Here is a 538,128-nt window from a genome sequence, read left to right as displayed (position 1 = left end):
TACTCACCTATCCAGTCATTCTTTCGAAAACATAGTTTCAAATGACAAAGGTTTTGAATACAAAGTTTCTAGAAAAAAAAATTGTGAATGCATTTTTTTTCATGTTTCTGGTTTTATTTTAGTTTCGTATAGAAAACAAAGTTTGTTTTAAAAAGAAAACAGGGTGTTGGGGGAAGCCCCCCCCCCCAATTAAAAAATGTTTTAAAAAAAATGCATTCGAAACTTATTTTTTAAATCCTTTTGTGTCGAAACTTTTGTATTTTATTTCGAAACTTTGACTGTCGAAAAAGTCACTATAAACCACATCCTCAGTTGGAACACCCACCTCCCTAGATCTGAGGTTACTTTTGACTCCAGTTATTAAACCCCCATGAGTGTGACTTAGCAGCCCTTTCTTAGCCAATACCTGGTATACTCGGTAGCCATTGATACTTAATGGAGATGTTAGCCATGTCTCCTGCAACATGAAAATCTGATGTTTTATTACTTCCTTAATTAAACAATCCATTATACAAAAAATGCAGATGGTCCAGATTATTCCATGAAGATATTTTAAATATTCAAATATCCAATTTGGGTCTTGCAGGTAAGAAGCCCGTAAGCCATTCCCACCCACATATGTTATGTTATGGTTTCCACTGGTAGCTGCAACCGCCAAACCCCTGCTTTTAGTAGCAATCAATTTTGTAGCGACATTACATTTAGGGCAACTTGAGGCTGGGCAACTAGTATATTTAACATCCAGTTTGTAACCCATTTTGAAAAGGTTATTTGAATGTGAGCGGATTAGCGCTACAGTATCTGCCATGTGAGAATGTATTCGAGCCTGTCTGCTCTCATTTCCTTGCTCAAGGGGCTCTACAAAGTCAAAATCGACAGTAGATGAAACTCGAACCAAGGGTGTTTGCTGGATGAGTTTGAGGAAATCTGAGTGATTTATCGTTGTCACCTGCTGATTTGGTAAATTAGATGCAATTGTAAAGACCTTGTCATCCAGGACTATTTTCTTGTTTTTTACTCAGCCCTCACAGACAGGAATTTCCAAGTTTACATTCTTCTCTGAGGGCATTATTTGTCTTCCCTCGCTTTCAGACGACTTTACCATGCTCTCTGTCTCAATTAAGGGCTGCTCATCAAGACTAATTTCGTTTGTTCCCTGGACTTCCTTATATTTAATCCGCCAGCTCGTCAAGGTCCCTGTGGATTTCGTAAGTCTCTTCTTACGACGATTTGCCCTTTTCCTTAGCTTCTTAGCCTCTTTATGTTCCTCAGAGATAACTATAGAGTTCATGAGGTCATTCGGAGTCGCAGGCTTATGGATCAGAGCCTCTGCCTCGTGTTCTCTTTAGCGCATGGCCAGTCTTTTCCGCTTGTGAGATTGGAAAAGCTCTGAGCCAGTTTTAGATTCTGAGACCCCATGGCTCATGTTCAAAACCTATGAAACCCTGGGCAGTGCAATTTCATCTGCTATATGGGCACTCGACGTAGTCGCAGCCCCTCGAGAGGCATTATTACCTACAGTCACTGGAATTGCAAGCCTTTCCTCCATACGCACATTATTGTATCTTCCTTAATTGTCTGATCGACGTGGATTCTACCACACAATTTAAGGAGGATCTTAATCGCAAATTGGAGCCTGGCCATACTAGAGGTAATGTTGTGTGATTTCTTACTGGCCACACTCACACCTTCTTATTCAACAGAATGGGCGTGTAGCTTTGGAGTGGTAGATAGGTGCTGATTCATGTCTTTACAGACTCCAAAGGATAACACACCAGCTGCAGATTGCCCTCCCCGTGTTGCCATCTGGAGGTGAATTTAAAGCAATGGCAGCCATGCTATTTTGCAAGGAAAAGCATAGCTCGAGAAGTGAGTTACTATCGACGACCGAAATATTGTCGCCATTAGGTAAGTCTATGTTAACAGCAGCCAGGGATTTTACCACTTCCAGCTCTTGGCCTCGTGACTGCAACATTCCCAACCACTTCTGGCTGAAAAGATTTTGTGATTTTTGCCTTCGTCATTTTAGCTGTAGTCGTCTGTACACTCACTCTATCTTCCGATAGAAATTTAAGAAATATTTAGGCCTCCTGGTATGTTAGTGCTACTTTTGGAGTACTTCCATGCCTTGCAATAAGGCTTGTTTTTCCTCAAATTGTAAGACTTCACTTTCTCAGTGACAATGCTGGGTATCTTCTAATCTTCTATGTAAGTAAGTCCAAGATGTTTTAAATAGTGCCCAGAGATGCAGGTTGCTCTTAGCAATGGTGAGACAAAAAAACATCGAAATCTTCAAACTCACCTAGTCACTGAGTCGCCAACAGCTAGACAGCTGTATTCGCCTGCAGACTCAAATGCAGCAAATCTGTTGTCAGTGTTTTCACTGGCGCTGCCCTGCCGCACTACCAAACTACTGAGACTTGAGAGAGACTTGTTGAGAGCGCATGCAGGAGTGCAACACTGTAGACTTTTAAGTAATTAAACAGCTGAGCATAAGGCCCTTTGGATAGCGTGCATGCAATGGATGGAATGCCATATAACTCTGACACCAAATAATCAAACTAACTCAGGAAGATGGCGAAATGTTGCTGTTTTATCAACAATGATCTAAAACAGGGAGGTACAACGGACATCAACAAACGTTTGCTCGAGCTCTCGCACTTTTAGCATAAAAACAACCTTTTATACAAAAGAATGTCAGACGTGACATCATACTACGTGGCAAATGAGAAAAACCTATGAGGGGTTGTGATAGGATCAAGGGGAACATCTAAGTATACTTTCTATAAGGGGTGGGATTGTGATTGGATGTCTACTGTCAGGTGGACAACGTATTCCTACCTCTAAAACATGTAATCTTCAACACTATTAAAGTACACAGTATATCATTGGCTCTCAAACTATAAGGCCTTTCATTATACGGCCCTCTATAATTGGTTGGCACGCTTGTGCCATGTCTGGAACATTCGGTTCACTTAGCAGCACATGAGCTCAGACCCATGTGCCAGGGGGTGGACTTGACTTTACCTCCCCACCCAATTAGCCCAACATCTCTCATCTCCCATGCCTTCTGCCATGAAGATTGTCATTGAACTTGGCCTTGCAGAGTATTCTTGTCTCTGGGAATATAAGGGAGTGCAAGCACGCACTGTCGTCATTCTAGGACTCCATGCTCAACTCTATTTCCATCCTTGGCTCCCATGACAAGAGACTGATGTCCAGTTTCTATACAATGGCTGCTTTGCCTGCAGTCTTTTCACTACTCATAGCCAGCTTCTAAAATGACTTAATCTACTTGCGTTACAGTTATTGATTGGCTTGCATTTTCTGCACTGCGTCACACACATGCAATCTTGTTTTCGCATATCAAAGTTTACTCGATTCTTAACTTAGTCATCAGTTTCTATAAGGTCCATGCATTCTCTTCAGCCAGTATTCTCGGGGCATCACGCTTGTTCTTTTGTGACGTCACCAACTCCTCTTTCGGTCTTTTTCATATTCTTTCGGGGATTTCCTCCCTTAGATTGTCATCACTTCTGGGATACATTTGATAGGGTTTTCTCACAGGGTAACGTCTTTCGAATATTCTCTGTGGTATGGTCACAACTGCTGGTGTCAAGCATAGCGCGATCTCAGGCTTCCAATATACATGCGGTAGGGGAGCGGGATTTCATGCAGAGGCATTCAGCTGCTCCTCTACACAACCACAGGTGAGTTTGAGTAAAAATGCTCTCCAAAGCATGATGAAAAGAAAATCAGCATAGCTCCCTGCCAAAACAGCAGAGACGTGAGAGAGACTTGCTGAGAATGCGCGCACAGGAGCGTGATGCTGTTGGCTTTTAAGCAATTAAACAACCGCAGATCAGTTTGAATAAAAATGCTCTCCAAAGCACAGTCCAAAGAAAAGCAGCGTAGTTCCCTGACAAACTGCTGGGACTTGAGAGAGCTCACTATTTACACATCAGCTTGATCCATATCAAATGATTATCACCTATTCCAACTGTCCCGAGAACAACAAGTATAAAAAAAAACAATCTACACAGTTGAACATCTTATGCTAATCTAGACCAGCAACTGCCCATTGCCATGGTCCCTTCTCCATCTGTTCTATGATCCAAAACAGACCCCTGACATTAGAGATAGTGTTTGTCTCTGGAACAAAGTCTGCTTGGTCTTCATGTACCGCTTTAGTTATCACTCGAGAAAGTCTATCCCCTAACACCTTTGCAAGGATTTTATCATAAACATTAACCACTACAACGGGACAACAAGATCCACACTCCAATGGGTTATCCACAAGTTTAGGTAGTAGTAAAATGAACATTTCCCTCATAGTTTTGAGGAGAACACATATGATAAAAGTAATTTCATATAAGTAGTTTGGTGGACGAATATATCAACAAAATCACTGTAAATTATTTGGGGAGACCATTCCCACCCGCCATTTGCCTCTGTACATGTTCCCAATTGCCCATGCAATTTCAGGCACTTGGGGAATGGAGGGCCTACAGCGCCACCCTACCCACTTTGGTTGATACTGGTAATGCTGCTTCATCTCGCAAATCTTGCCCCTGGTCTGGATAGGTTCATATCTGCTGAGAGTATATCTGTTGTAAAAAGGTTTAAACCCCTCATTCATTCCTTGCTGTTCCCTGATAATGTTACCCGTAGCATTGCTTATAACTGAGATCACAGTGTAACATTGTTCCTTGTTACACAGCCAAGCTAACATATTCCAGCCGTGTCCTCCTCGTGCATATTAGTAATATATGTTGCATAATATAGTTTGTCCAAATGTTCATATAGCTCATTTATTTCTTCCTTATGCACTGCAATCTGTTTGGTCAATGTTGTTTCATGAATTATGTCTCATTCTAAATCCTTGGTTTTACATTCAAGTTGAGTAGTTTGTTTCAATAATAACGGTGAGAATCTACATGATGTGGAAATGCATTGTCTCCTTTTTGTGATCTTAAATACTTCCCAAATCTTACCCTCATCAACAACCGACCCTCTGTAAACGTAAAAAGATCTACAATAGCCTGTCTAAGTGCAGTGATAAATGTCAAATCGGATAGTGCTTCGACTCCCAGCCTCCAAGTCGGTATCAGAGCTCTATCTGCAGCCCAACAAGGTTCAGTTAGTGGTGGTGCATGGTCAGAAATCATGCAATCCAGTCATTCTGCTGAATGAATTAAGGGGCTGATTCATGGAATGATTTGCGGTGAAAAACGGGAATTTGTGTGCCATTCTGACCGCAAATCTCCATTTGTTAAACAGGGATTTGCTGGCAGAATGGTGCACAAATCCCCGTTTTTCGGTGCAAATAATTCCATGAATCAGCCCCTTAATGTCCCCAGATAGCTTGAGTGATCCCAAAATCTATTCGACTGTATGGTTGGTGTGATGCAGAGTGATAAGGGTAACCCCTAACCATTGGATGGATGTGTCACACACCTCCATCAGATCACTGTCACTCAAAGGTTGAATCAATGCTTTAGAGGCCAGTCCAAGAAGTCTACCTTCATGGCACAAAGTGTCCAACTCCCTGTATAAAATACAGCGATAGTCCACCACCCTCTCTATATGCTGATCTGCATGTGTGCTCAGAATAGTAGATAACTGTGCAGAAAAACATGGATCGTATATATCAGGTGTGGGAACATAAAAGTACTGTAGGTTGAACAGATGATATCCAAATCAGACCTGCGTAATCTATCATTAGTGTCGCAGAAAGATTGTACCGTCTGCCATGGCATTCCCCATTCAACCCGTGCCATCACACCCCTAGCTGGAGAAGAAAATGATGATCCTAGCAATGGTTGGTTCTCCCCATTTCCTATTCAACTTTGCGTTCTCCTCTTTAGTGTAATGTGTCCCTTGGAGCATCACTATATCAATATGCCTACTACATGTATACAACCATATTCTGGCTCTCATTACTACCCCATTGTTTTCTTCAACATGTCAGGAAAGTACGCTGTAAGTGGCCATCTTGTTGACATACCTTATATGGGAGTGTTGAGTCCATGTTCCTTGCTTAAAAAATATTTGTTTGTGCACACATAATGTCGTCATTGACATTCTTTGCCATATTCGTTGACTGCCACGTGTGCGAATCAACGCCACCCCCTCCTATGCAATCCAACAAACCCCAACGTAGACTTGAACAATGTAAGTCAAAAGATTCTTGCTCCTTGTAGCTCTCATATCCATCCACAAGCCGAGTAACAAGAAAAAATAGGGAATCTCTTTTAAAAACCTCATCGATGTAAAAGAGCTCTGGGAGTAACACAATTCCCAAACTAGCAGCTGCTTTCTGAGAGCCCCACCATCTAGTTAGCACTGCAATTAGAAGGAGAGCCAACCAGACTCAGAAACCCTTCAAGAAGGAAGAGGCTGTATAGCGAAAACAAACTCAGCCCTAAAAAAAGGAAAAAGAATAATAAATACATGTGTGGCTGCCAGAAGATTGTAATGTTCAGGGACCTTACTTCATCCCTTGACATGCAACATTTTATGAACAGTACAAAACCCACACAACAGGGAATTCTGCATATATAATTCTTTGTGTGAATCTTTTTCATAGTTCTTCCCCGCCCTCTCAGGTCGTAGTCAGAGTATAGTGCAGTGCACATTTAGAGTCATCGAACGACGAGTGACGCTTTTCATCAGACTCAATGTGCAGGCATGCCGTTAGGAGTAAAGCATAAGATATTCCTTTAGCCCCCAAGACACCTCACACTCCTTCACCGCCCCTTCTGTTTCCTTTCAGCATCTAGCACTGCCTTTTGCAAATGCTTGTAGCACTCACCTCTTAAGCTACACTGAGTATGCTTCTGTCCTATAACATTCTATGCAACATAGTATTATACTTTTACGTTTTTCATTTCTAAAAAGCAAAAACTAGGCAAACAATTACAAGTATACAACTACACAAATTTCAGTATAAACATATTATATTTTCCAATAGACATTAACAACATCAATTAGAATAAAATATATTTCCTACACTACCAATACAATGCATTATCCTCGCTAATACAACTGTCATAGACACTAGATACAATATCCAATTCTAAAAAGCTAAAGTACTGGTCTATGTATTTAATTAAATGCTTTTTTTCAGGGCCTTGATTTCACTAATTTACGAGTAATCAAATCAGATGTCAATCTTAGTTCCTCTGGAAGTTAATTCCAGTGCTTTACTGCTGCTCCTGCAAATGATTGATTCAGAGAACTTGTCCTTTTAAATGTGGGCACTTCCAACCTTTGCACTTCATGGCTCATCCACCCTCTCTCTCTGCTCCAGAGATGTTCAGCGTTTTCTCCTGAAAGGTGGGAATCTTAGACTAAAGTGATCTGTGCGTAATAGGGAGGAATTTGAAAAATAATCCTCTGATCAATAGGCAACCAATGCAGATGTTTCAAAATTGGTTTTACATGATTATATCTTCTTACCACTACAATCAACGGGCTGCAGCATTAAGTACTGCATTTAGTGGGGCCAATACCATTTTTGGCAAACCCATTAACAACACATTTCCAAAGTAAATACCTGACATCACAAGCAGACGAAAATGAGCTTCTATGACAAATGCTTTTACTGATCTTAATTGAAAGAGATGAAGGTTCGACATTTTCACAAAATTTTTTATAAATGGTACAAGCGATAGTTTAGAATAAAGTGTAAATATTAATCATTTCACCTTTTCCTTGAACTCCATATCCTGGCTTTCCATCACTTTGAACTCTCTAAAACAATCTTTGATCTGAGGGTTTGGAGTTTTATGAGAACAAAATAAAATACTCTGTTTTTGAAGGGTTTAACTTCAAGAAATGTGCAGACATCCATTGACTGATGTCCTCCAAGCATTTACTCAGCTGCCCAACTGCTGTTTTTGAAGACATCTTAATATAGAGCTGCGTATCATGAACATACTGACGTATGTGCACTCTATGGTTGCTGGCTATTTTGCCAAAAGTGGTTCCATATGCGAGTTAAACAATATAGTTAATAAGATCTAACCTTGTTGTATTCCATATAGAACCTTACTGGTGTCTGATCTTTCCTGTCCAATAATTACTGTTTACAAATTGGTAGTAAGAAAAGAGTGAAACCATTCTAACACCTTTCCTCCTATACTCATTCTATATTGGAAAATCTTCAATAAAACTGTATGATTAATGGTCTTGAACGCTGCCGATACGTCTAATAACACCAGAGCACTTTCTCCACCATTGTACATCATTTATTTGCAAGGCCGTGTAAATTATATGCAGTGTTGCTGTTTTGATGCTGCATCCTTCTCGAAATCCTGATTGATACAATAGCGAAAGATTCTCTGTTTTTATCCAATCATTCAGATGAGATGCCACTATGTTCTCTAGAAATGTACTAAGAAATGTGAGTGCAGTAACAGGCTGATAGTCTGATCAGTGGTCTGGGTCCAAATTCAGTGTTTTCAATAGTTGGTGCATATGCCCTGTTTTTAGACAATCCGGTAAACACCCTTGTCCCAAAGATACATGGATTAGCTCCGTTATAAACCAGGCAAACATGGCTATACATTCTTTAATTTTAGATGCTGGGCACGGAGCATCTGCAAAAACTGTTGGGCGTAGATTAGACATTTTTGAACGCACTAGATCATAATCTGGCAAATCAAATTGTACCCACTGTTTGACCACCATTTTTTGTTATCACACTTGCAGAAATGTGCTTGTGAATAGACACAATTCTTTGAGTAAAAGAATTAGCAAATTGTTGACATGTTAATTTTGAAGCCACCATCATATTTGACTTGCATGGACGTCATATTCTTTTCAACAAAGAGAGTAAAGATGTCGATTTATTTAATGCTGTCTCAATACTTGTGGTGTAATATAGTTGTTTTGCTATCATGATGAGTGCGGGTATCGTGGGTTCAGTGATTTCAGTATGAATACTGCTCCTGTCTACCACCACTACTTAAATGATGCCCACAGTTCACTGTTCAATTCTTAACTGTATTATTTCCCAAAGGACTATTATAGAGAAAGGAGGGTTTTGAGAGGACAACCTGCTCAGTCACACTTTATGTGAAGATAATTGTTCCCAAGGCGGTGGTCCTTACAAACTGGAATTTGGCAGAGCAGAAATCATGTCTTATTTCCCAGGCATCTGATTGTGAGCAAGCATTCCTCAGTGTACTACAAGATGGCTACCACAGTGCCAGTATCAGGAGTACTAGCAGTGTTCCAGTGTTCGAGAATAGGCAGCCTCAACATGCTTCCTCTCCCCATCTCTGGTTTCCGGAGCTGCTCAAAGAACTAGCACAAAGAACCCTAGTTGTGCCCCTGAGGGTCTGTTGAGTGCATCAGTGTGTAAATTAAATTATATTTTATTTCTATCACACTCATACACAAGTGTTTCAGAGCGCGACCGATCCCAGCGCTTCAGGCCAAGGAAAGGTCTTGCAGTCCTGTTCTGGGGTAGTTGTAAAGGGCAGAGAGTGGCGACAGGTAGATTTAGAAAGAGGCTGTTACAGTAGTCCAACCTAGAGAGAAGCAGAGCTTGGGAGACAGTGAGCTTCCGGGAGAAGGAGAGGAAAGGCAGAGTACCTCTAAGGAGATGCAGTGAGAACCTTGACTTTTTAGAGACATCAGAGATCGGAGAAGGAAAGTGTGGAGTCAAAGATGACCCGAGGTTCTTAGCCTCGCAGTTAGGGGTAGGAGGAGGGCCAGGGGAGGCCGGCCAGAGAGTGAGGGAAAAGGATGGTGAAGGTGTACCAATGAGGAGGATCTCAGTCTTGTTGGCATTTAGACAAAGATCATTGCCAGCACACCAATTTTGAATGGCGATTAGGCAATCAGAGATGAGGGAAGGAGAGAAGGTGGCTCAAGGAAGCTTGAAAATGAGTTGGGTGTCATCAGCATAGCACTGGAAATGTGAGCAGAAAATGGAAATGCAGTAGGCGAAAGTTTCCAGGTATTGGATGAAAAGCCAAGGCGAGAGGGTAGACCCCTGGGGAACACCACGGGTAGAGAGGGAGATAGAAGATAGGAAGGGTCCAAGTTGTACCTGGGAGGGACAATCAGAGAGGAAAAAGCTCAGCCAGGTCAGAGTCTGATCGGTGATACCTAGGTTGTCACGGAGACAGTTGTGCAGGGTGGTATGGTTGACCGTGTCGAAAGCAGAGGAGAGATCAAGTAGGATGAGGACAGAGGGAAAGTTAGAGTCAAGGCTGGAGAACAGGTCTTCACAGATGTTCAGGAGAGCAGTTTCCATGCTTCTGGTAGCTCTGAAGCCAGATTGGTGGTCATGGAGAGAGCCAACAGAATCAGAGTCAAGGTTAAGCTGAGAGATGGCCAGCTTTTCCAGGAGCTTACCCAAAAAGGGAGCAATGGAAATTGGGCCATAGTTAGCCGGTCAAGAAGGATCAGCTGTGGGTTTCTTGAGGAGAGGATGCACAAGGGAGTGCTTCATAGGGGAGGGGAAAGGAGAGGTTGCAGAAATCAGCACGGGCCGGAGCAAGGGTATCGATGTGGTCCTTAATGGTTTTAGAGGAAACCATTAAGGTTTTAGAGGAACAGGGATGGACCAGTTTTGATGAGGCACTCATAGATCGGACTTGTCTAGCAACCTCGTTAGAGGAGAAAAGAGGAAAGGAGGAGAAAGAGGGAGGTGGCAGTAGCTGAAGGAGGGTCATCAAGCAGAGAAGGAGAGGGAATAGGAAAGGGAGCAGAGGAGAGGGTGGACAAGATATCCTGGGTTTTAGAGATACAGTGAGAGGCAAGGGCATTGCAAAGAGTCTGGGAGGTGAGAGGAGGGGTGGAGACTGCAGCAGGGTTGGCCAGCTCCTTACATATTTGAAAGAGTTCGGCTGAGTTGTTAGATGCCACAGAAACGCAGGCTTGAATGTAGACTCTCTTCTTGGTGTGGACAGAGAGGCGGTATTGCCTTTGGAGCAAGCGGCAGGACAGTTTGTCAGCAGATGATCAAGAAGCCCTCCATTTCCTCTCAGCCGCCCCACACTTACGTTTAAGTGTAGCTAGGTCAGAGTCATGCCAAGAATTGCACTTGGCTTTGGACTTCAAACAGATCCTCATGACAGGGGCAAGAGCATCAAGAGTAGCATAAATAGAGGAGTAGAGCAGAGACCGGGCTGTGTCAGGGTGTGAGTCAGCTTGAGGTGGAGGAGGGGGGGAGAAGATGGCAGTGAAAGCCTCGACTGACACTCTCTTCATGGGCCGGATGTCCGAGAAGGTGGTTGGCAATCTTGGGGTAGTCTTGGCTTTAGGGGAGGCGATGGAAAGGTGAGAAGAGAGGAGGCAGTGATCACTCCAGGAGAGAGGAGTGGCGAGGGGAGTAGAGAGCGGGAGGCCAGAGGAGATCAAGACATCAAGTGTGTGACCAGCAGAGTGAGTCGGGCAGAGGGGAGGATAGAGAGGGAGAGTGAATCACAGAGGTCACGAAACAGCACAGATGAGGAGCAGGGAGAATCAAGATGGATGTTGAGGTCACCAAGGAGGAGGAGGTGAGTGGTTGAGGCCAGGAGGGAGGAGGAGAGGTCAGCACACTCAGAGAGAAAAGAGGTGATTTGAACGGGGGGCCGGTAGAGAGTAGCAACAGTAAGAGAGTGGCTAGGAGAGAGAGAGAGCCTGCAGACAATGCATACTAAAGAGGAGTAAGTTTGTGTGCGGATGATAGAGGCAGGAATTCACTCAGGGCAGATCAGGCCTACACCCCTTCCAGACCGGGTGCATCTGGGGGCAGAGAGGATCTTGTAGCCATCAGGGAGGAGAGTGTCAAAGCTAGTGACACAGCTGGCCGTGAACCACATCTCGGTAAGACCGGGGACATCAAGGTCAAGTTCTTCTAGGAAGTGGCAGATGTCAGAGGAGTGTTTGAACGCTGAGCGAGAGTTGAGAGTGGCAAGATGAAGAAGGTTGCCAGCCTTAAAGACCTTCTTGGGAGGGGTACGTCCTGCAGAGGTGAGGATGGGGCAGAGAAGGAAGGAAAAGAGGTCAAGGTAGCCAGGAGAGGAGCGTAGGGGACATCTGGAGATGAGAGAAGTTGATGAGGCAAGGGAACCACCTATCAAAGAGAAGGAGATTAGCCTGAGGGACTTGCCCCATGATAGTGCGATTTAGATAGACATTAATGATGACTCTGGAGGAGTCAAAGGAATCCATGAGGACTTCCCAGTGGGTGTCACCATTAATGGGAGAGGAGGAGACAGACAGATCTCATATAAGGGGTCTGGCAAAGGAACAACAAAGAGGATGTCAGTGAGGGTTTGTCTGGCAGAGGTGCTGAAATAGGTATCAGCAATGGGGAGACCTGGTTGGAGGCCAAGATATCCTTTTTAAATATCTTCTTACCAGACTTAATGAGAAGGGAAGGATAGTTGATAGAGAAGCAGTTGGAGTAGATAGGAGAAACAGATAGTGCCATGGGCCAGTAGCGAGAGGAGGCAGTGGGAGAAATATGAAAGTACAGCAGTGTGGCACAGTCGCTGGGCTAGCAGGTTACTATTGAGGGACAAAGTAAAAGGAAAAACACACCCAAATTTAACTTACAGAAACACACCCAAATTTGACTTTTCAAAAGACACCCAAATTTGACTTTTCAAAACACACCCAGATTTAACTTTTCAAAACACACCCAAATTTAATTTACAAAAACCACACCCAAATTTGACTTTCAAAAACACACCCAAATTAGGCTTTCAAAAACACAACCAAATTTGACTTTTCAAAACACACTCAAATTTGACTTTTCAAAACACACCCAAATGTAACTTACAAAAACACAACACAATTTGACTTTTCAAAACACACCCACATTTAACTTACAAAAACACAACCAAATTTGACTTTTCAAGACACACCCAAATTTAACTTACAAAAACACACCCAAATTTGACTTTTCAAAACACACCCTCATTTAACTTACAAAAACACACCTAAATTTGACTACCAAAAGCAAATGCTTAGGCAGCATAGGTAAAAGAAATGAGGTATGAGTTAGAGGGGAGTGCTGAAACGTCAGGGTTAGGGAGCATACACAGAGAACAGTGGAGCAGGCAGAGGGGAGAGTGAAGGTCCATGAAGGGAAATGAAAGGGTAAGCAGAAGGAGGGAACTAACCCATGGAGAGGGAAGTAAGAGAGCCTTGGTAGTCCAGTTTCATAGCAGAGTGAGTTGGCAGCCCCAGGGAGGGTCAGGGTGCGGTAGTAGAATCATGTAACATCCTGGTAGCGGACAGGGAGCACACAGGGCCCACAAATGGGCCTTTGAACAAAGGGCTGGCTCCTGCCTCCCGGTCCCACCAATTGGTAGTTGAGTAACAGGTAGCCAATGGTCAGGGGGTCAGGTCAGGCTACAGAGACAGCGTGAAAAATCCTGCACCCATCTTGCAATGGGTTGATGGCTGCTGCAGTGACTGGATAAAGGATCAAAGTTAAGCAAATCAGGAGCACACAAAGTTATTGAGGGGCAGGAAAACACATATTTCTACACACATGCTTTTCAAAAAGCAAGCGTCTGTGTTTAAAATGTGCGATCTGAAAATGCGACATCTTCATTTTCTTCTTTTCATCGATTCTGGCTGTGAAACTGCACACATGAAAAACAGAAGAGGGGCCTGTGGCAGAGAAAGAATTAGACAAGGCAGCCCTCTGAAGTGACAAGAAGGACCTCTGGGATGGCAAATCACACTGCTCAACTTTTCATCAAACTGGTGCAGACACAGCGGGTCACCAGCCAAGTCCAGGCCACCTGTCACGATACTACCCGCCTGCCACCCAGCACTGCTACATGTGCGCATTCAGAGACTCTGTTTATGGCATAATTGCCCAGTTAAAACCTACAAGCTGCCTCTGCATTCATTTACTTGTTTTACCGCTGCATTGTTGGACTAATATCATTTCATGTTCCTTCCAGGTTTTGGGTTAAACCAGCAGATGCATTCTGGTACATGTGTGCCGTCCAAGAGACAAGGGGCTGGAGGCGGCATACTAAGTACATTTGTTTGCAGCAAGCTACTAAGAGCTGGAGAGGCCCTGATTGCATTCACCTGTTCCAAGCCCTTGCAGGCGAGGCTGCTGAGAGCTAAAGAGACTTTAATTACAATCCACTGCTGAAGGCTACTGAAGCAGGGGCTGGGCTTAATTGAACACAGCTGCCTGCAATTGCAATCAGTTCCACCCTGTTGGGCTGTTGGCTGGGAGGGCCTTTATAAGCTAACTTTGAACAGAAGCAATTATATGGCAAGACAGGAGGCTCATATTATGCATTATAATCTTTACTCTGAAACCACAAAGGCAAAGAAAAAACTTTTACAAACAAAAAAGTTTGAAAACAGAACTAAATAGAGTTCAATGACAATGAAAGGGGGACTCCCCAATCCATCATGGAGGACAGGTCATGCCCTGCAGAAGACCAATGAGCAGGGACCCTCCTCTATATAGGTCCTTTACTCCAATCCCAACTCCTCTTTCTTTGCTGCTGACACCACAGTTAAGTCACTCCTTTTAGTTGTATCTTACATGTTAGTGAATATTGGCTTTGGTAGTACATTAGGCCTTTTTAAAATGTGTACATATAATGTATTTGTTAATATATATTGCACATTTTACTGTTTTGCCATTGTAGCTGGAAGGACACGGTTGGTTTTGTTAATGTTTTTTCTTAAGCTATTTCAAACGCTCCAAATCAGCTGCAGCTGACATGAGAGATTTATGGCACCTATTAGCTTGCAGGCTACCAACGAAATGTACTTTCTACTGTTTATTTAGTCCTGTGCGTGCCGGGCTAATGGAAGCTTTTGCTTCAGACTCGATGTGCGCGGGCATCTGTTGTTTCCTTTTTAGAGTAATTCTCCGATAGCTCACCGTGATGTGAGGCTGGAGCTAAAGCAGCAGATCCCACGTTCGAATCCCCAGTAGGGCACCTGGTGCAGTGCACTGAGGTGTGAGTTTTAATTAGTGTGTACAAGGGCTGGCCTGCCAGTGCGGTCGCGTGCGAGACCCTTGGTTTTGGAAATAGAATGCTGTTATACCCTGTTGCGTGCCTGTTAGAATGAAGCTGCTGCTTCTAACATGGTGCGCGCGAGCTTCACTGTACAACCACCACTGGCTCAAGTGGTAAGTGCTTGGTCTTGCAAGGCTGGATACCTGAGTTCTAATCCTATGTCTGGTATCTCCTGGAGATGTTTTAAATTATCCCCTTTATTGGTCCCGTGCATGAGCCTCATTGTATTTCAATGGGATTTAGCACAAGCAGTGATGCCGTGCTCAATTTTTGGAAGCCTCTAACGTTTATCTGAGACTAAAAAGGGCCTTTGTGCTTGTTTCAGTATGCACTCTGTAGCTCAGGACATTTGCTCATTACATCTGAACACTTGGGAATACCAGGTTGCTATGGCCCATATGTTTTCTGTCAGTGAATGTGTGTGTTGACATATAGGAAAGCTTCTGCTTCAGTATGAAAGCAAGATATCTCATTGACAGAGCTGCATTTTTAGCATGTATGGAGACCTGGGTTCGATTTCTGCCTTGTTTAGTATATTTTAAAACATTTATATATTTTTATTTTTATTTGTTGATTGATTGTTTAAATAGGATATTTTGCAAATATATTGTGGCGATGTCCCGCCTGCTCAAGAACTGGATGCGCTGCCAATCTGCAGTTTTGTTTAAGTGCTGCATATGGCTCAGGAGTCTGCCTTTCTCTGTAGGCGTACCATAACCTGCTCGGTGGCAGGCTTTGCCTGCGTTCTGGTGTGAAGTTTCCCCTTGGGTACTGCTGGTTCCACACCTTGGTAGGGGGGGGGGGCGGTTGAGGTGCACTTGTGGCAGTAGCCCGGATGGCTCAATAAGCATCGCCTTTTATAAGAGCCCAGGGTTTGGGTCCATGTTCGGGCGTAACCCCTCTTCCTAGGAAAGGATTACTTTGTATTATTTATTTATTTATTATTTATTAATACTTCAAAGAAAAAAGTGTTTGGGGAGGTCGTTAACAGGCCTTAAAGGTGCCCTACCTTCCTTTCTGTACATCACTCAGGCCGCTAACCTAAGTCTTTTAGTAGATCCTATACATTAGTTAGTTACAGGACAACTCAGTCCTTTTGCTTCCTTAGGCAGTTCAGTTTCCTTTTTTCTTATACAAATAATTGGAGATTTATAATATACTAGCTGAAGAGGGAAATAACCCCTAATATCCCTATTGACGTGCAAGGTGTTAGCCCTATTGATGTGCAAGAGCTGCAGAGCTTGATGGGCAGATGAGTTTGCCTACTCAGCAACACCAATTCCGCTCCATAAAGGGTGGCATGATTTCCCTTGCTATTGTCCAATAGCGTTAGCCCTATTGAAGCGCAAGAGCTGCAGAGCTTTATGGGCAGATGGGTTTGCCTGCTCGGTAACACCAGTTCCGCTCCTTTAAGGGTGGCGTGATTTCGCTTGCTATTGTCCAATAGTGTTATCCCTATTGATGTGCAAGAGCTGCAGAGCTTTATGGGAAGATGGGTTTGCCTGCTCGGCAACACCAGTTCCGCTCCTTAAAGGGTGGCGTGATTTCCCTTATTATTGTCCCGATAGTGTTATCCCTATTGACGGGCAAGAGCTGCAAAGCTTGATGTGCAGATGGGTGCACCTGCTCGGCAACACCGATTCCACTCCTTAAAGGGTGGCCTGATTTCGCTTACTATTACCCCGATGGTGTTATCCCTGTTAACGGGCAAGAGCTGCACAGCTTGATGTGCAGATGGGTTTGCCTGCTCGGCAACATCAATTTCACTCCTTAAAGTGTACCATGATTTCCCTTACTATTGTCCCAATAGTGTATTGATCAATACAGTTTTATCTAATTGGCGGGGACAAGGTTTGCTCAAAGATAGCGGTTTCGTCTTGTTAGCAAGACAGCATTATGCTCCTTGGTTCTGACCTTGTGGCAGTGTTGGTATCAGAGGGAAAGGTTACCAGATAATATCATTTTGGAGCACGCCCCCATACCTTTCCTCCCAAGGCTTTGTCTGCTCCCGCTTATACATCTAGTGTTGTATACAATTTCTCCTCTGCTCAAGGAGTACAAGCCCAGTTTTGCCCTCAAGGGAGTTGATTCTCGTCGCAGTTTATAAGTGGCTGTTTATTTTCATTCTTTTACCCTTCAGCGCTGCGAATAGCTTGCTTGCTTTGGCATCTGTGCAGACCCTTCTGATGCAGGTGTCGTATCCTGTAAGGGTCAGAATAAACGTTTCATCCTTCTGAGGTCAATAGACACCATACCCCACACACCGTGGATAATAATGATAAGCAGCGCTCAGATGCCTGAGGATTGGTTACAGTGCTATTTTATTTTAATTATCCCTAGGTCAGTGCTTCACTCCCCTCCCCCCATTTCCCCCCAACATCATTTATAACACCATAAAGTTACACCTCTGAAGGATACACATGAGGGTTTTCTTGTGCTTTTCCTTTAACAGGAGTTTCTTGCTCTTGAGCAGTAGAGAGCTCCCACTGGCCATTTCACAATATCCCTCAGTAGGATAGAGGTGTTCTGGGAGTGGTGCTCATCTTCCACCCAAGTTATTACGGTCTCTCTATCACAAGGAATTTCACCAACTCAGCATTAGCCATCACCGTAATTGTCTGTCAGTACGGTTGCTCTAGGGCAGGGAGACACTTAGTTAGTGACTGGGTTCACTTAGCTGTCTGCATGGCAGGTAGACCTTTTGGTTCCCTTTGGAGATTGTTCTGAAATAACGTGCCAGCATAGTATGCCGGGGTTTCTAGATAGTTCAAATTTATTAAGACGCAGGTTAGTACTCCTCCGTAAACCAGCTTTATATTAATTATTTGATGATCAGTTTTTCTTTGCAGTCTAGAATCTTTTTCAAGACGATGGAATTTAGTGGGTCCTCCTTCAGTTACTTTATGTTCCCTTTGGGGATTTATCAACCATGGGGGACGGGATAGCTCAAAGCACCTGGCGTTTCTAGCAGGGAGATCAGGCATAGTTATTATGTGAACGTTTGGATGTAAGATAAGTTTTTCTTTGCCAAGTTTGTCTCTTAAGGGTCAGGTTTATGTGAGTATCTCCCTATTGTCATGGTAGCAGAGTACCTTTTTTTTCAGGGTTCAGGAGGTCTTAAAGCCTCCAACTTTACGGCTTGATGAATTTAACTCTTCTGGGGTTTTTCAAGAATATCTTTGTCATCAGCGTCCCCTGGTGGGGCTCTCTTTTAATAAGGTTGTTATTTGGCACCTATCTGCTGGGTTTCAGGTGTGGCCCCTCTCTTTCATCCCGCTTCTGCCTTCGGAAGAAGTAATACTTTCTGAGTTTAGAAAGGGTTTTTCTGGTATCAGGTGGTACATTTGACTAGACAAAATGGGAGAGGGGTAATTTTTCTTTATTTCCAGGAGAACTAGCGTGTTTAACTTCTTACGTTTGCTATCTATGTTACCATAAAATAGTATGAGTGTAAGTGTTTTAAATGTTCAATGTTGAAGACACAGGAGCTTATTTCTCCTTGCTTTTTTCCTGCCTATTACTATAGAGAGGCTTTTGTCTGGTTCGCCCTTCCCTCTCTTTTAACCGGGTGGTTTTTGGTGGCCTGTGAGGAACGCTGGACTTGGAGCACCTTCCTAGTTCTTTGCAGTTAAGACTGCTATGCCTTATAGGACAGTTCTTGGGGCAACCTAGCCTGTGGGAATGTTTTTGCAATCAGTTGATTGATCGAACTAGAAACATTTAAAACACTTCTTCTCCTATTATTATTGTACGCTATTGTATTAATCAGGTTGTATTTAATGTGATGCAAGGCTTTAAACTTGCATAATATGAGCCTCCTGTCTTGCCATAGAATGACTAATCCCCCACACTAGCGTGAGAAGGGGGTTTAGATTCTATTAAAGACAAGGAGGCGAGTGTTATCCCACCCACCCACCCTTGATATGATATGATATGGAATTTATAGCGTGTCTATACACAGGTGTTTCAAGAAAGAACATTGTTTGGTTTGTTGTTCTTCCCATCCACCCAACATTTTTTGTTTGTTGTTCTTACAGCTTCGGGCTGAGAGGTTCTGTTCAGGAATATGGGTCACAGTTACGAGATGTGGAGAGTGCTTGATACGGGAGCTTCGCTGGGTTTTGTCTTCATAATTTCTCATCTGGTCTGCGTGGTGTGCGTCTGGTTCAAGACAGCTACAGAAAGAGGAGTTGGGATTGGAGTAAAGGACTTATATAGAGGAGGGTACCTGCTCATTGGTCTCCTGCAGGGCATGACCTGTCCTCCATGATGGATTGGGGAGTCCCCCTTGCATTGTCATTGAACTCTATTTAGTTCTGTTTTCAAACTTTTTTGTTTGTAAAAGTTTTTTCTTTGCTGCTGTGGTTTCAGAGTAAAGATTGTAATGCATAAGTCATTGTTCAGTCAACTGCGTCTGTTGGGAGTTTGTTCTGTGCACCTGTGACCAGTTATTGAGCCTTTCCTGAATACCCTGGTTTTGGCTTTTTAATCCTGTTTGTTGTTGCTGCCTTGCAGCACCCTTTCCAGTCTGCTTTTGCAGTCTGCCTGTTTTTGAACGTTTCCCTGATTTTCCAGCTTTTGACTTCTGAAACACTGCCTGCCTTTGCCGCTGTGTTACAGCACCTGTACAGTTTTGCTATTGAGGCCATCCAGTTCTGTTCTGATATCTCTGCTGCCTTTCTAACTTTCTGCAAACACCTTGTTTTTTGTAAGCATTTCTGCTTTACAACCTTGTCCTGTTTCTGCATAGATTTTCTCTCTTTCTCTCTGTAATTCCAGTGTTTTGAAGTTGTCCTGTTTGTTCCTTACCTGTAATATTACCAGACTTGAGTTCATTGTTCTAGTGTCTGTTCTTAAGTACTCTGAGTTTCCTGAACCCCTTGTATTCGCTGTGATGGCAGTAAACTATCTTGTCCGAGTCCTTTGCTTTGAGTGTCATGATATTCCAGTTTCTGCTTTGTACTTTGTTTCTTTACCTGTCGTGTACCTGGTTATTTCTTTCTATGCTGCTTTCCATCTGTATTACATTTTGGTTCATTGTTGTGCCTTTGCTCTATATCCGTTTACAGTGTGACCCCGGGGTTGGTCTCCATTTAGATCAGATAAGAGAAACAATTCTGTTGCCTTTGCCTAGTCGGTTGAAGTTCTATCTGCCTCAGTATATGGTCTCCAGTTTTACTTTTGCACTGAGAACAGTCTCTTCGGCACGCCTAACTCATGACGCTGCTGTATGACAGTTGTTAAGAGTAATCTGCTGGTACCAATCCCAATGGCTTTCCCTAATCACTGGGGACCCCTTATCATATTCCAGTACACCCTTCATTCTGATCAATCCATGCTGCCCAGTATATTTGCTTGCCTTTGCTTTTTCTGTGTCTCTACTTACAATCAGCTCCTGCCTCTGCAGTTCCTGTGAATACCTGTCACAACTAAGATCAGCTTGGTATGTACCCTGTTTCTGTTATATGCTAGCATTGCCTCAGGAATCTACCCTAATCTACAGTGCAAACTGTGAGATATAGCTTTTGCCCTGTGCTCTCTGGCCAGACTCCTGACACCACCTCCCAGCTGTTCTGCATTGTGGCCACAGTGGCCCAATGGGGGAGGGACACAACTCACACCATGGCTGAAATTCACTCTTGCACCAGAGCAAACCCACTCCAGAGGGACATTGGAATCTCTGACACTAGTAGGCAAGTAGTATTAATGATGTTATACGATTCAGAGGGTCCAGAAATGATATGCTTTGTAGCAGTGTGACAGTCTTCACTCCTCCCTGCAGGTGATCAGTCTTTTCGAAAAGGTGTGACAATTTCCCATCCCTGGACACTACTTAAGATGCCCTTTAAACAAAATGAACCCAGAAACACAAGGGAAACAGTTATAATGTAAGACAGTGGGTGTACCCAAAATGTATCTTTTTGAACACTTACATTTTATTAAGTAATAAGGTGAAAAAGACCCAAGAGCGGTCACCAGAATGTTGTTTCCCATCCAAGGACAGGCCGGCTTATGTTATGTTCATTCATTATCGGTGAGATGCCTGCAAGTATCTAGAGACATGCAGTTCAATAACGTATGTCGATATATCATTACGCACGTTGATATATATATAAACAGTTCCGTGTGAAGGTAACTTTGGTTTAAATAAGCTTCTAATTTTAAAACAAGTGCTTGAATTGAGAAAATGAAAACATTTCTGGGCCAGTGGGAGGTATTTCGTGATTGGTATGGGGAACCTTTCAAATGATCCGAGGAATCAAGAGTTAGAGGTCTAAAAGATTCAAATCAAAAACTGAGAAATGAGGATCAAAATTAAATTAAAAACAAATGAAGCTCAAGTTGGAGCAAAGGTTAAAGTGGTACATTTCGTTTTTAGGCTCCTCAGGCAGATTACCTTTCATCCCCAGGGAAGAGTATGCCATGGTAGTAGGTGCTCTAGTCAATGGACATCTGGACTACTGCAATAGCCAACTGCTTGGCATTCCTCACAAACAAATTCTAAGACTGCAGAAAGCTCAAATGCGCCAGTAAGATTAATTTTTAGCTTAGACCGACACACACAGATCTCATCATCACCGCAAGCCCTACATTGGCTGACCGTGGAAGACTGGATCAGATTTAAAGTGGCATGTCTAGTACATATCAATGGTCCGGCCCCAGAGTATCTAAGAGACCTGATTCAAGCATATCAACCATCAAGATCCCTGTGCTCTACGGATCAACATCTTCTGGTTATCCCTTGTTCTGTTTACAACTCAAGGGGAGACAGAACATTCGCTGTTTTTGGCCCAAAATTATGGAATTCACTCCCACTGGAAATAAAAACTATACAGTCATTCCTACAATTCCAGAGAGCACTAAGGACTTTTTTATTTAGATAGTTTATTTTTTATCCCATTATGAGATAATAGCCTGTTGACTCTTGCCCAACTCCTTGTTTCCATCATGTGCGTGTTACAAATACAAAAAATCAAAATCAAAAATCAAAATCTACTCAGTAAACTCAGCTCCAAACAGCATCCTGATGGTAGCACAACGCAGCAGCTTCCTCCAGCGTGCACTTTTTGCAATCACACAAGCACTTCCACGACAGCCATTAGTCCTTTCCAAAAGGGTCCCTTGTCTCTCCTTCATGGGGACCTTTAAGAGAACGACCAGGAGTTAATGCAGATGTAGCAGGTAATCTGGCAACAGTGCATGCCCCTTGGACACTGGATGATCTTAGAAATGTGTCAAAAGAATTCTCAAGTATTGGAGAATACCTAGAAAAGTTGGTCTAGGGATTGCATATAGTTGTGCAATGTTATAATCCATCATGGGCAGACATGAATCAATTAACGCATGTGATATTGCCAGCAGACGCGGGCCACGGTTTGGTTCAAGAAAGTGGTTGTGCTGCTCAGAATCCAGGTAGAGGTGCCAAATTAACACAGGCAAGAAATAATTTGATAATGAGTATACTGTAGTTTGCCTTAGAAAAACAGACTTTGCTAAAATTAATAAGTGTGGGCAGAACACAATAGAATCCCTGTCTGATTACTTAGATCGGTTGAAGGTTGTATTTGTCCAGCATTCAATGATAAACTGGCAGAAACTACACAAGAGGCTATAGGTGCAGTGTGTGTTAAGGGGCTTTTGCGAAGTTGCAGCAACAACTACAGGTAATATGTGTAAGATGGCAAACAAAGCCAGTAGCAGAATTGGTGACCATAGCTAATGGGGGTCATTACAGGTTTGCCGGTCCAGGAACTACGGTACCGGTAAGCTTGCAGGTACCGTAGTTCCCGGAACGGCAGACTATGAGTTCTGCTTCCGGGTGCCATTACGGCTGCCAGGTCTGACTTGGCGGCCGTACCCGCACCCACGAGCAGAGCATGTCGGATGCACAATGGTCACGGTGCATCCGACCTCCCAATTCCCATTGAGCCCTAAGGGGCTCAAATGGGAATGGGCAGCATTCCATTCCGGCACCCGCGAATGGGCAATTGCCGGGTCCGGCAGGGCCGTAATGACCCAGTAATTGCCCATTAGCGGGCGCCGGAAAAAATTGCAAGTTCGGCGGCAGCCTGCCGGTTTTACCAGCAAGGCTACCGCCAAACTTGTAATGAGGCCCATTGTGTGTTATCTCAGGAACAGAAACATGAAATACATTATTTTAAGCTCATGTCACTTCAATTTCAGAGCTTTTAAGGGGGGGGGGGGAGAAGTGTAAGAAGAAAAACACAGGTAACTAGGCAGGGAATGGGACGTGGCGGAGGAGCTGGTGCTGCAGATGGGTTTCAATATGCACCAGGTTTTTCAAAATGTGCAGAGAAAGCAGTACCGCCTGGCCTTACTGCGAATAGGAAACGCACTGTAAATGTAAATGTCTACAAACCACAACCAACCTTTTCTCTTACAGCACCCCATTTCCCACATTGCAGATGCACATGTATTTCAACCGCAAGCAGTAGCGGGAAGAAATGAGACTAAGCACAGCCTAGTTAAAGGCAACATCATCACACAAGCATTCACTCTATTGGCCAGAAAGTTCCATTTGCTGAACATATAATAAACCACCATCCAAGTGCACTCTGCCACCTCCCCTAGCATCTGCTGGACTGATCCCAGAGCTTCTGCTGTCTTCTCTACTCCACAAAAAGAGCAGGGCCTGCCTGCTCCAAAATCTCAGCCTGATACTTTCCTCCCACAACCTCCACACTACTCTCTCTCCTCCACCTATTCTATCTCTCCTCAGATACATGTTGCTTGACAAACCGTGGTACGGAACCTGAATACAAACAGGCACCCTATCTTCCACAAGCATCTCAATCCCAATCTCACCTAACATGAGCCCCAAACCAACCTTGCCCTCTTCTGACAAATGTCAGGTTTCATATCCGAAACTCAGAAGATGCTAGGCTGCTGCACCCCTACAACAGCATCCTCCCCACAAAGAGACACCTCACATCCAACCCAACATCCAACTCATTTTGCACTTCCACAGTTGCCTGCGTAGTTGCTGAGCTCCACCCGCTCCACATTCCATTCTTAGGCGTTTCAAATAAATAAAATTAAAATAATACTGAAAAACCCAACAAATAACCAACAAACAAATGACCAACAACAAAAAACAATAAGGAATGGATATATATATATAGTAGTAGTTGCGCAAAAGAAACACACGAAAGAACATGCACAGTAATATAAAAGTTCTCTTCTGTTTTTAGCAAACACTCTTCTTGACTAATGCAATCCTTTCCCGGCTTATTCCCTTAACACTCTCTAAATTCAACTGTGAGATCAACATATTAACCTCTCTCCTATAGTCTGGCAACCCTCCTCCCCACCAAAAAAAAACGGGATGCATTGTTTGGAATTGAACCACAAACTTCTGATTTATCTATTAGACCTTGGCATAAACATTAAAGGTCCTGAGTAGCCATTTAAATAATCACAGGACTCACATTCTGGATCGGGAATTAAGCGCCAGTTCAAGTGGTGGGAAAGCCCGGGGGCGGGAGGGGGGACATCCCTTGATCAGTGGTGAGAATTCAAAGATTCCTTGCTTTGGTCCTGATGAGAAAAACCTTTTCTCTCTGGCAATAAAAGCTCAGAGAATTCTTTTATTACCCACAGTGGAACAGATAAGCTGAGCTTTGAAAAATGCATCTTGATAGGTGAGTTAATTTACAGTGGTGAACAGATTTTTCAGAATGTTTCATTTGCATGGATCTTGTTTTTCAAAAACAATGTTTTAGCCTAAAAAATACCTGTATGATAGATTACTGGATGTCGGCTAAAGTTCTTTTGCATTTGAATTGTCTTTTTATTTTATCCATTTCCTAGTGTGATGAATTGACTACTGACCTGCAGAAGTACAAGGATAAGTAGTGGCTATACTGCCTACTCAGCTCTCACACTAATGAAGACCAACAGTGATCCCGATCATATGGGTGAAACAGGAATAGTCAAGAGATATACCTCCTTTGCCTTTTGCACTAACGTGGGCCAAGAACAGGATATAATCTTCAGAGTGTATGATAATAGTAGCAACCCGAACAGCAATAGTACAACAGTCCAAAATAAAAAAATGTTTAATGAAGGCTCTATAAAAAACATATACTTTAATTAAACACACCAATATGCAATATAACTAGTAGAAGCACACTAAGAAAAACCCACAACTGTAGAAGGAAGACACAATATGCAGAATGCAGTTGTAGCAAGCACTCTCTCACTACTTAAAAGTATATGGGCCTCATTCCGGTAAGGATGCCGGTGCCGGTAAACCCTTACCGCTCTATTCCGAGGTCCCTTAGCGGGACCAGCAAAGGACTTGTGGTCTGACCACACGTCCTTTGCTGGTCCCGCTAAGGGACCAGGGCGCTAATAACGGGCCTGCTCTTTGCGGGCCCGTAATTAGCGCCTTCCCCATTCCTATTTGAGCCCTAATGGGGCTCAAATGGGAATGGGGAATGGTTTACTGAATGGGAATTTACCGGGTCCTCCAAGGTTGGAATGACCCGGTAAATCCCCATTCTGCCAGATCGGACCCGGTCCCGGGTTTGGAGGCAGCCATGGTGCTAATAGCACCATGGCTGCCTCCAAACTCGAAATGAGGCCCTATGTCTTTATAGAAAAAAAATGCAAACAGGTAGCTTATTAGTCTCAAGAGTTCCAAAAGTAGACCATGGGGGCTGGACCTCACAAATTTACCTTATATTGTTCTTGGGTCGGTTCAACTGCATCAAACTGCAACGCTGTCCATGTGGATCAAATCAGGTTCTGCTGTGGCGAGTCACCGTGATCCAGTCGACGAGTCAGTGTTGAGTCTGGTTCTAGATGAAGCTGCATGCAGTTCAATGCAGCGTCCAAGCAAAGCAGTTTGAGGATGCCACGAGGGTTGGTGTTCAAAAGTCGAGCTTGGGGTGATGGAGATGATGCTGGTGTTTGAGGCCTTGTTCCAGACGTTGCATTTCAAATTCTTCTGCAATGGCAAGCTTTTTGTTCAAGCTGGAGCAGGTGGCGTTCTCTACTGGTGCAATCTTGCAGCAAACTGGTTTGATGCAGCAACACAGCGTTTTAATGTTCAGCACCACGGACAGCGATGGTTTTAAGGTGCTTTAACACAGTCGACACAGGTTCAAGGATGGTTTGAAGCAGCAGAATACAGTAATCAAGTTGATTGGCTTCTTCTGGAGCTAGGAGTCCCACACCAGAGACTCAGGTACAAGGTGAGTCCGTTTCCGCTTCGCACCCTTTCCAGGAGTCCTTCACCTCCACTGAGGAACCTGGGTACTAGTGCTGCTGGCAGAGTGCAGGCCTCAGTCCAACAGCAAGCAACGTTCAATGTTCCGGGGGATGGTTTAGGGGAGAGAGATTGCCTCTGCATTGGAACACCTGCCTTCACATCACACAATTGGAAATCTTGCTCTTCCAAAAGGGTGCATATGAATTCTTCCAGTTTGTAGGTCCAAAACAAATCAAAGAAGGAGTGGGAGACCCATTCCTTATAAAGGCAAAAGGCCACCAGGAAATGTATGAAAGCAAGCCTCCTGAAAGATGTAAAATTCCTATCAAGGTAACAATTGACTTTTGCATTGTTGCATCATACCCAAAGTGCTTTGCTCTACAGGACGTGTAGGGACAGGAAGGAAAGAAGCCCATGGCATGAGCTCACAGTGCTGACATGTGTGTTACAAAAATCTGATGTGGCTTTAATACCTGTGTGACCTATTTGCCACCATACCACAACCCAGGAATAGCTTATTAGGAGACATTACCCTGCCACCAGACTGATAGTTCATCCTAGTTATTATGTTTTTATTAATCAGAGGTGCAACCACTGTTTGCAATGACGTTGCTATCACAGCATCTGTCAAATGGGGCACCTCTGACCTTTGAACCTGCTCTGTGCCACTGAAGAGAAGGGACGGCAAATCAGGAGACTGATTCAGCACTGCAGAGGTGTACACTATGCTTTTTGCATGGAGATTTCCGAAACGGGGTTCTGTTCAGCAGACTATCGGTTCTGAGATCGAATACACCTATCATTTTATTATTAATAGAAATCAACCAAAGTCAGGGCGTCTATGCCCTTACCAGAGGGCACTCCTTCACATCTAGATCAGTGTTAGGAACATGACATCTGCACCTGAGTATTATGGTTCAAGTTTAAGTACCACAATTTTAAAACAGTTTTCTTATTTAATTTTGCAGAGAAATGTTTGAAGTTCTGTTAGACCTGTTTTAAAATCACACAAAATCCAAGTGGTGATACCTTTTATTGGACTAACTGAAAATGCGATGATAGTGCAGTACATTAGCTTTAAGTCACACAGACTGCGTTACAGAGGCGTTGCTAGGAGGGGCTAAGGGGGCTATAGCCCCTGATCTTTTGGTTGTAGCCCCGGATAGAATCTCAGGACCTACACCCAAAAGCCTAGCTAGCCGACAGTTCCGACATCAGCTTAGTCCCGGGTCTTTTCCAGACCTAGCAATACCCCTGCTGCGTTACCAGATGGTAGTCAGAGAGTGAACTGTGTACAACATTTCTTTTACATTTGTACCTTCATTAAACCTAAGGTCATGGACATGTAGCCCACATTCAAAATATCATGATGATGAAAGAAAGAGACCATGGGGGCGGAGTTGCTTAATTACATGCCTTGTTTAGGGTGTGCTGGGGGATTGACCTTGATTGAAAAAGGTAAGAATAGGCACAGTTCCTTAATGACATGCCATCTTTGGGGTTCTCTGGAGGGAATGAAAGGGTGCACACTTTGCTAGCTCTATCTTTGTGTAAAAAGGCCACCTGGAGCAGAATCTCTGATGCAGATCCAACGACTCTACATGTCGTACAGTTAAGAGGGTCAGATCATGAGAAATGTGCAGGAAAGAGGGTTCAACAGGAGCAAAGCTGCGGGCCCACCAGCAAATTCATCGAGACTGAGTCAGGCTTTTCCCCCACCTATATCTCATTGTTATTAGTCTCTGTATCCACAGTTGTCCTTTCAAGTATACCCGTAATGGTCTATCGTTCTAATTATATCCATGTTATTGCACTCCATTACTTTGTCCCCTTGTGTTACGGCACTACACTGCTTCACCAGGAGGTTGGCGCTATGTAAATCCCAGCGAATACATACTGTGCATACACTCTATCAGTAAGCTGGTCCAGCCAGGGCAAACCTGTGAGAAATGTTGTTTTAGGCGATAACAGCCACTGGTAGGATTCAGCTGGCAGAGGGTTCCAGAGTGCAATGAATCTGTACCCAGAAATAGCTACGGAGCATCTGGAAATAAAACATACATTAGGTACAGTATGGATATAGGGAGAGATTACCAATCCCCATTCATGTGTTTCATTAGAAAAAGCTTTTCAGGGTTATCCTCTGCACCTCCCATTCCTTGCTTGACTGCAATGTTTTGATGCACGTAATCGAACGCCATGTACATGACGTTAAATATTAAAACAACATAATATTATCAGGCTGTAAATAAGGTGTGCCTGTAAAATACATATAATTTATTTCTACTACGGAAACCGTGGAAGTTGCATTTTGGACTGCATACATAAACAGAAATGCTATAATAAAAGATTTGTTTTTAAATGTGCACTAAAAAATTAAAAGCTAAAATAAAATGATAGAAATAATAACACAGATTTCAACAACATTATAACCTCTAGGGAACTACTGAAATAACTGGAGATTACTCTAAGGTTAATCATTTAGAGGAAACCTTGGGGATGCCCAACGCCAGTATTAATGGGAGTAAACTCCAAGGTAACATGCGTCTATCTGCATAGGAATAACCCAGTGCAGTGAACAGTAGACCTTGAGTCCAGATAGCCGCTGATATGGCATAACTGAAGCAGATTGAAAGAGTCACGCTCATGGCCACATCACCTTCACCCATAGTAACACAATAATGAACTTGTTCGGAAGATGATTGGGACAGCCGCTGGGAAGCCAACCGAGACAACAGTGGTGGCCTCTTATCAGAAAGAGGTACAAAAGAGTAAATAATTAAATACTTTGTAAAACAAAAGAATGAGTATTTAAGATTTGTTTGTGCCGTAGTAAAAATAGGGACTTATTTGCACATGTCTTGCCAGTGCCGAGGCTAAATTATGGCAAGATTGCATTTGGGAAAATACATCAAGATATTTTTATGGATTTTTCCTAATGCCAAGGGAAAGGAGCCCCCCCCCCAACATTTTAGTGGATGTATTTTAGAAACCCAAATAGGTAACTACCACTGAAGCCATGGTGCAATCCTCATTAAGCAAGCACATATCATGGAATCTTATAATTTGTATCAACGAGACCATAGCTAAGCAACTTAAATCAACACACTTTCCCTTTAATCAACTCCATTAAATGACTGGTTGGCTAATTCAGATGTAGGCAATGGGATACATTTGCATGATAGCATTACCAGAGAATCAGTGACATAGGTATTATTTTATTGTCCCTGTTATACCTCATAAACAGCTTCCTGGGTTTCTCCTCGTTTTCCTTGAGCGTTATCAATTTGATCAAAGATTCGTGTTGATCGAGTCACATAATTGACAGTTGAGATGGGAATTCCCAAGAGATGCTGTAAAAATGTGTTTGCTGAATCAGTGTAAGGTTCACTCTCAGCCATAACTCGGACCCATATCTAACACCCCACACAAATTCCTTTTTTAAAGTTTTAAGCTTTTACTGTAGATGCAGAAGTTCTCCAACCACATTTCTGAATACATCTTAGTATATCATGACCAAGACCAGCCAAGATCTATTGCAAAACAAAAGTGATGATAGCTGGAAGGTTTAGAATTAATCTTAACCTCTGGCATAGCGTTTGCCAATCCTCCAGATAATCGTTGTTAAGCCTGCCAATCCATTACACAAAAGGGCTGGGCCATCACATGTTTTGTTGTGATTACGATTTATTGTAACATGATTGAACCAGGTCAATGTGAAGAAAATGTGAGGCCTACTGTATATTTATATTCAAAGATGTTACAACCTCTAATTGTCTGTTCTCAATACACAAATTCCTCTTTGCAGAGGAGGACCAACAAGCATAACCTTATCATGACATGCATAACATGCCTCATGACAAGCACCCAAGGAATCCAAGATGGTCTTAGAAGTACAATCAAACTATTCTCATAGCGGTGATCATGACCATGTTATCTGCAATAACCACGATTGGACATTTCTTCCCAGATGAACGGGTGATCTCTCTGGCCACAGCCCTAAGTGAATCTACAGTACCACTGAAATCGAGATTGAAATGAGGGCACCAGTACACACGCTTTTCTAAAGGTAACCCGTTAGTTAACAACCCTTGCGGTTCAAAGCAAACCTATTAACTACTTTGCTCACATGAAGAGATGAGAGTACAGTCACCATTCACAAATCCTATGAAGAACACCACCGTTCCGACCCCACCACACATTGGGCATAAAAAGTGGAAAAAGGGGGAGAAAAGGGGTGTTGTGGGGGTTAGAAGAGTACAGCGGTGTAACTACCTGTATAAATAAAAGGGCTAAACAAATCTCAAAATAAGGAAAACTAAATGAAGGGCAAGTATGGGGCATTTGTAACTTGTGGCATATGACCAAGAGATGATAGAAGGGAAAAGAGGGTGGTCTGCGCCCCACAGTCAAAAGGAAAGGCGTGTTTTCCCCTTATCAATGGCCATTCACAGCTCTGTGAATTCTATATAGAGGTGCAACCTATTCTGGTATGTATACTTAAATGACAGCCCACAAGATTTGACCAATAGCCAAACACCACTCTTCAAGCATACTCTGAGTGGTGAAATGATAGAATTGTCCAGGACTCACAGGTCCAATCTTCCCAATAGCATTTGAACATAATATTTCAAATTGGCACCAAAAAAACAGGTGGGATGGTTAGAACATTGACTCTTGCCATACATTTTTTTTAATAAATTGATATTATTAACAGGAACTGTTGTGGTTTGGTGGTACCTCCTTCGCTGACATTTTTCCTATGGTGGACAATCTTTGTAGATTTCACCACAGTGAGCTACCCATGCCCCCATGAAGCAACACATTGCAAATCTCTATGCTGTAAGAGCTGATCCACAGGCTACTAAAGTTCAAATCTCTCTGGAGTTCTGTAGCTTGCTTGTCTGTATTAGTAGGGCCCAAGTTTATGTTTTAGGCCTTTTATTACTAGCACCAATCAACATGTATCTTGGATTTCATTGCAGATTCAACAAACCTTTTGGACACCCTAGGAAGACCCTGTTTTGTAGCCATAGATGATTTATCAAATCAAGCTCAAGGTGAGGATTTTCAATTCTACCTTAGTTTGTGGTTAGTCACAAGACATTTAGCTAAACTTTACTAGAGATGTAAATTCCAAGGATAGTTCTATCTAAAGTGAATCAAAACCTACTTTGACTAAGTCCACAGAGGTTTCTGGGGACTCAAATCTTTAACAACGGATTCCTTGGCCACTTGAAGCCAAATCGGCCTCCAGTTGTGCAGCTGGATGGTACTGCTATATAAATGGATTGCGGTCTCCGTCTTCCCTTGTGATTACTTCTAAGCCATGCGCCCTTCAGTAGGGGGCCCATTATCTTGCTGTATAAGCACCTTACAAATGCCCAATAAATAAATAAAAATAAATTAATTATGATATCCTCTTTTCTAGCATAATCAATTTCTATCAAAACGCTGTCGATAGACGCAAATATAGCCCCATACTAAAGTTATTTGTAGCTAGAGGAGTACATCTAAAAGGGTTACCAGCTTCCACCTGAACTACACAGTATACTAATGTAAAGATTACATTTGAGTACAATTATCTGGTTTGGGAATGTGAATTGTCCAATCAGGATCTCTGGATACTCCTGAGGAACCTCAGCTACTGTAATGGATAACCTGAAATCAATCAATATAGTCATCCCAACCATTGGTCTACCCTCAAGGTCTATAAACATGGCATTACAGATTTCTACAAATCAGTTTACCACATTTTAACTGTGCATCTTTTAGTACAAGGATAATTAGCCCTGCCAGTCGTACGCTCAGTGTAGTCCGGTCAACCAATTAGCACCCTTTTTCAAATGTTGCTGTTGTTCCAGCCCATCAGCTTTCCAGAAAAATGTTCACTAATCTCTGGTAGTGTCTGGAATGTTGCCCTCTCTGGAGCTGTGTTTTGGCAGTGTCCTCAGCACCTACCTTCCTCCATTGCTGCTCACCTCTTTTCCCACTCTCTGGCCTCATCTCCTCTCTTCGGCGACTGCCCCACCCTCCTCCAGAGCGTATGGGACACAGGTTCCAGGGTTGGCCCTTACACCAATCGGGTACATTTTATGTCTGCACTGGAGGATCCCTTCTTCCATCTGCAGAACTTGTATCACCTTGGCAATGTAACTCCCCCAGGAAGGTGGCTCCTCTGTTCTCCTGTCCCATTATATGTTTACCAGTTTTTCTGGCACCCATATGAGTGTGAAAAGCTTTAGTGCCCTCAGCATTGGCTAATGTCAGGCACAAGTATTCTGAGACAGTCTTAACAGTCCTGCCTTTTCTTGGACCTTCAAAACGGGCTTCCAGGACCCTAACGCTTGACATTGGCCATTGCGTGGGCCACTAACCATTAACTGATTCTATGGCAAGAAATCAAAGAGTATTATGCTTCACTTTTTTAATGAAACCTTCAGCAGCAGATCCTATTTACAATGCAGTCGCTAAGGCTTTTTGGTAGTTCCACTCAAATATGAAACAATGCAACATGGAATGCTCCTCTGACTCCTAGTGAGTTCCAATGACTCCACACCTCATGACCTCACTCCCTTTTTTAGCCACCTCCCCTTTCCTTGCTGCTTTTCAGCAAGCTAAGTGTATTTTAGTCTACTCAGAGTGTTTTTTTCAGGTTTTACAACGTGTGCGATTATAGCATGAATTAATTATTTATTTTGCTTTGGATATTATTGGGAGGTGGCAGGCACAATTCTCCTCTGTGACGGCCAGGTGTTTGCTGCGCTCTAGGAGATTTGGCTGTCTCATTGGCAATGGGCAGCTTTGCACTTTGTGGGCAGCACTCCTTTACAGTTCAGCATGGTAAGCTTGAGGCATTCACTTACCTGCTCGCCTTCACATCTTACAGATCGTGCACGTAGTGGAGTGTGGATGTGATTGAACTGCATAACATTCTCACACTGCTCTGTTCTTGTGCTCCAATTCTCCCCAGCGCCTGCGCACAGTGAGGCGACCTTGCTTTGATGTCCCCCTCAGCCAGGGCGCTCATTAAGTAAACAATGCAGAAGCCCGATGCCGAGGAAAGGGCGGCTGCAAGTTACCGTTCACCACTTGTGAGGTGCTTGTGCTGAAGCAGAGACTGCTGCCTTTTGTCCACGTTTCTTTTGGATTTTATTTTTATTTTATTTATTTTTTCATCACGCTACCACATTCGTTTGGCTGCGGCCTGGAGGCTGTAGCCTGGAGTGTAGCCCTTTGGTGTGTACGATCACTTTAAGATCCTAAGTGACGCTGTGGTCCCGCTTCCAGGAAGCTGGTCATAAATTGCAGGCACGTAGCCCTTGCGGCGTGTAGCCCGCTGCGGAGGAAAGGGCGGCTGCAAGTTATCGTTTACTACTGTTCACCCCTGGACACACAAAGGGTCGGAGCAAAGTTTTCACCAATCCACCTAAAGGGCTATGCGGTAGAAAGTAATAACTCAATCCAACGTCAGGAACGCAACAATGGCAAATATGACTGGACCTAGGACTAGACTGCGAGACAAAAGTGAAACAGTAGGCAAATTGCTTGCTGCACAAGGCCCGAAAATGTTGAAAGGTCAAAATGCCACACTGATCCAACAATGACAGACTGATCACACACAGGGACAAGACAAGTTGTGCGAAAGAAAGGTGAGCGGAACCCATACTCACATGCATGTTGATATTCTGACTGTGAAAGGAGAAGTTACATGCGACACCCTGGGTCCGTTGTTACCTTTGGGAGACATAAATACGGCTCTCAAAGTTCTGACCACACCCTACGTGGATACACACGAGGTGATCTCACACACGCTTTATTAACCTGCCCAGCGGGCGCCTTAGCACCAGCGAGCCCCCGGCTGAGGAATACTGAGATTGACCGTGTGGGAAGCATTCTCCGGGCGGAAATGACTCCGCATCAATCAGAGAACCCAGCCGGCAACACGCTAACATCATACGAGCAATTGGTGTTAGCAGCAACCACAGAAGGGCTCCAAAAGGATGAGACAAGATTGAAGGAGGAAGAGCAGAGAATACTGAACTGTGTTCCCTGTAACAAAATAATACAGACAGAGAAGACCGTAATTCAACATAACACGCATCCGACAGCGTGGCGACAAACAAAGTTAGACCACTTACGGAACCAAGAGGTCAAGAAGTATAAGGCGTCCGCCCAACTGAGTATCCATGATGAGACACGTAGTGACATCTCAATGAAGGAAAAAGCCAGAGTTGCCAAGCAAAAATGTCAAAAAACGTTCATGCAGTTAACATCCACAGACACAAATCTTAATCAGAAGAACCCACCGGCCCGTGCCCGGGCCGCAAGTCTATCTTTGGATATAACAGAAATAGAATCAATTATGAATAGCCACGAACTTAGAAAAGAAATTTTCGACGAGATACATAACTTTAAAAAGAATAACGCCCGGATCACATCTACACCAACGGACAACAAGAGAAACTATAATCATCCAATTCATCCTCCAAATGATTCAGCCCAGCTAAACATAAAAACGGCATGCCAGCAAACATATGAAAATATTAACAAGACAGAAAATGAACAGAGATGGCACGGACATTGGGAGAAACAAGAAAATAGACGTCCTGGAAAGGATCCCGACTATCATGATGGATCTGCAGAATATGCTTATCGCCATAATTTCACAAGCAATGATTCCTTTCTTAAAATTACAAGAAGCAATGGTGGATGCAACAAAAGACCAAGCAACACTACTTGCCTTAATTCATTTGAAACAGATAAACATTGAGGCCTTTATAACAACTATGCAAGAACGCCTAAATGTAGAAACCGAGGTCAGTAGATTATGACAAAATCAACTCTCCGATATTGCAAGAGTCGACCGAACTGATAAACAATACCTGATGAAAACACTGAATGCAATAACTAAGAAATTTGTGGATGATAAAGCAATGTTTACCACTCATAATGCCATTCAAGGCGAACTGAAATAAACACAAGGTTTAGAACCTGCCCAAGTCAAAGTACCAATGGAAAAATCTAAGTCGAGTGAAAAAATGGGAGACATAGATGTAACAAGAGTGGCCCCTCGGTTAGGTGATCAGACTCAGACGTCGGGGCCACCGCCGTGCACCCCCTTTGAGGTTTTTGACCTGACAAAATGCAAGACCACCCTGAAGCAAAAGATCAAGAAAAGGAAAGTCACCAAAGGGATACAAACAGGCTCGAGAGCCTTTCTGCCGGAAATACAGATTCCTCAACAAAACGTACACAAGGAAAGAATCAAAATGGTTAAATTGAAAATGAAAAAAGAAACAGAGTCTGTAGGTCCAGGCGAGCTAGAGAGAGGTTATCTCAAATCTAGAAAAGGGAATCGCAAAGTGTGAATACTAGTGCTTCTCCGCAACATCAAGATTTAATGTACCTCTCCATTTAACCCATAGTGAGCTAATCTCAATCATAAGGCCTCATTACGAGGAAGGAGGTAGCCATGCCGCTTTTTGCGGCATGGCTACCCCCATTCCGGTACCGGGTCCGGTTTCCCTGAATGGGGAAATATGGGCCATTCCGACCTTGGAGGGCCCGGTTATTTCCCCATTCAGAGAACCCGGACCCGGTCCATCTCCATTTGAGCCCCCATAGGGCTCAATGGGAATGGGGAGCATGATAACAACGGGCCCGTTAATGACGGGCCCGTTGTTAGCATACTGAACCGCATGAAGAAGTTCAAGCGTCTATAGTATCCTCTTAGAGCAAAGACTTCAAAGAAAAGATCAGCTGATATTGAATCGGGCCAACGTTTTGTGACTACTCAATGTAATACTACAATTAAACTCAATCCGGTCGCATGATATTAAATCCACCTACTTCCCGGATGACGACCACATCGACTTAGTCGAAATTGACCTACACTCGGACCAAATAATGAAGCAAATCATAACTATGAAATCCCAGGTAGGTCGACTGGGTTTTGAGTGTACAGAACCACGTGAAGGGGAAATGCAGAGACAGGAAAATGGGAAACTATGGATCGAAAGACAGATACGTTACAGATTTAAAAAAGTGGACAGACAAGGATCAGAGAGCTATCAATAGATGAACGCAGAAATAAGAATGAAAGTCTGTGGCATAGTAATACAACTAGGCTAAGCAACACAAGAACAAACAATACTATTCACCATATATGGCGAGATTTTGTATTTATTTGTATTTTATTGAATTTATATATTTACATGAAAGAAAATATACAACAAACATAAAATGGCAATTGAATCACAACTCGAAAACAGTACAAGGAACAATTTACATTAGTGCTGAGGTAAGGAGGGAGTGGAGAGGGACAGAGGTGTGAGAGGGAATGGGAGGTATGAGTGGACGTAGAAGCAGAAGTATGAGGGGAGGCAAGAAGGTGTGAGGGAGAAGAGAGGATAGAATAAGACTAGAGAAGAGCAGGAGGTAGGGTAGAAGGGAGTTGAGAGGAAGGAGAGGGTAATGAAGTGCAGGAGTAAAAGGTGAGGGATGAGGCAGTGGGAGAAAAAGGAGAAGAAGCGAAAGGTATTAGGGAGGGGAATGGAAAAGATAAGATTTTAGAGAAGAGTGAAAGGAAGGGTAGGAGGGAGAAGAGCAGATGGGGAGGGGGAGGCGGTTTCAGTGGAACGGAGCGAGGAGTTGGAAAAAGCATAAGCGGGAGGGGGCGCATGGTGGTGGAGGAGGAGAGAGTAGGAAAAGATCAGCAGAGCGGAGAGAACGAGAAGGGTTATAAAAAGTAAGAAGGGAGGAAAGGTGGGGGGGCAAGACCATAGAGGGATTTGAAGACAAGTCAGAGGAACTTGAATTTGAGCTGGGAGTGAAAAGAGAGCCAGTCTAGAGAGGTGAGAGAAGAGGGGATGGAGTCAAGAGGTGAGAGAAGGCAGAGGGAGCGGATGGCGCAGTGGTAGACAGATTTGAGTGGGGAGAGGTGAGATGAGGGGAGTCCAAAGAAAAGGGAGGAACAGTAGAAAAGTCTGGAAAAGATGAGGGAGGTAATTAAGAGTTTAGTAGCGTGAAAGGTTAGGAGGGGTCGAATTTTACGAATGTTGTAAAGGTGAAAGCGGCAAGACTTGGCAGTAAGAGAAATGTGGTGAGATAGGGAGAGGTCAGGGTCAATATGAAGACCAAGGTTACGGGCATGTGGAGAGAAGGAGAGTTGGGAGGGGAGAAAGAGAATTAACGAGGGAGGGGAGGGAAGAGGAAGAGAGTTGGCAGGGAAGAAAAGGAGTTCAGTTTTTTCAGCATTAAGAGTAAGGAAAAGAGAGGACATCCAGGATTTAATAGCAGAAAGGCAAGAAGAGAGTTTATCATGAAAGTTGGGAGAGAAGGAGGAGAAGGAGAGGAAAAGCTGGGTATTATCAGCGTAGAAATGCAAGATACCAAATGAGGAGATGATAGGAGCTATGAATTACGGAGAACAAAATAGTGACCTGAGGAACACAGATCACAATTATCAACAAGAAGAAAAACTGCCACAGGCATAACAACTAAAGAACTCAACGGCCATGGGCTACACGTTATGCTAATGGTACATGAGACGACATGCTCACCTTTTCCAGCAAGGACCACTGGAATTTGGGAAAATAGATATAATATGTTTGCAAGAAACTTGGTTAACCTCTGAAGTAATCTGTGAATGGTATATTACCCATTTAAATACAGCAATTGAACGCAAACATGGAAGACCGTCATCTGAAATGATGATAGTAACAAAAATAGATCATAACTGGACAATTATGGACAAGATGAACTTGCATCCATGGGCACAATACCTCATCCTACAAATGGGTGAGCAGAGACTCTCGGCAGCTAAAGAATAATGTGATAAAAGGCAAAGGACTCTTATTGGAATTTTTAACCTCTAATGGAACCCAACAGCAATTTGTGACACCGGGTTTATTGATTCGATTTTTACTGCAATAGACACCCTGAGCAACAAGTACAAGAATATAGAGTTTATTATATGTGGAGATCTGAACATTCATCTCTACTCATTAAACGAAAATCGATGTGAATCTGCAAAACTAATCCCAAGAGCGCGTAAATGGTCTAAAGAAATGGCACTGAGAAAATTCACTTTGACAGGGAAATCGACCAATTCAAAAGGTGAAGTGTTACCAACCTGGACCCGAGGGAAATCTACAGCTAACATTGACTATATATTTGTTTCAGAAGGAATACGACAAGTTCTAAGAATGGCAACAAACAATGCCTCGGACAAGAGTGACCGTCGCCAGCTAACAATAAGATGGGAAGATGCCAGAACCCAAATGAATTTGCAGGGCTTACCATAGATGGAATTAAATAATGGCTTGAACAGGTTACGAATAAAGCAACACCAGATTAGCGACCTTGTATACAAATTCAAGACTTCAACAAGAACGCCGCGGGATAAATTGAATTATCAATGGATTCTACAACCGTATCAGCAAGCTAGAAGGAAAAAAGGAAACCCACAAAAAGTGCATAATCATTGCTACAATAGTGAAATCAATCACAGGAAAAAAGAACTACAGAAATAAATCCGAAGTCTAAAAAACAAAATTTAGGAGCCAATATACAAGAAATCAGAATAGAAAAACAGAAATATTCAAACTGGCTGAAATCAGCAAAACTATTGTTACAACAAAACGACGAAGAAGCGATTCTTAGAGCTCTAAAGCAGAGAAACACCCGCAATCTGTGGGGACTCCTAAAGTATAATACCACGACTAAAGACAACATTATCCAGGAAGTGGAAGAACAGAACTGGATAGGGTATTTCTCAGCTATTTATAAAGAGAGGCAAAAACCGCCCAACGTAAGATGCGTAAGTTTGGAGAAATCCTGGAATTTAAATTGGGATCCGGACAATATTGTGAAAACAATCACTCATCTGAAGGCATCAAGAGCCCCTGGGCCTGAAGGCCTCTCAAATGCAAATCTAAAATCAGCACCGGATGAGTGGGCTTCTCTCTTTGTACAAATGCTTATCATGATTGACAGAACTAAACTAATTCCACACACATGGAAAGTAGCAATGCTGATTCCTATTTATAAACAGGGTGATAGAAAAGATCCAGCCAATTATAGACTGATCGCCCCGTTAGATCCCTTAGGCAAGTTGTTTGCATCCTTTTTGTTGAAACATCTCAATGGATTGGCAAGTGCAAATGGAAGACAGGCTAAGCAGCAGACTGGATTTGTACCAAAGGTTGAAACAAATATTAACCTGATTCTACTTAATTTGATAAAACATGAAGCATGTGCCAAGAATTACCAAGTCTATGCTGCATTTATAGACCTGAAGCTAACGCTTGACAAAGTAAATAGACAAAAACTGTGGGCAAAGCTAACAGCGTGGAAATGTCCGAAATCCATCTTAGAACTAATGCAGCAATTGTACTTGAATACTACAATTCGGGTAAAATTGACAAAAGAAGGCTTGACATCAAAGCCGATAACCACGTAGAATGGTCTAAAACAAGGGTGTCCATTGGCAGCCACCCTATATAACTTATATTCGTCAGATTTTGAGGAACAGATCTACTCGTTGTTGATGAACCCGCCGAAGATAAACTCAGAACCAATCCAAACGCTAATCTACGCAGATGACATCATATTAAAAGATAAAATGCTGGCGGGACTTCAAGTGAGTCTGAAAAAGACAGAAGACTATATGGAATTCAATGAACTAAAAATGAGCTTAAAGCAAATAACTAGAAGAAAAGAAAGATTTCCAGTACCCAGACTGGGAGGTAAATCCCTTGAAGTGGTCACAACCATTAAATATCTTGGCGTATTGATTAATCAATCTTGCAATGAGAAAGAATGGAGTGATCTCTTGGAGATGAAAGCTCAATCTCTCGCACGACAAGGCAGATTTTTTCAATGCAAATTTGGAAAGTTTTCTTTAAAAACAATTCTTGCCTTTTTTAGACAAAAGTGATACCAATTCTAAGCTATGGCGGAGAAACAAGGCTAAATCAACAGGACATTTACTGCCTGATTCATGGAATTATTTGTGTGAAAAACGCAGATTTTAGCGCTTTTCTGGCTGAAAATCCCCATACTTCAAACAGGAGTTTTCGGTCAGAAAGGGGCACAAATCTGTGTTTTTCACGCAAATAATTCCATGAATCAGGCTCTAAGTGGCAAAAATATGAGGCAATTTTTTGGAGAAAAACTTTGGCTTTGCCTAAAAACTTTCCGATGCCAAGAATTCGCTTTGAACTAGCCCTGCAATCACTCCAATCCATAATTTTATGGAAACAATTGGACTTATATCGAAAAGTAATTAGCAATGACCAAATCCCAGCAATTGAAATACTTAGAGAGAAACACAATGCGATGAACGTGACCACATTGAAGAACTGGGTATCTAACGTGGAGGAAAAGATGCTATCAGAGACGATACCACCTGAGATGTTGACCCCGAGACCTAATATGCCAAACGTAAGATCCAAAGAAATGATCGGATTAAGACCTTAGCTCAACAATCACAATACAAGCATAATTAGTGATGCAAAATCGAAACAAGAGCATTAAACCAACTGCCAAAGTATCTAGCGCTTTTCCCTGACCAAAACAGCTGGGATTTATTTTTTAATTCTTTAATTCCGCTTCAATATTCTTCCAACAAGAGAATATCTAGCTCAAACGAAGCAAATTGCAGCTATGAAACAAAACTGGGGGTTTTGCAAACAAGAAAGTATTCTAGAAACCTTATACCATATAGTGATGGCATGACCGGAATTGTCCGACAAAATAAATCAGCTTAGAGACTTCTTTGGAAGTGCAAGGAAACACATGGGTACAAAAGAAAGATGGACACAAATATTGCTTGGCCAAGATAAGTCATTAATTTTCACCATAATACAGTTTTGGATTACCGTAACGAAGATTGAAGAAGAAACAGAAAAGAACGACCAGAGGCGGAAAGATTGAAGAAGAAACAGAAAAGAACGACCAGAGGCGGATGCAAAAGAAAAGGACATAGGCACGAGAATATATTTGAACTGAAAAAGTTGTAACCTAAAACGTGAGAAATGAAAAGGGTGGTTAAACAAACAGATTATTAAAAAAAGAAAAATAAAGAAAAAACAATGCAGACCAGCACACACATTATATGATAGTCATGGGAGCCTTTAAGAGAGGTGTGGAAGGGCGGGCACGGTTCGACCACCTCTCGTTCCGTATGATTCTACTTTCACTTTGTGACTAACTACGAGCATGCCACTGGAGGCTACTTATTCCCATTCAGTGCAGGAGTTCCTTTACCTTGGAGCTCGAGGCTGTTGTCCTGGACCATTTTTACAGCCTTTGCTCGTTGTTTCAAAGGCTATTTATTTTCTTAGAGTCATATATATTTACAATAGTTCTCCAGTGCAGCTTACTGTGCATTAGCGGGCAAAGCTCCTTCTTCTGCCTTCCCCTATTTCCACTCAACTTATTTCATCATGTGAGTTCAGGCCCAGAGCATTTTACACTATGTCCAGTTCAGAGCAGACTGATCAGAAAAGGAGGAAGTGGGTGAGCATGATGAAATTACTATGAGGATGCAAGCGATGATCTTACCCCTAGAAGATCATTCCTTTATTTGTATTTATTGTATTGTGCATTTGTATGGTGCTTTATACAACAGAACTGTGTGTTAAAGCAACCATGATCAGTCTTACCCAGGTGGCGCTTCTGCAGTCACATCCAAGTGCATTCTGGGCAATTGCATTGACCTGGTGGTGCGGTCCGACGTCACTGAAAGTATCAAACCAGTACATCAAAGAATGGACTGCTTCCAAGCATGCCGGAGCAACCAGCATAGCAGACATACTTCTGCATACCCAATCTTGACTAACTTGAATGGGTGGTCAAGAGTTACGGCATTGGTTCCTCCAGATGCTTCAAAGGGTCAGAACTGACACCCAGAAGAGACCTGCCTCTTCTGCCTGTTAATGTTTGATTGGTGCAAAGCAGCGTTCATTGCTAAAGAAACAGTGCATATCCTTTTACACTCCACTCCAGGGTAAGTAGCTACAGGCCCCTACTCATTACGCTAAGCACAAGTCCACCGATGGGGACCTCGAGGAGGCCCCTGAAGTGACAGATGATGAGGAAAGTCAAGTGGAAGATTAGCATGAGCATAAAGACAGGAAACTGCCCACCCCACAGGATTTTGAGGTTTGATCCAGCAAGCATACATCAATTCTGGGCCTTCAAATGGTTTCCTGCACTGAGAGATGCCACAAACATGTGCCTCAGATCACACAGAGCTGTTGATATAGACTTAAGAGGTAGGCTCAAGGCATAGTGGCCAAGACTGTCACTGGGAGGACCCCAGAGATAGATCTACTTAGCATAAGTTGTATGTCCAGTGGTGAAAAGGACCCAAAGAACTATACAGATCAGTCCTGGAAATCCTACCAGCACAAACAACTGCACTTGTGTCCAAAGCAGACAATTGACCAACTTTCGTATGGGCTTTCCATACGGCTCCTGTGTGGTGTTTCGTTGGGCCTCCAGCAACTGCAGGGTAATTGTGCATGTTTTCTGCTATCCTTTCTTTTCCAACTGTCCATTGGCATCATACCAGCATGTTTAGCCTGAAACCGAGGTCAGTTTATTCGCTTGAGGATGCACAGCCAAATGGCTTTCACCGTGGGCCCCACGGAGATGGTGTTGTTTTCCAAAACATGTTGCCTACAAGCTTGGCAGCATCTTCCACAAGGATGTCCATCTCTGCATCTGTGGTGTTGTTTTCTGTGCCTCGCATGCTGTGAGACGCATAGGCTTGCTGCTGTCCCTGGCTTGTGCATGGTTGTCTTTCTCTTCCACCACTGGCTATGCCCATGACTTAACCTCGCTTGCCAGGGTGGCTTCCCTGAGCGGCTAATTAAGTTCTGTTGGTGTGCTTCCCAAGCACACTGCACAATCTTTTCGGCTACTAGAGAATTGCTCTTTGCGAATTTGCGGTTCGGTTTCTGACACATCAGTTAAGCTACCCGAAGCAGGAAGGGTGTCAGGTTTCCAAATCACCAATGATTCTCTGCTATTCGTTCCGGATAGCGACATCTGTTCATGGATCGCTAATGCTTGTGATTCGCTATCTTTGGAACACGTTGCTTTCACTGTTTTTGTGTTTGCTGTTTACACTCACTCCACACTGCACTATAATGTTTACAGACGCAGCACTGGGCTGATTTAGTGCTGTGCATCGTCAGAGTGATGCATTTGGCTCTAAATGTCGTTGTGCCTGCCAACAGAGCATTTTGCCTTCAAAACCTTTGCTCAGGTTCATTGTGCAGTGGAAGCACCACAAGAGCATATCTCCTGCTGTTTCAAAGGTGCCCTTTGTGCAGGAGCAGGGTTTGTTTTGCAGGTCTGTGCAGGAGTAGGCTTGTGCAGGAGCAGGTCTGTGCAGGAGTAGGCTTGTGCAGGAGCAGGTCTGTGCAGGAGTAGGCTTGTGCAGGAGTAGGCTTGTGCAGGAGCAGGTGTGTGCAGGAGCAGGTGTGTGCAGGAGCAGGCTTGTGCAGGAGCAGGTGTGTGCAGGAGCAGGCTTGTGCAGGAGCAGGTGTGTGCAGGAGCAGGCTTGTGCAGGAGCAGGCTTGTGCAGGAGCAGGTGTGTGCAGGAGCAGGCTTGTGCAGGAGCAGGTGTGTGCAGGAGCAGGCTTGTGCAGGAGCAGGTGTGTGCAGGAGTAGGCTTGTGCAGGAGCAGGTGTGTGCAGGAGCAGGCTTGTGCAGGAGCAGGTGTGTGCAGGAGTAGGCTTGTGCAGGAGCAGGTGTGTGCAGGAGTAGGCTTGTGCAGGAGCAGGTCTGTGCAGGAGTAGGCTTGTGCAGGAGTAGGCTTGTGCAGGAGCAGGTGTGTGCAGGAGCAGGTGTGTGCAGGAGCAGGCTTGTGCAGGAGCAGGTGTGTGCAGGAGCAGGCTTGTGCAGGAGCAGGTGTGTGCAGGAGCAGGCTTGTGCAGGAGCAGGCTTGTGCAGGAGCAGGTGTGTGCAGGAGCAGGCTTGTGCAGGAGCAGGTGTGTGCAGGAGCAGGCTTGTGCAGAAGCATGGTTCTGCCTGCCAGTGCTATGGCCGACTTCATTAGGTTTACACAAAGGTATGGCTTCAGCCCTTTCTCAGTTTTATTTTAGCACAACATTCCAATAGCCCTTCAGATTTCCTAATCATGCAAGATCACATTACTTCGATGTGAAAAAAGACTGTGCATTAAATTAAGCAAACAAATGCCAAAGCATACCCCAAAACATCAAATTCACCCTCCACTCCCCTCTCTCTCTATCTAGGATGGACCTCCGCTCCTCCCAACTCAATTTAGAAACCGGTTGATGATCCTGAATTCCATAAAGCGTGCCTAGAAAATGAGAGACACAGCGGGCGGGGTGGGGGGAGGGCGGTTTAAACATACCTCCAGGCGGATCGCTCCAGTAAGTCAATGTTTAGATACAGTAAATAGAAACTACTAGCTTCCCCCTTGCATTAGCTGCACACACCTGTATAGATCCCCCTCCACCCCAAAAGTCAACATGGGAATAATCTGCCCAAGAGTGCTATCGTTTTGATCAACTGATACTTCCTGTTAACCGTTAACAATGTATTCGTGGCAGACCTTGCTTAAGATCGCAGCTGCTGTTCATGCCAGGTCTAACTAATGTATGCACCACGAGGCAATCATTTACACATAAGTGAACTCCGCAACTGTTTCCATAGCATCCGCTCCCAGGAACCATCCGCAACGTTCCCTCTTAATAGCAAAGGTCATAGGTCAAACCTTGTTTATATTGATCAATATAACTTTCAATTGTATCCTCTTTATCAGAGGGAAAGGGCAGCCTTATCTGACACATAGTATGTCTATCACTGTCTTTTATTTAGTCATGTATTCACTGTATTTGTTTGTTTATAGTTCCCACTCAGGTTGGCAGCCACCTCATAACGCTTCACAGGGAGATGGACAAGAAAAAGCATCACAGGATAGGCACCTTTGGTTTCCAGGTCAATGTCGAGCCATGATCTTTAGTTGTGAGTGTGTTTAAGGACTCTGGATGGACCGATACAGGCAATTAATGGTGTTGAATGCAGCCGATAAGTCTAAAAGTATTAGTGCACTCACGTTATCCCTGAGCGTTTTCAAATCTCCTGAAACATTCCAGAGGAAAGGGAGGTGCTGAACAAATGGAGGATGGACTGTATGAGCAAGGGACAGATTTCTTTCGAGATTCTAGGTTGTAGAGGATCCAAAAGTGAGCCTGAGCATTTAGCGGAGGCAAACAGGGCTCCAAGCTGCACAATATCCAGGGTCGACAAGGGATCAAGGGTACTGGCAAGAGGACATTTTTTCTCTACTGATTCCAACGGAGGAATTTGTTATTGCAGGCGTTAAAACTACTTGTAATCATGTCAATTTTATTGGTCAAGTGGGACCGCTAATTGTTCAGCAAACTCTTGTTAAGGGGTTAGTGTAGTGTTATCACATTTGTTGCATAGTTTCCTTACAACAGAGAATAATGCCTTAGAAGTGTTTGGGGCACCATACATTCTGTCACCATGTAAGTATTTTTTTGCTTTCATGATTTCCTTTTTATACACCTACTGGTGTTGTTTGAGTGGTCTCCAAGATTCTTTGGTGTTAGTATTACGCCACCGTCTATCGGCATTTCTTGCTGCAAGCTGGAGAAGATTTAATTCAGGAGTGAACCATTTCTTTGTTAGTTCCTGCTAATGTTGAGGTTTAGTGCGAGAAGATGGAGCTATTGCTGGTTGATACTGTAACATTTGATGATTTTAGCTATTGGGGCTTGCAAATAATGGATAGAATTTGAGACAGCGTTACTGCCTGTGGCATACAGCATGAAACGGAGGCAGTTCTGGAGAGGACATTTACAGAACCTGTCAGTCAAGTTCTCCATGAGAGGTGACAACCAGTCTAGCATTTTGTTAAGCGCGAGTGTAGCTAGAATGTAATGACCACCATCTGGTTGGCAGTGTTAAGGGCAGTTAAGAGTTCCAGTTGTAAGAGCATGCACACATGATATGATATGGTATGGCATTTATAATGTGCCTGTACACAAGTGTTTCTAGGTGCAACAAGACAAGGAGGCGGAAACAGAGGGAGGACAAAACAATGATCTTACTAGGCCTTTTGGTCATTCAGATTGTGCAAGTGCAGGAAAGTGGAAGGGGAGAAGTGCTGAGGGGAGATGTGGGGAGGGAGAAGTGTAGGTAACTCAAAAGTGCGACCATCGGGTGACTCAGTGCAGGTAAATCAGAAAGTGCAGCCAAAGGGTGGCTCATAACTGCAGGGAGAAGGGACTGTAGGGTTGCAGATACAGACCAAAAGTGCTAGAGGGTCTTGCACTTGATCCTTGCCGCCACTGGGAGCCAATGAAGGGATTTCAGAGCTGGAGGGATACGATCCCTGGGCTTGAGGCCAAGGAAAAGTCTCGCAGTACTGTTCTGGATAAGTTGTAGAGGCAGGAAGATTTAGAAAAAGGCTATTGCTGTAGTCCAGCCTAGAGAGGACCAGAGCTCAAGAGATAGTGAGCTTCTGGGGGAAGGAGAGGAAAGGAAGAATACCTCTGAGGAGGTGCAGCTGATAGTTTGACTTCTTAGAGATATCAGAGATGTCAGGAGAGAAGGAGAGGGTGGAGTCGAAGATGACCCCAAGGTTCTCAGCCTCAGAGGTAGGAGTAGGAAGAGGGCCAAGAGTGGGCGGCCAGAGACAGAGCGTAAAGGAGGGAGATGGTGTTCCGATGAGGAAGATCTCAGTCTTACTGGCATTAAAGCAGAGATCATTTGTGGCACACCATTCCTGAATTGCGGCCAAACAGTCTGGAATGAGAGAAGGAGAAGAGGCGGCCTAGGGGCACTGAAAGAAAGCTGGGTGTGTGGGATGTATCAACCCTCTAATCCAAGCCCTGCAACATTACTGGGCATTGCTGGCAGCAGAAACCTCAGAAATGGCCACTGGAAAGCATGCTGCTCGCTAGAAATCACCAGAAAGTGTGCAGTGAAAAAGCTGAAAAATAGGCCACCATCTACTTTTGCCTATGTCAGTGGTAACACAGGAGATCACTGCCAAAACCCATCATTTCGCTGCCCACAGAGCAAAATCATTGCAAAAGAAACAAAGCTGTTTTCAAAAATCCATTTTTATTTGTTGTCAAATTTGCAAAAATCATGGCTCACAAACCACCCAAAAAGATTCAACTTCCTTGTTCGGTGGTCAACATCATTCTCCTTCAAGAATCTACATAAATATAAGGTCCACAGAAGTATGTGTTATATGAACAAAGTCCACTTTTGAGGATTGCTTGCTGGAAGAAATCTGTCAAAAATGGGCGTAATACCGTTACTCACCTCTATCAGAAGCCGGCGATTTAAAACCATCATGTGTAAAGTTGTACATTGAGCTCAAACTATGCCAAAGAAAGACTTGCTATCAGAAGCCTAAGAGGTGGATACAATTCAAAACTATATTCTGAAAAGGCTTGAAGTAAGAAATTATTTGATGTATTTGTGAAAAATGTGAGTTATATTTTAAGGCAAGACAGTTTTTAGACATTGGGTTTAGGAGTTAAAGTTTCCCACACTGTGCTTCAAACAAATTCCACACCTCTCCCTGAACAAAGGAAACATCCCTCTGCCCTTGGCTAAGAGATTGACAGGCTATTGTGAAAGGGAACTAGGAGGGGCACCCTGGCCTGTTTCTCTCAGTGAAAACAATGAAGTCCTTGGGCTGAATAGGAATGCTAATTCGGGTGTGACTGACAACAAACTGCTGGCAGGAAGAAGGACATGTGACCTCTGAGTCAGCCCAGCTCTGGAGGCGGACCAGACTGAAATGTGGATTTAACATTGGATTAAATATATGTATTAGAAAAATGCTTATAACAAATTGCACTGAACTGAAAAAAATGTGAAACTTTGAGATTGTTAAAATGAAAAATGTGCTCACAGTTTAAGACTAAGCTGGAATCCGTGCGATGTTCTGAGACTAAATCCCGGAATTTATTCATATTGTAGCTACTGTGCCCAGATGGGATATGCATGCATGTATAAAAATTGGTGCAGAACTAATATTGAGAAACCCACCAAAAGCGCGAAAAAGTTGTCATTTCTGAACCAAAGCTCTTAGGAAGATGAGAGTTGAACAGAAATGTACCTTAGGCAATCTGTCATGTAATTTATGTAGTATTAACAAGTTGTGTATATTGTAAATATGTGTTTTATGATTAATAAGATATACTGCACAGCGACAAAGGGGAGGGTTTTCCCCTAAGCCATAAACATGACACATGATGACACAAGATGACACACTGCTCCTTTCTCCAATCAGGGGGCAGGGAATCCTATGACCTATCAGATCCTTAGAGGGTTGGGCATAGAGAATCAGCCTCCCCACCCACTTTGGAAATACATAAATAGGGATTGCTGAGGACAGGCAAGAGACACGTTCCACTTCTCAACTGATTCCTTGGCGAAGCACCCTGCAGGAAGATCCAGGCTCCAGACATAGACCAGAACTTAGAATCCAGACTCCTGAACTTTGAAGCAGAAAGGCCCAATCCCAAAAGCTGAACCCTTTTCAGCAGGCCTGCAGAATCTTTTGCAACCTGATTCTAACCCCTAAACTTCCACGGGGCCTAACCAAACCATTCAACAGCCGGGCTGTGGTGTTTTGCTATTCTAGCCAAGAACCTTGCTAGAACCCAAGATCCAGATCAGTCCAGCAGAGCTGTATCCAGAACCTGTCAGATCCAGTCCAAGAGGCCGGGCAGACCACAGTGCCTGATCCTGTCCGGTGGCGAGAGAATCCCAGCCAAACCCTTGACCAGATCTTTGACGGGGCCCATTCCACTCCATTCCAAGCCATAGGAGTGAGTATCCAGTCTAGAACTACAGTTCTGGGTTACTGGGTAAATGGTTGGATTGGGTTACTTTAAACTAAGAGATTGGTTATGTACAATAACCAATCTCTTAGTTTAAAGTAACCCAATCCAACCATTTCAACCTATCCAGAACTGCCTTATAGAATCTTTTGTCCATCCTGAATTCTTGTCATTACATTGTCTGTGATAATTGTAGCAATAATCATCTTTGCGCTGATATTTTTCTGAAGAGGGACAAGTGTTTTGACGCACAGAAGTCAGAGCGGAGGCGCCGCTGTTCTGGTGGCTGCCCGTTGAGTGTCTTGCTTCTTCATAGCCCCTTAGTATAAGTCCATATTGATTCCTAACCTTTAAAGCGCAATCTTTCATTTTGAAATCTTGACTTTATTTCTGAAAAATCTACCTTCTGTAACTTTTGAACCACACGTCCTAGAACCAAAATTCCTTATAGTTTTTCTGTAATCGCATTTTCCGCACACGGAAAAGTTGCCACGAATTGCGATTTAGCTCAATTTCACCACTTGTCAAAATAGCCGTTTCTTGTTTTCAACTGCTGAATTTCATTTTCAATCTGATAATCATTCATTAATCATTGCTAGTGTTGACCTGAACCAATCCAAAGTAACTATCACTTATCCTGAATCTCCTTTAAGTGAAGTAAAATCATTTTAGCATTTTTCACATTCATTGCAATCACATTCACAAGCATATTGACCTGTTTTAAAATCATACCTGTTCTCTCTAAGCTTGCTGGGGGAACTGTGATTGAACTGCATTATTGAGTGTATTCCTGAAATATGTGTGCCCTTATTTCCATCACTTCATACTGCATAGTGGGGGGAGTGAGTAATAACAGGGAGAAAAAGTGATTATATTGTCTTTCAATTGAAATCATATCAAGTTTTATTTCTGTGTTGCATTATTTCCTATCTTGCATTTCCTTGAACTCATGCAAAGTATTCTCTGCTACATTATGCTCCTATTCCTACTCCGAACTGATTAAAGAGATCGTTGATATTGTAATATTACCCATTGCTGATCACTGTCATATTCATAAGTGTGCTAATCAGATATTATTCTATTCATAAAAGTGTGATGTATTTATTGTTCAATTCTTCAAATAAACCTTTTAATTTGCAAAACAAAACTACTTCTTGGCTCAGTGAGGTCGGGAGATCCAAAGAAAGGGGCGTTATATAAGGGTTCATCATCCAGATTTAAAGAACTTTGACATAAACATATATAACTAAGGGCTTCCATTGGGCATCCCATACTAGGCATTGACTTAGTTGGAGTGCTGGATTGAAGTCACTTACAGATTGGGGGCTCGTAGCGGGACTTCTGGATTAGATCTACCACTTGTGCAGCTTAATACAGTGTGCTAATAGGATACATAAATCCTGTTGGGCTACCACGCTGTGTTACGCTGTAAAAAAAGGAACACTCTCAGGAAACGGTCTGTTTTGCAAAATAAAATAAAAAACTTCTGTAAATCAGGAAGGAAATCAATTTCCAGGATGGCGACATTGGTAGACATCAAGATAGCTAGAGAGCACCTTTTGCATAAGTTGTTTGTGAGAGGTGAATGGACTGAGCAGGACCAGAATTTGTGGTTGCAGGCAATCACAAAACAGATCACTGCAACTGGGTTAGACATCTGGAGAGATCAGGGTCCCTTACATGTGGCCCTGAGTGAACTATATATGGCCCCTAAGGCCAAGGATGAGCACAACAAGATTGCCGAGATAGCGGCATATTTATATTTATCTATGGGAGCCATACAGGACAAATGTGCTGAAGACCAAGATCTGGCAAGTAGGCAACTGATGGCATTAGTGAAGGCCCAATCTGATCTGGACTCTTCTGAGCAGAGGCTGCAGAGGAGCCAGGAGTCAGAAATTGAAAGTAGGCAGTACAAAATTAAAATAAAAGAGGATATGGGTATCCTGCAACAGGAAAGGGCAGACCAGGATACCAGAATTCTGGCCTTGAAGAAGGAGAATTAAGAAGGTTTGGACTCCCTACTGCAGAGCCAGAAAAAGCTGGAGCAACAACTGGATTTCAATAGGGCATGCGCAGAGCAGGTTAGCACCCTGCAAAGCCACCTAGATAGAGAGAAGGCAGAGAGCAATACATTATTTCTGAAAGACCTGGACACCCAGGAAGAATTTGAGTAAGAGCGCCAGAAAACTGGTGCCCTTCAAAGGCAGAGGGACAACCTGGCGGCACAGAGGCAGGCTCTTGCTCAGGAAAAAGACACCTTAGGCCAGGAAGTCTGTCACTAAAAAGGGAAACTGGAAGAAAATCACCTGGCCCTCCAGTGACTGGGTGACCTCCAAAAAGAGCATCAAAACTTGTTAGAGCACATCAGGAGGGTGGATGATGCTCTGGCAAGAAAGGAGCAGGCCAGTAGGGACGGGATTTAGGAGGTAACCCTCCTGCAGCAAAGACTGCCCCAAGACAAACCAGGAAGCACAGAGAGAAAATGAGGCTCTCTGTCAGCACAATGATAGGCTCCAGCGACAGGTAGCAAGAGAGACTGATAGAGATGAGTAAGGCCTTGATTGAGGAACAGAAACCTCAGGTTCTTGCATGGCAACAGGGAACAGGGGCTGATAGAGATGAGGTTCGCTGGGAAAGAGAAACACCTGACCATAACCTCAGAAGCCCTATTACCAGAGGCCTTCATCCCTCCCAGTCCCTGGACTCTGCCACCCCCATGTCCCCTGGCGCACATGAGCCCAGGGCCACGGGGATGGCAGATTACTATCCAGTGAGAAGTATGGGGCTCATAGGCCAGCACCTCCCAGGAATGGATGGACGGGCATCTGGGTATGGGCACCCAAGTACTGGGAAGTTTAGTGGGGAACTCCAGGAGAGTAGGCCCACTAAGGGCATCCTGAAAACGTCTGCCCAGATTGGTCAGTTGGGGGGGTACCCATCAAATCCTGGGAGCAAGGAGGAATCAGAAGACTCCTCTGAGCGTCCCAGGACACAGGAGACTAGGTCCCCACATTCTGCCAGCCATTCCTAGGCTCGCAGAATCCGGGAGAACCTAGAAGATCAGACGGGCACCTCTGGGAGCAGTGCCTCTGAGTCAGAGGATGAATGGACCAGAGTTACCAGAACCAAGAAGGCCAATAAGGCAAAAAGGGCCTTGCTTAAGGACCCCTTAAAACAGATTAAGGCAATAAGGAGTGTTATCACGCCTTATCACAAGAACGCCAAGTATTCTGTATGGGAAATGATGGAGACTTTCCATTTGAAAGACAGCAGTAGCTGCATTCAGTACGTAAAATGGACATTCTCCCCAGAATACTCCAGTTTCTTTGCGGGGCTGGACGACCAAAATCATTCAAGATGGTCCACATATAGGGCGGCCATCCTAAAGCACTTTTCTGTTCACAGAAATCCCAGAGAAGCTCACAAGGCAGCCTACAATTTACAATTTGAGGAGGATCAGGCCCCACAAGAATTTGTGCAGGAGTTGAAGCGTGTCTTTGCACAGACTACCAAAATGGTGCGCACGGACAGCAAAGAATTTGTTAATACGTTTTTCCATGCCTTACTCAAATACATCATGACCCAGCTAGTGAGAGATTTTCATGAGAAAAGATCAATAGACTGGGCCATTGAACAGGCCACCCGAATCTATGAGGTGCAGAAGCCCATAGAAAGCAAAAATAATGCCAAAAGCCCCAAACCAACCAGCACCCCTGCTGCTGCTAAGGTGGCAGAGGTAAAGGTTGCCCCCATTTTAGATATGGCGATGGGGGGCCTAAAAACCTGCCTGCACAGAAAAATTACAAGCCCAGAAGGCCCTTGGGCCAGTCACAGACAGGGAGTCAAGGAGGTAGTCCCACAAATGGGGTCCCTCACTCCCCTGACTATGTAAGTCCTCGCTACAAGGGCAACAAACCCATCCTGGGTTATGTGTGGACCCCTCCAGCCCAAGGGTGGGGATCCAACCAAGCACCTAACCCAGGGAAATTCCCTCCTAGCTTCCCCCAGGAGGGCAGAAATTCCCCAAATCCTGGGCAGAACTTTTCCCCCAGGTACCCACAGACCTTCCAACTCCAAAATCATCCATCCTTCTTTCCCCACTTTCCTGAGCCCAGACAATCTAATCCGGGAGAAGGGAGGCCAAGGGTGGAGGGGTACCCAAATTTTCCCAACCCGGGGTACTACCAGAGAACGGATAGCTACCCTTCCCGGGATCAGCCCAGGGGAGAAAACAGAACCGTGTATCAGCCTGAGCGGGTTTCCCAGCTTGAGCGCCAGGTCCAAAACATGGCACAGGATCTGGGTCACATGCTGAGGGCTCAGCAGAACCCTCAGATGAGCATGCCGGCGCAGAATGCCCCAAACTCTGGACTGGTGCTCCAGAACAATGACGGGTGCAGCACCCCGACAACTCACCGGTTCCCAGGGAGGAGGCACAAGAGGCAGGGGGGTGTAAAGCCTGGGAGGAAGCTCCCTTCCCCACTTGTAAAGAGCCCATGGAAACCCAGGAACCAGAAACGAAATCTCCTACCCCTGAAAGTCTGCCACCCAAGCGCAGAGGGGGCGTAGGAGAAACAACGGACCCAAACAGACCCATTTTGAGGAGGAGGTGCAAATCTTCCAATTTGAAGGAGAGGGATCCTCAGAGGATCCTGGGAAAAGGATCTTCTCCTTCAGAGATGGGGGAACTCCTCCCAAAGAAAAATGGGTCCCAAGGGATTCAAATCCAGACTGGGTAGATATGGAGACTGAGCTAGCGCCGTCCATCATCCCATCCCAGAACCAACAACATCAAAATCCCCTGGTTCAAATCCATCCTGGTGACTGCATCCAAAAAGGGGGGCGGCGGTCCAGAACCGGAACCAGGGGAACTCAAAACTTCTCCTATCCCCAGTTGCCAACTTTTTCTTTCAGATTCCCAAGACTCCCCATAGAATTCTGCCCAAATCTCTTCTCTCTCAATATCCAAAACTAAAAAAACTAGCCCACCAGCTGTCCAAAAATGTGCATTATCTGTGCCCCCTTGCGGAGAAGGAGGGAAGATACTATGCCCCGGTTCAAGTACAAGAGCAGGGTACAATTTTGGCACTGGTGGACACTGGATCCCAAGCTACCGTTCTGTCCAAAAAGACCTTTGATGAACTGAATTCAGAAAGGGGGGAGAATTACCAAATTCCTCTAACCTCTCTTCCTGGACAACTTCAGAACTTTGACGGTAAGGAAATTCCCGTCGAGAGGACTGCGGATTTGGACATTAAAATTGGGTGACACAAGGTGAAGCACCCGGTCATAGTAGTGACTCCAGAGGGCACCCCTTGTTTACTAGGGAATGACCTCCTCAGAAGGTTGTCACCCCTAATAGACTGTGTAAACAAGGTCCTCTGGACCCAGACTAGCCAACCAATAAAATTGAAACAGAGTGTCAACCATGTTAGTTTAAATGGCACCGGCCACATGGTTGAACAAAAATCTGACCAAGTAGAATTTCACTTCGAGAACAACCAAATTCCAGACGTGACAGTAATAGCAGTAGGACAACAGACTGGTGATGGGGGGTCCTGTATATTTCTGAAAATCAATCTTCCTTTCAGTTTAAGGTGGTATTCCACACTGAAAGGAAACACTCTGAAATTCTTTACCAACCCACGATCAGACGTTCCCACTCCTATAGTCCAGAAAGATGTGAAATCAGCTCAGAGCCTGGCTGATATTCAGTAAATTGCATAGCAGTTGTTCATCCCTGTTCAGTTAAATGAAGGGAAGGACTCTGTTCTCGCCCGAATGTGTGTGAACAACAGTAAGAGCTTCATCAGCGAAGCCATGTTCCGCCAACTCCCAAAAGATCCAGCCATTCCCACATTCAAACTGATAGACAAATGGGAAATGGATCTGGAAAAACCCAATTCCAAACATCTCCTACCAAGCACGTGTATGCTCAAAATCTCCATTGGCAACAAGAGCATAGTCATAATTGTTGGGTCGTGCGAGACCTCACTGCCGCCTTTTACTTAGGCAGTGATATTCTCAATCGCTTTGCCATTAGTTCAGACCTAATAAACTTCAAAGCTTGGTCCCGATTAGCGGATAATCCCATGGGCTTTGATGACCCAGAGAAAGCATTTAGGTCAGCTCAACTACTGCCTTATGCAGTTGAAATTCAGATTGGAGAGGAAGTCACCATCCCAGAAAGGACCCGACAATTCTCCCTGGAAGTGAAAGTTAAAAGAGGACAGAAATTTAAAAACCCTGATGCTTATATTCATCTAGATGCTTCTCTCCCTTCTAAACCCAACACCATTAGTCAATATAGAACATGACACCATTCCAATGGAGGTGGATAACAGAGACTTAAAGATATCACTCTAGCCGCAGGCACCATTATTGGAATGGTGGTTGATGACCGACATTTTTGCATTGATTTAGGAAATTAACTGTTAGGACCAATCCCCAAGGACTGTTTTGACAGTGATGACAACACAACACCAGACAGGATCTTCACCCGGCATGGGGGGAACTTTCTGGTGTACACTTCCTGCCCTTATGGTAAGAAAGATGTGACCTGTGACTTCAGGAGGGATGAGGTGATTTTCCAGGTCCGTGAGCACTGCCTTCCCCACCTGAAGCCACCAATCCAAATCAGCATTCTGACCAGGGACTTCTGCACCCAGCTGGAGGAGGCCGCTGAGATAGCGAAACCAGAAGTCTTTCCAGGCTTCAGGCAGATGGTTGAAGAGAGAGTCAACCTAGCTGACGCCTGTGAGACTCTGGAGCAGAAGCAAAAGTTGAAACAAGTTTTCTTGGATTTTCAAGATCTCTTTGCGGTGGACTCATATGACTGTGGTCGCACCGACATCGACACCACAACAATTCCTACGGACCCGGGCATGACTCCAGTGTTTGTGAAGCAATATCGCTTGCCTCTCGCATCAATGGAGTCCCTTACTGAAATAATTAAGAACCTTGAGTCCTGTGAGATAATCCGTCCAGTCCACAGCACCTTCAATAATCCGGTGCTGGGGATATTGAAGCCAAACGGCCAGTGTAGACTCTGTGCTGAGCTTAGGGAGCTCAACAAACGGGTCCATGCTTCCCGATGGCCTCTTCCCTACATTGACCAAGGGCTGGCCCAGATCCAGGGGTTACAGGTATTCACTGCAATAGACCTGACCAATGGATACTGGACTGTGCCTGTCAGTAGGGAGGACCAATACAAGCTGGCTTTTACCTTTGGGGGCCAGCAGTACACGTGGACCTGGACTCCCTCCGGATACCTCAACTCCGGCAATGAGTTCAACATTTTTATACATAAGGCCATGCCCAACCTAGGTGAGAGGGGTAACCTGGCTTATGTAGATGATGTACTCATCAACAGCTCAACTATGGAGGAACACATAGCAGAGATCCGTTATGTTCTGACACAGTTGAGGGCCGCCGGAGCAAAAGTTTCCTTTCAAAAAGCACAGTGGTGTAGAACCTGTGTTAATTTCTTGGGGCATGAGATTACTCCTCAGGGTCTCTGTCCCCAGGAAAAGAAAGTGGAAGCACTCCAGAAACTGAAAGACCCTACAACTCTGCGGTGTTAAGATGGATTTCTCAACTCTGTCCTGGAGGGGCAGAGGTTCAGAAGGCCAGCCTAGTTTCTTGGAACAGGCTAACCTCTGGACAAGCCAGACCAATCAGGGTAGCGATGGCGGCGGTCAAGACTAGGTCTCAAGAGGGGTGAGGGTGACTGAAAGCCCGCAATGAGCACACAAAGCAAGGACGCTTACAAATTACTCCAGACAGGTGTTATATTAAAAATATAGACACATTTATTACAAGGCCTTTGTAACATCGACCATAGTAAAGAATCACGGCAAAACTCAAATATATCAACACATCACAAGCCATACAATATATATATACAAGACCAAAGGGTCTAAAGAGTTAGAAGCACGAAATATGCAGACCACCTAGATGGGGAGGAAAACAGGCAGTGCAAGTAATCGTTAGACCCAGTTCGACATCAGAGGCCACCTAACTAGAAGGAAGTCCGAGCCCTACGAAGAGTGGAGCCTTGTGCTCAAAAGTACCTGCACACGCGGGTGCCAACGGGCAAAGGAGAGTCTCTTCAGGGAGATCAGGCAGTTCAGAGAGGTGAACAAAACGATGATGAACAGTTCCCCGCTACTCAAGCGCGGCCTCCACTTGTGGGCAGAAGCAGGGTGCGAGTGCGGAAAAGGGTTGCTGTTTACGACAGCGGTGGAGAGCCACAGGCTCCTGTGGGAGGGCAACTGGTTAGGGTATTGACTGCTCACCGGTCCCCGATGCAGGCAGACCCAGGCTTCTCCGGTTCCGTTCCGGTACTGGCAGGTTCAGATGCGATCAGCAGGATGTCTCGACGCTGTATAGATTCCGCGACAGCAGGAGTCGGGGTCGAGGATGTCCCAGATGCAGCGAACATGCACAGGTTTGTTACCACAGCAGGGCAACTCGGCAACCGCGTGTATTCCGGTCCCAAAGCACATGTCTCACTTCTGACCTAGGGATGTGTCATGATGCCTACCCCCGGAGCACCAGGCCAGGCCCATCACCCCTGGGAGCAGGCATCACGCCCCCGGGTAAAAGCCCAGCGGCCCTTTATAGGGGCTCTTTGGACTCTGTTCTGGCGCCGTTGGCGCCAGGCTCATGTTGGACATCAGTCCTGGTGCCATAGGCGCCAGGCTCATAAGGGGAAGTGTTTGGTGCACTTACCTGAAGCAGACCATGCTGCACACTCACCTGATGCAGACCATGCTGCATGAAGAACCAAGCCAAATGAGGCTTAGGAGGGACTATTTTTCTGAAGGAACTATTTTGTTACTTGGGTGGGGCTGTGGAAGAATACTCACCTGGAACTTCTTCCAAAACTATTTAAGCCACGCCCGGACAGCCACACGTGCTTCGCGTTGTTCTGAATCCCAGCAGCTGAACGCTCACCTTGTCTGCTCCTGCACCTGGACTCCAGCCATCCCCGCCTCGAACCTGGAACACCTGTAAGGGAATAAGAGAAGAGAAAGGTGAAAACCAAGAACTTATTCAACCTTCTTACCTGCATCCGGAATCTTCACGCCAGCATTCCTGAAGGAAGACTTCCATTTAAAAGCACTGCGTTGCTCGCTGCAGCGCCGCGCTTCACTCACCTGTTCCCGAGACGCCGCCCGGCTCCATCGCGGCTCTCAGCACCGGTCGCCACATCTCTGCACCTAGGGGAGAGAAGAAGAGACAAAAGGTGAGCAAGGGAACACAAGAGGAAAGCCACATTTTCAGCCATATTACTTACCGACTTTTCTTGGTGAACCATTCCACATCTCGGGTCGGCGCCGCATCTTTGGCAGGTACCGCACCCCGGCCCCTATGGGGAAAGGACAAAAGACATCACTGGGGAATTATAAAGACATTTAGAGGGGTCGCCCTCATCACTAACTCACATGATTTCACCACCGGCAATTTAACCCCTCAACGCATCGCCTTTGTTCTGCACCTGAAATAAAGGACAGAAAAAACAACATAAAAGGAGGCTCAGACTTGAACTTTTGCATCTTCATACTTACGGCGTATCGCTCAGAAAAGTCAAGTGGATGTGCCAGCGCCATTCTGAAAACCAGTGAAGTAACTGGACGAACGCGCGCTCCTGCACCAGAAGCAGGATGGAAAGTTCATCCTTCCAAACAATAAGGTGAGCTTAAACCAGGGGTTTTGGAGGAAGTCAGAGAAGAACGAAGGGGGAAAGGGGGGAGCAAGCACACTATTCAGCAGACAGTTAATCCCCTTTCTCATCTGCAGAAGGATATTCCTACGGGCCAGACAAGCAAGATTTGGGGGTACTGTTCAATCGGTGGTCCGAATTCTGCGCATCGCGCTTGAAGAGGCCACAGCAACCCAGACCAGACCAGCGCCTCCGTGGGAGCCAGGTGAGCGTTACAGAATGCCAAGTGTACGAATCGTGTGAGACTGCCGAGGACACGGTGTTAGCAGTAACCAGACGGCGGTGACAGAGCAAGGTTCCTGTGTAGGCTGGTCAGTCCACTGGATGGCCCAGGGACGCTTCCGAAGGCTTACGTACAGGATTTGGTGAAGATGCCGAGAATAGTTGTTCCCACTATTCTAAAGGGTCAAAGGGCCAGTACAGGCCTTCTCGTTCGATCAGAGGCAGAGGGGTCTCACAGGACGACAGCAGTGCAGGGTGCCAAACCTTCATCGGGTCACCAGAGATTCTTCGACTCAGCTTCTTAGTTGCAGGATACTTGGCTCCTTATCCTTTGTTTGTGAGAACTCAGGAGATCTACATGGTAGTGGTGTTTCCAGCCTCCTCTTATCCAGAGTTCCCTTCGCGCCAAAACGGAGAGGACCCAATGGGAGATCTGCTCACAAAACACTCACACCATACATGGACCTATCACGGACCACGATGGTCCCAGGCATTCAAGACACTCTAGACTCTCTGGCACCCAGGATGTGTATTGGGAACAGATATTCCAGCCCACATCCTGGAGGCACACACAAGGCATGCAGAAGCCTGCGAAAGTGTTGTGTTTCGCGGGTTAGTGCATGACCAAATAAGGACTGCCCCGGGTCGGCCTGACCTGGGGGAAGGTGAAGGGGCAAGACGGTCAGCTGACAGGACAAAGAACCTCGTGGCATGACCATTTTCGAGGCCAGGCCACCCATTTGGGCCAAATGCGGGAAGCGCGGTTAACATGGCAAAAAGGGGTTCAAAACACAAAGAAACGATAGCTGCCACCAGTCCCATCCGTGACACACTTGTACATTTCATGATAGGCCCAACGAGAGTGTCTAGGGCCATTGGAATAACTAGAGACCCAAGAGCGCGGTAATGTAAGTTACGGTGCACTCTTGTTTCATGTTGCTCAAAAGCTGCAACATGAGGAAAGGACTAAGGGACACAAAGTCTCCCGGTACTGACTGTCTTAAGGGCATGTCAGTTTCCCCGTAAGAATGGAGCGAAAGCCCAGAGGAGTGCGGCGGAAGGCTGCGCTTCTCCGGCAAAGTCTAGATCAGAGCGTAAAACAACAGGAAAAAGTTTGGTGGCTGCCACATGGAAGGAAAATTACCTACAATCATGAAAGCTTTCCTAACACTCGCCCCTCCCAGACTAAGGACATGGGGAACTAATCCACCTCTGGATGCGTTTCTTGTTCAGGTCGGTTAAACATTCTGGACAACCCATCAGCATTGCTATGTTGGACACCTGGCCTATGCTCAATAGTGAAGTCAAAGCCTTGCAGACTTATGGACCACCTAAGCAACTTTGGATTCTCTTCCTTCATGTTCATTAGCCACTTTAAGGGCTTCTGGTCAGTTTACACAGCGAAGTGGGTCTCATAGAGGTAGGGCCTCAGCTTCCGTCGGGCCCACACAACAGAGAAACATTCTTTCTCTACTGTGGACCATCTGAGCTCTCTGTCCTTAAGCTGGCGACTAATGAACCCAATAGGGTGTTCCTTACCCTTCTCATCTACTTGCGATAGTACTGCTCCTATCCCAGTGTCAGAGGCATCTGTCTGCACAATAAAAGGTCTTTAGTAATCAGGGGCCCTGAGAACAGGGGCCTGGCACAAGGAGTCTTTTAAGCCGTTGAAGGCCTTCTCACACTCGTCGCTCCAAGTTACCTTCTTGGGTTTCTTCGGAGTGGTGAGAGCAGTCAGAGGGGCAGCTATGGTACCATAGTCTGCCATGAAGTTGCGGTAATACCCCATGAGTCCTAAAAAAGCTCTCACTTGGGTCTGTGTAGTGGGGGTAGGCCAGTCTAGTACTGCTTGTACTGTACTGGGTAGAGGCTGTATCCTCCCGCCACCTACTTCATGTCCAAGGTAAACCACGGAGCCTTGTCCAATCTGGCATTTACTAGCCTTTATGGTCAAGTGTGCTTTCTGAAGAGCCTGTAGCACAATTCTGAGGTGTTTCACATGGTCTTCCCAGGTGGCGCTGAAAACTGCCATATCATCCAGCTATGCAAGACAGAATTCATCCAACCCGTTTAACACATGATTCACAAGCCTCTGAAAAGTGGCAGGTGCATTCTTCAACCCGAACAGCATTACCCTGAATTGGTAAAGACCGTCTGGAGTGGAAAACGCTGTCTTCTCCTTGGAATGTTCTACTAAGGCTTCGAGTCAAGGGGTGTGCATCTGTCTTGGTGACAGCACTCAGAGCCCTGTAATCCACGCAGAACCTCAGTTCAGAAGTGCCTGCTTTTGGAACCAAAACCACAGGGCTGGACCAAGGACTACTAGAGGGTTCAATCACCCCAAGATCTAACATTTTGTTGACCTCTGTCTTAATGTAAAGCCGTACTTTGTCTGACATTCTGTATCCTCTACTTTTGGTAGGGACGCTGTCTCCTGTGTCTATGTTATGTTTGCACCAATGTATCAAACCAGGGGACTGCGAAAACATGGGGGAAATTGCCTAAGCAAACTTTTCACCTCAGCCTGCTGATCAGAAGTCAGGTGAGGGGCCACTCGGACACCCTCAAAGGAGCTATCTGAAGGACCACTTTGGAATAGGTCGGGGAGAGGTTCAGACTCCTCTTCCTCAACATCTGAAGCCATTAGCAGTGCTGCGATTTCGACTCTTGGGACCAAAGCCTTCAGCCTATCTACATGGAACACTTTTGGAGCCTATCCAGTCCTTCCAAGGTCCACTAAATAGTTGACCTCACCCAGGGGCTCCACCACTGGGTAAGGGCCTGACCATTTATCCTGTAAAGCTCTAGGCCTTATGGGATTCATAATCAGGACTTGCTCACCAGGTATGAAGTTGATGAAGGAAGCTTTCTGGTCATACCAATGTTTCACCAGGGCTTGTCCTGCCTTCAACTTGTCACTAGCCAGACCCATCAGGAGTACCATCCGTTTTCTGACCCTAACACATAGTCTACTACGTTGGTAGTAATAGGGGGAGTGGGCATCTCCCATCCCTCCTTAACTATGGCTAAGGGTCCCTGCACAGGGTGACCAAACAGAAGTTCGAAGGGGCTGAAGCCAAAACCCTCCTGTGATACCTCTTGGTGGGCAAACAGTAAGCATGGTAAAAGAAGATCCCATTTTCTTCTTTGGGGTTCTTCCAGAGCCCCAATCATACTCTTTAACGTTCTGTTGAACAGTTCCACCAGTCCATTGGTCTGGGGGTGGTATGTGGAAGAGAACTTGCAGGTGACCCCACATTCTTTCCACATAGCCTGCATATACTTCGACATAAAGTTGCTGCCTCGGTCAGACACAACTTCTTTGGGGAAGCCAACCCTAGTAAAGATGCCAAGTAACGCTTTTGCAACTGACTTGGCAGTTACAGTTTTTAATGGGATGGCCTCAGGATACCTGGTAGCATGGTCGACCAGCACCGGGATAAACCTATTGCCCGAGGATGTTTGCGGGTCAAGGGGACCAGCAATGTCGATCCCTACCCTTTCGAATGGTATTCCCACACTGGGAGTGGTACCAATGGAGCTTGGATTGTTGAGCCACTCTTACCAGATAACTGGCAGGAGGCACAACTCCTGCAGTGACTGTCTACTTGCACCCCCATCTTGGGCCAGTAGAAGTGCATGGATAACCTTTGCTTGGTCCTCTTAATACCAAGGTGACCAGCAAGGGGCACCTCATGCGCCAACTGCAGGAGGAAGGGTCTTACAGCAAGGGGAACCACCAACCTCCTATGGTCTCCTTCTGTAGACTCTGTGGGCTCACTATACAGGAGTCCACCTGCCCAATAAATCCGATGCTTCCCAGGAGGTTCACCCTCAAGCTGGGAGCAGGCCTGTCTCATAAGGCCTTCCAGAGATGGGCACTCACGTTGGCCTTTACTGAATTCTTCCCTGTCAGGACCACCTTCTACTAACAAGTCGTTTAGTTCAGGATGGTCATTAGGGCCAAATACTTCAGGTATCGCCGCCTCCTCGTCAGGTCCGGGCGATTGACCAACTTCCTCCACTGCAGTGGTAGGTTAGTTCGGGGGAATATTTTCTTTCCCTCGTTTTGGTTTTCTGACTCCTTTAGCCTTGGGTTTCCCCTTTGGCTGGGGCAGCTCACTGAGCTTGGTCAGTGCTGCCCTGGTTTGAGACCTTGTGCAGGGTCTGTCGGCAGTGTCTCCCACGAGCCCTAACGCCCGGATATCGTTGCCCAACAAAACCTTTCCTGGGACGTTCCTCTGAATGCTCACTGGAATCCTGACTGCTGTACCATTGATAGTAAGATTTACAGGTATTACTGGAAACATGCGAGGTGGGCCGTCAGCCAACTTAGTGGGCATCAGAGTAGCTCTGGCAACTTCCTCTGAGTCTACCAAGGTAGAATCCACTACAGTTCGACTGTATCCACTATCCCTAAGAGCTGGAGTATCTACTCCATTGATCAGCACACTGTCTTTAGTGCTTGGTATTATCTGGAATCCTAGCATAAGCCTTTGCGACTTTAGGCTCCCAGGAACCCAGGGAAACTAAAACTACCTCAGCTTCTATCCCACTGGGGAAGGAGTCTAAGGAGAAGGATGCTCCTGTAATCTCTTCTTCCTCGTAGGAGGAGAAGGCCAGATTTGCGGAGTGGACCCCCGAATGTTTAACCTTACACCGGGGATCCTCCTTTACGTGGTCAATTGCTCCACTAGCAAAACACGATCCATTGGGTCTGTTTACATAGGGAGGCTTTCTAAAACCAGAGTTCTGTTTCGGAGGCTGACCTCCACTACCCTGTGAATTCTCTTGTGTCTTACCCTTATTTTTCTTTTTGTGGCCCTTTTGAGAAGAAGATTTATCAGATTCTCCACCCTCCTTATCTTTGGACTTTTTCTCTTCCTCCTGCTTACCAGGATGAGTTTTGTCCTTATGGGACACTCGATGTGACACCCATAAATCTGCTGCAATGGCAAGTTTCTTTGGATCTATCTCCTTAGAATCCGCCAAATGCTGCTTAAGCTCAGGGGAAGAAGATGCAAAACTATGTTCCAGCATGACAAGACTTATCATACCTTCAAAGGTAGAAACCTTATAACCTTTGACCCAGCCAGTCAAGTTTTTTAAGGATTCGGTTAAATAAGATACCCAATTACCACCTTCTGTTTTCTTATACTCTCGGAATCGTTTTAAATATTGGGCAGGAGTCTTTCCAAACTTTAAAATGAGAGTTTGCTTCAACATTGCAAAATCTGCTCGCTCAGACTTCGACATTTCCATAATGGCACTGCAGCCAGAATGGGGCAGTCTGCTAAGTAACCAGGCAATTTTATCAGCATTGTCAACTTGTTGAACTTCACATGCATACTCAAATGTATTCAGCCAGTCCATAATGTAATTATTTTCCTCATACACACTGAGCAGATCCTTTGGAAACCATGGATGAGAGGAGGCCCCAGACCCATGTCCAGGACCCTTGGATCCATTGGCAACTTGAAGCTTGGCCAGTTCCAACTGGTGATCCCTGTCTTTCAGTTTTTTCTGCCTGTTTGATTTTTAGTTTGGCCATATTTAAATCAAGCTCCTTCTGCCTAAACAGCAGGTCCTGCTTCTTGAATTCAAGCATGGCCTCCCCATCAGCACTGGCAGAGGAAACTTTGGACATTTCATCCTCACTGTCCTCATGGACGCGGTGGACTAGTGCAGCGGCAGAACTGTCAGTTCTACCAGTGAGAGCAGCCCCACCTCCTTCTGCACTGTCCTCGGAAGCTATAGCGTCAAGCTGAGCTTCTTGCCACGCCATGATTCTTTGGATCATTTCAATTTTTGTGCCTTGCGAGGAGACACCTATTTTAGCACACATCTTCTTCAATGTTTCGGATTTAGAAGCATTTAAAGTTAACAAGGTACCTGTTTCCATACTGTTTGATAGGACTATGGCCTTTAAAGAGTTATACTACGACAATTCACTACGTGTCCTGTTAGGAATAACTTGAAATGCCTTCGCTCGTGTGCAACACTGGATACCTTCAGTCGTATCTGTTAGGGAGAATTCTCTGTATAGGCTAATTTCCCAAACCTAGTGAGTCCCACAGCAGCTTTGCTGGATTTTTTTTTTTCTTCTCCTGCTAAGAGTGAGACTCTTTTCCTCCCACTCTTAGACATGATTTGAGGTGTTCCTTTGAATTTGTATGTGTTTTATGGGCTATGGGGTCCTTTACCCCATAGGGCTTCATGTGTTTTGATATGTGGGTTACACAGCACCCTCTGTGCAGTAACCCCTGGGTGTTGTAGCGACCCCCAAACATAGACTCCATACCCTGGGACTGACTACTGTCTCCCAGGGCATGTAAAGTCCCCATTGGCTTTGCTAGTCTCAAATTGCGAACAGAACCAGTACAAACCATCATATTGTGGACGTACTGGTCGGGGCAATTCGATTGCCCTGGGGTCTGTTGTTCGAGGGGTCACTTTCCAGTCCCCCCGACCGAGTTTTGGCTGGTGGCAGTGGATACTACTTTTTATATTCGACCGCAAATATATTCCTATAGGATTTTCCCATTGTTCAAGGCTACCACTTTTTAAAATACATTCAGTACAAAAAAGAAGATGGGTGAGGCGCGCACTCCCGGTCCTGGTCAATTGAAAGCGCTAGGAGGAGAACAACTACAGACCACAGAAATGCAGCCGAGGGATCTAACCCTGTTATTACTGAGAACCTGATTTGCAGCAAGGGATCTAACCCTGTTATTACTAAGTACCTGAATTGCAGCAGAAGGGATCTAACCCTGTGAATTTTTGTCCATTTTGGGATTTGACCCAGCTACTTATTTTTTACAACAGGTTCAATTGACCAGGACCGGGAGTGCGCGCCTCACCCACCTTCTTTTTTGTACTGAACACTTTTTAAAATAGCCTCGAACATACCGCAGGTTTATTGAATTAATATAAATTCACCGGTTGGTATTTTTTGCCGAAACTTGGTTCCAAAATGGCGTTTGTGTTCGCTTCTGTGACTCCGTCCCAAGTCGAGCCCTTTGTTCCACTTTTTGGCGGGCTTCTCCACAGAAGCCTCCAAAAGTGGTGCCACTCTGTCTGGGTACCACAGGAGGTGTGGGAGGGGGTTTAGGCACCCTGGACTGGGTTGCCTCAGCAACTCAAGTCGCACTCTTGTGTGATTGGCCCAAGTGGTGAGTCTCCCGGCTCACCACTTAGCATGTTTGAGTGACAGGCTGAATGAATGGGGGTTTTCTGCATAAAAGCAGGGCTTTGGGGACTGGAACTTCAGAAGTCGCCACTGGGCCTAAAGAATCCAAGGAGGGAGAAGCCGAGCCGACCTGCAATGACAACACCACCGGTGGAGCCCTGCTGAACCGTCTCACCACTTTTCCCGACGACAGAGGAGATCTCCAGCCCGGAGAGTCTTCTTCCTTTGACTGGTGGGGATAACCAGTTTGCCCGTCTTTTCGCCTTCCTGGACCATCTCGTGGCCGCCTTGCCCGTGCCAAGCACCACGGCAACCGGAATACCACGGTTTACCACTACCGCGAATAAAAGGGTGGCACCTTGTAACCGGGAAACTCTGCGGCTGGTTTCTTCCCTGGCAGTGCAACGACCTTCAGCTTTCCTCCACGTCAAGACCTCCTCTTCCTCTGGACGAAACACCGACTTGCATCGGCTGCCAGGAACAACTGCCCCCGCTGGAGCGTTCTTCCCATTTTCAGGTACTGTGTCCCACCTAGCTTCCCTTGTGACAGATCGTTCGGGGTGACAGTAAATCCTCGACTTTCTAACCTGGGTTAGCCTGGGGCCTGTTAACTAACTTTTCTCAATCTTTGGTGAACTATTTACAAAGACTCTTTGGGCATAACCCCACTGTGTGATCCTGGACACATTTTGCTTGCTCTCTTTAAGAGTGGGCCTTTCATTTGAACTTCCTTGCTCTCCAGTAGACTTTGCCTAACCTGCCTCACTGTGATTCTTTGAAAAGTATTGAGAGGTGTGTGCTTTCATAACTCTGCCTTTTTCCCTCCCTTTTAAAATAACTTATTAGAGTGCCATCTTATGTTAAGCGCTCACCTCTGTCTGAAAATAAGTGGTGTTTCTCACTAAGACTTGTCTAATAAGTAATTAGGGTTGTATATATATATAATAGTGACTGTGTGTTGAATTTACTTGCCTCTTTTTGTGCTAGTGTAATTACAAGTGTGTCTTTAAATAATGATATACTTTTTACACCAAAGCTGTGGTCAGTGTTTGCTTGTGCTACTGTATCTCTGCACCTATTGTGTATCCTCTATATACTGCCTAACTCATCTTGAGAGAAGTCTGACTGCTCAGCCACAGCTACCAGGTAAATCTGGGTGATACAGACTGCTACAAATTGGGTTTACTGCCAACTGCCTGTAGTCTTAAATCTTTTGCAGTGGTCCCTATGGGAACTGCACAGGTTTCTGCCTAACACTGGTGGCAGCAGTGGGATTTGTATTGAGTATACATTTTAGTGTGCTTATAGATACCTTAGTGCAACTAACCACAAAGCTTAGCACTAAAGAAGTTATTTTCTAAACCTGTCAACTATGGAAAGTTATAGTCAAGAGTTCCTTGCTACTAAAACTGCTGATTTTTTAAGAGTTCTCTGTAAGCATAAGAACCTCCTGACTAAGTGCAAGAAAATTGAGCTAATAGAAAGGTTGTTAGCAAACCAAAGTCTGGATGGTGGTTCAGAGGAACCTACCACTCCAGCAACTGTAGATAACAGCAATGATATTGATATGAATGTTAGTATTGATAACTTTGAGTCAGAAGCAGAAGAGGAGAGGGAAGATGTTAGAGTTGTCTCCCCTGGGCCTCTACCTGCCCTGCCAGCTGTACCTACTGGACCTTTACCAGGTCGCACACTTAATCCCCAATATATGGAACTAGAAAAAATGAAGCTTGAATTAGAATTCAAAAGAATTAGTGCTCAAACAGAACAACGGCACCAAGAACTAAGGCTCAGAGAAATGGAGCTCAACCATGAGCTAGAAATGAAAAAAAAATTCTGTGGAAAGTGCTTCTCTCTCCAAGTCCTCTAGAAGTTCCAGTCTCAAAAGACCCCGGATGCCTAAGGAGTTGGTGGGTATGTATGAGCCTAAGTTGGATGTGTTGGATTGGTTGAGTTTGTAGGAATAAAATCATGGGCTCCAGAACATTACAGGAAATGAGTTACTTTCCTGGTTGTTCTCTAGGCTCCCCCCTGTTGCAACTGATGTGGTTATGGAATTGGGGGAGGAGGATAAGAAGGATTATGAATGTGTGAAGCTAGCTTAGATCTGGGAAGACACCTTCCCAGTACCTTAAGAGGTTTAGGACCCTCAAAAAGCATGATGGTACCACTTGGGCTACCTGGGTGAGTGAAAGTTTGAAGAACTTAGAGGGATGGATTAAGGGTTACAAAGTGAACACTTATGAGGGAATGAAGAATCTTGTGATGTTGGAGTCAATTTATGATGCCTGCTCTCCTGAGCTCAGACAGCACTTGGCTGATTCAAAGGAATTAGATTCCAGGAAACTAGCTAAGGCTGCTGACCTGTGGGTTGCCAACAGGGCTACTCACAAGGACTCTGGAGTAACTCAGAAAAAGGATGAGGGGAAACAGCCAAAAAAAGTCTCCAAAGAGAATTCTAATAATGCCAATCCCAAAGAGGGCCCCAAACAAAACAATAAGGGTAAGCCACAAGGGAAACCAAATCAGAGTAGTGTACCCTCTGGTGGTAAACCAGAAGGAGGTCAGAGCAAGCCACCATTCCAGAAAGTATTTGGTAAATGCTATGTTTGTGGCTCGCCTGACAATGTGAAAGGAGATCCCAGATGTAAGGGTAATCCTTCAGGGGTCCAGCTTGTCTCCTTAGCCTTCGCTCCAGAGGAGGAAGTACAAATGGCAAGTGGAAACTTTCTACTGCTGGCTGATGAACCCATTGGAGTCTCAGCCAGTGTTTCTTTAGTGTCTCTGGGTCTGTGGGAACAACAGAATTTAGATGTATATAACTCTATCCCAGATAATACTAAAGAGTATTATAAGGACAGTGTCCAGGGGAATGGTCAGGAGACTCCTGCCATTAGGGACACTGGGGCCAGCATAACTGTGGTGAATAAATCTTTTTTCAGGCTGAGGATGTTGCTAAGGCACCCAAACGCCTCACCAAGTTAGCTGGAGGGCCTGTGCAGATGCTTCCCCAATTACCAGTTCTCATCCAGTGTAATGACATGAATGTGAAGATACCTGTCAGCATACAAAGTGAGGTACCAGGAAGGGTTCTGTTGGGTAATGACCTGAAAACTCTTGGAGTAGTGTCACATATGCCCAGACCTCCTAGTAAAATGTTAGAGGAGCTCACCAGACCTGCAAGGGAGAGAATCATGAGAGGTACTCCCAAGGAGATGATGAAGAAAGATATCACTCCTACTCCACTGGAGTTACAACTTGCTATCACTGAACAAAAAGAAGCAAAGGGGAAACCCAAGACCTCCAAGAAACCGCCAACAGCAAGCACTCCAGTGCTTCCAACAAGGACTTCCCCTAGGTTGTCCAAAGTTACACCTGTAACTCCACCTCCAGCTGAGGCTGAGAGGGAGGTACAGCCCTGTATGGTGGAGCTAGACTCTGAAGAAGAGCTAGTGGAAGGCCAGGAACTCATTGGCGATCTGGATCCTGTTGACCATCCTGAGCTGCAGTCTTTACTAGCAGAAGGTGGACCCAACAGGGCAGACTTCAGTAAGGGACAAAGAGAATGTCCAACTCTGGAAGGTCTTCGCCAACAGGCAGCTTCTCAGGCTGATGGGCAAGAGCCTGGAAAGTATAGGTTACACTGGGAAGATGGCCTCTTCTACAGTGAACCAACTGAGTCTGCACCTGGAGACTACAAACGGCTTGTAGTACCTCAAGAAAACAGACAACAGTTCTTGTAACTAGCCCATGAGATTCCTTTGGCTGGTCACTTGAGTTTCAAGAAGACCAAGGAAAGGCTCTCACTCTACTTTTATTGGCCAAAGATGGGGGCTGAGGTAGATAAGTTTTGCAAGAGCTGCCATACCTGCCAGACTTCTGGTAAGGTTGGGTCCAAGAATGTGGCACCTTTAGTGCCTCTCCCAGTTGTGGGAGTCCCATTTGAGAGGGTAGGGATTGACATTGTTGGTCCCCTTGATCCCCCAACCTCCTCAGGCAACAGGTTTATCCTTGTTGTAGTAGACCATGCTACTAGGTACCCTGAGGCAATTTCTATGAGGACTGTTACAGCTCAGGCTGTGGCTAAGGCCCTCCTTGGTATTTTTACCAGGGTTGAGTTTCCTAAGGAAGTAATCTCTGACAGGGGGTCAAATGTTATGTCCCACTACATGAAAGCCATGTGGAAAACCTGTGGAGTTACTTACAAGTTCTCTACCGCCTACCACCCTCAGACAAATGGGTTGGTAGAAAGGTTCAACAGAACCATGAAGAGCATGATAGGTGCCTTAGAGGATCCCCTTAAAAGAAAGTGGGACCTTCTATTGCCATGCCTTCTCTTTGCTTATAGAGAAGTCCCTCAGGAGGGAGTAGGTTATTCTCCCTTTGAACTTCATTATGGCCATCCAGTCAGAGGTCCATTGGCCCTGATTAAGGAGGGGTTGGAGAGTGCTCCTTCCCCCAAGCCAGTCAGAGTGACTGACTATGTGATAGGTCTCTGGAGGAGAATGTCACAAATGATGGCAGAAGCAAGTGATAAGCTGAAAGCTGGACAAGCTTTGGTCAAACATTGGCATGACCAAAAGGCTAACATGGTTGAGTTCACTCAAGACCAGCTAGTTCTTGTTATGATCCCATCAAGGCAGATGGCCTTGCACGATAAATGGATGGGACCCTTCAAGGTTGTGGGTAAACTTGGAGAGGTAAACTATCTGGTGGACTTGGACAATCCCAAGGAGGCTCCCAGAGTCTTCCACACCAACTGACTAAATGTGTATGTCTCCAGGCCTGAAGTAGGAGTCTTGCTCCTAGCTTCAACAGAAGAGGAAGAAGAGAGTGAAGCTCTCCCTGATCTCCTCAGAGGCTTACCCTTGGATGAAAAGATTGAAGGAGTAAATCTCTCTTCAAATCTGACACCTGAGCAACAAGAGGAGTGCAAAGCCATGTTGAATCAGTTTGCCTCTCTGCTTTCACTTTCACCAGGGTTGACCCCTTAGGGACAGCATGATATACTCACTGGTGACTGTCTGCCAGTCAAAAGCAGAGGATATAGAATGTCAGGAAATGTAAGGACCCACATCAAATGGGAGGTCAAGAAGATGCTTGATCTCGGGGTAATAGAGCCCTCTACTAGTCCATGGTCTAGCCCAGTTGTGTTAGAACCAAAGGCAGGATCCAAGGAATTGAGATTCTGTGTGAACTATAGAGCTCTTAATGCAGTCACAAAGACTGATGCCCACCCTTTGCCAAGGACAGATGAGTTGGTGGATAGACTTGGTTCAGCCACGTTCCTCAGCACATTTGACCTTACGTCAGGCTATTGGCAAATAGCCCTGACAGACCATGCCAAGGAGAAGACTGCATTTTCTACCCCAGTTGGCTTATACCAATTTAAGGTTATGTCTTTTGGATTGAAAAATCAACCTGCGACATTCCAAAGGATGGTAAATCAGGTTCTGGCTGGGATGGAGGAATTCTACATGGCATACTTGGATGACATTGCAGTATTCAGCCAATCCTGGGAAGAGCATGTTAACCACCTAGGACATGTCTTGCAGGCTCTTGGACAGGCCAATCTGACCATAAAGGCAAGTAAATGCCAAATTGGTCAGAGTAAGGTGGTCTACCTTGGGCATGAGGTAGGAGGTGGAGAAATAAGGCCTTTGCTCAGTAAGATTGAAGCTGTGCAAAACTGGACAACACCTACTACTCAAACCCAGGTGAGAGCCTTCCTAGGCCTCACTGGGTGTTACAGGAATTTCATAGAGAACTATGGGACCATAGCTTCTCCACTGAATGTAATCTCCTCCCCCAAATTCCCTAAGAAGGTCAGATGGAATGAGGAATGCAATCAGGCCTTTGAAAACCTGAAGAAAGCTCTTTGCCAAGCACCAGTATTGAGAGCTCCTGACTACCACCAAACTTTCATTGTGCAGACAGATGCTCCTAATGTAGGTATAGGTGCAGTCCTTAGCCAACTGGAGGAGAAAGGTAGGGAACACCCCATTTGTTTCATCAGCAGAAATCTGAAGGATCCTGAGACAAGGTGGGCAATTATTGAAAGAGAATGTTTTGCTATTGTGTGGGCACTGAAGAAGTTTAGGCCATACTTGTATGGTTCTACTTTTGTCATTCAGACTGACCACCAACCCTTGAGATGGTTGATGCAAATGAAAGGGGAAAATCCAAAACTATTGAGATGGTCAATCTGCCTGCAAGGGTTTGATTTCACCATTGAGCACAGGTCAGGGTGTCACCACCAAAATGCTGATGGTCTCTCTAGGATGTATGTCATCGACTAGAGGTCTGAGATTCATCCAGGAGTGGATTAAATTCCCCTGTCGCTTAGTCTGGGGGGGAGGCGAGTGTTAGGGCGTATTCTCTGTATAGGCTAATTTCCCAAACCTAGTGAGTCCCCCAGCAGCTTTGCTGGATTTTTGGGGTTTATTTTTTCTCCTGCTAAGAGTGAGACTCTTTTCCTCCCACTCATAGACATGATTTGAGGTGTTCCTTTGAATTTGTATGTGTTTTATGGGCTATGGGTCCTTTACACCATAGGGCTTCATGTGTTTTGATATGTGGGTTACACAGCACCCTCCGTGCAGTAACCCAGGGGTGTGGTAGCGACCCCCAAACATAGTCTCCATACCCTGGGGCTGACTACTGTCTCCCAGGGCATGTAAAGTCACCATTGGCTTTACTGGTCTCAAATTGCGAACAGAGCCAGTACAAACCATAATATTGTGGACGTACTGGTCGGGGCAATTCGATTGCCCCGGGGTCTGTTGTTCGAGGGGGCACTTTCCAGTCCCCCCCGACGAGTTTTGGCTAGTGGCAGTGGATACTACATTTTATATTCGACCGCGGATATATTCCTATGGGATATTCCCATTGTTTGAGGCTACCACTTTTTAAAATAGCCTCGAATATACTGCCGGTTTATTAAATTAATATAAATTCACTGGTTGGTATTTTTTGCCGAAACTTGGTTCCAATGGTTCCAAAATGGCATTTGTGTTCGCTTCTGTGCCTCCAACCCAAGTCGAGCCCTTTGTTCCACTTTTTGGTGGGCTTCTCCACAGAAGCCTCCAAAAGTGGTGCCGCTCTGTCTGGGTACCACAGGTGGTGTGGGAGGGGGTTTAGGCACCCTGGACTGAGTTGCCTCAGCAACTCAAGTCGCACTCTTGTGTGATTGGCCCAAGTGGTGAGCCGCCCGGCTCACCTCTTAACATGTTTGAGTGACAGTTAGGCTGAATGAATGGGGGTTTTCAGCATAAAAGCAGGGCTTTGGGGACTGGAACTTCAGAAGTCGCCACTGGACCTAAAGAATCCGAGGAGGGAGAAGCCGAGCCAACCTGCAACGACACTACCACCGGTGGAGCCCTGCTGAACCGTCTCACCACTTTTCCCGACGACAGAGGAGATCTCCAGCCGGAGAGTCTTCTTCCTTTGACTGGTGGGGATAACCAGTTTTCCAGTCTTTTCGCCCTGCTGGACCATCTCGTGGCCGCCTTGCCCATGCCAAGCACCCCGGCAACCGGAATACCACGGTTTACCACTACCGTGAAGAAAAGGGTGGTATCTTGTATTTCGGGAAACTCTGCGGCTGGTTTCTTTCCTGGCAGTGCAACGACCTTCAGCTTTCCTCCACTTCAAGACCTCCTCTTCCTCTGGACGACACACCAACTTGCACCCACTGCCAGGAACAACTGCTGGAGTGTTCTTCCCATTTTCAGGTACTGTGTCCCGCCTGGCTTCCCTTGCGACAGATCGTTCGGGGTGACAGTAAATCCTCAACGTTCTAACCTGGGTTAGCCTGGGGCATGTTAACTAACTTTTCCTGACTTGATCTCAATCTTTGGTGAACTATTTACAAAGACTGTTTGGGCATAACCCCACTGTGTGATCCTGGACACATTTCGCTTGCTCTCTCTAAGAGTGGGCCTGGCATTTGAACTTCCTTGCTCTCCAGTAGTCTTTGCCTAACCTGCCTTACTGTGGTTCTTTGAAAAGTATTGAGAGGTGTGTGCTTTCATAACTCTGCCTTTTTCCCTCCCTTTTTAAATAGCGTATTAGAGTGCCATTTTATGTGAAGCGCTCACCTCTGTTTGAAAATAAGTCTAAGACTTGTCTAATAAGTAATTAGGGTTGTATATATATAATAGTGACTGTGTGTTGAATTTACTTACCTCTTTTTGTGCTAGTGTAATTTACAAGTGTGTCTTTAAATAAATAATTATATACTTTTACACCAAAGCTCTGGTCAGTGTTTGCTTGTGCTACTGTATCTCTGCACCTATTGTGTATACTCTATATACTGCCTAACTCATCTTGAGAGAAGTCTGACTGCTCAGCCACAGCTACCATGTAAATCTGGGTGGTACAGACTGCTACCAATTGGGTTTACTGCCAACCGCCTGTAGTCTTAATTCTTTTGCAGTGGTCCCTAAGGGAACTGCACAGGTTTCTGCCTAACAGTATCCCACCGCTGTACACCAATTTGTTAAGATGGATTTCTCAAATCTGTCCTGGAGGGGCAGAGGTTCAGAAGGCCAGCCTAGTTTCTTGGAACAGGGTAACCTCTGGACAAGCCAGACCAATCAGGGTAGAGATGGCGGCGGTCAAGACTAGGTCTCAAGAGGGGTGAGGGTGCCTGAAAGCCCGCAATGAGCACACAAAGCAAGGACGCTTACAAATTACTCCAGACAGGTGTTATATTAAAAATATAGACACATTTATTACTTGGCCTTTGTAACATCGACCATAGTAAGAATCACGGCAAAACTCCAATATATCAACACATCACAAGCAATACAATATATATACAAAACCAAGGGGTCTAAAGAGTTAGAAGCACAAAATATGCAGACCACCTAGATGGGGAAGAAAACAGGCAGTGCAAGTAATCGTTAGACCCAGTTCGACATCAGCACCACTTAACTAGAAGGAAGTCCGAGCCCTACGAAGAGCGGAGCCTTGTATTCAAACGTACCTGCACACGCGGGTGCCAACGGGCAAAGGAGAGTCTCTTCATGGAGATGAGGCAGTTCAGAGAGGTGAACAAACACGATGATGAACAGTTCTCCGCTACTCAAGCGCGGCCTCCACTTGTGGGCAGAAGCAGGGCGCGAGTGCGGAAAAGGGTTGCTGTTTACGACAGCGGTGGAGAGCCACAGGTTCTCGTGGGAGGGCGACCGGTTAGGGTATTGACTACTCACCGGTCCCTGATGCAGGCAGGCCCAGGCTTCTCCGGTTCCGTTTCGGTACTGGCAGGTTCAGATGCGATTAGCAGGATGTCTCGACGCTGTGTAGATTCCGCGACAGCAGGAGCCAGGGTCGAGGGTGTCCCAGATTCAGCAAACACGCAAAGGTTTGTTACCACAGCAGGGCAACTCGGCAACCGTGTGTATTCCGGTCCCAAAGCACACGTCTCACTTCAGACCTGGGAACGCCAAGTGTACGAATCGTGTGAGAGTGCCGAGGACACGGGATTAGCAGTAACCAGACGGCGGTGACAGAGCAAGGTTCCTGTGTAGGCTGGTCAGTCCACTGGATGGCCCAGGGATGCTTTCAAAGGCTTACTACAGGATTTGGTGAAGATGCCGAGAATAGTTGTTCCCACTATTCTAAAGGGTCGAAGTGCCAGTACAGGCCTTCTCGTTCGATCAGAGGCAGAGGGGTCTCACAGGACGACAGCAGTGCAGGGTGCCAAACCTTCAGCGGGTCACCAGCGATTCCTCGACTCAGCTTCTTATTTGCAGGATACTTGGCTCCTTATCCTTTGTTCGTGAGTACTCAAGAGATCGACATGGTAATGGTGTTTCCAGCCTCCTCTTATCCAGAGTTCCCTTCGTGCCAAAACGGAGAGGACCCAATGGGAGATCTGCTCACAAAACACTCACACCATACTTGGACCTATCACGGACCACGGTGGTCCCAGGCATTCAAGACCTTCTAGGCTCTCTGGCACCCAGGATGTGTATTGGGAACAGACATCCCAGCCCACATCCTGGAGTCACACACAAGGCATGCAGAAGCCCGCGAAAGCGTTGTGTTTCGCGGGAAAGTGCATGACTAAATAAGGACTGCCCCGGGTCGGCCTGACCTGGGGGAAGGTGAAGGGCCAAGACGGTTAGCGGACAGGACAAAGAACCTCGTGGCATGGCCATTTTGGAGGCCAGGCCACCCATATGGGCCAAACGTGGGAAGCGCAGTTAACATGGCAAAAATGGGTTCAAAACACAAAGAAACGATAGCTGCCACCAGTCCCGTCCGTGACACACTTGTACATTTCATGATAAGTCCAGCGAGAGTGTCTAGGGCCATTGGAATGACTAGAGACCCAAGAGCGCAGTAATGTAACTTACGGTGCACTCTTGTTTCATGTTGCTCAAAAGCTGCAACATGAGGAAAGGACTAAGGGAAACAAAGTCTCCCGGTACTGACTGTCTTAAGGGCATGTCAGTTGTCAGTTTCCCTGTAAGAATGGAGCAAAAGCCCAGAGGAGTGTGGCGGAAGGCTGCGCTTCTCCGGCAAAGTCTGGATCAGAGTGTAAAACAACAGCAAAAAGTTTGGGGGTTGCCACATGGAAGGAAAATTACCTACAATCATGAAATCTTTCCTAACATGCGGGAACTAAGGAGCCTCCTTGGACTGACTAATTACAGAAGAAAGTTCATTGAGGGCTACGCAGAGATCACCTTCATCTTTTGAAGGGGGGGTCAAGTGGGAGCGGGGTTCAGAACAAGCCGAGGCAGTAAAACAACTCAAAAGAAGCCTCTCACAAGCGCCTTGCCTAGCTTACCATGTCAAAAACAAGGAGTTCTTCTTGGAGACACGGTTCTCTAATACATGCTTGACTGCAGTATTATACCAAAAGCATGACAAGGTCAATAAAGTAATCTCCTATGCGAGTAAAACTTTATTCTCTGTGGAGGAAAAATTCAACGATTGTGAGAAGGCACTCCTGGCAACGGTGTGGGCATTGAAGAATTACAGCCCGTTCATCCAGGGGGAACACATCATAGTGGAGACTCAACACCAGCCTCTGCAATATCTCCAAAGTGAAAGAATCCGGGATTCTGTCAATGCAAGGCTTTCCTGTGGAGGTCAGATATGGCCAAAACAAGAAGAGTCCCCTCGTGCAAGGTCTGGCTGACTTGCATGATTGTGCCAGAGAAAACTGTCTCGAGGTCGAAAGTCTAAAAATCAAGGACAACATGGAGGCATACCTCAATTCCCCACACAAAATCTTTGAAGAAGACAAGTGTGAGGGAATGCCCACTGTCTATGTGGATGGATGCTCTTACCATGTTGACAACAACGGGGAAAAATAACTTGTGGCCGGCGTAGGGAATGCATGGGTGAATGAGTCCCCAGAACCCTCCGCTGGGTACAAGATTGGTCCCCGAAGTAGTCAAGTGGCAGAGTTGATGGATGTGCATCAAGCTATCCTAACTGCTGTCCAACATCAACTCCACACACTGGTCATAATCACAGATTCGGATTATGTACGGAACGGGTTAGTGGAGCGCCTGGTTAACTGGAAAACCAGAGGCATGTTATGTGCTAATAACAAACCCTTGAAACATGGGAAATTAATTCAAAATATTGATGATCTGGTCACCTCGAATGGGATGACCCTCTACTGGAAAAAGATCAAGGGTCATTCTATGGTAGAGGGACCAGACAAAACTGGAAATGACTTAGCTGATCAGCTGGTCAAAACCGAGGCCATCCAAGGGGATCTAATAGAGATTGAGTCCCTGTTGGGTGAAATCCAGGTCACTGCCATCACTATGTCCCAGACTAATGCTCACAATGACCTCTAAACTGCACAATGGAGTAAGGAGACCACAGATGCTGATTTGATTACGGCTCAAAAAGGGGATCCAATAATTGGTAAGTTTTATCAACACATTGAGGCCCCTAGAACATTCCCCTGAGGGGTACCGATTACATAGGGAAAGAGAACTTCAGAGTGTTGATGAAATGTCCAAAAATGTTCCGAATTCAAGACAGTTTGTTGGTAAGGAAATCCCTAGCTGGCCATGATCAGTGGGTGGTTTCTACCTCGTTCCGAAGCCTGATGTTAAGTCATACCCATGATGCGGACACAGCCGGTCATAGGGGGTTTCATACAACACTTGAAATCTTAAGAGAGGTTGGATACTGGCCACACATGGGGCAGGACCTCAACCAATACTTCAAGGGGTGTCTTGTGTGTGCACAATTTCAGCCAACATCCCTCACACACTGTGCGCCTCTCCAAAAGAGTGGGGTGACACTGCCATGGTCAGATTTGCATGTAGATTTCATTGGGCCCGTGATTCGCTCCCCTAGGGGAAATAAGTACATGTTGACCGTGACATGCTTATTTACTAAATGGGTGGAATGTCTCCCGGCCCCAAACTGCAAGGCAGAAACTGCAGCTGCCCTGATGATCAATCACATCTTTTCGCGTTTTGGACTACCCCAAGGGATCGAGTCAGACAGAGGTAGCCATTTCACCAGCAAATTAATGACAAAGATGTGGGAGATACTTGGGGTTACAAGGAAGCTACATATTGCTTATCGGCTAGCCTCTAGTGGTGCAGTAGAACGATACAACAAAACCATTGAGAGCATATAAAAAAATGTGTGGTAGATTCTGGGCCAAGTTGGGATATCCGATTACCTCTTGTCCTAATGGCCATCAGATCTACCCCTTCATCTGCAACTAAAATGTCACAGTTTGAGCTGATGACTGGACGCATGATGGTGCTTCCCCAGCTTCTGCTCTACAGATCCCAAGAGCAGACATTGATCAATGCCTCCACAACTCATGAGTATGTTGAAAATTTAAGAAAACACCTTCAACATGCTTTTGCATATGCTCAGTGAAATCTAGAAAGATCAGCCGACAGCATGAAGACCCAGTATGACTTAAAGACTACCAGGAAAGAATACAATATAGGAGACCGGGTCTATCTATACAATTTCCAAAGGAACCAGGCCAAACAGCAGAGATTTCTGCCTACCTGGAAGGGACCTTTTGAAATTGTAGACAAGATCTCAACAGTCGCCTACAAGATCTGCATCCCCAAAGGCAGTTTGGCAGAAGGGGAAGATAAGTGGGTCCATATTAATCAACTAAAGTGTTGCCATCCTAGGCACACTCTGCAGCAACTGGAGGAGTCTTCTGGAACCCCAGAGGGGGCCACTCCAGATCCATAAAATTCCATCTCTAAAATATTCCACATATAGTCTATAAAATACCATACTAAAAATGTCTCCTGATTTATAAAATGTATATGTCCGCCCCACTACATTAATAGTGGTGGGGAAATGTCTACAAATATGTTTTTTGCTTTGTCAGCCATAGGAGATAACTTATAGTTAATTGGAGACCAAGGAGAATTACCCGGGGACTGGGAGCAAAGATCTGAGGGGCCCGAAATATTGCTCAATACTCACATCAGGACTGGCGAGGAGAACCGATCGATCCACCCCTGATGGAGGAAAAGATGATGAACTTTGCCATTGTGGAATCCGGAGAGATGAGGCTGACATCCCAGTCTTGCGAATTTCCATTGATGGAAGATCAACGCCAATCGCAAGAGGGGATGTATCAACCTACTAATCCAAGCCCTGCAACATTACTGTGCATTGCTGGCAGCAGAAACCTCAGAAATTGCCACTGGAAAGCATGCTGCTTGCTAGAAATCACCAGAAAGTGTGCAGTGAAAAAGCTGAAAAATATGCCACCATCTACTTTTGCCTATGTCAGTGGTAACACAGGAGATCACTGCCAAAACCCATCATTTGGCTACCCAAAGAGCGAAATCATTGCAAAAGAAACAAAGCTGTTTTCAAAAATCCGTTTTTATTTGTTGTCAAATTTGCAAAAAATCATGGCACAGAAACCACCCAAAAAGATCCAACCTCCTTGTTGGGTGGTCAACATCATTTTCCTTCAAGAATCTACATAAATATAAGGTCCACAGAAGTATGTGTTATCTAAACAAAGTCCACTTTTGAGGATTGCTTTTTGGAAGAAAGCTGTCAAAAATGGGTGTAATAATGTTACTCACCTCTATCAGAAGCCGGCAATTTAAAACTGTCATGTGTAAAGTTGTACATTGAGCTCAAACTATGCCATAGAAAGACTTGCTATCAGAAGCCTAAGAGGTGGATAAAATTCAAAACTATATTCTGAAAAGTAAGAAATTGTCTGATGTATTTGTGAAAAATGTGAGTTATATTCTAAGGCATGACAATTTTTAGACATTGGGTTTAGGAGTTACTGGTTCCCACACTGTGCTTCAAACAAATCCCACACCTCTCCATGAACAAAGGAAACATCCCTCTGCCCCTGGCTAAGAGATTGACAGGCTGTTGTGAAAGGGAACTAGGAGGGGCACCCTGGCCTATTGCTCTCAGTGAAAACAATGAAGTCCTTGGGCTGAATAGGAATGCTAATTTGGGTGTGACTGACAACAAACTGCTGGCAGGAAGAAGGAAATGTGACCTCTGAGTCAGCCCAGCTCTGGAGGCGAACCAGACTGAAATGTGGATTTAACATTGGATTAAATATATGTTTGAAAAAAATGCTTATAACAAATTGCACTGAACTGACAAAAATGTGAAACTTTGAGATTGTTAAAATTGAAAAATTCGCTCACAGTTTAAGACTAAGCTGGAATCTGTGCGATGTTCTGAGACTAAACCCCGGAATCTATTCATGTTGTAGCTACTGTGTTTATGCCAGGAACGTGTAAAATTACAGAAATGTGCCCAGATGGGATATGCATGCATGTATAAAAATTGGTGCAGATCTAATATTGAGAAACCCACCAAAAGCGGGAAAATGTTGTCATTTCTGAACCAAAGCTCTTAGGAAGATGAGAGTTGAACAGAAATGTACCTTAGGCAATCTGTCATGTAATTTATGTAGTATTAACAAGTTGTGTATATTGTAAAGATGTGTTTTATGAAAAATAAGATATACTGTACAGAGACAAAGGGGAGGGTTTTCCCCTAAGCCATAAACATGACACATGATGATACAGGATGACACACTGCTCCTTTCTCCAATTAGGGGACAGGGTATCCTATGACCTATCAGATCCTTAGAGGGTTGGGCATAGAGAATCAGCCTCCCCACCCACTTTGGAAATACATAAATAGGGACTGCTGAGGACAGGCAAGAGACACTTTCCACTTCTCAACTGATTTCTTGGCGAAGCACCCTGCAGGAAGATCCAGGCTCCAGACATAGACCAGAACTTAGAATCCAGACTCCAGAACTTTGAAGCAGAAAGGCCCAATCCCAAAAGCTGAACCCTTTTCAGCAATCCTGCAGAATCTTTTGCAACATGATTCTAACCCCTAAACTTCCACGGGGCCTAACCAAACCATTCAACAGCCGGGCTGTGTTGTTTTGCTATTCTAGCCAAGACCTTGCTAGAACCTAAGATCTAGATCAGTCCAGCAGTGCTGTATCCAGAACCCGTCAGATCCAGTCCAAGAGGCCGCGCAGACTACAGTGCCTGATCCTGTCTGGTGGCGAGAGAATCCCAGCCAAACCCCTGACCAGATCTTTGACAGGCCCATTCCACTCCATTCCAAGCCATAGGAGTGAGTATCCAGTCTAGAACTGTACATAACCAATCTCTTAGTTTAAAGTAACCCAATCCAACCATTTCAACCTATCCAGAACTGCCTTATAGAATCTTTTGTCCATCCTAAATTCTTCTCATTATATTGTCTGTGATAATTGTAGCAATAATCATCTTTGCGCTGATATTTTTCTGAAGAGGGACAAGTGTTTTGACGGACAGAAGTCAGAGCAGAGGCTCCACTGTTCTGGTGGCTGCCCGTTGAGTGTCTTGCTTCTTCATAGCCCCTTAGTATAAGTCCATATTGATTCCTAATCTTTGAAGCGCAATCTTTCATTTTGAAATCTTGATTTTATTTCTGAAAAATCTACCTTGACAAAAACCTCTGTAACTTTTGAACCGCACGCCATAGAACCAAAATGTAACTGTTATTTTGAAGCTAAGATCTTAAGCTTTCCAACTAACACAAAATGACATTCCTTATAGTTTTTCCGTAATCGTGTTTCCAGCATGTGGAAAAGTTGCAGCAAATTGCGATTTATCTCAATTCCACCACATGTCAAAATAGCTGTTTCTTGTTTTCAACTGCTGAATTTCGTTTTCAATCTGATTATCATTCATGAATCATTGCTAGTGTTGACCTGAACCAATCCAAAGTAACTATCAATTATCCTGAATCTCCTTTCAGTGAAGTAAAATCATTTTAGCAGTTTTCACATTCATTGCAATCACATTCACAAGCATATTGACTTGTTTTAAAATCATACCTGTCCTCTCTAAACTTGCTGGGGGACCTGGGGTTGAACTGCATTATTGAGTGTATTCCTGAAACCTGTGTGCCCTTATTTCCATCTCTTCATATTGCATAGTGGGGGGAGTGAGTAATAACAGGGGGAAAAGTGATTATATTGTCTTTTAATTGAAATCATATCAAGTTTTATTTCTGTATTGCATTCTTTCCTATCTTGCATTTACTTGAATTCATACAACGTATTCTCTGCTACATTATTCTTCTATTCCTACTCCGAACTGATTAAAGAGATTGTTGATATTGTAATATTACCCATTGCTGATCACTGTCATATTCATAAGTGTGCTATTCAGATATTATTCTATTCATAAAAGTGTGATATATATATATTGTTCAATTCTTCAAATAAACCTTTTAATTTGCAAAACAAACCTACTTCTTGGCTAAGAGAGAGGGGCGTTATATAAGGGTTCATAATCCATATTTAAAGAACATTAACATAGAAATATATAAATAAGGGCTTCCATTGGGCATCCCATACTAGACATTGACTTAGTTGGAGTGCTGGATTGAAGTCACTTACAGGTGGCATCCGCTCAACACTGAAAGTTGGAACAGAGTGCAGTAATGTGGTGGACAAGAGGTGCCAGGTATTGGTTGAACAGCCAGGGAGAAAGGTTAGACCCCTGGGGAACACGTCAGGTAGAGAGAGAGATAGAAGAGAGGAATGACCCCACTTGGATCTGAAAGGGTTGATCAGTGACAAAGGAGGTCAGCCAGACCAGGGCCTGATAGTGATGCCCAGGTTATTGCAGAGGTGATTGAGCAGGATGGCATGGTTGACTGTATCAAAAGCAGAAAAAGGATTGAGGAGAATGAGGACAGATGGAAGGTTAGAATCAAGGTTGGCGAGCAGGTCTTCACTGATGTTCAGGAGAGCAGTTTCCGTGCTTCTGGACACTCTAAAACCAGACTGGAAACTGGGAGATGGCCAGCTTTTCCAAGAGTTTTCCCAGGAAAAAAGTGATGGAGATCAGTCGATAGTCGGAGAGGAAGGATCGGCAGAGGGCATCTTTAGGAGGGGGTGCATAAGGGAGTGCTTAAGTGGGAGGGGAAAGTTCCAGCAGCAAAAGAGTGATTGCAGAAATTGACCAATGCTCGAGCAAGGGTGTCGATGTGGCCCTTGATGATTCTGGATGAACAGGGAAGAACCTGTTTTGACAAGACTTTCATAGATCAAACTTGTATAGAAGCATTGTCTGGGGTGAACAAGGGAAAGGAAGAGAAGGGAGGAGGAGAGGCGGCCACATGCAAGCCAGGAGTGGAGGAGGAGGAAGAGGAAGAGACGGTGGACAGGATGTCCTGAGTTTTAGTGATGAAATGTGAAGCCAAGGTTGTACAGAGGGCCTGTGAGGGGACAGGAGTTGTAGAGACTGCAGTAGGATTTTCCAGCTCCTCGCAGATTTTGAAGAGTTCGTTTGAGTTGTTAGATGCCGCACAGATGCAGGCTTGGATGTGTGCTCTCTTCTTGGCGAGGACGGAGAGTCTGTATTGCCTTTGGAGCAGGTGGCAGGCCAGTTTGTCAGAGGGTTCACCAGATGCCCTCCACTTTCTCTCAGCCACTCTGCACTTGTGTTTGAGTGTGACGAGGTCAGAGTTGTACCAAGAATTGCACTTGGCTTTGGGCTTCAAGCGGATCCTCATGACAGGGGCAATTAAATCAAGAGTGTTAGAGATAGAAAGATGAAGGTTGGATAGGGCTGTGTCAGGGTGTGAGTCAGTCAAAGCTGCAGAAAGAGAGAAAGTAGCGGCGAAAGCCTCAACTTACACACGATACATAGGTCGGATGACCGAGAAGGTAGGTGGCAGTGCTGGAGTTGGCTTTGCCTGCGGGGTAAAGAGAGAGAGGTGGGAGGAAAGGAGAAAGTGATCACTCCAGGAGAGAGGAGCTGTGAGAGGGTTGGAGAGGGGGAGTAATGAGGAGATCAGTACATCCAGGGTGTGCCCTGCAGAGTGAGTCGGGTCAGAGGGAAGAATAGAGAGAGAGAGAGTCACAGAGGTTGCGAAAGAGTCCTGCAGAAGGACATGTAGCATCCAGGTGGATGTTAAGGTCTCCGAATAGGAGAAGTTGATAGGTAGAGGCAAGGAGGGAGGAGTAGAGGTCCGAACACTCAGAAAGGAAAGAGGCAACCTGGCCTGGCGGCTTCTATATAGTGACCACAGTTGGAGAAAGGCCAGGAGAGATAGAGAGCGTTCAGACCAGGCATTCAAAGGAGTAGTCCTGCATAGGAATGATGGAAGCAGGGATCCACTCTGGAAAGATCAAGGCTATACCCCCACTGGGACGGTTGGTTCTCAGTGCGCAGAGGATCTTGTAGCCATCAGGAAGGAGAGCGTCAAAGCTCGTGACAGAGCTGGCCGTGAACCGCGCCTCGGTCAGACCGAGTACATCCAGATCGAGTTCTTCCAGGAAATGGCAGATGTCAGAGGAGTGTTTGTCAACTGAGTGAGAGTTAAGAGTAGCAATGTGGAGCAGGTTGCCCCCTTTGAAGGACTTCCGTGGAGGGGTACAGGTCAGAGGTACGCCCTGAGGAAGTGTTGTAGATGCCCGAGGATGGGCAGAGAAGGAAGGATGAGAAGGCAAGGTAACAAAGGAGGAGGACTTGGGTGCCAGAGGGGTGACGGAGGAAGGAGGCAGCAGGGTGGTCAGAGAAGCAGCAGAGGGAGCCATAGAGGTGGCAGAGAATGGGGGTGGCAGAGGAGCCAGAGAGGGGAAAGAACGGACAGCAGGAGATTAAAGGAAGTTCATAAGGCACAGGAAGCGTCTATTAAAAAGGAGGAGGTTGGCCTGAGGGCCTTGGACCAAGACGGTGCCGTTTAGGTAGGCACTGTATTTGTAATTGTAATTGTTTATTCATTTATAGTGTGCGCCGTACCCGTGGGCATCTGGGCGCAGAGCAGGTTACAGAGTTACATATGACAGGATAAAATATACAGAGTACAGAAAATATACAATGTGCAGCTATATACAGATATAAACAGATGAATGTGGCATTGAAGTACATATATAAAATAGATAGATTCCTTAGTTACTGTTTCTTATTTAGGTGAAGTCTACAGAGAGAAGTACCAGAAAACATACTAGGGGGTCAGCAGTCTAGGGAGTGCAACCACTTCTTGACATTGGTCTTAAAGTAATGGAAGGGAGATGTGGCACTTAATAAGTCAGGGATAGAGTTCCATAGTTGCGCAGCCAGGACTGGAAAACTAGCACCGCCTGTTTTTTTGAGCTTGAACTTGCGTATTCTGAGAGTGTTGGATTGTGCTTTTCTGATGGGATGGATGTGTTGAGGTGTGTTTGGTAAATCTGTCTGTGAGGTACAGGGGAGCCTTGTTGGACAGGCATTTATGGTAAGGTTGAGTGATTTGAGCTTGATTCTGTCATTTATGAAAAGCCAATTGGAGTCACGTCTCACTGAGAAATGTTTTGGGATTTGGGTATGCTTAGAGCTGCTCTTAGGGCATTGTTCTGGATTGTCTGTAATTTAGTGGTGTTGCGTTTGCTGGTGCCTAAGTATAAGGCATTGCAGTAGTCCACTTTGAAAAGGATTAAGGCCCTTGCAATTGTAATACAGCTTACCATGGACAGAAATGGTTTTCATGCATAAATCAGTTTTCATGTATAGTTGGTGGCAGATGCTGTTGATTTGTTTAATAAGGTTGAGACCCAAGTCTAGGTAGAAGCCTAGGGTCTTGACCGCCTTAGAAACTTTGATCTTGATTCCATCAATGAGGACGGAATTATACAGGGTGGATAATTTAGTCTATTTTTTAGGGGACCCAACGATTAAGAGCTCAGTTTATTCATTGTTTAGGCATAGGCTGTGGTTGCCCATCCATGTTTGTATAATTAGATACATTTTATTGATCATGGTTGTGTCTTTGTCATAGTCACCTAGGATAGGGATGAGAATCTGGGTGTTGTCTGCATAGTTGGTATATGAGACACCCAGATTGTCAAGTATGTCAAACAGGGGCTTTGTAAAAAATATTATATAGGGTTGGGGAGACGCAACAGCATGTAATAGGTACTGGGTCTGCTGTGGAGGTGGGTGAGAAGACTCGCATGGACCTGTTGTCCAAGAATTAGCTTATCCAGGTGGTAGTTTCCTGAGAAAAGTGGGCAGCTGTTTTAAGGTGATTGCACAGGACATTATGGTCGACGAGGTCAAACGCGGCAGACAGGTCCAAGAGGAGAAGGATGGAGGCTTCACATTTGTCTTTCCGTTCGTCTAATTGATTCTTCAGGTCAATGAGGGCTGTCTCTGTCCCATGTCTAGGCTTGAAACCTGATTGCCATGTACCCAGTAGGTTGTTGATCTCCAGATAAGCTTGAATCTGAAGGTAGGCAGCTTTGTCAATGATTTTGATAAGAAAGGGTACGGTTGTGATTGGCACATAGTTGGTGGGAATATTGGGGTCTAGATTAGGCTTTTTTAGCAAGGGTAGTACCCAGGCATCTTTGAGATTGGTGGGTACTGAGCAAAATTTGAAAGAGGTGCTGATAAAGGTGGAGATGAATGGAGCCAGGTTTTTTTGTGGCTTCTTTAATAATAGGTGCTGGGCATGTGTCCCCAAGGCATTGAGACGGTTTTAGAGAAGAAATTATTTTCTCAGCGTTTGAGATGGAGTTGAATTTAAATTGGTGACTGGGTCTGGTTTGTTTGGAGGAGGTTTCATGCAGAATGGCTTCATGTGTTTCCAAGGCAATCCTATGTAGTAGGGGAGTGGGGGGTTGGCATTCATTTTTTCTTGGAGCAGGGTTATTTTATTGCAGAGGGCGTTTTGTATGTATATACACCAGAATTTATTTTTGATGCAGGAGTCCCTGGCTGTGACTGGGGTTTCCAATTCCCTTAGGATAGTGAAGATGTCTGGTGTTTGAGCTAGCTTTTTCTATTCTATCATCGAAGGTATTTTTTTTTGTTTCGATGATTTCCTTTTTGTATTTAACAGCCAAGGATGTGAGAAGGAGCTTATTCTGAGCTGTTGGGTTGTTTTTACATTTGTTCTCAGCAAGTCTTTTCTGGATGTGCCGGGCTTTTAGGCTGGGAGTAAACCACATGTTTAGGAGAGCTATGGGTTTCTCTTTGCTGAGTTTAAGTGGTGCAATGGTATCAATAGCTGAGTTAATGGTATTATTGTACAGGTCAACCAGATCTGTAGGATTAGAGGGACGTTTCACAAGGTTGGTGATGGGTTGTAGCAGGTGCATGAGGTTGGGGACTGTGATGTTTTTTCTGTTTCAAGTTAGGGCCGGAGGGGCCATGGGTCTAGCCGAGTTAGTTTGAGGACTGACTTGGATGTTGAATGAGATCAGGTTGTGATCTGTCCACACGCATGGTTCAGAATTTGTTATGGAGGACAGGCAGTTGATGTCTGCGATCCAATCCAGGGTGCAACCTTTTGTATGGGTAGGTCCGTTGTTCCTTAGGGTGAGGCCTGCTTTTGTGATGGCATTAGATAGGATGGTGGCATTTGTGTCGTTCGGGTCATTCAGACCTAGATTGAAGTCTCTGAGTAAGATAGTTTGGGAGCTGGGTTTGGCGGTGGTATTGAGGAGAGTTGTTATGTCTTCTTTGAAGGTCCCTAGTGAGCCTGGGGAACGGGAAACCAGATGTATGGAGACAGTACAGGAGGCAGATAGTCATAGTTTGACTGATAGCAATTTGGCAGAATGAGAGGGGGTAGATTCAGTTTCTCTCATATTGAGGCTGGATTTACAAATGAATGCTATGCCTCCTCCTCTAGAGTTTTCTCTGTCTTTTCTGATAATGGTGAAGTTGTCAGGGATAGCTAGAGAGAGGGTGGGGACCAGGAGGAGTGGAAGGGGACTAGGAGTCCCTCCCACCGGGTGCCACCATTAATGGGTAACGAGGAATAAGGAGAGAGACAAGAGACCATATGGGAGGTCCATAGGCCTGGAGAGGGAACGACAAAGAGGATGTCGGTAAGGGTCTGTCTGGAGGAAGCACTGGTGTCGGTATCAGCCATAAGGAGGGCTGGGTTGGAGACCAGGATATCCCTTTTGAACTTCTGTGTGCCAGGGTTAGTGAGAAGGCTAGGATAGTTGATTGAAAAGCAGTGAGAGAAGATAGGTGAGACAGAGAGCACCATAGAGGGTGCAGAGAGGAAGAGTGGGGGGGAAGAAGGGAGGGTGGAGGGGGGTAGCGCTGGGATGCAGGCAGGCGGGGGAAGCACTAGGGTGGGATGACACAGAAGGAGGAGAGGTAAACAGAGGACATAACAATGACAGAAAATCAGATGCAATACATAGACAAAGTCAATCGCCAACGGATATCTAGGAGTAAAGAATGGACATAGCAACGATGCAGGCAGAGCAATGTAAGCAAACAACCATGGAGAAACAATATGACAAGAACAGAACAATCACCAAATGAACCTAGAAGAAAGGAATGCACACCGCAAGAACACAGGCAATGCAATGTAAGCCAACAACGGTGGAGAACAAAACCTCAAGACCAGTACACAAAAAGGTCAGGGGAACGGAGCTAGGAAAGGCGAGAGGGTGAGTGCCTGTGGGGAATGCGGGGAGCGCAGGGGTTAGGAGAAGGAAAGGTGCGTGCAGTACATCAATAAGAGTAATTCTTCTTCCTTGAAGATGATTAAAGTGTATTCTATCCCTTGACATGGGTGATCACTCCACTGGAAGTCACATAGGAGTCACTTGGATTCCAAGTGGGAAGGGTTTTTTGTGGTTGGAAGTCATCTTGAGCACCCTAGCAATGCAAAGCATACCTGATATGGGTCCAATGCTGTGTCTCCGTTGATGGCGTGTTTGTGATTTTGGGAACTTATTCTAGTGTTGATTAAGACATTAATGAGCATGAAATTGAGGTGGGCTCGGGAACAAGCAGGCCGATGGCAGCTAACAGGGGCAGAGGATCAACAGAACACACACGAGTAAGAAATGAAAGTTCAAAACCTTTACTGACATTCACACAAAAGAGCAACCATCAAACACAAGACAATGGGGCGGCAGGAAAAGAGAGGGAAGTCACGCGAAGAGGTGTGTTTATAGGGGTTTTCTGAAAACAAGCAAGGCTGCCTCAGATCTCAGTGTAGAGGGAAGGATGTTCCAGAAGATTGCTGCTCTGACTGGGAAGGATCTTACCCGTCCATTGGTGCACTTATACTCAGGGCAGATAATATGATTTTTATTAGAGGAACAAAGGGTTCTGGTTGGGAGGTACTGTGTAATGATGTTTTTAAATAGGTAGGTGCTTGTCCAAAAATACACCTGTGCACCAAGGTTCCTGTCTTGAACAAGATCCTTTCATTCATAGGGAGCCAATTAAGACTTTGTCGATGCTCTGAGATGTGTGCACGCTTAGAGACTTTTTTAATGATGCGTACTGCATCGTTTTGTAGAAGTTGACATTTTTTATGCTAGAACTTGACGCTCCAATCAAAAGGGCTTTACAATAGTCTAGCCTGGACATAATAGTAGCACAAGCTATCGTAGCACTGTTCCCTTCAGAGATGTAGGGGCGAATATTTCTCATGAGATGGAGATGCTAATTACAGCTTTGACTCAGCAGGTTAACATGTGCCTCGGAGTTCAGGCTGGCCTCCACCTGGACCCCCAGAGTTTTTACCTTGGTTTGAACCGCTATGATGTTATCACCAATTGTAAAACTCTGAAAGGATGGGCTCAGTTTCGCCCAAGCCTGTCTGGAGCCAAAAATGTGAATCTCTTTTTTATTGCCATTTAGCCAATTGGATGACATCCAGAGTTCTATCTGCTGGTAGATGTTAGTGAGGGATTTGTTGTAAATCAAATGATCCCCGGGAGACTCTAAAAGCAGCTGGGTGTCATCAGCATAATTGGTGAAAAATACACCTAAGTCGTCCAGAAGACAACAACGTGACCTTGTGTAAAGGTTAAACAAGATGGGGGATAGACTAGCACCTTGAGGGACTCCGCACAAGATAGGGTCCGATGGTGAAACTGCTGGACCCCACTGGATTTTGGATTTGTGTTCAGATAAAAAAGAGTGGAACCAGTCAATAGCCCCCTCTGAACATAATCCCAGATGACTTAGGTAGTGTAAGAGGCGTTGGTGGTCCACCAGATCGAATGCCGCAGAAAGTCCAAAAGGAGCAGCAGACCCGCTTTGCCCTTATCGGTTATTCCTAGCATGTGCGATTGTAGATCTAGTAGGGCTGTCTCTGTACTATACCGAGGTCGAAAGCTGGACTGTCTATCATGCAGAATGTTGCTATTCTCCAAAAAAGTTTGGAATTGCACACAGGCATGTTTATCTAAGATCTTAAGTAGAAACTGGCAATTTGTTATGGGTCTGAGATTACCTGGGTTCTTTGGGTCTAAGTTGTTTTTTTTAAATAGTGGTGTGACCACAACAGTTTTGATTGACTTGGGGATCCTGCCATCTCTAAACGAGGCATTGGCAAATCTAGTCAAAAAGGGGGTGAACACGTCTCTGTGTTCTTGTATCAACTTCAACGGGAGGATGTTTTCCGAGCATGACCTGGGGTTCATGAATGAGAGAAGCTTCTGAATATCAGGAACAGCTATAGCTGAGAAGGCAAAAGGTTCAATACCTTCTCCTCTATGTTCCGAGCACTGTTTCTCGAAGGGGTGGCCGCATTGGGCATAGTCTCTTTGATTTTCTTCCTAGCCTTTGTTATTTTAGCCTCAAAGGCTGTTTGTACTGTTATTATGTCCAGTGAGTTAGGGGCGAATGGGGTAAGGAGGGCCTTCGGCTTCTCCACGAGTCTTAGAATTTTGAACAGTTTTTTTGGGGCGGTTGGAGGCCTGATTTTATTTTTGTAGGTTTTGTTAGAGTCCTTCCTTTTCTTTTCTTCCGTTTGATGTTTGAACCACTATGATTCCAATTTACATTTCCCCTTTTTCATCATTTTAAGTTCAGGGGTGGACAATTTTTTATGGCCAAGGTTGTCTCTCGTGACTTTGGACCAGAGGGCTTTTTCATTGAGCAATTTCAAAACTAGACGCTCCATGAGTCCCCACTCCCAGTTTCACTCATTATAGTTGTTAGACATAGGGAGATGTCCTGAGCCTTAATCCTGTTGAAGTTATGGTTGATAATAACCCTGCTAACAATGTAGTGGTCTGACCAAATACAGGGAGAGGTTTGGTCAATGACGGTGGCAATGTTTTTAGTGACCACCCAATCTAACATGTGGTTCTTGGCTGTGGTAGGGTCGTTATTTATAACTTGAAAGTTCAAGTTATTTAGAGCTTGCTCCAATTCGATAGCTACTTTGTCAGTCTCTTCCCCTCTCCAGTAGTCAAATCACCTAAGAGAAAAGAGGCTCTATTCTCCCCCTCGAGGGGGCCTAAGATCTGTGAGATGTCCTCAATGAAGTCTGGTAAAGTCGGTGGAGGGCGGTATATAAGGATGAAATTCACGCATATATTTGGAGTTGGAGTAATTTTCACATAGAGGTTCTCGCAGCCTTAACAAGCTATGGGAGAAGCAAAGAGTCCCAATTCTGATTTTGCTATGATTGCCACTCCTCCCCCATAGCCCAGTTCTCTGTTTTTACAAAACATAGAGAAGCCGGGTAGGACAGCCAGATTGATAGATGGTCCACTGGTGTCTCTAATCCAGGTCTCCATGAGAAACAATAAGTTGAGTTGGCTGTCCAGGATTAAATCATGAATGTCTTGAGCATGACTAATTAACGATCTCATGCTCAACACGGCCGCTATGAGATTGGTTCCTTTAACCCCTAAACTAGCTGGAATATGGTTGGGAATGGTTGCTTGTGGTGGGGACGTTTTATCCTCTATATTAGTAGTGGGATGATCTTTCATAAATGGTGAGGAACTGCTTTTTATCAGGCTGTGGTCGACCGTTTTACACCGACTGGTTGGGCGGGGCTCGGTACCGTTGCCAGCCAGCGGACTGTTTATGGCTTTATTTATGTCAATAAAATGAGTGAGGCACTCTTTAGAGTCCTTGGCCGTGGGGGGGAGCCTCACTGTGTTTAGGGATAGCATCAGAGGTAAGCTGACAGTAATCAGTATCGTCTTATTTAGAGCGCTTAAGTTTGTTAATCAGCGCAATTCTGTTTGTACGCAGAAGTGCAAGGGAGAGGGATTCATTAATTGGACGGCCCACGGTCTACTGGTACAGCAAAATGAACACTAATAACATGTGAAAAGTGTTACGCTCACCTGGTTCTCACAGGGGTGTCGAGCGGAACTGGATAGCCACGGTCTCCACCAACGTGATGCGTAGCGCAGAGATGACTGACTGGACTGGCCCACCTAGCTTCGTCTGCTTGACCCGTAGAAGTAGTCTCCTAAAGGCGGAGAAAGGGAATTAGCCACCCGTGGATTTGAGTAATAGCCCCTCACTACGTCCCCATTTATCACCTCTGATATTCCTGTTCACAAAGCTCACCTTATAGTTTTGAATGATGAGCTCTCCATCCTGCGAGGAACGCAGGGGCGCGTTGATGGCCAGTTACTTCACTGGCTTGAGGATATTGGAAGAGTTCTAGACAAATCTTGGCTCCAAACCTCCTGGCAAAGGACTGTAAATATATAGTTCTTAAGAGTTCAAAAATGTCTGAATAATCACTCTTGTCCAATTCCTTTGTTTATCTTGCAGCTTAGACCCAAAAGAAGATTGTCTTGTGGCAGCTGAAAGCGTTCAGGTAAGAGTCTGTGTTATCCCACACTGTCCTTTAAATGATGCCAAGGTTTAACTCGCTGCTTTCTCTTTTCTTACAGGTGCGGCGTAAGAAGATTTGGCGTGCTGATGAATAATACCTCCGGCGGTAAAATCAGGTAAGTATATGGTGGTAAGAGGTTGTCCTTGTTTGTTCCCTCGACTCACCTTGTTGTTTTCTTGTCCCCCTTAGGTGCTGGAATGTGGCAACATAATGATGGAGACAGCACCGGATCGTAGAGATGCTGTGAGGAACAGTGAGTATGGCGCGGCGAAGCTGCTGGCGATGCAACGTGTTTAAAATAAAGTCTGTTTCTGGTTCAAAGGTGCGATGAATCCGGAATCAAGTAAGAAACCCAATAATGTTCTTGTTCTAACCTTTCTTCTTCTTTCCCTTCTTTCTAGGCGCTCTGGACTCGAGGCGGGCGTGGCAAGAGGCTGGATGCTGACTGCAGGCACGGTGAGCGTTACGCTGCAGGATGCAGAATAACGCGAAGCGTGTGCTGCTCTTCGGGCATGGTTTAAATAGCCTCCAAAGTAGTCCCAGGTAAGTATTCCTCCACAACCACACCCGAGTAACAAAATAGTCCCTAGGTAAAGTAGTCCCTTCCAAGCCTCACATGGGCTTGGATCTCTTGCAGCATGGTCTGAATCAGGTAAGTTTTAACATATGAGCCTGGTGCCTATGGCGCCAGGACTGATGCCCCATATGAGCCTGGCGCCATAGATGCCAGGACTGTACCCATATAGCCCCTAACAGGGGTTGCTGGGCTTTCTCTGGGTAACATGATGCCTGCTTCCGGGGTTGATGGACTTGGTCTGGATGCCCGGGGGTAGGCATCATGACAAAAAGTCAAACAATACCTGTTAGGTGGAAATCCAGCGGAAAGAGACGCAGAGCCTTTGATAATGACGATGACGGGCGAGGACTGTGCTTGACTCGTGCACCTGGTCACCCGATTTATGGACTGAAAAGGATGCTGGGAGATGTAGTTCCCTAGTCGCACAAGCTGTTTTAAAGGCTGGAGAAATAAACCTAATGTTCTGCTTCAAAAGTCAGTTACCAGCCACTCACATGAGGTGAGGCGCAGATATCAAGTACAGCTAAACAATACAGCTAAATAAAGGTAACAGTAATGGCAAAACTTACTACAATAGCGCACTGTGTGAGCACTCAGAGAAAATGTACACGTGGTCACAGGCACACTTCAATTCAGCAAGGATTATTCCAGATACAAGAAAAGCAGTCTTTAAGTTGTGTCTCTCTAGTTGATCTCTTCCTTGCCCAGTGGTGAGCAAGTGTTTCTTGGGGAATATTTTCAGGGAAGAACAGGGAAAGGGCTGGAAATAGCCTACAAACGCTTGAGGGATAGATGGTTCATTATGAAAAGGAAATGGGGGATATCATGTCTCATCTAAGGATGCCCACTCCCCACTGCCCAAGACTCCTCCACCCTGGTGATCCTCCGTTGCATATCCACCCCAATGGTCAGGATCCAAAAGCGATGGTCTTTCCCTGGCCACCCTAGAGGAGGATACAGGCGTAAAATAAGTGAAGGTGCCCTCAGGTTCCTCACACCTCCCGATTGTTCTTCTCAAAGCCAGCACATATTCCGGTGACACTTAATAATGTAATTTTGTATAATTAGTACTCCTCTTTAGTTTGAAGCACTTGCCCCCTGAGGTTAATGTTACATTTGTAAGCCACCTTTTTTCTTATACACCTTTTATTTCTATTTGTTTCGTTTTGTCCTTGATACATGTCCCAATTTTTTACACCATCATAAACTGGCTCACTACCTGTTCTCATCTTTATGCGATTATACAGGCACCCATCGTGGGAATGCTTCTACCATCTTAAAACATGTTATTGTAAGACAGTTCTAATTGTTCTTCAAATAAATACAAATACAAATGCATAGCACCATGTTTTGAAAAGGTTAACCATTGCTGCTTGATTTGAGGAAAAAGTCTAATTTGGGGTGTTTATGTATATGTGTATATGTGTGTGTGTTGGGGGCTAGGGTATTTGGACATTTTTTGAATACAATAAAATATACGTATTTGGTATTTGTTTTTGTAGAGACCTTAGCTGCATACAAATGTTCCGAGATTGTTAGATGCAATTTGAACCGACCACTCGTGGACTGTTCTTATGCACAACACACTATGTTGGCTGAATGAACTATGCCCATTTGGGACTCCTCACCCTTATTATGCAATGCACTGCTTGATTGCATATTCCAATATTGGTCCTGCCTTAGGCCTTTGAGCTCACAGCAATGGCAGATAAGTATTTTCCCCAATGCCCCCTAACGTAACATAACATAGCTCCTCCTGCTGTGGAAGGTATAGGAGTCTAGAAACATATTATTGCATGTTGAGAGTTTTAATGAAATTCAGGTTATTCAGGTTTCCACGTGCATATACTACCCACATTTCCATTTCTTCTGTTGCTGAAAAAGGGCCCTGTTTGCAAATCAGTTTGGGAGTAAATTTGATTGTGTCGTGGCAGGTTTTAATGCAATCCGGCCTGTGTTTTTAAGGGCTTGTGATGGGATATCAAGTGTATAAGCTGCCATATCACTCATTCTCTTGCCTGCGGGGAATGGTGCCTTGTCTGTGAGTCAGCGCTATCTTAAGGAACGTTGCAGCCCAGAGCACAGTTACCTTTGGGGCCCTCCTTGAACCGCGCTTAAAGTGCCCTTGCCCTCTTCCTGCTTACTAGAATCAGAATAATAAACAAGTCTCATTTCAAAGACATCATTAGCAGTTGAAGACCAGGGTACTTGTGTTATATCATGGTTACAGGTCATTTTTTAACAATAATAGCCATGGGGAAATAGATCAGTAGCTGTATGAAAAAGGACACATACCCCAGCAAAGACACAGAACTCAGAGTCTCAATGTCACAGAATGTAAAAGTGCTCAAGCATGGATACAGGAGGCAGATGCCAAGCAAGGAGAAAAGTACACATAGAACAGGTAATGTACAGTGATTAAAAGCTACAAGTAAAGTGCATATATCCGGAGACAAAGACTGAGACAAGATGAGGGCCATGATTTTCAAGTGATCTTGCTGTTAGGACCAAAGAATGCAATTATTACTTTGTGGTGTGAGACATATAAATGGCTACTATTATTATATATGATGCAACACTATAGCCAGTTAAACCAAGAGTGAGTTATATTTCGGAAGAGTACCCTGCGAACTAAATCACTTCAAGCGACTGACAATTTTGAAATATTTAGGGACTGGGTGTGACATATTGGATTCCGCTTCCCAGGAGTACAAGAATGAGTAGGGGTCAAATGGCCCACTCAGCCCTCACACAACTCAATCGTGGTAACACCGGCAGAGGGATGTGCAGGTGAACGAGTATGACCTGTGCTCTATCATCTTGAAGTGTCTCTGTGCTAGATGGTTTATAGTCTTTTCAACTAAAAAAATGCATCGAAAAAGAAATCAATCGAAGTAAAAGCACCGAATGTAAATGCATCGGAATGCTATCTTTTGCATTTAAAAGTGCGTATCCATCAAAACTTGTCCATCGAGTATAGGAATGGACAAATTCCAATGGATATGTACTTTTAAACGTATAAGATAGCATTTCGATGCATTCATTTTTCATGTTAAAACGTTACATGGAGCTGTCCAGTGCTGAAATCGTCAAAGTATTTCGGCACTGGCCAGCTTCATGTAACGTTTCTGTGTTTATAATTTTTTTGGGGGGTTACCACAAACCCCCCCAACCCTCAAGGGCCCCCCTAACCCAATCCTAATCCTAACCCTAACCCTACGAAATGTATTCAATGAAAGTGAATTTCGATGGAAATGGCTTTCAATGAATATAATTCATTGGATATTAATTTGATGAATCTAATTCCGATTGATAGTCTAGATACCATGCTAGATGGAATTGCCAATTAAGGTCTCAGACCAAGAAACTGGACATACTCAGAAAAAATAGCAAAGTACTACTTTAACAACGGACTGATGCTCAAACACTCACAAACTTGATTATACAGAGTTTATATACTCCAATATGCATCATCTATGATGTCATGCCAAGTGGAAAACTATAAAACCTATTGTCGGGAAGGATTGGTTAGGGGAACATACGTACCTATTGCATGCATATGGGTTAGTAATTGATTGGCTGCCCCTTATCTGTAGGGCATGCCTTAAACTACCTCTAAATACGTATAATACTGATTATAGCAGAGAAAATGGCTGTGTATTGGTCTATGCAACATTGTATAGCACAATGCCCCATAGACCCTCTGATTGGTTGGCGTGCTGTCCAAACCTTGTACTTTCGGCTTGCTAGCAGCACGTAAGCAAAATGAAACTGAGGTGCTTGAGTCACGTCAGATTACTCGCCACTTTCCCGATAAGTCTATCATCTCACATTAGTCCAACCATATGTCAAAGTTTCCCATCTGTAGTTGACCTTGTAGCCTGCTCTCTGTTCTGGAACATTTAAGGGAGTGTAAGCACATGCACTATCAGCCGAGGCTTAATGAAAGGCACTTGTTTGTGACTTCTGAATCACAACCTCCTATTTACTGCTATTTACTTCCACTGGGTGTTCTTGTAGGAGCCTTATCCATTGTTAATTGTCCAATACTTGGCTCTTGCAAATGTTTTCTTCTTCTTAAATCTAAGAAAAATATCTCTTACGTATATGGCTTATCCGTCTGCCTCCCTTTGTGCCTTGCAATTATTCCTTGAAATAACATCCTTGATCCCAGGCCAATGCAGACCTTTTTTGCACACAAAGTTATTTCTACAACGTCTCCTGACCCTGCACCCCTGGTCTGTTTCTAAGGTAGCTAGATTGAATCTTTACACAAGCCGATGTCCATTTTCCTATCATGGCCATCCTGGCCACGTTCTATTTTCCTCTATATGTCTCATTTATCTTGCGTTACTGCGTATTTATACCTATTGTCAACAAGTTACTTTATATTCTTTGTATATGATTACGTACATGTTTCTCTTGTCACTTTAGTTACATAGTTATTCTTCAGTATTTTCATATTGTTTCAGTATGTCCTTGTATATCTTCTTCATGACATCACTCTAGCCTCATCAGATTTATCTCAGTGTTACATGATGTCCAAAGGTGCGTGCTGCCCTCCTTCCACTCTTTCAGTGTGAAGGTACATTCGGTGTGGTTGCCTGAGTGCATATCATCTCTCATATACTCAATGCGGAATAGGCATATGTGCGAAACCTGAAGGTGTCTCACACGCTAGTCCCCGGGGATCTGTTATTCAGGTAGCCAGGACAAGGCCATCACTTTTGGATCCAGTTCCTGGGGGCGGACCAGTGCAGGGGGATCACCTGGGTGAGGGGTCTTCGGGGAGTGGGACAGCGGATGGGGAGATGCAGTATCTCCCCTTCCCTGTAACATCTGTACCCCATACTACCAGGTAGGATACTTAAGAACTCAATCCCCCCCTTCACAACACAAACACTTTTTCACAAACAGCTCACTCTGAGAGAAAATGGACTAGCACCCAAGCTTTATACCTGACATGTCCCTATACAATGGTCAGGCAGGGTCAGACAATTACTGACCATCACACACACCTTCCATTACACTTCCCCACAGGGATAAAAGGTAGAGGAACAGGGTGTTGAACCAGTGAGACAAAGCATACGAGGAAACAGCAGTTCCAACATGGCAGTTTAACACGAGGAGAAAGACAGCAAACAGAAGGGGATCGCAAAGAAGGACATGCCCTTGACCTTTTCGATACGGAACCCTTACTTTCACGAAACCTATAGAATAGAAGGCGTAAGACCAGGAAACCAGGCTGAAGAATCCTGCATTGTGTGTCGTAGGTACCCAGGGCCCTCCCGTGTTGATAATCAAGGCGGGGAGAATCGCCTGCTGCCGTAGTACTGTCTTTGGCTCCTACAACAAAGCAGCAGCAGTGAAATCAATTCAGTTTGTGAGTTGAGGAGACCTATACCAGACCGGTATGCGTTGAAGACAAGGTTGCAAGTGGCAACATTGTACGGTAAGCATTGAAGCGAACAGTGTATGAAATGCATGTGATAAGCAATGCGGGTAAAATTGAACAACAGACAAGTGATTGAATTTTGAAACCAAGATACGATAACGTTTGACAGAGTGGTCCAGCACCGCATGCATGCTCATTTGAAGGTCTCTGTAAGGTATCCAACTGAGAGTTGATAAAGGTGAAAGAGTGGCAAAGAACTGTGCATCGAAGTGGTCCTGCGGCAAGTCAAGCAAAATCCTGTGCACAATCGAAAGTCTTGGATGTTGTTATTGCCAAGAAAGTTGATGACAAAGTAGATAAAGTTGGTCCGAGCCCAATGAGGGAGATCAATTGAAAGTTTTGGATTAAAGCACGTTTGTGTTAGAGTGGATTAAATTGGCCAGAGCCCGGCTGAGGGAGACTGATTAAACATTGTGTTGAAACAGATCTGTGCCCGGCTGAGTGGCATCCGGGGTGAACCTTGAATCACCAGAGAAATTGGATACATGAAAATCCCACAATGCTTGTGTTAAAGGGCATCTTAGCCCGGCTGAGGGGATCCGAGTTGAATAGTGAATCACCTGAGAAATTGTATACGTGTGAAATCCTAAGAGGAAAAGAACGTATTGTTTGTTTGTCACATCAGGCCCTCTGAAAGAAGAGACTTTGAAAGACAAAGAGACTTGGACATGGGAGACCCTGATGCTAATGTTTGAACTATACCCTTGTGCTAGAGAAGCAAGAGACTGTGCTAAGCTCGAGTGTACCGCCTTGTCCCATGCTGAAAAAGAGTGGAAGGGAGGCCACGGCCTGAATATCCTGACATATCATTTCTTGAACACTTCTTTCTTTTACAAAACATTGTTTCCCACATTATTTGTATTTAGAGGTAAGGATTGACAATAGTTTTATTTTAGTATAGACCCTTTTGTTTTGGAAAGACACCACTAGGACTGTGTTATTATTATTTGATTGTTGTAGTTTGCTCCCATCTTTAGATTTAGGATTAGACAGGCGTTTTTCAAACCCTTTTTGAAGTTCAATAAACACCCTTCAACTGTGGTTACTTGTGTCTGTCTTACTGTTGATACCATGCCTTCCTTACAAATAACACATGGAGTCCCACATATAGCCCTTCACCTGCTCTTCCAGTATGACAGTAGTGAGACAGAGGGAGCTAGGGAAAATGCATCCACCTGCTCCTCAACATTTCCCCGGTCTGGACGAGTCCTCAACCATTTTCTCCTCTTTCAATCTTCTTCATCTTCTCTTCATACTGTTGTTTCTTTGGGATCAATACCTTTGTCACCCCCATCAGGTGACCTGCATTCTTTATATGTTCATCCACACTCATGGTCATGTGGCAACATTCTCCTGATGGCGGACAGAATATCTAGCGTCCTATATATTTTTCATGATCCTTAGGGTGGGAGAACTTCATTCCTGGAGGTACCAGAGGACTTTTCTTTATATTCTCAAGGGTATTTTCCTAATATTGCATTCATTCACCCGCTCCAGCATCTATATCAATCATTATCTTCATCCCAATAGCTATTTTGGTGGTCTTCTGGCACTGTCCCAATACGATCCTTATGAGACAAAATCCTAGCAATACCAACTCTAGTATTGCTCCAAGTATTTTGAAAGCATTTGCCAGCCACGTTGGAATCCATAATAATCATCTCCAGTTGTCTCATCAACTTCATCTTCCATCTTTGTGTGCAGGGTCGTCTGCATAGTTATTGCTTCTATCAGGTTTCCATTTTCTCCGTCATGGGATGGTATACATGTACAACAAGAAGGCCGACCTTGGCACACACACCCCCTTCCATTGCTGTAATTAAGTCCAGGACATACCTGTTCTGGAGAGTCATCGCCCTGATGGCTCTCAATTCTTCTCTGATGGCATTGAATCGTTTTATTGTTGCATTGATCGTCTGTAACAACTCCCATCTGGTAATCTGCAGCCACATGGCATTGACGGCAGTCTGAGTCCTGGCATGAATATAGATGTCATTATCATTGCTGTCTTGCTGAACTGTTTATGCTCATCTGGAATGTCTTCATAGGCCTTTATCGATTTTAATGAGAAGTAGTTCTCCTTTTTCAGCCAGCAAAGAATGAGCAACCTCTTCCTTCTGTGGTATTCATTTATTTTTTGAAAGTCATTGATATTGAGATCACTTTGAGGAATCACCAATGCTGGAACATGTATTAATACAATGGAAAATACTCATCCCCAATTGTTAGGCAACTGCATGTAAGCTCTGGATCCACATGCCCAATATTGGTCCATCCGAACTACAGTTCTACTATTCATCGCTGGTACCTCTATTGTCTGGCCACATCCTTTGTTCTCTCCAATCAGAACCTAGCCTCCATTCTCGAAACATGTTGTTTAGTTCCTTCATGGTATTTTGGATACTGGTCCTGCTTCTTTGTCGACCCATATTAGTAACTTAGAATACTTTGCCCATAACTAGGCATCTGTCATTCACTATTTGCACTATTCTTACCAATTCTTTCTGCAAAAGGTGTGCAGAGCAAGATAATAGCCCTTCCCATCCGGTACTGGTGGCAACACGCTCATGCACCAATTGCAGAGGTCTCCCCAGTATCCTGGCTCTCCTGATCATTCAGTCATATCTGAGCAATTCATCCTCCTGATTTCGACAACTTTTATTTGTTCTCCAATTTGGGTTGGACGTTTTTGTTGCTTGTTCGCCCCATCCCACTTTCCATCCTTCTTGTCTTCACATAAGTATCTTAATATGGAAATGTTCCTCTTGATCGCCATCATAAAGTTCCCATTATCCTTTGAATTGCCCTCTGGTCGTACACGCTGCTAGATGACTGACATATTGCATCATGTGCAGGCACTTCTTTGGCAATAAATGTCCTTGCTTCATTCATGGCATGCGGTGTTAAGGAACAAACACAGCAGCTATCATCTGACGTTCTCTCTCCCACCTCCTTTGTTTGCTGATACCATAAATGATTTTTTAAATGAGGAGAATTATCAAGCTATGCATTTAGATCTTCATGATCTTCTCCAACATCCCTTTTAAATCAAAATAGGTGCCTCGTAAAATTATACAAAATGTTGTCTGTACTTTTATCTGTGACAATAGTAAATGCGTCATTGTTACCCATCATGTCTGCATCTATTTTTATAACATATCTAAATGCCATAATAATCAGGAGAAAAACACAAATCATAACACAGAATTATATCACAATTATTATTACATGAAATCTCATTGATTTTCTTGATGGCAATGACCCTCTTATATTCTGAAGCCTCCTCATCTTGTTTTAATTCTGAATATATATAGCTCTGGAATTCTTTATGGATCGCACTTTTAGATCAAGAACTGCAAGATGATTGCTACAATTATTCTGCAAATAATATCATTATTTTTCGAATTGCAGAGAAACGTCATGATATTCACGTGTCTTCTTACGAAAGCTGGATATGACTGTAGTATATATGTGAAAATGGCATACAAGAATGTGTGTTTTGTCATTACAATGGCAACATAAGAGATGAAGTGTGCTTCTTTTCTTTCCACTCCGGTACTTTAAAACATTGTTCCTTGAGCATATCTAAAATGTTCCAGGATAGCTACAAGTCTATGGGCCTCATTATGACTCTGGCGGTAGCCGTGCCGCAGTCATGAATTTTATGGCGCCCAGGAATGGGCAATTACCGGAGCATTAGAGCCCCTGCGGATCCAGTAATTTCCCATTCCCGGGTGCCAGAAAATATTACTCCCCCATTCCCATTTGAGTCCCATTGGACTCAATGGGAATGGGGAGGACAGATGCATGGCTTCATGAATGGTGCCGGTGCATCCGTCAAGGTCTGCGAGTGGGTGCCGTTCCGCCCGCCAGATCAGACCTGGTGGGCTGAAAGGCACCCGCTCGCAGAACTCGTAGTTTGCCAGTCCGGAAACAACGGTACCGGCAAGCTGGCCGTTGTTTCTGGACCGGCAAACTCATAATGAGGCCCAATGTATTCCTTATTGAATGTTGAAAGATATTGGTTTCTAATTTAAAGTGCTTTTGTGCTTCTTCACTCTCATTGTCTTTGCTCTTTGGCCATCGAACAAGCCTGCATGTGCAGAACCTCTCTTGCTTCACCGTTGGTAGTTGCAGGAGGGGTTTGGGTTTCTTCTTTATATGGTTTGATGTCGTGCAAATGCAGCCAAGCTCGCATTCCTTTTAACTTGGCAGCTGTGGGGGTAACTTCTTCCACTTGTACAGTCCATAAAAACAGGACGTACTCCAAGTGTGTACAAACTTTCGTACCAGCACCTGGTCCCCTGGTAACAGCTGGCTTGCTTCAATAAATCCTCTGTATCGGTGGGCTGGCTGTCTTTGTCACTTCTCTTCGACCCCTGCCTTCCGTGTTTACACATGAAAGAAACACTTGCAGTCATTGTTGTTAGGTAATCATGCATCTCGTCACCTAATGTCTTTGTTACACTATGGGCATCTGTTTTTAACCTAGTTGGAGGAGCAAGGGGGGGTTCTCATATGGCATCCAGGCACCAACTCATGAGGAGTTAGATGATGATTTGAGCCAGGCTGATTGCTTAGAGCGTACAAGGCAAGGGTTAGGCAATGGGCCTCATTACGACCCAAGCAGAGGACCATGGTGCTATTAGCACCATGGTCCATGCCGGTGTCCGCCATGGCAGAATGGGGGATTACCACCCCATTCCGAGGTTGGTGGGGCGGTAATTCCCCATGCCGCCATGGCCCTTCTCCATTCCCATTTTTGCCCCACAGGGCTCAACGGGAATGGGGAAGGCACGGTACCGTTATTAGCACCAAAGTCCCTTTGCGGGTCCCTACTTTAATGGCTGGAAAAACCAGCCATTAAGGTCGGGTCCCGCAAAGGGACCTCGTAATCAGGCGTTAAGGGTTTAACGGTGCCGAACCTTTTACGGCGCCGTTAAACCCTTAACGCCAGGGTCGTAATGAGACCCAATGTAACCATCCCTTCTTTAAAGTCATTTGCATTTTTGCAATACTTTTCTTCAATACTCCATTTAATCTTTCACAGACGCCATTCACCTGTGGATGTAAGCTGAGGAAAATGTTTGTTTAATGCCTAATAGAAGAACTATATGCTCAAACAATTCATTTACAAAATGCAGTCCATTGTCAGGCCACAAGACCTCACACATACCCCATCTTGGTAACAAGTCATGTACAAGGAACTTGGCAGCACATGTGACATCAGTGTGCGTGCATTGACCTGCCTCTATCCATATAGAAAAAGGACATGCCACGACCAGCATATATCTGTAAATGTTGCATGTCTGCAACATACCGATATAATTTATATGTACATGCTGAAATGGGTCATTGGGTCTAGGGATTGCTCCTCTCACTGTTCGCAAAGTGTGCCCTGCAGTAAATTTCTGGCACACGATGCAGTTTACAATAAACTATGCCACATGCTGTAACACATTTGCCAAAAATGAATCTTCTGTAATTATAGCAGCAAGACTAGATTGAGTCACATGTGCAGGGTATTGAAGCTGTTCCAGCGCTACCCTCAATAATTCTAAAGGCATAACTGGCTTTCCAGTGCTATCCTGCCTTCAAATTGCCTGTGTGGGGGATAAAGAACACCCTATTTCTTCCATATATCCTTCTCTTCTTGTAGAGCTTGACCTTGTATCTCAATTAACTGGATAGACAGCATTTTAAAGCCCACCTTTACCAGCATTCAACGTCCTGCCATCTGTTTAACACTTTCTATTTCAAAATTAGAAATGGTTGGGAAATAGGCTGCCTTTTTGGCTTCTAAATCTACATCTTTGTTTCTGCAGGAAATGTTTTCATCTGCCCTTTTAGAATGCGCTGTGCATTTTATGACTGCACGCATCAATGGGAGTCCTAACTTAAATAAGTTTATCCAATAGGACCAATTGTTGCACTGGAGTGTGGTCTGCGTGGAGGAAGCCCCTCCTTTTATAGCATGACAAACATGTGTGTACTGTAGAAGCCCTATAGGTGGATTCAGAGTACACTGTTACTTCCTCATCTTTAAATCTCTAAAGTGCGAAGATAAGCACCACTAATTCTGCAGCCTGTGCTGAGTAATGCAAAGGCAATCCTGCGCTTATCACTACCTCAAATTCACACTCTTGGTTCAGCTTCACTACTGCTGATCCAGTATGCTTTGTGCGAGTCGTTTGGTCAATTCTTGAAGAACCATCAATAAAAAGAACTTCCCCCCTCCTGATAGCATTCTCTCTAGCTTGGGGAATATCATCATAATATTCAGTGTACATTGTGCAGTCATGTACATAATCATCTTCCCCTACTGGTTCTGCTATGAACGTTTCTGGGTTCACTGTCTTGCATCTAATAATTTTGATCACAGGATTAAAAATAATAACCTTGTATTATGATGCTCTTTGTGTAGTCAATGTACTTTTTGGTTTCTCTAAAATGGTAAATAATGCATGCCCTACAAATAGTGTTATTGAACACCCCATTGTTATATGTGAAGCTTGTTCAATCGCGAATGCAGCAGCAGCAGCTAAAGATTGCTAACAGGGATAATTTCCTTTCATAACTGTATCTAAAATACCACTATAGTAAGGATTATGTCCATGTCCTAATGTCATTTTCTGTATAAGGACTGCTGTCATAACCTCTCCATTTGCATGAGAAAATACATACACTCCTTCATCATGATCTGGGATTCCTAGCACAGGGGCTGTACTGATTGCCTTGTTTAATTCTTGAAATCTTTCGGTCATCTAATCTGTCCATATTATTTTCCACTTGCTCACCTGCGCTTCTTTAAGTCCTTTTAAAAGTGGTTGAATATATGTACTCTAATAGAAAGCCCAGGCCCTACAATAATTACATAGGCCTAATAATTGCTGCATTTCTCTCTTTGTTTTAGATTCTGAAGCCTTCATAATTGCTTCTACTCTCTCTGGTGTCACTTTCCTCCCTTCATGAAAAATCAACTGTACTATATACAAGACCTCTTCCTGATAGTATTGTAACTTTTTTTTGTCCACCTTATACCATTTCTTTGAGAGTATGGTCATGAGCTCAAATGAATCTTCTGTGCTTCTTTCTTCTGTCTCACTACACACCAAAATTTCATCCACGTATTGAATTATTGCACTTTGAAGCTGAACATTACCTAGGCCCTTCTGAAGGACTCTGTTAAAGATTGAAGGGAACTCACAGTTTCCCTTTGGAAAATTAGCATATTTCAGGTAAATATTTCTATACGTAAAGGAAGTCAATGTCCTGATGCCTACCCCCGGAGCAACAGGCCAGGCCCAGCACCCCCGGGAGCAGGCATCACGCCCGCGGGTAAAAGCCCAGCGGCCCTTTATAGGGGCTCTTTGGACTCTGTCCTGGCGCCGTTGGCGCCAGGCTCATGTTGGACATCAGTCCTGGCGCCATAGGTGCCAGGCTCATAAGGGGAAGTGTTTGGTGCACTTACCTGAAGTAGACAATGCTGCACACTCACTTGATGCAGACCATGCTGCATGAAGAACCAAGCCAAATGAGGCTTAGGAGGGACTATTTTTCTGAAGGAACTATTTTGTTACTTGGGTGGGGCTGTGGAAGAATACTCACCTGGAACTTCTTCCAAGGCTATTTAAGCCACGCCCGGACAGCCACACGTGCTTCGCCTTGTTCTGCATCCCAGCAGCTGAACGCTCACCGTGTTTGCTCCTGCACCTGGACTCCAGCCACCCCCGCCTCGAACCTGGAACACCTGTAAGGGAATAAGAGAAGAGAAAGATGAAAACCAAGAACTTATTCAACCTTCTTACCTGCATCCGGAATCTTCACGCCAGCATTCCTGAAGGAAGACTTCCATTTAAAAGCACTGCGTTCTCGCTGCAGCGCCGCGCTTCACTCACCTGTTCCCGAGACGCCGCCCGGCTCCATCGCGGCTCTCAGCACCGGTCGCCACATCTCTGCACCTAGGGGAGAGAAGAAGAGACAAAAGGTGAGCAAGGGAACACAAGAGGAAAGCCGAATTTTCAGCCATATCACTTACCGGCTTTTCTTGGTGAACCATTCCACATCTCGGGTCGGCGCTGCATCTTTGGCAGGTACCGCACCCCGGCCCCTATGGGGAAAGGACAAAAGACATTACTGGGGAATTATAAAGACATTTAGAGGGGTCGCCCTCATCACTAACTCACCTGATTTTACCACCAGCAATTTACCCACTCAATGCATCGCCTTTGTTCTGCACCTGAAATAAAGGACAGAAAAAACAACATAAAAGGATGCTCACACTTGAACTTTTGCATCTTCATACTTACAGCGTATCGCTCAGAAAAGTCAAGTGGATTTGCCAGCGCCATTCTGAAAACCAGTGAAGTAACTGGACGAAAGCGCGCCCCTGCACCAGAAGCAGGATGGAGAGTTCATCCTTCCAAACCATAAGGTGAGCTTAAACCGGGGGTTTTGGAGGAAGTCAGAGAAGAACGAAGGGGGAAAAGGGGGAGCAAACTCACTATTCAGCAGACAGTTAATCCCCTTTCTCATCTGCAGAAGGATATTCCTACGGGCCAGACAAGCAAGATTTGGGGGTCCTGTTCAATCGGTGGTCCGAATTCTGCGCATCACGCTTGAAGAGGCCACAGCAACCCAGACCAGACCAGCGCCTCCGTGGGAGCCAGGTGAGCGTTACAGTCAAATCTTGTGAGTCTTCGTGAAGGGTAGTTGAAAAGAACGCTTTCTATAAATCTGTAACTGTGAAGTATCTGGCATTAGATGGAATGTTGCACTATATTGATGCAGGATTTGGAACTAAAGGAAACTCAGTTTCCACTATATTGTTTAGGGGGCGAAGGTCCTGTATGAATCTCCATGAACCCCCTTTGATTTTTTAACTGGTTACACAGCCGTGTTACATGGAGAACTGGATGGCACCAATATGCCTTGCTTCATTAAAGCGGAAATGGTCTCAAATATACCTTCATCCGCTTCTCTACATATGGGGCATTCCTTTGCTCGTGGCAAAGGAGCTCCTGGTTTAAGTCTGCTTTTAACTGCTCTCACTCCTTTTAATAAACCCACATCATATGTCACATTCTCTAAATGACGGTTTCTTTTTTACCAGCTACATTCTCTGCGGTATTCCTCTATTCTCTACTTTAACCCAATAAGTGATACTTATAAAAAATATGAATTTATCGTCCAAGTACTCATCCTTAAACAGCTCCTTGTCTGTCAAATCTGTCAACCTGTATCCTTCACTGAGGGTTATCACTGCCCTCTATCCTCTTTCCTCATCATCTGTCCCATGGGGAACCACCGTTTCCTCTCTGGCCACTTCAGCCTTTAACTTTAAGGGGATAATATGCCCTTCTTCATCATCCATGGGGATCTCTGGCCTAAACGAAAATTCATCAGATATTCTTAATAGTTTACCTATTAACCTGGGTAACCATGATAATAAAACAGTCACTCCATGCAAAATTACTTCTGTATCTAGGGGAACTCCTCATAATGCCTTCTGGTCTGTGAAGGCTAATACAAGCTCTCTCACATTCACATAATGTATCTGTGGTCTAGAACACACCATTCCTTCATCAGTAAAATATGTCATCACGTTATGATATGATATGATATGATATGGCATTTATAACGCGCCTATACACAAGTGTTTCAAGGTGTGACAAGGCAAGGGGGGGAACAAAGGGAGGACAGACAACAATCCTACTAGGCCAGGTGTCATTCAGATTGTGCAAGTGCATGGGAAGGGGAGAAAGGAAAGGTGCGCAGGGGGAAGGGAGAGGGGAAAGTGCAGTACATGGGAAGTGGAATAAATAAGACACATAAAACAACACATGTTAAGTTTCATCATTAATTTATGATCTAACATGTTAGCTGGCATCTGCCTAGAATATAATGATGGCGTTGACACACCGGGTTCTCCTATAGAGATTGATCATTTGTCTGTGAAAGGAACTAAACTCATCACCCCAGAGAATCCCTGCACATTCGAGGCAATACCTGACATTGCATATTTTCCCTCACAGACGCAGGAACCAGTTGCTCCAGTGTCTACAAGAAATGAAAATGTCATGCCTCCTATCATCGACTTGATCCTTGGTTCCTCTTGGGGTCTAGTGTCACAGATAGTACTGAACACATCAGGTCGCTCTTTGAGCTGCCCTATTGTAGATATACATTCATCCAAGTACCTGTGAAAGGATTTCCTCCTACCACGGCCACACTCTGTAATTTGGGAGTGGGTGCTTGCTGGACTCTTGTATTCTTTTTCCATTGTGGTACCATGGCCTGTTGTGTCTGTGCCTGCTGAGTTTGTACCAGTTGTATTTGCATGGGTACTTGTGGAAGTTGGCCTTGTGGCGATTGCATTTGCAATGGCGCTTGCTGCATCTGCTGCGATTGCTGCGCATGTGTCTGTGTCTGTGTGTGATCCTCGGCATAATATTCCTGTGGTTCTGTATTATATTGCGGGACACAGCCCATACCCCCTCTTGGAACTTGGCAATTTTATTGCATGCAAAAACATGCTCTGCTTCAACATGTTCTGGCAATGTGTCCTATTGTCCCACAATTCCAACATTGTTGCGGTTGTCTGCCATTAAGTCTTCTGCCTCCTGGAGGGTTCTGAAATCCATCTCATCCTCCTCCTCTCGGCCAATTCCCTCTTGGCCAAGAATTGAACCCACCCTGATCCGTGGGGTACACTGCAATGTTTTCTACTCTCAGCTTTATTCTTATTCTTCTCCTACAACAATCAGCAGTGATGCACGATCATCAACTGCATTGCTGGCTATGGTTTCGCTTCCATTCCTACCTGTTTGTTCATTTACTGATGCACTGGTACGGGCAGTCACTGAAACAAAATGTGGTAAAATAATGCTACCGTTTTATCCCACGGTTCTCTCGTCTCAAGGCGCCATCTCTCTTGAATATCTTTAATGAAGGCAACAGGGTCTTCCTCCTCTCCCATTTTCCTAGTCATAATCGCACCCATGTCTGATGTATTGGGAAATTGTACTCTGAGGGCCCGCCATACATCTGTTGTGCAATTATAAAGTATTGTGTTTTGTGCAGTCACACCTGCATATCCTGCTTGCTTCCAAATGTCATCAGCCCTCTCTCCTGGGATGGCTGCTAGCAAGCCTTTTACGTCACCTATCACTAACGTCATTCTTGATGTCATCCTCTCTAACTCCTAAATCCATTTTCCCACACCGGAAGTAAAATTCAGTCATTTACATTTTATATTGTCGTTATCGATTTGTGTCCATGGAATACATTGTGGTCATCCTCCCCCTTTCTCTAATAGGAACTGTGAAAATCCTGGTCCATAGTCTTACCTGCATACACTTCTTGTTTTCCAGAGGGAGCTAGTCTCACCCGTTTGTCTTTGTCCTGGTAGTGGCCTTAATCTGCTTACATAAGGCGGAGATACATCCCCCGTACTGCGAAATCGTGCTTGTGGTCGCTCAGTATTTGGTGCCGAATCTGGAGTTTTTGCTTTGGGGTCCTCTAAATCTGACCATTTTACCCCTTTCTCTACACTCGATTCTTTTGAAAATCTGTATACACTCTCTCTTTGCTGTCTTTCATTTACTTCCCTTTCTTCGTCTGACATTATACCCCAACGTGTATGGCAATTATCTTTATCCACATCATCAAGATCTAGTCTGCTTAAAGACAGCTTTATTCGTCTGTTATGGCGTCATCTGACCTACCTCCCATTTCCTTCAAAAAAGATATTCTCTTCGGTTTTATACCCTTCTTTATCCCTCATTTGCATATATAAATCCCCAATTATTTTCCCTACGCTTTCTATATCATGCTCTTCAGCCCATGTTGGCATACTTGGTCTTCCTTGCATCTCCCTACGGGGGTGTTGTGACCCTCTCTCTTCCTCGAGTTGCTCTTAGGCTTCAATCGGCACTATGCTTCTATGACATAGATAAAGTATCACGTCATCTTTTAATCCCCTACTTCTATTCATTGCTTCTTCCCTTCTTCTCATCTCCCTTAATTCATCTTCCTCTCGCCTTATTTGCACCTTACGTACTTTCATTCTTTGTGCTTCTACCTCCTCTCGTCTCTTCTCTTCTAGTCTCTTTCCTCGACTCGTACCTTCTTCATTCTTCTATTCTATTCTATTCTATTTTATTCTATTCTATTTAATTTTGATAAAGCGCTAACTCACCTATAGGCCTTAGAGCTTGCTTTCTCCTTACTTCTCTTCTTTGTATGCTCGCTCTTCTTCCTTTTCTTTCTTTTCCCTCTCTTCTCTTTCTCGAACCTCAGCAATGCCCTTATCATCCATCTTAAGTAATATTTGTCCTCCCATCCATTCATTATGCACTGTTGTTATTCCCTTAGCTTTGTCCTTTATTTTTTTCTGTTTCCTTGCTTCTTCCTCTATCACCATCTGTCTATCTTGCCTGTCCTTCCTCTCATCACGCTGTTTACTTTCATCGCATGTCGATATATATTTGCGTTCTTTGCTTTTGCTCTCTTCCGCATTGTCCTCACGGTTATAAGCTGGGGGCTCGTATGTCGGATTAACATACACTGCTTTGCTTTCCATCCCTTTTAAGGATAAAATCCCTTCTCTTCTGTACCTATGCTCTTGTTTCCAAAAGGGGAAAGGGGAACAGAGGCGTTACATCCTCCCCTTCATGCTAATTAAGCATACACTCCTTCTCAGCTGGATCTTCTTTCTGGCTCTGGTACTTGTCCATCATTTCTAAAATAGCCATCCTTTTCTGTAATGTATTTCCCTTATGTGTGGCATGCAAATATGTCGTCATATGTTGCAATACTGTTTTTGACAACAAACACGCCTGAGGCCACAGCATAAGTATCTTATTGGTCATGCCTCGAACCCACTCTGAATGATCCTTCCTTATTTTGGCTGTGTATTTTGGCAATGTTCTGCTTAAGTGTAGAAGAGGAGTGTCTCCCATGATGATAACTTAATCTCGACTGTCTATACTTACTCGACCTTTTATGCTTTTCTGTATTCTGTCAAATATACCGCACTGATCCTTTTCAGTAGGTGCCATCAATCAGTGCTTATTATCTGAAAATCAAAATATTTTAAGCACTTTTAAAATCTATGCAACAGTGTTCCTTTTGTTCCTTTGTTTTGCAATTACTATCAATGTATAGTATCTTAATGTTTCATCATTGATATTTTAAGAATCTCTTTTTTATCTATTTATTAGTTTCCTTTTATTTGTATCCTCTAATTGATGTCAATCTTTTGAAAAATCTAATAATCATTTTAATTTCTTACTTTCATTTTATCCCTATTAATCTAAACACAACAAATGTTTTATACTGACATATTATAACACCATACACATGTGCACTTCAATAAATGTTCCCTGCCTGTGCCTTCCTTTACTAGCTTTAGTAAATGTATCTCATCTAATTGTTACTCCATCTTGGAGTTTGAAACACACTCTTCTTGTTGGCTTTGCCTCAGGAATCCTTAACACCCCTCCCTATCTGGAGTCCTTTTAGTGCGTACTCTTCTGTCCCCTTGGAACCAGGAATCGAGGTATCTATCTCACTTTTTATAGTCTCAAAGAATCCTGTTACTTTAACATCTTATACTTACAACACAATCCCTCCCCTTAGTTTTGCCACCTTCAATGTTCTGCTTACATCAGTGACTCAGCTCGAGTCCTTCGGCATCGACTCTTCCTCAATTGACCAGTTTGCCTTCAGCACGCTGGGCACCTGCAGGGACCGGGCAGGAATTTTGTCAAAGAGGGACCTGTATTTTCTTGCACATGTTTTGTTACACGCCGTTCTCCACAGGAAGCTCTGCAGCCTTCTGGCGAATGGCGGAAGCAGCCAAAGGTCAATGATCTGGATCTGGGCCTAGGTTGATTAGACCTGAACCATCTGCACCGCTACTAAAATGTGCTCCTTGAAGCATCTCTTGTGCTAGATGGAATTAGCAATAAAGATCTCAGACCACATAACCGGACAGACTCCGAAAAATATGGCAAAGTACTACTTTATTCTCAATTCTATAAAACAGGGTGAACTAACGAACAACAGACTAATGTTTGCACACTCACAAACAAACTTACCTATACAGAGGTTATATACCCCAACATGCATCATCTATGACATCGTGTTATGTGGTAAACTGTAAAACCTATTGACGGGAAGGATTGGTTAGGCGAACATATGTACATATGGATGCATATGGGTTAGTGCTTCATTGGCTGCCCATTATCTGTAGGACACACCTTGAACTACCTCTAAATACATATAATACTGATTATAGCCGAGAAAATGGCTGTGGATTCGTCTATGCAACATTGTATAGCAGGTGCCCCCATAGACCCCCTGATTGGTTGGCATACTTACCCAACCTTGGACTTTCAGTTTGTTAGCAGCACATAAGCAAAACTGAACCCAGGTGCTTGAGTCACATCAGATTACTCCCAAGATGATGGACTTTCCCAACTAGTCCATCATCTCTCACCAGTCCAACCATAAGCCAAGGTTTCCCATCTGCAATTAACCTTATAGCCTGCCCTCTGTTCTGGAACATTTGAGGGAGTATAAGCAGATCAATATCTTCAACGGAGGCTAAATGAATAGCCCTTGTTTTCGACTTGATCACATGTGAGGAGACTGCAAATTTGTCCATTTTGACCACCTATTTACTGCAATTTGATTTACTTATACTGGGTGTTCTTGATCCTCTTGGCATCTAGGCACTTGCTCACTTCATCTTGTAGCAGCTTTATCCATTGTTAATTGTCCGATACGTGGCTCTTGCAAATGTTTTCTTCCCCTCCAATCTAAGAGAAATATGTCTTGTTTATGGCTTATCCATCTGCTTCCCTATGTGCCTTGCAATTACTCCTTGAAATAGCATCCTTGACCGAGGCCAAAACAGACTCCTCTTTATTTTGCACATTAAGTTATTTCTCCAACGTCTCCTTACTATGCACCCCTGGTCTTTTTCTGAGGTAGCTGGATTGAATCTTTGCACGAGCCGATGCCCATTTTCCTATTATCGTCGTCCTTGCCACGTTATATTTTCCTCTATAGCAAGCTTTTATATGTCACATCTTCCTTGCGTTACTGTGTATTTACACCCATTGGTCAACAAGTTACTTCATTTTCTTTGTATATGATTATCATTTCTCTTGCCACTTCAGTAACATTGCTATTCTTGAGTATTTCCATATCGTTTCAGTATGTCCTTGTATATCTTCTGCATGACATCACTCTGCCTCATCAGATTTCACTCAGCGATACATGATGTCCACAGGTGCGTGCTGACATCCTTCCACTTTTTTAGTGAGAGGGTACATTCAGCATGTTTTGCCTGAGTGCATATCGTCTCTCATACACTGGATGCGGTATAGGCATAACACATGGGGTCCCACATACATCTTTTCTCCTGATGTTCCAGTATGACGGTGGTGAGGGGATGGGAGATTGGGAAAATGCATCCACCTGCTCCTCTACAGACCCAAAACAACACAGTATCACAGCCCAAAATAAAAGGAATGTCCAATCAAGGTTGCATACAAATATAAACACTGTAATCAAACACACCATATGCATGTATAATGAAAAGTGCTTACCGTACAAAAACCAACCCCAAAGGAAAGAACAGAAAATATGCAACTGACTAGAGTAGGTAGCACCCTGAGTGTTTTTCCAGGGGTGGTAGGTAAGGTACTACCAGAAAATTGATATTGGGTTGAAAACAGGAGCAATGGTGACCTAGGGTCCAAGTGGACCGTGGGGGCAGTTCAGTGTCAACAGTACCTGGATTTAGTTCTTTGTGGAATGACGTGTCAGACCCAGTGTTGAATCATGATGCGAGCTGATCAAGCTCAGTTCGGTCATGTAGGGTCATGGAGGCTCTGGCAGCAAGCGGGCGTTGATTAGCTTCAAATGTGGATGCTCTGTGTGAGTGAACAGTGGCCATTCAATGATGCAGGTCAGGACGGTCCCAAGAAAGCTTCACAGTTGGTCAGGTTGAGTCAGGCTTTAGCCACTGGGAGAGGTCGGTGAGTGACCCTCCAGCAGTTCAAGTCGGCGGCGGGTGACGGTCATCGAAGTGGTGATTATGGTGGGTAAATGAGGTGGCAGTTCTCAGGCTAGCTGGACCAGCCGTGGTTATAACCCCCGTTAGAGTCGGCAAGTGACCCTCCAGTGATTCGGTTCGGTTTCCGGCATTGAGCAGGTGCTTCGGGCCTTGCAGGTGACGTGCTTCGCTAGGGCACAATACAGTGTTGAGCTGGTTTAGATGCAGTGCAATAGTCTGGCTGCTTGGAGGAATGCAGACACCAGCACCAGCGCCTTCCCTATTGTTCAGGATGCGGGGAACATGGAACGATTAGTACAGTGTGATAGAACCGGGATCGTTGGCTGGTCTGGCTCTCCGGTTGCTGTGAGGACTTCACAAAAGACTCCAGGATAGGATGCCACCATTCATGGTCTGCTACCCTAGCTTTAGGAGATTCATTGCAGAGTGCTTGGTCCTGGTCCACAACACTGGTCGCTCCCGATGTTCCCTGGGAGTGGCTAAGAGACCGATATTTCTTCTGTCTTGGATGGCTCCTTCTTCACCTCAGGGTGAGAGCTTTGGACAGTGCAACTGTCCCAAAGGAACACCAGATTAGAATGTTGAGAACGTCTCTTCAGCCTTAAAGGTTCCTTGAGGATTTTTGCTTTTGCTGAAGGGGTGCAAAACCCCTTCTTTTAAGGGTACAAGTCCCCAGGCGATTGGTGTAAAGCTAGCCTGCCTTAGTGGACCAATCCCTGCCCCTGGCTGGAGTGGATTTAGCCCTGTTTATGTCACACCCAAAGTGCCTTGCTCCAGAGGAATTGGAGGAGACAGGAAAGGGAAAGAGAGAATGCCAGAAACAAAATGGTGGCAGGCTTCTTCCAGTGTCCAGAGCACTCCTCCCTGTCCTATTTCTACCCCCTTCCCGCAAACTGCAAATACATTTGAGCATTCAGCACCCTAGTGTGAGTCTGCTGCCCCTGAATGGGTGTGCTCTTTTGATACCTGGGCCCAGGATAACTGCCTTCGGTGCAGCTGTCTCTGTTACCGGCACTCACAAAGAGAATCAAAGAGATGCTGGGTCCTCTGGGTTTCTGTCCTGCTGTCTGGCGGTATCGGCCTGTCTGACCAGAATACACATTCCCTTCCACAACAGAGCTGACTCACAGGAGCGGACTCATGTGCGATATCAATTGGGATGTGGTGGCCATGATCATAAGTAGCGCCATACACTATGCCTAAACTCAGGCATATATTATTCTTAGAGATTATCCTGCCACCAGCATGGGGTAGTGATGATCATCGTAGTTTGGGTACAGGTAGCATATCTTAAATGTCACCCCTGGGCTGCAGTGACTTTGCTGTCGCTGCGGCAGTCAAGTGGGCAACTTTTGACCTTTGAGCCTGCTTTGTGCTATGAGCACAGCGGGTGCTGCGTATCAGGCTATTGATGCAGAAGGGCACAAGTACACTATGCTTTTGGCATGGAGTTGCGACAAAGGGAGAATCTGGTTAGCAGATTACCCGTGTGGAGAAGGAATCACCCATATCATTTTATGTACTAATACAAAATGGCAATTCCTAACACTGAGAATTTTTACAGCTTAATTGAGTTTTCCTGGATAGTACACTTTAAGAGGTGAAGCTGGAATTTGAGCCAGTGTGATCTTTTTTGCACTTGACCACATTGTCTTCCAGTTCTTGCCGTAGAGCAAGGTACACACATATTTGTGAGTGTTAGACTTTCATGATTTAAAATATTAAATAATTTGCTGCTTTGTAGACCTGTCTTGGAAAGTACACAAATTACATAATAACCCAACATGATAATATTTTTTAACAAATCTTAAAATGAGCATGTTTTGCTAAAGGAGAATGAGTTTAGCTTAATGTTCTCCATCTTCAAGGGAAGTATACACAAACCAGAATACTAACTGATGTGCGTCTATAAAATCTCATCTGGGTGTTTCTATTGTATTATGTGTTAAAGCAATAAAAACACCCAACAGGTAGACTTGTGGGTTGTTATGATGTGCAAACGACTATTTTAAATTGCACAATAAAGCAACCCATTTTTGTGTTAAATAAGCAGACCAGAAAATAAGCTTGCCAAACCACTGTGACATTAGTCTGCTCTCTTCCGTCCATAGCTCCTTCCACACAAATGGCCTACATGACAAGAAAGAGTAGGCAAAGGCCTAAACAATTCTGCCAGAATGTGACAAGGCAAATATTTTCACAGAGGCAAGCAGAGTACTATAAACTGTAATATGATGATTCACCTGGATCACTGTATCATCCAGTGGCAAAGCCAGTACCGAGCTCAGTACTTTGGTTCCACGTTTTCAAATATGGCTACCTAACCACGTCACCTGAGTTACTTTTTCGGCTCTTCATTGGAGATTGCCATCCATTTTTTAGCTTTTTAGAGCCCTCGTCTGGAGAGATGGAGTTTTAGAAGTGCACCATACTGATGCTATGTTTGTTTTGATACCTGTCATGATTTGTTGCAGGCAAGTTATTTCTAACCACAGTAGATGTTACTATCGACAAAGTATATATTGTGACAAATCTAAGGATGTCTGAGGATGTCCTCCCTTCTCCCCTAGGGAGCGACCTTTCCCATGGGGCCTAGGTGGTGCATCTACAGTACAATAGTCCCCCTGGGGGGTGGTACACAGGGCGAGGATCACATGGGAGAGGAAGCCCCTCATGTGAGTAGGGATGACCCTTCCCAGAGAATGTGGTATAATCCTGCTTTATCCCAAACCCCTCTTTTTTCCATCCTTAGATAGGGCTAACATCCTTTGTTGCATAGTAAGTCACGTTAATACCTCAGATCTGACTAGAATCCCAGGGGACACCATTGGTTTTCAATATGAAAATTACACAAGTATTGTGAAGAAGGAGAGGAGCAGGAGCATGCAGATCACTTCAGAGAACCGGAGTGAACGGTCTGGTCTTCTGCAATATTTGATTGGTCCAGAGCTGCTCAACAGAGAAGTGTTGGAGTTCAAATCCCTATAAACTGACAAGGAGAGAGAGAGCAGCCGTGAGAGCCGCACCAGCGAATCTGGTAAAGAATGGGGAGATGTCGTGCATGGAAGACAGAGGTACGCTGCTGGAGGTCCAGGAAGAAGGGACGGTCCAAGCAAGTACCCTCTGGGGGTCCCCAAACCAGAGTTTCAACACAGAGCGGAGATTCTCCAAGAAGGACGCCAAAAGCAACAAAGTGATGCACAGTGAAGTCAAGCCCTCAGCTGTCGGAGACCTTCCCCACAGGATGGTTCTGCTCCTCGGGGGACGCCAACCAATTGAAAAGGTACGCAGGCACACTGAGAAGGGTTAGAGGTCTGGGGAAACCAAGGGGGGAGTATGAAAAGCATTTGAGAAGGGTCAGGGACCCTGAAAGCAAGGTGCAAGTGAGAGATGCGCACCCGCATGAGAAACAGAGCGCAAGAGGGCCTGGGACCTTGAAGATAACAGAAGGAAGTGAAAGAGAGCCACTGGCTCAGCAGGGAAGTGAACCAAGCCATGGTGAATACATATTGCGAGTCTGGGTCCCGCACCCATACGAAAAACAGATATTTGAAAATGGCACACGCACTTGGCAGGAGAGTAAACCAAGTCGTGCTGTTGCCGCATTGCGAGTCTGGGACCCGCACCCACGGGAGAGACAAATTCTAAAAACCACAAGTGGGTCTGGCACCCTGAAGAATGTTGGAACATTTGAAAAGGACACACACACCCATATGAAACTGACACAATACTTGGCTGGGGAGTAAACCAAGACCTGCTGTTACAGTCTTGCGAGTCTGGGATCTGCACCTATATGAGAACCAAATAAGAGGGTCTGGGACCCTATGGGAAACAGAGACTATACATTACTGAATGGGAGAAGATAAGCTCCTAAACATAACCATTCAGAAGCTACAGGAAAGGAGCCAACTTTTGGTCACTGGAATATTGAGAGAAAGAACATTTGTTTTTCCGTTGAACACTTGAAACTTTGAGAACTGCCGAAGTGGCAAGAACTGTCCCTACTAGTTTACTTTGGAGTTTTGGAATTCTTGCGCGTTAGTCATTAGTTAATTAGTTAATAGTGTTAGGATCGGAAGTATGATTTTGGGACATGACAGGGATGGACTATTTTCATTTGGACATTCTGACCGGTTTTTTCCTCATTTTCCTGGAGGCAGGGAAATGCCCCTTTGTTATAGGGATAGAAAGGGCCTTTCTCTGACCACTTTTCTTTTATGAATAAAGGTTTATAACCAAAATAATGCCTCACCTGTGTCGGAGCCTTACTCCTGCACCCTTACAATGTACACATGCAAGTTCTCAACCTCTGACATAGGAAAGACAGTGTCGGCCTTGCCCGAATTTGGTACTGAGATTTGGCAAAGGAACACAAATATCTGTAATGAGTGCTCAGCACACCAAGTTATCTTCTGAGGCATTGTGATACTCAAATGTGTCAATATGTATCCCAGCTTTGGTTATAGCATGAGATCAAGATATTGTGCCTCATTGCAAGTCGGTGGTAACCCTGCCGGTGCTACCGGCGAGTTGCCGCTGGACTTGCAAGGTTTACCAGCGCCTGGCTTTCCGGTAAGAGTGGGGGATTACAACCCCGGCGTTCCGGAAAGTCAGGCGCCGGTAAAGTGTAAATCCCCATTCCCATTTGAGTCTGATAGGCCTCAATGGGAATGGGGACCACGGAAGTGGTGCCGGTGCTTCTGTGTAACTCTGCGGGCTGGTGCCGTTCCTGCCACCAGGACTGACCCTGTGCCAGTCCGGTAACAACAGCACCGGCAGGCTCACCGGCACCGTTGTTACCGGACCGCCACAGTCATAATGAGGCTCATTGTCGACAAAAGGGTGAACACGTAAAAGGTATTGTATTATAGTAAACAGACAGCCTGTATGTACAACAGTGACAAAGTTAGTATTACAATAATTGATCTGAATGGAATGTACTTCTCCGGAATAGAAGCAGCAGGTTTGGTGCCTCAACAGCACACTACAAAATATCCTGACATGTTATTTGTGTTTGTAAAAAATGGGCACATACCTCTTTGCATGAGGCAGCCATGTGGGGCCTCCTCTTGAGAGCACATGTCCTTTTTGTTCTCCCATGAAGTAATTTCTGCTGTGCGTTTGTTTCAGAGCATAGTCGTTTATGTCTCCAGCCCATTTTCTCCACTTTGGTCCTGAAGACTGTCCGCCTTATCTCCAATTTCCAGCCTAGTTGGAAATTATGCTACAGACAGAACATGAGCTTCCCAGTGATTCAGTGGAAAATCACAAAACACGCTTAGTGATCAGCCTTTTCTTGGCAGTGGCCAGGTAAATTTCGGCTGTGAAATATGGATCACCCTCCACCCCCGATACTTTTTATTTTCTCTTCCTCTATTACTCTCCTGAAGTTTTTTTAGTCCAGGTCAGTGCTGTACAAAGAATAGGTTGTTCAGTAAACAGCTTTTTTCCAAAGTTCTATGCGTTCACCCAGCCGCCACCTGTTAGCATAACTAGACAACTGAAGCTCAGTTAAGTTGTTTTAAATGGGTGATATAAATGCAGTATATTCACAGAGGAGCCCAGCAATCACCCAAGAAATGCCCAGTCTCCACAATGCCCAATAAATCTCCAGAGGTGTGCTCTGAAGACTTACTGGGTGCTGTGAAGAGGCATGGACCGATAACTGCTCTGGCAGTAGTCCCAAGTCTGTATTCTCAGCAGGAAAAATACATACTGAAGACCCCACTTATTTGGAAATGTTTGCAGGATCACTCACATATCCCTACTCTAGAACTGCATGTTTGCAGCCATTTGCTGCTGATGGGCCCTCCAATGGAGCCTTTCGGCTCCTATGATGCTTACATTGTTGGCCTGGAGCCGCCAAGACTCCCTCACTGCTTTGAGGTTCCCTTACTGTTGCATAAAGCACTATACAAGCAAAATGCGTGCCATAGACCTATGTATACTATTAACAGGCATGCAACACATGTAACCCCCTGTGCAGAACCCCTGGGCTTTGTAGTGACAGTACTCTTACCAATTTATTAACATATATTAAATATATATTAACATATATTAAATTCAAAATCCTTTGAATTGTCCACAAGGCTTTCTGGGGCCTGGGTCCAATATAGCTTCAGCTGTCCCTTTGTAAATATCTTCCCTCTCAAGCTCTTCGCTCCTCTACCTTTAACTCCTTCAGGGTCAGTCGTTTCTCAAAGAAATGAGCTGGGGTAGATCTTTGTCTTCGGCTGGGGCTTCCCTCTGGAACAGCCTCCCTGACACTCTGAAACTTGAGGAAAACCATCTCCAGTTCCGGGAAGCACCTCAAGACCTTCCACTTTGCTTCTGCCTTCGCGCCTCCTCTCCCCTGTTGATCTGCTCTCTCTTTACCATGCACCTGGCCTACCTTCTGAATTCCGGGCCCAGGTACCCGCTCACCTTGCCACCCACCATCACTGCCTCCTGGCAACCCCTTCCACTGGGGCATGTAACTGTAACCATATCGTCCCCCCGCCTTTTTCTTTCTGCACTTTATGTATTTATTTATATTTGTAAAGCTCCTGGCAGCCCGGAGGCATTGCGGCGCTGTTTCAAGAATGTGCCTTAGTTACATGGGTAAAGGTAGGATCATAGGATTTACATTGTTACAGGCAGTGATACAAAGCTCATAAGTTACACATCTTTACAGGCAGAGTTACAATGGGTATAAGCTTGCAGGTTGGTGTGACGAGCGGATGGCTTATACGAACAGCCGAGTTTTTAATGTTTTTCTGAAAACCATGTGGGATTCAATGCCCCTGATGGCGGAAGGAAACAGGTTCCAGTTAGTCGCCGCTAGAACCGGAAAGCTAGAGCCACCTGCTCTAATCCTGAGGCTTTTGAGAATGGCAAGACGGTTGGTTTGGTTAGATCTAGCAGGTCTGCTTGACGGGGGCGCAGAGAATCTTTGCGCGAGGTAGCGAGGTGCTGTGTCGTGGCAACACTTGTGGGTCAATGCAAGGGACTTGAAGAGGATGCGTTCTTTAATGGGCAGCCAGTGGACGGATTTTCTGGTGGCCAAGATGTGGTCTCCTTTGGAGATTCCTGTGGCAGCTCTGAGGGCATTGTTCTGCACAGTTTGAAGTTTCTTGATGTTCTCTGTTGAAGTGCCTAGTAGGAGTGTGTTGCAGTAGTCTAGGCGAGATCCTATGATTGCTCTAGCAATGGTGAGGGAGTTTTGTTGCATTAGGAATGGCCTGGCAGCAGTGATAAGTTTTGAGTGGTAGGCTGCCGCTGATGAAATCACATTCCCTGTCTTGTCATGGTGAGGTTAGAATCCAGGTAAACTCCCAATGTTTTGACTGACTGGGATACAGGAATACGAGAGCTGTCTATGAGGAAGGAGTCATATTTGGGACCCATTTTTTTGATTGTGGATGGAAAGCCAATGATAAGATGTTCGGTCTTTTCACTGTTGAGGCAGAGACAGTTTTTGGCCATCCAAGTCTGGATAGTGGTGTAAATAGAGTTGAGGGTTTTTTGGTCTGCTTCGTTGTCATCTGACAAGGGAATGAGGACCTGCATATCATCGGCATAGTTAGTGTATGAAATACCCATCAGATCGAAGTATTTGAATAGGCATCTTGTGAAGAGGTGGTACATGGTGGGTGAGATGCAGGACTCTTGAGGAACCCTGCACTTGATTAGATGTGGGTGTGCGCAGGCTTGGTCTGAAAAGACTTTCATTGCTCTCCCACTAAGAAAGGATGCAATCCACGTGGTGGCATTTGGAGAGAAATTACCGGCCGTTTAAAGGTAGTGGCAAAGGGTCTCGTGGTCCACCAGATCGAATGCCGCTGAGAGGTCGAGGAGTAGACGGAGGGCTGGTTTGCCCACATCCCTGAGGTCATCAATTTGGTTTTTGAGGTCCAGTAATGCGGTTTCTGTGCCATGGTTGGGTCGAAAGCCCGACTGTCGCAGGCCAAGCAAATGATGCATTTCTAGGTATTTTTGGACTTGGGTGTATGCTGCTTTAGCCAGAATCTTCAGTAGGAAGGGGACCGTCATGATGGAGTTCGTAGGTGATTTAGGATTGAGTGTGGGTTTCTTCAGCAGTGGGCGCACCCAGGGTTCTTTGAGGCAGGAGGGCACTTGGTTTCATTGGAACGAGGCATTGATGAAGGCCGTGCTTGCCAGACTCACCTGGTCTGTTGCCTCAAACCTAGCACTTGCCACTTGCTGGCTGCACCACAAATGTTTGTTGCTTGTTATTATTTATTTATTTATTATTTATCTTTATTCCTTTGCTCTGCACTTTCCACTTCTCACCCCTTCCATGCACTGTTACCCTTTTTCCCTCTCCCGTGCACTTGAGTGTTCTCAATGTCACTGAGCCTAGTAAGATCGTTGTTTTTGTTCTCCCTTGTTACCCTCCCTTGTCTTGTCGTGCTCTGAAACACCTGTGTACGAGCTCGATATAAATAAAATATCAAATCAAATCAAATAAAAAAACATATATTATCAGAATACTACACTATTCCCTCCCACTACATCTTTCCTTCAGTATGTGGCCATACAAATAAGGCACTACATTCTGAGGGACGGACTACACACCTGATTTCCCTTCCACTGTGTGCCCACCTCAATTATCTTGTATACCATCAACTCTGGGCACAGTCACTTTTGACAGCTTATTGGGCTATCCCAGATTTATTTCTCTGTCTGTCATGTTACAGAAAAATGGTAGAACAAGCCTCCATAATTCAAGGGCATGCTCCCGCACCTTTAGTGACTCTCACGCAACTCCTACTGATTCGTTTCAGTACTTCCCTGTAAAGAATGAGTTCATTACATATGTATATACTTGTTTGCAGGAACATCACACATTTGCCCTTTTCTTATTAGCTCAATGCTTTGATCATTCTTCCCCCAATCTGCAGGCATGCAAACTATCACAAACTTCATCCCTAAGCATCATTCCTTTTCTTACCTATACAAACCTTTCTCCCCATTCTCCCTTTTACCTCCTCTGCTGCCCTTTTCTATTCCCTTCCAGACCATGGTCTGGATACCCCTGGCAAAGGCACAATTTTCCATTCTCTAGACAAGTCTTGGTGCTGTTAGACCACTACAACGGTGAATGGCGCAGTATAATAAACTCTTAACATAAGATAACATAACAAACATTGGTTTGGTTCTATATCCTGTTGGTATGAAGTGCTTGCACTGCAGCGATTAGTGCTTTGGCCCCAGAGCTCTCTACTCCCCAGTCCCTTTGTGTGGTGTTATCCAATTTACTAGTGCGATTTGGGACTTAACCGGGAGACATCAGTTCTTGTCCATGTTGCCTGTTTATTTTACCAGTATTTATACCACATTGTCTTCAGTGCTCACAATGGCTGCCCGCTTATTTTCTGTAAATATGGTTCCCTCTTCAATTTTCATAAAAAACGTAGCTGTTATGGGCTACATGCCATTGCACCAAGAGAGGAAATTACCTTAAATCTCTTTTGGTTGTGCATTTTTCAGAGCTCCCATGAATTGACCTCACGCAAGCTTTTTTTGGGGCTGTTGCTCGCATAATGCAAACCCATATGGGACTTCTTCCGCTTGCAGTTTTAGTGTCATTTAGAAAGTGTGGTCCTTCATTCTTTCATGCTTGGACGGTATTCTGATTTTCCCTTGTAACTGGTGTAAACCATGGTGTTTGGTTCTATCTGTGGTTTTGCACTTTGCGTGTCGAGTTCCCATGTGGCCAAGCTTCAAAGTTCTTCTATCAATACCTGTTTTAATATGGTTTAAAATCCTTCCCACCCCATTGTCCCTCACTAGGACCGATTCAACGTAACTTGACAGTACATGCTCCTTACTTGGGGCAGATACACCTGTTGTGATTTGTCTTTTGGTTGCCCTTTTCTGGTATCTGAATGGTTTGGCTTTCTGCTGTTTACCTTTCCCCGCCAGCAAACAACTAGTTCTTGTGCCATTAAAGCATCATTGACGCATGATGGATCTCTTGAAAGATGGTTCCTGTGACAGTTTGACGTCCTCTATGAAATCATCTTGCTTAATTCTGTCTTGTACACATCAGGGCTGCAGAGCTGTGGACCCTTCCCTCTCTTCCCTCTCTTCCTGCCTTCACAGACACTGGAGCTTGGGCTAGCTTACCCGAGGTCTCCGGCTGAAGACAAAACTTGCCACAATCCTTCGAATCAGCATACATTAAGCCGCTCCTCAAGGATACAGCAGGAAACGGGGAGGACTTCTCCAATTACAGACCTTCCTCCAACATCCCGTACCCAGCTAAACTGCTGTAAACATACATATGTAGAACAACCCAAGGATTCATAAAAGAGCACCACCTATTGGACCAGGAACAAGTAGGCTTTAGACAAATGAGAGGAATGGAAATACTGACTCAGACAATAATTCCTCTTTGATACTTCTAGATCCCTCTGCAGCATTCAACACAGTTAACCACAACACCCTCATCATGAGATTGGAAGAAATTGGAATCACCGACTGTGCCTTACTATGGATCAAATCTTTCCTAACAAACGGAACAATCTTTTAAATTCAACCTAAGAGAATCCTCATGCGGAGAACCACAAGTATCGTCCTCCTCCCCGTTATTAATCAACATCTACCTGTCTCAACTAATCAAGATCATTAAAAGACACAGCCTCACCGGTTACAACTACACTAACGACACACAAATAGTCTACAAAATACAAGACACACAAGAAGAAAGCACATTAGAGAGCTGCATTTGTGAAATTTACAATTGGATGAACTCGAACTACCTCAAACTCAACTCAGGCAAACAGAATAAATTATCATAAAAAAATGGAGGAGACAACAACTACATCCCCTGGCCAACAGAACTTGGTACAGCTGCAGCCCCATTGTTGATTGTAAAAAAACCTGGGAGTCCAGATGGAGAACAAACGTACTCTAGAGCCACAAATAAAAGCTCTAATCAAGAAATGCTTCTTTACCCTGCGAACAGTAAAAAGAATCCTACCATTCCTGTCATTCACCAACAAAACACTCACTGTCACCGCTCTCGTCATGTTGAGTGTAGACTATGCCAATAGCCTATTTCTGGGCATGCCAGAACGACTTCTAAAAAAACTACAACGTACACAAATTGCGGTAGCCAGACTGTTCCTCAAGCTACCTCGCAGAGGACACATCACACCAGCGCTGAAAACTGGACACCGGCTACCAATAAAACAGCGAATCAGTTTGAATCAATGTGCATAATGCACAGAGCAATCCATGGCCAAGGCGCAGAGTTCCTAAGAGAAAAAACGAACGTGCACCGCCCAACAGGGCCACTCAGATCCAGCAGCGACATCCATTTGGTACTAAAACCATACAACAAAACTTTCTCTCACCTTGCCACAAAAAACACAGAACATACGTAATACAAGAGATCACCTCCTATTCAGAAAGCTCCTCAAATATTGGCTCTTCACCCCATAACTAGAAAGAATTCCTAAGGGGGCACATACACAGTTGAAACACTGCCAGGAGAGGAAACCGATTATCCCTCTCTCCCTAAGCTACCACCCATCAACTTAAGTAAGGGAAGAACAATCTTACGGCATATCAATTTACCAATTGAAAGAGAGATAAGCTAGAATCATACCAAAGAATGATCATGGAGGGATCGGGATGGAAGGATAGGGATGATATGTCAGTACCACCTTAGCCTACAAAGTAAACACAGGCAACAATGGATCATCAACAGGAAATAGATAGGAAGGAAGTGGATGATTTTACTTATGTATTGCATTTGATTACACGTCTAAACCCTTAGGTATCACGGCGTAGGTTACATACATCTTAGCCATCTTGAGCTGTTACATACATCTTGGCAATCATCAGCAGTTACATATCTTAGGCACCTTGAGCAGTTGCATAAATCTTGGGCATCTTGGGCAGTTACATAGGTGTAAAGAGGACAGGTGGGTTCCACAACAATAACGCGAGGAACAACCAGATTAGGCAACATACTGACTGAGGAGACAGTTGGATTGTAAAAATACAGCACCAATACCAGAGTGGGGGACAATGCATGCCTCAACCTGGTACACAAAGGTTGAAAATAACACATCTGGGAACTTGCCATGCCATCACTCCTAACAATTAGATGGACAGGAAAGAAAAAGAAAAAGAATATGCCTACTCCATAGGACAACCGGATACATATAACAAGAATTATAAAAACTAAGAGACATATAACCCACTAACCCAAAAGCTCTAATTTCTGCATACTTAACTCACACAAATGTCCACACAACCACCTTCTCGCACAGCAAACCGCATGCACTTCACCACACCGCAACAACAGCACACAAGGACTCACATCAATCCGATATTCAACCCAAGCTCATCGCACAGTGAAAACTGAACTGAAGCTGCCAATAGGACATCGCCTTTCTCACTTTCCTACTCCCTCTTCACCCGACTATCCCCACCCTGCCTTCTTGTTTGCAGATCCACCTAAATCTTGGGTGGGGGACCTGGGGACCAATGCCATTGGTGACGGTGCGCAGTACAAATACTGTCAACATTAACATTAACATCCCAATTGACTGCTGCTCCTGTAGGCATGCTTAATATGTAGCATCATTTTGCTATAATTTGGAAAAGGATGACGCTAGATTAACAATTGTCATTTTGGTTGTTAAACAGTATCGCCCTCTAGGTATATTGTGCCACATCATGTTTGTATACTAGCTTAAATGAATTCTGAGTTGAATTAAGGTACTTTAGGTGTGCAGTATTTATTTTTTGGAGCAGCAACGTTTCAATGCAATTTGCCTCTTCTGCTGAGGTGGCTAACATTGCATTCTTCTCTGCAGGAGGTGGTCGAAGACTGGCCAGTGTTGAGAGGAAGAGACATGAGCAATTGCTGACATTTGCCCTGGGCATTGCACTTGTCTCGGTCTGACAGTGCGGGCATAACTCTGCGAAGGTTAAGTCCTATGTTGCATACACAGGAGGACTGGTTCTGATCCCTTTACAAAGTCTTTGCTATTATGGTGGGCTGGTAATACTACTTTGAAGCGCTTAGGCTTGCTACTGTTCAGTGTTTTCCCCTTGTTTGCCATTGCTGAACGTAAGTACTAGAGTTTGCATGTACTTGGATGCCTTGCGGTTGTTAACAAAAAAAATTTCTTTCTTCTTGGTGGTCGGCCGACACGTGTTTCGAGTTCTCAGGGTCTTTGTCAAGGCTAAAGCGTGTTATCCACCCTGGGCCCTCTCCCTGCTCCTTCCTGTGAGGCTAAGAACTTTGATGTCATCTTCGACTCCACCCTTCCATCTCTCCCCACATTTCCGTCTATAAGAAGTAACACTTTCAGCTGTACCTCCTCAGCGGTATTCTGCCTTTTCCCACTTTACCCCAGAAGCTCACTGTCTCTAGTGTCCTGGTCCTCTCCAGGCTGGACTATTGCAACAGCCTCTTTCTAAATAAGCATGTCTCTACTCTTTGACCTTTACAACTCACCCAGAACAGGAATGCAAGACTTGACCTTGGCCTCAAGCCATGGGATTGTATCTCTCCAGCTGTGAAATCTATGCACTGGCTCCCTGTGGCTGCAAGGATCAAATTCAAGACCTGTTGCATTGTGCACAAGACTTTCTGGGGCCTGGGATCAAACTACCTCCAACTTTCTCTTCCTAAACATCTTCCTTCTCGAGCTCTCCGCTTATCCGCCTCCCGTTCTGAGGGTCAGGTACTCTCCAAGGTAGAGAATGGGAGGCAGATCTTTCCTCAGCTGGGGCCTCCCTCTGAACCAGCCTCCCTGCCTCTCTCAAACTTGAGCAGAACCACCTCCGGTTCCAGAAGCAACTCAAGACCTACCTTTTTGCCTCCGCTTTCTCTCTTCCTCTTCCCTGCTAATGTCCCTGATAGCTCTGCATACTGGTCACCTGGCCACCCCTGAACTTGGACCCAGACTCCTGCATATCCAGTTGTTCTCACACTGCCTCCGGGCTCCCTTAGCACTTAAGGGTCTCTATCTGTAACCCTACAGTCCCATCTCTTTGCACTTATGAGCCATCCTCTGGCAGTACTTGTTGAGTCACCGGCACTTTAACTAACCCCCACTCCCTCTTGGCACTTCTTCCCTCCCCTCTTCCCCGCACTTGCGCAATCTGAATGACACAAGGCCTAGTAAGATCGTTGTTTGTCCTCCTTCTGTTTCCCACTCCTTGTCTTGTCGCGCCTAGAAACACTTTTGCACAGGTCCATTATAGATGACTTCTCATATCATATCATAACATACATGAATTGGTGGGCCAGCGCACATCCAGGGTAAGTGTGTCTTCACTGTTAATCATACATATGTAGGGTTCTCCAGTAATGTTGGTTTCAGTGTACAAAGACCAACCTCGTCCGATCACCCATACACAGGTCAACTTTCAACACCTATCTTTTTTCTTCGATCCATCCCAGTTCTCAATTTTGGGCAAAAGTAAAAATAATGTGTACTTTGGCAAATTAGCAGACATTTGGAGCATCCAAAATTTCCACCAGACATTTACACCAAAACTTTCCATGGTGCAAATCTGGCGATGTCTAGATCATCGCCAAGATTAATTTGAGAACACGTCCTTAAACTCCATTTGCATATGAGCATAACAAAAGATACCACCGGCAATCCCAAATTTGCTCCAGGTCTGTGCAATTCTAGGATGCCTAGGGCATTTCTAATTTGCTCCGGGTCAAACCTTTGTTCATTAAAACAACTCTTTCCTGGAGAAAATTAGGCAGTGGAGGATTATGTAAACATGACAAATCCCCTGATACGGAGCACACAAATTCTAGGAATCTCTTGGATCCCTCTTCAATATTTGAGGCAGAGTGTTAAGAATATATTTGATTGTACTTCTGATGCCGGAAGTTAGTAAGAACTAAATGCAAACCCTCTAATTTGAACTAAATTGATGTGATCCTTTTTTTAAAAAGACGCTATTTATATTGTTCCCTTCTTTTCATAGAAAAAATGTCTGTAAGGTGTGAGGCATCAGAAATAAAAGTTGTAAGTCTGAGGGCGAGATCCTAAGCACAGGATAATGACTTTCCCCACATTATGGCTCAAGGCAAAGCAGCAGGCCATAAATTGTTTTCATGACTTAAGCCTTTTTGTATTTTTTTTATTTTTAATGTTTGTAAATAAACCTTTTACACTCATATAAGTTACAATAGCTTCAATTCACTATAAAAAAAGAGAAAAAGGGAAAAAGGAAAACATGAAAAGAAATAATGCACACATCAATAACAATCAAACGAAAAAAACTGAAAAATGCAAGAGAAAAAAGGAAAAAAAAAATTGAAATATCCATAAATAAGAATTAAAACATCCAAATACATATATTTCCCTGGCGGTCATTTTAACTGTAAACTTGGTTGAACAGAGACAGGTTTAACGTGAGCATATTTTAAACTTAATGTGGAAGTAAAAAGTTTCTCCATAAGAAAATAAAAGAATGTTCCTGTGTTTGAGCTTTCTCTTTTGTACAATACATTGGATGTTACAGTGAAAAAAGATTCACCAAGAGGAGGAGTGTCTTGTTGAACTAAATCTTGCCTGAAAATTGCATTGTTGTTTCCCTCTTTGCTTTTGATGTTAGAATGTTTACAATGCAGGAAATACCAGGTGTTATTCACTGAGCATTCTAAATTGGCTAAGAGGAGGTCATTACTGATCTCCATGGGTTAATACAATTTCTTAACGCAATATTACTATTCGCCTGTCTGTCTGAAAGATTTATAAAAAAGTAATGCAGAGGATTTATGAATATAATGGTGCTGGGAGGTCAATTAACCCTGACACATAGGTCAACAAGAAAAGAAAAAAGAAAGGTATTGTAAATTTAAGGATACTGCAGTCCTGTGCACACCTATATACTGAAAGCAGCCAATAATAAATCAACTTCATAGTATGTAAGTACAATTTTCAAAATAATTGAGAATAAATGTATTAGTACAAAATATGTGTTGAAGTAAATTGGTCTCTGCAAATAGCAACTTAATATAGAGATTTAATATTTAAACACAAGTTTCCATAAAGTAATGGTGTGATAACCAGTCCAGAAATTGTTCAACAGGTTTCGGGATAAGATCACTTCATTTGGAGCATAAATGATTTGTTCTGTAGAAAAATAAAGATGATACAAAAATGAATGATATAATATTTGTGAAAATATAATATCTCAAAATTGCATAATCTTCACAAGGAATAACCTTGCATGCGATATTGAATTGTTCATTCAGAAAAGTACCTTGGCGCATAAGAAGACACACAGTCTAGGCTCTAATTCTCTGAAAAAAGGAAAGGAAACTCCTTAGTAAATGATTGTAGTCAAATGTATGTACTACATTTGAGATAGACAATATAACATTTGGGAATTTATCTATAATCATCTATCCTTAAATTCAGCTGTAAGCGTGAGGTCGAAAAAGTGGATTCTGCAAAACTCCTTGCTAGATGCCACTAATGGTAACTGAGAAATAAGCCAATTCTATGTATTAGAGAGTTATCGGCGAAAAAGGAGTTAAGAGTAGAGAAGCCAGGCTTCTACTTAAACATCCATTGTTAGATGAATTTTAAGCAATATCAGTTGTAGTCACTGTGAGTTTGGGTTTGAAACGAATGCCAGAAAGCTCTGGGGCCCAAAAGGGCCATTATAAATAGATTGCATCCTCACATACGTGATGTAGTGACATCGTGATTGGTAAGCATGATGGTAATAATGTTACAGTAAAAAATCAATGGTAAACAAGACCAGAAATCGACTAATACGAGCCAGGAACTAAATACAGGAATTTAAAATCATAAGATAGTGTATGAAAACAAGTCAATATTTCATGCTTACATATGTGATGAGAGGAGCTTGAAGTGTCACCAATACAATTAAAGGGTAGAACATTGAAATGTGCCAAAACAATGGAGGTTGCATGCAAGTTCATAAGTGAAAGAGGGAAGTAATTAGGAATGTGTACATCACAGTCCATTTGTTTGATTAACAGTGACAGCACACTTACCCTGTATGTGCGGTGGCCCACCAATTTATATATGTTATGCTATCTTATGTTGACAATGTATTATACGAACTGGCCACCAGGGGGTGCATGGATGAGCTCGACCTCCGTGTGAGCTCCCAGTCCTGTGGTCCCAAAAGTGGTCTGAGCCCACACTGAATGTCCCCCCACCTCGCCAAAAAGTTCCAAAAGGTGGTTATGAAGTCACCCCCCACCACCTGCTTTTGAGATGAAACCAGGAGGAAATTGGTGCAGGATATCCTGAGATATTGGCGATTTTCCAGGCGCCTGCGAGGATCGCTTTCAAACACGGCCCGTGCCTGAAACCGAAAGTAACTCGGCGCCGGGGGCACAGCTGGTGCCATTGAGGAGAAACCCACGGCGGAATGTGCCTAGATGCAAAGACGGAAGGGCACAGGAGTCCCTCCTCCCTGGAGGACACCCCAACCACGGCCGGTAAGAGGAGCGGCTCCCCTCAGGGCACACGCAAGAGGGGGATGCGGTGGCCAGCCTGGCTACGGAGCGGCGTGTCAACTCGGACTAAGGTGAGCCGACCAACGCCCCTCCTCTCTTGGGTCCCTGGGCCCCGAAGAACCCCCTTCTCCCTCTGGAGGCCGGAGAGCAAAGCTCGGGGCGTTTTTGAGGATGGAACATAGGCAAAGATATCCCCGTCTGAAGAATTTCGAGTTGGGGAGTGGACAACCGCGTGATGCGGCACTCCAAGGAAACCTGAGCGCGGTGTGCACAGTGCCTAAGTGAACTTCCAGCACAGAAGGATACTGCTCCACAGGGCACAAGCCCCCGTATTGAATAAACCTGGTGGGTCGCAGGACATCATCAGCCCAGTGGAATTCATACCCCAGGAGTAACAGTACCCTGGCCCTGTTGCACCCCTCTAGATGTTTCAACAGAGGAGGGACACTCCACGGAGCGAGCAAAAGTGAACGTCCCCTGTAGACACACGACCACGGCTACCCACACCTGGGTGTCACGAGCCCAGCTGGCGACAGACATGACTCTGCAGAGGCTGTTGATGGAGAGCCTTTTACAGAGCTTGTTCTCCGGCTAAACCGCTCCAGCTACTTAGCACTAGACTAGCCGGCGAATGCTAGGGAGGGGAATCCCTTCCCTTGTGTCTCACACTGACCCAGCTGATGGTGGAGGAGCATTGTGAACTCGCCACAGACTCTAACATACTCAGATTGAGTTCATTCTGATGAAATGGAGGCAGATCCATGATACCAATAAGACCCTGACAAAGCAGCGAGCTGGGGGAAGACGACCCGAGTGAGGAGACCTTGGTACAAGGAAAGCATACTGAAAGAGGCTGAACTCCTGGAATAATTCTGAGGACACCCAGTTTGAATGTCAACACTGTCAATTCATGTATGCTACCCTGGAAGGTCTTGTTTGAAGAGGTACTGACATAGATGTTTCCAAAGATCACCCTACGATCAGGCGGGGGTGCCACTGGCAGGCAACCTTGATTTGTGGAGACGCACCCTCCTTTTACACACTGAAGCTCACAGCTCTGTTCACGGAGGGGCAGAGCAGGCAAAGGCCCCATGAACCACAATAGAAGCGGAGCCCCACATATCCAGCAGGGGAATACAACCCCCTCAGGTTGCAGCAGGTACAACCTGGGCTCACACAACATAGAAGTCTACTAGAGGGTTGGGCCCCTGACTCCGGGGCATGTGCCCTCCTTTAAGTGGCATTAACACTCTCATTAGGAGGTGATGATCCTCCTCACCCCTACAACATGCCTGTAGACCCCTGCCTTGGAAATCCACACAATACCTATCGACAAACTTTGGCAAAAGGAAAGCGGAATGCCCCCTCCCCCTACAGTGCATCCCTAAAACACTTGTTCAACCTTTGTGGTGCAGATCATCGTGGACGACTGAGAGGGTTGGGCCCCCTTTTTAGGGGCGTGTGCCCTCCTCTACGGATAGCCCACGTCGGAACCAAGGAATCCTCGTACAGCACAAGGAGAACGAGATGGAGAACCATACCAGTACAGGTTCTGCTCAGGGGAGCTGAGCTCAAGTTGGACAGTGCAAGCAGTGGCAAACTGCATACAACATAACGCGTCCTATTGAGGCAGCTCCAGCTAAAAGGCACATGGACATATGTAACAGAAGCTTGTTACATATCGATTTGTCCCACACCGCATCAATGCAGGCCACTCTCTGGACTCCAGAATGGCGACATCAGGAACGGAGGTGGATGCAATCAAGGGGGATGTGGTGGCCCTGCACAACGAAATCAAAAGCATGAGGGCAGATATCGGTGGGAAAGTCGACAAAATAACACAATGGATCGACAAGATGGAAGAAAGATTAGACGAAGTTGAACATAACCAAACCTCCCTAGGTACACTCGAGTCCCAAATAGATCTAATGATCTCGGATATAGAAGCGAGGAAAGAAGATTTCTGACTAAAAATTGACGATCTAGAAAATCGGCAAAGACGGAACAACCTACGCATCTTCGGCATCCCGGACAAGGAGGGAGAAACGGAACAAGACTTAAAGAAGACCTTCCATGTAATTATGAAAGTCTTGTTTGAAGATGAGTCCATATACAAACCTAAACTTCACTGCATACATAGAGCCGGAGGGGCGGAAGGGGGCCCAAAGACAGTACTATCTCAATTCCACAACTACGCTGATAAAGCTAGGGTCCTCAAGAATGCCATCCGTACCCCACAGATCCTCTTGGGTACAGCAAGAGTCTCGGTCTTCCAGGTCTTGTCCTCACTAACTCTGGCCATGAAAAGGATGTGCATGTCACTTACCAGATGGCTCAAGGAGAAAGGAGTCTGGTATCGTTGGGGCTACCCATTCTCGCTCACGTTTGAGTGGGAAGGAACCACAGTAAGACTGTGAACGAAGAAGGACATCCAGACCTGTACGACTGATCTGTTGGGAAACCAAGACGATGAGGCAAACAAAGGAGAGAAACGAGACAGCGACAGGCAGTGGCGTATTGAAGGCCCGTGGCGGGGACGTACACGCGGATCCAGAAAATTTAGGAGGATGAAGGGGGCAAAGTGTTATGCAGATATGGGGTATTTGGCATATCAAGTTACATAAGGAAACCAGATTTGTTGAGGTCTATCACGCGCACAAGACAACCCCCAGATAGGTAAGAGCAGCAGGACTTAATGCAACGAAAGGTGAGCTCTCTAGAATCTGTACACTTAACGTCAAGGGGCTTAACTCCCCTACAAAGAGGTCTCTGGTGTGCAGGGAGTTTCAGAGGTCTGAGATAGATGTACTTTTTTGGCAGGGAACCAAGTACGCGCGCGGGGAGGAACGTAGGACTCTGCAACCTAGAGTTGGGGTGGAATATTGGGGATCGGGCCCTCTTAAGAAAGCGGGTGTGGGGATACTCGTTAGAAAGGGGTTGAATCTGAGGGGCTCTAAGGTGTGGATGGATGTGAGGGGAGAGCTCTGATGGTGGTGGGTTCTATGAACAGTCTTACAATCACGCTAGCAATCCTATACACCCCTAATGCCGGACAAGCTGGGTTCCTACAGAGGACAATACCCAAAATAATGTTGGAGGCCGCAGGTCATGTGATACTGGGAGGGGAATTCAACCTCTGGGCAAATACAAAAATGGATAGACAGTCAGCTTGCCCAGATATGCCCGAACATGCTGACGCTGGCCGCATGGCGGTAGTGGAGATGATGCGAACATACAGGCTATGAGATATATGGTGCGTTTTACATCCAAACACCACAAGTTACACCTTCTACTCTGCACCGAACAGCACACATACTAGAATTGACTATATATACATTTTGGAAGAGTTGGCGGAAGTGAGGGCCCGCTCGGAGATCATGATATGGTCTGATCTGGAGGCCCTGCCACGTAAAGGGAATAAGTGGCGTTTCAATGAAACTCTGTGGAAAGACCCGGTCTTTCGAACGTAGATGGTAACCAAAATAGAAGAGTCCCTCAAGGCCAATAACACGGGTGAAATATCAAAAGAAATAGTGTGGGATGCAGGGAAAACGACTTGGCGAGGGATATTGATCAGAGAAGGTGCCAGCAAGAAAGGAGAAAGGACTCTGATAGAAAACAAATTGAGGAAGGAGATATCACATTTAGATTGGGTTGCGTGGACTGCCACTGAGAGCAGGGCAGAGAAGATTGCTCTGGGAAGCGGGATGAACTCTGCCTCCTAGAAGAGGTGCAGATTGTCCAAAAACTCCAACTCCTCAAACAAAAGTATTATGTGAAGGACGATAAGGCTGACGCTCTCTTGGCAGCTAGACTACGAGGACAAAGAGAAGACAGGTGGGTGGCGACCATAGATGAAGGGAGGGGCGATACTCAAGATCCACAGGCTAGAGGCATCCCAGAAGCATTCGCGCAGTTTTATGAATATCTATACGAATCCGAAATGACCCAAGGTAGAGTTGAAATAAACAAATACTTGGATGGTGTGGAGATGCCGGGACTCACAAATTTGGAGGCAGACGCAGTGGACGCCCCAGTCACTGCTGAGGAGGTAGAAAAGGCAGTGAAGAGGCTCCCACTGGGAAAGGCTCTAGGAAACAATGGTTATACGGCAGGTTTCAACAAAAACCTTCCTGTGCCCACTCCTCCCCTTCTTTGTCAAACTATTTAATGATATATTGGTGATGGGTGTGGCACCGGATTCCTTCACGGAGGCATTGATCTCCATTATACCTAAGCAAGGGAGAGATCCCAAATATTGCGGATCGTACCGCCCGATATCTTTACTTAACATCGATGCGAAGAGATATGCGAGAATCCTAGCAGCTAGGCTGGAAACATATATGCCCCGGCTCATACACTCAGATCAGGTTGGATTTATTTTGGGAAGGCAAGGGTCAGACTCGATGCGCAAAACATTACACCTGATACATGAATCAAAGACAATGGCAGGGGATCTGCTCTTATGTCTTTCAATGCTGAGAAAGCTTTTGACAGAGTAGAATGGGGATTTTTGGAGGTGGTTCCGAATAAGGTACGACTAGGCGAGACATTTAGGAGAGGGATGAAAGCAGTCTACACATCTCCTAAGGCCTTGGTGTCAGTTAACTCTGACTATTCGAGATGCTTCAACCTGGGTAGAGGTACAAGGCAGGGCTGTCCTCTGTCTGCGATATTATATGCCTTGTCTCTTTATTATTATTATTATTATTATTTGCATTTTTAAAGCGCTCACACAGCCCACGGGCATCGAGTCGCTGTTACAGGAATTGTTTTGTTTTTCAGTTGCATAATTGTTTTTTTTGTTGTTGTCTTAGTTGCATATTTATAACGCACTTAAATACCCAGAGGTTTCTAAGCGCGGACCCGGGGATCGAACCTGTGTTGCTTCGTGTCGTCTTGCTTCCAAGGCGAGCACATTGCCGATGAGCTACCCTTCCAGGACTTGAACCCCTAGCACAGGAAATCAGATCTGATCAGTTGGTCGAGGGAATGCAAGTGCAGGGAAAGGAATATAATATAGCCTTATATGCCGACGGCTTGCTACTACATCTCACGAACCCATTAACATCCATACCCAGAGCTATGCAATTGATAGAACATTACGCACTCCTTTCTAGTTTCAAAATTAACAAGAGCAAGTCAATCCTGTTCCCCCTGCGTGAACCCACAAAGCAAGATAGAGTGAGGTACTCAGTGTTAGGCCTTACTATTGGAGATACCACTTTGCGGTATCTAGGGATAAATCTCACAAAAAACCTCTATGCCTTATGCAGAGCCAACTTCCCCCTGCTGGATAAATTCCAGGCGGACCTAACCAAGTGGCAGAAACTCACAATCTCTTGGATGGGGAGGCTAAACGCGGTCAAGATGGTGTGTCTCCCAAGGTTTCTACACCCATTCCAGATGCTTCCAAAAAAATGCCAAAATGGTTCTTCGGGGAGGTGAAGAAGGCTGTTTTGAGATTTCTGTGGCAAGGGAAAAAATCATGAATTGCATATGAAGTATTGACACTGCCCAAGGAGAAAGGGGCCTGCTAGACCTTTAAAAGTATGATGCTGCGGCGCAAATGAGGATCTTAATACCACACCTGAGAAATCAAACACATTTACAATGGGTAAGCCTTGACATTCATAGCTTCGCCCCGGCCACCCTGTCAGAGTGGCTCTGGGTACAAAGGGACAAACTGACTCGCAGGATCCGACAGCACCCTATCCTGGGGACTATCTGGGAAATCTGGAGGGAGAGCGAGACATGCATGGCATCACAACGTGGCCATCTCCTTTGAGCCACATTTGAGCACTAGGGATTCGGGAAGAGATACCAGATCATGGTAGGTTTCAATTGTGGTTTTAGGCGGGCCTGGAGAGCGTAGGACAACTTTGGAGGTACCTTTATTATGATCACCGATCTGGAAAGCGCACTAGGCATAGGATGACTCTCGGTTTTCCACTTTCTCCAACTCAAGGGTACTCTTATGAGAGAACCATGGAGAGAGAAAATACAAAGAGACCTTACCCCCTTTGAGTCACCTCTGGACACCCTCACTGAAGCTAAAGGGCTGATCTCAATCATGTACAGAACTCTGATAGACGCCGGGAAGGGGTCCACTATCAGGCTTAAGAATAGATAGACAGACATGAACCTGGACATAGGGCCTCATTACACGGATGGCGGTAAGGATTTACCGGTACCGGTAAAATACCAGTACCGGTAAATCCTTACCGCCTTACTACGAGGTCCCTTTGCGGGTTGGGGGATTTAACGTCTGCTTTTTGCAGCCGTTAAAAACCAACCCGCAAAGGGACCCAGGGAGCTAATTACGGTACCGCAATTTGCGGTACCGTAATTAGCGCCTTCCCCATTCCCATTATTCCCTATGGGGCAAAAATGGGAATGGGGAAGGGCAATGGTGGAAGGGGGAATTACCGCCCCGCCAACCTTGGAATGGGGCGGTAATTCCCCTTCCCGCCAAGGCGGTGCCAGTATTTTACCGGCATGAACCATGGCGCTAATAGCACCATGGTTCTCCGCCATCCGTGTAATGAGGCCCATAGACTCTGATCTATGGTCCATGATGTGTAAGGGAACCTCTATAGTATTGATTGCCTCACAGTACAAAATGTATGCTACGCAGCTGAGTCTTGCCGTCGATGAAGGAGACTCAAGCTCAGCCCACGGCTAACCCGGGTCACGGACTCGGACTGGGGCCCGTCCGCCCGCCCGTGAGCGGGCCGCCAGCTTTCCTGGGCTTTACCAGGCGTGGGACGCCTTGATCGGCCCAAGCACCGCGTCTCTTCCAGAGCTCCGACGCAGCGCCTGGCGAGGGAGAGGAGCCCGTTCGCCGAGCGCACGACCAGTCAACAGCACGGAGCACCTCCAGGCTCCGGACCGAGGATAGCAGCTGGCTGGGGTCCTGCAGCGATGCCTTCTCCTACCTGTTCTCAGCTGTCCTTCGCTGCCTCCGACCTGGGGACTGCGCCGGGAGGAAGGGGAGAGCCTCATCGGACCCCGGCTCCACCGCTACTGGCCTGCGCAAAGTGCTAGCCCTGCCCACTCGGGGCCTCGCCTGCAGGGTTTTGGGGCTGGTCCCATCCCCGATTCCTCAGCCCTGAGCTGCCTCCAACAACGCCGGCCGCAGACTGAGCCTGAAGCGGCCTTGAGGAAAGATGTCATCCCCCCGCTGAGGTGCAGGAGCACTGCGGCTCTCCTGATCCGCCCGCTACGGATTCGGTCCCGTGGCGGCATCGTCATCCTCACCGCTTCCAAGGAATCTCCCCACCGTCTGGGTTCACTGGCGTTTGGGAGCACCGGTCTGGACACAGGGTGGGGCTAACCGCTGGGGTGCCCGATCTCTCCCCCCGAGCTGCACGTGTGCCAGCGGGCCGGCCACTTTGTGAAGTGGTGGTTTGCCCGCGGCCCCTGCTACCCTGCCTCTCACAAACTCTCCTGCTGGCAGTGGCGGGCACCCAGTGGGGGCCCTCTGGATCTCTCCTGCTGGCAGTGGCGGGCATCCAGTGGGGGCCCTCTGGATCTAGCCGCAACTCCCGCGACGGCTCCCCGGGCTTAAGACCCACGTCCGTCCCTCTGATTCCCTCTACACTTCTCATCTCATCGTTCTGACTTAAAGCCTAACGGAAGCAGGAAAGCCACTGGGTAAAGCTGAGGAGCCCTGGAGGCCCCGACACTCCTCTCCACGTCCTGGGCAGCCGAGCACTCCGGCAGCTCCTAGCCTCACCACTCAGCTCCTAGCCTCACTACTCCTGCGCCGGAAATCTACCACAGTGACTTGAAATCGCCCTAGTCAATATAACCCTCTCTGGGGCGCTCAGCCCTCATCACCAGCTCCACCCAAGGCTAATTCAAGGTAAGGCGGCACCTGCCGCACCTCACCCTGTGGGTCCACACTCAAGGGCTTCAAGAACTGGGGCAAACCGGGTCCACACTCAAGGGCTTCAAGAACTGGGGCAAACCCCCCTCGCCCTCCCGGCTCCGCCGCTTCACCAGCTGGGCCCGGTTCTGTGGCTCTGGGAGCGCTCGCCAAGTTCTGACCAATCCCTGGACGCTCTGCAGCTCTACACGACTCTAGGGTGCGCTCCATACCCCCCCAGACTATCCGCCACTCCCGCCTAAGGCACAAGGTAGAGTGAAAGGTCCGGCATCAACAGATTCTTGCCGGGGTTCAGCCCCACTTTCTCCTCTCTAGACACGAGGCCTCCGGCACTGCTATGTCCAAAGTCAGCAAACCATCAAAGCAAACTGACATCTTCACGCTGCTGGACATGCCGGCAGGAGGGGAGAAAAACAAGAAGAGTGATCGCAACGAGGGTGGAATGGGAAACCCCCAGCCCGAGAGCCAAGCTTCCACGGCTTCCCAGTCGGTCACAAAAGCTGATCTGCACGAACTCTTATCGGCCCTTACCAAAGAATTCCAAAAGGGGACGGAAGAAGTAAAAACCCAAATTGCTAGCCTGAATAAGAGAGTGGGTGAGATCGAATCAAGAACCGAGGAGATTGAAACAACGCTCTGCGAACAGAACTTTGAGATCGGGGAAAGGGCTGATCGAATTAGGGCCCTGGAGTGCAGATGTGAAGCACTTGAAGCCAGGCATGAAGATGCCGAAAACCGCTCTAGGCGGAACAATATTAGGATTCGAGACATTCCACTAGCAATCCCGGAGAGAGACCTTCCATCCTACGTGGCGGACCTCCTCCGTCACGTCATCACCCTTCCAGATGAGGCCCCCCTGGAGCTTGACAGGGTGCAGAGGACCAGACTCAGATAAAATACCAATGGCTCAGCGAATGTGCTGGTTAGGGTCAATTTTTTCAAGCTCAAGGAGGAGATAATGCAAGAAGCCAGAGCTATGGGTCAGATCCACTTCCGGGACTCGGAAATATCCCTGTACCAAGATTTGGCAGCAGCGACTTTAGCAAAACGGAGAGCTCTCAAACCATTGGCTGAATGGCTGCGCGAACGCAAGATCACCTACCGCTGGTCCTTCCCTTCAGGTCTCTCCTTCACTTGGGAAGGGAAAACCCAGCAAATCCCGTCCCCGCATGAAGCAGAAATATTCATGAACCCGGAGGCAGAGGCGGAAGCCCCTGGGAACTCTAGTCGCTCGCCGGAGGGAACCAACAGAGAATCTCTTTGCTCGTGGTCTCAAGTGGGGGGTCGTCGCAGGATGCGCGGGCCATCCTCCAAAGGGAAAAATAGCAACAACCGCTGAGGCCGCCCCCCCTTCAGTCCACCGTGGCCTCCACTTCAGCGGCGGGTACTCCCCGAACACTGGGGGCCAATCAGGCCTGAGCCCTTGGCCGTATCGACGGTCCACAATCTAGCCCGCTCTGCTGGCTCTCTTTTCACCGTCTACGCACAAGGCCCTAGGGTCTCGCATATAGCTGGTAGTCACGGCCCAGCCGACAGCCCCGTTGGTGGAAGGCTGGTCTGGACACCGATACCTGTTCACTTGTTTCTTGTTTCAGGTTTTTGTTCCAGTTCATGTTGTTGGTTTATCTTGGTCAGAGGGAACGGAGGGGCTGGAACTAGGGAGTGGGCTGGAGGCGAGGGGGAACCGAGGGTCAAATCACAAGCTGACAGAGTGCTCAACTCTCTGTCTGGAATCACCACGGCATTAGCGGAGTGGCCCACAGGAAGTGTGGGGACTTCAAGCTTCACAGTCTGAAACATGCAGGGTAAATCAGCTACGAAACCAACCCACCAATGTTTCTGTCGAATAGGGAGCTCTCGATCCTGACCTGGAACGTCCACGGTTTGAACTCCCCCCGGAAAAGGAAGTCCGTGGAACACAGGCTCGCCCAACTGGCTCCCAACATTATTTGCTTACAGGAGACTCATCTCCTCAGGATTGACGAGCGCCGCATTTCCTTTCAACGCTACACAAAAAGGTATTTCGCCACTGCTGACCTCATGAAAAGAGGTGTTGCCATTTTGCTGGGCCGAGACTTACCCTTAACTAACATAACCACCAAGAGCGACCGGAGGGTCGGTATCTCCTGCTAAAAGGCCTCTTAATAGAGCTTCCCATCACCATCGCCACTATATACTACCCAAATACAGCGCAGAGCATATTCCTCCGAACCCTTCTACCCATTCTTGCCGCCTTCACTGAAGGTCGCTTACTCATAGGGGGCGATTTCAACTTGACTCCAGACCCAAACCTGGACAAAACGCTCCCCCCATCTTCGGAGGACTTCAGCAAGGCCCTCTCCATGGCAGAATTCCTGAGGGAAACCGACACTATAGATGTGTGGAGATTGGCCAACATGGGAACAAGGGACTATACTTTCTTCTCTCATGTTCATCTGGGGCACTCAAGAATCGACCTCCTGTTACTCTCCAGTGCTCTTATTCCCTGTGTTGATTCCATCCAAATTGGGCACAGAGCCCTCTCGGATCATGCTCCAGTCATAATGAACCTGAGGGTATCGAGCTTCCCCGAGCCGCCTCAGCAGCAATGGAAACTTCAAGGCCAGATCTTAACGGATATCGCAATCAGAACAGAAATGGCAGAAGCCCTCAAGAACTACTTCAGGGAAAACACCACCAAAGACACATCACTGGCCACGATCTGGGATGCTATGAAGCCTGTCATCAGGGGCACGGCAAACGACTGCACAGCCCGACTCAGACGGCTACGCAAGCTGCAACAAGACGCACTCGAGGCGGAAGTAAAAGAGGCGGAATGCATCCTTAATAGAGGCCAGAACAGGAAGGCGAGTCACGTGCTCCAAAGGGCGAATCGTTCCCTAGAAATGCATCTAGCTGACAAAGCGGCCAGAGCACTAACATACACCAAACAGTTTTATTTTGTGCACAGTAACAAAGCAAATCGGCTCCTGGTCCACAAGCTAAAAAAGCTACAATCATGAAATTCCATCCATAGCCTCTTGGATGCGCAAGGGACTCTCCGCTTCTCCATCACAGAGAAAATGGAAATCATGACAGCTCATCACAGGGGTATCATGTCGGGTACTCCCACGGCCGCATCAGCACAAGTCAAATATCTCGCAGGAGGACAGCTGGCCGCTCCACACCCTCAACTCACGGCCCTAGAGGTCCCTATTTCGGCAGAAGAAGTGAGCAAGGTCATACCTAAAATGAAAAACTCAACTCCTGGCCCGGATGGGCTCACAGCACAATTCTATAAAAAAATTTCATATATCCTCTCACCCCACCTGGCAAACCTCTTCAACTCGTTCCTATCATCAGGAACGACCACCCCCTCGATGGAAGAATCACTAACCGTGCTGCTATTGAAACCTGGAAGGGACCGGAGCCATTGCGCCTCCTACAGTCCTATCACCCTCCTGAACTACGACGCAAAAATGTTCACCAAAAACCTCGCGAACAGGCTGGCTCCCCTGCTTCCGACCATCATCCATCCGGATCAGACTGGATTCATACCTGGCCGCAGCACCCATGATAATATACGGAGAACCATAAATGTCATTGATTCAGCCAACAGGAAGGGGCGGGCACTGATGGTACTATCCCTCGACGCGCATAAAGCCTTTGACATTCTCGATTGGGGCTACATCCAAAAATCACTCCTGCACTTCGGCTTTGGCCCAAATGTCATAAAATGGACATTAGCGAACTACCAACATCCTTCCACCAGACTTAGGATCAATGGGTCCAGGTCCGAAATAATCAAAATCTCAAGAGTCACCAGGCAGGGTTGCCCCCTGTCCCCCCTGGTATTCGCCCTCTCCATGGAGCCATTCGCGAACAGGGTACATCAAAATGCAGGGATCCAAGGCCTGACAATCAAGGCCCAAACATATAAAGCCGCCCTGTATGCCGACGATGTCCTCCTTACGCTGATCAAGCCAAGGGAATCCATGAAGGCCCTATGGAGAGAACTGCGCGAATTTGGGGAAGCCTCAGGATTTAAGGTTAACCTTTCCAAATCAACAGCACTAAGCATTAACCTGCCTGGTCCTCTAATGTCAGATCTGGAAAAAGAATACCACATACCCTGGGCAAAAAAGTATCTCCCATATCTAGGGGTCCAGCTTCCAGGCGCCCTCAGCAGACTATACAAAGCCAACTTCCCGGCGCTCCTTAAAGAATTCAAGAATGACCTTATACGCTGGCAAAAGCAGGAGATTTCCTGAAGATGAACCTCATTCCTAGACTACTTTACCAGAGCGCAGCCATACCTGCCACAATTCCGAAACAGGCGATCCAGAAGCTGCAAAAGAACATTATGAGTTATATCTGGGAAGGAAAACAGCCGCGAATCCCATGGATACTCATGCTCCGAGAACGGGCGCTGGGTGGACTGGGAGCGCCCGAGGTGGCCAGATATATCCTGGCCGCTCAGCTCTCATTTGTGTTCGCTTGGCTTCCCTCCACCCCAAGGCCCCGCTGGCTGGAGCTGGAAGAGGCCTGAGCCCAATTCCAATAAACTTGCTACCACACCTGAAGCAACCTAGCTCAGGCGGGGACGTGGGACCCCTGGCGGCAACCGAAAATACAGTGATGAGCTGGAGGACGGCGGCGCGCCTGTGGAATCTCCACAGCACAACAGGTCCACTCACCCCGATCTGGAGGAATCCAGAATTCACCCCGGGCTATAACCCCAAGAACTTCACGAGGTGGAAAAATGGAGGGCTGGAGAGGGTGCAAGATTTCTACGAGGAGGGAAACCCCCTTGACTTTGAGGCCTGCAAGACGAAATTCAACATGCCGGAGAGCGAATGATTCAGATATACCCAGCTCCGACATTGGCTCTCGAGTAGGGATATGAAGCGCCTCGGAAGTAGAGACCTCACTGCCCTGGAACTCACTCTCACAGGATCCCCACCAAAGGGCAGAATTTCTACCCTCTACAGGCTCTTGGACAGAACTGACCCATCCCGCAAAGAGCCGTACATGCTGAAATGGGAGAAAGACATTGGGAGGCCCATCGAACTGGAGGAGTGGAACCACATCTGGGCGAGGGCAAACAGAAGCTCGAAATGTGTTTCCAACAAGGAGGGGGCATTTAAGGTATGTTTCAGGTGGTACCGGACCCCAGAGACACTTAACAAATGTAACCCGACAATTCCTCTGGTGTGCTGGCGAGGATGTCCAGATAAAGGCACACTCTACCATTTGTTTTGGACATGTTCCAAAGCCACCCAATTCTGGAGATCCGTGCTGGATCACATCAACAGAATCACAGGACTCACTATCCCATGGGATCCGGGCATTGTTTTACTGGATGCAAGCGGGGAGGGCCAATTCCCCCTTTCAGGGCACAGAGCAGAGCTATGCTCTCACCTGCTGACGGCCGCTAAGATTTCTGTGGCTAGGCTGTGGAAAAACCCAGAGGGCCCGGCAGTACAAATGTGGTGGACGAAATGCTGGGATATAATTGTAGTGGAAAAAATAACTGCCCTACGGTTCAGGAACAGAGACAAATTCCTCCAAACGTGGGCCCCCTTCCTGGACTACGCCCAGAAATACCCAGGCTTGGCCCGACAACCTCCCTCCTTACGATGGATGGACAAAACTGAGTAGAAGCAAAGGGGACAGCACATAGCAGAGGATCCAACCAGGGTAGCTGCTCGCCTGCTTGTAAACCCAGGAACGAAACATTGAAGGCAGGGTAGGCCGGTGATCCCCGCTTTCTGCCCATTGCCCCGATCCCAAAGCATGCACAATTCCCCTTGTCCGCCCTCATTTAACTAATACTGACTATCATGGCGCCACTGCCCCCTTGGTTCCCCCCACAAACATCTCTCTGACCTGTTGTTGTTGTTTATGTTCTTTTTGTTTATTACATGCACCTCTAAGCACGACTGCAATGCCTTTAGCGCTATTCAAGTATCTGCCACACTTTGATATAATGTATGTATAAAATCAATAAAAATATATTTAAAAAAAAATGTATGCTACTAAACTCCTTCATAGATGGCAATATAACCCCCACAGGTTGTCCAAGATGTTTCAAACAGTGAGTCCCCTATGTTGGCAACAGTGTGGCGAAAGCGCAAATTATTGGCACATGTGGTGGGGGTGCCCTCGGGCGAGGATGTACTGGGACGAAGTCCTCGGATGGATTAGAAATATGGATGGGATCCAACGCGAGCAGACACCTCTTTTTGTTTTATTTGGGCTGGAGGGAAGGGATGATAAAGTCATGAGGGCTACAGGGTTGGTTGTCCCCCTTCTCTTGGCGGCACAAACATGTATAGTGATGAAATGGAAGGCAGTTATGGTCCCAAGTAAGAAGTCGTGGGAAAATGTTGCTACCGATATTTCTTTGATGGAGAGGATTACTGCGGTCCTACATAGAAGATCCACACAATATGAGACTTTATTGAAAGACTTCATTGACAAGTATAGTGTGCCAGTAACTAAACCAGGGTGCGATTTGGAATCTTAACGTGGGAATGCTGCAGCACACATCCATTGGTAAGAGGGAGTAACGTATTCTGAGGGGGATGGCACACCTAGCACATAGGGGGAAACGTCATTGAGAGCACCTTTGCTCAATGTTCATTAACCTATAATAGCGAAAAGAGACCTAAATCTCGTCATGAGAGACAGACCAAAGATGAATCCACATTTATTGGGTGGCCTCATGTCGAGCATAACACTGTTCCTGGGAGGGTGGTGGAAGGGTGAAGGGGAATTTTGTTTTGAGAAGGGGTTCCAACGTTCAAGGGAAGGGAGGTATAAAGGTTTCTTTTTTGTGTTTGATAATTGCGATGTTAATAGTACCTGTATGATGTTTCACTTGTTCTGTTGAAAAGTCAATAAAACCAAATTTAAAAAAAAAGAAATGTATTATACAGCACCTTTCACCATTGTGGTGGTCTAACAGCACCAAGTCTTGTCCTGAGAATGGCAAATTGTGCCTTTGCCATGCATTCAATGTATCCTATTGGCATGAATGAAGAATATTACCTGGTCATTTATTTATAATCATCTTCCCTTAAAATAAGGGTACCTTCTTTCGATATTGTTGAACACTATATACATCTGCACTATTTCAGGGATAAGGGTTTATCCCAACCAAGAACACTCTATGAAAGTTTCTTACTTTTCTAAATGATTTCAGAATGTGCCTACGGACTGTGATGTATACAATTCCTAATTACTTTCCTGTTTCTCTTGTGAAATAGCATGTGATTTCTACTCTGTTGTCACCTTTTATTTTACCTTTTGATTGTATTGGTGACACTGAGCGTCTCTTATTACTTATGTAAGCATGAGCTATTGATTTGTTTCCATACACTATCTTCTGTTTTAATATTCCTGACTCGTATTAGTCAATTTCTGATTTTTATTTGTTTAATTATTGTGACGTTATTACCAAACTTTGTGCCGTTCATGATGTCACTAAATCCCGTACATGTGGACTCAATCTATTTTTAATGGCCATTCTGGACCCCACAGCTTTCTGGCATTCGTTTAAACCTCCATGTGCATCTTCTTGTTTCCGGTCTTTTGCCCTTCTTGCGCCTAAACACTGGAACTCTCTCTCTCTTTCTATTCGTTCTTCTCCTACTCTTCAGATTGTTCAATCTAGTCTAAAAGCTTGTTTGCTTTCTCTTCTCTCAAATAAGTGTACTTTGTTTTTTGTCCCTTTTCTGCTGCTTTTATCTGGTTTGCATTCTTCCTTTGATTGCACCGCTGTATCGTTTTATATTTTGTTCGAGCGCTTCTGGAGTAAAAGTGCTTAATAAGTTCATTAAATACAAATACAAACTCACAGTGACTGCAAGTGATTTTGCTTGTAATTCACCTAACGACATTTGGTAAGTTTACGAAGGAGCCTGGCTTCTTTACTCTTAGCTGCTTTTTTCACCTACAGGTCTCTAATACATAGATTTGGTTTGTGTGTCAGTGACCGTTAATGGCATCTAGCAAGATGTTTTGGAGTATCCACATTTTTGGACCTCATGCTTACACCTTAGGTAACTGAATGTAATGTTATATCGTCTATCGCAAATGTAGTCCATACATTTGACTACAATCATTTACTAAAGAGCTAAAGAGTTTTTTTTCCTTTTTCACAGAACTAGAGCCTAGACTTTGTGTCTTCTTACCTCCCCTCCCCCACACCCCAGTACTTTTTTTTAATAAACAATTCTCATGCATGGTTCATCCTTAATTTTGAGATTTTATATTTTCACAAATATTATGACATTCATGTTTTGTATTATCTTCTTTATTTTCTACAGAAAATGCTGATGAGGGACCTTATCCTGAAATGCGTTGAACAATTTCTGGACTGCTTATCACACCATTCTTTTATGGAAACTTGTGTTTAAATATTAGACCTCGATATTAAGCTGCTATTTCTAAAGACCAATTTACTTTTGACACGTATTTTGTACTAACAACCTTTTGCTTAATTTTTTTTAAATTGTACACACTAGTGGATATACCACAATTGTACTTACATACTATGAACTTAATTTATTATTGAATTTTTCAGTATATAGGTATGCAGGAGACTGGAGTGTCCTTACATTTAGGATACCTGTCTTATCAGTTAGCTCAGTGAGTTGTTGAGGTTGGACAATGAGTACCAACTTCGGTTGGGTGGTAATAGTTATATGTAAATGTTTGCTGTACAGTGCTTAGGCAAAAGTGCCATATAAATAACAAATTATTATTATTGTATTCTGATATTTGCAGTGTTGTACTTTCCTGCCATTAAGTTTGGACTTGCATGTTGAAAAATGGAGAAAACGTGTTCACTGATTGAAATAAATGCTGATTACATACAGGTTGATATCATGCAAAATATGTCAACAGATTTAATTAAGGGAAATTAACTAGCCAGTGGATAACTGTAGTTTAGATTAAGATTCTTAGATAGTGCTAAACCATCAACAGGCCATTTCAAAGCACTGAGAAGATCAAATGGAGAGAGTTCCTGGCTGGGGAGGCACAGTTTCTCGTCAGAGTCCATGAAGGATGTGTAAACAAGTGAGTCTTAAAGATATTTGACAACTTGTGCAGGTGCTTTGGCAGGGCGTTCTGAGCAGTCAATTTCGAAAGATGGCCTGGTACCGAATTGTAAATATTACACAGCCCTAAATATAGGAAGAGTTTTATATATGGGATAAAGTATCGCCTACCGCACAGTATAAGGATACTGCAAGTCACCGAGGAGTTCTGTGATCAAATAGACTGTTTGTAGGGTTATGGAAGGTGACTTGCAAATATCATTTTTACAGTACAGTAGCGGATATGGTATTCCTTATAATACATGGCCACACACTCATCTCCTTTACTACATGGCACCTTGCTTAAAGTGATCTAAGAGACCCTCCAGTTTGTATTTCATTCAATGAATGTAGAATCTGCTTGGAATTCGAAAAGCTAACATGCAACTTGTAATATGTTTGCAGAAAGTTGTTTGAGCAGTTTAATAAACTCACTGAAAAAAGGGTATTTATTTTGTGCTATAAAATAATTCAAACATGCAGATTCTTGCTCACATGTGTTAAACATCAGAAGTGCACACATTAAACATTCTACCATAAGCAGTTCCTTGTCAATTACACTCTGTAAAGTGTCACAGAAAACTGGCAGCAGTGATAGCGGGAGTCGTGCTCCTGCCTCCTGACGAGCAGCAGGCATTGTGACCTGATGTGTAATGACTGATTACAGAGCTCTGTGTGTTGTCATTTTCGGTTCCTAGCGAAAGTTTCGAATGCCATAGTTTCGAATGGCAAAGTTTCCAAAAAAATGCATCGAAAAAAGGCATTTTTTTAATGTCCCCCCGAACCCCTGTTTTGTACCCCTTAAAACCACTATAGTTTAAAAAAACCTTTACCTAAAAAAATTCATTTTTTCGATGAATTTTTTTTCGAAACTTTGATATTCGAAACAATGCATTCGAAACAATGACTGGATATCATTACAGAAGGATCATTGGAAACACAAACAGGTTACTTCCCGTGAGGATAGCTCAGCGGCAGCGTGCGCGTTTGATCCCCGGGTCCGCGCTTAGAAACCTCTCGGTGTTTAAGCGCAATATAAATACATAACTTAGACAAAAAAAAAAACACAATTACGCAGCTAAGAAAAACAAACAATTCCTGTAACAACGCCTCGATGCCTGCGGGCTGTGTGAGCGCTTTATAAATGTAAAATAAATAAATAAATAAATACATGACACATTGGAAAATCTCTTACTCGATAGTTACTGTTTTCCAAAAGCATGCACAGCAGACAGGCAGGGAACTGGGTGGACTCAAGCATGGTCTCGGCAGAAAGCACCTATGTCTGAACAAGTCTCACGGAGTGTTTCTCCAGGGTTATTATTGGTATAGTGAGTGTCAGATAAAGTAACAGTTAGGTCTAATAGTGCCAAGTGTTGTGCAATGTCCTGCCGTACGCCCATATATGTTTGTAAAAGAAATGATCCCCCGTGCATTCCCCGTTGCAGAGTGATCTTGTCTTACCTGACTGTGTAGCATATCCCGCGGGCACTAACACTGCTGCGAGGCCCTTCCGCCGCCGTACTCTGGTCTCCCTGCTTGGCGGTCAAGTTCATCACCACTTCGCCTGCTTCTGCGGTTCCCATCGCGGCTGTGGCCTCCGGCATGCTCGTTGTCCACAGGCAACTGCTGCGGGGTTACTGTGCGAGGCAGGGTGCTTGTGTGTGTGTGATGTTTCCTCAGTTCAGAGCCCAGGTCATCTATGCCTAAGGTCCATACCGGTGCAGATACCTCACTGTCTCATGGTGTGTACTTCACACCTAAACACATGAATCGCCCCGCCCCAATGGTCCCCTCGACCTCTCTCGGCAACAGTGAAACATTTAGCCACGCCAGATACCATTCAGCCGGTATTCAAGGTTCAAACAGGTCATATAATTTAGCAACTGATTAGAAAAAAAGTGCGTCACTCCCACATCTGACCTTCGCCCCCCTTTCCTTGCAGTCTACCTCAAGATTTGACCGCGAGAGACCCCCCTCAAGATTTGACCGCGAGAGACCCCACCTGCTGATTGTGACAGCTGGGAAAACCTCTAGTGCCATCTTTTTGACTACCCCTATCGGTGTCAGCTAGACAGAGCTGCTTTACATACAAGCGTGTCCCGGGGTTATCAGATAAACCTTTAGACTGAGGTGAGCAATAAATCCAGCCAGGAATTAATACTCCGTGAAGAGCTGCATGTGGCGCCGCACCAGAGGAGCACTTGCCACAACCTTCCCACCATGCGGGACTGACCAGATAGTGGGGGGATCCTTGACTCACGAAGCTCAGCTACGGAACAAGGGGCACTGGACGCCATTTGCAAAGCAAGCTGTGAATTAACGAACCGCGGGAACAATGGATGAAAAATATACTGTTTCATATGCGGGCGAGCTCAGAAATCGGGCGCCAACTTTACCCTTGCCGGATCCCTCAGTGAGTAAAAAACAAAAAACAAAAAAAAAGTGTGGATGCTAGTCTGTGCATGTACTGAATGCATGCAAGAGAGTGTCTATGTGTGTGTGTGTGTGCGCGCGCGCCTGTGTTAGTGTTTGCGTGTACAAGTTGTACGTTAGGTGTTCCGTGTGTGGCATTTAGATACTTTGTAATATTGTTAATCGGTAGTTCAAAGGTCAAATGTTAGCAGCACCAGAACCGCGCCCTGTAAGATTGTCAAGAAGATGGCAATTACTCTTGTCTTGTTTGATAGTTTGGGATTTAGAAGCCATTGCATATAGCGAGATGTACAGTGAATGTGGATTAAGTGTGCCATGGGACAAGAGCCACACACGGGGCCTGTTCTACGAAGTGTGGTCCAATGGGAGGGCACCATTGTGAAACGCCTTTGTAAATCAGGCCGACCATATAGCTAGACTGCATTAAACATCTAGGGTCCCTGCACATGCACCAGGGTGTAATAGCCCATGGTTAAAGCGATTAGAAGCCACAGTGTTTGATTAGCACCTCAGGTGTTTTTTTTTTTTTACATCGACCCATCTGTGCTCAATAAATGCACGAAACAGTTCTCCCCATTTCAGATGTTTCCACCTCAATGGGCATGGTTTCAATTCTACCCGTCTGGTGTCAAAGCATGTACTAAACATTTCACACCACGTCGATGCGCGTGCATGCATGCTCTGCTTGATGCGTCACAGCCAGTGTCGGTTACTGTTGTTCCTGTGCGCGTGGAGAGGGAGGGAGGGCACCTAAGCCTCCGGCCACTACTTTCCACCGAAGGACATTTCCTAAGTATGAGCCAGGGAGCAGGGGCGCTATATTCGCGTTAATGGGGTTGCAGGCTCTTCTCAAAGGTGAATGGGCGTGCCCCTTCTTTCATCGGACTGGGCTGTAACCCATGATATTACTTTTGCTGGTACTTTTAGACGGACTGTGAACACTGTTTTTGTTGCATGTGAAACTGAATGTGGCTCTTCATATGGGGTTGGAAGTGTGCATGTCACACTGTGGGAGATTACTTTTTAGTTTGTATCTATGACTTGTATTTTAGCATGCACATGAATGTTTATGCCATTTCAATTCTGTTTGCACTATGTCATTTTGATAGGTGTAAAAGTTTGAATATTTATTTTATTTATGTAATTTATTTATTTACAGTATTTATATTCATAATAAAACATTAAAAGAATCACATTCCATTTACACATTGCAATTTACAATACTTCAAGTTGTCGGTGTTGCCAAGATATGTGCAATCTTCTTGCACAGGATTGTAAGGTAAATGCAGGCTTCATGAGACCCATCCATGAAGAGTGACCAAAGCTCATTGCCAGCGAGGTTCAGAATCAAACCAGCTGATCTCAGCGACGTGGCTCGCAATTCTGTCAAGGAAATACAGGTTACCAGAAGATGTTTGGCGGACTCCAATTCCTTGTACCCGCACAATGGACAGTTCCTAGCATACATGGGAATCTTTTGCCATGCTCCATGTATTTCCAATGACTTAACTATATGAAATGTTATTCGTCGGCAGTCCCAAACAGGCGAATTACCCAGAAGATGATGTATGTAGCTAGGAAGTTGACCCCTATCCTGAATGGACTCGATATACAGGGAAGCATTGCTTTTACTAGCAAGGTTCACAATCAATTGCTGCCTACTCATAGTAAAAAAGTATAGATTTCTTAATCTGTTTATACTGCTTAAGTGACATTGCAAGGACATTTTCAGGTGCCCTCCCAATCCACCTACCAACAGTACACTTGCTATTCATGATAGAGCTAGGGGACATGTGGCCTGCTCTAGTCTGCAGAACACCATAGACTCATGTATTCAAAGAAGCATCTACAGCGCTTGCAAGCTTCCAGTATGTGATTAAAATATCAAGTTGATAACGGATCAGGATTGGAGCAAAGTTGAGTTCTAAATAAATCGTCCCAACGGCTGTGTGGGGAGGCAGTCTACGCAGCCCTATTAGTATCATGGATTCCAATTTAGAAAGCTCCAACGGAATCTGGGGTGCCCAAATCTCTGCTCCATATAGAATAATGAGCAACATTTTAGCTTGACACAACCTGATCAGAGCCCATATAGAATATCCAACAACTGTATTGGCGAAGGATCCAATTGTGCCAGCAATCTGGCAGAACTTAACCTTGGTATCTTCAAGATGAATATTCCCATGGAGTTATGAATCCAATTGGAGAGCAAGATATCTATAGTCAGTGAATACCTCGACTACCCTCCCCGTCATATGCCATGTAATTCTAGAAGACTTCTTATTTCGTGGATTGAAGATAATGATTTTAGATTTTGTAGTGTTCACTTTAAGGGAGTTTGCATCAGCATAGATTTGTAAGGAATCAAGTGAGGCATGCAACCCACCCGGGGTCAAGTCAAGGAGTATGGGTTCATCGACATAGCCCATCCACTGTATCAGAGTATCTCATAGCTGAGGTGGAACAGTGGACAGGTTAGCGAGGGCCTCACCTAGGTCAGCCACATATAAATTAAACAGCATAGACGCTAGGATACAGCCTTGCTTGACCCCTTTACTAGCGTGGAGCCATCTGGTTAAAGGGCTACGCTGATCCATGCGAACTTTGATCCTTGTTTGCTGGTGCTAAGGCAAAAATTATTTTTAATAGGCAAAGCGGCATATCCCAAGACCACAGCTTTCTCCCTAGCCAGCCCCTTTCCACAGTGTCATAAGCTGAGCTAAAGTCAATATAAGCCACGTGTATAGGGGTATCGCGGATATGCAATGACTGCTGTACAATAGGAGCTAGGGCCAACCCATTAGGAGTGGTGTTCAGGCCTTTGCGAAAGCCCGTTTGATTATGTGGAATGTTGTTTTTGCTCTAAGCCCAGGTTCCAAGTTCTTCTACCAACACTCTGGCAAAGATCTTAGCTGGTGCGTCCAGCATAGCCAGCATACAATAGTTGCCCGAATGCAGATGACTTCCCTTTTTGTGAACCGGGACTATAATACTATCCCGCCAAGAGGCGGGAATAGTCTGTCTCACTAATCCAGTGAAAAACCCAACACAGGGCATTTTCCCAAACCTCAGGCTCTCACATCAGCAAATTGCAAGTACCGCGCGAGCCCGGGGCTCGGGCTAACTTAGTAGCCATAATAACCCTATAGATGTCTTCAGAACTTTTGGTAAGAGACCAAACTGTGGAGTCAATCTCTGCCATGTTAATAGCAGTTTCTGTACCCCCCGGAGAAGATTCAACAAAAATGCTCCAATACTGCTCCAAAACCCCATTAAGATTTCTGGTCAGTGCCTTTTTTCCATTGATGATTTTCCAAAGCAAGGTTGTATTATTGGTGAGAAATGCAAGTACCAGTTCTCGCCACCGGGTACATTGCACCTAATGCTTGTGCATTCTAAGCCATCTGCAGTACTCCTTTTTCATGATCCTAACCCCACTGGCGAACCCTGCTGGAGAAAGTCCAGCCTCGCCAGTCTCCGAGGTCTTGGTGCCCAGCCCTTTTCTTATCCTTGATATACTTATCAAAGGTGTGCCAATGTGTTTTTTTTGGGCCGAGGCCGACACAAGGACCTACTGCAAATTTAGTCGTAGTTCACTTCATAATATCCTGCACACAGTTTCCATAGATGTTAATGGTGGAGTGAGCTACCTCGGGAGAATGGCAAACGTCAATGAGGGTGCTAGTCAATATGAAATCTCCAAGTATGGAACGTGCCAGGGGAGAAGCTACCTCTATATTAAAGTCATTTCAAGACAATCGATTAAGTTGCGCGTTAACCTGCTAACCCGTTAAGAGGGTCTAGTCTCGGAGAGAAGGTTTCCAAATCCTAGCTTGCGATGAGAGGAAATTGATCGCTCTCCTGCCTATGGAATACGCATAGGTCAACAGACAAGATGCAAAGGATTAGTAAAGAAAATATAATCTATAATGTTCCCACTGTTTGGCCCCATTCTGGTGAAGTGACGGGGCGAGTCTGACGGGTATGCCCCATTGGCCATCCTTAACCCGGCCAAGTATAATGGGTTTGAATAAAAATTACAAATTTAATAAATGTGCATGTTATGTTGGTCACACTCTTGTACATCGGTGGAGTGTGACCTTAGCTGCTATGGGAAGCCAGTGGGGCCATTTCAGCATTAATGTCCTATTTTGTCTATGGCATTATGGATCTTTTCCCGGCATCCCGGTAACCCGTCGGTCGTTCCACTGCAGTCTTGCTGGGTGCTGGATTGATGTGTCTTCTAGGAATGAGCAGGTGCAGACATGAATTTGCGGGATTACACACCTGCATTCCTTTGGCATTTTATGATGACAGCCAAGCCAATTGTAAAGCCTGGGGTTTTGTGTTTCTACCTTGTAGCAGAATTGCCCACCAGGGGTCAGACTGTATAAAGAGCGCACTGGTACGAATGCACTTTGCATCAATGTTGCTGCTGGTGTAATATACAGAAGGGGGAAACAGGGTTTGCTCCAATTCATATTAAGTGAAGATTTCTGCAATGGAGGGAAATGTTTTCGCTAATTGTTTTCTGCCAGCATGATGGGGAATAGAGAAAATAGGACTTTCTCCTTAGCTAGGACTATTTTACATTACATTTTATACTGCGGCAAGAAAAATGAGCACACAATATGATTTTTGCATTTTTTTCTGTTTGTGCAATTTAAAAAAAGAAACAAAAACCATGCCGTTGCCTTACTTTTCCAATCTGAGAGATGGGATTCAGTCTGAGGCAACATCTATTTTTTTTCAGTCGCGCAGCCACCGCAGTACACTAAAAGGAGTGCTTAATATTTGCCCCAGTGCAAACATCATTCTGTAAAATGGATTGGGGGCAAAAGCTGTTTTCTGCATTCCTTAAGACACAAGCGGCAAAACTGGTAAGAAGAGCCATTTTCTCCGTTTTTAGCACGTGGCAGGGCCACCTAATCTCACCCCAGGTGCGAAGGATCCCCATGCAAGTGTGAGATCTTGAATTTGGAGTTACTACGCGATCAATCGCTCTCACTACAGGCTTTGAAACCCCATTACACACACTCCAGGATCCATTGGTTCTTTTATATTTTTGTAAAACGCGCAAGAACAACTTGGCCGGCTTCCTATAGGCTTACAAAACTGTAATGGGCTTCAGGGTTGTGTCATTGGTCGCATCTGGAAATAACGCTAACCCACATTAAGAAAACCCAAACATCTAGGATAAGACACAGAGTACACAGATATCGACCCACAATTAATTACAAAACACCTTACCGATTCCGCCATGGTGAATGGAGCAATTACCGCCCCATTCCAAGGTTGGCGGGGGTGATAATTCCCCATTCACCATGGCCCTTCCCCATTCCCATTTGAACCCCCACAGGGCTCAATGGGAATGGGGAAGGCGCTAATAACGGCACCGCTAATTGCGGTACCGTTATTAACTCCAAAGTCCCTTTGCGGGTCCTGTCCTTAACGCCTGGTAAAACCAGGCGCTAAGGGAGGACCCGCAAAGGGACCTCGGAATAGGGCGGTAAGGGATTACCGGCACCAGTGCCCTTACCGGTACCGGTATTCTTTTACCGCCTGGGTCGTAATGAGGCCCAAAGTGCTCACTTAACAGACAACGGGTCTGATTCACTGCAGCGTTTTGTAATGGCGCAATCCCATTGGAAAACACTCTGGGAATCAGGCCCAAGAACTGCAGAATATTACATTTGGTAGAATGTCAACATAGTTTCCTTAAAATGCATAGTAAATGATATGCTAATCAGGGTAACCCCACTATCTGTTCTTGCCCGTGGCAACCCCCCTTATTTGATCCCTCCACCTGTGCTTGCCATACCCCACCACCCTGGTCAAGCGCAGCCTTTAACTTTTTTTAATGGAAGTAATTTACTCAATATTTGGGCATAGTCTATTTTCTGAACTCTTAATGCACTCTTGATTTGAGATCTAGTAGTTTGACTGCTTGTTGGGTAATTAAGGGGGTTACATTGATAATATGAGAACCATAGACCAACAAGACCACTCCCCCCGCTATGCTCTAGTCCCCTTAATTACTTTAAAATGTATTCTTGTGTTTCGGTTTACACTTAAATAACACACTACTCCTCTTAATTGAACAGTGCTTAATTGCTTTCTAGATACGTGTACACAGTATCCAGTGAAAATGTTGCCAGCAAAAATGTAGCCAGTGAAAAGGGTTGAAAATACCTCTGCAGTGATATAAAAGCAAGGCAAAAAGTTGTGAAAAATGCTGCTAAAAAGTAGCCAGCAATGTAGTGCTGCATGGGGGGTTTAGTGGGCTTGTAATTGCCCGGTTAAGGATTACGATAGGGGTTAGGGCAAGGATAGGAGTTAGAGTTGGAGTAAAGATTTTGGTTAAAATTAGGGTAAGAGTTAAGGTCAGGGTGATTGCTGCAGGGCAGATGATGTTGGGGTTTGGTTAGTCATTAGGGTAGATTAAGCGACAGGGTAAGTGTTACGGTAGGGGCTATGGTAAGGTTAGGCTTAATGGAGTAATTCTTTGGGTGTTAAAGGCATCAGGACGTTTGGGTGGGCTTGTGATGCTGGCGGAGGATAGGGGTTAGGATAAACCTAGGGGTAAGGGTAGAATATGCATTAGGGTAATTGTATGCTCATGTTAGGATTAGAGCAAGACTTGGGTTAGTGCAAGGGCTATGTCATTTGTGGGGAACTGGTGATGAGGGTGGAGTTAGGTTCATTGACATGCAAATACATTGGCCCTCATTAGGACTCCGGCGCTAAACCATGGTGCTATTAGCACCATGGTCCATGCCGGAGTCCGCCATGGAGAAAGGGGGAATTACCACCCCATTCCAAGGTTGGTGGGGCGGTAATTCCCCTTTCTCCATGGCCCTTCCCCATTCCCATTTTTGCCCCAGAGGGCTCAATGGGAATGGGGAAGGCGGCAATTACGGTACCGCAAATTGCAGTACCGTAATTGTCATCAAGGTCCCTTTGCGGGTCCCTACTTTAACGGCTGGTCCAGACCAGCCGTTAAGGTCGGTAGCCGCAAAGGGACCTCGTAGTAAGGCGTTAAGGGGTTAACGGCGCCACAGCCTTTTACGGCGCCGTTAACCCCTTAACGCCTGGGTTGTAATGAGGCCCATTGATTTAGCGGGCTGAAGGGCTAATGTTCTGTAAAAGTTCTGGGCAGTAATAGGAAAGCTGTTATGGTGATTGTGCGGGTTTTATTACAAATTTGGGTCATTATTAGAGTAACATCCCTGTTTTGTGTATTTTAAAAAAAGATTTTTTGACAACCTTATAACTGGCAACATTTTCACCCTTTGCATTGATTGCAATGAATTACTAACTTTTTAAAAACGACTTTTTGCTGGCTACATTTTCACATGACTACATTTTCCTGGGGACATTTTCACTGAACCGTTTATGCTATATAAATCACCCCTATACATGCGCACATACAATATTTATATAGAAGTGGAGGGGCTAAGAATAACCCAGTTTAAAACAGTACATTGTGATGTGTTTGTCATTAGATACATGTTCTCTGCGGGATTTTAATAATGCTCCTGCCTCACCTTCCACTCATACAATCCTGTGCAATGCACTCACAGAAGAGGTTATGATCCAGGGTTTCACACTGGACTGAGAGGACAAGCAAAACCCTCAGATTAAGGCGGCAGTAGCTCAGTGAGTTAAGCGCTTGCCTCAATCATGCATATATACACAAGTTACAGTCACAGTGAAGTGGGAGACCCAAACGTGGCCCCCATTACACCCATCCCACTTTCAGCCCAGCGACGGAGAAACGAGAGGTGTGCATCGCTTCTAGGCCCTTCCTCACCATCGTTGATGTATCGCAGGTGTGAGAAGCGCTACTTACACAACCATTCAGACCATACCCGGATGACAGTATTGAAGCGATACAGCTGTAATCGATCGAACAAGTCGACTGACTGCAACCTCGAAGAATACCGATGACATCACAACTGACATCATGACATAGATACGTTAGACATGAAGAACATAGGCATCCCTGCATGAAGCTCTGCAGAGACTTAGGCTGCATTTCTCTTAGAGACAAAGAATATGCTCATGACTCACATAGAGGACTGACACACATACCTTTTGCTACGTGGGAACTACAAGACGCATGAGAATACATATGAATGGCTTGCCTGTGCTTAACTGCAACTAACATGGACGGCGATGCAAATAAAGATGGAAGCCATACGTACATTGGAGTGAATGGGAAAAGCAAGACAAACTTCAGAAGGCAGGGAAAGGCTAACAGACTGATCCTGCTGAAGCATGCAAACAAGGCTTCCAGCGCAGACACCGTACACAGCCAAGGACATGGGTAAGGAAAGTTTCCAGTTAGCAGAGGAGTTAGGGCACCTGCGAGGGACACAGTCAAAAGTCCCCTTAATTGCAAGCAAAGGAGCTCCATTTATTGGGCAGGGTCATGTGATATCACCTTTGCTACTGCTGGCAGTTTGGTGAAATGAATCCCCTGCTTAGACTCTCTTTGTAAGTGCTGGGGTTTGTAACATGAGCCTAAACCCCCCAAAACATATATATCCCAAAGCTAGTTTATGGAACTTTATCTTGACAATATCGGCTTGAGAACAAAAATGACCTGAACTAGGGACATTTAACAGAAAAATGGGCAGTTACCAAAACCAATTTCTGAAATGTGACTTTTTTGATTGCCAAACTATGTCTGTATAAGAACAAATATTTTTCAGGTGACTGCTTCCACCCCCAAAAGGGGAATATCCCCAAATCAGTAGTTGGAATGTGTCTTTGATTGAAAAATATAATACATTGTCCAATCAACAATAAATATAATCCACTCAAAGTGAAAAGTAGCAATCTAGGACTAGTACCTGAAAACAGCTCTTTGCACGATATATATTATATATAGGGCGGCAGCCACCACCATATACTTAAGATGAATAAATGTGCACAACACACATCTCTTTACTGTCGGTTTAAGTGCGCTCTGGGAAAAGGAGTAGAAGTTCCATTACCACCAGTCGTACATCGCCGCCAAGCGTCTTATGTTAACCATTGCCAGTATTTTTAACACCTCCTGTAGCATTTACTCACGTACTTTTGTCTGCAACTTGGTACGGCAGTACTTGCTGCAATCTCATATTATGGCAGTATATCATACCTACGGTGAAAGGGGCCCCTAGGGGACCCTGACGTCTATGGAAACAAGGCGAGTCACCACACACGATAGATACGCCAGACACGAGTTTGTATTCCCAAAGCTAGGGTTTATTGCAAAGCAAAAGTCTCAGTTGGCCAACTCGGTCTCACGCCCCGCGACGTGTATCTCTAGACCTCGAGGGACGCAAGAGAGTGAATTACGTACATCAGTTACATATATACAAAATGCATATCAAACAATCAGCTATGACATGTTTAACACCCCCCTTTATTGGGTTTCTTTGAACTTGGTGTGATGATGGACATCTCCGATCATCACTATGACACCTTCAAACATCAATTCTAGTAACAATTTGCAATTTGTGAGTGCGAAGGCATCTTTCAATTGTTGAATAGAACACAGCGCTTCTGTTCTTGGAAGCAACCTACATACGGGGGGAGTTGCATTCCGGACCTTGCTATCTATCAGGTGCTATTCGCGTCCTGGAAGCCGACATGCACTAGCGGGCTCAGCAAAGGGGGACCATAAGAAAAGCATAATTCAAGCCTTTAGCGGTATTATTCTAACATATTCTACCATATAACGAGACTGGCTGGAAGCTGTGAAATGATTAGATGCCCTGCAGCTCTGCTTCAAGGCTACATTCGGGAGGGAGCCGGGCATTCTTCCTGGCGCTGCCTACGTTTGTGTTTCAGCGAACTCTTGTTATCCTCACGGCCCTGCGGCCTTGTCCTTTTCACATACAGACAACAATGTTTCACAGTCGAGCAGTATAAGCGGAAAATATACTGCGAAGCAAATAGGAACAGAAAGCAATGAGCAATGGTTAGAAAACAAAATGGCGATTCTTGTCACATCAAAATGGCCGTTCATTGGCAAACTCGAAAACCTATATTTTGTCATATCGTGCATGAGATGGTTGGCCCAAGGCCACAAAAATGCGTTTGCGGTCTTAAAGTAGAAGTATCTGTATTTCTAGACTGACAAACCCTCCTTTGGCCGTATGTCAAACATCTCATCTATTTATTGAAACCTCCTCTAGTGATGATGAATCTGAAGTACTTATGTCTGGGTCTTGCATGCTATCGTGGATATCACTGTCTTCATCAATATCTATTGCCATCAATTCTTTTTCCGCTCTTATCTCATTTGGGTCTGGGTCAGTTCGATCATGAGGTTGTTTTTTCTTTGTTATCATATGCATACATCATTCCGTACATCCCTCAGTTACCTCAGCGCAAACTATGGGTAAATATTGTATACAACAACAGCACGTTAGCAATATTCCAAACACCACTACTAATATTGAGATCAACTTCCATCCCCAAGATCGTAGTATTCCCCAAAACCAAGATCCTATTCCCCAGCTCTCTTCTCCAGTAGGGAGTTCAGAGCTTAGGACGTGCATTTTCTTTATTGCTTCAAAGATCGTGGGGGAATAATCATCGACATAAACGCAACATGCTGATCCCACTATTTTGCAAATTCCCCCACGATCAACCAGGATCACATCGAGAGCCATTCTATTTTGCAGCGTCATTAACCTGATTCCTCTTTCTTCCAATGTCATGTTAAATAATATATCTGTTGTTGTGTTTATTGTATTCTTTAGGATTCTGGACAGTTGCCTTATATTATAGGAGTTCACTATCTGCCCTAAGAATGGAATGAATGATTTTGCTACATCGGTTGCTATTAAAACACCTTTGTCAGTCCTTTTGACTCTAGTTCTGGATAATCTGCCATTGCTGCTCTTTCTAAGAGGAATACTCCTGGGAACAGTAGCCCTACGTAACATGTACCTCCCCAGTTTCTGGGCAACCAAGGGTATGCTTTCTCTCCACATATAAAATAAACTGGATCATCTACATATACTGGTTCTATTTCCCTTTTTAGTACCACTGTATTCATACAACCAGCATATGTTCCGACTAAAAAAGAGCCTTTCTTTTTTAGACAAAAAGGGACAGTTCTTCGGCTATAATTCACAGTGTAAGATGGGGGAATTGCATCTTTGTTCCGTTCTGTTCTTACACGAAATGTCATTACAGATGTTTTTTCTGGTGGGCACAATCTATCTCGTCTATTTTGTCGTGTTACCTTGCGTGTACTTTTCCTCGTGGGCTCTGGGGCTATTACTTGTGCTTTATGGAAAATGGAACAACCCACAGGCTTCATTATTATCTCCTCAAACTCATTCATGTTGGTTCTGTCTAATTGACCCGTATTACTCACATTCCATTTCCCATAGAACATTGCACCTAAAGATGCGCTACATGCAGAACTTAATGGTAATGGCTGCACATACCACCCCATTCCTTTCCCGGCATGCTGTGGTAAATGGGCACATACCCAGCTGTTTGTTTTCTTCAGGATTGCATATGTCATGTTCATTATCAACAGTAAGGTTTTATTTCCAAAACCTTCCCTGTGTTTTTTCTTCCGTTGGGGGTAGGGTATAAGTGATTACCTGAACCGGGCTTTCAGTAGTGGATATATTAATTATTGGTAAAAACATTTCTAATGGGTGTATTGTTTCTACCCACCATAATATTAGGGCTGTCGATATCGGTGCTACCACGCTCATAAAGCACATTATTATTGTTAGTATCAGCATACAATTTGTTTTACCATGCGTTTTTCTTAAGCTTATAGTCTTTATAATTGACTCATTCTCAGCGGTGGTGGTGCAGGAGGAGGCTGGAACCGGTCCCAGCATGTTTCTCGTCGTCCTTCGTCTTTCTTATCACAGTTCGTTGTGGCTATCTCTCTTCGTCGCGCTTGCTCTGATTTGTTTGTTTGTTTGTTTGTTTGTTTGTTTATTAATTTGTATAGCGCACCTGACCCAAAGGTATATGGGCGCTTAATCTTCGAGTTACAGGCAAGGTAGGGTACAATTATACAGTGATGAGGCAAAGGTATACAAGACAGGATAGCACAGGATGTTAATAAATTCAATGCAATTGTCACAGTTCAGTTCTGCCTGTCTCTTTTAGCCTGGATTTGACTATTCGTTTTTAGGCGAGATCACTTGTCCCCTGTAATACTGCTCAGAGGACCTTCGATCAGTTATCTTATCTCCTTAGTATCATGTGCGCCCAGCTTGTCCGCTCTAGTTCCGGACACATGTACTTTTAATCAGTTATCTCACTTGCCATAGTACCATGTGCGCCCAGCTTGTCCGTTCTGGTTCAGGACCCATGTACTTTTTATGATCACACAGAGGAGCCGCGAGTCTTGAATTGTCCGACTTGCACAATTCTCACGCTTCTCTCCTCTACACCTCCGGTTCCTTCTCCGTCCATGAGCTGAACCAGAGGTTGACATAAACACCAAAAAGAACTGGGGATCACTTTGTCTTCCGAGGCCGCAGGTTGTATCGCCTTGCTCCTGGTACCGTATGATCCGTGAACAGTGCCGGTGCACTTCCAGATTCAGGCTCGAAGTCAGCCTGTGGCGCTACTGCAGGTGCTGGTGTGCGCCGTGCCAATGATGCAGATCCGTTCTTTGGTGTGCTGGCAAGTGCTGGTGGGCGCCAAAGGGGTACACGATTTGGTTTTGCTGGTATTTGCAAGGCAGATTTCACATCGGCCGGCAGTGATGTCGATTCTGCTGGGCAACGTTGGGGCACTCTTTGCCCTTCCCCCTCTTTGGCAATTGTCTCAGGCTCTGTTTCGAGTTTCACTTCTCGTTGTGGCAGATTAGGTGGCTGCTCACTGGCAACAGTTTCTTTCGTTTATGGGACCGCTGTCTCTTTCCGGTCATCAGTGTCAGGCAAGTCTTTCAGTGCAGTTGGAATCTTCTTGGCATGGGTGGCATGGATCCACGACTTCCTTCCATCCACCCGTATTGCCGTCTGCGTTGCCAAAAGTACTTGATGGGGCCCGCGCCACCTGGGTGCTAATGATGACTTCCTTTCAAAGTTCTTTAGCAGCACCCAGTCTCCTGGCTCCAGCGCATGCCCCAGACCGGTGTATCTCACTGGTAATGCCTCCTGCACCTGCTGATGAATCAAACGCAATTTCTGCATTAAAAGGCCACAATAAGTACTAAGCACAGGATGTTCTATCTCACTTAGTCCCTTTGGCTGAGGTGCGCACCAAACATTTGCCGGCCTCCCCATTACGATTTCGTACGGGGAGAGCCCAGTTTTAGCCTGCACAGACGTACGCATGTCACGTAGTGCTATTGGTAATGCATCCACCCAACTCAACTTGCTTCCCGCACAAATCTTGCTAATCTTTGATTTAAGAATTCCGTTGTGCCTCTCCACAAGACCGGCAGAACTTGGATGCCTTGAACTATGGAATCTCTTATCAATCTGAACCAGCACATTTCTGTAATACCACTGCACCCACAAAATGCAGTCCGTTATCAGACAATAGGACTCGGGGCAAGCCAAATCTGGAAATGTACTCCTTCAACATTACTTTTGCCGTACTCATTGCTGTGCAGTCTTTCAAAGGATATGCCTCCACCCACTTACTGAATGCACTAATCACCACCAAGACGTATTTTAAGTTTTGGCACCTCTCCATCTCTATGAAGTCAAAATGAATTACCTCAAATGGCATGGAGGGTGGGCCAAAACTGCCGGTTGGAGTCACTGTTCCTTTCCCTACATTGTGTTGCAAACACGTGATACAGTTCTGCACCAACCTCTCTGCATTCTTCTTTATGTTTACATTCTGAGAAACTGTAGAAAGGTGCTGTATTATTTTCTTCACACAGATGTGCGTAGGGCTGTGGGCCATTGTGGCCAATGCAGTCACATACGAATTTGGCAACATCCAGTTTCTAGACAACAACCCTCCAGATCCAACTCAGCAGATCCCTCTGCCCACCTCTGTATTTCATCAGCCGTAGCCTCTGCCTGCATTTCCTTGACAATGGCAAGTCCATCTTCTATCATACAGGGTACTTACTCTGTCTGAACCGTCATCATTTTGGTATTCAAATCAGTGGCAGTTTGTTTCGCAATTTTGTCTACAAACGCGTTTCCCTCTCCTACTTTACATGTTACTTTTTTATGTGCCTCGCATTTCACTATTGATAGGCGTTTCGGAAACATGAGTGCAGACAGCAATCGTACAATCAAAGGGCCATGTTGAATTCTGGCGCCATGTGATGTCAAAAACCCTCTCTCAGCCCAGAGTCGACCAAAATTATGAACCACTCCAAAAGCATACTGACTATCAGTATAAATATTCACATTCAAATTTTCAGAAATCTCGCAGGCTCTGGGCAATGCTATTATTTCCCACAGCTTGTGCTGAATTATAGGGAATTATTTTACTTTCTACAACACTCTCTAGAGTAGTGATAGCGTATGCGGCAGTTGTCGTGCCATCTGGTAATTTAAAACATGAGCCGTCACAAAATAACTCTCCATCCGGCTCTTTCTGTGGAATATCACTTAAATCAACTCTTCCCTTGGTTTCTTCTTCAGTGACCATTAAGCAATCATGGGGGGTGATTCATTCTCCCCAATTTCTTTTATGGTTAGTGGCATTAATTCTGCAGGATTCAAAGCTCTACACCTCATAATTTGGATATGGGGCGTGAACAAGATCATCTCATATCTTGTCAATCTAGCAGAGGTGAGGTGTTGCGTCTGTGTTCTATTTAATAGAACGTCTATGGCATGTGGCACCATCAGATTTAAAGTGTGCCCCAATACCATTCCTTCCGTTTGTTTCACTGACGCAGCAGCCGCCGCGACAGATCGCAAACATCGTGGTAGTGCGCGCGCTACAGGGTCCAGCGAAGAAGAAAAATAGCCGCATGGCCTATTTCTTCCACCTTGTTCCTGTGTCAAAACCGCCAATGCACATCCTTCACTTTCACACACAAATAGTCTAAAAATGTTCTCATAGTTCGGCGTACCCAAAACTGGAGCCGAGCATAATGCAGTTTTCATTCCATCAAATGCTTTCTGACATTCCTCATCCGACTGCAAAGGCATAACCACATCCTTTCTAGTTAGATTCACTAATGGTTTCACAATTAACGCAAAATTACCAATCCATTGTCGGCAATATGAAGCCATGCCTATTATGGCTCTGACTCCTTTTTGTGTCTTTGGAATAGGCATACAAGAAATACTTTCTATGCGTTCTGGCGTTAGTCTTCTCCCTCCTTTCGAAAGTAGGTAGCCCAAACAAGCCACCTTCTTTCGATTATACAGAAATTTCTTCAAACTAGCTTTCTGGCCATGTGCCGCTAGGTGTGACAGTAGTAATACAGTGCTTTCTTTACAAATCTCCTCTGTGTCTGCAGCTAGCAATAGATCGTCTATGTATTGCAAGAGTACACAACCCACGGGTAATTCTAGCATGTCTAGCTGCTCTTTTAATGCTCTACTGTAAATACTTGGACTTTCCGTCTAACCTTGCGGAATCCGCATAAATGTAAATGATCGTCCTCCTAATGTGAACGCAAACAAATATCTACTGTCCTTGTCCACTGGAATACTGAAGAATGCGTTTTTCAAATCTACTATACTAAAATATTCTGCTGAAACAGGTATCATTGTCAATATTGTAGTGACGTCTGGCACTAGAGGAAATTGCGGATCTACTACCTTATTCAATGGTTGTAGATCAATTATGAAACGGTATGGTACCTCATTACCTCCTTTTTTATAAACCGGAAGAATCGGGCTGTTGCATGTACTGCCTGTGATTTCCTCGATTACCCCTAATTTCACCAAATCTGTAATAATACTCTTCAATCCTTTCTCACCTTCAACCGAAAATTTGTATTGGGTATTCGCGGTAGGGTAACACCTTCTTTCAAAATAATCTTTACTGGCTCTATCTTTAAACATCCCACATCGTTGTCATGCATTGCCCATATACAGGTTGGTACTTTACCTAGTTCTCCTGGTAACGCTTCAGACATGAATTCTGACACAGGGGCATCGTGTGGCCATATCGTTAGAAACACTTCGTCTGCCGTGCAATGTATAACAGAACCTAGTTTTTTCAACAAGTTTAATCCCAACAAATTTTCTCCATAATTTTCTGTTAGAAGAAAAGGACAATGTTCAGTTAATGGTCCTATGGTAACTAGGACTGGTTTGGACACTGGGTTTATGACTGGTGTACCTGCGAACCCTACGGAAATATTCTTTTGCCCTGACAGTGGTATATCCGGAACCAAGTGATGGTCTATTGAACACTTCTGTGCTCCTGTATCTACAAGAAAGCGGTGCTCCTCATTCCCGACTCTCATTTCTACGTAGGGTCCTCTCTGATTCACGGGAATAGACACTGGTTCCGACCCCTGTCCTGGGCTGCCCTATTGGGGAAATAACACATCGTCCGATGTGTAATCATTACTATTACTGTAATACGTGTTTGGCTGTGTATCGAAAACATTTCCACTCTTCCCTCTATTTCCCCCACTCTGATTTCCATATTGTTGATTTTGCTGTCCCTGACTCTGGTTTGGGGCATTTTGGTTTTGGCCTTGGTTTTGATTACCTCTGTTATTATGATGCTGCTGCATACTATTCCTATTTGGTCCATTTGCTCCTGGGTGTCCTCTATGCTGTCTCCTCTGACCAGACCCATTTCTATTCTGTAGATGCGGACATTGCGCTCGCCAATGTCCTTCCTCTTTGCACTATGCACAGTGATTCGGTCCCACTGTTCCCCCATGCGTATTCGAATTACTCCTTCCTTGTGCGTTCCCTCGCCCTATATTATGTCCTGTTACTTGCTGCAATAGTACCTGTGTTTTTATTAGACATTCTTTCAAAACTGCCCCCACCTGTTTTAGCAACGATAATTCGTTCACCATCTCCTTCTGCCCCGGCGATGGTAATTGCTGCCGTTCATTATGCGACCCCTTTTCCCCCTTCCCAGGTTTCCCGATATCCCTACTCCTGTACGCAGTTATAGTAAACACATTGACAGGTGCAGTAAACGTTTCGACATAATCATTATCTAATTCATCTCTAAGCTCAAAAAGTCTATATACATGTTCTCTCACTTCTTCATCCCTCTCCCTAGAGCGTGCTAATGCATTCAAATCTAACAATTGCTGCAGTGGTAATTTCCCAATTAGCTGTTTCCATTTCTCCACCAAATATTCACCCATGCATTCCAACACTACCTGTCTTTCGTTGCTTCTACAGAAGTCATATATCGAAGCCATTGCTGCCGTCCCATCATTCCCGTCTATATACATCTATGCCTGTTGCTGCAATTCCACCTTCCTTTCTTTGCTGATTGCGCTGCGGGTTACCCTCGTGCACCACCGTTGGTCAGTCCCGCCTCTTGCTCCCGCGGTTTCAACTTCAACCCCAGGAGGAACGGACGGTACCGAGTCTGTGTCTGGAGGTGCGGATGGGACAATGGGAACAGGGAGTGTCTGTTGTGGGCCCGATTGGCTAATAGGAAGTGTTACGTGCGCGGTCTGTGGCTGCGGGAGGGCTTGAGCTACCGGAGGGGGAGCTTGAGCTACGGGCAGGGTCTGGGCAATAGCTACTGACGTGTCTGGTCTTACTTCTGATCTTGGGCCTTGTTTTGTACGGGTCAATATATTTTTTATCAATTTATCTGCTATGTGTAATTCTCCTTGTGGGTATATCTTTTCTATATTCAACTGGTCACGCCTACCTGCCCTTCTTAGACTCCCAGTCCACTCCTCCTCTTCTTTCTCTTCCGCTACTTCACCTTTCGATTTATGCCTGCGCGCATGCTTTGCTCTACCTCTAAATCCGAGCATTGCTTCCCTTCCCCAGTCCTTAACGATATCAAATGCTGCAGGACGCGCTTTCTTTTTTATCAAAACCTTCTCCAGGTTGTCTATCCTCGCTATCTCAAACTACCATTAATTCCATACTTCACATACATCTCATATGCCGGCGTTCCCCCAGGTGGTACAATTTGGCCATCTTCCACAGCGGAAAAACCCTGCTAGGGTGGACAATACTCCAGGCATGTTTCAACCTTCCCCCTGGTTAATCAACCTTACCTAGGGCGTTTGATTTTGCAAAGTCAACTCTCAACCAATATCAGGATACTTTGAATCGGGGAATGACTCACCTGATAAATCAAGTCGTCTGTATACTGACGCACCAAAGGACGTCGTGTCTGCGTTTCTTGGCTTCCGCCTAGTTTCGGGACCCTCGCCTCTTTGTTCTCTAGCCAGGCACATCGATCAGGGATCAGATGTGTGCAGATCTGCAAAGGAGTCTCTCATCACTTCTAGAGGGCGCCCCGAACACCTCTTTATCCCGGCTCGATCGTCCCGTCCTCGCCATTCTCTGCCTTCCTCAATTACAACGTTATGCGATGGAACAAGTGGGGGAGGGTCCCTATTCGGGCGCCATCTTGAAAGGGGCCCCTAGGGGACTCTGACGTCTATGGAAACAAGGCGAGTCACCACACACGATAGATACGCCAGACACGAGGTTGTATTCCCAAAGCTAGGGTTTATTGCAAAGCAAAAGTCTCACTTGGCCAACTTGGTCTCACGCCCCGCGACGTGTATCTCTAGACCTCGAGGGACGCAAGAGAGTGAATTACGTACATCAGTTACATATATACAAAATGCATATCAAACAATCAGCTATGACATGTTCAACACCCCCCTTTATTGGGTTTCTTTGAACTTGGTGTGATGATGGACATCTCCGATCACTATGACACCTTCAAACATCTATTCTAGTAACAATTTGCAATTTGTGAGTGCGAAGGCATCTTTCAATTGTTGAATAGAACACAGCGCTTCTGTTCTTGGAAGCGAACTACATACGGGGGGAGTTGCATTCCGGACCTTGCTATCTATCAGGTGCTATTCGCGTCCTGGGAGCCGGCATGCTCTAGCGGGCTCAGCAAAGGGGGGCCGTAAGAAAAGCATAATTCAAGCCTTTAGCCTTGAGCAACCGGGAGCCTCATCCTCCAATCCTCGCCACCGACAGGCGGAAGCCGGCCTGCGGAGCAAGGCCGAGGTTTAAGGCTTCCTGTTTGCCGCCTGTTCGCCGATCTGAGCCACAAACCTATATTCTAAAGAGGACTGTAATCTCTATCCAAATCTTTATGACAACTTGCAAGCTAATTGCTGGTTCCATTGCCCACACGGCGTCGTCCGGGAAGGCGTGCTGGAGCCCCTCCCATACCCCCTGCCTAGGATACCACAAGCCAATGCATCTACCCACCTAAGCCGGTGGCCCGCCCACCTAGGCCCGGCTCCTAAGGCCCATCGACTGTCTGCGGGCTGCCCGCGGATGATCGCGGTCCTGATGCCAAATATCCTGAGGTCAGCGCTAATCACATGGACAACTTCTAAGGTAATCTACTGCGCCCTAACCTAGCGCCCCACGTTTGCACGCCTACCCAGGGTTACCCCTCATTATCCCTGCAGCACCACACAGTAGCATGCCTGCCTTTAACCACTTTTATTAGCAGCAGCGAGAGCACCCACCTTAGCAAGAAGCATGTATATCTGCACTGAGGCTGGCTCTCGCTTCAATGTGGCCTACTGACCACAGTGACTATTGTGTTGTGCCTTTGGTCGCTTACTGACCACACTGATTATTGTGATGTGCCTTATGGTCGCCTACTGACCACAGTGACTACTGTGTTGTGCCTTTGGTCGCTTACTGACCACACTGATTATTGTGATGTGCCTTATGGTCGCCTAATACTGACCACATTGATTATTGGGTTGTGCCTTAGGGTCGCCCCCTGACCACATTGATTATTGTGATGTGCCTTATGGTCGCCTACAGACCACATTGATTATTGTGATGTGCCTTATGGTCGCCTACAGACCACATTGATTATTGTGATGTGCCTTATGGTCGCCTACAGACCACATTGATTATTGTGATGTGCCTTATGGTCGCCTACAGACCACATTGATTATTGTGATGTGCCTTATGGTCGCCTACAGACCACAGTGATTATTGTGATGTGCCTTATGGTCGCCTACAGACCACATTGATTATTGTGATGTGCCTTATGGTCGCCTACAGACCACAGTGATTATTGTGATGTGCCTTTTGGTCACTTACTGACCACACTGATCATTGTGATGTGCCCTATGGTCGCCTACAGACCACATTGACTATTGCTGTGCCTCCTAGTTTACCTCACTGATTGCTGTGGCACGCCCTATATTCGTATACAGACCATTTTTAATCGCTGTGTTGATCCCTAAGTCTATCCCCTGACCACATTGATTCAACCTGTGTTGTGCTTCTGGTCGTTAACAGACCACACCTGCTACCCTGTGTACTAGCGACGTCACCCACATCATGTATTGTTGCTTATCAACCCTCATCCACCTACTGTTTACATACAGCAAACACTGGACTAGCCAACCCAACTCTCGTTCTAATCAAGACTCATTCACTAGCTCCTGTATGGGAGCTACCACCCTCTCCTCGCGGCCCAGCACCATGACACCTGCAAATCCGTACTTGGATGATCCAGCACTCTGGATACGCCACTTTACTACCAGACCAACACCTAACCAACCTTGTACTACCGTTATGAGAAACACCAGATTGAATTCGAGAACTAGCCCACCTTCCTCTCCTGACTCTTGCCAGCCCGTCAGTCATACCTGCCATGATACTATCAACACTGACCCTTGCACGACACTCAGCAGAAACTCGAGGCTTGGTTCTCGCCTGCGCCTTGTATCCCAGCGCATACCCGCTGCAACTATTAACACAGCCACTTGCACTAGCTACTACGCTATGCGTCCCACCGCATCTCTGGCCTACAATCCCGCCGACGACATCATACAGTCTCACCACGCTACATCATCTGCGGCTACACAACCGAGCCTACCCTGTGCCTTATCGATCAGGAACCAAAAATTAGCATCTAGATGCACACACTGGTCTTACCACACTAACAGCACTGTATCAGGCAACACCTGCAACTCCAGCCCTCACATACCACAACTTCTCTTGACTCCTACCTCCAATACACAAGACAACGCTACTACAGCCCCTAAGCTCAAAGGTGCTCTCATAAATGCACGATCTATCCAAGCTCATGCCCTTGATATTGCTGATCTCATTGTCTCAGAAAACTTGGACTTACTTGCAGTCACGGAAACTTGGCTGCACGCGGCCTCTGGTCCCTCTCTGACACTTGCCATCCCTGACAACTATACCATAATCGGGTGCGACAGAGATACCAACCAAACTAAAGGCGGTGGCTTAGCCGTCATATTTAGGAATACGCTCAACATCAGAATTGCGAACAGCCTTCAGTTACACTCAGCTGAATCGCTTTCTCTCAAACTTCCTATCTCGCCCAAGCGCACAGCCACTGTTCACCTCATTTACAGGCCCCCTGGTCCTACATCTTCCTTTGTTGAAGACATCTCCTCTATCCTAGCATCCAGTGCTAAGCATAGCTCCCAAATTATTATCCTGGGCGACTTCAACTTGGGATACCTGGACAAGAATGACACCAAAGCTTCTGATCTTGCAAATGTCCTGACTGACTTCGGTTTCACACAACATATCACAGAGCCCACACACATTAAGGGTCGCATTCTTGACTGGATCGCCGATATGAACTGTGCCATCAAGGATATCTCTGTTTCCCCTTGCGCATGGTCCGACCACCTTCTAATTTCTTTCTCCATTTGCACCAGCCCTCCCAAGGACCCTCAAAACCTCGCACCACCCACGCTCACACGGAATAAAAAAGACATCACTGTTGAGAAACGTCTACCTCTCATCCTCCCATTGTTGAACGCAGCTGCGGAGTCTTGCACTGACCCTACAGCATTAGTAGACACTTATAACCGTGTCATGCTAAAAGCCCTCAACACTATTGCCCCCATCAAATTGCGTAAACAAAAACCGCAGACCCACTTGAACTCCTGGTTCACACTGCAACTACGCGACCTACGCAAAGAAAAAAGAAAAGCCGATGCCTTATGGAAAAGTGTCCCTTCCCTAGCCAACAAAAATAACCTCACGTCAGCCACCCTTGCCTACAAAGAAGCCATCCTAGCGGCCAAAAAGGAAGCTTACAATATAAGAATCACCCAAGCCCGTTCTAACACTAAGGAACTCTTTAAGATACTTAAGGAACTGGAATCCCCTATTGCTCCTCTCGATAAGTGTACTCCGGACACTGAATGGTGCTCAAATATCCAAAAAGCTTTACTGGACAAAATTACCACTCTCCAAACTAAAATCAATGCAAAAAAAAAACACCTTTCAAGCTCAACGAGCGCCACCATGAATTATAAAATACAAGCTCCTAAACACGATCTCAAACCATTCAGCGTCTCCCCCCTCTCCATCAAGGAAGTAGAAAACATTATAACTAAACTAAAACCATCCAATTGCCAAGGTGATGCATGCCCTGCCGTCATCATTAAGGAAGCCGCTCCCAAGCTCGCCCCATTTATTACCTCCTTCATAAATGCCTCCTTTGAATCAAGCACCGTGCCTAACAACCTTAAAGATGCCTGGGTCATACCATTAATTAAAAAAGCCAATCTGGACCCTAACAACCCTTCAAACTACAGGCCCATCACCACTGTGCCTTACCTGCTTAAAATCCTCGATCGCGCAGCCTATCTCCAAATCCAGGAGTATCTCGAAAGCAATAATCTACTAGGGCTTAGACAATCCGGTTTCCGTCCCAGGCATGGCACTGAGACTGCATTACTAGATCTAAAAACCCAAATCGAGGACTTGAAAGACAAGGGCAAAATGGCACTCCTGCTCCTCCTTGATGTTTCAGCAGCCTTCGACTTGGTCGACCACCGAATCCTCTGTCACCACCTCAAAATTGCCGCCCACTTCTCGGACGCAGCTACTTCCTGGATCAGCTCATTCCTTGCCAACAGAACCATGAGGGTTTTCACTCCACTGGCAGCGGCCGACCCTTCCCACGTCCCCTGTGGAGTCCCACAAGGATCTTGTGTATCGCCCACACTTTACAATGTGTTCACTAAACCACTCTTCGATATCCTTGACTTTCTGGTTGTCTCCTGCACTAATTATGCGGATGACACCCAGATACTCATCCCTATCACTCGTGATTTTGTAACCGACTCTAAATCCCTCAACATGGTCTACACTGTCATCCAGGCTTGGATGGCTAATCATGGGCTCTGCCTTAATGACGAAAAAACGGAGTTAATCATCCTGGGCTCCCAATCTAAACTCTCGAAACTCGACGCTAACTACAAATCCTTCACTATTGATGGGATTGACATCAAAGTGGCCAATGTCACCAAAACCCTAGGAATCTACCTCGACTCCACCCTGTCTCTTACGCGACAAACCAATGCAGTTGTCTCTGCATCTTCCTACACCTGCAAATTGATCACAGCCTGCAGGCCATTCCTGACTCCGGATAATTGCTTGACCCTCGCGAGAACCCTCATCTTATCCAAAATCGACTACTGTAATGCCCTCTACCTTGGGACTAGCCAAAGAAATCTGGACAAACTCCAGGTCACACAAAACAACGCCATAAGGGCAGCACTCAACTTACCTAGACGGAATCACATCTCCAATATTAGACGCAACATCCAGTGGTTACCTATCTCGCACCGCATATCACTCAAATCACTTGTGCTCACACACAAGGCACAGAACAATGCAGCTCCTGCCTACTTAGTATCACGCTTCTCGCAACACACAACCACTAGACCCTTGAGAGCCGCCCAGGTGCACACACTGGATATCCCCAGATTCAAACTACGTTCGGCAGGAGGGTCGAGTTTTCCGGTCCTTGCTGCCAAGCTCTGGAACTCACTTCCCAATGCCCTAAGGAACATTCCGCAATGCCACGCATTCAAAGCCAAAGCTAAACTTTGGTTACGGGAACAAGACAGCTTGTAACTTATAACTGCACACAGCTCGTACCCCTATTTTGTAACCTCCGGGTACTGCTACTTTGTTGTTACTATCTATGTTACTTGCATCTGTAATGGTATACTGTATCACCCTGTCTGTAACCTGAAACGTCCTCTCTGTAACTTGCTACTGCCTACCAAACATGCGCCCGCAAGCCTTTGGGCAAGGAGCGCAATACAAATAAATAAAATACAAAATACAAAATTATTCTAACATATTCTACCATATAACGAGACTGGCTGGCAGCTGTGAAATGATTAGATGCCCTGCAGCTCTGCTTCAAGGCTACATTCGGGAGGGAGCCGGGCATTCTTCCTGGCGCTGCCTACGTTTGTGTTTCAGCGAACTCTTGTTATCCTCACGGCCCTGCGGCCTTGTCCTTTTCACATACAGACAACAATGTCTCACAGTAGAGCAGTGTAAGCGGAAAATATACTGCAAAGCAAATAGGAACAGAAAGCAATGAGCAATGGTTAGAAAACAAAATGGCGATTCTTGTTACATCAAAATGGCCGTTCATTGGCAAACTCGAAAACCTATATTTTGTCATATCTTGCATGAGACGGTTGGCCCACGGCCACAAAAATGCGTTTGCGGTCTTAAAGTAGAGTATCCGTATTTCTAGGCTGACAACGGAACGGCTAGTACATGCCCACTGGTAGCCCTTGCCGCGTGCAGCTGGCGGTACTGTTGGCTCTGTTTCAGATATTGGCATGGCTAGACCAGGTTTCTTGCGGAGAAGGTTTTATATCATTGGGCCGTAGTGGGAGAAGGTTTGTCTCCTAGGGCCTGAGTTATACAAATGTTTTCAATGCCACTTTCATCAGACCCCTAGTCTTTTCTGGTGATGTCAACCATCCTCATGAGCTATGGTCATTTTTGGGGGACATGTAGACAAAACCACAGGGCTGTATTGAAACACACAAGTAAAGCAGAGTGTATTGCTGGTAAATAACATCCAAATAAAATGTGCCTTTGGATGTCAGCGATTTGACCACGTGTTTCTGTTCTCTGTTTAGGCACACAGGTTTTTTTTTGTACTGTACCTCATTGACATACATATTTTAATGAATCATTTTATCAAATTAAGTAGGCCTGACTGTAACTGTCAAATTGGAAGCAAAAGCGCGCATGGAAGTGTGCTAAGGAAGCCAGATGTAGGTAAGCTTGAGGGATATCTTTCTGTCTGCGCCAGCCTGTGTGCAGTAGCCGCGAGCTGCTGAAGGACACCTTTCATAGAGCCGAGGAGAAATTGAGATTGGTAAATGCGCCTACATCAAAAATACAAATTACAAATACAACCACGAAATAAAATAAAAGTCAGATGTATTTACAAAAAAAAACTAAAATAGATTGTGGTAATCCCTCTAAGTAGCTCCTAGAGTGCTGCAGTCTATTTATTTACTTTGCATTTCCCGTGGGCATGCGAACGAGAGGAGCTATATGGAAGGAAACCATTTCAGCTGAAATCCATAACTGCTTTTGAATTGGCCTGCATAATTTCCATTTATGCACTTAGCATAACTACCCCCAGCTGAACAAGACTCCCTCTTCAGGAGGGGCATCTAATTGGCCTTTTAAAAGGTTTTATCTTTCTTTAAATTGGATTCTTAACATACAAGAGGCCAGTCATAATACATAATACATAATAATAATACATAATACATAATACAAAGTATCAGCGATCCGCCATTGACAGAGCCATTTTACTTAATCGGCATTACTTTCAGGCTGATATTCTGAGATTTCCCCAGCAAGCATCAGGGTGCACTGGGCAGAAAAGGATAGCGTGAGGAGTCCAGAATGAGTACTTCTTTGCATACGTCTAGATGCTGAAGCGGGGGTCTAAAGATAGAAGAAAGCCTCGCAGTGGTCATTATCACTTGGGATCATGACACTGCCCTAATTTATGAATGTATGTCCCTCGGCTTCGCCTCATGCCATAACTTGGAAGTGTGTCATTATCCTGCGATAACAACCCTGCACTAAGACTATATTATTGTTGTTATTAGTATTATCATACATGAACCAACACAGTAGGCTATTAAACCATGCATGAGTGAGTCTTTTGTTAAAGAACACATTTTAAAGTATAATTTTTAGGCGACATCAGTTCTAATGAATTAGTAGTCTGAAACACAGCGATGTACAGTGATTTGCAAAAATGCAATTTAGTTTGGCAAAATGGAACAGCCATAATGCCAGGCCATTATTCCTAGTTCCACTGATTGCAAATTAGGCAGCAAATTACTTCTCCTGCCATCACATGTTGAGTTGTACTCCAATTTACTACAAGTTGGACCAAGTTGTCTTTAAAAAGCTAAAGTAGGAGAGAGTGTTAAATAAAGCGGGCTGCCCAAGTATCATGATACATAGTCAATCAACATGACGATATAGAAGAAGACATTTATAGAAACATGTTGTGCAAATTAAGTATCTTTCACTGTTAAAAGGCAAAAGAGCAGAATCCGGAATGCATAGCTTCAGAATGATTATAAGGCAATTCAGCAAAGTACGTGGAATACAAATGCACCTGTCCCTTTCTCCAAATGCAAGCAAGTGAAAGAATCAGGTTTATCTTAAAATAGGGGCATACCAAGTCATTTCCAAGGATTATCTCTGTGAGAAGTTGACAAACCTGAAGAGAAAATTATGCCCACTTTTCATGTTGTCATTTACTTGTGTTGTGTGCTCAGATACACTCATAAATAAGCATAGACCCTAATATGCATTACACGGAAGGTAACAAAGGGTAGTCAGTCAAAATCTCGAAACCAAAATATCGAATACAAAAAGACCGAAAAAAAAAATATCGAAAAAAAAAATATCGAATTTTTTATTTATTTATTTATATATGTTTTTGGGGTCAGGTAAGTAAAAAAAAGGGGTAAAATAAAAAAAAAATGAAAAAAAGGGGGGTTGGGGGGGAACCCCCCCATTTAAAAAAAAAACACATTGAAAAAAAAATTCGATATTTTATTTTTCGGCCTTTTGTATTCGAGATTTTGGTTTTCGAGATTTTGGTTTTCGATATTATCACTATGAACCGTAACAAAGGTCAGTGGGTTCAGTGGCTGCTGCAGAGATGTGGCTGGTTGACCACAGGTTCTAATTTTAGGTGTGCTAATCTGGCTTTTTATCCTTATGAGGGCCATAAAATCATTAGTGTTAGCACCCAATGAGCACCATGCAAGGACCAAGCAGCCAATCAGGGGCCACATTACAGAAACTTTGCACAGGTGCAAGTGCAAAGTTGCAAGGTAGTAGCACTGGGGCAAACGTTGCCCTATTTCTAAAAACACTGGGGCATAATGGATAAGCCCGGCAGTGGAGACAAGGGCATCGCGTGAGGTGGACTGTTTTTGCTGTTTGTGCTGGGCGTGCTGGCCTGAGCAGTCTTTTCCAGTAACTGTGGATGCCCTTCCAGCTGTGCTGTAATATTCACACATACGGTCGGAGAGCTCCGCAGGGAGTAGGCGGTAAGGCCAGTGTATTCACATGCTGACCTATTGACTTATTGCGACACTTGCACCATTGACGTGGGCAGTAGCAGGAGACTGTTGGAGGAGAGCTCCTTTGATCCTGCTGTGCCGCCGGTACCTTTATGCAATTACTTAGGTACTGAGAAAAGTTACTGAAACTTTGTTCTTAAAGGCAGATTATAAGTGGCGCTTCACAAGTGATTGTTTTAGTGACTGTTGACTGTGTTGGCGTCGGAGAAGACACGTTGCTTCCCTTCATTTGGTCTTCGCTTTGTGCGACTGCGACCCCGTGTCTGTTACAGCCTGTTCCTCTGGTATGCCTCACCTGCAATGATATTTTTGATGAATTTTGATGAACATTGCTGTATGTATGCAGCTTGTTAGCTACTACTAACCCAGTTGTTTATTTTTTTTTTCATTTTTGTGCATGGCGGATTTTATTTATTGCTCCCGCCTTTTTTACTGCCCAGTCTACAATTAGGTGACTGTTGGCTGCTCGCTGTTTAGCGTTCAGCGTTGCAAGTCACTTTGGTTTCATATTTTGTCTGCTACCCTTTACTTCATGATTCACCTATGTGGCGCGGTGCATATTCCTTAAAAACAAATATGCCCGCTCCTACTACTCCATCTACTGCGAAGCTGAAACGGAAACAAATGGGTAGCACTCCATGTCCGCGTGTGACTGTGGGCTCAAGACGATCCACCAATGGCGGTCCTAAACCGAAGGTGCTTTCCCGGTGCATCCACCAGATGTTATTTAATCCTTCAGGTTTTCTACTTAGTGCCACTCCCCCCTCCCCTAAGGCCGCCGCTGCAGCCTCTACCGATTTGCATGCTGTTTTTACTGCTGCCTCACTACCAATTTCCAATGTTACTATGTTAAAGGGATCTGAAACTTTTCCTCTTGCTATTTTAGATCTCCCACAACCTATCATCCCCCTTGATGTTATTGTTGAGTCGGTAAGTTTTATTAATGATGAATTTCCTACTCCTACTAAAATGACTGATACCAAAAACATTGCTTTGAAGCCGTCCCCATTGAGCGGCGTGATGGAATTACCACCCCCTTTAGCATTTGTCCCTCCTATAATTGATCAGGCTGTGATTGATTTGCATTGAAATTCCTCTTTTTTCGATAATGATGATGAGTAAGAAACAAAGTTTAATTTACCAGACGTCTCGCATATATACTCAGATGAAACTTCACTTGTTGCTTCTTCCTATATTGCTCCGACTCCGTGGCATTTCCCTTCAGTACCAATCTCATCCCGGATACCGATTCAGCCCCCTCCCTCTCCACCCTTACAGTTGGTTCTCCCTTCTGCCGCTCTGGTAGAAACAACACTACATGCCATGAATCTCACCATCTCATCATTGTTTAAGCTATATGAAACTGTGAATGCCAAACTACTACAACAAGATAGACAACTTGTAAAATCATCAAAATGGCAAAAGGAAATGACCTTAAAGGTATCCTGCAAAGACCACAAAATTATGCGCATATATTATGACCGGCTCTTGGTCATAGGGTTCACTCCAAGGGACACTCAGGATACACAGGCCAGGTACGCATAGTGGTTACTTTATTAGGGTTCTTCTGTTACAAGGATCAGATGTCATCATAGTTATTAGGAGATAAAGAGGAAAGGGACAGGCTCCCACCACCCAGGCTCACATCTAACTGCCTGGGTTAGAACCCATTCAACTCTAAACATTCTGACCTCACACTTCACACTCGCAGCCTACATTCTGATGATGACATCAATCCTGGCTCAGCACACATGCAAGTATAAGAGCCAACCCTAACACATGCTTTCCTACAACAAACGCACACACCTCAAACACACCTGGAGGAAGCAACCCTAACAGCATACAGTATCAGCTCAGCAGACTGAATGCCCATTGGCACCAAGTTCTCACCTGCAACCATCTGTAGCTTTGTCTACATCTAATATTGTAATTGCTCCAACGGGCACAAATCCGTTGCCCTTTTTTCCTCAAGTGATTCATGAGCAATGCTCGCCCCCACTGAAACTACCTAAATCAGTTCCCCCAATCCTAAGCAGCCATATATGATTTTCTCGGGAGGGCACCACACTAAATATCAGAATGCGAAAAAGCTCCCGCGCATACCAGTACAGAAAAAAAAATCGGGATGTCAGCGAATCTTGTCGTCCATTTCAAAGTCATTTATAAAAGCCGTTCAGTTACCGACCAAAAGAATGACTCTTGCTGCTAGAGCAGTACAGAATAAATATGCTAAAATTGTAAAACAAGCCAAAGTGGTACCACCACTAACGCTGCTTTTATCATATGCACTGTTGAATGAGATTGTAGTCCTCTCTGAGAATCAGCATGCTTCTTTTTCTGCTCCCTCCCAAACTTAATACGGTCCAGAGTAGCTCCTACTGATGAAGCAGGACTTTGTTTAAGACGTGCAGAAATTTGCAAGGAAATTGATTTAAACCTCACTTCCAAATCTACCAAACGTAACTGTCCTCACTCTGATACCATCAATACCTCTACTAAATTTATTCAGGAAAACATCCTATTATGACAACTTCACTTCCTGCTATTACTTCTATCCCTGTCCCTGCTACTGTCTTTCCTTCCACTATTCTCCCTTGTTCCAATTCTGCTCCTACCTCTGCGGTAAATCTACAACCTACTCCGCAAGCTAAGGATCGTTCTTGTACTGAGTCCGAATCTGTTTTTCCCTCTATTGAACATCTTGTGTCCACGACAATAGACACATTCATGTCTAAATATGATCTGTCTTCAAGATGTCCACCCAAACAGTCTCCCTTGGTAATGGGAGGCCATCTTTTGACGGTACACAACTAAAACAAAATAAACCTGTTGTAGTGCCCACGAAAATTTTACCAATTTACTCGAATCGGACCTCTAATATTCCATTTATCGATCAGACTAAACACGCGCCTGCTCAGGCCCCTTCCAAGAAACACGGTTCTAAGCATTTACTCCACTCCTTGTGAAGTTCCCCTTATACCAAATACGATTTAAATCGAGCCAGTATACTGTCAATATTTGCAGAGATTCCTCTCTTGGAAGACATTAGCTCTGCTCTGCTGGTATTGAACAGATAGAATTTCTCTATGACCATGATTTCTCCACTTCTAGGATTTGGTTACAGTCAAGAGTGGGTTTTAATGCTCTGTGGACAGCTCGCTCTGAGTTATTTGAAATGGGATTTGAACTTTAGACCGATAATTTGAGAACGGCTGTAGATCCAGTTTCTAATAGCATGAAACAACAGTTTTCAGAGCCCCTTTCCGAACCCACTGCTTCATTAAAAGGCCTGGTCTCGAATCTATTGCATGCAATTGCTGCTGTTCAAATAATTAATTCTAATCCCGCCACTATGTTACCTCTTTATTAAGTTGGAATACGAGGGGATTCAGACACCTCCTGTCCCCCTCGATCAATAAATTGGCTAAACATGATATTATCCTCCTCCAGGAAACCTGGTTGTCTCAATGTCCCTCTTGGGGCAACCACCATATTATTTTAAACCCGGCTCTTTGCACTACAGAAGGTCGACCTTATGGACCTTTTGAAAACCAGTCCTTACATCCTTCTGGTTTCACAGGAAGACTTTACTCCCTATTTGCAATTGGTTCAATTACACATTTCTGAGACTAATTACTTTATATTTAATGTTTATTGGAATCCGGCCGCACAAACCACTGATGTATTTTTGAAATCACTCGAGAATCTATGGCAGAAAACCCTGCAGAGTCCCTTGTACAGCCATGTAATTCTGGCTGGGGATTTGAATTGACACTGTTTGGATAACAGTAAAACCTCTACTACGGCTAGGTTGAGACGTTGGACCAGCCTTGTGGAATCCAAAAACTAGGTTACGGTCAAAGGTACTTTACCTGAGGATAACCCTCCCCAGCCGAAATGGAGGAGGGGTATGACGACAGCAACCATTGACTTTATCTATGTGAGCCGCAATTTATTCCACTCTTTAACTGGTTTTCCACATATCACTTGCTCCTGAAAGTGACCATGAAAAGTTGAATCTGTACTGGACAATAAATAAGAATTCTGACTACTCTACTGCTGCCATATCAGGCACAGTTCAAGAAAATTCTGCATGGAATCTGCTACGCTGAACTGAACCAAAGTTGACACAGTTCAAATATAAGCTACAGACTGAATTTCAGAACTCCCTGACTTTTACTTCTTGTGAGTTTGACTACACTAAATTGTTATATCTATTTTCCTCTATGTCTAAGCCACATAGTTCGCAATCAAATTTACATAATTTTGACCAGAACATGCAGAAACAAAAAGCACTGTTTCAGAGCAAGAGGACATTAGCTCAACTACTGCCAATTGAACTCTGTTGGTCTACTTTAAAATCAATCAAAACAAGTTACAGAAATTGGAGACGATCCTATCAGGCCTCCTTGTTTCAATCAGATGGTGAGTCTTTGCTCGCATAACTGGCATCTAAAAACACTGCAGGCACATGGGCGCTTATTAGTAAGACATATAAGTACTCTCAATGTTATATGCAAATCAACGATGTTTCATCAACCCACTGGCTTGCTCACTTTGCTAGTTTATATGCAACACCTGTACCACATATGCCCCAATGTTCACCTACTCTAACGGACCCTTTTTCATTACTCTTTAATGAGGACGATATTTCTCATTATATCCAAAAAGCCAGAAGATCCAGAGCTCCCGGCCCTGACGGTCTTTCTAACCTGATGTTGAAACAGTTCCCTGAGATCTGGACTGCCATCTTATTTGAGATTTTTAAACAGGTGGTGTCAACTCAGAGGATTTCGTCTTGTTCAGTAATTGTTCCTATACTCAAGAAGGGCAATAGGCATGATCCAGCTAATTATAGGCCTATCGCCCTTCTTGATGCTCCGGGGAAAATGTTTGCTTCCTTGATCTTGCAAGATTTACACATTTGGATTGACTCTGCGAATATGCGAGACAGGTTTCAGACTGTCTTTGTTGCCGGAAAGGGCACAGCTATTAATATAGCTACTCTTACTTCAATTAAGGCCCTTTGCCAGCAGCAGGGCCAGTCACTTTTTATTGCTTTCGTTGACTTCAAGGAAGCTTTTGATTCTGTTGATCGATCTTTAATGTTGCCCAAACTAGTTACCATGGGCTGTCCCTTCTCATTAGTCAAACTGATATTGATGCTTCACTCGAATACTTCTATACGCATCAGGTTTCTTGATATGGGTGAGAGGTTTATAGATATCAATTCTGATGCCCCAAAGTTGGGCCCTCATCAAATCCCATTGGCCCTATATGCTGATGACCTTATTCTTCTATCTAAAACTCAGGTGGGTCTGCAAAGATTGATTAATGGTTTAACATCTTGTGCAGCTGGAAATACTATGACCATCAATTTGGCCAAAAATCAGATTATGGAATGTCACAATTGTAAATTAAAGAAACAGAAGCAATTTATTTGGACACTTGGGCAGGAACATATTCTAACTACATCTGCATACAGATACCTAGGAGTTACGGTTAATAACTCTGAGAGTAATATTATTCATGTGGCCGACATAAATTCAAAGCTCCAGGCCCTAAATTCTCAATAGAAAGCTATCCTTTACAAATTTGGTAAATTCCTGTGTAGCCATCTTCTTTCTTTTTACTCCTTGAAAGAGATACCTATTCTCTCCTACAGTTCTGAATCATGTGCTCCAAAAGCACGTCTTTTTTGGGATTGACTGGAGGGCAGGTTTTGGCGCTCGATTTTGTACCTATGGCCCTAATCCGCTTTGAATCAGGTTATTATCTTTGTATAGTATGATTGCCTGGAAATCAATCGCATTAAGGAGAAAGTGTCTAATCTCCTTACAATATGTGGACATTTCTGATGTTCTGGTGCAATATTTACTACAATCAAATCATCGCTACCCGCTAAATTGGCGAAATGTTGTCACAAATATTCTTATTGATGCCAATATCAGAATTGATACTTTAGTTACGAATCCCAATCACGCTAAAACAAAACTTTATCAAAGAGATTGGATTTATACTAGAGAATTGTGTTTAAGTTACAAAGATTGGAACCTTGCTCAATATGGATATAAAAGGTATAGAACTCCTGAGTCCTATTTAACCAAATATACTTCACACAAATTTATAGACTATATGAGGTTTCGTCTTAATCTCTGGCCTACCAATGACATTCAATGTAGACGAAAGATCTTGCCAACTAATGATATTATTTGTAGATTCTGTAAATGCATTAACCACCCAGAAACTTTGAAGCTGTCACAAATGTCGGCGATGTCCTCTTCGTCGGACGAAAAGACAGATTCTCCCCCTTCCCCAACTCCTCACCTTCCACCTTCTTCTTGGGTTTCCCTTCCTTGCTTCTTGAAGGCTTCTCCTTTTTTTTGTGCAGGTAAGGACGCCCTCGATAGGATGCCACCGTGCCTCTAAAATAGGGGCACGGGGGTTATCCCACCGGGAGCGCCACTCAGGGGAAAAAAGCCAGGAGGCACAAAAAAAACCCTAGAAGGTGTCCTTCTTGTAGGATGAGCGAAGATGGCAGATAGCGCTGGAGGATGATAGGTAATGGGAGAGCAATCCAGTGGGCAGGCACGGGTCTGGTAGACAGCAGGTCAATAAAGTACCAGGGACAGGCTCAGGCAGTCCGGTAAGCAGGCAAGGGTCTGGAAGGCAGCAGATCAATCAGGTACAAAGGCAAGGCACAGGCAGTCCGGTATGCAGGCGAGGGTCTGGAAGGCAGCAGATCAATCAGGAACAAGGAACAGACACAGGAAGAGGGGAGAGAGGGAAAAGGCAGACGAACAGGGAAGGAAGAGGAAAGAAGGCACAAGGCTAAGAGGCACAGAGCGAGGGCAAGAAGAAAAGGAGGGAAAAAACAGGAAAGCACGGGAAACACAAGGCGAAAAAAGATAGACGGCGGAGTAAACACCAGCAGTGGGAGCGGCAGCAACACAGGAGGGAACCCGGAAACGTTGCAACGCGTACGTGACCCGGAAGTGGAGTAATTTATACTTCCGGTCACGTTCACGTGCAACGACTTGAACGGTGCGGTGAATGGCAGTGAGGGGAAACACTATGGCGGACAAAAACGCCAAAGATTCCATGCCTGCCAACCCTGCCGCGGCATGACAGTATGCCCCCTCCTAGTGGGCCCCCCCCGGTTTGCCAGGGTGAAAGTGATAGAACCTGCGGACTAAAAGTGGGGCATGGACATGAGAGGATGGTTCCCACGAGTTTTCCGACCAGTGATATCCCTTCCATCGTACCAGGTATTCCAGTCTTCCCCGGCGGTACCGGGAATCACAAATTTGAGCCACTTCAAATTCCTCCTGGGCCGAAGTAGCGGGCAAGGGGGCTTTGATCTTTTTGCGGGACCAGATGTCTTCATGGAAAGGTTTTAGTTATGAAGCATGAAACACAGGGTGAACCCTACGAAGACTTTTGGGTAGTTTTAAACAAAACGCCACAGGGTTGATAGCTTGTGTGATCTCGTAAGGTCCCAGAAATCTAGGAGAAAGCTTGGAAGGGTGTGCCCATCGAGGTAAGTATCTTGTGGACAACATGATCTTTGAACCTACCCCCCAATCAGGGACTGGCTTACAATGTTTGTCAGCCTGAACCTTGTACCTCATTTGTGCTTCTCTAAGGTTTTGTTTAGCCTGAAGGTGAACGTCTCGCAATATGGCGAGAGCGGCATCAACAGTTGGTAAGCCAGTGGTGATGCCAGAGACGGGCAGTATGGACCATGGATGGTAACCATAGTTACAGAAAAAAGGGGTGAGACCGAGAGTAGAGTGAAAGGAATTATTATAAGAGAACTCAGCCAAGGGAAGTAGAGAGACCCAATTGTCCTGTTGGAGATTCACATAGCACCATAGTTATTGTTCTAAGGTGGCATTTAGGCGTTCCGTTTGCCCGTTGGACTGGGGATGAAACCCGGACGTTAAGGCTCTCTCAATGCCTAGACGGTTGCATAGATTCTTCCAAAATCAAGAGGTGTATTGGCTACCTCGATCAGAGATGATTTTCTTAGGAACTCCGTGGATGCGGAAGATGTCCTTGATAAAGGTCTCGGCCATACCTGCCGCTGTTGGAACCCCTGGTAACGGAGAGAAGTGAGCCATTTTTGTGAAGAAATCGATTACCACCATTATACACGTGAACCCTTGGGACGGAGGTAAATCTACGATGAAATCCGTGGAAACGACTTCCCAAGGACCGTCGGGAACAGAATTTGGTTCCAAAAGTCCTAACGGTCTGAGACGGGAACCCTTGCTGTGAAGGCACGTAGTGCAGGATTGTACATAACAGTCCACATCTCGTTTCATTTCTGGCCAATAGAAGTGTCTCTGCAAGTAGTCCAAAGTGCCCTTGGTGCCTCTATGACCTGCCAACTTGGAGTCGTGACACCAGTTTAATGCCAATTTCTGGAACTCAGGGGTAGGTAGGTACAACTTGCCTTCCACAAAATAGAGCCCTTCCTTGATGTCGTAGAAGATTTCTTGAGGATGGTTCTCGGATTTGAAACTGCCTTCAGAAGCCTCTTTCACCTGCTTTAGAAAGGTGGACAAAACACCTATTCGTCTAGGTAACGGAAACATCAGATCGTGTGATTTGTCTGGTCCGGACATGTAGTCTGCTCTACGAGATAGAGAGTCCGCAACAAGATTTTGTTGCCCGGGGATGTAGGTAACATTGAAATCAAACTGGGCAAAGAAATGGGCCCAGCGTGCTTGACGCGTGTTGTAGCACTCGAATTGTCGTAGGACCTGTAGGTTCTTGTGATCGGTTGTTATGGAGAATGGATGTTTGCCTCCCTGTAGAAGATGGCGCCACTCCAGACAGGCTGACTTCATGGCCAACAGCTCACGCTCTATGACTGAGTAGTTTTTTTGGCTGGTATTGAGGGTTTTGGAAAAATATGAGACAGGATGTTCCACTCCTTGACGTTCTTGTAAAAGCACTGCCCCGATGGCCGATGAAGAAGCATCCGTTTCGACAATGAAGGGTCGATCTTGATCTGGCTGTTGAAGGATGGGAGCGGTACAGAAAGCTTCCTTAAGATTGCGAAAGCTGTCTTCAGCTTCGTTGGACCAGAAAAACGGATTGGAAGACTTCTTGAGTAAGGTGGTAATGGGTGTTATCCGGTGGGAGAAATTGGAAATGAACTTCCGATAAAAGTTCGCCAGTCCCAGGAATCTTTGAACATCTTTGATGGATTCAGGAGAGGGCCATTCTAGAATGGCAGACACCTTGCGGGGATCCATGGCTATACCCCGACTGGATAGTATGAATCCCAGGTATGGGATAGACGTAGCGGAAAACACACATTTGTCCAATTTGACTGAGAGGTGGTTGTCTCTAAGTCTCTGGAAAACTTCCTTTACATGGACTTCGTGTTCCTCCGGAGTTCTTGAGTACACCAATATGTCGTCAAGATAGACTATTGTGGTCTGACATAGCAGGTCTGAAAAAAAACAGTCCATAAATCGCTGAAATATAGACGGGGCATTCACTAGCCCAAAGGCCATAACCTGGTATTCGTATAACCCATAGGGTGTCCTGAAAGCTGTCTTCCATTCATCCCCCTTTTGAATCCGGAGAAGGTGGTAGGCGTTCCGAAGATCCAATTTCGTAAAAATCTTGGCGCCATGAACGGCTTGGATGATTTCAGTGATAAGTGGCATTGGGTATCTGTCCTTAATGGTCACCTTATTTAGACCCGTGTAGTCAATACAGGGTCTCAGCTCTTGTGAGTCCTTCTTAGGGATGAAAAACAGTGAGCCCCAGCCCGGGATTTCGAAGGTTTTATGAGCCCGTTGGCCAGATTGTTATCCAGGTATTCCCGGAGGACGTGTTTCTCCCTGAGAGATAAAGGGAACATCCTACAAAATGGTACTAGAGCACCTGGAACGAGATCCAGGCAGCAGTCTTCTGGTCGGTGAGGAGGAAGGTCACTAGGTGTCTTTTCTGTCACCACTTCGGCGTACTCCTGAAGATGATGAGGTAGACAATGGATGAGTCTGGAATCGAAAACACTGGTGGTCTGGACTGTCTCGAAACTTGGTCCTGGCAAACATTCTGCCTTACAAAAAGCGGACTGAAAACTGAGCACGTTCTTTGCCCAATCAATGTGAGGATTGTGTTTTCTGAGCCAGCCTATCCCGAGTATGATAGGGAAGTGGGCTGCTCGAATGATATCAAATTAAATTCTTTCTGAATGCTGCTGAATGCTTAGTGTCCGTTCTTCGGTGGTGTGGGTAATCATACCGGAACTCAAAGGCTCTCCATCTACTCCTTCGACCTTCTGATCCTCCTGTTTAGCCAGACGACGGATACCCTTCAGTTCTGCCCACAGGGTATTGATGAAGTTGCCGGCTGCACCGCAGTCGAGTAAGGCCTGGGTTAAGATATCGGTCTTGCCCAGAGTAAGAGTAACTGTGAGAACCATCAACCTGGAGTCCTCCGGTATACCTGAAGATGACACCGATAGAGTTGCGTAAGGACTTGGAACGGCACCTCGGGAGTGCGTCCTGACACTCACCGAGGGCGCTCGTTTCCCGAACGCCTTGGAGGGACATCGGGACAGTCCCGAAGCAGGTGGTTAGAGGCTCTGCAATACATGCACATATTGCCATCCCGTCGTCTCTTACGTTCCTCTGGGGTGAGCGGTGCGCGAGCAGTTCCGATTTGCATCGGTTCTTCTTTGCCTTGACGAGAAAGTGGTTGAGAGGAAGGTGACTGAGCCTCTAGGGGAGGGAGACTATAGAATTTGGTCTTTTTTTCATTCTGACCGCCGTTCCGAGAGTCGAAAATCAATCCGAAGAGTGGCCGTTATGAGATCCGAAAAGGATGTCGGACGGTCAATACGTGCCAACTCATCCTTGAGATCCTCTCTCAATCCTCGACGGAAAATGGCATATTGAGCCTGTTCCTGCCAGCCCGCTTCTGCAGCTATTTGTTTGAAGGTAGTTATGTGGGTGAGTAGGTCTGTGCTTCCTTGGCGGATGACCAAGAGGTCCTCAGATGCCAGAAAGGTACTTTCTGTGCGTAGAAATGTCTGCTGTAACAGAGTCTTGAAATCCTCATAGTTTTGCAGCACAGGATCAGGTTGGTTAACCAAAGGGGTGGCCCATGCCAGAGCATTACCCGTCATGTGGATAATCATAAATCCTACCTTGGCATGATCTGAGGTGAAAGTCTGTGGGCGGAAGGAAAAGTGGAGATTGCATGCGTCTAAGAACTCCTTCACTCGCTTAGGTGATCCATCAAATTTGCCTGACACCAAAGGGAGCAAGGGTAGGTCAGCAGAGGGTCGCTCTCGTTCAGTCACTCTTAGCTGCAAGGCTGCGTTGGCTGCCTTGAGGTTCTGGACCTCCAGGTTAAGATTTTGGACGGCAGCTACAAGTTCCTGTACTTGCTGGGGTGTTGCCATCTCAGTTTCCCGCGGGCGTTGCAAACTGTCACAAATGTCGGTGATGTCCTCTTCGTCGGACGAAAAGACAGATTCTCCTCCTTCCCCCAACTCCTCACCTTCCACCTTCTTCTTGGGTTTCCCTTCCTTGCTTCTTGAAGACTTCTCCTTTTTTTATGCAGGTAAGGATGCCCTCGATAGGATTCCACCGTGCCTCTAAAATAGGGGCACGGGGGTTATCCCACCGGGAGCGGCACTCAGGGGAAAAAAGCCAGGAGGCACAAAAAAAACCCTAGAAGGTGTCCTTCTTGTAGGATGAGCGAAGATGGCCGAGAGCGCTGGAGGATGATAGGTAATGGGAGAGCAGTCCAGTGGGCAGGCACGGGTCTGGTAGACAGCAGGTCAATAAAGTACCAGGGATAGGCTCAGGCAGTCCGGTAAGCAGGCAAGGGTCTGGAAGGCAGCAGATCAATCAGGTACAAAGGCAAGGCACAGGTAGTCCAGTATGCAGGCGAGGGTCTGGAAGGCAGCAGATCAATCAGGAACAAGGAACAGACACAGGAAGAGGAGAGAGAGGGAAAAGGCAGACGAACAGGGAAGGAAGAGGAAAGAAGGCAAAAGGCTAAGAGGCACAGAGAGAGGGCAAGAAGAAAAGGAGGGAAAAAACAGGAAAGCACGGGAAACACAAGGCGAAAAAAGATAGACAGCGGAGTAAACACCAGTAGCGGGAGCGGCAGCAACACAGGAGGGAACCCGGAAACGTTGCAACGAGTACGTGACCCGGAAGCAGAGTAATTCATACTTCCGGTCACTTTCGCATGCAACGACTAGAACGGTGCGGTGAATGGCAGTGAGGGGAAACACTATGGCGGACAAAAACGCCAGCGATTCCACGCCCGCCAACCCTGCTGCGGCATGACAGAAGCATATTTTTGCATACTGTCCTGAATTGCATGTCAAACGCTGCAAATATTTTTTGCGACATTTTGAACAACTGAGATTTATTGACAATGAAGAATGTTGGCTGCTATTATTTGGTGCTAAACAAATGTCTATCAAATTAGCTACTATTGGCTATGTGAACGAATTGGATTTGTAGTTTTTACATGCTAACTGGGTGTGGAAAGAGGTAATTTTTATGAGAAATCTTATTGTATTAATTATGAATCGATTTTTAGCTGATGTTTATGTATAATTGATCCTGTTTTTATATATTTGATTACAATTGTACTGATGGAATCTTTATAAATTGAAAGGTTGTTTATTCAGCCAAAACAATAAAAAAAATAAAAAATAAAAAAGAATGGAAAACCATTACCAGCCATGCTCTCAATTATTGAAATCCATCCTCTATTTTGGCTCTTGCTGGAATTTTCATCTCTTTTGTCAGGCGAGAGATGCCGAGAAGGCAGCAATTAAAGGGAAATGACTGTGTGGACAGGTTGCTCTTCAGTAACCGTGTTATGCAAATAGTCCCGAATCTTCCTGAACAGGGCTAATGTTTGGTTCACATCCTGCAGTTTGTTAATTAAGAGCACGTTTTGCCCTAGTGCTTATACCATGACAAGTACAGTTTGGGAAATGGCCATTAACACCCTCTCTATAGTCACAGCCGGACTACGACAAACAGTAGACCTAGGCATCAAAAAGTGGCGGATATTCACGAATCACAAAGTGTGACTATTTACAACACACCTCGTATGTGGGGTGTAATTAGAGTAATATATTTGGGGCATGGCACATTTTAAAGAACTTGTCCCAGTAACATTGGTCACTATAACCTCTGCACAAGTCATCAAAAGTCATCAGACTGGCCCACAAAAACGGCTCACACTGGCCTGGTGGCCTCTCCCTCTGCACAATGGCCCATTGCCCTGAAGGTCATTGTGACCCTACATATTGTATATGTTCCTCAGTTCATTGCTTGCATCGAAAATGCTGAAAATGAGTAAGCTGGCTGTCCTTTTCTTGCTGCTTGAGGCCTAGGTGAGAACTATTAAAGTAAGGTTGCCACAGACTACAGAAAAGATGACAAACTGTCCCAGTTCATTAGGAAATCATTATTATCCAATCCTTTGTTTTCAGCAAACAGCGTGTAGCCTATTTTCACTTTTTCCATTATAAGTATTGTCCTACCAATCCCAGCATGCAACAAAATGTTTCCAATAAAGTCAGGACTGGAGGGAGGCTTTTTTTAATGACACAGGGCGAATTGGCAGCTTTGTACAGCAAACTGCTGGAGCGGGAAAAGAGAGGACAAAAAGTAAAGAGTTCTCCGTACAAGGGGACTCGTAACTTTTAGGTTAGCAAAACCAAAAAAATCATAAAAAGCTTCAGATATATAGATGCTGAACTCTAATAGCAACATACAAATGTTTTCCTGAAAATCAGGTTTTGTTTTTTTCACTAATTCTAGAAGTACAGACTTTTCCATGGCATGTTTCCATTACTTAACTGTGAACTTTACTACAATCCTGCTCATGCAGGCAGTCCACATCTGCAAATATTCTTAGGAATGGGTACTCCCGGTTTTTTGATATCGGGGGTCGACACTATCAAAAGGGAGACTAATATAACAACGAAGAAATGATAGGTCAACTACCCCCTCCTTAAGTCCCTGTGACAACTACAGGCTGAGTCCAAAGGAATCCTGGCAAATCAAGGATTAATCATGCCACAATTTAATCAATTAGAAAATACTTTTTCATTTACTTATATGCATTTTATGCAACAATATAAAAAGGACTAACACAGAGTCCTACACATCAATGGCTAAAACTACCAAACCTGTGCTACCCACTTACAATCTAAATGGCATGGTAACACCAGACCTTTCATTATGAATAAAAACATAAAACAGAGTGAACGGAAAGAATTCATACACACGGGAAAAAAGAGCAAATTAAAGGTGTCTGGGGGTGTAGTCTACACCCTTCCCTTCATTGAAAACTGATTGTAGAATTGAGAGATAAGAAACAAGAAATACAAATTTCCTAATATAAAATCAACATATGTTTCGGGCTTTTAACTCATACAATGCACTCTCTCGGTGCTGTTGGTTCTGTTGATAATGGCCGTCTTCAGGACAGGAGAACACAGTTGTTCAAACAAGGTAACAAATACTTTCCCAGGTACTTCTATTACGATCTGCAGTTGCCTCAGATTGCTTCGGGACGTTGTAGGAGGAATGTCAGTGAGATTGTTCTGAACACCTCTGGCTCCTTGATGGATGCTCAATTGGCTAAGTGTGTTCAATCACCATGCCTTAGATGGCTATCAGGGGGCAGTAGTTCTTATGCTGTCTCCACAACAGTCCCTTCAGTAAGTAGACTTGAGTTGAATACTCGCATCTAAGGTTGCAGCTATTAGTGTAGAAATACACCAGTTACTCTTCCAGAGTGTATTTCTCGCTTTCAGCTGCGCGGCTCAGGTGCAAATCTGCAGGCAGCTTTTTCTGTAGAGAATGCAGATGTCTTATGAGCACAGACTTTCCAAATGCTCTGCAGATTTTAGAAGTCACATGCAGTTTTCGAAATATTTGGAAAGTTCCAGCAGATTCCTGTGGTATCATGCACAGATTTCTGTGGTAGCTCCGAAACGCAAATGTAGAGTGGCTGAGTGGAAGTGGTGGGCGTCAGACGCACCGTCTGGCAAACTGGCCTGTCGCCTGCTCCAAACGCAATACAGATTTCCCATTTGCACTAAGAAGAGGGCTCACATCCCAAGTCTGCATCTCTGGGTCCCCTAGCAATTCTGTTCAAAATATGCAAGGAACTCGCCAATACTTCTGCAGTCTCTACCTCTGCCTTTCCATCCCTGTCCTTCTGTAGCTCTGTGGCCTCCCAATTCCTCTCCAAAACCGAGGACATTCTGTCGGCATTCTCCGCTACCCGCCTCCTAGCTTCCGCCACATCTACCATGTCTGCCTTACCTCCACTCCCCCATTGCCTACCTCCCTTCTCCTTCTCTACCATAGCACTGGATGAGGTCTCTAGATTAGTACTCTCTATGAAAGTCTCCTCCAAACTGGTGCTCCCTGCTCCTCTAGAAATTTCAAGGACAATATTGCCTCCCTTGCACCTTCCCAGGCTGATTTCTGTAACCACTCTGCTCTGCAACTTTGAAGCCTCTTCTATGCACTAGATGGAATTACCAGTAAATATCTTAGACCAAATAACCATAGTGACCCAAGGAAGATGGTAAAACACTGCTTTAAACTCAATGAAAGAAAACAGGGAGATATAACAGCTATCAAAATAGATGCATGAATATTAACCCTTTATCTTGCTTGTATAGAGCTTATATACTTTTACATACGTCATTTAAAACGTCCTCCCATGTGGCATTTGCAAAACCTATTAATCGAAGGGATTGGATTAGGGAAACATGTCTACTTATAGAATTATGTAAGGGTTAATATCTCATTGGGGTTAATAGCCCCTTGTCTGTAGGACATGCCCTGAGCTACTTCTACATATGTAATATACTGATTATAGCAGAGAATATGGCAGCGGATTGATAAATGCAATATTCTATGTGAAAGTGAGTGGTAGACTTTATGATTGGTTGGCAACCCTATCCAACCTTGGACTTTCGGCTTGTTTAGCAGCACATGAGTGAAGACGAAACCTAGGTGCTCGAGATGCATCAATTCATTCCTTGTTTTCCCAATTAGTCCATCGTATGTCATCAACCTGATCCTTAGCCAAGGTCTTCTGTTTGTAGTTGACCTCGTAGTCTTCTCACTGTCCTGGAACATTCAAGGCAGTATGAGCAGACCACTATTTCCATATGGGCTTTTAATGAATAGCCCTAGTTTTCGACTTCTGAGTCACATATTAGGAGACCACGTTTTTGTCCATTTCAGCCTCTCATTTACTACTATTTGATTTTATTAAACTGGGTGCCATTACCCTTTCTGGCCTTTAAACACTTGCTCACTCCACCTCACATAGGCCTTTGCCTTCGTGGTTGTTTAACACTTGGCACCTGCAAATGTCCCTGTCTCTCCTAATCTGAGCAGAAATATGTCTTATGCACATGGTCTATTCATTCGACTCCCTTTGTGCTTCACACCCATCTCTCGAAAAAGCTTCCTTGATCCCAGGCCAAGCTACTCCCTTATTCTGCACACCAAAACAGGTTCTTCATCAGTTCTTCAATTTGCAATCCCAGGCTTGTATTTTGAGGTAGTAAGGCTGATTCTTAACACGGGCCCTCATCAATTATCTTCCAATGGCTGTCCTAAACGTTATGTGTATACCTCTTTTTACCAAGCTTCTATATTCCTTTTCTACCTTGCATTGCAGCTATTTACAGTTATTGGTCAGCCCATTGCTTCATCCTCTTATATTCACAATTACTTTGTCTTTAGATACATTTTTCTCTTAGTGCAGTTATATTGTCAGCCTTAAATATTTTCATATCATTTCGGCATAGGTTCCTACATCTTCTTTATGATACCATACTGTTGTCGTCAGACTTTAATTAGAGTTCGTCCATATTACCCATAGCCACATTCTGGCATCTTGACAGTGGACATCCTTCCTTGTAGCATCCTTCCTCTGCCTCAACTTGAGGGTATATTCTGAATGGCTGCCTGAGTGCATATCTTCTTTCATATACTTGACACAGTATATGAATGTTGCATGGATTCATGCATGGGTTCTCAATTGTAGCTCTTCGTCTGCTACTCCAATATGATGGTGGTGAGGGGTCGGGGTCCAGAGTAGAGGCATCCACCTGCTCCTCGACAACTCCTTTGCCACAGGATCCTTCCCTCAACCTCTCAAGCACTCCCTTGTGCACCCCCTCCTTAAAAAGCCCTCTTCTGATCCTTCCTGTTCTGCTATCACTCGATCTCCATTACCCCTTTCCTTGGCAAACTCCTCCAGAAGCTTGCCATCTCCCAGCTGACTCAACATTATGATTCACAACCATCAGTCTGGCTTCAGAGTTGCCAGAAGCACGTAAACTGCTCTAGTGAACACCCGTGACAACCTTTCTAACCTTGATACTAACTCTCCTTCCTTTCTTATCCTCCTTGATCTTTCTTCTGCCTTTGGCATGGTCAATCATGCCACCCTGATAAATTGGCTCTGTGACTCCCTTGGCATCACGAGTCTTGCTCTGGACTTGTTGACCTCTTTCTTCTCTAACAGACCCTGCGAGGTACAACTTGGCCCTTTTCTCTCTCTCCTATCACACTCTCCACCTGAGGAGACCCTCAAGGCTCCATCCTCTCACCATGGCTCTTCAATATCTACCTTGCCCCCTTGGCCCATCTGATCTGTGCTTTCTCCCCTCACTTCCAGTGTTATGCAGATGACATGCAGCTCTCGTTCAATTTTCCCTCTCCTTCCTCCTCTTGCTACTCCTCGCTCCCCCCTTACGCTCTGGCTGCCATTCAGTCCTGGTGTGCTGACAATGATCTCTGCCTTAATGCCAGTAAGAATGAGATCCTTTCTATTGGGACTCCTGCTCACACTTTCCCTCCCTCTGGCCGTCATCTAGGGGCCCCCTCCCCTCGCACACCTGTGAGGCAAAAAAACCTTGGTGTCATCTTTGATTGCTCTCTCTTCTCTGCTCACATCATGGACCTTGCCAAGAAGTCCCACTATCAGATACACCTCCTCAGAGATATTCCCCCTTTCCTTACCTTCCCCCAGAAACTCAATGTCTCCAGAGCTCTGGTCCTTTCTAGGCTTGACTAACTGAAACAGCCTCTTCCTAAATCTTCCTTCTGCCTCCCTTTGTTCCCTTCACATAATCCAGAATAAGACTGCAAGACTTATCCTCGGCCTCAAGCCCAGGGACCACATCTCTCCAGCCGTAATTTCTCTCCAATGGCTCCTGGTTAATGCTAGGATCAATTCAAGACCATCTGCATCCTCCACAATGCTTTCTAGAGCCTGGGACCCCACTACATCCTGCTCTCTCTCCCTAGATACCTCCTTGCCAGAGCCCTTTTGTCTGCTATCTACAACACTCTGCAAGTCTGTCAGTCTGTCTTCTCCAAACATAGAGTGGGGAGCAGATGTCTCTCCTCCCTCTGGAGCGCTCTCCCTACTCCTCTCAGGCTTCAGCTAGACCTCCTTAAGTTCCGGAAGCTCCTCAAGACCTTCCTGTTCCCTTCCTCCTTCTCTTTCCCCCTTCCCTGCTAACCCCTTCATCCGCCTCTATGACTGACCTCTTGGTTCCCTCTGCTTATAACAGGGTTCCAGGCAGTCTACCGCCAGTCCCCCTGCCTCTGCCTACTTGCTCTTCATTCCCAACATTCCCCTGAACTCCATACCTCCCCCTTCCTTGTGCTTACTTGCTTTCAACTGCACTTGTCTTTTGGCCTTCTGCAATAACTGTACTTCCCCCTCACCTTTCCCTTCACTCCTAAGCACTTAATTGGTTCCAGACCTGCATTTCCCCCTCTCCTTATTCCCTCACACTTCTTGTTCTGCACTTGCACGATCCGAATGTCACAAGGCTTAGTAGGACCGTTATTGTATCTTTTACCCTTGTTCCCCCCGACATTTTGTCTTGTGGCGCTTGGAAACACCATTTCTTGTACAGGTGCATTGCAAATGTCCAATAAATAAATTAAGTGAGCTTGAGGCTGCTGTGGGAATGTGTGTACATTGTCATTTAGGGTACATTTTTGTATGGGGCTGGTGTTGATGGGTAAATTGATGTAGGAGCGATGGTAGTGAATGTAGAGGGTCTATTATGTTGTGGTGTAGAGATGTATGTTGTGGAGTAAATGGATGCTGTCGAGTGAGGTATATTTTCATATAATTGTTGCCACTGGGTAGGAGTAGGCGTTTGTATGTTTTACATCAGTAGTTACTGACACTGGGTAAGAGTAGGTATTGAGTATTTTGTTTTTGTAATGACGTCAGGTAGGTGTCGTAGGTTTTGTTGTAATAGTTACTGACACCAAGTAATGAGTTGGTGTTTGAATTTTGTGTTTGTTGGACGTTCTTACATTTATTGGCCAAGAATTTTGACTTAGGAGCCCTTAAGTGTTTTGTGGTTGCAGATATAGGACGTTGTGTATGAGTAGTGTAGTAGTAGTGACATAAGGAGTTTATTAGTGTCATGGAGGTTTCTTCCATGGGGAGTTATTTCTGTCATGTGGAGGCTGTATTGCACTTTGGTGCATGGAGCTATCCCGTGTTTAGCTGTGGTGTTGGCACGGTTGTGCCAGACGTAGGATGTGCACTGTAGTTTAGCCGGCTTATTGTAGTATTTACTTATTTATTTAACATATGGTGGTGTTGCTTGAACATGGGACTGGCCAACCTGTGTTTGGGTGACAGGTGAGGTTCCACGTTAATATGGGATTGGCCTCTGGTGTTTGTGTGGTTTGTTGACCTTACTGCTCTCTTTCAGTGGTGTTTGTGTTTTCAATGGGATCTTTGTCCAATGTGATCTTTGACTTTTCTATGCTCTTTCTTTTATTTGTTTCTCAGGGAGATGTGGTTGAGCTTTTGGTTGTGGTGTGTTGGGTCTTGTGGTTGGTTTGTGGTGTGGTGGTGTTGTGGTTATGATGGTTGTTTCCTAAGGGTGTTCAGTTGTGGGTTGCGACATTACAGGATGTTGGTTTGTTGTTTGGTGTAGTTGAGCAGGTTTGTGCTCAGGAGTGGCAGACCTGAGGCCCTTGTGTGGCAGGCCAGGGCATAAGGAGGCTATGCTTAGTGTTGATGATTGTGATTCTAGTTGAGTTTGCTGCTGTGTAGTAGTTTATACCCTCCTGTGGATAGTCTGTGCTTGGGTGTGGCAGACCCAAGGGCCTGGTGTGGCAGGCCAGGGCATAAGGGAATATTTGTTTATTTTGGCTGGTAGGTTTTCCTGCTGAGCAATGTGTCCGTTAGTTTGGTTTTGAGTGTTTGTTAGGCTGAGTGTTGGATGGGACTTGTGTTGTTAGGGAATGAGGTGTGTGGTATCATGCATGCAAGTGAGCTTGATGCTGCTGTGAGAATGTTGTTTGGAATGTAGAATGTGCGTTGCTGAAGGTTCAGAGAGTGAGTGTTGGTCTGGACATCAGTATGGGACAGTGAGTTGAGAAGATGCATATCCCCCGTGTTCCTATCTAAGCCTTAATCTGGAACTGAAGAACAAAGTACATTTCCTGTTTTGTACTTACCGTCTCCTGCCTAGTTCCTGTGTACGAGTCCCATGCCGTATGCTTCAATTTCCCCTTTGTAACTCCGAGATTTCTACTTCCACAGCAATATGAAAAATATTTCTGCAAATTTTCACAAAGTTTTCTGTAGATTTAGACTTCCTCTACATCACAGATCTAACTCTAGGAGGCGTATCCGTACGCTGGAGGCAGACACTTTGAAGGATTCACCCACCAAAACCTTTTTAAGGTCCTCCCCTTCAGAGTGCTCCTAAGAGCATCCCAAAGCTCAGACCTCTTGTGCTTGATGGTGCCCGCAAAGCTTTGCATTGAGGCGTGCCTGTCCAGGCTGTGAAGCACGGCCCCTGCATGTCCTTCCTTAGAAGGTTGTCCTACAGTCACGAAAGGGGTCAGTCAGTTTTAGGGGATATGTATGTAAGTTCTCCATATCTACACAGTGGCTTCCAGATCATGCGTGGCACCTTGAAAAAGTCCTGCCATTTTGCTTTGCATTCTGGGACTTGTGTGCCCATTTTAATCATGGAAAAACAACACAAGCCACAAATTCCACAGTGAAAATGCAGGACTGGCTGAAAGGGGAAAGCAGTGTACTTTAGTCCCTACTAGCTTAAAGGGAAAGTGTTTAAAGTAATGCCGTTGAATACAGCAAGCACATTATTACCTGGATCCAAGGTCCGTGATCGCATTAGAGAGTAAGAACTGCGACAAGGAAGCGGGACCAGGTAGTAATGTCATGAGTTCCGCCTTCCTGTGGTCTTCTCATCTGGGAATCATGCACCCAGTGCCGGCCTTAAAGGCAGAAGCGCCCGGCCAGAAAAAAAATAATTTGGTGCCAAATGTTTCTTTTAGCGGTGGGAGAAGTGTCATTTTTAAATTAAACGCGCTCGTGGGGTGGCGCATTTTACAACACTAGGGTGCTGCAGCCTATTAAGATGATTATCGCCCCAGTCTGGAGCAGGGTGGCAATTATCTCAATAGGGTGCCAGCACCCGTTTGTTGTTAAATGCGCCTGCTCGCGCATTTAATTTCAAAATGACACTTCTCCAACCACGCCAGTTTAGGGGAGCTCTTCTGGCACCTGGGGGACTACGGCTGGCTCAGCATGCACCTGACCTAAAACAACAGGTCCTTTGGAATGTATTTTGTTACAGTTCCGGGAGGTGCTGTGGGAGAGCCCTTGAGAATGAGGGCCTTTGAAACACAGCAATTTACTAAGACAAGTTTGTGAAGTTATCTAAGTGAAGCTGAGGCAAGCTTCCTTCAAGGGACGTATAAAGCTGATTGTGGTAGGTTTGTCGCAAACGCCCACAATGGTATGTGAAGTGCATTCCCTTAGATCAAGGTTGTCCAACTCAAGGGCCGAATCCATGTTGGGCTTTCATGATACCCCTCATTAATATTCATGAGATAAATTTGCATGCAATGATTCTAAATGTATGCACATTTTTTCCATGAATATTAATGAGGGACATCCTGATAACCCTTTGGGATCCCGGCCCTCGAGGCCTGGAGTTGGACAACCCTGCCTTAGGGCTTTGCTATGTGTTCATTTATAAAGAAGCACAGAGTTAATGTTGGCTGATGCAAGCTGGTATATAGTCTTGTACCAGCTGTGTTACTCTTGTAAATCTACTGCCCTTAAAGGAAGGTGCCTCGAAAAATCTGGTATGAAAGGTTATATAATAAGTCTGACCTGAGAGGAAAATAACCCTTATAACAACTTCGCTCACAGTTTCCCACAATTAATACTATTAAACTCAAGAGCAGTGTAAAAAGCCTGAATAAAGGGGGGAGTTTGTGCGCTCTAAGTATTTCTCTGCTACCTTACTCAAGTCAAGGTAATCATTTGTAATGCCTGAACCATTTATAAAGCCAGTTTGAAACCAGTGCACAAGATGCAATAATTCTTCCCAACTAGTTCGCTCTTTGAAGATTAAGGATACATTTCCATAAGATTTTGTCAAACACTGTCAGCCTCACTGTTCTTATGAATGCCCACTGCATGATGGGAAAGATGATGCGCGCGAACATAAGAATAGATGTCATTGTCCACCTGACAATTGCGCCCGAAACGAGTTACTCATATTAGTTGCCAAAAAACCAATAAGACACACACACGGCTATTTAAGATCAGCTTTGTGCAGCGCAGCCATACAGAAATGGAGCAGGTGAGAGCGCGCCATGCAGTACAATAGCAAGCGCTCTATCTGCCGGGCCACATGGCAACACTGAGGCGAGCTGGAGACCTCGGAGTGAGCGCAGACGACGATCCCTTTCAGAGAACGAACACATCCCAAACAGGCAACAAAGCGCCGCCATTCTGAATGTTGCTAGGACTCTGTTGTGGTTCTGTGCATCCCTTCCTCGAAATAAACCCAGCGAAGCTTTCTCTGAAGCCATCCACAGTTCCCACATACAGGGTACGCAGACATGGATACGTCCAGTCGGCAACATGGTATCATGCTATTATGCAGCTAAACACAATTCTAACGGTGTACTGGAATCTCCTGGGCAAGACAGAGCTAGCAATCCAATCCAGCGTTTTTATTGATACCATTAATGCACAAATATTGTGCAACACATAATCTAATCCTCCTGGATGAATTAAACTGGCTGAAATTGGATTTCAAAACATTCTGCAAAATAGCAGTATTACATACCTTGTAACAGAGCTGTAAAGACCTTAATCGGGGTGAAAGTCTCAACATATATATATATTTTTTGGTTGTGAAATACAACTTTTCAAATATTACCATCCCATTTAATTCTCTCACAATGTTCACATTTTAGTTCATAAAAACAACACAAGGGAGCACACAAAACAAATTCAACACTCCTCTGTCAATGCACTAAACAAACTAATTAAAAATATGACATTTAAAATCTTCTTTTATAAAGAGCATAAAACAGGTCAATATTGGTAAATGCACATGTGCTTCTTTTTGGGTGTTCCAACTATATATCTAGTTTTTTTTTAAAAGTATCTTATTGTTGCTAGATTTAAGGAAATCTGCTGCGCATTAAAAACATTTCCCACATTTGTTGAGAGGACAACCTTCTAAATTCACCAACGAATTTGAATAAATAATCGCGCCTTAGAGCTTTTACATTTCCACATTCAACCAAAAGATGCTTTAGTGTCTCGGCATGTTGACGGATGTTACCAAAACAACATGCAGCCTCTACGTCCCAACATTATGGTTATCTCTTGCAACAGGGTGAATTTGTTTTGCATTTTTGTGCCTTTTGTCAATTTCACCAACTATAGTGTTTCTGACTAGCCAGACACGTGACTAATGATTAGATTGTTCAGTCATTGTGATAGCAAGGAGTGCTGAAGACTTTCGTTTAGGTATTGCAGAGTATTCTGACACCCACTAGTTGGTAAGGAAGGCCGTTACTCGGAGACCACACATGGATGAAATTCGAGTAATCGGGTGATGTTGTCACAGTTTTGTTTTAAATACATTTTAGTTAAAGTGTGTATACATGTGATTCACTAGACCAGGGATCTGCCTTCCAGATGTTTTGCACTAGGACTCCCATGATCTCTCCCCATTGACCATGGTAGTTAGGGCTGATGCGGGCTGCAGTCCAAAAAATCTGGGGGGGCGAAAGGTTGCAGATCCCCCACACTAGACACGGTCACACCTTAAGTCTGGGATGGAACCTTGCACAGCACTAGTGCACCGTGTACCGTTTCTATATGATAGTATAACCGTGGAAAACATATAGTCTGAACGAATGAAAGCAAAATATGAACTTTTGGACCTCCAGCCAAAACGTATTTCTCCCCATGCCGTAGCTCGGCGAAACACAGGGGCGTTTCTGAAGATCTGTACCTTTTAAAATATGTTTAGAGCTCACAGAAGATATTTCCTGATTAGTAAATGTTTTAAACATTTTAGGCTAAACCCACTCAACAGCTACTCAAGTGATTGTATTTTTGGGTAGACTTTATGCCAAGGGCAAAGCCACACTAAGCAAACAAAAGCTAGAATGTTCAAAATAGTGGAAACTGCTTCATAGGCCTGAGTGAGAGGTCAAGGCAGCACCTTGACCATCTCCCCCACACAACTTAGCACTCTCTCCGCTACTGAGCCTTCCACAATCTCACCATCCCCAGGCAGGAGTGGACTGGCCTAGAGGGCAATAGGGCAATGCCCAAACTAAAAACCCAAAATGCTAGTTTTCGGACCGTTTTTCTTGGGTCAAAATGGGCCCGTTTAATGGCCCATGTGCGGCAGTTTGATAAGTTACTTCACCATGCAGCTAGCAGTTTTGACCAGTGTTACTGAATACACGTTCTTTGAAATGCACAATTTGCATCACATTTTATCAAAATCCTCCCCCTTGGGTACTACTCAGTCTGTCACAAAAGGAAGGAACTGCTATTTGCAACTGCGGGCCACTTTTCCATTGGTGCCTGAGATAATGTTATGCCCCAGTCCGACCCTGTCCCCAAGCCTCCATATGCCCGCTCCTCTTCATCATTCATCCAGTTTAGGGGTGAGTGCGAAGCATGCATGCTGCCTTTTTCTGACATTTCCCTAAGACATTTTACCACAATTTCAGTGAACACCTCATGCACTTCAGAGAGACAGCACAACAGGCTCCCTCTTCCTTCCTCTCTGTAGTATAAATAGCTGTTAATGGGTGCGGTGGCACCTTGCCTGGCCCCCGGAGACGGCCTACGGGGAAGAGTTTACACTGTGTGCATATGCTAATTCCTGACAGCCTCTCCCTACCCTTAGAAGGACAGCCCTTAAAATCTGGATGAATAAAGCATGACTATGTTTGCCCTGGCCCTATAATTTAGCTGTGGCACAAGTAAGGAAAACCGGATTACCATGAACTGACCGAAAATAAAATACCTACTGAGAAATAACCAAATTGTTTTTGGTCGAATTATTTGTAATAATGTGGGGGAGACCCAACACCCCCCTCCCTCCCACTTCCACATAACTCCACCTATACCCTTAACCAACCCCACATCTATATATTATTTAAACAGAGCATGGTATGTTTTATTACTTGGCTAGACTGGCATTTTGGGACAGCCAGTCTAGCCTTTCTTACTGTGGCATGACTTTCTTTCTGGGCATCTTGTCTGGGGCAGTAGTGTTGCTGTGTGCTCTTGCCTTGCCTGGCTGCCTGTAGATCAGCGTCTGGAGCAGGACATGGACAGCAGTGTGGCCGTATGTTCCTGGTCTGCACCCTCCATGCACAATGGGGGGCATAGCAGGAACACACTCTGTGTCCCACTCCAGGCCGTTGATTGCACTGTAGACCCAATAAGGGGTAGAGCCAGATGCAGAACACGAGCACACAGCTCCATGTCCCACTCTTGTCTGAATATTACAGGGAGAGGGTACGGAGTCAAGTCATCATATGGGGAGCAGGAACGATTGTGTGTCAGTTTCGCATTCATTTACCAAGGTGCATTGGAGGAGGAGAAGTACCAGAACTTTTTTCGTGGCTTAACCTCTCTCCCTCCACACTCTTGGAATGATGGATACTCCCCTGCCGAGAAGTTCTATAACCAAACAGAAGAACAAGACCTAAGGAAGATTTCACAAAAATGTCCAACCTCCTTTCTACCAGCAGGTATGGGTATTTGATTCCTTCCAGTACATGGTCACCCCATTATCTCTTAAAATCTTGAACTCTTTCTCATTCTGGTGCAAGAGGTATTCCAGTTCCTGAAATCTGGAATAAAAACATAATCTTCTCTGTTGGAAAAATAAAACTAATATATAGCTGTGCAGTAGACCTTTGAGCATTTTTATGCACAAAATGGGATTACCATGATAAATGATCTCATACCAAAATAATTGGACACAAAGAATATGGCAAAATATTACTTTACTATCAGCTCAATAAAACAGAGAAACCTGGCGAACAACAAATCGTAGTCCACACATTCTCAGTAACACAAAGGCTTTATACCTCGATATGCATCAGTTATGACACCATCCTACGTTGCAAATAATAATCGGACAGAGGGATTGGTTAGGGGAATATATCTACTTATAGTTTATGTAGGTGTTAGTAACATAATTGGCTGTCCCTGATCTGGCAGGCATACCTTGAACAACACTCCCCAGTTGGTTGACAGAACACCCAATGTCCTACATAGTTCTTATGATCTGTGGGATAGTAAAACTTAATTCATGGTGTGCCGGAGGACTTTCTCTCACGTGCTCATGGGTGGTATTTTCAATCTGTGTGTGCTTGTCAGCCACAGAATTCACATCAAAGATTATCTTCATCACAATGACTTTCTTTGCTGTTTTCTTGCACTGTCCTATGATTATTCTTATAAAACCGAATCCCAGCAACACTAACACTAATATTGCTCCAAGTAGTTTGAATGCATTTGCCAACCAGGTTGGAACCCATGAAAACAGGGACAAAAACCTTCATCCTCAGGTCTCCTCTACTTCTTCCACCATCTCCGTATGCAGGGTTGACAGCATAGTTATTGCTTCTGTCAGGGTTCCATTTTCTTCATCATGGGCAGGTGTGTACGTACAGCAGGATGGCCTGATCTTGGCTCACACGTCTCCTTCCATTGCCATAATTAAATTCAGGACATGCCTATTCTGGAGGTCCATGATCCTGATGGCCATTAGTTCTTCTGTGATAACATTAAATCCTTTTATTGTCATGTTGATCATTTGTAGCAGCTACAACCTAGTGATGTGTAACCACTTGGTGTTTGCTGCAGCTTGAATTCCTGTCAAGCATATATCTGTAAATATCACTGCCTTCCCGCTGAACAATTTATGCTAATCTGGAATGTCACAATAGGTTTCTATTGATTTTGCTGAGAAGTATTTCTCCGTCTTTTGTCGAATAAGGTTAAGCGATCTTTTCTTTCTCAAGTGTGTATCCATTTTAGGAAATTCTGTGATCTGCAGGTCACTTTGTGCTACTACTAGAGCTGGTATGTTCATCCTTACTAATAAAAAAACGCTCCCCCTTCTGGTGGCAACTTCATATATTCTCTTGATCCACAGGTCCAGTAGTGGTCCATCAGGACTGATTTTCCTCCCTTCATGCCTGCTGTGTCAAAAACACGACCACACTTGATGTTTTCTCTAACTATTATCATGCCAATATTTCTGAAGCAGAGGGACGTATTCTGCAGGGGTAATATCTGCAATGGTCCTCCCTCATCATCGACCCATGTTCACAACCTTGTGATCTTAGGCCATCGGTCCTTGCATTCTTTTTCTGCATTTACATCTGCTTCCCATTATCCTAACAATGCCATTGCCATGCACAAGATCAGCCCCATCCCTTAGGAGTAAGGACTGTTCTTTCAATTCGCAGTTGACCTCTTTACCAGAATTCTGGTACTTCCTTCCCTTCCTCATCCTTGCATTGTAACATCAGATTTTCCTGCTCCATTTATTCCAGGCTGCTTGTATTTTATTATTCGGTTCATTGTCTCTAGCTTTGCCCTCGACTTCGTCTCTTGTATATTGTTATATTGTGTCCTTCTCTGTAGTATGTAATGTGCCCTGGTCATGGAACCTTTTGGTGGGACAATGTCATGCATTCCAGACTAGCTTGTTGGGGGAAGGAAATTGTTGGAGATGGAAGGGTTGGCTACCACCTGTGCCGAGGGTTGCTGTGCTGAAGATCTTAACAAAGATTCCTGCTGACGCATCCACGTGTTTAAGGGACTTAATTTCACATATAATTATCTTTCATTTGGGATGTCGCTTTATTCACCCATACCAATGCTGCTGTCTAGCCTTGGAATTGTCTTCCGGTTAGGCAAAGTGTGAGACGTGTCAGGAAGTGTGCTGTTTTTTAAAACTCTTTTTTTATTAATATTTGCAAACTCAAGAGGCAGTTGTTGCCACTGGTAACAACACTCCAAACCCCACAAGGAAGTCCAGTAAAGCACATCATAATTTCACATTTCAATTATTGTCTCTTGGGCTACCAGTGCACATATCCTTAGCACCACAAATTGTGTTGTTGACAGGTCTTATGTCTATATCCCTTGTTTTGAGTATTAGCCCTCAGTATTCTACAGGGGTCATTCTTCCTGTTGGTTAGTTTGAAGTCCTTAGTTACCTGGTGTCAGTGAGGGACTTCTATTTACTTCCTGAGGTTGTGCCATCAGATGGTTTATGTACGGGCCCTATATGTCTAACGTACCAGCTTGAGTATTCGTTAGGTAACCGTACTCCATTGCTACATCATTACAATATAGAATGTCAGCCCTCCATTGCCCCACCTTTGTGGATTGTGTTCCACCCAACACCATTGCCACCCGTCTCTTAGCCAGTAGCAAAAGCAGCCCAATTAGTCTCCTCATCATTCTGTGTATGAGCTTTGTGTATCCCAGCAATGCCACCAGCGGGTTTCGTTCCAAACCCATCACCCATTATCTCTCCCAGTATTTCAAAAACGTGGTCCCAGAAGGCTACGACCGGAGGGCATTCCCATGCGGCAAGTAAAAAGTCTGATGTAGTGCTGTGACATCTCACACAGCCCCTTGGGGCCTCTGGAGACAACCTCTGGAGTTGGTCAGGTGTATAGTAAAATTAGTGCAGGTATTGAAAATGGATTAGCTTAAACCTGGCATTGAGGGCCACTTTTCCTGTCCCTTTGCAGCAGTACCACCACCGCTCATCTGAGATCTCATGCCCCAGCGATAGTTCCCATTTTTCCCTGGATGAGGCAGTCGGCCCATCCCTGGCGTTGATGCACATGGCATATATGGCTGAGACCACTCTTTTATCCTAACCACCCTGGATCACCTTATCAAGTATAGTGGCTACTTCCAGCTGTCTGGGGAAGGTCGGGAATAATTGTGTATAGCGTTTCTCAGCCTGTAATACAAAAACACATCCAGCGCATTGATTGCCCCTCTTACTGTTAACTCCTCTGTTATTAATTGCACACCCGGAAAGAGATTCCTGTAACATGTTATCTGTAATCGTTACATTAGGGTTACATAGCTTTGTTCGCTAGTGAGGGGTATCCCAGGTATGTATGTAACTGGCAACTCCCGAGAATACACCCTTAGATTTATGTTCAATGCGTGTCTATGCTCTACAGGTCAGCTCCACCATATTAGCTGCGTGTGATGTTCTGGCTAGTGCTGTGAGAATAATCGACCATAGAAAAATGGTGCTGATATCCCCCGTTCCACGTTCATATCTGTTCTATCTCCCTGCTCCCTGAACCAGTAATGAGAAAAACCTGCTTAGGCCACATTATAATAAGTTTTGAACTCTGGTAGTGCTGAGCCCCCCACTTGTACTGACACCGTTAGTTTATTCCATGATATTCTGGCCTGTTTCCCTGCCCAAACAAACCTTATCGTCGCCCATCGTAGGTCTCGGAAATGTTCTCCAGGTAGTGCCAGCGGGACGTTGAGAAATATATACAGGAGCCGGGGCAACAGCATCATTTTAATCAGGGAGATTCTGCCATAGAGGTTAAGGGGCAGATTCCCCCATTGGTCCATTGTGGATTTGGCCTGTTCTAGCACTTTGTGATAATTATCTTATATAGGATAGCTGGATCCCAGGCGATGCTGACCCCTAGGTATCAGATCTGGTCCATATGCCATTGAAACACCTATCTGTCTACATATTGGTCCTTTTTTACCGTTAACGGAAATAAGACTGATTTGGCCGTGTTAACCTTGAGCCCCGAGAAGTTCCAGAACAGGAGAACATCTCACTTTATTGGATCTAGGTTATGCTTGGGATCAGTGGCAAACAATACCATGTTGTCGGCATAGAGAGAGAGATCACCACTCTATGTTTGTATAAGTGAACTCCTCTGTGCAGGTGACACTCTTATCCCTGCCGCCAGCGGTACTATCACTAGCGTGAATGACAGGGGTGATGTGGGGCAACCCTGTCTTGTACCCCTCTTCAGTTTTATGTTCGGAGTGAGCTGACCATTCACCCTTATCTTAGCCATTGGCAGTGAGTATAGCAATGACACCATTGAGATGAACAACACCCCTATCCCCATCCTATGCAGTACTCTGAACAAGAAGGGCCATGCCAACAAGTCGAATGCTTTAGTGGTGTCTAATAAAGCTGCTCTCATTGGTTCTTCCTGTAGTACCACAGCTATCAACCCAAACATCCTCCATATACCATGTGAGGTTGAGCGCCCAGGAATAAACCCAGCTTGGTCTGCCTTCACCATTTTCTGCATCGGGGCGCTAACCTAGAAGCCAGTATCTTAGCTAGATTTTATTATCCAGCTTAATAATGGATATGGGCCTATAGGAAGAACAGTCATTTGGGTTTTTAGCTGGCTTCAGCAGCAGCACCACCACTGCTTCTCTTAGAGATTCTGGTAATTGGCCATCCCGTATGCTCTGATGGAACATTTGTAGTAAGTACTGGGCACATTTCCCAGCATAGTGCTTGTAAAACACTGCTGTGAATCCATCAGGCCTGAGGGATTTACCTGATGGAAGGGACCTAATAGCTCCTTGCACCTCCTCTAGGTACACCGGACGACTCAAACATTCTCTTTCTTCTGGAATACACCAGTAAAAGGCCACCTGGTCTAGGTAGCTCTTCACTTCCTGCTGGGACAACTGAATATGAGAAAAGTATAAATGACCGTAGAACTGGCAGAATTCCTGGACTATTTCTACATCTGCAAACCTCTCTACCCCTTGGGTGGTTTATATGGACAGGACTCGGTCCTTGAGATTGTCCAGCCTTTAAGCTCTTGCCATCAGCTTAACCGGGTTCTGTCCTTCCCCATATTGCCTCAGCACCGCTCTCTTTGAGAGAAATTTGGCTTCCCTGAGCGCTAATTCATTCAATACCTGCATGAATTTCTTCATCTCTGCTTGTTCCGCAGGTTTTGGCGCGGGTTCCCTGGACTGCAGTCCCCTGATGTGGGCCTCAGTAGTGGCCAACTCCTCATTGATCTGTTTTAGTACCCTGGATTCCTTCGACATGCATTGCCCTATCATTACACACTTGAAGCTTTCCCACAGAACACCAGCCGATCCCAATGATCCTTGGTTAATCTCGAAAAACATGTCTATTGCTCCTGACAGACCGTCACAGAACAGTACATCCGTCCGCCCTTCACTCTTAAATACCCAAGGTGGCCTCTCTTTCCTTCGGCCACGTTAGTTCAACCGCTAGTATTATCGGGGTGTGATTTGACAGTGTGCGTCCTAGGATATTCACCTCTGTCACTTTGCCCATCAGTGAATGCGAGACCAGGAAGAAATCCAATTGAGATGCCAAGCTGTGGACATCTGAGTGGTATGTGTACCCCAATGTCTCTTGATTCTGATTTCTTCACACATCATCAATCTCCCACGTCAGGCACATACCCTGCAGTTTACCAGTCCCTTTGGGTGCCTGCCGGAGGGCCCCGCAGTACGGCCTCAGGTTGGGTCCATGACCACATTGAAGTCGCCCACGCAGATCAATTCCCCGGGTGTGAGCACTCGCAGTTGAATGTCAATCCACTCTAACGCCTCAGTGGTGTCCTAATTCGGGCCGTAGTAGTTGACCAAAGTGTTCAGTTTACCTTGTTTGACACCATTTACTATCAGGCCCCATCCCTCCCGATTATTAACTGTGAAGATCATCCGGAACCGAACAGACTTGTGGATAAGTATGCACATCCGCCTGGCATATGACGAGTAAGAGGAAAAGTAGCGGTGGCATCCCCAGTCTTTTGCTAACTTTGATTCTACCTCCGAGGTTAGATGCATTTCCTGTAGCAACGCTATTCCCACCTTGTGTCTTTGCATATATAACAGGACTTTACGACACTTGAACAGGGAATTCAACCCTCTTACGTTCCATGTGATGTTTCTAAGTGACCCGCTCAAGACTTCCCCCTGTCAACATTTCTGCCTGTGATCTCTTAGCATGCAAAGCAACTCTACATTTGGCATTGTGTAGCTCAGTGCAATGAAGTGACACTTGGTTCCTCTGTGGATCCCCAACCCTACATCCACATCCCTTACTCCACTGTATCTTGATACTCACCCCCCTGCAACCTTATGATATGATATGATATGATATGGCATTTGTAACGCGCCTATACACAAGTGTTTCAAGGCGCGACGATCCTCTCCTCCCACCCCCACCAACAACCCCAACCTGTCAGCCAGCATCGGATCCCCCTTTAACAAACTGAAGTTTCTGCATGAGGTGCTGCTATGTGCCCAGCCATCCAGCACACCCCTGATGCATTAACACTCACACCCTGGCTGTCATTAAGTTTGACATGCCTCCCCTGTCGCCTGGGGGGGCAACAGGTAGGGGCCTATTATCTCAAACGTGGCGGCATCCATTATTTCCCCGTTGTTTGGGGTTCCGTGGTAGTTGTTTGCGGAAAGCATTGGCCTCATTCGGGGTATGGAAAAAATGTACTTGGTCCTCATGCTCTACCCGTATTTTAGCTGGAAACATCATGGCATAACGAAAACCTCTCTCCCATAGTTGTTTCTTTACTTCCATATATGTTCTTCAAGATGCGTGTACCCTGTCTGAGAAATCCAGGAAAAGTCTGACAGTGTCTCCTTTGTATGTCAGAGATCCTTTTTCCCTAGCCTTTGCGAAAGGCTAGATCTTTATCTCAATAGTTTAACATGCAAGCTATAATGGGATGTGAAGGGGCCCCAGGTATCAGCCTTTTCCCACTCGGTATCCTGTGTGCCCTCTCCACTATGAATACCACAGAGAATTCATCGACTCCCATGCCTCCTTCAGGATCTCCTCGACCAAAGGCTCCATATATTCAGGCACTCCTATTATCCTCAGATTGTTCCTCCTGGATCTGGATTCAAGATCTTCTTGTTTATCGACCAGTTCTTTCAAGGCTTGTCTAATCTGTGTAATTTCCCTGGATGTGGAGGCAGTTTCATCCTCAATCACTGACACATGACACTCCATTCACCCAATCTCTCCCCATGTTTATCGAGACAGACCTGCATGTGGTCCACTTTATATGTTAGGGTATCCCTTTTCCCATCAAGCCATTGTATGCTGTTCTGCAGTTGGTTGAACATTTCTTTGATGTCTCGGAACGCCCCCGAAGTATCTTGGTCTGTGGGTTGGGCGCTGCTGCTTGGCGAATTGTCCATGGCCCTGTGCTTTTTGGATTGGGACCGGGTGTCTAATTGCAGTTTGGACTGTTGTTTCCCTCCTTTGCTAGCCTTGGACATCTTTTCGGGTGGTTGGAAGGAGCACACTGTCAATTTGTGGGTTTTGCCGGGTATTTTGATAGAACACAGCTTCCCGGCACAGGCTGTTGTCCTCCCAATCTGTGCCCTATGTCGGCCATTTTGTGGCCTTCCTGCCGGCCCACTGTACTGTGTTCTAACCAACTAATCTGTTGGATGCCCCCTATATGACGTGGTGCCCCCTACTTATATTATTCCAGTGTACCCCTCTTCACTGCAGCCTCTCCACACTTCGTCGCACATCACTTTTCTGCCCCTGCCTGTGTAATACACCTCTGCTTTTCAGTCCATCCCTTGACTTGTTCAGGGCGGTCTGTTTCCACTTATTATGCATTGGATTGTGTGCATGGACCTGCCTCGATTCATCTGGCAAAGGGACAGACTACCACTAGCATGTACCTATAATGGTTGCATACTTGTAACATATCCACATAATCTATAAGTAGATGCTGAAATGGACCATTGGGTTTAGGGATTGCTCCTTGCACTATTTGCAAGGTGTGCCCTGCTGTAAATTTCTGGCACACAATGCAATTTACAATAAAGTGTGCAACACGTCCTAACAAATTTGGTGTGAGGCAGTCTTCTGTAATCATTGCAGCAAGACTCTCTCTGGTGGTGTGCGCAGTATAGTAAAGCTGCTTCAGCGCCACCTTCAATAATGCTAGAAGCATAACTGGCTTTCCAGTGCTGTCCTGTCTCCATATAGTGGGGGATAAAGAACATCTCTGCCTCTCCAATAAATCCTGCTCTTCCTGTGGAGCTAGACCTTGCAGCTCAATTAACTATAAAATGGATAGCATATTAAATCCCTTCTGCATTATCATGCATCGTCCTGACACTTGCTTAACATCTTCTAATTCAAAATGAGAAAATATGCTGCTCTTTAGGCCTCTTCATCTGTGGCTTTGTTACCACGGGAAATCAGGTCCACCCCTTTAGTATGGGCTGCACATTTCACTACAGTGATACCCAATGGGAGCTTTAGTACCTTAATGAGCTTGCCCAATAGGGGCACATGTTGCACTGGACTGCCGTCTGCATGGAGGAAACCCCCCCCTTTCCAATGTGACGGCCCTGCGTGTACGGTTGTCGTCAAATAGGCGGAGTCAGTATACACCGTCACTTCCTCATCTTCAAATTCTGAAACGCAGTGATGTGTGCCAGTAATTCTGCAGTCTGTGCTGAACAGTGTGAAGGCAATTTCGCACTTGTCACTTCTTCGAATTCACCATTCTTTTTTAACTTCACTACTGCCGTCCCAGTATACCTTTCACCAGTCATTTGATACATTTTCCAAGACCCTTCAATAAAGAGAACTTCTCCCCTCCGAGAGCATTTTCTCTGACATGGGGAATATCATTATAGAATTCAGTATATGTAGTGCAGTCATGTACATAGTCCTCCTTTTATACTGGGTCTGCTATAAATGTTACTGGATTAACTATTCTACATCTAACAATTTTGATTGCTGGATTTGAAATAATCACTTCATATCCATACACTCTTTGTGTAGTCAACGTACTTTTGGGTTTCTTCAAAATGGCAAATAAGGAGTGCTTGACAAATAATGTTATTGAGCATCCCATTGTAATACTGGTAGCTTTTTCAATTGTGAAAGCAGCAGCAGCAGCTAACGCTCGTTCAGAAGGATAATGTACTTTCATTCCTGGGTCTAGAATCCCACTGTAATGGCTAATGTTTTGTGTCCATGTCCTAATGTTGTCTTCTGTGTAAGCACTGCTGTCATCACTTCTCCATTTGAATGTGAGAATAAGTAAAACTCTTCAATGAGGCTCCTATTGTATCTCCATCCTGTACATTGAAATTCATGAGATCACTCATTAAACATGTGATTGATGTTGCTGCGCATATTGAAGAGCGCAATATAGATATATGTGCTCTCACTGAGACATGGAGCCATGAGTCTGCAGACCCATTCCTAGCTTTAGCTATACCAGAAGGGTATTGCATGTTGCGGCAGGATAGACTAGAAAGCAAGGCGGAAGGGGGGTGGAGTAGCTTTGATCGTTAAATCTGATATAAACATTTGGGAACCTAAGGTTGAAGATATTCCAGGGACAGAATTAATGTTAGTAAAAATAGGCATCAATTCGGAATCCACTCTTAACATCCTTCTATTATATAGAGCACCAGTTACAGCAGCACATTTCCTGGTGCAACTAAGTAATTATCTTTTAGCTCTACTTAAACCTAACACCAAATGAATCCTATTAGGTGACTTTAGGTAGGTAGTGATTTGAATGCTACTGGAGGGTCCACAGAGACTGTATTAGACTCATTAGGTTTTCTACAATTTGTCAGAGACCCCACAGACATAAAGGGACACACCTTAAACTGGGTCACTTCCCATAAATTGAACTTATCGGACATTTAAATCATGCCTTGTCCATGGTCTGACAATTTTTTAATATATTTCCAGACCTGCAGTAATCACTACACTAAAACATCAGACGACACCAATGCCTCAAAACTAGTGAGAAGCCATAAGAAGCTCACATTAGAGAACCTCAGACCCTGGGCCTCGACTGTAACTGCTGACATTTTCAACTCAGCAAGGTTGCATGACATCACCAAGATCCTCGTAGAATCCTTGAGGGATATCACAGAGGAATTAGCACCCTTAAAGGAAGAGCGGTGTCAGGAGAAATATAGAAGTAATACTTGGTTTAATGACAACCTTACCAAGCTCAAAGCCAAAACAATCAGACTTCTATGTGTGGAGAAAGAAGCAAGATCTGCCCAGTCTGAATGCAGATAAAAAATCAGCAAGGACTTAAAAAATGGCCCTCCTCCCAGCCAAGAAGGATTCCCTCAATGATAGAATTGTGAACACAACCTCGGATAGTAAAGAGCTCTTCAAAATTTTAAAGGAACAGGACTTGTCGAGATATGGTGCACCAATATCCAGACAGCTATGATCAGTAAACTGGTAAAAATCAAAGAGATCATTGAAGAAAAAAAAATATCCTTAATAAAAAATCCTGGTTCTAATCTATATTACGCCCCAGTAAAAGTCGAGGTGCAACAGACATTTTAATTTTTCACCTAGACGAAGAAGAACTCTCTAAAATCATTTCGCAGCTCAAAAGAAGAACTCTATAAAAGCATTTTGCAGCTCAAAACTGCGAGCTGCAGGGGGAACCCCATCTCTGCTATGATCATCAAAGAGTGCTCTCCCATACTCATCCCAGCCCTTTACAATTGCGTCCCAAAAGATCTCAAGAACACCTGGATCACTCTCTTGCTAAAAACCCCAATCTATCCAACCAATAATAGATCCATTACAAACACCCCAATTCTTTTGAAAATATTGGCTGGGGTCTCTTATAATCAGATTTCGATCTACTTCAATTATTCATAAATTCTGCACAAATATCAATCCGTATTCCGGCAGAATCATGAGACAGAGACCGCCCTTCTTGCACTGAAATCCCATCTGCTTCAATCTATGGATAATGGCCAAACATTCTTGCTTATGATTTTGGACCTCTCGGCTGCCTTTGACCTTGTGGATCTCTCTGTCTTGATCACCAGGTTAAGTGACATTGCCCACTTCTCGGTCCAGGCCAGACAATGGGCTACCTCATTTTTGGGTGGAAGGCAGGGAAGAGTTGCTAGTGGGATAGCAGAGGCTAATCAAGTCCCTTTGGTGTATGGAGTCTCTCAGGGAGCGTGCATTGTGCCATGTTTCTATAACATCTTCATGGTGCCATTTTTCCATATGCTAGAACAAGAGGGGATCCCATTTGCTAACTACGCAGATGACACATAAAAATGCGTCATCCGTATCTCAGGGTCACACAGCAATGATGAGAAAAACATCAACAAAGTATATCAATCCATCCACACCTGGATGGCGTTTAATGGCCTGGCTTTGAATAGCGAGAAAACTGAGCTCATGATTGTTGGCACTGACACAAAGCTCGCAAAATTAGGCCCGATGTTTAACAGTTTCAATATCGATAACTGTAACGTCGAGGTCAAGAAAAAGGGAAAAACATTAGGTATCATCTTGGATAAGAATCTGAACATGAAATTTCAGGTGAGTAAATCGGTCTCTACATTGTCATATTATGTGAAGTTACTTAGACATCTTCACCCACTGATAAGAAGAAAACACAGAGACTATAGCCAGAGCCATTATTGGATCAAAAATTGATTATTGTTGTAGCCTCTTAGTTGGCAGTACATGAGCAGACCTCAACCGCCTCCAGGCCATTCAAAATGGTGCTGTGAGGGTCGTGAAGGATCTGAGACGGATGGAACATGTATCGGATGGCAAGACAAACCCTGCACTGGCTCCCCTTTAAAGCCAGACTACACTTTAGGATGTTACTCATTACACATACATGTCTCACAGGCCCTATGCCAGTTTATCTTTCAGAAGCCATTGAGAAAAAGCAAAACCCTAGATCCTTAAGATCTAACAACACCAATCTTTTAAAAACAGTGCATTGTAAAACAAAGAAAGCATGCAATGGAGCCTTTAACATAGCAGCCCCAATGGCTTGGAATGCCCTACCCCCAGATCTCAGGAACATTGAGTCTTCTGATATGTTTAAGAAGAAACTGAAGACACTTCTATTTTGTTAGCCTAATGGAAGCCCGATCAGCCTGGTTCATGACTCTTGACCCCTCCTCCCTCTTTGTGCTTCGTCTTGTATTGTTTTACATGCGCCCTTAAGCCCTCGGGTACCTGGAGCGCAGTACAAGTGTAAGTAAAGTAAAGTGAAAGTTTATTATAGTTTGGTATTCCTAGCACAGGGGCTGTGCCAATCGCCCTTTTCAACTCTTGAATCCTCCAATCATGTCATCTGCCCACGTTATCTTAATTTTACCTATCTGTGTTTCCTCAAGTCCTTTTAAAAGTGGTGGAATATATGTACTGTAATCAAAAACTCAGGCCCTCCAATAATTACATAGGCCTTAGAATTGCTGCATTTCTCTTACTGTTTCAGCTTTTGGAGTTTTCATGATTGCTTCTGCTCTCTCAGGTGTTACTTTTCTCGCCTTTTGAATAATGAGCTGTCCTATGTACAGGACCTCTTCCTGACAATATTTTAGTTTTTCTTTGTCTACTTTGTATCCTTTTTCTGCTAGTATTGTCATTAGTCGAACTGAGTCTTCCCTGCATCTTTCCTCTGTCTCACTGCACACTAATATATAATCTACATACAGTATTATGGTGCTCTCAAGTTTAATGTTACCAACGTCCATCTGAATGGCTCTATTAAAAATGGATGGAGACTCACGGTTTGCCTGAGGCAGTCACTTATGTTTTAGGTGCTGATTTCTATATGAAAACAAAGTCAAATCATGTGAGTCTTCATGAAGGGGAATTGAAAAGAAGGCATTCTTTAAATCTATTACTGTAATATATGTGGCTTTAGCTGGGATGTTACGTAATATTGTAGCAGGGTTTGGATCCAAAGGAAACTTTGCCTCAAAATTATTGTTTAAGGGGCGGAGATCCTGAATAAATCTCCATCACCCACCAGTTGATTTCTTCACTGGGTATACAGCCGTGTTACATGGAGACTCTGATTGCACCAATATTCCTTGCATCATTAAAGCATAAATGATCTCAACTATGCCTTCATCTAATTCTCTGCACATGGAGTACTCTTTTGCACGTGGCAAAATTGATACTGGTTTAAGCTTGATTTGAACTGCTCCTGCTCAGCTCAGTAGACCCATGTCATATGGACTGCTGGTCCATAAGATGCTTGGCACTTTTTCTAAATCAACCTGAGAGAATGATTGTTTCATTTTTACCAATTCCATTCCCTGTGGTATCTCTCTGGTCTTAATTTCCATCCAATAAATCTGACTTATGAAAAATACAAATTCATCATCTGAATATTCATCTCTGAACAAGTCTTCATCTGGCAAATCTGTCAGTCTGTATTCTCCTTAAGGGCTATTACTGTTCTCCATGCTCTTCCCTCATCATCTGTGCCATGAACAACCACCGTTTCTCGATTTACCACTGCTGCCTCTAACTCTGTGGGAATGACCTGTCCCTCCTCGTCATCCATAGGTATTTGTGGTCCAAAAGAAAAACCCTCGGATATTCTCAATATTTTCCCTGTTAGTCCAGGAAGCCATGCCAACTGTCATGATGCCTGCCCCCGGAAGACCAGACCAGGCCCAGCAGCCCCGGAAGCAGGCATCATGCCACTTGGAGCATGCCCAAAAGCCCCAGTTAGGGGCTGTTTGGGTGCAGTCCTGGCGCCTATGGTGCCAGGCTCATAAAGATAAAGTCAGTCCTGGCGCCATGGGCGCCAGGCTCATTATTGATAACTTACCTGAAGCAGACCATGCTGCATACTCACGTGAGGCAGACCATGCTGCATGAAGACTCAAGCCAAATGAGGCTTAGGCGGGACTATTTTACTGAAGGGACTATTTTGTTACTTGGGTGGGGCTGTGGAAGAATACTTACCTGGATCTTCTTCCAAGGCTATTTAAACCACGCCCGGACAGCCACACGTGCTTCGCGTTATTCTGCTTGCTGCAGCGTAACGCTCACCGTGTTTTCAGCAGCTCCAGTCTTCAGCCACGCCCGCTTCAGTCCTGGGACTCCTGAAACAAGAAGAAAAGAAGGATAAAGGTTAGAACAGGAGTTTTAACTTTAATCCTTACCTGAATCCTGATCCATTTCGCCACGGAGCTGAAAGACAGAAGTCTTTGAAGCATCGCTTCGCATTCCTACGGCGCCGCACTGTGAACTCACCTGCTTGGCGGTACTTCAGCATTCCATCACACTCTCTCCATCTCGCGGCCGCCCTCCGACACCTAAGGAGACAAAGACAGCAAGGTGAGCAAGGGGACTCTCTAAGGCTATACAAGCTACCCCCAAGGACTTACCTGATTTACCACGTGGGGTACTCACCTCATCTCGGGTCGGCGCAGTGAACTCTGCTTCATCACCGTACCCCGGCCCCTAAGGGGAGAAAGCAAAGACAATACAAGTGACCCCCCACAAAACTTACCTGATTTACCACGGGGGTCTCACCTCATCTCGGGTCGGCACAGTCAACTCTGCTTCATCGCCGTACCCCGGCCCCTAAGGGGAAAACCACAATAGACTTACCTGAATCTTACCAATTGCCATTTGGAAATCTTTGAGTGGATTAATCGGCAACCTGCAAGGAATCGGACAGAGTGAAGATCAGACATTTGAACTCTTATGAACAATTGGACTTTAGAGTCAATACTGGAACTCACCAATTCCTCTATGCCAGTGAAGTAACTGGTCATCAACGCGCCCCTGCGGTCGACGCAGGATGGAGAGCTCATCCTTCCAAACCATCAGGTGAGACTAAGGAGGGGACATCAAGAGTGATCTGTGGGAAGACAACGGGAATGGGGAAGGTGGGTTGACACTCAATTCCACGGGTGGTTAATTCCTCTTCTCCTTTGCAGAAGAATATTCCTGCGAGCCAGACAAACTAGGCTGAGCGGGCCAGTCCAGTCAGTCATCTCGGCGCTACACGTCACGCTGGTGGAAACAACAGAGGCCCAGTTCCGGTCGATGCCCCCGTGGGAACCAGGTGACCGTAACATCAACAGAATATTTACTCCATCCAAAAATATTTCCAGAACTAAAGGCACCCTTCATAACGCCTTGTATAAACTCTCTCAAATTTAGATAATGTATCCTGGAGTCAAACACACTGTCCCTTTGTTAGTAAATGATTTTGTCATGTTTAATTTTGACATCAAGTCATGCCCTAATATGTTAACTGGGGTCTGCCGAGAGTACAATAGTGCCATTGACACGTCATGTTCACCTATAGAAAGTAGTAATTCGTCAGTGAAAGGAACCAAACCTGTGGCCCCAGAGAATCCCTGTGCATTCATAGCGATCCCATACATTGGGTATTTTCCCTCCTGAACAAAGGAACGAGTTACTCCTTTATCCACGAGGAATGAAAATTGTGCCTCCTATCTTTACCCTCACCCTTGGTTCATCTTGTGGATCTGGTGTCACAGATAGTACTGAACACATCAAGTTGCTCTATGGGCTTTCCTATTGTGGCTACAAATTCATCCCTGTACCCGTCAAAGGATTCCCTCCCACTACTGTCACACTCCCTATCCAGGGTGTGGATACTTGTGCGGTGCCTGTATTCACCTTCCATTGTGGCACTGTCACTTATTGCACTGGTGATTAATGTGATTGCTGTGTCTGTGTTTGTTGTGCCTGCATGGGTGCTTGCTGTGGTTGACCTTGTGACGACTGTGTTTGCTGTGGAATCTGATGCCCTTGCTGTGTTTGTGGTGTGCCTGTCTGATATTGGGTGTGATCTTGGGCATAATATTCCTGTGATTCTGTGTAGTACTATGGAGAATATCCCATCCCCCTCTTAGAGCTTGCAAATTTTGTTGCATGCCTCCTCCTTTACTTCTACACGTTTGGGCTATATTTCCTGTTCTCCCACAATTCCAACATTGCTGTGGTTGTCCCCCATTGAAACCTCCTCCCCCTTGAGGGTTTTGAAATCTGCTTCACCCTCCTCTAAGTCCATTCCCTCTACCTCGTGGCCAAAGGTTGTACCCACTCTGGTCCATAGTGTGCACTACTTTGCTTACATTGCTTTGATATGCTGACTGTTCTTCTTGTGTGACCACACCGTCACCACTCCTCAATACTGTTCTTTCGATAGCAAACTTTGACAATTTCTTATGGACTAACTTTGCTTCCTCCTGCTTTCTATTCTCAGCGTTCTTCTTATTTTTCTATTGCAACAATCGACAATGATGTACAAGGGTCAACTGTATTTCTGGCCATGGCTTCCCTTACATGCCTACCTGTTTCTTCATCTGCCGTTGCACTGGCTCAGGCAGTCCCTGAAATAAAATATGATAAAATAATTCCACTGTTTTATCCCATGTTTCTCTCGTCTCAAGACGCCAATGTTCCTGAATCTCTGAATACAAACAACAGGATCTTCGTCCACTCCCATTTTCCTTGTCATAATCGTATCCATGTCAGATGTGTGAGGATAGTGTACTCTAAGCCCCCCGATTTGTCTGACCTACAATTATTAAATGGCGCCCCATCATGTGTCGTGTTCTGTGCTGTGTATAGGATGTGGAAATTGGTTAACCCTCCAATGCCCACTCATATGAATTGTGATTGTAACCCCACCCGTCTAAATGCTTAATCAATAAAGAAAATTGAGCACCATAGTATCATTTGTATCAAAAATGTTTATTTATTCTTTTTTCATTATCTAACTAAAACTCTTTTTTGGTTTGTTCTCCTCCTAACCTGTACATAATAAACATAATCATATTATCAAACTAATCAGTGATCAACAAAAACATTCTAAACAACATTTTGGTGCATATAGGTTAGTACACAGTGACATTAACATATACAGTACACTGGTTTCTACAAATAGGTCAAGAACAGCTTATTTTGTCATCTTCATACAGAAAACAACAACACTTCCCACCTCGGGAGGTCAAATAACGCAAGATTGACCCAGTCAAATTGTCAGCCTAGGGTTACGTTATACAGACATATGATTTCTGTGGTACGAGGGCCTCTATGTTTCAGTGCCCTCTATGGAAAAAAGGGAACTAGACAAAAGTGTTTCTCTAGTCATCTGACGAGACGTGTTTCGGTCCCTCTACTGAGATACACTTTTTCCTAGCATTCTCAGACAACAATTTGTTGCACCTTCATCAGGACCAGAACTTTGCTCAATGTTGGACTCAATCTGGAGTACCCCCAATTATTCATGGACACTCTTAATGTTAGTGCCGGATGTGTTTGGATTTTCAATCGGAATCTTCTGTCTTTAACGCGGGAGATTAAGGCTTTCTTTCCTTCTGTGTGCTTCAAACACTACTTGAGGAGGGACTGCCTCTGCTTGATCAGCTCTTGTGTGTTATCCCACAATTCTCGGTATCCCTTGCAGCTCCCCTCAGGGCTGTTGTGATCCTATCTCTTCTTCTCATCGCTCTTATTGTCCAATGGGTATCATACTTCTATTAACAATATGATCTATTTCATCATCTTTTTGTCCCCAACTCCTACTCATTTCTTCTTCCCATCGTCTCATCTCTCTTTTCTCCTCTTCCTCTTGCTTTTTTTGCTACCTATTTTCTTTCAGTCTTTGGGCTTCTATTTCTTCACATTTCTTCTCTTCTATTCCCTATGTCTCTTTTTTCTGTTCCTCATACCTTCTCCATGTTTCCTTTCATTTCCTATCTCTTCCTTGTATGCCCTTTCTCGTTCTGTTTCCTTCTTTTCTCTTTCCTCTCTTTTTTCTCTCTCTTTAACATCATCAATGCCCTCTCCATCTAATTTAAGTAGTATCGGTCCTCCCAACCACTCATTTTGTACTATTGTCATTCCACTTGCTTTGTCTTTATTTCTTCTCTCCTGACTTCCTCTTCTATTTCTGTCTTTCTGTCCTTTCTCTCATTGCGCTCTTTATGTTTGTTGAGTGGTGACATATATTTATGTACTTTATTCTTACTTTCTTCCATGCTGTCTTCACTATTATAAGTGGGAGGTGCATAAGTTGGATTACCATACCCCCCGCTGCTTTTAATTCCTTTAGAGGATAGATTCCCTGTTTGTCTTCCATTGTGCTATCAATTTTAGGAGGAGAAAGAGGAGCTGAGGGTGTTAAGTCCTCCTCCTTATGGAGATTGAGCATCCACTCCTTCTCAGACGGGCCTTCTCTCTCACTCTGATACATCTTCCATAGATCTAAAACAGCTAACCTTTTCTGTAGCTACTTCCCTGTATATGTAGCATGCAAGTAGGTTGTCAGAGTCTCAGAACTATTTTCGTTAATGAGCTTTCTTGAGGCCACGGCATGAGTGTTTAATTGGTCGTGCCTTTTACCCACTCGACATGGTACTTTCTAATGTTAGGTGTGTATCTTGATAATGTCCTGCATAGATGTAGAAGGGGAGTGTCCCTCATAAGTACAGTGTTGTTTTAACTGTTAATACTTACCAGGTTTTTTTGGTTTATTATGTATGTAATCACACTACAACAACCACTTCAGGACAGCACCATCAATCGCCACCCATTTCCAAAGAACAATTTCTCCAAACAATTTCCAAGCCTATAACAATATCCATTTTATCTCTTCATTTATAACTTGTATCAATTCGTAATATCCTGTTATTATTTTTTGAAAATGTAAGAATCTTATTTTATTCTATTTTTCCTCAAATATTAATCTAGGTTTGATTGGCACCAATCGCTTGCTTTTCTAGAGTCTAATAACTTTGACAAATTGCATTGCTATCATTATTATTGTTTTAAAGTTTTCAACCTATTTTATCACCATTAATACAAAAGACAGCAGTTATTCTTTTTACAGTGATATTTTTTCAAACCCCCAAACACGTGTGCACACTTTTTCTGTGATCGTCTTGTCTTATTCTCCTGATAGACGTATCTCATCTCTATTTTACTCCATTTTGGAGTGTGTCACACACCTTTCTTTGGCTGTAGCCGCAGAAATCCCTTAAATAATACTTTGTGTCAGAGTTTGGTGTGGTCCCTTCTCCCTCCTTGAGGACAGTTATCAAGGTATCTCCTTTTCCCTAATAGATCCTGTCATGTTCCCCCTCTATATATATGTACATGCAATTCGGCCCCTCCCCTTTTATTTGCCACTTTTCAATGCTTCTACTTACATCTGTTATTCAGTTCGAGCCCTTCAGTATCAACTCTTCCCCAATCGACCACTTCGTCTTCAGTCCACGGGGCGCATGCGGGGACCGGATAGGAATTTCTTCAAAGGGGCACCTGCCAATAGTCTCAGGTCACATGTGTTGTACTACCTCTCTCCATAGGAAACTCTGCGGTCTTCCGGCTAATGGTGGGAGATTTCAAGCATCTGAGGGTCTGGATCTGAACCATCTGCACTGCTACCAAAACGTGCAGTAGCACATTTGAGCATTTTTATGCGTAGAATGGGATTACCATAAAAAATGATCTTGGACCCAAATAACCGGACAGACTCAAAGAATATGGCAAAATACTACTTTATTATTAGCTCAATAAAGTCCGGAAACCTGTTGAACAACAAATCGTAGTCCACACACTCTGTTACATTTAAGTTACACAAAGGCCTTATACCTCGATGTGCGTCAGTAATGACGTCATCCTACGTGGCAAGCAATAAAACCTATTGGACGGAGGGATTGGTTAGGGGAACATATCTACTTATAGTTTATGTAGGTGTTAGTAACATGATTGGCTGCCCCCCATCTGGCAGGCATACCTTGAACAACCTCTAACTACGTATAAAACACTTTATAGCAGCATAACAACAACAGATCGCCCCCTGCAACACTGCATGCTCGCCATTGCATAGGCCCTCATGATTGGTTTGCATTCTCTCCCAGCCTTGGACATTCGGCTCGTTAGCAGCATGTAAGAACAAGGAAACGCAGTTGCAGATAACAACATCAAACTACTGCCCACTTGCCCAATTAGTCTACCATCTCTCATCAGTCAAGCCTTCAGCCAAGGCTTCTTCTATGTACTTGATCTTGCTGAATGTTCTCATCCCTGGAACTTTAGGGGGAGTTAAGGTAAATTGTTATGTTATGAATATGCCTTGTTTTCTGGTCTTGCACCACGTGTGAAGAGACCATGTTTTTGTCAATCTCACCTTTCTATTTAGTGCTATTTGATTCAATCATGTCAGGCGTCATTACCCTCTTCACCCTCTGGAGATGTGGTTGCTCCATCTCACATATGCTTTCTGCACCTTTAATTGTTCAATACTTGCCATTCACAAATGTTCGCTCATTTACTTAATCTAAGAGAAATATGACCTGGTATATTGCTTATCCTCATTGATTCCCTTTGTACCCTGCAGTTTGCTTCTTGCTGTGGCATCCTTGATCTCTGGCCAACAGCTATCCTTTGTTGGTGTGCAAATCCATTTTCCAGCATCTGTCAGTTCTGCAACCCTGGTCTTTCTCCTTCAAGCTTCTCGCTTACTTTTATTCAGAGCCGACGTCCATCTTTTCACCATGGCCGATATACCCGTGTTATATTTTCTACTGCAGCAAGCTTCTATGTGACTCATTTACCTTGTGTTTCTTCGTATATACATTTACTACTCATTTGACTTTGTTTGTGTGTCATCGTGTCTTCTCCTTATGACATCACTTTGGACTTGTCAGATTTTCTTTACAGCTCTTCAAAGTTCAGTGGTGTCTGCAATTCTCCTGCTACCACTTCAGTTCGAGGGTACATTTCGATACAGTTGTCTGTCGTCTCTTGTACACCCGGTACAGTAGTGGAATGATACCTGGTGTTATGCACAGTGTCTTCGTGTCCTTCATCCAGTATGTCAGAGGTAATGGGCGTGGTCTATCAATGACGTACACGTCCGCTTCTCTACATAGCTTGCAAGGTTTTGAAAACAAATATTCTTTAAGCAGTTGGTTGGATAAATGCATTTAATAGTATATTTCGTGGCTTACCAGAAGTAGTAAAGTACAGGTAGATCACTGCTTCCCTGTTCTAAACTCCAACAGTGCACTTAAGCATACTGCACTGAAATGAATGTCTCCTTATTTCAAGGAAGGACTTTGAATTGTCAAAAAAGAATCAGAAGTAAAATAGCTCAGTGTTTTATGGTTTGGCCGGTAAAACAGCTCAGCAGGTTATGTTCTCGCTGCTACGGTATGTGTGTGATCTGCAGGTCATAGGTTAGAATCCCAGCAAGGCCAACTCGCCCTTTCAGCCTTCTGAGGTCCGTAAATGAGAATGAACTCCGGTTGGGTGATAGGGTATGTAAATATGTTCGATGTAAAGCGCTTTGGCAAAAGCGTTATGTAAATAACACATCATTATCATTGGTGTCGGATGACATTCTCCGAAGAGCGTTGACTTGCACACTCCGTGCTGTCTCTATAAGGGACGTCACAACTCAGCCATAATAAATGACTGGGGTTGTTTAGTGATGTCATTATCATAGAACAGGTAAGTAGTGCGGTTGCCACCCGGCTGTAATTATCCAGTCTGACAGTTCCACAAACACAAAAGAAATACAACTAGTGAGAAATTGCCTTTCCACTAAAAATACAGTTCCTCCGTTATATACGTTGCTTACATTTCACTGCTGGCAACATGGCATTACCGCCAGCAATAATTCATAACCGTGTGCCTGAACTAGCTGCCACTACCTAGGGTAGGACCGGTGTGGCCATCCTAAGCTCAGGTAGGTTTCCTGCCGTTGCCCCTTAAATTCACACATGATTTTTGGTTTGCAATATCTTTACCACCAGCTAGATATGTGTCCCCTGGTCATTATGGGAATGATGAGAGTATGTATTTGACGGGTTGTATTTTTGCCATGTGTTCCAGTTTCCACCAATTTTAATTAACTGCTAGTTCTAACGCATTACTGTCAATTCAGCCCCCCCAGCCCCGGCCCGCAGCAAAGTTGCTTAACCACTGAGTGGCATTTTCGCCTTCTGTAATGCATTGTATTTTACTACCTGTGATAATTAAAAAATACCATCTGCTGTAAGGTTATTTAAAGAGCATGCAGGGTTCTGTGATTGGAAATGCAGCAGGCGCATGTGTCTGCTTTGAAGACTCAGGTGCAGGGTGTTCCATTGGTGAGGAGCAAGGGAGATGAAGGAGTGAAGCGCGAGGGGGCGCAGGGTGCGCGGGACACCGCTGGGTTGAAGGGGCCCTGAAAGCAGAGGGTACAGGGGGAGAGTAGCCATTGGTGTAATTTTAGCATGGGGACAAAGGTGTTTGTCCCCTTATCTTTCGTGGAACATCGTTTTGTCCCCCTCATTTGGCAGAGGCCCCTTTCCTTTAGATGTCTTGCTCCACCTGCCCCCAACATTTTCTACAAAGTTACTTCGCTGAGAGTAGCAATATGATAGGTTATTTAAAACGCGCTTAATACCCAGAGGTTTCTAAGCAGGGACCCTGGGATAGAATCTGTGGTGCTCCATGTCCTCTTGCTTCAAAGGGGAGAGTAAGCCATTTAGGGGAGGGTGGCACACCCACAGAATCATTGGAAAAGGAGTCTAAAAAGGAACCAGTATTGCATGGATAAGCAGTCTTCAGGAAGAGAGTCTGAAGAGGTCGGTGACGACCCTGGGAGGTTTTGTAGGGTGTAGTGTGTAGGGGCAAAGTTTGTTTGGAGTGGAGATGCAAAGGAGAACAGAAGAAATTGGAATAAGAGGCTGGAGTAATGATCCAGGCTGCTAGAACTGTAGTTGAGATTAGGGGATTAATTAGATGTTTGGTGGTATTTCTGTGGTATTTCCACCAAACCACCTCCAAACTCAGTTACTGTCACTGCCCTTGGTCCAGTGGAATTACCATCACATTTCATTTTTAGTGGCAATATGGCAGTAATCCACATTTTTGGAGTCCTGAGGACTCAACTGGGGATTTGGTGGATTTACTGTGGCGGGAAATCCTCCTGCAGTAAATATGGCACTTTTTCCAGGTAAAGTGGTGGGGTTACCTTCAAGGACTAGTACTGGGGGTAACTCCTAAACTTCACCTTCAAAGTAAGACGTCGGCAGTGCAGAAAACGGTATCTGGTCTTTCCATAGAAAGCCATACCATCGAATACCATACCATGGAAAATTATTCATTGAATTGCCTTTCCATCGAAAAGCATATTCATTGAATCATTTTTGATGTTTAATTTCGATGGATAGGGTTAGTGTTAGGGTTAGGGGTTAGGGTAGGGGCTAAGGTTAGATTAAGGGTTAGGTTAAGGGTTAGATTAGGGTTAGGGTTAGGGCCAGGGTTAGGGTTGGGGCTAGGGTTAGATTAAGGGTTAGATTAGAGTTAGGGATTAGGGTTGGGGCTATGGTTAGGGTTAGGGTTAGGGGGGTGGGCGTGAGGGTTGGGGTGGCTGGGTGGAAACCCCCTAAATATATTGAAAAAGAAAGTTACAAGGAGCCGGACAGTGCCGACATTTCAGCACTGGACAACTCCATGTAACGTTTTAATGTAGAAAATAAAAGCATCGAAGTGCGATCTTTTACATTTAAAAGTACATATCCATTTGATGGAAGTTTCGATGGATATGTACTTTTAATGTAAAACATAGAATTTCGATGCTTTTATTTTCGATGCATCTTTTTCGAGGCATTGGCATTTCGATGCATTGGCATTTCGATGCATCGTTTTCGATGCAATTACTATAAACCCAGAAAACTTGGGATAAAGTGGCAGTAAATCTGTTGCTGCCATTTTTACCCTGTACTGCTGAACTCAAAAATGAGGTCCTAAGGGTTTTAGTGGAGTGAAAGGTGTGTTGGCAACAGATATATTGAATGTTCATTGGGCTGAGTCTGGCAGGTATGGCATTGGAAGTCATACATTGCTGTACTTCAGGGTCACTGTCAAAAAGTACTCCAAATGTTAGGTCATTGGGTGGAAAAGATTTAGGGGAAGGGAGAAGTGATTGCTTGAGAGCCCATGAGATAGACCGCTTCCCTTTTCAAGAAATGAACCATTAGGCAAGAGTATGACCTCCCCAGGGCCTGCCTTAGCGTTGGCAGCGTCCAGGGCAAAACTAAATTTGGTGCCCTTCCCCCGACCCCTTCAAGGCAGCTGGTGTGGAAGGGGGCTTCACATTTGGGGTTGTGCTGGTGCCGCTGACCCACCAGCAGGAGGCATCAAGGCTGCCTCTTGCTGGTGTACCAGGGGCGCTTTTCATCTTAATAGGGCACCTTCACCACTCCAGCTCGGGGGAGCCCTTGAAAGACCTCCCAAAGCTAGCATGGCTGGGGGCTAATGTGGTGCCCGTGGCGACGGCCCAGGTCGCCCATGCCTAAAGCCAGCCCTGCACCTCCCAGTGAATCATTGGGGTAGGGGGGACAGAGAGGAGAATGTGCAGATGGGGGTTGAGAGAAGGTGGGTGGAGGAGAGAGGGGGACAGAGCCATGGGCAGTCAAGGTTTCCTGAGTCTTGGAGAGGGTGGAGGAGGAGGAGCTGTTGAAGTCGTACACAGGCAGAGAAGGAAGTGGAAAGTTTGGCAGGAGAAAGCATGGATTTACAAGGTCATGGAGATCTTGAGGTGATGGGCGGAGAAAGGGGAGATTTGGCAGATAAGAGAGGGCATCCCTGAGATGTGTGACAGTGTGGGGAGGGGGTTAATTTGCCCTCTCCCATCACCCTGCTTAGAACCACCATGTGCTTGTGTTAATAAAAGGAATAAACACTTCCGGAAATTCAGATGTCTAAATATCCATGCAATTTTAAGCAAAAAGTGCTTATTTTGACCAAAGCACAATTGTTATGTCTTGTCTTTCCCTGCATGCATGGAATGCTGTGAGTGACTGACATGGAATGTTGCCAACACACCTTTGGCAACAATGAGAATGTTATGTTCTAAATGTTTCTGTGAATGTCAGTTGAGAAGGTGGGTTGACTGAGAGAGGATGCTGGTGGAAGTCTGTCCATGTAACTTACCTGATGTGGCCTACATGTATTCCTGTACCCTGGAGCTGGGACTCAGTAAAGATGTTTCCTGTTCCTACACCAGTGTCAGTGTCTTGCTTGTCCAGGAACCCACATTAACAACAATCTTAAATGAACTGCACACAACATGAGAAGACTTTGAAACCTAACAGAACATCCCTTGTTTTGCAGTTTCTCATGCGGTCGCCCGGTGACAGTTTATTTTCCACGGAGGATGACAACAGTCTGTATTTTACATACAGTGGAAAACCGAATGTCCTGGAGGTCAAGGAACTCAGCTACCAGGTACATGCTCTGCTTCACTCCTTCCTGTACCCTGCCTCGCACGTGTGCATTGTGTAAGAAAAACAAACACAAACTCTGCAGCATGGGCAGATTAAAACCAATAGCAGTTAAGTAATGAGACCGCTGGTCTTGCTGGTTTTGCACTTGCTGAGGAAATTGTTTGATTTGGGCCAATCGCCAATCTCCATGTCACTTAGTAGTAATCAATTTCAATGCAAATATGTAAGGAACAACTGTACAGTGTTCAGTCGGGTACAGCCCCAATTGCGTGTTTCTTTCTCCTCCCCATCACATCCTAGTTTCTGTAATCAGGTTCTAATCGGACACGACACACACACCATAATGTCATATTTCCAACACTCATCATTTCAATGCTCCTGCTATAGGAGCTTGACTCCATAAATGCTAGGGCGTGGTGGTAAGGAGTTCTGTGTAAATGTTCTGTGCTGTAAATGAAATACATATCGTAAATATAAAGAAAAGTTGAATGCACGTCTGTGGTTTTTGCCAGGCACTAAAGCAGACATTCAATGAAGCCAAAACACACAAGAAATGTCAATATTTTGCAGTCAGTAGAGGCAAAATGTTTATCAGGCCGTTGAAGAGGATGGGGGTGACCACTGACAGGTTATTAAATTGTATTTTGAATGTTTATTTATTCTTTAATGTGATTTAGTTAGAAAAAAAATCCAACTTTACACATAACACATTACTATACACTTCAGACAAAGGAAACTCAAAAATAAAAGAACAGATCAAAAGAAAAAAAGAAATGGAATAATAATAATGTGCCAAAGTAATACTATACATAAAATATTTGGCAGTAAAAGAATTTCAGTTAATGATAAAATAATCCTAAACATGCAATAGTATCTTTCAAATTCTATTACAGCTTAAACACTTAAAATAATAAGACTCATGAGTCCAAAACATTCCTCATCGGGTTCATGAGTTAATTACGATTTGCAATTTACATATAATTGTCCACATAGCGGAATCTAACTTTCTTAACGTTGCAGTTCTCATATTTCTCAAATCAAAGGACCCAACTTTGATTCAATTTTTAGCCATATGTTATGAAGAGCTATGAACAGGTGCATGTTACAGGGGTTCGTGCAATATAACCAGAATGACATTTCACTGATGGTTTCTGGATTATGCACATATTTACCAAGATGTAATATAATTGTACTAGTCAATGTCTGACATTCGGTTAATAAATGTTTGGCTGTCTCCAATGATTCAGATGTATTACAAAGGTGACAAACTCGCTCTTGAACAGGAATATTTTCCCTAGTTCCCAGGCTCATCCTGGTAGGTAGTTGTTCCATTCTAAAAAGGATGGTGAAGCGTCTGAGTCTTTTGGCAGGACAAAGATTCAAATATGCTTGAGGCTTCATCAAGGTGTATTGCCTGTATTTGATAAACTTGGTAGCTCTTTAATGTACTCAAATGGGCAAAGTTCACAAGCCAGTCCCATAGCTCCACATGTTTCCCAAGTGCGTTTTGGACTTCCTCCGAGTAGGCCATGCCTCTATGTGTCCAACCTATGTCTGCTAGGTATTTTGTCATTGATTTGAGTAGGGGTGAGGTAGAATATTTTTGGCCACTTCCTGATATATCATTGACAATAATGGATTAGTGCAGCAACTAATCATCTTTAGGAAGAACCCAGCCCTCTTTTTTAGTACTATCGCTTTTAGTGATGGTAGTCCCAGTTCTAATCTTATAAGGGCCATCGGAACCCGTGGGGGCAACCCCAGTATCCAACGCTAACATTTTCCTTCCATCACCTGGCGCCAATTTAAAATTTAAAATCAAAAGAGAGGAGGGCCTCAAGGCCATAAGTAATAATAGGGATAAATACTTGAATATATAGGTGTTGTGCCCCCCAAAGTGTAAAGCCACCCTGCTTGCTCGAAAATGTGGAAATCAGTGCAGTAACTTGAGCCGCTCTGATTTTACATACTTGTCTGCAATAACAGTAGTCACCATTGGGCTCAGTCTCTACTCCCAGGTAACAGTAGGAGGGTGCATATGGTATATTTATTTTACCCACCATCAAATTAACTCGGGAGGCTCTTTTACCAGTGAATCTCAACACTTTGGTCTTATCTAAGTTGATGGTCAAGCCGTTAGTGCTAGCATATTCCCATAAAGCGGTGGCTTTATCTGTTAATTAGCGGTAATCTGCTAATGGTGTTGTCTAACAATACCAAATCATCGGCGTATGCTAGCACTGCACAAGACGCCAGACCAATTTTGGGCGGGCAATTTTTGGCTTCTGCTATTGCTGCTGGTATATCGTAAACGTACAGATTATAGATGAGGGGCGCGGTGACACACCCCTGGATAACCCCGCTATTTTGGAACACCTTTTTAGTCATGTTGCCTTCTTGATTTAAGTCGAACCATGGTATTCTGATGCAAGAGTCTCAGATAGTACAGGAGTCCCACCGGGCAACCCATAGCTTCTAGTTTTAGCCACAATCTATCTCTTGGGATGGAGTCGATGGCAGCCTTGAAATCGATGTATAGGGTATAAAGTGGAGGCTGCCCCCTACTAATTGCTCTCGTACGTAATATATCCATCACCACGAGGTTGTGGGAAGTAGAGTAATCCCGCCGGAACCCACACTGAAATTTGCTTAATATGTTAGCATCATCTACCTATTTCTGTACTTCACCTAACAGCATTGAGGCAAAAAGCTTTCCTGTTATATCCAACATAGACAGGAGCCTATAATTATTGGGATCTAATTGGTTACCCTTTTTAAAAATGGGTATGAGAATTGCTGTTTGCCAAGAGTGGGGGATTCTTCCCTGGGTTAAAATCTTTTCAAATAACACAGAGAATAAATTGGCCCAAAATTCTGGGTAGTTCTTAATTACCACATTAGTCAGCCCATTAGGGCCTGGGGTTCTCAAGGACTCAAGGTCTTTTATTTTATTCAAAATTGCCTCAGAGGATACATCAAAAGGTGGATAAATTGGGGCATGACACCGGGATATATTAAGAGACTCATCGTCCCCTGAGTTTCATCCTTCTAAGAATTTTACCCAGTTCTCCCCACTGATAGGGTTGGCTAATTGACCTTTACCATTATCTCTAGACTCATTCAAGAGTGTCCTGTCCAAATACTAAGCGAATTTTTAGAGCAGATAGTCTGCACCAGCCTTTGATAGGCACTATTTCTATCTGCCTTTTTTTATATTCTTAATACTGGCTCTATATCTATTTTTGGCTTTTCTTACTCTATCGCAGTATTGAACTACTGGCAGGTTCATGGCCTTAATTCTACGGATTTCAATTCTCAACCCTCTCTTAGCATCTCTAATTTCTTTATTGAATGGGGGTTTATTGCCCTCAATTCTTACCATGTAACCCATTTTAACTGCAGCATGTTTACCCGAAAATGCCAAAATCCATTCTTCGATCGCATTAATGGAAATTATGTTAAAGTCCGGGAAGCTAGCAGTAAACATGGGTTGGAGAGCTTCCGTAGCCAATCTTATATTCCTCTCTGACCAGAGAATTCTTGACCCTGCACAATTAGTGCTTATTCTGCTGATATTCATTGTTGCAGTTGCAGATCTTGGTAGATGGAGAAAACATTGGAGTATCGCATGGTCACTCCAGTTGTTGTGAATCACTTTCATGTCAGTGACTTTCAGCTGCATATTGGGACAAATAAATATGTAATCTAAGGTACTGGAGGGTATCCCATTTGTCCAGGTATGTTTCCCTGGCCTATCACTGGGCGTACGGCCGTTGATCATCTCTAATTCCCAGGATTCAAGCAGTTGTAACCAACCTAAACCCTCCACCTCCCTTTTCTCGTGGGCCATTAGACACTTTAGATTAAGTTTAGGGTTAGATGAAATTACCCCCTCGCCCGTCATGTGGCAGTTAAAGTCCCCCAATACTACTACTGCTGCATTACCTGGTTTCATAGTCCAAAATGACATTAAATCCTGGAATGCTTCTTATAAGCATTCTCTGGTTACTGCTCCTGGTGGATTATATAGGCTTATGAGGAGGAGTCTTTGGGGACTACATTCCTCGCCATACTCCACCTCCACTGCCATGAGTTTGTCCTCTTGATTACAGTGAATCCTTCTGGAAATCAAAGTGTTTACCACCCCCATGAGTAATATCCCAAATGGGCGACCCATTAAGCCCCTTTTTGCAAATGTTTGATACAACACAAAACCATCTAATACCAGAGGGTCCATTGCCCAAGTCTCTTGCAAACAAATACAGCTATGTTTAGTCAAAAAATCGACGGAACTCTCAGGTCTCAGTAAATGGGCAAAGCCTCTGCAATTCCATGTAAGAAATGAAAATGCTCAATGGTTGAGTAAGGCCCCTGGGAGAGATTCCATCAACCATTTCAGCACTTGTTGCACTTCAGCTAGTTCAAGATTTTCCCCTTCGGATGGCTTAAGACAATTTGGTTCAAAAGCTGGAGTTGCCATGTCTTCTTGGACGATGCTAGGATCACTCTCATTCAGATCCACATCAATGTCAACGTCAACTGCCCTAAGTTCCTCTTTGTATTTCCTAATCATCCGCTCTGTCGATAAGAAAGTACACTGTAGGGCAGAGACATTGGGATTAGGGCCTTTTAAGGGTTCAACAAACAGAAAGTCATCAGATTTCAACACTCTAAGTTGGGGAACACAGTTAAGTCTGACTAAAAGCTCAGATCTCGCTAGCCAACTGTTTTTGCCAATCTGGTAAAAGTTCTTAATGAAGCAAATACGATTCTCATTAGTATCCTCAGAGTGGTTTCCACGTTTAGGCAACGTAAGCAACGGGCTATTTCCTTCGTCCACAGATCCTACTGTTTGCTCAAGGCGTACTGGAGATCTTAATTCTGCCCCCTGGTCCATTACTTCCAATAGTTCCTCATCTTCGACCAGATATATCTGTTTCTCTTCTTCCGGTAGCAGCCAGCTAGTTAAGCGGCCCTTCGCCATTGAGGACCTTGCTTCCGCTCTAGCTATTCTTTTCTTGTTTTTTTTTTAAGCGTATGTCCAACGTTATCCGGGGACCAGCTGTAGAGGGAGGGGCACTTATTTTTTTTTTGTTTTTTAGTGCGTTCTTTGGCAATCTACGTTGTTCAGTATCTGGAACAGTGTCATTTTCCTGAGGTACAACGTTGGCTTCAACATTATGAATGGATTCTGAAGGGTTAACTTCCACCTCTTCCGTACTTTCCTGCTCTTCACTTCCTTCCACTATGTGCAAAGCATCAGATAGATTAACTTCCTCCTCCTCACGGTGAGGCTCCCTCTGTTCTTGTGCCATAGTGAGGTTATTAGTATTTGCCAGAATACGTCCGGACATTTGTAATAAGATCTTGAGCGCAAATTGTAATGCAGCAACTGATGACTGTAATTCAGTGATCTCATTTGAGCCTGGGTACTGACATTTAGAATCATCCAGCTCTTTATCTGGAACATCCTCCATAGAAGCCATTACTAGATTAGGGGAAGCTGACAGTCATCCACTGCTTCCAATGGAGTTTTGTAGACCATGCCGAATGCTCATATTGCTTTCATTGTGAGGTAGTGTACCACTTACTACCATTGATGGTATTTGCATGACATCCCTCTTTGTATATTGAAACACAATTCCAATAGGGAGTTATTATCAATGTCATCACAATTGGTAGAATTCATTAGGGTACTGCCACTAGGGCCTTGGACTGCTGTCTCCTCAATTGTTGTTGAGTTAATTTCCAGAGATGGATTCACTGGAAAGAACCCAGTAATAACACCTTGGTCCACCGGCTTGGAGTACTTTGCTTTCTTCTTGGATTTAATCCCCTTCATATGAGTCTCCCTGTTCTCATTATTAGGTCGAATCTTGGTTTTCTGCAGATTATATTTGGATAGTGTGGCCCTTTTCCCCTGCTGCATTTCAGCAGGGAAATAGTTGTCAGGGTCAACCAAGATCCTCTATTCATCAGTGGGGTGCTCTCCACCATTTGACTTAGTGGCTAGCACGATAGTTAAAAATAAAAGGAGCTGGTATTCCCTTTTGTTACCAAAAAAATTGAAGAAGTTAACCACAATCCGCTGTGGATTTCCAACTAATTCCACCCCACAGGAGACCGTTAAGGCATTGCAGTTTATGAATTGCCCTAAAGTGGATATGTCTGGGTGCCCAGGATCAAAGGCCTAAGCCTGCAGTCTCCTGGTCATATTTCTTAGGCACCTAATTAAATGCCAATAATGACAGTATACAACATGCTCTGGTATAGATTGGATGGTTCGTAGGGGCTGATACTATGCCCTTATAACCTCCAAGTATTACAGAGTTGGGGAGCAGGGGCTAATGAGACCTTCAGGTAGCAAAAAATCGATAGGAGAGACCAGTGCTTAAGCAATATAAACTGTCTTGTGTCTATACACTGTCTTTGCACTGTGCCCATTTACCAATGCACAGTACCAAAGAGCCACAGTTAACTCAGGGCGAAGGCCAGTAAGGAGATACCCCAAAGGTACTGCTCCCAGCGTCCTACTCACCTCAGGGGCTTCTCCAGCCAGCCCAGACTGGAAAAGAGCCGACTGGGGAAAGCACGACCACGGCACACAGCAGGCTCGCAGCAAGCCCAAAAGGGGCAACACTGCAGGACACCACCGCCGTGCAAAAGCCATGTACAAAGCCTCACAGGTCCGGCTCTCACAACACCAATGCCAGCTCTGACCCCAACGACACCTCCAGGGGCCTCCGGGAACTCAGGGGTGCTCAGAGGTGCTCACACGAACAATGCCGTTTGAGCCGTTCAAGAAAAGGACCCTACGGCGTGAATGAGCAACGCGTGTCAAGCCGCACCTCGGCGATTACAGCGCATAAGGAACAGCGTTAAATCTGAGGCTGCCTCCGACACAAGCCACAACGTTATTTTGAATGTTATTTTTAAACTATTTTGTCAGATTGCTTTAGGGCCTGGGTGCCTGAGTTGTCCACCCTTAATTCACAAGGGAGCTTTCCAAAATGAGGGTGTGTTAGTGCGGCCTCTGGGTAGAACCTGCGAGGATAATGAACATGCAGGGCCCATTTGTTACTATATTACTCTTGGTTTTCACCTGGGAGGAGGTGAGCAACGTGGCGTGGCTAGGCGGTAGGGGTATGATAGTCAAGTGTAAAATAAAACTCTGTTTTATAGCAATGTGTTGGGTTGTGCACAGCTCCCATAATAAACCAACCTGACAAATTATGAAACTTTATTGCAATATGTTTAGAAAAATTAGTATGATAGTAGCTATATTTTCACACCCTGCATGGAAGACTACAACTACCACAATGCAAAGTAATTTTAGCCTTGAAAAATTCATAGGTGGATTTGCATTTACTATCAAGATTGAAAGAAACACTGCCAAAGAAAACGCATTACGATCACCTGAATGAAGCCATTTCTTCCCACAGCATACAGTTTTGTGTACCCCTCCCATTTCCAAACACCCATCCTGTTCTCCTCTTAAGGGACAATCATCGCTTTCTCGCTTGGTGTCTGCAGCCATCTCATGTTAATGGAACTTTAAAGTGCTTAAATGCAAAACTAAGACACCAGAGCCGAGCTCTTCTGAGCTGGGAGGCCAGATGCCAAACCCTGGGAACAGCGAAGCACTGAGAGCACAGCGTGTGGCAGTTTGGGTGCATGCTTTTCGTTTCTCTGGATTTGGAATCTCGGTAGATAATGTTTTGCTGGTGTTCGAATCCAGAGAGATCCATCCCAATTCGAGCACTCCCATGTTCCAGCAGACCCCACCCATAGGTTGCTGCTGGGGGGCAGACGGGCACCTCGATATTCTTGAAACACGTAATTACAAGGACCAAAGGTGCATGGAATCAATCTCAGGCACAATGGTTTGTTTGGGAGGGGGGTATGCAACCAGAAGGATATCTCACGCATCACTGTGCCTTTGTGGAAAGATACCACACATACTTCCTAAGTTTCGCTCCCATCGTCTCACCCTGGTTGCTCCTTGCACGTCCCCTTCTCTTCCTTTGCTCTACTTTCACGCCCATCTCTATCAACATTTCTCCTACTCCCACTTTCATTTCCATCCCTCGCATTCCTCCACCACCCCTTGGTTCTTCTCTCACCTGCATTTCCGCCTCTCCCACCGCCAGCACTTCCTCGCCCCATGTCTCCGACTTCCGCTGACACCTCTTCCTCTCTTGCTTTGCCCACTTTTTCATCTGTCCTCCCAACTCTATTAATGTTCTTGTATTTATTAAACAATGACAATGTCCTTGGTAACAGAAATGCATGGTTATAATATGCAATATAAAACAGGGAAGGGCAGGCCCACAGTCTGCTGCTCGCCCCTACCCCTACCTACGTAGACCTTGCCCCTTAATCTTTCCCATTCTGCATCTCACCTCGACCTCTGACCTTATCTTAGCTTGATCACCCCTTCTAGGATCTACAAGGCTGAAGTGAAGGATGCAATGTACCACTTGAAACATAAGCCGCTGATGTAATGCATATTGTTAATGGAAGGTTTGATGAAGAAATGTTTTTATATGTTTAATTCATATGAAAATGACAGGGCAAAGTCGTCAACAGTGCTCCCATCTTTCCTGCCAGTTGGATGACTTTCAGCTTTAGTTGAAGCTGCCTTCACCATTATTGGTGCATAAAGTCAGCCTTCAAAGCATAGGAATGCCAGAAAGCATACACAATGCTGAGATCATGAGTGCAGCGCAGTGATGGGTGACTGACACGGAATCCACACTGCCCTCAAGGATACCTTTTTTGGTTCCTTGGGGTGGGTTTCTTGCCCTCCAGGGACCTTTGTGAGACTCTTACTTGAGCAACAGGTCCTTTTAAATCTCCAATTCTCCGCCTGTGATGTGTTACATGTGCTGCCTCCTGGCAAGGGTCTCCTGTGAGCTTTCCATGTCTCTAGTTATAACATACCATCTCCACAGTTTTCAGCCATGGATACAGGTCTGGTTTGGGTTTGTTGCAGACCCGATTTTGATGGAACACATGTGCGCAGTTTGTGTTGTTATCTCCTTGGAAGACACTTTTGAGCTTGTGAGTTATTATGATCACTCCCAAAATTGCCTTATACTTCAAATGCACGTTTTTCAATGTATAGGCCCACATAGGGCCTGATACTGAGCGCCTTGTAAAATAAGAAAAGTGTTGTTCCATGATGGAACACCACTTTTTGTATTTGCTCCATATTATATGGCTATAGTTATAAAGCTGCATAATATGGAGCAAATAAGAAAAGTGTTGTTCCATCACAAAACAACACCTTTCTTATTTTACATGGAGCTCAGAATCAGGTCCAGATTCTTTTGAGGGCCGTGGGCCAGTTGTTGCAGCACCATTTTTGTGCAGCACCAGTTATTTGAAAAGGTGCTGTACAAATAATTGACGGGACCTATTCTACAAAACGATAAAATAGATTTGAACCTACCACACAGGTTTTAGAGGCAAGAGCTGCCCGTGGTGAGCTATCTTAGCTATTGTTAAACCTAAGAACAAAATATCTGTGATATAGAAGAATGAAATGAGTGCCTGCCAGTGGGGTACCCGGGGTGCTATTTTTTAAAAATAACTATTTTCTTTTGGTGAATCGTTAGCGAGGTAACTCAGCATGGTAAGCGGTAAGTAGTTGTATGTAAACGCTGCAGGACAGGCAGGAATACCAATACCTGCTCCGTCTTTTTCTTTTTTTCCTTACTTTGCTAATTTTGCCCAAAGGCAGTGCACAGAGAGTACTAGGATAACAGGGGCTGTACCTGAAGACAAGCATTCCTGCCTCTGTGGTCTGAGGCCTGCAATGGCAGGTACAAAATCGGCTCCGGGTCATCGGATCACGCTGGTGTTTTGCAGTATTTTTCGTGTCATTTTTTATGAGGGGCAGGCCTCTGTACTGGTTCCGTCTCCCTCTAATGCAAAAATCCCTCTAATCCAAAAATCAATATTTAATGTACCCTTACCATCAGTCCTGCCTAATCTCTGGGTTCACACCAGAGTCTCCGGGTTTTGATGCTCTTCTCCAGTTCTCAGGGGAAGGGCGTGGAGTCTCCAGGATTCCCTGCCCTCTAGGTAACTCCATCCACGCCTCAAGTGATTTGCTACAAACAGACCGCAAGCGACCAATCACATGTATCCGTGGGCAGAGACAAACTATTGAGCAAAAGTACCACTTATATTTAGGTCATTTGATGTCGAGTTTGTTTTTTTTTTAAAAAAGTGGGTGGGTCGGGCACAGACTAAGAGAAATCGGGCGGGGTGTCTGATGACATCATTCTCCGGGTTTCTCGTTTGCAAATGTGGGCAGGTCTGCTTAACATGCACCACCTACAAAAATACAGCAAAATGACTGTTTCACCAAATGCAGTGAAACAGCCAAAATCAGCTTGGCAGGCACCACAAAATCTGCCCTTACACACCGACGTGATGCACCTGCGTATCCCATGCCTCTATGCCTCCCGACTTGGCTCAAGGGACCATTCAAAATCGATGCAGGCTACCCTCTCCTGGAAATGTACTACTGACATGGCCGAGGTAAACTTGCAACTGTCAGTAAACATCACTAGTTTCAGTATTTGTATTGAGATGCCATAAGTGATCATTTCTGTGGTGTTAAGCCCCCGTTCCAAGGGATGGAACGAGGTAACGGCCCGGCAGCCCACATTAACGGCACAAGCAAAGCGAGGGCCATTAATGAGGGCTCCGGGCCGTTACCCTGTTCCAGCCCTCGAAATGGGTGCTTAAGGCCATTAGCACCCCGGGTTACCAAAGAGGTAACCCGGGGTGCTAAAAAATAAAGTATTTTCAGTCATTGAAAAAGGACGCCTTACGCGTCCTGTTCAATGACTGAAAAGACTGAGCTAAAATGGCTGCCATGGAAAGGGAAGGCGGGGCTCCATACAAAACCCCTCTTCCTTTTTCATAGCAGCCGGAGAAGCTCAGAAGCTGGGAAGCTGCGGCGGTGGCATGCGCCGCCACAACAAACAGGTAAGTGGTGTTGGGGAAGGGTGTGGGAAAAAGAAAAAAAAATAAGGGGACGGAGGGTCGGTGGAAGATGGTGGCCGGGGTAACTAGTCATCAGACAGCTTGGAACACGGGCTGAGATTGTATGTTCCGACACACGTTTGAAGCCACCTGATTGGCTGGCTCGCCCGTGTCTGGTGCTAATGATGCTTCTCCACCATACCTCACATCAGGTTTACAGTAGTTAGTGCACATTCACAATATGCATATAAGATTACGTAGCCTTCTTGTGATAATACAGCAATGATATTAATGGCTGAATCACATTTCAGGTCAGCTAAAAAAAGAAAATTGCAAAAATAAGTTTATAGTGTATCAGTAAAAAAACACAATGCCTTTACAGCTCTTTCTATTTCTTTAGGTCAATTTGGCTGCTCAGATCCCCTGGTATGAGAAGCTGGCAGAGCTCAAAATGCCCTGGAAATGGAACAAGGGCCCGGGTTCCCACATGTCAGCAATCCAGAACCTGAATTTTAAAGTCAGCAGTGGTCAGATGCTGGCTGTCATTGGAAGTTCAGGTAAGACCCAATATGAAAACATTCTCTTCTGCCAACTTCAAGGCTCCTATTGGCTATATCTAAAGCACATTTATTATGATTTTGGTATGTAGAATAATGTACTCTCATGAAATATAAGTATGTCTTAAGACACCTGGGGGTTGTGTGCCTGTATAAAACACTCAGCATGTGGCTGTGTACTTTGTTATCATACAGACCTCATAGGAGGTAATTTTCGAAGCAATTCTAGCTGCTTACAGTGGACCAGTAACACTTACACTTGTGTGCTGCTGTTCCCCTGCATGCAATTTTAAACACTCCCAAAGTATAGTAAAAAAAGTGAAGAATAGATGAAGGTGAAATTGCATTTGGGATTCACGTTTACTCAAATACGCTTTGCAGACAGTGTTGCATAATGGAGTCCAGTAGCATGCGCCTGCTCAGTAGCACGCGCAACATCAAATGCTCATCAGAGACGGAGGAGGAAAGCAAAGCGAGAATGCTACCTCCACTCTGCTTCCCTCCTACTCCTCGGAAAGGCAGCAAAAGGGCTGGTGCGTAAAAGTAAAGCATAACAGCATTTTACGCCTTACTTTTACGCTCCGGCATATTGTAGAACTACCCCATATCTTTGGAGGTATGTTTTTCTGTTTATTATGAAGAGATAGGGACTGTAATCCACCCAAATGAATCCCTCACCCCGAAATGCTACTGCTCAAAAGTGCATCGGTAGCTACGGCAAAATAATCCAAATATGTATTTGCTGAAGGGCACAGATGATTCATTTCGCACATGCATTGGTTGGAAAGGTTAAAGGAACATTGCTATCTGAAATTGCATCAAATGAATTGTGGGTCAGTGAGGGAAGATGAGAATGGTCAGCATTAGGTTCTCTGTGATTGCATAGAATTAATTTGTCGAATACGTTTTCGTCTAATTTATTTTTCTTTTGTTGTCTAATTCGATTTGGCTGCAAATATATGTGGGGGAGAACCCCCAAATCCTCTACCCAACCACCCCCTATATTATTACGATTACCCACCCCCACAAATATTTATGGCCAAATGCATTAAATAAATTGTGACGAATTAGAATTAGACCGATTCTTCTGCATTGTAATCTTCCTATACCCAGTAATAAACTAAATGATATTTACAGGTTGTAGTAATGGGCAGCAAATTAAATGTATTAGGTTGAATACAAAAATTGTTATGATGCGTGACCTATGAGTGGGTGTGTGGACTGTTGTGTCATCCTTGAGAGGGCACCATAACAGTGCTCAGTTACCACGCCAGATGGTCAGGAATGACTCCAGTTGACTCCTAGTCTTCCTCGCCCCAGCCCTGCTATAGTGATGTGTGAGCCAACCGGTTGCAAACTATATCATTAGAGCTCCATAAATGTTTCAAAAATAGCACCTCCCATAGAAGGAAGACTACAAGGCCCACACCTACCTTTTAATTATTTCTTGCAGCCTACATACAAGCCAGAAGATCAAAGTCTGGGCCGATGCAGAGTCTGCGGGAGAAGGTAACGAGCACTGGGACGAAGAAGAGTAGGACTCAGATTAAAGGGGTACCATTAAGAAATAAATGAGGCAAAAGCAAGGCACAAAAGCCTGATAATCACACAATCACAAGGGAAATCTCATCATGAATCTACACAGCGCAATACTAACAAAAACAATCTTAGGGACGTGTCACCAAGATGAAGCATATAAGGTAATACAAGCATGGCGGGTGAATGGAGCTAGCAACTTGAATCATTGTGACCGCAATGATACCTCTGTTATAGCACCCCTGGATAGCAATGGGTAAAGGGACCTAATGTTGCTCATGACAATTATCTGATAGATCCATCTACTAAGAGTAGAGGTGGAAGGTTCCATACTCTTATGTCATTACACCAAAATAGACAAAGAGAGGTTATTGTGTTCTGAATGAAGAGGAGCACGTCCCAAATAGATTTGGACAGCTCTGCTTACATCAAGGAGGTGAACACAAGAATTATCAGGGTGCAAGAAGGCAAAGTGATTTTCGGTTGTAGATTGGACTAATAAGACACTTCAGGTAAGAAAGAAAGGGAAGCGCTTAAAAATAGACCTTCTGGGAAGAAAAGTAGGTGGAGTTTGGAAGAAACTAAGGCTAAAACTTCCCTCAGGAGTCCAGCAGAAGAGGAACCTTAAACCAGAGAAACTTGAAGAACGTCTGTCGAAGTGGTTCAAAAGGAAAACCTTAGTAAGTACCTTAGGACCAAGGTAGGATCCCAGTGGAGGAGAGTGAATTTTTATATGGTGCTGTAAAAGAAGAAAAACCTATAACTGTGAAGAAGCAAAAGGCTCAACTTAAGAGTTCCCTCACCAAGGATGTAAACAAATCTTTCTATGGATAACCCAGTTGTAGGTAGGCTTGAGCAAATGCCTCTCTCAACAAGGAAAAGACCTGGGAGGACAGGAATGTCTCCCTGAAGGTATCTTCCTAGAAATTGCTCTTGTGTAGTATTTTGAGGGAGCCAAAATGTGCAACTGCACCTACAGACCAATTTACTGGTCTAAGTCTGCAAGATGTTTTGCTCCAAGTGCCCTCCTCCTACGCCCTGATTCCATACACCATGGTAACACTTTTGTCAGTGTGAACAAGGTTGCCAAACCGAGGCTCAAAATAATTTAGGGCAAATATTAGAGCTCTTATCACCCTCCAGTCCAATGACTTTAGGGACTCCAGTTTGGTCCTCTTGTTCTGAAAAGTCAGAGATACCACGGGACACTTAATGCTAGCTTCGGTCATTGCTACTACTTGTTTGGCAGGACTCGGCTCCATACTGTTGGCCAACCTTCACCAGAGAATTGTTACTAGGGACTGGTTCATTGGGAAATGAGTCTCCTATTCACTGAATTCAAAAATGACAACTGAAGAATGTGCTGAACTAGGATTCTTAACTAGGCTGTCTCCCAAGGCACTGTGAACACAAAGCCTGCACCACCTGTTTCACTTGTAACCACTGATGAGCTGGAAAGGCTGGAACCTTCAGCCAAGCTTGCAGGGGAGACTGGAGCTTCTGAGGGGAAGGTAAAGCTCTGTTGTTGAGTATCAAACAGAGCTCTCTGATAAACTCTAGGTGTTGCAAAGGATTCGGGTGATACTTCTCATGATATATAATCCACCCAAATATTGAGCAAACTGACTAGGATATGCCAGTTACTCAGGTAATGACTACTCTGAACACCCTTTTATGTACAAAAAGAAAGTCCGATATTTCCATAGGTGTCACTCAACACTCTTCCCACAACAACAGTGGTATCAATTATCACAAAATGTTATTAAGATTCCATACATCTCATAAAACAATCATAAAAATGATCATAGTACATAAAACATATACATTATGTTTAAAACCACACAAGTATGAACACCATAAGTGAGTAATGTTCGCAGTTATTCCTTAAGGATCTTACACTGTGTGTACATCTCACACTCTGATTCCTATACCACACTACTAATGCCCTATTTCCTATCGATGTAATACAAACAATGGGTTTGTACAATGGGTTGTTTGTATTACATCTTACATCGCAGTACTTGAGAAGGTAGTAAGTCAGGTACAAGGTTACTTGATGAACATTGCGAAAAGGTGCTAAGAGGAAGGAGACCTCCTCTTAGATTATGCTATACATTGGCATAGGGAAGGGAGTCATTCTCCCAGGAGTGGAACTGTGGGACAAAGTCCTAAGAGACGGGAGGCACCCTCTTAGCTGTGCTAAACCTTGACCAGGGGAAGTGACTCATTCTCTCTGGAGTGTAACTGTGTGATAAAGTCCTACGTGAAGGGGGGCACACACCCTCTTGGCTTATATTGCATTTTGACAAGGGGAGGGGAGAATTTCCCTCTTGTACTGAATACTTTATTTTAGAACTTTGTGAAAACCTGAGAAAGGCCAGGGGAAGGGAAACCTCCTGCCTGGTGTTGAGAACATTTCATGTTACATCCCTGTGGGGATCTGAAAGAGTCCAGAGGCATGGCAGCATTCCTCTGGATCAAGAAGACTAAGCTTTCATTTAATTTAGTTTCAGGTGTAAGGGATGGGAATTGGTTTAAGACACAGAACAATGGACTATTTGCCTTAGACAGACATTCTGACACTGCCATTAGTATTTAGTTGAGTCAGTGAACCCCCTAAGGATAGGGGTTTCCTTATTGTCTGGTTAAATAAAAGGCTTTGCCTATCACAAAGCTACTCCTGTGTCAGTCTCCTTTCTCTGCACCCTTACACACAATTATGCAGAAAACGGATGCGTGTCTTACTTCCTCTGCATTCCCTTTGCCATACATTAATTGAGTCACATTTACTTCTCCACACCTTTATTTCTCTTGTCTTTCCTTTCCCCTAGCATTCACATAGTCAATTACAGGGCGAGACCTCCTGTACCCATCTGCTTTTTAACCCTTTATTCAACCACTCTCCCACCCGTGCCACCCCTTGACCCCAAACCTAACATTTAGCTAACCTTAACCTTAGTATCCGTTTGACCAAATGGAGCTGTCGTGTAGCCTAGTGTTACTACATGGGAGGAACATTGCACAAGTTGAATGTACTTGTTAATTCTGCCTGTGAGGAAGGGTTGTAGTTCATGCTTCCCACATGATGGATCCTCTCTACAAGCTACCGTCAGAGTGCTGCGTTACATATACTAATGATGGGGATTGGTAAACCTGCTCACCGCAGATGATTACCCACCCCCACTCCCACAATCTGTGTGAAAAACGCAGTTGACGGCTGCATACTTGAAAGTTGTCTGTCTTGGGTTGACAGTATTGCGTATAAAATAGCACTACCCTATAAGACAATGACCATTATTTTGCATGGTGCAAATAAAGCAATGTTATATTCACTTGCATTCCCACGGTCACGGTGTATTGTTGTGCCTCTGATCTCGTGGATGGCTCCTGCTGATGGTTACTAGGCGGGGTTCGAAATTGCCTGGAGCTGTTTAGCGACTGCTTCTAACCTAGGAGAGTCTGGTTAACTTGAAACCAGGAGCTGTTTTTGACTCCCTAGGCCAATTGGTACCTTACAAACCTGCATGTCACATTTTATGTATTTGAGAATGTTCCTAAAGAAGAACAAGGGCACGTTTAACCCTAATAGCTGAGACATAATGGGCAGAAAGCTAGTTTGCCTCTCCTGTGGAAGTTAGATTTACAGTGCGCTGTGTACTTGCTCCCCAGGGATAGCTCCTGCTAATGTGGTGATGCCCGACACCCAGGAGCAGGTTGTAGCTCCTGCTTATCGGATCTCAATTTTGGGCCCTGCTTGGTGGCGCTTGGTTTACACAAATGCATGCAGTCAATACCAGCGGGAAATGTCACAACCATTTTAGTATACCAAACCTGTTGGTGATATTGAGCACTGAAAGCAGATTTGGCTTTCAAATACTCAAAGCTGTTTATACATGTTGGTTCGTCTGGCCGGTTGTGAATCAAGTGCCAGATGTTTCAGGGGCCTCTGAAAGGGTTTTGCTGCAGACAATCCTCTAACTGCTCGATGTGTGAGGATATTTCGAATGCAGACACATTCAAAGTGAAGTATGGGAGGTACTTTAAATGGTGGGCCTTGAACCCCGATGACATGACTTTTGTAAAATTTGTGGCACTAGTAGGCCCTTTTGGTGCTGATAGGCAGTGTTCTGAAATGTATGACGTCATTTAAGAACCCTTCCAATTGACATAGCTAGGAGAGTTAAACCCACTGTTAATAGAACTGTCTCCCCATCACCTCTTCACAATGATAGCCACGCTAGGTTCTAAAATCCTCATCAGTGTGGCCCCTCTCATTGGAGAACTGGTGCAATTGCTTTCCCTCCATACACCCTCAGCAGTGAGTGCTAGCACGTCGCTATCAGCTCAAGCCCAGTGTCATCCTTGCGCTAAGCGTCACCCTGACAATGTCTCCAAGTTACTCCGTGGCTGCTTAGCAACACATGGAGTCTCGCAGCTTTCCTTGCATATTAACAAGGGGGGTACTGGGAGTCCCTCTGCCAGACATTAGTCTTGGTTACGAGAGGCTAATGTCTGGCAGAGAGACTCCCAGGACCCCCTGCTGTTATTTGCATATTTTAAATAACGTTAGGTCTCACCCTAATTTACTAGGGGAATCCAGACATGGACCCCTTGCTCACTATTCTTAGAGAGGCACAGCTCCACCTTACTGATGAGGTCCAACCAGACCGAAAGACGTGTCTGGGGTTGCTGTTGGTACTCTTGTTCAGAGGAGAATTGCTTAGCATTACGGTGCTGGACTGCCCCAGGGCAGGACAAAGACTGATATGTTTGGGATATTTCTCCTCTATGAAAGAGAGTGAGCTAAAGACTCTAGGTAAGTCATGTCTGGCAGAGAGAGTCCCAGGATCCCCCTATTATTTGCAGCTTTCCTTGCTCTTAAATCATCAGTGTCTTCTCGCACAGTGTAGCCAGTTCTTTTTATTTACAAAAGTTGGCTTCTTGCCTCATGAAGGAGGTTCAGGCATAAGTATCATTTTGGACCATTCCATCCTAGTGGTATGTTTCCAGACATTTAGGATCTTCAACTCTGAGCATGGCCGGAGTACTCCCACATCCATAAGATACTGCATTGTCTCTCCATCCACCTTGATGTAGAACATCTCATGTACTTCATTGATAAATGGCCAGTCCCAAAACCTCTTTTCTAACTATTGTGATATTTGTGGGTCCCTCTCTGTATCCATGAACAATTCCAGAGGTGTGCCTGCTTCGTCACCTAGAACATGTTGTTCGGAGTCTTCTCAATCGTACTTTAACAATTTAGCACACTAATTGATGGATGGCGGGTGCTGCAACTGGCTCTCTGGCATTTCCCCATCTGTGGAATCTCTAGCACGTATCTCGCCCTCCCTTGTCCTTTCTCTCTCTCTGCACTTGCATGTTCTGAATGTTCGGACTGCCTCTGCCTTTTGCTCATCATTGTTATTTTGTGCCATTGTCTTGTTTTGTTCCCTTGTTCCCTCCACTTTGCCTTGTGGGCGCTTTGAAACACAATTTCTTGATGCCTTAGAAATGCACAATAAAATAAATAAATAAATATGGCCAATGCTAGTAGTAGAGTTGGAAGCGTTAGGGAAACCCCATCACACTAGAAATTAATCAGCAAATGGGTCAATTTCAAGCTGCACCGACTCTCCAGACAATAGCAGCCCCAGCAAACGTTGGCGCAATGTTGCAGATTTCCAGAAAATTGGTTCAAACACATTACTTTTCCCAGATATACACAGAAACATCATATAGTCATGGAAACTCCATGTGCATGTGGTGATGCTGCGGTGGCACACTCGGTGCAGAGTGCTAACCTGAAAAACATGGGTACATCCTTTTGCACCGCATAAAATCTGGTGGAATTCCCCTGTCCGACTACTTTACAAGATAAGGAAAAAGCCACAAATGATTCCACAGCGCACCAGAAAAGCAGCAGGAACCCACTGGCGTGCTCTCAGGCAGATTCTTACACTCTTTCTTAGAATACTCTGGGAGCAGGAGGGGGCGGAGGGGACTTGATGTCCAGAGAGTGGCACCAGAAAAGGAGGATGGTGTAGAATGTGGCCCAGATCAATTTGACAGCACGTAGGTTTGGGAGCAACATATCATGGCAAACTGCTGGTTTGATAATGCCAACATCAGCTTCAATGGGCACCCATTAACATCTGGCACCCAAGAGGAATGCCTGTACTGGCATCTGACTTTAGCTCGGATTGGTAACAGTCTTTCATTTTTGCACCACAGAAGTTGTCTAGATTACTGTTGCCATGATGAATGGAATATCACAGTCCACCTTCTCAAAGATCCCCTCCCCAGTTCTCACAGGAGTGGAGAAGCATGATGATGGTGCAGGGGAAGCTGCCCCCCCTGTCGCTTACTAGATGTTGTTAGTAGGAGAATGGGAAGGAGGAAGTTGAAGAAACAACAGAGGTGCTGGTAGTACTGTTGCCACAGTAATCAGATGCTCCTGTCACTCCAGGGGCTTTGGAATTATGGTATGTGGCTAGCATGTTTAGCACTAGATCATTTGCCTGCATAGGAACAGCCGATAGTTATGAGATATTTCTGGAGGGTATTGTCTCACCATTGGAAAAGTTGAGGCTGTGCGCTCTGTGATACACTGCATACACCTGCTGCAAACATGCAAAAAAAGTGCTTTGTGTCAGACAGTTATCACCTGCCCACAGAGGCATCTCAAATCTACCCCTCTCCACACTGGTGCCATCGGCTACCTCGAAGTACTTGTACAACTCTGTGTTCTTGCAGGGCATAGAACCTGCAAGAACAGGCTATGCTTGAAAGCATGCACTGGTAAGATAACTCAATGGGTGACTACACCTGCTACAAAAATCTGTGGAGGCATGTACTGGTAACAGGTGTGACCTGCCATACAGAGGCATCTCGCATGCTGGAGGCTGGATTTCAGTACCTGGTACACACTGCCTACATCTACCCCACTTTGTTGGTGCCACCTGGTGATCACAGAGCTCTCTCACCTTGCAGGGCATAGCTCCTGCAAGAACAGTTTATGCTTGATGGCATGCACCAGTATGATAATCCAGTGGGTGAACACACCTGCTGCAGAAATCTGACAAATTAGGCTGTGTGTCGCACAGGCATCACCCGCTCCTAAAGAAGAATCACAGATGCACCCCATGTCCTGGATGTGAGTACCTGGCCCACACTCCCTGAATCTACCCCTCTCCATTAGTGCCACTGGATACCCCAAGGCGATCTGACAACTCACCCCCGCAAGAACAGGCTATGCATGCAAAGGAGGATTGGGTTAATGCATGAGCTGTACAGTTCTGGGAACTGTGATGTGTGCAGTGGTGGAAGTGGAAAAATGGAACTAATGTCACTCTGGCTGCATCCAAAAAGAAGGGAGTGGGATGGCCGGAAAGATGACAGAGGGGACCAGGATCACAAACTTTGGCTGAACAGCGAAGCGCCACTCTTCAAAATTGACCACATACCCTCCAGGCTTTACTCTGTACAAATAGTTTAGATTTCAAGACCTACAGTAATGATGTCTTACAGAGGTTACTTACAAAAAAACACAAATTGCATGAAAAAACCCACATAACAACATGTAAATCCTTATAGCAACATGTTAAGCAAAAAGAATATAATTGTGAGTTTAATTTTCACATCCCAAATGGTAGACTATAAGTGCCAGAATGCAAGATAACGTCAACCTGAAAAATCTATTGAAGCCCACTGTACCTTCAGTGAAAATGCAATAAAATAAACAGTGTAATAAACTCAGATAGATAAGGAGATTCTTTGTCACAAAGCTCCAGCTCGTTGTTATTCCTGATGTTGTAAACATTTTATTAGTGACATAAAGCAACTTTTATTTTTGTTTTTTGCATGTTATGATGGATATAAACACATCTTTAAATGGGTGCTTTGTGTTGTTCACTTTAACTATAATAGATTTGCAAGGTAACTGGTGCTTTCCGAGCTCTTTGTGTTTGGAAATGTTACATCATGCATATGAAAGACTCTGCCGCTGATAAACAAAATATGTTTGAAACTTGAGCACCTTAACAACCTGCAGAGCCAAGGACGTTGTGTGTGTGTGTCTGCCTAGCTGTGAGTTGAGAAATTGGCAGTGCTTGATTTTGGCTCAGAGTTCAGGAGAAAGAGAAAACGCTCTGTAAAAAGCAAACAAACGAGCGGCCCAGGCTCAGGTCCAGGCCCACAGATATCAGTAAACAAAAACATCATGATCACAACAAAAGATAAACCCTCCAACCGCACGTGCGGCCAGCCCTGTCAGGCTGAGGCAGCTGAGCCCAGAAAAGTTGCGCAAATAACAGTACTAAACACGGATACATAGTGTGCAGAGGCCCTATGTAGTTCTTACCTCTAGGCTTGAAGAAAGAAGACTGAGCAGCATTCACTGGAAGGCTTTGCAGCTTTCATTTCACTACAAAATGATTGGTTGACTATGTCATGTGCTTTTCAGCATGTATTATACTCACAATTCAGAGCACCTTATCCATTCCGATGCATGCTACATTCATTTCAATCTGTGTCATAAGAATTTCAACCGAGGTTATATTCATTTCAATAATTGTCATATTACTTTCAATGCATGTCATATACATTTAAATGCATGTTACGTTAATTTGAATCAGTGTTATATTCATATCTATCAATGTTACATTAATTTCAGTGTGTGTCAAATTTATTTCAATGCATGTCCTATTAATTTCAAGTGTAATTAAAGAGCGAGTGATCAAGTGTCTCTTTTTTTAGGGGCTTGTTGGGGGAGGACGAGAAACCGTGTATAAACAACCAGGGTCCACAACAAGCCACCTGCTAATATCGTATAGGGCTGCAAAAATTAGCATTTACCTGAGACAAGGGCCGTTGAGGAAGTCGTCTTATCAAACATATATAAAGACGATATGATCGGGAATTATCCAAAAATAAATTTGCTTTTATTTATACATGATAAAACTGGACATTAAACAGTGTCCAGACACATAAAACAACTATTGATACAAAAATACATGACAAGGACATACTGGTGCTATATATCATCCAAACTTGTCCTGTATCTGCAAAGTGATGTTAGTAACCAGTGGGTGACTTTTTGCACATTCTTTTACCAAGCAAAGAAAAACCATTAGAGAAGTGTCGACAGTAACAAAATCTGTTTCCAGCCTTTACACGGTAGCCACTAGTGCCCCACACTTTGAGGTCAGTAGTAGATTTGTATGTTTCCCGCTCAGCCTTTCATCGGGACACTTGTAATTCGAGTAGAAAGGATTATTGGATGTCGTATTGATGGTCTGAATTCATTTGTGACCAGCAATTCTAAAAAGAAACATAAAAAGAATATTTTTACCGACCATATACACAGAAACCCAAGAGTATTGTTCTTTTACGCAGGTGATAGTCTATATTTTAAACAGCCGAAGTCTAGAATCTATATACCTATCATCCAAATAGTTTATTTATAAACTAGCTCAGAAAAACCACAAATAAATTGAATACAAATGGCAACCATCATTTTGTCACCATTTTTCATTTCATATACATCAGATACAAAACCTGGCATATTGAAAAATTGTGCCAATTTTAATGGGTGTCATATTCATTTTAATGCATGTCCCATTCATTTCAATGCATGTCTTATTCATTCCAATGCATGTCTTATTCATTCCAATGCATGTTTTATTCATTCCAATTCATTCCAATGCATGTTACATTTTCTTCAATATGTGTCATATTCATTTCAAGGGCTGCCATATTAATTAGAATTCATGTCCTATACATTTCGATGCATGTCTTATTGATTCCAATGCATGTTATAATCACTTCAATGTGTGTCATATTCATTTCAATGGGTGTCATATTAATTCCATTGCATGTCATATTCACTTCAACGTGTGCCATGTTCATTTCAATGGATGTCATATTTTTTCCATTGCATGTACTATTCATTTCAATGCATGTTTTATTCATTCCAATGCATGTTATAATTACTTCAGTGTGTGTCCTATGCATTTCAATGGGTGTCATATTCATTCAATTGTATGTTGTATTCACTTCAATGTGTGTCATATTCATTTCAATTGGTCTCATATTCATTGCATTGCATGTCGTATTCACTTCAAAGTGTGCCATATTAATTTCAATGGATGTCATATTTATTCCATTGCACGTTATATTCATTCCAGTGCATGTTACATTTACTTCAATGTGTGTCATATGCATTTCAGCGGGTGTCATATTCACTCCAATGCATGTCCTTTTCATTTCAATGCATGTCTTGCTCATTCCAATGCATATTATATTCACTTTAATGTGTGTCACATTTATTTCAATGTGTGTCATTTCAATGGGTGGCATGTGCATTCCATTGCATGTCTTACTTACTTTAATGTGTGTCATATTCATTTCAATTGGTGTCATATTCATTTCAATGCATGTCCTTTTCATATCAATGCATGTTTTACTCATTCCAATGCATATTATATTCACTTTGATGTGTGTCATATTCATTTTAATGGGTGTCATATTCATTTCAATACATGTCCCATTCATTTCAGTGGGTGTCCTATTAATTCCATTGAATGTCATATTAATTTCAATTGGTGTCATATTAATTAAAATTCATGTCCTATACATTTCAATGCATGTCTTATTTATTCCAATGCATGTTATAATTACGTCAATGCGTGTCACATTCACTTCAACGTGTGCCATATTCATTTCAATGGATGTCATATTCATTCCATTGCATGTCGTATTCACTTCAATATGTGTCATAATCATTTCAATGAGTGTCATATTCATTCCATTGCATGTCGTATTCACTTCAAAGTGTGCCATATTCGTTTCAATGGATGTCATATTTATTCCATTGCATGTCCTATTCATTTCAATGTGTGTCTTATTCATTGCAATGCATGTTATATTCATTCCCATGCATGTTACATTTACTTCAATGTGTGTCATATTCACTTCAACGTGTGCCATATTCATTTCAATGGATGTCATATTCATTCCATTGCATGTCGTATTCACTTCAATATGTGTCATAATCATTTCAATGAGTGTCATATTCATTCCATTGCATGTCGTATTCACTTCAAAGTGTGCCATATTCGTTTCAATGGATGTCATATTTATTCCATTGCATGTCCTATTCATTTCAATGTGTGTCTTATTCATTCCAATGCATGTTATATTCATTCCCATGCATGTTACATTTACTTCAATGTGCGTCATATTCATTTCAGTGGGTGTCATATTCATCCCAATCCATGTCATATTCATTCCATGTCTTATTCACTTTAACGTGTGTGATATTCATTTCAATGCATGTCTTACTGATTCCAATGCATATTATATTCACTTCAATGTGTGTCACATTCATTTGAATGTGTGTCAAATTCATTTCAATGGGTGTCATGTGCATTCCATTGCATGTTGTACTCACTTCAATGTGTGTCACATTCATTTCAATGGGTGTCATATTCATTCCAATGCATGTCCTTTTCATTTCAATGCATGTCTTACTTATTCCAATGCATATTATATTCACTTCAATGTGTGTCATATTCATTTCAATTTGTGTCAGATTTATTTCAAGGGGTGTCGTGCATTCCATTGCATTTTGTACTCACTTCAATGTGTGTCATTCATTTTAATGTGTGTACTATTCATTTCAATGCATGTCTTATTCGTTGAATTTCAATGTATGTCATACTCATTTTAAAACATGTCACTCATTTCAATACATGTTATAGTCATCTCAATACATGTTATAGTCATCTCAATGCATGCCTTACTAATTTCAATGCATGTTGTATTCATTTCAATATGTCACATTCATAAAGGTGTAATTTTGACCTGAACGGCTTGCCATAGGAAGAGTCACTTTCTGGGTGGGGTCTGACTTTTGGGACAGATGGGCCACATTTCAGAAGTGCTGATAGACTTCATCTGCCTCCATGTTCCCTGCAGGGGAAGTCTTCTACCTTACCTCAACTTTGTCTTCACTTCACTCCTGGGCCTTCACCAAAAAGACCTTCCGGAAAAAACCACCTGCCTGAGGCCTCTTCTGTGCCTGCTTCAACTAACACATAAGTGATCTGCGCCACAGTCATCACAAAACCCCTCTCAGATTGTGCCAACTGCCATGCATGGTTTCAACTCTTGGTGGCAACATGCTCCACACTTGAACAGTCAGTGCTGTGATGGGATAAGGAGCATGCACGATGGTTCTGACATGGTGCTTATGTTTGGTTAGTACTTATATAGTGACATATCTGATATGCTGAAAATGATGTCCAAATGCGCCAAGACTGAAAGGGAAATCGACTGTATCAAGACATATGTATGTAAAGATGATCTCACTACACACTTTAGTTAGATCTGAGGTGAAGGTTATATTTTTTTTTAAATAAAAAAAATAAATAAAAAATATATGAAACAGTTTGCTCTACTTTAAAACAGAATGTTTGGCTCTTCGGGCGTAGAAATGCATTCTCCTAATCTACCCAATATTTACCTTTGATCCCCATCCAGGGATGGATTGGGAGCCAAAAGAGGCCCCGGAAATATTTTTCAATGTGGCCTCATATTACACATTTTGAGCAGGCTCAACCCTTTTCCTATGGGAACATTTTGAAATACCACACAAAAGAGGCCCGTGGTCCAGAGGCCTACCGGGAAATCTCCAGAGTTCCCTGTAGGCCAGTCCACCCCTGTCCCCATCCCTTGTGTATCAAAAACATATCCGTATCACTCTTTGTCACCCTGTCTCCGGGCCGCATTGCACCTATTTCTCCATGGATCTCGATTTATAGAATTCAGATCCAGGAGGCTCTTGGCCACCAAGGAGATTGGGGAAGTTACTCCAGGAAAGTAGAGATGTTTGAGAAAATGGAGGCATTCATGGGGTGCACAAGCAAATGCATGTGCGTGTTTTGCCGGGGCTGGGTCTGATTTGCATGCATGACATATGGGGGGATGGATCTGATTTGCATGGGTGAAATAAAACCAGGCACTACTACATCTATTTTTATTTATTTGTACAACACTCACTGCATAACTTAGTCAGGATCAGCCTGGGGCATAAAATTGTCTTGGGCACCAATGAAAAAGTGGCCCGCAGTGGCAAATGTTAATTCATTCCTTTTGTGACAAACTGAATAGTACCCAAGGAGGAGTTTTTTTAAATACAATTGTGATGCAAATTGTGCAGTATAAAGAATATTTTTTCAACACCAATGGTCAAAACTACTCACCGCATGGTGAAGTAACTCATCAAAATTGCCCACATTGGCCAACAAAGTGACCCTCTTTGACGAGAAAAACGGACTCACACCAGCATTTTGAGTTTGGGCATCGTCCTATGGCCCTACAGATCAGTCCAAGCCTGAACGTAATTATCTCTTGGTGCTTTTGTGCCACGTCACCCACAGGTCATATTGTCTGGCTGTTAAGGGACATGTTCCCTTTTCTGCCTTCCACTTCCATGGCCAGGGCCACGCATTTGGCCGAGTTGTCTGCTGCTACCAACTGGTGCAAAAGCCAGCGGCCTACATAGGAATCCCCACATTTGCACCTGCATGAAAATGCATGCAAGCAGAACTGCTGAAGTATTCCTTTGACGGAGAGGAAGGGAGCCGCAGAAAAGCAAGTTGCGTTCTGCCCCTCTCGCCATACAAATGAATGAAAATGTGGCGTGGTGTAAATGAAAAGCATAAAACCCGTTGTAAGACTTTTACGTCTTTCATTCATGTCACGCCACGGAGCAAAATGAGCTGCTAAGTGTTCTTGCAATCCTACACTTATAACGGCAAGATTCATCTTGACTATTGTACAAGAATGAAACCAGGGGCAGCGTTGCATCTCAAATCTGGCACAGGGCAACACGGGAGCGATATTAATGAACGTTTTTAAGAAAGGAATATGAATGAAGTAGTGATGTTACATGTGAAAAGTTGGCCTTAACGTGCAAACAATCCTAGTTGTTGTGGCTTTCAAAATGTTCTTAATCGCATGTAGAGTATCATAGAGGGCTCAAGAGAAAATATGTGCTGATAATAATGGAGTAGGCTTGTCAATGGAGCTTATTTTACATAACTGCTGGACCCATATGCAGGCAAACTTACATTTGTTGTGGTGGGGTGTGTGCGTCACGTCTTGCAGACCCTTGCCCTCCCCATGAAATGTTACACCACAACATTTGGTCAAGTGTTGGCAATAAAAGGCTGTAGGTTTTATTGTTACAGATATGGTTATGAAACATAAACAATAATCGCATATCGTAATAATATAGTACTTTTGGGCACCGGGTCTTGAGGTTACCCCCTCTGGCCCCTGCCGCCTTCTTTGTCCCAGGACTTGTTGTGGCCACCGTACAGTGTCCTGTCTTTCCTTCTGTTGTTTTTCTCCCCTTTTTTTCTAGGCTGTGAGGGTTTGCAGAAAAGAAAAAAGAGCAGGAAGATGCTGATTACACAGTGAACTTCCTTAAGCTGTTTGGGTCTGTGTGCAGGGTCCACAAACAGTTTGTGTGTTCTGATCTGTAAGCAGCTCATTATATAGGACCCAGGGTAGCCCCTGGGCCTTTGTTGTACCTCTGTGGGGGCTGTGAGGCCAGGCCCCAGGCCAGCCATGCAGCCGACTGTCTGGGCTCCTGGGGGCATCTCTTTGTACTTTCCCTGTCTGGCTGCCCTTGTTTCCCCTGGGTGCAATGCACTCATTTGTTTTTGTGGAAGGGTGAGGTGTTCTTTCACACCTCACCCTTCCTGATCTTTGTAGCGCCAGAGACTGCGTGTCTCCTTATCTGTTGGGGGAGTGGGGAGCTTGATCTGGGGGAGAGCTGCTGCCCCTCTCCTGGGCCTGCGGCCATGTGGCAGCAGTTACCTGGCCTTGCTTGGGGCGGCCCGGCAGCGTTGCCCATTCTCACCCTCAGGGCGCAGCTTGGTGATGATGGGGGTTACGCAGGTTTTCCCGCAGCCAAACCAGTCTTGATTGGATTGACCCAGTGGAGTAGAACTCGTTGCGGCAAATCCTCTCCATAGGTTTCCCCCAGCTTGAATTGCCCCCACGCAGCAGAAAACCCTCACAGAAATCCGCTCTATACGTTTCCCTACTCATTGCAGGGAATGCGAAGGTTTATCTGTGGCCATAGTATTCCGATTCTTGCAGAGAGGCTGAATTCATACGGATTGTGAATGTGTTTTTTGACATCCGAAAAAAGCATGCCCAATCCATATGAAGTCATTGGAAATGACAGCCACCATGTTTTTTATTATTGGCTGGCAGTAATGATGGCCGATGTATGTGCATGTGCACACAATGCACATCAATTCAGATTATCCACCTGGAGCAGATTTAGGAACAGAAAGCTGGGTTGAGCCAAGAATACGCTCCATGCGGATAATGAGGCGAATACAGTGAAGTGGATCCCGGTATGGGCTTGTCCTCTGGATTCAACAGCAGGCATTGAAATGGCCTTATATGTGTGGATCTGAAGTGATCTGGTGAGATACATGAATATATGTGCAACCTGCATGCACATGTTCAAATCTAGGCAGCGATAACTTATCCCTTCATCCTTCTGAGGATGATAACAAAAGCATTAGCGAGTTGTAATAAAAATTATTTGCAACAATATGAAACAGCATAATTGTTGCAGCAATTTTTATATATTTATTTATTTTAATTTAATATGCATTCAGCCAGCAAAGGCTTTACATATGTCACACAGAAACACGTCCACAATGAAAATGAAAAATGTTAAGACAGACCTAATAAAACATCAGTGAGATAAATGACTGTTGATTAAAAAATCCCATCAGGCAGTTGATTAAGAATATGTAAACAAAAATGATAAAATTTCATCATATGGAAAATTAAGTTAATATCATTTCCTATTAAAAGAATTTCCCACAAATCATTTACGTTTTCCAGGTCGCAAGAATTGTCATATGCCTTCAAATATTTCAATCTTAGGGTATTGAGACTCTCAGATCGACACATGATTTGCTCAGCAGTTTCAATTGATAGAGTCCCATACAGTCTACACCACCAATTCCACATTTGTCCCCCACCATTTCTAAAGTATCACACATATTAAATATTAATAGTAGCTATCGCCTAATTATTTTGTTATGAAAACAATTATACAAAAGCACTGTGGGGAACATGAGCTGAAGACATGGGATACGAGTTTAGAGTGGTGGAGCGGGATGGATGAGCAAGCAGTGACAGAAAGGAAGAGACGTTGAGGGAACAGAGTGAAAGAGATATCATGTTTAAACTGACGATGGGACAGAGGTCTGACTGAATTTCTTGACGCGGGCCATACGAAAAGTTGAGACAGGCCTCTTTGTGCCCGAATGCAGTGTGGCATCAGTAGACATTGGGTAGCTGCACTGGCATGCTACTGTTTAGTTGTGACATTGTGTGTGATAAGTGCTTGTCCCTGTTTCTCCACCCCACCACAAAGAAACCTTTTGCAGGTAATATTTAATCTCATGTACTTCAACTGATGTTCATGACGTGACGAAGAAATTAGTTTTGAAAAAGCCAATAGGTCTGCCTTTTTTTACTGTTAAAAGATTTTTTGTATGTTGAGCATGGTGCTCTGTTGGGTGTAGAGCAGAGGGGAACTGGGAACCAAAAGATGCCCTGGAAATAATGTTCAAAGTGGCCCCATATTACAGTTTCAGCTAGCGCACCCCCTTCCATATGAGAACATTTGGAAATAAAAAAGATGACCACACAATAGAGGCCCGGGGTGCAGAGGCCTACAGGGAAATCTCCAGAGTTCCCTCTAGGCCTGTCCATTCCTGGTGTATAGTTTTTTAAATTATGGTTGTGGGATGATAATTTATGATAACAGTGTCATTTGTTTGTCCATAGTATCAGTAGAGAGGGGAAGGAATGGTGGGGCATGCAATTTTATCTGTCCCTTTATCCTCCTTAGGAGTTATAAACAGTGCTGGCAATGGAAAGATTGTACTTGGAACATGCAACAGAGTATCTCTTCAAAGAGCTAAAGCCTGGCGATTTGCATAAAAGCAAAGAGCATTAGATAAACATAAGAATGCCCACACTTTCAAATTTGAAACATGTCTGAGAATGATTCAGCAAGAACTCCTCTTGAGCGAATAATGGAAGTTGAACTCAACTGTTTTAATTGGTCACAATACTCACCCTAACAAAATGCAAGACATATATACCAATTTGGACAGCTGCAAAACAGAATACTGCATTCAGTTTCCAGTGCGCGCAGATCGCCTTGAGAACAGATCAGATCTGGGCCTCGAGACAGAGAAGTGCTCCTGCAAGACAAACTTTTCAGGGGTGCCTTCTTGTTCCACCCATGTCCTTCACTGGTTATAATGCACGCTGGTGGGAAATGGGAGCAGCTACCAGCACTTCTGAGCAGGCCTGACATTGTTTGAGCGGGACACAAAGCAGGCTTTTCAGGAGGAGTGCTTTCTCTTTCTTTGGACACTACCAGCATTTCTCAGCAGGGCTGCCATTCTATTAGTTGGAAAGCATGTAAGCAGTTTTCAGCAGGGTTGCTTTGGTTATAATGGACCATCAGCAGAACTAAGCAGGCTGCAATTCGCTTATCTTAAAATGTTAATTTTAATTAACTCTTATAAGGCACACCTCGCCCATAGGCCTCAGTGCGCAGCAAGTAATAGCAAACTCAGAAAAAGTTCATGTAGTGGCAGTGCTCGTTCACCATAAACTTGGATACTTGGCAGTGGTCCTAAGTCAAAATGGGAGATCCAGTACATCGCGTTTGGGAGAGTCATGCAGCATATAAGAAGGTCCCTCAAGATGTTGTGTTGAAATGGTGTAAGCCACCACTAAAAAGGGCTCTGATGCTTGCTCTGTGGAATCGAGACAAGATGTGCCCTTTTGCGAACCGTGATGCTTGTGGGAGCAGAGTTTGAATATAGCAACAAGATTTGAATAATGTATACAACATTCGTTTTCATAAAGTACAATTTCTCCCCATATTTGGAACCCTGCTAAACTTTTTTTTCCGGAAGGGCCCACTATATCAGAACCATTTTTGAAACAATTTAAGGCATTCATCAACACTGCACTGCTTCTTGCGAAGTCTCATAATTACAACCCTCGGTACTCTCTTGTATGTTGCTAAGAAACCCCTCTTCTGTAGCCTCTGTCACGTGGACGTCTTGGGGCATGCTTTTAAGGGGATAGCTATTCAAAGCAAATAACGGTGGGCTGCGGGCGCAGCAATGCATGCTAACAGTCAAGTCTGGCCAGCGGGAGCAAAATACTGCTAAGAGACGACCATCTCGCCCTACAGTTCCTGCCAAATATTAAAACGTTGAGCCTCTGCCTTTCAATGGCCATTCAGAGCCCAGAAAGGCAGCATTGTACTCAACTGTGCATCAATGAAACAGTTTCTAATGTGTCTTAATTTGCGACGAGACACACTCCTTCTGCAGCGATCCAACCAATTATTGTTAGATTCTGTTTTGGGGAATTTCTTTTTTTATTCAAATTCTATGCAGTGCTTTCTTGTTCCCCTGCTTGCTTCAGAGAGAGGGCATTGAAAGGCTGTCAGCAGAATGAGGATCCGCAAAGCGCGCATTTAGCCTGCTACGTCCCGTCACGCCATGGCGCAAGGTCATGGGTCAAACGTCATTATGATGATCGTAATTGGCCTTTCATGTTTGCTTTGGCTCCGCCGGCCTTGTGGTTGGATCGTCGGGTCTTCTTATCTTATCCGCGCTGCTTTTCAGACACGGCAGCGGGCAGCGTCTACTTAGGCTTGTGCTTTCACTGAACACCGAACACCTCTGTGATTGCACGGGAAGTGAATAGTTCAGATCTCAAAAGACACTGGCGTGGGGTCTCGAGTTATTATCCGACGCTCTCGGCAGGCCCCAATCCAGCGCCATTGTTCCTTTCGGTACCTATGTAAGATGTCCGCAGGGGGACCGCCACCACTGGTCTTTGCAAGCCATTCGAAGTGTACTAAACCTCTCTGGAAGAAAGGGGACGCCGAAGAGCGCGCTGAAACGTGAAAGGAGGCCGTTTTAGGGAATTGCATTTTGTTTAGTGCCGAGTGCCTGGCGTATGCTGCGGTGGTTCGGCTGTGATCCATTGTGCGGGACTGATCGCCCAACTCCTTCCCTCAGGTGGTTCTTATCTAATCCTGCTCAGCTCAGGAATCACTACTTTTTTTGTATTCTGGAATGGCTGTTTTTCAGGTCTATTGTGCCTTTAGAGATGACATCTTCAAATACCCTTTGCAAATCACGAGTTCTATGTCCAAAAACGATATTTTGTAAAATATCAACTATGCACGCAGTTCCAAAAGAAGCACCAAGGGAGAAAACCCAATGTTGCATAATATGGATGATTATGAAGCGGTACTTATACTCCAGTAGATTTCACTCCTCCGTACAGCCTCATTTAGTCCTCCCACCACAAACTGCTTTGCTAAAGTGGATAGAATTGTGGATGCGTCGCTCGTGTCATTAATGGCAAGCCACCTACTCCTCATGGCGGAATGCACGTATAGCTTGCGTTATGATGGCCCCCCTCAGATAATATTCTCAATTATGTTAAATATACCTTTCACTTTTGTGGTTGGATATATTGTTAGCCGTAGGCGAGTATACATTTTACATATAATGTCATGGAAATGCAAGATCATGCGACTCCAACCAACAAATGAAAATACCACGTTTATCCAGATGGTCGCATTCAACTATTTGTCAGATGCGGCACTAGGCGAATACCTGTAAAGGATTAAACAGCACAAAGACTTGCAGCCCAAGGAGACAGCATGATTTCCAGGGTACAAAACCCGCATCTTGACAAAATAAACCTTCACACCTTTTTATGATTTTGTAATTTGTTTATATTTGATTTAATTGTACAAGACCATTTCTTTTTTATTTTTTACAAAAGAACATTCAAAGGTCCCTAAAAAGGGGCTCTAAGAGGGATTTCCAGTTCAAAAGCCACTCCACTAGAACTGGAATAAGGTTAGTTTGAAAAGACTCTTATTATCTACTATATTCCAGTACCGGGCACGTCTCCTTAGCACACCATCGAGACAAGGGTCATACATATTTTGTAATAGAATTTGTACACTCTGTTGCCTGCTCCAGTTACGAAAGATTAATAACAAATACTTTAATTTATGTAAATGACCAATTCACTGTCATCTTGCACAATATACAAAGGTATACACTCATTAAAGCTATCTATTACTTTTTCAGTCATTCCATTGTATGATCAGACAACACAGATTCATATTCCGTATTAACACAGGGTTTTACCTTTAGTGTTTTTAGTTTTTTATTGACATTTTCATTTTATTGGAGTTTAGTAATGAGCTACACTGCGAGCAAGCCACTTCAAAGCGGTGCGTCTCACAAATAAAAAAACATGAGAAAGAGGACATGTACTCACTGATTTGCTAAACGTGCGACCAGGTTTAAGAGGAAAGAAGTAATTTGATAAGACTGGTTTATCCATCCCATTGCAAGCTAAAGACAGAGAAGTCTAGGGAAAGTCCAGGATTATATTACACACCCTTGAGGATTGCTTTGTGAAGTTGAATTCACCTTCTCCGATGGTGGCGGCTATGAGGATAATGAAAGACGTTGGACCTCGTCATTTGTCGTATCTTTCTTTCAAATACCTTGCCACTCGTGGCTATCTCTGATAGGCCAACACAATATCTAGTACACAGGCCCACTTCAGGCTGCACAGCTTATCACATCGTCGAAGAATGATACGTTTCCCAGAGGTGACAAAATGTTTTTTGTGGCTACGTTGTCAGGTATGGGACTTCCAGACCTGTGTTTCATTTGCAACGGGTCCACTTGACTCAACGGTGCATATCGCTAATGTTCACTGTGCATAATTTGTACCTGGCGCTCAATGAGGAACACAAATTATTTTTCTCAGCGCACATACGTTTTACAGAACTAGACCAGACCTTTTGTAGCACTTGTTACAGTGGCACATTATGTGACCCGCCACATCCTTGTGAGGGCATTCCTCAAATGGCATTTGGGGCCATACATATTAAGGAAGTCTTGTTCCCAGTGATATGCTTCCTTTGATATTCCTCTGGTATTAAATGCACAGGCAACCATGTTTCACCTTTAGGGAGCAGCACACTATATAGACCACTATAGGGCTCATGTTCATGGGGGCGGGGGCGAATAATGTAAGAAACAGTCATAACATCCCGGCATAAAGGCTTTTACACATGTTTCTTACATCACACCCCATTTTTATGGTGTAGAGGAGAGGTGGAACACATCTTGTATTTGCGCCGCCTCCCTTCCTCTCTGCCATACAAATGCCCCAGCATCTATGCCGGCATGGATTCTCATGCCAGCGCAAATGCTGGAAATTCCTATGGGGTCCACCAGCTTTATGCGCCAGCATAAAGCAGATGCACTCCACACGGCTCGAATGTACACACTGCCCACCATGCTTGCATGCCAGGCAGCGTGTACAATTACAATTAAACCAGATTGCAATTGTGAACACTGCTTACCATGCACTCATGGTAGGCAAAGCATGTCGGACAGGGTTTGATTGTAATTGGGATGCCACTTGCCATGCGAGCGGCGCTCACAATGAAAAGTAAACTCTGCCTGGCAGGCAAGCCTACCAGGCACCGTTTTCTAACTTTGCACGGCAGAGTGCAAAAGTGCAGGGCAAAAGGTGGTGTACAACTGTGTGTACCAGCTCAGCCTCTCCAGAGCTGTTTCCATATGCATTTCAGCCTAGGTGAAGGTTCATGTGTAGGTTGCATATTCCTTGCTCTCAACCAGGATGGCAGCCATCTTGGTGGCCATCCTTTCCAGTGTGACCTACAGTCGGCTTGGGCCCTCGATTAAATCCCAGCACCTCACATTGAATTTGACGATAGTTTGCAGATGCATCCTCAAAAATACTAAATTGAGTTATTTTTAAATATAAAACATAATTGATCCTACTTGTAATCTTTTTTCCACTGTTTCCTATGCATCTGAATGGCGGTCGGTCATTTTTTCGAAAAAATAATGTCGAATGACAATTTTTTCGAAAAAAAAATGTCTAAAAAAAAAATGTTGAATTCCGTTTTTTTTAAATTATATATTTATTTTGGGGTTCGGGATAAAAAAAAATGGGTAAAACAAAAAAAAATGTAAAAAAGGGGGGTTGGGGGGGAACCCCCCATTTTGAAAACAAAATGCATTTAAAAAAAATGTGCCATTTTTTTTTAAAATTTTTTTTCTCGAAAAAATGACTTTCGACATTATTGCAGTCGAAAAAATGACTATAAACCCATCTGAATACGTGCAGTGGAACCCTTCAAAGATGTTGAATTTGTATTACCCTGTGGTCCCCATCACCAGTTATGTATATTTCTTTAAGGATTATCATGCACTGCTTCTTATGCACCTTATTACAAGAAATCCACCAGGTTGGCGGCAAAAGGTGTTGATTTTCAGAAAATCTGCGTGCATTATTTTCCTTTTTTTTCTCTTTTACATACATTTCCATCCTCAGTTTGAAGATATAAAGGAATTGCAAGCAATAGAAGTTCTCACCCCAACTGTATAATATTTTGTAACTACACAAAAGATTCAGCTAGAACATTTTTATGCATTACATGCCAAAGCTTGTCAGAAAGTGGTTTCCAGAGATGGCCACCTTTCCTCTACCTTTTGGTTTAGGAAAAATAGCACCCAAATTAGAATTTCCCCCTGCAATGTTCTCTCAACCGACAAATAATCAATTCTGAGTGGATAAGCAGAAGCAGCAGGTTATCAGGAATAAGAAACAGGAAACGGAATCCAAATCTGACCTTCCCACGCAAATAAGAGAGAAAAACGGATTTTAAACCCCTTGCAGTATTATGAAATGACACTCGGAAATTGACAAATAAATAATGAATGTGTGTTAAAAACCTTGAAGCAAATATAATTCCTTACTAAAGCAACAATGCAAAGACACTAATAATCACCAATAATCACAAAGATTATGCATGTTACTTTCACTTCAATGTGTGTCATATTAATTTCAATGGGTTTCATAATCATTCCATTGCATGTCGCATTCATTTGTGAATCAGTTGTGACAAGAACAGTTGTACTTTACATTAGAGTATTCAGGCTAGGCCAGCAAAGAGGGACACGGTAAGAGCCAGGATTGATTCGCGACTTCAACCCTGTCACCGCAGCGCCCAACCCTGGTGGAAGCCAGTCCGATCACTCGAAATAGGACTAATGGCTTAAGATTACACAAGACAAAATTACTAAAGAGATGGTGCTAGCACTAGAAATCAAGGGCAGGGTTGCACAGATAGTTCGGACAATTTTACAAGTTACCAGGATAAAGATGGGATGGCTTAGAGAGTGGGATAAAGACAAAGACAAGATATGCCAGGGGTTTCTATGGGGGTGGTGATTATCTCACAGTCCACTTCTTAATTTGGGGATTTTTGGACTGTCAATGGTTCTGGTCACTATACGGCAGCACGCCTGGCAAACAGCTGGGCAGTTCTGGTCACCGCATGGCACTGGATTGGAATGGCAATTCTGGTCACTGGATACTAAAGGTCAGCTGGATGGCAGGATGCAAAAAGGACCACAGCTCTCCCCTTTTTCATGGGAGATTAGTGGGTTTTCAGAATTGAGGCCTTGCTGGAGCAGGATCAGCAATGCTTGGGTTTTGAAGTGGGCCCTGAAGTAGGGTCAGCAATGCTTTGGCCTTGTAGTTGGGATCTGGAATCTGGATGGATGGAACAGGAATGCAGCGTAGGAACGTCAGGAAGAGTGTCTGTCTAGAGTCTTGTTAGTGACTCTTATTTATAATGCATAGTGACATCATAGACTATATTGCTGGGCCGGTTTAGCTAAGCCTGCCACTAAACAACTGGATTGGACAATCAATGTTGGGTGCCTCCCCTGGGATGTGATCTAGTTCAGGAGGTTACATTTTATGATGTAAATAGACTTCCCATAGACCTTTTTGCCAAAAATCTGTCATACCAGAATGTACACATTTGTACAGTTATGGCACCTTAATAAATTACATAATCAGGTTACATATTTTATGTAGAGCACAGCCGTCCAATCCTGCAATCTGTGTGACATTGTTTTGTCCTTTTATACTTTTTCAGTGTGAAATATTCGGCTTAAAATTCCATAACTTTATACATGTGTGTGGATCATTTTAAGGGATGTATGTATTAAAATTTGCATAGGAACATGGATATTTTTCTTGTAATCTACAATACTTTGTAACTTCTGTTCCCCATGCGGCAATTAAGTCTATGACGTCTTGAATGAAAGCCCATAAAATCACTTTTAAACTGCCAACTTTTAAAATTTTTCCAAATTCTTGCTGCAGAGATAAAGTCTTTAAAGTTTATTCATAAAATAGTCTTTGGAAGCAAATGACAGTCCTTGCACTGGACCATTTTTTTCTTTTGCAGCTGCCACCAACTGTCACTTCCTCCAGAGCAAGGTGGGGGTTACAGCTTGATATAAGGTTTATTGCCCCCTACCCCTCTTCACACTCCCTGGCCCTGGGAGTTCCATTGTCACTGGGTTCAGCCCAGCCTAGATTCTTTCCCACCCTGTAATTATAAGTGGGGTGTTAGTCTCTGTTGAGAGTTTATGGTGTGGCTCCCTTCCTAGGGAGAAGCTTTAACTCTGCCAACCGGAATAACCTGTTTTTGACAGACAGCTTGCAAATCCAGCCAAGGCGGGTTAACACCTTTATTTTCTGATATTTGGTCCTGAATTAAAACAAACCTGTGGAATAAAATAGCCCATGTATGTATTTTCACCAGCAACAAAACCCCTTCACATTGCTAAATAAGCAGGCTTTCATTCAAGAGTTTACTTTTTAAATTGGCATTTTTCTCCTTTAGTTTTGCAAAAGCCCATTTTTCCACGTGTGTTGAAAACTGCTAGCCTTTCCTTTCAAATTCGATTTCACCATCTGACTTCCCAATATTGCCTCGCAGCCATAGTTATTTTCTTGTAGGCAGTAGCTTATCTGAAGCACAGATGCATTGAAACTGACATGACTCAGATAGCTGGATTCTCTTTTGAACTACTGTGCTTTGAAACATTTGTAAAGAAATTAACGCGTTTTTCCTGTGCGAGTAAAAGAGAAGTTCCTTGTTGATTTCTATCAGAGTTGGTTTGACAGGGCCTGTCATTCAGAAATCATGCCTGGTTTTGCTGAGGCCCAATAAGATACTGCACAAATATAAGGAGAACTCCTTCTTCACTTGTTCCACAGCACCACAGTAAATAATGCAAACAACTAATTATAGTTTTTGTCAGTATGTCTTGATATTTATTTGGTAAATCAATGCCCTTTATGACACACATGTTTCGGCAACTTCTATGCCTTTTTCAGTCAGGGCCAGTCACGGTTGCATTTCCGATGGGTTTTAGTATAGATGAGTTGCACAGAAAAATTACGGGTTGAATCCCACCTCTAGATTCTTGCAGCAGTCTCCTAGCATCGGCCAATAAGATACTGGGCAAGGCAGGGCCTTATTAATCACAGTGATGTAAGGAAGAACAGATAGAAATAGCGTCAGCAGCATTATTTTAAAGGTGAAAAGTTTCCTTTATAATGGAGATCTTGGGCTTTCAGCAAAGCATTGCTGCTTTTCACTCCATTTCTTTTGTACAGGTAAGAACACACTGGCACGCTCCCTTAGTGTGTCCCCTTGTTCCATCCTTCCCCTGTGTGCTTGGCAAGAAGGTGCAGCCATCTTTTTGTTGTTGCTGCAAAAACGCAGTTTTGAGGCCATATCGCTCACAAGAGCCAACACAGCCATTTTGCTGTTTCTGCGCACATGAAGCTTGGCGATGTCGGGAAATACTGTTGAGTGTGTCAATATATCCCACATATCCGCCCCCCCCCTGACTTCCTCTGTGATTCCAAGTCGAGGGAGTATCGGGCAAGTGGGAATTCTCAATGGGGCACAGCAGGATCAGTCAGGTATGAGTCCTTCTTCCATCAGAGAGCGGAACGTTCCAACACTCTCGCTGTCTCTCGTTGGAGCGTGGAACGACACCCCCAGCTTTCTCTTGGATCTTCCTTTATGGTGTTGAGCGACAACCCCGGACTTCCTTGGGTTTCTACTTTCCAGGTCCCTGAGGAGGTCCTCCTTGGTAGTAAAGGTGCAACCAGTACCAATCTATGAAAGAGAACACAAACCGGTTAGTACCATTTCCCACTAAAGCCCTCCAATCGGGTTGACAGCAGTGGGATACACAGGCATTTAATGACGAAAATTGATAATGAAGAAAAATACTCCCTGTTACATAATTATACCAAAAACTCTACCTGTCCCCTTCTGGTTCTTCTTTTTCCTATTCTTATGTTTCAGATGTCTCCTCTATTTGATTCTCTCTGGGCTCCTCAATTTGTTGCAAAGTGTGCCTAGGGTGACAACTCTTTAACTGATTAATATGGACCCATTTCTCTTTTGTCAATTCGCCTTTGGGGATTCGGATCCTGTGGCTAGTCCTGGGATGGTGACCTCTTCTCCATTTTTGAACTTCAATTGCCTACGGGAGGAATGGGGCTGACCGGAAGGCTTTCTTTAGGACTGCCAGGGCCCTGAGATTTACTCTCCAGCTGGGACCGGGCTTGTCAATAACTCAAATCCAAATTAATTTCGAGTCGGTTAAGGATATGACTACCCATGTAAAAGGTGGAGGGAACACCTCGGACGACCCAACAATTATGTTCTATGCTTTTGTCACCTATAGACATTTTTAGCATACAACTGCTAAGCAGAAGATGTTTGCAGCGGGGAATGTCCAGGCCCCATACCCACTGATAAACTGACTCCACAGCGGGCAGGGTCTGGTCTTTTGGGAGTTTCCTGAATAATACTTCGCTGATGATCTTTCATCGCTACTCAAGTCAACTCGGGCGAGGACAGACTCTTCCCCGTCAATTCACTGAATCGGGAAGAAGAGCTGTTCGCCCTTCTTCTGAATGCCAACTACACTTTGTGCTAGTTTGTTATCAATTTTGGCTATAGAATTGGGATTTTCAGATTGTGAATTGGTATAGAATTTCAAAGTATTTCCTTCCAGTGTGGAATGCCACTTGAAACTGGAAGGAAGGTTGATTTTCAGGAATGGAGAGGAGTTCCCATTACCAGTTTGTTGTCGTACAGCAATTACTGTCACGTCAGGTATTTGATTGTTCTGGAAATGAAACACAATATGATCAGGTTTTTGTTCAACCATGTGGCATCTGCCATTTAAACTAACATGGTTGACACTCTGTTTCAATTTTATTGGCCTGTTAGTCTGAGTCCAGAGGACCTTTTTCACAGCCTATTAAGGGGGACAACCTGCGCAGGATGTAATTCCCCAGTAGACAGGGTGTGCCCTCTGGAGTCACGACTATGACCGGGTGTTTCACCTTATGTCGCACAATTTTTATTTCCAAATCCAAGGCCCTCTCGACAGGAATTTCATTCCCATCGAAGTTCTGGAGTTGTCCAGGAAGAGGGGTGAGAGGGATCTGGTATCTCTCCCCCCTTCCTGAATTTAGCTGCTCAAAGGCCCTTTTTGACAGAAGAGTGGCTTGGGATCCAGTGTCCACCAGCGCCGAAAATGTACACTGCCTTTGCACCCGGACCGGGGCAGAAAATCTAGCCTATTTCTCCTCCAATGGGCAAGGTAATGTGCATTTTTGGCAAGCTGGGTGGTCAATTTCCTTATTTTTGATTCCGACACAGGGGTTGTTTGGGCATATTCTCTCTGTGAGTTTGGGGATCTGAAAGAAACATTTTGAATTCAGATATTTGGGGAGTTTCGGGCTCCCCTTTTTCTGATTCTGGGCTCCCCCCTCCCCCTTTTGGAGGCAGTCAACAGAATTGGTTTGTGAGGTTTGGCATCCCTCCATTACTATTGGGTTTCCTGGATGTTCATTCTGGGGTTCAAGGATGGGCAATTTTGACTGAGTGCCCACACCCACCCAGTCTTCATTTAGATCTCTTGGGACCCATTTGTCTTTGGGAGGAGTCCCCCTGTCCCTGGAGGAGAAGATCTTTTCCCCAAAATCCTCTAAGGATTCTTCCCCATCAAATTGGAGGGCACTAACTTCCTCCACAAAATGGGCCTTTTTGAGTTCTTTATTTCTCTTACCCACCCTCTGTTCCTTGGGTTGCAGATTTTTGGGGGCAGGAGATTTATTTTCCAGTTCATGGCTGTCCAGGGGCTTTTCACGAGTAAGGAAGGAAGCTTCCTCTAGGGCTTTACACCTCCCTTCCCCCCGTGCCTCCTCCTCTGGAACCAGTGAGTTGTCAGGGTTCTCGCCCCATCATTGTTCTGGTTTGTGGGGTTCTGAGCCGCCATGTTTATCTGAGGGTACTGAGCTCTCAACACGCGACCCAGATCCTGGGTAATGTTTTGGACCTGGCGCTCCAGTTGGGACACCCGTTCCGGCTGGTACGGGGGTCTCTAGTCAACTCTAGTTGGATCACGGGAAGGTTAACTATCCCTTCCCCCGTAGTACCCTGGATATTGTGAATTTTGGTAACCCTCAACCCTTGGCCCCCCTCTCCCGTATTGGGTTGTCTGGGTTCCTGAAATCGGGGAATGAAAGGAGGGTTGTCCTGCAGATTGGGGTTTTGTGAGTATCGGGGGAAGAAACTTAACCCGGCATTTGGGGAATGACTGCCCTCCTGGGTGAAGTTAGGAGGGAAGTTTCCTGGGGCAGTACTTACCTGATTGGACCCCCCACCCCCTTTGGCTGGGGGAGTCCATACATACCCCTGGATTGGTTGGTTGCCCTTATATTGGGGGCTGATATAATCAGGGGAGTTAGGGGTCCCTTCTGTGGGATTACCTCCCTGACTGCCACCTGTTTGTGATTGGCCTGAAGGCCTTCTGGGTCTTTGATTTTGCAGATTTTGTGCAGGTATATTTTTAGCCCCCCCCATCTCTAGGTCTAACATGGGGGTAACCTTCACCTCCGCCACCTTAGCAGCAGCAGGGGTGTTGGCTGGTTTGGGGTTTTTGGCCAGGTTTTTATTTTCTGCAGGTTTTTGGACCTCTTAAATGCGGGTCGTCTGCTCTATGACCCAGTCCAGAGATCTTTTGTTATGGAAATCCCTCACCAGCTGGGTCATTATATACTTGGGGAGTGCATGAAAGAAGGTGGTTATAAACTCCCTGCTATCCGTGCGCACCCTCCTAGTAGTTTGTGCAAAGGCGTGTTTGAGCTCCTGCACAAATTCTCTTGGGGCCTGATCTTCCCCACACTGCAGATTGTAGGCTGCTTTGCAAGCCTCGTGGGGTTTTCTGTGGATGGAAAAGTGTTTCAAGATGGCTGCCCTGTAGGTGGACCACCTTGAATGGTTCTGGTCCTCCAGTCCAGCAAAGAAGCTGGAGTACTCGGGGGAGAATGTCCATTTTACATACTCGATGCAGTTCGGGCTGTCTTTCAAATGAACAGTGTCCATCATCTGCTCATAGAGTCCCAGGTGTTCCCAAACAGAACAGTTGCGTTTTCATGGTAGGGGGTTATGACACTCCTAAGGCCCTTAATCTGCCTAATGGGGTCTTTTTTCATAACTCTCTTGAATTTATTTGCCTTCTTTGGCTTAGTCACCCGAGTCCATTTGCCCTCAGACTCAGAGGCGCTACTACTTGAGGTCCCCTCATGATCATCTAGGCACTCCCTGATTCTGTGAGCTTGAGAGGCGCTCGCCAAATGGAGGGGCCTAGTTTTCTCTATTCCTGTGGTGCTCAGGAGAGTAGTCTTCTGTCTCTTGCCTGCTCCCAGGGTTGGCAGAGTACCCCTCCCACTGCCCTAATTGGGTAGAGGTCTTCAGGATGCTCTTTTTGGGCCTTATTTCATTCAGTTTTTCATCCAATTGAACCAAATGTTCTCTTGGAAGGTAGTATTTTTGTGTATCCAATTCCCTGACCCTCCCCTCATAGACATCCTTGTCAGAGACATCAGCCTTAATGTTTGAATATCCATACAGGGAAGCCCGTCCATCAATTTCGGGGGGCGCTGATCTGTCAGTTCCATCATGCTAAACCTTTTGAATTCTGCCGGCCTCATGGTTTCCGGCTCATGTGAACCGGTAGACATGAAGTTGGCAGTGTTCACAGTATTAAATGGGTTTCAGTCTCTTAGTACAGAGGTCCTTATACTATGATCAGGGGTTGCCCTGTCCCTCTCTACCTGTTCAGGGTCCCTCCAGTTAGGATTAAATAATCTAGCACCCTCTTTCTCCAACCTTGCTAGTTTCTCCTTCTCAGCCTCTACCTCTTGATAATAAGCAAAGATCTTAGCCTTTGGCTCAGCTATCAAAGCTTTACTGGCCTCTATGACCCGCTCTTGTGCTGCCACTTGTTTGTGGAGCCCATCATTCTTTTCACAGAGGGCCTCATTGTCGCTCTGCGCTTCCTGTTTGGTTTGGGAATAATGAGACAGTTTCTGTTGCAGGAAACCCACCTCCTGGGTTTTTGCATCGTTGATCTGGGTGTTCTCTTCCAGAGTACCTTCTACCCGCCTGACGTTCTCCAGTAGATTCACATACTCTGTTTTGAGTTCATTTAGTTTCTGGAGGGCTAACTCACTTCCCTGTAACTCTATTTTTAATTTGCTTACTTCCTGGCCTATTGCGTCTCTCTCCTGACTTAGGGTGCCTCTCTGTTCAGCCAGGTCATCCCTTTGTTTCCTGTTGGTATTGAATTTCTGGCGCTCTTCATCAAATTCTGTTCGAGAGTGGAGGTCTCTCAAAATTAACTTATTATTTTCCTCTTTCAATTTCTCTATCTGATCTTGTAGGGTAACTATCTGCTCTGCGCAGATCCTGTTATAGGTTAATTGTTGAGTCAGCTTCTGTTGACTCTCTTCTAGAGAGTCAACCTTTTCCTGACACTCTAGTCTTACTGCGTCTAATTGGGTCTCTTGATCTGCATTATTTTGCTGTTGGAGAGCCAAATCTTCTTTTAATTGGATGATGTACTTTGCAGATTCTACCTCCAACTCTTCGATCTTTTGTAATGTTTGTTCTGCTAAATTTAAATCAATATGGATTTTATTTAATAGTTCAGATAGATTCTGCACGAGAGTCGTGTTTTCCTCATGCCTTTCCCGCATCACTCCCATGTGGAGATACATGTAGGCCTTGATTCTGGCAATTTTGATTTGCTCGTCTTTAATTTTTGGGGTCATATATAATTCACTCAAAGCTTGCTGTAATAGACCACCATCCTCCCATGTGTCCAGGTTCATGGCGGTGACCTGTTGTGTTATTTCTTGTAGCCAGAGTTTTTCATCCTGCTCTGGCCACTCACCTCTGACAAATAGCTTGTGGAGAAGATGCTCCCTAGCCATGTTGATTTCTACTACAGTCATTTTGGACATGTTCTTCCTTTATTAATTTCTTTATTTATGTAAGGGTAACCTGTACTCTATTGCTTTTCTGTCTATTTTGGGGTTGATTTTAGTTTTACTTTTAGACACAGGCCTGGTATTTAGAGTATTTGTTTTGGGAGGCGCTTGTACAGTGTAACCCATTATTCCAGCCACACAAAGTATCAGTACCTTGCAGGTTAGTCTGCTGTGTTAGACTGTCATGGGTGGCAACCAAACTCCCCGGCACGACCCCCAAATTTGTTAAGGATTTCAATCAGGCGACACACACCTTGGTATCGGCCTAGTATGCAGCGCACGACCAAAATGCCTATCTCTTTATATATATATAGGTTCAATATTGAGATGGTACACCACTCATATAACACCCCCTTTTCAAATACCCCGGGTCACAATGGACCATGAACCAAGCGGTTGGTAAAATACAATATTTATTTGTTTATTTTAAAATTCAAAAGAAATCATACACTTTTTTATATGGGCAGCAATCACCAATGAGGTGATAATTACAATGAGAATGTAAGCAATGCACTGGGTTTAACCTGCTAGTGGAACATAGACACAGCAAAGCGGAATAGGAGCACTTTTGATTTAGGAAAAATAGCACCCAAATTAGGATTTCCCCCTGCAATGTTCCCTCAACCAACAAATAATCAATTCTGAGTGGATAAACATAAGCAGCAGGTAATCAGGAATAAGAAACAGGAAACGGGATCCAAATCTGACTTTCCCTCCCCAAATAAGAGAGAAAAACAGATTTTAAACCCCTTGCAGTGTTGTGAAATTACACTCGGAAATGGACAAATAAATAATGAATGTGTGTTAAAAACCTTGAAGCAAATATAATTCCTCACTAAAGCAACAATGCAAAGACACTAATAATCACAAAAAATGGATTACCAAAAGCATACAGTTAAAAAATTAGTGGAAATTTTAAAACAGATTGCAGCAAAATGACATGTTGGAAACTTTGCAATTTTTCTAATTCCCGCCTGAAATTACCCAAACGGTTTTTAATAAAAACAGGTGAAATACACTGATTTGGAGCTGTGAAATAGGAAAGGAAATCAGTTGTGACAAGAACAGTTGTACTTTACAGTAGAGTATTCAGGCTAGGCCAGCAGAGAGGGACACAGTAAGAGCCAGTGTTGATTCACGACTTCAACCCTGTCACCCCAGTGCCCAACCCTGGCGGAAACCAGTCTGATCACTCGAAATAGGACTAATTGCTTAAGATTACACAAAACAAAATTACTAAAGAGATGGCGCTAGCACTAGAAATCAAGAGCATGGTTGCACAGATAGTTCTGTCAGTTTTACAAGTTACTAGGATAAGGATGGGATGGCTTAGAGAGTGGGATAAGGACAAAGACAAGATATGCTAGGGGTTTCTATGGGGTGGCGATTATACTCACAGTACACTTTTTAATTTTGGGATTTTTGGACCGTCAACGGTTCTGGTCACTACACGGCAGCGCGCCTGGCAAACAGCTGGGCCGTTCTGGTCACCGGATGGCACTGGACTGGAATGGCAATTCTGGTCACTGGATACTAAAGGTCAGCTGGATGGCAGGATGGCTTGACGCAAAAAGGACCACAGCTCTCCCCTTTTTCATGGGAGATTAGTGGGTTTTCAGAATTGAGGCCTTGCTGGAGCAGGCTAAGCAATGCCTGGGTTTTGCAGTGGGCCCTGGAGTAGGGTCAGCAATGCTTTGGCATTGTAGTTGGGATCTGGAATCTGGATGGATGGAACAGGAACGCAGCGCAGGAACGTCTGGAAGAGTGTCTGTCTAGAGTCTTGTTAGGGACTCCTATTTATAATGCAAAGTGACATCATATTCTATATTGTTGGACCGGCTTAGCTAAGCCCCCTCTAAACAACTGGATTGGACAATCAATGTTGGTTGCTTCCCCTGGGATGTGACTCAGTTCAGGAGGTAGCATTCTATGATGTAAAAAGTCTTCCCATGGTCGTTTTTGCCAAAAATCTGTCATACCAGAATGTACACATTTGTACAGTTACGGCACCTTGATAAATGACATAATCAGGTTACATATTTTATGTAGAGCACAGCCGTCCCATCCTGCAATCTGAAAGACATTGTTTTTTCCTTTTATACTTTTTTGGTCATTTTCAGTGTGAAATATTCGGCCTAAAATTCCATAACTTTATACATGTGTGTGGATCATCATAAGGGGTGTATGTATTAAAATTTGCATTTGGAACATGGACACTTTTCTTGTAATCTGCAATATTTTGTAACTTCTATTCCCAATGCAGCAATGAAGTCTATGACTTCTTGAATTAAAACCCATAAAATCACTTTTAAACTGCAATCTGTTTTACATTTTTCCAAATTCTTGCTGCAGAAATAAAACATATTTAAAGTTTATTTATAAAATAGTCTTTGGAAGCAAATGGCAGTCCTTTGTCTTGCACTGGACCATTTTTTTTCTTTTTCAGCTGCCACCAACTGTCACTTCTTTCGCACCCTGTAATTATCAGTGGGGTGTTAGTCTCTACTGAGAGTTTATGGTGTGGCACCCTTCCTAGGGGGAAGCTTTAACTCTGCCAACCAGAATAACCTGTTTTTGACAGCTTGCAAATCCATCCAAGGCAGTTTAAAACCTTTATTTTCTGATATTTGGTCCTGAATTAAAACAAACCTGTGGAATAAAATATCCCATGTATATATTTTCACCAGCAACAAAACCCCTTCACATTGCTAAATAAGCAGGCTTTCATGCAAGAGTTTACTTTTTACATTGGCATTTTTCTCCTTTAGTTTTGCAAAAGCCAATTTTTCCACATGTGTTGAAAACTGCTAGCATTTCCTTTCAAATTCGATTTTGCCACCTGACTTCCCAATATTGCCTCATAGCCATAGTTATTTTCTTCTAGTCAGTAGTTTATCTGAAGCACAAATGCATTGAAACTGACATGGGTCAGATAGCTGGAGTCTCTTTTGAACTACTGAGCTTTGATACATTTGTAAAGAAATGAACACGTTTTTCCTGTGCGAGTAAAAGTGAAGTTCCTTGTTGATTTCTCTCAGAGTTGGTTTGACAGGGCCTGTCATTCAGAAATCATGCATGGTTTTGCTGAGGCACAATACGATACTGGGCATGGCAGAGCCTTATTAATCACAGTGATTTAAGGAAGAACAGATGGAAATAGCATCAGTAGCATTATTTTAAAGGTGAAAAGTTTCCTTTATAATGGTGATCTTGGGCTTTCAGCAAAGCATTGCTGCCTTTTAACTCCATTTATTTTGTACAGGTGAGAACACACTGGCACGCTTCCTTAGTGTGTCCCCTTGTTCCATCCTGCCCCTGTGTGCTTGGCAAGAAGGTGCAGCTATCTTTTTGTTGTTGCTGCAGAAATGCAATTTTGAGGCCATAGCACTCACAGGAACCAGCACAGCCATTTTGCTATTTCTGCGCTCATGCAGCTTGGCGATGTGGGGAAATACTGTTGAGTGCGTCAATATATCCCACATCGTGCAAGTGCAGGGGAGGGGAGGAGGGACAAAGTGCGAAGGGGAGGGGAAGTGCAGTACATAGTATAAACAGTAAATAAATAAAAACAATAAATTAGAACAATAAATAAAAAGTGCGGCCAGCTGGCGGCAGGTGCAAAGGTAAGTGCAGACATTGGGTGTCGAGTGCTTGAACGGGGCTGTAGGGATACAGAAACAGCCCCAGAGTGCAAGGGTTGCCAGTGGGGCAGTGCAGTTGTGCAACTGGCGGGGAGGGGATCTGGGCCCGAGAACAGAGGGTAGCCAGGTGACCAGTACAGTTACAGTTTCAGCCAGGAGTTCAGCAGGGGAGAGGAGGAGAGAAAGCAGAAGCAAAGAGGAAGGTAGGTTCTCCTCAATTTTCAGAGAGGCAGGGACGCCGGTCCAGAGGGAGGCCCCAGCCAAAGAAAGAGATCTACCACCAACTCGTTATGTGGAGAAGCGACTGACCCTGAGTTGGAGGCGGATGAGCAAAGAGCTTGAGAGGGAAGATATTTAGGAAGAGAGAGTTGAAGGTATTTAGGCCCCAAGCCCCAGAAGGCCTTGTGGACAATGCAGAGGGATTTGAACTTAATCCTCGCCGCCACTGGGAGCCAGTGCAGATATTTCAGTCCTGGAGAGATACAATCCCTGGGATTGAGTCCAAGGACAAGTCTCGCAGTACAGTTGAAAAGACTTGTTTTGCTGAACTGGAGGGAAGCACCCGTGATGGCGCTTATGTTCAGGACAAAACAAAGTTTTAAATGATGGCGCTTATGTTCAGGACACAACAAAGTTTTAATAACGTCAAGGGAGTTTTGAAAAAGTTTACGTCCACCTCCTGAGATTCATCTCAGAAGTGGAGACTCTGCAGCTCTGACTGCAGCAGGAGTATCGTGGTTCAGTTTAAGTGGGAATGCATGCCTTACTTTTTGAGGTTCCTAAACACATTTGTTTATTTTATTGGCAATTTGCTGCTAAGTGGTGAAATATTTATCTAGTGAAGGGCGTGGCACATAAAACAAAGTGGTCCCTATACGGCTCATCTTTATTTGCACGGTGATTACTGTTCCAAACTAAAGAGGCTGGGAAGAAATTCACTCAGGCCATGTGAGAGGTGCTTGGGGCACCAGTGAAATTACCTCAGGCATTAAGTTGAATCCCGCTCTGCCACATAAATATTTTAATACTAGGAAGACACTAGAGCAGATCATGAAGTTGTTTTTCACGGCTTGTGTTAGGTTATGAGTTTATTAATAGTCTAGCAGCACCATTGTTTGTCCAAAATGTGGTGGCTTTGCTAGGCAGGCACTGGGGGAGGGGGGGTTTAGCCCTGTGTCTTTTGGTTGTAACCCCATATAGAAGATCAAGGGCTACAACCAAAAGGCTAGCTAGCCCTGAGTCCTGACAGTCCTGACATTAGCGCAGCCCCAGATCTTTTCCAGACCTAGCAACACACATGCGTGGTGTGCCGAGAAGATTTGAGCCTAAGGCTGACCCTTCTACACTGGGTCTATGATTGTAAATAAACCAGCAGCCCACATACATTCTTGCAAGAATTGGGATGAGTAGATCTCACCCAAAGTGATTTCACTGGACCAGCTTTAGCTTGTGAGAGAAAGCAACAGTGACCTGACTCGTTCATGGAATGAGTTAAAGTTTAAAGTCTTCAGTAACCACACCCCACTGTACATCGCCGGTCAGTTCAACAAGTATGCCATATCAAAGACTGTCAGGGGTGGTAACGGGCTATGTTTGCGTAAGTGCCATTTGCGTAATCACAAACAGAATTTGCATATGATATGATATGGTATTTTATTTATATAGCGCTTATGCACAATGTGTTTCAAAGTGCTTCATGGCAAGGGAGGGAACAAGAGAAAATACAATTACCTTCTTACAGGCCATGAACAGAAAGGATGTGAAATTAACTATCGTACTCGGCCTGATGACATTTCAGATAGTGCAAGAGCTAAAACATAGATAAGGAAGGGAGGGGGAGAGTGGGAAGGAAATGGAAACAGACAGGCGACTACCATACTAGGCCTGACAACATTTCTGGTAGAGCTGGAGAAAAACAAAAGGTGAGGGAGAGAGGTGCAGAAAGGGAGGGGTGGAACAAAACAAGCGACTATCTTAATAGGTCTGATGACATTTCAGATAGTGCTGGGGGGGCACTTAAGGGGAGGGGGAGGAGACATACGAGGTTGCTATCATACTAGGTCCAGGGACAATTCTGATAGAGTAAGTTCATAGAAGAAAGTAAGGGGAGGAGGGGAGGAGATAGGAAAAGGGAGAAAGGGAGAGGAGGGGAGAACAGAGAGTAAGCAGTCAAAAGAGTGGAGAAGCAAGAGGGGAGAGCGAACACAATTGCAGAAGTCAGTAGTAACACATAATGTTGCAAGCCAGGATACAAGATGAAGATGGGAACAGCATGAATCAGGGCCACCATGAGTACAAGATGCAAAGGAAGTCCAGCATGAGAGTTGAGAGAGGGTGACTCACCGTGAATCAATGAAGTCTATAAAGTCAAATCCAGCATTGGCCACAAGACGGTAATGGTGAAACCAGAATGTATCCCGACAGACTCCTGCAGAAGTACACGGGAGGGGGGAGTAGGGTAGAAAAATCAAGCAAAAAAGGCATCACCTGTGTGCGAGAAGAGTGGTGGGCTCAAGGGAACATCACGGGGGGACCAGAGAAGGTGGAGATGGCCTGTGGGGACAGAGGGAGTAAACACATGTTGGTGCATACTTACCTGTTGTCTGAACAGAGGATCGGGACTTGGGTCCTCCCGGTCCTAAAGGTTCCAAACAGGAATTGCCTTTTCTTCATCCGCCCTTCACTAGTGATGCCCTTGATCTCAGAGTTAAGAGCAGGAAGGAAGAGGCAGGGCTAAGAAGGTGCGTGGTGCTTAGGCCATGTGACCTAGATCCACTTGCACCTGTTCCCCATCTGCAAAGGAAAAGAGGCTGGAGGACTCCTTAAGTAGGGAAAAGGGTGGCAACCAGGAAGGCACCAGGTGAGCGAGGCTTGCTAAGTGGGAAAAAAGGGCAGCAACCTCGAAGGTGCCATCTGGGCGGGGCTTAGGCAAGATCCACTTGCACCTGCTCCCCATCTGCAAAGGGAAAGAAGCTGGAGGGCCCTTAAGTAGGGAAAAAAGGTGGCAACCAGGAAGGCACCAGGTGGGCGGGGTTTGCTAAGTGAGGAAAAAGAGCGGCAACCAGGAAGGCACCAGGTGGGCGGGGCTTGCTAAGTGAGGAAAAAGAGCAGCAACCAGGAAGGTACCAGGTGGGCGGGGCTTAGGCCAGGTGACCTAGATCCACTTGCACTTGCTCCCCATCTGCAAAGGAAAAGAGGCTGCAGGGCTCCTTAAGTAGGGAAAAAGGGCATCAACCAGGAAGGCACCAGGTGGGTGGGGCTTGCTAAATGTGGAAAAAGAGCGGCAACCTGGAAGGCACCAGGTGGGCGGGGCTTAGGCCAGGTGACCTAGATTCACTTGCATCTGCTCCCCATCTGGAAAAGAGGCTGGAGGGCTCCTTAAATAGGGAAAAAGGGCGCAGCCAGGAAGGCACCAGGTGGGCAGGGTTTGCTAAGTAGGGAAAAAGAGCGGCAACGAGGACGGCACCAGGTGGGGGGGGGCTTGCTTAGTGGGCTTGCTATCTGTGCTGATGCAATTACCCATTTGCTCAAGCACTATTTTGTGTATTGAGAAGCAAACGAAAATAATGCAGTCTAAAGGTAGCAGTGGACAAACCTGTCCGAAGTCTGCCATATCCGAATTCTCACACCATGCACAAATCAGAGCTTGTACCTTTATATACTAGGAACCAAACCTTGACTGAATGCAGTGAGAGAAGCAACGTCCATCTAAAGAGCTTTTCAATAAGTTGACAGTAAATGTTCTATAATAGCGTTGAGATTAGTGACAACCTTGTGAGTAAAAAATCTGAATCCAGAGCAGGTTTATTTTGAACTGTTCTCACAGACAGATCCCTTCTGTTGTGCCATTGTCACAATGCTCTGGTCTGTTGAGTAGTTGGCTCTGCATCAAGGAAGAAAATCTGCTACTGGCTAAAATTCCGCGCTGATCCATCCTGGAATTGTATATGCGCTGGATGCCATGGATTCAGTGGCATTTTAGCCTTGTGTGTTTGTGACATTGATTCTTCCTTACCAATCGTAAGGCCTTGTTTTTTGGTGCAGGATCCAATATACATGCAAATGCTACAAAAGGAGTCTACCATATGCGGTTTGATTAGGCCTGTGCATTGGGCGGCCGCATTATAAGTTTGGCAGTAAATCCACTGGGGATTTCATCACACATCCCGCTAGCAGTAATTCCTTTGTGGTAAATCTGATGATTTTTGGAGGTAAAGTGGAGGGTTTACCTGCAGCTATAGGATGGAGGAGGATTGACCTCCAGCCCCATGTTGGAACTGTTTTCGTAACAGTGATGCAAGTATTACACTAGCACATCAGAGGGCAAGGTACATTTGGGGATGGATGGCGTGGAGTAAATATCTTAGACTGTAAAGTGTTTTAGTAATATACTTAAGGCAATTGTCTCTAGGCAAGACCCACCTCTTCAAGGAGTCTCTCCTCCTCAACACCTATGCCATCACGTTGCCCCTCATGCCACCTTACTTGCTAGACGCTGCCCTCCTCTCTACTTTCCTGCCGCCCAGTACAGCAGTACCCCTCCTCTGTGCCCCTCTGTATCCTACTCCTTGCTGTATATCTGTTCTGTTTTTGCTTCTGAAAAGCGCTCTGTTATGCATCTGCACTGCTGTCTACCTCTGTAAAGTGCTCCATTATCTGTAAAGTGCTCCGTTGCTTCTCGAAGCTAGGTTAGCGCTCAATAAATGCCATAACAATAACAAGCCTAGGTCCCAATGGAATGTCAGCACAGATCACTGACTGACGCTTCCAAAACTCAGCGGCTTCTAAATCTGGCCATGTTTAAAGGAACAGCCGCCTCCGAACATAATGTCATTGAGAGGTCAGAGTGGGAGATGGTCTATTGCATACAAAGAGCATCAACCAAATAGGGCTTTAGGAGTTATGGATGCCTACTAGCGGCATTGTTTCAAAGCAAGGAACTTAGACCACCATTTTCTAACTCTGGGTTTAACATGAGGTTGATCAAAATGTTCTCTGTCCTTTCACAGCTCTTGATTTACTGATCTTGTTGATTGTCTCTCAGTCTGGTCACCTTAGCAGGGAGGTCCAAGTATGAATATTAACAACAAGGCATTTGGAAATTAAGTTTTCCCAAATGGTCTTGTACAGTTAGTAGGTAAATATTACTCTTTCCGATAGTTTAGCCAAAGTGTATAGAACAATGATGGGCTAAACTTTGGCCATTTTCTAAGGACAGATGGGAGAGTACTGTTTTAAAGTGCTAAGAACCCTTTTCTTTCGACCTTAAGGAACCACACCTTCTCCAAAAGAGGAACCTATAATGTCCCTGATGGAAGGGCGATTCTGCACAGCATCTGATGACCCACACAGGAAACTGACCAATCCAATAGTATGCACATTTGTTCTTTTCAATCAGCAGGAACAGGGCCTGGTATTTTCTCTATAAAAAGATGCACTGGGTCTCCATAGAGGGCTGCACCTCCAGAAGAGATGATGACGGGAAATGCGCGTGGGACTCAGCTGAGCACAGGTCCCGACCTTTTGTAGCAAATGAGTATGAAATAATGTTGCCATGGCCTGGCTTCCTTCCTGGTATTTACAAATGCCGATATGAGTAATCCTGTACGTGCACTGCAGTTGGGCTACACAAGATCGACGGACCTCTGGCCTGCACATTAAGGGTTGGAAAATTAAGAGTGTTAAATCGTATATCTATCTAGGCCTGATATTTACCAACTCGGGTAGCTGGAAACATCACACACCCAAAATGGCTCTTTACTAGAAGGATAGTAAGATTTTATGAAAACCTCTGGGAACACGCTTTGTTTGTTTGCCTGAAAGATTTTGAGGGTAATGTTTTCTTCCATGGCAATGCCAGGCATGATGACGTGCACCTGTGTATCATACCGTAGAACATGTTCTGAATGCATCTTTGCACATGGTTCTTGTAGATCTCCAATGCACCACATTGTGCATTCAGCGAAGGGCATACAACTACTTTCGATCGATACCTTGGCAGCCCTGCATTACTTTCTGCAGGCATGAAAGGTCTGGCAATGATTCACATATATTCTTTCCTGTACCTGAAATACAGAAAAGCAAAGACTTGTTTTAGTGTTTTTGGTGTGCACTCTTAATGAAGATGCAACATAAATGGCAAAAGATGTAGGCAACAGGCCCTGGGATGTAATATAAGACAGAAGGCATCCTTAATAGTTATTGCAACTAAGAGGGAGGTGGGATCTGACTATATTGTAGTATTGCCCACCAAGGTCTGGGGCAGGCATTGGTGGTTACAATTATTATAAACATTGTTCTTTTATAACTCGCTTAATACCAAAGAGTGGTTTCTAAATGCAGGATGAAGATTCAAACCTTTATTGCGCTGCATTGTCTTGCTTCTAAGACAACCGTGTTGCCCCTGAGCTATCCTTCCTCCCCAGCCAGAGCATTTGTAGGCCAGAATAAAGCAAGAGTATTGGGAAGAGATCGGGGCTTTAACCACTGAAGCCTGCCCCAGACCAAGGTGGTTAGAGCTCTTAGCACTCTGGGGCAACACCTGGCTGTTAGTATTCCTTTTTTTCATGGCGTATCAGCTTTGCGCATTCCATGCATCCTGTCTCCCCGTCCCAAAAAAAGTCTTCCTGGTAAACCAAATAAGGACATTGTACCCTTTCTGTTTCTATGACTGCCGGTTAGGAGCATGGGAAGGTGCCGGAGCGGGACTGAAGGCAACAATCGAAGAAAAGGAGGGGTAATGGCGTGGTAGTGGCAAAAGGAGGTGAGTGAGGGTGGGATATCTGGGGTGAGTGGGGTCCTGGGGCACTGGCAGTGACAAGACAGCTAGGGGGTGCAGAAGGTTGTAAAAGAACATAGGCTTATGCTGAGAGGCCTAGCCCACGTTCATCGGCTACCACTTGGTTGATGCCACTCCTCTGGGTGCCAAAGGTGCTTCAAAGCTCAAATGATGATGCAAGTATTGCACCAAGAGAGACAGTGATGCACGTCCATGCTTGACACTTAATGCAGATTAAAAAAAAATACACCAGGTTATGGTGCCTTTTTCTTGATGAACTGGAAGTAATTCGTCACACTGGAACGATTCAAAAGTCCCAATGCGTCTCTTCTTTACATGGCAGGTGCACATCACTGCATACTAAACGCGTGAGAGCCACTCTGCCGAGAAGGAAGGCCACATAGCATGCTCTATGCAATCATGCCAACTCACTGCAGTCTGTAATCACGTTTTAACTCTCTGTGCTAAATAAATTATTGCATCATCTTTCCATATTGTTTTCATTTAGTCGTGTTAAATGTCTCCAAATCCGCAGTATTTGGATTTTTAGACTGGACTAACATAGAGTCTAAACTCTCTTTGCTCCAAACAAAAATAACCACTTGATATAAAGGCTCTGCCACTTATATGTGCAGCTTGGAATACCTGGCATCTTGGATGGGCAATGAATTGGTATGTCTGAAGTGGTATGCAACAAGGGTCAGTAGCTGATTCCTGAACACTATTCTGGGATTCAATCACATAGCATTCCATGAGTGGGTGCATTAACATTGGATTTATAGAAAAGAGGGTATTACTTGGTGCTGTGTCCTTAGGAGTGCAATAGGTGACAGGACACGGACCTGAATTTACTACAATCCAATAGGTAGAAGACTACACACAGCCAATGTACAGAAGGAACATGATTCTTGTGAGCTTAGTGCTCGGACACAAACAGAAGGAAGAGTCCTCCAGCTAGAAATACAAGTGGGTACAGCACCAGATTAGGGCCCTTCCTAAAGGTGTCTCTTTTGGGGGCTCTCTGCCTCCATTCCAGAGGAGTGTCCCTTCTCACATGTGCTCTTGTTGATGCTGAGATTGCATAGCCCTGATTCTCCCGGTCTAAGCAGGCAAAGAGGTGGAAACCCATTTTCCTTGAGAATGTGTGAGCCCCAGGATACCATCCTGCTTTCCAAGGGGGGTAGAAGCTTGACAAGGTTAACCTGACTGAGATCAGCAGTCAGACAGATTCCCAGATTAAAGGATAGGTGATCTCGACCCCCCACCGTTATTCTGACTCTCTTTCTTATGTCTTGGTCCATGGGGGTGAGTCTTTGTTACTTTGGTGTTCTTATAGACTAGGGGTCTCCCTTTGAAGTGTAAAATGGATGCCTCTGACTGGCAGAATGTCGAATGAATTAGAAAGGAGGACACCAGATGCCATAGCGTTAATAGAACCTAATTGATAACTATCCCTGATTCGGTATTCAGTATTGGAAATCTATTGGAGAGAACCCCTGCACGTGTCCTGGCACTACAGTTATTAGTTAAAATGGAAGTTAAAATGGAAGGACCATGTGCAAGAGGTTTGCAGTAGAAGCACTAATATCCCAAACAGTTCTTTAGATTATTTGAGGTTCATAAAAGGATCAAACCTCTTGATAAGCAGAGGTCAACATTTTGAACAGGAGGGCCTTATTGAGAGAGCATACTGTTGTCCTACACACTAAAAAGGCCCCACTGAACTGGAAGGACCTGCCAACACCCCAACCATCCCCATCCGCTACACAGCAGGTCCATGGCCAGTCCCCGCAGTGCAACTCGCCATGTTTTCTAGTGCACTGTGAAAGAAAAGACACCATTAACTTTTCAGTGTTTATCACAATGCCTCAGCTTCCCAGAAACAGTTTTTTTAACTTCCAACATGGGTAAGGTATGCGCTAGAAACATAAACAATATATTTTATTCCTAGTGCAAGGTTCACCTGCATTAGAAATATGTTTTTCTTTTTCTAGTGTGGGTAAGCCTCGCACAAGAAAAAGAAAATGATAGCTGTTCCCGGCGTAACATACACCATTCTAGCATATCTTAAAGATCCATTTCGGTCAGTATTTCATAGGGTCACTTCTGTCCCCCTTCTAAAATATCAGAATTACCACGATCAAAAAGGGGTGTATGTACCTGTGACTTATTAATGGTCATTGAAAAGGCTAAATGTAGAGGAAACTGTCTTCTTTTGAATTTGAAAAGCATATTTGTATCACATGGAATTAGAGGTATGTGCGGTATGAGTGCAGTATCTAAGTTTAATCCATCGATTACACAGGCCTCTATGATGTGTCTTTGTAGATGCATAATTGTTAACCCTGTTCCATTACAGAGTCCCTGTGATGGCATAAGATTGCGTAGTAGCATAATTACATCACCTACTTTCAGTTTGCACCCATGAGGAGGCATTCATCCCACAGCCTTTCACTCTTTTGAGACTGAAATGTTGAGCTGGTAATTAACTGTTCATTGACACTGGAACTGCCGTACCCTGTGTGAAGAGTAGTTTGGGTGGAAAGAAGTAACTTGAAATTATTCCGAATGTTTGCGATAGTGGAAGGTGAAGGTGACCGCGTAGAACCATGTTTGTTCTATTTGTTAAAATGATAGCTGTTGTTGAAGTGGAAGGGCACACAGTGGTGCACTTTGCCATTTGGACAGCAGAGGGCAACCTAACACTGATAAAATCATAACTGTTGTTGAAGTGAAGTGGAAGGGCACACCGAGGTGCACTTAGCCATTTGGACAGCAGACAGCAGCCTAATACTGATAAACTGCATCAGCTGAGTACGGAAACATACCAAAGCATTTTTTATATCTATTTCTAATGCAAAGCCCACCTGAGATAGAAACATTATTTTCTCATTAAAAAAAATACTGTGTGGTGGGAGCTGACATGTGAATGCTAGGTGATATGTAAAGAAGTGCTCTCAGAGGTGATGAGGGGCATGGAGGCAAATGCATAGATGCTTTTGAGGTAATGGGGTTTAAGAGGGTAAATGCACTACCGATGGGAAGTTCTGGGCCTCCCAGTCCCATTGCGATTTAATTTTGGCACAGTGATGCACAAATATTCACAGTACCTATCCATGAGTGTGACATAGGGATTCTTCTGCTGGAAGCACCAGAGAACATACATAAACTATGCTATACTATTGATGATAAAATATGTACTTTTTGTGTGAAAAGCAAGAAACACCCAATAAATCATGCCAAAGTACACCAGCTAACATTGAAGTGGCTAAAACGTTACCATATTTCTTTCTAGATAGCCAAAAAATAATGTTATGACAGCCCTGTGGACAAATCCTGTGTGTGTTATATTTTCACATGCGCAAGTGATGGACAGATAAACAAGTTATGAGACCCGTTGGAGAAATACTCGAGAAGTCAATAGGAAGGAAAGCCACATGAAAATCAGTGTGTGGATGAATGAGCAGAGTACAGACTATATGAAAGCCAAAGTTCTATCCCACCTAATTGCAGATGGTAGGTTCCATACCGTCAGCATGACCAGCCATTATTGGCAGCATCAGAGACAGTTTTCTGGTAGCCTTCATATTTAGTCTGCATTCATATGGGTACCCTTCTTGGATGTTGTTAAGTCCAGAATAAAAATCCCAAAATAAGAAGCAGTAAGTCAAAGATACCAACAAATGGCACTGAAGCTCATGTTCAATGAGCATGTAACGTAAGTGAATGATGTGAAAGCCTTCATTCACGCTGCAGCTCATTTGCAATCATTTGTATGGTGAGAGGAGGGGTGGAATGCAACTTGCGTTTCCGCCGTCTTCCTTACTCTCTGCCATACAAATGCTCCAGCATTTGCATCGGCATGGATATTCATGCCGCCAAAAATGCTGGAGATCCCTGAAGGCATGCCACTGCACGCTCACACAAGAAAAAATACAGCCTGCTAGGCAAAAAGGCCAAAGACACTCTTGCAAGGATAACAAGTATTTATTTCTATAAACTAGAAATGCATCAGCAAAGAACTCTGCTGTCAGCAAACTTTCTGAGTTCCGTAGGAGTGTGCGGTAAATTATAAGCACAAACATTGTCACTAATGATGTAATCATATAGTACAATTCTACAATACGCATTGGGTGAGCCCTTTAGTTTCATTTGAGTGGTGTTTAGTTTTATTTAAGTGGACACCTGACCTAGTGTTTACAGTCATATTAAAATGTCCTTCTCTACACCCACCCCCTCTTTTATATGTCCCTTAAATGTTAAAGCAGCCCCTAAATAAATCCCTAAAACAAAGACTGAAATAGTAATAGTGTATGGGCTGCTCCATATGGGATGCCAGGTCATTGGTCCATCTTCATTTGTACATCTCCGTTCATGTAGCTGCTGCTGGGTTCGTCATCTGCGGTGAGCTGACCTAACAATTAATTCGCTACTCTGACAAACAATATTATTCTATCATGGTAACAATGCACCTGGTAGATGGGCTCGGGGGAGAGCTGAGGTCACACTACCTCACACACACTTCACTCACTCCCAGACAGATCAGCAACTCCCAAGGTCCCTCACCTTAGTTTTAGGCTATAATTCTGATGCCACCCTGTACATCGCTGCACAAATCACGTGACCCATTCCTGAAGGCGCAATAGTCTTGCCTTCTGATCTTAATGATCGATTGAGGGCTGTGAAAGTTTTATGGTCGGTGGTCTGGGTTTGGATCATGCTGTGGCATGCAGGGGTCATGGGATGAAAGCATGGCAAAGCTGTATTTCTCATGTGAGGATGGTTGGGGGTATGAGGTCCTTGCACTATGATGATCGTGCACCCTCCTCTACATGCACCCTCCTGCTCGCTGGACGTGCTCTCTTAGCATTTACTTCTTAATTCAGTATCACCTAGGGGGGTGGGAAGACCTTCTCTCCTTCCCAACATCCCTATGGGGCCCACCGGCTTTATGCACATCATAAAGCAGGCAAATCCCATAGGAATCCATTGTAAAGGCTGCTTGCAAAGCTTACATGGCAGGCAGAGTTTACAATTACAATTAAACCCTGTCCGACATGCTTAATTGTAATTGTGGGCGCTGCTTGCCATGCGATGCTCACAAATTTAAAAGTAAACATGTCAGGCTGTGTTTACTCACATGGCAAAGTGCAAACGTGCAGGGCAAAAGGCGGCATACCCACATGTGTATGCTGCCTTTTTCCCTGCACTTCTGCACTCTATCGTGCAAAGGACGAAAATGTTATGGCGGGCATCCATTTACATGGCAGTGTTAACATAACATTCCCCGTCATCAAATTATGTTTAGGAGCAGAATGAGCTCCACTGTGTTTAAAATATTGATTGTAAAGTGCTCTGTTGCTTCCCAAAGCTAGGTCAGTGCGCAATAAATACCCTAATAATAACAATAATACAAAATATAACTTCCAGTTGTGGGGCATGGGAAGCAAATATTATTGATATTTTCATGGAATGTCTCCCGAGTCCTTCCCTCCTCTTCCTCTGCCACATTTGGACTTTTACAAATACATTTGCTTCTTTGTCTTCAATTTTCTTCTCAGACTTAAAAAACAGATTGCCGGAGAACTCTACCTAGCTTCTTGCTCAAATATTGACTGCCTTCTTTCACCACAGACCTTTGTATGTCAACTAAAAGTTCTGGTTGACATACAACACATCTTCAGATATATATTTTGCATTGCAATGTTTTGATCATGCTTCTTACATCTTACCCTTGTTCTAGGTGGCGGGAAGACTTCCTTGCTGGATATCATCACCTGTAAGGATGAAGGTGGCAAGATTAAGTCCGGCCAGATATTAATCAATGGGAAGCTCAGCACGCCGCAGCTGATTAAGAAATGTGTGGCCCACGTGCGGCAAGATGACCGCTTACTACCAAACCTGACGGTCAGAGAAACATTGTCCTTTGTGGCTAAACTACGCCTTCCTCGCACGTTCTCGGAAGAGCAAAGAGAAAGAAGGGTATGTCTCTTGCTAAATTACAGTATTTATTTGCAGACTAAGAGATTTCTTAGCCTTGCAAATGATTTCTGAATTATTACAGTTTAATGCACACTATTCATTGACCCTACCAGCCAACTTTGGGTTTTAGTCCCCACATAAGTAGTTCCAGCCAGAAGACCTAAACATCAACAGACTTTAATATCCTCAATAAAAGAAGAACTTGGAATTGAGCAAGCAACAGCAGTTTGTTTTCAGTTCACCCGTTTACTTCAGTTAAGCTGGAGGAAGAGTGCATGTGTAAACTAAAAGACGCACCCGCTTACAAAAGATCTAAACATAACATGCAGAAGTTGTCTGATGGAATAACGCCTGATCCAATATGCCAAATCAGTCAGATTTAGGATTTGTAGATCTTTCAAATTTCCCATTGTAGCCTATTCTTTTAAAAAAATGTATTTATTGTGCATTGGTTAATTAATAAAAACCTTTAGCACATATATTACAGACAGATGAAAGCATTATTCCTTAATACAGACACATAAAAAAATCAGCAGAAATGATTTCATCCATACACAGAATTTCCAGTAGTGTACAAAGAACATAACACATCAACTAAAACCTATTTCAAAACTACATATCGGAATAAAAACTGTTTGATATGTAAAACAAATACCTTTAACGCCAATAAAATACAAACAATTTAAGTCAAATATGGAGATTCATATAAAAAAGGTCATAGCACTGGATAGTTCACAGTACCAAATATATTCCAATATTTGCAGAGCCTCATTGCAGATAAAAAAGGCAGAAGATGTTTTTTACAATTAATTCAACACCATATATAACATTCCAGAATTGATCTGACTATAAATTCCATGTTGGGAAACAAGGATGCATACCCTTTCATATAGGCGTTAGCCAATTTAGGGCTGCCAGTGAGAATGAGAGTAATAGAGTAATTACACAGACAGCACAGTCTTTCGTCGTAAGGAGTCCCCATCCAACAACCTGTATGTTCCCTGGTCGGGAGAATGTTGAACATCGTATAAGTAATAAATCTATTTAGCTGTGTGCTGCAAGACTTGACTAAATAAGTACACAGGAGATTAGAATGGAAACCTTTGCTAGCAAATATTGCGTAGTTTCTCTTATTGTTCAATTTTCAAAGATTAGCATCCATATCCCATATGCTGCTTTTATTTTCAATGTTGTAAGTGCATTCGGAGAGTCGATTAGTTCTTCCATAGTTAGTCCGATGTTAGCCAAATATTGCATAGTCATGCCCCGAAGCTCAGATAAGAAAGGGTTGGTTTTAGTCTAATGATAGTGCTTTGCAATCAGCCCCAGGAGACGGCCAGCATGCCGGTATAGCGGATGGAGGGATGAAACAAATTTACATCCCTGGAGTAACCTAATAGATCTTAGTGAGGAAAGGCACAGTTCGACCCTTAGAGCTTCAACTGGTACCGAGGATGGTACACCTAAAATTGAGCCCAACATTTTTCCCTCCAGAATCTCCAACCGTTTCCTTCTTGATTCAGGAAGAGGGATACTACGATAAAGTATCCCAGGAACGATACTGGTCTTGTATATGGAAATTAGACCCTATGTTAAGACCGCCCTTATTACTGATACATTTTTTTTTTAAACCAACCACTTCCTTAGAACTTTGGCCATGATAAAATCACCATAAAACCTGCCTCAGGGAAAAGACTTAATAGGAACCCCGAGATAAATATAACTCTCCACCACCTCGAGGGGAACTCCATCCAACTTACAAGAGAAGGAGATTTTGTTCCGAGTGCCAGAGCCAATCTGTACAATTTTCGTAAATGTTTAAACTATTGTCTTTAGTATATGAAGGCAACGCATCAATGGAGCCTTATAGACCAATCGGAATGTGATCCAGCAGCATGGTATTATCAGCATATCCAAACCATGCTACTGGGCCACACCCCAAGATGGGACGTAAAGGTTGTACTGCTCTAATCACGGAGACCAGGTCAGATACTTACAAGTTAAAAAGCAGTGGTGCAAGAATGCACCCCTGCTTTAAACCACTATTAGTGGGGATTGGTTGAGTTAATTGGCCCTCCTGGTTGACACACACTAATACTGAGGTATCCGTGTATAATGTTTTAATGAAATACATTAGCCTTGCATCGATTCCCCAAGTACATCATTTCTCCCAGAGACATGTGCGAAAAACTGAATCAAAAGCCTTAGTGAAGTCTACAAAGCATAGGTACAGTTCTTTAACCTTATTACAAACTACCTCGGTCATTAGGCTATGGAGGGCACAGATATTCAGAGCAGTTGCGTGTTCTTTTTGGAAGCTAGTTTGGAGTTTATGGAGCAACCCTTTTTCCTCAACCCATTTGTTGAGTTTTTTAAAGGCATCATTGCAAAGATCTTTTGACTACTGTCCAACATGGCTAGGAGCCTATAATTATCAGGGTTATTCCTATCGGCTTTTTTAAACACAGTAATCAATATAAACTCCCACCAGCTGAGAGGAATTATATGATGCTTCGGAAGAGGCGCTCCAAAGTAATGGCCCAGAAATTGGAGTTAACTTTAATTACTGTGTTTGCTATACTATCAGGATCAGGGGCCCTAGATTTCTTTAGTCCCTTGATAATGATGAGTATATCCTCAATATTGAAAAAAAACTCCTCACTAGATGTAGGGGGACATACTCTACACTGGAGGCGCTATTCTGGGAGTCACATTATAAATCTTTTATCGCTGCAGTACACTCAATCTCAGAAATAACATTGTCTTACTGGGAGAAACAACCGGCGGTCTAATTCCTGATCAAAGACTAAGATTTGTTACTGTCATTACTCTGCAGAAGTTTAAAGAGGAGCATACAATTGGCATTAGTGACTGAGGATTTATGCGCCTTAAGCCAGTTCTTATAATGAGTACAAATGTTGGATAGCTGCCTCCCTTTTTCCACTACTGTAAGTAACTTGTTTTTTCTGACCCATGCTCTGGCCCGACGATAGTCCCTTCTTTTATGTTGAAATAGAATACCGAAAGGACCTTTACGAGCACCACAACTCTTGTCTACCTTACAATTGAAGCATAGTAGTTTGCCCAAACCATTCATTAACTTCCTAAAATCGCAATTATGATGGTTTAACCATTCCAACAAAGTAGGCTTTGTATCAGCAATATATTTAGTCAAAATCTTTACAATCTGCTCTGTCCAGATAATACGATTACCCTGGGTGTTGACTGTTACCTTTATATCTGTATATTTCAGGCTACTGGGAGTGTCCTACCTCAATGACGAGCTAAGAATAGCATGATCACTGAGATTGGCGTGGTTCAGTGTCAGCTCACTTCATCTCAGGCTTGTTTCATTTACACTGAAAACATAACCCAAGCAGGAAGAAGAGCGCCCATTTGTCCAGATGGTACGTGACAAGTTATTTCAGTGGCCCTTATTATTCAAACAAGACAGATGATGTGAGCTGTAAGGAACTCATTGTGGCAACAGTAAAGACAGACACAAGTGATCATAGTTCAAGGGTGTTCATTAAACTGTATAAATGTCTAATGCAAACCTAAATCTAAGGTGGGAGCAAGCTACGACCATCAAATAATAATAAGGCAGTCCTAGTGGTGTCTTGTCAAATAAAAAGGGCCTATACTAAAAAAGCTATTGCCAATCCTTACCGCTAAGTTACAAAAATAGTGTGAGATACTATTCACCAGAAAAGAAAGAAGTGTTCACAAAATGATAAGTCAGGCTGTTATTGCCGGGGTCTCCCTTCCCCACGGTTTTAGCATGGAACAAGGCAGGACTCTCTAGCACAGGACGCTCCTGGGCTTCTCCAGCACAAAGTTACAGTTCCTTTCAGCGATATCAGGACTTTCGGTGGTGAAGTCTCTTTTCTACAAAGTCTCTTGCTGCTGAGGGCCTAATGTGTCAACAATAACAGAACAAAAGTTCCTTTCCTTATTCTTTACATTGGGTGATGACTCTTCACCTCTGGACCCCTCTCAACTGGGCTCTGATCCTCTTGAATGTTAGCCTCCCTCCGTCGGGTTCACTACAGCCTTTTATTCAAAATCCCTTTACCTGTAGCATTCATGAGTCTCAATGTCCTTTTAAACAAACTTTCACTGTGGACTTCCCTCAGCCGGGTTCAATCTTGTCAACACATGGTTCACAGGGTTATCGTACTTCACCCCGCTTTGCAGGCATCCCTCAGCCGACTTCACATTTGCCAGTTACACAATTCACTCTGCTTTCTCACAATGCAGGATTCACTTCCCTTAGATTTCTTTCCTCTTAGTTATGGGCCAAAAACCTTCGACTGTACAATCGGTTTTACATGACCCTTGTATGACTAATTTCACCTCCTATGTCAGGCTCTCCTAGGGCCTCTTGGTATTTGTAATTTTAACAAAAGGGGGCGAATCAGAGTCTTTTGAATAAGCGCCCATGTGGCACCGTACCACTCTGCAGCTGGTAATTCCCAGGGTTTTAAAAGTTCAGTAACAGGTATTTCCTTTGTTCAAATCATGTTGCTGTTTGCAACCTTGGCTCAACACAGCTTGGCCTATTATCGGTTCTCCCTCCGACTCAATGGCTGCGCTGAACTCCTTGTCGTTTCTTTTCACTAGAGTCAAGGACAGTACGACGGTAGCAAGCGTGTAAGAAAGTGTTAGTGTCGGAAAGGGGATGGCAGGCTAGGGCTTCTGAATATCCTACAAGGTAGGATGGGGAAAAGGTCTTATAAGGAAGGGGGTACCGCGTCTCATCTGTTGGTATCCCACTTCCACTCCCAGAGGACACCCCAACCAGGTGATCCTCCTGCACTGGTCCACCCTCAGGAACTGGATCCAGTATTGATGGCCATGTCCTGGCCACCTGGATGACAGATCCCCGTGGACTAGAAAGTGAGTCACCTTCAGGTTTCTCACAGAGCCTATTAGCACACCCCATTTAATATTTCTAGGTGTATGTTTACCATGCATACCACCCAGTGAGCTATTAGAAACAGATCTGCCTTTGATAGCTGGATGGGTATAAGGTATGGAGGAACTAAAACACCCAGATAGAATGATCTTCCTGCTAGGACATAGCTCTAACCAAGATGTTAATAGCCCATCAACAACACTCTGGATGCAATTTGAGCTCGTACCTTCAGGAGGGTCGTATATATGTATTACCAATATTTGCGCTTGCAAGCATTAAGGGTTGTAGATTACAGCTGGGAGTACATAGGTCGATATGGCACTGGAAACAAAAGATTTTCATTTAAATTTAACCCCAGTGCCAATAGATAGACTCCCCCCCCATGGGGCGACCTCTGGATTTACGCATTGCAGGGCGGCAGAGCACTTGAAATCCATTGATATTAAATTCTTTGGTCAGCCAGGTTTCTTGTAACATAAAATCCTCACTACTAGTGATAAGAGTAACCCTCCGGATAAAACAAAAAGGAACAATGTCCTCTAGTATTCCAGCATAACCAACCAATACTTTTCATGGAATGGGAATGTCAATTCTTGTTAGTACACAACGTATCTGATATCCAATGTACTGCCTGCTTACTCCCCTTCTCAACTTCCCTAGTTTTTTCTAAAGGTGCACAGAGGCTGGACCTTTCAGTGGTCAGAATCTCTAGGGAAGTGGTGTGGGGAGAATTGGATGTCATGGTAATATTATTAGATACACTTATGATGCTGTAGTATGTTTCCTACATACTGTGAGCTCAAAACCCAATCTTATTTAAGCCCGAGATACAGGTGCTCAGTAATGCAACTACCACCGAGTCAGCAAAAACGTTCCCAGTCCCTCCCACCCTAACGCACCCTATAACCCACACCATACAGAGCAATCAGTGATAGATACAACATTACATTATCCACAGGACACTGGAAGGAAGAGGCGATTGCTGTACAGGACAGTAGCAATCCATAAACCTTTGCATATCATGATACAGGCTAACACATAGTCCGCGGGGGTCCCATTCCGATCTCCTCCGGTATTCTAGGCACACTCAGTGTTAACCCCAGCATTACCCTACCACCGGGAGTCAATCATGAGACTGTGGGATCTCCATTGGTAAGGACATATGAACAAAAGGTGACCCAATAATCGCACAGTTTCATCCCACCAGGGAGGGGTGCCACATACATTGCTTCTTGGGTTTCACAGCTTCTCATACTAAACCATTTCTCCACCGAGCGAGGCCTTGCTCTCTTACACGTTTTGGATATTAGGGCCCTGGTGACCACAGAGGCCCTTGCTAACAGTTTCCTCTCAATTTTTTGGGGAATGTCAAAAAGCACCAGTAGCCAAGCTGTAGGAGAATCTTGTGGGCATTCCTGGATGATTCTACCCATTGTATCATATACACCCCTCCAAAACATCTGTACATGTATGCAGTTCCAGACCATGTGCATTTAGTCGGCTGGGTCTAGGGCACACCCCGGACAGGAAGCAGTTCTCTCAGGGTAGTATTTATTCAGTTGTGCAGGAGAGAGATACGATTGATGTATGTACTTGAACTGTATAAGGCAGAACCTGGAGTTTATAGAAATCGTCCGGTTCATCATGCAGATCGTCCACCATTGGGTCTCTCTTAGCAGATCTTGTAGCACTCTGTCCCATCTGGCCATAAACCTGCCCTGGGGTGTTGTGTGGAGTGATTTTATAACCTTATACAGTGCTGATACTATGCCCAAGAGACTAGGGGGGTTCGTCATAAACTGTGCGAGAGGAGAAGAGGTGGGAGGCCTTGTGAAATCTTCCCAAAGCCCCCGAAGCATCTCCCGCAGGCTGTAATAGAGTAGCATGGACACAACCTTCCATGGACCTCAATTCTTCAGGGTGTCCCATTGTATAAACTTGCCATCCAGGACCACATCCACAAGAGCGTGAACACCCAATTTAGAAAATTACTTTCTAAATATCACCTCAGAGGTAAATTGAATTCTGTGCACCGAGTATATAGCGTAATTGGAGTGGTATTTATTTTATTTATTTACATGTATAAAGCGCTCACACAGCCCGCAGGCATCGAGGCGCTGTTACAGGAATTGTTTGTTATTCTTAGTTGCGTAATTGTGTTTTTTTGTCTTAGTTACGTATTTATAACGCGCTTAAACACCCAGAGGTTTCTAAGCGCGGACCCGGGGATCGAACCTGTTGCTGCTTCGTGTCGTCTTGCTTCCAAGACGCGCACGCTGCCGCTGAGCTATCCTCCCGGGACAATAGAATGGTAGTTTCCACTCACACCCGTGTCTGAGAGGGCCTGGTCCCATGCCCAGTGGGTTACGTCGATGGGTTGTATTTCCTCTTTAGGCATTCGTCTGGGGGAGCCCCATAGCGTACCCTTCAGGTCGTCCTGGTAGGCCACCACTCTCTCCAATCTGGTGTGTGGGAATTCCACAAAGGGGTGCCACCACCAAATCTCATACTGGATCTGCGCTGCCAAAAAGTATATGTAAAGGTTGGGGTAATCCAGGCTGCCAGCCGTGTATGGCTGTGTCAAAGTGTCCAGTGCAATGAGTGCCTGTTTTCTGGCTAATACTAACCTAGTTAACAGTGACCGGGTGCGTCTCCAGAAACATGAAGGGGGAGTTAATGAGACATTGTTGAAGATATAAAGCATCTTAGGGACGACCACCATTTTAGCCAGGGCGAGGTGCGCCACCTGAGACAGTGGGAGCCTGATCCAGATGTCAACCTTACGTTCCAGTTGTTCAAGGGTCGCAACATAGTTCGCTTCCAAGAGCCTGGAAGGGGAGGTAGAGAACATCATACCTAGGTACCTCATGCCATCCCGACACCATCAGAACTCAGTACCGACGTCAGCCGGGAGTACGCTTGGCGTTATCGGTAGTATTTCGGACTTTGACCAATTAATACGTAAACCTGAGAACTTCCCAAATTCAGATATTTCCTGTACTAGCGGTTGTAGACTCTGTTTGGGATCCTTGATATAAAAGTATATCATCTGCATAGAGTGAGATTATCGATGTGTGTGGGTATATCTTCACCCCTCTGTGTGAGTGGAAGTCTCTTATGGCTCATGCCAAAGGTTCAACCACAAGGGCAAAAACAATTGGGGAGAAGAGGCAACCTTGTCTCGTTCCTCTCGTTGGGGATATACTGTCCGACAGCAGTTGGTTCGATAGGATCGAGGCCTGAGGCAGTGTGTAAAGTAGATGGACCTATCGGACTTCGAATAGGAAGGCGTCAATGGCCGCCACGACTACAGGGGTCTCCTCACGTACATTATGCATCATGGTGAAGAGGCATCAGAGATGATTTTGTGTGGTCCTACCCAGGATAAAACCTGCTTGGTCCAGGAGAACCAGTGCTCCCATATGAGGAAGGAGTCTATCGGCCAACAATTTGGCTAGGATTTTATCATCTGTATTAATGAGGGATAGAGGTCTGTACGATGCACAATTGGATGGGTCTTTGCCAGATTTAAGGAGAAGTGTGACTACCGCTGTCCTAGTGTATTGAGGTAAGAGCCCCGTGGCTAAAGAGAATTCAAACATAAGACATAAGTGTGTGGCCAGGATGTCTGCATATTCTTTATAGAATGCTGTCCTGCCCTGGAGCCTTGCCACTTGGGAGATTACTGATAACCCTATGGATTTCCTCAGTGGAGGGTGGGGGACCTCATCAAATCCACAAATGTGGGGTCTAGCCATCCCAGTGCCACACGGTCCAGGTATGCCCCTATTTCCCCCGGGAGAGACTGATAATTGGGTGGAATATAGGAGGTTATAGTACTCCCAGAAAATCTTATTAATCGCATTGGCATCACATACCGGAAGCCCGTTCGGATCAGCAATCTCCAGAATCCCTCCCTGGCTCCTATCTTTACGGATTGCCCATGAAAGAGTACAGCTGGGTCTGCCACCTTCAGCATATTTTGTCACCAAAACCGGATCTCCCAAGAACCTGTCTTCCCTGTCTGCTGTTTCTGAATGTGCACAAGTTTATCTGCAATCCTTTTACCAACCTGTGGGTCCCCTCCCTGTGTCTGTGTATGTTCCAATTCCTTTATTTCTCTTTCCAGTTGGCGTAGTGTTGATCTCAAAGACTTAAGTACCCCACCCCAACCCCTTATGACCACCTTAAAAGCCTCCCACACCATTCTATAGTCAGGGACTGATTCTGCATTGACCGAAAGCCGAAAGGTATTAAAGGATATCCCCCCAGATACCCTCCTGGAATACCACATCCCCCAGACCCTGCGGGCGAAACTGCCAACGGGAGGGTGATGTGCTATGTTGGTGACAGAAACTGTAACCAATACTGGGGAATGATCAGACAGTGTTCTGGGTAGCACTTTCAATTGTAACGCCTTACCAACCAAAGGGATTGACAGTATAACATAGTCTATCATGGAGGCAGTGCTGTGTGCCCCAGAGTAGAATGAAAACTCCCTGTCATTTGGATGCATACACCTCCATACATCCACCAGGCCCAACGAGTCTGCGATATTGGCACAAGCCGTGGCCGCCCCTGGGCAGTGCAGTCTGTGTGGTTGTGGATCGATCCAAATCCAGGGACATTGCCAGGTTAAACTCCTCCACCCACACAACCTCGTAGGTAGCAAATTTATGAAGCATGGCAGCAAAATTCTGAACAAACTCCACATTAGGAGCATATAGATTGATAAACAACATTTTTGATCCTAAAAATTCACCAGCTAGCAAGGTGTACGAAACGTCTGGGTCGTGTATCCTGTCATGCAGATGGAACTTCAGGGACTGATGTATATAAATCACCACTCCCCTTGACTGGCAAAAGTAGGAGGCCCCGTATCTATGCACACCCCAAACCCTGGCCAGTGGAAATGGGTCATCCCTCGAAATGTGTGTCTCCTGTAGGTACAGAACATTTACCCTATGTAATTTAGCATGGTTAACCACCATACAGATTTGTTATTATTGGTGGCTCCCCTGATATTCCAGGACATTATAGTTCAGGTCTCGCCCATCGTTGTAGTGTAAATGATGGCCCGAAACTCAGGCACCTCAATACGGGTGGGGCCTCCGCCCCAGGAGCTCACCAGGAGGAAGCTCCACCCCCAACCAAGTGTTTCTATAGAATGCATAATCACTTATGCACCGCAAACCTAACACCCCCATGTACCCTCCTCACCCAGGCCAGAAACGCCAACATACCGGCATACTTCCCACCCACTAAATACCTTAACTTTTAGTAAACAAGATGCAGTGACTGCGTCGATGGGCTGCTGGTTGTGGCCACACAGCTCGGAGAACCAGCAACAACACATTTTCATCTTATCGTGGCACAACTGAGTATCACAATTCGGGACTCAGGAATCAGTAGAGAACAGGGATCCACATTTCACTCCATTAGGAGAACTAGGACCGATGAATGATAGTTATAGCGACGATCAACCCAACCCTGAACGATGAGAGGAACCAGATAGTGTGGCAGGGTCAATCGTTTTGTGCTGCCTGGTAAAGCACAGGGTGGGGAGTTCAGAGACAAAGCGCTCAGCAGAGGCAGGGGTGTTAAAAAACCATGTCTTGCCATCGTGGATAATTTGGAACTTAGCTGAAAACAGCATGGCGTACCAGAGGTTTTTCTTCCTGAGCCTGTTTTTAACTTCCTGGAACGATTTCCACTGTTCCTGCCCCTGTGGAATGAAGTCCGGGAAGAGCGTGAGGATCACTGAGTCATACCGCAGTTCACCCTTTTCCCTTGCAGTTCGAAGAAGGATGTCTCTGTCCCTATAATTAAGGATCCTTGTGACAATAGGCCTGTCCGGTGCCCCAGAGAGCAGCCTGGGACAAGGGAGCAATGCGCTCTTTCAATTAGGAACATGTTGGACACTGGAGGGTGATCAAGTGCATCCATTAACAGCTTTTCCGCAAACACCTCCATGTTGACGATGTGAGTTGATTTCGGCACTCCCACGATGGGGGCATTGTTTCTGCGTGATCTCCCTTCAAGATCATCATTACTAACTGCTGCAGGGTTGCCACCTCTCTCTGCAAGGACCCTATTCTGTCCTCGTTATTGCCAATACACTGCTTCACCTCTGTCCTTCGGCCACATAGTTTGTCTATTTGGATAGAAGATCTTTGAACCCTGCATGTTAATGTGTATTTTGGAGCCAAAGCTGTCTGTATTGTTTTTCAGGGCCAACAAAGTTTGATTCAGAGTGGAAACATCAATGGCGCAGTAGAGGAAGTGGTCGGTGGAGGCGAGGGCAGTCTCTGGTGTGCGAATTGGTCCAGCTTCACCTGCTTTTTATTATTCCCCATCCTGCCGTGTGACCTTCAGGCGATGACAATGGGGGATGACCGTGGAAGTTGCAGGAGTAGTGTAGGGAGGATCGTAGATAGCAGCCAAGTCTAGTATGCCCACAGCACCTCTGCAGCCCACTTCAGTGCCTAGAGGAGCCCAACAGAGAACAGCTACTTTGAATGAGAGCACTGAACAGGCAGAGGATAGCTCCCCCCGAGGAGTCAGGAGCAAGGGCCGTCTGCAAGGCTAGCCCCCCACGGCCAGCACAGGCCACACTTCTCTCCGCAGGTCAGGGGGATTGGCTGAGGCCCCCGTGTGGAGCGGGTGTATAGTGGAAGTCTCTCCCACCATCCGGAATGGGCCGCAGCCCAAAGTGAAGCCTGAACGGGCCGCCGGCCCAGAGGAAGCACACACGAGAGGGGCGCCATAGGGGGCACGGCACGTCCGGGAGCACCGACCACCCCAAGCCCCATGAATCTCCCCGGGCCATGGTAAGGCTGCGGCTCGGCGGCATAGGGCAGGTCGGCAGGGGAGAGGTGCCACAGAAGGGATCTGGGCTACAGTGAAGAACACCGGGGGAGTGTACTCACATGCTCCGGATCACAGCAGGGTCCACTCCAGTTGTAGCGGTGCGTGCCACCTGACCCCAGGAGTACAAGGCGGTTCGCGCCCGTGCATCATGGCTCAGCACCACACCGCAGTGTCTCAATCCCTCCCAATAGCACCACGGAAGGCAGCGAAAGTGGGTCTGGGCAGCGCAGCTCCCTCTTGCCGATTCCACACTGATGGTGGCAATCCGATCGCACCACTATAAGAATAGATTTTTTTATTGCTGGAGAAGAGCCGTCTCAGGCAGTGGCCATCTTGTAGCTACACAAACAGCGCCCCCCACTGGTGAAATAAATTCAATGAGGGCCCCGTTAGTAGGGCTATCAGCACTAGGTAATTCAATGCGGATCATATCTTCTGTGCTGATGATGGTTAAAAAAGGATTTTTTTGCCATAGGTCGAGTAAAAAAGAACTATTAAGGGCTGAGCTCTACACGTTTAACCCATTTCCCAAGAGGGAGCACCACACCCTGTAATCCCTGACTCGTACCATTTGGCAATGTGGGTACAGAAGTATTAGCAATCAAAAGCAAATTGATATATATGTCATAGTAGCAGAACCCAAGGCATTGACATTTGATTGTTGACAGAGCAAACTGGGCGCTTGCATATTTATTTGATTATCTTGGTTATTATACAAAACCGATTTTTCTTCAGAACCAGACCAAAGTGGTACTACATTACTAGTCATGGAGGTTTGAGATGTGGCAATTGCAGGACCCAAAGCAATAGCCTCTAAAGGTTGACCGAGCTGGGTTGGCACTTGTATATTTCTGTGGCCAATATAGTTATTATTCGGGACCTGGTTGTCTATTAAAGAAATAGGATTTTGTCATGGAATATTAAAAGGTAAACTAAAGGGGGAAAAGTATGTATACCACTGGAATATTTAGTCTTACCTTTCAATGACAATAATACACTTTGATGAACTTTAAAATATATGATTTGTGTACTCTCTTAACATGAATTGAGAAGGAGCTGGATGGAACAAGGTAAAAGATGGGATGCCAAGCCTGCCTCCTGCTGCCTTTGCTTTGCTTCAGCTGGCAAGCCCAGATCCCTTTTGTTAATCACAAAAGAAGTGGGGGGAAAAGAGGGGGAGATGTTACACTCCATTGGCTTTCTTCGCGTTCCTGTTTCCAAATAGCAGTGAAGCCAGTGGGGCTGCGAAAGCTGTGCTGCAGTATACTTACCCATTGCAGTGCTCCACACCACACCTTTGCTGTGAATGTCAGCTGGAACAAGGTAACAAGTGAGGTCAGAAAGGGAGTTTCAACCGTACTTTCATGTCAACAGAGGGATCCTCTTTAATGCCAGTGTGTGGGCGGGGAGCAATTTCTCAACAGCGCACCAATTATTTAGAGTATATGGGCATTTGGAAGGTAGGGTGCAATATTTGACAATAGGTCATCTACATAGGTAGTTGATGGAACTCATTGTAAAGAGGGCAAGTGCCTGGGCATTTGATTGCAATCCCTGCAATCCTTGGCAGTGGGGAAAGCACCTGGGCAGTTGATGGAAATCCTTGGCAACGGAGCAAGTACCAGACAGCTAATGGAAATCCTTGGGAATTGGCGATTAATGGGGTAGCTGCTCTCACCCTTTGGAATGGGGCAAGCTCATGGGCACTCAATGGCAATCTTTGGAATTAGGACAAGTACATGTGCAGTTGATTAAATGACTTGGTGATGGGTGATTGATTACCTGCGAGTTGAATGGCAATGAGTGGCAATGTGGCGGGTACCTGAGAATATGACGGCAAACCACAGCAGTGGAGCAAGTACCTGGGCATTTTATTAGTAATGGGGTATGTACCAGAGAATTTGTTGGCAATGTTAGGCACTTGAGTGAGTATATGAGCATTTGATGGCAATCTATGACAATTGCACAAGTAACTGGACACATGATGGAAATCAGTGGGGCGAGGGTTTGGGCAATTATTGGACATCCATGGCAATTATGAAAGTGTCTGGGAAAGTCTCTGGGTAGTTGATACACAGCATTGGCAGTGGTTTAAAAGCATGGCTGAAGTGTATAACAAACCTTAAGACAATCGTGAAAAGAAATACGTTTTTAAAAGATAAAATAATGTTTCACAATAAAAACCAACAGCAAGCATCAGGGAAATCTGTCTACCGGTCATTTAGCATTTCCAAAATGCATCAGATGACATCATAACATTATTAAAAAATGATTAAAGTTCTGTTTCATTTTTTCTCCATAAGCAGGACAATTGTGCATAAGGGCTTAATTGTCTCAATACAGATTAGGTCTGAAGACAGCGACAAATACATACGCGTCTTGCAACACCCGTCCTTACACCCACAACTTTGTGTATGAAGAAGATTAAAATACAAAAACATGTATATGTTAGCAATATGCCTGTCAGGAAAGCGTAGGATATATGATGGTGGAATACGACAGCTAGGGAAGAATTTTACATATGCTGCCACAGAATGTATTTTTCTAAATAGGCATAGTTACACCCCCAATGCCCTCGTAAATCTTTCCACCGCAGTTGCTTAATGTAAATCAAATCATTCATTTCTTTAGGCAATTTAAAATGAATCAACTGCATATCATTCTCACAACCTGTCATACATTCATTCATGAGTAGCCCGGAAGAGGACAGATGTTCCCGCCTCTCTTATGAGCTCAAATAAGATATTGCTTTCAGCACAATTCACCTTAAAATGAAATTACTTACTCATGGTACATAATGATCGCATCCAGTATGTTCCAGGGAATCCATAAAATGATTTCATAGAGGAACACCTGGGAACAGTGAGCACAACAAATAAAGTAGATCTTCTGACCTTATTTTTGTCTATCAAAGTTTTGTTACAAATAAAGACATTGAGGAAGTGTGCTTTTCACAATTATTATAATCATGTCATGCTGATCATCTCATTAGAAATTGTACATGTACTCCAAAAACATAATTTCATGTGTCTTAATATTGCAAACAAAGTCTACAACATCACATTAGGGTAAAAAAGCTTTTCTTTGTAATCAATGAACATTTTTCAGTCATAGAAAACTGTCTCTGAAAATGTCCCCCAGGGACTGTCAACAGATGCTGTCACGATTCCACCACGGGCGCAGAGTGGTCAGGCCAGGGCAAGGGGTGTTTTCCCACATGATAGAGTAGGGAGGTGGTGGACAGGTTTGGTATCTGGCTGGCGCAAGTGTGCAGGAAGGAGCAAGGCCTCAACTCGTGCCAAAGTGCCCGCCAAGGCAGAGACCATTGTGGAGCCCAAGAGGATGCCAGGCACGTGCAAAGAGATGCCAGGCACGTGCGAAGAAATAACGCCCCTGGTAGTCTATTGCTGAAAGGGCGTGGCCCAAGGGTAAAAAACCACACCCAGGACTGCATCTTGCGCTTAGCTTTTTTTCTGCTTTCCGCAAGAGCAGTGTCTCGCTTACCGCTCCTGTTCTCTTTGTACGTGCAAAGGACTTACATGTGGATGGGGCGCATTGGACCTGTGCGATCCATACCACTCAGTCCCCATAAAAGAGGGGGACGAATGGAAGACAGCTTTTCGCACGAAGTATGGGCTGTTCAAATATACTGTAATGCTCCTGTTCTTCATGACGGATGTCCTATAGGAGCTATTGGATGTCTGCGCCATGGTCTATATTGATGATATATTAATCTATTCTGCCACCGAAGAAGAGCATGCACATCGCGTTAGAGCCGTCCTGGAAAAGCTCCACCAGCACCACTTGTATGCGAAACTGGAGAAATGTTTTTTCCATGTGACCACAGTGGAATTCCTCGGCTTCATCTTAACCCTGCAAGGTATCAAAAGGGAACAGGAAAGTTGAGGCGATTTTGAATTGGCCCTCACCCACCTCGATCAAGACAGTACAAAGCTTCTTAGACTTCACTAACTTCTACAGACGATTTATAGCCGGGTTCTCGGATATCGCACACCCCATCACCTCGCTGCTCAGAAAGCATAAAACCTTTAAATGGTCCCTGGCAGCGGAGCAAGCCTTTAAACAACTCAAGGCGCAATTCACGACAGTGCCCATCTTGAAACATCCAAACCCCGAACTGCCATTCGTGGTTGAGACGGATGCCTCTAGTGTTGCGATGGGGGCGGTATTATCTCAAAGGGACCCAATGATCACCCACCTACATCCTGTGGTGTTTTGGTAAAAAATAAAATCACTGGCGGAGCTGAATTACTCTATAACCGACAAGGAACTGCTAGCCATCATCACCATCTGCTAGGCGCGCGACATACCATCATGGTTTACACTGACAATCGGAATTTGCAGTATCTGTGAACGACGCAAGCCCAATTGCCATGGCAACATCTGTGTGGCCAATTCCTTTCAGAATACGACTTTGTCATCACATTCCGCCCGGGAGTCAATAATGGGAAGGCGACACACTATCGCCCATTGGATGGAGTCTAGAAGGAAGAGATGCCTATGCGATCCCATAGCCCGTGTCCATCACCCCAGGGAGTAAGTTGCTGAATCTGACCAGTCCTACGCTGCCTCCGTTAGACCAGCTATATAGCGACATCAAGCAATCGTTAACACCGGAGCAGTTGCAAGAATGGGTCCCCCAAGATCCGCAAAGGACCATTGAAGGGGGGCTCCCTTACTACCAAGGGTGGCTGTATGCCCCAGAAGCGGAAATGCAAGGCGAAATTCTATGCAACTACCACAACACACCGACAGCGGGTCACCCAGGAAGCACCAAAAAACCTAGGGAAGATTCAACAACATTATTGGTGGCCTATGTGGCAAAAGGACGTGGCTCACTATATCAAGACCTGTGATGTATGTGCCTGTAGCAAAATGCCTAAAACTAAGCCATCAGGGTTACTCCACCCCTTGCCTATACCACTAGCCCCATGGCATACCATCTCCCTGGACTTTATCACGGAGTTCCCTCCGTGTAATGGGTACAATACCATCATGGTGGTCGTGGACCGTCTAACCAAAATGCTGCACTTCGCCGCCCTGAAGGGTCTACCAAACGCTGGAACTCTTGTGCATACTTTTCTTAACCAACATTGTGAGGGTGCATGGATTCCCCTCAGTCATCATTTCGGATCGAGGAAGTCAATTTGTAGCTAAATTCTGGAAGCATTGCTGTGACAAGGCCCAAATTGACATCCGGCTATCCACCAGCCATCACCCGCAAACGGATGGTCAAACTGGGACAACTCACCAAACCCTGGAACAGTATTTGCGGTGCATGTTCACTCAGGACGAATATTGGGTAGACCTTCTTTGGGTAGCAGAATATGCCTACAACAACAGTATCCATAGTTCCACTGGGTTCTCACCTTTCTACTTCCTTTATGGACGGGACCCACGGTCCACAGCTCTCGATCCATCCACGGCCGTGGAAATGCCTGCAGTCACGTCACTGCATATCAGCATCCAAGAAACCCTAAAAAAGGCCACCAGGACTCTGCAAGAAACAAAAAACGCCCAAAAAAACCTTTGCCGACAAACGACGAAAAGAAGCACCGGAATACCAAGTGGGCGACAAGGTCTGGCTCTCAACCAAGCATATTCGGTTATTGGGCCCAAAACGGTTCCACCCCAAGTTCATCAGTCCCTACCCAGTAACGGCCATCATTAACCCTGTTGCGCTCAAACTTGGGCTTCCCCCAGCCATGAAAATTCACCCGGTCTTCCACGTATCGCTGCTTAAACCAGTACACCCAGGCTCACGAAATTCCTTGGTTAACCCTCCTCCAATAGAAGTCGTGGGGGAGGGGAAGGAATATGAAGTAAAAGACATCCAAGATTCCAAAATTAGCAGGCAGCGTTTATATTATCTAGTTGATTGGAAGGGATACAGCACTCTGGACAGGACATGGGAGCCAGTAGAACACATTCATGCCCCACGGTTAGAGGCCCAATTTCACTGCAACTATTCCAACAAGCCAGGACCCGGGATGGCTCTCCTTGGGGGGTTTTGGAGGGGAGTGCTGTCACTATTCCACCACGGGCGCAGAGTGGTCAGGCCAGGGCAAGGGATGTTTCCCCTCATGATAGAGTAGGGAGCTGGTGGACAGGTTTGGCGGCTGGCTTGCGCAAGGATGCAGGAGGGAGCAAGGCCTCAACCCGTGCCAAAGTGCCCGCCAAGGGAGAGACCATTGTGGAGCCCAGGAGGACGCTGGGCATGTGCGAAAAGACACCAGACACGTGCAAAGAAGTAACACCCCTGGCAGTCTAGTGCTGCCAGGGCATGGCCCAAGGGTAGAAAACCACACCCAGGACCGCACCCTGTGCTTAGCGTTTCGTCTGGTTTCCACAAGAGCAGTGTCTCGCTTACTGCTCCTGTTCTCTTCGCACGTGCAAAGGACTTCCATGTGGGTGGGACGCATTGGACACTCACCTGAAGCAAGAATCTTCGTGCCTTCGTAAAGCCGCTGTTTCCGTCCACCGCAAACCTCACCTAGAGACCGGCAAGTGCTGTTGCTCATCCCGGACATTGGCTCTTCACCGCCTCAGCTTCGCTTTCACTGAATTTTATCAGAATTCTGCGGTGCCCGCTGTTTCCGAGGAACTGAAATTAAAGAACACTGTGAGAGATCACATTTTGTTTTCAACCGTTTACCGACCCGGTGCATAGTCTACTAACCTGCACTCTGTGACTGACTCCACTCCCGCGACTCTCCACTCATGTGTCGGCAATAGGGCGTTCCGCTCCTGAAAGGAAAATACAAAAAGACATTATTAGAAGAATAGCCAGCTATAGTAAAGAAGAAATTTCGCCTCGACAAGTTGGAGAGTGGGACCTGCGTTGCAACCGCAATTTACCTGTTCACCTGGTGTATCCTGTGTGTCGCAGTCGGTCTGGACCACGCATCTTCAGTGTAGTAACTGGAGCTGGATACGTACCTGAGGACCACAACCTTCATCACAATCAATACGGTGAGCAATGCTCACTACGCGCCAGCAAGCCAACCAAAGCGCTAGAGGGGTTGAAAGAAGGGGTGGGAAGAAGCAGAGAAGGACCAGTACTTACCTTATACTTACCTTTAGGTCATCCCGACCCCCAGAACGCCACTTCCCGGAAGTCTCAAAACCACCCAAGTCCCTCCCAACCTCACGGTCCCCTGGAGGTTAATCCCCAGCTGGCCTTTGGGGGAAGGAGGGACTGGGGCAATCGTCAGAGCGAAGGCATCCAGCGAGGGGGGAACACTTCGGAACAGACCGGACCAGGCACTCCTCCTGGGGCACTAGAGGTAAGCGTGACACATACACACACAATCACAATCAATATTCATACATATACTTCTGTTATACACCTGAAATCCAATTATTCATGAATTGGTTCAAGCTTGACCCTTTTGTATTTGCCATGTGTCAATGTTCATATTTTAATGGGAGTTGCGTAAATCCACCCAACTCCAAGAGCCGAAGTAGTGCTCACATTATTGGGTTGTCCCCAACTTAGGTTTTGGCTGAAATGGCCTCATAATTCCTTGGCCCAGCCTTCCTCAGGGTTTGGTTCTATTTCACTAGAAAACCATAGTAGTCTGGATACATCTACAATGTAAAATTCAAGGCTTATTACACATAGAGGTCTCCTGCGCTCCAAAAACAATGTGCTTAAAACATTTAAAATGATGGATGACGTACCATTACACTCATGTTTCATGTGTTAGCTGTGTGCAGTTTTAAGTCCTATTTCCATTGTTTCCCAAAATTCATTTGAGTAGTTTAGAGGGGATCTCAAATGACACACGTCCCCAAAGCACAATATTTTGAAAGCAAAACACCCATTCTCATTAGTGTTTCCCTATAAAACAACACCATTTATGTTTAGAAGAACAGGTTAAATGGGGTGAAGTTAATATCTTGTGCCTTGATGCAGTGGTAATGTAGATCACCATGATTTCCCAGATGCCTGTCTCCTCAAAAAATTGACATAATATCAGAAATATATTAGCTTGTTTGCATCACAGTCTCTAGTAGACCCGCTATGTATGCAGGCATGGACACTTGTACTGGATAGTGACTATCATTACTTGCATGCATTACTTACATATGACCTGTGGGTCTGGTGTGCACCATAGTCCCTTGAGTAGCGGCTCACTCGATTACGTGTATTCATAGTGAAGGCCTCATCTATGCGTAACTTTAATAAAACATGTAAACTAGAACGTCCAATCCTTACTGAGGCAGCATTTCTATTGGCCATGTTGAATCCCTGTCCTATGACTAGACAGAGAGCTCTAATTGTGCTGTGGTGGCCACGCTGGCTGCCCTCTTGGATCTCTATTATGTAACTTTAATCTAACAGGAAGAGCAAGTGTATATCCTTGTTAAGCCCTATCTAATGGGTGTGGTAAACTAAAAAGCCACCACTGCTCCATCTTGTACATAGTAGCAGGTTGTGCATAGAATAATTATTTATTTATGTCTGGTTGTAACTTGTCAATAACTGCCCATTCTAGGTCATTCTTTGTGTGACTATGTTCAATGTAATGATTCACCAGTGGAGCCTGGAGAATTTTGTGTATTATTGATATGTGCTTGATTATTCTGACACATATCTTATGCGCTGCCATACCTATATATACTTTAGAGCACGGACAACAAATCATGTAAATCACGTTCGTGGTGTTGCAATTTGTGATGTTTTTAAATTGTCCATTGAAGTTATTATGAGAAAATTGAGTGCCTTTCTTGGTGAAATAATAAGCGGAATGATTACAACAGGGAAAATAGCCCATCATAGGGGATATCTGTAGATTCTAACATTCTGTGATAGTATCATGGGAGTGCCCTGTTCTGTGTCTAGAATGAACGAGTTTGTCTCTAGTCCTCATACACCTTTCAAGAGCAAAGAGGGGAATGTTTGTCAGACATGCTGTTTATATGACTAAATTCCGATTTTAACTGTGTATTTGGAAAAAGTATTAACACAAACAATCCTGTTGCTTGGGCTCTCTCTGGTTTTAATAAGAGTAAGGATTACCTATTTGTGAACCAGGGCCTTTCAGCTGAACATTGTAGTAGTTTAAAAGGATAGCCCCATTGCACAAGTCTGTCAATAATTTGCACGCTAGTAATAATCTTCCTTAAAAATGCAAATCTGCCTAATGCTCAGAAATTGTAGGGTGATGATGTTGGCTCGGCTATAATAGAACTGAATTTCGATCAGTATTGTTTTGATAAAGCATGGTAAATATATGAATACATAGTCCATAGGGTCCCCTCTGCGAGAACGAACACGGCTAAATGACCTGTTCTTTGGGAATGTACCCACTCAAGAGTCCGCAGCCACACTTTAGCTCACGTACCTTTCACAGAAGGAAATATCCATTTGCACATCAGTCTTTGTCCCGACCATATGGTCAGTCCAACACCGAAAAGCTATGGCAATTCTCTTCTGGACAAGAGTACCAACAGCAACCCCATACACGTGTTTCAGCCTTGTTGGGCCTCATCAGTGAGATGGAGCTGTGCCTCTCTGAGCACAGTGAGCAAGGGGTCCACGTCTGGATGACCCTAGGAAACATAGGGTGACTAAACCTAAGGCCCTTGAAAAAAATCACAAAATTAGTCATGGGCTTCCCTCTATGAGAATGGACATGGCAAAAATAGCCTGTTCTATGGCGTGCGCTTGCATTGCATGTACTATTGAGCACAAGGCTCCTCTCTTCTTCCGGCTTGGACTGCCTCTTAGTTAGGTGTAGTGCCGATGTCGAAGGGGCCTAAAGAATATCAGCACTGCCTTCCCATCTAGGTTATCGACATATTTCGTGCATTTACCCCTTTTACCCATTGGTCTTGTATATATATTGTATTGATAGTGGTGTGTTGGTTTACTTAGTGTTACTGTGATTCTTTGCTATGATCTATGGCCTTGTAATGAATGTGTCTATATTTTTAATATAACAACCTGTCTGGAGTAATTTGTAAGTGTCCTTGCTCTATGTGCTCATTGAGGTCCTTCAGTCACCCTCACCTCTCCTGAGACTTAGTCTTGACTGCCTGCCATAGCTACCCTGATTGGTCTGGCTTGTCCAGAGGTTACCCTGTTCCAGGAAACTAGGCTGGCCTTCTGAACCTCTGCCCCTCCTGGTCAGAGTCTAGAAATCCATCTTAACAAATTGGTGTACAGCGGTGGGATAGGACTGAAGGTATCCAGTGTTGCATACTAGTGAAGGCATTTCAAGTTATTCCTACCAGGACACATAGTGAAGTGTTGTAGTATAACTGAAAAAGGCCATAATCCTATCTATCTATCTATCTATCTATCAATAATGAAACAAGTACCTTGTTAACTTTAAATGCTTCTAAATCTGAAACATTGAGAAAGATGTGTGCTGAGAGAGGCGTCTCTGCTCAAGTCAAAAAATGGAAATGACACAAAGAATAATGGACTGGCAAGAAGCTCAGCTTAGTGCTATAGCTCCTGATGACAGTGCAGAAGGAGGTGGGGCTGCTCCCACTGGCAGAACTGACAGTTCTGCCTCTGCACTTGCTCATGGGACCCATGAGGATTTGGAGGATGTTATGTCTAATGTTTCCTCTACCAGTGCTGAAGATGAGGCCATGCTTGAATTCAAGAAAGAAGAACTGCTGTTTAGGCAGAAGAAGCTTGAATTTAGCATGACCAAACTGAAGATAGAGCATGCAGAAAGACAGGGATCACCAGTTGGAACTGGCCAAGCTTCAGGTTGTCAATGGATCCAAGGGTCCTGGACATGGTTCTTGGTCTTCCTGTCATTCAAGGTTTCCTAAAGTTCTGCTCAGTGTGTATGAGGTAAAGAATGACATTATGGACTGGCTGAATACATTTGAGTATGCATGTGAAGTTCAACAAGTTACCAATGCTGATAAAATTGCCTGGTTACTTAGCAGACTGCCCCATTCTGGCTGTAGTGCCATTATGCAAATGTCAAAAGCTGAGAGAGCAAATTTTGCAAAATTGAAGCAGACTCTCATCTTAAAGTTTGGATAGACTCCTGCCCAATACTTAAAGAGATTCAGATAGTACAAAAAGAAAGAAGGTGGTACTTGGGTATCTTATGTAAATGAATCCTTAAAAAACTTGACTGGCTGGGTTGAAGGTTATAAGGTCTCTTCCTTTGAAGGCATGATATGTCTTGTCATGCTGGAAATAATTTTTGCATCTTCTTCCCCTGAGCTTAAGCAGCACTTGGCAGATTCAAAGGCAATATCTCCTAAGAAACCTGCCATAGCAGCATATTTATGGGTGTCACATAGAGCGTCCAATAAGTACAAGACTCATCCTGGTAAGCAGGAGGTGGGGAAAATGTCCAAAGATAAGAAGGGTGGAGAAACTGATAAAACCTCCTCCCATAAGGGCCACAAAAGAAAAAAATAAGGTAAGACACAAGACAACCCACAGGGTAGTGGAGGTCAGCCTCCAAAACAGAACTCTGGTTATAATAAGCCTCCCTATGTAAACAGACCCAGTGGATCTTGTTTTGCTTGTGGAGCAACTGACTATGTGAAGGGAGACCCCAGTTGTAAGGTTAAAACCATGGGGGTCCACTCTGCTAATCTGGCCTTCTCCTCCTATGAGGAAGAAGATATTACAGGAGCATCCTTCTCCTCAGACTCCTTTCCCAGTGGGATAGAAGCTCAGGTAGGTTTAGTTTCCCTGGGTTCCTGGGAGCCTAAAGTCTCAGAGGCTTATGCTAGGATTCCAGATAGTACCAAGCAATACTTTAAAGACAGTGTGCTGATCAATGGGGTAGATACTCCAGGTCTTAGGGATAGTGGGTGTAGTCGAACAGTAGTGGATTCTACCTTGGTAGATCCAGAGGAAGTTGCCAGAGCTCCTCTGGTACCCACTAAGTTGGCTGATGGCCCACCTCTCATGTTCCCAGTAATACCTGTTACTCTTACTATCAATGGTACAGCAGTCCGAATTCCAGTGAGCATACAGAGGAATGTCCCAGGAAAGGTCTTGCTGGGAAATGATCTCAGAGCTTCAGGGCGTGTAGAAGATACAGCTGAAAGACCCTGCACAAGGTCTCAAACAAGGGTAGCATTGGCCATAATCAATTCCATGCCCCAGCCAAAGGGGAAACCCAAGGCTAAAGGAGTCAGAAAATCTAAAAGAGGGAAAGAAAACATTCCCCTTATCTCACCTACCACTGAGGTGGATGTAGTTGGTCAATCACCAGGACCTGACGAGGAGGTGGTGATACCTGAAATAATTGACCCACATGACCATCCTGAACTAAAGGATTTGTTAGTAGAAGGTGGTCCTGACAGGGAAGAATTTAGTAAGGGCCAACGTGAGTGCCCATCTCTGGAAGGCTTAAGGAGACAGGCCTGCTCCCAGCTTGAGGGTGAACCTCCTGCAAAGCACAGGATTTACTGGGAAGGTGGACTCCTGTATAGTGAGCCTACAGAGTCTACAGAAGGAGACCATAGGAGGTTGCTGGTTCCCCTTTCTGTAAGACACTTCCTCCTGCAGCGGGCACATGAAGTGCCCCTTGCTGGTCACCTTGGAATCAAGAGAACCAAGCAAAGGTTATCCATGCACTTCTACTGGCCCAAGATGGGGGTGCAAGTAGAAAGTCACTGTAGGAGTTGTGCCTCCTGCCAGTTATCTGGTAAGAGTGGCTCAACAATCCAAGCTCCATTGGTACCACTCCCAGTTGTGGGGGTACCGTTTGAGAGGGTAGGGATTGACATTGTTGGTCCCCTTGACCCCCAAACATCCTCAAGCAATAGGTTTATCCTGGTGCTGGTCGACCATGCCATCAGGTATCCTGAGGCCATCCCATTGAAAACTGTGACTGCCAAGTCAGTTGCAAAAGCTTTGCTTGGCATATTTACTAGGGTTGACTTCCCTAAAGAAGTTGTGTCTGACAGAGGCAGCAACTTTATGTCCAAGTATATGCAGGCCATGTGGAAGGAATGTGGTGTCACCTATAGGTTTTCATCCGCATATCACCCACAGACGAATGGTCTAGTTGAAAGGTTTAACAGGACCTTGAAAAGCATGATTGGGGCTCTGGAAGAACCACAAAGAAGAAAATGGGATCTTCTGTTACCATGCTTACTGTTTGCCTACAGAGAGGTACCACAAAAGGGTGTTGGCTTCAGCCCCTTTGAACTTCTGTTTGGTCACCCTGTGAGGGGACCCTTAGCCATAGTCAAGGAGGGATGGGAGATGCCCACTCCCCCATAACTACCAACGCAGTGGACTATGTGCTAGGGCTCAGAAAACGGATGGTACTCCTGATGGGTCTAGCCAGTGAAGGCAGGACAGGCTCTGGTGAAACATGACCAGAAGGCTTCCCTCATCAATTTCACACCTGGTCAGCAAGTCCTGATCATGAATACTATAAGGGCTAGAGCTTTGCAGGACAAATGGTCAGGCCCTTACACAGTGGTGGAGTCACTGGGTGGGGTCAACTATTTAGTGGACCTTGGAAGGGCTGGTTAGGCTCCAAAAGTGTTCCATGTAAATAGACTGAAGGCTTTCATCCCAAGAGTTGAAATCGCTGCACTGCTGTTGGCTTCAGATGTTGAGGCGGAGGAGTCAGAACCCCTTCCTGACCTGTTCCAAAGTAGTCCTTCAGACAGCTCCATTGAGTGTGTCCAAGTGGCCCCTCAGCTGACTTCTGATCAACAGGCTGAGGTGAAAAGTTTGCTTCGGCAATTTACCCCCTTGTTTTCACAGTCCCCTGGTTTGACACATTGGTGCAAACATAACATTGACACAGGAGACAGTGTACCTACCAAAAGTAGGGGATACAGAATGTCAGACAAAGTAAGGTCTTACAATAAGACAGAGGTCAACAAAATGTTGGATCTTGGGGTGATTGAACCCTCCAGTAGTCCTTGGTCCAGCCCAGTGGTGTTGGTTCCAAAAGCAGGTACTTCTGAACTGAGGTTATGTGTGGATTACAGGGCTCTGAATGCTGTCACCAAGACAGATGCACACCCCTTGCCTAGAACAGATGAGCTGGTGGATACTTTGGGTGCCTCCAAGAACCCCAGCACATTTGACCTCACTGCAGGCTATTGGCATATAGCCCTTGCAGAAAATGCCAAGGAGAAGACAGCTTTCTCAACACCAGAGGGTCTTTACCAGTTCAGGGTAATGCCATTTAGGTTGAGGAATGCCCCTGCCACTTTCCAGAGGCTTGTGAATCATGTGTTGAATGGGTTGGATGAATTCTGTCTTGCATATCTGGGTGATATAGCAGTTTTCAGTGCCACCTGGGAAGACCATGTGAAACACCTTGGGATTGTGTTATAGGCTCTTCAGAAGGCCCACTTGACCATAAAGGCCAGTAAGTGCCAGATCGGACAAGGATCAGTGGTCTACCTTGGACATGAAGTAGGTGGAGGGAGGATACAGCCTCTACCCAGTAAAGTACAAGCAGTACAAGATTGGCCTACCCCCACTACACAGACTTAAGTGAGAGCCTTTTTGGGATTCACTGAGTACTACAGAAATCTCATGGCAGACTATGGCACCATAGCTGCCCCTCTGACTGCTCTCACCACTCCAAAGAAACCCAAGAAGGTAACTTGGTCTGAAGAGTGTGAGAAGGCCTTCAATGGCTTAAAAGACTCCTCGTGCCAGGCCCCTGTTCTCAGGGCCCCTGATTATCAAAGACCTTTTATTGTGCAGACAGATGACTCTGACACTGAGATAGATAACCTATTGGCTTAATTATTCGCCAGCTTAAGGACAGAGAGCTCAGATGGTCCACAGTAGAGAAATAATGTTTCTCTGTTGTGTGGACCCTAAGGAAGCTGAGGCCCTACCTCTATGGGACCCACTTCACTGTGCAAAATGACCATAAGCCCTTAAAGTGGCTAATGAACATGAAGGGAGAGAATCCAAAGTTACTTAGGTGGTCCATAAGTCTGCAAGCTTTGACTTCACTATTGAGCATAGGCCAGGTGTCCAACATAGCAATGCTGATGGGTTGTCCAGAATGTTTAACCGACCTGACCAAGAAACTCATCCAGGGGTGGATTAGTTCCCCCTGTACTTAGTCTGGGAGGGGCGAGTGTTAGGAAAGATTTCATACTTGTGTGTAATTTTGCCTGCATGTGTCAACCCCCAAACCTTTTGCTGCTGTTAAGACACCATTGACTGACTTTGCCAGAGAAGCACAGCCTTCAGCTGCACTCCTCTGGGCTTTCGCTCACTTTTTATGGGGAAACTGACATGCCCTTAAGACAGTCAGTACTGGGAGACTTTGTTTCCCTTACATGTAACAAGTGTGCAATGTATCTTACCATACAGCACAATTGGGTCTATAGTCATTTCCCAATGCCCTAGATACTCTCGGTGGACTTTTTATGAACTGTGCAGATGTGTCATGGACAGGACTGGTGGCAGCTATCGTTTCGCATTATTTTTAACCCATTCCTGCCATGTTAACCGTTTTAAATGCGTTTGGCACGAATAGGTGGCCTGGCTCCAAAATGGCCATGCCACAAGGTTCTTTGTCCTGTCCTTTGGCCATCTTGCCCCTTCACCTTCCCCAGGTTGAGCCAACCCAGGCCAGTCCTTATTTGGTCATGCACTTTCCCGTGAATCCCAATGCTTTCGCGGGCTTCTGCATGCCTTGTGTGTGTGCCTCCAGGATGTGGGCTGCGATGTCTGGTCCCAATACACATCCTGGGTGCCAGAGAGTCTGGAGTGCCTTGAATGCCTGAGACCACCATGGTCTATGATTGATCCACGTATGGAGTGTGTGTTTGTGGGCAGATCTCCCATTGGGTCTTCTCCGTTTTGGTACAAAGGGAACTTTGGATAAGAGGAGGCTGAAAACACCACTACCATGTCGATCTCCTGAGTTCTCAATGAACAAGGGATAGGATCCAAGTATTCTGCAAATAAGAAGCCGAGTCGAGGAACCGCTGGTGACCCGCTGGAAGGTTTGGCACCCTGAGCCCGCTGTCGTCCCATAGGACCCCTCTGCATCTGATCGTCCTAGAAGGTCTGCGAAGACGCTTCGACCCATTGGAATAGTGGGACCAACTATTCTCGCCACCTTCACCAAATCCTGCAAGTAAGCTTTCTCTGAAGTGTCCCTGCGCCAACCAGTGGGCTGACCAGCTTACGCAGGACCTTTGCTCTGTCTCTGCCGTCGTTTTGAGGAGGCCCTCGAAACTTGGCATACTGCTAGCTCTGTGTCAACGGCACCGTCACACCGAATTTCGTACACTTAGCGGTTACTGTGTTGCCCTGCTGGATGACCCTCTTGCCCCTGAAGCCTGCTGCAGTGAAACTGGGTCGATTCATCCACCCGAAGCGGAGAAATCGTAACTGTCCCGTTTGGGAATCATTGCTGTATCTCAGGAACTGAACGGTGCCGAGACGTCCCTTTTGCCGCAGTCAAACCTGCAACCGAAGTGGACTGACCTGCCGAAGTTTGGGTCCTCTTGCATCGGGGACTGGTGAGTAATCAATACCCCAACCGGTGGCCCCTAGCGCACAGGCCCATTTTTACGCACAAGTGGCCACTCGGGGCCACTCTCCTTTCCATTGCTATTGCGAAATAGCGACTCCATCCCGAACTCTTGAACTGCCTCTGCCTTCAAGTGGAGGTCCTTCTTGAATAGTGGGAACCCATTCTTCATCGTCTCACCCACCTTCCTGAGCTGCTAGAGACCTCTGAAGAGACCCCATTTTGCCCATTGGAACAACCGCGTGCGCTTGCATTGCATGTACTATTGAGCACAAGGCTCCTCTCTTCTTAGGGCCTGGACTGCCTCTTAGTTAGGTGTATTGTCTATGTCGAAGGGCTCGAATGGGAAATGGTTCCCGGAATGGGGACTTACCGGGTCCTCCCAGGTTGGAATGACCCGGTAAGTCCCTATTTCGGGAACCCGGACCCGGAATGCGGTAAGGGGGTAGCCATGGCGCTAATAGCGCCATGGCTACCGCCTACCGCGTAATAAGGCCATTAGTCTTGACCGCCTGCCATAGCTACCCTGATTGGTCTGGCTTGTCCAGAGGTTACCCTGTTCCAAGAAACTAGGCTGGCCTTCTGAACCTCTGCCCCTCCTGGTCAGAGTCTAGAAATCCATCTTAACAGGCGGGACAAAGACTGATATGCAAATGTCTATTTCCCATCTGTGAAAGGTACAGTGAGCTCAAAGGTGGCTGCAGCCTCTAGAGTGGGTACCATCCCATACAACAGGCCATTTTTGCCATGTTCGTTCTCATAGAGGGGAGCCCATGACTAATTTTTTGATTTTTTCAAGGGAAATATATGACCTTATTTGTGGAAAATCATAAAATCTAGGAACGATGAACATTTCTTATCCAAACTGTTTTTAAATTGCAAGTTCGGATTAAGATCATTGAGCCAAGTGATGAATAGATCTAGAATTGCATCTCCCCCTTGCCAGATAAAGAATGTCATCAATGTACCTTTTCCAACATCAGCGATTGTCTGCATAGGGATTGTTGGAAAAGATATGCCTGTCTTCGAAATCGTCCACGTATACGTTTGCAAGGCTCAGTAAAAAAGCTGCACCCATGGCGGGTCCCTTCATTTTATAAACATCTCATTACCAAATGTATATAATGATGGCAGGGGGGTGGTCAGTTCTTATTCCATGAATAGGCAAAGATTGAGGAAAGCCTAAAAACTGTCTCCAGGCACAGTCTTCTAGCTTGTTGAGCCAGCCCATTGCAAAGGAAGGAGTATCCTGTATACTATATGATATTATAGGGGAGATTTTCTGCTTATAGAACGTTCTGAATGGTTGCAGAGAAGAAACACCATGTTCACTTTCAGTTTTTTAACATCAGCATCTAATCAACTAAATATGTTGAGTTACACCATGCACTAGCTTCCAGTCTAGGTCTCGCCAACACCAATGTAAATTGCAAGGACAGCTGATCTGTTTGGCGCTGTGCAGAATACCGTTTGTTTTTGTGTTACCTTCACTTGTCACATGGCTCGAGGCCATAATCCCCTCTATTGACTCTTCTCAGTTTGTACTGGTGAAGGAAACCCTGTTATATTTATCCCAAGTTTCCCACAGCCTTCTCTGACTAATGTTACTCACCGTTGACCGCCATCTACGAGAAAGGTGAGCCCTTGGGCAAACAGCTAGCAGTGAGGGATTTTGTGCTTTTGCAAGTTTTCTCTTACCAACTTAAATTCCTTTCTTTTCTAGTAAAGTGGAGGCTTGAGGCATCTTGATAAAATTGCATCTTGCTGCCCTTAAAATCAATGTGGGGGTCTGTCCCTTGTTGCAGCAAGCACGTGTTCCATATTGTAGAATAGCAATTTCACCAGAACGTCTCTAAGTCATTCATTTCCTGTGCCTGTTTTAGAGCCAGTTATGTGCGCTTAGTTGATTGAACGGTTCAAGCTATGAGCTGCCAGCAGAATAAGGGTTAACAGGGTATTCAACAGTCCCCGAAGGTCTGTGCCCTCTGTACATTCTTTTAAACATTTCAGACAGAGGTAGTTCCTAAACGATCTATTTTCGATGCCATCTCATTTGACTAGCAATTGGGTAGAAATCGTTTGAAATGGCAAGATTGCGCCTTGAAGTTTAAGAACCTCATTGGACAAGTTAAGTGCTTTCTCAATGACGACCACTCTTCCTCCCAGTGCATGGACCTCTTGTCGTAATCCCTCAAGTGACTTCATTTCCTCTTTCAACACCACATCTTGTTTTATATTTTCCCTCAAATCTTGTAGACATGCAGTCATGTCCTCTCTAGTGAATGCGATTGGCGTCGTGACTCGTGTTGTAGAGGCACAAAGGAGCTTTTCCAAGGTTTCAGTCATGCTTGTGGATATCGGATTAGTGGGCTGATCTTCTGTACTGCCCAGATATCACTGGGCCTAAAACATACCCTTTTCACACTCCTTGTGTCCCTTGACATGTGTGAAATGTTTTTGCAGGCTTTTGGCAATGTCCGTTGCAATAATGTGCACTACTACATAATCATGTAAATAATAAAGTAATAATCAAAAAACAACCCCAGGATGGCATACTAGGGGAGTACTCTGATGCAAGATAGTATGGTGATTGCAGGTGATAACCTCCAGCCAGAGGTCTCCAACAATCCTCAACAGTTCCCACTCGGGTAAACAGTTCTCCCTGTCTCACCAACCAAGGGCCTGACTAGTATATTTAGCTGTTATGTTATTGAACCATTATTGAACAATATGTGCTGATGATTGTATCAGTCAGAGCCAAGATGGCAGCTTGGTAGGATGTTTCCCTACACGCTCGAACAAATCATATTATTATAAAAACAGCTCATCAAAACCAAGTAAACTTGCCATAACCTGAAGCGACAGACCTGAGTAGCAGTGGGACGAACTCGGGAACAGTGATGCTGTATGACATTTTTTTCAGTATCCACACTTTTTGGATAGGAGGATAAGAGGATAGAATGGGTTAGTACAAAAGGTTGGTGCACTAGGGGTTGGTGAAGATGGGAGAGGAAACATAATGCTGTTGTGTTCTAGTGCCTTCAATCAAACGGCACACACATGCAATGAGGTGCAGGACACGGAGCTCAACTTCCAAATGTCTTCCCTTTATTTCACTTAACATTACTCTGCCTGGACCCCACCCTCCCACGTCACTTCCTCCCTCCCAGCCTCCTGCCTCCCTCTGCCCCGGAGTACGTCAACGTGACATTTCCCCCCATTTTAAACAGTCACTTGACCTTCACAAAATATTAAGGTCCAGACATGATGGACTAGGCCATCTCTTCAATCAGGCGTCGAGGCCTATTTCTAGCTTGCTGCGGCCGCGAGCACCCTGGTTCAGGAGGACTGCTGCTAGCTGCCCGGCCTGGCTGGTCTTCATGGTCAGAGCCACCTGTGTCCTCGTGATCTCCTTGATATGGATCATCTGATACGTCATCAATGGGGACAGCCACTCTTCCGCTTAGTCGTGGTGACCCCAGTGAGGAGATTTCCTTGAAGTGGGATGAGTTACGAGTGACAGAGCCTTCTGCTCCTTGAGCGGTGACCATAGACCCCTTCTTCGCGGTGATGAGCAAGGGCTCTTCATTGAAAATCGAGGTGTGTTTATGAGTCTGTGGTTGTTTTACGGCCACTACATCGCCTACCTCGACTCTGGGATCGCGGGCCCTCCTGCCCAGTTCGGCGTAGGTTTTCATGCGTTCTTTCATGGCTTTGTCACAGTCTCTTCTCTGTCTATGGCAGGTTGGCCGCTGTTTGTCTTGGAGTGAGGTATTCTCGTTCTGATATCTTGCCCAAAGATTATTTCAATTGGGGTCTTTCCGGTGGTGCTGTGTGGCGTACTCCTGTAATCCCTCAGTAGCTGGGGTAGGACTTGTTCATATGGTTGTCCGGTGAGCTTGGCGACTCGTAAAGCTCTCTTCAGGTTGGCCATGAACCTCTCTATCATGCTGTTCACTTGGGGCCTTAAGGGGGTGATTTTCGGATGGTGAAAGACCATGTACTCAGCAAACTTCGCAAACTGGTGTCCATTGACTGGAGTTCCATTGTCTATCTTTAACACCTTGGGAATCCTGTATGCGGTGAAGATGGGATCAAGTACTGGTATTACATGCTGGGCCGCCATTGATGATATTAGCTGGGCTTCTGGATAGCGGAAGTATTCATCCATGATGGCTAGGACATACTTTCCACCATCAATGGGTCCGAAGAAGTCGGCTGCTACGGCTTCCCATATTCCTTCGGGGAGTTCCGACATGTTCAAGGGCTCCCGGTTCCTGTTCAGAGTGATGAGGCTACACGTAGGGCATGATTTTAGAGTCTCATCCACCATGGCGTCCAGCTGCGGGAACCAGACTTTCTGGTGCAACATTTGCTTGGTGGATACTATCCCCCGATGGTTCTCATGGGCAAGTTCAATGATTTTTTGTTTCAGGGCTGTGGGAATTACTAGTTTACGGTCTTTCAATAGTATGTGATCATCGGATAGAGCCAGCTCATCTTTCACTTGCATTAATCGTTCAACCTCTAAGCATACGGTGTCACCCGCAGCTCGCCCTCTTTCTCTGGCTCTCCTCCAGAGACCAGAGCTGAGTCCTTCGCAAATTATTTGGCAAGCTGTGTCGTTTTCGACTTCACGAGCTATCAGTACCTTGTCCATTCCCTCTGGAGCAGCTTGATGAATGAGATATCGAAGATATCTGTCCGCCACCGATGGTTCCAGCACAACCCCCCACCCCCCAGGGACTTCTGGAAAGAAAATCGGCAAGATTTTTGCCCTTTGCCAGGTTGGTGAACCATCTCAAAGGAGTAATCTTGCAATTGTAGCCCCCACCTTGCAATGCGGGCGGCATCTTTGCTTGTGGATTGCCGTATAGAAATAGCAGGGCTTGATGGTCAGTTATCACTCTAAACGGTTTGCCGTATAAGAAGAGGTGGAAATGTTTGTATGCCCACACCCCGCCCAAACCCAGGGTCGGGTGTCATACTGGTCTCTGAGAAGACATGTCCAAAGAACCATAGGGTGCTTTTTCTGGATTCACATTTTTCTCGATTCAGCGCAAGGTTGGCAGCCTCTAGTGCCTTGCACACCTTCAACAGAGCCTTGTCCAGAGCCTTCCCAACAACATCAAGTGTGCCGGGACTGTTTTAAAGTTGAATCTAGAAAGTGCACCAAGATCATTCAGTGTGCCCAATTTGTGTCACTATGGTGAGCCTCACCTCCGCCACCTTAGCAGCAGCAGGGGTGTTGGTTGGTTTGGGGCTTTTGCTAATATTTTTACTTTCTAGTGGCTTCTGCACTTCGTAGATGCGCGTTGCTTGATCAATGACCCAGTCTAGTGATCTTTTCTCATGAAAGTCCCTCACTAGCTGGGTCATAATGCATTTAGGGAGAGCATGAAAGAAGGTGTTCACAAATTCTTTACTGTCAGTGCGCACCCTTCTAGTGGTCTGCGCAGAGGCGTGTTTCAATTCCTGGACAAATTCTTGTGGGGCCTGGTCTTCCCCACATTGTAGTTTGTAAGCTGCCTTACGGCCCTTTTGAAGGTTTCTATGAACAGAAAATGTTTTCAGGATGGCCGCCCTATAGGTGGACCATCTGGAGTGATTCTGATCCTCCAGCCCCGCAAAGAAGCTGGAGTACTCAGGTGACAATGTCCACTTTACATACTGAATACAGCTTTGGCTATCCTTCAGGTGGAAAGTCTCCACCATCTGCTCAAATAATTCAAGGTGCTCCCAAACCGAATATTTGGCATTTTTGTGGTAGGGCGTAATGTCACTCCTAATAGCTTTTATTTGCTTTAGGGGATCCTTGAGTAAAGCTCTCTTAACTTTGTTAGCCTTTTTAGTTCTGCTCACCCTGGTCGACTCATCCTCTGACTCAGAGGCACTGCTACTAGAGGTGGCTGTCTGATCTTCCGGATCTTCCGGATTCTGCAAGCTTGGGAATGGCCGGCAGAATGTGGGGGTCTAGTCTCTTGGGACCTGTGGCGCTAAGAAGTGTCTTCTTACTCTTCCTTGCTCCCAGGATTGGTTTTGTACCCCACCCCCCAACTGTCCTAGCTGGGAAGAGGTTTTTAGGATTCTCTTAGTGGGCCTAGTCTCATGGAATTCCCCTCCCAAATTTACTGTCTGATCTCTTGGTATGTGATATTTCTGAGGATCCAGTTCTCTAATTCTCCCCTTACTGGAGTCTCCCTGATCAGACAAGATGGCCTTAGCACTTGGAAACCTGTACATAGATGCCCGCCCATCCATTTCTGGGAGGCACTGACCTATTAACCCCATATTTCCCATTGTGTTGAAGTCTACCATCCCTGTGGCCCTTGGTTGATATGAGCCAGTGGACATGGGGTGGCAGAGTCCATGGAATTGAAGGGAGTAAAGTCCCTGATGCCAGGGTTCCTGAGGTTATGCTCAGGGGTTTTCCTCTCCCATCTAACCTCACTCTTTCAGCCCCTACTCCCTGATGACATGCAAGAATCTGACACTTTTGTTCCTCTATTAAGGCCTTACTGGCCTCTATGAGTTGTTCCTGCATGGCTATCTGTCTATGGAGCCTGTCATTTTTTTCACAGAGAGCCTCATTGTCTCTCTGTGCTTCCTGCGTGCATTGGGAGTGTTAGGCCAATTTTTGCTGCAGGAGACTCACCTCCTGAGTTTGGTCCTTACTGGCCTGATTATTCTTTGCCAGAGCATATTCCACCCTTCTGGTATGCTCTAAGAGCTTTACATAGTCCATTTTGAGTTCACCCAGTCCCTGAAGGGCCAGGTGATTTTCTTCTAGCTTGGTTTTTAAATGGTTGACTTCCTGGCCTAGGGCGTCCCTCTCTTGACATAGAGTTCCCCTCGGCTCAGCCAGGTCGTCCCTTTGTTTCCTAATGGCATATAACTTCTGGCGCTCCTCATCAAAATCTGTTTGAGTATGGAGATCCTTCACTATTAATTTATTATTTTCCTCCTTTAGTTCATCAATCTGATTTTCTAGGGCAACCATCTGCCATGCGCAGGCTCTATTATAATTGAATTGCTGCTCCAGCTTTTGTTGTCTCTGTTGTAGAGAATCCAACCTTTCTTGACACTCTTTTTGCAGTGTCAGTAATTTGGTATCTTACTCTGCCTTCTCTTGCTGCAGGAGATCCAGATCTTCCTTTAATTTTGTCAGGTACTGTCTGGTTTCTCTCTCTTATTCTTGGCTCTTTTGTAGCCTTTGCTCTGCAGAGTCCAGATCTGTTTAGGGTTTCTCTAGGGATTGTACTTGCCTCTTTGCCAGATCTAGGCTTTTGGCATATTTTCCCTGTATTACTCCAATATAGAGGTACAGGTAAGCCGCTATTTAGGCAATTTTACATTGCTCTTCTTTTACTTTTGGGGCCATATAACATTCACTAAGAGCCTGGTATAATGGACCCTGGTCCTGCCATGTATCTAATTCTGTGGCAGTGACCTATTGTTTGATTTCCTGCAGCCACACCTTCTCATCCTGCTCTACCCATTCACCCCTGACAAACAATTTGTGCAATAGGTGTTTCCTTGCAATATTGATTTCTACTAAATGTTAATTTCCTTTTGACTTATCTCAGGATTATTTTTACTTTTGCAAACAGGCCCAACTCCTTTGAGTATTTCTATTGAAAGGTGCTTTTACAGTGTAGCACAGTATGGTAACCCAACATGATGTATGTACTCCATCAGTTAGCACGTTGTGTTAGACTGTCACAAGTGGTATGTCTAACTCAGCATCCCGGACGAGCCCCCAAGCTGTAAGTGATTTCAATCCGGCACACATCCAGGTCAACGCCTAGCATGTAGTGCACAACTGGGATCCTTATTTATTTTTGTCTAAACGTTCTTTATTCTGAACGATATACCACTCATATTACGCCCTTCTCCTTGAAACCCCCGCGGTCACACTGAACCAGGAATAAGGCTGGTTTGCAAAGGTAAATATGTATTTATGTATTTAAAATTTAATCACAATGGCCCTCATTACACGGTAGGCGGTAAGGGTTTACCGGTACTGGTATTTTACCGGTACCGGTAAACCCTTACCGCCTTACTACAAGGTCCCTTTGCGGGTTGGAGAATTTAATGCCTGCTTTTTGCAGGTGTTAAAAACCAACCCGCAAAGGGACCAGGGAGCTAATTACGGTACCGCAATTTGAGGTGCCGTAATTAGCACCTTCCCCATTCCCATTATGCCCTATGGGGCAAAAATGGGAATGGGGAAGGGCAATAGGGGAATGGGGAATTACCGTCCCACCAACCTTGGAATAGGGCGGTAATTCCCCTTTCCACCAAGGCGGTGCCTGTATTTTACCGGCATGGACCAAGGTGCTTATAGCACCATGGTCCACCGCCGTCTGTGTAATGAGGCCCAATATGTCTTAAGAGGTACACAACAATCACCAATGGGGTGACGTAACACTGAATAATATCTTTAATACACAAGGAGTAAGTAGTGAGCAAAACAATTCAGCACAGAAATACTTTTGTGTGGGTTCAGATCAGATAGCACTGTGGTTAGAGGTTCCCCCTGCAAACCCTCAACCCCAATAGGTAATGTAAAGAGATAGGAGGAGAGAGCAGGTGTTCAGGAATTGCAGAAATCAAATAGAATATCAATCCCACTTTCCCCCTTTCAAACACAAGAGAAAACGGAATTGACTGTCACGCTGTCAAAATGGCTTTTACAGTTATTTTTAGAATGGACTGGGCAAAAACACCAAATATGATCAAAATTGCTGAAATTGTTATAAATTCTTATGGGAGCCGCTTTGGATAGTTGCACAAAAATACAAGCAATGAGTTAATCCAAAGAAAACATTTGAAATCTTAAAATTCAAGTCGGAAGCAATTAAAAGCTGTTTTACACGTGTAAAAATTTCCCAAAATGAAAATTTGCGGCAAAGTTTTCACTGCGCGATATTCGCGATAACAGGAGAATCGCATTGATTTGGAATGATATGGAAAGCTATGGATGTTAGCTACAAGCAGGAGTTGAAATGTTGTTTCTGTCACAAAAACTGAGGGAGTTACAGACTTTTTAGTAGAGGTCGTTTTTTTGAGATAGAGGCAAGAATGGCAAACAGGAGTGCACTTTTAAAATGACAAATGGGTTGCTTACACTGAAAGATGACTATGAAAAAAACGAATACCACACAGGAACACAGTCACTTGATCAGGGTGACTGCCTAAGGAAACTCGCCTTCTTCAGATGGGAAAAGGATCAGCGCAAAGATAGTTTTAACAATATTAGTTCTGGAGGAAAGATAGGATGGGTTGGAAAGAGGGTTCAGACAATGCAAAGATACTCCTAACAATACAGGTTCTGAATACAAGATAGGATGGGTCTAAGATAGGGATAAGACTATGCAAAGTAAATATGCTAGTGACACAATTCTTCCTATTTATACTCACTGGATAAGTTTTTAAATGGGACCATCAGGATTCTGGTCAGGGGATTGGATCTGGTTTAGGAAAGACAGCTGGGCACATAAGACCGGATCGGATCTGCAAGATGCTCTGTTCACAGCACGGCACATGACTGGACTGGATCTGCCCTTCTTGGTTCTGAGGATGTTTCAATTCAGGCAAGCAGTAACAGCACAGCCCGGCTCTATTATGATGCTTCCCCTTAGGTTGGGGGGGCTCTGTTCAGGAATTTGAGGCCTAGCTGAGATTGGTTCAGCTATGCAATAGGCCTTTTGCTTTGCCAAGTTTCTGGAGTCTGGAGCAAGGAAGATGTAAAGTTCAGCAGCAGGGTGCTCCGCCAGCATCAATATAGTGCGTGAATCTCTCTGTCCTCTCTCTGTCGTTATGTCTGGTGAGCTGTCTCTATCCTATGAAATAACATCATGAAGGGGGTGTGTGGGCTGGTTTAGCCTACGCTTGCCCCTTTAAACGAGTGTCATCTTTATGGTGTGATTTTATGAGGGTGAGAATCCACCCCTAGCCCCTGGAACACAAAATCTACTTTTGGCAAAATCATATTTCCACATGTGCAACCTCTATAAACATCACATTTACAGATCACATATTTGACCTAGCAGCTATTCCTCAAAACCTCGTAGCTGTGGGATCTTGTCTCCGCTTTTCACAGAATTTTGCCCTTTTCATTCTGAACACAATGTCCAATTTTTAAGCAAATTTCTACAAGTGTGCGTGTTTAACATGGGAATAAGTGTATAAAGTTTCACAATTCTAGCGGGAATACATTTTGCGTGAAATCTTCATTGCCATTGCTGTCCAGAACATGTCACATAGTTCTGGCGCCTCTTCACCCGTGCAGCCGGAATTTAACTTAACAACTCTGTTATTTTTATATTTATCACAATTTTAAATAGTAAGTTATCCGTCTTTTTAAAATATGTCCTTTGTCCATGTTAAGCAACAAATGGTTGTTTTGACTCCACCCCTTGGTCTCTCCCTGGAAACCCAGGAGCCATCCCCCCTGTTTGTTCCTTGCAGAGGCCATTTACGACCGTCTGCACACTTCGAATTTCCTGCTCTGCAGTTTTTCATTGTTCCTTTTGCCTCTGTAGACCAGGTTCTTTCCTACCCTGTAATTAACACTTCTCTTTGATTTCCTGCTGGGGGAAAGACCTTCCTTCTGTGAGAAAAACCTGCTATTCCAGTTTGGCAGCTTCAGCCAGGTTTAAATTAATTGTTCAATTCTGTGGCCTTTTCCTTAGCACAAACAAACTTGTTATCAAATAACAGCTAGAATTCTCATTCAAGATTTGAAACCCTGGGATCAAAACAATTACAATATGGGTTACTTTCAGTAACAGGCCTATTAGATTGCAAACATTTGATTTTCAGTTTATACATGTTAAAGTTTAATCAGGCAGGCCCCTGACAGCTGTCATCCCAGCAGCCCTCTGCTGCACAGATATTTCTTGACAGATCCACAGGCAGGCCACTTTTGCTGTGAAAATCTATTTATGCTCTTAGCTTTTCAGAACCTTGTAAGTTCACAATGATTTCTTAAATTACGTGAATTGTAGCACCCAGCTAGAATTTTCAATATTTGAAAGGTATTTTGTACCGGCATTCTGAAGTTTCAGCAACAAAGAAAAGGTGATTTAAAGCAATATTTGTGTTTCATTTCGCAAATCACTGCTTTTTCCTTCTACACTCCACTTTCAATTGTTGTGGAGCCCATTGACACATTCCAGTAGTGAGAGCTGAGCTCTGTTCCACCATGGACAACGTGCGTGGTAGATTGGACAGCCATCTTTTTGTGCATTGAAAAGCGTGATTTTCAGGGGTTTTGGCTCGCATAAGGGTTTTGCAGCCATTTTGCTGTTTCTGGCCCCATCATAACAGTGATGCAGCATAGCTGTGCAAAAGTGGGTCAGTACATCCCACAATATAAATACCAAAATGGATAATGTAACTAAAACTGATAGAACGAGTAAAACGGATAGAGTAAGTGAAATGGATGGAACGGAATCGATAGAACAGATAGAGTAGATAGAACGGATCGAGTAGATAAAACGGATCGAGTAGATGAAACCGATCGAGTGGATGGAACGGATAGAATGGATGTTACGGAATAGGAGATGGAACAGAGGGGGGATAGAATGGATGAAATGAATGGAGCGGATAGTGCGGATAGAACGGATGAAGTGAAATGAACAGATGGAGTAGATGGAATAGATGAAGTGAATGGAACAGATGTGGATGGAACGGATGAAGTAGATGGAACAGGTAGAGTGGATGGAACAGATGAGTTGGATGGAACAGTTGAGGTGGATGGAACGGATTTAATGGATGGAACGGATGGAATGGATGGAACGGATGGAATGGATGGAACGGATGGAAAGGATAGAAAGGATGGAGTGGATGGAACGGATGGAGTGGATGGAACGGATGGAGTGGATGGAACGGATGGAGCAGATAGAATGGATGGAGTGGATGGAACCAATGGAGTAGATGGAATGGATGAAGAGGATGGAACAGATGGAGTGGATGGAAAGGATGGAGTGGATGGAACAGTTGAAGTGGATGGAACGGTTGAAGTGGATGGAACGGATGGAGCGAATGGAACGGATGGAGCGAATGGAACAGATGGCGCGAATGGAACGGATGCAGTGGATAAAATGGAGGGAGAGGATAGAACGGACGGAGTGGTTAGAACGGATTCAGTGGATAGAACGGATGGAGCAAATGGAACGGATGGAGTGGATAAAACGGAGGGAGTGGATGGAACGGATGAAGTGGATGGATGGAGTGGACGTGTAGACGGAGTGGATGGAGTGGATTGCGTGGATGGAACGGACAGAATGGATGGAGTGGTTGGAACCAATGGAGTGGATGGAACCGATGGAGTAGATGGAACGGATGGAGTAGATGGAACGGATAGAGTGGATGGATCGACTGGTGTGGATGGAACGGACGGAGTAGATGGAGTGGAACGGATGGAGTGGATGGAACGGATGGAGTGGATGGAATGGATGGAACGGATGGAGTGGATAGAACAGATGGAACGGATGGAATGGATGGATGAAATGAATGGATAGAACAGATGGAGTGATTGAACGGATGGAATGGATGGAACTGATGGATGAAATGAATGGATGGAACAGTTGGAACGGATGGAGTGGATAGAACAGATGGAATGGATAGAACAGATGGAATGGATAGAACAGATGGAGTGGATGGAACAGGTGAAGTGGATGGAACAGATGAATTGGATGGATCGATGGAGTGAATGTAGTGGATGGGGTGGATGGAGGCGGATGGAGCGGATGGAGAGGATGGAGTGGATGGATCAAATGGTGTGGATGGAGTGGATGGAGTGGATGGAACGGATGGAGTGGATGGTACGGATGGAATGGATGGAGTGATTGAATGGATGGAATGGATGGAATGGATGGAACGGATGGATGAAATGAATGGGTGAAATAGATGAAACAGATGGAGTGGATGGATCAAATGGTGTGGATGAATCGAATGGTGTGGATGGAACGGATGGAGTGGATGGAACGATAGAACTTATGGAATGGGTGGAGTGATTGAACAGATGGAATGGATGGAACGGATGAATTAAATGAACGGGTGGAACGGATGGAACGGATGGAGTGGATGGAGCGGATGAAACAGAAGGAACGGATGAATGGATGGAGTGGACGGAATGGATGAATGGATGGAGTGGATGGAACAGATGAATGGATGGAACAGATGGAGTGGATTAAATGGATAGAGTGGATGGAGTAGATGGAGCGGTTGGAGTGGATGGAGCGAATGGTGCAGATGGAACAGATGGACTGGATGGAACGGATGAATGGACGGAGTGGATGGAACAGATGAATGGATGGAGTGGATGGAACGGATGAATGAATGGAGTGGATGGAACAGACAGAGTAGATGGAATGGATGGAGCGGATGGAACAGATGGAGTGGATGGAATAGATGGACGGAATGTACAGAACGAATAGATCGGATGGTGCGGAGGGAACAGATGGAGTGGATGGAACAGATGGAGTAGATGGAACAGAGTGTACAGAACAAATAGATTGGATGGTGCAGATAAATCAGAGGGTATGAATGGAACGGATGCAGTGGACGGAACAGATGAAGTGGATGGAACCGATGAAGTGGATGGAACCGATGAAGTGGATGGAACCGATGAGGTGGATGGAACTGATGGGACAGATGGAACAGAAGGAACGAAATGAACAGATGGAGTGGATGGAACACATGGAACGGATGGAGCGGATGAAACGGATGGAACGGATGGAGTGGATGGAACAAACGGAGTGTATGGAATAAATGGATCGGATGGTGCGGATAGATTAGAGGGTATGGATGGAACGGATGGAGTGGATGGAAACGATGAAGTGGATGGAACGGATGAAGTGGATGGAACCGATGAAGTGGATGGAACAGATGGAACGGAGGGAGTGCATGTAACAGCGGGAGTGCATGTCATGGATGGTGCGGACGCTTCAGATGGTGCGGACGCTTCAGATGATGCGGACGCTGCAGATGATGCGGACGCTGCAGATGCTGCGGATGGTGCGGACGCTACGGATGGTGCTGATGCTACAGATGCCATGGATGTTACTGATGATACGAACGATGCGGATGCTGCGGACGGTACGGATGCTGCGACTGATGGTACATATCCATATCTCCTATATATGCTATATACCTGTATCCCCATGTTATCCGTATCACAAATCTACCCCATCCATCCTGTCACTTTATATACGCATGCCGCTAGGTACGCCCATCTGTCCTGCTTTTGTACCTGGTCACAGGCGCTTTACTGATAACCACCATATCACACTCCTACTTTACTCTCTCCTATATACCATCACTCAACTTGAACACAGCTAAACCATGATACATTCGGGCTAGCTGTTCTCATACTAACATGACCCCATGAACACCTCACCATCCTAATAAAACACAGCTAGCTGAGCACATTCCGGCTAGCTTAGGCTTCTCCTCAGGCCTAACACAGCCAGAACTCAGTCTGGGTGTCCACCCACCAGACTGAACACATCCTACTGATTTCCTCAGCACCACACCTACCGCTAAGAAACAGCTATCAGGCAAAAACCACAGCAGCTGCACACATATCCTGTGCGTCCATGCACTATACAACACTCTCTCTACTGACATGAACTACAGTTCCCGAGGGTGTTCAACCTACCAGCGCTTTGAGGTCATACCAATGATATATAAGGCGCTATATAAATGCCAAGTAACATAACATCCTTCCCAAAAACCAAGATATCATCGCTATAATTGAGACAGTGCGGAATGTGCTTGATGACATTGTGCACCTCGGCCTGAAAGATCTCGGCCACCGAGGAGCACCAAAGCTTAGCCTCTTGTAGCGGAAAAGCCCCAAATAGGTGACGAAGGTGATAGTATTTCTGCTCTCCGGGCTCAGCATGAGTTAATGGTACCCCTTTTGTAGGTCTAGTTTACACCTTGGCTCCATTTAGTAGGTGGATCATGTCAGTTGTCAGTTATGCTCAGAGCCATGTGTCTCTCTCTCTCTGTATTGCCTTTTTGGGCCGCCTCATGTCAACACATAGCCGGATGGCTTCAGATCCCTTTTTGGGGACAGGCATTATCGGCGATACCCAGGTGGTCGGGCCTGTGTCTGGCTCGATTATGTCCTGCTCTAGCAACTAATGTAGTTCATCCTGCACCTTTTTTGGCTGTTGATTGGGATGCCTCTTTAGTGCTGAGCAATGGGGCTTATGGACTTGTCTACGTGAAGTTTCACCAGGCTGTTCTTTAGTTTCCCAATACCCTTGAGGAGGCGAGGGTATAGATTGTTGATCATTTCGACAGGGTCGATGTATTTATGGACCATAATGTTATAAAGTACGTGTATGAGCCCAATGTCGGCGGCCGTCTTGAAACTGAGGACGCATCCACTCTCTGTTTCAGTAGCTAAAACGTGTATGAGTATTTGCTTCACCAGGCCTTTGTAGCGACAGAGTCCGCCGAACTGCCCAAGGTATTTGAAGGGCACCTTAGCTCCATATGCGTAAATGTCTACAGTTGCCGGGCTTATCTTTGGTCTTTGAGGGAGGTCCCTGAAGACTCTTTCACTAACCACGTTCACCGTGGTGCCCGTATCGATGAGGAATTTGGTTGGTTGTTCGTTTAACTTGATGATCAGGGTTGGGCTGTGTTCCTTGGCCGTGGGATTTCCCAGTGCATATACATAGGTCTTCTTTCTTTGATCACTTCCTGACGAGCTGGGGTCAAAGTCCGATGGAGATTGTTCCACAAGGTACCTCACGTGGCGCCTGGACCTGCGTTCTGGCCTCGTGCGAGAGATGTATCTTCGACGTTTTCTTCTTTCTCGTCTCTGCCGGTCTTCGCCAAAGTATTTTTCTCTCTGCTCTGGATATGCCTGGCTTTGTGGTCTCTGGGAAGGGTTACCAGGATGCGATGTTGGGGAGAGGTGTGGTCCTCACCTTGGCTCTTGGTGGTGTTTCTCTGGCCCCTCTCTTCCTTTTTCCCTGAAAAACCTGCACACTGATTTGAAGTGGCCTTCCTCACCGCATGTGGCACAACGCTGGCCAATTATGGGCAGGTGCCATTATGGGGGTTTTCAAATCTGCACATGTAACAAAATGGTTTCTCTGACCTTCTTTCCAGTTGGAGTTGGTGTACTGTTTTCGGTAGTTTGGGGTTGTTGAAGCTCTCCACCTGCGAGTCGATGGCTCTCTCTGCCCTTGCCAATGCCAATATTTCATCTAACGTGCAGGCTTTTTGCAGTAGCTTTCTCCTAAATGTTTGTGATTCGCACCCCGCGATGATTTGTGACCTTAGGGCCTCAATGTTGGAATAGTTCGCAAAATCACAATGTTTCATTTTCTTACGTAGTATCATCACGTAAGCGTCCATCGTTTCTCCCTAGATCTCTTTAGTGCTATGAAACAGGTGACGCTCATATTCCACATTTGTGTGTGGTGTGAAGTAGGCCGCCAAAGCGTCTTTCATATCCTGAATAGTGTCAATGGAATCAGGGGGCATCTCGTCAATGATGTCTTTAGTGGCTGGCACCACCGCTAGCTTGAGGAGACATTTTTGTCTTTTATCTACAATGGGCCCTGTGGCCCCCATATATAGGTCGAAATCTCTTATCCATCTTGCCCATCTGCGACCCATGTTGCTGGTGTCTGTCACGTCAAATGCGCCTGTCATTTGAGCTGCCAGCGTGTCTGGTAGTCTGTACGGGGCTAGCTCAGGCGCTTACAGTCCTTGCGCCAGTGGGCCCTGGATTTGGGCTTGCGCCACCTGATTGCCCTTATGATCTGACATTGTGAGTGTCTAAAGATAGCACTCCTTGCATTCTGTTCCTCTTTGGTCTGTCCCTTGGGCCTTCTGAGAGATATTAGATGTCTGTGGCTTAATTGGTTGATGGCAGCCTCCTGAGGCACGAGCACCTTTGATTGCACACAACCTTGGTGCCCTCCACCCTTTTTTGGGCGTGGCTACAGGGACATGGACAGTACCTTCTGTCGAGTGTTCTTTGCACCACCGCAGCCCGGGGCTCCGGAATGCTGCGTCATGCGAGGCACGCACGTCTTTGGTTCACCGCTGCAGCCCGGGCCTTGTCTCCTCCTGTCACCTGGTGGGCGTGGATGTCCCGGCGCTCCCATGCTGGGATCGGCGGCCTTGCTCTGACGCACCTGCGGGTGTCTGATGCTGCATCCGGCGCCTCCAGGCAACCGTCTGATGATCCACTGTGCTCCGAGGTTCGTGACGGCTGGCCACGCCACCCGCCTCGTCGCCAGTGTTGTGCTCTAGGGCCTTCAATCACACGCCACACGCATGCAGTGAGGTGCGGGACACGGAGCTCCTCTTCCAAATGTCTTCCATTTATTTCACTTAACATTACTTTGCCTGGACCCCGCGTCACTTCATGCCTCCCAGCCCCCCGCCTCCCTCTGCCCCGGAATACGTCAACGTGACAAATGTGAGGTGAGAATGTGTAATGACGCAGGGGAATATGAAGCAGAGGATAAGACAGGAAAGGAGATCAAAGGATGGGCAAGGAGAGGGTAGGTAAGGAGATGACACTCTTGGAGAGGATGGGAGAGAGAGGATGGGTAATTAGATAGAAACGGAGGCAGGTAAGGAATAGGCAGTGCATGCAATGCGAGGGTGGATTGTTTAAGAGAGAAAAACACAGATAATTAGGGGTAATGATGTCTAAGAATGGGTGATGACGTGAAGCCAGATTCAACAAACATGGAGAAAAAAACAATAAAAAATAGAAAGATGAAAATGGGTCACAGAACAAATGTGCTCATGTTATGCGCGTTTTGCAAGAGTGGTTGCTGCGAGGGCTGTCTTGCTGTCCTCACGCTGCTTCACTGCTTCAAGAACGAATTTCTGTGGACTTTGGAACATCACTGTGGACTGCTTCTTTTGTAATTGGTCCCTGTCATTGTGAAACTTTGGGCCAAAGTGACTGCTTCCTGCCTGTCCTCCTTGCCAGTAACCCCATTATATACATCATTTCCGCACGTTTTCGCGCAAGCGTTTTGCAAGAGTGGTTTCTGAGTGGGCTGTCTTGCTGTCCTCACGCTGCTTCATTGCTTCAAGAATGAATTTCTGTGGACTTTGGAACATCACTGTGGACAGTTTCTTTTGTAATTTTTCCCTGTCATTGTGAAACTTTGGGCCAAATTGACTGCTTCCTGCCTGCCCTCCTTCCCAGCAAACCCATAATATACATCATTTCCGCGCGTTTTCGAGTGCGGGTTTTGCAAGAGTGATTGCTGAGTGGGCTGTCTTGCTGTCTCGCGGACTGCAGCTGCCAAATTAAGTAGTTGCATTGTGTGTTTTCATTTGACCATCATCCACAATGGTCAGTAAAAAGTTTAATTTGACTTTGGGTATGCCTGTAATCAACCCCGGACAATTGTTCACCATAGATCATTTGAAAATGGCGGCGACAAAAACTGCCAGTAGATCTAACCGTAAGAGTCAAAACATGCAACGTTCTGTGTCGCTTACGTCCGACATCTGCTCATATTACGCTCAAGAAATGCAGACTAGTAAGGACACTGTCCTACATCCTGGCGTGTGTCTTCCCACCGAGCCTACATCGTCAGGTGTTCCCGAGTATTTGTTGTCTTTGGAGCTTGTGACGGAACAGATGGTCATTCCGGTGAGCGATGTGAGCATGGGTGGTAGGGAGGATGTTGTGCATGGCTCTGACGTGCCTGTGGCCTGAAGTTTGTTGGTTGAGGTCACGGACACGACTATGGTATCAGCCTTTGCTTCGGATGGGCTGTTGCACTGTGTGGAGGCTTTGTCTTTGGCCGATGCGAATCCACGGTGAGTGATGGAGCCCATTCGCTGCATGATGTACTTATGATGGCAGGAGAAATCGATGAGGAGGCAATGGACTTTCTGAACATTTCGGGGAGGCCATTTCCCCCTCACCTGATGTTCTCTATATTTGTTCAAACACGGGGGATTTAATCCAGCTGCATCCAGATAATACATCGGGTAACACATCAATTCAAGTCCATCAACCAATAGAAGTTGGTTCTGGGGTGGAACTGACCCAAACCTGTCCTCACCTCAGGTATCTCCAGAAATCGATCATGTGTCCAACTTTAATTGTATAAAGGAATCGCCCTCATTTATTGCCCCTACTCCCCGGAGGACAGGATTTGAAGAGCCAATCCAGGACTCTGCCTTCTTTATTAATACAAATTGCTCTAAGCGTTTTTCATTTCCGGAGGCCCTGGCTCTCAATAACACTTTGAGCACTATGAATACTGCGCTCCTAGCATTAGAAAAGTTATATGAAGTATTGTATGGCAAGGTTAATCATCAGACATCATTATTGGAACAATGTTGCAGTGGCTTGGTGGCCTTATCCAAACCCTTGCTTACCAAATCAGTTGATATACAATCTTGTTATGGTTCAAACTTGAATGTACATGAAACTCAAGGTGTTGTGATGTCAACCTTTGGTTCACATGATGTTAGAGAGGTGGGCCCGTCTAAAGATCAAGGGCCCCCTATGTGTGTCCCACAGGTTTCTACTGAGATAACATGTCCACATATGTGTGCCCCCCCTGGTGTAGTTTGTGAAGTGAGGAAGTGTGCTGAGCCTCACGATGGAAGTAACTTACAACTTTCCTCAGCGAATCATTGCCCTAGAAACGGTGTCTCAGATGTTTTGTGTGATGAACACCAAAACATCCCTGAAGTCGGAGATAAGTTGCCTACGGTTAATACTGGTGTGCAAGCGTTGGGTTTTGTTACTGTCCCAGGGACGGCCTCGGTAACCACAGTGGTGCCGACTACTTGCACACTTTTCTCCTGTGTATCTACTAAAATAGATACTAGCAAAATTACTGCCGCAGTTACCGAGCCTGTTTCAAATAACCCTAGGAAATCAACTAAGAAGGATGCGGAGCACCAAATCCCAAGTAAAAAGGCGTACGTTTATTAAGGTATTACCTCGACGAGAACAAGCTAATAATGCTAAAGTGGTCGACCAGGTGACCTTTGGTCCCAAGCATGCAAACCAAACCTTAATGCCATATGGGCTACTTGATGAGTTGGTGACTCTCTAAGCTAGTCTTATTGCATCAGAAGCTGTACAAGCTAACACTTCCCAAAAGATAATCCAGCCTTTTCTGGCCATGGGCTCAATCCAAATATTAGCTCAGGAACATGTGAAGTGGATTGTAATAATATATGGACAGGTTGGCCCATTGGAACGAATGTAGGTTGTTTGGTACAACCGGCCCTCGCAGAGCTACGGGAGGAGATTAGAACTTCCATAAAGGAGTATATGTCTCAAGTTCATTGTCACGGAGCTACGGGAGGATATTAGAACTTCCATAAAGGCGTATATGTCTCAAGTTCATTGTGTGCAATCCAGTCCATCGTGCAGTAAAAAAATCACTTACTTCACAGGTCTTTGGTGCGAAAACTCAGGGCATTATTTTGGGAAATCTGGCCACTGCGACCCCTGGTGAGAGCAACACTCAAACAACTCAATCAACTAATTATTTTATTGATTCTTCATTGCAAGCCGTCTCATGTGACCTGCACCTGATTCCAGCTACGCACTCATATCCACCAAATAATTTAGGTGTGCCTTTATACTCCCAAAATAATGTAACACTTGCTCCCGCTCAGGTGCCTTCAACTGCAGGACTTGAGAGATTTAATAAAAACCTCAATCGATGCATACATTGCAGAGACAAATCAGCGCTCTCGAGATCCCGAAAATGTACTGCAACTGAGATATCTTGATGTGAGCCGGTTATTAAAGGGACCGGTCCAGTCAGTTAATCTGTTGGCACCAAAAGATGGCATATACTCTAGAGTACATTTTTCATCTGGCATCCAAGGCTCTTCCCAAGAGCGAATTCCATCCAATGTCAAATTCTTGGAGGGAAACAAACAACAAACCCAATCTAGGTCTCGTTGTTTGGTGCTTCCATGTCGAGAAGATCCTTATCCCAAATATGTACTGAACAGAGCAAGCATTTTGAATATATGTAGTGAAATTCCTACCTTGTCAGCGTAATTATCAACGGATATTAACTTGGTGGAATTTACTAATATAAACGAACCATTTGAGGCTAGAATACACTTACATTCCACAATTGTGATGAATATTTTGTGGCAGGCTAAAGCTGCCTTATATGAGCTAGGTTTTAATCTATTTCGTGAACCAATCATCACAGGCAATATGGTTGAGAAATTGCAAATTAGGAAATATCAATCTACCAAGAACAGAGAATGTCAGCAGATCAAACATTTTGCTCCTAGTATGATGACTTCACAAGCATCTAACTTAAAATCATAACATAATGTTATTGTTAGTACATGCAGCTTACTTTCTTGGAATACAAGAGGGCATAAGCATTTATTTAATTCAGCGAGTAATGATCTGGCCCAATATGATCTAATAGCCCTTCAGGAAACTTGGCTTGCTGAATACCCCATATGGGCGTTCCATACTATTATCATGACACCTGCTATTCAGAATGCAAGGGGTCACCCAAGTGGTGGACTCCTGTTAGCCATTAGTAAAGCCTCTGGTTATGTGGCCGAGAAACTCGCTTCTCCCTCATTGTATTTCCAAATTGTAAAGCTGCGTAGAAACAATCAGATTATAGTGATTGTCAACATTTATTGGAGTAAAAGGAATATTACATCTGACTCCTTTTTTAGGCAGTTGAATTTGATTCTTGACTGCTTGGCGCTTGAGTCAGACAATAATAGGGGATTTAAATCTCGATCTGATCACACAAGGTACCTTAGGGTGGGCCGATGATGAATGGAATTGGCTCAATACCATGAAAGAAAGAGGATTTATTATGTTGAATGGTGCGATTGTGGGGGATGTCCCAGCTCATTTTACTTGGAGTAGGGGGTCCCAGCAAGCAACTCTGGACTATGTTTATGTCCACAAAATTTTTCTAAATCGTGTGCAATCTATGCAGGTGGTAAAAACGAACCATAGTGACCATGACAAGCTTGTCATGCGCTACTTGACGTATCAAGTAGCAGGCCCGTGCATAAGACATGACTATGCACATCAAAATCTTGTTAATAATAGTGGCATACGAGTGCGATGGTATCCCAATAAATTGGAACAGTTCCATCAAGCACTCTTACAGTCATTTAGTCAAACAAACTGTTATGTTACGGTGATGCAGATGTTCAAGCATCTCAAAATGCCGGATATGAGTACATTGCCACCCATTTGATCCTGTACTGCAGTGCAAGAAAGCGGATTTACGTAAAGCCATACACAATTTGAGGTTTTTTCCGGCAGCCAATCGGTCTGCAGCTAAAAAACAGCCTAAGGCTTCCTACAGAACATGGCTAAAGGGTCAGCGTCTACTGCACTACCAATTTAATGGGGAGATAATGTTGCGTCATATCTTTAAGAAATCTACAAGTGGCATTTCGGCATGCTTAAACGAGGCCACGCACAAAACGCAAGAAGCAGTTCAGATAAATGCGATCCCAAATGAGATCTGGCAGACATATTGTGGCAAATTATACTCCTCGCCATTTCCATATTTGAATCTAAATACGGGAGTCTCGTGTATGTCACATCATTTCACATTTTTTTTTTCATAGAACTTTTTATTGCCATTTATAACATACAACTGAACAAAGAAACCATAGCCCCCCACCCCCCAACATGCCCTACCCTCCCACCCCCACGGGTCTTGATACATCACTATATTTCTCTCAAGTTCTGTCCATTATAGTGTCCTTACTTTACCCTACCCTCACCACCACCCACCCATTCTGCACATAGTCCAAGTTCCCTTGGATGGATCCACTCATGCTCCAGAGTCCACCCATTCCGAGCCACCCCCCTCTCCTTGTCCCTCACCCCATATCATGCCAATCCCAGAAGCTTCATGCTACGCGGGCACCAAGCAGCCCTGGAATCTCGTTTGAGAAATTGCAACACCAAATCCCAGTCCAAAAGAAACAAGTGATAATCTCCTCTCAATGAATATGTCACCATCTCCACTGCCGCTAACCTCCAAATCCTTCCTACCCATTCATGCTCCGTGGGCCCCTCCCTTGCCTTCCATTTCTGTGCTATCACCAGAGCCCCCGCCATCACCAAGATCACATATAGTTTCCTCGGAGCCTTCGTCCGTATCTTGTCTAGGGTACCATCCAGCCCCAACATAAACAACCCCGTGTTCACGCCCCCAGTGGTAACAGTGCCCATCATGTCTCGCACCCCTTCACGAATCTTGAGCCAGAACTGAACCACCTTTGGGCAGAGCCACCACACGTGTCCCCAGGTGCCCTCCTCCCCACACCCCCTCCAACATAAGGCGGTACTGGTTCCAGGCCGATATATTTTAGCTAACCTGTGGGGGGTGAGGTGCCACTGATACATCAGCTTCACCCAGATTTCTTGAAGTTGTAAAGAGTTAGTCAGCCTGGGAATCCATGCCCATTGTTTGCCCAGTTTCTTTCTCCCAATTAGTCATGAAACCCCTCTTACCCACCTCCTCCCCCTCCTTGAGCAGCCTATATAGATCCTGCACAAGATGTTTGTCCCCTGTGTTAGTACAAACATATTTCTCGAATTGGGTAAGCTCCCTAGTGGCCGCCCCTTTTATAACAGGGTGTTGGGCCCAGTGTCTGAGCTGCAGATATTGGAATCGCTCCTTTTCCCCCACCCCAAAAGTGTTCTTGCAGTTATAGAAGTCCCTCACAGGCCCTCCTTCGTAAAGATCCTTGAGGCACCTACAACCCCCCTCTTGCCATGCCTCAAATCCGGATTCAGTCCGCAGCCCAGGGGTGAACTGAGGATTAGCAAAAATGGGTGTGAGAGGCGATGGGAAGGTAGTGAACTTAGATCTCCGTACCGCTTCATCCCATTGCCTACCCACCAATTCCTCAATCGCACTGCAGTAAATCCTCCTGGGTCTATCCTCCCGAGGCAGTCACAGAACCCCCTCCAGCCTGTAACCCACCACCGCTCTATCCATTTCCCTCCACACCTTCCCCCTGTCATCCTTCAACCAGTCGCGTAGTATCCGCAACTGGGCTGCCCGGTAATAATTCACCATATCTGGTTACCCCAAACCCCCCTTATTTCTGGCCGTTTGCATCAGCCTACTCGAAAGTCTAGGCTTCCTCGACCCCATATGAAGGCCTGAGTGAGCTTTCTCAATTTTCTAAAGAAAGGGGCTGGTACCCTGACCGGTACAACCATTTTGGAAGAATAGCCATCTTTACGGCATTAACCCTGCCTAACCAGGACACAGCCAGTGGACCCCAGCTCAAAAGCAGCCCCTTGATTGTCCCCAATATCGGGAGACAATTTACCTCGTACATTCGCTCTATCGTACCCATGATGACCAGCCCCAAATACCTTATTTGACCCTTCGCTCAGGCAAACTCGAAACTTTCCCTTAGTTCCTTCTCCACCCCAGGGGCTATCTGTAAGCACAACACCTCAGACTTACTTTTATTGATCCGTAGCCCTGCAAGTCGACCAAACTCCCCAAAAACTCTGTCAACTGCCTCCAGAGATACTCGGGGGTTCGTTAGGGTTAGAAACATGTCGTCCGCATAGATGGGGTTATCCCTTTCCCTCCTCTGAAGGTATTATATAAAGAAAGCAGTCTCGGGGCCAGTACGTCCCTAAAGGTTTCATATAAATCTGCCGTGAACCCATCTGGCCCAGGAGCTTTGCCGAGGGGAAGGGCCGCGATAGCCTTGTGCACCTCCTCTTTAGTTAGATCCTTCTCAAGCTCCTCCCTTTCTGCCACATCGACCCCGACAAGCTGACATCCCTCCAGGTACCTCCCCTGATCCCCTTCCACTGCGCTATCGGATCTATACACTTCTCCATAGTACCTCGCAAACTCCCTTTTGATTTCATGAGTCTCCATCACCTCCCTCCCCCCGCCATCTTAATTCTCAGTATCGTTCTATCCTTCTCCTCGCTCCTCAGCTTTCTTGCCAGCAACCTATCCGCCCTGTTCGCCTTCACGTAATACTTCTGTTTAAGGTGCAGCAGAGCCCTCTCAGCCTTAGTCGAGACTATCGTATCCAACTGGCCCTTAATCAGCCTGTACCTTCATCTGACCTCCGCGGAGGGTCTAACAGCTAGCTCCTGCATGATCACTTTCAACTTTTCCTTCTAGATCATCCTCCATCTTCCTGCATTCCCTCTCCCTCCTCGCCTTGATCCCAATAATCGCCCCTCTAATGGTGGCTTTAAAAGCATCCCATACTATCTCATGCCCTCCATAACATTCTTCTGAAAGAAGGGAACCATTTCTTGTCGCAGCTCTTCCTGGAGCACCACATCCTTAAAAATATGAGAAGGGTACTTCCACTTCCATATCCCCCCTGCCCGAGACGGCAGTGCAAGCTCCAACACAATCGGGCATGGTCTGAAATCGAAATCGCGCCCACCTCTATTTCCCTGAGTTTTCCGACCAGAGCACGGGACAACCATACATAGTCTATCCTAGAGGCAGTTCTATGCACATGAGAGTAGAAGGTATACCCGGTAGCATTACCCCTCTTTATCCACCACGCGTCCACCAACGCCAGGTTCTCGATTTTGGACAGTAACTCACTGGAGGGTTTAGTCTGGGCATGAAAGATTCTCGCGCTCCTGTCCCTCGCCGGGTTCCAGGCTAAGTTGAAATCCCCCGTAAGTATTAGGCTACCCTTAGCCGCCCTTTCCAGTTTACCCAACATAGTTTGTATAAAGTGATCCTGCCCTGTGTTAGGCGCATATAGGGTAGCCACCGACCAAACCTCCCTGCCACTTTGAAGGTGCAACACAAGGAACCTGCCTAAACCATCTCGGGAAGAGCCTATAACCACAACCTCCAAACCATTTCTTAGGGCTATGAGGACCCCCCCTGTCTTCCCTTGACCGTTCGATTGATGGATGCGGTCAAATCCCTTCAGCCTCACCCTCATTCTGTCCTTTTCTTGTATATGCGTTTCCTGAAGACTAATGATGTCAGGCTTTTCCCTCGCCAGCATGAGTTCCACCTTTTTTCTCTTAACCGGTGAATTCAGACCCATGACATTCAGGGACAAGATTTTCAACCCTTCACCCATTGCCCAAAAACACCACGATTCCCCCTCTGAGAAGACCAAGACCATCCCCTGAACCCCCCCCCACCAAACCCGTAAACCCCCCCTCACTGGGTGGACACTGCCAGCCTCTAGCCCCCCCGACCCTCTCCCTCGGGAGCAGTGGCACTTCCCCACCCCAGCAACCCCATTGGCAGGTCATCCCTGACCCCTAGGTAATCCACCATGACCCCAACCCTCCCCAGCCATTTCAACTGCAATTAACACCCCTCCCCGGGTACCCCAAAGATCAATCAGAACGTAACCCAGAAGTCAACTTGGCAACCCCCCCCGCCTCTCCCCGCACACCCGCAGCCTCTCCCCCAGGGGAGAACCCCGCCAGGCCCTTCCTCCTCCTCACTTTCCTCCTTGGCACCTGTGTTGACCATTCCCACTCCTTACGTTTGGGACTAGCTCTCCCCCCATCCAACAATTCACTTGAGGCTTGGTCCACCTCTATCCCGAGGATGGACGCACCCTCTTCCATTGATGTGACCCTTCTCTGTCTTCCGTCCAGCTCAAACACCAAGCCAAATGGAAAACTCCACTTGTATTTCAGGCCCCTCTTCTGCAGCACCTGCGTTCTGGGGCGCATCTGCCTCCTCTTATTGAGGGTAATAGCCGAGAGGTCCTGAAACAGTTGAATCGATGACCCATTGAAGCTGATGGCATCCGCCCCCTTTGCAGCCCTTAAAATTTTCTCTTTTTGAGCGTACTCGTGCAACGCCACTAGGACATCACGCAGTCGGGCACCGGGTTCATCCCTTCTGGGTCCCACTCTGTGAACCCTGTCCACGCTGACCTCCTCTGGGCTCGAGACACCAGCAAGGGGAGCAAACAACAACCTCACCGTCGATAGGAGGTCCGAATCTGACACAGACTCCGGTAAAAACTTTACTCTAATGTTGGCCCTCCTAGACCTATTCTCAAGATCCTCGGTTTGAAGCTTAAGGTTGTGAGTAGCGTTGGCCAGACTCTCCAACCATTCCTGCACTTTATGAGAGTCTTCTGCCAAGTTTTGGAGGGCCCTTTCATTGGTGTCCACCCTTGAGCCCAGGTTGGTTAAGTCACTGCTCAAATCCCTTATCGCCCCCGCGAGTTCCTCCTTCATTTTGTCAAGTTGTCCGTGCATGACGCGAACCATCCTATCTCCAAAGGATTGAAAGCAGTCTTCTAGGAGCTTCTTTGTGACCCTTTCCTCCCCTTGACCATCTTCCAGGGCCCACCCTTCATCGCTCCTGCCATTCTCTTTCCTTTCTGCGGACTCCGCCCCCTCCTCCTTTCTCCATAACTTCTGTAGCGTCCCCTCCAGAGATTTCTTCTCACCTTTCGCCGGGGTCCCTGGCGCCTTTCCTCTGTTTTTGGACATCCTTTCCCGCTCCAAGACCACCCGGCACCACCACCTCCCTTGACCAAACCCAACACCACTCCCACGTACAGGCCTGTGTGCCCCACTCACCTCTGGGCCCCCACACCCCATGCCCCCCAGGTGGCTGGAGAACAAACACCCCCCGTCGTGTGCCCAGTGAGTCTGGGGTGCTTATATCCTCTTGGAGATCCGATGCAATCTACAATGGCCAGCGGCCTCCGAAGAAGATCCAGATTGCCATACTTGCCCTAATATATAGCACAAGGGGGGGGGCAACGTCTCTGTACACTGCTGGCACACTACTAGTGTGACAAAGAGAGCGAGGGGTGAGGGGACAAGGAACAGTCACAATAGTCAAAGCTCCATATGACTTTGTGTCACTTTTCTCCCACAAAAATCTTCCTCCCACTGTCCTCCAACGGTCTTCCCCTCTCACAAATTCATAAGGCTGCTGCTCGATTCACAGCTATAGCTCCAGGCCTTCACCTGCAGCTGCTCCCCTTCGTGCTTCCCCAGCTGCAGGCTCCTCCTCCTCCCTCCAGCTAGAATGGAGCCCCGGGACGCCCACACACCAACTCCCGGCTCCCCGCAGGCTCCGGGGCAACCGTTTCCTCCACTGCCGAGAACCCTTCTTAGCCGGAATCCAGGAGCCCAGCCACAATCCAAGGGTGCCTCAAGGGGCAAGGATATGTCCGGGCCGGCTCCGGCTCACCCGCGGGACCCCGCCTCTCCGCCCACGCTCCTTGGCCGCCAAGAACTCTCCAAGAGCTGTGCGCCTCCCTCTCGACTGCGGAGAGCCCCTCCTCCGTCCACCGCTGGGCCCGGGAGCACCCGCTCTCACCGCTTGTCCCTTACCGCTGCCAGCAGGACCCGGGGATACCCCATGGGGCCAAGGGGCCAAGGCAAGTCCAGGCCGGCCCCAGGACCCGCACGGATCCCTGCCTCCTACTAGGCTGCACACCCCGGGTCCACCGCCGCGAGCCCCACTGCCGCGGGCTCCTCCTCCTGCACCAGCACCACATGGCCTGATCACTCTGCGTTCCTCTTCTCGGCGTGGGCCCAACAATTACGACCAGGACAGGCCAGGCTCCGCCGCTCCGTCTTCCGAGCCCGTCTCACAACACCGGCAGGCTCCACCACTCCAGCCACCAGCACCAGCAGGTAGGGGCACCCGGGGAGGGGAACTGCTCCAATTAACCCACTTTTTTGGCTGGGAGCACCGGGAGCGCCTTTAGCAGAGGGTGGTCTCTCCGGCGGCCATCTTGGATATCATCATTTCACAATTTTAATGGATGATATTCAGCTTTGTATTAAAAACCTAAGTCGCTCGCGTGCCGTGGGACCAAATGGCCTTCACAACGGCACACTTAAAGATCATCCAAATGAATGGGCCAGGATACTTTATCAGATATACAGACAAATACTTGCTACAGGAGTCATTCCTGATTCCTGGAGGAAGTCTATAATCCTGCCTATATTTAAAAAAGGTAATCGTGATCCAGTTTCTTATCAATAGCGCTACTGGACTGCCCGGGAAACATTTTTGCACACCTAATTCTGAATAAGTTTAATAAATGGTTGGATGAGAATATGCTTCGTGATCTATTTAAAACAGGGTTTCTCCCAGGTAATGGGACAGTTGGAAATACCATTAAACTAACAAGTATTATTCAAAAGGCGCAACAGCAGCAGCAGCCACTCTATACTGCTTTTATAGATTTTAAAATGGCATTCGATGCTGTTCCTCGTGAGCTCCTTTATAAGAAACTAATGGACAAAAGACGTCCTTTATTGTAAAGTGGCCTATTGACTTACATACAGATACCTCTATTCAGATCAAACTATCGAGCGATGGTCTGTTGTCTGAACCGAGGCTGTCTATTGGCTTCAGCATTATTTACCTTTTTTATCTCAGACATCGCTTAAGTTTTTATAACATTGTGGCAGATTCTCCAAAAATTAATGGGGTCAATGTGAAATATTTGCTTTATGCTGATGACATGGTGCTTTTTCCTAAGACTCCGAAAGGGCTACGTGCTCTATTGAGTGCTCTCGATGGCTACACTAAGAAAAATTGTATTACATTTAATCTGACGAAAATGAAGATTATACAATTTGGCAAACAAAAACAGCGTAATGCCATCTATAGGTGGCCATTGCAAAATACTAATTTAGTTTCAGCCTCCTCTTATATGTATTTGGGTGTATATATAAGTAATTCCCAAAATACGCTTGTGAACCATCAGCATATAAAGCAGCGATTAATGACCGCCATTTCACAAAGTTGATTAATCAGGAGTAAATATTGTCAATTCTCAATAACTCCGTTGCTGGTTTATTACAAGCAAAAGTTTATTCCAGTAATTCTATACCGCACAGAGGCTGTCCTGGGCAAATCTTACCAATATTGGGCGATCATAGAAGGGTGTTATTGGAAGCGTGCCCTGAACCTTCCATTGTCGGAACCCATATGTATTCTTAGACATGAGTTTGGACTTCTATCTCTTTATTCAATCTATAAGTGGAAGCTATGCTCATTGTATCGAAAATGTGTAATGAGTTTAGATCAACCTGGCCTGTTGGGCCTTATATCAGCAAATCTTTTAAGATCTGATGATGTATTTCCGGTATGGTGGAGAAATACGGCCGAAAAGATTATTGCTAATGTGGGATTTTCTCTTGCATTACTGCTAGAAAATCCAGATAAGGCTAAAAAACGATTATGGGAAGACGACTGGATAAAAACCAGGTCTGAATGTCAATTATATCAAAAATTTAAGAACAACCCCTTCGCTTTAAAACAATATGGGGAAACAGAGAGTTATCTAACTATGTTCCGTAATTCACGCCAGCAAAATGATTATTTGTGATTTCGCCTTAACATTTGGCCTGCAGAGGAAGTCCTATGTGCCCATAGAATTATAACAACTATTGAAATGCGCTGTCGGTTTTGTCAACTTGCCCCTGAAACAATGATGCATTTATGTGTCGAATGCCCAATGCTATTATCAAAACATATTTCACACTTTTCTCATCTGTTTACTGGATATATGACTGTAACACAAACACGATGCTGGAACTTATTATTTCATAGCAATCTGAAAATGGTCAGATATGCTATACTTAATTACTTGTATGGCTTGGAGTTACAGAAAAAAATGATTACTTTAAGTAATTTGTAAAGGGCTGACTAGGACAGTGTGTGTGTCACATCATATTTATACCTACATTTTGTATATTTTGCATATTTTATATATTATTTAATTTTATCTGCTGTATATTATGTAATATCCTTTTTAATTTTTAATTTTTTGTTGTTTCTGTTTTTTCAAATTTTGTAAAGAAATTGTTTTTATGTTGAAAAAATCAAGGTTTCTTGATTAAATCAACTTTCGAATAAAAAAAAAAAAATTAATGTGCTCAAAATGCCTAAATAACGTTTGACAAGTTATACAAATATATATATATTTTTAAAATAAACCCATCGTCAACCACAGCCAAAGTTTCAGAAATGGTGCTTGTGTGAGGAGTATTGAAATTGCAAAAAAGTGCAATTCCCAAAATTATAAAATTGTACATAACTTTTTCTCGCTCCACACCCATGGTATGTTAACACCCTTTACCTAATAAATGCCAGTATATAAGTGTCAGTTTCGTAGTGGTTTCGTACCGCGAACAGAGCCTCCAGCACAGCATATGCATGAGTTTCTCGCCCCCTAAAATATATGCAGCTGTGCCCGATTCTTGTTTTTTCATTCTCATGCCATGCCTTCTTTGCAAAGCAGGCCCAAAGCAATGCCTTTGGAAGACAACACCCTGAGGTTATAACCATTAAGGGGCATCTCTAAAAGATTTCTGAGAACTAGGAAATGTCTGCTTGCTTGTTATACACTTCTTCATGTTCTAATAGTGTCCTGAAAAGACACTGGTGGTCCATGTAAAATGCGCACAGTTTGGTGGTCTGCCTCGACCAATGGCGTTATTTCCTCTCCATTCAATCAAACACTTTAGGATTGGTGCTACTAATAGGGCTAATTCTTTTTATATTTCTTTTGCCCTTTGACTCCTAAGGTATCTCACTTTCATCTTTGTCATCTCTCCATTTCGGGTTTGGGTTGCCGTGGGGGGATGTTACCCCTCTTATAAAGCAATGTTAACCTCACGCAGAGTTCCCAGTACTGCCTTTAACCTCTTACAAGGGGTTTGCACATCTACACATGGACGGTATCTCTCACCCTTAGGTGAAAAATTCCAACTGGCACCGATGAAAACTGCACTGCCCAGGGTGTCAAAGGAAAAGTACTGTGAGGCCCAGGCATATTTATGCAGAAAACTTGCTTAGCATATTACATCACTCAGCTGTGACTAACCTTGCGGTTTGGATTGACAAAGAAAAGTTGAGTGAGGGCTAAGAGCACACTCCCCGTGTTCTTTGCAACATTCAAAACCATTTGGCATCCAGGGCTAATTCTTTTTCCTGCCTCGATGGTCTGTTTTATTGGCGTTTTTGTTTTATTATTTTTTTATTTGTATTTATTTAAACATATATTACAGCCCCTTGGGCTTCTTATATGAACATATTGGCCCTCATTCCGAGGTTGGAGGTAAGGGAAAAATGATGCCGGTAAAGGATTACCGGCATCGCGTACCGCTACGGGCTATTCTGCCTTGTCAGACCGCTATTTACGGCACCGTAAACTACGATGCTGTAATTATCGGTCTTGGGTCGCGCGCGCGCCCCACCATGCTGAAATTAGCGGCCTGGCGTAAACCGGAGCTGATCACAAGTAAGGAGCACACGTAAATAACGGCCTCCTTAAGGCCGTAAAGTACCTTACCGGCATGGAGTACATACAGGCATCTCAGAGAAGGAGTAAAGAACTCTGGACAGTGGTACCCAGAGCCACAGGTGCACACAATCAGCACAGGTGGAGGCAATGGAGTCTGCCACAGCAGAAAAGGATCACACCCACACACCACACCAAGATGAGACCAATAGTTGTAGCAGGACATGAAGCAGGAGGCACTGCCAGAAAGGGCACAACCACAAGAACTACACCAACAACACCAGGCCCCCCCACTGAGTAGACACAGTGGGAGAAGGAGGGCGAGACAGGCCCAGCATGCAGCACCAGTGCAGCCTCCGTCACCACCCCAGCAGCCCCCATTCCCACGCAGCAGGTTTGTTCCCTCAAGGAAACCCCTGAGCAGATACACACCCCCTACCAGCTTTACTGTGACACCATCACCACCATAGTTGGACCGAGAAATTATGAGATAAGCGAGCAGCATACAAATACACACCGCTATCCCGGCACAACTGAAGGTGGTGCCTCTGCCCCACACCCATGCCAGAGGCACCTACCAGCACACAGTGGGGCCCATGCATGGCATGTCACAACCGTCCATTACACAGACGCAGAACCTAGTGCTGGATCACCTCCTCAAGCACACAAGGGGCTACAAATCCCTAACATGGACTACCCAGGAGATATACAACACAAAAGGTGGCCCCCCCATGTATTGGCAGGCATGCCACATGACATGAGTGCCCCTGACAGCACCCACGTGGATTAGGTGGACCTGCATGGCATGTAGGAGGCGGATCGCAACCGCAAACAATGCCACTCCCTCAACGTGCAGACGGACTGCAACGCAAGCAAGAACATCATACATGGGTGGGCCCGACATCCAGGAACAACTCATGACTCAATGGGCCAGCTGAACTCCACGCTACCGTGCCGCATGGGGCAACATGCAGGATGACGTGCCTGGCTGCTTGGTGAGTCGTCTGACTGTGTCATGCCAGTGCATTGGTGGCATGAGGTGGGTGCCTGCATAAACAAACTGGGTCGAAGTGATGAAGCTAGTGCTCGATGTTCACCCCACCAAACACTGTACCACAGAACCAGTGTAACGGCACATGAGTACAGATTCCCACATCGATGGAGTAAGGCACACACCAAACACAACATTACCAACATCTGACAAGGCCAAATCCCACAACACATGCACCACTCATTGGCGGCCCCCACAACCGTAAGGGCATATAGGAAGACACACTGCATATGCAGAATGTGGCTGCCTCCAGCATGTCACCACACCGGAGAGTCACCCCTGGGAGTGGATTGAACTGAGGGCAGCAGGGATACCACACCACATCACCGGTTCGGCACACCCATAGGAGTGGTGGAATTCACCATAGTATGGATCAGAGCAGTATGATGAATATGAGCCACTGACTACAGCCAACACACCCAACTACGGATTCACACAGTACACAGCACTTCATGGATCTAACATCAAGACTGCTGCATGCATCAACGAAGCACGTACCACGAGATGTGCGTGCCATTGTTCATGGACCATCTCGTAGACGCGCCCCCCTACAGCATTCCATTGCACTGGACACATATTGTGGCCATGAATGGGCTGAATGCATCCATGGACATGTGCGTATGGGCATCAATGACCTGCTGCCATGTCAGACAAGTTCAGTTCTCTACCATGACTGACCAAACACTTACCTTAATTGGCTAGACATGCAGGTGTTGGTGGCTGTCCCTTGACACCATGGTACGGGACCCCTGTCAGAAACCCACAGAACAGTCCCAGGGAGCCCTAAAATACTGGCCATACCCGTGCATGTGTGGAGATGAAGCAGTCACCTGGCTTGTATAAGGCTGATATGAGTTGCCGAAGCTGGACTGGTGCGGGACCCATCTACTGCAATGTAGTGTCCAAGACCCCCATGTCATGTGTAAAGCTGAACAAACTGTGCATCCCTTGTAATGTGGCTCTGTCCCCTGACATGGGACTGCTAGCACCAGATGAAGATGGAGTGAAGGAGGAGGAGGAAGGGGCAAGACAGCATCATGGAGGCGGTGCACGGGAGGGACATGTCGTGTGGCAAACATTGATTGGACATAATAATCAAAACACAAGTCAGCAGAGGGCAGCATTACATGGGCACACAGGGCACTGGGTGTGTGTATACTTGTAGACCATGCACTGTCAGACGTCATAATACACATGCTCAATGATGAATGTCCACACAGGTTAAACTTTGCAACTCCAATGGTGTATTGAAAAATTTAAATGGATGAGTGTGAACTCCATCCACCCCCCCAGCCACCTCCCCCCCAAGTCCACAACAAACCCTCACCCCGCACCGACCTCCCCCCCAACTCCACAACAAAACCTCACCCCCACCCACCTCCCCCCCAACTCCACAACAAACCCTCATCCTCCACCCCCTCCCCCCAACTCCACAACATTAGTCACATGTTGTCCATTAAGGCCACATGTGAGCATGGATTAATCGGCATTATTATTATTATTATAATGCCGATTAATCCATGCTCCCAGGGAGGCATGTCCCGGCGCCGCATAGAACGCAGAGTGCATCGCGGTGGGCTTGCCGGGGCGGATCGACTGGATGAGGTTGTGTCCTCCTGCTGAGGCTGCTGATTGGTATGCGCAGCCTCTAGGGCATCTGCGATACGTCCTAGGATGTCACATAACCTGTTGCTGCTCTCTGTGACCGCCTGACGCATTTCCCTAAATTCATCTAGCCACTCCACCCTGGCCTGGCGGTTGTCCTCCATCAACCCAGTGATGAGGGCAGTCAGCTGTGTTGCACGAAGTGCATCCATTGACGGTTGTTCATCCCTGCCGGGCATTGGGCCTACATGCCCTGGCATGGCCTCGACTGGGGAACTGGGGCCAGGATCAGCGTCTCCCTGTGTATCGGCACATGCACTACGGCCTGGTGTTTCAGGCTCCCCAGAGTCACTGCACGACGCCTGGGGGACATTGCTGGGCTCCGGGGTGTGGACTGTGGGGTAGGACTCCTCCTCGACGCCCCACAGATGGACAAGGGGCTGTCCACATTCTCCTGGGGGACCGTAGCTGCCACCTTCCCAGCAATGCTAGACTCCTCCGACCCTGGGGTGGGCATTGTGGCAGGCACCGATGCAGGGAGGGATTGGGGTGGTGCATCCTCTACTGACCTTTGGGGAGCCGGGGTGGCTGTTTTTGTCCGGGCTAGTATGCGGCATCCTGCCTCTGCCCGTGGAGGTGGTTGGACGGCTCGTCTCGGGCTCCCCGCTATCATGCTCAGTGCCTGTGGGGGTAGAAGAGAGGGACGACATGAGTGATTGTTTGAGACGCTAATTACATTGATGGCTACATTCACATTTCAGTCATTTGGGGTTTGTGGCCTTTTGGGCGTTGCAACAGCACTAGTACATATGCATGTGTATGATATGTACGCAGGTGTCGGAGTAACTCAACCTGCCCTGGTAATGTGCAGTCTGGCTCGCACACTGCCGAACCTGGTGCACAGTGTGCATAATTGGATGTGCAAGTTAGTGCACTATGGTTGATGTGCGTTATGTACTTGCACTTGTCCCTTGATTGCGTGGCAGTTGGCTCTGCATTATTTGGATGGGGGAAGGCAGCATGACAAGGTGCCTTTGATGGCCCTTGGGGGAGTATACATCATATAAATGCCATTGGCAGTGTTGTCTTTGGACACTCACCTCCATCGGCAGACGACGTTGCCCCGCACTCCATATCGCCGACGCCCTCTATCGATTCGGTCCCGATCAATGACGTGCAATGTCTCCTCCCATGGCTCCAGTCTCATTGGGGAACTTGGGCCCCCTCCGGTCTGCAGTGCCTGACTCCGGTTGGTGGAGAGGAGGCTCCGCACCCGCACCCACAAGTCATCCCACCTCTTGCGGCAGTCCTTGAGGGTGCGGGGGGTGGTGCCTACTGCACTCACGCTTTGGGCGGTTTGTGCCCAGATGTTTTTTTTCCGGATTATTGCCTCTCGACGCATGTTGGTACTGAACACGACGTCAGCGTGCTCTGCCAGGTTGTCCACCATGGCCTGCAGCTCTTCTGGGCTGAATCGCTTCTTGCGGAGCTGGTCCTCCGACTTCTTTGGGGCTTTTGGCATTGTTCCTGGGTGTGTGGTCCTTTCCCAAACTTCGGATTGCTCCCAAGGGTGCTGCCTGATGAGGATGGCAATGGATTGTGTTTTTAAAGATGGCCGCCGCGCTCCTTCCCGTTCCTGTGCGATGACGAAATTTCCGGTTCCGTTAATTTGCAGTGACCGTAATTCACCGTTATTTACAGACGTTGCTGCTTCCGTGGCGGTGTTGTTAAGTACGTCTCGCAGCATGCCGGTAGGGGGTTTTACGGGTCATTTAGCGGCATGCCGCTAGGTACTTTTCCGGCATGGCGAAAAGCTTGTGCCCGCGACGTCGTAATGCTGCAATTAGCGGTCTGTCACCAGGTCGGTCTCGTACTTTCCGCCATGCCGGAAAGTACCTGTACTTACCTCGAAGGTCGGAATGAGGCCCATTCTATAGCTTACAAATCCATAAAACCAACTTCATAACAACAAAGTAAATCCACATACAAATTGATAAAGATCAACGATACATCAAAAGAATTAACTTTAACAATACAAAGTTTACATCATTTACTGTCGTTAAAAACATCTGCAATTCGGGTTTTACCACATGTTGAATATATCAAGCAACAGTTACTTTAATAAAAGAAGTATATCTACCACATTATGCCACCACTTAGTCATATGGTAGCTCAAACAGACATCATCACCATCAAGTAACGCTTGCCATAGTATCTCGCGCTCTGAAACACCTGTGTACGAGCGCGATACAAATAAAATATCATATCATATCATATAGCAAAATCTATGGCTTCTGATGAGAGGCCAATCGCCAAGCAAAATGTGCATCTTAAAGAGCCCAACACTACACACTCGAGCATTAGGTGTTTGAATGTTTCCATGCTCATTATGGCGCGCTTTCTGCAAGTACGAGCGACCGTGCAAATGCTCTTACTGCAAAGGGAGGCATCCTTAACATGAAATTTAATCCGTACATAGGTAGACACTATTTAATTATAAAGGTTTGTTCTCAAATAGCTATTACCCCCAGTGTTATTCAACCAATGGGGATACCTATGTCCCTGAGGAGCTCTTTGCAGCCAGATGAACTAATAATTGCTCCGCATCTAGAGCTACCAATACCCTTTTATCAGAAGAATTCAGCTTCCTATGTTGATGATTAAAAATAGGGCTATCAAATCCATTACACCAGACATGTACAGGATTATAGGATTGGCAAAAGAACCTTTTTTGAAGTCAAGAACAGTACTCTCAATCAATAAACCATTATCATGCAGAAGGGAACCCTCTGCCACACACCTAATCTTGAGGTAAAGGCAGGGGTGTTGCTAGGTCTGGAAATGTTCAGGGGCTAAGCTAATGTCATGACTGGCGGGACTCAGGGCTAGCTATAGCCTTTTGGTTGTAGCCCGTGAGCTTCTATACGGGACTACAACCAAAAGACCCGGGGCTATAACCCCCTCAGCTCACCCCTAGCAACTCCTCTGAGTATAGGTTGATATTGCAAATCCTTCCAGCACAAGCAAGAGAGCATTAATTAGTTTCCGGAGAATATATTCGATGGGGGCACAACTAGGAAGCTTGAGCAAAGATTTAAGACCGTTTCTTTCAATAAGCAAAACTTTGTCAAAACATGTTTGAGCCCAGATGATTTCCATCACATACTTGCAAGAGAAGGCAATGGCCAAGCTGTACAGGAATGAGAGCAACGTTCAGTATAGTAAATAAGGGCAAGTGATCACTCTCATCTCTGGGTACAACCAGTAGATCTGCATCCCCAAATGAAAGAATTAGGGAAAGAAAAACATAATCAATAGTACTGGCAGAGTCAGCGGTGACCCGTGTATAATTGCCAGGAAAATCCCAATTGTATCTCGCATGTAACCTAAAAATGTCCAAGTCGCATAACGTTCGGGCCCAAGCCACGCCTTTCTTTTTAGCGCCAGTTTGCCTACGTTCGGACATGGGTAAAGCGGTTGTGTCAAAATAATTTGGTGGTATTCTAGAATTAAAATAACCTAGCAAAGTGACTAAACAAGTAAGGCCATGTCTCGTGATCAAATCTCCCACCTGTTTGCATATATGAGACATGAATTATGTACCAGGCGCATCATAAATGCTCATAATAATAAGCCTCAACAGACCAATGTCAGCAGCATCGCAAGTTAAAAGCCCAGCTAAAATATATTCAGAGTCCACCTGTAGATCAATCAGAGCGGCAACTAATTAATAAACCTCCTTTAAGGCGCCCACAGGGCCTTTAATGGCACACTTGTGTTTTGTGATCCTGCCTTCTAATGAAATGGTTTCTGTGCTCCAAGTTTCTTGCAGTGCAATAACAGCAGGGCTGTCAGAAGATGTGGTGAGGCCCGGGGCAAAACATTTGGTGAGGCCCCCTTACAATTTTTTACACTCAGCAAGAGGCGACACATCCGCAAACAGGAGACTCGAGAAATCTACCCTTGAGTTTGTGCGCACGATCCCAAATATGGTTTATTAATACAACTCCAAATCAACTACAGCAAATTTAGATTTCTCTACTGAAGAAAGGTTCATGCCAGACTAACTTTTTTATCATATGACTAAATATATATAGGATGGCATGAGCTCTCCACTGCACCACCTCCAATTCTCTGAGGGTCAGTCACCTTTCCAAGCAGAGAGTTGAGGGCAGATCTCTTTCTTCGGCTGGGGCCTCCCTCTGGAAACAGCATCCCTGCCTCGCTCACACTTGAGGAGAAACATCTCTGGTTCCGGAAGCAACTCAAGACCTATCTCTTTGATTCTGCTTTCTCTCTTCCACTCCCTTGCTGATCACCTACTTGATCCATGCACTGGTCACTTGGTGAAGCTCTGAATTCGGGCCTAGGTACCTGCCTGTCCTGTTGCAATCCTGCACTGCCTCTTGGCTCCCCTGCACTTGTGGTCTGTATCTGTAATCCTACAGTCCCCGCTCTTGCTCTTATTCTCCACCCGTTGGCTGCACTTATGAGTACCCACACTTGCCACCCGTTGGCTGCACTCTTGGTTCTCCTTTGTTCCTGCACTTCTGCATCCTACCCCACCCTCGGCACTTCTCCCCTCCCCCCTTCCCTGCTCTTGCGCGATCTGAATGACACAAGGCCTAGTAAGATCTGTGTTTTGTCCTACTCTTTTGTTTCTCCCTCCTTGCCTTGTCGCGCGTAGAAACACTTGTGTACAGGCACGTTATAAATGCCATATCATATCATTAAGGAGCACCCTGCCCCTATGTGCGCATTAAAACACACATCATACACAGTGACAAATGATGTACAGTAGAGGCTGGTACATTTCTGAACTTAAGAGGCTTAAATGTTTGTGACAATTAGGCAGGATCAACAGAGCACAGTGAGAGAGCCCGAACCAAACAAGGGTTGCTTGAGGGGGGTTCTCACTCACAAGAAAATGTTTGAAACATTGGGTTAAAAGTATGCATTTTACAGCACTTTCTTTGCAAAATTGAGTAGAAATCCATACAGTTTGCAATTGGTCTTGTATGGAAGCACATGGAAATTCCCAATAGTTGCAAATCACAAATTGTGCATAGGAACATTTTCCAATACATTTCATGCCGCCTTTCCACGCGAGATATGCTAGTATAAACATATATTCATGCTGGTTGTTCTAATTATGTCGATGCAGGCTGCATCAATATATGGCATTATTACCATGTACGGACTCCCAGCCAGTAAAAATGCCATGCCACAGAAAGTATATCCAGGCTGACTGTGTACCATAAGTGTTATTACTGGCTAAATTGGCCTACATTCAATGTGGGCCAATTTAACCAAGTAGTATGTTTGCTTTAACCTTGATGCATAGTCCTATGAATCAAGGGTAAAGCAAAAAGAGCACTGGCAATGCTAAAAGTTTGGGCAGTCGTGTAGGCATGGAAAAGGCACTTCTGTATTGGTATTAGCTGGCCATTGATAGTGCCAGTGCAAAATGGTTTGAGTACCTGAGCAGCTAATAGCAGTGTCTGGTAAATGCCTAATACATTTACACAAGCCAAAACTGTTGGCTTTGCCAATGCTTATTTTTAAAAGAACTTCAGTGAAAGACACCCAGGGTGTTTTTAAATTGAGTGGCCAAAGGCAGAGGTGATTAAGACATTTTTATTACACCAGTTACGTGCTTACAACTCCAATGTAGTCATGAATTCTCAGAAGACTCCTTTGAGGAAACACTGTTTAAAGCAAGCTCGAGTTCCAGTGAGAAAGCGTTTTGGTGGGTGGAGGGCAGGAACTGGGTGAGAATTGCCATAGGGATTAGCATGGCCATGAGAAGTCATTTCACTGTTAGCATCTGCATTCATATCCATACATTTTTAGGTAATTGAAATCGTGATGTGGGGTTAGCACTTGCATGCTATGGGAGTGATTAGAAGGGAAGTGGTGACATGAGATATCTCATTCTCACAGCAGTCCTTAAGTGTGACGTTTCAGAAATGAAGGCAAGAGGTAGCTGCTTGTAACATTGAAGCTTCACCAGAATAGTCTCATTCGAAATGTGGAAAGATGTTAGGTGCCCCCACACAAGGAAGTTTGCCCCTCTGACGTTAGCGCCTCTCCCAACATTTGAAGTGTTAGTCCCCTTTCCCCCTGACATTTTAGCCTAGGTGCACCTCTGATGCCATGAACCCACCCCTTAATGAAGTGGCCCCCAGGGCGGCTCCATTTAGGGGTGGTGCTGAACACAAACTCACAAAAAACACTTTAACCCATGCATTCATCCACCAGTTACACAACTCCATACATGCATGTATACATAAAACCAAACACAGCATTGACACAAACACCAACATGCACGCATGTATTCATATATACACATATACATACTAATTTAATTTAAATACACATATACACTTTTAATTTAAAATAAAAAACACTTACCTTACCTCCATGCATCCTTAAAAAGCATCCACGCAGCCGACACGTAGACATGCTGCCTGACAGAGAGAACTCCTCTCCCATCAGTCAGCGTGATCATGCTGACAACATGAACACACTGGCTGACAGGAGAGGAGTCCTCTCCCATCAGTCAGTGTGGTCACGCTGAACAACGTGAACACACTGACTGACAGGAGAGGAGCCCTCTTCTGTCAGTCAGTGTGGTCACGCGGAGCAACGTGAACACACTGACAAGAGAGAACTCCTCTCCCGTCAGTCAGTGTGATCCTGCTGACAACATGAACACACTTACTGACAGGAGAGGAGTTCTTTCCCATCAGTCAGTGTGATCACGCTGACAACATGAACACACTGATTGACAGGAGAGGTGTCCTCTCTTGTCATTCAGCATGTCAACGTGTTCAGCTGAATGACACGAGGCAGCAGAGCCTACTTCTGAGCCCTGCTGTCTCCCATTATTTTGCTGTTTGTTGCGGAGCCAAACGGCTTCACAAGAAACAGCAAATTCATTGCAGGGGCAGCACAGTCCCCCGTGTGAATAAAGGACACGGGAGACTGTGCTGCCTTCCACTTAGGAGAGGGGACCTCGAGGCCCCCAGCAAGCGCGAGGCCCGGGGCAGTTTGCCCCCCCTGCATCCCCCTTGTGACGGCCCTGAATAACAGTGTGCAAGTACACCTTATTAAACAAGCCATCATTAAACTTCATATGAGCATGTCCCCTGGTGTTCACACAAATGCCAGCCAGGACTGATTTTCTTCCCGGGGATCTTGACTACGCTCCTTACTGTTGCACCAAGAACATCTCTTTTCTCATTGGTGTCCATGACGACCCGAATATATTGCCAAGACCTTTAATCACAAATTAACTGCCCGAACCAGCTTCCCCCCACTCTCTTCTGTGGTTCAATAACATTTACATTGTCCCGACTTGCCTTCCTAGGGGCCGTAACAATGCTACAAGTGTAGCCCAGTCAATACAGGTCATCCTCCATGGTCTGAATAAAGTCAATGAAGGAGTCCCTATAGAAGTGTACAAATATAGTAGCTAAATCCACTCTATCAGGGATTTCAACCAATTCGACATCCTTGGTGGTGATAACTCGCAGTTGTGGTAGATGAATACAAAGTTCTATAAAGGACCATCGATTTAAGATGAGAGTGTCACTTTTATGGAATAAGCTTTGTATCATGATGACCCTTGGCCCGAGAGTAATACAGTCCCCCTTCTGCCCCCCCTCCCCCGGTCTGTTTAGTATTGAGGAGTCAATCAAGGACATATTACTTTTCTCGGTATGGACATCAACACTGCAGGTCAGTGTGGGTAAAGCGTCTCCTTCCTACCAACATGTTGACAACTGCATTAAGTAGGGCCAACTTTAGAGGATATACTAATAATTTCTATTGCCGTGGATGGTGAGACGGTGCCAAACAGGGTATGGATGTCTTCCAAAATGACAACACCTATCATTAGGATCTTTTACTGTGGCCTTGTTTTGCGAATGCGATGGAAACTTAATATTAGCACTTTTATGGTTACCAAATTTGTTAGATACAAGTTGGTCTTTTACAGATATTTGTTTAGTAGAGTAGCTCTTTTTACTGCCCACTTTTCCATTACCCCCACATTAATTGCAGCAGAGTATTTTTTCTCACCACAAGGCACAACTATAATCGGCACAATGAGGTCCGTAGTCCCAGGAGTGACAACACCATCCAGGGAAATGGACTCGTCATTCGCTAATGAGACTCCATACCTAACCTTCTTTTTTTAGGTATTTTTCTTAGCAACATTAATGACACCTTTTCCTGGTTTTGCTATGTCAACTACCTTTGCTTTCGGTTTAGTGGGTTCCTTTCCAATACAAATGAGAACAATAGAATCATTCTCAACATGTAATTCACACGAAAGTGCCTTTGGGGAGTTCAATGGGGCCAACCCACTTTGCTCACCATTCTCCCTAGGAAGCCCTGGATTACTCACAGTTTAAGGCGGCGATTGGCAATATTCAAATCTAAAGGACATGCTGCATTTGTATTTGGTCACAGTGGATGTACTAATTCCAGCAGCTTGTTAGGGGCCACTATAGCAAAACATTTTTCCAGAAGAGCAGTTATATATGGTTCCAATGACAACATTACATTACATTTCTCTAATAATGTAGACAATAATCGTTCCAACACAACGAATTGGGGGCAGGACGAAGTGGAGGGCACAAAAGAGATGAACTGCGGCCCGTCTGAGTTGCAGCTAGCGAAGCGGTTGCTACATGTTCATTCTGTGCAACCGGTAACTCTTCTAGCTCAATCAAGGAATTCAGTGGGCTTTCAGAAGGGCCAAAGGCTAAATCCTCAATGGTAGAGTTCATGACAGATATCACTTGGCAGTGGAGCAAATTACAATTGTTCACATTTTCCGAATGCACAATGTGCAAATTTATTTCTTTTTCCGTCAATACCCGTACAGTTGCAGCAGACAGGTTATTAACCAAGTTCAGGACTCATTTGCCTGTCAGTAATCAAAGTTAAATTAGAGAAACCATCCACCGGCGCCGCCTCAGGCTCCAACAGGTTCATGACGTAGCCTACAAGAGTACTCCTCAAGCAGCTTAGAGAAGATGAAGGTGATCGATTCAAAATCGAAGCGAAGAATTCAGGCTCACTAAGTTAGCAGGCAGGAAAAAACACAGCAAAGTCCTCGCCCAACTTCATTATGGGAGCCTTGATGATTTTGGGGGGGGGGCAGCCCTTGTGCTGCCTCAAAGCATAGGGGGAAAGGGAATTCCCAGCATTTGCCCCAGTGTTAGGAAAAATAGCACTTACTTGCTGGTTTTTTGTCCACCATCGGCAGAAGAGGCGAGCAGGACGGGGCTGCAGAGTTTACACCAAGAAGCGTCAGAGCAGACATGGTGGACATTTCTATTATATGTAGTTGTATTCTGTTGTTTTTGTAGCAAAATGCAATATGGGGTTAGGGGGGTTAAAGCTCAATACAGAAAGAATGTAAAAACAGAGTAAATGAAAACAGGCATGCTTGGAGTTGCAATGAGCTTTGCATACAGTGGTACAACGTTATTGTCACTTAGAATGACATCCAAAGCCGCTTTTATATTTTTTAGCAAACATTGCTTTTCCCCCTGTATTCAACCAGATACTTTAAAAGCCCTGTTACTGTTAGAGCATACTTTTCGTTTCTTTCTTTCATGCTTTAATTCATATGGAATCTCTCTTTCATCTTGTTCATCTCGTCATTTCAATTTTGGGTTTGTGTTGTTGCATGGAGAGGGAGGCTGTCTCATATGAAGATGTTAATATAACATAATAAACACAGAATCTACCATGGAAAAATATGTAGGATGTTGGTTTCTTACGTGCTAATTTTCTTGACGTTTTCAATAAACATAGATTCAATTTTGTTAGTGTGTCATATGTATTACTAATCGTGTTCTAAAACCACGTTTATTACTTTGGTGATCGTTTCTTATTTTCACATTATTCTTTATATTTTGAAAAACCTTAACACGTTTCAGTTCTTTCAAGCAGCTTCCTTTGGATGATTTAAAGGACACTTTCAAACACTGTGTATCTGTTCACTTATTGTATACAAGAGTGTTTCATCTGGTATCTGTTCACTTTGTCCAGATCTTTAAGTTGGATATTAAAGACTGTTAGATTTTCCAGCCGCTTTTCTGGGTTCTCTGGATAGCCTCCTTTGCAATGCTTTCGATCGGAATAGTGCCGATGATATCCTTATGCAGGTGGATGATCCTGGGGGATTCGGTTGAGAATTTGTTTTATAATATTAAGTTATAATATGCAGAACATCGCTTCTGTAGCAGATCAAATTGCTGTAAATTACCGTAGCAATAGAGAGACAGCGCGAGGTAGAGGGATGGAGAGAGGAAGACGAAGAGAGGGAGAGACAAAGACCACGCTGCACAGAGAGTAATCAGTGACATAGTCCCCTCTACAGCATTCATAAATCTGCCACTGAAGCCACCATGCTCCTATTGACGTTCAATGCAACAGCCACTGTGTGCCACAGATCACAACTTGCTATAATCCTGGACTCGATTTTGTTCACCTTTTAATGTAGCCTTTTTTGTGCACGACATATGAATAAAGACCTGCTCATACATACTCTATAGGCTATAACAGATCAATGTTTTAATGTTGTATTGTACATGGCAGCAGTGTCTCATTTGCCAGCACGTAGTATTTGCACTCCAAACCCAGAGTATATAAAATAAATGGATAAATCAAAGCAAATAAATTAATGGCACAGATGTCAAATTAAACTTTTACTGAACACATTGAAAGTAACAGTGGTTGAGCGCATTAAACTATGTTCTCAAAATCTATCATGGGTGCACCGGCAGGCTTGAACCCCCACTTCCGTGGCTTCTACAGAGAACGCTGAGTGTCTGAATGCCCATGTGCATTAAAGGAGTCTTATTTCATGCTCTTCCTCCACGTTCAGCAAGCCTGTGGCCAGGGCCATCACATGAATCTGCGAGTGCCTTTACCCTTATTGAAAGACAAGGCACTGCTTAGTGATGAAATAATGAAAAGTGGCCCAAATGGCTATGGACAACCAGTATTGAAGGTACATTGGGGCAACATCAGCTATGAGATCTGTGAGAGATGTGGCAGAGAGATGTAGAGAAGTCACTGACAGGTAGAGTATTGATGCATGGATAATGTGGAAAGGAACCGTGTAATATTCTAGGCTGAGAGCTCTGTGAATGATTAACAACGTAAGGTACAAAGAGTATAAAAATGACCTTATGCTTACTGCAGTTTAAACATTTCTGATAACATTATTCCTGATGTGTCATACCACTATTAATACACCAACCAGAGTGACATTATGGCCAATCTATTCAAATTTGAGTACTGAGGTTTAGTCTATAGTTGTTAAACACTGCCCATTACTCCAATTAGAACCAGAGTGTTGTTGTTTTAAATAGTTGTCATTACAATAACGTAACAAAGGGATATTCTGTAGGCCATTTTAGTATTGGCAGGAAGGTTAAGTTGAACATGTTGCTCCACTTTTATAATGTATCAATTGAAGTGTCAATGTAATCTATCATACTTTATGTGTAGCAGAGTTAGTAACAGAAAGAAATGGGGATTTTTAAAGATTAGTACATGAGTTGTTATTTCATCGATTGTTCACGATTTTTCAGACAATGAACTATCCCAATTTTGATATTAAATACTTACAATAGTGACTCATTTGCCATGATGTGGTAATTGATACCAACGTATTTGCAATGTGAGTCATTCTAGTCTGAGGAACATGGTATATTGGCAACAAAAGTTGTGAATTAAGACTTGGACTTGAAAGACCATAAATTGAACCCAGCATTGGATGACAGACATTGATGATACTGACAGCTGTGTCACCCTAAAGACAGTGGGCCTCATTACGAGTCCGGCGGTAACCTGCCGGTTTTTCCGGCTCTGTTACCGCCAGACTCGTCTTACCATTCCGCCTCTGTGATTCCCGGAATTACCGGGACATTACAACCCCAGTGACCCGGGAATTCCAGAGGCGGAATACGGTAAATCCCCATTCCCATTGAGTCCCAGAGGACTCAATGGGAATGGGGACCATGGAAACACCGGCACCATCTCGTGATGGTGCCGGTGTTTCCACGTCCGCCTGCAGGCGGGCAGTGTTAAACCCTCCAGGTCCGACCTGACGGGAATGACACCTCCGCCTGCAGGACTCGTGATCACCCGGTATGGAAACAACGGTGGCGGCGGGTTTACCGCCACCGTTATTTCCATACCGGGTGACATGTAATGAGGCCCAGTGTTCTTGCTATTCATAAACCTTGAGGAGAAACCTCCTGTAGTATATTGTGTGATCACATGCCATGGGAGTGCACTAGATTGGGGAAGACTAGAAATTGTCTTCCAACCTAGAAAAACTTTACTTTTGGAAAAGATGTAGAAGTATTTTATTGTCATAATAAAGATGGCTTTGTGCCTCATTGCTAATACCCTGGTGTAGTAGAGAATGGCACAATGATGGTGGTAAAAGATGTATACCATATCACCAAAAGGAGGGACAATAAACCAAACCTGACTCACTAGGATGATCCAAGAGGATACCTATAATACAACATAAAACCCTGGTGATCACTTGGCCTATGTCAAAAACATTTGGGATCATAACGTTTTTGTTACATCATAATCATGCATACAATCATAATCATGCAACTGTTGCCTGGTTGCCTGTATTGTGAAAATTGCTAATTAAAATGACCCTAAATCATATCACCAAACATGCTGCAGTATCTGCTTGCATTGTGTGCACCAGTGCAGGCAGTGGAATGGTGTGATGTTCTCTGGAACTTTATGGGTCATCAGAGTTTCAAGATTGGCAGTTGGGACTTCAGGATGGGAGAATTGATCTGAGAGGATGCTTGTCACTTAGCTCCTGCCTCCCTTCACCCAACTAGCCCTGAAACATAAATATAACATACTTTTATATACATCAGCCTCCAGCGTCATCTCTGCTTCCTGGTGACTCTTCCACTATCCCCAATACTACAAATGGCGATGAGGATGGGATACAAATGAGTCTGCTGAGCCCAGAGATAAAGAGGATACATATGGAGATTGGCTGTGATCTGTGTAGCGGCCAGGAAACATGAAGCCATGAATGCAGAGCCTCCCACCTGTCCATGGAGAGGTTTCCATAAGCCCCATATTCATATAAAGGTTCCTGATGGGGGTGAAAAGCGGTGGTGCAGGCAGCCAGAAGACAGCTGTCAGATGAGAGAGGTGCTGTCTACTTTCTATCAAGGTACTGTGCATGCTATGCGGGCATTTTTTGAGGTGTTGCAGCAAGGGATAACTCGGTGCTGCATGGGAGCGCTCATTGCAGCTGGAGTTTCTGGCCAGCTGTGTTTTTTGTTCTGCATGCCGCCCAATGATGGTGAACATTGGGCCATGAATGAGTGTTATGATGTGCAGCAGCGGCCTCATCATTACCGTAATTGTGGCTGTGGAGATCCGCACTGCGCAGTGATTCCGATTCAAATGATGACGTTGTGGAACTTTCCTTCTCTGGAAGTTTGGTAAGCCATGGAGTGCTGCGAGACACAGTGTTCTGATTCTGTTATGAAGTCCTCCGTAACATTTCCATGCTCATGCGTGTTAGGGAGAATTCTCTGTATTGGCTAATTTCCCAAACCTAGTGAGTCCCCCAGCAGCTTTGCTGGATTTTTGGGGTTTATTTTTTTCTCCTGCTAAGAGTGAGACTCTTTTCCTCCCACTCTTAGGCATGATTTGAGAATGTCCTTTGACTTTGTAATGTGTTTTATGGGCTATGGGGTCTTTTACTCCATAGGGCTTCATGTGTTTTTGGGATGTGTGTTACACAGCACCCTCAGTGCAGTAACACAGGGGTGCCATAGTGACCCCCAAACATAGACTCCATACCCTGGGACTGACTACTGTCTCCCAGGGCATGTAAAGTCACCATTGACTTTACTAGTCTTAAATTGTGAACAGAACCAGTACAAACCATCATATTGTGGAAGTACTGGTAGGGGTAATTAGATTGCCCCTGAGTCTGTTTTTCGAGGGGGCACTGTGCAGTCCCCCCCGACCGAGTTTTGGCTGGTGGCAGTGGTTACCACGTGAAATATTCCACCGGAATATTTCCTATGGGATTTTCCCATTCATTTTAAACGCACCACTTTTTTGGTGCAATGTTAAAGATACCGCCGGGTTATTTATTTAATATTTATTCCCTGGTTGGGTCTTTTTGCCAGGACTCAGTTTTAAAATGGCGTTTGTGTTCGCCTCTGTAACTCCAACCCAAGTCGAGCCCGTTGTTCCACTTTTGGCGGGCTTCTGCACAGAAGCCTCCAAAAGTGGTTCCACTCTGTCTGGGTCTACAGGATGTGTGGGAGGGGGGAATAGGCACCCTGGACTGAGTTGCCTCGGCAACTCAAGTCGCACTCTTGTGTGATTGGCCCAGTGGTGAGCCGCCCGGCTCACCACTTAGCATGTTTGAGTGACAGCTAGGACTGATGAATGGGGGTTTTCTGCATAAAAGCAGGGCTTTGGGGACTGGAACTTCAGAAGTCGCCACAGGACCTAAAGAATCTGAAGAGGGAGAAGCTGAGCTGACCTGCAATGACGACACCACCGGTGGAGCCCTGCTGAACCGACTCACCACTTCCCAACGACAGAGAAGATCTTCATCCTGGAGAGTCTTCTTCCTTTGAACTGGTGGAGTTAACAAGTTTGCCCTCTTTTCACCTTCCTGGATCGTCTCATGGTCGAATCGCCCGTGCCAAGCACCCCGGCTGCCGGATAGCCACGCTTCACCACTACCGCGAATAAAAGGATAGTACCTTTTAACCGGGAAACTCCACAGCTGGTTTCTTCCCTGGCAGTGCAACGACCTCCAGAGTTCCTCCACGTCGAGATCTTCTCTTCCCCTGGATGAAGCACCGACTTGCACCTGCTGCCAGGAACAACTGCCCGCGCTGGAGCTTTCTCACCATTTCAGGTACTGTGTCCCGCCTGGTCTCCCTTGCAACAGACTGTTCAAGGTGTCCCGTAAATCCTTGACTCTCTATCCTGGGGTGACCTAGGACCTGTTAACTAACTTTTCTGAACTGATCCAACTCCTTTTTGAACTATCTGCAAAGACTTTTAAAGTGTACTTCAAGTGTGTGATCTTGGGCACATTCCGCCTTGCTCTCTCCAAGAGTGGCCTATGAACTTTCTTTCTCTACAGTAGACTCTGCCTTTCTTGACTTGCTGTGGTTCTTTTAAAAGTGTTGGTATTGTGTGCTTTCCTAATTCTGCCTTTTCCCTCCCTTTTTAAATACTTATTGGAGTGCCATCTTGGTTAAGCGTTCACCTCTGTATTGATAATAAGTGGTGTTCTTTTCCTAAGACTTGTCGAATAATTAATCAGGGATGTGTATATATTTCTACTGACTGTGTTTGAACTTGCTTGACATATTAGTGCCAGTGTATTTTTACAAGTGTGTTTTTAAATAAATAATTATATACTTTTATACCCAAGCTCTGGTCAGTGTTTGTTTGTGCTACTGTATTTTTGTACCTAATGTGTATACTCTATATACTGCCTAACTCTTCTTGAGAGAAGTCCGACTGCTCAACCATAGCTACCAGGTAAATCTGGGTGGTGCAGACTGCTACCAATTGGGTTTACTGCCAACACCTGTAGTCTTAAACTTTTTGCAGTGGTCCCTGAGGGAACTGCACAGGTTTCTGCCTAACAATGCGTCATGGAGAAAAACATTAGAGAAGTGGCCCTTACAGCATGGGCAAACGTAATGACGTTTTCCTTAAGGACGCGTTGCGTCGTGGATTGTGACGCAGATTCTTTCACGAAGTGCCCCGCTCTCAACAAGAAGAAAAGTTAAATGAATCAGAATGCAGCCGTGGCGTCGTGAGTCTAATGTGTAAGGGTTTCATGGTTATCGGAACTGTAACCGATGGAAATGGGAAATTCTTCTCATTATCCGCACAACTATTTATCTCTTTGTAACATGACGGCTGCAGAAGATAATAGAAGATGCATTGTGCTTCGGCGTTGTTGTGGGGAGATTACCGTCATCAGCAATAAGTAAATGGATGAGGGGCACTAGAATGTTTCTCGTTCGTTGATCATAAAGTACTGTCTGTTAACTGTTTTTCGTCACCAGCACTGTTCTAAGTGCAATTCATGGACTTACACGTGTTTTCAAATTGTTTAGATGCAGGTGATTTAAGTTCTATTTGCGAGGCATTTAAATGTGTGTTATTAGATGTTATATGCAACATTGGATGCAATGGATTTGCATTATTTATGGTTTAAGCAGTTTGTTTAATGCAATGATATAAATAGTGTGTGTTCCTGTATTTCAATGGGACAGGATGTTGTGTATTTTTGTTGTGCCTGGCTGGGAAGGTGCAGGGTGGATGTGATGATGGTTGGTGGTGCATTGTTGATGTGTATGCACAGAGAATATATAATCCATTAAATCTATCTAGAGGTCATAAAATAATACTAAAATAAAAATGTAGTTTAACTTTTTCCTAGGATTTGCAGGTTATGAATTTATGGACTGCACCTATGGACTTCATGTGCTAGGATATGTTTAGGACGTTATCTTGCTCTGATATTATTGTTGTTAGTTTTATTATGAAACTGGTTATAAGAGCAACGGTGCATGATGAAATGTATATGATATGCATATGTGAAATATTTATTTGAAATATAGTGATGATATCTAGTTATGTTTTGTGATGGCCGTTACTCATAGTTTATATGAGTAGTGATTCTGCATTGTTCAGGTGTTATGAAGTATATTAGTCTGCAAGAGGCAGTTGTGAGGCTATGGGCCTCATTACGAGTTGCCCGGAAAATCCGGCTCAATTACCGGCATGGCGGGAAGTGCGTGTCCGTGCACTCAAGAACCCGCTAACAGCGGCCGATCACGAGTGCGCGAGTACGCGCGTCCCCCCATGCTGGTAGTGGAAAAACTGCCATCCCGGTAACGGCCCACCAACCCCCCTATACCGGCATTGTGGCTTGTGTCCACTCCGTAACCGCCTTCAATGAACCACTAAAAACGGGCACGGTAACTCTGGCACGGAATCACTGTGTTCGCAAAACCGGACCCGGAAATTACGTCATCGCGCAGGAACGGGAAATGGGCAGGCGGCCATCTTTAAAAACACAATCCATTGCAATCCTCCACAACCACCACTCCTTCCGTGTCGTTGTGTGTCAGAGTAGCATCATCATGTCCAAGGCCAGCAGGAAATCCACCCAGAGGAAGAGGAAGCAGTGTTTCTTGGACGCTGAGCTCACCATGCTCGCCAACACCCTGGAAGAGCATGCTGACATAATCCGCAGCACAGACCTAAAGCATGCGGCCCAAACCCGCAAAAAAGAGGTCTGGCTTGAGGTCGCTCAGAGGGTGTCAGCAGTGGGGAGCGCCCCAAGGAGTGTGCGTGACTGCCGGAAGCGCTGGGACGACCTTCGCCTCCGTGTCCGGAGGATCCTGTCGGAGAACCGGAATGCCGCAATGGCGACAGGTGGTGGCCCACACTCCCCAGTCAAATTGATGCCGTGGGAGGAGACTGCAAGTGGTTTCATCGACCCTGAATCCATTGAGGGGATCGGAGATCAGGAGGCCGGCGCAGAAATCACCACAGAGGAAGGTGAGTGTACCATCACAACCACGCATTACGACACATGATGTGGCCCAACTGATGGGGAAGTTAGAGTGGGCAAGGTGATGCATCAACATATCCATAGAATAATCATTGTCACTCCCTGCACCACATGGACGCTGAGTGACGACCCCAATCCCAACAGAGGTGCCACATGACCCAACCATGCCCATGCACCCACCACACAGAGACCAAACTAATGCTACCCCACCAGCCATGCATTGATTTCCCACATACCCCCTCAGTACACCTAAAGCAACAACCCAGAAATGAAATGATGGCTGAATGCATGAACATATCCCACTGCAATTCATCATAGCTGCCATTTGACAACATCACTGATGACCTGCATCTCTTCTATCCCCCAGGCACCGATGATGAAGGTGGACCACTGGACAGGGGTGCAAGCACGTCCAGTGCACGCAAGGGGACCAGGGCCACCGCAACCCACCAGGCCAAGGAAATTACATCTGCCAAAGCAAGTGTGCCACGCAAGGCACCAACCCTGCAGGGGACACCTGCACCCACTGTACAACAACAGAGAACCACAACAGTGGGAGCCGTGCCACCAGCCACCAGGGACGTTGTGTCCACAGAGGTGGAAGATGATGCAGATTTGATGTCTGGCACACCCACCACAAGCCACATTGCCAGCCCCCAACCTCTTGCGGAGTCTGAGTGCCTCAATGATCCCTGTCTACATGACTCCGACCTCGGGGAATCAGACTATGCGCTGTTTGAGGACAGTGCCCCGGACGAGGGCTCCACGCAGGCGCCTTCCACCACCCTGCCAGCCACCACCTTGCCAGCCACCACCTTGCCAGCCACCACTCTGCAAGCCACCACTCTGCCTTCCTCCACCCTGCCAGCAACCAGCACACCTTCGGACGACACCTCGTTGGAGTCCCGCCTGACAAGGGTAGAGGCCTGGCAGGAGTCCATGCTCCAAATCATGCACCAGCAGGTAGAAGCAGGGAAAGAGGCCATGAGTGCCATTGTAACAGCCAATACTGCTGCAGTGGAGGCACATACGCGTGCCTTCAGGGAGTGCATGGGGTCACTGACAGAGGCCCTCCTTGCAGGTAACGCTCAGATGCAGCGGCCACACCTTGCCACAGACAGTGGATTGACAATAGATACCTCCGCAACAACTACCCCTACCACCTCGTCGCAATCCCGTCCAGTGCGTCTGATGAGGAGGAGCGCACGACGGTCGGCCATGGCACCCCCCGAACCAAAACTTCCAAAGAAGTGAATGCACGGACAATGACATTGTGGAGAACCACATTGGGGAAGCGAGCACTGTTTGTTGCACATATGGGGACACTTTGCATCTGTGGGGTGGGAGAGGGAGTTCACAGGGGTGTTTTGAGGGTTTGTGGGGTGGGAGAGGGAGAGGGAGTTCACAGGGGTGTTTTGAGGGTTTGTGGGGTGGGAGAGGGAGTTCACAGGGGTGTATTATGTCCGCCACATCACGTTTGATTGAAATACTGCAAGCATATCATTGTTTGGACTTCATTCTTTTCAGACATGTGCATTCATTTTGTTTGGTGTACAGTGGGCCAATTGGGAACATCAAGGTGCGCATGTCCTGATTCAGTGTGTCGTAGACACATTACTCACATCGTCCATGCGTTTCTATGGATTGTGTATATTTTGCATTGGCGTACAGCATGTCTATCCCGTGCAGCATGTACTGGCAGGGGGACTCCTTCGCCTCTGTCTCCATCCCCTTCATCCTCACCCAGGCCATGCCTGTGAATGTGAGGTGGCAGTGTTACATTCCTTCAGACGCACATGTTGTGCAGCATGACACAGGCCATGGTGATCTGTGCCACCTTCTCCGGCCTACATGGGAGTGCCCCACCAGGCCTGGTTATGCTGCGGAAATGCACCTTCAGCAGGCCAAAGGCTGGCTCAATGTCTACACGGGTACGAGTGTGCACACAACTGTACTCCTCATCATGGCAGTTCTGCGGGTTACACACAGGGCTAAGTATCCAAGGCCTCAAGGGATGTCCTCCATCACCTGCAGGTGGAGACGAATCGGTATGTGTTGCTCAGAACTACCACCTTCAGGGAGCACAGTCATGTCAGCAGCTACTTGATGTGGGCATGCACATGTCCCAGTATGTGTAGGAAATGGTCACCTAGATGCAATGTATACTGTAATGGGATGTGGCACACTGGATGGAATTGAATGGAAGATACAGGGCCTATTCCTGCATGCTGAGGGTCATGTGCTGCGGTATTGCGACAATGTGTAGTCTGGAGATTCATGAGGGATATTGTTTGCTATGCATGGTTAGACTAGCCACATTGCCGTAGTTGCCATCCCATTCAGTCATGCATTGCTTGCCAGCACCATGCTGCCCTGGTTGTGCCTCTTACATATTTTCATCCGTATGCATCATTTGGATGTGTGGCACAGTGATGTGTCCTGTTCCGTTCGGCTGGTTCAGGTGAGGAGTGTTTGCCTCTGCATGCATTCCCAAGTCAGTGGCTATTGGCGCACTGGCGTGCTTTCGCACATACACCTTTCCCACCCTGGTGCAGTGGGCCAACCCCCCTACTGCATCCGCACACATCAGTACCCCACAGCATGGCCATGGCCTTGTGGTTCGACTCAGCAAGCTGCCAGGCACGTGGTCCAGCATGTTGCGGCATGTGATGGTGTAGGGTTGACTTGCGCAGTACCATGGCATCATGTGTGGATCCAGAGATTCGGGGACAGCAATGGGTGATGATCTTGCTTGAGTCACATGCCATTTGCACATTGAGGGAGTGGTATTGCTTGCGATTGCGGGACACAGCCTCTATGTTATGGGAATATTACTATTCTACATGGGTGCAGTCGATGGCACCTACGAATTTGGGCATGCATGGCAGTGCATGGAAGAATACTTTGGTTTTGGGTATATCCTGGCCAGTCCGTGATGGGGATTCATGGCTGCCTGTGTGCTTCATGAGGGCATCGTGCACTTGGTTCAGCATACTTGTAGATGGTGGTTGTGAACTGCCATGCAGCTGACCCGTAGGTGCCTGCGGACAGGTAGTGTAGCACAGACAGCACCCTTGGTGGTGGGGGGGATGGCAGTGCGTATTTATACGTGGATGAAAATGTATCATGTACACTATGGTGGTGATGGTGTCACAGTCCAACCGGTATAGGGTGTGGATGTGCCAGGGGTTTGGTTGGATGGGCTGGGTCTGGTGCGAGGGATTGGTGGCTGCCTACAAGGCACTGGTGTCTGCGCTGGTGGTAATTACTGGCCCTGTCTCACCCTCCTTCTCCTCCTGCGTCTCCTCTGTGCTGCCTATTGTTGCTGCTGTGTCAGTTGTTGCTGTAGTTGCTGTTGTTGGAGCAGTATAGGCATGTCCAACAGTGCCATGGTTGCAACTGATACTTGGGGCATTTTGGTGTGGGAAGGGTTGTTGTGTGTAGGGGTGCTCAGTTTATACTGGCTCAGCCTACATTGACTGATTCTGTGTTCCTGTGGCAGCTGCCTTGTATCCGATTACTGTTTGCGGGTGGTCTGAGATGCCTGTGTGGCCGGCATCGTGCAGCACGTGATTACCGGGTTCACGATGCCGGTATTTCCATGTATGCGTAGGTTGTGATTCCCCCCTTATACCGGCATGCCGGTATTTACTCAATGGAGGGGCGCGTGTACGCGCCTATGCCGCAGTTAACGGAACCGTGGTTTAGGGTGCCGTTCATTCCGGGTTTGGGGGTCGGAATGCAACTGAACGGATGACGATGCCGGTATTAGCATACCGGCATCGTTTTTCACTTACCGGCATACCTCGTAATGAGGCCCCATGACTTTAGGATGTATATGAGTAGTGACACTGCATGTTTCAGGTGTTGAAGTGCAAAGTGCCATGAAGTGATTTAGTAGCCCAGATTAAGTGAATATTATTTTTTAATTGAGAGCCCGGATGAATGAAAGGCCTGTATGCGATGTATGATGTTTAGGGCGTAGGCGTTGTTTATTGAGCATGCTGTTAGCGCTGTATCGAGTGCGCATTATAATTGTATGGAACCGGTATGTATTTGGCCATTGTTTTTTTGTTGGAAGTTGAATGCATTCTGTAAGACCTTTACACTTGGACTGTGAGCCTGATCAGCTTTCTGTCGTGGTGACTTCTCTCACGCTTCTCTCACGCGCTGTTTCTATTCCAGTTGCGTCATTTGCAGGTGTTCTTTATTATGTAAGTATCTTTGCTGTCTTTTCCTACTTTGAAATGTTTTTCTTGGAGGCAGTGGGATTGTGTGTGGACAGTGTAAAAGGACAAGGCATATGACAAGTTTTCTGGAGAGAATGGTGGTGTGTATGTGGTTATGGATGTGATGATGTATATTGATGGTATATCCGGATGTTAGTTGAGTTATCTGGTTGGTTGAGTGTGTGCGCGTTTGCGCTGCGGGCATGGCAGGCCTGAGTCTCAGTGTGACAGATGGAGTGGAAGGAGTATATGCTGTGTTGGTAGTCAAGTGTGGTCATGATTGTATGTGCTTGCAGGTGGCAGCTGTAAAACCCAGGAGTGGCAGTCCTGGGTAGGTGGTGTTTTGTGTGTTAAGATGGCGCAGGATGTTAGATACAAGATTGTGGAATACGTTTTGAGGGTTTGTGATTTTAGTATGGTACTTGGTAGGTTTGTAATGAGTGTTGAATTTTTGTGTGGTTTCAGAGAGCCTGGTTTGTGAATATTGTTTGAGTGTTTTCATTGAAAGGAAAGAGGATGTGTAGTATCTGCTTGCATTGTGTGCACCAGTGCAGGCAGTAGAATGGTATGATATTGTCTGGAACTTTATGGGTAATCAGAGTTCGAAGACTGTCATTTGGGACTTCAGGATGGGAGAACTGATCTGAGAGGATGCTTGTCACTTAGCTCCTGCCTCCCTGTCGCCCAACTAGCCCTGAAACATAAATAAACCAACATACTTTTATATACATCAGCCTCCAGCATCATTTATGCTTCCTGGTGACTCTTCCAGTATCCCCAATACTACACATGCTAAAAAGTATTATATATGTAAATACAGAACCTGTTACATCTATCTGTCTGTCTTTCTTTCTTTCTTTCTTTCTTTCTTTCTTTCTTTCTTTCTTTCTTTCTTTCTTTCTTTCTTTCTTTCTTTCTTTCTTTCTTTCTTTCTTTCCATCTATCTATAAGGGAGATTTGTGGATGTGTGTGTGTGTGTGTGCGCATGTCTGTTCGAAATGTTCAGCATACTTCCCAACATGCTTCAAACCTGAAAGTAATTTAATATAATGCGAAAAACCTTGATCAATGGTTGTACGCATAGTAACACACACCCGATTGACGCCTGGACATCTAAGTCACACTGGGTTCTGTCGTGCTGCCATATTAAGAGACTGACCAGACAACTGGTCAACACCACTGAGCATCACCTTGTTTGCATATTCCTTATAGAGGGCCCAAATAGAGCAATGAGCCAGTTCTCAGTAAATTTAACATGTTCATTATACGCATTCAATATAATGCGACAATCCTTGATCAATTGTATTATATATAAAAACACACACCCAAGTGCATTGACTATATCCCGTTCCAACATGTCTGCCGCATTTACAGCACACTATGTGGAAAGACGGAACAAAATGCCCACTCTGTGACAAGAGCAGAAATACCATGCGTTTATACCAGCACGCAGCAACGAGACGGCTCCCAGCCATAGACTAACTGCATAGAGCTGAGGAAGCATGAAACATTCTGCCCGCGATCGCTGAAGGTAAGCATGGACCTAGACACTTGCCCACTTTTACATGGACCATGCATATGGTCCCATTGACCCCCCACTTCTGTCTTTCGTTTCATTTCAGATACAAAAGCAAAACAGTGGGCCATTCCCCGAGCCCACCTTACGCCTCAGCAATGTGCACGCAAGGTAGGGTGACTCCACAGTGCAAATATATCTCTGAGAGACTTTAGTGCACAGGAACGTGTCATAACCTCTTTGAATATTCACATCGTTTGCCCAGATACTATGTGAAGCGAGGCCCCTGATCCGCGCACCACGCCACAGATGTGATTTCCACCACCCGGGGCCCTTTACAAGTGCTAGCTCTGGTATGTTGTGATGACCAAAACAAAATGTGTTGCATGCGATTCACCTCCCACATCATCGAGGTGTTCACTCAATTGCATATAATGCAGAGCACATTCCTGGGTTTTCTCTGTCCACACCCCTTACTCCCTTCCTCCCCTCTCCCCCTCTCTGCACTTCCACAATATGGCAATTAAATAGCCCACATTTGTGTACATTGCCAACACTAAGTGGCCTTAAACTTTACAAAACATTCACACACAGAGACTGCTCTTACAATAACCTTACACACTTAGAGTGTGCAACAAATCTGGGTTGACATTCTGAGGTCCCCTTTTGTCTTTTCTCTTTTCCTAGTGGATGGGGTGTGTGCCAGATCCGCAGCGCTGACCTTACGTGGAACGGTACTGCACACGAATCATCTGGTTCTGAAGAAGATAACCTCAACACCAATTGTCATCGAAACTGGTCGACCTTAGGCTCATGAGACACCTCATGACCAGCTTGATGTTCTAATAAGCAACTGTGACACAATCCTAATGATTAGTAGCCCCCATTGGGCACATTAAAATCAGGAGGTCCCACATGCTTTGTATGTGTATGACTTGTTTGTTTTAACTATCCACTAATAGGTTTGTTATTCTAGGAGGACCCCACAGATTTGGTGATTAAAACTTGGCAGAGAAATTCCTATGTGGAGCCACCTCCTATAGATATAACAGACAAGAGACATGGGGCATCATCATTAGTTTGGCGGTAACTCTTAACTGCGGCGGTAACACTATTACCAGCGCATTTACGGGTTCCGCCAAATCACAGGTTTCGCAGGATTTACCCCCAGCTCTAAGCTCTAAGCTGGGAATAAATCAGCTGGGATTTTGCTGATTTTCGGCGCTATTACCGTGCGCTAATACTGCTGACGGTAGTAGCACCGAAAATTCCCCATTGGGTCCAATGGGGAATTGGGAATTCCTGAATGGGCCCAATGGGGAATTACCATTCTGCCAAACCCGTGATTCGGTGCTAATAGCACCGGGGGTTTGGTAGTAATGCTAATAGCCCTGGCGGTATCCCAGCGGTATTACCGCAGGGATACCCCCCAACTCGTGATGAGGCCCATGATCTAATGCGAACAGTTTCTCATTATACCTGTACTGGTTTTTAAGTATCTGTGATGGGCCTCATCACAAGTTGGGTGGTATCCTGGCGGTAATACTGCCGGGATACTGCCAGTGCTATTAGTGTTACTGCCAAACCACCCGGCGCTATTAGCGCCGGATCACTGGTTTGGCGGAACAGTAATACCCTATTCCTCATTGGGCCCATTCGGGAATTCCCCATTCCCCATTGGGCCCAATGGGGAATATTCGGCACTTCTACCGTTGTGGCATTAGTGTGTGGTAATAGCACCAAAAATCAGCAAAATCGTGGTGGATTTACCCCCAGCTGATAGCTGTGAGTAAATCCTGCCAAACCCGTAATTTGGAGGACCCTTAAATGCGACGGTAATAGCATTCCCACTGCATTTAAGGGTTACCACCAAACTCGTGATGAGGCCTGATGTGTAGATGAGGGACAGATCTGTCACTATCCCTTTTAGACAGGTGGTACACCACCGTTCTTCCTCGGGAGAGCTTGCCTTGACAGGGTTAGGGTGTGCCTCCGACTAGGGACAGTTTCTTTCTGTGTGTCTCAAAGACAGCAGTTAGGTGAGGACAACTCACCAGTGATACATACTCCTGTACCTGTTATTTTGTGTTTGAAATGTTCAGCACTCTTCCCAACATACTACAAACCTGATATTTGGCAAGTGGGTAGACTCCATGGTTTAGACAATGTAAAAAGTGCAAAATATAAATATACATTTGTCTAATTCTGTTTTGTTTAGTAGGAATTACAGTGAAAAGCACAGTTACAACTGCTAGTATATTTATATACAACACAACCTCAGACATACAGAAAAATAAAAATCTAATTTAAATCCTACTCAGAATATTTACAACTCCCAACAAAGTATTTCCTAGCAGTATCCCTCTACCTTAACTCAATTTAGAATGCACAACACTCACTCAGAATGTGCAGAACTTCTTCAGGGGCTGTCTCTTAATCAGTGAAGTTTTGAAGGGTCACTAAAATAATTACAAACAACATTGGTAAACATCAGAACAATAACTGATTTGCAAAGGCTAGTCATTAACCCACTCCCTTAATCAAAATGGGTAACCTGGTAGGTAACTCTTTTGCCTGTATAGATAATTCGAAACCCTCATATATGGGGGTGATTGAAGGAAGCAAAAAAGCCAATAAATGCCTATATGTATTTACATAGGGAGATAAGCACAGTTACTGTATCAAATTGTACCCATTTTATTGTTTACTTATTTCTTCTTTTTAGATGGTCACTAGCGTAAAGCATTTATTGCCTATTTTACCGCTGCTTGAGTGAAGATTTACCTCCAATTTACCTGGAAACATTTTGAGATTCACTGAGTGGTCGATTTATCACCAACAGTAAATACTCTAATTGTTATGAATCAAAAATAAAGCTCGGAATCTGGTGGATTGTCCGCCAGAATGAGTGTCAGTAACAGTAACATAGCTTGGCGTATTTCCATTTGAAATACTTCCAGACTCTTAAATCTTTTCTGTTGCAAGTGAAAGGGTCTAATGAATGGTCTTTCCGATATCGATAACAATGTTTCATTTTGATATTAACATTTTGAATTGAAATTCTTGAGTTTCAAGGTAATCAAAACACTAACATCACTGTTTTGCCAGTGTGATACTTGCTCGCTATAGTTCTAATTGTGGAAACTCCTAACAGCAAGCTATGAACTCCAAAGATGGCTGGGATTTGACAGATGACCCATGTGACTCAGCTACTATAACTAACTGAAAGCTTTCATCCGATTAATGTTGGCAAACCCCCATAATATTATAGAAATGTATGCACATCATAAGTCCTAGTGGTAAGATTATAGCTGAAACATGTTACATTATTTCACTTTGAGGATAAAAAAACGATCTTTGAAAATTGCATTGGAATTTTGTTCAATAGGAACCCAAACTAAAATAGATTTATTTGATCTCATTTAGCATAGGCGTGAGTCGACTTAGTCCAAATTAATACATTAGTTTAATAATTTGAACTAATTGCAGACGCTCATCTGTATTGCAGAAAGAATCTGCTTTTATTCAACTTGCACAAATAAGATAATTTAATCTATTAGATGGCAACATTAGAGGGTGCCGTGCAATGCATAGTACAAATATTCCTTTGTACGTTATAATTTGAAGAAAACAAAGGTTTGTGGATATTTTCAAAAATGTTTATTGCACAATAGCTGCAGAAATAACACTAAAACAGTAAAATAGGAAACAAAATGCATTCTAATGTAAATATTACATCTGATTGCGTCTCATGGCATAAATAAAACCATTGAATTTGCTGAAAGAATTTCCAAAAGAGTTGTGTTACTTTTTGTGAATGCATTTTACAACTGACAATAACCGTGAGAGAATATTTTTAAAATTCTCAAGTTTTAGGTTATTATTTAAAATTATTTTAATTTATTTGTAAAGAGATATTCTTAAAAGTGTCTTTGAGAATATGGGCCCTTAACACAATGATATGTTTATTTTGATATGAAACATACATGAGTAATATCTTTCAAAGGTTGTCATGATAAAAGTAATAAAGACAGGAAACAAGAACAATTTCAATGGTGTGGAAGACACTGAATGCTTGTCCTTCTAACTAATCAAGATTTAACCGACTGGAGCACATTTAAGATGGCCCCATTGCATAATGCATATGTGCAATTGCCAAATTCTCTAACTAAAGGATACCTTCATTCTTATTATTTATAATATTATTGCTAATAATTCCACAATGCTCCTTCAAGGAAGATCAGGCAATATTATTAACTCTGTAAGTGTATTAAGCTTATATTATTTGTTTAATGGAATCCGCAGATAGTGCAAGTTGGAATTCTGCTTTGAACCAAGCTTCTTAAAATGTTATGGGGGCGTCTTAGAATGTTATGGATAACACAAAGATGCCATTTTTAAACTCTGTATGAAGTAAATGTGGTGTACAGAAGGTTTGCGATGTACTGGAAGTGCTTAAAATACACATACAAATATGCATGTGTGCTCCCTTCCCATAATATTCCCGTCAAGTGTACATGACCTTAAAAGTCATACGTGTAGCCTGCAAAAGAACTCTCACAAAATGAAAAAAGGGTTTCAATTTTTTTTATCATTTTTAGGATTTGCTGTGCAAATTCACTTTTCCTTTGTGCTATCAAGCTCTTAGAACATCATGATATTTAAAAGTTATTTCAACTGTTGGGAGCGTTTGGAAATCACACAACACATTCTTTGTAAATTGCAACTAATTTTTATTGTAATTTCCAACTTAAAGAAAAGGGATTGTCTCTTAATTTTCAGGTGGAGGATGTAATAGCAGAGTTGAGATTACGACAGTGTGCAAACACCAGGGTAGGCAATGTGTACCTTCGTGGAGTGTCCGGCGGGGAGAGGAGAAGAGTGAGCATCGGAGTGCAGCTACTCTGGAATCCTGGTGAGTTCAGAATAAAGCAGAAAGCTAGTTTTGATGTATCTGTGGTACCTACTTCTCGAAGGAAATTAAAATCACAACTAAAGCATTCTGACAGTTGCATTATTTTGCCAAAAGGTGATTGTGCTGTATTTCTTGCACCTCTGGTATTGGTCACAATAACAAGTTAATATCCATTTCCTTTTCCCCCAGGTGTTCTAATTTTTGACGAACCCACATCAGGCTTGGACAGTTTCACTGCTCATAACCTAGTCACAACACTATCCCGGCTCGCCAGAGGAAATCGATTGGTTGTTCTTTCAATCCATCAGCCTCGCTCAGACATCTTCCAGCTCTTTGATCTGGTTCTTCTTCTCTCCTCTGGGACAACCATCTACTCAGGCGCTGCCTGCGACATGGTCCAGTATTTCACATCAATAGGGTATCCTTGCCCAAGATACAGCAATCCAGCAGACTTTTATGGTTAGTAACATTAACTGATGAACACCAGTATGCAACACATAGCATCTAAATGCTCACAGAAATGTACCAACCAAGAATTGCAATTCTGTCCTCAAACATGCCGCTGGTATCCAGATGCCATAAATAGAATGCTCATGGTATCCACTCTCCAGAATGCCTAGACACAGATACCATCACTCATGAAGAGGCTTTGCATGTAGTTGGGGTATGGTCTGTGAGTGCAGTGCAAGTGTAGTGCAGACTGTCTCTGCAGGCACATCTAAGCGCTCTGCACACATCCTATCCTTAGGTATGGCTCTCAGCTACCTTGCGGTGAGGGGGCTGGAATGTCTAATGATTTCAGGTGATATGCCTGAAGGACCTGACAGCTAAACTGGCTGGTTGGAAATGTAAAACTATACAGACACATTCATGTTTGCATGATACTTTATGTGGGGCTGTGCACATCCGGCAGCAGGGGTCCAAAACCATCAATGTCTACCATATCATTCACTCTGCACATGGCCTACACGAAGCTGAATCATGCACACGTGACGGCTGCTACTGTGACAAATTGGATTCTGCTCAGCAGGAGTACAAGGATGAGTAGGGGCAAAAAGGCTCACTCAGCCAGCACACTTCTACAAACCAAAAGCCAACACAATCATAAAGATAAAACAGGAAAAATCAAGAGATATGCCTCCATTGCCTTTTGTGGTAACGTGTGCCGATGGAAGGCTATACTCTACTCACAAGAGGGTTATGAAGGTGACCCAGTAGTGACCGAAACAACACAGTATCACAGTCCAAATTAAAGGGAATGTCCAATCAAGGTTTGTTAAAAATATAAACACTTTAATTAAACACACCATCTGCACGTAGAACAAAATAGAAAAAACTGTGCGACAACTCAGCCCTGTGGAAGAACAGAGAGGAAGCAACAGACTGAAGAAAGTAGCCCTCTAAGTGTGAGTACAGGGGTGATAGCCAAATACCAACCACGGAAGGATATGTCGTTGGGTGAAAGAAAGTACTGAGGTGGCCTAACCAGTGTCTAGGGTCTCAGTGGACCAGGGGGCAGTTTGTGGTCAACAGTACATGGGTTTGGTTATTGGGTGGGTTCATGGTGTCAAACCCGGTGTCTAATGTTGGTAGGAGCAGATTAAGCTCAGTTCAGGTACAGTGAGTTGTGTGGGCCCTAGCAGCAAGCAGGCATCAAACAGGTGCGAATGCAGTTGGTCTGTGCATTCAGAGGGGGGCTTTCAGTGATGTAGATCGGGGCTTTCCCCAGAATCTCCTTGAGGGTGGGCCAGGATGAGTTGGGCTTAGCCGCTGGGAGGGGTTGATGCCTGTCGCTCCAGCGGTTCGAGTCAGAGGGCCATGGTCATCAAACTGGTGATCTGGGTATTCCGATGTGCGGGTCAGTGAAGCAGCCGTTTGAGGGTTAGTTGGGCCAAGCCATGGTTGTAACCCCTGGCCAGAGTCTGCATGTGACTCTCGAGCGGTTCGGATTGGGGACCGGGCATCGAGCAGTGGATTCAGGCCTAGCAGGTGACCGGCTTGGCTAGGACACGATGCACCGCCGAGCTGGTTTGAGGTGCAACCAATAGTTTGGATTGGTGGAGGAGCACAAAAGCCAGTGTTGGCATCTTCCCTCTCGTTCAAGGTGCAGTGAACATGGTGCAAACTGGTTCAGTTTGGCAGAACAGGGAGCTCCAGCTGGTTTGGTGCTCCAATGCCTTGAGGCCAACTCAGAGGGACTCGAGGACAGGATGGCTCCATTCAGGGTCTTCTCTCCTAGCTTTAGGATATTCAGTTGCTGCTACTGGTCCACAGCAAAGGTTACCCCCAATGTGCCCTTAGATTGGGTAGGGGGCAGATCTTGCTTCTGCCTTGGACGGATTCTTCTTCTCCTCAGGCTGAGGTGTTTGGAAAGTACTACTTTCCCAAAGGATGTCCAGTAGGTTCTTCTCAGGTGTTGATCTATAGTGAATCTGATGGGAGACCCCCTTCTTTACCGGGATGATTGTTTCATAGGCTCAGTGTCGTGGGAGAAGACAATTAGAGAACTTGTCAACTCTTCGAACAACTGAGATTTCGAGTGAATTTCCAGAAGTCCAACCTGAACCTCTGTCAAGATCTGATATTTATCGGAGCTCACTTCCTCACAAACAAGGACACGCCTACACAGTCTATTACTAACAGAGGCAGACTTCACAAGATCCTTTCAGGTTGTCCAGTTTGTCATGTCAGACACAGCATTCCTGGTTTCTTAGGCAAGGTAGCAAATGAAGATTAGTGAATCACCTCCTACAGTTCTGGGATCCTCAGTTTTAGAGTCGTGGACTCAACCGGGTCACCTGAAGAGTGGCCCAGGATGTGATCATGACCAACAACCGTGGTGTGGGCAGGGGTTCGATATAGTCAGACAAGCCAATCCAGGGACAGTGGGTGCTTTCAGAGAGCACACATTAATCCAATTGAAAGAAACTCTTGTCAATAGATCTCTGAAGAAATTGGAAGTGGATCAATGCCATAGCCTTGTAATATGTAAATGTGCAGGACGGAACAAACGTGAAATCACTCTTGAGCCTTTGGAACGATACTGCGGAAAAGACAGAACAAAACCTGATGTTATCAGCCATCCATATTTGAAGCATTTACCTACATGAAAGTGGACAGGTTGAGTCTTAGATTTCCATCATCTCTGGAATATTCTCTATTAAATAAAGACTTCCCACAGATTTGTGATGATTTCGGGACTGCTGTGATGAATTTGTTCGCCATGAAGCACAACCAAGTGGTGGCAATGTACTGCTGATGGCTTGGGGTGTAGATGTACTGACTATTGTTTGGCCAAGGGGTGTGTTATATGTGTTTCCTCCTTTTCCCCTGATTTCATAGGTAATTGTGAAATTCTTAAAGGAGGAGACAGATTTGATTAAAATGGTTACCTGCTGCCCTCGGGCCCAATCAGAGAGAATGTAAGTCCTGAATCAGATCATGGTGTGTGTGAAGGCAAGTTGAAAAGTGTTTGTATGCATTTGTGCTTTTTTCAAATATTTTGTTGTGTTTGTGTTTGTGTGAGTTGTAATGTGTGAATGAGCATGTGTGTGAGTAAGCAGGTGGGTCTGTGAGACTGCTTTTATGTGTATTTCTGTGTGGGTGTGTGCAAATGCATGGCTGAAAGCGTGCGGGACTGAGTATGTTTGAATGTGCATGGGATCATACATTCTCCTTGGTGAAGGAGAAGGGCTGCAGGCGCACCATTATTGAGCATGTGAAATACAATGACAATGCTGACATATATTGGGGCAGAGTTTCATGAAAGTGAAATTCAGTGACAATGCTGACATATACTGCTGTCCCTGGGTGGGACTTAATGTACCTTAATTCAACAAGGTTTATGCGCTTTGAGACTAATATGGTGGTGAGCTGGCGCAGTATGAACAAACTAATAATATTAATATATTGTGGGTGCAGCTTCTTGAAAGTGAAAGACAGTGACAATGCTAACATATATTGTGGACACAGATTCATGAAAGGGTTTCACCTTGGCAATGCTGGCATATATTGAAGGCACGGCATCATAAAAGTGATTTACAGTAGGATTGTATTGAAGGCACAGCATCATAAAAGTGATTTAAAGTAGGATTGCCAGGATAAATTGAGGCACCACAAAACAAAAACGGACTCAACCAATTTTTAAAGAGTAATCCTTAATATGACACCTCAAAACTGGAAAACCGAGAAAGAACATATTTACTACAAAATCTAGAGGAGCCTGTCACAGCCCAAAATGAAGGAATAGTCATTTTGGGCAGTGAAATGCTCCTCTAGATTTTGTAGTAAGCATATTGTGGGCACAACATAATCAAATAGATTTGCAGTAGCAATACCAAACATTTTTCTGGGCACAACTTCATGAACATGATTTATAGTGAGAATGCTGACATATATTGTGGGCACAGCATCATGCAAGTGATTTACCATACACATGCTTACCTATTTACCTATCATGAAAGTGATTTACAGTGGCAAAGCCAGTATATTTTATGAGGGTAGATTATTAAAAGTGATTTACCACGCAATGCTGGCATAGATTGTGGGAGAAGCATGACATACATGTTATAAAATGCTACTACATGCTTTTAGTGGCCTGACATCTATTTTTTCATGTGTTATCTTAAAAAAGCATGTAAATTGTATGTTTGCTCTAACCTGTTTTCTCGGAAATTGTTTGGTAAAATACACCATTTCAAACCATTATTTCAAAAATGTTCTTGAGGTGAGGGGACATCCCCTTGAAGCCTGTACATTATTCAGGGTTGTCTCACTATACATGGTTATAATTTGGGGAGACATTTAGGCCCGCCGCTGAAAATATTCCCCAGCTGTGACTGAGCAGGGATTATTTACAATTCTGGTCATGGTGCCCCCTCAGGAGCCACCCACCCAGCCACTGATTCTAGGGAATTAAGGCATCCCTTTAGTTAGCCCTCAAAACCTGGACATCCAATCACTCCTTACAGCATAGCCAATGGTTCCCAAAGGCATTTGGCTAGAAAAAGGCCACTTTTCCTGCAGTCCCTAAGCACCTATGATCTGACACCTGGCACGCGGAAAGATCTTGATGTGTTGCTATCTGGTTTTGGCCAACTCTTGTCGACCTCTCTCCCAGCTCTATTGATTTTAGTTTTTTTATGAAATATGTTTAACATACATGAATATTGTTTGTACTCTTACCTACAATTGATTGTTTACTGCACAACCGGCACTCACCCTGTTTTTAGTTCCTCCCTCCCATAATGTGTATTTTCCCCTTATATCAAGGTTGGGTTGCCTTGTTTCAGGTTTTGCAATATAAAAACAACAATAAAATAGGAAAATAAAAAAACTCTGCATATAAACCGAAGTAAAAATGCCTTTTCCACCATGTGTTCTGCTACATGGTACAACCAGTCTTCAGGCTAGACAAAAGTACTGTCCTTTTCAGGAGCCAATCCTTATCTACCACTGTGTGTATTTTTTAGACATGTTCAGTATGCACACAAGCAACCTCATTCAGAAACAGCTGCTCCTTTTAGCTCAATATCCTTAGATCAACACAGTGGAATATACTGTACACCCATCAAGACCCCAACAACTTCTCAATTATTTCCAACCAGCAACGAATTGCAAGCCGTTCTGTTACACTTTGTTTTTCACCCTCCTGACCTCATAAGACATACAATGTGAACTAGCACAAAGCTATTTATGTATTACATGCGCTTAAGTATGAGGGTGTCTAGAACTTACTCTTTAGTTTTTTCTTAAACAATAGTAAAACCTGTTCTATTCCCAACCCAGCACCTGATGCAGCTTCTTTTTTAGGAGGGTTTGAGGCGATTTCAGGCAATAGAGACCACCATAAACAAAGTATGTTTATATAAACAGTAAACAAGCCAGCCAACTAGGTGGTGTCCAAGCAGTTAGTCTAGCCAGACTGACCAGCCAACTAACTTCAAAGAGAGATCCTTAAAAAAGTTCAATAGTTATCACAGGCATGCAAAGGTGAGAGAACATTTGTATGCTTAGGCTAAAATCCTAGGAGGAGTGGAGGCTTCAAGACATGCATTTGTACCCAGATGAATTCACAGGAAAAGATTTGACCACATTTACTAGTCTGGATACTGACATGCTATTTGAAATATGCGGTGTTGGCAGTTAAAAATGAGGTTAATGTTTACAGGGACCAACGGAAAGCTAGTAAAATTTGATCTGCTTCACTTTACCAAAGATATGTTTCCACAGTAAAGGATTTTCCGGCCCTAATACAAAAAAAAACCAGGGAGTCCCAGAGGTGTCCCCATGAAATATGGGGAAGAGTGGCAGGCGACCCGCCAAAACAGTAAAGGGGGAGAAGGATGCATGCAAAAAAGGGACCCAAATCTAGTAAAACTCTCAAATGCTAATAGAAGTCCTTAACCTTTAAAATTCAGTTGTCAGGTGGGTTCAATCACGTGAGTTACAAAGCAGTTCACAGAGGCTGCAAGCAGCAACATAGGTGCTGCAGATGTAACCCTGAAAAGACTCTAAGGGGAAACAAAGAATAAGCAGTCAAGTCCCAGTGTTGCCATTGGACCCTCTCACTTTCTGTCATAATGGGACTTCATGAGACCCTGTGTATGGGCTAGGAGAGAAAAGGTAGAAAGGATACCTCTCAGAACTGCCTAGTTTTAGAAGCTGGTCTAATGGCAGACTCAGAATCCTCCCCCAGCCTCCCGGCTTGACCATGCAACAGCATTGATAGCAGTCTTACAATGGGAGTGACCAATGACAATAAAGTCCAAACTGCTGGTGATTTCAAAAGTGTCTACTCAAAGTATTAACATATACTCAGCCAACACTCAGCCTCTTTTTACTTCATTTTTTTTTTAAATGTAAAAATTAGAGTGTTGGCAGAGTATAAGTTAATACTTTGAGTAGGCACTTTTCACAATTTATGTTGTTCAAGCAAATGACTGTTTGACTCATTGTCCTGTTGTCTTATTGTTCCATTGTCCAACTTTAGACCTGTTCAATAATTACAAGACTGTTTTGATTACCTGAGTACTGTGATTTTTGTTCACGATATTTTCTGTTTGTACTTTTTGCTTCTTTCTACTTATTTATTATTATGTTTCTGGTTTAAAATCTTGAACTTTGAAACACAACACTCATGGAAATACATTTGGCCGTTTTACCATGAGACTATCTCGATTGCTTTCAGAGTCTGATACAGCCACTAATTTGTTGATTAAGTGATTTCGTGAAAGATACACTCAATATTGAAATCTTTATTCTAAAATAATTTATAATCAAATCAGCAACAGTTTGGACTTTATTGTCATTGGTTAGTTGCAGTCCCACTCCACTGCTGTATTTGGGATACTCCCCCATTTCTGTTTTAAAGTTACAACGGGAGTGAAACAATGTCAAGTTGGCCAGAACCACATGAATTACTGAGGTGTTAGCAGGCCGGTAAGATCTGTCGATTTTCTGCATTCACAGATTTGGGATTTAAGATCTGATTTTAAAAATACCTGAACTCTTGTTTTTACTGATTTGGATATGTGATGCATTGCTGTTCACCATTCTTGATAGGCAATCGCTGCTATGGGTTTGACTAGTGCTCTCTTTTGCAGTTGACCTGACCAGCATTGATCGACGTAGCAGTGAACAAGAGAAGGAATGCTTGGAAAAGACCAGATCCCTAACTGCACTCTTCTGGGAGAAAGTCAAAGATTCTGGCGATTTTCTCTGGAAAGCTGGTGATGGAAACAATGTGGTGACAGCTTCCAGTGAGCCAAGGTGAGGAAACGCATCTTTTGTCCAAGGAGTTAATATGGATAGTTTTTTCAATATTCAAAAACTAAAACTGTATCTTTGGTACATAGCTTTGACAACCGCCTTGTCACATCGGAGAAGGCCATCAACATCGATTCCCATTCACCTGATATGATGCCGAGGGGTTTTCAACAGTTTTGCATCTTGCTAAGGTATTATTTTTGTAAGAAAATACTAGTCAGTGTGAAAAGAAATGTCACTTCTGTTTGTATTTTTTTAATTAATTCATGTATTATTTTATAACTTCGTTATTTAAGAGCATGTTAAATTGATCAAGTGTTTGTCCGTAAGCTCCTTATTTGCAAGTTATGTTATGTTATGCTAACAGTTTTTATACTGCACCATATCACTACCGTAGTGGTCTCAGAGCACGTAGGCTTGTCCAAGAGTTGGCGTATTGTTCTCCCACTAGAGGTACCCAGACCTGAAGAAAGAAAAGGAGCAGGGTAAGGGTAAGAAGATGGCAACATGCGAATGAATGGCACAAACAAAGGGAGGAAGAGATGAAGCGATGGAGAGGAATGTTCTGTGATAGCATGGGGCATGCCAGTCCTGTTAGGTGTACCACAAAATGTATGATGTAGAAAAGATGGGTGTGTTCTAATGTGTATGTGATCAACAGGAATGTGTAATAAGAAATATTGGGAAAACAGGATCATTAGCACACTATGGGGGTCATTACAAGTTTGGAGGCAGCCATGGTGCTAATAGCTAATAGCACCATGGCTGCCTCCAAACCCGTGTCCGGGTCCGTGGTGTCGGAATGGGGACTTACTGGGACATTCCGACCGTTGCGGACACGGTAAGTCCCCATTTTGAAAACCATTCCCCATTCCCATTCGAGCCCCCATAGGGCTCAATGGGAATGGGGAAGGAGCTAATAACGGGCCCGCAATTTCCCTGGTCCTTTAACGGGTCCCGCTAAGGGCGGCTGGTAAAACCAGCAGGCCCTAGGGGGACCCGCTAAGGGACCTCGGAATGCGGTGGCAGAGGGTTAACGGCACCGGCATCCTTACCGGTGCCATTAACCCCCTACCGCCGTACTCGTAATGACCCCCTATATCATATTTGAGTGTATGATGGGATGGGAATGTGCTCAGACAATCCTTACAGATGTTATGCTTATTTGACTCTGAATTTCTCAGAGCAGTTGGAAACCAAAATGCTGTTAATAAATTAAATATTTTTACAAATCTAGTAGGAAGAGAAATGAAGACAATTATTAAAACAATACCTCCAGAAGAAAAAAACGACGTACCAACTTCTGGTAACATCAAAAAATACAAGAATTATAGTACCGCCAAATCGAGACTATGAACGTTACATCTTTAATCAATGCCCTCAAAGCCCAAATTAAACTACTGCACAATTTGCTCTACGGCTTTAACGGAAAGCAATGTACTGTGATTTCTCACATTATAATGACGATGACGGAATCAGATTGAGGATTATTGAAGGCTGTCTATTATCGCAGTTCAGGAAACATCTATTAAAAAAATATCTCCCATTGAAAGAAGTACTTGAGCTGGCACGAATCTATGCAAGAGTAGACACACAGGCAGCTAATATGGAAAGTCCTAAAGGAGTGAACACCATCGCTGTCATAAATCAAAGACAAGGTACGCAATGGCAAAGAGGAAACCCGAATGAATTCCACTGGAATAACAATTGGAAAAGTAATGGAGAAAGACAATGTTACAGATGTGGGTTCGAATTTCCACACAGAGGTCAGTGTCCAACTTTGGGTCACATGTGTCTATGGTGTGGTCAGGAAAACCACTTTCAAAATATGTGTCGAGAACAAATACCATGGACACCTGTACAAAAATCAAATGTACAAATAATTCCAGCTCAAAGATATGAAAACCAAAGACAATTTAACACAAGAACAAACATAGAAAGATTGAACGGAAATATGAGACTAAATTCAAGTCAACCGGATTTCCGACCAGGATTTGTAAGAACAATGGACGCTCTAGAAATTGAGGGAACCCAGCAAATGAGACCTGAACAGACACTCATGACACAAACAGGTAACAGTCAAGAATTCATACAAGAAATATATAATGATCCATACGAAAACCCTCCAATAGAAGACAGAAATATGAATGCAAACAAGAATAATGAATACTTGGATTATGACAAATACAGCAAAGAGTATGTGAGACTAATGTATGACGTATCAGATGGGAATACAGCCATAAAGGTGAATATAAGTCTAGGAAATCAGAACATACCATTCTTGGTAGACACTGGCGCATGGTAAATGTAATGAATAACGAAGTATACAAGAAAATAGCACAATTATATCGGCTAAAACTATCAAGAGCCAATATATTCCAGTGGGGAGCTATACAACCATTGGTTGTAAAAGGGAAATTCACATGTGATTTGATACATAAAGATACTCGCATACCAGTTGAAATATTTGTTATAAACAGTCCTGTGGAAGGAAGATGCCTTATTAGTTGCAAAACTGCAACAAGCCTGAAGGCCATCAATGTAAACCTCGACAAGTCAGAAATTATACAGGGAATACCTCCACAAAGACAAGACATACAAACTATGACCGAAAGTAAAATTAACATAGAAATGCTCAAAGAGAAATTTTCCGACCTATTCAAAGGAGTAGGAAAATTGAAAGGAGATGCAATACACCTTCACATTGACCCACAGATTCAGCAGGTCCCCCAACATCCAAGAAGGATAGGATTCCATCTTCAAGAGAGAGTATCCAAAGAATTAGAGCAACTAATTGATAATGATATAATTGAAAGGGTGGAAAGTGGTCCCACCCCATGGGTGTCGCCATTGGTAGTGGTTCCAAAAGCTGATGGACGCTTTCGATTGTGTGTGGATATGAGGATACCCAATGTGGCTATACAAAGGATAAGACACCCAGGACCTAGCATCGAAGACATGATCATCAGGTTAAATCGAGCAACTAGATTCACAAAGCTTGACTTAAATCAAGGATATCACCAACTACAAATTGATCCTGAATCTAGGTATATAACTGCGTTTACAACTCATGAGGGTTTGTATTGATATAAGAGATTGAATTTTGGAATATCATTGGCAGCACAAATATTCCAAGAAGCAATAAGGAAAGTTATTGCACCTCTGAGGAATGCATTCAACTACAGTGATGACATACTGGTATATGGGGTCACTCAAAAGCAGCATGACGAAGCACTAGAAGAAGAGTGCATGGCTTTGCAAAATAGTGGTCTGACTTTAAATGAATCTAAGTGTGACGTGAATAAACGAAGTCTACGTTTCTTTGGACCTGTATTCTCAAAGAAGGGAATAAGGGCAGATTCAAATAAAGTGAATACCATTCTCAATCTGGAGCCACCCAAGGACATAACTGAACTAAGATCATTCCTACGGATGGCAGGATATTGTGCTCGTTATATACCAGAATTTGCAATTTTGACGGACCCTCTACGTCAATTATTGAAAAAGGAAACAGCATTCACATGGGAAGAAAAATGCAAAAATAGTTTTGAGCTGATAAAAAAAGAACTTGTCAATGACCGACAACTGGCCTATTTTAACTCAGAATGGGAGACGGAAGTCACTGTGGACGCTAGTCCTGTAGGTCTAGGAGCAATTTTAGCACAAATTCCACCAGGAAAGGAGAATGGAAGACACGTACGCTAGTCGTCCATTGAACAAAATTGAACAAGCATATTCACAGGCAGAAAGAGAAAGTTTGGCTGCTGTATGGGCATGTGAAAAATGTCATCATTTCATTATTGGAAGACCATTCACACTCATTACAGATCATCAGGCTTTAATATCCCTATTTGGAAATCCAAGAGTGGGAATGCCTCCACAAATTGAAAGGTAGGGAATACGCCTGCAGGAGTATGATAATATCATAGTACACAAACCAGGGAAAGAAGCAAACCTGGCTGATTATTCATCTCGACATCCAATAAAATAAAATGATGATAAAATGCAAATGGAGGCAGAAAATGATGTGTCATATTTGTCTGCTAATGCTTTACCACCAACCATATTGAGGGAAATGTTTGCCAAGGAAAGCAGGGCTGATCCAACAATTCAAGCGGCTATATGTTTGACCAGGACTGACCAGTGGAAATGGATGTTGAAAGAACAAGAGGTCGGAAAAGGGATAGATATGAAAGAGTTGCAGAGACTGGGGAGAATTAGTGGAGAATTGGCAACAACAAATGATAGAATGCCCCTGAGGGGGAATAGACTAGAGGCGCCTAAAAGCTTAAGAAAATCGCTGGTGATGCTAGCACATGAAGGCCACAGAGGAATAACAAATACAAAGAAGATATTGAGGAATCAGGTATGGTTCCCGTGGATGGATATAACGGTTGAGGATGCTGTAATGAAGTGCTTTGCTTGGCAGGTATCTGCATCTGATAGCAATGTTGGTTTGCTTCAAATTGTTCAGTTACCAGATGCACCTTGGAGTAGAGTATCTATGGATTTCTATGGACCTCTGGAAGAGGGTGGATATTTATTAGTAATATTAGACGAATATTCACGATTTCCACTGGTGAAACATGTGATGTCAACTGCTTTCCATCATGTAGTTGGGATTTTAGATGAAGTATTCAGCGAATGGGGAATTCCCAAAACAGTTAACACAGATAACGGGCCTCCATTTCAAGGACATCAGTTCGAGAGATTTGCAGCATACTTAGGATTTAGACATCAGAAGATTACTCCGCTGTGGCCACAAGCTAATGGTATGGTCGAAAAATGTATGCTCAATCTGAAAAGAACGAGACAGAAAGCTATAGTGGAGAACATGCCAATGACTCAAGCAGTGTCACAAATGCTTAGGAGTTATCGGAATACTCAACATGAGATGACCGGGTATTCGCCGTCTGAACTAATGATTCGATATAAACCTCAAACTCGTATTCCACAGTTGAATGATTATACATTGGAAGAAGATGAAGAGATAAGGAAACGAGATGAAATAAAGAGAAAGAAAGTCAAAGAATGGACTGATCACAAAAGGAGAGCCAAAGACAATAACATTGCATTAGGAGAAAAGGTGTTAGTTGGGCAAATAGTGTGTTCAAAATTGGACTGGAGATACAAGCCAGTAATTTGGAAGGTGAAAAGAGTGAAGGGACTCATGGTCACTGCAGTTGATGAGGGCAATCATGAAATTACACAGAATGCATCCTTTTTCAAGAGGCTGTTTCAAGAGGACCTTATCAGTGATGATGAGAGTGGAGTAGAATATGGTCCTGATGGTAAAATGATTGACAGTTCAGCATGGGATGACATTTCTGTGAACCTAGGAGATATTCAGGAGAGTGAAGAAGTGACTGGATATGTGGGTAATGTTCATAGTGGTTTGGGTTCTGTAGCTGATGTGTCACATCCTAGTGAGTTGGGATGTGGTGGAGAATCGGAATCTGATGCCAGAACCACACAAGTGGAAACCAGATGGACTCATTGAGCAAATATAGATTTCATGTTAATTCAACAACCTGTAAGTACAGAGTGAACAATGTTATATATACAGTTAAAAAATTAATTAAGAGTGTCTTACATTAGTGGTAAGTTAAATGATAAGTAAGGGGGGATTGTTGTATTGTTAATAGTTATGAGGATTTGGAATGTTATTAGGTCATTGATGGAATGGAAGCGAGGCATTGTAGAATGTGGAATGTAGGTGAGACAGTTACCGTAAGAGGATTAAAGAAGATGGTTTACCCAACGGTGGTCTCTGGTGTCAATAAGAATATAATGATAAAACAAATACGGTCTACAGCTCGGTGGCCTTTTTCTATTTGGTTTGGCAGATCAATTGGTCTTAAGTTTAGATTGCTGGCACTGGATCTTGTATTTATTTTTTAGCGTTGACCCTTATGTGAACATTGGACAGGTTAGGACCTTCAGATCAATTGATTGATTGATTGATTTGTTCTTTTTTAGGCACCTATAAACAAGTGTTTCATGACTGTATGGCTGGCCTAGTAATCTACCTGTTGCAAGGGTGTGAATTCATTTTTAAAGGTTTTTATTACATTTTACAAACAAACAAACAATAAAACCAAACAAACAGTGCATGTTCCAACAGTTTCAATACACTTTTTTAACTTCCTAACCACTACTCCCTCTACCCCACCCCCTTTGCGAGTCTATTGCATTGAACCTTCAGTTTGCACACCCTGTGGTTCGGTCACCTCCTCCACAGGCTCAGTCGGGTCGTCTAATGACCCAAACAGTCCGGCTATCAGTGATTTCCAGGCCATCAGGGACTCATTCTCCTCCTCCCCGCCATTGCTACACGCTTCTTGCCATGCCATGGTTTCAGCTTCTGCCCATTTTTGCAAGTCTTTCCACCACAACTCTATCCTCGGCACATGGCATGACTTCCATCCCATGGCAATCCTCCTTTTCGCTAGAACATAAGCCAGGTCCCTTAGTTTGCTTACGTGCCTGAGTTTCCGTGGTCTTGGGAACCCCCCCAGCAGACAGGCCCACACCGTATCCACTACTATCTTCACCCCTCTTCCTTCTAGTTTCTCTTTTACACCCCTCCAGAACCTCTCTATGATCGGGCATGACCAGAACATGTGCATCATGCCCGCATTCTCTTCGTCACACTTGGGGCATGCTTGTCGACCTGCATTCTCGAACCTCGATATCCTCCAAGGCGTCATGTAAGCCCTGTGTGTTATGTACAACTGTATCTGTTTCAGTCTCGCGTTTCTAGACACCTTCTTATGATACCCTGGCACACGTTCCCACATCCCATCTCCCATTTGGGCCCCAACCTCCGTTACCCAGTCCACTCTCAACTGCGTGACCTCCTTCCCCACTTTAGACATCAGCATCTCATACAGTCTGGAAATCTCATGACCCCCCCCTCAGCTGCATCACATATCACATCTATGGTGGCGTCCAATTCTTCCTCCAGCACAGTTTCAGGCCATGTTCTCTTAATCCTCTGCACCATTCTGTGATATGTAATGTACTGGCCTTCATGCAGCCCAGCTACTTCCCGCAGCCCCTCAAAAGTAACACTAGAGCCCTCCTGCCAGATATCCCCCATCGTTGCCACCCCAGCCGGCTCCCAGTGGGTCCGGAGTATCAGTCACAGCTGAGCATCCACCCCTGTCAATACCGCCAATGGCATCTGTGGTGAGCATGGGGACGGGTCTCCCATCATTTGGCATGCCCTGCGCCACACCTTCCACCCTAGTAGCATCATTTTAGGGCGCCCCACCATTTCCGCCCTGGGTGCCCACATAACTTCTTTCAAATAAAAAGGTGCACAATCACGCCCAAACAACCTGTGTTCAGAGGTCTCTTCGTCAGATAGCCATTTGGCAACATACCGCAACTGGCTTGCCACATAGTACGCCACGTAGTTGGGCAGCTTATTTCCCCCTTTGTCATGGAAGTTCTGAAGCTTCCATAACGCCACTCTGTTTCATGTTCCGTGGCACACAAAGTCCCTACACATGCTATTTAGTTTGGTAAAAAACCCCTTAGGAATCAGGTATGGCATATTCCCGAAGTAATGTAGGAGCCTCTGCAGAACCACCATCTTTAGCATCGCTCCCCGCCCCATCATTGCCAAAGGCAGCTTCGCCCAAAACCGCATGCACTTCTCAATGTTTCTAATGGCTACTTCTGTGTTACACTTATGCTCCTCTTCCACAGTGTGGTATATATTTATCCCCAAGTACCGAAACGTGTGAACCGCCCATGGCACTTGCAATACAGGTAATCGCTCCGATGGAATCCCTGTTTACCCCCCGAATCGGAACATGCTGGACTTCTGGGGATTCACTGCTATACCAGACAACACAGCGTATCTCTCCATCACTTCTAAGATGTACTGGAGATTTTCTTCTGGGAATCGCAGGTACAGTAGCATGTCATCTGCGTATAGGGAGATCAGGTGCGGCTCCCCTTTCACCTCAATGCCTATAGTGTCATATTGTTGCCTCAGATAGATTGCAAGGGGTTCCAGGGCCAGTATGTAGAGCATAGGAGACCACGGGCATCCTTGTCTAGTCCCCCTGCTAAACTGCCACCTCTCCGATATCACAGATCCTGTCTTAACTCTAGCCAGCGGTTCACTATACAGAATCTTTGCCCACCTCACATAGCCAGGCCCTAACCCATAGTGTTTCAGGGCCGCCAGCAGCCACGGCCACTTGACGGAGTCAAAGGCCTTAATCGCATCCAAGGACACGATTGCCATTTCCTCATCACTTCCCCTGCCAAACTCAATGATCCTCTGGAGTCGCCTATGATTATTGGTGATGTTTCTATGGGGGACATAGCCCGTTTGATCCAGATGTATCAACTTGCTAATGACCCTCCTTAGTCTATTCGCCAAGACTGCAGTTAATATCTTGCCGTCTTGGTTCAGCATTGACACTGGTCTAAAGGAACCACAGCTACGCCCAGGTTTATTTGGTTTAGGGAGAAGGTACTATGACAGCCTCTCTCAGTGACTCCGGTAAGCGGCCCATCTCGAATGCTTCGTTTATCATTTCTAGCAGCGGGGGGAGGACCTCTTCTATATATACCTTATAAAATTTGCTTGGGAGCCCATCAGTCCCCGGGGTCTTACTAGTGGGCAACTGCCTCACCACCTCCCCCAGTTCTTCCAGGGTAATCGGGGAGTCCAATTCCTCTCTTTCCTCCTCGCTTATCTTGGGCAGCCCCATATCCTCCAGTGTTTCCTCTATCATTACACGGCTGCTTTCCCCATCTTCCCCGTATAACACTTTATAATAATCCACAAACGCTTGATTAACTCCCTCCTGGGTATCCTCTACGCTACCATCTTCCCTCTCTATAGTTCTAATTGTGGCTCTGGGGGTCTCGCTCTTAAATAACCACGCCAAATGTCTCCCCGGTTTATCGCCTCCCGCATGCTGTCTCTCTATGTACTTTTTATAATTAAGGTTACACAGCCTCTCCCAGTATTCTGCACATTTTTGCTGTAGCTTAAGTATCAAATCTAGTTTCTCCGCTGTATCGTCACCGGCTTTTAAGGCCTCTTCCAATTTTGCTTCCGTCTCCCTCAGTTCAGCCGAAACCCCCCCCCCCTGTAGGCCCTTGGATTTTGCCATGGCCGCCCCCCTCATGACAACTTTAAAGGCCTCCCATAATGTCCCCGCCGATTCCACACTCCCAGTGTTGGTTTCAAAATAGTTTACTATCTCCTCCCGCAAATCCTCTCTAAAGAAGGGGTCCCTCAACGCCTCCGCTCGTAGGCGCCATGTCGGGATCCTCACCCTCGGGGGGCAGAATTGCCATGCAAGAGTCAGGGGCGAGTGGTCCGAGAGGACACTGGCCCTGTACTTTATGTGTGTCAACTCCGCTATCATTTCAGGTGATGCAAAACGTAGTCCAGCCTCGTTGATAACTGCTGTGGGGCCGAGTAATGTGAATATTGCCTTTCCCCAGGGTGCCACACTCTCCATGCATCTTCCAACCCAAAGTCATCAAGCAGTGTCTGTAGCGCCCTGGCTGCAGGGGCCGGTCTATCTAATTTCCCATCCGATCGATCCACCCTCGGGTTCAGTACGCAGTTGAAGTCCCCTCCCCAGATCACCGCGCTACCCACACACACGCTCAGTTTCCCCCTAAGTGTCCTAATGTACGCCGCTGTGTTCTGGTTCGGGGCATACGTATTAACAATACATATCTCCCTGTTCTCTACCAATCCCCTCAGCATAACCATCCTCCCATCTGTCTCAGCCACCACTTGCAACCGCTGAAACGGGACATGTGGCACCACCCATATAAGTACTCCTCTTGCGTAGGCCGAGTAAGATGAGCCCACCAGCACCCCCTTCCACTTTCCCGCAATCATGTCCATCCTCTCAAGTGTGAGGTGGGTTTCCTGCAGCAATGCAATATCAATCTTCTGCCTGCGCAGGTACAGCATAACCTTGTTCCTTTTTAAATAGCTATTAAGCCCCCGCACATTCCATGTGAGTATTTTAAGGTCCCCCATGGCCTGGTATGGTCCCGTTCCCTCCCCCCCAGTTGTCGTTTAGCTTTGAGTTCCAATCCAATCCATATAGGCTCGCATCCCATTCTAAAACCCCTTTAACCAAAAACAAACCAAACTTCCCGCTCCCTCTCCCCCCCGCCTCCCATCCCTTCCCCCACACTCTCCCCCCAATTGTTGCCCAGCTCCATCCCTGGATCTCAGGCTCCCCCGCATCTAGCTCTTTCCGGCTTTCGCCTGTACTCGAAGCTCCGCAGGGTGAGGCTGCCCTAGTGGCCAGCCTACTGCAACTACAACTATAATTCGGGGGTAGGGTACTTCCGCCTTGCGCTCCAATAGTACATCAAATAACTACACATTGCCAAACAATTTAAATATGTGTAACCGCCACTATATTCCAGTCCATCCAGTTTCTCACAATCAGCAATATGTAATCGAACATCAGCCTCCTACAGCCAGGCCCATCGTCCTCAGCCTTCGCCTAGGCGCCCTCGGGATGTTCGCTCGCCACCACAGCAGTATGCATACCGTATCTGAGTCACTTTTCACGTCCATTTTGTGTCTCTTCTGTGTCTTGATCCGGGCAGCCCTGCAGATCCAGCCATATTGTTGCTTCTTCCGGGGTGTTAAAAAAATGCAATTTGCTCTTATGCACGACCTTCAGTTTCGCAGGGTACAGCAGCATATATTTTATTCCAGCTGCCCGCAGCCTCCTTTTGATAGTTACATAGCTGTACCGCTGCCTTTGGACCAGCATAGTATAATCCGGGTATGCCGTGATAGTACTCGAGGCCCTCTCAATCGTTCCGTCTTTCCGAAAATATTCCAATATTTTCTCGCGGTCTTTGTAATTCAGTATTTTAGCAATTATCGCTCGTGGAGGGGCCCCTGGTCTCGGCTTCCTCATAAGGGCTCTGTGTGCGCGCTCCACCGCAAAACCCTGCGAGAGTGTACCAGCCCCAATTGCTTGTAGGAGTACGTTCTCAATGTAATCAGTCGGGCCTGGCCTTCCTCACCTTCCGGCAAGCCCACCACGCGAATATTGTCTCTCCTCGCTCTCCCTTCTGCTTCTTCTGCCCGAGACTCCAAGTTGGCCACTTGTTGTTTAAGGACATGGATCTCCTTTGCATTGTTGGTGCTGGTGTCCGTGTTAGATTTCACTGCACCCTCCAGGCTGCTTGTGCGTTCCGCCAGTCCCCTGACTTCTTGTCTCAGCAGGGAGACTTCGATGCCCACTGCTTCAATTTTAGCTTCCAGGGAAGTGCGTAGGTCCAACATCGCAACCCCCCAAGATTCATTCAGCTCCGTGATGGCTTCTAAAATCTGCTGATTATCAGCCGCTGTGGCACCCTCAGCCTGTACCATCGGGCCTTTGGTTGCGCTAGCCGCAGGAGACTGCTGTGTTTTCTCAAAAATATCCATCGTGGGTTGTTTGTTCTTATTCTTACCCACGGCCCCTCGCGCCGCCATATTCCGGCCTCCGTTGGGTCTCCCTACCGTCCAAGTGTCTCCCCAACCGTAATTTCTGCTCTTTACCGACTGTCGTGGTGATCTCCAGGCAGTTGCGACATCCTCTCACCGCTGCTAGTTGCTGATCAATGCCGAGCGAGCGCCGCTCGTGCTTGTCGTGGTGCGGCCTGCCTTTTCACACCTCTGTTGCCCTCGGGCCCCTGTCGTCCGGGCCAGCACCCAAGCTTCCACGACCCAAGGCCCACAGCCCCCAGGGGTCTTGTTCCGTCTTCACCTTGTCATTGCCGTTCTCTCCCCGTGGCCGCCACCTCTATTCGTCCTCTTCAGGTACCCCAGTGTCGTTCCCTTTGTTGTCGGCCATCTTGTGTGACAATGGACCGAACTGCCGCATCGTTCGTCGAGTAATTCCTCCAGACTCCCGCTTACGATTCTCTCGATCCTTACACAATGAGCAGAGCATACATTCCCGTGCGTGTGTGATCAATTCGGGAACCAATGGCGCATTTTCAAAGGTAGTTTTTTCGGATCAGCTGTCGGATCCTCCGGAGCTACACGGGAAGCACGTCCTACTCCATGGCTGCTCAAGCCACGCCCAAGGGTGTGGATTTTAGTGGTAATTTAAGGGGCTTTGCTTCTTCAAGTTTAAGCATACATTTGATCCCCTTGGTTCTCACTCGAAATGTTTATATACTTTTTCACTAAACCTTGTGTATGGTATATACAATCTGCATTCCTCTAATCTGCGCCCTCTGCAACTAATCCAGAACAGGACTCCGAGACTTGTCCTTTGCCTCAAGCCCAGGGATCGTATCTCTCCAGCCCTGAAATCTCCCCACTGGCTCCGGAACAAGTTCAAGACCCTCTGCATCGTCCACAAGGCTTTCTGTGGCCGTGGCCCGCACTACATCCAACTCTCTTTTTCCTAAAAACCTTCCTCTAGAGCCCTTTGCATAGCCACCTTCAACTCTCTGAGCGTCAGAAGCTTCTCCAGGCAGAACATGGGTGGTAGATCTCTTTAGAGGACTGTAGGTGCCTCCCTCTGGAATGGCCTCCCTATGCCACTCTCAAACTTGAGCCGGACCACCTGAGGTTCTGGAAGAAGCTCAAGACCTTTCTTTTCGCTTCTGCTTTCTCTCTCTCACTCTTTCTCTCACTCTCTCTCTTCCCTACTGACCTTCCTCTCTGCTGCACTGACTAGTTGTCTGGCTACCCTCAGAATCTCAATGGGCACCAGGCTCCGCCGCGACCAGTAGCCCCTGCATTGCCTCCTAGCCTACCGCGCACTTGGGGCTGTATCTGTAACCCCGCTGTCCCCTGCCTCCTTGCATTTACCCAGAGCCACGCTGCCCTGGCTGCACTCACTTAGAGAAATGCTGCTTGCTCTGACTGCACTTCCCCCTTCCCTCCCCCGAGCACTTCCCTGCTCCCTCTCAACCCTGCACTTGCACAATCTGAATGACACAAGGCCTAGTAAGATTGTTTGTTTTGTCCTCCCTTTGTCTTCCCTACCTTATCTTGTCGCACCTAGAAACACTTGTATACAGACGCATTATAAATGACACTTCATATATCGTGCAATAGACCACACAAACCATGGTTAGTGCATCTGCCAGCTCAACTTGGTGGTTACATTACGTATCAGGTTATGGTATGAAGGAAATGTTATAGGTACATTGTACATGCAACTTTCTCACTTTTCAATCAGGGTTGGTGATCGCTGCCAGCGAATAGGGTTGCATGGGTGAATATATACCATGGCGTTGACCAACAGTGGCACCGTGCCCCGTTTAAGCAGAGGAAACTCTCATGCAGTCAGTGGTAGAGGTGGTTCAGACACTTTGCAATGTTGTAACAACTCCTACACACCCTCATGTATTTACGTACACTAGTTACTGCTATAATAAGGCAATAGGGGCCTCCCTAGGTCGCCATCAGTGGAGGAGACCCCAGGAGCTACCGATTAGGCCAAAATATAGTGTATCACAAAAAGGTCTGGGAGCCCCTCTACTGACAATAAACACAGCCAAATAACCTGTTCTATGGGAAGGTGCATATCAGTCTTTGTCCCACCCACAAGGGCAGTCCAGCACCGAAACGCCAGGTAATTCTCCTCTGAACAAGAGTACCAACAGCAACACCAGACCCGCGTTTTGGCCTAGTCTGGCCTCATTAGTGAGATGAAGCTGTGCCTCTCTAAGCACAATGAGCAAGGGGTCCACGTCCGGATTACCCTGGGTAATTTAGGGTGAAATCCCAAGTTCCTAAACATATCACAAAAAGGTCTGGGATCCCCTCTACCGAGAACGAACACGGACAAATAACCTGTTCTATGGGAAAGTGCCCACTAGCGAGGGTCTATAACCACGTTTTAGCTCACCGTACTTTTCACAGAGGAGTAATATCCATTTGCATATCAATCTTTGTCTCACCCACATGGGCAGTCCAGCACCGAAATGCCAGGCAATTCTCCTCTGAACAAGAGTACCAACAGCAACACCAGACAGGTGTTTTAGACGTGTTGGGCCTCATCAGTGATGTGAAGCTGTGCCTCTCTAAGCACAGCGGTCGAGGGGTCCACGTCTGGATTACTCTCAGGGCCGTCACGAAGGAGGTGCAGGGGGGGCAAACTGCCCCAGGCCTCGCGCTCAGGGGGGCCTCGCGGTCACCTGGATGAGATTTCATCTTGGGAGCTGCGAGGTGTCATTAAGATTGAAAAAAAAGGATTTAAAAAAAAAAAGTTACACGAGCACACAGCATGGGGGGTGGTGTGGGGAGGGCCATGGCCCACGGGGCATATAGTGGGCACTGGGCAGGTGGCGGCGGTGGCACTGTACAATGTAACAGTTTGCCGTCGCCCAGTCCCAGCATCATTCCACGTGGTTTGCTAACCTTGCATTTTGCAGACGACGCAGACGTTGGAGTCAGAGATGAAGAAGTTAAGTGAAATTACTTCAGTGCCTGGACTGCAGCGCTTGCTCAGCACTTGTGTTGGATTTCGTTGTGGCCTGGTCCACGGGTCCTTGGATGATCACAGCAGCGCCTGCAGGGACCTATAGGCTACTGCAGCAGGCAAGGTATCCGAATTTGGTGAATCCAGGGGTCAAGTGCTAAAAATTAAGGAGTGGGGACTCATCAACAAACGCAATGGGATGTGTCACCATAAATTAACATATGAAGGTAAAATATGCAAATTTCATTAAATTGGCTTTGCATAACCACTCAAATTGCACAGGACGAATGGATTTGCCTTTCACAAAATTAACACACACAAAACAAAAAAGAGAGGATATTTTCGTCTAATAGTGTTTTTAAAATGTTAAAAAGTGTGCACGTTTTAAACTCCAAAACCAATACAAATGTTTTCCCTGGAGTTTGCAGGACTGAAATGGGACATTTCACCTTTAGTTGTTAGTTATTTTTCATCAGGTTATAGAGTGCAGTAGTGAAGTGTCCGGCCTGCAAACCTGGTGACATAAATTCAAAGAGGACATTCAATATTTCTCATTTTAGATGGGGGGACTGAGTCCACCCTCGTAAAAAAGTGGGTGGACTCCGTCCACCCCCGTGTACCCTCGACTTGAGCCCTGGGTGAATCAATGGCAACCCGTGTGTGTGGTCAGCACCATCACCGTGTAAACTATAAGTCCCAGAATGCAACACAAAGATAGATATGCATGTTCGTTGTCCCACACTTCCAGCTGATAGTTACATAGCACTCAACCTTACCAAGGTGGGTGAAAACACCAGATTTCTTTTTTTTTGGACGGGGTGAGAGCCCAATGAAGTGAATGGGCGTATAAGGGGCTTGGCTAGTGAGGCAGATGACTGTAAGGAGGGTGACACCCTGCAAAAGCGTGCGAGTTGAGAGCTATGATAATGCGGCCTTCTGTTTTTCGAATACATTGGGTTGGTATCTATTAGATTTTGCTCGCGTTTAACACCTCTTTCAGTTTATCGACTGTAAGATCATTAGATTCACTTTTCTCATAATATGTACAATTATGTGGATCCGCCACATGCACAGATGGTCCGATGCCAGCTGAAAACCACCACTCAGCGCCTAGAATGCTCGCTTTTAGGCATTCCTATGGTGGAAATAAAACAAACAGCATATCTAGGTGTGCTCCATCAAGCTGCAATTGATGGACCCCTTCCGACCTTCACTTCTCTGGGGTACATAGAAGTGTTATCACCTTGTTGCCTTTTAACACCAGTTCCTCCTCATCACCCACTTGCTGACAAAGTAGGATTTTAAGATTTTCAGTGGGCATTTAGTGTTTCATCTCCCTGCTAGCTGGCTGTCTCGCCAGGCCTTTCAGCTCTTTCAGTTGAAAGTGGCTCCGGGGGACCCCAGCAAATGCCCCCATGTTGACGGTCATCAGTTTTCTAACATGGCAATATATTCCTTTCTATATTCCTTTCGTTATGGGGATTAAAATGAGCGCTTTCAGATGCTCGCTTTACAGCTGCATTTGCTGGAGCCCTTTCAGCGGTCACTTCCCTGAGGTACACAGAATTGTTATCTCCACATTGCCTTTTAACACCTGTTCCCCCACATCAGCCAACTTCTGACAAAGGGGGATTTTAAGATTATCAGTGGGCATTTAGTGTTTCAGCTCCCTGCTGGCTGGCCGTCTTGTGATAATTAGTGGCTATTAACTCCTGGCTGTTTTTCTTTGTCTCCATTATAATGTATGCACCCAACGGTGGCCTGAAACTGTTTTCCGCTCTAAGCAATGGTGGCCCCCAACCGTCATGTTCAAATGGGCCCCAACTCATCTTCAGCCAGGCCTAGGTAGAGAAAACATAGGTGTTATCAGGTGGCTAAACTGGCCTACATTGAATATTGGCCAGTCTAGTCAGCAATAACACTCATGGTGCACAGCTGGTCTGTATATACGTTCTGTGGCATGTTTTTTTTTTTTTACTGACTGTGAGTCCTTATATGGTAGTGCCAGATTCCTTTGGGTTCGGCGCACTTAACAAATGCCACATAAATAAATAAATAAAATATATTGATTCAGCCTGCATGGACATGTATGAGAACAGCCAGCATAAACATGTTTTCATACTGGCACATGATGTGGGCAAAGGCAGCATTAAATGGAAAGGAAAATGCTCCTGTGTATGTTTCGTGACTTACATCTACTGGGTTTGTCCGTGGGCTACCATACAAAATCAATTGCAAACTCGGCTTTTCACCCTAATTTATAAACAATTTTAATTTGCTTCAAAACAAATTTGGGGGCAGGAAACCTTCTCAAGCACCCCTTGTTTGGGCTCCCTCACTGTGCTCTGTCAATCCCACATAATTGGTGCACACATTTAAGCTTCTCCCGTTCAAAAATTCATCAGCTGCCACTGAACATCATCTACCTGTCACTGTGTATGATGTGTGTTTTAATGCATACAAAGGGGCAGGGCGCTCCTCCCTAAAGCTGGCATCACGCACCACCCGCCGTCATGCCATCCATTTATGCACATGGCAAAATTGTTATTCTGGAGGGAACTTGTCTTCAGTACAGAAACATAACTTTGCTGTAGTTGATTTGGTGTCATAATAATGAACCATATTTGGGTTGCTCCACACAAACTCAATGGGAGATTTCTTGCGTCTCCTGTTTGCGGCGGCAACGCTGGCCCAGTGCAAAAAACTATAAGGGGGTCTCACCAAACGTTTTGCACCAGGCCTCAACACACGTTGTGACAGCCCTGATTACTCTGTGTGACTTGGGGAAACCCCAAAGTTCCTAAAAATTGCCAAAAATGTCTCCCAGACCTTTTTGTCCAAAATATAGTGTATCTTCCCCCTCTGAGGGTCAGGGGTCTTCTAAAATGATATGTTGCCTGGGGCTGTATCCAACCTTTTATTGGCCCCATTTCAGTATCTTATATACATGCTCGAACTTGAAGTGTAGCCTATGATTATCAGGCAGAGACAAATGTAGGAATAAAGTGAGAGGGGGAAAATACGGAAATATGGGGTAGTGAGAGAACCAGCGAGTGCAGGAAATATAGTGGCAGAAACAGAGAAAATGAGTGAGGAGGAGAGTGAGAGAGATAATAGGAAGCAAAGAATGAGGAAATGAGAGAGGACATTGAAGAAGCGGGGTCTGGAAAGACAAAGGGGTAGAAGTAGAGGTGGAGGACAGAAGGAAAGAAAAAGGTAGGGAAACATAAAGGAGACCTAGTTCCAAGTATCCTGATTTTTGGATCATGGTTGACTTTTAATAATTGTGTGTTCTTTCATTGGCTACACTCTGGCAGAGGAGAGGTGCAGCTTGGGTCTCACACCACTGATACTGCAGGGGAGCGATGATTCTTGGTTTTGTGGCAGATCTTGAAGTAGAGGGTCATTTGCACAGGTTGTTTTAATGTCCCTGGGTGGCCATGGGGTGGCCCCAAATGCCCTATACCCTAATCCTTTCTTGCCCAGTGTTTGAAACAGCTGATTTCAGTGAAATGGCTATTTATTGCACATTATGATGATTGCATACGAGTAAAACCATCGGAATGTCAGTAAAATATGTTTATTTAAAAAATTGTCTAAAATGTTCACAAAGTATACACGGTGCTACAAATTAAATACAAATAGCAACCTTATGCTGCTAACTTTCCTGCTGACTATTCCCTAATAATTCATGAAAGTATCAACTTGCGTAGCAACATGTGTTATGGGGCACTGTGTTGTCATCTTACACTGGCTTCAGTGCATTATCTGGGAGCAAGGGGTTTTCATTACCCAGTATAGCTAATCTCACTTTGTGATGATTACTAGCAGCAACCCCTTCAGGGTAGTCCCATTATAGGTAAAAAGCAAACATAATAATGGTAGTAATTATCTCACAAAATACGATCATCTCAAAATCAGTCATAAATCAGCATTGACAAAGCCCATAGATGTGGGTGGGGAGTGTTTGGGGCAGTGTGTGTGTGGAACGTGTGTGTGTGTGTGCAGTGTATGGGGGTTTGTGTGAGAGGATAGAATGTGCATGTGTAGGGACAGTGGGTGTATGTGTGGGGACATTATGCATGGGTGGGGCAGTGTGTGTGTGGGGACAGTGTACATGGGGGAAAACTGAATGTGTGTGGTGGGGCAATGTGGGGGTCAGTGTGTAGGGTAAACATGTTTGGGGGAGTGTGTAAAGGGGCAGCATGGGTATGTGTTCGGGCAGTAGGTGCGTGTAGCCATGTGGACAATGTCTGTTTGAGTAGCAGTTTGTGGGGAGGCAACATGTTGAGCCAGTGTGTCGGGCAGTGTGTATCTGGGTATGTAGTGAGTGAGTGTGTGGTGACTGTGTGTGAGGGGTCAGTGCATGTGTGGGGGAAGTGGTAGTGTTTGTGTGGTCAGATAGTGTGTGTGCAGGCAGAGTGTGTGTATGTGGGAGGCAGTATGTGTGTTGCAGGAGATGTGTGCCTGCATTATAAGGGACAATGTGTGTAGTTTGTTTTTTATATGGGTTGTTCATGTGGAGGGTACTATTTGCATGGGAACAGTTTACACTGTCTCTAGGCAATGCATTTTGGGACAGTGTGGGAGCAATCAGTGTGCAAATGGCAGTGTGAGGGGGTGTGGTGGCATGGAATGAGGAGTCTGACCGAACTTAGGCATAGTGATTGTGATAAACCTTTATTAACAACCAACAGCACCTATCTATCTCTAACTAGAGGTGGTTTCCAAACCTCACACAAACTAAAACTCAGGCAGTCAGAAAGTCTGTGTAGTCCAAATCAAAGGTTTACTGTCCTGGTCCAAACTCCTATTCTATTCCTACCAATTAAACACATATTCTAATCTACAAAAGGTTGTTTCTACATCCCAGCAGAATGACTCTCTTCTGCTGGGTATGAGTCTCTCAAGGTGCAGAGTTATCAATTTCTGGAAATGATCCACGGTTCCCAATCAAAGAAGACAAAATTCCACAATATTCCAGTGGGACTAGGAGAATGACTCCCTTCTCCAAGCCTGCTCCCCATTCTTTGTAAGCCTCTTCAGGGTTATCTTAATTCTAACCTCTTCAACAGTTCTAGCAGTTACCTCCAAGGACCTCCTCACCCCTTCACTTTCTCCATTTTCTTTTGTCTCGCCCAACTGGAACTATGCAGAGGCTTGTCGAAGGCTCTTTGGTGGTCCACAGCTAGTGTCTCTAGTATGGGGTTGGAACAACGAAGTCTCTTATTTTTTTGGGAAGACGTGTTTCCTGTTATTTTCAAAGGGGCACTGACTCTTGGTAGGATCCGGTGTTAGCGGAACAACAAAAAGAACAGACAGTCTCTCATGTCACTATCGTGTTTTGCAAACAAAAGGTAGCCCCTGGTTCACGGACACGTGCCCAGGAGGATGGATGTTTCTGAGCTGTACACCAGGAGGATACTGTTCTCGCCCATGATGCTCTCGAAGACCCCTCCTGGGTCCGGGATTTGGTCTCTTCAAAGACGAGTTCCAAGAGATTCACGTCTTTGACCTTTGAGGTAGAGGGGGGCAAGGTTTTCAAGCACCAGCCATGGGTTCTCTTTATAATTTATTTAACCTGCCACACTGTACTGCGTTCTGACTCAGCTTGCCTTTAGTACGACTCCATAGATGTTTCAAGTTTCACTTACAGATCGTACTGCTTCCTCCCAAAGTCCTCCTGTTCCCGTTAGCTGTTATGGGTGAGGAGCGTTTCACTGGTTCTGCCTTGGTCTGTTCCGTGATGTTGACTTTCTTTCTTCCCCTTTCATTGGGGCCAGCTTAATTTCACAGCCCTTGCCTATGGGTAATTTGCATATTCTTTGCAGACCCGACTACCTAGCCTTTCCAGGTAGTGTGTTGTTTGTATTTGTGGACGTTTCTTGTATAGTCGCTTACGCGGCTCCACAGTAGGCCTGTTCTCTGGGTTTTGGTGCCGTTCTCAGACCGCACGGTCCACCTACCACAGGTCACACCACCACCACACCTCCTCTTGGTTTTCACTGTGTTGGCCCTCTTTCGACTATGGCGGTACTCTCTCGGTGTCCAACGCTCAGTCTTTTTGGCTTCACTAGACCTCTTCTTGATAGGTTCACCTTTGCATCGACCGAGCTCCTTCTCCCGGGCTGGTAGGTCACTGGAACGGTCTCGCCTTTCCCTGGTTTCTCGATCGCCCTCCGGTTTCCACTTTCTACTGCTATTGCTGCTACTGCCAAGACCCTGCCGACCTTCACCACATGCTTCTGTGTTCTGTCAAATCACACCCTGCATGTTGGTCTTCTTCTCAGGACTTTCTCATCCTTTTCTTCTGTGTTTCTCTCGAGACCTCCTCCATGCCTCTCTACTTCTGGATTCAGAACAGAACCAAGTTCTTCTTTACTGTTGAGTTTAAATAGGAGGGACGGCCCCAGCATAAAATCAGTTCAATTGACGTTAGTGGAACACTCTTCCTAGTTGATGGCCACATGCGCGGGATCTTCTTCGTCCCTGTACTCATTACAGTGAGATTGTCAGACACTTTACCAAAACACAGTGGGCCTCATTACGACCCTGGTGGTATGGGGTTAACAGCGCCGTAAAAGGTGCCAGCACCGTTTACCCCGTACCGCCTCATTACGAGGTCCCTTCGCGGGACCCAGGAAGTAACGCCTGGTCAAACCAGGCGTGCTTACCGGGTCCAGCGAGGGGAAGAGGGAGCAAACAACGGGCCAACTCGTAATGGCCCGCTGTTTGCTCCCTCTCCCATTCCCATTCAGCCCTATGGGGGCTGAAATGGGAATGGGGAAGGACCGGGTCCGGTTCCTTGGAGGGAGGAATTACCAGGCCTTCCGAACTCGGAATGGCCCGGTAATTCCTCATTCTGTGGAGCCGGACGCGATTTCGGCGGCAGCCATGCCGCCAATAGCGGCATGGCTACCACCGAGGTCGTTTCAGACTGTATTATAGGTAGAGAAGGTTTTGGTGTTGGTGTTACCCTATGGGGTCGGGAGTTAAAGCAGCCATGTCACAGACTCACTTCCTTACTCCCAGGAGGGGCAGTTCCCTGTATGAGATCCTCCTGCAGATTACCATCCCTAGGGGAACTATTGGTTAGCAGTTGCACTGCACTAGCGTCATGGAAAGGTGCTCCCCTCTGGAGAGAAGTGACACCATCCAAATTATCACAGGGGTCAGTGTGTGTGGGGGAGCAGTGCATGTGTGGACTGAGTGTGGATGGGGCATTATGTGGGTGTGTAGGAACAGTGTGTGGGAGCAATGTGAGAGTGTGGAAAGGGTCAGTGTTTTGAGGTCAGTTTGTATGTCTGTGTGCACGTGTGCGTTTGTGTGGGGACAGAGTGCATGTGGGGAGCGGTGAGTGGGCAGTGTACCTGGAGACAGCACTAATACATGTGGGCAGTGTCTGTGGGCTGGTCACAGTGTGTCATGGGGCAGTGATTGTGTGGGGCAGGTGGTGTGTGTGGGGACCAGCGTGGGTCGCAAGTAATGTGGTGGCATTATGTGCAGTATGTGTGTATGTGGGAGGGCAGTGTGCTGGGCTGTGCGAGTAGTGTGTGTGTGGGAGCAGTCTATATAGTGGGGGATGTGTGTATGGGGCAGTGGATTTGTAGAGGGGCAGTATGTATGGAGAGGGAAAGTGTTGGGGCAGTGTGAGTGGGTGGGGACAATGTTGTGTGTGGGGGGCAGGTTATGTGTGGGTGTGTGAGAGAGAGCAATTTGTTAGGGAGCAATCAGTGTGGGTGGGGTTATTGTGTGAGGGGGTAATGTGAGTGTGCAGTGTGTGTGAGGCAGTCAATGTCTGTGTTTGTGGGTGTGGGAGTGTTGTGTGTGTGTGTACTTTCTTTGTGACCCAGAACACATGCCTTGATGATAGACCTTCCCCTTGCACCTCCTTTTAAGTGCCTTGTGGGGAGGCTACTTGTGATAGAGATTGAAGCAATTTATCGCTGCTTGATCCACAGTTCCTAAACATGGTAAAAAAAGATATTTGAGTTCAACAAACGAACGAACGAACAGGTCTTCATCTGCCAGTGCCGGTTTCCAGGGATGATGTGCAGGGACCTCACAGATGGGAGTCAATGATTAACCCCTGTAAGCATATGCTTCATTTCCCTGTTTCCCTCTTGGTGATGAGTCTGTGATATATGCAGATGATTAACAACACAGTAAAAGAGTCTGCAAAGGGGGTAGTTTGGGAGGAGAAGGGTAAGGATGTAGAAGGAAGTCACATAGGCCTTCGCATGGCAATGGGCATTGACTGGGAAGACAAATAACCAAAAAACATCAGCAGACTGTGTTTCTCTCCTCACATGCCATTTCTCCTATATCTTGTACTCCTATATCAATAGTTTCGGCTTAATAGGTGGCCAGTGCCACCTAATAACCAAAACCTCAAACGACCAAACTCAGAACCTTCCACTACCTGAGGTGAGTTGTGGTTGCCATACATTCAGATAATGACAGAACAGTGGTTTTGAATGCAGGTTCTCAGACTGCCGCACTGCAATTTGGATATCATTTAAGGCCGTCCTTATTGTGTCACACTTTCGTACATTTTTGCACCCAGTGGGGTTTGTTTAGCTGTGGGAAATTAGGGTAAAATCATTCAATGCAGTGGTACTTCAGTTTTTTTTTTACTTTACAGCCGGCAGTAAACTCCACCTTCTATAATAACTTGTTGCCAGTTTTAATGTGCTGTTGCAGCCATGATTACCACACTGAAAGGGTCTTCCCGGCAGAATGGTTATTTTCAGCCAACAGATTCTTTTCTGGACTGAATTTATGTTTCTATTGTTCCATAGCATATCATGGTTCAGTGGGAGTATGTAAGGTGGATCATAATTGTGTTTACCACATTAGCATACTACTTAAAAAATGGTTCTATTCTTGCAAACATTCGAAAAGATACAGAGATATCCGAGAATCACATCCCTCTGTGTCTTGGAGATAACACATCGAACCATAATGTATAGAAAACATCTTGGGTCACTGTGATAACATGTAATGATCAAGTTAAACAGTGTAGAAACACTTTCCATGCATTCCCTTATTTGTTGAGTTTTTTGCCATGCTAAAATTATGTTAAAATAAAACATACAGTTTTGGACAATATGAGCAATCGCCCATATTTAATAGGCTGTTTGTTGTTCTTTTTCCTAGACGGCAAGTCTCCAATGACTTCAGAGACCTTTCGACCCTACTGATCCACGGATTTGAAGCCCTGCTGATGTCCTTATTAATTGGGTTTTTATATTATGGACAAGGAGGCAACAAACTCTCTATCCAGGACACTATAGCTCTGCTGTTCATGAAAGGCTCCATACCACCATTTGCCGTGGTTTTAGATGTTGTGGCAAAGTGTAAGTACAGAATATGATTTGGCCCGCCAAAATGGCTGCTCAAACAACAGTTTTTGCAATGGATGTTATAAATACGGATCAATTTTGGTTAATTTTAATATTTAGTTTAGGTAATAGGTAATGATTATTTTCCAAAACATATTTTAATTCATATTCTCGTACTTCCTGTGATATAGTCACATTTCCATGGCCATACTTCATGTTTCAACATAGTAGGATCTGTCTGAATTCAGAAATGTCAATGTAGATAGATATGGTGCTAAACTTTATGGTAGCAGTCCAATACAATATTGTAAGGAAGCCCTACTACTGTGATGCAAGATGCATTTATTTCACCCAAAAAGGAATCTCCAAAACCTATACTCACAGAAAATTGGAAAGAAACAAATTCAAGATAAAAGTAAAGTTGCTCACTTCAAAACATCTAATCTTGCGGGGGTTGTTGCTAGTGACTAGTAAGTAGGGGATCTGCGACCTGCTGTAAGTCATATAAACATCCACATACAAAGCATATGTAAAATGAAACACACACTCCACAAATAGTACCCTCAAAGAAAATAAAATACAAATATCCCACATTTGTGGATGTAGCTTTTCTTGATCCTGTGCATTCTATTCTGTCTTCCTTACTGCATTCCCGTCTCCTTCCTTATTTGAAGTTATTATTTAATGCCTCTCTCTTTTTTCTTGAGCTTCTTTTCTGTCTTCCGAGCATGAAACTATTTTCCTATCCTTAAAAAAATCTTCCCTTACATTTTCAAAATATTTCTCTTCTTCATTTTCTATCTAGACCTCTGGGACAGGTGGTTTACTCTCAACTTTCTCAATATCTTAACTAACTCTCTTCATTTTTTCAATTTGGTTTTCAGCCTTTTCAATTAGCCAAATCAGCTCTTCTTCATGGCACCAAAGTCCTACCTTTCTCCCAAAGCTCTAAGCTGTCTTCACTTCAGTATTTAACACAGTGGCTCATTCTATCCCGTGCTCTTCTCTTGTGTCTCTTGTAATTTCTAGTATGCTTCTTTCATGGGTTTCTTTGTATCCTTCTGACCAGTCATATTTTATGCCCTGGTTTGGTATTCACTCCACCATTTCTCCCTTACGTTATGGTGTTCCCCAAGGCTTAGTGTTCGGGCCTCCTCTATTTACCCTCTACACTATCACTCTTTCTTCTATTGTTCAGTGTTTTGGTATATAGTGTCATTTCTATGCTGATGATACCCAGATCTGCATTTCTTTTCCTCTTTTCTGAGATATTCACTCTTCTATTTCTGGGTGTCCGTTAGGTATCAAGTCTTGGATTCTTGTACATTCCCTTGATTGTATTTCTTCCAAGACTTAACTTCTTTTTTCACCTACTCCTTCTCCTCAGGTTATCCGTTGTTGCCTCTTTTGAATTTTCGTGTGGATGTTCTTTCCTTCGTGTCTTCTGCATGTAATCTTGAAATCATTTTAACTCCATCCCTAACCTTTTCTCATATGTGGCTTGACCCTGTAGTTATCAGGTCTTTATGTCTTTTTCTTATTTTGTTAGCTACAAAGATTCTTATTCTTTCTCTAAATATCTCTCGACTTGACTATTTCTCTTCCCTCCATCTTCATCTAGGAGCCTACATTCTTTCTCCCCTGTAATTGCTTTTCAAATCTGCCATTAAATTGTTATTTTAACTTTTGGCTTGTTTCTCTATTTCACCGTCACTAAACTATTTAGGCTTTCACTCCTCTGCTTGTCTTCAGTTTCTTTGTCTTGTATTGTTTTTAAGCGTATACATTGGGTCTCTCTTATTGTTCATCATTTGTCTTCATCATTCCTTTTGGCATACACTGCATCTCGCTCACAGTCTCATCATCCATATTTTGTGTGTTTCTGTTCTCCTTGTGCCCAGTCTTGCATCTGCTATTTTGTCTCCTCTTCCTCCTAAACTTTGGAACACTCTAACTTCCTCCCTTTATTCAACCTCTGCTTTTTCTTCCTTTAGTTCTCCCCTTAAAACTTATTTGCTTTCTTCCTCTACATTTTAAGATTGTTAATTCATGTTGGTTACATCCTGTTTTAGTTATGTATTTTTGGTCGATTTTCTTAAACTATGTACAGCGCTTATACAATCACTTAAATACAAAATAAACAGTGGCCAGTTTCGGGATAGTTACCAATTTTAATGTTAGTCACAGCATTAATTCTTAAGATCTCGGTAGAAAATACTGGAAGGTTCTCCCCTTCCTGCCTCTTAGAAGTACGGGCAACCTGTAGATATTTAACAGTCACTTTGGGCTCCCAAATCCCACTTCAGTCTTGTGTTGGCAATTGTTTGCGAGTTCAGGACCCATTTGACCCAGATGATTAGTGCTGGGCAGAGTGTTATTTCTAGTGCAGAAGACGAGGATTAGTAAAAAATGAAACATAGCTCGCCGCACTGAACTGCAGAGGGCTGATCCATGTTTTATTTTTCTTAACTTTCCCTGACCAACAATAGACATAGTAGAACATACTGCTACTAATGTGGGTTGGATGAGAAGGTTTCAAAAAAGTAAAGAACTCCCCATGCTCTGTTGGGGACTGACAGTCTGCCAGAGGCAGTAGGGCATGTTTCATTTTACATACAATATAGAAAAATGCTATGCCTACCTACAAAGCAGCTTGTCAATGAGTTGCAGCAAAGGTTATGCCTGTTTACTGTTCTTGATCCTGCCTTTGTGTTCAGAAATTCTCTTCTTCATTTTGCAATTTGACCTGCCAACATAGTGCAATCCGCTCATGGGCACATCACCCTTTAAGGGAGGCCAGGGAGACATACCTTTTAGGCTTTTTATTAAGGCTCGACAGCATTGAGGCTAATAGGCGCTTTAAAGTGGGTCATTCGGCACTGAGATGGTCAAGTCGGTGGTTCTCAATAGATCAAGCACATCAAGATGTTTTAGATGGCTCGAGATAGTCAAGTGATGCGATATGGCTCTTCAGCGATCAACAGCTTGAACCAGGTAAAGAACAGTCAGGTGATGGTCAGGTTTTGTAATAAGCAGCACTGGTTGGCCCGCAGCGGCTTGAAAAAAGCTAAAAATCTGTCAAATCAGCTTGAAAGCAGACTGAGGCATGGAACAGCGTCCAGAGATGTTCCTTGACTCCTGATTTGCTGGGGGGCACTGTCCAGGGCATCCATGGATAAGGGGAGTCCTTGTTTTATCCTTCCCAGCCAGCTAGGAAAGTTGCCAGAGATCACTTGCAGGGGCTGTCAACTCAAACGAGCAGGATCCTGTTTCCAGTGTTCTGGCAGCAGGTAGACTTTGTCCACAGAACAGTTCATCCCAAATGTTGCTCTGAGATGGGTAGGGAAGGGGCGGTCTCCCTCCTTGCAGCCTTTATCTTCACCTCTATGGCAGAGGACTTTGGGCAGACTAGAGGCTGACAGAGGCACAGCTCCACCTCACTGATGAAATCCAACAAGGCAAAAATACGTGTATGGGGTTGCTGTTGGAACTCTTGTTCAGAAGGGAATTGCAATAGTATTTCAATGCTGGACTGCCCATGTAGGCATGACAAAGACTGATATGCAAATGGTTATTTTGCATCTGTGAAAGGTACAGTGAGCAAAAAGCGATGGCTGCGAACTCTCAAAGTGGGGAGAAACCACAGAACAAGTTATCATGCCATGTTCTTTCAGGGGAGGGCCGCCTGCTACCTTTTTTGAAGATTCTTTGCAAGAAACTTGGGGTTGGTCACCCTGAGTTACTTGGGGGAACCCAGACATGGACCCCCTGCTCACTGTGCTCAGAGAAGCACAGCTCCACCTCACTGAGGAGGCCCAAAAAGGCTGAAACACATGTATGGGGTAGCTGTTCGAACGGTTGTAGGTCAAAGGATCGACAGTAAAAGGGTCAAGAGGTCAAAGGATCGACACCAAAGCATCGACAGGTCAAAGGATCGAATTTTTATTTTTATTTTTTCACATTTTTTGGGGGGGGGAGGGGTTCACCCCAACCCCCTTTTTTTGCTAAAAAAAACTTTTTTCCCTAAACGAAAACCCGGAAAAAATATATCATTTTAAAAAAAATTCGATCCTTTGACCTGTCGACCCTTTGGATTCGATCCTTTGACTAGACACCTTTTGGAACTCTTGTTTAGAAGGGAATTGCCATAGCATTTTAGTGCTGAACTTCCCATGTGGGCAGGACACAGACTGACATGCAAATAGAAATTTCTCATCTGTGAAAGGTACAGTGAGCAAAAAGCGATGGCTGCAAACTCTCAAAGTGGGATAAAACCACAAAACAGGTTATCATGCCATGTTCTTTCTGGAGAGGGGCGCCTGCTACCTTTTTTGAAGATTTTTTGCACGGAACTTGGGGTTGGTCACCCTGAGTTACCTGGGGGAACCCAGACGTGGACCCCCTGTTCACTGTGCTCAGAGAGGCACAGCTCCACCTCACTGATGAAGCCCAAGAACGCTGAAACACGTGTATGGGGTTGCTGTTGGAACTCCAGTTCAGAAGGGAATTGCCGTAGCATTTCAGTGCTGGACTGCCCATGTGGGCGGGACAAAGACTGATATGCAAATGGTATTTCCCATCTGTGGAAAATACAGTGAGCAAAAAGCGATGGCTGCAAACTCTCAAAGTGGAAAAAAAAACACAGAACAGGTTATCATGCCATGTTCTTTCTGGAGAGAGGCGCCTGCTACCTCTTATCATGCCATGTTCTTTCTGGAGAGGGGCGCCTGCTACCTCTTTTGAAGATTTTTTGCAAGGAACTTGCGGTTGGTCACCCTGAGTTACCATTTGGGAACCCAAACGTGGACCCCCTGCTCACTGTGCTCAGAGAGGCACAGCTCAACCTCTCTGATGAGGCCCAAGAAGGCTGAAACATGTGTATGGAGTTGCTGTTGGAATTCTTGTTCAGAAGGGAATTGCCGTAGCATTTCAGTGCCGGACTGCCCATGTGGACAGGACAAAGACTGATATGCAAATGGTATTTCCCATCTGTGAAAGGTACAGTGAGCAAAAAGCGATGGCTGCAAACTCTCAAAGTGGGAAAAAAACACAGAACAGGTTATCATGCCATGTTCTTTCTGGAGAGGGAGGCCTGCTACCTTTTTTTAAAATGTTTGTAAGGAACTTTGAGTTGGTCACCCCGAGTTACCTGGGGGAACCCAGACGTGGACCCCCAGCTCAACCTCACTGATGAGGCCCAACGAGACTGAAACAAGTGTATGGGGTTGCTGTTGGAACTCTTGTTCTGAAGGGAATTGCCATAGCATTTCAGTGCTGGACTGCCCATGTGGGCAGGACAAAGACTGATATGCAAATGGGTATTTCCCATCTGTGAAAGGTACAGTGAGCAAAACGCAATGGCTGCAAACTCTTAAAGTGGGAAAAAAAACACAGAACAGGTTATCATGTCATGTTCTTTCTGGAGAGGGGAGCCTGCTACCTTTTTTGATGATTTTTAGATGCTGAGAGCGGTGTAAGTGAAATCCTTCTCTCTTCTGAGGTCCAAACATAATTCATGTAAAGAGGTCGCTCAATCTGTCATGGTGTCAATTTCAAGCCTTCTGTAAGGGCCTAATCCTGGCTGCTTTGATCAGTCTATTTTTCTGGGGATGTCAGTCCTAAAGTGCTTTGTCTGTAGGAAGTAGGAAGGGGCTAGAGGAAGCCATGGGAGATTCCAAGATGTTGGGACCCTTCTCCGGACTAAAACTCCTCTTCTGGCTATAACTCCACTTTCGTCCCTGTCTGCCTACTTCAAAGAGTCTATAGTAATTGTCGCCCAGGTTCGGCTTCCCTCTTGCTGGTAGAGTCTGCCCTTTGAAGCACATGTCCCCCCTCTGCCCCACTGTGGCAAATCGAGTACTTCTGAAGGTGACAAGTCATCCCAGAGAGAACTAGTCCCAGACAATGAATACACAGAACGCCCTGGCAGAAAGAATCACTGGAAACCAAGCTGGCAATACAATGACACCAAAAGGGTTTGGCCAATATAATTGTAGATTCCGAGAGGCCACCTGTCAAAATTCGATATTACTTATATTTAGCTATTAGCTTGCCAGCAAGCCTTTTGGGAGTGCACAATGATATAATTTGGATCAGGGCTGGCCACGTTTAAAGACAGTCACTAGCTGTTGGAACTTTGGGTTCCACTAGTTTGTTTGCAGGAATTAACATGTTACTTTGTAACTGCATGTTGCCAAACTACAAGGCAGCTGCTGAGAGGTGTTTTTGACAGGCTCATGGAGCATTATGGAGGTGGGGTCTGATTAGCAGAATTTATTCTCACAGGCGGAATTACCAACATAATTTTGGGATACAAAAATCTGAGACTACTCCATCACAGATGGAATCCTGTCACAATCTTTTTCTCTCCTATTTATCCACAATCTCACATTGGTGTGTCCTGGTAGCAACATAGTGCTCATGTGACATAATCTATATGTTAGTAGTGATATGCGGAACAGCTAAATATGGATCGTTTTTTAAAAGCTAAATGTAAAACACTATCAGTTACACACTATATCAAACCTGATGGCAGGCTCTATAGGGAACTAGCATCGGCATAGCTTGGACCCCGCATCCCCCATCTTGCCAGTCTAGTCATGTCTTACTGTGGCTTGATGTCCTTTAATGGGCAACTCTGAAAAAGCAGTCCTGATAAGTGTAATTACCTGGGTAGACTGGCATTTGGGTGCAGCTGCTCTAGCCGTTTCTTATTGTGGCATTGTATATTTTTCTTGGTATCTGTGATAAAAATAAACATGATAAGTGTCATTTGTTCAACTGGCATTTTGGTGCAACCAGTCTAGGTATGTCTTAGTGTGGCACGGCATGTTTTACTGTAATATGTTTATTAACTATGCATTATGTTTCTGGACTAGCCAACATTGTGCAGCCAGTTGGACATGTTTTCACTGTGGCATAGCATTTTTAATAGCAAAGCATTACATTATTTAACACATTATTGTTCCTGTGCTCTGTTGGTGACTTGCATGTATTGGATTTCTGGATTGGTGGTAATTATTCTCAGAAGCGTGCTGTATAATGCACCATTTAAACCCATTATTCAAACATTTATCTTGGGGCACCCAAAAAAAACCCTTTGGATGGCTTGGGCCCCCATGCTACGCTCAGTCACTCTAGGAGGGACATGTTTATGCCCTTTCAATTAAAAAATAAAACTTTCAGCAGCCGCCACTGGGTGAGTGACTGGTGGGGTGAATGGTTATGAATGTATGTGTGCAAGCTTGGAGCCCAGACAACGGGAATTGGGAACATAGATGTTTTCATACATATTTTACTTTATTTGTGGGCAAAGTCAACTTGATGAATGTTATTACATGCAACAGTGTTGGGGATGGGGGTTTATAGCACAAGGGGGCAGGCAGACTGTACATTCCATTTTCTTTGGAATGGCATTTTCTACTCACATAGGGGGCAAGACCACTATGATGTGTGTTCTTACATGGTGGGTGGAGGCATTTGTGCATCCAACCAAGAAAATGTCTCCTTACTGTAGCATTGTATGTTTTACTGGCGTTGAGGGCAAAGTCCACTCTAAGAGTGTCCTTGCATGGTGATGCAGGAGTTAGGCAGGCATTTGTGTAGCCAGCAATAACATGCTTTCTTCCTGTGGCAGGAGATTTGTACTCGCATTAAGGACAAAGCCAACAAGAGAATGTTCGTATATGATATATATATATGTATAGATTGAATCCCTTTTCTGATTTAGATGTCTGTCTTCAGGGAATAAAAGCCATTGCATTGGTGTAGCAGTACACTTGGTTGCATTTTTATGAGATGCCCCTGTTTTTGCCTTGTAGGCCACTCCGAAAGAGCAATGCTTTATCATGAACTAGAAGATGGAATCTATTCAGTGACCCCATATTTCTTTGCAAAGGTAAATGTGTGTGTTATAAAATTCATTTAGCCACTGCCAAAGGTGTCTTATCAACTAATGCTGTCCCTGTGGAACTGCTGCTGTTCGTGACTACAGTATCGTACGTATTTCTGATTCTAAGATACATTAGAGGAGCATCTTTGTAATTGTCCTATAGTATTTTGTGCTGTTCTTTTTTTGCTACCTCTGCAGACTCACACCTGAATACCAGTAGCTCACAAAAAGGAATTGCATGTTCCAACAACAGCGTCAAATCATACAGATGTCGACAAATACATGCAATGTATATGAGGCCTGGGGTCTTCAATCTGCAGCCCTCGATATGTTTTGGACTACGGCTCTTATGATCCCTTACATTGACAATAGTGGCTAGGCTAGGCGCAAGGTGTATTCCAAAATATCTGGAGAGCCAAAGATGTCTGACCTTTGTATTAGATAATCACATTTCTTGAAATACGTGCAAGAACCTAATTCACATGATTTCACATGAGCACATCTTTGACATGATCTGTGCTTTACTCCTCAGCTGACCTCCGCCCGCCCCCTTGAATATGTAGGCACAGGACCATGTGGTAGAGGAAGATGAGGGTTCGATTTTAGGCTGAGTGTCAGGTGGCTTTAACATATTCAGAGGGGAAACTGCTTTGGGGCAGGCCTGGAGTTGGATATGCATCATGTCAAAATGTCAATATAATTCACAAGAACACGCCTTATCTGTGTGGCATCTGCACATCTATAGGAGGATGTTTGGAAAAAGGGGGCAGAGAAATTCAAAGGAGAAAGAGCGATGATATGGGGCTATTCGCAGGCCACCTGTTGGGGTTAAAACCGGAAAGGCGGTATGTTAATGGCCCTAGGCAGAGAATTTGTTTACGATAGTGATGTGTCAGCGCAGGTAAAGGAGAATGGCATGGCTGATGATACTGGAGGCAACCCAGTGGTCCAATAAGTTAAGTGCTGCAATGCTAATTTTGTCAGATTCCATTCTAAGGAGCTCAACGTTCGATGCCTAAATTCCTGTGCCTTGGGGTAAATCTGAGAGGTTGTTTTATTGTTTTAAAGGATTCTGCCGTGATAACCCATTGGAGAAGGTTGGATGGACAAGGGAATTTGTTCAAAAGATTCTGTCATCATTAGGGCTAAGTGCAGGCTTTTTTTTAGTAGTGGCATGATGAGAGCATGCATCTACTAAGTGGCTAAGAGACCAAGGAATAGTTGGTGGCTAAGAGACCAAGGCATAGTTGGTGGCTAAGAGACCAAGGCATAGTTGAGTGTTTCAAGTCGGGTAGAGGAGATCAGCCTGTGCTTTGATTTATCATTGAAGAGCATGTGGGGTCTGGCTCTAGTGGTGAACCTGGTCATCAACCTATGGTGAATAGTGTTTTAAATGCTTTGGTTTGGTTGCTATGAAAATTGAGATTTTATTTTTGTTGGAGCTTTTTGAGGAAGTCAAGTAATGGGTGGTAACTACTGATCTTTTCATGACTTGGATTGTCCTGAACTTTCTGAATGGGGCTGAACTATATCTGGGGTGCCACCACTTAGCAGACTCTTTGTATATTATCTGTAGACTTGTTGTTCTTATTGCAGGTGTGTTGGATTTTAAAATTAATAATATCACATGCCTTTATGGAGCTTCATTTCAGATTAATCCTAGTTCTATGTGCAGTAACAAAAGGTGGTATTATTACTCAACATGAAGATACTCAATGCATCTATATCTACCAAGGAAGGATGAAGGACTTGCATATCCCTGCAGGGATCCAAACTTGTAAAATGACTAGTGAACTTGCTATCCTATCTTCATGTTAAGTCAGCTTCTATGTCTGTATTGCAGGATTGTCCCCGTTTTCTTTTGGTGGATCTATATACTGATATTCCCTGTGCAAACTGAGGTGTGGAATATTTGGAAGACTGTTTCCTGCTGGAGGGAATGGTCTCTTCAGATCTGATGAGGGTCATCAAGTACGGTGTTAGGCTAAATCTTGAAAGAGGGTACATTGGCTGTGGCAATTTGTTTGGTTATGTGTGGACAGCAGGATTCTGGGTGAGCACTGGGAAGTCGAGGGATGGATGATTCCAGAATCGGGTGGACAATTATGGTCCTGATGTGAGGCAATGGTTGTGTGCAGGAGGATAAAGAAAGGAGAATATGATGAACTCATGGATTGATCAAGTCATATGTTTAGGCCAAGACGGGCACTTTGTATTGTACATTCTCTGTTGATGATCAGATCTTGGATATGTTCTGCAGTTTGATTGAGGGAGTAAATAGCTGCATGAAGTTGAGAGTCTCTAGGCCTCCGATAAGATTGCAGCTGGTGAAAAGTGAAGGTGTTAAAATCTGCTAAATTAGTGATGTGATAGTTCTGCAGGGAAAGGTCTCAGCTGCAGTTTCTGAAGTCATCTGTGAAACAGGTTTTAGATTTAGGATAAGAGAAAAGATGTGTTCATAGATTGGGGAACAGGATATTGCAATGTTAAGGGGGGTCACAGCCAAGGACTGAAGGGAAATATACAGTTTTGGTTGTGAGGAATTCAACCATCTGCAGGATTGGTGTGCGCATGCTTGGCTTTTTAAAATTTGTATGTGAAATTGAATGATGATAGATCAGCCCCTGGAAAATGTGTGGGTTAATCCGGACACATTTTCCTATGCTCACTGCACAACATACACCTGTGTACTCTGGGTGGACACAGCCTACAGGCGATGTCCCGCCTGTCATATTTAGTTGGCCAAGAGTCCTCTCAGAAGGAGGATGGCAAAACCTTCCTCCTGCCATGGCCAGCCTTATTAGTTATCAAAGGATTCATGGATCCGCCCTGTCCTTTTGTTGGGCCCTGCAGACTGGTGGCCGTAATTAACGTTGTTTCCCCTGGTCTCCCTCTCCCTCCTTATACCCTTCCTGTGCACCCTGTGAGGCATAGCTCTAGCTCTGTGCAGGGTTCCTTTCACTTCTCCCTCTCTCGCCTGTCTTCTCCTCCATCTATCACATCCACTATGGTGCTCCCTATTTCCCCCATCTTCTCTAACTGCTTTTCTATCTCCTATCCTACTCTTCTCACTAAGACTGGTAGGAAGAAGCTTAAGAAGGACACCCCGTCTCCAACCCAGGCCTTCCCATCGTTGACACCATTGTCAGTGCTTCCTCCAGAGAGACTCTCACTGACATCCTCTTAGTCGTTCTTCATCCGACCTATCGACCCTTCATATGGTTGCTCTTCTTCTTCCTCTTCACCCATTAATGGTGGCACCCGATGCAAGGTCATCTTGGGCCACTTCCAGTCCTCCAGAGTCATCATTAATGTCTATCTAAATGGCACCATCATGGTGCAGGGGCCTCAGCCCAATCTTCTACTTTTTGATAGGCACCTCCCTTGCCTCATCAACTTCCTTCCTTCTCCTGCTATTCCTGCTGCCATTTCTCTGGCCCCCTTGACAGCTACCTTTCTCCAGGCTCCCTTTCCACCCTCAGGCTCCATCTCTCCTGCTCCCTAGCCTTCCACTACCTCTTTGGCTCTTCTGCCTAGTCCACCCTTCACCTCTGAGGCTCCTCTGCCACTTCTGATGGGTACCCCTCTTCCTTATACCCCTCCATGGAAGTCTTTCAAAAGTGGTAACCTGCTCTGCATTACTACTCTCAACTCTCCCTCTGCTGTCAAACACTAGTCTGACATCTGCCACCTCCTTGAATTCCTGGACCTAGATGTACTCGCTCTTACAGAGACATGGTTTAAGGCCAGCTCTGTCACAAGTTTTGACACACTCCTCCCTGAGGGCTACAAGATCCTCTCTGAGCCAGGCCCAAAAGGCCCAGAGGTAGAGTGGCCCTGACCTTTCCTGAGTGGATTCCTGCCTCCATCATCCCCACTCAAACCCACTCCTTTGAATGCCTGGTCTGCACGCTTTATATCTCTCCTGGCTTCTCTATGACCTTGGACACTTTCTACAGGCCACCTGGCCAGGTTACCCTCTTCGTCTCTGAATGGGCTGACGTCACTTAATCTCTCCTTTCATCTACCTCCCAACTTCTCCTGCTTGGTGATCTCAAAATCCACCTGGACTATCCAGACTCCCCTGGGCTCTTAAACAAACTAAGGGTCTATCTGTCCCTTTCTATTCTACCCTCCAGTCCAACTCACTCTGTCAGGCACACCTTGGATGCTCTCATCTCTTCAGACATCTGTTAGGCAGAATCCTGTGCAGTTCCCTTGGGGAACACTGCAAAAAGATTAAGACTGCAGGAATAAGCAGTCTGTACCACCCAGATTTACCTGGTAGCTGTGGCTGAGCAGTCAGACCTCTCTCAAGAAGAGTAGGGGAGTATATAAAGTATACACAATAGGGCTAAAAACACAGTAGAGCAAACAAACACTGACCAGAGCTTTGTATAAAAAGTATATAATTATTTATTTAAAACACACTTTAGGCAATATACTAGCACTCTAAATCAAAAGCAAGTTAAAACACAGTCAAGTAAAGTATACACACCTCCCTTGATAACTATCAGACAAGTCAGAGTTAAAACACCACGATTTGTTAAACAGATGTGAGCGCATAACCTGATGGCACTCCAATAGTTCAGTTAAAGGGAGAGAAAAAGGCAGAGCATAGAAATAAAACAGGTCCCAACACTTTTAGGAGTTCTCAGCAAGGGAATAAAGGCAGTAAATACTGTAGAGCCAAAGTTCATAGGCTAGGCCCACTTTAAAGGGAGCAAAGCGAAATGTGCCCAGGATCACACGGTTAAAAATGCATGAAAAATCTTTGCCGAATGTTCAAAAGTGGTTGGGGTGATTCAAGAAGGTAAAGTTAGAAGGTCTGGGGCCAATCCAGTTGGCAAGCCAAGGATTTAAGGGTCACCTTGGGCAAACCGAAGAAAGGGAGGCCAGGCAGGACACAGTACCTTAAACAGAGAGGAGGCTCCAGCGGTGGCAGTTGTTCCTGGTAGTGGTTGCAGTTTGTTGTTTCGACCAGGGGAAGAGAGGATCTCGTCGCGGAGGAAACGTGGAGTCGTTGCACTGCACAGGCATGAAACCAGCCGCAGACTTTGTCAATGAAAGGTGCGTTCCTTTTATTCGCGGTCAAAGTGGTGAAGCTTGGCTATCCAGCCGCCGGGGTGCTTGGCACGGGCGATTCGACCAAGAGACGTCTTTGGAAGGTGAAAAGGGCAAACTGGTTGGTCCCACCAGCTCAGAGGAAGAAGACTCGTCCAGCAAAAGATCTTCTCTTGTCGTCAGGAAAGTGGTGAGGTAGTTGCAGCAGGGTTTCACCGGTGGTGTCGTCGTTGCAGATGGCTCAGTTTCTTCCCTCTTCGGATTCTTCGGTCATGTGACGACTTCTGAAGTTCGCATCCCAGAGGCCCTGCTTTTATGCAGAAAAACCCCTATTCATCAGCCTAGCTGTCAATCACACATGCTAAGTGGTGAGCCGGGTGGCTCACCACTGGGCCAGTCAGAATAGAGTGCCACTTGGGTTGCCGAGGCAACGCAGTCCAGGGTGCAAATTCCCCCCTCCACCCTTCCTGTGGAACCCAGACAGAGTGGCACCATTTGGAGGGCTTTTGTGGAGAAGCACGCCAAAAAGTGGAACAAAGGGCTCGACCTTGGTCAGAGTTACAGAGACAGACACAAACGCCATTTTAGAAAAGAGTTCTGGCAAAAAGACCCGACCGTTGATTTAATATTAAATAAATAAACCGGCGGTATCTTTAACATTGCACCAAAAAGTGGTGCGTTTAAAATCACTGGGAAAATCCCATAGGGAATATTCCGGTGGAATATTTCACGTGGTAACCACTGCCACCAGCCAGAAACTTGACAAGGGGGGACTGGACAGTGCCCTCTTGAAAACAGACCCAGGGGCAATATAATTAACCCCTTCCAGTACTTCCACAATATGATGGTTTGTACTGGTTCTGTTCACAATTTAGGACTAGTAAAGTCAATGGTGACTTTACATGCCCTGGGAGACAGTAGTCAGTCCCAGGGTATGGAGTCTATGTTTGGGGGTCACTATGGCACCCCTGTGTTACTGCACTGAGGGTGCTGTGTAACACACATAAAAAAAATAGTTGATACCCTATAGAGTAGAAAGAAAACCCCTTAGCCCATAAGCACACAAAAAGTCAAAGACATACCTCAAATCATGCCTAAGAGTGGGAGGAAAAGAGTCTCACTCTTAGCAGGAGAAAAAAACAAACCCCAAAAATCCAGCAAAGCTGCTGGGGGACTCACTAGGTTTGGGAAATTAGCCTTATAAGAGAATTCTCCCTAACAACATCCCCTCTCAAATCCTCTCACTACTCCTCTCTCCTGGACTGACCACTCTCTTCTTTCTTCTCACTTGAAGCTTCCTGTCTCCTTGCAAAGGCCCACCCAGCACTTTCACGTTCCATCGCGGTCATTCGACCTATGAAGCTAGTGTCAGTGGCCGCCTATATCTCCACTTTCTTTCCAGCATCTACTCCTGCGGCTGACTCCATCTTGACACAGCCCTTTCCAACCTTCACCTTTCCATCTCCTACACCATGACATCATTGCCCCTGTCACGAGGATCCGCATGAAGCCTGCCAAAAAAGTGCAACTCTTGGTACGACTCCGATCTGGCTGCTCTGAAACACAAGTGCAGAGCAGCTGAACGGAAATGGGGAGCTTCGGGTGCACCCTTTGATAAACAGGCCTGCCGCCTACTCCAAAGACAGTCCAGACTCCATATTCAAGCCGGCAACTCTGAGGCCTCTAACAACACGTCCAAACTTTTCAAAATCTGCAAGGAGCTGGCCAATCCGATTGCAGTATCTTCCTCGTCTACATCTACCTAGGCCCTCTGCACACCTGTGGCCTCTCATTTCACCACTTAAACCCAGGAAATCTTGTCTGCATTCTCTGCCTCTTCTCCTCTCCTGTCCTCTACCTCTCGCAGACCCTCCTTGGCTGCCCCCCTCCTCTCCTTCTCTCCCCCCTCCCTCCTCTCACACTTGATGATTTTTCCAGACAAATCTGGTCTATGAAAGTCTCATTCAAACAGGTGGGCCCCTGTTCTTCCAGGACCACTAAGGACAACATTGATTCTCTTGCACCAGCCTTGGCCAATTTCTGCAATCACTCATTCACCACTGGTGTTTTCTCCTCTCTTCACAAGCACTCCTGTGTGATTTCCTACTAAATAAGCCTTCTGCAGACCCCTCCTTTCTGGCAAATTACTGCGCGATCTCTATCACTTCTTTCCTGGGCATACTGTTGGAGAGGTTGGCTATCTCCCAGCTAACCCTCCACTCTGAAGCTGTTGGTTGTCTGCATGACCATCAGTCTGGCTTCAGAGCAGCCTGAGGCACAGAAACTCCTCTCCTGAACACCCATGAAGATCTGCTCTTTAACTGTGACTCTAGCTCTCCCTCTGTCCTCTTTCTCCACAACCTATCCTCTGCTTTCAACACTGTGAACCACAGCATCCTGATCACTCGTCTCCGCGATACCCTCGGCATTACGAAGCAGGCATTTGCATGACTGTCCTCTTTCCTCCTGAACCGACCTTCCCAGGTTCAACTTGGATGCTGGGTCTCCACCACCTCTCTCTGCACATGTGGTGTTCCGTAGGGCTCTATCCTCTCCCCTAGCTTTTCAATGTCTACCTGGCCCTTTTGGCCCTGCTGATCTCTACCTTTTCCTCTAACTTTCTGTGTTATGTGGATGACACGCAGCTCTCTTTCAGGCTACCTTTGGCCTCCTCCTCGCTCAACCTGACGGTCTATCCACTCTTCAGGCACGGTGCACCTGTAATGATCTCTGCCTTAATGCCAGTAAGACAGGGATTTTATTTTTAAACGGTTTTTATTAATTTTTAAAATAAACAAACAATACAAACCAAACTGGCAGCGCTTTTTGCAACAATCACATGAACATCAATTAGTCAAGACCACTGCTCCCCCAATCCCTCCCCCCTCAAGAGCTTGTTTGTCCTTCACTTTCCGTATCTGCTACGTGTGGCAGGGTATCACCTCCTTCTGAGTCTGCAGAATCCATTATTGTTCCAAACAGTCCTGCTATTAATACTCTCCATGCCATCAGGGTACCCACTTCTTCTTCCCCACTCATGCTACATGCCTCCTGCCATACCACCGTTTCAGCCTCCGCCCATTTCTGCAATTCCCGCCACCATACCTCCACCCGTGGCTTATGACACTGCTTCCATCCCATGGCAATCCTCTGTTTTGCGAGCACATATGCCAAGTCCTTCATGTTTAAGTTTCTCTGGTCTGGGAAACCCTCCCAACAGGCAGGCCCAGGCCGTATCTATAATGAGCGTGACCCCTTTGTCCGCTAGTTTTTGCGCCACTTCTCCCCAGAAACTCTCAATCACTGGGCAAGACCAAAACATGTGTGTCATATCAGCATTTTCCTTGTCGCATTTTGGGCACGCTTGTCGTCCCGCATTTCCGAACTTAGATATTCTCATCGGGGTCATATAAGCTCTGTGCGTTATATACAACTGTATTTGTTGTAATCTAGCATTTCTTGACACCTTCTTGTGGTATCCCGTAGCACGCTCCCACCTCTGTTTCCCAATCCAATCTCAAATGCGTGAACTCCTTCCCAACCCGGGTCATCACCACCTCATACAATCTAGAGATCTCATGCCCCCTTCTGATATGTCATATATTGTCCCCATAGTGGCGTCTGGTTCCTCCGCCAATACAGTCTCAGGCCAGATTTTACGAATATTCTGCACCAGCCTTAGGTACGTGACATACTGGCCCCTATGCAAGCCCGCCTCTTCCCCTAGTCCTTCAAAATCCCTAATGGTCCCCTCTTGCCAAGCATCCCCCAATGTAACCAGCCCGACCGACTCCCAGTAGGTCCTGATTATCATCCTTAGTTGCTTGTCTTCCCCTGCCAAAGCAACCAACGGCACCTGCGGGGAACACGGGTACAGGTCCTCCATCATTCGACATACTCTACGCCACATCTTCCACCCCAGCAACATCATTCCCGGGCGCTCCTTCATTTCTGAACTAGGCAACCAAATAATTTCCTTCAGGTAAAACGGAGTGCAGTCCTGTCCAAACAGCCTAAATTCGGGAGTTGCCTCATCAGAGAGCCATTTGACCACATACTGCAACTGACCAGCTACATAATAGGCCTCAAAATTAGGCAGATTAATACCCCCCTCTCATGGAAATTCTGCAACTTCCATAGCGCCACTCTATTCCGGGTGCCATGCCATAGGAAGTCTCTGCACATACTACTCAGCTTGGCAAAAAACTTCTTAGGTATCATATACGGAATATTGCTGAAAAAATGTAAGAGCCTAGGCAGGACCACCATTTTAAGCATCGCCCCCCGTCCCATCATTGCCAACGGCAACTTCTCCCAAAACTTCATGCTTTTATGGATTTTTCCCACAGCCACCTTGGTGTTATGCAAATGTTCCTCCTCTACCGTGTGATACACATCTATTCCGAGGTAGCGGAAGGAACCAACCGCCCATGGTATCGGCAACACTGGCAACCACTCCGGAAGGGTTCCTCTGCAAATATGCTCGATTTTTGGGGGTTCATTGCTATGCCAGACAGTTCCGCATACCTTTCCATTACCTCCAGAATATATTGAAGATTTTCCTCCGGATATTTCAAATATAATAGCAAATCGTCAGCATACAGCATTAGGTGTTTCTCTCCCCCTACCTCGATGCCTATCATGTCATATTGTTGCCGAAGGTATACTGCCAGGGACTCCAGGGCCAGAATATATAACATCGGGGACCAGGGGCACCCTTGTCTGATGCCTCTGCTAAGTTGCCACCTCTCGGATATCACCGCTCCTGTACGAACCCTAGCTAGCGGCTCACTGTACAGCAACTTCGTCCACCTAATGTAGCCCGGCCCCATCCCGTATTCCCTCAGGGCCTCCAGCAACCACGACCACCTGACTGAATCGAAAGCTTTGACTGCATCTAAGGACACAGCCGCCATTTCACCCTCACTCTTGCTCCCCCATTCAACCACCCAGTGGAGTCGCCTATGGTTTTAGGTTATATTCCTGTTGGGGACATAACCTGTTTGGTCGGGATGTATCAATTTACTAATAACTCTCCGCAATCTATTAGCCATTACCGCCGTTAATATCTTGCCGTCCTGATTCAGCATTGACAAGGGTCTGTAGGAGCCACAGCTATGCCCTGGTTTGTTGGGCTTAGGGAGCGGTATTATGATCGCTTCTCTAAGCGATTCCGGCAACTGGCCCACCTCATTATTCATTAAGCATTTCTAGCATGGGGGGAGTACCTCCTCTCTATATGCTTTATAAAATTCGCTAGGAAGTCCGTCCGCTCCCGGGGTCTTACTGGTGGGCAGCTGCCTCACCACCTCATCCAGTTCCTCCAAAGTAATCGGTGCATCCAGCTCTTCTCTTTCTTCGGCACTAATCTTAGGTAATCAATATCTCTTAAAGTTTCCCTTATCTCCTCTCGGCTGCCCCCCCCCCCTTTGTCCTCATATAGTGCCCTGTAATAATCCAAGAATGCCTCATTGACTCCTTCTTGGGTGTCCGCTACCTCTCCATCCTCTCTGGTTATCGTTCTAATCGGGGGCCTAGGGGTTTCACTCTTGTATAGCCACGCTAAGAGGCGGCCCGTTTTATCCCCACCTGCATGCTGCCTCTCAACATACTTCTTATAGTTAAGGTTGCAGAGCCTTTCCCAAAGTTCTGCACACCGCTGCTGTAGTTTAAGTACTAGCTCTGCATCCCCCCTCCACTATTGAGTTCCCTTTCCATTTCATCCTCAGCTCCCCTAACTCTGTCAGGACCCCACTCTGCAGGCCCTTTGATTTAGCGATGGCAGCACCCCGCAACACCACCTTAAAGGCTTCCCAGAGCGTGCCCACCGAGTCCACACTGCCAGTGTTCTGCCAGTAAGACAGAGATCCTTCTCATTGGCACACCTGCTCTCGCTTTTCCCCTCTCCCTCTGGCCAGCATCCCTGGCCCTCTGCCCCCACCCTCTGGTGAAGCAGAAAACCTTGGGGTCATCTTCGACTCCCATCTCTCCTTCTCTCCACATATCATGGACCTTGCCAGAAAGGCCCATTTCCAGCTGCACCTCCTTGGAGGTATTCTCCCTTTTCTCATCTACCCCCAGAAGCTCACTCTCTCCAGATCCCTGGTTCTCTCTAGGCTGGACTACTGCAACAACCTCTTTCTAAATCTGCCTAACACTACTCTTCGCCCTCTACAACTCATCCAGAACAGGACCGAAAGACTTATCCTTGGCCATCACATCTCTCCGGCCTGAAATCCCTCCACTGGCTCCCGGTGGCTGCAAGGATGAAGTTCAAGACCTGCATTGTTCACAAGGCTTTCTGGGGCCGGGCCCTCGCTTTCTCCAACTCTCGATTCCTAAGTACCTTCCTACTAGAGCCCTCTGTGGTTGAGCTGCTTCTCTAGGCAGAGATTGTGGGGTAGACATCTCTCCTCTGCAGGTGCCTCCCTCTGGAACGGCCTCCCTGCCTCTCTCTGCCTTGAGTGGATCTCCTTAAGTTCCGAAAGCTCCTTAAGACCTTCCTGTTCTCCTGTTCTTTCTCTCTTCCTCTCCCCTGCTAACCTTCCCTTGCTCCTGCACCATTTCTACTGAGTGGCTGCTTGGTGTTACTCTTGAGTCTTACAGGACACCAGCCCCCTCCCCCGTCCAGTCCCCCTGCACTTGCCTGCTGGCCTTCCTTCATGCACTGCTGCCTGGCCTCCCGTGCACTACTGGTGGTGATTCACATTGGAGTACCAGCTTTTCTTGCACTTAACTCAGGGCCATACTGCTCTGGGTGCCCTTCTCCCCGTACTCTCCCCTGCACTTCTAGTCTGTGCACTTGCACAATCTAAATCATACTAGGCCTAGTAAGATTGTTTATCTTGTCCTCCCCTATTCCCCCTCCCTTGCCTGATTGCACCTTGAAACACATTGTGTATAGGCGCATTTTATGAGTCATATCATATCATACTATACCGAATCCAGAGGACTCTTCAGCACTGGTACCCAGCCAGCGCACAGTGTGCCTTGCTAGTCCCTGCAGCAAGCTTCCTAGGTGGGACGTGCCAGAGAGTCTCTGAACCAAACCAAGGACAAGGCAGCTGCCTGCAGCACTCTCCCCAGCGTTGGGCCGTCCACCTTAAAGTACGACACAAGCCCAGTGAAGAAGCTAGGAGGAGTGTATCGACAAGCATCTACCGACATCCACCTGAAAGGACATTTTCGAGCCAGTTGAGCCCCTTGAGCTGCAACCGACTGTACCGCTGACTGTTGTTACACAGCAGTCACTAACGACATCTGAGTCGCTGCGGCCAGTGCTTCAGACCCACGACCAGCACCGAGACAATGATTCCTGAACCTGAGCCACTGTGTAGTCCAGCCTGCGCCCGTCCGTTCAGCTTCGCTCACCAAACTGCCTGAGGCCTGATACCTGCAGGTGTGTCCCATCTTGAACTCTGTCACATAAGCTGCAAAACACCCTGAAACCGACTCTACACTGTCGAGCACCAAGAACTTCTACAAGCACAAGGCACATTGTGGTTCTGTCCCCCTGGCCCTTCTACGAAGTCTGCTCGTGACCCATTGCTCCCTTTACTGACTACCCTCCTGTCAGTATCCAGAGTCCATCACTTTCCCTTTTTTGTCTGTCCTATTCTTTCCTTTACAGGGTGGGTTCTATTTTGTAGCGTCCTAGAACTGTCTGTTGTGATAATAATAAAGTAAATATTTCTATACAACCTTGACTGGACAGTCTGTTTTATCATTGGGTAATAATTGTATGTTCTCTCTGTTGCAACTAACCAACGATCCACAACCTTTCGGCGACAAGCCTGCCGTTCTGTCCACATTACCAAAATTGGACAAGGAGGTTCATAATTGACTTGTGTTTCCAATCTGTTTTGACCCCTTCTGGTGTACTATACGTTTGGAGCTGATTCATGGTTTAGAAACTGATATTCATCCCTGAACCACTGATACCCCGGAAGTTGATTTGTCACAAAGGTCTTATCACTAACTGCCACTGCAGATGGAGGAGTTTTTTGCTGTTTAATTGTGTATTGGAGAGGAGCAGGTGTGTGAGTGAGGAAGAGCAGTCATTGGTAATCCAAGATTCTTTAAGGAATCAGATGTCTCGATTTGTCCAATCAGTCTTTGGCTGCTGACATGTTATTGAAAAGGATCCCATTCATGCTTCGGTATGGTGAAACCTATATATAGGTCATATAGGGGCAGGATTATTTTTAAGGGGGAGCATTTTGGATACTGTTGGTGGGGATTTTGTGAGTGCTGCATTATTTTGAGTGCAGTCTTATGAAATGTAGTCTGCAGGGAAGGAGAGTAAGAGTGAACCGAAGGGAAGGAAAGAGGGGAATAGGTTAAAGACACCGGAAGGCAGTCAGGCAGTGGGAAATGCTTTACATTTGTGTGGACCCCATGTTTATGGATCAACAGATGCAATACAGAAAAGTATTTGTTTGATTAATATGCGCATTGGGATCCCAAAACATTTTTGGAATAATTATAGGTTAGAGACTGAGTAATGAGGGATGGATGAGGGACCCAGGATCGCACTTGAGCAATCATGTCTATTCATGGTACCGCATTTAAGTTTCTTAATAGTAATTCTGGGACTGCCAAGCCAACTCCACAAGGGGACAGAGACCGAGATTAGGATGTTTGAAAGGATGAATGTGATTATCCCTGGCCATGTTAAAGTAAATGTTGTTCATGTGCTCCTTTTTCTTCTAGGGGAATCCAGACGTAGACCCCTTGCTCACTATTCTTAGAGAGGCACAGCTACACCCTACTGATGAGGTTCAACCAGACCCAAACACGTGTCTGGGTTTGCTGTTGGTACTCTTGTTCAGAGGAGAATTGCCTAGCATTTCGGTGCTGGACTGCCCCAGGGCAGGACAAAGACTGATACGTGTAGGATATTTCTCCTCTGTGAAAGATAGTGAGCTAAAGACTCTGGGGAAGGCTCTTGTAACCAGGACTCATGTCTTGCAGACAGTCTCCCAGGAAGGACCCCCTTGTTATTTGCTTAGCTCAGCAGAAGCCGGGTGCCATTGTAAGCCTGGCCATATTGAAACCGTGCACAAGAACGCAGGATAGCGAAGCCCTTCCACTTACTCCCCTCACGCTGAATGGCCAGGTCCTATAAACAGAAAAGCTGTAAGGATCTTTGGCCACTTTTAAATGAGGGGGTGTTTGAACTGAGACCCCTCTGGGACAAAGGCCTGGACTAGGAGTCCTGCTATGAACTTTATGGGATGGCTTCAGAGGTGTGTAAGGCAGGACTCCTCTTGAGCTACGTTTTGCCTCTTCTGGGAGTTAATCAGCATAAACCTGCCTTGTGTACAGTTGATGTGGGCTGCAGTTATGTTGTCCTGTTCAAAGATGGCAGCACAGAGATGGTCTACTTTGGGAAATCTGGCTGCTCATGTGAATCGTTAATTTATTTATTTCTTGCTCAAACGCTTGTCAGCATTGTGCAGAGCAACATGACATTCATTTGAAACAACATGACAGCACATGACAATATAATAGGACAGAACAGTGTGGGATATAAGACGCTAATATCACAGATATTAGAGTCATATGTCAGACATTGCAATGAAATGCCTAGATACAAGTAGATGGTCACTTGACATATATAATCTTAAATGGTTACATACATCCACAATAGGCCAGGAACGTCATTCATATTGATGGATGGCATATTGATTTATGTTTAGCGCTTCCAAAACAGAAATAATGGGCTTCTCTTGTCGCCCCCAAACCGCCCACTTCCCACACCTCTATCTTTCAGGCACCACCTATTCATATCCCTGCCTGTAAACTTTAAATCCCCTATAGCAGTAATTGCAGCATGTTGTTGCTTTCTCAATATTAACATGTTAAGGTGATGCCTCCATTATAAATTGTCCAAAACACTCATCACACAAACACAAGTGAATTAGACTTCTGCGATAGCCTTCTTGCTATTCTCAGAAAAATACTAATTTTGAGCCCTGTGCGTGGGGGTGGGCAGGGGAGCCCTAAACTTCTTTTCCTGTACCCTTTTAAATCTAGTAAGATCTGCACCCACATCCTTATACACACAGCAAGCTAGTTAGCATGAAGTGCAGCACTCAGCCTTACTTTTAATATATAAAATGCTCCCAAAACAACTAATAGCTTCTCGCCCTTCCTCTCACAACACTGCCCCAGTAGGCACAAACCTAGCTATACAAAGGCTCACTTTAAATCATGCTGTCTCCTCTTTCGCTTCCACTAGAACTCCCTACTACAAGTCCTCCAACAGGCCACTTTCCCGGTGCCTCCAAAGACATTATTATGAGGAACCACATCAGGGATGTCATTTCACCAAAATGTCAGGGGTAGCGGAACAACCCCCAACCTCCATTATGACATCACAGGAAGTTATGTCAGTTAACCCTGCCACCAAGTGACTTCAAAGGAAGTGACGCCATTTGACATCACAGGAAGCGGTGGCACATAACCTTTTGCAACTTTGACATCACAGGAAGTGGCATCATCTGCTTTCATACACAACTCGAATGACACATTGCGCAACACTTTTTTCGAATTGTAGCTACACACATAATTGATTTTTTTTTTGTTGAACATTTTATTTTAGTTTTCAGCATTTCAAATTAAATCCAGGACCATCAATTGTATGTTAAAACACAAACCCAACAGAAAAAATTGTATGTACATTAAAAACCCCTAACCCACCCACCCCAAGATTGACATTTTATACAATTGATCAGTACAATGTAAGGGATTCCCCCAGAATTTTTCAAATAAGGCAAATATTTTATCTTTCCGAAATATAACTCTTTTTTATCTCTGCCAAATCATGCATTTGATCAATCCATACATCTATGATAACAGGATTCACTGTTTTCCAAACTCTAAGTATTAACTTCTTTCCCATCATTGCTCTTCTAAAGATCAATTTTTTTTGGCATAAAGACATATCTAGCAGTGCATCACTTCCTAGTATTAAGGTATTAAAATCAAAGGGAATTTTATCACTAAGAACATTTTTGCAAATTCTGCCAAATTCAAACCAAAATCCCTTCACTCTGGTGCAGGTCCATAGCATATGTTCTAATGTGCCAGTATCATGGATACAAGCCCAGTAATCTGAACTGTCCGCCATTCCTCTTTTTTCTAACCTTTCCGGTGTCCAGAAGACCCTATTTATGATCTTAATTTGGCGTGACTTCTCAGTCAAACTCAAAGAACAAAGCCTAATATTAGCACACATACGTGACCAATGATCCTCATCTATGTCACACCCAATCCTTCGACTCCACTCCTCTCTCAACAGATCATTGCTTTTATATTTTCACACAATCAGGCCATATACATGACTTATCAATCCACACTCTCCCACTTTTGGGTTTTGCCACAGTAATTCAACATTAAGCCTCAGTCTCAAGTCGACTTCACTAACTGCTTTCTTTATCCTCCGATAATCAGCCATGCAGAAATTTGAAATATTCAATTTTGACTGTAAATCCCTGGCATTCATCAATCTTCCATTCTCACAAAGGTCTTCCAACCATTGCACACGAGCTAGAAACCACTCCGGCCAAAACTCAGTCTTGCCTTCCAACTTAATACTTGGATTTAACCATATAGAGGCACTAGGGTCTCTTAATACATCAAACCCCAAATAATTATTCAAACCTTTCCAGGAATCATGTAGACTTTTTGTCAGAGGATCAACTACCCCATATTTTCTCGGTAGAGTCGTCAATAGAGCCCTAGGTAGCAGCAGACCATAGTGACTAGATTCTGCACAAACCCTTTCTTTCGGATTCGGCTTTGTAAACTCAATCAAGGTGTGCAACATAAAGGCCAAGTGATACGCTTTATAATCAGGCACCCCCAAACCTCCCTTTTCTAAGGGCAGCTGTAATTTACTTAATCTCCGTCTTGGTGGTTTTTGATCCCATACATTTTTTTGAGTCAGTCTATCCAGCTCCAGCCAATATTATTTAATGTCTAATGGAATCATACTTAGCACGTAGTTAATTCTTGCTGTGGACACAATTTTCAAAGCATTCACCTTTCCCCACAAGGGTAAGTTTAGCATGCTCCATCTTCCTATATCCATTTTGTATGTATTGCATACCATATTCATATTTTCTGTAATGAATTCATCAATACTCGGCGAAATCCATATTCCCAAGTACTGCAATTTCTCTGTGCACCACTTAAATCCCGACTGCGTCATAAAATTCTTATCACAGATCAGTACTAAGGGCAAGACTTCGGATTTAGCCCAATTTATTTTATAACCCGAGCATAGATTAAATGTTGTCCAAATATCCATAAGCAAGGTTAAAGAGTGTCTCAAATTCTTAAGAACCAATAACAAATCATCAGCATATAACCAAACGTTTTGTTGTAAGCCCAGCTGATGCCTTGAAGGTCTCCCTCCATTCTTAACGCTACAGCTAATGGTTCTATTCCTATCACGAACAGCAAAGGGGACAAGGGGCAACCATGTCTTGTTCCCCTCTCCAATCCGAATGGTTCTGATCTTTGACCATTGGTGTTCACATCAGCCATTGGCCTGGAATAGAGCAATTTGACCCAAGATAAATATTGAGTGCCAAACCCCATTTTCTCCAGTACGATGAACATAAATTGCCAATTTACTCTGTCAAAAGCCTTTTCTGCATCCAATGATAGGACCGCCGAATCTTCTGTTGACTCACTTGCCATAGATATGGTATGTAACAACTTCCTAATATTACTAGAGGTTCTTCTTTCCTTTATGAAACCAGATTGGTTTTGATGTATCAATTTTGGCAGTAGGTCCTCCATTATCATTGCCAGAAGTTTAGCCAAAATTTTGTTATCCACATTGATAAGACTAATTGGTCTGTAGCTCGAGGCTAGTGTCTCTTTCCCTTTTTTTTAAAAACACCGAGATCATAGCATGCCTTGTGGTTTGTGGGAGTAAACCCCTGGAATGAGAAGATATAAGCATATTCAATAAGAGAGTCAAAGCTGAATTTGGCAACCATTTGTAGAATTCAATCGGCAGTCCATCTGGTCCGGGTGACTTGCCAGTATTAAGGTTCCCAATTGCTTTCTTTACCTCATCCAATGTTATGCTCTCTTCCAATTTTCTTGACTCTTCCCATGACATTTTTGGAAGTTGTAATCCATCCAGGAATCTACCATCATTAGCATTAATATGAGATTCATTTTTGTATAGGTCTGCGTAAAATGCCTTAAAAACTTTATTAATTTCTCTAGGTTTGAAAGTGATTTGCCCATCCAATCTCCTGATAAATGTAATTTTATGTTCAGATTCTTTTTTCCTCAGCCTAAAAGCCAGCCATTGATCGCATTTTTCCCCTTTCTCAAAATAAGCGCACTTTTGATGAAAGTAGTTCTTATTCACTCGTTCTGAAATTAGATTTCTCAGTTCCATTTTCAGTTTCTTTAGATCTTGGATTACAACTGAATTTTCTGGATTAACCACCAAACTCTTAGTGATATCTTTAAATTTCAATTCCAATTCCAAATGTCTCCTGTCAGATTTTTTTTCTTTAAACCACTTGCCAAACTGATAAGCATACTATGTACTGGGCACTTAAAAGCTTCCCATACTGTATCTTGTCTAACTTTAACCGTGCAATTTTCTTTCACAAAGCAATCAATTTCCACTGAGAGTTTATCCATCACAACCTTATTATCCAACACCCAGGTATTTAATTTCCAGGTATATTATTTGTTTAACGTGAAGTCCAATTTCAAATCCATTGCAACATGGGCATGATCAGTCAATAGTATGTTTCCAATTCTGGTTGTCACGTAGTTCTCAGAAACTCTCCCAGATGTCAGAAGCAAATCTAACCTTGGATGGGTCATATGTGCACCAGAATAGAAAGTAAATTCCCTGGATGCAGGATTTTCCATCCTCCAACCATCTTTTAGATTATGTTCTTCCAGTAGGTTTTCCAATGCCCTAGAGTGCATGTCATTATTCCTATTTCGTCTTGTACTAATCCTATCCATGTTCAAGTCCATAACTGTATTGAAATCTCTACCCAGAATTATATTTCGTGATCCCAAATTCTGTAAGATTTGTGCAACTTTCCTGACAAAAGCACCATCTTCAACTGTTGGCGCATAGATATTACAGAAAATTACTTTGGTGCCTTGAATATTCTTCAGAATTGCAACAATTCTACCTTCCCCCTCATTCACTTCTTTCAGCACTTTGATTGGGGCGTTTTTCCTAATCAAGATTGCCACTCCTCTAGATCTCGAGTTAAAAGTGGACCCATACTCTCTTCCAACCCAACCTTTCTTCAGAACATCCATTTCTTTCTCTATAAGATGCGTTTCTTGAATAAGACATACATCGCCTCTTAGCTCATTTAAATATGTCATGACCTTTTTCCTCTTTTGCACATTGTTTAAACCATTAACATTTCATGTTACCACCCTCAAATTATCATTCATTTTCAAATTCATCTTCAGCACATATTCCAGCCCTAGAAAAGGGGCAATAACAGCCTCCTGATCTATTATAAAGTAAGTAGATGTGAATCCCACCCCAACCACCCCAAAATAGATTCAAAACACAAAGAACAGCGATAAGTATAAAGTCGTATACCACATTCCAAGATGCCTAACGTCCTGGGCACCTCTCCTAATTTAATTGAACTCAAACAAAATTGAAGCCATCAGTGATGACTCCCAACCCAATACCCCACACTCCCCCACTGAAGAACCCATGCATACCCACCCAACCCTTCACTACCAATAAAATTCAAAAATATTCATACTATTAATGCAAGTTTATAATGTTTGGACCACCATCTCTGAGACTTGTTTCCTTGAATCTGTATCAGATCAGTGCTGAGTTAAAGATTAACCCCTAATATCAATCGTTCACAATAACCATTTGATATTGACTCAATCACCTAATTTTGAACTAAACACCCATACCACAATGTCTACTTCAACTATATGAACCATTAAATGTCGATTAGTCCAACCCATAGTCCTCAAATCCATAAATGTCTATAGAGCAGTGCATTACATACGTAATAAGTTAGACTCCAAGATGATCACTTTATATAATGCCACCGAACATATTTTGTAAACTTGCCATGAACTCGTAAATTGATGTTGAATATTACAGAATGGACCAGAAAACATAACAAAGATGAGCAAATAGCAACAAAAATAACTGGTTACACCAAACTGGTCAAGTATATTGTAAGGTTCTGGAATTCCAGGAGGCTATCATATCTCATAAAATCAAGAGACACATCCAGTGCAAAACCAATGGTCGATGAGCCAAAAGAGCAGATGACAAACAGGAATTCACTTATATTCAATTCCAGATTCTCCATTAAAAAAGAGAAAAAATAAATAAAAAATTATAGGGAAAAAAGTTTTAGATTTCAACTACATGTTTTTCATTGACAATGACCCCCCAATAAAACCCAGCCTTCGATCTTAGACTGCTACTCGATATCTTCTGTAGGACACTCACTATCCCATATATTAAACTTAATACCATGCATTGCATAAAATGGGAATAAATAAATAAGGACACATGATTAAGTTGCAATTGTCATTCTGTAACAATATGGTAATCGAAATTGCATTGCGGTTATGGGTGTCATTCAACGTGTCCAAGGTCTCAATGGGGACACTGTTGTCTTGGTCAGCATGAATATCAAAAAAGATTGTCATAGCAAAACTGCAGGTGGTCTTTAATTCCTCAGTATTCATTTAATTAAGGTATGATTTCTGCCTTTTGGTAGCTGCTGCAACTATTCAGACAGTATTATGGATCAGATATCCTCGTAGCATGAAATCAAGAACTACACTCATCAACTCGACGTGTATTTATTTGCATATATAACGCATGTCCAAGTATGCTCATAGAATAGTCACAAGGATCGTTAAAGCCCCAACTTCCTCCGCACTGATCTTACCATAGGCAGAGACTCAGTCCCTACAATCGTCCTCTTTCCGTCTGCAACAGCCTCACAGCAGACCATGGAGCCCTCAATAACCACATACTTTTTCCACAAATGAATCATCTCCTTCGTTGAGTTACGTTCTGAAAGAATAATCCATGCCCGCATCGCATCCGCCGTCATTATGAATCCATTATTTCTGGCTATGGACGATTTGAAACAAATCAGCTGACTCCATGCACGCACCCACGACAGAGCATGATGGGTCCATTACTCGAACACAGTCGCATTGCAGGATCGTAATGTTAGTTTTCAAAACAACGGTGAGCATTCTTTAAACACTAGAAATTTGTTTAACTGCAGAAATACTCTGTGCCATTTTCTTGCCACTTTAGTGACCTAATTAACTAAAAAAAAAAAAAAATGATTTCTTATATTATTAAAAATAAAAATTGAATGGGGTTATCATAGAGAGTGGGATGACATTAACATAAAAAATCATGTGAAGTGGGGATGGCACAATCCAATGAATCCATTGAATTAGAGGGGTTTCTTGAGGCATTCAGCCAACTCGTGCCTTCATTAGGATCTGAAGTTGTTTTCTCACCTTCAGGAAACACCAGTGCCAGTACATTCATCCTGTTTAAAAAGGTCTTCACCCCCAGAGACGTGCCAAGTCTTTAGGTCTTTTGAAAGACTTCCTAGTCTCCAAATCTCCAAAACTTTCTTGGGATAGTCCGGGTAAACAAAAACCCTGTTGCCTTTAAAATAGTTAATTTCTTTACTCCTGGCTGCTTTCAGTATATCTTCTTTGCTTCTGGTGTTTATGAAAGATACCAGGATCTCCCTTGGTCTAGGACCCAGCTTCCTGCCCACTCCCTATGTGTTGTCTATGTCCATAGAGGTGATATAATCACATTTGTAGGTGGTCTTCAGTATTTCCAGCACTATTTGAACCAAATCATCGCTTGTTGCTTCCTCTACTCCCACAATCCGCAAGTTCTTATATCTGATTTTAAGGTCGATCTCCAAAGTCTTCATTTTCCCCTTTAGGAAGTCATCTTTCAAATTCTTGTATGCCCTGAAGCTGCCCAAAATCTCTGAAGACATAGAAGCAGTTCCACTTTCCAAGACAGATACTCAGTTATCTATCTGTGTGACTTTCAGAGAAAGATCTTCCAAGGATGATTTAACATCTCCCACATTTTGAGCCACCTTTCCCAAATCCTGTGCCACTTTTAGTAGAAGGGAGTAAATATCTTGGGGGCTAGGTACTTCAGCCATCTCTGTAGTTGACTTGGGTTTCTTAGGGATTGGGTTGTCAGCAGTTGCAATCTTCTTTTTTGAGTTCATTATCTTTCATCATCTATAAAAAGGAGAGGGCCAGGAGCTGTAGGTTTATGCTGCTGCCTCTGCTGCGTGCATTCCGGAATCCCATGATTGATGAATGAGAAAACTGAACCAGCATCCCCAGATGAAGTGGGGGGATGAAAGGAGTAGTAGCATATATCCGGCGGCAGAGTCTGTCAATCATATGGGCCGATCAAGGCCTAGGCAAGCTCAGAGAAGAGTAGTTGTGGGGGCCAATGGTCATGCAGAAGAGTTGAGAGAACCATCGCCCATAGCATAGCATAGCCATTTGCCCATAGCAGCAATATTGAGAGCCCATGCACCTTATGCACAAATGGTGTTTTTGCTACACGTGGCTCTGTAAGAAAAAGGGGTGAGGGTAATTAGAGGTATAGCAGGGGAGAGGCAAACGCGCATATGCTGTTGATGGACCATGGTCAGAAGTATGCATTTCCTGTGCGCCAGTCTGCTTTCTATATGTTTGGCAGATAGACTTGGAAGTATGTTATCCACAAGGAAGAACCCAACATTTGATAGGCTATATCACTATGTGTCCATCTGTACCAAGATGGGAAGGGATAACCAAAATATAGACCTCAGATGAAGCTGTTCATACTTCTTTGACCAAGTCCACAATTTTCATTCACACCTGACTTCCAGTTCTTTCCAGATCGGACACGTTGTATTAACTCATTGGTCTGCTGGCTGATCTGACTGATCTCTTGCTCTACAAAGGGAAGCTGGAGAAAAGACTACATGGTTGCAGCTTGGAAACAACTATGTTCCAACCCAGTAGCAATGAAAGTTGCTTGGGACCTGAGATTCCAAAGGTAACACACCATGTTTAGCAAGTAGTGGTCCCTGGTGAGCATAAATGACTGTCATGTTCTAACACCTATTGGTCTTATCAGAAGGACAGGGGCTTGAGAAAGACCTTTCAAATGGATTGTGTCCTCATACGTATTCCTCATATTTGATAATTATCTTCCGGCTTCAGCTGTTTCATAATAAATAATTATTGACAGAGGGCACTGTGCGTTAGCGTCAATGACTCAATGTCCTTCAAAGGCCTCCAACCGATGGTCAATGTCATTTGCAGTATATGTAGCACGCGTAGCGCCCGTTTGCTTCAGTTCTGTTTTTCCGATGCAGCTTTCGCCTCAAGAGAAACTACGGCACGATTCCGTTAGTTAAACGTCATGTCTTCACTGTCGACTCCATCGACACCGAAGATGGGTTTTAAGAAGTGTCAGGATTGCAGGTCAAAGATGTCCATCAACCACCCCCATTGTGTTCTCCTGTGGTGCAGAGCATCGTACAAATGAGTGCAAATCCTGTCAGGTGATGACTGACAAGGCTCTGAGAAAGTGCAAAGGTAAATTGGTGGTGGGTAGATTTCCAAAATCCCCTTCTGTCACGAAAAAACATACTTCGGAAGAGTTGAGAGATTTGCTTCGTCGAAAAAGATCGAAGAAATCTTGATCAAGAAGTCGTTCACGTCATTCTTCATCTTCTTCCAGGAAGTCGAAGAAAAGACGTGATGTGTCTCCTTCTTCCTGTAGTGATTCCTCACCCGAGAGAATAGCATGTCCAACCAAATCCGACTCCCCAGCAAAATGGGAAGAGTTTCGGAGGGAGATGATGAAAATCTTCGAGAGAGAGGCCCCCACTCCCTCGAAAGATTGGAAGAAAGACCATGTCCCGATTGCTCTGCATAAAGACGACCGGGAAAGTCTAAGGCTAAATCCTGTGCACCATTGAATCTGGGACACAAGCCTGACGAATATCGAGAGCCTTTGAAGCCTCAAAAGAGTGATAAGGTGACAAGGGCATCGACGAATCGAGAGTCCAGCCCTTCAAGGGTTTTGTTGAAGACATCTTCAAAGAAAAAAAAATCGGTTCCATCAAGGCCCTCGACGTGGGAACCTTCGACACCCATACCGGAGCCATCAATGCCTAAGTCGAAGTCCTCAATGCCATTGGCCTCGAGGCTTACTATGAAGACTTTTTCAAAATCATTGAAGTCAACACAGGAGAAAACTTACAAGCCTCTACAACAAAAAGATTTCTTTAAATCTCTTTCTTCAATCTATGAGGAACATGAACCATCTGATGATGATCAAACACCATTTGGTCTTCAATATGGCATTCCAAGTGTACCAGATTAGTTTATTTCAGAGGATTCTACACTTAAAGCTCTCTATGACAAATTACAAACAGCCAGTGGAGTAGATACATCTACTGAGCTGGAATTTAGAAAGCCAGATCCTGCTGATCATACTGACAGCTCTTATAGACAACTGATGGGCAAGTTAGTAGAATACTTGGGAGGGAGCAGACCTGCTCCTCCTTTTCAACAGGATGACTTGACGGACATATTAGAACAAGGTCCACACAGGGATAAAATGTTGCCCTTCCATATTGCTTTGCAACAAAGTGTTAGAACAAATTGGGAAATCCCAGGTACTATTTCTGCAGTAAATAAAAATGTTCCCAAAAAATATAGACCATCGAGCAGTGACCTAGATTACTTGACCAAGCACCTGACTCCACAAAACAATCTGCTTATCCTACCATTCCTACATACAGAAATGATAAACGGGTGGACGCTTGGGTACGGAAAGTATTTACTGCCGGTAGCATGTCCTTAAAATAGGCAAATGCCACTTGTGCCTTATCTAAGTTTTTGTTCATCCTGTGGCTGAACACATCCCCGAAGGGGAAGAGAGAGATGGCTTCCTGGCTTTCATCAAGGATGGTAAGGAGGCAATGTGTGAGTGCCTCCATTCAGGTCTGGATACTGCAGATAGTATTAACAGATCCATTGCGACTAACACCGTGTTATGCAGATTTGCGTGGCTGAGGAAGTCTGGATTTGCACTGGGTGTACAATCTGGATTACTCAATATGCCTTTTGACGGCTCAAGACTGTTTGGTAGCAAGGCTAATGAAAGTCTGGAAAAGCTACAGACCTCAAAATCAGCGGCTAAATCTCTCAGCACCTCTATTAGACAGCCTCAACACTCCTACTCTGTTATGTCATCTTGGAGGGGTAAGTCCTTTCGTTTCTAGTCCTCAGTTGGAAGAGGGAGAGAACAAGCCCGTAATAGAGGACAAAGAAGATTCCTTCGTGGTGGACGAGGGAGAGGTGCTAAATCAGCCCAAGGAACAGCAGCTTTGCCCTCAGCCACTGCTTCAGCCGCCTCAAAACCTCTCTGAGGCTTTGATCCACAAGACCCCAGTGGGAGGGAGGCTCTCACAGCATCTGAAAGAGCGGCAAGACATTACTGCAGATGTTTGGGCACTGCAAACAGTAGCCCATGGTTACTGCCTTCCTTTTCTAAAAAGACCCCAGGATCATCCACTGATGAAAAGCTCATTGAAAAATCCAGATCCACTCCTTATGCAGGAAATGTTGACCTTGCTAGAGAAAGGTGCAATTGAACCAGTACCTGCAGCGGAGAGAAAAAAGGGTTGGTACTCCTCGTATTTTCTAATCCCCAAAAAGGACAGAGGATTGAGACCAATCTTGGACTTAAGAAACTTGAAAAAGTTCCTCAGGTTTCTCAAGTTCCCGAGGGTTTTCACCAAGTTGATGGCAGTGGTGGCAGCAATTCTCAGGTGAGGGGGAATTCATGTCTACTCCTACCTGAACGATTGGCTGATCAGGGCTCGTTCTCCAGAACAGACCCTGGATCATCTCTGCCTGACTTGCCACTTTCTCTACAAACTGGGCTTCTCCCTCACTTAAAAGAAGTCCAATATGATACTGTCTCAAAAACTCCAATTTATCAAAGCAGTCCTGGATGCCTCCTCAGGAAAAACCTTGCCACGCAAGGCCAGTGCGCAACACAGTCTGCAGATGGTCACCAAATTTCACAGTGCCCCAAGTCTTCTGGCCTTCGATTCTTTGAGGTTGCTTGGCCTTATGGCATCCTGCATTTTCTTGGTGCCAGAGGCTTGCCTGAGAATGAGATCTCTCCAATGGGCTCTCAGGTCTCAAGGGTCCCAGTTCTCAGGCAGGATGTCAGACCTTCCTCAGGTTCCAAGCAGAGTCGCACATGACCTTCTGTGGTGGGCCTGCAAGGACAACATTCTATAGAGCCTATACCAATGATCTGACAATCAGCGGTCATTAGTCTCCATCAGAGTCCAAACTACATATCAATCTTTTTGAGCAGAGGGCAATCAGACTAACGCTGAAGGCCTTTCAGCCCTCTATACAGGGAAAGAATGTCCTGATAATGACGGACAACACAGTGGCCATGTACTACCTCAACAAGAGACAGCAACAAAATCCTTATACCACTGTCGTTGGAACCCGTTCAACAGCTGGTGTAGGGATAAGAATGTGGATCCATTTCAGTGTGATACACCCGCACTGTTATCTGTTCGACTTCATTTAGCAAATCTGGGGCTCCAGATCACAACAATAAAAGTGCATCGCTTTTTATTTTTAAGCGCTCATCAGAGGAAACCTCATACTTTAAGATCCCTTTAATAATTCAGTTTCTTAAAGGTCTTACTAATGTATTTCCTCCTACTCCCTTTCAGGTACCTGTTTAGGATTTAAATCTTAAATTACAATTCTTAACATGCATTCCCTTTGAAACCATGCATTCATGTCCATTGAGACTATTGACACTAAAAACTATTTTGCTAGTCCCAATCCCATCTGCCTGCAGGGTGGACAAATTAAAAGCACTGTCTTGTAAGCCTCCATATACAGTCTTTCATAAGGATAAGGTTATTTTTAAAGTAAGACCTTCTTTTCTGCTAAAAATAGTCTCTAACTTTCATTTGTTCAAAAGATAGTTTTACCAACTTTCTATCTACCGCCTCATCCTGGAAAGGAGGATGAGAGGTTACATAGACTGGACTTTAGGAGGGCTCTCAGTTTTTATATCTCGTGAATCTCTTAAATTCGCTAGGACGACCAATTATTCATTGGATATACAGGTCGTAAATTGGGGTGAGCTATAACAAAATAAACTATATTCAGATGGATTATTCTGGCTATTCAAGAATGCGTATAGACTAGCTTATAAAGATCCCCCGGAGGGTCTACGAGCTCACTCAACCAGGGGCATGGCTACTTCTTCTGCTCTTCAGAGAGGTGTGCCTATTAGAGACATTTGTGCAGCAGATACATAGTCTACCGTACACACCTTTGTGAAACATTATTCCCTGGACACTTCTTCCACTCAAGAGGGAGCTTTCAGGAAAGCTGTCTTGCACTCTGTCCATGATAAATATTAAAGACAGATCTAAATAATGTTCCCACCTCCAAGACTATTACTGCTTTGGGAGACTATCAAAGATGAGGAATATATGGGAGGACATAATCCATTACAAGAACAAGTTACTTACCCCTGGTAGCGTTCTTTCGATTGGATGTTCCTCCCACGTATTCCTCATCGCCCCTCTCAACCTACCATGCTACAGAATTTATTAAGAATATGTCCTAGCTAAAAGATCAATTGGACTTGCATGAGTTAGTTTTGTTTGCTGTCAATAATCGTTATGCCTGGCTTTACCTCTAACCTTATGCATGGGTAGCCATAGTTAGCGTGAGTCGTATCACTTGTCTTGTGTGTTGCATGTTTCCCCGAAGATATCCTCCCCATATTCCATACTCTAGAACTTAGCTTTTACTGTTTCCGCTGCTATCCTACTGCTACCTGGAAGACTCATGTCCAGGAAGACCCAGCAGATGTTTGGTTGACTTTGACAGGTCCATCATTATGATCTATATTTGGTAGAGTCCAGGATTGGAAGACAATTGAAAGAAGGTTTAGAGCAGGCTCTGAACAAGTTCATCTTGATATATGTACTTTTTTTATCAGTTATGTTGCACGCATCATTAACTAGCTAGGAATTGGTTGATTGGTTGACAAGCATGTTGTGTGGTTCTATGTTATGTTATGTTATTTGGCATTTATATAGTGCTTTATATATCATTGGTATGACCTCAAAGCGCTGGTAGGTTCAACGCCCGTGGGGACCGCAGTCCAGGTCAGTAGAGAGCGTTAGTGTCGTAGGGTACGTGGGTTCACAAGTTATGTGTGCAGCTGATGTAATTTCCTGAGGGTAGCTAGCTACATCCTAGCATTAGGTTTGGTGGTGAGGATATCAGTTGAATGTGTGCAGTCTGGTGGGTGGACGCCCAGACTGGGTTCAAGCTGCGTTAGGCCTGTAGGACGCTTATGTTAGGCCTGTAGGATGTTTATGGGAGCAGCTAGGCCGGTTTGTCATGGGATATAGCTGAGGTGTTCATGGGGTAGTGTTCGTAGGAGAGCAGACAGACAGAATGTTATCGAGGGGTATAGCTGTATTCTAACTGTGTGATGGTATAGAGTGGAAAGTAAGCGTAATGATATGATATGATAGTTCATCCACAAATCGCTTAAGCACAGTGCGCTTCGAGAGCGCTAGATGACAGGGGGGAATGAGGGAGAACGCAAAGACATTCCTGCAGGCCAAGCGCAGCATGAATGTGAAGACTAGCTACAGTACTTGGTCCGGTGAACCCAGGCTGTGCATGTGCTAAGGCACGGACAAGAGTGCATGCATGGGAATGGACCATGGGGACCGGAGGTCTGAGTGCATAGCGACATTACAGGGGCCGGTTATGGCAGACAACAAGCATACAGGGGCAAGAAGTATAGAGAGACATCACTGGACCAGAGGGACTGCGGTATACAGCGACATCAGGGGACCAGATGCACAGGGCTCACAGCGACTACATGGGACACTAGAGGGGGGAATGGGACTATTGTGGGATCTTAGGGGACCAGGTGGCACACTAGAGGGGCATGGGGTACACTGCAATGTCTTAGGGGACCAGGTGGGAAGCGGGGCGCACAGCAACACCGCGGGAGTCAATGGGCGGCTACACAGCGGCATCATATTAGACCGGTGGAATGTATGGCGCAGTGACGAGATGATCTGGGCAACAGGGAAACGTGAGGACCTAAGGGGTTGTGGGTACACACGTTCTCGGGACCGCAGTCCAGGTCAGTAAAGAGAGTAAGTGTTGTAGGATACATGGGTGCACCAATTATGTGTGCAGCTGATGTAATTGCCAGATGGTAGCTGCATCCTAGCATTAGGAGTGGTGGTGAAGGTATCAGTTGAATGTGTGCAGTCTGGTGAGTGGACATCCACACTGGGCTCTGGCTGCGTTAGGCCTGTAGGACGCTTATGTGTGCAGCTAGGTTCTAGCCTCCCAGGCTTGGTCTCCCCTCATACAGTTGCAAATAGTACAATCAATTTTACACTCGAACGTCAACTAGCCAAAAAATACAGATATTATAAAGGAGGGGGTCGGGGGACAGGGGTGAAAAAGCCAAATTCCTAAAGAATTCTATAAGCTAGCCGAGTTCACAGAGATCACAGTTGGTGCATCTTTCCCCACTCATTAGACCATGCTAAGGATGTGGATGCAATTCCTAGACAATCTGAGTCTCTTAAATAATATGCATTGTTCAGTGATATAATAGGCTGCGCAGCGATCACGCAGTTGCAATATCGCAGCTTGTCCCGCATTTGCAGCATTCATCAATTCATGATGCAACTTTTTGGGATGTAAAGGAAGGGGAAGCGCTGATGCATCCCTTCATGTGCACCCAGAAAAGGATTCCCAGAGAGACGCTTGACATTTCTGAACGGTAAGTGGATATTCCACTGGGAATACAGTCCATCTTACCTGGGCCTCTGCTCCCAGATGAAGGCCTGCTTGCGTTGCCTCATGTAATAACTGCAGCCCTCTTCTGGGCACAGTCTAATCTGGGTACACAAGATGAAGTGTGACCAAGGAATAAGAACTTTTTTCCTCCGTTGCTTCTATATCTTTAAGTCACTCCCACTTGCCGCTGGTGCGCCCCACTGTCTGATCACACCGTGTTGCAAGTTTTAGATTCCTATCTATGAAAATCACTGAGGAAAATACAGATCGAATTTTTCTGATGAACCATTTAAAATATGATCTATGTTTTACTTCTGTTTGATTGGAGTAGTGTATCTGCATGCTCTATCACCCCTCCTGTGGGTCTGTGTCATCTTTCCGTTTCATCGTTACCTCAATATCCGATGTGCAGTTTCAGTATAGCAACACTATTGCAATATTTAATTGGAGTTTTTGTAATGTGCCAAATTGCACCAAACTGCTTTGAGGCGCTAATTAGGATGCATTTAACATACTATTAACATACTATTTCCTGCCCTATTCGTTAACGGTAGTTTTACAGTAAACACAAAAGCAATAACACATGGAGCAGTTGTTAAGCCAATGCAAACCTTCCGCTGCCTTTTCTGAAAAGTGTGCTCATTCCAACTTTGAAACCAGAGGGTGGCTATTTATGCTGACAAAGCATATTTGTTATTGCACTTGTCTACAATTCCTCGATACGGGCACCACGGACATAGTGTAAGAAGCTTGTTTTACAGAAACGGCCCAAAAGACAATACATTCATCACCTCCTGACTGGAAGACTAACTCGCACATTAAAGTCAGGGAAGTTAGTGGTACAGATGGCATATACCTTCTTCCTTCACCCCCGGTTAACAGGGCGACCCTTTCCCACCGTGGGCAGGTACTGGTATCCGGCAAGGAGAACAAACGTATCCCACACCACATCCTACGCCAGGCTAAAAAAAGTATATTCCATCTGCTCTGTCAATACATCTGGTCTGCCCCTGCACCAACACATTTCTTTGGGTTTTGAATTTCTGCTTGCTCTGTGAGAACATGCGTGAGTCACATGAGTCAGCGCTGTACAAGATAAAGGGGCGTCTGGGGAGCAACGCAGGTCTCTATGCAGCACACTCATTGTTCAACGCCCGGTGACAAAAAGAGGACGCTACAAAAGCAGTAGTACATGCCCTGAGCTAAGCTTCCAAAAACACAATGGCTGCCCTTTTCTCTTCTCGGTATCCACTAGCCGAGTTACCATACATTAACAATCCATATGTCCTTCATGGCTCGGCGTGAACCATACTCACCTCTCCAGCCCCCTGCTAACATATTTACAAAGCAAAGAGAAAAATGGAGATACGAGAACTCATCGGCAGCGGCGGGGAACTCCTGTACATGCTGCTCTGTTTTCCAGTGACAAGAAAATAATAGAGGATTTCGATAGCACAAAGGGGAGTTTCCTCCACCACAATCCTGCAGCGCATGGAGCTCAGGGGCTCTGCTGATGTCACATCGGTTTCATGAATGGATGGAAATGGCCTACTTTAGAATTCAGCACAGGCCGTACTCTGATGTGTGCTGAGCGGATCTAAGGAGGAGGGCCAGCCAATCACCACCCAGAGTTACACACGTCCTCTCTCGCATACACAATGGATCCTGTGCAGTTACAGACACAATGGTGTCGTGCCCCCGCTGCCCAGGCATGGCGGCAGGCAATCTGGAGCTTGCACATTTTTAAAAATAGTTTTTTTTAAAAACTGCGAGCTCCAGTCAGGCTATGGGTTGCTAAATTATGTCAGGGGTAGCAGGGGAGACGGCAGGGGCCGCTCTTGCGACCCTTGGTGACCCACAAATGACATTCCTGAACCACCTGCAATTTCAGGATCCCTCGTGAGTCGTGACGAAACGGCCTCTTAATCAATGCCCAATTCCTTTCTACTAATTCCACCCTGCTCCCTTGTTACATGTAACATTTGTTATGTGCTGTTGCTCATATCCTTTGCCTCTTTTAAACTGGTTGAGGTTACTAATGACTGTTAACTGCTTATGTACCATGACTGTTATGGACAGTGCATCTTGTAGAAGCTTTTTCCACACAACTACATAAACAAATTAGTCACGGACAGCCATGATCGGCCAGGTACTGTGACCCTATGTTTGTTAATAGTACTATCCACATGTCAAGTAGTACTGCAAACATTTCTGATGCACCCATTATAAGCTATGTCCTGTCCTCACATGCCAGACCCCACACCATGACATGACCTGCCATCAAATGCAAAGTACTACACCTATACACAAGGTGCTGCCCCCATATACTAGGAACAGCCATCATCTACCAAGTATGGGCAATGCTGCAGGGCATCCCAAAGCGAGGCAGGGTAACTGCTGTTACCATCAGCTGCCTGGGAGAGGGGCAGCCCCAACGTTTCCTCAGCCTGCTCCTCTCCTCCCCCCAGCTGCAGAGACACGCAGTATCAGCAACACAAAGTCAAGGAAGGGTGAGGTGTGAGCAGTCACCTCACCCTTGTTCCAAACAGCAAGGTGCTAAGCACCAAAAGCACCAAAAGGAAACCAACAGTCAGGCAGGCAGGTCCCAGGTTCAAAGACCTGCCCCCACCAGGGGGGCAGACAGTCGGCTATCCGGTCGGGGGCTGTGACAACAGCAGCCCCCACCACTTACATAACAAAGACTCTGGGCCTCCCTGGGTCTTATAAATAAGAGCAGCATGCTCCGAGTAAACACAATCTTGTTTGTGGACCCCGAATGGGGACCCAAACAAACAGAAGGGTCACTGTTTACTCAGTGTCTTCCAACCTTTTTGCTTCTTTAACAGAGAACCTACAAAAGAAGGAAGAAGAACAAAAGGGAAATAAGTACAGGGCACTGTATGGTGCCCACAACAAGTCATGGGACACAAGGTGGGCTTGGGCCAGAGGGGGTAACCTCAGGACCCGGTGCCCAAAAGTATGATTACTAATATGATATGTGATTATTGTTATTGCCATAACCATATCTGTACAATAAAACCCTACAGCCTTTTATTGCCAACACTTGACACAAGTTGTGAGCCAATTATTACGGGTGAGGGTTTGGTGGTCGGCCAATACTAATGCATGCATATGGGTTCAGCAGTTACCGCAATAATATACAAAGTACTGCCCCATATGATAGTACAGCTGTAAATGCACAGCAGAGTCAACATTCGGCATGCACTAACACTCTGCCAGGTGCTGTCCCATACACCATCACTGCCATCAGACGCAAGCGAGAATTGCCTGACACCACCCCTGTTGGATCATGTGATAATATGATATGATATGATATGTCATTTATAATGTCAGTGTTTCTAGGCACAACAAGACAAGGGGGAAGACAGAGCGATGACAAGACAAAAGATGTCACTCCTAAGTCCCGTCCCCTTTCCTCCATACTTTTGGGACATTCCCTACATCGGGACGGGACCGGAGCACTTTGAAGCATCATCAAAAAATGTTGACCTTCTTTTATTTCTACGCTGAAACACTGCACGTGAACATAGCCCGGCCTTCCTGAGCTCCTCCCCGTGCATCGTCCTTCAGCCCTTTTCTCTGTGCGTTCGGGGTCAGACACACTTGCATCGTAGGGAATTTTCTTTTTTTGTTCCCTTGTCCTTCATCTTCCTGTTCTGGTTGCACAGTCTTCTTTCCTCTGTCTGTGCCGGAGTGTCTGGAATTTGTGTCCTGTTCTTTGTGCAAACATCGTTTTGCGAGGGTGGATCGCCATTCTTTCTGTCTGCAGTGCTTGAACATCGGTGGGACTCATGCTTATACTGTGACTCCCTCTCTGTCCGGGCACTCCAGCGTAGGCTCGTCAGGTGGGAGGAGGTGTTCCAATGGCTTTCTCCTCCACATTTACAGCAGTTCATCGACGAAAAAAGGAAGTGTCCGGTAAGTTCCTTCCTTTTAGGGCACCCCAGCCAGAGGACTCCTTCCCAGGGTCTTCTGGTTCAGGGAGGGGCCCAAGTGGTTCTGGTACCAGGGTTCTCCTAGAGGTGTCCCGAAAAGGGAGCTAACCAGGATTCTGGAGTTTGCTCCGAGGCCCCCTCTCAAGGGGCTGTCAGGACCGGATATTCATCTGATGTTCCCCATCTGGGGGGAAAGGCTAATCCCAAGATTCCGGGGGCTGTTTTGACCACAGTTATTCCTGAATCTTCCAAGTCTGGAACTAAACGTACCAAGCCTAGTCTGGAGGTTTCCTGTACAGTGACTAAAGGTACCAGGGTTACCCCCGAGGATCCCCAGTGAGGGGCTATAATTGAAACCGGCAAGATTGAGGGGCCTTCTACAGGGGCTCTGGCTACAGGGTGTGATCCTAAGCCCCCCCACAAACAATCTTGTGGTCGAACCGATCCTGCTGAGGGGGCAAAGAAGTCTCCAAGTACCGGCCCTGCCAAAGTTGCCTCATCAAGGGCTAATTCTTCCACAGAATCTAAAGGTGCTCGAAAGCGCTCTAGATCTTCTAGTACCTGCACTGCCGAGGTCCCCCGTCACAAGGGTAAAATGGATTTAAAAAGCCCCTGAAACTCCTGTGGTGACAATAGCCTCACTGAAACGTGTGACACAGATCACCTCAGGCAGTGACAAAATGGCGGTTCAAACCATGCAGTATGAGGCAGCCATTTAGATGAGATATTTCACACCAACCTTCTCAGTGGCTGGTGCAGAGGGGCCTCTTTTTTGAGCCGAGCCACATTTTACATGGAATGAGGACAATATGAATACTTTCCGCCCTCCAATGGATTGGCATGCTCGGTGTCCGCGGCCGCACACAGTCTCGCTTCCTCCCAAATATGCTCCCTTAGTTTATGTGGATCCAGTTGGTGGAGGGCCATCCTGGCAACCAGTCTCTTTACAATCCTGTAAGTATGCCCCGCCAGAGTGGCCTCTACCCACTCCTATGCCTAGAACTTCCTCTGAGGACGCGTTCTTTGGCAATTTCCAGGCCCTTATGCAATCTGACCCTATGGTGGCATACTTTTAGGAACTATTCAAAGAAATGTATCCTAAGCCTTTTGAGCCGCAGCCTGCGCCTCCTACCCCTCAGCAGGTTTCGGTAGTGCTGCCTCCTCCTCTTCCAGTGGGACCCCCCTCCTACACTGCCACCACTGCCTCCACTTTCACCAGTCCTTAAAATGCCAATTGAGCAGACAAGTATGGCCACGGATACTGAGGTACCACGTGCGCCAGATCAGTTTTCTGTTCCCGCCACAACTGACGAGGACCAAGCGGACCAGGATAGCGAAGACGCACCCCATTCTCCCTGATCCTTTCATGACCGGGTTGTGGATATGATGGCATTGCTGGATATTCCAATACCTGAGCCTCCGGCTCCACAAAAAGGTGTACTTTCAGGAGCCTTTACCCTTATGACACAGGAGCACACAGGCCGTTTCCTTCTAAAGGATGTGCTTGCTGAAGCCCACAAGGTCTGGGAAAAAACTAATTCAGGCTGCACGTAAAGAGGAAAATTGACACTCGCTACAAGTTACACTTGTCAGAAGACATACCCCTGACTGCATGTCCACTCCCCTCATCAACAGTGGTGGCAGCAGCTATGCTTCAGTCTAAGCCATCTTCAACATCCTCTACGGCTGCCTCACAGGTCCTGTCCAAAGAGCACAACCTTCTTGAAGCCATTCGGAAAAAAGTATTTTCCAATTCTGGTCTCCAGCTGCATCAGGTGAATACTGAAGTTAATCTCAAGCTGTGGAAGGAGCTTTCCGAATTTCAGGAATGTATCCCTCAGGACAGGCTGGACGATATTAAAGAGGGTCTGTCCGATGCCAGAGTTCTGGCTCAGGGCCTGCTGGAGGAGTAGACATCTCCCACCAAAAGTGGTTGCATGCTCCAAAGTTATCGAAGGAGGTTCAGGACAAAGTACTTGATCTTCCCTTTGAAGGTAAAGAGCTGTTCCAGGAGCGTTGAGCATGCCGGGCAGAAGATTCCTCTGGTGCACCTCATCGTAAGCAGCAAAGGCAAAGTGGCCGGTTTTTCTCTCGGTCATCAGCCTCCTCTTTGTCAACAGGTGGTCTTGCCACTGACAAACCATCCAAATGATGTTTTCCAACGGTCACACAAGACTTCATTTGGAGTACGTACATCGTCTCATCTGGAGCCCTGGCAGACCATCACAAAAGATTGATGGGTTTTGTCCACCGCCCGAGTGGGCTTCTGCTTGCCCCTCCATCATACCACACCCTCTCACCCTCCTCTTCAGCAGACTGGGTCTCCGTCCCTCAGAACCAAGGTACAGAAACTTCTGGAACTCAAACCGGTGGATCCTGTTACCTTGCGGGAGCAAGGGGATGGCTATTACTCTCATCTCTTTACAGTGCCCAAACCCAACCAGGCTTCCCTGAGCACTATCCTCGACCTCTCCAATGTCAATCTTTTCCTACCCCAAGAGAAATTCAAGATGATCACGCCCAGCCAGATAAGGTCCTCTCTCTGGAAGGGTGATTGGCTCAGTGTGTTAGATCTTCAGGACGCTTACATGCATATCGTGATCTGGAGCCCACATCGGAAATACCTTTGGTTTTCCGTGGGAACTGAACACTTCCAGTATCGAGTGCTGCCATTTGGTCTCAGCTCGGTACTACATGTCTTTACGAAGCTGATGGCAATTATCCCAGTGTTCCTCATACTGCAGGGAGTTCATGTCTATCCATATTTGAACGATTGGCTTCTGCAGAGTCCTTCTCTGGGATAGTTGTGTCATTGTGCGGCCTGCCTTGCTTGTAGTGTGCTCTCGTGCTCCACCTTTTATCCCTGTGGGGAAGGGAAAGGGCTATCAGGTGTGTGTGGTTCTGGTCAATTGCCTGACTTTGCCTGACCCTTGTGTTGGTACATGTCAGGTAAACTTCTCTGGTGTTAGTCTGTTTTCTTTCATGGAGTGCAAAAGTGTTTGTGTCGGAAAATGGGTGTGGGGGGTAGAGTTTTTGAGTATCCTATGTGGTAGCATGGGGAAAAGGTATTATAAGAAGGGGGATACCGCGTCTCATCCGTTGGCGTCCCACTTCCCCTCCCCGATTACCCTCCATCCAGGTGATCCTCCCGCACTGGTCCACCCCCAGACACAGGATCCAATATCAAAGGCCGTGTCCTGGCCACCTGGATGACAGATCCCCGGGGACTAGTGAGGGAAACACCTTCAGATTTCTCACACGCACAGTAGTCCCTCCGAAGTCAGGAGCCAAGTCAGTCTACAGTTTTGTAAATGTACGGATTCAGTGTTTGTTCATCTTGTGCTCAAGTGGAGAGAGTCACTCAGGAGCAACATTACCTGTTTTCCATGGCTTCAGCCTGGAAGCTTCAGGAGCTTGGCGAGCAAAGTGCAACCAGCAGATTCTGCCTCCTTTGGTTAAAGTCTCCCGAACAACACGAAGTCTGGAGCCAAGTCAATCTACAGTTTTTTAAGTGGACGGTTGCAGTGTTTGTTCCTTTTGTGCTCAAGTGGAGAGGCACTCAGGAGTGACGTTACTTGTTTTCCATAGCTTCAGCCTGAGAGACTTTAGTTAAAGTCTCCCGACCTTCGTGAAGGGTGCGCAAGGTTGTGAGCCAAGTCAATCTACAGTTTTGCAGGGTGTGGACAAGAACTGTAAGTGTGGTCTATTTCTTTCTTTTACTTCCTAAACTCGTGCCATGTATTGCTTGCAGAGTCTGCTGCCTTTCTCACCAGATAAAGAGGGAGGGGTTGAGGTCTTAACTTGCCCAAGGAGTAAGGAGGATACTCGCACTGGGCAAACTGTATATGGCCTCCGCTCACCCCCCCCCCCCCCCCCCGCCCCATGTGTAATTTGGAAGTGGCAAGCTCTCTTCAAATTGATGAAGAAACAGAGACGCTACTTGATAACCACAGTGAGGGTAATGACACTGGTTTAAACAACACCCAGCCCCCCCCCCCCAAGAAAATCATCGGAATCCGAGGGTGGGGATTACAAAACGGATTTGACGGTGTCATCCTTCGTTCCTACCCCTCACCCTTAACATGAATAGAACTGTCCCGACACTTGCCAATAGAGAGGCCAAAGGCTGAAAGTTCTATTAATTCGGCAAAAGCATTGTTTGCACAAAATTATGTTGTGTTCTCTTTCGTCTCACTTTATGAAGGCATAAGAGCGGAGTTTCAGATGCATATAATTGTTTTGGGAACTACTCAAAAAATGCTGGATACAGTTACTAATGATGCTGAACTTAGATCACATTTTTCATCTAAATCGCAGAGGGCCCATTTGGAAATGTCTGATCTTTCTCAAGCTATTCTATTGCTACAAAATACGGACCCTTCTCAGCACTGCAATCTGACATCTGGTCCCACTTAAAATAATACAAATATGATTATGCCTGGATGCTATTTCGTTGATAAAGACTTTAGTGACAAAGCTGAGGTGTGCTTAATAAAAACAACTTTGTCCTTGACCTCCAACAATCATTCTGTGGGAGGGGAGAATGCTGCCCAAAGTAATGTCCCCATTTGTCCCATTCTACTACCTCCCCACAGCCCCATCGAAAGGCTACCATAAGTCAAATGACATGTGCAAACAGAAGCAAAATGAGAAATAAAAAATCTCTAGATAACTGGTATTTATTTTAATGGGACTGCATGTGAACAAGGTAGACTTTGCACACAGAGCATTGATATTAGACATAATGAAAAGCATTGCACTGATCCCAGTGCATGGAAGACTTTTTACTAAAGCAATATGCTTGCGCCCCCTGTACCCTAGGCCTTTTAAGTCACCTAAGACTTCAGCCCCCGGTTTTTCACACTACTTCTCCTGTACCTAAACAGACTGATACTGCAGGGGATATATTTCTGGATGATCAATACGATCAAGGTAAGGACTTATATTATGTCCCAGACCAGGGAGACGAATCCCAGGATCCTACTTCCTAGGACCCAGACACAGCAGCAAAATCAAGCAGGACCAGAATACCCCACCACCCACTTTCCACGCCCCCCCAGTCATGCACCACAACTAGAGAGATTGGCGAAGAGCAGCACACCCAATCAACAGTGAGCTTCAGGGAAAGACACCCCAAGCACAATTTATGTACCCAGGAAAGCCAAGCAGATAAAGCACCAAATTGAAACATCACCCTAACAATTGCTCACCAACATAACTAGGGTTGCCCGGTTGAGCACCACTTCCTCAATTCATTATACCAGCTGTGCTCCCATTCACCAGCCAGCCGCACAACAGGTCAATACCTAGCTGCACTGACTAATCCCCACTGAGTGACAAGGAACACACTAGGTACAACTAACCAATTGCATCTCCTCAGTGGTATTCTTTCTTTCCTCTCCTTCCCCCCAGAAGCTTACTGCCTCTCAAGCTCTGGTTCTAGGCTTGACTATTGCAACAGCCTCTTTCTAAATCTGCCTGCTTCTACTCTGTGCGCTCTGCAACTCATCCAGAACAGGACTGAGAGACGTGTCCTTGGTCTCAAGCTCTGGGATCGTATCTCTCCAGCCCTGAAATCTCTTAATTTGCTCCCAGTGGCTGCATGGATTCAATTCAAGACCCTTTTCATTGTCCAAAGGGCTTTCTGTGGCCTGGGTTTGAAATACCTTCAACTCTCCCTCCGTAAATACCTTCCCATTTGAGCTCTTCGCTCCAACACCTCTAACTCCCACAGGGTCCGTCGCTTCTCCAAGCAACGAGTTGGGAGTAGTTCTCTTTCCTCGGCTGGGGCCTCCCTCTGGAACAGCCTCCACGCCACTCTAAAACCTGAGGAGATCCACCTCTGGTTCTGGAAGCACCTCAAGACCTTCCTCTTTGCTTCTGCCTTCGCTCTTCCTCTCCCCTCTGACTTCGGACCCAGGACTCTGCCGACCCATCCACTCACTCGCACTGCCTCCTGGCAACCCCTGCACTTGGGTCTGTATCTGAACCCTACAGTCCCGTTACCTGAGCTTATCAGACACCCCTTGTCTGCACGTTAAACCCTGCACTTGCCACCCTGCTGGCTGCACTACCAATTGTTTTTATCCCTTGCTTAGCCCCTTCCACTTCTTTCCTCCCCCTTGCACTTTCCCACTTCCCTCTCCCTTGCACTTGTGCGTTCCCAATGTCACTAGGCCTAGTAAGATCGTTGTTTTGTCCTCCCTTGCCCTGTCGCGCTCTGAAACACTTGTGTATGAGCGTGATACAAATAAAATATCAATATTAATAACACTCTGCCCTCAAATCCTTAGGGGAAGTCAGCCTCCATGCTTGGTGTGGGGGCGGGGCAGGTCGATTGGCCTCAACCAAGAACATTGGAGGGTACCATCGAGCGACAACCGAAGACGCACTTCAGAGGCACTGTCAAGCTCACTGATTTATTAACCAATTCCCCTCTTTCCTATTCCTACAACATAACCAATGCCACTATACAAGACCAAGGGCTAGCCACACTACACATAGACACACCGAGAACGAATGTAATGCTCGCACCCAACTAACTCTCTGAGACTCTGGCAATAACCTTAAAGGGAACATACCTTTACACGTAGTCCATAAATCCATTGACACTACACGAATGCATACAAACAGAATACAATCAAACACCTAAAAGTAATTTGTGACTCTGGACCCCTTATGGGTACAACTAACCAGTGCACATGACCGCAACCCACTAACCTCATATCAACCACACACCCAGCACAAACACAAACACTAGCACACATCTGAGGCACTGAGTCTTACCCATATGGTTACAACAAGCGGGGCCTCTCGAAATCAACTCCCACACGCAAGACAATGCTCACAGACGCCAGTTCCTCCTGGTTCTGAACCTATCCTATCATCTTATCCTCAATAGCACACATCACCCTCTTCTGTTGCAGATCCATGTGAGCGCCTGGACACTGCCCTTGGGTGGTACAGGTGCGTGGTATAAATCAACATAACATAACAATATAGACCGAGCAGGGGGCATTACTGGGCCAGGTAATGCGCCAGGCTAGTTATAAACCAGAGCAAAGCGAGGGCTTTAACGATGGCCCGGGCATCACCTGCCCTGCTAATGCTCTCCCTGCAAGGGTTATTTTGCTATTAGTACCTTGGCACGTTTTACGGCGGTACTTGCGAAGCAATGTGTTCACTGTTTGCAAACTTTAAAAAAAAACTACAAAACAAGATGGTGCCCATGATCAGGGAGACAGAAACTACATGCAGTCCCTTCTCCATTTCCGTGGTGGCCAGTCACGTTATGGTAACGCACCGGGAACACTACTGTTCCTGGTGATGGTGAGGGTCAAGGCACCATCAGGTAAGTGGGGTGGGTAGTGGGGGGGCTAAATATGTGGAAAACGGGGGTGGGGATGGGACATGGTCGTGCAGGGGAGCACTTATGTTATGTTATTTTGCATTTATATAGCGCCTTATATACCATTGGTATGGTCTGAAGGCGCTGGTAGGTTGAACGCCCTTGGGAACCGAATTTCAGATCAGTAGAGAGAGTAGGGAGAATCAAAAGGTGCGTGTGAGCACCGGGTATGTGTGCAGCTGGTGGGTATTCGTGTAATAGCTGCTTCTTAGCGGTAGGTGTGGTGGTTGAGAGATTAGGAGTATGTGTTAGTTCTGGCAGGATTTATCCAGACCGAGTGTGGCTGCGTTAGGCCTGAGGAGAACGCCTGGCAGGGGGGGGGTTGTAACCAGCAGTGTTTACTTAGAATGATGTGGAGTGAGCTGCGGATGCTCGTAGGAGAACTGTTATACCGAATGGTGTCATAGTATCTCTGTGTTCTAGTTGAGTGGTGATGTAAAGGAGAGAGTAAGCATGATGGTATGATATGATGGGTTACATGCTCTTTCAAACGTTCTCTGCATTCCAAGCCATACTATATACGTCACGCAATTATATGGGCTCCAGTCCGTTCCGGGCACTCCTATCCTCTCTGTGCACCCCAGTCTGCTCCACACACTCCGGTCCGCTCCACGCACTCATGCATTCCCGTCCGTCCCGCGCGCTCTTGTCTGCCCCACGCATGCGCTCTTGTCTGCCCCAAGCATGCACTCCTGTTTGCCCCATGGTCTACGCATTCAGTAGCTCTACGTACTCGTCAGTACTGGATGCAATCTGTGCTTGTTCATTCTACGTACTCGTCCATTCTACGCAACAAGTCCGTTCGCTCCACGCACTCGTTCGCTCCACGCACTCGTTCGCTCCAGGCACTCGTTCGCTCCAGGCACTTGTTCGCTCCAGGCACTCGTTGGCTCCAGGCACTCGTTCACTCCAGGCACTTGTTCGCTTTATGCCCTCACCCGTACTATGCATTCACCTGTTTTACGCATTCACCTCCTCTACGCACTCACCCCATTCACCTGTTTTACGCACTCACCCCCTCTATGCACTCACCCCATTCACCTGTTTTACGCACTCAACCGCTCTACGCACTCAATCCCTCGACGCACTCAACCCCACTACGCACTCAACCCCTCTACGCACCCCTTTTTTCATAAGCACTCATTCGCTCATATGCACTCGTCTGTTCTATATATTTGCCGGCCCTACCCACTAGTCTGTTCTATGTAGTCTTCCACTCTACACATTCTTCCGCTCAGCTCATCCATCCCGCTCCGCTCATTCATCCATTCCCTGCACTCTGCATCCGCTCTAGGCGTTTGTCCGCTTTATCCCCTTGCATGCACTACACCTTCATCTGCTCTACGCAATCGCCTGCTCCCCACACTCACCCGCTCCCTGAACTCCACAGTTCCCTGCGCGTATTCGCTCCCCGCACCCATCCGCTCTCCGCACCCATCCGCTCTATCCACTCGTGCTTTTCACGCATTCAACAGCAATATCCTGTTCCATATATTCATCTCTATATTCATCTGTTTTATACCATCATCCGCTCTATCCACTCACCAGCTCTATTCACTCACCCACTCTATACACTCGCCAGGTCTGTACATTCATCTGCTCCAGCGATCTACACACTCTCCGCACTTCCGTACTCATCCGCTATCCACACTCATGCGCTCTACATACTCATCCGCTCTACATACTCATCTGTTCTACACACGCAACCATTCTAACTATTTCCTCCACGCCATTCACTTCGTTCACTCCTCATGCATTATGTCCATTTCAGGAGTTTAAATCTCTTTACTGTATCCGTATGATTTACTCTTATTAACCATTTCATTGCTTTGATCTACTTTATTCGTTTGATTCGGTTTGTCCTTCTAATTTATATTAGGGGTTATTAGCTATCAATTTCTCACATCAGATAGTTTGTTGGATCGGTGTCATTGAGATGCTGTTAGTCTGTTCGGGTTAGTTTGGTACGGGTTGGTTTTAGGGGAAGAGCCAGGTTTTCAGCAGTTTGCAGAAAGACGTTAAATCCTCAGTTAGGCGGATGTGGGGTGGGAGTGAGTTCCATAGCGTGGGGGACAAGGCTGAGAATGATGATCCGACTAACCTGACTGAGTTTTTCTTTGGGATGACTAGGAGGCCGACTGAGCTTGATCTTATGTGCTTGGGGGTGATAGGGTTTTAGCTTGTCTTGAAGATATTGAGGTCCGGTTTTATGCAGTGCTCGATGGGAGATGCATAAGGTTTTGAAAGTCACTCTTCGGGCTACTGGAAGCCAGTGCAGCATCTTAAGGGCTGGGGAGATGTGGTCTCTTGGGCTGAGCACAAGTAGGAATTTGGCTGGCGCGTTTTGTGCTCTTTAGAGTTTATTCAGTTGGTAAATGTGGACTCCGAGGTATAAGGGGTTTGCGTAGTCCAGTCTTGATATACCGATTGATTGGACAGCGGAGAGTCTGTTGGGAAAGGAGAGATATGGAAAAAGGGGCCAGGGGTTTTAAGGTGGTAGTGGCAGGACTTTGAGACGTTGTTGACTTGGCGCGAGAGTGTTAGGTCAGAGTCAAGGGTGCATCCAAGATTTTTCACTGAGTTGGAGGGGGTCGGTGAGTTGCCCATGGCGGATGGCCATGGTAGTGGGTGCGGAAGAAGTTCTGAGTTGCCACATACCATGATTTCCGTTTTGGAGGGGTTTAACAAGAGGTGGCTTTGGGTCATCCAGAGTTCTATGTCAAGGAGGCAGGAGGCCAGGTCAGGCCGGGAGTTGGGTTTTGAGTTTAGGAGTTTTAGAATTAGTTGAGTGTCGTCGGAGTAGTTGTAACACAGGATATTGTGTGAACTAATTATTGGTGGGAGGGTGATCAAGTAGAGATTGAACAGGAGGGCGGATAGGCATGCTCCTTGTGGGACTCCTGTTTCTACTGGTCGGGCTTGGGAGGTATAGGTGGAGAGTATTGTTATTTGGTACCTATCTTTGAGGAATGAAGCTATCCATTTAAGAGCGGTTCCACGAATTCCTAGGGAGTGGAGGCGGTCTAGGAGGATTGAGTGGTTGATTGTGTCGTAGGCGGCGGATAGGTCAAGAAGGATTAGTGCGGCACATCCCGCTGTGTCTGCCGTCATTTTGAGGTCATCCCAGATTGAGGTTAAGGTGGTTTCAGTTCACTACAGATGGCAAAACACTGCATCACCCTACACTCCCCAAAGACACACATCATATTTGCCTCATTTCCAACACCAGCCCCTTAAACCGCCGCCAATTCGTCATGGCCACTCACTGTTGCCAGAACCAACCCAAACTTTACAAAATTCCACCCACAAAACACTTCTGGTGCGCAGTGCAGCAAATTGGACTGTCTATTCCTCTATGCATACGCACCCCTCAAGTCTTAGACTTTGCAAGAAGCACCCTTTTCAACCATCATAGATCCGGCTCCACCTATGCTCACCATGCTAGATACCACTCTTTGAGCAAAATAAGCAATTTTACATTCCAACTACTGGTCTAAAAATCCAATCCCAACACCACATCTCTTCTACCACTTAATTCTGCATTCCAAAGGAAAGCACACCCTGCTCCCAGCCATCACCTGTTCAGCACAACTCCCAGCTTAAACTCTGACTAGTGACAAAAAGAGCCCCCAAAACACTGACCCCGCATGCAACCTAAATGTTGGCCCACCTCAGCTGGCTTCTGCTCTCAGGACCACTATATAAAAGATATGTCCGCCCATCGCCACTGGGACTGCTCATACAATGCCATGTTATGGTTGTATCCAGTATTCGCCAAACCATATTGTACCAAATGTTTGCCATGAAAACGAAAGGGGAGTTTGGGTGTGGCAATGTGATATGGAGGCGAGAGGGTTTTGCCACATAGAGCCACATAGAACAAATAAGGCACCTTTGCCTACCTTGAAAGTATTTTATTTGAAATGCCAAGTTTCTCAGTAAGTACTAAAAATACAATTCAAGGGTCCCTTACATTGACCGGTACAGTGGGGGCGGAATGATATAAAAGTTACATACCAATGGTACATAAGGCACTATATAAATGCAAAATACCATAATGATCACACCAAAACAAAAACAAAAAACAAAAAAATTAAATCACAGGAAGCGCATGGAGGCAAGAGGGTTTTGCCACATAGAACAAATAAGGCACCTTTGCCTACTTTGAAAGTATTTTATTTGAAATGCCAAGTTTCTTAATAAGTACTAAAAATACAATTCAAGGGTCCCTTTCATTGATGGTACAGTGGGGGCGGAATGATATAAAAGTTACATACCAATGGTACATAAGACGCTATATAAATACAAAATAACATACTGATCACACCAAAACAAAAACAAAAAAACTAAAAAATTAAATCACAGGAAGCACATGGAACCTCGACAGACTAAGATTAGTGGTGGTGGATGATGCAGAATGCAACTGCCAAGTGAAACCCAGATGTTAGCTTTCCAAGGTGGCTCCTTCATGACACTGCACAAAAAGCGTCACCATGGTGCAGGCATTAGCAGTCGGGTCGTTGCAAGCACGTGCAGCATACTGTCCAATACAAGGATAACCCAAGAGCCCATCGATTTAACTTAATGAATAGTTACCTGGAACGGCTGCAGCTTCTGGAGTATGAGCGTTGACGTCTATTGCGGCTTTTATCTTCCACCATTCGTATTTTTCGGCCGTTTACTTCAGTACCATCTAGTTTACCCAATGCGCGCCTCATATCAGAGTAGGACTTGAACTCAATCACTCCCTCATTCTTTTTAGATTTGTGCGCATCAGCATAAGTCACTTCTCCTGCTTGGCGCATATAATCCTTCAGCTCTTGCCACGGTGGGGGGAAGATAGCAGACTCCAGCACGGAGCAGGGGTTTTACCATGTGGTAAAGCCCCCATTGTTATCCTCCACATTGGCTGGGAGGCTGAAACCACACCTCCGCCGGGTAGGAATTTGTTTCATAATATCATGCTGTGTGCACACAAAGGAAGAACCCCTTAAAGTGCAATTTAAAAATAAACCACAAGCACAGTGTGGTGCAGCATAAAAGGGGAAAATACATAATTGAACCAAGCAGCAGGGAAACAAAATGTGCTCTTTGAAGTACCATTCAGATCATCTCCCTCCCAACTTAAAGAGATCCACTAGCTCTTACAAAAAAAGGCCATTGCTGTAACAGAGCTTTCTCCAAAATGAACTTTTTATGCATGATGGATCTGCTGACTGACACCGGTGGGTCTCTAATACATATATATCTTCATTAGCTCTGGCACCGAGTAAAGCTTGTTGTAGTCAGTCCTAAAAACAAGGTCATATGGCTGCTCCTTTTCTTTTCTCCTGAAGTCTACGGAACCCTCTGCCTTGGGGCTGCTGAGTTATCCCTGACCACTTTCAGTTTAGGAAATGCTTGAAAGTGTGTCTGGTCAATTAATACATTTTATGATTTGTAAACATATTTTGCGTTCAATAAATCAAAAATGTGCCTTTCTCAACCTCAGGTGCACCTGGTTTGAAGCACCAAGAGGCTGAAAATCAGGGGTCTAGATAAATATATTAGCCTATCCTACATAGTGCAACCATGTGAAAGGACTTGTAGTCGTATAACAGGTATTTCCATGATATGCCACTGCCAGTTCCCCTGAAAAACAGCAGATGCAGCTATCATGTATCAGGGATATCCCACCTTCACAGATCCCACCCCCATATTCCCGTTACTTTCATCATATGCTGTTTATTGCCACATGTGGCAGGTGCCATCACGTACTACTAGGTGCTACCTGCATGCGCCAGATATTCCAATTATACGCCAAGATATTTTCCACAGATGACATGTACATGTCCCCTCCTACCTTAATGGCGATTTCCCTTGAGGTCCTGTAGATGGAGGGTTGGGGCTTGTGCCGATCCTGGGAAGCACCCCGCTGTCCTACAGATGCTGGAGCCATGGCACTTGTGCATTAACATAGAGAAATGCTGTCTCTCCCTTAAGGAGAACTCTTCCACCTGTGTTTCCTGCTGCTCTATCAGAAGGAGATGGTAGAGTAGGGGTGCCAAATGGCATTATTGCATATGTGAAGCTGGTGCATAAGGTATTGGGCTGGAGTGCCTATGGTCCAGCATGATGCTGTTTGGAGGGCTTCAGTCTCCTTGCTGATTCTTCCTTGGAGACTTCCTTCCTCTCATTCCTATGACACAATTAAGTGATATGGTAGAGAGGGAAGAAGACCTCCCATGCCGTTTCCTTTGCCCTAGTACATCCACAGCAATTAGGAGTGTGATAAAGGGCTAGCTAGGGATGGACAAAGTATGGAATCTATAAACAATGGAGATTAAAGTGCTCTGACTCCCTCTGTTTCCAGGGCACAAACCAAGGGCCAGCAGGGAAGTTGCATGGGTAAAGTGCTGTAAATAGGCTAGAGTCCCTCAGATTCCGAATCCGGCCAACATGGTATCTCTGGATATCGAATCCAGGGAAATAACGGGCCATGCCTGAGTCATGGCACACTGCGCCAATAGTGTCTTAACAGTTTCCATTGCTCAGCGACAAACTTCTGAACTTAGAAGAGCTCTTCTCCAGTGTGCTTTTTCTTGGGAATTTAAGCACAATAAAGTGCCATTAACCTCAGATGACTGCATCTATAGCAGCGAGTAAGTAATTGACAATGGCTACTGTCCCCTAAGAGGTGCAGATGGTGGTTAAATGGAAAGAGGAGAGTGCACATAAAACTTCATGGTGTGTGAAATAATGACTACAAGCATGTGATGGTATGATGCATTTCTTTGTTTCTTTCAGTTTTAACATTACAGGTTTTAAAACAATCGTGTTTAAGCTCATAATAATTAGCATGCTGTTGATTATAGGCTTACATTTAGAATAGACAGAATAGCCCTACAATCATACTCTTTACTGAACATGGTACTATAAGGCCTTATATATTTTGCCAGGTTAGTCTATTATTTGATTTGCGTACATTTCAAGTCATATTGAGAAAACAGCGTTATTAGTATATCACTTGTCAGCCATGAGTTCACACTTAACCCCCCCCCCCACCAACCCCACCCCCTATTCTCCAGGCCATCCATCGCCCAGATGGAAGCGCAGAGTAATTATTTTCACTTCCATCAATGCATGGGTAACAATGGACATGCTACTATCTTGGTCACAACCTCTCACAGCAAATTCTAACATGAGATTTTGGGTCACAATCTTCCACTGCATCAGCTAGGACATTGATCTCCGCCCAATTAAAAACACCAAATGCAACCACTTTTGGTTCACCAGTGGCGTTTGTTGCAGCCCGAGACCTTAAGTCATGAATTCCTATTGCTTTGTCAAGAGAAAGTCCATAGCATTTTACAACAATCTCATAACTGCACATAATTCTCACAGAGATTCTTGTTGTCTCATACAGTCATTTATTGGCATCTTCCAGATCATCATCGGGACGAGGGTGGAGTCCCCTTTAACGTTGACACTTATTTTTCTTGACAGGTTTTGGGTGAACTTCCAGAACATATCTCTTTCACAATCCTCTATGGCGTGCCCATATATTGGCTGGCGGACCTCAACCCAGAACCGGAAAGATTCCTTCTAAACTTTCTCCTGGTGTGGCTCGTGGTTTACTGCAGTCGAGCGATGGCATTATGGGTGTCAGCAATCCTGCCCACCTTGCACATGTCCTCCTTCTTCTGCAATGTCGTTTTCACCATCTCCTATCTAACAGGAGGTTTCCTCATCAGCTTGAAGAATTTATGGGCAGGTAAAAGCAGCGGCGCATTTGGTATTATTACTATATATTTTCCTTTGCAATGAATATACTTTAGTTGCTGATTGATCTTGGAAACAGAAGACATTACAAGAAGCGTGCAACTCATCCTTGTATGTCCTGCTCTGTCAACAGAACCATAAGCAGAAGACAAATCTAACAGTAGAACTTTGATTTTTATAATGGAACAAATATCTGTAAGGGGTGTTATTTCTAAGGGATCCTCTTCTCTTTTTCCAAGCGCCCTGCGCTCCTGTGGCATATGTCATATGCCCAAATAGTTAACAGGTTGGTAATGTACCTTGAAGTGGATGATATAAGGGCTAAAAATGTTGTTATAAAAGTGCCTAAGGGGCATGAAGATCCCATCCACCCACACCCCTCTGAAAGTAAAGGGATACCCTGGTGTCCATCAATTCTGTAATTGATTTGTTTAGGAGTGTTGTTGAAATGAAGATGCATCACTGCACAGGTACTCGATATTCTCCTTTAATGACACGAAGTCAGTATAAGTGCAGCCCCCAGCCCCACAGTAACATACTGTGCCTCCACCAACCGCTTCTCCTCGAACCCTTCACCTCACCTATGACACACCCTTCACCTCACCTATGACACACCCAACATGCCACGTTCCACCACGCCTGCATTCCACCATCAGCTGACAACCCAAGATGTTACACACCTCCCTTCCTTCCACATTCCTAACCATTCACCCCTCTAAGCCCTCTCATCTCCGCCACCCTTCCTAAGTTCCATACCTGTCCACCTTTGATTCTCACTGCAGCCTTCATCACTTTATCCACTTGCATTGGCAAAGGAACGCCGTTCCTCCTCACAACTCCTTTTTAATCCTTACCCAATCACCAACACTTATCTCAGTTACCTTGAGCCCTTTCATTTCATTGGCATTTCCTCCTCACATCTTCAACATCAACACTAGAGGCTCTCGACCTTTCTAGCCACATGGGAACACCCTCGTCATTGCCTATGGCGCCGCCATCCTAACGGCACATATCCACTCCTTCTTGGCCTCCATCCTAGTTACACACCAGCCATTTTTATTGCATCCAAAATGCACCTGTATATATACACTCTCCTCTCTCCCTCTAAACTGCATTTTTGCACCCATCCACACTCCATACCCTGCACCGCACACAAAATTTCCTTATCCTCTTTCATTGCACCGTCCCAATCCTGCCTACAAATAAAACTGTCATGCGTCACGAACGGTACCCAGTCATTTTACCAAAAATAAAATAGGGTGGTACGTTTCACTGAAAGGCAAAATACCAAAAATGTTAATTAAATATATACATATATATGGTACGGGGGTAAGGGGGTACGGGGTTAAAATGGGTGGGGATGGGTTTGGGGGGGAGTTAAAAGGGTAGAAAAACGGTGGGCTTGGGCGGAAAACCCCAAATAAAAATAATTTTAAAAAAACAATTCTGTATTTTTTCTGTATTTTGCCCACTCTGAAATTTACCACTTTGAATTTACCTTTGGTAAAATCACATGTAACCGTCACACACACTTGATCTGTTATCTCTTTACTCCCCTTTGCTTCCTTTCCACCTAAACGTGATAGGTGGCCTGGCAAGACATTTTTCCATGCTGGAATCACTTCTATCACAAATGCATGGCTCTGCATCGTTGCCGCCCAACCGGCCACATGCCTTGACACGCTATCTAAATCCTTTGATTCAAATATAGCCTTTAAAGGTCTATGATCTGTTCTCAGAAAAAAGTCTGCACCCCATTACAACATTTCCAAATATCGTTACGGCCTAATGCCATGCTAACTCTCCCTTCTCCAAAACGGAATATCTCTTCTCCAGGACTTGCAAAACCTTGGAAGCACGGGCTTTCACTTTCTCTTCACCATCTTCAACAATTTACCACAGCACTGCCCAAATCCCTGCATCACTTGCTTCCACCGTTATCACAGTTTTTCCTATGTGTGTCAATCTGTTCCAAAACCTTTGCCATATCAATCTCCTTCTTTGTTTCTCGAAACTCCCTTTCACATTTACTGTTAAATGCAAACTCTTCACCTTTCCTCATTTCTCTAACTTTATCAGAAAATGTTTTCACTAATTTCTGGTAGAATTCTAACATACCTAGAAAAGACCACAATTCCCCTTTTCATTGTTCAGTCACAACCTTGCTGATACCATCAACCATGTATCTTTTTGGTCTGACACCATCCATTGCAATTTCATGCCCTAAATATTCTACCAAACTCTTTTGAAAAAACATTTTTTTCTTTCCTGAGTGTCATTCCTATCCCTTCCAAAATATCTAGTACCTTCTCTAAAATGTTCTCAAGCTCCTACAATGTCTCTCTGCAAATCAAAATGTCCTATCCTCAATAACATCTCAACCACAACATATGTGTTCACTTGCCTGAGGTCTATACAGCAACACAAATCACCACTGTGCTTTTTTACAACACCCCTAGGCGACACCCACTCTACATGGTACATGGTAGACAATTTGTTTAATTCTTCTTTTACATCTTCTCGTAGGACCAAAGAGATGGGACATAATTTAGCTGCAACAGGAATACTACCTTCCTTTAAAACTATGTGATGCATCATCCCTTTGATTTTCCCACCTTCGGCACAAATACATATCCTTCGCTTTCCACATCTTTTATGTCACTCCGTAGGTCCACATGGAGAACCTGCTCATTTGTATTAGGGTCTAACCTTATAACAATTTCTTCTACTTATGGCACTGTGATGAATCTGACGATGTTCTCACTCCATTCCCGGTGGTAGCCTCTTCTCATGTGGCCAGGGTAAGGCATCCACTGCCTGATCCTGACTCTGGGATTGGCTATTTGAGGGAGGAGTACATGGGGGAGGCACCCATTAGGAGGGCGGAGCGGTATCATTGGGTGAGACATGGTATCCCTCATTCTCTTTTAGGAACACCCCTTCAGTAGCTCAAGCCCTCATGATATATTATGGCAGTAACCCTCAATATTCTCCAACACTTAGTCATAGAAGTTTTAAACATCACATAGTTGCATCTTTGACAAAGACTGACATGAAGAAGAGAGAAACTGGAATGAAGATTTCTTAGCTAGACCAAACTGAGTGGTCCAGCTGTTGGAGAAGTCCAATTGGCTTCAAACGGTTCTCTTCAGTAACGTGAGAGTTCAAAGAGGGAGTCATGGAGAACTGCAAGGTGATTTGACCGGCTATCGACTGCCGGGGAAGCCGAGCTGTCGGGTGGACATGAGAGCGAAGAAGGGGCACAAAGAAAGAGGGAGGCAATGTCTAGACCGGAGATGCATTCTCGTTGGCAGGCGTGATGCAGGGCAAAGGAGCTTTGCACCGGCAAGAGAAGCTGCAATAACACACAGACTGCCACCAGCCTTGGAGATGCGTCGCTCAAAGTAGAGAGGGAGAGTGGACACAGAGAAGGACACGAGCAGGGTCTGAGAAGCCAAGGAAGCCATCCTAAAGCCGGTGAGCACACAGTGGAAGGCCAGGCCCCGTTAAGGAGCTGGAAATGGCATTCTTGATCTCTAACTGTAATGGGAGGCAAATTCCCTATGGCTTACATAACAAATGGACTTTCATAAGTCCCTCTATTTGGGGAGATACAAATACACCAATGATAAGAGGAACTTGGGGAAAAGCATATACCCTAATTTCTTGAAAGTGAATGAACATATGAGATAACCTGGCAGGAGAGTATACCAGGTGTTTTGGGAGTCTGGGGCCAGCATCCAAATTGTACCAAGGAACTATATGAGAGAACCTGGCAGGAGAGTATACCAGGTGTTTTGTGAGTCAGAGAATCCCAAGGAAGATTCATGTCCGTAGGAATTTGAATTGCATTTGTGGTATTTTGAAAAGAGAATCCCAAGGAAGATTCATGCCCTTAGGATTTTGAACTACATTGAATGTGCAAAAGACCTGGGGAAGGGGGAAATTTCCCCTGGAGTGAATTGCGACACCAAGAGGAGGGGGTTATGCTCTTGGGCAACAAAGAACTTGGTTATTCTTTTGAACTTTTGTTTTGCCGAGAGAAATCTGTGAAAGTGAGTCATTCCCTGGAACTGTGAACATTATCAATTTGGAACTTTTGTTGGATTCATACCTTTTTGTTGAACCTGAACGTTTGTGCACTTTTCAAGCCAAAGACAATGCCCTTAACACCTTAGTGTTACTTTTACAATGAGAGGACTAGTATAGGATTGCAGACACAGGACATTATTGTTTTGGACATCTTGAAACCGGACAGGCACTTAGTTTTTGCTTGAGGTAGGGAAATTCCTCCCAGACTAGGGACAGTGAGGCATTTTCCAACCCCTTTATTATTTAATAAAAGTTTATGCTAACCACCATGAGTCTCTGTGTCTAATGTCTGGTTCCTCACACCACCCTATCAAAGTCTCACCCTTCTTAGTCACCTGCACCTTTCCCTCAACATTCCTACTCTTGAATTCCAATTCTGCCATGAAATAGTCCAACAACTCTATATTATCCATATTATAACCAGGGAGGTCATTTCACCAAAAATGCCAGGGGTAGCGGAAGTGAAATCACACAACCCTTGACCTCCCAAATGACAACACAGGAAGTGACGGCATTTGACCCTGCCCCAAAATGCAACATCGAAACTCTTGCATTACAATTACATTACATTGCATTTGAGTATAGATGGGGAGAAGTGAGATAGGAGGAGGCACACACAGCTTGTAGCTGTTGTTTGGTTATTTATCCACCCTTGACCTCCCATAGCCATTCTACTCCCTATGATCATTCCCACCCAGTTCCTACCCCTCCCTACACAAAACACCTCCTCCTGGGAACCGTTTGTGCTCGTTTTAATCAAGCCTTTCCATCAAACATTTCACTGAAGTCCCTGCCAGGGTTCTTTCAAAGCAGTCTGCTGAGAGTTGATGGGTTTCATTCATTATGAGTCTGGCAGTAACCCTGCCGGTGCTACCGGTGGGTTACCGCCAGACTCGTAATATTTTACCAGCAACTGACTTTCTGTTGCCACCGGGCTGTTACAAGTCCGGTGGCCCGGGAAGTCAGGCACCGGTAAAATGTAAGTCCCCAGTGGGGACTCAGAAACACTGGCATCTTTGCTTGAACAGTCTGCCTACTGTGGCCGCAGCACCCAGCAGGGTCAGACCTGTTGAGCACAGTGGCCACGACAGGCAGACATGTAGTTTGCTGGTTCGGAAACACGGGTGCCAGTGAGCTACCGGCACCCTTCTTTCTGGACCAGCAAACTTAGAATGAGGCCCAATGACTTAAATGGAGTTGTAAAACCACTTCTCGTGTAATAAAAATGTCTTAACCAGATCTGCCTTCAGCCACTGAATTTATAAGCCCTACGCCTGTCCTTCACCAAAGTCATGTTTAAAACAAGCACTGGCAAAGCCAACCATTGTGTCTTGTGTATAAGTATTAGGCATTTCCCAGGCACTGCTATTAAATTCCCAGGTACTCATACAACTTTGCACCTGCTACCCCCAATGGCCTGTAAATATCACTGTGGCTGTTCCTGGCAAGTGCCTTTCCCGAGATTTCACAAAAGCCCAAACTGTTGGCATTGACAATGCTTGTTACATATCTGCTATGGTGCAACCGAAACACTAGCTGCAGCTGAATAGCAGGAAAAGAGCAGATATACACGGAGCTGTTATTCCGACTACCCTCTCCTTCATGTCATTAAAATCTTGTTTTCTACAATTATTAGGGATGCCTTCTCGCTACTATGTGACTGGTAGCCCATTATTAGTGTGCATAGCCAAAGGTTTCTACCGTACAAATGGGGGTGAAACCATAAGGTCATACTTGCCAACCCTACTGATTTAGGCAGATTTTTAAGCAGGCCTACCACCTACAGATTTGGGTGACAGATCCTACTGATTTTTCCAGTGCAGTTATTGTATATGACTCTAAGGCAGGCTTGAGACCGGGCCTAGGAAAAAGCATGCAACACATACATTTGTCTGTCTGTGCAGGTAAGTGGTTACTTTGAGTGCTCAGATCAATCCATTGATCTGACAGCTACGTGACGCTGCCCTGCATTCTCGGTGAACCACCAGTGAAGACAAGAGGCAGAGCGTACCACCATAACACAGCATCTGCCTATCAGACGGAAGAGGGTATCAGTCTGTCGTTCACTATTCAACTTGCACTGCAGGAATAAGTATGTACTCCCAGGTTGCTGCCACATAGCAGTGCCAAACGTGGCCTACCAGCTCTATGTGATTATATTCTGTGAAGTTAGGTCATTTGAATTTGGTGTTAACTCGCCATTCAGAAGTATACATTTCAAACATTCCTCCAGTGGTGCCAACAATGTATGTTGTGTATTTTCCTGTGATGTCAGCATTATTTTTGAAACTTGAAAAATCCTACATCTTTTTGGTCACAGAATGTTGGCAAGTATGTAAAGTAGAAATGGGGGAAATGATTAAGACAGAAATGGGGTAAAAGTGCAGGAAGCAGCGTGTGAAAGCACGGGGTAGAGGAGATAGCCCCTCCTGTGTTTCTCACATCACTAAGTGTTGTGTCTTTCTCTTCTGCTTTATTTTTTAAAACACAGTGGAAAATTGATAGGCACAAAGTGTTGTGTTTCGGGGCGTGTAGGCGTTTAATAGCTACTGCCAAGATGTTCTTATTGCATGTCCTAAGAGGGCTGCCACTGGATGAGCGTTTAGTTACAGAGAAGCAGCATATTATACCGACCCCTTTTGCTATACAACAGCACAATATGCAGAACACAACTTGTACGGAACAGCACATTACACTGTTACACAAACAGCAGGGCTGTAGCAGGGCAACACGTTATACATTATGTTACCAGTACCGATGACTGAGCCGAGCATTATACAGATCACTCCTGATATAGAAACGATACATTAAACAAACCACAGCTGATGCACAATTGTTATTGGTCCCGAGTTTAGGAAAAATAGATGAGAAAGAGGATTTTCTCTCGAATCCTTGGCAATTCTGAAATTCCATTCCAACATGAGACCTTTGACCTTGCTTCAGACCGTTCAGTACCATAGAAACAGCAGAAAAGCACAAGGTACGCAAACATGCACGAGTGCAGGGTTAGCGCAGGGCACGCACACACGATACAAATGGGCAAAAGTGGGCATAGGGTGCAACCAACAGGGAAAATGAAGAGGGTAGAGAATGTAGGTAGAAACAGAAGGAAAGGCACCAGGTTTTACCTGTAGCTGCTACACAGGTAATAACAGAGGGGAAAGGACATGCGATACACACAGGGAAATTGGGGAACACTACGAGGTGCAAAGAGGGCAAACAAACAAACTCCTCTCTGGGGGGTCCTTCCTCTGAGATGAGAAAAAAAGAATAACAGTATCCAGGCCCAGCTGTGAGGAGCATGAATGTGTCTCCCTGACTAGTCCCCGGGGGCTGTCATTCAGGTGGCCAGGACACAGCCATCACTATTGGAGCCAGTTCCTGGGGGTGGACCAGTGAGGGAGGATCACCTGGATGGGGGGTCTTTGGAGAGTGGAAGCGGCACACTGATGGGTGAGACGCAGTGTCCCCCTTCTCGTAACACCTTTTCTCCCTCCTACGCCGTAGGATCGTCAAACCCTCTACCCCCCGTCCTTTTCTGACACAAACACGTTTACATACCGCGAAAGACGATGGACAAAAACCAGAGCTGTTTACTTCATATGTCCTAACACAAGGGTCAGGCAATGTTAGGCAAGAGACCATAATCACACACACACACACACACACACCTGACAGCCCGTTCCCTTCCCTACAGGGATAAAAGGTGTAGCACGAGAGCACAGTATGAGCAAGGCAGACCGCACAACAACACAGCTATCCAGGCATGGCAGTTCAAGAGGATAAGAAAGGTGACAAGATCAGAAAGGCTGACAACGAGAGCTTGCCCTTTCCAACCCAGACCCACGAAACCTCAGCAGAAGGAATCGTAAGACTGCAAACAATAGTCCAAGTGTGTTGCAGCAGATGTCAACTGTACACAGAGCTTGTCGACGCTGATAAGCAGGACAGAGGGAGATGCCTGCTACCATGGTACCGGCCTTGACTCCCGATATGAAGAAAGCCAAGTGGCTCATCACAGCCGGTGAGTCGAAGGGAGAACTGATAAAGGCACCAAACTGTGTTGAACAAAAGTAGGAAACGGCTTATTGTGGAAAGCATAAAGAACTGTTAATGTGAAAGGGAAAAGCTAGCTGCAGATGAGCCAGGCACCACGTGGGTGCTGAGAGATTACCTGATTGTTGAAACTACTGTTACCAGAAGGCCTTGGGACAGGTGAGAAGAGGGGTCTAGTAAAATCCTCCGTACAGTCGAAAGTCTTTGACCGGCAGATTAGCGTAAAGCTAAGGGAAGTGAATCCCATATCTTAAGAAAAGTGGAAAGAACAATGAACCTGGCAGAGGGTTGTCCACAGTGAACTGTTTAACACATTAAGATTTGTGACTATTACAAAGGTGATTGTGAGGAAAGCTGTAGTGAACCCAATGGAGGGAAGCAACCATTTGAGAAGGGTCTGAACCCGGAAGAGAGGGATCCAGGGGTGAAAAGGCATCACCCAATGTACCATTGCAGGGAAACATTTTGTTTTGAACACATCAGGTCATTGAAGGCAAGAGACTTTTTTACAAAGAAAGAGACTTGGGCATCGACGGTCCTGATAATTTAGAACGGAACTGTCCTCTCGTACTGGGAAAGTTGAGCATGTGCTGCAGGGGTGTTGCTAGGTCTGGAAAAGATCAGGGGCTAAACTAATGTCGGGACTGGCGGGTTTCAGGGCTAGCTAGCCTATTGGTTGTAGCCCTTGAGCTTCTATCTGGGGCTACAACCAAAAGATCCAGAGCTATAGCCCCCTCAAACCCCCAGCAATGCCTTGTTCTGTGCTCCAGAGTCCTGCCTTTTCCTGTGCTCAAAACGTGGGGAATGGAGACCATGATTACTGCGTCCTGACTTATTATTTCTGAACACTTCTTTTCTTTCTTCTGAGCCCTATCCCACACTCTTGGATTGGCAATAGGTTTTTCTTAGTATAGGCCCTTTTATTTGGCAAGATGCCAATATGACTGCCTTTTTTTGTTTGATTTTATGGTTGTAGCTTGCTCCCATCTTAGATTTATGTGTAGATTAGGCGTTTTTCCACCCTACCTATACAGTTTAATAAACACTGGTGAACTGTGACCACTTCTTGTGTCTATTATTGATACCATGCCTTCCTTAAACAGCCATGTGATTTTGACGGATAATAATAGGCTTGAGAATGAGTGTAGCTGCTCTCTGCTCAAGTCAGTCGGCAATGCCGTCCCTCTTCCCTAGAGGAGAGTTCAGAGACCCAAAGTCACACTGACTGTCTGAATTGCACAACGCATGCCCCACTGCCCCTAAACCCTGACCCTCAAGCTCTCTCTCACTTACATTTAGAATTTGAGGCTTTGCAGGAGCGCCACGCTCAGCTGCTCATGCTGTTCGCCTTAACCAACCATCTTCTTCGGCTGCTATCTAAACACAAAATGTAGAAAGAAGTCAGTCCATGCTTGTGCTGCATGCATGCCTCGTTTTGGATTTAGGCAGCCCACAATTAGCAGCGATTTTATTGGAGGATGGTCACGGGATGGGCAAAGGATGCAAAGGAGTCCCCAGATTGGCCAGAGGTTTCAGTCTAATGGCCAGGGGTCGCAGCTGTGACCCCTAGGCACCCCTAAATGATGTCCGTGATTATAACCACTGGTCTTATGTCAAGCGGTATCAACGTCTCCACGCTTCCCAGTATCACATTTTCAAAAACCTCCCTTGATATAAGAGATATCTTTGCATTGAATCCACCATCATCTTCACCATTCTCCCATTCACACAAATTTCAGCCTCCGGGCTTTTGCAATCTTCTTCACATCTGTGACCACCCACAACATTCACTGTGATCACATCAACATTCTCATCTCCATTATCTTCAGATGAATCATACACGCTATATTTATTTTTTGAAGAAACAAAGTTCCCTTGAAAATGTTTACAACAATTTGCAATATGTCCCCATCTCTTACACTTGGAACAATTCACTTTCCTTCCCGAACATATTGGTGCACCAGCCAAAGGTTTTTGCTTACACACCTAAAACACAAATGGTCTTCGCTCATCCCCCTTTTTTCATAGGCCGTTTGATCTTGACGTCCCCTGTTCCTTTTTACCACATATTCGACCTTTCGTTTTCTTTTTTACTTGAGCACTTATATAGCACCATCCTTGCTTTCGAATTTGGACAGTTTTGCAACACAAGACATCGAGTGCTCCATTTTTTGGCACTACAGATAACTAACTCCAGTGCAGGGTCATCCTTCAGCCACAATTCTTCATGAATTCTATTATTGTTGCAGTGGGTCAGAAACTTACCGCGGATGTGTTCATCCAATGCATTTCCACATTGGAGGTTAAAGCCAAACGGGGAAGAGCTGTAATATATTATTGTACACTTTCACCATTTTCCTGATAACAAATCCCAAAATTATAAAGTTCCAAAATGTTGCTGATTTTGGGAATGAAATGAGCATCCAATTTTCACAGAGCAATTTCCAGTTCATTTAAATCATCGGTATCTATGCCATCTGCGAGATCTGGTAATGTCTCAAAAATGCGTTGACCGTCGTCTCCAAGAAAGAGAATACTTTCCTGTCGACAGTGAACCCACTTCCACTTTCCGCCCTAACATAAAGTAAAATCCCTTTCTCCACTGGGACCACTTAATTTTTGTTGGGCCAGGTGACGGCATCAAAATAGGTGGGCCCTTTGCATGGCCATTATTCCATGGCCCAATAGGCAGAACAAACCAAAATCTGGAGGCTGTGAGTTCGCAGCAAATGTTATTTACTATTCAAGACATACTTACCCCCTTATGCAGTGCCAGCACGTCACGTATGCGCGTACCTAGATTCGTAGGCACAATACTCTCCAAAATCGAAATGGTCTCTCTGTGATTGTTTCATGACCAATGCTGCTCTCTTATCGATGCTAAACGTGTCTCCAGTGTTTGAGTGATCCGCTTGGTACAGACATTAGCCGCGCATCCTGGTTATCTGGGAGACAAAGCACTTGAAGTAGGAGTCCGCCTTCTCAGTTGCACGACTGACGCAAACAGGAAACAAGGCATGATTGCGGAAGACCGTCCATTCTGTTGCGGTCCACTTGCTGCTCGGCGGTGGGCTGCGGCTCTGGTGCGCGAACCCCAACGGTCCTTCCGGGACCAAATTCACTGTGGATGCGACCGCCAAAGTGCTGCCAAGCCTCTTTACCATGGCACCACGGGTCGTGACACTTTGCAGAGACTGTAGCAACCAGCTTACCCAATCTCCTGGGCACAATGTGAAGATGCCGCAGGTGTTTGCCTGTGGCTGCCACAGGCTTTCACTCGTCACCACTTGAATGAAGACGCTTTGCTGCACAGGTACACAATATTCTCCTTTAATGACTCAAAGTCAGTAAAAATGCAGCCCCCAGCTACACAGTAACATAATGTGCCTCCGCCAACCGCTCCTCCTGGAATCTCCCTCATCACTGATAACACACACAACATTGCACGCTCCACCAAGGCCCCCATTCTACCATCAGCTGACAACCCAAGATATTGCAGCTGCCATGTTGTCTTGCAGCTTGTCACAGTGCTCAGCTAGTGGGACAGTCAAAAGTCACAGAGAGCTTTCAATGAACTGACTATAAACTGATGGGGGTATTTCCGAAGTTGTAGGTGGTCCGTAGAGGGTCTTTGGAGTCTGGTCTCTTTCTGGTGGAATGGGTGACACCAAAATAACAGTTGCATGAAGGGAAACTTTCCATAACAACCAATGTTTTCAAATTCTTGGCGGACAGGCGGCTGGGGATTGAACTCAGGTTAGGGTTAAACAACTGTTTCTCCCACTCAAGAGAACTTGCAAAAATCACACCAGCACATTCAATAATCACATATACTGCTGTGCCATTTTCAATCCCTGGTTATTAAGTTGTTCGTTTTGGTTATATGGTGGTGCTTTAGTGCCACCTAGTAGCCGAAATGAATGCATTGGCGTACAGCTAGGGAGACATGGCACAGCTAGGGAGACATGGCATAGCTAGGGAGACATGGCATACGGGGAGGGACACAATGCTTGTAGGTGTTGCTTTGATCCATTCATTGACTGCCATGGCTATGCTGATGCCTATGGCCGTTCCCCCCCACTTCCTGCCCCTCTCAGCCCAAAACACCCCCCTCCTGGGATCTCCTCGAGATGGCTTTATCAAGCCTTAAAATCATACTTTGCACTCAAAGTTCCAGCCAGGGTTTTTTCAAAGCATTATTTTGGGAGTTAATGGTTTAATTGCTGGTTTAATTGGTGTTGTAAACGTGCTTCTTGTATCATAAACATGCCTTAACAAGGTCTGCGATTTATATATAGCATAAATGGTGTTTCCTTCACTGAAGTCCTGTTGAAAACAAGCACTGGCAAAGCCAACAGTTGTGGCGTGTGTATATGTATTAGATAGGCATTTGCCAGGCACTGGCTCTCATATGCCCAGGTTTATGCACCATTTTCCAGCTGCCACTTTAAATGGACAGTTAGTGCCATTACGGCAATGCCTGGTAAACACCTTTCCATGGATACACAAAAGCCAAAACTGTTGGCATTGCCACTACTTGTTGTATCATGGACTAGTTCTTCCAGGCAACTGAGTTTCATTTTGTGTCATGCTATCGCTCCTGACTTTTCAAAATTCATTTTGTAATTCATTCCGACAGGAGTAGTTGTACAGTATGTATTCCCCAAAAAATAGCAAGTGTGAAATATTGCACCCTCTTTTGTACCTTGTGACATATTAATGGACGAATCAGTTGTAAAGACCTTCATTCACAGCCCAGTGCCAGGCTCTTCCAGCCTGCTGATGTCTGTAATAAGGAGGGGAAGTTACACAATGTGATACTGAATGTGGACCTGCACGCAGTGCAAACACACGAGATTGCAGGTTGCTGCTTTCATAGTTCATGACTTCTGACAGCCTTGCCATTCTGCCACCTCTCGATAATGACTGACTTGAGCCCAGGTAATTGTAGTCACTGAAGCCGTAGAGACAGATCTGCACACATGAAATAGAAAACAGGTGTGGAGAGGTCCTAAATTACTATCTTTTCTCCTCCACCAATTTTAGGTGACCGATGCGGACAAGAGGGCCGTGAAAGCTGCATATGCGGGGCAGGGATGATTCCTCGCCCTGATAGGGTCTCGCTTTAACTGGAAGGCAGCTCTGCAGGCTGGGAAGGGCTGCAACACAGAGCAATGACACGGCCCAGCAATGTAAGACTGGCATGAGGGCACAGACACCAAGTGCATTCATTCTTCAGTCGGTCATCCATTGCCTATGTATTCATTCATCTCAGTGATGATCACCCTTTCATGCGTTCGGTGCACAAACTCAGTCTGAAGGAGAGAGCTCAGTAATGCTCAGATGGCTTGCCGACAACCTCCTTTGTCCTCGTCACAGTCCTTATTCTATAAGCGCGAATCGTGTTTGGGAAGCAGACAACCACATCAACCCTTTCAATTCAAAAAAGATGCAAGCTCTCTGCACTCTGTACAAGCCCCAAGCTAATCACACATAATCCTTTTAGGAAAACCCAAGCAGTGCCCCAAAGATCAAAACCATGAGCCACATAGATGGTAGGAGTTACTCCAGGACTGTGAAAATGAAGAATTAGCCGGTAAGATAGCTCTGTGAGTTAAGCTCACTCTGCTGCCATCTGTGTGTAATTGGAAGGTCTTAGGTTCTAATCCTGGCAAAGTCAACTCAGCCTTTCATCCTTCCGAGGTCGATAAAATGAGTACCAATTTCGACTGGGTACTAATAATTGTATATACAAATGTTCTATGCAAAGCACTTTGGATAAAACCGCTACATAAATAACAAGTTGTTGTTATTAACATTATTGGGCAGTAATCAGAGCATATCCACATTGTGCCTCTGCTTTGTCACAATCCTTTGCACAAGGTTAGGGCGAGCAACACAAGACTGCCCCCTGCACCCTACACTTCAGCAAGGGCCTGAAGACCTTACTGCTAAAAGAACATCTTGCAGATCACTCCACTGAACCCTAAGTCTTCCCTCTCTGACCTGCTCCCCCAGTCCAGGCTAGCTTCTCTCCCACCCCTGCAAACATATCTGCAACCCCTTGGGTGTGTCTCCTATATTCAGTATTCCCTTGCTTCCCCTGTAGGCTTGAACTTTAAAAATCCCATACACAAATGTACACATAACGAAATGCAGGTCACACCATAGCAGAGAAGGGACAAAGAACAACCCTCAGCCAACTGCCACACAAGAACTGCTGCTGTAACCCAAAAGGAGGAACCACAGCACCACTGCCCACAAGCACCAGTGTAGAGAACAGCCCATGCCTCCAGGTGTCAAACAAACATACACATAACTATTACTGGTTTCCTTGCTGATACTCTGCAAACCCCCCTGCTTTGGTGAGGAAACAATGACATCACACAAATGGGAATGGATGCAGTATTGTCCATACGGTATTAAGGCATGCCGCCATGCCATATTTCTCCATTGTGGTGCAATGGAACCCTGAAATAGGGAATCATTTCAGGGTCATGATTTCAAATCATGTGGGTCCTTGTGTAAGGGCATTTGAGTTTGCTGGCATTTCTGGAGAACATACCACCAACATCATAATGTAGCCCACAGCCTAAAAGACCCGATTTGGCAATAAAGATCGCTCTGGCAAAAATTCAGAGAGAAGGCAGAAATTAAAACACTGACTCAGACATGCCATCTTTAATGTGAAAAGAGGATGGGTCCAAGAAACCAAGCAAGATAGAAAGTCCGCAATAGACGAAGGACAAAAGGACAAAAGAAGCAAGAGCAGACCACCCACACGCGTAGGAAAGCGTGACCTATGTCAACCTTGGCTTCTATGTGATTTGGCCCAATTACCCCCGCAGCCCTCCCCCTTAACGCCCCTAAATTAATGATTAGCCTAAACCCACCCCCACATATATTTGCGGCAAAATCTGGCAAAAACAATTCGAGGACTTCTACTTTGATGGAATGTGGTGCGGCCAAAACTCCCTATGCCTCAAACTTGCGAGGCACATCTGTAGACCAGGCTAGGGTTCACTGACCTATATTCACCAATCAATCTACACCAACCAAGGGTGGGAAGTAGACAAACGCCCCTGCAACATAAGACCATACAAATTCTTGGTTCTATGTGAAAATGTCCCCTGGGGAAAAGTCACCAGGTAGGCGATTTCTTTTCCCTGCACCCCTAAAAGCCTTCCCCATATATTCTAGGATGGGTTTAAATTACTATTCTAACTCCAATCCTAGAATATTTGGGGAAAGTGCTTGATTTTTATGGGATTGCAAATGTGGGGAAATGCCAACCTTTTCCTAGGTGACTTTATCACTGAATACCAAATGTGCTCCATATGATAAAAATTTCCAGCGATGTAAGAAACCAGGCGATCATATGCAGCAGAGAGTTGCACTCATAGAATAATAGCAGGTCTCAACGAAAGACCTGAAATAATTGAGAGAAGACAACTGTCTAGGGGATTTAGCAGCAATCAAGGTAGAACTAATTGGACTGAACTGGGGAGCGAGCATCAGCAGGAAAATGGCTGCCTCACCCTGGGCTCTTGAGTCCATGAGCCCTTGTGCATCTATGCAAGGCTAAAAAGTAAATTCATGCATAAACTGCAGATGCTATCCCAGCAATACAGGTTTGGCCGCTATGGAAAAATGAGGGATTTGGGCCACAAGACTGAAATTATGAGTCTGGGGTCCCCAACTACCTCTTCTTGTAAGGGGAGACTGGAGGAGGGGTAAGGGAACCTGCACAGATAGGCCTTGGCTGCAGCGTGACTGATAATAGAGTGTGATAACCCCTGAAACAAAAATGAGTATTCCCAGAAGGGTGGCAAGATTGGGTGGCAGTTTCAACCTGCACAGCACAGTCACCTTCCCGCCACGAAAAAAGCAACACTTACAACAACCAGACAAAGCTTGGCCTCAGCTGCCCACATGCTGCAGCCTCCTTAAACTCAGATCTAAAGATTGTGAGCTCCCGGGAGAAGGTTCATAGAAATTTGCACCCTAAGATCTTGCTCCCACAGAAAGGGTTTGATGTAGTGGCACTCCCAGTAAGGTATGATCCCTCAATCTTGGAGGGAATCCATTATAATGCCAATCCATAAAAAAGAGGAACGATTGGATCCATTGAATTACCGTCCAATCGCCTTGCTGGACCCGGATAGCAAAATATTTGCCACAATCGTCTTGGAGAAATTTAATGATTGGCTGAAGGAAAACATTCTTCTGCCTTAAGCACAAACTGGGTTTAGAAAGGGGATGGGAGCAACACTCAATGGTCTAATCCTTTCGGTTTTGAAGGACCAAATTGTGAAGGTACTTGAGGGTAGTCGTATACGAGTAATTGTGGCTTTAATAGATTTTTCTAAAGCATTTGACCTCGTAGATGGAGAACTTTTATGGAAGAAATTAAAAGCATGGGGAATTACAGCACCGCTACTCGCAATACTTGATTGATCACATCCATCAAGAAACGTGAATTAAAATAAGATTGAATTCTAAAGGGGCTTTAACAGCACCAGTCAGAGCATTTAAAGGGCTAAGGCAGGGATGCATATTTGCGCCGTGCCTATTTAACCTTTTTATGGCCGATTTATATCAGGCAATGAAAGACATTGGTTTGGTCTCACCAAAATTGGGGGGGAGAATCAATACACTGGTTGGCCTCTGCGGACGATTTTGCACTTATAGACTATACACCGGTAGGTTTACAGAACTTAATAGCAAAAATGACCGAATATGCTGAAGCAAATGGGTTGGTTATCAACCAAAAGAAGTGCCAGATTATCCAGTTAACACATCCAAAGATGGCTAGAGTAAAATTTAATTGGCAGATTAATAATATCAAGAACTGCACTTCTGAAAATGGTGGCCCTTCCCCAGCTGCTTTATCACTTCCTGAATGTCCTGTACCTAATACTGAGGTCCGTCTTTAGGGAGCTGAATAAAGTAATAGAAGGTTTTATATGGGGATTGGGGAGTTGCCAGGTAGCCCTAGATAGGGATTATGAGGCTGGCGGAGTGCGACTCACCCATTTTGAATTATATTATTTAGCAGGACAGCTACAGCATGTGGCTGGGTGGTAAGCAGACATTGAGATTGTGGAACACACATTCCTAAGTGCAAGGCCAGCTCTATACTTATTGAGAGAGGTGTTGTGGCTGAAAGGAGACAGGGTTGAGGACCCCCACATCTCCTATGCTTAGGCCATACTGTCTGCAATAGGACCAAAAAGCTATTAAAACTGGGATAACCCTGTTCTCCCTATATTTCCCTGGCAGCGATATATAGTAGGAAAGTAGAAGATTTAACTCAGATTAGAACACGTTGGGAAAGAAGAGGACTGGTGACGGTGGGAGATCTGTTCTCACTGGAAGGACTCCTGAAATTCCAAGAGATCGATGAAGGGTATGTAGTGGGTAGGGGTCCGTTCCTAACGTAGTCTAGAATAATCCATGAGGTGAAGAGAAGATGGCAGGACTTATTGACTCCCCCGGAAGAAGATCATGTATTTGGGCTTCTATATGTTGTTTCAGAGGGAGGGCATGGGGTTTCCAGATTGTATCAAGTGCTACTGGAGGCAAATTCTAAGCGGAACCTAAAAGGAAAAATCAAATGGGAGTTAGATATGGGTATGGAGTTCATGGAATCAGAATGGGCTCGGGCATTGGGCTATTCAAAGAAGGTCTCAATGAATGCAAGGTTAAAACGGACAGAGCTCTCTGTGCTTCACAGGGCTTACGTGACACCACATCTTGTATCACAATTTCTGGGCTCGAGGGAGGTGAAATGTTCAAGATGTGAGGGTGTGGGGAGAACGCAGACATGATAAATATGTTTTGGAGGTGCCACGTAATTCAAGGGTTCTGGTGAGAAATGGAAGTATGACTTGAAAGGGGAGGGTAGACAAAATATACATGGACCCCAGAAGCTTGTCTGCTAGGAATATTTGTGCGCCCGAAGAGAGTAAGACCTGAAAATAAATTGATAGACCTTGCCTGGGTGCTAGGAAAGAGAAGGATAGCAATGGAGTGGAAACCACGCGAGGGCCCATGCATTGATAGGTGGTGGAGAGACCTGAGATTCTGGTCCAGGGCGGAAGATGCGGTGTGGTACAAAGCCATACCAACAGGGAAGGGTGAAAAGTATGTTGAGACCTGGAATGCCTTGGTGCATGCATTGTTTAGCTCCCCTGATGATAAACCCCCCTGAATTCCCATTAATGGGACGCAAGAGGGTGGGGAAGAAGAACTAGAAGTGAGAAATCGACCACTGCTAAGTAGGATGAATAAGATCAGAGAAAGATGATGAACATGTATCAGTGAATTCCCCATGAAACGCAAGCTGTGAGCGTTGTTATTGTTATAGTTAGGTGAGTTGTTGGGGTGGAAGAAAAAAGCGAGGGAAGGGGGCTTAATTGAATATAGCATATAATGTAATGATTGAGATACTGCACTGTGATGTAACAAGTGTAAGGTGAGCAAAATAATAAAAAAATAAATAATGAGATTGATTGATGGGCAGAGAAAGCAGATGAGGGACATGCAGGGGTAAGGGGGATCCGGAACGGCCAGGGGAGAGGGGGAACATTGATTGCAAGCCTGATAATTAACACAACATGTCATGCATTTTGATTCAGCTGCTTTCTATTTGTTCTTTTTTCAATAAAAAAGAGATATACAGAAATTTACAAAATGTTAAAAGAAAGAATGAGATTGTTGGTGTTACTGTTACAATTGCTAATAATTGCTAACATTATAATTCTTATACGCACTTGTCCATTTTTAATTTATTGTCATGAATTGCCTTTTATTGCATTTGTGTATAATTTATGCACACGAGAGTACAAAAAGGAATAAAATCGTTGAAACAAAAAAAAACACCATGCTTCATGGATATTCAATCAACATTTGAATACCTAGTAAATAACGTACATTAAAAGTACAACATAAAATCAGCCAGTATGTACCCACCTCATACGCCAGGACCTCCATAAATTGTTGTTCAACACAAACACAATAATAGAATCTGAAGTTTGTCTAGCTCAAGGCAGGGTGGACTGAACAACAGCCCTAATGTGGTGGGACTTCCATTACCCCACCAAACATCTCCTCAGAATACAATACATTGGGCAAATAAATATGAAATTGATGACAGTATGGAGAGCAAACACCTTGCAGGTTCAAATATACTTTGTCGTATACAAGCCCTAATTTTGTCCTACTACAGTTCACAGTGGGAGGGAATTGAGGTGGAACTTGAAATATAGCAATAGTAAAACTTTTTTGCCTGGGCCCCCCTGAGCAAAATGTGTGCAGGCTGGGACCCCCCAAAAATGCCAAATGGACAGTAAATCCAAATGGTTATGAACGTGCGCCGTCGCCACACCCTGCTCCCAATATAGTCCCTGTGTTCCCACACATGCTCCCATCAAAGTCTCTAGACTACCTCATCCCACTCCTAGCCCAGTCCCTGGACTCTACCCACCGCAACCCACCACAGACCGTGTTCTCCAAACACTGCTCCCACCAAAGGCTTCCTGCACCCTGCTCGCACCACTATGCCATGGCTCCCCCCATCAGTCTCCCACCACAGTCCCTGGGCTCCCCCCACCCTGCTCCCAGCACAGTCCCAGGGCCAGTGGCAGCTGGTGATTTTATTAAGTGCAGCAGCATACATTCTTTTTTCAATTTTTTTATTGGCATTTGACTAACAAAAAACCTTTTTACCATTATCATCATATGCATTTTCCCAAAACACATCTAAAAAAACTCATAAATTAAATTTACGTAATTTCTCCCATTATCATCAACGAATTGCTACACATTTTTGAAATCACAATCCAAAATAATTCATCTGTAAAATAGAAAAAAGTCAACATTATCAAATTCCATCTTCATCACTTCTAAAACAAATCATTCAAAAAATAAAAATATGGCCTTTAAAAAATTAACCAATGCTAAAATCAACAACAGTCATTCACCCTTTATGAACGCCAACCACCATTGTTCCGCACACATCGAGCTTTGTTCATTGATAAACCTTCTCAACATTCTCGATCTTAATTCTGTCAAGGCACTACAAAACAAATCCAAAGGTTGCAGAGTCTCTTAGGAATCTTCCAGGTTGCACAGTCTACATGTTAGGTCATTCCCTCTACCTCTAATTCTTGTAGCCAATATCTCTCTCGTGGGTAGAGGTTTAATCTGAAGCGCATTTATTGAGCATGGAAGAAGCTGTTTGCAAATGTTCCCAAATATTTAGGTAAATTGTTGTATCATCGAGTCTCTGGAACCAGTTGAGCATACAGTTTATAAGACTGCCTTTGCTGTTGAGTTTCTAGCCAGTCTTTGGACTATAGTTTATTTGACTGAAACTGGATCATTGACTAGAATTTCCTCAGAAAATATGCCAATATTGCACAGCAGATTTTCTTCCATTCTATTGGTATTGACTCAGACTCGTTCATCAGAGCACACTTCATATTAAAATTATGCACTGGGTCCGTGGCTATACATTTTCGGTACAACGCTAAGCTTTTACAAACAACCATTGCATACATTGAGAAAAGGCCAGTTCAATTTGCATAACCTGGATCAGCACACACTTTGATACACTTGACACCCTTTTCCAGAATAAACTCTCAAGCACTGTCCATACTCTAGCTGGCAATGCAGAAACTGCCTCTGCACCATAAGTCAGTATTGGAATAACCTTCATACTGTAGAAAGAGACAGCAGGGATAAGAGAAAACCTCCCATATCTCTGTAGTCCTACTCAACCCTTGACCGGCATATTTTTTGCTTTATTTCGTAAGGATAGTTCCCTAGGGGCGTCTTTAATGCTATTATTCAGGTACATCCCCAAGTATACAAAGGAATTAACTTTTATCAAGCTCCCATTGCCCAAGTACCATGAGTACTTCCAGGTTTCCTTACCCGTGGGCAGCTGCAAAATAACAATTCTGGATTTAGCAGTGTTTATCATTAGCCCAATTTACCCCAATATAGGTCTGCAATGCATTTAACTGCCTTTGTAACCCAATAGGGGTTTGGTCAATTAGAACCAAGTTATCCGTATACAATAGTCTATCTAAGGGCATACCATCAACATTAGGAGGGAAACTTCTTGTGGCCTTTAATGTTTTGTCTTCCTTTCTTCCATCTTCCGTACCTCGTGTTGATTTTCTCTACCTCATCCGATGATCATTATTGGGAGGTTTTGATGCGCCGGGCAGTTCCGTCAAGTCAAAGCCCAGTGGTAAAAGATGGTTTGCCTCTTCAAGAAGTGAGTGTTTGACCAGATTAGAAACCAAGTGAATAGCCACCTTGTCCAGCCATTCCTCTTCCAAAAATTAAATCATCTGCAAGTCATTTTAGGATATTAAATGCAGTTTAGGAACATGATGGAGCATTCTAACCACATTTTCACAATTCAGTATGAGGCCTCCCTCAATGCATAAAATTCGTTCCAGCAGCAGACCATTTGTATTACGCAGGATTTCCTTGAATCTAGTTTAATTATTATTCCTTTCAGGACGGTTTTCATCCATACTTGTCCCATCTGATGTTATCTTGCGTTTTCAGGTTCTGCCACTTTTCATCCAAGGTTTGAAATTGGGCCGGGTCTTGGGCTGACAGGTTATTTCTGATCTGTGACACTTCGAACGGGAGGCCTGAGATGACCTCCTGGTTGGGTGATTTTCAGAAATCTCCCTATCATTTAAACATAGACCAACAGACCTCTTTGGGTGCCCCAGAGCATCCTTAGGTATAGCTTGTTCTCCCCTCTATTTTCAGGCTTGGAATTATCCTGATGAAACTTGGTGCTTCTACATTTCATTGTCCCATGTTTTAATCTCAACGAATGCCATTTTTCCTCTTAGGTAGGAGTAGTTTGGGTCTGAGTTGAGGCCTGACGATTATAATCTTGATCTCCAGAGATTGGGAGAGTGACATGAAACAGAACGCTCCTAGAGACTTCTTAGGACTCATCTACATGGTCTCTCTGAGCAGCCATGTTACTTTCCAAATGTTCCCGTCTGATCTCGTTCACCGTTGCCCCTTCACTCACTTCACTTCTGCTGGACCATGTGCTCATGGCACTGTCATCGCCTGCTGCTCAAAATATTATTTAAACTGTTTTTGACTGAGATTTCCTCATCCATTTTCCTCTGCCTTCTTCTGCAACGTGGATGGAGTCACGCTGCCAGGGCTCTTGCAATCACTTTCCCTGCCTACCAACATTGCTGCAGAGCATGCGGTTTACTTGGGTAAGCCCTTGTATTTTTGCTGTGCATTGTGCCATTGTGCCTGTCACACACTTTTTCCCTCATCTTGTTGGAAATCCCTGCACTAAATGAGGCTGCCTGATGATTGCAGGGTGTTTAAATCCCTGCCCTGGGATTTTACTGATTCCTGCTGAACTTGATCTTCCTCTAACTTTCTAGCTGGACCTCAATGCTTCCTGGTCTCTTCACCGCTGCACTCAAACTTCCGGAAGCCACAAACCTCACTCTGATTGAATTCTGGACTTCCAAATCAGTCCTCCATAACTATGGGTACATTCCCTACTCTGGACACGCTTCTACCCTGTCTTGCCTCATCCTCCTTCTCTGCTTCTCCCCCATGTTTGCACTTCTGATTACACGGCTTGTTCTCACCCACTTCTCTCTCCTCTATCTGGGTGTTTCTCAGGCACATGCTTAGTTGCATTTATCTTATTTCAAATTTATCTGTGTTGATGCATTTAGCTTAGTTGCAATCACAATCATCGTCTGCCTATCCTTACCACTCTTTCTATCCTTTTTTTCTAACCCCCCTGTTCACCTGTTTACTTGCATGTTGTATCCTGCCCCTGCCACTTGCGTGTGATGTCTGTCCCCCTCCTCCTGAGTTCCCCTCTTCTCTCCTCACCCCCGCCTTTCACTGTATCAGCCTTAGCACTTACCCTATCAGAAATGTCGCCTGACCTGTATGATAGCAGCTGTTTGTCTCTCCCCCCTCCCTTATTTGTTTTTCCTCCCTCTTCCCCTCCAGCACTATCTGAAATGTTGTCAAGCCTAGTACGACAGTTGTTTGTTTTTGTTCTTCTCATTCTTCCTGCCCCCCAACCCCCACCTCTTGTTAAATTCAGGCACTACATCAATTGTCATCAGGCTTTGTAAGGCAGCTGCTTGTCTGTCCCATTCTCCTTCCCACCCCCCTTCTTATTATTGTCGATAGCTCTTACTCTATCAGAAATGTCACCTGACCTGCATGATAGCAGCTTGTTTGTCTCCCCCCCTTCCCTCATTTGTTTTTTACTCTCTCCCCCTCCAGCACTATCTGAAATGTTGTCATGCCTAGTATGATAGTTGCTCATTTTTGTTCTTCTCCTTCTCCCTGCTTCCCCGCCCCCTCCACCTCATGTTAAATTCCGGCACTACCTCAATTGTCATCAGGCTTAGTAAGGGAGTTGCTTGTCTGTCTCATTCTCCTTCCCAACTCCCCTCCTTATTATTGTCAAATGCTCTTGCACTATCAGAAGTGTTGCCAGGCCGAGTATGACAGTTAATTTCTCATTCTTAATGTATCAAGGACTTGTAAGAATGTCAACGTATTATCCCTTGTTCCCTCCCTGCCTTGAAGCGCTCTGAAACACATTGTATATAGGCACTATATAAATATACAATCAATCTGTGATGGTATATGTGTAGATGTTCATTAAATTGTTGCAGGAGACATTAAACTGAGGATTCAACGCTTGGGCCACATCACAATTGATCTTCTCTACCGCTGCTCTTTTAGAACATTCTTTGTTAGTGTTGCTTTTCTGTTTTAAAGGCCTCATTTGTGCGCTCAGGTAAGGTCAAATTCTTATTGAGAATTGGTTCGCAATTATTTGTGTAGCGCTTCACACACTGGGTATCCAAGCGCTTTCATCTTCCATGGTAATTTACTAAAAATTAGACGTACCAAAAATGTACAGGCATATTGAACAAGTTTTAACACTTCCAAGTAAATACATAAAAAATAAAGCAGAACTAAGTCCCAGGGTGCAAAGTGCTCTTAGCTAAAAATCAGGAGTGGATAAAGGAGCTCATGATGCCAGTTGAAAACACGTTCTAGTTTGTATAGTGAAAGTCTCTTATAGACTCCTGTCTGTGTTTAAGGTTCCAAATGTTAATGCACCATGGTGTTAAACATGATTGCACATATTAAAGCATGAGCAGAACGAATAATGCTGGTGATATTTGTCAATTACCACCATCTTCAATGAAATTCACATTACAAAAGTGGAAAATACCATCTGCCTGTAAAATCCACTCTGTTAGGTTGTGCAAGCATTTTCAATGATCCCTGAATCACCAGAATTGCTGGGGGTTTTGTTCTTTTGAAATGTTCAGAACTTTTCCAGAGATTTGTCCATAGACGTCTGAAGTCACTGAGTAGTAGGAATTAGAGATCTGCGAGGGAGCAGGCTGCTGCCATTACATTACTGGCCCTACAACATGTCCCACTGCCCTGCACGGACCTAAAAGGCCTGTAGGACAGTGCATTTCAAGTGTCCATTTAGCCTAGTGTCACTCCTGAAAAATCTATAATCTTCCCTTTGTGATAGAGCACTGGTTATGGAATCACCTTGGCTATTTTAACATTACAGATAGAGGACCAGATTTTTTATTTGAGCCTAGAACAAACAATTGAGTACATTGGGCTCTAGATTCTAAACTCCAACAAAAAAGAAAAAAAGACAAAAATGATGTTCCTGTTTCTTCTTTTATCAGACTGTGAGTGCACAACCCCCTGGCCATGCGGTCGTAGCCCCCCAGGGGATGGCGTCCCACAGTTTGAATACCGATGAAATATAGTGTGCACAGATGAGGGGCTATTTAGGCCTTGCCTGCACTCAAGCATAGCAAATGACCCACATTTCATCAAAGGCGGCATGAATCAAAGGGGGCATGAACCATGACAGTTCCCTGCTTAGACTCAATGTGAACTAGGGAAGTTAACATTGATTAACTGTGAAATACTGCATGAGGGAAAAGCAGTAGTATCTCAACTGCTAAGTAGCATCTGCGTTGTTCCAGTGGGGGCATGGGCATCGTGCCACACTTTTCTTCCGGAATAAAAGAACTCCTACGAATGGGTTTGCTCCTTTCGTCTTGATGAAAAGATATTAATGATGCTAATACTGCAGTTTTTAATACCTCTGTGTGGTGCACACTGATTCTCTAACTACCTTCTGATTCTCTAACTACCTTCCCTACAAAGGGGTAAACATGCACCACATCCAAGGTGACCAAAAAGTAAGTAATCCTGCCAAGGGATGCCATTTATTTCTGGGAACCTCTTGTGTATCTTTTACACAAATCACACATGAATTTAAAACATAATCCATAAAACTCAATGGGGCTCATTTTCGAGTCTCCAAGTGCTTCAGCGGCGGGGTCCGGTTACGTTTGCACTGTAGTGTAGACAGGTCTCTGCTGCTGAATTTTCTACATTGCACAGCGAAGTGCAAAAGGGAGTGGAAAAAGGGGACACACACATGGCAGGCCGCGTTTACAATGGATTCCTATGGAGTCTGCCAGCATTTTGCTGGTGTAGGAAGCAGACATACTCCATAGAAATGTAAAGCATTTGCACAGGCACGAAAATCCATACCAGCCCACATGCTATAGTAATTGTATGGTGAAGAGGAATGGGGTGGTAAAATCGTGAGTTACGATTCACCCAATATAGAAAAATGTTTTTTTATTTTCTAAAACAAGGATGAGTAGCTCTCCTACTTACAAATCGGGCCCCACAGATCCAGACCCCTTCACTACTGTTCTATATCGAGAGAGAGGAGAGGAAGTAATTTCTATTAGTATGATTTTCTTTAAGAATGCAATTAGGATGGGTAAACTCTCTTTCATTTCCCCGTTCACTTTTACAAATGGCTTTCACAGGTCACACATTATGAAGCAATTCACTATTTAGATCTATGAAGCATGACCACAGATACACATCCCGTAGTGTTAGGCAATACCTGGGAATACCACAGGATTATAGGTATCATTTGCTAAATGTTGCTCTGTCAGTGCTTGGAATTGTTCCCTGTTTTACAAAGTGCATACAGCCCAGAAAAGGCACGTTTGTTCTTTTTTTACTGTAATCTTCATTAGTACAGTGAAAGCGGGATATAACTCACAGTAGTAAACTACACTATCCTATTCTCATTGTGTTAATAATGTATTTGTAACGCTCACCTGGTATCCACAGGGACGTCACTCAGCCTGTTCTGACCTCTTACGACCTCGAACCCTTCCCTGGAGTCTACTCAACTGGAGACTGGGCCTGAAACACAGGATTGGTAGAGTTTGACTCCCTATTGTCTCTGTCTGCTTGAACCCCTTCTTCCCCGGGGTCCAACCCTTCCCTTTGATCCACAGCTCACTTTGTTTTCTTGGAAAGTGTGCTCTCCGTCCTGCTTTCAGCGCAGGGGTGCGTTGATTGATGCAGGCTCGTTGCTGCCTAGTTGCTTCACTGGCAAGAGTCCGACAGGTAAGTATAATGAGTCTTTTGAACAGTTCTCTAACTTCGTTCATTTCCTTCCTTATCTGATGGCCGGCATCCGGGGATGGCGACGTGCTGCTGAGATGAGTAGCGCTGAAGGTGAGTGAGAGCGCAATGCGACCCTTTTGTATTTTTATTGAACTGAGTTCTTTTTCTGTGTCTTTTAGGTGCCGCAATGTTTGTTTTCAGCGTGGATGCCGGTTATGAAGAAGAAATGGAGTGAGTAAGCACGGTATGCGGCGCCTCTAGATGTTTCCACGCTAACCTGGAGTGTCTTTTCCCTCTTGCAGTTGGATGAGAAGTTCCGGAGACAGAGTTCCTCCAGAGCGGCTGGGATTCAGGTAAGCGTTTGAAGCTCGTACAGTTTTTAAAAACAAGCAAAGATTTGCTGAATGCTTACTAATGCCTTTTTTCTGTTCTTTTCCCTTTTCCTTAGGAAGCGGCGTGCCGGGATGGGAATGACACCGCCGCAGTGCCCGCAGAACAGAAGAAGCGATGAATGATGGGCAGAAGCGCTGCAAGGTAAGGCTGTTCCTAACGGTGTTCTTGTTCTTGCAGGAGCTGAGCGCAGAAGAAAGATGCAGGCCTACTGGAGACCGATCCGAACACGGTGAGTGTCACGCTGCAGGTGCAGAAAACACAAAGCATGTTTCTCAGCTTGGGCGTGGCTTAAATAGTCTCTGGGTATCCCAGGTGTCTCTGGGATGAACCACACCCAAAAGACTAGACTGCACATGCAGTTCTGGGAACCGAAATATGTGGGGGCATCCATCTTGTCCCCATCAATGCACTAAAAGTCCAATCCCCAATGTTATCCTATGGGAGTGAGTGAGTAGGGTGCCACAAGCGCCAAGTCTGACTCCAAGTGGGTCTTTGGAGGGATGGAGAGGCCCTTGAGGGCCAAATAGGTGATTGTGGCCTGGCTCCAGCCTGACATCTTGGAGGGCTTCGGACATGAGGGGCAGGAATCATGACAGTATTGGACCTTGTGCTCTGCATGTAGAAACATTGTTTTCAACAAGAAATTAAGTCTCACTTGGCTTTAAATATAGTATTTAACTATTCTATTTCAATTGAACTCCACCTAATAGAAACCACTTCCCAGTTTCCTTCTGCTCCAGTGCCTTAGCAGGGGATTTGAGGGGACTTATATAACTACATTTGGGGGGCATTTTCATACTCACATTTGCATAATTAAGGTGAAGAGCCAGCAGCTCCTCTCAAGTGTTCCCAGGGAATTCTGAGCCAGCAGGCCTCTGCTGGTCCCTTCCTGCTTTTTTCAGGAAAGCAGGTCTGCCTCATGTTAATCCAGTTCAGACTTCCCCCTGGTAAAGGTCTGGCATTTCCAGATATTATCCCATATCAGCACTCATCCATTTGGAATAGGTTTTCCCCTTCACTGCAGATTTTGGTCCAGATTGAGATCCAATATCCTGTGGATTTCAATGTTTATAATTGGAATTTAAAGTATTTGTAGTAAATACTTAATTTCATAGATTACCATAAAAGCAAGCATGCAAACAATTACATTAATAAAAGGCCTGTTACATATCTGTAGACAAAGAAGTAAATCACAGAAATATGAATCCATTTTGCTGGGCTATACTATTAAAATAGGATGGTAAAAATTAGTAATACTTTTTTTGACAGAAATCATTGCTCAAGAAATTTTCAGTTTGATGTTTCTATTTCTCCAGGTCCTAACTAAAATGTTGGATACTGCAAACACGACGTCGGGGAGGGTGGAACGCCTACACAGGCTCTCAGCACTGTCCAGTGTACATACTATGTGATTATTGAGACAAGATATCAAATTATCACAGTTAATTCTAGTTTACCCTGGGCAGGTAAACAGGAAGTGTTGGAGAGTTTCAATAATGCCTTCAGAGAACAGGCAGCAGACATTTTCTGTTTTGTACCGAAGGTTTGTGAGAGGCTTAAGTGGGAGAGTGTTCAAATGGAATTTCATAAAAACGGAATGTGCATATGGAGATTTAATATCCATCAAGAACCCATGTGGTTTTATTAACCAAGTATGTCAATACAGCTGACAAAGCTATACAATCAGTGGTCTTCCTTTAACACACCCATTCTCTAAAGGCACCCTTGATCAGTCTGTTACTGTTCCCCTGGGTACGACTTGGATCAGTCCAAAGGTGCCACAAATTCAGGAGAAAAAGTAAGGGTCTGATATGGGCTAGTCATGGAAGGCTCCTACTGCATTTGCAATTCATCAGATCCATGAGGGCTTCGCAATAACTTCCCAGCTCTTGGTTGGACTAGAACGAAGCCCAATATGACAATGGTTTATGGGTAATTAGTTTGCTGATGCTGCTCAATCCTAGTTCTAGGTGCACAAATCGATTGGGCGTACTTTTGGGGAGCATAAGTAGCATCTTGAGGAAAATGTTGATGTTGTTATGCAAAAAGGTCTACCATGGCCCCACAATTCTGCACCATAAAACGGCTGCCCGACAGCCTGTGATCTATCAATTTTATATCGGGCAATCCCAGATAAAATGTCCTGCTTTTCCACAGTATAAACAGAGTTGTTGTTGTCTCCTTTTTTCTCTCTCAGCTTTGGAGATAGGGGCCCGTAATCCCCCAATCTGCATGGGCTCAGTTGTTTCATGAGCTTTGACTTGGTTGTCCCGGGGTCATATATAAACCGACCTACCTTGTTCTTGTGCAGTCCATTTTTCGGTCCTGTAACCTATGGTCCAGTTGTACAGTCAGATTGATGTATTCCTCACAACACTCAGGAGGGTTGACCACTTGAGCTAGCACATCCTTTAGTTCTCCATGCAATCCCCGATAGAACAGTGTGGTTCATTTTTCTTCGGGCCAATTGGTCTGTGCTACGAGATTAATTAAAGGTGGCAATATAGGTCAGCAGATCGTGGCTTCCCTGTCTGAGGGACAATAGTTTGTTATCTAGGACTTGTCTGGGGCTGAAGTAATGGATCATCCTGATTTACTAATGGTATGGACCAGTCCGCTTCGGTGCCTCCCAGTTATGAAAGTACAAAGGCAACGCTTGCACTTTCATTAGGGAAGGCCCCAGGGTGACACAAAAAATGAAGATGACATTGGTTCATGAATATGGCATATTTGTTAGGATTGCCGGTGAAACGTTCTGGCGGTGCCAGTGGAACTGCCCCCGGAAGCACCACTTCAACTGGTGGTGATGGTTGCGGCTAAGGAGTTGGTGCAATTCCGGGTAACGGAACCTGCCCTGCGTGTGCCTGAAGCATCTGTCTTGCCAGGTCATCCATCTGCTCATGGGCTACAATAAGATCTCTCCTCAAGGCATTGGTCTCTTCTCTGGAGGCATGTACTTCAGCCCGCAGTTCCCCCAACAGTTGGGCCAACTGGTCAGTTTCCGAGGTGTCCATTACGCTCAGGCAGAGATTCAGAGAGGCTTTGTGTTCTGTTACGCTCACCTGGTCTCTGCGGGGACGTTAGGGCACGGTTGGAGCCCTCCCTGGACTTGGCTCCCCTGGAATAGACTCCTTTCCCAGCTGCTGTAGTGTGGGCTGCTCTGGTCGCTGGCACTTCCTCTGTTTTCTTGTGAGGATGAGCTCACCGTCCTGCTTCACATCAGCAGGGGCACCTCTGATGGACCTAGTTTCTTCACTGGTCCGTGTGTGTGGTGGCCCAGACTGGCTGTGACCGTACCACTTTGAAGGTAAGTGTTCTTAACAATGATCCTTATGCAATGGTTGTTTGTAACCTTTTGCAATCTCTTTTTCCCATTATTATTGCCCGTAAACCTTGTAATATCTTTTCTCTCCTCAATAGGTGTGAAGATGGCCACGCAGAGTCGCAGTGTTGGGAGCGAGGCTATCTGAAAACCTACTAGTGACTACCGGATGGAGGGAATCGTGAGGATGCTGGGCGAGAAGAGGAGCTCCCGGGTAGCTAAACGTCTGGAACAGGTGAGGATGCGCTCCAACTCCGATGACAATGGGAATCAGGTAAGATGCGATGCGCTGCCGGCGATGGGATTGCAGGAGACAGGTAAGATGCGCGTCCGGCGATGGTGTTGCTGGAGTCAGGTAGGCTACATGTCAAGCAGTGTTATTGCTGGAAGCAGGTAAGGTGAGGTGTTGGAGTCAGGTCAGCTGCTCTTCAAGCGGTGGTGTGAATGGAGACAGGTAAAGTGCACGCTGAAGATGATGTACTGGAACCTGGTGAGATGCACGTTGCGATGATGAGCTGAAAACAGGTAAGAGCGCTTAGGCGGTGGTAAGCAGTACGCTGCTGAAAGCAGACTAACGTGAAGCACTTACATGCGGGTTGGGCTGGCTTAAATAGCCTGGTCCTCGCCACTCCCCTTTGGCCCCGCCTAGTGGCTCCACCTTGCCACTCCCAAAGACTGCTGCAGGTGCTCCCCAATGTTCTCTAATGGCCACACCCGGTCTGGATGCACATGCCCCAGACACAAAATGTGCAGAGCACACTTTCTCATGAGCCTGGTGCCAAAGGACCCTTTAGATGAAAAAGATAGTGCCCTTGCCTTGTGGCCATGACACAGGGTTGACCATATTGTTGCCAAACATCTTAGGGAAGTTCAGAATTGCTGAACATCTATAGGACAATGTTAGGTTGGTTTTCTCTATATGTTTGCACCATTTGCCATTGTTGGACAATCTGAAGCCCAGATAATTGAATGAGGTGACTTCATCTACCACACCGCCTCTAATTTGGATAGTTGTGTTAGTGGGTTTATTCATCTTCTTTCCACAGCACATGAATTTTGTTTTGCTGGTGTTCCCTCTAAATCCTTCTCTACACAAGACTTAACAAGCAGTCCAACTAGTTTAATTAGGCCGAGTTTTGGAGACACAGACAGCATCATCGGCATACATTAAAATATTGATTTTCTCCCCTCCTAACCTAGGTGAATCAGCGAAATCTATTGCTAGGAAGCTGACAATATCATTAAAATAGAAAGCAAAGAGGTTGGAGGCCAGCACACAGCTCTGCCCACACCCTACCCTACCAAAAACCTCCTGGTGCATTCCCTGCTGCTGCCACATCTAACAGTGGCAGTGTTTCCGTTGTAAAACTGCAGGATGGCACTAATCAGAGAGCTAGGTATATTCTTGTTTCAAAGTGACTTCCATAGCTCTGAGCGGGGGATGCCACCAAATGCTTTCTTAAGGTCTGCAAAACTTTGATTCAGCATACTAGAGTCCAGAATAACATATTTCTCTGTCAAGGTACGGAGTGTAAAGGCCTGTTCCATGGTGCTGACTTCTCTCCTAAAACATGCTTGGAGATAACTCATACAATTAGAGTTTTTTGCCCATTGCTCTATTAGTTTGCTGACTTCCTTCCCTGAGTCGTCATGTATGGAGATAGGGAGATAATTTGCTGGGTCATCCTATGCCCCTTTTTGAAGATAGGGACAATCTCAGGCTGGGTTTAGAATTGGAATGTATGTGTTTCTATTTTTATAACTGGAATTATTCCCACGCTTTGTCATCGATGATATCACACGTTTTGATTAGTCAATTCCCTCTATTGACTTAATAGTCAAGCACTCCCAGAGTATACACCCCTTTGCCAATCTTCATAGGTTGATCATAATTCTGAGGTAAAAAGGGGAGCTGCTAATGTGCTCCTCACTGTTGATTGCAAAATCATTTTGTTTCCATATTTCATAGTAGAAGCATGCCACATCGAATACATTTGTATTTCTGGGATCCTCTGAACAAGACGGATGTCAGGATATGTGACTTGGGTTTGTACAATCATTTTTCTTGAAGTTATTCATGTTAATTATTGTATAAATTATTAGAAAAAGTAGGCTATTCAGTTTGTTATCATTTTATGGCGGTCATCATGGTCATATTACCCTTTTGTTTCCAAGTTATGTGGTTGTAGAGCTATAGGCAAAATCATGTTTTGTGTCTCAAATTTCATTTGAAATAACAAGTGTCCCTTTATGCTTTAAAATCTGGATGAGCTGGCATCACCAGGCCTGCTTATAGTTAATGATTAGCCTGAATCAGCTGACAGGGAATTCCTTTGTTTGAGTTTCCATTTGGCTGACCATCTGATCGGCTTTGTTGCTTTAACTGATGTAAAAAGTGAAATCTTAAGTGTATCTCAGCCTTTCAAATAGGCCCTGGCTTTACACAGGCTAGATGGTCATATCAACAGTTCTGATTCTTATCAGGTTAGCACTCCATGAATGTATCCTTTGTAGAATGTATCCCAATGCATTTATTGGAAATACTCCAATTAAATGAGCTTGGGGCATCTCATTAACTCAGAAGCCTGGTCCAAGTAACCCTTTGTATTTTTGTGAGCCTATTGGGTTTTCATGGTTTGTTTGTTTGTTTGTTTATTTGGTATAGCGCAGAACCAAACCCGAAGGGGTAGCTGGGCGCAAACAGTACAAGATTGCTTAAGAACTTAGTTACAGGAGAAATACATGTTATGCAGTTCGCAATTAAATGAAGAAAAGTGCAGTTTATACAGTTCACGTTAGATCAACGAAATAAAGAAATGCGGAACTACGGTTCAGTCTAGTTGATCAGATGTCATTCAGCTGGTTGCAGGCATCTAGTGTCTATGTGGGAGGGGGAGGTCGAGCTAAGTGTCATTGGCACGGATCCAAGTGAGGACTTTTCGCCTGAAACTAGAGTAAGGTTGGTCCATTCTGAGATCCAAGGGGCGTTTGCTCCAAGTTTGCGCAGCTATGATTGGGAAACTAGAGCCGGCGGCTGTACTCTTTTTGAATCTAGGCACCACTAAGGTGAAGGCGTTGGTCAGTCTAGTGGGACGGTTAGAGGTTCTCTTGTGGATTCTGTTGGCCAGATAAGGGGGGGCAATGTTGTTGAGACATTTGGATGTGAGGGAGAGTATTTTGAGGGTGATCCTGTCTTTGATTTTTAGCCAATGGATATTTTTCCTAAAGGTGGAGATGTGGGCTCTGTTAGGAATATTTAAAGCTACTCTGATAGCGTTATTTTGGAGAGTTTGTAGTTTGTCAAGGATATACTTGTTAGAGCCTGCATAAAGGGCATTGCAGTAATCCAGCTTGGATATGATGAGAGCATTGGCTAATGTGATGCAGCTGGTCTCAGTTAGAAAAGGTCTGCATGCTCGGATCAATTTGCAAATATATGCCGTGGAGGATGCTAGCGAGTTCGTTTGCTTTTTGAAGGCGAGCGCTGAATCAAGATAGACCCAGAGGGTTTTGACTGCAGGCATCACTTTAATGACGTTATTGTCAATGTTGAATGAGGCATAGTTGGGGTCAAGTTTTTTGATAGCCAACGCTGAGCCAGTGATTAGTAGCTCCGTCTTGTCGTCGTTCAGGCAGAGGCCATGGGATGCCATCCAAGCCTGAATGAGGAGATATATCTTATTTACTAAGTCCGTGTCTTCCAAGAAGTTACCCGAAAGGGGGATTAGAATCTGAGTGTCATCTGCGTAATTAGTGTAGACAACACCCAGTCTGTCCAACTTATCAAACAGGGGCTTAGTAAAGATGTTATACATCGTCGGAGAAACACATGATCCTTGGGGAACACCGCATGAAACTTGTATGGGATCAGCGGCTGCTGAGGGTGAGAAGACTCTCATTGTCCGGTTTGCAAGGAAGGATTGTACCCAAGTTATGGCATCACTTGAGAAATGAGCGGCCGAGCTTAGGTGATTGCATAAGACTGCATGATCTACCAAGTCGAAGGCCGCGGATAGGTCAAGGAGGAGTAGCATCGCTGTTTTACCATTGTCCTTCAACTCGTCAATTTGGGTCTTGAGGTCAATCAGGGCTGTTTCAGTGCCATGAAGGGGACGGAAGCCAGATTGCCGTGATCCTAGTAAATTGTTAGTTTCTAAGTATTCCTGGATTTGCAGGTATGCTACTCTGTCTATGATTTTAAGTAAGAAAGGGACAGTAGTGATGGGTCTGTAGTTAGTTGGTATAGCAGGGTCAAGTGTTTGTTTTTTTAGCAAGGGAAGCACCCAGGATTGTTTGAGGTTGTTCGGTACTAGATTAGACTTAAAGGATGCATTAATGATTTTTGAAATGAAGGGTGCAAGGTCTCGAGCTGCATCTTTTATAATTTGGGCCGGACAGCTGTCACCTTTACAGTTGGAGGGTTTTAGAGATAGTATGATTTTTTCTGTCTCCAATGTGGATATCTTTCTGAAGCTAAATAGGTGGGGGGTGTTAGATTGGTTTGGGAGGAGCTGAGGTTGCAATATGGGTTCTGTTGGCAGGAGCAAGGAGGCTTTTTTGTTAGCAATTTTAGATTGGAGCGAGCTAATTTTATCCGTCAGGGCATTTTGTATATTAGTGCACCAGGACTTATTTTTGGGAATGTTGTCAGGTGGGGTTATGGGTGATTCCATTTCACGGAGGATGGAAAATAGCTCCTTGGTGTCTGATTTGGCTTTAGAGATTCTGTCATTGAAGGTATTTCTTTTAGTGTTTATGATTTCCTTTTTATACTGTTTGGCAAGGGTGGCTAATTTGGTTTTGTTCTCCTCGGTGGGTGAGTGTTGCCAGATAGACTGCAACTTTCTTTTTTGGATTCTAAGGTCTTTCAGGTGTGGCGTGAACCAGTTGTTAAGGTGACAGAGTTGTTTGCTTTTGCGCAGCTTGGTGGGGGCAATCGAGTCAAGTGCCTTGAACATAGAGCTGTTGTAAGCTTCTACAAGCGACGTAGGGTCTGTAATGTTGTCTAAGTTATTAAGAGTAGGGAGAAGGTAGGGTAGGAGTTGTTCTGATGTGATGTCTTTTTTACTTCTGGTGGGAAGTGGCGGGGCCATGAGTATAGGTTTGGGCCGGATAAGGTCTAGTGAGGCATTGAATACAATTAAGTGGTGGTCAGTCCAGGATTGTGGTATTATGTTGGTAATACTGATGTTACAGTTTCGATCAGCAACCCAGTCTAAGGTTCTGCCTTTGGCATGAGTAGGAGAGGAGACTTTTTGAGATAGGGCGTAGTCATTCAGGAGTGAGGCGACAGATAGGGCATGTTTGTCGTTGCTGTCATTAAAGCCCAGGTTAAAGGCTCCCAGTAATAGTATTTGAGCGTGGTCTTTAGTATTGTTGGTTATAATGCTGGTTATGTCGTCTTCAAAGGTTCCCAGTGGTCCAGGTGGTCTGTAGATAACATGCAAGGTGAGAGTCCGGTTACAAGAGAGGTGCAATTTGGCAGTAAGGAGTTCACAAGATGAGAATATCAGGGTAGTAGCTAGTTTGATAGGTAAGGTAGCTTTGTGAATGATGGCTAGGCCGCCACCTTTAGTGTTAGGTCTATCGACTCTTAGTAGTTGGTAGCCGTCAGGTATAGCTAGCATGATGGCAGGGCCAGCTGCATCATGGAGCCATGTTTCGGTTATGACTAATAGGTCTAAGTTTTCATTGGTTAAGGTGTCCGAGATCTCGGTAGCATGGGCGACCATGGATCTTGCATTAATGAGAGATCCAATTATTGATAGGGTACTATTTGGTTGAGTCGAGGAGGGTTGTTTATTTTTGGTAGGGGCATCTCTTTGTATCAGTGGCTGATTAGTAGTTGTAGGAGCAGGGCGAGGGGTGGTGGGTTTGGGGTATTGCGAACGTTTGTTTGCTAGATCGATATAGCCTCTGTGATTGTGGTAGAAAGATGGTTCATGAAGACAGGACAGTCTTGCCCTCAGTCTCATGTTTCTGTCCTTAGCAGGGTGTGAGTCCGCAGTTGCAAATGCCATGGTGGTAAGGAGGCTCAAAGCAATGTGTAAAGATTGGTAATAGGTGATTTTCATTCTGGAGGTGGGCAGGGATGCGAGGGTAGGCAAGTTCAGGTTCAAGCTATGGGCGTGGACTAGGTTACATGCAAAGGTGTGTAGTTAGTGGTTCGGTGCCAGAGAGGTCTGAGCAGTCTGTAAAGAGACCTGTATATTGGCTGTTAGGTGATCTAGGCGAGAACCAGGCTAGGTTCTATGTGGGCAAAGCAGTGGCAAACTAGGCAAGTGTAGAAGACTAGCTAGGTAGTGTGTCACCTAAGTATGTCAGGGCAACTCGAAGCACATTGAGGTATATAAAGTGGCTAGGGCAGTGTTATACCTAATGACAACCATGGGGCAGGGGCACAGGTCGGGGCGCAAATCTGGTGAAGTACTATCTGCAACAGCACAGAATAAGGCACAGGTCAATTGTGGTCGATTGGCGACCATAAGGCACAACACAAATTAAGGCACAAATCAGGTAGAGTCTGATGGCAACCATAGGGCACAGCACAGATTAAGGCACAGGTCAATTGTGGTCGATTGGCGACCATAAGGCACAACACAAATTAAGGCACAAATCAGGTAGAGTCTGATGGCAACCATAGGGCACAGCACAGATTAAGGCACAGATTAAGGCACAGGTCAATTGTGGTCGATTGGCGATCATAGGGCACAACACAAATTAAGGCTCAAATCAGGTAGAGTCTGATGGCAACCATACGGCACAGCACAGATTAAGGCACAGGTCAATTGTGGTCGATTGGCGACCATAAGGCACAACACAAATTAAGGCACAAATCAGGTAGAGTCTGATGGCAACCATAGGGCACAGCACAGATTAAGGCACAGGTCAATTGTGGTCGATTGGCGATCATAGGGCACAACACAAATTAAGGCACACATCAGGTAGAGTCTTATGGCAACCATAGGGCACAGCACAGATTAAGGCACAGGTCAATTGTGGTCGATTGGCGACCATAAGGCACAACACAAATTAAAGGCACAAATCAGGTAGAGTCTGATGGCAACCATAGGGCACAGCACAGATTAAGGCACAGGTCAATTGTGGTCGATTGGCGATCATAGGGCACAACACAAATTAAGGCACAAATTGGGTAAGGTCTGATGTCAGGTTAGCCTTGTGCAATAGATCTGCAGGGTCAAGTGAAAGGGTTAAGCAGCCCAGCTATCGAAGTACAGCAGGGGTTGCATAGGGGCCTTTGTTAGAGAGTGCCGAGTAAGTCTAAGGCGTGCAGTTTTCAGGGTTCCAGCTAGAGGTGCCGGAAAGGGGCCCTCAGGCTTACCGTGGTTGTGTGGGTCCGTCCTTGCAGAGGGCAGGGTTCTTTGCAGGATATCTTCGGGAGGGAGGGACAAAGGGGTAGGCCGCGCCGCGCCTCCGATGCGCCGAACAGGGCGCAAAACAGGGCCTTTGTATGGCCTTCGGATGCGCCGGCGTCTCCGCCTGCCGGCGGATGTGCAATTCAAATATTGCCGCGGTTAGCGAGGCTCAGCCTCGTTATGGCGCCGTGATGCGCCCGGCATGCCTAGGTCAGGCACAGTGAAGGGACAAGGTCAGGCGAGCCCTGCACCTTGTGCCTTCGTGGATCGTAGGCGGCAGTGGTGTCTGCGATGTGGCTTCTGCGGGGGGGGGGGGCTCCTGCCCTCTACCCTTGCCGTGGGGGTGCTGGTAAAAGACAATAAATCTTCCACTCCAAAGGAACAAAATAATTCACATGGGACACTTAAATCAACCCACCACCAGCAAGGCTGAGTTTGTTTGTTTGTTTATTATTTGTAATGCGCCAGAATACCCTAGGGTCACAGGGCGCAGCAGTTAAAAGAATTTGCAAAACTTAGTTACAGCAATAACGATATATACATACACAAGATCAACGTAATAAGACAGGATTATAAAACATATATACAGGTTAACACAGGTGAATACAATATGTACAGAAGGCAAGAGTATGCAGGATTTAGGGACTCAGTATGTTAGAGAGCTTACGTCTTCAACCATAGGATAATCTTGGATCGGAAGTTTTGGTAAGGTAAGTCCATTCTGAGAGTTGGTGGTAGGGAGTTCCACAATAGTTCCACAATTTAGCTGCTTTCACTGGGAAGCTGTTGCCCCCTATGGTGGAGCGTTTGTAGTTAGGGACAGAGAGGCAGTCTCTATATGCTGTTCTTGTAGGTCTCAGGGAGGTCTGTCTCTGAAATCTATCGATCGGGTAAATGGGAGCAGCGTTATTGAGGGCCTTGTAGGTAAGTGAAGCAGTTTTCAAGAGAATTTTGTCTTTAATAGGGAACCATTTGTTCTGTTGGCTGTATACTGAAATATGATCTCTTCTGGAGATGCCCAAGGCCGCTCTAAGAGCGTTATTCTGGAGAGTTTGTAATTTGCTAGTGGTTCTTTGGAGGATCCAAGATAGAGAGCGTTGCAGTAGTCCAGACGGGACAATATAAGGGCTCTAGCAAGGGTCAAGCAACTAGTGTCCGATAGAAAGGGTTTGGCTGCGCGTATCAATTTGTACGTGTAGGCCGTGGAAGAAGCTAGCGAGTTCACCTGTCTATTGAATGTGAAGTTGGAGTCCAAATAGAATCCCAATGTTTTAACTTCATGATCCACCCTGATACTGTTACCATCAATCATGAAAGATGACTAGGCAGGGCTTAATTTCTGTAGGCTGGCAGTAGTACCCAAGGTGATGAGTTCAGTTTTATCATCATTCAGGCATAGTCAATGTGTGGCCATCCATGCCTGGATGATGATGTACACTCTATTCACCAAGGCCAAATCCTTTCCATAATCTTCAGAAAGCGTAAGGAGGATCTGGGTATCATCTGCATAGTTAGTGTAGGTGATACCGAGATGATCCAGACCATCGAAAAAGGGCTTGGTAAATATATTGTACAGTGTGGGGGAGACACAGGATCCCTGTGGTATGCCGCAGGTGAGAGGTATGGGGTCTGCTGCATCTGTAGGCGAAAAGACCCTCATGGTTCTGCCGTTAAGGAATGATCCAATCCATGTAATGGCCTTGGCGGAAAAGTAAGCTGTTGTGTGTAGGTGTGTGCACAGGACAGAGTAGTCAACCAGGTCGAATGCTGCAGAGAGGTCGAGGAGGCAGCTTGGCCATTATCTCTGAGCATGTCAATCTGTGTTTTAAGGTCAATAAGAGCCATCTCAGTCCCATGTTGAGGACGGAAGCCTGACTGTCTGGCTCCTAGTAGGTGATGTTCTTCCAAGTGCTTCTGTATTTGTACATAAGCGACCTTGTCCAAAATTTTTAGACGGAATGGTACAGTCGTTATGGGTCTATAGTTTGTGGTAATGGCTGTGTCATGTGTGTTTTTTTTTAGAAGAGGTAGTACCCAGGATTGTTTTAGATTAATGGGGATGGAGCCGGTAGAAAAGGAGGCGTTGATTGACCTCGTGATGAAGGGGGAGAGGTCGCGGGCAGCATCTTTAATGAGTTGTGCCGGGCACAAGTCTCCGTGACAGTTGGATCGTTTCAAAGACAGGATGATTTTTTCAACTTCGAGTATGGTCACTTTGGAGAAATTGAAGCTGGTGGTTTCCTTTAAGTTCGGCTTTTCAGGTGGTTTGGACAGGTGGGGGTTGTTCAAGGCGGCTTTTTTGCAGGAGATTTTGTTTTGTAGTGTAGCTATCTTGTTAGCTAGGGCATTTTGGATTTCTGAACACCAAATCTTATCTTTAATGCAGGTATCTAGTGGTGCTATAGGGGTTTCTACTTCTTTAAGGATGGAGAATAATTCCTTCATGTTTGATTTGGCCTGGGAAATACAGGAATCGAAGGAAGTGCGTTTTTGCAAGGAAGATTTCATTTTTGTACAGGGCCGCTAGTTTATTGAGTTTGATTTTATTGGCTACTGATGGGGCTTTTTTCCAAGTAGCCTCACAGTTTCTTTTTTGCTGTCTTAAGTTTTTAAGGAATGGTGTATACCATTTGTTCAGGTGCATTTTGGATCCAGTGAGGTAGACATCATTTTATTGTATTCCTCGACCAAAGTCTCAGGATCCAAGTTGTCAGGAAGTGTGTTGAGTGTGGGGAGTAAGTTCGGGATGAGTCGCTCCACAGTGATACTCTTTTTGTTTCTCGTGAGAGTTGGTGGTGCCCTACTGGTCGGCAAGGGTGGAGGTCTAGTGGTGGAGAGCGAGAACGATACCAGGTGGTGGTCAGTCCAGGCAAGTGGAGAAATGTCAGTAATGTTAGCTTGACAGTTGTAGTCAGCTACCCAATCGAGTATTCTACCTTTGGCGTGGGTGGGTTCCATACTTCTTTGGGTAAACCCTAATTCTGTAAGAGTATTGAGCGTAGTAATGGCAAGTTGGTCTTCCGGGTCATTGAAACCCATGTTAAAGTCTCCAAGGGTGAGTACCTGAGTGGAGTTTTTAAGGTTTGTGGATAAGATGGTATTAATGTCCTCATCAAAAGTGCCTATTGGGCCTGGAGGGCGATAGATCACATGTATGTTGAGAGTTTGGGCATTATTGAGGGGAACTTTGACTGAGAGTAGTTTGCAGGAGGGGACATTAATGGTGGTAGCTAATCTCATAGTAAGACTACATTTGTGGATAATGTCCACACCTCCTCTTCTAGAGTTGGGTCGGTCTTGTCTCAGGATAGAATGATTTTCTGGGACTGCAAGCATGCACATAGGGCCCGCTGCTGGATGAAGCCATGTCTCTGTGATAGCAAGGAGGTCAAGGTCTTCTTGAAGAATCAGGTCTGCAATTTCAGTTGCATGAGCTACTAACGATCTTGCATTAATCAGGGCTCCCTTGATTTGGGGGCACACTGTGGTTGTGGCAGTTATAATGGGAGGGAATTCCTGTGTTATTTTGGTACTGCTCTGATTAGTGGGACTGTGTGGGGGTTTAGGGTGGGAGTTATTAGGTGAACTAGGTTTAGGGGTATTTAGGTTAACAGTCGTTGATCTTAGTCTTTGTGCAGTAGACAAGGAACGGGCGAGTGGCTCATAGATTTTAGCTAGTCTAGCTCCGAGTCTTAAGTTCCTGTCTATGGTGGAGCAGGGGGAACTAGTAGGCAGCACTAGGTGTGGGTCATATATGACTAGAGGTGAGCTAGTAGTATATTTAATGTTAGGTATGGTCGCATACATAGTGATTGGATGGTGAGGTGGCATACTGAACAGTACTATATTGTTTATAAGGAGCAGGAAGCAGGCAGGCACGCTGATGCACAGAGGAGACATGCTAAGTGGTTGTAGCAAATGTATTCATAAAGGATAGATAATCTGGTGCTTAGGAGAGATACTTGGAGCAAGCAGATGCAAGATTAAGCTCTCAGACTGTGCAGTGGCGAGGCAGAGGATGTAGCGGAGGGAGAGATACTGGCCTCAGTCAGGTGAATGGGGGAGTATAGATTCTGTCTTAATGCCCTTGTGGCATGTGGCACGTGCACATATAATGGCACAGCATCAGTGGGCACTATAAGGGAGCTAACCTTTATACAAGGGTGGTACAAGGAGATAGTCTAGGAACATGTGGCTAGCAAGCAATAGTGGACCTCTGGGGCAGAATAGGCATACATCATGAGCAACCAAAAATCAAGAAAGCAATAGGACAGTGTGTCATGCACAATATCTAGAATCTGGACTAAGTTGAGATGGGATAATAGCAACTAGAGTCTGGGTGGGCACAGAGGGCGGAGAAGTAGTGCAAGTCAACACAGGTAACGTGTGTAGTAACGCAAACAATTAAAGTGCGGGCAGTTAAGATAAATAGAGCAGGTCGTACAGGCACTAGACAGGTCAGACATAGGCAATGATGAGAGAATGGCAGTCTTAAATCAATGGGAGGGGAGCTGAGGAGGCATGCAGTAGTGGCAGATAGATTAGAGAGTAGACATCAACGTGTAGCATACATTTGCAATTACAAGTGCATTAGTAATCATTACCATTGCAGGCGCGGGCAGTGTTTAGAGGCTTAAAACTATGCAGACGTGCATGTGAGAGTGCGCAGAGTACAATTGTTGACTGATGGTGATGGTACAGTTCGGGTGCCGTGGGCGCACTGTAGTAGGCAGGGATGGCAGATTAGTAACGAAGGTAGTGCAGGAGGCTGTGTGTACGTGGGTTAACCACTAAAGATACAGCAATGAGTTTAGTGCGGGCGGCGTTTCAGAGGGTCATGGTTCGGGAATCTCACTGTTGTGTGCTGAGACAGGACAACGGGCACACTCGAGCATGGCCAAGCTCAGTCAGCTCAGTCAGTGACCAGCCTTGTCGAGTGCCTTAGCAAGGGCCGGCGTTCGCCAGCCGGCGAATCCAATAGGAAGATGAAGGAGGAGGCAGCCAATCAGGGTGTCTCACAGTGAAGCTGTCTACAGGCAGATGATGGTTAGAGGGAGCCCTGTTACGGCAGCCATCTTAGAAGGAGCACAACAAAGGGCTTACGGATGTAGTGAGCCGAATTAAGGTCAAATTCAGGGAATTTCAAAAAAGTTGAATCTAGTAGGCATCACGATTGCGTATTAACATAGGGCAATGCTAAAGAGCCTATATAGGCATCGAGTGCAGCGCTTCCGTTGGAGGCTGTGAGGCGCTGCGATTATGCGGTGCAGGCTTACCTCAGCCTCCAGGCCAGGTAAGGAAAGTGGTTGCAGCTCCAGGGGAACGGCGAGCGTGCCCAAGAGCTCCTGCTCTGGCTGACTGAAGTAAGGGCGGCATAGGAAATCGTGAATAATAGGAACACGTTTTTCTGGCATACAAAATTATTTAACTCTTTGTTGAAGCAGTCGCTTTGTTTCCACAGTTATTTCCCATAAGTCGTCATGACCTGGAGCTTACACCACCATAAATGAAGTGACGTTGCTCCGAATAGCGAGTTCAGCGTACGGACAAATCGGGTTTACAGACTCATTCCACATAATTATTATGGACAGGCAACCGCTCACCAGCAGTTGCATTTGCTGTCCGAAGAAGCCCTCACTCGGCATTTGAAAACCATGGCAGACACAGTATGGCATGATATACGAGACACACGAGCGTATGGACTGTGGAGACGGAGGCAAGCTTCCTTCCCTGAATGTGGCTCGTACGGGTTCTGGTGGTAGGTCACACTGGTTACAAACCCTATTGTCAGGTTAGCGAGAAAACAGCAAAACAAACATTGGTTAAGCTGTCTCAAAACACCATATGATTTTGTGTGCATGAAAGGCTTATTAACTTCTAATGTATTGATGGAGTGTAGGCCATTCTTATCAAATATATTTTACAATTACTTCACTCCTTTGTATTAAACACTGCCAATAAAATAGAAATATTTTATACTTTGTTGCTTAATTTTGAACACATACCAACATTGGGATTTATAATATTGCAGGTAAATATGTAGGATGGTGGTGTTTTCAACATTAATAATGTTATCCTGGTTATAAAAACTAGCACTGGTTTTCTTTGACACCACTTTAAATGACTGCTGACACTTTTACTTTACTAATGTTTTCAGCACTTCTAGTTGTTCATTTTATCAGTAACATTTTTTTCCTGGTGTATGGCAAACTCTGTGTCATTTGTCAGGTGTGATCTCCATTGTCCCTACCTACCTCTTACGGGTGCACCTTTTATATGGTAACTGGTGAAAAGCATTAATGAATGAGTGATGCATTATTTCTGTGTCTCTTCAATTTAAAACAAGACAGCCTCTATGCCTTATGTTAGGTGCTGCCCATTAGATGAGGCAGCCCCTATCTGCTTGCTGTTTTGGAGCAATATTTCTCCATACAACTGAATTGTTGTTCATCCCACTTGAAGAAAGCAGTGCAGATTTTCATCATCTCATTGTTTAGGTCATTGCTTTTGGGTTCCATTTATCTTCACACAGAACTCACTATTTCAACCTACACTTTGGAATACCCAAGGTTATTAGACGTTACCTTTTTACATGTAGCAAGCTTAACTCTTTAAAGAAAAATGGATATAACACATACATACACATATGTATAGCTTGGCAACGCTATCAATAGACTATGATATATTGACCTGAATAAATATACACACACACACACACGCACACACAACACTAAACATATTTATTTTTTACAACTAATTGTAATACAGTTGACGTAGCTTTTTGAGAAATTGTACATAAACAATATTTGCACTTTTAGGCAAAATAAAATCATACCGGTTCTCACTGATTTGCGAGACCAAGCCTGCTCTGATCATGGCTCACATCCCACTCAGGAAGAACAAATGCAATATTGCACAGACTATAAAATACAAGCTATGCCTCAAAATATATTTGTTTAACTTGTGTTTTCTTTTCCTTTTTAGTTCCATTTGGGTTTTCATATATATCGTTTCTAAGATATGGATTTGAAGGACTAATGCAGGTTCAATTTACCGGGCTCACTTATGAAATGGCTTTTAGAAATCTAACCATTAAAATTCCTGGAAAACTTGTGAGTATTACTCTCATAGAGATGTGGTTACAGACATTCAAAGATGAATTACAGTTCAGCATTAGTGATGGATAGCGTGTGCTATCTGAAGTTGCAACATCTATTTTTATTTTGAAGTTACCATTTAGTAAGGATTGGAATTTTTGTATATGTACACGACATTGTTCTCAGTATAATTCGGATGTATAGCACAACATTGAAAACATTGAAAACATTTAGCAAGAGAACCAGTACTCTTAAAATGTTGGTCAGAAGGCTGGCTTATAAAATGAAACATTCAGACATTTGAAACGGTATTGTTTTTTTGTTTTTTTTAAAAAGGCAGACTGTTTGCAGAGATTTCTGTATAACATGTTTGGGCCATATTAAAGAACAGGTTGTTTTTAGGTATCTCTCACACTATCGTATTAAACAGACCTTTCTCAAATCTCCTCTTTTCTAACCAGTTATGTTTTAACCTGTTCATGTCAAAATGACGACTTTGTAATTTTCACAAATTGTTTTAAATTAGTGTTTTTTTGATGACTTTTCCCAATGAGTTTTCTTTTTTGTTTGCTCATCCATTCTACTTCTCTTTGCCCCTCCCTTTCCCTGTTTTCTTTTTTTTTTAGAATTAGTTTTACAAAACAGTTGTTTAATGCCATTTGCTTTCAGTTGTTTATGTATGGGCATAAAGCAATTGGTCAAAAAAGAATGTGCCTTATTTTTTTGTCATTGTGACACCGCTTTGACTATTGTTCTTTCATCTTATGCCAACTTCTGTAATAAAAAAGGGAGATCATCTTTTCATTTGACTGGCAAGCAATACGCAAGCCTTACTAGGCAAGGGGAAAGTAGAGTGAAGTGATGAAAGGGTTCTATCAATTGTATTGAATGTGTAGCGTAGAAGAGCATAGCTAACTGTGTGTGTTCCCTTATCTGTTCACAGATCATTAAAACAATGGAACTGGATGCAACGCCTCTGTATGCATGTTACCTCATTCTGATGGCCATCGCTGCCGGTTTTCTGCTTCTGTACTACCTAGCTTTGAGGTTCATTAAACAGAAATCAAGTCAAGACTGGTAATTTCTATGAAGCAGTTCCATTACACGAGGCAAAGGACACTGATCAACAAGACTCAATGCATGTCTTTCTGGCCTCCGGTCTCTACATCGGCCTACGGATCCAGAAAAAACATTTGATTGCCTCCCCTACGTGGCCTTTACATTAGAGAACTACTCACATGGATCTGGAAAATTGAAAGTTCAGAAAGGGAAGAACATGGGACAAATGTTCCCTACGTGTTGAAAAACATCAGCAAATGTCCCAGTTAGCACTGATCGCACGTGACTCCTCGACAGTGTGGAAATTCCTTTCTCAGATAATTCCCCAAATCACTCCGAATGGATAGCTGTTTGATAAATGACTTAAATAATTATCTTTGGCTGTCTGCGAATGTTGATATAGTAAATCATTCTGCTCTTAAATATGCCCACTTGAACAGGTGCATTGTGCATCAAGCACAAAGTTACTCTTCATTTACTACAATAATAAATCCATTGAAAATGAGAGAGCAATGGTGGGAAACCTCAAAGCAATTGTGAGTTGTGGGTGCAGTAGTTTCTTATGCGGCTCAGAACAAGTGACTTGTTTTCTTCATTGTGTGCTTTCCCACATCAAAGCGATGATAAAAAAATGTTTTTTACAAAGCAGTACTATATGAGGAAGGATATCTCAGGGAACATGTTGTGGAAGCAAAACAATGCAGTGCAACACAGGTTTGAATCCCCATCCCGCGATTAGAAACCACTCATTGGTATTAATTGCATTATCAAAAAACAAATACTATACTGTATTTAACCTCTGATCCTTTTATTGACTATTTTGGAAACAAAATAAGTCTTTTTTTTGTTTAAATCATTAACAAAAATGTTCATCTGCCTCGTGTCAGAATGACACATTGTTATGCCTGCATTACACCCTCAATTGTTTTTCTGTTCTGAAACGTGGGTGAGATGAAAGAATCTTTAAATAGTTAAGCAAAGATTTGCACATTTAAGGCAGTGAGCCAAAATAATATGCAATGGTACTAGTTATGTAAACTGTTTATAACTTAATATTGTAACAAAATGTGATAAATGAGCCCCCTCATTACTGGACTGTTTTAAAGCACAGCATTTGTATAACTGTGTATATTGTAAAGGCACTTTAAGCAAAGGGTACTTGAATACAAATTAAATGTTTGCATATTTAAAATGTCAATATCCGTCTGTTAACGATATAGTATTATTTCTAAAAGAAAGCATCGCTCCAATTGTGGAGTGGAATTATGAATCCTGGATGTCTAGGAAGTAACGTGGACCAAAAAACATATTTTACCGTGGTTCCAATGGACCTCTGCACTGTATTAAACACTCTCGCTAATGGCATTCAATTTATTTATTCACTTGTTTATTTACTTGTATGAAACTGGGTGCTCAAAGTGGTCAGAGCAATATCTAACACAGGAATATGATTCACTCCTTGCTTCACAAGCAATGTTATGTGATGTCAACAAAGCTTAGTACAGTGCAGCTATTACCCGAGGGTATCATGGCGCTGTAACGGAACACCATGCGAGTCGATGAAAGAGAGGGCAAGTGAATGAGAGTTTGAGAACCACATCAATTCATACAGGTAAAGGGAGGTTTTTAGAGCCTTGCAGAATTTAGAATGGTCATCAATGAGCCTACGGGCCAAAGGCAAGGAGCCTAGGCCCTGCCACAGAGAACGCCTAGCCTCCAACCGTGATTTTCTTTGTCCGAGGTATGAGAAGAAGGTGATGGCAAGTAGAGCCCACAGCCCTGCCAGGAACATATTGAATAAGCTTCTCACGCAGATACAAGGCCCCATGGCCATGTAATGCCCGACAAATGTGACATAGAGCCTTAAACTTCACCCTGCCTTCTGCAGGAAGCCAGTGGAATCTATTCCAAACTGGGGAAGCATGTGCACATTTGGGGAGGCCTACTACCAACCGAGCCATCTTATTTTGGACGACCTGTAGTCTCTGAAGATGGTATTTAGGCTGATCTAGCAGTGTTGCATTACAATAGTCCAAATTGTCCATTACTGCACAAGCAATCACCAGGCCCTTGGTATCAGCAGGGATGAATGGCATCAGTTTCTTTAAGTTTAAATTCTGTTTATTGTTTTTTCAACAATCTACATACACACAGTGTCGATATCATGAGAAGAGAGCAGAATAATTCAAAACCAAGAGAGAATAAGATACAAGAATGCCTAATAGCATAAGTGAGGCTTTGAGGCACCCCTCTTCTTTTCATGGAGGTATACACATTCCATTCATGCAATGACCCTTCCACTAGAAATACCAAATCTTATCCCACTATAATAATAATTGTAGACAAGGTTCTCATCTTAAAGTAGCCGGAGATGCATCAGCCACTACTCTATAGATCTGGAGAAATGGTGGCAGAAATCTTAATCCCCAGATTCTTTACTGATTTGACAGGAGAAGGGAGACTACCAGGAGATGGAGGTCTAAAATCAGTGGTCCATAGGGACCTGGCAGATGAAGGGCCGACCACCAGCACCTCTGTCTTATCTCCATTAAGTTTGAGCCAGTTTTGGTGATGCTGCTTCCTTTAGATTAGGATCGACTCGAAGGATAAATTGGGTGTCCTCAAAATATGCATAAAACTGTTAAAAGAGCATGGGTTAGATGGCAGATCCCTGAGGGAGCCCACAGTCCAGGACTGAGGTACCGGATCTGAAGTGACAATGTTTGGGAGCAATCAGATACAAAGGATTGAAACTACTCTAGAGTTGTGCCAGTGATTCCAACCTACACAAGGCGATGACACAGGCTAGTATGATCAATAGTGTCAAACACTGCATAGTGATCTAAAATGATCAGGAAACCCACCCAATCTTGATCCCTTATTCTAGCCAAATCATCCATCACTGATACCAATACAACTTCCGTGACCATCACGGGACAAAAGCCTGATTGGTGAGGTTGTAAGATTGAAGCTTCCTCAAGAAAGGTATGTAACTGCGGTGTCACGTCAGCCTCCATAACATTCATAAGAAATGTGACGAGGGAGATGGGTCAGAAGTTGGCTGGGAGCATGGGATCAAGGGTTGGTTTTGTAAGGATACGGCCGTATCCTGCATCCTAATGGAATCTGGAGTGAGTGTCATGATTGACAATGGAATGTTACTGGTTAGAATGTTTATGTGTGACTGGTGTTCTCTTGAGGGAGTTGAGAGATGTAGCCTAAGAGAGAGGATTCCGGTGCTTGTCTGTGAGATCTGGACTTTACCATCTGATGAATAATGACTCTAGAAATTGGATGTTATGCTTGGAAACTGATTAAAGAAGTTACTCATCCACACCTTAATGTCAGAGTCATTTTGCTAAAACACAGAACTCCACATTGGCGATGAGGATGCTGGCTGTGCTGGGGGGACAGCACAGAAGAAGAGACAGGCACCGCCCCCCAAACCATGGAAGACCGTCTCTCTCAGGTAGGAAGAGCGCTTAATGCTACAGGCGCAGAAGGTCCCAGTGCAAAGGGCACAGGCACAGAAAATAAGGAGATGCGCCAAAGCCAGGGGCCAGCTGGTCTGTCAGTAGTTAGACAGGTCAAGCACAGAGAAAGTCATGAGACTCTGGCATGGCTGAAGGCCCAAAGACTGTTTTAAGGGGTTGGTAACCCAAGCTGTGACATGGAGGGCTTGGTGCCCAAGGCAGTAACGATTTGAAGAGGCCTCGGGGTCTAAGTTACGCCTGGATTATTAGGAAGCGATGTTGCGCAGCTGGGGGCTTGGAGCCCAGGGCAGCAGCATCAGAAGACTTTGTGAACCTAGGCTGCGCCAAGAAGTGACAGGGAAGTTGTTTGGGCTAAGGTACAAAGCTCCTGGAGCAGAGGAGGGTCCTGGGGGCCATTCCAGTGTTTGAGAGGGCTTGGAGCCCCGTACCTGCACCTAAGGGATTTGTAGCCTGTAAATACACTTGGGGGCTTGGAGCCCATGGCACGGTTGGAGGTATTCGGAGTCACAAATGTGCTTATGAAAGGGCTCAGAGCCAATATGCAGCACCACCATAAGGGAGTTAGAGCCCATTACAGCGCTGGAAGGGGGCTCTTAATTCTTGCTTTGCTGAGGAGAAAAGGCTGCATATATCAGGCTCTGGAACCGGCTGCTTTCAGGAGGAGTGGCACACTTGCAAAATGTGTGCCAGCGAGAAGTGCAGGGAGCGGCCTGCGCTGTGTAGGAGGTTTCCTTGTGCAGAAGAGTGCAAAAAGGAGAAGTGGGAAGAGTCTGCACTCTCAAGTCTGCGCTCTCAATTAGGGATCGGATTATGGTGTGCTGCTGTCGCATTGTTATGAAAGCAATATCTCAAAGATTCAGAGCACTGCAACGTTGAGCCAGAAGAGGGGCCGTGTCCCCGAAGGTACTTTTAGTTTAAAGATGTGGACATGAGGAGGGGCCGTGTCCCTGAAGGTATTTTAGTTTAATGAAGTGGACACGAGGAGGGGCCGTGTTCCCGAAGGTACTGTTTGTTTGAAGATGTGGACACGAGGAGCAAGGAACTGAGATATTCGTTTTTCTTTGCTCTTGAGGATTTGTTTATTAATGGAATAGCATATTAAGTTTAGTTTGGTGATAAATGTCATGTGAGGCCTGTATAACATTTAAAGAGTGTGAGTGCGTGAGAGTGTGAGCCTGAAATTGACGGTTGTAGTTTCTTGTGGGATATGTTGTCCAGATATTTGGGTGCTCTATCAAAGTGGTCGAATCCTGAGGAGCAGAGAACAAGGTTTACAATTTCTGTTTACAAATTTTGTTTTGAGTTTAGGTTTCAAAGGTGTTTGTGCTCAGTCAGCCAGGGGCGTGCGGGATTTAAATCCTGATGTGAAGGGTTTTAAAGGAGGTTTAAAGTGACATTTTTGAAGGAAGTGATTGAAACATGCGTAGTTCTAGTGATATTTTGAAATGTGACTCAGTATTTGTGTTTTAAGAACATTTGTGATGGGAGGCCTGTTGCAAGTGGTGGTGCATGTTATTGATTGGTGTGCACGGATGGAGTGTAAAAGTTGTGGCCTCTGTTAACAAATGTTTAGTAGTGGAATAGAGTGTTACTGGCATGTTTAACTAACACACATTTCCTTCCACAGATGGACATTTTATTGAAGTATAGGTTGCGTAGTCAGTATTGCTAGAGTTTGGTATGTGGAAACTTAAGTAGAGTTTCTCTGCACTAATGTTTCTCTCCACAGGTGGGACTTTTATAATGCAGAATTAATGAGAGTTTGGTTATGTTAAAGTGCATATGTGCTGATGGTTAAGCAAAGTTAATGATTGTTGTGCTTAGAAACTTTACAGTACAGTACTTTACAGTTATTGATGTTTGTGTGTTGCTTAGGTGTATGAAGTGGGCTTCTCCCAAAAAGGAGCTTGATGTACTGAGGAATACTTTCAACATAGGCACAATTGGGGTAATGGAGTCACTGAGTAGTGAAGTAGATACCCGAGTATCAGGGATACTCAGCCTAGTTGGAGGTGGTATGTGTTGAGGCACATACCGGTTTGGGATTGAAGGCTGTGAGGGAGTTGTGTGTGTGTTCTATTGGGGGACGTTGGAGTTAAGATTTGGATGAGAGGTGTGGGTGCCTCTATGTTTGTAAAGTGTAGTAATGGTTTTCAGTAGTTGGATGCCTCTTCTTCACTTAGTAGAAAGAGGAAGGGACATTGGTTGTAATTGTGTCACACAGCGGTGTGGATGTTCATGGAATATAGGAAGTGTTTAGCAGAATGTTCTTAGTTTGGAGAGATGATGCAGGTGCATCAAACTTGTGGGTGTTTGTGTGTGTGTGTGTGCTGTATATAGCTATTATGCTTCAGTTAACTGGTTGTCTTTCTGATATCTCTAAGGAGAGGAGATATGTAAGGATCCGGTCTTATCCTGCATCCTAATGGAATCTGGAGTGAGTGTCATGATTGACAATGGAATGTTACTGGTTAGAATGTTTATGTGTGACTGGTGTTCTCTTGAGGGAGTTGGAGATGTAGCCTGAGAGAGAGGATGCCGGTGCTTGTCTGTGAGATCTGGACTTTACCATCTGATGAATAATGACTCTAGAAATTGGATGTTATCCTTGGAAACTGATTTAAGAAGTTACTCATCCACACCTTGATGTCAGAGTCATTTTGCTAAAACACAGAACTCCACAGGTTTCTTGAGCAATGGAGTCATTAGGGCACGTTTCAAGGTTGATGGAGTTTTCCCAAGTGAAAAAGAGGAATTTACAGCTAACGTTATCAAGGGGAAAATCTCAACACTGATATTTTTAAGAATTTCCAAGGAATGGGGTCCAATGGGGAACAGGATTTCAACTGAAGGATGTTTATTTTAACTTGATCTTCAGTGACAGAAACAAATGTCAAGAGGTTTGCCTGGTTAGACTGGAGGCCAGAAGATAACATAGGAGCAGGGCGCAATAGTGTAGTCTCAGTATAAAGCGAGATTTCCCTTTGAATGTTCATGATCTTCTCACTACAAAAGTGCAAGAGAGAATTACAGAGTGCCTGTGAAGGGAGCACATTAGAGGAAATAATACTGGGGAGGCGAGTTCTCTCACTACTGAAGACAATTCTTTGGACTGATTCAGAGCTTGTGAAATCCTGGCTGTAAAATATTAATTTTTTGCTGCTTTAATATCTTTATATTTTAAGTGATATTCCTTCATCACAATTCTACCCTCTTCACGATACTCAAGAGCGGCAAGCTCGCTCTGCTTATTTATATTAAAGTGTAGAGGAGTGTAATGAGTCCGTAAACCATGGAGAGGAAGAGAACAATATTGTAAAAGATACCAAAAAGTGGTGAGACCACACCACAGGTAGGCATGCATGCACTGTAGCTATATTATCTGAAGCAAAGATAAGGTCGAGCAAGTGGCCCTTAATATGTGTTGGGCCCATCGCTAATTGAAACAGTTGCAAATCTGCCAACAAGTCAACCAGTCTAGGGCCATAGAGATCAAGAGGATCGTCAGGCCAGAAGTTAAAATCACCCCTAACATAAAGGGAAGGATGCTTCAACTGTAAATCTACGATCCAATCAATAAAAGTGTTTACAAACAGAGAATAAGACTGTGGCGGGTGGTATACAATTAACACATACAGCATCTGGTTGGGCGAGAAAGAAATTAGAACTAGCAAATGTTCTATCTTTATACTAAAAGAAATAGTTATACAGGAGCACTGCAAGTGTTGTTTATGTAAAAAATGCAACTCCTCCACCAGGGTGAGTTGCCATTTGTCTCAGGAGGATAGCTCAGCAGCAACATGCTCACCTTGGAAGCAAGACGACACAGAGCAAGACAGGCTCGATCCCCAGGTCCGTGCTTAGAAACCTCTGGGTATTAAGCACATTATAAATAACCTATCATATCATTCAGTCTACATGGATAATCGCGTAGTCTGGTGGCAGAGCTTGTGAGGAGCTATACTTGTACAGTTGTGGCTGTGGAATTTTATGGGAAAAGTGTCCTGCACATGCATGCATGTCCACTGATTCTCAGAGGAGACGTATCTGTGGCAAGGAATAACTGTGGTCCTGGCAGCCATCCCATCCCCAAAGTCTGCCTATGCATCAGCCTCTGAAACTCTTGTGTTTGTGGGCTCAAGTTCACCCACCCACATCGGTGCAGGCATTCATTTGTGGTGGTATGCCTTTAATGGCCCTTCACTGAAAATGTCACTTTTGCACCCGTTTCAGTGATGTCAATATTAAGAAAGCTGTAGAAAATCTCACGCTTTACATGAGCGTTTCCAATGGAGGCTTAACAGATGCTAGTAAGGCTGTGCCAGGTATCATCCGCACTCCAGCCACCCCCTTCGAACTGCCAGGAACGTTCACGCCAAAATATGTGATGTATGGAGAACAGATAAACCAGCAAAGAGCTGCAGTTGGGCTCTGCCCATTGCCTATCAGAATACAGCACCTATTGAAGTACCGACACCTAAAAAGACCTGGACAGTAAGGTACCCATTGAGAAGACCATATCTACAGACAAGACAAAATGACATTTGTCTGAATGGAATACCCGAAGAAGCCAAGAAGATAATGAAGGAAGATGAATGGTGACGTCATAACAAATCGGACTGACGCACATATAGAAGATACAATGACCTAAGAATACTGACAAAGAGACGAAATACCATGGATAAGTGACATGTTGAGCCTGAGGTGAAACAGTTGATGCCAAGATGAAGGAACGTATGCCATATGCACAATGAAGATATTCAGTTAGTTTAAACGTGTACAGATGCAGGAAACCGCAAGAAGCAAAGAAATCGTGAAGCTTGCTTAGTAAAATAGATTGCAGCAAGTGCCAACTATACATATATCTACCTCAAAAACACTTTATAGATGAGTGAAAATCCACTACGCACATGAGCAGAATGGAACAGAGGTTATTAAAGGCCTCAAGAGAGTGCCGCAGCAAACAAATCAAGAATTAAGACGGAGAGAAACCCAGCTGAAGGTAACCATGCAAGGAAGCTAACGGTGTATCAGGCTGGAAAAGGCTAACAATGGATACAATTAAAGAGAAAAAGAACAGAGTATCCTGTTCAGGAAGGTCAAGATAAGCCGCAGATGGTAGACGACTGGCAGAATTAAATCAAATACATGAAATTGCATGAAGAAGAGGCCGATTTCATGGTGTCCTAGTCAAGTGGCAAGGCATGCAGAAAGGGATGAGACTTTCACACCTACGCATGGAGCCCTGCCGTACCCATACTCCTTAACTTTCTTAGACCAAGAAGCCGACTCAAGGCCAAACTACAAAGCAGTAATTGACACACGACCACTGTGGTGATGGATGATTGTAACATAATTGGAGGGAAGCTGGGGTGCAGACTTACTCCCTGCACCTGGCTTATTATTCTGCATGCTGCTAAGCGCAAGAGGAAAAGTATGTGTGGGATTGATGCCAACCCAATCATAGTGGACCGTGTAATCTAGGGTCCTATAGAGAGTAGAGCCAATTGGACATCGTACTTTTAGTGACGTTTACAATGGCCAGTTTGAAGGAAGGGCTTAGTTGCTCCACCTGACATTGATTATCCAATCTTCTCTCTCCGTTACCATATACAGATATAGTACCTATGTTAAAGTTACCTTCCTATAACCAATCAAGTTGCATGTTAGGTTTTTAAGATTACGCCTCCATGATGATTTTTTTTGGTATAAATATATTTTTTCTGAAATTAATTGGAGTTCAAGCGAGAAGGAAGATCGAGTGGTTGCTGATGTTCATTGAACTCCTTGTTTTCTGTACTTGTCATTAAACAGACTCCCTTTGCCAAACTATTGAGTTGTCATTATTATTTGGTACAAGAGTACAAATCTGCATTCCCATCTATCTCAAGGGTGCTGCTGTTCATCTTAAAGGGCTGTTTGGAGACCCCCAGTTTTATGGGCCGGCTGGGGTCCATCCAGTTCACTTGGTAGCAGAGATTGGATAGTTAGGATTAGATAAGACACTCACTGACCGTCGACATAAGTAACTTCGGGTCCTCAGCAATATCACAAGTCCTTTGCCATCCAGCTGAAAGAACGAGAAGCTCCTCGTAGATAGTGGCTAGTTTAATTAAAAACCCTGCAGGTTAGGTCTGAAGGAACCTTTTGCTTTCCTCCAAAAACCCCTTCCCACTTCTACGAGCAGCTGATCGGACGAGCAGCATGGAAAGGCGGTAACGAAGGCAGTGATCCTGAGTGTCCGGAGAGGAAAAACATGCGAACAGTGAGTGAAAAGACTGCTTTGGCAAAAAGTGCATGCCTTACAACGAGTAAAGGGAAGGTAACGGAGGGAGGTGGGACAAAAATAAGATCAGAGTAAAAGTATAATGTATAATGTATATATAAGGGGAAAATATTGACTCGAGGGTGGCCAAGCAATAGAGAGAGATACCGGGAGTCACCGAGGTAGAGAGTATATGCCCATTTTCCTAGGTTTTAAAGAGTGCTAGAAGAAGCCTTCATTTAAGGTCCTGAATTGATAGGATGACGTAGGAGACCAGAATCGATTAAAGACGATCTGAAAGAAATGTACGTAAATTCCATGTCGGAATACAATTAGGGGCAGAATGCATCTGAGGAAGCAGATGGCATGAGATTTGTGTAGCCGGCTGGAGTTTGTCTTGTCTGTTTTATGTTGTTTTATCTATGATGTATAGCATGAAAATTGCACGATTATGATAATATGATGTTGCATGGCATGCATAGATGGTTGTAGTTAACAAAAGTAAAGGTGAAATTATTGTTGAAAAAATGGGATTGGAGCTTGCAATGATTGGTGCTCGCTCATATTGTTGATACTGTTTGGGAAACGTAAAGCACAATAAAGTGATATACAAAGATACGATAAATAGGATAAGCATGGAAAACATTACCCCATTGGCACACATGTGCAAACAGCTGCCAAAACATGCACCTAAGCTTAAACAGTGCAGTGCAGAATGGGTTAGAGGGACTGCAGACAAAATGTTTATGCCATGGCCCCAAGGTGGCTCGCTATCTAAAACGGTCCTGCAGCACATGACGACATATTTGCACGCCACGTATACGGGCAAAAAGTAAGACAAATGCCCAGCTAGCTTAGAACTTTGGAAGATGTACCAACAAGAAAAGGAGGAGCCACCATTAGATTGGATACTGAATATATGCACAGAGGGGGGTCATGTCATGACCACTGTGAGGGTGCACAGGTTGTGCCACAAGCAGGCTCCCACCAGAACCCTGAGGGCCTTAAAACCCCTGCAAAAGGGCTCCTGGAGCCAGCCCTGGCGCCTTTGGCACCAGGCTCATATGTAGGAAGGAAGGGCTGTTCAAACTAGGTCCCTTTTATGTACATGGGTCTTTAAATCCAACATGGAAGCACCCACACAGTCTAGTTCTAAGAACTAAGCCATGCGGTCTAGTGTTTTTGGTGTGGCAGGCCGGCACTACTTCCTGGTACTACTTTACCTGGGCTATATAAACCACACCCTGACTGCAGAACACGCTTTGTGTTATTCCGTAACCCGCAGCGTGGCGCTTACCGTGTCCAGCTCTTGGTTTTCAGCATCTTCCTGTAATCCTGCAGGAACAAGAACAAGATTATTCTGTTTTACCTGACAAAACACCACTCAGCATCTCAACTGGGCTGCAATCTGTGGAAACCGAGAGAAGAAGCAACATCACTCACCTGTGAGTACTAGCTTGAGGACTTCTGGCGAATCACTACCACAGCTGCTGTTCGAACATTGCGACCTGCAATAACGAGAAAGGGAAAAACAATATTAGTACGCATGCTTCCAAAACATCGAATTCCATCAGTCTTACCTGAATTCCATTGCGCTATGCTACGCTTCCATCCGGAGCACCACAGCAACATCTGCAAAGGAAAAGAGAGGTTCACTTTAAATATTAAACAACCGCACAGCGCTGTACTTATCTTAACGGATTCCGGGGGCCTGCTTTTCATCGCGCTCTCATCCACTCGCAGCACCACAGCGGCCTTTGAGGAGAAGAAGAAAACACAGGTAAGCTTTAAAAGACAATAAAGGCGCTGCACTTAGCCCTTTCTCTTACCTAGAAAATGTGCCTCCATCCGGCACGCCAGCATCAAGACCTTCGCACCTGAAAAGAAGGAGATAAAGACATTGACGAATTCCCACCATAAACAGAACAAAGATTTACAATTATCAAATCTACCTGCCTACCAGCAGATTCGGGGTCACAGCAGGCCTGGGCCCAAGGAAGGCGTACTGCACCAGTGAAGCAACTCGGGCAGCTCGCCAACAAACGTCAAGCACTCCTGCACAAGAAACGCAGGACGGATAGCTCACCCTACAAATAACTAAGATTCATTATTCAGCACTGGGAAACTACACATCCAGGGTTCCAGATCTCAGAGCCTTCCAGACGCCCCCGGAGATATCAGGTGAGCGTAACAGGTAAGGAGCCTTCTGCGCTACCCACCCTGTCTGAAGCAAAAAGCGAAGCTAGTAAAGACGAAGGGTTATACCCATTGAGGCAACTTAAAGCAGCCACGGGATATAGCAACCCAGCATATGAGTCACCTACGCAAAGTAGTGATGAAAGCCCAGAGAAAGACAGAGACAGAGATATTACCTCCAAAGTCCCGAAGGACAAGGAGAGGCGCGAAAATGAAAAAGGAGACCAAACACAAGCAAGTACATCTCTAGATACGGGAAGAGAGGGAAAGAGATGGAAAGGAGATGAGGATAGGACTGATGAGATGGCATTTGCACAGAACGAATGGATGGGAAGTCAGATTATATTGAAACTCGATGGTAAAGACATTGAGGATATGGAAGGAAAAGGAAAACCGATCAAGAGACGAAGGGGCTAAGAAAAAGGACAGACAGAAACAAGAGCAGTTATATCATGATGAACAGGTCAGAAAACAGGAAAAGGCAGAAGAGCAGAGAATACGCGATCATAAGCAGAGAACAGCTGATGATCAAGATAGAATAGAACAAAGGACAATAGAAGAAAAAGAACAAAGGATACGGGAGACGAGAATCAAAAGATGAAGGGATGAGGAAATGCAAAGGGCAAATGAACAAAGAGATGTGAGGAAACAAGAAGAAGAGGTCAGAGAGGATACGAGGAAGCATAGAGAGTTTGATGATGACATAGAACAAAAGCAAAGACAGAGCACGGGATCTTGAATATCTGGAACGAGTGGTTAAAAAAACTTAATCCAGTGATAGGCTGGGAAGATATAGAAGAATTCTTCCCCGAGTATGATTCAGTATCATGCACGTCTAGGGCAAATATCAAAGGTGACTTCGACACCTGAAGCATCGTAGAGACGATCGATAGAATATGTGATAAGATGGGGTTAGAAAAGGTACCCCAAGGGAAAGGAGAGGATGAGCGTCTTGAGAGTACTCAGTTGTACGATACTGAGGATGGCTCCCGAAGTAGCAGAAATAGAGAGCTGTCATTAGATAGGCTCACTGTCATTAGTTGCACGAGTTGGGCAGATGCTAGTGGGTCTGCACCTAAGACATCAAAGTCAGCCACACAATCAGATTGGCATGAAGGAGTATCATACGGTCAGAGGGGGGTGTCTCCACCACCCTATGTGAACAGACTAAGGACATTGCCAGGTACACTGCGATGCAGAAATATTACCCCTGCGGTAGATAGAAAAATGATGACAGAGGAAAAGGAGTGTCATGTGTCACAGTTCCCTTTACTAGAAAAAGGGGGAACGAGGCCACAATATATACGCTGGTCGCAAATAGACAGAGAAAACATGCAAAATAAGCTCCCAATGTTGACATTGGGAGCCAGAAAAGGATACATGAGTTAGAAAAAATGACAGGAGGGAACACGTTAGCTATAAGGGATATTAAGAGTCTTTTAATTGCCATACTTCGTGATAGAGCTGACGATGTGTGGACACAGGCAGGTTACCCTGGAGTGACTACAGTTAATACCGCACATCACAGAGCGCTGTTTAACAATTGCAGAACCGTGGTATGGAAAGCGATTCGAGTGCTATACCCGGACACTTCTGATATGGGAGCTATAATGACACGTAAGATGAAGGAGTCAGATGACCCTTTGCTTTACATTTAGAGTTTCCAAGACGCCTGGGTGCTGGAAACTTGTGAATCTTGGGGGAAATCTATACCCATGTTTTACCATATATTCTGCCAAGGGTTGCCAGAACAGGTACAGAAGCAGGTCAAGAAATCGGTAGGGATTGAGGCCAAGCCATGGTCTGAAATACAGTTGAACATGGCGCACTATTGCAGACTGCTGCATGAAAGGAATCACAAAAAGGATGCTGCACGAAAAGGTGAAGAGGCTAAATTGGTGCAGAAAAAATTATCAAAATATGCCATTGAGGGGGAAATGATAACTAACACAGATGGATCTAATACGCTGCAGATCAACAATCAAAGGTAGTTTGATCAAACCAATAACAGGCTTTACCCAAGGGGAAGAGGCTTTTGAGGAAAAGGATGGCAGAGTAATCAGGGAGGTTTTCAAAATATGCAAAATGGAAACCAGGGTATGCAAAATGGGCAAATAATCAGCCACCGCCAACATGTTGGACGTGTGGAATGACAGGGCATCTAGCACGCACATGCAGAAGTCAAGGCATGGTGCAAAACGACCAATTCACAAGAGGAGGGATGGTGAATCCATCTGTGTTCTCGCAGCAGGGTTGAAATGGAGTTGCACAGAATCACACGGTGCAGCAGTAAGCGCTGGGAGTACAGCAAAGTTTGCAACCCAGGATGAGACAAATTTTCCACAGGGACAATCTCAACAGTCGTCAATGCAACTGTCACAAACAACAGGTACAGGACAGATACTGAATTCAGGAATGAGAAATGCCACAAGTGTCGGGGGAAATCCATTCACTCAGAATGGGACAAGATTATATATGCACTAGGACAGCTCACTGGGAGACCTGATATGTTCCATCCTATCAGTGACACCGAACCCTCACGAGGAACCAAGGATAGATGTCTGTATATGGGATAAGGAATATTATTTCTTAGTTTACACGGGTGTGACATGCTCGTGTATACGTGAAGGCAAGTTTTCTGTGTCCAGGGGTGCCATAAATACTCAGGGCTTCACAGGAACAACAAGTCATATTCTTTTTAAAAAAGAACTTCCAGTCTCCATAGGAGAATGTGACATGAATCTGCCCCTGCTATATTCAAGGCAAGCCCCGGTGAATATATTGGGATGAGACCTAATGACAAAGTTAAACATGACAATCTCGTTCGCGGAGAAGGGCCTAGTATGTTCAACTCCAGAAATGCATTATTTGAACGTATGCAAAATGATTAGAGCATACGCAGGACAAATGGCTATGAGAGCTATTCCATTTGAACCAGAAATATTTGCTTATGGAGTGCGCATATTAATGTCATGGTTACCAGGCTTTGCAGACAAAACCATGAGAACCCCAGATGAGTTTTTATTCAGACCAAGAATACCTATGCATGAGTGAGGAAAAGGGACAAGTGTTTCCCATGACAATACAAAGAGCCATAATGCGAGGACCAGTGGCTCTGCTTGACGGTTGTGATGATGAAGGCAGACAATGGTGTGCAGTAATCGCCATTGGGGAAGGTTACAGATGACGATCTGTTTGAAGAGCGAACTAGTGAAGATGAGGTGACAGTTGAGGTTAATCCCATCTATTTGGTGAAAATGATCAAAAGAGAAGTGCCTCAGAGAATGATGCTGGCACAAAAATGTCCTGAATATTTTGATGACGACATGGCAAAGGTGCCTGTCTCAGTATGGACTACCGCTCCTATTACGTAGGCTTATTGAAAGGAGTCGGAGAAGTGACGATTAAATAGAAACCAGACGCAATTTTACCAAAAGCATGACAGTATCCCATGTCTAGGGAAGCAGATGAAGGGATTTTTTAAGACAATTTCTGCCATGATGGAGCAGGGCATCTTAGTGACGTCAGAGTTGTCATGCAATACTTCGATTTACCGAGTGAAAAAAGGGAAAGGGGGTAAAAAAGATAGTCGATGCCGAGTTCCCTCTAGTCCCTAACCCGTCCATGATCCTATGTAATATACATGTTGAAGTGAGGTATTTCACAGTGATTGACTTGAAACATGCATTTTTCTCAATCCCATTGCACAAAGACTCAAAAGATTTGACATCGTTTACGTTCAGACAAGTTTGTCTGAAAAGCACAAGGCTGCCTCAAGGGTACTGTGAGTCTCCTTTGATTTTCAACAGAGTCCTGCAGATGGACTTAAGCAATATCGCATTAGAGGTGTCATGATTCCTGCCCCTCATGTCCCCAGCCCTCCAAGATGTTCGGCTGGAGCCAGGCCATGATCACCTACATCGCCCTCAAGGGCCTCTCCATCCCTCCAAAGACCCACTTGGAGTCAGACTTGGCACTTGTGGCACCAGACTCACTCACTCCCATAGGATAACATTGGGGATTGGACGATGGATGCCCCCACATATTTCGGTTCCCAGAACTGCATGTGCAGTCTAGTCTTTTGGGTGTGGTTCAGCCCAGAGACACCTGGGATACCCAGAGACTATTTAAGCCACGCCCAGGCTGAGAAACACGCTTTGTGTTTTCTGCACCTGCAGCGTGACACTCACCGTGTTCGGATCGGCCTCCAGTAGGCCTGTATCTTTCTTCTGCGCTCAGCTCCTGCAAGAACAAGAACACCGTTAGGAACAGCCTTACCTTGCAGCGCTTCTGCCCATCATTCATTGCTTCTTCTGTTCTGCGGGCATCTTCGGCGGTGTCATTCCCATCCCGGCATGCCACTTCCTAAGGAAAAGGGAAAAGAACAAAAAAAAGGCACTAGTAAGCATTCAGCAAATCTTCGCTTATTTTTAAAGACTGTACGAGCTTCAGACGCTTACCTGAATCCCAGCCGCTCTGGGAGAACTCTGTCTCCGGAACTTCTCATCCATCTGCAAGAGGGAAAAGACACTCCAGGTTACCGTGTAAACACCTAGAGGCGCCGCATACCACACTTACTCACTGCATTTCGCATTGCGCATCGCGCTCTCACTCACCTTCAGTGCAACTCATCCCAACAGCACGTTGCCATTCCCGGACGCCGGCCATCATCCAAGGAAGGAAAGGAACAAAGTTAGAGAACTGTTCAAAAGACTCATTATACTTACCTGTCGGACTCTTGCCAGTGAAGTAACTAGGCAGCAACAAGCCCGCATCAATCAACGTGCCCCTGCGCTGAAAGCAGGACGGAGAGCACACTTTCCAAGAAAACAAGGTGAGCTGTGGATCAAAGGGAAGGGTTGGACCCCGGGGAAGAAGGGGTTCAAGCACACAGAGACAATACGGAGTTAAACTCTACCAATCTTGTGTTTCAGGCCCAGTCTCCAGTCGAGTAGACTCCAGGGAAGGGTTTGAGGTCGTAAGAGGTCAGAACAGGCTGAGTGACGTCCCCGTGGATACCAGGTGAGCGTTACAGAACACAAAGCCTCACATCAAAATCCACCTGGGCGTCATGGAAACGTCAGAAACCGACCAGTTAGCCCACATGTTGGGGCAGCTACGTTCCGAAGTAAATGCAGCCAGGCAGGAGACCAACACCCTGAGGAGAGAGCTGATAGTAGCCAAAGAACGCACTGATGATTTAAGCCAGCAACTTCTCCAGTCACAAGCAGGGCATGCACCATTGCCGGGAAGCGTGCCCTCGATGCCAGCACCATCAGCCAATCCCGTTCAGATAACCCAAGAGGTTTGCAACGTTCATGAACCAGTGCCGCCTGCACTTCCTTTGTAGACCAGGGGCCTTTCCGAATGACCAATCACGGGTCGCTTTTGTGCTATCCTACCTGAGTGGTAGCGCTGCGGACTGGTCTGTACCCTTTGTGGCCCAAGATGATCCTATGCTGCACGACTTCAGGGGCTTTCAGCAGGAGATGGAAAAGCTGTTTGCCCGTCGTACTCATGGGCAGGCATTAGACAACAAACTTCTGTCCCTACGCCAAGGGAATCAAGACCTATTAACATACATAGCCATGTTCAATAGACTCGTAGTTGAAGCAGAATGGCCAGTGGAGAAGAGAACCACGTTATTTCATCAGGGGTTGCGGGGGGGAGCTCAATGATTTTCTTGCACAAGTAGTAAACCCCCTGAAAAACTGCTCAGAATTCATTGACCTTGTTGTTCAACTGGATCATAGGTTGCAGGACCGAAGAGCAGATCAAACCAACCGGACCCTCGCCCTATGTATGTGCGTTCAAAGGACAATATTGCCTGCACAACGGAAGGTTTAGGAGAACCAATGCAAATCGGGGGGTGTCAGATCCCCCTTGACTAAAGGGGAAAGAAATAAAAGGAGACCGCAGCAGTTATGTCTGTACTGAGGAAGGTCAGGTCATTTCCTTAAAGAGTGCCCTGTGAAGCCACCGAGGAGGATGGTAGGGGCCACGGACAAGGAAGATACCACCAAGGAATCGGAAAACTCCCCAGCCCGGCAAGTGTAGGAGTCCACTTGTCGAGCGAAGAAAGTGAACTACAGACCTCCCATTTTGCACTATCTGTGGTCTTGATCAATCACCAACAACCATCTCGGATGCACGCAGTAAGAGGGTACATTGACAGTGGAGCCGTTGGGAATTACATCGACCAGGATCTTGCGGCAAAGATGGGGCTTCCGTTACACCCTAAATCAACCACCGACACTGTTACCACTGTCGACGGCACGGAAATAGCTTCTGGTCCAGTATCCCAATGCACTGCAGCTTTAACCCTTCCGTGCCAGGATGGACACCAAGAATCTATCGTTTTCGACCTCATTAAGGCACCACAGTTCCGGTTGATTTTGGGAATATCATCGTTAGTAGCTCACAATCCTCAAATCGATTGGCGAGCAAAAGAATTGGCCTTTCCCGAGACTTGCGCCCACACATGTTATCGCCAAGAGAAACAACCAATAAACACCAGAACCTCCACGCTTGCGACTGTGGAAAACGGCACCCTACCAAGTGAATACCAGGACTTTCAAGATGTCTTTCAGAAAGAACAGGCTAATACACTGCCAGTGCATAGACCATACGATTGCCAAATCGACCTGATACCCGGCGCACAAATCCCTTGTTGGTGAATTTACGCACTCACGGAACCAGAAAACCAGCACCTGAAGGCCTATCTTGACCAATACCTGGCCAATGGGTTCATCCATCCCTCGAAGTCTCCAGCAGCCAGTCCTCTATTCTTCGTACCGAAAAAGGAGGGGGACTTGAGAACATGCATCGACTATCACGCACTGAACCAGATTACCGTAAAAAAACGCTATCCCCTGCCACTGATCCCTGAATTGCTTGATCAAGTCAAGGATGCCCAAATCTACACAAAACTAGACCTGAGGGGGGCATATCAACTTGTTCGCGTAAAACAGGGGGACGAATGGAAAACCGCTTTTCGCACCAAATATGGCTTGTCCGAATATCAAGTAATGCCCTTTGGCCTTTGCAACGTGCCTGCAGCATTTCAATACTTCATGAACAATGTCCTATGGGAATTGCTGTGCTCTAGTGTACATCGACGGTATTCTAGTATATTCTGCATCAAAGCAGGACCACGTTAAACACGTCCGATCCGTATTGGAGAAACTCCGTCAACACCAGCTCTACGCCAAGCTCGAAAAGTGCTCATTCCACGTCTCCGAGATGGAATTCCTGGGCTTTATTCTCAGCCCGAATGGAATCCGAATGGAGGTACACAAGGTAGATGCTATCCTGAACTGGCCATCCCCAAATTCATTCAAGGGTGTTCAAAGTATGCTGGTTTTGCAAACTTCTACCGCCGGTTCATCCCAGGATTTTCGCAAATCGTGCATCCCATCACGTCATTGCTAAGGAAAAGCAACAAAAAGTTCCAGTGGACAACAGAAGCAGAGGAAGCTTTCCAGGAACTCAAAGCAAGATTCACATCTGCCCCAATCTTACGCCACCCTTGCCCTGATCTCCCATACCTGGTGGAAACGGACGCCTCAAGCATGGCTATGGGAGCCGTCCTCTCACAAAATGACCCCGAAACGAACCAGTTACACCCTGTTGCCTTCTGGTTGCGTATATTCACAC

The 538,128-nt window shown here is 44.9% G+C and overlaps 1 protein-coding gene across 1 annotated transcript; it reads left to right on the top strand.

Annotated features, from left to right (window-relative positions):
* The first annotated feature begins 231,370 nt into the window (after positions 1-231,370).
* Positions 231,371-519,755, top strand: ABCG8 (ATP binding cassette subfamily G member 8). Its single transcript, XM_069608460.1, has 12 exons — positions 231,371-231,478; positions 242,879-243,035; positions 292,186-292,424; positions 383,837-383,969; positions 384,159-384,428; positions 391,574-391,739; positions 391,826-391,927; positions 415,346-415,545; positions 423,351-423,427; positions 472,313-472,580; positions 517,346-517,473; positions 518,402-519,755. Exons 1-12 carry the CDS (start codon positions 231,371-231,373, stop codon positions 518,537-518,539), a joined length of 1,986 nt encoding a protein of 661 aa, XP_069464561.1. The 3' UTR covers positions 518,540-519,755.
* The last annotated feature ends 18,373 nt before the right edge of the window (positions 519,756-538,128 follow it).

Source organism: Ambystoma mexicanum, chromosome 4q (assembly GCF_040938575.1).
Source record: "Ambystoma mexicanum isolate Mex_15411 chromosome 4q, UKY_AmexF1_1, whole genome shotgun sequence".
In the NCBI taxonomy this organism is placed as follows: domain Eukaryota; kingdom Metazoa; phylum Chordata; class Amphibia; order Caudata; family Ambystomatidae; genus Ambystoma; species Ambystoma mexicanum.
Note: the sequence above shows the minus strand (reverse complement) of the source record. Positions and strands in the feature narration are given on the sequence as shown.

What these genes read in the sequence shown, in the direction of transcription:
- ABCG8 (XM_069608460.1), top strand. Translation starts at nt 231,371, where the DNA reads ATGCGGTCGCCCGGTGACAGTTTATTTTCCACGGAGGATGACAACAGT. An exon ending in TCAAGGAACTCAGCTACCAG is followed by an intron (nt 231,479 to 242,878) that starts GTACATGCTCTG and finishes CTATTTCTTTAG; the next exon opens with GTCAATTTGGCTGCTCAGAT. An exon ending in CAATCCAGCAGACTTTTATG is followed by an intron (nt 384,429 to 391,573) that starts GTTAGTAACATT and finishes TCTCTTTTGCAG; the next exon opens with TTGACCTGACCAGCATTGAT.